This window comes from Mustela lutreola, chromosome 9 (genome assembly GCF_030435805.1).
Source record: "Mustela lutreola isolate mMusLut2 chromosome 9, mMusLut2.pri, whole genome shotgun sequence".
Lineage (NCBI taxonomy): Eukaryota > Metazoa > Chordata > Mammalia > Carnivora > Mustelidae > Mustela > Mustela lutreola.
The window spans coordinates 102,240,718-102,817,433 of NC_081298.1; the positions used below are offsets into that span (position 1 = coordinate 102,240,718).

The window sequence follows — 576,716 nt, forward strand, 5'->3', positions numbered from 1 at the left end:
GTCTGGAAGCATATATTTTACTAACTTGCAATTCTACCAGCAGTGTATGAGATTTTCCATCAATAACTCTTAAAATCTTGACCAATATAAAATGCAAGTCATTTATACATCCCTTATTTTTGAATTCTATTGCTGTTGAGGTTGAATTTTTAAATATTAATTGAACATTTTTATTTCTGCTACACCATGGGCAAAGTATTAGGAGTTAAAACATACCAGAAGGAGGATATAACTTATGTATTACCTACAATTTGTCAAAAATTATCTCCCCATATTAGGAAGAAAGCTAGTACAAGTACATTACTGAGTATGTAGTGAACCTGTTCCAAGGCATAAAATAAATGACATCTCAGCCCTTACTGGCTTTATGGATGCTCCCTACAAGATGCATTTGAGCTATTTTGAACTGACTTACTACCAAATATATCTCCTGCTTTGTTCAGCCACCGGGCAGATATTTTCATCATTCTTTTTAAGTATATTGTAAGTAAGATACTAAATAAGAAAGTTCTCACAATAATGCAAGTAGGAATATACTCCATACAATTCCTGATATAGAGATCTTATTATTATACTGCATAGAACTGACCAAAAGGAAGTCCATTTCTATGGTAGGTCTTTAATCAAGAATTATGCCTTCCGAGTAAAGAAACAGATTTTAACATCACCACTTTGATTGATTAGTAATTTTTGAGTTCATGAAGGAGAGGAACATGTAATTTACCTTCCATCTATGCTTATTCCTAGTAATAATGCTGAATAATTAAGTCCTACCCTAAATATCCAACTTATACTGTGTTTGTCCATTTTGTAGGTTAACAATCTCCAAATATTTAAAATCAACTATATCAACTTATCAACAATAAGTCTACTACATTACATAACAGTGATTTTTTTTTTGAAAATATTTTTATGAAACCCAATACATATCATTAAAAAGGATGGTCTTGGATTAAACAAAATTTTTTCAGATCTCCCTCAATTAAATGTATCTGGTCACAGTCTGATGCGTTTTAGAGCATTGGCAATTTTGGATAACTTAAGATTCACTAGTACTACAAAATAAATGTCATTAGTATGAGAGATTTGCTACAATGTTGTAGATCTGGGTCTTTTTTCCCCCCTCCATCTCTTAAAATGCCTCCATTTAGGATATATTTTCTTAATTTGAATACAGGTATCACACATGTGCGCACACACACACACCTGTTGTGTCACTTATATAGGCTAGATTATACTGTAGAGACAAATATCTCTAACCAATGGTGTCTGTTTCTGGATCAGGATCTTGGACTGACAAAAGCACCATCTCAAAGTGTTCTTCCCCTATCAGTACAACAAAGGAAAGGGATTTGACTGATGTGTTCTGGCCTTGCAAGTTCCTACTAGAAAGTGGTTGTGAAGGTCAATTTTACCTGTCAAAGTGGTGAGGCTATAGTGTCCAGTTGTTTTGATCAACAGTGAAGTGTCCTGAAAGAGAAGGAATTCTGCCATCAGATTACAACATTGAAATCCTGACTGAGTTTCCAGCCTGCTGCCATGCAGAATTTGGGCTCAAAACTAAAACACCAACTCTTGTGTAAATATCCAGACTGCTGGTCTGCCATGCCCATTTTCAGCTTCCCAATTGCACAATTGCACAATTCTGTGTTCACCAATTTAAGGAACCATCATAATGTTTACCATAGCAGCTACACCATTTTAGAGTTCCAATCACAAGGTGTATGGAATTTAATTAGTCTATATGCTTACCAACACACTAGTTGTTTTTTCTCTTTATATTATAACCATTTTAGTGGGCATGAAATGGTAGAAGGTTGTTTTTAAATTAAACCAACTTGGTTTTTTTCTACTTACTTCTTGTTTTCCATTTTATATTTAATGTTATAAAATTTGGACCACACCTTTATAATCTATGTCTAACAATTTTATTAAGTATGTTCCTGTTCCTTTTCTTTATTTTGGCCTACTCTTTTACAAGGGGAATTTTCCTCTGTTTGAGCTCATCTTCTCTAGGGCTTTACTTATAAGAATTATGAAAAACTTCTTAGTTCAGTATTTACCCCTTCAAAAATGATTTCCTTATACTCACGGGCAGTGGTCAGCCATCCAGAACATTTTCCCAGCCCTCCATTTTGATATAAAATCGGGCATCAAGCAAATTCAAAGAGCATTTTGCTGAACAGTGACATTATCAAGGTGGACAGATAAGACATCCCTCATCATATATACCCTCAAAAACAACAGTTTGGCATCCATCCACAGACAAAAGTGTCTTTTTAGGATCTGTTAGATCCATTACCATAGACCAAGGTATTCAGGTGAAGTCTTACCTACCTTTATGTCAGGTAATAGGCATATAGACCTTGGTCCCAACTGTAGACCCTGAAGTGGCCATGAGCTGGTTCCAACCTCTCCTGGCTGGGTGTTGTTTGTGAGTCCCTGGAAAATAGACTTAGACAATCACCTAAGAATAAGAAAGTCTTTGTGGAATTCCAGGAGTCCAGCAGAAAAGTTTCAGTACATAGATGGAACAAAAAAATCCCAGATTAGACACATTGGAGAGGGTAGAAGAAGTCTGACTTTACCTGGATCACTCCTCCCTCAAGGTTTCAGATCAGCACCAAGAGAGTTTATCTCCACCCATGACTTCTTCTGTGGAGAAAAGTGAGGGCATGTGAGTGATCATTTGATTTCCTCAGCTGTGCAGATACTCCCCATCTAGAGTACTGAGTCATGAGCTGCACAGCTGGGAGGGGTGGAGAGGGAAAGAGCAACTGGGTGAATAGTAGCCAGGGCTCGAAACATATCAAAGGAACACTGATGCTATTAATGGCATCATAGATTCCATCAGGGACTTACCCACAAGTCTCTGGACACCTTGCCTCTGGACCCCTACAACTGGCCTGAAAACCTGTATCTCCTACTTCCCTTTGCTCATTTTTTTTTTTTTTTTTTGTTTAGAGATTTTATTTATTTATTTGACAGAGATCACAAGTAGGCAGAGAAGCAGGCAGAGAGAGGGGGAAGCAGACTCCCCGCCGAGCAGAGAGCCTGATGTGGGGCTCCATCCCAGGACCCTGGGATCATGACCTGAGCCGAAGGCGGAGGCTTAACCCAGTGAGCCACCCCTTTGTTCATTTTTGCCCATCCCCTTCCCTTTCCCTCTAGCAACCACCACTTTGTTTTCTGCATTTATGGGTCTGTTTCTGCTTTGTTGGATCATCTGTTTTGGTTTTCAGATTCCACACATATGTGAAATCATGGTTGTCTTTGTCTGACTTATTTCATTTAGTAAGAATCCTCTAAGCCCATTCACGTTGTCACAAATGGAAAGGTTTCATTCTTTCTTATGGCTGAGTAAAATTCCATTTTATATATATAAATATAATATCTTTATCCATTTATCTATTGTTGGACACTTGGGTTGCTTCCATATCTTGGTTTTTGTAAATAATGTTACGATAAACATGGGGGTGCATATATCTTTTCAAATTAGTGTTTTAGTTTTCTTTGCATAGTAATATAATTAGTGGAGCATATGGTATTTCTATTTTTAATTTTTTGAGAAATATCTGTATTGTTTTCCACAGTAATTGCACCAATTTACATTCTCACCAATAGTTCATGAGGGTTTCCTTTTCTCCACATCCTTACTAACACTTGTTATTTCTTGTCTTTTTGATTCTAGACATTCTGAGAGGTGTAAGGTAATATCTCATTGTAGTTTGATTTGCATTTCCCTGATGATTAGTAATGCTGAGTATCTTTTCAGGAGTATGTTGGCCATATGTATGGCTTCTTTGGAAAAAGAAATGTTTGTTCAGGTCCTCTTTCCACTTCTAACTGGATTATTTTTTAAATTTTTATTCCTTCCTTAACCCTCTTTTCTTTCATAATGTATGTCTGAGTTTCTTACCTATGTCATTTTCCTTCTCTTTGATTAACATTTCTTTTAAGACAGTTCTATTGGCAACAAATTCCCTCAATTTTTGTTTATCTTGAAAGTCTGTTTTTCTTTATTTTAAAGGATTTCATGGAGTATATAATTCTAGACTGCTGGATTTTTTTTTCTCTCAATATTTTAAATATTTCATTCTATTGTCTTGTTATTTGCATGGTACTGAGAAATCAGATACAATTCTTTATCCGTCCATAGATAAAGTATTTTCCCCCTGTGGCTTCTTTCAGATTTTTTTTTTCTTTATCTTTGACTTTTCTATAGAATGATATGTCAGGTGTAGGTTATTATTAGAATTTTTCTTGCCTGGTGTTTTCCAAACTTCTTGAATCTAAAGATTCCTGGTTTGCTATCTGCCATTAATTTGGGGAAATCATTATTTCTCATAGTAATCTCTGTCGTTTATTTTCTCAAATATTTCTTCAGTTCTTTTATGTTTTTCTTTTCCCATTATATATGTTATGTCTTTTGTAGTTGCCCCATGGTTTTCAAATATTCTACTCTGTTTGTTTCAGACTTTTTTTTTTTAAATCATTGTTTTTTAGTTTTGGAGGATTCTATTGAGATATCTTCAAGTTCAGAGCATCCAGTCTACAGATAAGCCCTTCAAAGTTATTATTCATTTCTGTTATAATGTTTTTAATGTCTGGCAATTCTTTCTTAGAATTTCCATCTCTCGGTTTACCTTGCCCATCTACACTTGCAGTCTGTCTCCATTAATCAATACAGCCCTTAGTATATTAATCATAGTGGTTTTAAATTCCAGGTCTAATAATTCCAACATCCCTGCCATATCTGCATATGGCTCTGATGCTTTCCTTGTCTCTTCAAATTGTGTTTTCTGTCTTTTGATATGTCTTATAATTTTTTCTTGATAATCACATTACGTAGTGAGTAAAAGAAACTGCCGTTTCTTAACATAACTGTTAGTTATGTGGTGGTAAAATGTGGAGGGAAGAGAAGTGTTTTATAGATCTGTGATTAGATCTCAGTCTTTCAGGGAGCCTATGCCTCCAGACTGTGAATTTCACAAGAGCTTCTTCTTCTTCTTTTTTTTTTTTTTTAAAGATTTTATTTATTTATCAGAGAGAGAGAGGGGAGAGAGCGAGCACAGGCAGACAGAATGGCAGGCAGAGGCAGAGGGAGAAGCAGGCTCCCTGCTGAGCAAGGAGCCCGATGTGGGACTCGATCCCAGGACGCTGGGATCATGACCCGAGCCGAAGGCAGCTGCTTAACCAACTGAGCCACCCAGGTGTCCCTCACAAGAACTTCTTTGTCTCTCTGTCTTCATTAGGTGGGACAAAATGGCCAGTGTGGGCTGGAATTGAATATTTCCTTTCCCCTGGTCAGTTAGGCTTTGGTAATACCCAGAGGGTTAAGATCTAGTTAAATTGTTTCTTCTGAGGACAGAGCCTGTTAAGAAAAACAGAATATTTTAGAATATTCCAAAAAGGGTATCCCCCTCCCCTTTCCACCAGCCAGGAAAATGAGAGGATTTTTCTTTGATATTCACTGTGAGAACCTGTTTAAGCTCCAGGAGGTAAAACGCACAAAATCTTGGGATCATCTCAATGATTGCATCGTCTAGGGAGTTTTGATCTCTCAGACTGGTCCATACTAAAGCCTCTAGTGTCTCATCAATTACAGTTCATCAATTACAGTTCAGACTTCTCTACCCAAGTACTGGTTCTCATAGAGGTTTTGTTTGTTTGTTTGTTTTTGATTTTTAAATTTTTATTTATTCATTTGAGAGAGAAGGAATGAACAGGGAGAGGGATAAAGGGAGAGGAAGAAGCAGTCTCCCCACTGAGCAGGGAACCCAACATGGGGCTTGATCCCAGGACTCTGGGGTCATGACCTGAGTTGAAGACAGATGCTTAACTAACTGAAACATCCAGGAGCCCCTCTTGTAGTTTCTCGTTCATGAGCTTCTACCTCAATAAGCTCCAATTCTCTGTATGTACCCCAATTGGTCTCTCCAATTTGGAGGCAACAGTTTTCCTGTGACCTTTATTCTCTTACAAATCAAAGAGTTGTTTTTCAGTTTGTTCATCTTTTTATTTGTTGTTAGGATGGAGATAAGACATCCAAGTTTCTACATTCTGGACCAGAAACCAGAAGCTGTTACATGTATTTTATCACAATTATATATTTTTTTAATTTGAAAAAGATTATGGAATTATATGGAGAGTATATTCCTGCTTTCACAGAAGATACAGACCTGCATGCATTTGTAAGAGTACATTTAATGCAGAAAAATCCATGATGGATGTATTTATTTGTAGGGAAGATATTAGGACACGAAGAAGTAAATTTTTGCTTTTTATTTCAAAGACTATTTGCGGGGCACCTGGGTGGCTCAGTGGGTTAAAGCCTCTGCCTTCGGCTCAGGTCATAAGCCCAGGGTCATGGGATTGAGCCCTACATCGGGCTCTCTGTTCAGCAGGGAGCCTGCTTCCTCCTCTCTCTCTCTCTGCCTGCCTCTCTGCCTACTTGTGATCTCTGTCTGTCAAATAAATAAATAAAACTTAAAAAAAAACTATTTGCATTTTTATGAGTATGTATTATATTTTTAAATAAAATCATGAAAAATATTAAAAAAATACAAAACCATGAAGTACATCAGTGATCAATAGACCTTGTCATGTGAATTGATAGCCTGATAAACTCAAACTTGTAGAGTTCTTATTATTTGTCTCCAGCTAATTTTTTTTTTTTTTTGGAAATTTCCAGCAATTGCAAATGCAGATGTGAAATGACCATCAACTTTGTGGAAGGTGTGGGGCGAGGAGGCCCCAAAGTGTGTATGTGTAGATGATATCTATGGGCAGCTAAGGCTCTACACCATTACCTCAGATACTCTTTATATATCTCTTTTTCTGCACCTTTCAGGTACTGCCACTTTGTATTAGTAATAGTTTATTAGGTGGCAAAGGGAAGTACGTCAGTCATAACCCAATCTTACGCAGTATCTAGTTTAGTCCTGGACAACTCTCCAGCTATGTAGAAGCTTATTTTTAAGATAAAGAGAACATCATATCCTTTACCACTCAAGCAACTTTCTTGTCCCCAATTTCTTTAGCTTATTTTACCAACTTTTTTTTTCCTCTTAAGTTTTGGATGAAAAGTTTGTATGGGGTCCCCCCAAACACTCTTACTTTTCATGAAACCTGTTTTAGTAGTTCTTGACAGAAAAAAATCACTATTATTAGTATTACTATTACCATTGGTCCATTATTATTGGTGTTTGGTGAACATGGAGGCCAGGGATGGCACTGGAATTTATATATGAAGTTAGTATGAAGTAAGTTCTCTTGCTTGGTAAGATGGTCATTATTATTCTTCCATCACCTATTTCAACACAGTCTCAATAAGGTTTCTGCTTTATGGTTTATACCCCCAAGGATAATTTAAGCTTTTCTGCAAATCAAATAACTGTTAAAGGGGTGAAATCCAAGAGTCAAATTTAAAATTAAGTCTGAATGATATATTGTTCATTTGAGTAGAACCTGTAGAACCCACAAAATCACAAGAACTCTGTGACATCCAATTCTACATACATGGTCTTTTACAGCTTTATGTAAGGCAGTAGAATGCACTGTTTAAATAGTCCTGGTTAAGGGGAACCTGGGATCCAACTCTTGATTTCAGCTCAGGTCATGACCTCAGGGTCCTGGCATTGAGCTCCCAGTGTTGGGTTCTGCACTCAGCATAGAACCTGTCTGGGATTTTCTCTCTTCCTCTCTCTTTATCCCTCCCCCTCCTCACACTCTCTATCTCTAAAATAAATATATAAAATCTTAAAAAAAAAAAAAACAGAACAAATAAGTAAATAGCACTGATAACTTATAAGGACAGCTTGCCTTAGGTCTTATGCTGCTTTAGGTGTTGGGTTTTAGTAGAAGAAAGATCTAGGTTCTAAAGGTTCAACTTCAAAATAAAGCTCTTAATTTTATTATACCAAACACAAAAGAGTTACTTCTACTTACTACTGTATTTTTGGTGAATACTATGGTACACAAACTTTCATTATGTGATTAGTTCATCCTCAAACCTTGTTTCATATTAAAAAGAATGCATTTATATATTGCATATAATTCATATATTCACATATATATGTACTTGTTTATTGATTGATTTTTCAGTAAAAGCACATCCATGCACAATTAGAACAGAAGAGAGGAGATTACCCCTAATCAGAGGTCTCTAATGTCCCTGCCAGAGTGGGCTGTGTAGGCAGAGGAAGTGGCTCATTGAGTGAATCTGAGGGTGCTATTTAGCCTAAGGATACCACCTCATGTTGGGCTTTCTGAACACAAAAGGTCACTGAACACAAAACTACTCTCTGGAAAGGTGTGACATAAAGAGAAGTGAAAATAATATGAGGAAGAAATGTTTCCAGAACATCAAGATATAAAAATTTTGACACCTTCAAATTTAATATTTTCTAGAGAAAAGAAGTCTTTTAGGGCCAGAACTTGTAGTTAAGGGTTGAAGTAAGGGCTGAGATAAGAGAGGTATGATGGTTGATAAGGGAAAGAATGCCTTGAAAAAACACAATGCCTTGTTAAAATGACTGCCCCCTCCTCACTTGAATATGAATGGTGGAAAGGGTGCAGTGTGGGGTGGAGAAGCTGGACCTAGCAGGAAATATATATTTACAGACAATATTCTCTCTAATTAAATTAAGATACTGCAGTTTCTCTGTGACCTTCATTATTGACCTTATCATCATGCTTTATATGCCTAGCGGCTAAGGTATCTGGCCGCTAGGTAAGGTCTGGGGCACTGAGAAGTTTATTTTTATAAATCAAGGCTAATTACACGGTGATGTGGATGGCTGAGTTAGAACTAATGGTGTCTATTTCATGTAATCCCTATCACCACTCAAGTGAAGCAAGGTTGGGTGATAGGAGTGTTTTTACTCAATTTATCTCTTTGTGAGGGTGAAAGTGGAATCCTAAAAGCAGATCTCAAGTTCTTATTTATAACCTAATAGGACAAAGGCTACACATAGGCAGAATCATGTTCATAGGTGGTATGGAATATATCTTTGTGAAATGAATGAATGAATGAATACCATTGCTAGTTGAATGGGAATTGTGTAGCATATTATAATTATGGCATAGTTCTTTTTATTCTTGGTATGCATTAAAGAACCTTGATAAAGACCAAGATTATATGAGACAGAGTAAGCAGTGGCCCCATTCCCTCCATTCGGAGGCTTTTAAGTAGTATATCTACAGAAATCAAGAGAAAAGTAAGGTTCTCTAAAAATAAATGTCTTAATCAATAACATTTCACCTTTAGAGGTTCATACATTTGAACCTTTAGAATTCGTGTTTTCTTTCAAATGGTTTCATTCACCCTCTAATTTCAATAATGTGCTCAACTGTCTAGATAGATATTGAAAAATATTAATACATGTGGTTTGTGAAAATCAGCATGGAGAATTATATTGTTGAAATTATAGCTTTGATGAGGAAGAAAAAGTATACAGGAAGATAATGTTCAAGTATTTGGTCATATAAGGCCTACACAAACAGGGGAACTCTGTTGACAGAGGGCTCAAGCTTTATCAGTCATTCCAGAATATATGATTTATATAGGTTTAAATGGATTAATAACAGCACACTAACTCTAACTGATCCATAATGAGTGCTGACAGTTTCATCTTCGGAATGATTCTGAAGTCACATGTGGGTGTATCCTGAATGTCAATTATAACTGATTAATTAATGGGAAAATGGCAAATGGCGCTCTACTTGCTGTCCTTATAACTGCTTTCTAAGGGACGAATATTCAGTGTTAACAAAAGGATGACACAACCCCAGGGCAATGCAACTGAAATGGCATAGAAAGGGCAACACCGGAGGCCCAGTCCGCTTTTCTGTCAGCTTTGACCTGTGTGCATCTCTCAGCAAACAACAATGTTGCAGATGACACCAGCTCCCCAGCCATAAGAGGTATTTTCTGTGATGAGTTGGCAGGAGAGAGGAAGCGATCGCTGCATTTTTACTTTTACCTTTTGTATTCAATCGCACAACCTGAGACAGGGATTTAGTTTTTTATCTGGATGTGTATTGGGGTTTGCTATATGAAATGTCTTCATTATTCTCAAATAACCTTTCCCTTGAATATAGAAACCGTCACCCTCGATAAAACATAGCAGTCCAAAGAGATCAATATTCGGTCTCCTTTCCAGATGTTGTAAAGAAATGAGTAAGTTCCCAGAATGCTCTGGACTAATTTCACCGTGAGATGTAAAAATAATTTTTTTTTCCCCTCTCACCCCAGCCAGCAATCTGTTAAAGCTCTGAAGCATAAGGCCAGGTATTTCTTGCACAGTGGTTTTTGTCCTATTGACTATCACGTATGAGCTATTTTTATTCAAGGCAATGATTGAGCCTCATTTAACCAGCTAACCAATTTTCTTTATGGAAACTTGAAACTGCTAATATCTGATAGTGAATTTTATACCCCTGGCAGGTTATTTGCTTTTATATATTTTAAAAAATTGCTACAAATCTCTAAAATTGCTATAAATGTGTAAAATGGCAATTATAGCTTAGTGTGGGAAATTATCTTTTCTTCATCTCTGACTTCATGATATAGTGGGCTTTCTTTGTAGGCATTAGTAGTGTGCCTGTCCTGTGGTATAATTACTCTATGTCAGAGTTCCAACGATAGTGCCAACAAAGACCCCAGCTGATTAATCTAATTGGTAGTTACTGGTCTGGACAGGTTATGTTATTCTTAGTCTCTTAAACAGCAGAGCTAAATTTAATTGTAAACTATGAATAATCTGCAATTACACTTGACCTACTTTGTAGCAAAACAGGTTCTAGAAACCAAATCATCAAGTTAAATGTTCTTTCTATGCTATGCCCTCTGTTAACCTAAATCTTAGCAACCAGCCTTTCTTTTGAAGTAGGGAAGCAGAAGAAAAAAAAAAAGAAACTATGATGTCTGTGTGTGTGTGTGTGTGTGTGTGTGTGTGTGTGTGTGTGTTTGTGTGTGTGTGTGTGTATTTGTGATGAATAAAACATTATGTTAGATATTACCACACATATATACCCCAATCTTTGGAACGTCCCTGCAAATTATGTATTACTATCACAGATCTTTAAATTTTAGAAAAAGTAAAATCAGAATATTTAAGTACTTTTTTCCAGTGTCTTATAGTTATTAAATAACCAAGATTCTACTCTGTACAATACTGTTAGCAAAGTTCAACTACCAAAGAAAGAAAAAATCCTCTTGTTCTCTTCCAGGGATATTTTGGATGTTCTGATTAAATACTGAGGATAAATACTGGGTTTTACTGATCTTTGCTGTTGTTATTATTCTAACCCATGGTTTACTTGCCCACACTCGTTAGGAAGAGATCAGACAGAGTGTGTGGGTAAAATAGCCAAGGAGAGTGAATGTGCTTTTCCTGTTGTGCTAGTGCTCTGTGTGGTCACTGTGACTCTTACCTTTCTGTTGGCTCCTATCCCACTGTTCACAGTGGAGGTCACCTCATTTCCTTGCTGGTGTCATCCAGGTGGAACAGTCTTGTTTTTCACTACTTAGGCTCTGCTAGAGAATGGCATTGATTATCACTGCTTGGCCATAAGGTTCCCCCATCAAGTTACTGCCAACATTATTTCTGCCTCCTGTCCCAAACTTTGCTGGACTTAAACGCTGTCATCATGCTTACCTGTGTCACCATCACTCCATCTACCTTTGCCAATATCCATTTTACTAGCTCTTCCAGAGCTGCAGAAATGCTCAAAGAAGTGAGAGTATGCTCTCTCCCCTGAATCCTTTAATTAAGATTCAAACAGCCTCTTATTCTTTTTTCCTATGGGACCCCTGGAGTCACAAATAATATATTAAGCTTGGTCTCTCACTTTTGAGTATATCTTGTTGGATAGATTTTCAACATGTCTCAACATAGTAGAGAACATTCAATTGGTACCATATATTATCTCAAATAAACACTTCCTATCTTGGTCCAGTGCTGAAGCACTTTTCTCTCCCCTGGGTTGCCTTTCATGCACTTCCAGGGAACTATTTCTAAAGACTAGAAAGATATTTGTGTCTCAAGTTTTGTTTGGGAAGATCTTGTCTAGAGAGTCATTTATATTCCTTACATGATTCTTATAAAATTTTCTTAAATATCCATTAAATGCTCATGCACAGAGACCTCTTATTACACCATCTGAGCTCCCAGCATCCCTTTAGAGTGTATGTCAACTACAATTCCATCTGGGAGTTTCTCAAAGCTCATTCTGGCTACAGTGAAATAGACCCTGTGTTATTTGGCTGTTTTGGTGCTAGCCACATTACTAGAATTGTTCGATTCATCAAGTAACTACATTCACACCATATGGTAACCCAATGGCTGACGTTTGCAGCCCCAATCACATGATTGAGTAAATCTGAAGCAGTCCTTTGAATGAGAAGAAATCATTTTGATTATAGTAAAGGGCAAAGTAAGGGCTCTCCCAAGGGCAGCTATATAGTACTGGTGTCATAACGGTGAGAGAGCTTGGAAGAGAAATCTATCAAAGAATCCAGCCAAAGACATAGAAACAATAATGAATAAAGAGATTGCAGGAAGCAAATAAAAAAATAAACAATGCTCCCCCCCCCCCAAATTTGGATCACAGTGTGTAATGAGTTTTAGTTATAGGATGGTACTACTCTGATGTGGGGATGGTAGTGGTCAAGGAGTGGTTTTGATTTTGATTGAGGCACAAGATGACATTTTATCTTCTATTGGAAAAAACAGAACTCAAACTCCCTGCTCATTTTTCGTCCTCCTTTCTCCCTGATGTTCTTTCTCATAGTTTTCTTTTCTTTTTTTTTTTTTTTAAAGATTTTATTTATTTATTTGTCAGAGAGAGAGAGGGAGAGAGAGCCAGCACAGGCAGACAGAATGGCAGGCAGAGGCAGAGGGAGAAGCAGGCTCCCTGCTGAGCAAGGGGCCCGATGTGGGACTCGATCCCAGGATGCTGGGACCATGACCTGAGCCGAAGGCAGCTGCTTAACCAACTGAGCCACCCAGGCCTCCCCCATAGTTTTCTTTTTTAAGTTTTTCTCAGTTTGACTTACCTTTTGGTATGGCTATACGCTAGGTCCCATGTGGTACTCCCAAATGGGTTCATTAATGTACTATTATTTTATTTATTTATTTTTAAAATTTTTTGCATGTGCACAGCTGCTGTCAGAGTCCAGTGTCATCTAGATTATAACTATTCAATGATTATTCACCAGCAGTGGTTCTCTTACCATGTCTTAGAGAAGGCATGAGCCCAGCCCACAGAGATAATGGGCTTAACAGTCCTCCTCCATCCTTCTTGATCCAACAGCATGTGTTCAAGCACCTGTGTGTGATGCTGGTTGTTGCTCTTCTGCTCTGGAGCTGTTAGGAACACAAGTGACATCAGATATGTCCTATCAAAGAGGGCTGATGTCAGTAACATGCACCTCCTTCCTTTTGTCCAGCCTCTCCTGAGAATGTCTACTGTGTCCACCATCTTCAGACTCAGCTCCACTTCTGGCAAACTCAGTTCAGCTTTTTGTCTACTCAGAATCCTCTCCTGAGAAATGAACTGAATTGTGGGCCTGCATGTTAATCCTTTGTTATGCCAGTAACTTCAAGTAAGGATACACTCAAACTACTTGGGAAAGTCCAAAGTCTTTTCTAAGAGTCTTTTCTGGATCATTATTGGGTTAAAATCTAATGTAACCCATAACAACACAAAAGACTGAAGATGACTGAAGACATCAGAAAGACTTAAATTCAAAGTCTGCTCTTCTACTTCCTCAGAGGGTAATGTGGCTTAGCTTGTGGTTATGTGAGCTTCATGTTTCTCTTTGTATTTATAGAAACATATACAAGTATACAGGGCTATTGTGAAGACTGCTTGTATCAATGTAGTTAAAGGGCTGAGTGCAGGCTTACCACCTTTAGGCATTCTTTAACTCAAAGCTGTTAAAGATTAAGAGTTAAAAGCATAACTTTTCAGGTCACAGTGTCTCTGAATATTTGCTCTTCTTTTGCAAATACCTCTTTTGGTGGTTTCTCCTCACATAGTCTGATGTAGTCTGACCAGAGAGGCTTTCGCTTAACTGGGAAGTTACCAGGCTTAGGGATAATTGAGCTGTTGTTTACCCAAGACAGACAGTCTTCATTTCTCTCCTGGTGGGATTTTCCCCAAGTTCTTTCATTGTGTATTCTTTCCATAGAAGAAATAAGAAACAAGACTAGAATGACCATAAACAGGTACTAACATAGATGGAAAGACCAAAGAATTGCTCATCCTGCTTCTCAGGACACTCTACTTCTGGAGTGTCCAAAAGATTTGTAAGAATCATGAAGTTTTATACAGCTTACTAAACTACAGTGAGTTTGTACGAGGTCACACAATTGTCATCTTAAGCCAAATGTCTCAGCACAATAGTTACCAGAAGATTGGTTTTGTGTTCTCTCTTAGGAACCTTTTGGGACTGGATAAGGTCATTGTATGTATTTCAACAAAAACCCATAGATTTGGAAACTTGTCCACTTATAATTCCAACAGTCCATGATCAGTAAAGAAAAGCTGTCACAGAGCAAAATAAATGATAGTGAGCTAAGAACTTTGCAAGTTACTTGATCATTAGAAGTTAGTATGTTCTAAATTTAAAATCAAAGCAGATGTCCATCATTGTCACACTTTTTTTTTTTTTTTTGGTAATTTCCTTTTAGGGTTTTTTGTTTGTTTGTTTTTGATTTTGTTTTTTTGTTGTTGTTGCTGTTGTTGTTGTTTTTGGTAAGTTCCTTTTTGGTTGAAACATTTGGATTTTGTTTAAACTGAATCTCTTTTGGGGAAATTAACAGGCATTATCTAAGAAGATCTTGGGGGAAAAAAAAAAAAAAAAGAAGCAGTACTTAAAACACAGCATATGGTTTGAGATCCAGGAGGGAGAAAATCATTATCAGGGCACAAAGAAAATACCAATTAAATTAAGGTTACCACCTGCCTAGTTTCAATCAGGCTATATCAAACTGAAAGGTTTGTGTGCAATGTCTTGATTGACTTTATTTCTGAACTGATCTTTTCCTTTGAGATTTGAAACCTTAAATTCCTCTGTCATTCAGTTACTCTCTATACTCACTGCCATGCTTAATTTCAAAGAATCTTATACTTTCCCTATAGAAAATTGTTATACTAGGATTCTAAAAGGACATCTGCTTATATCTGGTCCCTTCTCTTCTATCTCCCATATTCCTTAGACAGCAATCTTTCTAAGTTGCATACATGATCATGTTACTCTTCTGTTTAAATGATTTGATGACTCCAAATTTTCTTCATAAGACATTTCGAAGCTTTTCAAAATGTTGATATAAGACCTTCCATGATCTTCTTTATGTCCTGTCCCTTTTCCACATGTTCCTCTAAGCCAGACATTCTGGATTATCCGCCATTCCTCATAGCCAACATACAATTTCTATTACTACTTGCTCTGAACCAAATGCCACTCTTCCTTTTTTCACAAGCCTCTACTAATTCCTTAGATCACTAGGCTATATGACAGCAGTGACAGTGTGGGTGGAGCTCACTTTTATATTTCTGAACTTCTTATAATGACTACTATATACTGAGTAGTCAATACTTGTTTTTTTTATTCTGAGTAAATGACAAGTTACTCAGTTTAAACATAGTATACTACAGGAAATTTTCCTTTTGCTATGTACTAGAAAGTCAGAATCTTAAAAAAGTTAACAAATGTCTTTACTTACTGGTTATAACTATGACTTGATAGCATGCCACCCTTCTAGATCACAAGCTCTTTGAAGATGAGTTATAAGTATTTCTCTATACCAATTTCTAGCATGTGACTTGTTGTTGGTCCAAACATCCTTGTTCCTTGTTTTGCCCTTCATGTTTTTAGTCCTATTGAAGTTCAGAGGAGAAAAAGAGAAGAATTTGTGCCATACTTTGCATAGTAGAATTTATAGGAAAAAAAATTGGAGAAATGGTTTAGGATTGAAGTGCTAGAACAGCCTGGGATAGACATTGAAATCAAGAAATGTGTTGAAACAAGTCTGATTAGGAACAAAAGGGTCAAAGAATGGGTAGTCACATATATAAACTTATGCATGTGTCTATGAAACATGGCAGGCACTATTCCAGGTGCTAAGAAAAAGCTGTGATAAGCAGATAAAAATCTCTGCCCTGTTGAAGCTGACATTCACAAGCTTTTATTAATCCCTTAAGTTACTAAGCTATATTAGAGCAATGACAGTGTGGGGAGACTTGTGGGAGAGATTGGTGCTAAAAATAAATAAATAAGTAAAGAATGTAGATTGTCACAGGGTAGAGAAAAAAGAAAGAAAGAAAGCAAAAAGGGTGGGGGGAGGGGAGAAAGAAAGAAAACAGAGAAAGAAAAGGGAAGAGAAGAGAAGAGAACAAACAAAATGAAAAGAAATGAAATAAAACCAAGGCCAGAGGGGAATTTATTGTCAGAGCAAGGTGCTGACTTTTTTTTTTTTTTTTTTTTTTTTTTAAATGTGGTAAGGGAATTTCTTTCTTGGAAGGTGACACTTGGCTAAAGAACTGAAGGACAGGTATGTTATTCAGATTAGTTATAGTCTACGCTTTAGTAAAAAAAAAATTTTTTTTAATAATAATAAAAAGGAAAAAAAAAAAGAAAAGAAAATTAACTCTGAAATCTCAATTAGATAATCAACTAAAGATGATTCCTTGCTTTCACTGCATGTTCAGCCAGGGTGGGTAAGGTGCTCTGCTCCACGCTGTCAACTGAGTCACTGAGGCTGATGGCAGCGCCACATCATTTGGGCTGCAAAGAAGCACATAACCTTGGATGTCTCTGTGCTAAGGAAGGAGAGCTGAGAGAGTCATATGTCAGCTTTTAAATGCTTTAGCCCAAGGGTCATTCATATCTCTTGCTCACAGGCTACTGGGCAGAACTAATCACATGGCTCAATCCTACACTACAGAGGCTATCAGGGAAAACTTGATATATTCATTTCCTATGACTCTTGTAACAAATTACCACAAACTTACTGGCTTAAAGCAACACAAATTTATTGTATTATAGTTACCATGTCAGAAGTCTTAAAATGGATGTTGGTAACTATATTTATTCTTGAGCCTCTGGGGGACAATTCATTTCCTTGACTTTCCAGCTTCTATAGGCTCTCCTCATTCCTCTGCCTATGGCTCCCTATCACAGAGCATTCTTTCCGTCTACTTGCATCAGCCTATTGCCTTTTCTCAACTTTGACACTCCTGGATCTCTTTTACGAAGATCTTATGATTATAATGGGGCTTCCTGGATAATCCAGAATGCTCTCCCCATCTCAAATCTTTAATCACCCGACAAAGTCTCTTTTGCCATCAGAGGTAAGATATACACAAGTTCTGGGGATTACAATATGTTACTCCTTTACCTATAATGTTTTGATTCAAATCAACACATAAAAATTCTCTGTGTTGGGAATATATTCAGGGCTCAGCAAGGAAGCCAGTATAAATGAAATGAACAAAGGGCAGAAGAGCAGGACATAAAGTCAGAGACAAAGGAGGAGTAGGTAGGATCAAGCATCGGCCTTTCTTGGTATGGATTTGGGCTTTTATGCTGTGTGAGTTGGAAAAACATTTGTAGGTACTGGCCTGGTATATAACAGAATTTGAGATCGGACTGCAGAATTAAAATGTCAGAAGGAGCAAACCAAAACGAGTCAAAGAGAATATTGGAAATGATCACTGGAGCAAAAGCATAGCTAACCAGTCTTAGATCTAATTCAACTAGTTCTGTTGACTATGTTGGCTGACTTTTTTACTGTATTTCAGGTTTCTCTCTTAGAAGCCTAGCAGATTCTGACAGCAAAATATTGCTTATGGAAGGATTGAGATAGTTCGTCTGTCAAACTCTGTGTTACCACACTGGGTCATGATTCTTCCCAAACTTTTGGTCATAATAATTATATATGCACAGTGATTTACAAAAAAAATAGTTTATTTATTTTTCTATGTATACATTTAGTGCAGAATGTAGGTGAAGGAAGGTTAAAGCAACTGGCATAAGAAGGACTTTGTGGGTGTGCATATTATTTTTACTCACTAGGATCTAGCTAAATAGGTATCACAATAAGGATTTTCTCCCTCTTTGATTTCAAATTTAACCAAAACAGAAAGTAAGCCAGAGGAATATTAATAGCTTCACTAAAACAATACAATTTTTTGGGTATAATAATATTACTGAGCACACAAAAGTTGTGAATTACTGTAAGGCATAGTCTTATCATCACATTTTATAGATGAGGAAACTGAGCTCAGAGAGGTTAAGAAATAGTCTCACTTTTGATACTAATCATAGTCAGTAAATTGTACAGCCAATAAAAAATTTAAAAAAAAAATTGTACAGCCAGGATTCAGAATATAGTCTGACTCCAAAGCCTACTTCTGATCAATGCTTGCTTTCCATTATTTAAGGTTTGTTCCCATCCCAACCATATGTGCAAACTGTGGTCCAAATAGCCTATCTACTATCAAACTAATTTTCTAACTAATTAAATTAATTACCTAGTCAATTAATTATTAATTTTGTAATTATCAGCAATTTGATATTCACATAATCCTAAACTTGTGAAAAAAGATTTAATTTATAAAAGCCATTACAATCTTTGATATAAATACCTAAGACTATAAAGTAAGTCCTATATTTCATGAAGCTGTCTGGTAAACTGTATTTAAAACATAAAATGCTTTCAAATTAAAACTCACTGAGATTTTTTATCCAAAATTTTGTCTAAGTGTTTTTTGAAAATATTTTTCTTCTTGGGCTTTTCAACTTTATGGGCATAGTAAACATCCTTATTTTGCTTCTTCCTGTATAAAATATTTGATTTATTTGGCCTAATTTTAAAATCATTCTGGTATCCTGGGATTTTTGTGGTTAAGTTCATGCTATTTCTCCTTTTCTCTCTTTCTTGATTTCATCCAATTAATCATATCCCCTCTAGACTTCTTATTTTTGGAATTAATATATCTATATTTCTTTGATCAAGCATCGGCATTTAATGTGTGTGTGTGTGTGTATCTCCACATTTATGCAAACAATATATATGGCTATATATGCATACAATGTAAATAATATGGGACATTATGTGTATGAATGTATACATATAAATGATATGGAAACTTATAATCTCATATAGTAAGTGTGATTCAACATAAAGACACACACATATATAGAAAAAAACATACATTAGCATAGCCATCGAATATTTGAGTAATATGTATTTCTGTGGATATGATCTTTAATGCAATGTAATGGGTTTTATACCAGAGAAGTGGTTCTTGCTCAGAAAATTGGATCTTATTGAGTAAATAATTCAGTGAAAACAAAGAATAAGGATTTAAGTATTATCCAAGCATTTAAACACCCTTTTAGGTGTGTGTCTGTGCATGTTACCTTAAACCATTTATTCAGGGTATAAAAGTAAGATTTAGGGAAAAAAATCATGTTTTATTTCTATTTCTATAATAATGGAAAATTTAATGAAGAAAAGGGAACATATTTCTTTTAAAATCAGAAAAAATTTTTCAATAATTTTTATAAAACTACTTTTAAAAAAATTAACATTTTTCAGGATAAAAATACAGCACAATTTATTACACAGAACTTAGTGATCCTTACAACCATTTCCATAGAGTGGCACACATTCTAAACTAGTTCTTGCTTTGGTTTCTGCTTTTGAAGAATCTCACCTGTTTCTGTGCCCACTTCTGACAACAGTTAAATTATAGACTTTAATTCTTAAATCAAAGACATTAAATCTTTCCTGAATTCCTTCTGATCACTTAAGGAGTTTAAAGAAGCAACTGTATCCTGTGCTGAGGTCAGTTGCTTATTTGAGACAGAGCATTCCCTATTCTGCAAATTTAAACATTTTGGATAAATAAAGAAGGCCAGATCGATGATAGGGAACCACGTATATTTCGCCATAGGACCATCCTGTCTTCCTTTCATGGGCAGCACAAGAGCAAGTGAATATGGACTTACTGACTGTAGTGCAATGAAAAGAAGAGGGATTACAAAATTGAACAGCTTTTTCTGAACCTAGGTGCATGGTTTGAATATCTGTGTCTGAAGTTTTGCTCAAAAATTCCTATGTTGAAATCCTAGCCCCCAAAGATAACAGTATTAGCAGGTGAGGCCTCTGGGAAGTGATCAGGTCATAAGGGTGGAATTAGCCCATGAGGGTGGTCATGGATAGAATTAGGGCTCTTCTAAAAGAGATCCCATAGAGCTCCCTAGCCCTTTCCAGCATGGGAGAGTGCCATAAGCAGTCTGAAATCTAGAAAAGGGCCTTCCTTCAATATGCTGGCACCCTGATCTTGACTTCCAGCACCCAGAACTGTCAGCAACAGATTTCTACTGTGTATTATAGCAGCCTGAATGGATTAAGACACTAGGAGAAACACAGTTTCTTTATGGTTTCAATTAATAATTTTATCTTGCTTAAAGAGCAGGAGCCTAAGGTGGTGACTTTTCCTTTCAGCAATTCAGCATTGGGTAGAAGAAGGGAATAGTCCAAATGTGAATATATCAGAGGCAACAAGCTAAATCTCAGCATTTTGCATGTGGGAAATATGAGTGGATACTGAAATGAAGATAATTTGGCGGGTTCACAGAGTGAGGGATTATGTCTTCCTAGTATGGAATTGAGTGACAGGAAGGAGTAAGTTGAGAAATGAAAATAAAGAAATTCCATGCACTAAATTAACTGCACAAAGCCCAGGGCTGAGGATGAACACTTTTCATGACAAAAAGCACAATAAAATTTCTATATCTAAATTAAAGCTCTATTTTGCAAAAATATTAGAGGAAATTTAAAATAAGCAGGGTACGAAAATGAAAGACAAAAAGACAATTGCCCAGAGTGCTCATAACTTGCCACAAAAGCAATTCTCTGGCAGAGTAAACACAAAGCACTTACCAAGCGTGTGGCTGTACATCTTTAATTTGTATGTATGGGAAGTTGATCTTTTAGAGAATGTGTTTGGGGTGAGGGGTAATTTATTTAATATTAAATTGAGTATCTGTACGTAGTCATGATTCTCCAGAAAAACAAAACCAATAAGATACATGTATGTGTGTGTGTATGAGTGCATGTATAGAGAGGTTTATTATAGGGAATTGGCTTACATGATTATGGAAACTGACAAATCCCAAAATCTACAGGGTGAGGAAGTAAAATATAGGTCAGGGGGTGCTAATGGTATAGTGCCAATCTGAGTCCAGTAGAATTTATGTTTCAATCTAAGTAGGCAGGTAGGAAAAATTTTCCCTAACTTGAGGAAGGTTCAGCCTTTTTGGTCTATATAGGCCTTCTACGGTTCAGTGAGGCCCAGCCACAGCAGGGAGGATAATCTGTTTTACTCAATATACTGATTCAAATGTAAATCTCATCCAGAAATACCCTCCCAGACACACCCCAAATACTGTCTGATCAAATATCAGGCTCTGACAAGTTGACAGCTAGGGTGTCTGGGTAGCTCAGTAAGTTAAGTGTCTATTGATTTCAGCTCAGGTCATGGTCTTATGGGTGGTGAGATCCAGTCCCACCTTGGGCTCCATGCTCAGCAGCAAGTCAGCTTGAGATTCTCTCCCTCTGCCCCTCCCTCCACTTATAAACACTTTCTCCTTCTCTCTAAAATAAAATGGTTTTTTTTTTTAAGTGGGCAGCTAAAATTCTCACAAGCTATTATTTTAGAAACCCATATGTAGATTAACACACTGATAACTTTATAAAATATCATTAAAATGACAAACTCTATAATTTTCTTTTGCCGTCTTTTCACTATTGATTATCCACCATTTTTTTTGCTTTATAGTTGCTAATATATATCAGGAAAAAGCAACTTCAAATTCTACTGAAAAATGTCAAGGAGCATGTTAATTTTAAAACACAACTATTACTTCAGATTCCTTTCTTTTTAAGTTTTCTAGGTGATGAAATTTTAATTGATTTTCCTACCTAGATGAATGCTTTGACTTGGACTTGTTTGGAATTTAATACACCCACATCTCCATAAAATTGCAACTCTAAACACTTCCAACAGATGATCCAGCTGTTGGAAGGATGACATTGATGATCTGTTTTCATTTTTGCTTTTCTCAAATTAAACAATACTCCAGCTGCCCTTAGTTGTGAATATAGTCTAGGGGAAAATTACAAACACTGAACTCCAAGGCATTCAGAAAAAAATAAGAAAAATTAAGTGTCTGCTTGAAGAAAAGGCTGATAATGAGCTCTCTTAGTACTTAGTTATGTGGACCATTAATTTGAGGCTTAATGTATAGAAGCCTGGTAATACTTTTATTATTATTATATATATATATCTCATATATATATATATTTAACATGCATGAACAGCCTAGACAAGTAGATTGTAAGGTCCTCAAAGATGAAGAATGCATTGTATTGTTTAAATGCCTATTTTTGTCAACATAGTCCACATTTAGAAGATAAGTAAATATATATTCTATACACTTAGTGATTAATAGTTTATAAGATACTTAAAAGACAAATAATATAGATGATACACACACACACACACACACACACACACACACAACTGCTTTGAAAAAGTATGCCTCTATAATTTACTTGCCAGTATGGTGAAATGGACATCTGAAAAACTCTCTAAATACTCAGATATGCTGAAAGAGCTATTCCAAAGCAGTTGTAAAGAACTCTACAATGACCAGAAAGGAAGAGGAAGATGAAATCAGAACAGAAATGAGATCTGTGTGTGTGTTGGGAGGGAGGGTTCTGCGCATTGAAGTAAAAACTTTACATAATGTCAGTATTTAAGGAAGGCAAGCCTTGGAAAGTGGGAAATGAGACTCCTGCATTGATCAAGAATTCTGAAAGGGTGTACAGCCTCAAGAAAGATGGAAGAATGAGGCAATAAGAAAATTAACCTGTATAAGATTGGAGAAAATAAAATGAGTATTTTATAATGCTTTGAATTTTTTTTTTGAAAGATTTTTATTTATTTATTAATTTGACAGAGAGAAATCGCAAGTAGATGGAGAGGCAGCCAGAGAGAGAGAGAGAGAGATAGGGAAGCAGGCTCCCTGCCAAGCAGAGAGCCCGACGCGGGACTCGATCCCAGGACCCCGAGATCATGACCTGAGCCAAAGACAGCGGCTTAACCCACTGAGCCACCCAGGCACCCTAATGCTTTGAATTTAAAAGTGTCTCTATTACAGGCTCTGAACTCAAATCTGTATTATCTATGCAGAGACTACCTTCCAAGATAAAAACTTCAGTTGTATTTTGGGGAACTAAAAAATTTTGCTTTTATTTTTGTAATACAGTAAATATTTTTAGTATAACACATCTCTTAAATCAGTATACCAGGTTTTTGTAGTTTTATTTTATTTTATGTTTTTTAAAATAGCTAGGGGCACCTGGGTGGCTCAGTGGGCTAAGCCTCTGCCTTCACCTCAGGTCATGATCTCAGGGTCCTGGGATGGAGCCCTACAACAGGCTCTCTGCTCAGCAGGGTGCCTGCTTCCCCCTCTCTCTCTGCTTGCCTCTCTGCCTACTTATAATCTCTCTCTCTCTCTCTCTCTGCCAAATAAATAAATAAAATCTTTAAAAACAAACAAACAAATAAAAAACAACAAAAAATAGCTAAACTTAAAATGTATAGGGAAGTTGAAAATAAAAACAAAAGGAATACCACATGTATATTTAAAAAATAGAGAGAGAGAGAGAGAAGAGTGCCTAGGTGGCTCAGTGGGTTAAGTCTCTGCCTTCTGCTCAAGTCATGATCTCAGGGTCCTGGGATCAAGCCCCACATCAGGCTTTCTGCTCAGCAGGGAGCCTGCTCCCCCAACCCCCTGCCACTTCTGCCTGCCTCTCTGCCTACTTGTGATCTCTGTCTGTCAAATAAATAAATAAAATCTTTTTTTAAAAAAAGAAGGGGGGGGGACCTGGGTGGCTCAGTTAGTTAAGCATCTGCCTTTGGCTCAGATCATGATCCCAGTGTTCTGGGATCAAGTCCCACATCAGGCAACTTGCTCAGTGGGAAGCCTGCTTTTTCCTCTGCCTATAGCTCCCTCTGCTTGTGTTCTCTCTCACGTGCCCTCTCTCTGGCAAATAAATAAATAAATAAATAAATATTTTTTTAAAAACCTCAAAACAAAAAAACAAAACAAACAAACAAAAAGGTTGGTGTTGATATATTGAAAACAGACTAACAGACTTTTTGACAATAAAGATCTAATAGGGATAAAAGTGATCAATACATGATGATAAAGAGCCAAATCAACAAGAAAACACAAACCTTTTAAACTGTTATATACCTAATTATATAGCTCAAAATCTATAAAGCAAAAATGTAAGTAATTTAAAGGAGCAATTTCGAGGAAAAAAATCATCACATCCATTATCACAACATTATTTCTTTTCTCAAAAAGAAAATTAGAATGATTGAATACACAAAAATATAAAATAAGGATATATAGAAGTTGAGAGGATCAAAATGACAAACTTTATATAATAGTCATTCTAGAATACAATACTCCCAAATTAGACTTGATGTTTTTCCTTTAACTTTTTAAAAAAAAAATTTTTATTTATTTTCAGCATAACAGTATTCATTGTTTTTGTACCACACCCAGTGCTCCATGCAATCCGTGCCCTCTATAATACCCACCACCTGGTACCCTGACCTCCCACCCCCCGCCCCTTCAAAACCCTCAGATTGTTTTTCAGAGACCATAGTCTCTCATGGTTCACCTCCCCTTCCAATTTCCCCCAACTCCCTTCTCCTCTCTCTCCCCATGTCCTCCATGTTATTTGTTATGCTCCACAAATAAGTGAAACCATATGATAATTGACTCTCTCTGCTTTTATACACAATGTTTCTTAAAATGAGACACGTTGGGGGTGCCTGGGTGACTCAATTGGTTTAGTTTCTAACTCTTGATTTTGGCTCAGATCATGATCTCAGGGTTGTGAGATGGAGCCCCACATCATGTGCTGAGCATGGAACCTGTTTAAGATTCTCTCTATCTCCTCTCCCTCTGCCCCTCCCCCTGCTCATGAGCACACACACTTTCCCTCTCCCTCCCCCCTAATAATAATACTACTAATAATAAATAATAATAAAATGGGACATGCAGTACACCATACAAGCTCAATAAATTTCAGGCAGCAAGTGTAATTTGGTTCGGGAACAGAAAGATAACTAAAAAGTTATTTTCCTTGAGTATTATAAAAGCCTCTTCTAAATAACTCTTTGGTTAAGTAATAAATACCATAACAGAAAAGAGATTAATTTAAAAAGAAAGAAAATGAAAATATGTATAACAAAATATGTGGCATGCAGCAAAGACCATACTTTGAAGAAATATTATCTTCACTGGTTATTGAGATGATTGTTAAATTTAAGAAGCCAGGAAAAGAAAACAAATAAAAATGTAAAAATAAATAAAGAAAAATAAAGATAATGATAGATATTATTTAAATAAAAATCATTCATAGAATGGTGAGGAAAACAATAGCTACAAGAAGGTATTTTAAAATGACTAAGTAAAAAAGCTTCTGGTCTTTTGATCAGGAAAAAAAAGAAAGACCCTAATGATCATTATTGTGAAGGTCATATACAGTTGAAAAAGATAAGAGTTAGAAAAGAAAAGAGTATGCTAACTAAAAAAACCTTTTGAACATACAGATGAGATGAACATAAAACAAAAATCCTGAATAGTGCTTGGTAGTTAAGGTGGGGAGGTTTTCCAGAATGCCCTTCTAAAGAATGTCAATCAGTATAAGAAAAAACTCAAGGTTCAGACTGTTCTATTGACATTGTCACAAAATTTCTAGGAAGAGATAATTCCTATTTTTTTTTTTTAGATGATTCCAGAGTGAGGTCTTTCCAACTAATTTTATGAAGCTAGTACACAACCTCACACTAAAATCAGACAAAGACACGATATGTATTACTCAAAGTACTCCAGAGAAAAAGAACCAAACTACTACTCCAGAGAAAAAAAACCAAAAAACTCTATCTATCTATCTATCTATCTATAGTATAAGAAAGAGAGAAAGGAGGAAGCTGATTATCTTAAGGAATTTGCTCACATGATTATGCAGGCTAACAAGTCCCAGAGTGAGCTGGCAATCTGGAGACCCAGGTAAGCGGATGGTGTAGTTTCCATCTGAGTCCAAAGGCCTGAGACTCAGGAGAACCTCAAGTGTAGTTCCCATCAGAAGACACGCAGGCTTGTGATCCAGGAAGGGCCCAGCTTCAGTTTAAAGCTGAAGGAAGGAAAAAAAAAAAAAAAAAAAAAAAAAAAAAAACAAAACTGCTTCAGTTTGAAGTCAGTCAGGCAGAAAAAAACTTCTCCTACTTAGAGAAAGGTCAGGATTCTTGTATTTAGGCCTTCAGCTGATCGGATAAATCCCACCACATTAGGGAAGGCAATCTGCTTTACTGAGTCTACCAATTTAAATGTTCATTCCAGCCAAAAAACTCCTCATGGAAACACTCAGAATAGAGTTTTACCAAATACCTGGGCACCCAGTAGTAAAGTTGACACAGAAAATGAGCCACCATAGTACACAAATGGATATTAGGTAATAATCTCACTCATGAATTTAAATGCAGAAAATCCTGTGTCATCAAATGAAATCCAACATATATATATATGTGTGTGTATGTGTATGTATATGTATATATACACACACAAATAATATATTACATCATTTATACAGAGAGTTGATTAGAAAAGAAAATCTATATCATCATTTTAAAAATTCAGAAAAACTTAAAAGCACTTAACAGTTATATCTAAAACCCTTTAAAGAACTAAATTTGAAGAAATGCACTCATAATTACATATACATACATAAAATTATAATTAATCAGAAATCTTTACCTTTATGGTGAGACTAAAGTTTATTTTTATTTATTTTATTTTTACTTTTTAATTATTTTATTTATTTAATAGAGAGGGAGACAGAGCACATGAGCTGGAGAGGGGCAGAGGGAGAAACATACTCCCCATGGAGCAGAGATGCCAATGCCCAGGTTAATCCCAGGACCCTGAGATCATAACCTGAGCCAAAGGTAGCTTCTTAACCAACTGAGCCAACCAGGCACCCTATAAGTTTATTTTTAAATACAGGGAATAATAAGACGATAATAACCACTATTACTGCTTTTTTAAATTTGCAATTATCATACTAGAAATTCCTTCAGTGAGCTGAGACAAGAATACTAAAATATATGAAGATCGGAAAGAGACAGAATCCGACATTATCTGCCAACACAATCATTATGTTCCCTAGAAATACACACTCATAAGATAATGTAGCAATAATATAAAGGATATAAGTAGAAAATAAAAATTGTATTTTAATTAAAAGTATATTATTAACCTCAAAATTAAAACAATCATGAAATTATCTAACACAAATATCAATATGCTTATGTAGAAAATAAACACTACTAAAAGGGGATGGAGATAAAAGGACACATATACCACATTCATGAACAAGATGATTGTATTTTAGAAATGTCAATTCTTCCTAATTCTCTATAAATTCAGTGTTACTGCAACCAAAGCAAACTGAAAAACTAGTTCTAAATGACATATGGAAAAATAAAAGGTAAATAATGTGCTTTTTAATAAAAACAAAGTGTGTCCTGCTTTACTGGAGATCAAGATATATTACTGAATGATAGAAATTAAAATAGTATGGTAAAGGAAAATGATAGATACAAATCAGTATGACAAAATCAAGGCCAAACATGTTATTTTGCATGTCTGAATACAATGTGTAAAGGAGCTGACAATGTAGAGGATTGTCAAGAAGACTGTCAGAAGACTGTTCAACCAACAATGCTAGCACAATTAGGTCCTTACAAAAAGATACTAAATTCAGACACACTACCCATGCAATAAAAAGAATTCCAGGTGAATTAAATCATAAATGCAAAACTAAACTTCAAAACATAAAAGAATATGTTTTTATATTTGAGGTAAGGAAGTTTTTCTCAAGAAAAAATAAAAGAGCCAAGAAATGTATCATAAAACTAACTGCATTTAACTTTAATGACAAAAAATCATTTACTGAAATATAACAGAAGAAGTGAAAAGATAACTCTCAATGGGGAGAAAATATTTATCAGAGATATGAGAAAGATAACCAGTCCAGAATATATTGAGAACCTAAATCACTAAGAATCACACACACATACACACACACACACACACACACACACACACACGACAGAAAACAAGCAATTATTGAAGAAACATGTGGCCAATAAATATTTGTCAAGATTCAGAACTTAAGTGGTAATTGCAGAAATGCAAAATAATCGTTATTCATGAAAATAAAATTAGTATTACATGGCATGTAATGTTATCATTAGATACATAATTTTTAAAAAAAGTATTTTTCCAAATGTCATAGAATAGGTAAGGCACCATGTACTGTTATATATTGTCACAGTGTAAATTGGTACATTTTTTCCAGGAACAATATGACAATACCTGATAATATTGAGGATTATGTATATACCCTATGACCACCGATTCTGTTCCAAGGCACACACTTAAAATCCTCATATACATGCTTTAAAAAGAAAAGATCCTAAAGGCTTCTCATGAGGAATATAAAAAAACTGCTGTTCATTCTTATAATGGAATGTTCTAGCATGGTTTTATTTTTGCAACATTTTATTTCTTAATCTGAGTGATAAGGTAGTCACTATATTATTTTTACATCCTTTTCATGTTTTAAATATTGTATTATATTATTCTGGGAAAAACAGGTAAAAACCAGCATCATCAAAGGAAAACTAGGGCTTGTAATGTCATCCTTGAGGTGGAATGTCTTTCAGCTCGAGGTCATGGCTGTTTTAGGGGTTGCCGCTCTAAACAACTCTGTTCTCTGGATTCCACAATTCAGAGGAAATAACCATCTTAACGGCAAAATTCTCATTTAGTCATGTTTATTTTCCTTTGGAAATATTGCTGAAATCTGTCCACTTCTCTTTATATGTGTAACCATCAACTGCCATCATCTTTCACCTGGACACCTGCAAAATTTCTTAACTGGTCTTTATGCATCTATTTATGATCCCTTCCAATCTGTTCCCTACATCATATTGTAGCTGAAGGAATATTTTAGTTTAGATTCTTATAGAATTTTCTTTTGCCGTAAAGATAAGGTTAAAATATGTAATTTGATCTCAAAATTTTGCATGAACTTGTCTTTGTCTAACTCTCTTGCTCACAGTTCTCCAGTTACCACCAGTCTTTTAATTTTTAGGATCATCCATGTTCCCTCCTATGTCAAGGCTCTTGCAAGTGCTATTCCCTCTACTTTAAGCATGCTTTCACCTTCCCCTTGCTTAGTAAACTTTTATTACTTCTTTTCTCAATTCAAGTTCACTGCCTTAGGAAGCCTTCTTTGAAACTCCAGACTATATCTGGTTCCCCTATCGTAGGTTTTCATGGTTCCTTATCACCTTTCTTCATAGAATTAATTTCAGTGTGTAATAATAATTCAAACATATAATTGCTCATTTGATTAATACCTCTCTTCCCCACCATGTTAAGGTCCCACATGAGTAACAAGGATGTCTGCTACACTCCTCTTTATAGTCCCATTACCTAGTACAGTACTAACAGAACTGGTGCTGAATACAAATTTTCTGCATAAGAGATAAAACTGTATTCTAGTCTATTGAAAGGAAGCCCTAAGTTTTTTTTAGGAAATACAATTTAGAAAAATTTTGTGTGTATTTGTGGAAGTGAGCATTCTAAGAGTGCCTGAATGTAGAAGGTATTTCTTTGGAGGAGGAAAAGGAGGAGGACAAAGAGAATGAGGAGAGGAGGTAAGGGAAGCGAGAGGAAGAAGGCAAAGATGAAGTACAGGGAGAGGAAGAGGAGTAAAAAAAAGTGATAGGAAGAGCAGTGGGGAAAAGTAAAGAGGTGAAATGCATGGACTGTTACTCAATTATTCCTCTGTCCACTTACTCAGTTGGCTACGCACTCGGCTTATAGGTGTGGGGCAACAGCAGCAAATAGTGATAAACAAAATAGAGCACACTTATGGCAGAGTGAAGGAAATATTGCAAAATAATTGAGTAAACGAATGATATCAATTCAGACAGTACTATGCTATGCGTGACAGAATAAAATAGAATGTACTGTGATAAGGCTATATACATTATGGGGGAAGGTGTGTGTGATGTTCTCATTGCTCGATATTGAGTAAAATCTTTAAAAAAAAACAATAATAACAGTACAAAAACAGAATTCTGTATCTAAGGTTACTCTCAGTTAAACTGAGATAGGACAAAAGCAAGATGGATGAGGTAAAGAGAAGAAAGCCAATCATGGGAATGGATAGAAACAATGGACAACATTTTGGATTGATACTGGGTTAGAAAATGGAATTTGAACTGAGTTCACTCATATTTCTGAGGGAGAAGGGAGCTGTAGCTAATTGAAGTCTATATTTGAATGAATAAATGTTATCTAAGTTATCTAGAAGAACTTACCTAGATCAAAATATTTAGTTCCTAACTCAAGTCCATGACAAGATGTGGGCACCTGTAGTAAAGAGGTTACAATCTTATACCTTCTTTCATGAAACAAAATGAAAGAAATTTAATAGCTGGACTTTGAAGAGATCAGAGTTAAAGTGGGACGAATTTAATGTAAAAGAAGAGCATCTGGGGCAGCATTTTATTACTTTGATCCTGTCTCAGCTTCACAGGTGGAAGAACAAAAGAAATTCAGTAGAACTTCAGAAGTGAATAATTTGCTAGCTGGGGAAAAGGAGTGGCATTTATTGAGAACTTCATAAGAGAATAAAGAGAGTAGTTAAGTCAAAAATAAATGACTAAGTTATTTCTTCCATTTTCTCTGAAATCGATAAAGAAAACAAGGATCAGCTATGATAGCTTCCTCTTGCCACTTTAATTCCATTATCTATCCTACTCTGCCTTGCTTTGTGTCTATTCTAGTTGATCTGTGTGAATTATATCCACATCCCTCATTGCCACTGGGATTTCAAATGGGCTTGGGTACTGAGGATCCTGCCAAAAGATGAGAGAGAGAGGATGCAGAAAGGTTAGCTATTTGTTCCCTTGGCTCTTTTGCTGCAACACAACTTAGGTTGGAAGGGCCATATAATTTTTCTTCCAAATTTGGACATATCTGAGAGTGGAAAAGGCACTACTAGTGTTTACACTTGTACAAGAGTTTTTATAACCTCAAGTAGGCAGACAAACTTGTACTTATGTTCAGCCTAATTTGAGCTAAATTTTTCAGTTAAAGGTGAGTACTCCTCTCAAGGCATGCCATTTGACGTGATTCACTCCTTTAGTCCACCATTTCTCAAATATTGGCATGCATTAGAATCACTGCTTAAAACATACATAGCTGGGTCCCTGCTTCAGAGTTTCTGATTCAGGAGGTGGAGTCTGAAATTTTGCATGCCTACCAAGTTCCTAGGTGATGCCCAAGGGTCATTCTTTGAGATAAGAACCACTTTCCTCATATTTTTGGGCATAAGCTGAATAAGAGCTTTGGTGCTGCTAACCATGAGTCTGTACTATCCCAGTTGATCCTCTTAAACTTGTCCACACCTTTGTACATATTATTCAGGATATTTTGCGATGAGAAAATCAGACATTATAAATTATGACTTCATTATAAATTCTTAAAATTCTCTTTAGATGAAATAGATTCCAGGCTGGCCCTTGCCTCATTGTGAGAAGGGTGATTATTTTTGTAGGGCATTACAAGATTCATATGCTTCCAATACGTCCTTACCACATTTCTTGCTTTGGAATAGATACTAGTAAAGAATCCATGTTCTCTGGCTCTTCCTTATTATGTCTATCAAATCAAGGGTTATGGCACCATGATGAGGAATGATTCAGAAAACCGAGATCTGTGGAACTGGATTTATACCAAGAAAATGACCCACAGCCTTTGGATGATTAATTCAGCAGAGTGCATCCTTGTCTTATGCCACAATCATTTAAGGGAAAAAAACAAAGTATTATTAAATTCGATCGGGTGATTTCAGTCATCTTAATGGTCACCAGAACACTTTAAGAAATATCTTATTGAAGTCTACTCAATGAGTAATTAAGATTTGAAAATACCTGCAGTTGAACCAGCACCTCTCTCTACTCAGAGAAGGGATTGCAAGTTTATATATAAGTACGGGGGAGAGGGAAAGGAATATAAATTAAAAGGGAGTACACTGATTTGTGACTTCAAAGGGCTCTGTCTGCCACTTCACAAATGTAATTTTCAATCAGCCATAGCTGATGAGAGTCTAAAACCACTCTGAGGTTAGAGGTTGGCTGGGGTGGTAGAGGAGATTTAAAGAAGTCTACTTTATTCTCTTAAGGAAAAAAAATTCTCAAAGCAATACTCAAATCTAATAATGTTAAATGAACAAAAATAAATGTCCATATGTATATACCTAGGATTTTTTTAAAACATTGTATTTCCATGTCTGAGAGGTGGCAAAAACTTCACCTGTCATATATCTACCAGATATTCTACTAGAACCAACAATTTTCTTGGTTTTACAAAAACCACTGTGCAATTTGATTGCATCTATGTGGTCTTCTCAGTTATCTTCTGCCTGCAATTCTAACACTTCCATGCAGCCTAAGTTTAGATAGCTGGCAGTAAATGTCAGAGTTAGGATTCAAATCTAGGTATATGCAACTCTAAAGCCATGGCTCCTAACCATCAAACACCTTTTTGTCTTCAGCCCCCATGTGTCTTTCCAGACTTTTCTTTCTTGTTTATATAGAATATCTATTCATTCATTCACAATGTAATAACATTTGCTAAACTTATTTTCATGCTAGACAGCATGTTGTAGCCACAATATTCAATTCTGTGAGCAAAAAGAAAAGAAGCTTTGAGGCAATAAGCTCCTTGAGAGCAGAGACTATGTCTTTGTATGTCTGCATTCTTTGGATGAGCAGAACACCTATGGAATTGTGATCTAATCCTAAAAGCACAAGCAGAAGTGTCATTGATGGAACTTTTTAATAGTGATGGTCCTGGGAGAAGCTCTCACAGAGAATGTGCCACTTAAGTTAGAAGCTTGATTAATGAAGGCTAATCTAAGGTCAAAGACAAAAAGAACTTATCACAAATACTGTATCCTCGTTGGTATATTTGTTTCTCATAGGGATACAGTTGGGAATACTGAAATCACTTTATTTGTATACTAATGATAGATAGTTAGATAGTAAATAATGAGAGCTGGTTTTCTTAATGCTGGAGAAAAAAGTTAGAGTTAAGGAAAGGTTACAAGTCAGAATAAAGCATGTGGTATTAGACTACAGTCAAAAGTATCAACATAGGATGCCTGGGTGGCTCAGCTGGTTAAGCCTCTGCCTTTGTACTGGGTCATGATCCCGGAATTCTGGGATCAAGTCCTGCACTGGACTCCCTTTCATCAGGGAGTCTGTATCTCCTTCTCCCTTTGCTGTTATCTCTCTCTTTTTAAGGTATCAACATAGACTCATTAAACACACACACACACACAGATACACAATTAAAGGTAGATGTGTATAGGCATAATTAATGTGTATGTGTGTGTGTGGTGTGTGGGGGGGTGTTTGTTAATGCTGTCAGCTGAGAGGGACCAGAAGCACTGATATTTAATAGCAATGAGCATATCCAGCACATCTTTTTTTCCTAATACCATTCTCTAGTACAAGTGGAAAATATACTCTTCACACAATATAGCTCCACAGTGAACTGGCTGATTCCAGGGCTTGAGTAAGGGAAATAAAGACAAGTCTGGGTCCAGATATGGACCCTCAACTCAAAAGTCAAATAATCTTCAACAAAGCAGGAAAAATTTCCAATGGAGAAAAAAAAGACAATAAAAGGTGCTTGGAAAATTGGAAAAATAGGACAGCTATGTATAGAGGAATAAAACTCAACCTTTCTCTTACACCATACACAAAGATAAACTCAAAATGGATGAAAGACCTCAACATGAGACAGGAATTCATCAACATCCTGGAGGAGAACATAGGCAGTAACCTCTTCGACATCAGCCACAGCAACTTCTTTCAATACAGGTCTCCAAAGGCAAAGGAAACAAAAGCAAAAATGAACTTTTAGGACTTCATCAAGATAAAAAGTTTCTACACAGCAAAGGAAACAGTCAACAAAACAAGGAGGCAACCCACAGAATGGGAGAAGATATTCGCAAATGACACTATAGACAAAGAGCTGATATCCAAGGATCTATAAAGACTTCTCAAACTCAACACCCCCCAAAAATGAATAATCAAGTAAAAAATGGGCAGAAGAAATGAATACACACTTCTCCAATGAAGACATACAAATGGATAGCAGACGCATGAAAAAACGTACATCATCATTAGGCATCAGGGAAATTCAAATCAAAACCACATTGAGATACCACCTTACACCAGTTAGAATGGCAAAGATTAACAAGGATGGAAAAAACAAATGTTGGAAAGGATGTGGAAAAAGGGGAACCTTCTTACACTATTGTGGTGGGAATGCAAGTTGGTGCAGTCACTTTGGAAAACAGTGTGGAGATTCCTTAAGAAATTAAATATAGTGCTACCTTATGACCCAGCAATTGCACTACTGGATATATACCCCAAAGATACAGATGTAGTGGAAAGAAGGGCCATCTGTACCCCAATGTTCATAGCAGCAATGTCCACGATAGCCAAACTGTGGAAAGAATGGAGATGCCCTTCAACACACCAATAGATAAAGAAAAGGTGGTCCATATATACAATGGAATATTACTCAGCCATCAGAAAAGATGAATACCCATCTTTTGTATCAACATGGATGGGACTGGAGGAGATTATGCTGAGTGAGATAAGTCAAGCAGAGAAAGTCAATTATCATATGGTTTCACTTACTTGTGGAATATAAGGAATAACAAGGAGGACATTAGGAAGACAGGAAAAGTGAATTGGGGGAAACTGGAGGGGGAGACAAACCATGAAAGACTGTAGACTATGAGAAACCAATTGAAGGTTTTAGAGGGGACGGGGTTAGGGGGATGGATGAGCCTGGTGGTGCATATTAAGGAGGGCATGTATTGCATGGAGCACCAGGTGCTGTACATAAACAATGAATCTTGGAACACTGTATCAAAAACTAATGATGTATTTTTTGGTGACTAAAATAACACAATAAAAAAGGGCAAATAAATACATAAATAAAGACAAGTCTGGGGCATCTTGCAATTCCAGAATATAAGGAATTACTAAAAAATAAAATAAAATAAACAAATACCCACGAATTTGTACTTATTCAAAGAAAAGATTAGGTAAATGAGGGGATGGGGAAGTGTGACAAGTCTTTCTTGCAAAAAAATTCAAATAAATAAATAAATAAGAAGAAAAATAGAAAAATCACCATTTAGTATATCACAGTATATGATTTCCTGGGCAAGATCCATTGGTGAATGAGAAATGAGTACGTGAAAATAGAAGCAGAAACATATTTGCAAAATCTCAAAAGTATGTTTCTTTAAATATTTAGGAATTTCAAAGGGAAAAAATGAAATTTACAATACAGGAACCTATCAGACATTATCTTTGTCAAGTTCTGAGTATAAATAATATCATTGGTAAAACATACCAACATCATATACCCTGTGCAATGATGCACTGAGGACACATTGACTGTTGCATTCTTCCCAGGAATGTTTCAGTGTAATGAGATTCATTGGATTCAACCTCATGCTGAAAAGCACTCTACATATTAACTGCCCCTTCAAAAGTGACATGGAGAATATAAAAGTGAAAACAAAAAAATGTCATGAAAGATAAGACTGAAGAACTCTCACAGATCAGGGGAAACTACAGTACACAACAATTAAATTCACATGGGATCCCGAGTTAGACTGACACAGAAAAAAAGCATTAGTGGAAAAACTGGTTCAATTAGTTGGCATATTTTGCCAAGGTTAATACTGTAAATAAATACTCTATGGTAATATAAGTTGTTAAACGAAGGAAATTGGATGAAGGGTGTTTGGAAACTCTTTATACTATAACTGTAATTTATTTGTAAGTTTAAAATTAATCTAGAAAAAAGCAAAAGCTTTAAAAAAAAATCCCTGTTTGCTGAAGTTTGGAAGAGCCTGCTTCCAGACCCTTGACTCCCTTCACGGTAAGGGCTATAGCCAAGAACTGTAGATCAAAAAGAGTTTGGCACCAGTACCTCCCTCTTTTAAGGATATTAAGAGGAGTGAGCCTCCTCATGGGAAGATGATAATATAGGGAAAGGGGAGTATATTGAGTGCTAGAAGATGGTTGTAACCTGGTTTAGCCACTCAACAAAGGAAATGAAATCATAAAACAATGTTTACAAAGTCCTTGAGATAACACAGAAAAATACCCAGTCTAATGTTATAGGAAAACAAAAATAAAATATACACTATATCATAATAACTGTATAAAAAACAAAGCTACTCAGAAGGGGGGAAAAGGATGAAATCAACAACCACTGTTAACATTTCAGTAGATATCAGTAGATATCTAGATAATGGAAATGGATAGTTCATTTTTTTGCTTCAACTGTTCTGAATTTTATTTATTTATACATTTACCTTGTTCCAAAATGTGATTTAAGGGAGCTTGCTCTGATTTTTACCTTAATAAACATTACTTTTAAAAGTGCAAGGGAAAGATTGAAGATTTTTTGAAACGTGGGAAGAAGGCCTTTCAGGCAAACAGAATTGTATCGACAAGGACCTGGAAACACAGAGGATGTATTTGAGAAACAGTGAACAGTTTCAGTATGAATGGAGCACAGAGTGAATGAAATTAGATAATGAGGCTCCCATATAGGTTGACAAAAAAATTGTAGCAGAACATTCATGGACATCTTAATGAATTCTGGACAAGTATTGGCATAGATTTCACAGTGGAGAAGTGTAGAGTCTAAATATTAGGAAAGATAACTGAGGCGGAGATGGATGGAGTAGGGGATATGTATGGCCAATAGGCTGAGATTCTTAGGAGTCTGGTAGCATTAGAATGCCTTCTGGGACCCAGCATTCCTATATGGGCCTGCCTCTGAACCAGAACTCACTATTTTGAAGTAAATCTCCTTCTAGTCAAACCTACTCAGATGTCATGCTGGAAAATGTGTTATAAACAAATTCATATAACAGTTTTAATGTATCCATTGTGGTGAAATTGTAGTTTTCATTTCCAAGGACGGCCTTTTAGGCCAACTTGAGAACCAGAATAACTTTACAAAATCAATTTTTTAAAAATATGAGAATATAAATTGTTGATATTGTCATCGAGACATTGGAAAATATTACCACTATTCTTAGTAGGAAAATGTAATATAATTATTTTTTAATTAGAAGAGATGTAGACTAAATGTTTTATTTTGTGTACTAGCCATCATAATTTCCATTGCTTCTAGCACATTAACAGCTTTTAATCCTGAAAAAAAAAATAAAAGTAATTGGTTTTAAAAATAGTTTCTTATTTAAAGTATTGGAGGCTGCTTTAATTAAACCAAACTGTCATTAAAGTGAGTAAATATGACTGATGGCAGGAAGGAACTATGACTTACCAAAGGAATTCAGAAGTAAAATGATCATGGCTCGGTATTTTTTTTACATTAAAAGTGTACTGATGATGAGCGGAGGTCAACATATTGTGTATTATATATTTGGAGAAGCTTATTTGTATAAATTGGAAGCCATCAGTCCCTATACCTGCTGCAAGTAAAATGCAGTTCACTTCTGTTAACATCAGTCAACATGCAACTTATGTACACAAGTGACAGTGATTTTTAGCTCTGGTGCTAAAACATACTGTTCCTATAAAGACAATCAAAATCCTAGAGTAAGAGAAAAAATTTAAGTTGACTCTTAGCCCTAAGAAAGGAGGTAGGTTTCATGAAAAGAAGAGCCTTGATCTAACTTGTGTTTCAGTAGGCTCACCCTGGCTGTGGTTCTAAGAATAATCACCATTGGTCTTAGAGTCAGAGGGAGCCAGGGTGAAGAGTCAGAAACTTTCATAATACTTCAGGTGAGAGCTGTGGGAGGCTTGGACCAGAAAGTAATTGGTGGTGATTTTGAGAAGCTTTGAAAATTTGACTATTTTTTGAAGAGAAAGCCAGTGAGATTTGCTGGCAGACTGGGTGTAAAATATAAAAGAAATAATATATCATTACTGAATGCATCTGGTTAAATTAAGAGAATGTTACTTCTTGGAAGAATATTCTACAATAGAGGCACTACATATAGGTTATTTTCCTAGGGGTCAGATGTAAAAAATTTTATTCTAAAGGAGAGTATAAGATTAAAAAAATTGTGGCACCTGGGTGGCTCAGTGAGTTAAAGCTTCTGCCTTTGGCTCAGGTCATGATCCCAGGATCCTGGGATTGAGCCCTGCATCATTGGGCTCTCCGCTCAGCAGGGAGCCTGCTTCCTCCTCTCTCTCTGCCTGCCCCTCTGCCTACTTGTGATCTCTGTCAAATAAATAAATAAAATCTTAAAAAAAAATAGGCAAGCTCACTATTAACAGGAAAGGTAGACACTAAAACTTGACTCCCTTTGTTTTAAAATTCTACCTAGTTTGGCCTAAAATGATGTGTATTTTGGAAAATGAATCAAGATAGACAGTGGGGTGCTTGGGTGGCTCAGCTGGTTAAACAACCGACTCTTGATTTGGCTCAGGTCGTGATCACAGGGTCATGAGATGGAGCCCTGTGTTGGATTGTCTCCCTCATCTGCTCGCTCTCAAATAATAAATAAATGAATCTTAAAAAAAAAAAAAAAAAGTTTCATGTATGCAATGACCAAAATATCAGGAATGTTAAAAGAGAATGTTAAAAATAGTTGTCTTTCATGATCTCCATTATAAACAGACATTTAAAAGATATTTTTCACATTGATTTGTTTTGTTAATTCTTTGTTATTTATTACTTCTTTCTTATTTTTATATTATTTGTTAAGTTTTACCCCAAATTTCACTACGAATTATTTTTTCTTCATAAAATTCTCTACTCATTTGACTTGTGGAATTTACTTTTCTTGTTTTTGGAAACTTTCCAGTGTCTATTAGTGACTGTTCTGTCTCTACTTGCACCCCAATGCTCTTCAACTGAGAAGCAATATTTATGATCTTCTTTTCCATAAAACCAAATATTAAGTCTCTATTATACAAAACATTTTACCGATATATATGTGTTAGTTTCTCAAAAAATATTTGTTAAATAAACAAATAAACGAATATAACACAGATTCCTGAAATTGATAGTATCTGTAGGTGGGATAAGGTCATACAAAATTTGTGGAAATCCCTTTTTAAAACTGTAATAAAGATTTTGGGAAATTGAGAGCTGCCATCCACCTCCACCTTTCCAGCTCACCTGGAATGCAGAGGGAAGATTTCAATGTACTCTTGTGGAGTTGACTGGTCTACTGTCTTTGATTTGGCCATCTCATTCATGCTCAGGCTTTAGCTGCCACCCAGATGCTGAAAATATTCAAATCTCCCATCTCTAACCCTGACCTTCTCCCACCCTTCTCAATATCTCATCTGTTAATTTACCAGACTTCTTGATATCCTTAACTGAATTATAGTAGGCAGCCTCTAAGACGATGCTTACCTCTTGATATATTCATTCTTGTGGGGTACCGTTGACCTTTGTGTTCAGAACTGGTCTTTGTGATCAGTAGCTTATGGCAGAGGTGATGGCATGTGATTTCTGAGGTTGTCTTTGGAGTTATCTCTTCTCTCTTTCTCTGATCATTTGATCAGAAGGAAAGCATGTGAGGAGTAGTCTTACGGAGAGTTGTTCATGATGAAAACTGAAGCGATCTGTTAATAGCTACATAAATGAGCTTGGAATGGGAACGCAGACATGCCCCACAGTGTCATAGCAACCTCATGACAGACGGAGCCAGAATCACTTCCTAAGCCATTTCCAGATAGATACCTGAGACTCACAAAATATATGAAATAACAACTATTTGTTGCTTAAAGCTGCTAAAATTTTGGATCATCTTATGTAACAAGAGATACTAATATGGCATCTAACACTCATGTAGCTTGAGCTGAAATTATTTTGTTTAACCCAAACTGCTTTTCTTCCTGTATTCTCTACACTGATCAATAATGCTACCATCAGCACTGTGGCTCACAACCACCCTAATTTTTGTTTTTCCTAGTCATCATACTTAATTAGGCTTCATGTATATTAAATTTATCCTCTTTATTTTTTCTTAAGTCTCTTTCACATATACTAAATTTACCCTCCTTATATTTTTCCTAAATCTTTTTATCCCCTCTGCCATTGCCTTAAGGCCCAAGACTGAATCATGTGAGATACCACTTGGATTCTCATCACATTAATAATTTAGAACTCACTGTTCTATGTTAGACACCTGCATGAGATTCTACTTCACAGTTCATTGTTTTCCTTTTATTAAAAATAATTACCTTTCTGAATTTAAGATATGATTTGTATGGTATTTCTATAGTTTATCAGGTAAGAAGTTCTAAAAAGCAGAAAACTTAGAATAACCTTATTATTAACTGTAACTTACTCTTGTACAACACTTCATAGCTTACAAAATATTTTGTGTCCATTGGTGAATATAAAACTCAGTAAAACCTCATGCTTTAATCAGGTTTTATTAAATACATTTTATAATTAAAAACGCTAAACTTCAGACAATTTATAGATGAGGTTACACAGAAATAATATGTTAGTGAAGTTATGCTGAAATCCAATAATCGTTCTACTTTTTCTTCAAATGCATGCAGTAAAAATGCCTAGAGGGCAGGAGATTTCTCTTTCTGATTCTACTGCTGTTGCTTAGAACATGACCTGGTATGCAGAAGGAGTGAAGTATGTATGGGATAAGTGATTGCTCAAAATAACAGTTTATGCATAGATGAAAATTTAAACTTAGACTATGGGTCTAAAGGCTTCTTTCTAAGTAAACAATGCTGAAAAAAATGATCATCAAGAAAATTATATTTATCCAGGAGAAAGCAAATTGTCTTGGTGCTCCCCATCCATTACGACCCTTGCACAATCCAATGAGTCTTAGGTGAGAAAAGACTCTAGGAATCTCTTAGCCAGGGCCACTTCCTTAGAGAGCTACACAACTCACAGAAGCTAGACTAACACACAAACTGGAACAGTAATTCTGGAAAAAACCTCATTTTCAAATATAGGTGCACAAGACCACAGGACAAAGGTAAAGGCACCAAATGGCCCCCAGTCATTTCCCTGTAATTCTTTTTTTCTGTAAATCAACCACTTGGACTATCCTTTGTTTGTCAAATAATACCCTTACAAACTTCCATGTTTCTATTTATAATCTCCACACTTCCTGGAATATTCTTTAGCTCTGATTCTTTCTCTGTTTACCCAACCCAGTTTTCTCTTTCCTCTTTGTCAAATCCTTCCCAGATTTTTTCAGTGAAAAGAAGTCCATTTCCCTGAGTGCCTCCATATCTCTTCTATGTTATGGAACTTACTGAATTATGCTTTTTATTATAATTGTTTGCATCACTTTGTCCCCTACTTGAAGATTGTAATTTGAAGAGTGAGTATGCTGTTTTTATGTTTTTAGTCTCTATTTGGCTATATGGTGTTTGACATGATAGAAGTACAATAATCTCAATAATTGCTGGACTGAACAGAGATGAATGCTGAGAAACTTCCCAGTTCAGGGAAGTCCTTGTTTCAAAACAAAACAAATCCCTGCAACAGAATCAACCTTGTTTCTGAGAAATCCTTGTGTGCTGACCTTTGACTTCCATCACTTTTTTTTTTTTTTAAATGGGAGAACTGCAATGACAGAAAGAAAAAGAGGAATGAGAGGCCACAATTTAAGGTATCTTTCCTTTCTTGTACTGTGTTCTAAAATTGTATCAGCATAGCCAGCTCAAAATAAACCTGACCAGCAACTAAGGGCTGGTGTGGTTGAAGAGGAAAGAGGAGTCATATTTAGAAGGGATCAAGTTTAGCAGAAACACATGGTAAGAGCTCCAGCAACGTCTGAAGTATGGAGGTAAGAAAACCTCTGAATCTACTTTGATCTCTCTGGGAAAAAAAAAAAAAAAACACTAGTAACAAACAAGGAGAGTTATGCCTGAAGCAGAGGTTGTGAGTTGCTGTACCTACACTTCAGATTCGTGGTAGTAAAAAGGTCTGGATCACAGGAAAATTGTAAATTAAACAAGCAGCATCTTGCACCTACACCTCTGGAGATCACTCATTCCAATCCAACGAACTACAACTCTAATTTTTCTTTAACAATTGTTACCCTTTTTTTTTTTTTTTTTTAATTTATTTATTTGGGAGAGGAGAGAGAAAGTGTAAGAGTGAGGTCACATGCATGACTGGGGAGAAGGGTAGAGGGAGAGAATTCCTAAGCAGACTCCCCACTGGGCATGGAGCAGATGCAGGGCTGGATCTCAGACCCATGAGATCATGACCTGAGTGGAAACCAAGAGTTGGACACTCCACCAAGTGAGACTCAGGCACCCCTAACAACTATTACTCTTTTTTTTTTTTAAAAGAGATTTTATTTATTTACTTGACAAAGATCACAAGTAGGCAGAGAGGCAGGCGGTGGGGTGGGTGGAAGCTGGCTCCCCATCGAGCAGAGAGGCCGATGCAGGGCTTGATCCCAGGACCTTGGGTTCATGACTTGAGCCAAAGGCAGAGGCTTTAATACATTGAGCCACCTGGCGCCCCACAACTGCTACTCTTAAGTCAAGTGTGGAAGTGGGACATTCTTTCCTCTATACTTTGACAAAATCTGCATTTAGTTACAATACCTTATATTCTCATTTTCTGAGATTGTTTCTAGAGGTTCTGCTGCTTCCTTTGACTCAAGACTTAAAAGTTATAATTGCCTTAAATAATCCATGAACATAGCACACCGTCCCAAGGCAGCTGGTCAGGAAAAATTTGATTGGCATGGGCTTGCACCAGCTCTGCACCAAAATGGCCATTTTCATACTCAGATTCAGGCAGCAAATTTCCTTCAGAATGCCTTCTCTGGCATCCCATTGTCTCAAGTGTTTCTCTAAGTAAAAACCTTCAAATCCTTCTTCTTCTGTCTTATTAGATCCTTAGTGCCTTCTGATGGAGTCGGGGTGGGGGGGATTGGTATTTTAGAAAATTTCCTGTTTAAGAAAGTTTAAGCAGTTTAATAAAATAAATAAAATTTTACTTAATTAACAATTTAATTTAATTAATTTTATTTAATCTTATTTAATAAAATAAGACTACTTCACTGTGGAAGTGTATACTGGTTTGTTTGCCATATGCTGCAAATTACCTTCTGTTTCCATACCCAGTCCATTTTCATTCTGAGAATCCCATCCCTAAAGTCAGTATCTTACCCTAAGCTCCGTAATTTATATAAAAGAGATGATGGTAAGCATGGCAGCTTCTTACACTCAAACCTGTGGCCTTTGATGCTTCTGGATTAAGTTTATGTGTGTGGACCATTTAGAAGGCTTAATTCCTTCCTCCTTTATACTTTTCTTGAGAATTTAATATATGGCTGACTTTTTTTTTTTTTTTTTTTTTTCAAAAATGATATCCAAATCCAGAGCCAGGTGTCTCCCCTGCTGTTGTTATTTAACTCCTTCTCTGGGGTGGCAGTAGAGAAGCTCCCATAGACCCGTGCCAGGAAGAAGTGTTGTGATGTTCACACATGCCAAGTGGTTAATAGACAGCTCAAGCAGTCATCTCTTTGAGGCTGTGTTTTAATGTATATGTATGTGTGAGATGCTTTACATGAGCCTGCTTTTTCCATATGCGGAAGGCTGTGTACACCAGTATATGTAATACATGTATACAAACATGGACCTTGGAATCGGATTCCCTGGTTCATCCCCCAGAACTACCACTGTCCACCCTTGTGACCTCAGGCAAATGAATTAACTTTTCTGTGTCATTTCTATGTCTCCTAGTGTGTGGTGAGGAAATACAGAAATTGAGATGTTAATCAGGGTCCCTCTGAGTGAGCAAGAAGATGGTGAAGGAGATGGACTCCAAAGCAGAGAACCTCAGGTACAGTATGGAAGAAAACCTCTGGTCAGGGGCTTGCCTTTGCTACCAGGAAATAACAAATTGGAAAGAGGTAAGTAGGTTGTAATCGACCTGAACCTTCTGAAAATCTGAAGGCTTTCCTGACATAGGCTTGTGTGTTTGTAAGGGAGGGAGTGGAAAGGCCATCCCGAGTGCTGACATTACCTCATCATTTCAGGAGGGCTAAGACCCTAATTCCATGCAATCCAGAGGACTGCGTGGACTGATGATTTCTGTGTGGAAGAAGAGCCTGCTCTGACTCTTCTAAGGCAACTCTAGGAAGTGGTAAGAACTGAACTTAAAAACTTTCTTCCTAAAAGGAAGGAGAGTTTCTGCTGTTTCCCCCAGATCTCATCTAACCATCCCCATATCATCTCAAGAGCACATACTATGTTAAGAAACCCATCTGTCTTTTTTTTTCTTTTAATTTTATTTATTTGTCAGAGAGAGAGAGAGAGAGAGAGAGAGAGAACACAAGCAGGCAGGGTGAGAGAGCAGAGAGAGAAGCAGGTTCCCCGCTGAGCAAGGAGCCCGATGCCAGGACTCTGGGATCAGAACCTAAGCCAAAGGCAGCGGCTTAACCAACTGAGCCACCCAGGTGTCCCTGGCATAATTTCTAAGATTCAAGGATCCATGCATCTCTTTTCCCTCTCTAGTTTCAGTGGAGCTGACTGTGGGAGGGAGATCCAGCAACCTGTATTATTTCTTCATCTCAACAAGAAATTATAACTTGTTCTCCTAATTCCTGCCCATGTTGCCCTTCCTATCTTATCTGAATCCTTCTCTCATTTTGCTTAGCAAATTGCTGCTTATCTACAAAAGACATCTCAGGTCATTTGTGATCTACTCTTTGAGAGATTTCCAACTCCATAGGTAAGCGATGTGTGTTCCTTCCTTACTTAGAACAAGACCCCATCACTGGTCTTTTTGTGGGACTTAGAACAAGACCCCATCACTGTTCTTCTGCATTGTGTTGCCATCCTGTCTTAAGGTGCCTGCCCTTAGGTGAGAGAACAGTTATTTATCTCTGTATCCTGAACTTTAAGTACAGAGCTTAACTTGTATATGTATTTGGTAAGTGTTGTTGAAGTGAACTAATAATAATAATAATAATAATAATAAAGCAAAGAAGTTACCTGCGATGGGAAAAGCTGGGATAAAACCTAGGTCTCCTGATCCACCTGGCCAATCACCTTCTCAGAATACTTTATAACACCTCCAAGAGGCAATCTTGAAACAATACCAGTTCTCTAGCTGAGGATAAAGTGGCAAGTGCCATAACAGCGCTTGAGTCTGAATGGGCAAGCTGCATCACACTGTAAAACTAGACAGAGCACCTTTAATGCAATCAAGTGTCATGAAGAACTTTAACAACTTATATAATGAAATTACAAGTGTAAATAAATTACAACAGAAGTGACGAAGAAATTAAAAAAAAACAGTAATCAGGGTGAGGAGGACAGAGGTAAATGCCTTGAGATTACAAATTCAAAAATATGGAGAGGTATATGGAACCCAGGGTTTTAGAAAGGCTATTAGCAGTACAATGGCTTTAGGAAAGAAAAAAAGAAAAAAAAAAACAGTCACTCTAAGTGTGAAGAAAATTTGTGGGCATATGGAGAAGAGGTGAGTACAAAGAAAAGAGACAGGTTGAAAAATATTCCTGGATGTGAGCTAAATTCAATCTGGTTTTTTTTTTTTTTTTTTTTTAAGATTTTCATTTATCCATTTGACAGAGAGAGATCACAGTAGGCAGAGAGGCAGGCAGAGAGAGGGGAAGGGAAGGAAGCAGGCCCCTGCTGAGCAGAGAGCCCGATGCGGGACTCGATCCCAGGACCCTGAGATCATGACCTGAGCCGAAGGCAGCGGCTTAACTCACTGAGCCACCCAGGCGCCCTCAATCTTGTTTTAATACCTTTTTATGTTAAGGTCAAGTTTAATATGAAGTATTTAGAAGCTAATTTAAGGAGGAAAAATCCTTTGTGTATCTTTTCAACTTTCTTAGACTATGTTACCATGTAGACCGTCCTGTAAACTTGGGAAAAGAGGAAACAGACAACACTACCCCCAGATTCTCATTTGGGTAGAAAGTGGTTCAGTCCCTTTAGGCCTGGATTTTCCCAGTTTACTGTTAATCATTCAGAGCTCGTATTCTATTCAAACTCCATTTTATTAGTTCTTTGTAAATCTACTTATCAAGCTGGTCAGGAAGGGATTAAAGATCAATCCTTACTTTGCAAGCGAAAATGCTGTGGTGTGGAGAATACAGGGTTTTGCTCAATCTGGAACTGCAAATTTCTATGTGCCTTGGTCCGTCCACATTCTGCATTGTGTTCATCCATATAACACACGTCCGTCTCTTGCCGTACTTCAACATTGGTAACATGGAAGCTCAGGGGCCAATAATTGAAGGGAATTCAGGTCTAGATGTCATCTTAAGGGATGGCTATACTCGAGTCCTTAATTAGAAATGAAGAATCTGAGGATGCCACAAGTTAAATGACTTATCCCCTGTATGGAGTTAGTTCATGGTATAATCAGGACTAGAATTAAGTCTGCTGATTAACAGTAATGTTTGTATCTTAGAAACAATGCTATCTCTATGTCTTAATTAAAGAAAGTTTAATTCATATTCTAATGAAACCTCATGAACCTCTATCATGACAAAGCTGACATTAATCTAGGCAGACTTGTATGATATGGAGGATGCCAAAGGATCCTTCCACCACTGAAATGAAATGTAATAAGCTATTAATTAAATATATATATATATATATATATATATATATATAAATTACCTTATTAGAGAGATGACATTTAGCATTTGATGTAGGAATGAAATCAGGAAATATGAGGCATTATTGAGGAATATGTATTTTACTGGTAGAAAAATGCTGTGATGATTTCCCTTGCTATGTGGTAAATAGATCCAATATTCTGCTTTCTTCTCCATTAAAAATATGATCTGTACCCTAATATTTGGGGTTTATAGAAATCTTAATATACTTTCAGTATCTTATATTTAAAACACTACTTCATAAATGTCTTAACTATATACTACATAGAGAAGGATCCTAACATTGAGAGATGTGGTTGCCATTATCATAGATGGCTTCCAACAATGACACCTTCTGCTCCTCCATAATCGTATATAGTCTCCTCTCATCTTGTACTCAGCCACACAGGGTTGATCTGTGTGACCAGCAGCATAGGCCAGATGTGAGGATGTCTCTTCTGAGATTGGGGCATAAAAATGTATGGCTTTCATCATGGACTTTTTCTCTTCCTCTTCCCCTTCTTCCCTTTTCTACCTCCTCTACCTCATGTTCCCTTTCCCCCTCCCCTACCTCTCCTTCTCCTTCTTCTCCTTTTTATTCCTTTTCTCTTTCTCTTTCCTTACATCTCACCATCCCTCTTTCCTCCTACCTTTCTTTCTTACTCTGAGGAAGGCAGCTGCCATATCTTAGGACACTCCAGAAGCTCTCTGAGCTCTGTTGAAAGGCCCATGTGGAGAGGAACTGAGACTTCTAGCCAAAATCCTGTGAGGAACTGGGGACTCTAACCAACTGCCATGTAAGTGCACCATCTTAAAAGCACATGTTATCAGGGCAAAGGCTTTAGAGGTGTTACAACTCTAGCCAATAGCTTGATTCTAACCTCATGGGAAGCCTTGAGCCAGAACCACCTAGGTCCTGGATCCCCAATGCTCAGAAAATGTTAATAAGTTTTGTTGTTTTAAGCTATTATGTTTCAGGGTAATTTTTAAAAATTCAGCAGTACATAATTACTACATATATATAGTGAATTTTAGAAAATCATTAATATAAACAATTATTTATATTAAAAAATGTAGTAAAGACAGATGGTTGGCCAAGGAAATCAGTTCTACATTTAATCTATAGCAACAGGATTCTAGCTGGAAGCATGACTTCCCAGGAAAAGACAATATTTGCATGACCTCCCTTGTATTTTGGATTTGGATATTTGACTAAATATTGTTTAAAGGGATGCAAGCAGTGTAACATTTGTAGCTTCTGCCTCATTATCAACATAAAAGTTGTGAATGTGGCCCGGCTCATCCTCTCTTTCCTTTCCCAAGAGAAGCAACAGCTTTGTGGATAGCAGCATTTCAAAATGAATAAAAACTGAACCCCTGGATTAGGATTAGGACCAGTTTTGGGATTGTGACACAGAAATAAACTTTTTTTTTTTTTAATTCATTGTATTGTTGAAGTTACTTATTTTTTTTAAAGACTTTATTTATTTATTTGAGAGAGAGAGAGAGAGAGAGAGAGAGCATGAGAGGGGAGAAGGTCGGATGCTGAAGCAGACTCCCCGTAAAGCTGTGAGCTCTTGGGACTTGGGGATCATGACCTGAGCCGAAGGCAGTGGCTTTAACCAACTGAGTTACCCAGGTGCCCTTGAGGTTACTTATTTACAGCAATTTTCTCTTTACTTCTACTAAAACAAGGTGTTGAAAGCTACAAGTGGAAGGATCAGTATTATAGGTGTGTATGGAAATGACAGGGAGGGCAAGTAAAAAAGAAACATACAAAAACTGGTTAAGATGGTCAACTGACAAAGGGAAACTGCAAATAAGAGGAGAATTTAAGCTACTAGGTTCCTTAGTAACCCTACTGAGATGCAGGACAAAGATAATTCAAGCTTGTGATTCAAGATAATTATCTATCTTCTAGACAAAGGTACTTCCCTTAGGAGTTTATTTCCAAAATAAGCAGTAACTATTTTTTGCCACCAATTACAATATGACATTCAGAAATAATCTTTTTCTAGATTATTCTCATTTAATTTGGGAAAAAGCAATTTCTCTTAAAGCTTCTGTCTCTTTGCTTCCTTTTGCTAATTTATTCCCACCTTACCTTATGCATCCGAAACGTTATTTCTTATCCTTATTCAGATCTCAGTTCAATATTGAGGGTGGCTAATCTGGTAGTTAGATTAAATGGCTTAGCATAGAACAAAACTGAGAAATAGTTTTTTGTCCTCAAAACTACCACTTGTATTTCTGTTTCTTTTATGGCCAAAGTAGGGATAAGGAGGTAGGTGATGGTGTTTTGGTCATCTTTAAGGAAAAACAGAAAACAGCTCATAAAGAAGAAAGCGTAGATGTGAGAGAAGAAAGTGATAACAGCAACTTGATGTCTTGAGGTTAGACAACAAAAGGCACATACCTTACCTAATAATATCAATTGGTTTTTTTCTCCTCAAGTAATGTTGTGAGTCCTAAAGTCTGTTTATAAGGAAATAACCTCAGAATTCATTTTATCATTATGTGTTCAGGTGTTACTGTAGTTTTCTCATTTGATTGGAAAAATAAGAATCAAATCCACAACTGTTACTGACTAGTAAAAGGCAATGGGTTAATGATTTTTTAAAATTATCTTTGCCAAATGGCCTACTATTTCTTTGGTAAATGTAGAATTCAAAAGAAATTCTTCTCTAGTGGTTCTTAATATTTTCTCTAGATCTTACCTTAAGAGCAGAATAGGACACAATTATTTCAAAGAAAAGTAGCTCACTTTCACATTGTTCTTAAGTAAACATGGACCCTATGCTCATGTCTGCCCTAGTTGAGAATGACTGTTCTGGGACCTCTAGACAACTCAATTATGAGCATCTTAGGTAATCAGAATGAATCCTCTCTTTCTTAATTTAAGTTTCTCCCAGCTGTTCAGATCTTGCCCATTTTTTTCGTAGTTTGAAGCAAGCTGTACAAACTCATGAAGTTTGTCTCAACACCTTCTATTTCCCTTTTATATTTCTCTTGGGCAAATAACTTTTTTTTAAAGGTATGGATGATAGAATTTATTACATCTATGCTTACTCTCATTTTTCTCTCATCCATTCTATGATCCAGAATGACAGTATTCTCTTCTCACATCTAAACTTTTTGTATGACAAGCTTTGAGGACAGTTGACTAGGTTGAGGGAAAAAAAAAAAAAGGCTTTCACACAGAGTTAACTAACATTCAAATGGGAAAGAAGTGTTAATTAGACTTGAATAATGCAGGTATTGGTCTCACTAGGGCTTTGATTTTTAAGTAGTAAGTCAACTGGTCAAAGACTAGGAATTTGGTAGGTGAATCCATAGAGTGATACATCTCTAAGCAGATGTTCCTAGCAGCTCAAGAAAGCAGGTTTGTTTTTTTGTTTGTTTTTGTTTTGTTTTTCCCTCGTGACTAAAATTGAGTTCTTTCAGATGAAAGGAGGGAGTATCAACCTTTTGAGGACTTATATTTTCTGGACTATTGGGGTGTTCACGGACATATTTGGAACCATGAACACTTAACAAAGAGGACCTGTGACATACTCTGTATCATAGCTCTTCCTATACCCACTGAAAAATGCTTTAAATTGCTCTGTCAAGGTAAAAGATAGTACTATTCACAAGCCTAACCATAAATTCTCATCTCATTTGTCTCAGGACCAAATAAACATATTTGATCTATTTTAGTAGGGCAGGAAAGTTAGCCCATGACTGTGCCAGGTGAAGGAGGTCCTGTGATCACTGGATCATGCTGGTTTCATTTGCTCAATAACAGCCATAATGAAATCAGACTTACCAACTTCAAGGTTACTTCAAATATTTTCCATACCTTGGGAAAATTATATGCCATCTAAATGGATATTTAGAAGAGATGGAAATTATTTTAATTAAGAGCACATTAAAAATATGAATAAAAATTCATGACAGCATAAGAACTCAAACAGCAGTAAGTTCCATGAATAATGGCTGTGTTACTCAGCCACCAATCATTCATGTCTTTAGCTGTAGCTTATTTTATTTTTCAGAACCATCTCTAATTAGACTCTTGAAACGGGACCCCACAAACAAACTCTAAATTACATTTGACAAAGTAGAGATTCAATTCAAAATATTCTGCATGTTCTAATAAATAGCAGAGTCCAGAGAGATATGTCTAGCATAGTAAGTGATGGCAGGGAACATGAACAGAATGTGTCATGCAAAATCCATACTCAGTGGTTAGCTTTTCTGTTTTTCTTTTATAATTAATGAATACTGGAAAATTCTGTTTGTGAAGAAGTTGGATTAAAACCATAAGTTATTATTGAAGCAGTTAGGTACAGGTTTGACATTATTATGCACAGTGAGAAGTGCTTCAGAATTAAACTGAGGCACCATCACCAAAGAATTTTAGTTTAATTTTTTTATATATATTTTAAATATTCAGATGAATCCACATATTTCTTTGGAATCTACCCTTATATGTTTTATATTTTCCTTAATAATTTCAAATATTATATTTCTAATATTTAGAGTCCTATCTCTGTGGATTCTTACTCCTAAAAGCATCCTTGAGGCTCTACCCATAAGTAGCACATGCCTTAAAATACTGATATTGTAGAGACTTTCTAGAAATGGACCAACTAGCAAACAGTTGGTGTTTTAAGCCTGGCAGTAATGTTATTTACTGGTAGAACTTTCAGAATGCTTTATATCACATCATGTAAAAACAAAACAAAAACAAAAACAAACAACAACAACAAAAAACCCCAGATCTTTACTGGCTCACCTGCTCTTTTGGAAGAATGGGATTTGATCAGAGCAGGGAAAATAAAACCTGGGTCATGGCATTTTGTGGTTCTTTGTATATCTCACGAGGTCAGTGCTTGGTGGAATATTGGCTAGAAAACAAAACACTGCCAACATTTTTAAAGTTGTATTTTAGAACTGTAATTTCTACTTTTCTTTTTACACATATTTAGTATGTACTTTCCATGTGCTAGACAATGCTCCCATAAGTAGCTGAGCAAGAATGGGAAAGTCCATGTGCTCATGAAACATTTTGGAAGGTAAGACAGATAATAAGCAAGCAAACAAGAAAGGAAATACTACAATTTTGGTACTTGTAATGTTATGAAAAAAAAATAAAGCAAGTTAAGAAAATGGAGGAAGTAAAGGGTGTCTATTTTACAAAATGTAGACAGAGAATGACCTATAGAGGTGATATTTAAGAAGATACCTGACAATAAGCATGGTAACAATGACACATTCTATGTAGCTACTTTTTTCACTTCTCCATTTTCAAAGCACATAACACCAATAAAATCATTTAACCCCCTTCACATCTCACAGAAGAAGGTGCAAATATTATCTTCATTTTTGTGATAGAATGAGAGTGTCAAGAACTAGGTGATGCTCCCGTGGCCATGCACCTAGTAAGTGTCAAAAGTGGGCCCTTAACCAGGACATCAGGTTTCACAGTCTATATTCTTATCCACTGCAATATCTTGCTGAGAGAGCTGTTTACACTGAGAAAATAGTGGTTGTGAGACTGTAAAGATGTCAGGGCCATTAGGGTCCAGGTATTCCATGAACACTGTGCATCTCACTGTGACTGGGGAAAAATGAGTGAGGAGAAGAGCAGCCTTGGATGAAACCAGAGAGGGAGGCAGGGGCAATAAAAATGGGATGTTGTAAATACCTTGGGGCTTATTATGAGCACAGTGAGAAACCTTGCAAGCATCTAGGTTGCAAAGCAACATTACTTATCTTAGGTTCTGAGAAGATCACCTTGGCCTTGAAGGTCACTGTCACATTTCCTGGAGGACAGATTTTAGGTTAGAATGTTTGAAAACTGAAAACAATTACAGGGCCACTGTAGCAGCCCAGTGATGTTGGTCAGTGTTCGCTCCAGTATCGCCATGTTAGGAGTTGTGAAATGTGATAACACTGGGATGTATTTGAAAGAGGAGCCACCATGATTGCATAGATCATATGAGGGAGGGAGGCAAAAAGACATCTAAGTGGAGTGTTTTAGTCACACTGATGTGCCAATTAAACTTTAATAGGACCGTGGGCTAGACTGACTCATTAATATGCCAAAAAAGACTTATTTACAAATATTATAACACAAATATTAATACAGCATATTTCATTCACTTTAACATGCACACTTTTTTGCTCTTTAATAAATCTAAAATTCCTATGCTTCTTATTCTTGATAACAGTTAAGTTTACTAAAATATTATTCACTAAACTTGATTTTCTCATGGGAGAAATTACTAGCATTTGGTGGTTTGCTATGTTTTACCTTTCCTTGATATGTCGACATTGATAATTCTGTTTCCTAGGAATCTCTACCAGAATATCATCATTTTGTTAACCAGTTTTACATTGTTCTTTAAGCATGCACTGTGTGTATGTCATGCTTTCAATAGTAGAACACAAACAGTTTTAGAGCAGGAGTTTCTCTTTATATTTTTGGTATTCTGCAGAGTACTCAGCCCAGAGTTAGAAATGGAATAAAAAGCTCAATAAATTACTCTTGAATTGACTTGACAGGTGTCAGTGGGGTGCTACACCATCCAGCATTTCTTTTTATAATGCAAAATCCAGCTAAATGTCTATTTTTTGTTGGCTAATTGGTTATGAGAATAAACAGAAATATCATCTTTATAATCAAAATTCCAACAGGACAGCCAGGGACAAGGGGAAATATTCTTTAAGGAAATGATGAATGAAGACTGAAAAGGTTACTGGTGAAAGGAGCACAGAGAAGAAACCCTTTCACAAGAAGCACAGAGCTTTAATAGACACTGGCAGGGAAGAGTGCCTGACTGAGTTTTATTGTTTTTCCTTTCCCAGACAAGTTCCCCCCACTTTTTTTTAACCTTTTAACAATTTACTGCATAACAAGACTAAACAGAAAAAGTATACCAAAACATGTGAAAAAATTCAAAACACCCACATAGTATAAATAAGATGAATTACAAAATATATTTTGAAATCTGTGCATGTAAGACAGACTCAGCAAGATGTTATATTAACAGCATACCTCTGAGCAAATATAATATACATACTAATTTAAATATGTGTACAAATTAAGTATATACTATCTTGACATAATATCAGTTAATGAAATCAGCACCAGGAAGAACTTTCGGAAAGGTGAGTACATGCTTTTCTCTCAATGGCATGGTAGGCAATTAGGGTGAAAAAAATTGGGATAGACAGAAATTAATAAACCAAGAAAGAGCAGAATGTGGTCACAGTGAAATAGCAGTAAAAATTTATAGTCATGAAACAACAGAGTTCATTAGGCTGCATACTTAGTAAGTTGCTTTAAAAATTTAGACTCTCTGACTTTGATCTGTAGTCAAGTGTCCTAGTGTTGGGCATTCAAAGGTAGCCAGACCTTGGTGCATTCTGAGCATGGGTAATAATAGACAGCTGAAATCAAAGTCTCTTTTTAAAACAACTATGTTGGGGCACCCAGGTGGCTCAGTGGGTTAAGCCTCTGCATTCATCTCAGGTCATGATCTCATCGTCCTGGTATCCAGCCTGCATCAGTCTCTCTGCTCAGTGGGGAGCCTGCTTCCCCCCTTCTCTCTGCCTGCCTCTCTGCCTACTTGTGATCTCTCTCTCTCTCTGTGTCAAATAAGTAAAATCTTAGAAAAATAAAAAATAAATAAATAAAAACAACCATGTCCACAGTTACCTTCACCTTTTTAATATGTATAAAAATCACATTAATTATGTTAAAATAATATGAACTTCTTTCACACATAAAATGTAAGACTTAAAATATGAGATTCTTTCCCCCACCCCCACACACATTTATACCTGTTAAATTCAACACATCTTTGGTTTAAAGGCCACTGTTAAATTTAAGAATATCAAATGACATATTCAATACTATTCGGTGTGTTTGAAAACATGGTATATTGAATGAATATCTAAGCATATAATCTGGATTATCACAATATGGAATAAATAGAGTAAAACATTACAATGTCTCACCTAATTTGAAACAAATGGAATAAATGGAATAAATGATGAGTCACAATTTTTTCTTTTTTAGAATTTATCTTTCAAAAATATCAACAAAGATACAAAGTGGTCTAAGTCATACAGTGTCTGGAATTTTTATTGAATATACAGATCATTACATGTGTCATTGTTTATTCCACAGTCTACTGCAAGGAGCAAAATACAAAATGAATGTGGAGGCTCCTCTGCACAGAGCTCTGTAAATTTGGGAATGTTGCATTAAAGAAATGCCATGCTAAGTGTCCGATCTTCTGCCCCAACACCACCCAGGTCTGTCTGCAATATGTAAATTTCATTCATGAAGGCGATCTAAGGAGTTTGGGCAAGAAGAATGAAATGAGGGCCAAAAAGAAACCAAAAGACTCAGGAAAGAAATGAGCCAGGTTCCTAAGGTACTTGCAGACAACTGAACAGAAGTTGCCACACAATTTAGTAAGTATAAAAGCACATACTCTGAAGGTCAAGGTGAGACAAGGTTTAGAAAAAAGGTGAGTAGAGGCTTGAGGAGGGAATACTGTTGAATTTGAGTTAACCTGTCCCGGAAGTCCAATGAAATGGGTAAAAAATTAATAAAATCAAACAAATAAATCAACTGTACTATATTGAAAATGGTGACAGTTGTATACCATATAATGGAAAACACTGCCTGGCAGATATGATAAAATGTAACACAGAAGTTAAAAGCATCTTTAACCTACATGTAGGCAAAGAACAGCCTGTTGAGTTCAGTTTACAATTGTGAACTGCTAGGCACACAGGGGATTCTCAGTCTCTATTTATTGAATGAAGGGCACCATTGTTTGACTCAGATCTTCCCGTAATTCCAGAGCAATGCAGCATTCTAGAAGTAAGTGAGGAGTCTTCATAAATACCTTAATTTGGAGTAACGAAGCAGATGTAGCATCAGACCAGAGCAAAAAGACGTTACTGAGTAGGGCCTGTTTCTACTAAATCTAAGTGCAGAGGAAAGGGGGCTGAAGAGGAGACCAGGCCATTAATCTTCAAGTACTATCCAAGACAGCTAGGGGACCCCACAGAAAAGATAAGTATAGAGGAGTTTGAGAGAACAAGTTGCACTAATTTTGTTTTCTGCTCAAAGTTGACTGGGCAGATACAAATGCACCTTGACACTCCAAACAAAAGGCTGTAAGAAAACCTTCAAAGGAATATTTCACAAAAAGGAACCATATTTGGCTAATTTTCATTGCAATATTGTAAGGAAAAGATAACTTTCATGTTACTTAACTGTTTTAATTACTAAAACAGAAAGAAAGAAACCTATTTCCATGAGTGTTTTTGTGTGTGTGCATTTTTTTAACAGAAATATACCATGTTAATAAGCAAAGTTAATAAGCAAAGTGATAACTAAATAGCTGACAAAAAACCCTAAAAAAATTAATATTTATTTTTAATGAAAAATAATGTAGTAACTCTGTAGTGATGGTAATGGAGATGGAGAACATGTTAGGGTGGGGTGGGCGTGGATCTTTCCAAAAAGAGAATATTGATTTGGGGTAAAAAAAGAAGTTCTTTTCATTGGGGTAGGAGAAGAGGCATTACAACCAAAGTCAGGTATAAATATACACTATCCACTGTCATTAATACCACTTAAAATTATTTTGAAAGTCTCACCAGTGTCAATTAATATTTTTGGGGGGAATTAAGTTTTTTAACGGTGTTATTTGCTGATGACCACGTATGCATCCATAGGAAACTCAAGAGCAACAACTAAGATGCTGTTTATAAAATTAATATGACCATCATTGTTGTTACTATGTATAATTGCAATGCCCCTACATATTGTGACAAAAGGTTATTTTTGTATCATCATCAATAATATAAAATGCCTAAAATTAAATTAAAAAAATAAAACAATAAATTTAAATTTAAGTTGGCCATAAGAAAGCCTTGAATAGGGGCACCTGGGTGGCTCAGTGGGTTAAAGCCTCTGCCTTTGGCTCAGGTCATGATCTCAGGGTCCTGGGATTGAGTCCTGCATCGGGCTCTCTGCTCAGCAGGGAGCCTGCTTCCTCCTCTCTCTCTCTGCCTCCCTCTCTGCCTGCTTGTGATCTCTCTCTGTCAAATAAATAAAGAAAATATTTTAAAAAAAAAAAAGAAAAGAAGGCCTTGAATAAATGGAGAGTCACACTTTGTTCTTGAATAATGTTTTGTATTTCAAAAGCTTTGATATTACAGATTATTATTTTCCCCAAGCTCATTTATGATAGCAGTAACATCCCCACAAAATCGTACTGAGTGTAAGGAGTAGTTTAGTGTTCTTGGGGAAAACCGCTAAATGGTCCCTTTATAGTTAAATTATTTCATAATATAAGTTAAAAAAAGTCAAATAATACAACAATCAACTTTATAATGAAAAGTGACAAATTTCTTCCCTACATCTGTCTCCAATCTTGTTTCAGATGCAATCATTTCTATTTACATTTTTTTGTTGTTGTTATTTATGTTATTTCTTCATCAATCCTCAAAGTTACCCTGTGTGATAGGTATTACTGGTCCTCTTCACAAACACAGAAATTATTCCCCAACAGGGGTTTATTAATTTATCTTAATTTTCACAGCCAGGAGTTGGAGTGGTAGTTCTCAACCCCCAGGAGATGCTTAGCAATGTTTGGAGACATTTTTGTGACAATTAGGGGGAAAGGCAACTGGAATCTACTAGGCAGAGTCCAGGTATGCTGCTAAATATCCCACAACACATAGGACAGCTCTCAACATCAAGCAATCATATGGCACAAAACGTCAATAGTGCTCAGTCTGAGAAACTCATGAGGTGAAGGGAGTGGCAATGAATCCAGGTTCTTTTTTTCCTAACTGAATGCTTATTTCTCTACTAGTTTTTAAAGATAACAGTGTAGTAGAATTATCATTGATCACAAGTTACTCCAAACTGATGTTGCTCTGGTACCAGCTAGTTTCCTCTAGCACTATTTTGATGGGTCACAATAAACATTTCAATGGTTTCCTGAAGAGCAAATTTTTTTTTTTTTAATTCTTAGAGTAAAATGAATCATTATCCTTAAACAATGGCTTTTATTAATGTAGATTGGCCTAGCTGCTTAATAAATATTGACTTCCTACAATGAAGAATGAGTTTGGCTCACTTGCCCAATATCATTAAAATACTATTTTTACTTATATGGGTTATCATTATATAGCTGAAATGACTAGTTTTTCACACCCAACAACCATTTTCCTGTCTTCTGTAAAAATAAAACAACAGAAAAAGCAAAATTAAACTGCAGTAGTAATATTCCAAGACCAAAAAAAAAAAAAATTTTTTTTTTTACTTAGTAGAGGGATAATGCAATGTGAGCGCAAATCCTGGAGTGGATCTTTAAGTGTTCTTCAATGATGGTGCCTTACCTGGAAGGGCAGACATCTATTTTTGCTTTTATTCCTTTTTCTTCCTGCTCAAAGGACTGCTAGAGTTGGTGGTCTCCATAGAGCTGTCATGAAGTAGTCTTGAAGGTCGTACCCAAGCCCTAAAGTGGGCATAACACATAGAAGGTTCCCAAACTCCAATGACATTCTGCATCCACAATAACTTGCATTGGACCATTATTCTCAGGACTTACTGAATGTGTGTGAGAGACAGAAACTATCATTATTGTCAAGCCAAAGATGTTTTGGATTTCTGTCATAGCAGATGAACACAATTAACAATATATTATGTAACTTTCAGTAATGTGAGTATAGCTTTACATCTGGTTCCTTCATCCATACATGGCATTTCTTGAGTCTTCACTTTTTAATGAATAAATTGTGTTTTTATACTTCTTAGGTTATCTTCTCTCTGCACCCTTTTAACCTACCAATCTCTTTAAATTGTATATTTATTATCATATTTTAAAGTCAATCATATTGACATTTTGTTCTGTGCCACAATTATATATTTTATACTTCAATAAAATATTCATAGTTTGATTTTAAAAGAAGAAAAGCAATGATTAGTATGTATATTTTTATAAATCTGCTGATATCATTCACTAGTCAAGTTGATCACTAAAATTTTCTTTTTTGTTTTTTTCTAATATTAATTGAGTCTTTTTAATTTTTGCATTTTATTTTAATCATAATCAAAACGTCTTCAAAATTCTGAAGCATACCCTCTAGCTTATGGAATGCTTTATTTTTCTCAAGACTCCCTCATGAAGTTCTTCTCAACATGTCTGCATATAATGCTCTCAAGTCCAGCTGTGCAGCTGACATTGTGGGACCTTATTAATCCATGTGTCTGAACTCATTCTTTCCAAGATCAAATATTATTATTCTATTTTATTTACATTCCTCTTCCTATGACTTTCTAAGCAAATTTCTCTGTTAACTTTCTGAGACTTTGCATATCAGTAAATGTCATCACATGGCTCACACACTGATAATTTAACTTGCATACCTAATTCTTGGTTCCAAATCTTCTCAAAATTATAAGGAAATTTAGTAATTGTGTTCTAACAACCAAAGTTTTTTTTTTTTTTTTTTAATTAATTTATTTGACAGAGAGGGAGACAGAATGAGAGCGTAGGAGCCCACACGCAAAGGGAGCTGGAGAAGGAGAAGCAGGCTCCCTGTTGATCAGGGAGCCTAACACAGGGCTCCATGTGGGGTTAGATTCCAGGACTTTGGGATCATGATCAGAGCCGAAGGGAGATGCTCAATAAACTAAGCCACCCAGGCGTCCCTAACAACCAAGGTATTAATCAAATACCTGACCTCCCTCTTTATTTTGTTTTTATTTTTTCTATCTCCTTTTTCCCCCTCAGTATGGAGAAATTTTTCAACATGTAGTCAGGTGTGAAATACAGGTGTTTTGTCATTTACTTTGCTTTGAACTTGTTTTCAATTTTTAGAGACATACCTCCATTTCACTTTGGAAAATAATTTCATATTGTTTCTTTGATAAATTTCTCATTTTTTTCACTGTTCTCCCTTTCTGAAACTCCCATAAATCCCATTCTGAGCATCCTGAATTAATGTACATTTCTATTAACATTTTTAATTTTTAATCCCCTTGATATTTGTTCTACATTTTGGGAAATACTCCCAGATTAACTACTCAGGTTCTTCTGCCTATAATTACAATTATATTGAAAATCATACTTAAATTTCTAAGAACTATTTTTTTTTGTGCTTTTTTGGTAGCACTGTGTATTTGTTTTAAGGATACTCTATATTTTTCTAATTACTCTGCAGAAAATTCCAAAACTTTAAAAATTGATCTTCTGTTCTCTCAATATTCCTTATTACTTTTGAGGAGATTTACCTTGATTTCTCTTTTTAATATGTAGCAAGTACTTTTTTGAGTAGCAAGTGCTACTCAAATATTTGTTAGTTCTTATTTGTCTATATGAATGATGCAAAAGAAAGTAAGAATGAGAAACTCACATTCACTTGGTGAGTTTATTTAATCAGAGATAATTTATTAAATTTGTATGGGAAATAATATTTTGCTGCTGTTATCTCATAGATTAAACAAATATTTATTTCATTTATTTATTGTTAGGTTCTATTTTGGCACTGGACATAGAGCTGTAAACATAAACACAAAATCTTGTGATCTTATGAACAATAAAGAAAACTTAGGAACATATACAACACTTTTGCTCTACCGAAATTAATAAAGCTGGTAAGGAGGACAAAAAATGTGTAAGGGAGTACATGCACTGGGGAGTGTAGAACGCTTTGTTTTATTTGTTTTGCTTTGCCTTCTCTTTATTTGATAATTTTTGTGTAGAGAGTAAATGCTGGGCTATAAGAATTAATTTCTGAAGTGGAAGTGGACAGTTTTCTATTAAAATAGGCCTTTAATTTTGAAAAAAAAAAAATGGCCTACCTAAAAGTAACTAGCACACAAAGCACTCACTGTGGGTTGGAAGGTATTTTTTTTTTTTTTTTTTAAGATTTTCTTTGTTTATTTGACAGACAGAGATCACAAGTAGGCAGAGAGGCAGGTAGAGAGACAGGAAGGGAAGCAGGTTCTCCGCTGAGCAAAGAGCCCCATGCAGGGCTTGATGCGGGGCTCAATCCCAGGATCCTGAGATCATGACCTGAGCCAAAGGCAGACGCTTTAACCCACTGAGTCACCCAGGCACCCCTGGATGGTATTTTTATGATTTCACATATAACTAAAATTTGCATATATTTTTCATTTTATCTTCACATTAACCCTAATAAGTAGGTTCTAATATAACTACCTATTAATAAGATAAATCTTAGACTGCAAATAGGGATAAGGATGTCCTGAGTCTTATATGTTAATCATACTTCCCTGCAATTAAAGAAAAATTAACCCATGTCATAAATGCTAATTTATAAATTTCATACTTATGTTATTATAATTAATCCATACATTACATGTTTCTGGTTTCATCAGATACTAAATATACTAGAAGGGTTTTTTCCCCTTTGATGAAGTCCATTTGATCACCTTGTACACACACTTTCCTGTCATCTAGCAGTTTAGAAAAGGGACAAATATGTTTCCGAAAGTGAAACTGACAGGATTCTGAAGAATGTGTGGTCTTTCGATACATGAAGACGAGAAAATGCCTTCTGCCTTCTGAATGTAGCAGCAATACACCAAACAGCAGGAAAACCAAATAATCATTTGAGAAATACTAAATCAATCTGAACTGAGGATTCCTAGGAAAGATTAAAGGGAGTGAACCCGAAGAATGGATTAGAATAATATTATTCAGCTCAGCTCAAGAGTGTGTGGACTTTAACCTTTAACAATGGGAGTCAAGGAAATGTTTTGAAAATGACTAGTGAAGGAATGAAATGAAATTTATTAAATGATACCTAGTTTCCCATAGTAAAAATAGCAATTATAAAGCAACAGGGCAGGAAAAAAATCTTACATTTTCCTTTTCATGAAAGCAGCAAAAAGAAAAAAAAAAAAAAAAAGAAAAGAAAAAAGAAAAATTACTTTAGACATCCAGGAATGGACTCCTCTTCCTTCCTTGACTCCTTTCCACCTAACACCATAATTCTCTTTGGTTGACTCCAAACTAAAATTACATTCTTGATAAAACTTGCTGAATGACTGAAGTAAATGCCCACGGGCTTGTAAGGAAACAGCTTGGAAATCAGGTTTCTGGACTCCTAATCCACAATTCTTCACGTGTCCAATTATCTTTACACAACTGAGTAGTAAATGCCTATGCCCAGGTTAATGCTTAATAATGACAAAGACATTTATACACTCACCACTATCATAAGATATAAAAAATTTACTGCTCTAGGGGTTTCCCTGCATGCCTCAGCTAGATCAGTGCATTTCATTCTTCCCTCCTGATGAGTTACAAACTTGGTATTTTCAAAAAAGTATTTTAATAAATAAAATATTTAAGGTACTTTGTGTTTTTTCTTTTATAAGTTATCACACATCTTACAGACATAAACAAAAAGTTCATGTGTTATCTCTTTTATATATAGCTACATACAGTTTGTGAATTTTACTTCTATGACATAAACTTATTTTTCCTTGTACTATTTATACCTCTGGTGTCAACATTTTACTAGCATCATAACATGCACTGTGTTTTCTTCTACCTTATTTACATTCCTATTCTGCAGAAGATTTTGTTTAAAATTGGAATTACCTGTGAAAATTTAGTTTTGCCTAACCATAAAACAACTGGGCTTGATAGTTTCTTTGCAGGAATATTTTCTTTTGCTGAGTACATTTCTTTATTCTTGTGTCAGTGATAGTAAATTTTATTTTTCTAGAACGTATTTATTTTATCTTAGTTTTCACATTAATCAGCATAAAATTTTGATAGTATGCTGAATTCTTTTAATTGCTGATATTGTTTATGCCTTAATTTAATCTAGCCAACTAATACCAATGTAATTATTTTTTAAAAAAGAGATTTTTGGGGGTATATTTATTTTTAAAAATTACTTTATTTAAGGTAATTGCCACTTAACATTAGTTTCTGGTTCCTAACATAACAATTTGGTATTTGTATATATTGTTAAATGATCACTACAATCATCATACATAGTTACAGAATTTTTTTCTTTTGTGAGAAGAATTTTTAAGATCTATTCTCTTAGCAACCTAGCAAGTATGTACTACAGTATTATTAACTCTAACTGCCATACTTTACATTATATCCTTTTGACTTATTTATTTTATTACTTGAAGTTTGTACCTTTTGACTCCTTTCATCCATTTTGCTAATACCTTACTCCCTGCCAACCACTAATCTATCCTCTGTATCTATGAGCTTGTTTTTTGTTTTGTTTTGTTTTCAGGTTCCACATATAGATGGGATTATATAATATTCATCTTTCTCTGTCTGATATTTCAGTTAGCATAATGCCTTCAAGTTTCGTCCATGTTGTCCCAAATGGCAAGATCTCATTCATTTTTATGGTTGAATAATATTTCTTTGTATATGTAATAATCACATTTTCTTTTATCCATTCACCCATTGGTGGACACTTGTGCCTGTATCTTGGCTATTATAAATAACGCTGCAGTGCTCATGGAGGTGCAGGTATCTTTTGGAGTTAGTGTTCCTTTTTTTAAAGTTTTTTGTTTTAATCCTGGTATATTTAACATACAATGCTATGTTAGTTTCAGGTGTACATTACATAGTGATTCAACATTTCCATACAACACCCAGTTGCTCATCACAGCAAGTGCCCTCCTTTATCCCCATCACTATTTCAACTATCCTCCCACCTCTCTTTTCCCCTCTGGTAACCATCAGTCTGTTCTCCATAGTTAAGGGCTTGTTTCTTGGGGCATATGGGGGGGCTCAGTGGGTTAAGTAAGGGCGTGTTTCTTAGTTTGACTCTCTCTTAAAAAGGAGATTCTTGACTGTGTTCATTCCCTGTTGGATTTCTATTTCAATGGATTCTATAAACTTTATCATTTTCTTATTTTTTCATTCATTGAAATAATTCCAAACTTTCTTCTTTTTTTAAGATTTAAAATGTGTTTCTTTGTGTAATCATTTCAGATCTTCATCATTTTGAATATAAATGCTTAAAGCCAGTATTTCATTTTGTTGCTACTTTCACAGTATTCCTAAGCTTTCCATATACCATTTTTCTTACCCTGCTTTAAATATTTTTCATATCTATTATGATTTCTTGTTTGATTCATGAATTGTTTAGAATTACAGTTTTTAATTTGTAACCATAATTTTTGTAATTATGAACCAAATTACATTATGGTTGGAGTCATGATCTGTAGCATTTTAAATCTTTGAAATTTGTGAGACATTGTATATGATCTAGCACAACTGCAAATTTTAACAAGTTTCCTGTATTCTCCAATTGTTGGCTGTAATTTCCATATATATGATCACATCAGTTTAAAAGAATTGTTTGAATCTTCTAGATTTCTTTGTATTCTTGCTTGGTGAATCTAATTACAAAATGAGTTAAAGATTTATCAATTTATCCTTGAAGTTCCATCAGTTTGTGTTCAAGTTTTTTCAAGATGATGGTTTTAGGTGTATAGTTTATATTTGTATTTTTAATCATCTTGGTAAAATGAAGTTTCTAACATTTTGAAGTAATTCTCTTTATCTCTATTTTTTAAAGTCTATGTTGTTTGCTGTTAATAACTATTAATAGAACAACTCCAACCTCATTTTGGTCAGCATTCGTTTGATATATCTCTTCCTATTTTATTTCTAAGTATCTCCCTGTTCTTGTATCTTGGGTGAATTCCAACTGACAGAATGAAACTGTTTATTTTTTTAATAATGTAATATGTTCTTGTCTTTTAAATGAAGATTTAGTACATTTATACTGCTGCTCAATAAAGGTAACTATAATATAGTGGTTAAGAAAATAAATGCTGGAGGCAGACTGCTGGGTTTGAATTCTGAATCTGTCACTTATTAGAAATGCATGACCCTTGCCAAGTCATTAAAATTTTCTGTGCTTCCTCATTATTTGTTATCTTGGATTTATAGTAGCAATTGTTTCATGAGGATCTTATGAAAATTAAATTAGTTAATATTTGTAAATTCTTTTCCAACACTATCTGGAATATAGTAGACACTATATAATTGTTTGCTATTATTATGTTTGAATTAAGTTTCTCAACAATTTTCTTTTACTTTTACTTTCATTGTTTTATTTGTCCCACTGTTGTTCCTTCTTTTTATTGATTCATTAAAAAATTTAAATCATATTCTATTTGCTTTATCATCTTTTAAAAAATCCATCATGATTTTTCAGGAAACACTAACAAGACAAATTCAATAATTATGTTTCCAATAGATGAAATAGCAAATCAAATAAATTATTTATTAAACTCAGTGGAAGCCATGGTTAACAGATACCTTGTGTGATAATTTCCAAAAACTAGGAATATGTGTGTAGTCCTTTTTGTTTTGCTAAAGTTAAATGTAAATAGTCTACCAGCTGAATACTGAAATAAATACTTAGAATATAAGCTGGAGAATTAGGAAAAGAAGCACACTTTAAAAATGGGAAGGTGGTATGCCTCATGGCAAAATTGATTGATAATGAATATTACAAAGAACTTTAGGAACTCTATTAGAGATGTCCTTTTTGGTTGGTGTGCCTTAATTATAATTTATTTATTTTTTATTTTATTTATTTATTTTAGAGAGAGAATGAGCAAGCAGGAGCAGGGGTGGAAGGAGCAGAGGGAGGGAGAGACAGAGAGGGAATTTCAAGCAGGCTCCACTCCTGGGGCAGAACCAGATGTGAGTCTCCATCTCACAACCCTGAGATTACAACCTGAAATCAAGAGTGGGACACTTAACTGAGAGCCACCCAGACACCCCTATAATGCATTTAAATAGGAAGAAAAAGGCTAATTCTCAGGAGAATTCCAATGAGAAGCAACATTTTTGGTGATTTATATTTAAGATCTAAGAGTTTTCTTTCTTTTATTTTTAACATGCCATTAATACATTCTATTCTGTGAGTCATGTTTTCATCAGTCTGTGTAGCCTCTATGTGAACTCCCTCCTGTGATTTAGGTTGCCTCCAAGCATAGGTTGCTTTCCAGGGGTAACCACATCTAGAAGCCTGAGTGAAAATAAATTTACCTTTAATGTGCAAAACCAAATGCTGAGTGTACCCAGACTCAGAGCTAATACTACAGTATTCTGCATCAAAATAAGGAAATCGAGACTCAGAAACAGAAAATCATAGAAAGTTTGAACAAACTCTAAAGATAGAATTCCACCATGCACTTTGGAATTCCGAGTTATAGTTTCTTAGAGTTTGCAGGAAACTTGGATATTTTTTGATCCAATCTTTTCATTTTACAAACATGGAAACTGAGACTCTAAGAGAGAATACATGATTTGTTTACAGCATTAGAGATTAAGTGTCAGTCCAGAGATATACCAAACCATCCTGTTTCTCATTTAGCCATACTACTGGTTTGACAAATTTAAATATACCAATCACTCATCACTGTTCGGGGTGGGGGGGCTGTGGTTATTATCTACAGCTTTGATTTTGGACTAGATTGTAAACTATTGAGGAAAGAGCTAAATCTTGTTACAATATGCACAGCAGCCCCAAATCTTTTCTCAAACTGATGCCAAATCCCAGGTGTGACACTTATTAGAAATTCAATAAATGGCTGAATAATTTATCTCTGGTGAAGCAACTGTAGACACCTTGCTTTTGTAAACTGAAAAGCAATAGGAATGAATTGTAATGTTCTACATGCTACTGACAGCAATGAGAGATTAGCAACACCATTTCACAGAATGCCACAGAAATCACCTATAATGTCATTTTGTATGTGGAAATATCTAATAGTTTTTACTGTAAGAGGCATATTTACCAAAAATTAGGGAAAAAGAATGTCAAGCTCTTTTTGTAAGTTATAAACCAAACTCTGGCTAAGGAAATCTGAGGTTTCAGTCAGCTAATTTTCTGGCAAGATAATATTGAACTAGACTCCTATTTTAAAAGACATTTTATTTTTGTTGTTATTTTTACAATAATCCTGGTTTTTAGCTCATCTTTTTATGAATCTATTTCTTTAGAAATCTTAACTATGTAAGGAAAAAGAACTAGGTCCACTTAAAAAAAAAAAAAAAAAAGTCTTGGTAAAAAGAAGAGTCACTAACCACTTTTCCTGAAGGAAGCCTGATAGGCAAAAGAATAACTCTGAAACCTGCTGGGGAAATGATAACATAAATCAGGCTTACTTCGCCTATACGTGAAAATAAGCAGCCTTCAGAATTGTGGTGACTCAAAAAACAAAGGCTTGTTGAACCATCCTTGTAGCCCAGGGATGAATCCCACCTGATCATGGTGGATAATCTTTTTAATGTGCTGTTGGATCCTGTTGGCTAGGATCTTGTTGAGAATCTTAGCATCCATATTCATCAGTGATATTGGTCTAAAATTCTCCTTTTTGATAGGGTCTTTGTCTGGTTTGGGAATCAGGGTAATGCTGGCTTCATAGAAAGAGTCTGGAAGTTTTCCTTCTGCTTCAATTTTTTGAAACAGCCTCAGGAGAATAGGTGTCAGGGAATCCGTCAGGTCCTGAGCTCTTGTTTTTTGGGAGGTTTTTGATCACTGCTTCAATCTCGTTATTAGATATTGGTCTATTCAGGTTGTCGATTTCTTCCTGGTTCACTTTTGGGAGTTTATCATTTTCCAGGAATGCATCCATTTCATCTAGGTTGCTAAGCTTATTAGCATATAACTGTTGATAATAACTTCTGAAGATTGTTTCTACTTCCTTGGTGTTAGTTGTGATCTCTCCCTTTTCATTCATGATTTTATGAATTTGGGCTTTCTTTCTTTTCTTTTGGATTAGTGTGGCCAATGGTTTATCAATCTTATTGATTCTTTCAAAAAACCAGCTTCTAGTTTCATTGATACATTCTACTGTATCTCTGGTTTCTACCTCATTGATCTCAGCTCTAATCTTGATGATTTCCCTTCTTATGTGTGGAGTTGGTTCGATTTGTTGTTGATTCTCCAGTTCTTTAAGGTGTAGAGACAGTTGGTGTATTCTGGATTTTTCAATTTTTTGGAGGGAGGCTTGGATGGCTATGTATTTCCCCCTTAGGACCACCTTTGCTGTATCCCATAGGTTTTGGACCTCCTTATTGGTTTCCATGAATTGTTTCAGTTCTTCTTTGATCTCCTGGTTGATCCAAGCATTCTTAAGCAAGGTGGCCTTTAGCTTCCAGGTGTTTGAGTTCCTTCTAAACTTTTCCTTGTGATTGAGCTCCAGTTTCAAATCATTGTGATCTGAGAATATGCAGGGAATAATCTCAGTCTTTTGGTATCGGTTGAGTCCTGATTTGTGACCCAGTATGTGGTCTATTCTTGAGAAGGTTCCATGTGCACTTGAGAAGAATGAGTATTCTGTTGTTTCAGGGTGGAATGTTCTGTATATATCTATGAGGTCCATCTGATCCAATGTGTCATTCAATGCTCTTGTTTCTTTATTGATTTTCTGCTTTGATGATCTGTCTATTTCTGAGAGAGGCATGTTAAGATCTCCTATGATTAGTGTATTCATATCAATATAACTCTTTATCTTGATTAACAGTTTCTTAAGTAATTTGCTGCTTCCATATTGGGAGCATAGATATTTACAATTGTTAGATTATCTTGGTGGATAGTCCCTTACAAATTAATATGAGAAGAGAGAAGAACCACATGGTCCTCTCAATTGATGCAGAAAAAGCATTTGACAAAATCCAGCATCTGTTCCTGATTAAAACGCTTCAAAGTATAGGGATAGAGGGAAAATTCCTGAACCGCATCAAATCTATCTATGAAAGACCCACAGCAAATATCATCCTCAATGGGAAAAAGCTTGCAACCTTCCCATTGAGATCAGGAACAAGACAAGGATGCCCACTTTCACCACTCTTGTTCAACATAGTATTAGAAGTCCTAACAACAGCAATCAGACAACAAAGAGAAATAAAAAGTATCCAAATAGGCAATGAAGAAATCAAACTCTCTCTCTTTGCAGATGACATGATTCTTTATATGGAAAACCCAAAAGACTCCACCCCCAAACTATTAGAACTCATCCAGCAATTCAACAACGTGGCAGGATATAAAGTCAATGTGCAGAAATCAGTGGATTTCTTATACACTAACAATGAAAACACAGAAAGGGAAATTAGAGAATTGATTCCATTTACTACAGCACCAAGAACCATAAGATACCTGGGAATAAACCTAACAAAAAAGGTAAAGGATCTGTACTTGAGGAACTACAGAACACTCATGAAAAAATTGAAGAAGACACAAAAAGATGGAAGACCATTCCATGCTCTTGGATCGGAAGAATAAACATTGTTAAAATGTCTATACTGCCTAGAGCAATATATACTTTTAATGCCATTCCAATAAAAATTCCACTGGTATTCTTCAAAGAGCTGGAGCAAATAATCCAAAAATTTGTATGGAATCAGAAGAGACCCCGAATCGCTAAGGAAATGTTGAAAAACAAAAATAAAGATGGGGGCATCATGTTACCTGATTTCAAGCTTTATTACAAAGCTGTGATCACCAAAACAGCATGGTACTGGCATAAAAACAGACACATAGACCAGTGGAACAGAGTAGAGAGCCCAGATATGGACCCTCAACTCTATGGTCAATTAATCTTCGACAAAACAGGAAAAAATATACAGTTGAAAAAAGACAGTCTCTTCAATAAATGGTGCTGGGAAAACTGGGCAGCTATATGTAGAAGAATGAAACTCGACCATTCTCTTACACCGTACACAAAGATAAACTCAAAATGGATAAAAGACCTCAACGTGAGACAGGAATCCATCAGAATCCTAGAGGAGAACATAGGCAATAATCTCTTCGATATCAGCCACAGCAACTTCTTTCAAGATATTTCTCCAAAGGCAAAGGAAACAGAAGCGAAAATAAACTTTTGGGACTTCATCAAAATCAAAAGCTTCTGCACAGCAAAGGAAAGAGTCAACAAAACAAAGAGGCAACCCAGGGAATGGGAGAAGATATTTGCAAATGACAGTACAGACAAAGGTTGATATCCAGGATCTATAATGAACTCCTCAAACTCAACACACACGAAACAGACAATCATATCAAAAAATGGGCAGAAGATATGAACAGACACTTATCCAATCAAGACATACAAATGATTATCAGACACATGAAAAAATGTTCATCATCACTAGCCCACATTGAGATATCACCTTATACCAGTTAGAATGGCCAAAATTAACAAAACAGGAAACAACATGTGTTGGAGAGGATGTGGAGAAAGGGGAACCCTCTTACACTGTTGGTGGGAATGCAAGTTGGTGCAGCCTCTTTGGAGAACAATGTGGAGATTCCTCAAGAAATTAAAAATAGAACTTCCCTATGACCCTGCAATTGCACTACTGGGTATTTACCCCAAAGATACAGATGTCGTGAAAAGAAGGGCCATCTGTACCCCAATGTTGATAGCAGCAATGGCCACGGTCGCCAAACTATGGAAAGAACCAAGATGCCCTTCAACGGAAGAATGGATAAGGAAGATGTGGTCCATATACACTATGGAGTATTATGCCTCCAGCAGAAAGGATGAATACCCAACTTTTGTAGCAACATGGACAGACTGGAAGAGATTATGCTGAGTGAAATAAGTCAAGCAGAGAGAGTCAATTATCATATGGTTTCACTTATTTGTGGAGCATAACAAATATCATGGAGGACAAGGGGTTTTAGAGAGGAGAAGGGAGTTGGGGTAAATTGGAAGGGGAGGGGAATCATGAGAGACTACGGACTCTGAAAAACAATCTGAGGGGTTTGAAGTGGCAGGGGGGTGGGAGGTCGGGGTACCATGTGGTGGGTATTATAGAGGCACGGATTGCATGGAGCACTGGGTGTGGTTAAAAATAATGAATACTGTTTTTCTGAAAATAAATTAATTAATTAAAACAAAACAAAAAAACAAAGGCTTATTTTTGTTCATGTTTAGTGCACTGTGCATTCAGCTTACTGTTGAGGGAGGGCAGCCATCATGAATGGGAAAGCACAGCTGTCCACCCACACATCAGCACATGCTTCTTCAATCCCAGCAGCCCTTGCACTAAATGCTTAGCCAGGAAGTAACACACTCACATTTCATACAGGTCCAAGCAAGTCACATGACCACACCCAGTTTGAATAGCTTAAGAGAACTATCTTTTCTCCTCTGTTCTGAAAGAGTGGAAAACAGTATCAATGTATCTTACATTGTCTGTGACAGAAATGTATTTATATCACTGTCTTACTTTTGCTCAGACTTAAGGTGAAAGAGGAAAGCAAATATCATGTTTCTAAGAGGTAACCAAGGCTCTCACATAAGTGAAAAGAAATATATCTCCCACAGTGACCTCAAATTTATTTTGAAATGAAGAAGACAGCCTCTTGGTTCTCAGTCTCCATTCAAACATGGATATAACTTCATGACATTTCCCATAAAGTTAAAAGTTACTCATTGCATGACAGAGACAAAAACTGTTTGTTCTCCTCTGGTCTGAACACTCTAAGAACTCAGAAAAAGGCAAAAATGTCTCCCTTGGCAATTTAAAAAGAAATCAATTTTCCCTGTTTTTTTAAATACAGCAAGGCCAATACAGCTAGAAATCAACGAACAGCTAGAATTCAAATGAAGGGGGGTATTTAGGTGTGTGTATGTGTGTGTGTGTGTGTTTGAATCTTCAATCAAAAAGGTAAAAAAAAAAATATCTTGTTTGGCACAAATACAATAAATATTTATGACAAGTTACTGATGAACAGAACCTATGGTGCATCTAGAACTTTAAACTTTTCTTTATTTTTGTCATGGTTTTTCCAACCACTTTACCAACTGGCCTTTATATGGCACTAAATATTTTCTATGGCCTCAGATACAAATGTTTTATCCCTAACAGTAATTGGGTATTCTAGATTTTCTCTTATTTGGGCTGTGGTCTCAGTTTTTAGTACAAACTAGCATAAATAATATGTGAAATATTAACAAAGTAGTATGTGAAATTTGAGGCTCTGAGGAATTAAATAACTTGACAAAAGATCACAGAAAGTAAATGGCAGATTTAGATTCAAACCCAGGTCTCCTAAATCTGAATTCAGGAAATACATGTTTAAGGGATAATCACTTTAGATTGTTTTTCATTTTTCCTATAATTTCCCTAAGACCAAAAACTGATACTTTCTTTCTTTAAAATAAAAATGATATATTTAAGAATCTTTAAAAGATATGTCCTTGTCAAATTGGATGGGTTTTTTTTTTTGAAGTGCATAATCTCAGATCTCTTGTACGTGTAATAAAAGTAATTTTATTTCATTTTATGCTAAGAGTAAATGTCTCCAAAGGATATGCAGAAGAAATATGTATGACATGAATTTCTTCAAATTTCCTACTTGTAGCCATCAGAAATTTTTAAATTTGTGGAATAAAACATCTTAAATCACTAAAATTCTCTATCCAATTGAATGATTCTCCTAAAAAATCATAACGTAATAATTTCTTCCAAATAGTACATTATGCTTGCCTTAATTAAGTAAAAATGGGATGTTAAATTTATTTACTTGCTCTAATCTAATCATTATATATTGAAGTATATACTGAAGTAACTAAAAGAGACAGGAGTTAAATTTTTAAGGTATATGAAAAGAAAATATTATGACTATTTTGGATGACAAAAACAATTTGACAAGGAAAAGGAATATTGTTTCATAAGGTTATATTGTATGTTCTTCTTGAGAAAAAGACTTTGCAGGCAGACTTGTTTATGTATTTGAAATTGCATCTTATTTCTCACCTCAGGTATCTCTCCATAGGTGCCAACTGTAATATATCAAGAGCTGAATGGCTCACTGCCCTAAAGTGTTCTTGTTCATGCCTGACTGAGCTATCAAAGAGGCTGCCCAGATTTCAGGCCCTTGTAGATCACTGGTTCTGGATAATGTCCTAAGTTTGGTTTCTTCTCAACTTGTGCTTTTTTGCATCAAAGGGCCACTGTCAGGTTAGTCCAGTAGAAACTGGTGAATCAAGCAATTAACAATTTATACCATCTGTACAAAGTCAAAATAAATTTTATAAGTCCTTAAAATTCCAGGGTAGAAACCCCTACCATTTATTTAAATTGAGTGACTGAAGATACCCGGTAGATTATAGTGTGTTATTTCTGAAACAAAACAAACAAAAACCCCACATTGCTACTACCCTGAATATAATCACATTCTGACCTATTTCTGATGCCTGGTTTGCTGAGAAGAGGTCATAAAATTTCCTAAGATTTTGTGCCACACTTTCTCTGTATGTGACAGACATTTATGTTGATCATTATGTATTTCCAGGCATTATAGCATTTCACTTCCTTGTTCCCTTTGAAGGTAAGCATTATCATATGGACTTGCTTTGACCAACAGAAATGGCACATTTCACTCTTGAATGGAAGCTTTAAGAGCTGATATGTAATTCCCCAAATTTCTTCTTCCTTTTTCAATAATTTGGATATATACATGAAGACAGAGCCTCTGCTATCCCAGATTCTTGAGTAACCAAGAACAGCAAAATCCCCCATTTAGGTGTGAATGTGTGCAAGACACACATTTTTGTTGTATTTAAGCACTAAGATTTTTTTTTTCTTTTCCTCACCCTATTCTACTATCTTGATATTACACTTTATTTTCCTAGAGTTTGCTCAATAACAAATAAGTTGGAGCCATAAAGATGTACTGGAACTCTACTAAAACATAGCACTGCATGTGCCACAGGTTTTATTCATAGAAATTCGAAGAAATTGGTTGTTGCCACTGGCAACTTGCTCCTTATTAACCACCTAAATGATGTTAAGAACTCAAAGCATGCTCAACAGAACAGTGAGCCAGACTGTCTATTAAATATGCATGCTGGTCCAGTCTTCTCCAACTCCTTCCATACTTCTGACTATTCTTTCTCATGGAAAACTTTATGGAGTGGGAGCCTGTGTGTACCCTCCTCAAAGCAGCACTGTTTTCATAATGGTGCCAGTGAATTCTGACTCCAGTCTTTGAAATTTTCCTTTTCATGACTATAAGAATTACTTGAAATCTCTTTTTTGGGGTAGCTTTCTCTTGATCTCTTACACACTTTCTGTCTTCCAGAAAATAACTTAAATGCAGTTTTAAAAGAGCTAACTGTGCAGGAGAGCCTAGGTGGCTTAGTTGGTTAAGTTTCTGACTCTTGATTTCTGCTTAGGTCATGATCTTAGGATTGTGATATCATTGAGCCTTGTGTCTTGGAGCCTGCTCCCACCCACTCTAAAAAAAAATTAAATATAAGAAAATAAAAGAGCTGATTGTTGAACCATGTTGCCTAAGTCCAAATCTTGATATCTGGTATTTGCTAACTTTAGGGCACTGGACAATTAAATATTTGGTTTTCATATCTAGATAAGAACAAGAAAATAGTATTCTCTAACTCATAGGGCTATACTGAATATTAAATGAGACAATCAGCATTAAAAGCTTTATGCAGTAAGGGCTATAATGGTCATACATGGCAACATTGGCAATTCATGGTGTTGGCTACTTGGTCCCTCATTGTATTCTGGGAGAACACTATTAAAAATAAACAGTAATTTGTTTATTTTATAAAAATTGAGTAAGAATGTCTTAATTATGGCAAATAAGCCTTTTTCAATGTTTTTTCAAAACCCTTGAAACACAGGTCTTTTTCCATAGTTTACTGACTAATATAAATAACAGAACAAACTAGTTCAGAAGGCTTTTGGCATGGGTAACTCTGGTGGGGTTCTATGTCTCAGGCTGCTTCTACTCAGAAAATTCACACCTAATCATGTAATCTTGCCTTGTTTAACCAGTCTCTAAAGAAGTAAATGAAAATTAATGAATTATTTTATTATACTGTTAAGGTCTCTGGCTATAGGAAAATAGTATCTCCAAATCTTTGGTTATCTAAATACGACTGTGCATTTTGGTAGAGTAAGCTTAACCCACATGACTGTAGGGATATTTAAAAATCAAGTATGATACCCTAAAGGGGAAATTATTCTTTCTGGCTTAATTTTTATAATTCCTAACTCATGAGTTTTTAAAATTTTAGATATAATAATTTCTTACAATAGGTACTATTTTATCCAACTAAATATCATTTAAATCACTGTTTTAGAATGACATAAACAAAATGTCAAACGAAGACTGTCCACAAAACAATGTACTTGTGTCTTTGCAGATGTAATTATTAAGTGAATTGACTTTAAAAATTCCAATGTGCTTGATGTACACAAAATATTTCATAAATTTACACAATTTGGGGTTTATATCTATAGCATAAAATGTTTCCAAGATAAAAAAGTATAGGGGACTAACAATACATGGAAATCTGACATAATTTGTAGACGTTCTTTATATAAGAAAGGACACTTTGATTTAGTAGATATTTTAAAAATAAAAATCTACTTTCCATGCAGAGGCAGAACTGTAATGAAATTATATAAATAGTCTCATATCAAATTCATAGTGGCAATGTTAGATTGCTAGAATGTTTCTTCCACGACTCATTGTCTTTTCAAGAGAGAAATGGAAATGTAATAAGTAATAAAATCTATCTGAAATAAAATCATCCACTAGAGTACTTTCATCGTCCAGCAGGTCATATGCTTGATAGCTTTTAGATTATAATTACTGTGGGAAAAACTGGAATCTGTGTGATCCTTTGTAATCTGTCTTTTTCCCAGCTATAGAGATTATGATAGCATTCCATAAATCAGCATACTTGGCTCATGAATCAGCATAATTTTATGCAATTTGTGCTCCAGGTACATAATTTCATACACTTTGTACTCCGGGTACAATCTAAACAGAATTTAGAGAAATAATAATTAAGATTTTTAAGATTTTTTGTTTTTGTTTTGTTTTTTTAGTTTCCAAAACTACAGACCAAAATTAAGCAGCAGGCAGAAGACAAACATCCAGATTATTAAATAGTACGTTTGTGGATGTGATCATTTGTTAATACAGAAGAAGGGCTGAGAGGCTGTTTTTTGACATCATGTGGTTAGGGTATAAAAAATGAAGGCTCATTTAGATATGGTCCTGATAGAACTCTTGTATTTTCGGTAAACATCCAAAGCAATGCATTCTTGAAACTGGGATTAAATAACAATAAACAAGCACTTGCGCAAATTGCGGCCCTATTTGAACAACCTAGGAAGATACTTTAGAGAGAGCTCAGTCACAGTCGGATAACTGTACCTTCTTAGTATACCTGGGCACCAGAAAGAAGCAAATAAAAATCCTCAGTGAAGTAAACAATAATACCCTAGGTTAAATTTTTTTTTTAAGATTTTATTTGAGAAAGAGACTGAGAGAGAGAGAGAGAGAGCGTGCTCGCACACGTGTGCATGAGCAAGGGGGAGGGGCAGAAGGAAAGGGATAAGTAATCTCCTGCTGAGCAGGGCTTCAGAACCTGGGGATCATGACCTGAGCTAAAGGCAGATGCTTAAGCCACTGAGTCACCCAGGCATTCCCTAGGTTACAAATTTTTAATCAGATTTTTTCAAATGCAACCAAAATAATGAGGGACACCAGGAGGCAAGGTGATAATGATAAGAATCATATGTAATGGACAGTGACTATTGGCAGTCATAAATTGGAACTATTTCACACAGAAATTGGAACAACTCTGATTACAATGATAGCAAAATAAAATACCAGATCAAAGCAGTTTTTTTTTTTTTAAAGATTTTATTTATTTATTTGACAGACAGAGATCACAAGTAGGCAGAGAGGCAGGCAGAGAGAGGAGGAAGCAGGCTCCCTGCAGAGCAGAAAGCCCGATGCGGGGCTCGATTCCAGGACCCTGGGATCATGACCTGAGCCTAAGGCAGAGGCTTAACCCACTGAGCCACCCAGGCACCCCCAAAGCAGTTTTTAAGAAGCTATAAACTACTGAAAAAAAACCCCTGCATAACAAATTTTAAAGAAAAACAAATAGGACTTCTAGAACCTTAAAAAACACAATAATGTTAATTAATAATAACAATTAAGAATATACCAGTTGATTAAAACAATCAATTAGACATCTCTGAAAGGGGAATTAGTGAATTGAAATATAAGTGAGGTGGAAATATCCAAAATACACCTGAAAGAATCAAATGCATGAAGTAGAGAGAGGTTAAGAAAATAAGTTATAGAATAGGAATGTTAAACTTCTAATTATTTTGGAGTGTTACAATGAAAAGAGAGAATGAATAACAAGTAATATTTGACAAGAAAATATCTGAAGTTTTCCAGAATTTATTAAAGTCTAAAAACATTTAAAAAAAAAAATCCCTCAAGAATGCTAAATAAAAACAAACCACATGCATAAACACGTCACTGAAAAATTGTAGAATATCGAAGAGGAGAGGTTTTTACTTTAAAAAGGCTAGGGAGAAATGGAGAAAGTATCTCCAAAGAAGAAATGTTTAACTTGCCAGACAACTTTGATTTATTTTTTTTAAAGATTTATCTATTTGAGAGAGAGAGAGAGAAAGAGAGAGAGGGAGAAAGCACGTGCACACATGAGAGCACTAGCAGGGAAAGGAAAGATAGAATCTCAAGCCAGCTCCGCACTGAGCCTGAAGCCTGACACAGAGGTTCCATCTCAGGCACCTGAGATCACAACTTGAACTGAAACCAAGAGCTGGTCGCTTAATGGGCTGAGCTACCCAGGTCCCCCAAAGATACAAGTTTTAATGTGTATGCTGTTCTTTTCAATGCCACAGTCACTATCTACTTAAACTTAAGTGTAAACTAAAATCCAATTAAAAATTAGGTTCTTCAGTCACACTAGCAACATTTCATCTGTTCAGTAGACATATGTGGCTAATGGCTACTATACTGGACAACACGGATACAGAAAATTTCCATATGACAGAAAACTCTATTGGAAAACATTAAATGCATACACATAAAATAATGGGAGACTGTGTTATGTCCCAGATAACTGAGAGATAATGTAATAATTAAAAAATCCTCATAATCTGGGGTGGCACAGTGGGTTAAAACCTCTGCCTTTGGCTCAGGTCATGATCCCAAGGTCCTGGGATCGAGCCCCACATCGGGCTGTCTGCTCTGCAGCGAGCCTGCTTCCTCTTCTCTCTCTCTCTGCATGTCTCTCTGCCTACATGTGATCTCCATCTTCAAATAAATAAATAAAATCTTAAAAAAAAATCCTCATAATCTTAAGAAGTCAAAAAGTAAAATGTATAAAGAAAGAAAAGTAGAAATAGAAAGCAGATATTAAAAGGGTAGATTTAAAATCACAATACTGAGAATTACCTTAATGAAAATGTACTAAAATCTTCTGATTAAAAAAAAAATAGATTAAGTACAAAAATAAAACTCAACTATATGTTTATTAGATAGCCAACTGAAATATTAGTTCATGCAAGCTTGAAAATACAGAATAGAAAACACTGTATCATGAGTACAAATACAAGAAAGCAATTGTAGCTATATTAATATCTAATAAAATACATACTAAGGAATAAAGCATTGTTAGATATTAAAAGGAACTTTTATTAATCATAAAAAATGCTTTATTTTACTGGTAAGCTAAAGCAATTTTAAATGTTTATGTGTTTAATAATATAAATTAAATATGTAAAGCATAAGCATATAGAACTTTAAAAAATTAAAAAAAGACAACTTAAAATTATAATAGACAATTTTAACATAGCTCATTGATTTGTAAAGATCAGAAAAAATATCAATAAATTTTTAGATTTGAACTATAAAATCAAAACATATGGCCTAACAGAAAAATGCATAGGACTGCTTCCTACAATTATAGAAGATAATAATTTTATGCATGCACAGAACATTTTAAAAAAATTCTACACTATGGGAAATAAAATAAATATTTCACATTTTAAAGGAATTAAGCCATTAATATCTCACTATAATGCCATTAAGCCAGAAATCAGATTGCAAATTTCCCTACCACCCTTACATATTTTGAAGTTAAGAAATGTACACTTAAAATCCTATAAACTACAATAGCCAATATATAGAAGTAACCTAAGTGTCCACTGATAGATGAATAAAGAAGATGTAAGTTCGTTCTATCTATCTATCTATAATAGAATATTACTCAGCCATAATAAAGAATAAGATCTTGCCATTTGTAACAACATGGATGGACCAAGAGGATATTGTGCTAAGTGATATAAGTCAGACAAACACAATACCATATAATTTCGCTTATATGTGGAATCTAAAAACAAAACAAAACAAACAAGCAAAAGAAGAAATAGACCTATAAACACAGAAAACTAAACTGATGGTTGCCAGGGTAAAGGAAGGTGAGGGGGAGGGGCAAAATGGGTGAAGGGGAGTGGAATATACAGGCTTCCAGTTATGTAATGAATACATCACAGGGATGAAAGATACAGTATAAAGAATGTTGTCAATGGTATGTTATATGTTGGCAGATGATAGCTACACTTGTGGAGAGCAGGGCATAATGTATACAGTTGCGGAATCACTATGTTATACACCTGAAATTAATGTAATGTTGTGTCAACTATACTTAAAAAAAATTCCTTTGCCAAAGAAGACATGACAATGAAGGTCATAAGAACATTTTAATCTTTACGAAATAAGAAAGTAGAAAACCAAAGAGCACATTAGATACAAAAAAGTAGAAAAAATGAATTAATGAAGTGAGGATACACTTAAAATACAGAAGATGAACATATAATAGAAAGCATCAACACAGCAAAAATCTTTACTTGGAACAAATAAGAACAAAATCGATAAGCAATGATAAGATTGATCTAGAAAAAATAGAAAGCACAAACCACCAATATCATGAATTAAAATGGGAAAATCTTCATAAATTTTCAAAGAGGATATTAAAAGTAAGTTTATACAAATAATTTTGAAAATATAAATTAAGTTGACAAAAACAAATTACTCCCAGAAATTGGTAAGGTGAATTACCTAGTGGAAAATATGTCTAAGACATCTATACAGGCATTTCAAAAACAAAATTTCTAAATTACCAATGAATATACGTGAAGATTCTTAGTCTCATTAGTAATCAGAAAAAAATGTTTTAAGAATCCCAATGAGAAACCACTAAACAACCAATAGAATGGTTTATCTTCTAACTAAGTAATTACACTCCTATGTATATGTTCATACACACATGTGAACCAAGAGATAAGCACCAGCAGGTTCATAACCCCATTGCATATGATGGGACTAAACTAGGAACCCAAATATATATCAACATTTGAATGCATAAAAATACTATGTAAGACTTTTCTAATCTTGTATTAGTTTTCTGTTACTGTAGAACAAATGCAAAAATTTAGTGGTTTAAAACAGCACACATTATAATCTCACAGTTCAGTAGTTCAGAAATTTAGATTGGCTAGGTGGACTTCTCCAATCAAGATCACCCTGACCTTTTACCTGGAGACTCTGGAGAAGTACCTACTTCCAACATCATTCAGTTTGTTGGCTAAATATAGCTATATGGCTATATTTAGCCAACAAACTGGTGGTCATAGGACTAAAAGTTCCTCCCAGTCTCCTTGCCAGCTGTCAGTAACAGGTAGCTCTAAAAATGTCAAGCTCACTCTTGAGTCCTCAGCAACAGAAAGTTTTTCCTGTCAAATCCCCCTTTATGCTTTGAATTTCTCTGTCCTCTTCTGGGACTGGCTGGAGAAAACTCTCAGCTTTTAAAGAGTTCACGTGATCAGAATGAACCCACCCAGATAATCTCCCTTTTGATTAACTCACAGTCAATTGAATAGTAAGTTTAATTACACCTGTAATATCTATTTGCCATATATAGTAAAATAGTAAAACAATAAATACTAATAAAATGATAAATATAAATAAAATAATAATAAATATAAATAAAATAGCCATGGGGGTGATATTGTTTCAGGATCTTTTCCTCCATCCCCGCCTGTGGTTCTTAGTCACACTGCTTTGAAGAATGAAGAGGTAGACCAAACAGAGTGGTGGGAAGCAAAGCAAGAATTATTGAGCAATAGCAAAGTAATAGCACAAAGCTGAGGAGGGAGAGGATCCTAGAAGGTTGCTACAGGAGTTTCTAAGTCTAGGGGTTTTTAATGGGCTTCTTTGTGGGCTCTTTTAATCTGATTAACCCTATCTGCTCCTGTCCATCCAGTCTGGTTTTTGTCACCTGGGAAACGGTGGAGGGCTCCTTCCAGGGTGGTGTAAAATCCTTTTAAGGGTGGCTTCCTCTTAGAGCAGTTGAGTGGTGGGGCTTGTCCCTGACTGCCTGCCTTCAGCATTCCAACTATCCTTCATGAGTATCTCAATACTCACAGTCCTGGGAATTAGGGTATGAAGTCTTGGGGGAATGACATCTTATGATTCTACCTACCACAACTGTAATATACGTTGCAAAAAGAAAAGGAACAAACTACATTTATATGCAATAACATCGTTGAAACTAAAAATATAATATTGAGAAAATGAAGCCCAATGCAAGTAATGTTTATACTATTTGAATTTGTATAAAGTTTAAGAACAAACAAATGTATGTTAAAACATCTAGAAAGGCATATTTGATGCAAAAACTATTAGTATAAATGAAGATACAATTATAAAAATCATGATATCATTAATAGTGCACAAGATGGGGGGTTCTGTCATGCTATAGGAATTTTCTAATTACTAATTGGAGTTTGGCTACATTGTTATAGGCCTTATGAAGTGATATGTAGTTGGATATTTAAGTTTCCTGCCTTTTTCTCTGTTTCTTATGTTCCACATACACAAAAAAAGGTTTAAAAATAAACAGACAAAAATCCTTGAGCATAATCTGGTTATCCTGTTCCATTATTCACAAGTTCTTTACTTATTAAATGTCCACTATATACAAGTCTCACTTGGTGGTAGAATTAAAACAGTTAACAAATTAAGAAATTTACAATCTAGTGATAAGATGTTTACAGTTTTCTCCCTTAATTTAACTCTGGGTTTAGAGCACGAGGTCTAAAATCACAGTGAAATAACCACGGAGTAAAGTATTAATTTCATTCCAGTACCACCTGACATTACTTTTCTATAAGTATCTCACCAAAATTCAGAGTCTGATGTGGTCAAAGCTGAAGAGCTTTAATGGAAAAGATCTGGAGTTCCACTGCAGGGTGGGGACAGAGGAGGGTAAATACTCTCAGGTAGTTCTGAAGGCAGAGGAGGCTAATCAATGCACACACTAGCAGGGTCCCAAACAAAAATCTCTACTTACTGTATTTTATTTTCACTGGATATCCAGGTAATCTTACCACAACTTTAATTTTAAAAAAGAAAAAAAAAAAATGAAGAGAACAATATCTTTTTTTTTTCTCCAAGTACCTGTATTATCATGTTAAAAGAAAAAAGAAACATGGAGTGTTTACTGAATCACCCTAAATCTTGATGTTTTAAAATACTGATAAACTTTCATTTTTGAATGTAAAATTATAATAAAAAGCTACATGTCTCTCAGAAAATAGTTTGTAAAAAGCATCAGCTGCTAAGAACTAACAGGAAAAAAAAGAAACACACAGGATTTAAATGTTTCTTAGAGGCTACTGAAGAGAGTTATCTATTGAATCTTTAAGAAAGTTTTCTGTTCTTTTTTTTTTTTTTTTATGAGAGAGGAAGAAAGAATATAAAGGAATTTACCTTGGAATTTACTGAACAATCTTGTTTCCTCACAGTTTCCTGGCCCAGAGGATTCTCATGCACTGCCATATGGGCATCTGCTACACATAGCACCAAATGTACATATATTCATATACATATATAGAAAGAGAAAAAGGGAGAGAGGCCATACATATATATGTACCATATATGTTACTATTACCTAGTGAATACTAAATATATACACACATTTATACTATGCAGTATTAAATATGAATACCATTTAATTAATTTGCTTATTTAGTATGTATTTGTGCCAGATAGTGTGACACATACAGAGAATGCTGCTATAATTAAAATGATCATGGTCCTTATACTTATTGAAAAAGACAGCAAGTAAACAGATGATTACTGTAACAATGAAGTGGCTGCCTTTGGATTAGAGTGAAGAGGTTGAAATACAGAATTATATAAATTTATAGAATCTCTATAAAGTAATCTATATGATTCTTCATAAAGAATCCCTATGAAAAAAATAAATGGAAACTCAGAAAACAGATTATTACAAAAATGTTCATCTCTGGACAAACCATAATGATAAAAAAAGAAGCAGCAATGTAAATATTAGTATGATATTGAATATAATAAAATGCAACAATTATCCAAAGCACTGTTGTTACCTCAAATTATGTTATATAGAATTTGATTAAAATGCCAAATGCATATATTTACCTGATAAACTGCATAGAAATATATAAATTCCATCAATGCTATTACCAATTGTCATGTACAAACACCAAGAAAATATAACATTAAAATCACACTAACATCCTGTGAAAGAAGATATAATTGGAATTTTTTTAAATGTCTCTTTAAGAACAGTCATGATACTACTAATGATATTATCTATCTCAACTAAAAATACAAGTAGGAAAATTGATCACATAATCTGTTGCTTCTCAATCCCTTTCAACACCTTAGTGCTGGCACCATCAACTTCCTAGTAGATAACAGCAAAGACCTCTTAAGACAGTCTCTACCTCCAACCCTTTTCACCTTCTTTGACCTGGACATTCTCCTCATTGCAGACTTTTTTTTTAAGATTTATTTTATTTATTTGAGAGAGAATGAGAGCGAGCAGGAGTGGGGAGGGGCAGAGGAAGAGAATCTCAGACTCCCTGCTGAGCACAGAGCCCAAGCAGTCAGTCTCAGGACCCTGAATCATGACCCTGAGATAACAACCCAAGCCAAAATCAAGAGTCCCACATGCAAATGAGTCACCCAGCTGCCCCTCCACACTGCAGACTTTTATGATCTACCTTAAATGAAAATATAATCTTGTTATTCTCTAAGAATGGCATTGGGCATTATTGTTTTTCCATTCTCCACTCACACTCTCCCATTTCTTATTAACTTAGTTGCCCTTTGCTTCTACATGGATAGCATGAGGTTAGAAAAACTGATTATAGGCGTGCCTGGGTGGCTCAGTCGATTAAACCACTGCCTTCAGCTCAGGTCATGAGCCCAGGGTCCTCAATCAGCCCTGCATCAGGCTCTCTGCTCAGTGAGAAGTCTGCTTTTCCCTCTTACTCTCCCTGTCTGCTCTCCCTCTCTCTCTCAAATAAATAAATAAAATCTTAAAAAAAAAAAAAAAAAAAAAAAAAAAAGAAGAACTGATTATATATTCCTCTACTACTTTACTTGTCATCAAGGGGTTGACTTGATTGGTCAAGTTAATCCTATTCCCTTATCATAATCATTAGTTCCCTTAAACTTAAGATTTGGCTTCTTGGTACATTTCCCTGGTAGAAACAGTCTCAGGGCAGTGGACTATGAGAAAATTTTTTTATAGGCTTTAGGATAGGAAGTTTTGTTGAGCCTACAAAAAAGTCACTAGGTGAGATAGTCTTATTCTGGATATTATACAATGCTAGAGCCATTTATTCACCATAAGAAAATTCAGAATCATGGAGAAATCCACCTACAGCGAATAAACAAAAGGGAGTCTTGGGGAAAGAATACCAGAGAGAGTAGGTTGAATCACTCTTGAAATTTTCTCAATCTCTGGACTTGTATTTCCACCAGTCCATATGTTCCTAAACAGTTCTGTTTATTTAAATGGAGTTGCCAGCTTCCTACATGTATTAGCATCTAAACTAACTTATAACCCTTCCATGACTTCCTTTTGATTTTAAACAAAAGTCTAATAGATGGTACTTCAGTATACTTTGTTTGTAGTTCCCCAAACTTTCCAAGCTTTCTGTCAACTCAAGGCTTTCTCAAGTGACACTACCTTGGCCTAGAACTCCCTTCCTGATGCGTCTATTCTGGAGTAATCCCGCGTGACCTTCCCATTTCATCTAAAATGTGTCCTTTTAATGTCTCAATTAACTCCCACCTTCTCTACACATTTCCATGGTATGGGAAGCTAGGCACCTTCTCATCAAAACACCTAAAGAACAAGATCACATGGATCTGTAGTTTTACTCTATAATCTCCTGAAATGGTCTAACACTAAGCACTTTCATCATCAACCTAGTATCCCTTGTTCTAAGTATTGAGGTTAGACTATTACATCATCTGAATAAATAATATCAAGAGAAAATACATGTAAATGAACAAGTGGATTATATGCACATTAGAAATTAAATTTTTTTTAGTTGTTGAAGTTGAATCTATAAATCTATGTTATGGTTAGTTAATTAGATTCAGAAGGAGGATTGCTTCTTTTATACAATTTTATACACTCTGTCCATGCTGGGTGATGCTTCTAATGGCAAGGAAACTATTGCAACACTCCATTCTCAGCCTTTAGCTAATTTATGTTCCCAATGGCATGGATGCTCCAAAATTTTTATGACAGTCACCAAGATTGCTTATAGATGTCCAGGAAGAGGTCACCACTAATATCTCTCAAATTTTCAAATTAATTAAAATACAAAATAAAATAATTAATCAATTAAATAATTAATCAAATTAAAATACAAAATAAGTTGTACATATAAATAATTTATAAATATGTATGTGATTTATCCTAAATATCTTGAAATAGCAACTTTATTCCTTTTGCAGTAAGTGCTTTCATTGAGTGAAGTCCTATGCTACAGGTTGATTTGTAAGTTTATTAGGGCAACTTGGAGTAAACTGAGTAAAACGCAGCAATGAGAACTAGCCATTTCTGAATAGGAATTGTTCTTTACAATTTGCACACTGTGTGGCTTCAGATGTAGAAGTTTATTTCTTCTTCCAAAATATGAGGTAAGGGGTGCCTGGGTGGCTCAGTGGGTTGAGCCTCTGCTTTCAGCTCAGGTCATGAACTCAGGGTCCTGGGATGGAGCCCTGCATCTGGCTCTCTGCTCAGCGGGGAGCCTGCTCCCTTCCTCTCTCTCTGTCTGCCTCTCTGCCTACTTGTGATCTCTGTCTGTCAAATAAATAAATAAAATCTTAAAAAAGAAATATGAGTTTGTGGCGTGCCTGGGTGGCTAACTGGATTGAGGCCTCAGCCTTCAGCTCAGGTCATGCTACTGGGGTCCTGGGATCAAGCCCCTGCATCAGGCTCCCTGCTCAGTGGGGAGCCTGCTTCCCCCTCTCTCTCTGCCTGCCTCTCTGCCTACTTGTGATCTCTGTCTGTCAAATAAATAAATAAAATCTTTAAAAAAATAAAATATGAGTTTGTGATTATTATAGAATTTTTCTAAGTACTAGAAATAATACATATAAAATATTTAGGACATTCCTTCTACATAATAAACTTTTGATAAGTAGTGGGTTTTGTGATTGTTTTTATTGTAGCTGCTGTTATTATTAAAGATTACCATTCAGTTAAAAATGGCTGTATCTTATAATTCTTCCATATGCTCATAAAGAAAAGAAAATACTAACCAAACATCTCAGCTGTAAAACTGAAATCAAAATTTACCCTTGTTTTATTTCAGCTCCTTGGAAAATGTATGAGTTGGGAGCTGGGGGAGTAAGCAGTTTATTAGAAAGTATAAAGATAGGGTAAGGTGTGATTATGAGAGAAGGGCAGACTAAAGAGGAACAGGGGAAGAAACTAGCATGGAGGTTGCTTTGTCACGTATTTTACCTGTTTTTCATATAACATCCTTCTAAGTAGGAATTATAACTATTTTACAGATAAAAAATTGAGTCTCAAATAGTTAACTTTCCTTAGATCACACAACTGTAAGTGTCAAAGGAATGAATTAAACCTGGGTCTTTACAAACCCCTAGAGCAGTAATTTTCATACATTTGTCTTCAAATGAAATATTGGGAATCATTGTTCATTAAACTTCATGGTGAGTGAAGACAAATGTAACAAATGTTAGTAGTTTATCAAAAGCTAAAATGGGAAAGAAATGCTAGTAACCATCTTGACTAACTCTCATCTAAGGTAAGACTAATACAGTTTAGTGAAAATAAACAAATTTAATTAAAAGACTTCTCATGAACATGTCATTTACATAAAGTTAAGAAAATTCATGAAATAGTTAATTCTTCAAATCATAATATAAAATAATAAAGCAAACATACACTATAACTAAAATAACAAACATTAAATTCTAAAAAAAATAAGTTAGGAAATGCATAAAAATGAAGGAATTGGTGGACTAATATGATTTTTCTTTCAAAATTTGTGTGCTATCTTTTTAAAATTTATGTATTATTGAGATATTTCTGCCAAGATACAAAATAAAATTGAAAGCAAAGATATTCAACGTTCTAGAATTTAAAAGAAGCAAAAAAAAAAAAGAAAGAAAGAAAAATGCAGAATAAAACTTCCCAGACAGGGGTGCCTGGGTTGCTCAGTAGGTGAAGTATCTGCCTTTGGTTCAGGTCATGATCCCAGAATCCTGAATTGAGCCCCACTTTGGGCTCCCTGCTCAGCATTCTGTCTCTGACCCTCCCCTTTTCTCATGCTTTCTCTCTTGATAGCTCTCTCTCAAATAAATAAATAAAATCTGTAAAAGAGGGGCACCTGGGTGGCTCAGTGGGTTAAAATCTGTAAAAGAAAAGAAAAAAGAAAACTTCCCAGATAAATAAAATTTTCGGAGAAAAAAAGTTTCTAGATCTTATATGGCAGTGTATTTGCTGCAGATGTCATGAAAGACGACACTTGAGTGTCTTAATTTTTCCATTGCTTCTTTCACTCATTTTAAAATAATGAAAGATAAATTTGTTCAGAATATTTCTTATCCTTATCCCAAATAACACTGAAACTTGCAGCTATTTCCAAAATCTTCATTCATTTACTTATGTGTGTATTTCATGATTATTGATTCTTCTGTGTACTCAGCACAGTGCTAGGCTCTGTTAGGAACAAAATACATTTGTATTTTGTACAGTCTTGAACTCAATTCCAAAAGTCTGTAAGCCTAGTAGAACTGATACTTAATGTGCCTAAGGACATAAACACATCCATCTTCCAGGTCATTAGATGAGAGAATATTTCAAGTACTGAAAGGGATAGTGTAGATAAAAAATTCCAGAATAAGTAAAAAATTGACATTGTTTTGGGCTAATATTTTCAAAAGGTCATCACGAAAGTGAGGTCTCTCAAACTGGATCTTAAAAAATAAGCTAGTTATACGAAAAGGGATATCAATACTTCCTTAACCAAAACAGTGAGAGCTGTATAATCTTTATTCTACAGAACTTTATTCTACATAACAGCAGTGACCTCTCTGCAACTTTATTCCAAAATGAATTATTCAATTTATACTGTCAGCCAACCGGTATGCCATTTAGTCATTACTTTATTCAACAAATATTTGTTGGCACTAGTTTTGTTTAGGGCATTATGCTAGGAAATAAGGACAGAGCTAAATACACTAGATTCTATCTTAATAAAGCTGATAGTCTATCAGGAAATATATGATTCAAACAGAGTAGCCCAAACCATAACCTCCAATCATGATAAGGATTAGGGAGGAGAAACATAGGTTGATAAAATTACATATTAGAAGAAAATCCCAGGCCCTCAGCACAGACCACAGAAGGCCATGCACACCACAACTTCAGGGACCTCTTTCACAAAAATTACAGTGTGAAGGTCATTGGACTTGACTTTACTTTAATGGGAATTTACTCTTGGAATGACATAATCAGCTATGGACTGACAAAAGATGCTCTGGTTAAAAGTATGAAGAACAGATTTGGGGCTAAGAACAAGAGTTGGTATGTAAAGAAAAATGGCTTTTCTCATGGGACAAATAAAAATGGTGATGGGAATGGAGGCAGAAAGTAGTGGATGAATACATTTAAAAGACAGAATTAATAGGATTTGCTACAGGTTGTATATGAAGGCTTTAAAGGAGGAAGCAAAGTTCTGAGATGTTATTTATAAACAAAGGCCAGCATTAAAGAAAAAAATGGTAAGGACATTCAATAATTTTTCTTTATACTTTGTAAGATTTTTACCATGAAACCCTTAAGTGGAAATATTGATTAGGCATTTGGATATAAGGATGGAAATACACAAAGTGGGTTGGAAAATTTTATCTGGGATTCTTTGTTGAGACTGTTTAAGATATCCTGAAGGGAAGTGATATTGACAACAGAAACTCGGATTAATTTCATGGATTGAAGCAACTTTCCAAAAATCACACTAGTTAGGCGAACTTCAGCAGTGTTAAAGCATTAGCTTGACTCCTAAATCCACATTCACTAACATTGTGGCTGATGAGGAGATCTTTCCCCATCCTCAGACTGTAGAGCATTAGGGAAGGCTCTGGCATAGTCATGGCCATCACCCAATGTCAAGTTCCTCGATTTTCCCTCAGGAAGGCTGTGACAGAGGCTAATGAATTTTTACAAGTTTTTTGTTTTTGTTTTTGTTTTTTCTATTTCAGCTGAAGAAAACTTCAGTGATCTGCTGCTCTCTGGATCCTAGGTTTTTGATTTTGTTTATCTGCAATGATAAATCAAGAGCCGCCATGGAGTAGTGAAAAGAACAGGTATTCAATAAACAGAGAAGCCCATCTTAAATTGTGGCTTTACTGGTTTTAAATGAGTTATTCCCTCAGTCTTACTCATCTATCTTGTGAATATTAAATATGGAAATGCATGTAAGTATGTCCAGCATATATTAGGTGCACAGAAACTGTTACTTTCCATTTTCCTGCCCTGCAATGGACAATCCTTACTGTTGTTATTTCCTTCTTGTCTCTATTTCTGATCAATGTCTTCCTTTCCCTCAGTCATAGAGTATCTACTACTCCAGCTTGGTATACTCCCTGCATGTAATTCTAGCTGATTTTAGATTGGGGAAAATCTACTGTGGGATCAGTGTATGCATATGGACTGCTGCTTGTTTACCACGTTAAGAGATATAATTAGTGTACAAAGAATTTGGGAGGATCTAGTAATCAAAACTCAATTTAAGAAAATAGAATGAAATAATGACAATCTGTGATTACAAAGGAATAAGGGGGTTCTAGGAGGCCTTGCACTAACAATATTGCATATTAGTACAGACGCTTTTGCTTATCTGAATGCTTCATGTCCATGATTTTGTTGATTACTTACAATAATGTTATGAAGTACAAAGGGATGATTCAGTTGTCATTTTAATGATAAGGAAAAAAGGCTCAGAGAATTAAATAGACTTAGAGGTTACACATGGTGGTTCCAAGAGACCTGAATTCCAGGCCAGACTTTCATTAAACCAGCTATTTTTACAAATTAGTTATATTCTCCAAGGTGTTCCATCTTCTTGTTGGTAAGAAAGGAACAGGACTTTTTAAAGATTTGTTCCATGCTTTACAGTATGAGACTGTATATCTTATCCAGCATAAAGAGATAATAGGCAGAACTAAAATACGAATTCTGTTATTTAATTCAAAGTGTATCAATATATCACTTTGTTCCAGGTATTTTTTTGGTCCTGAAAGCACAGGAATAGTAATTTGCTCCAAATAAAATATCTGAGAGGCTGCATGGGAAAGACAGAAGAGAACAGACAAGAAAGGTGTCTAGTCTTAAAATATCCTTATGGTCCCTGCAAGTATATAGGTGATCAAGATATCATGTCAGGAGGATGGAAGTTCCAAGGGAAAGGACAGGGCATATTTATAAATTAACAATGGATAAAATGTAAGAATGGCCCATATATGCAGTTTTAGGAGAGGTGAGATTGGTGTCTGGAAGTTGAGTATATATGACTTTTTTAATAACTTAGATGGATTATAAAGAGTAGTGGGAATGGCTAGGAGGGAGTTTCCAGAACTGTGGTAGAAGGATCATGTAAGTACTTCACCGGATGTGGAGGGATTATGGGCTGAACCCCAGTGTTCTGTATTGGCCAACAGGTAAATATTGGTGCCATTCTCCAGGGTGTTTTCGGCCTGGACTGCTTCAGCAACTTCTCACTGCCTATCAGTTGAAAATACATCAGTAACTCTTTTGTTCTCAATTTTGGCCTACTAGAGCCAGGTGAATGACCAAGTTAGGGTAGAATTTAGAGGCTAAGAAGCTGGTCAGCATGTCAACTCACCTGGGTGTTACCATTTGTCTTTTGTTTTGAGTACCTGCTATATATCAGGAAAAGATATTCCACTTTAGACTCAATAAATACAGATAGAGTTATTCAAGAAACATGAATGGATGAAATTATGCAAGGAATAAAATGGTAAAAAAATATTTTCTGCATCCCCTGAAAAACTGTCATAATAACAGAGGATATACACACTTTTATCATATATTTCTTTTGGTTAATAAACCAACAAAAACTGGGAACTCTGAGTCTCTGAGTGAAGAGTGAAGAGTGAAGAGACACTATACACACACACACACACACACACACACACACACACATCTCATAAGAGAAAACAAATTCTGTAAGGCTTTTTCAGATGCAAATTTCTCCCTAAAATGAATGCATAAAAGGATTTAGCTGTGCCTAGGAAAGTCAGGGAAGACTTCATAAAGTATAGGCTTCAAATGAATACTTAAAGAATGAAAAGGATTCTTCTGAAATATAAACGTGTATATCTCACATATTACAGAAAAAGAGAAGATATGTCAGATTGCTAAAGAAACAACAAGAAGCTCAATATTTCTGGAGACTGGAACCATAGTTATATTCGTAGAAGAAAAATATTAACAGGCGTACAGGTCAGACCAAGACATGGAGGGTCTTATAATGTGTGGAAATACATTTAAATTATGTCTTGGAAGCCATAGGGAGATGTTCATGAAATTTAAGAACATGAATAACATTAAAAGTGTCTCAGAAAGTGCTTTTTATGGTACTGAAAATAGATTAGTTTTGGGATGTGGGGAGCATCCTAGAGGCCAAGGATGAGGTTAAGGAGTCTTTTACACTAACTCTAAGTAAATAAAGATAAGTGCCTGAACTGGGAACCTGGTTATGAAGCTTCAAAGCAGAAAATGTATTAGGTGGGCACAGACTGAATGGACTGGCTTCCTTTGTTCTGTCTTGGGAAACAGAGAGATAATACCATCCAATAGAGCCATGGTACCTGGAGCAGACATGGGGAAGAGATGAGGTATTTGGATTTGTAGCTGTGTGGTTATTACCCAGATCTCCTTCCTTTTTCAAGACCCTAACTCAAAAATTAAGTTCCAGAGTGAAGAGGTCATTGAAGGAGAAAATCAGATTATTTATTACTGATAGTACTCATTTTAGTTTAAAGGCAATCAATTCATCAATTTAAATGTAATTTAAATCACTTTCCTAAATTATTAGGATATTATTATTATTGCAAAATCTCTGTTGGATGATGTTGGTGATCACATTATTTTGTCAAAAAAAAAAAAGACTACATTGTTTCCACTATTATGATACAAATGCCTTTATTTCAGGGAATTATTACATATTACTATTGTTAACTACTATAGGAGGTTATTCAAGACATAGGTGGGCCATATATCTGTAACTGTCAGGGGAGAAAAACATAAATAAAATTCTTGTCTTAAAGCTCCTTATGTAGATCAAATGTTATAAGGTGGGGGTCCCTGGGTGACTCAGCCGGTTAAGCATCCTAATTTTTGTTTTTTTCTTTTTTTTGAAGAATTTTTAAAGTTTATTCAATGGAGAGAGATACAGAGAGAGAGGGAACACAAGCAGGGGACTGGGAGAGGGAGAAACAGGCTCCCAGCTGAGCAAGGAGCTTGATGTGGGGCTTGATGTGGGGCCTGATGTGGGGCTCGATCCCAGGACCCTGGGATCATGACTTGAGTTGAAGACAAACACTTAATGACTGAGCCACCCAGATGCCCCAAGCATCCTACTTTTGATTTTGGCTCAGGTCATGGGTCCTGGGATTGGACTCTGCACAGGGCTCCGTGCTTAGCAGGGAGACTGAGATTCTTACTCTTTCCCTCCTTCTGTCTCTCCATACCCCCTCCCCTCCAATATCTCTCTCTCTCTCTCTCTCTCTAAAAATAAATTAATTAATAAAAATGTCATAATGTTCTGGAAGTGTCTTAAAAAGCCGGCATGAGACCAAGAATTACTGAGTTGACGTAAAGCTAAAGAAGTTTAAATTTCAAGGCCCCGTCACTTACCTGAACCCCTTTACAAAAAGTCTTAGTAATGTGTTCACTTGAACATTAGTTGTAAAGTTTGACCAAGTATAATATTATAACCACAATCTGTTAAGAATGGCCCCTCACCCTACTGATGTCCCGCATCATACTTGTTCTCCTATCAAGTGGTATGGGGCTTTTGTCATTAAGGGGTGAACTAAAGTAAAGTTGACATAAAATTCAGAGACCAAAGAAGACAATATAAGAAGTATAATATGCCAGACAATAAGACATGTACAACATATTTGTTACAAGTGATGTCAACTCAAAGAATATTTAGTCACTGAAAGGAAACTTGAAATGCCCAACACTCTCAGAGCTCATCTGTGAATGAATTCCCCAAATTTGACAAGGATCCTAAAAATTTTCATGACCTCACCAATAATGACTTGTGAAGTCATTTTGAAAGACATAAATGATAATGGATTAATTAATGAATGAATATGAAAATCACAATAAAGAAAGGATATTTCTTTTCTGTATAGACAATAGTGAAAAATTATTGTCATATGAAGGGATAATTTTGTAGTAAAAAATGCAGGAAGGTAAGAAGTAACATAAAGCATGGCCAGGTATTAATGAATAAAAATATTTTATTATTTCATGACTTATAAAATTATTGGTGACATTTGTCAACTGAAGATTTATAATTTGTTATTACCCATTACAAATAAATATTATTTCATAACTAAGTGGGCTGTTATTATTTTGTATTAAAAGGCTCTCAAAAAGATGGAAACTTCAGGCTACACAAACACTGTAATATTCCTCTTAAGATCCCTGGCACCACATAGAAATAGAAAGCTGTACAGCAAATTGTTCAGGAAGTGCTAATGGTTGAGTAAGGAAGGGTGAGGACCAGTAACTAAATGTTAAGCTAAGTGATGAAAGAAAGGGAACATAGTATCCTCATCCTGTTGTTAAGAGTAAGGCTAAGTCAATTTAGGGAAAGGAAAATCTTAAAAAAAATAATAATAATTATGTCAGCTCTATTAGTGAGTGTTTGACTCTTTATATTTGTCACAAACAGCTTCATAAACTACTTGGGCACAGAAGTTGACATATATGAAGACCTCAGAGAAAAAGGAAGCCATTTTGTGTCAGACAAAAGGCAAAAAGCATGTTACCTTTGCTTCTGATCCTGAGAAGGAATAAAGAAAAATGAAAAACCTAAAGGAGAAGGAAATAAGGGGAAGAATAAGGAGGAGAAACGTGTGTAATTAAGAGGAGATGGTAGAGAGAAATTGGATTGGGTGAGAAATGACAGCAAAATTCTCCTACGATATGGATGCCAAAAACTATTTTAAGAATGGTAGACAATTCTATTTGAGTAATTGAGTATTGTCGGCATGATAAGAGTGTTCTCTTTCTTCTATGCAACCCAATTCTTTCCTGACTGAAATGCCAATGAAATCTACTCTACTCAAAATGCATAGTATAAAGATTTTTATTTCTTTTTAATTAAACAAATTGTTAAATTTTACATGTGTACCAGAATAGAGAATTCTGCAAGGAAACAGAAATCAGGGAGTTAGAAGAGGACATGAGGATATATGAAACTTGAGGATTTGTAGAAATGGTGGAGCAGGCTATGGACCTCTGCAGGCCACTGAATTGAAGGGTTTCAGACTTGCTGTCCAGATATTCATAGGCAGAGATTTGGGATATCACAAGTCTATGCTCTCTTCCTCCTTGACAGAGGAAAAATAGAGAAAGCAAGAAAGCAAACAAACAACAACAATAAAACAACAATAACAACAACAACAAAACAAAGGAAGGAGGAAGAGAGGTAGGGGAAAAAGGGTGGAAGGAAAGAATAAAGGATGTAGAAAAAATAAATGTTACTACAGGGAAAAGAAGAGAAGAAGGTATTCATCTCCAAGTGAATTTCTCACAAGTATCTTAAACTTAACAGACCAGTATTCATTCATCTACTGCCAAGTCAACTTCTAGAAGCTCTACCTTCAGCCCAGGATAGCCACTGAAGAAGGGCCAAAGGACCAAGTATAAGGTGACAGGGACTTTAAAGGAATAATTTGTGTTTAAGAATGAAAGTGAAAATTTTTTGAAATAGCACTAACTACATCTAACTTGAGTTTAATGCATGGTGGAAAAATCAGCAACTTCCACATAAAAGACCAAAAAAGAGGAAGAGGATTCAATTTAGAAAACCTAGTAGAAGAATAATATAATGAGTAAGATACAGGTGTGGAGAGGAATATTTATGAAGATACTAGAGTTTTCAGAAGGCTCTGAGGCAGTAAGTAGCTATGGGATACGGGAAAAGTGCATTTTTGAAAGATGACTCTGACAATTATTAGATGGCTTGAAATTGAGGATGGTGTTATAAGACTTTAGAAATAATTCAACTGGGAATGATGAAAGTCTGAAAAACATCAAGAGTAGTGGGGAAAAGGGATGAAGAGGAATATAATTGAGATTTTTAAATACAAGATAACTGAAATCTGGGACTGACTATCAAGTGAAGAGGAAAAGTCAGGAATAATTTTTAAATACCTGGCTTGATCACCCTTGTCAGTTTTATAACCATTCTTTGCAAAAGATAAAGACAGAACAAGTCAAGAAGAAAAGAAACTTTGACATGCCACAGTTCCCTCAATGATTGAAGAATGGTCCAGGGGACCTTTTCTACACCATAGCGTCAGATTTCCTGGTCTTCTCCACTCCAGTGGTTTTTGTTTCTACTCCATTTCAGCAACTACCTCTATAGCCACATTCTGATTGTTGCTAATATGCTAAAGTGTGCCACTTCTAACATCTCTGACCTCACTAAAAACTCTCAGTTTACAGTGCTCAATAATTTATATGATCTCAGCTTATTCCATTTTACCTACAGATCAGCATCTGACATCCGATAGGATTCTAAAAGCAGCATTCTCCAATCCTTTTGATGTAATTCTTTTTTTTTTTTTTTGTATTTGTATTCTGTAAATTTTTGAATTTTGAATTTAAATTGAGATCTTCCTATCAGAAAAGAAAATCCCAAAGAGTAGGCAAGTTATCTATCTATACTTAGGAAGTGGCTGACACATTCCAGGCAAACAACAGTTGTCAGTGTTGTCCGATTATAAAACAGTATCAAAAAAAAAAAAAATACAGGGGCTAAAAATTTTCTAATATAAGGATCCACCTAATTATTCTTTATTCTTCTTTCTTTTTGGCTTTGGATAAATCACAGACTGCTTACCTCATTTACGTTGTATATTAAAGGTCTATTATGTATCAAGAGCTTTTGTTGAAATTCAGTGGAATACTTTAAGGACTTTATAAAAGCATAAGAGACATTATGAGAAATAAACAATGAACATAAGTTTGAATGGCCAAAAAATAAGTATATGTCTGTTTTTATGATTTATTACAAGGACACACACTCATTCATTAATCCTTTTTTACAGTCACATAAAATTCATACCTCTGGTTTATATGCTTTAGATCTAGAAGCATAAATTTCCATTTACATAGCATGGTATATTTGTAAGTACAAATCAATAATATCTGTGTTCATTTCTATAGTCTCTAGAAACTGGAATTTTTGATATTCCTCACTCCAGAACTTTTAAATTCACAGTAGTTCACATTAATGTTGGACTTGCTGTAGGCTTTTTTTTTTTTTCTTAAGACATTTGATGCCTTTAGGAAAAAGTTAGCTCTCTAATTTTCTGAGGTATTATTCATTTATAGCACGCAGAATGGAGAGCAATGGAAATACTGTATGGAGACCCAGCTAGAGGCGACATGCCTTAATTCTTGTAGTGCCAGAAATGCTTGCCTCTCTGGCTGCCTTTCTTACTCACTGCCCTATAGTAAATTTTTAAGATACCTATGAAAATGATTTTTCCAGATAACCCATACTTGTGCATAATCAAATGGAATTTGTCTCAACTGATCTAGGAACATGAAATCAAATTTTGCTTTGAGTTACCCTTTGGGAATAGTGGTGTGTTCTTATATGTAAAGAAAAATACACATATAACTACATATTAATGAATCCTATAGAATATTTGAAGTTTATAAGGCTCTTTCATATACAATAACTCCTTAAAGTCTCAAAACATGTTTTTGAGTTAGGTTGGAATTGTGTTTCCTTTCAAAAGACTCCCTTAAAATAATTTGAATATATAGTAGGGTACAACCACAGATGTTAACCATTATCACTATATATGTTTGAGATCGAGTAAAATCTGCCAGTAAACAGTTGTTTTAAAGCGCTGACACAGTCCTCTGGGGGTAATGTGAATACTAAAATCAGGGTAAGTGATTTTATGATGCATAACACAATTTTATGCCATGGTATTGATGGATTTGTGATTATTGTTAATTGTTTGCCTTTTGTATCTTTCATTTTTTCAAGTATACATTAAGTAAAAAGTCTGCAATGAATGCAGAAATGTTGTACTTGCTGGTGTTACGAAAAGAATGTAACTTCTGGGACTAGACAAATCTGGATATAAGCCTCCATAATATCACTCAACTAAGATTGTGTTCTTGAAAAAGTTGCCTCCTCTCTCTGAGATTCCATTTCTTCATTCTTAAAATGCCGACAGTGATGCTTTTATCCTAGGCTGGTTATGAAAATAAAATGAAATAGCATGTATAAAGTGACAAACACCAGGTTAAGAAATGTTCTTTCCCTCTCATCTCTGCACTCTTGAAAGCAGCAGGGGTGAAACTCACATGGCATTCTAAGTACACATCTAGCATTTCTCCCCATATCACACTAAACAAATTACACAACTGTTAAACATGGAAAATCCAAAATAGTTCAAATTTCAGGGAGAAACTTTGTAGTACAGGGCTAAAAAAATAATTTACATCATTTAAATAACATTAATATTCAAATGAATTGCAAAAAACATACACTGTTTCCACAGTATATAATCCTATAACTTTATGTAAGCCTGTATGGAACTATAATGAAGCATTTCATTGTGATAACTCATCTAGATCTGCTTTCTTCTCATAAAGGCAGTGGGTCAGTATTTTTGATACTGTCTAATCTAATTCAACAATTAGTTAAATTTTAATAAAGCAAATATGTCCAATTGTGCCCAGTTCAGCTGACTTTATTGGAAACAATCAGAAATTTTATAATAACTTTTACTCATTGAGGTCTGATATTTGGACATAAATGATAAAGAATAATAGTTATGTTTATACAATACGTTAAAATGTATTTGTCTTGGAAAAAAGGCAAAAATACCAAACAATATCTGAAATAGTATCTGAAATGATGAGCTCAGTTTAAATATTTGAGAATACTGGAAAACTCAGGAACTCTATTCTCTCCATGGTTCTAATATGCATGCATGTCAGTTAACAATAGTTTAAATAATGCCAATCCTTAGCAACACAGTTCAAATTTCAGTCACCATGGCATATTAGCAGTGAATAACTGGATATAGTGCAAACTTCACTGATATAGCTCTTAGTTCAAAAATTGCTATTTTATAAACAACAGATGTAGATTGTGATGAGAGACCAATCCCATCATCTCTTTTAAAGCCTGTTGGTATTGGTCATGCACATCTGTTAGTTTACATGGTGACAGGAAAGTGTAGAGTTATGTTGCCTTCTTGTTTTGAAGGATAAGCCCATGTCACATTCTACTGATGAAAGAGGACTTTGGTAAACAAAGGCGAAAATGAAAAGGGATAATGAGGGAAGCAAAATCTGAATTGAATATATATGGAATGTATAGAAGAAATAGATGATTGTAGGAAAGCTGACACTGCTGACATTCAAAGACTTTACATATGCAGCTAGAAGACCTGAATTACTGCCAGCTTATCCATGTAAATGAACAAAGTGGTTGTGACAAGAAAGGGGGCAACCCAGGGAAACTGAAAAAGTGATAATGTAAGAAAGAAAGAGAGAGAGAAAAATGGAAGGAGGGAAGGAAGGAAGGAAGGAAAGAAGGAAGGAAGGCAGGCAAGAAAAAAGGAAGGCAGGAAGGAAGATGATTGAGAAATAGGGGATCCTGGGTGGCTCAGTCGTTAAGCATCTGCCTTCAGCTTGGGTCATGATCATAGGGTCCTGGGATCAAGCCCCACTTTGGGCTCCCTGCTTGGAAGAAGTCTGTTTCTCCCTCTGCCTTTCCTCTTGGCTTGTGCTCTCTCTCTTGCTCTCCCTCTCCCTCTCAAATTGATAAAGAAGTAGTATCTTAAAGAAAAGATTATTAAGAAATATTTCATGACACTAAAAGTATAAGGGGTTAAAATTAGAAGCGGACTCAAACTTAGAAGAGAGTATGACAATTTGCCATAGATATTAGAGATGTGTGCTATCATTAGTTATAAAAGCAATGTTAAAAAGAACTCCATTGATTTTTATAATCCTTTTGTGTGATTTCAGGTTACATGGCCCATTTTATGGTTCTAAATTACTGGGCCAACTGAGAACTTCAGCAAATTAAAACATTCAAAAGTATAAAAATAAAACTGTGCCTTGGTTTCACCGTTTGTTTTTATTTATTTATTTGGAGAGAAACAGAAAAAGAGGGAGGGTAGGGGGCAGAGGGATAGGGACAGGGAGAATCTTAAAGAGGCTCCACACCCAGCTTGGAGTCTGATGTGGGGCTTGATCTTACAATCCTGAGATCATGACCTAAGCTGAAATCAGAAGTCTGATGCCTAACTAACTGAGCCATCTAGACGCCCCATTGGCTTCACTTTTTAAATAAAAAGATGACTAAATCTGGGGAACTCTGTTTTTTGTTTTTGTTTGTTTGTTTGTTTTTTTCTGGGATGGGGGTCATGAGAAATCTAAATGCAGGCTTGGGCATTTTCACATGTTTTCCTTTTCTCCTGATTATCAAGTGGTTTAATAGAGGCAGGAATTCAAATGTTTTTTTTTTTCTTTCTATTTAAAATAATTATGGAGTTTAGAAATAGAGTAGTAAACAAGTCTTCTATTTGTGAATATGGCCATTTCTATTCAATGCTTCTGGCAGCCAGAGTTTAATGTTTTATCAGCACATGTGTCCATGAGGGAAGTTGAATATGTAAGAAGATGGAAAGCCTAGATAAATAAGGCTAATCTGGAATATTTTCTTCTGTGTACTCCATGTCCATTGGTTTAATATTTTCCTTGAATACTACAAAAATAATAGAAGTGAAAGATCACATTCTTCTATGTCTTTGTGGTCTGTTTTGACTTTCTGGGTAATATGTAGAGATGGCACTTTCCCTGCTCCCTCCATTTTTTTAAAAAGATTTTATTTATTTATTTGACAGAGAGAGAGATCACAAGCAGGCAGTGAGGCAGGCAGAGAGAGGAGGAAGCAGGCTCTCCAGAGAGCAGAGAGCCCGATGCGGGGCTCGATCCCAGGACACTGGGATCATGACCTGAGCGGAAGGCAGAGGCTTTAACTCACTGAGCCACCCAGGTGCCCCCTCTCTCCATTTCTTGACTACCTGTTCCCATTCTGGCTTTCTGGATTTTCTCTGGTGCCTAGGTCCCGAGGCTCAATGCAATGCACTTATCTTTTTTTTTAAAGTCATGGCAAAAATAGAGAAGAGGAAGAGGTTAAATACACATGATTTTTAAATAGTATTATCTAAGAGGTTAAATCCACATGATTTTTAAATAGTATTATCTAAGGAATTTATGTGACTGATACCATATGACTTCCAAAAGGAACTCAGAGACAATTTAACAGAGTTCCTAAGTTTTGAGTAGACCAGACAAGTATTATTTGGTGATTGCATGACTTATTTTAAGTCAAGGTAGGGTGATCAAATGAGACAACTCCCAATTTTAAGCAGCTCAAAACATTAAAGTTTGCTTTTCACTGAACTTAGAACCAGTAAATCCATGTTGACTGAGAGATGCTAGGAAGGAATCCTGCAATCTTAGAGCCCATCAATCTGGAGGTTACATCTTGTCTAATCAGATTGGTAGACCAAAAAAAGGGAAGGCACATCTGCTTTCTACTGCTTTGGCCTAAAGATAACTCACCTCACTTCATATTCTGTTGGGAGAATTAATCAAATGACTCACCTACTCACAAGGGGCTGGAATATAGTCCATACACCCCAAGAAGAAGGGAACCTGATATTGGTGAGTACTCACATCTTGGCAAATGGCCTTAGTAGACTCAGGCCAATTAGACAAAAGCAATTGTAGACCTAGGGCCAACTGTGCAATCAAAGTGACTTAGAACGAATTGAAAAGGAAGGGTTCCTTTTTCTAAAAGCAGGAAAATGGGGATAATCGTAATTTCATCATAAGGTATTTATAGTACATTTTTATGCTAAAAACATAAAGGGTACTAAAATATAAAACATTTTCTGTTCTTCCATAGACTCTCTCTTGACACAGCATGGTGGGTATTGTTATTTAACGTCATCCTTCATGAGGCATGAAGACACTTGCAAGGCATGTGTAGAGTATCACGTGTTCCCAGAGTTCTGGCCTAGAAATCAGTGTTTGTATATGATTCACCAGCTGCTGAGTTTCCCCCCTTGCCAGTCACTGAACTGACCTGTCTCCTTGGCCATGAGTGGGGAAATCAATTCCCCATCCCTTAGCTTTCCACTTCAACTCTGGAAGACAGGTGACTCTCAAGAGATTACAACCTAGAACATGCTCAGTACTTGGATCTTGGGTGGGTCAGAGCTTCACTCCTACCGATTCACCTGCTCCATGGGCATGGAGCCACCAGCCTGGAACAGAGATGTTGTTAGCATGCTCTTCCCTGAGGTCCTATGGAATGTGAAGACCAAACCCTTAGTCTCCCTATGACCAGGTCCCTGCTAGCTGCAGAGGGTGATGGAGGAATGCAGGTCTCCCTGTGAAAGAAGCACATGGTCATTATTCCAGCTGGAAAGTTGTAGCAGTCCTGGGGCAGAGGAGGTAAAAGGGAAGGCTGAGCAAGCCCAGACTCTGGGAGGCTGGGAGACAGTGGGTGAGAACCCCTTGCTGGGGGAGCAGGGAGGTGATGGAAACTCTACTGCCCCCAAGCCATCAGCAGCTGTTCCATTGCTCCCCTGGACTTCACTTACAAACCGCAAATTCAAAGGTAAAATTATTAAGTTTCAAGACAACAATTACAGAGCATTCAGCTTTCTTCTAAGTATAATCCCTGTGCAACTACACTGATCACATGCCCATGAAGCTCACCCTGCATACACTACACTGGGGTAACCATTGCAGACTCCCTCAGAGATGCCCCAGTGCAGAAGTGGCCTTTACATAGATATCCTTTACTTTTTTATGTTTATCAGACTAAAGTATCACCATATGGGAGGTAAATCTAAAGGCTTTTAACATAGATGTTCTTTCAAAATCATGAATCATACATTCTGCCCCATACCATTGATAGAAATGATTCTTCCTTCTCTGAAATGACTTTTTCTACTAAAGTTTTTGTTTGTTTTTGATACTTGAAGGGATTATTTCTATATTACCTCTTCTGAAAGGCTTTCTATGATCATCCCTGAGGGAAAAGATTCCTCTTTCCTTTCTTTACTTGAGTGATAGTAGTCTACATTTCAGAATCTCCCTGAAACATTTTGAAAAATATCTGTCTTACCCATATCCACATCCTCCACATTGAAGACTAAGGCATAAGAAACATGTAGATTGAAAGATTTCTCAGTATTTTTCTGATATAAACTTTGATGTTTCTATACTAATGCCTATACTTTATATAGACATCTTTCTTCTATTAAGTTTTACTTATGTTTTTCACTATATTTGGGCTGGTGCTAATCTCCCTTGTATTGAACACAACTTTTGCACAGAATGATGTGTTATTCACCTTTATTTTCCTGTGTTACATATATCCTTATCTAGTAGATACATCTTTATCTAGCACATAGTGAGTAATGCCTAATAAATATTTGTGATTTGAATCAATGAGTTCAGATTAATACAAATTTTGGATATTAAACCTTATACAGAGTACATCGATTAGAATTTAGCACAGTCTGACATGTCAAATGTCTGAAATTGCTTTGGGATGACCATAGCTCCTTAAAGTGCTATCTTAAATCAAATGAACCTTTTTTTCTTTTGGGGGAAGAAAGCCATCTTGGACATCAATGTCTGGAGAGCTTGACATGCTTTACAATCTGCCTCCTTTAAAGAGGTATAAACCCGGATCCGGGCAAGTCTTTTTGTGTGCCTCTGTGTTGTTTTTCTCTCTTGGTCCACACTCTGTTTGCTTTTGTAGGCTTGAAGTTATGTATCCACTTAACTAAAATGGTGATCTTGTTGTTGTTGAGGTCCGCAAAGCCAGACTATACAAATGTTTGCACATTTTCTTAACTCAGAATATTTAGTCATTTTATTGTAGCATCTGTCTTGGATGCGGCAAATTCCTTCTGGTTTGCACCAGCTCCTGCAGTTGTAAAAGCCAAGGTGGTTTCCTCACTTTCTATTGCATTATGTCCACAAAGCATTCACCACAGATAGCTTTGGACTAATAGTACTTTGACTTTTAATTTATCAACTAACTAAAATGTGCACATGAGCCAGAAACTCTTGATATAAGATGGTTCTTAAAAACAATTACTCAACAATGATAAATTATAATATTACAATACATGGTCATAAAGCTGGAACTTTTTAACAGAATAAGAAGGTAATTCAGTTAAATTAGTCAGTTATGATATTTTCACTTATTGTCAAGTGCCTTCAACTGTTATTATTCTTTTACATATCTTTGTGAATGAAAAATTTTAAGACCTAGGGAGGCTGTGAGGAAAGATGGAAGAAGAGAACCTGCTGGCCATTCATGGGTAAAATCATTTCTTCATTTTGAAAAAGTAATAAATTAGACAAAGGGGTCTAGAACTTTTGTTCATATGCATGCACACTCACACACACACACACACACACACACACACATATCTAAAACAGAAACTTTTAAACCTGAATGTATGTCTTAAGTCCACCACTTTACCAGTATGAACTTAGGCAATTATTTAACTGTCCTTGTTTTTATTTTTGTTATCTATAAAGTAGAGGTATTAATTAATAGTTCATTGTGTTGTTGAAAGAAACAAGAGATATGAAGCGGAATTGTTCAGCCTGAGGTAGCACATAGCACATGTGCACAGAGCACATAGCACTAAATCAAAAGCATGTGAATATTTTTAATTACTGAATAAAAGCTGTTTACAAAGCAGGTTATGATCACTTTTAGCCCTTTAATATGTAATTTTCTTCATAAAATTCGTCACTTTTTAAGATATTACTTGTTTAATTCCATCTTTGTAGTATATTTTATTCATGAGGTATCCAGAGAAACAGTAAAAGGTAACTCTTCGCTCAGCTAAACAAGTAACTTTTTTTCCTAACAAGAAAGTTAGAATTTTGTGTGGAGACCTCCAAATGTCACAATGTTAGGTCCATGATTTGATGAGTGAGGCCCCTAATTCTATCAGGGAAATAAAGTTTTTGTTTTTGTTTTCCTTTCCTTTGATGCTTGTCCTAACAATTAATGGAAAGTAAGCCTAGTTGGTCTTTTAAGTTTTTCTCAAAATTTGTTCACCCACTCTACCTCTTTGCCTTGATAATACCCCTAATTCTTTCAGTGTGCCCATCTGCCACAAGGCTGTCCTCAAGCTGCTGTAGTATAAGTCCCAGAGAGCTACTAGTTGAGATAAGAAAGGCTGTATTCTTTAATATTTCAATGTTTGTGAAGTACTCTAAAAAATTTCCTAGATTAGAAATTATAGTAAATCACTAGTTTTTTTTTTTAAAGATTTTATTTATTTATTTGACACAGAGAGATGACAAGCAGGCAGAGAGGCAGGCAGAGAGAGAGGAGAAAGCAGGCTCCCTGCTGAGCAAAGAGCCCAATGCGGGCTCAATCCCAGAACCCTGAGATCATGACCTGAGCCGAAGGCAGCGGCCTAACCCACTGAGCCACCCAGGTGCCCCATAAATCACTAGTTTTAATGGTTAATGCTTAGGTGCTGAGTATGCTGAGGGAAATATTTGGAGAACTAGAAGCTTACTGTGTAATACTAAAGTACACTCATAAAAGCATTCATGTTTCTTCTATGGTGCTAATGATGACCATTTTATTCTGTTTTTAGTTCTCCTGATCAATCCTAAAATTAATTTCTTTCTTTGTATCTTGGTGTTCATTACTATAGAATGTGTCTAGCCATGTGAAAAGGAAAACTTAGACTGAAGCCTTGCAGATCTACTTAACGATGGAGGGGTTTTCAGGAAAATGGAATGTTTTTAAAGAGTTAAATTAAGGAAGACTATGTCTCTAAAGAGAGTCTTGACGACAGATCATGGGCCAATTCCAAAGTTCTCTGTCTGTAGAAAGTCTCATGCACACACTTTCTTTGTCCAACTATACATATAAGAGCTTTGTAATCCTTAATAGTCGATCAGTTTGGTGAAGAATAACTCCAACTGAAACAGCTTTCAGCCAATTATTCTAATAAATATTCTAATAACACAAGATATTGCTCTAAATGCTTTGTATATATTTATTTTATCTTGGCATTGATTTCATAAAATGAATTGTGGCATTTCTACTCATTTTATATATGAGGAAATATTAAAAAAAGGAGGTTAAGTGTTTTGCCCAAAGCCCAGGGCTAGAAAGTGGGAAAAGTAGTATTTTAACATTGGTACTGGAATCTGTGCTTTTTACAAACAGGTATGATTTTATCCAATTCCAATAAATTATATGTGTTTGAATGCATAGATAAAATCATAATGTTTCAAGCATGTTAGATAATTAAGTCAAATTAAATTCTAAGGATAAGAATTCCTTTAGCTTTGATTAAAATCAAAGCAAGGCATTTAAAATATATTATCTTATAGTAGGGTTGTCATACATATGAAAAATTTTTGATAAGTTGAATAAAAATGTCACACTGCATGCCTTTACATTGCTGTATCCACTGTCTGTCTTTCTAGCTACGGATCTAATGATCAGAAAAAGTGTACGTTCAAAAGAGAATTTGAAGAAAGAGACAAATGGTATTCCTCAGTGCTTCACAGATTACATTGCCCCGCAGGAAATTTGGGAGAGAGACCAGGATTTCAATGTGAGAATTAGAACCTGGAACCTACTTCTAAGGAAAGGACCCTAGATTAGACTCCAGAGCATAGGTTAGCTTTCAGAAGCAGCCATTGTCAGTTCCAGGATACTTGCCAAAACAATTGAGCAACAGTGATCAACAAACAAAATAAAATCCATTTGTGCTGAACTAATTTGTTATACTAATATGCAGTTATCTAAATTTACTAGTAAAGCAGGTATTCATTTTATTCCATTCTGGTGCTTGAAATAGTGACACCTTGCTTAAACAGAAGTCAATCATGAGCGTGTCTGGCTGTCACGAACAGTGAAAATTCTGGGGGGCAAAAAAGGAACATAGTCTTCCAAGCAGCTAAAATGATATGTAGGTACTAAAATGCCATTGACGGTTTGGTAAGGACTTTGATCAATTTCAACAAAACTTCACCAACACTAATAAAATGAGTTTTCTCCCTGTTACTAAAATCACAGTGGATTTTTAACAAAACCAGAGATTATGTTTGAAATGGTACATTTGAAAAGTTTTGTGATAAACAAAATAATGCACCCCCCCCACCAAGATATCCATGCTCTTATCATCCCCAGAAACTGTGACTATGTTACTTCACCTAGAAAAGTCTAATTAAGTAGACAATGGAATTAAGGTTGCTAATTAGCTAATCATGAGTTTCCAGATGGGCCTAATGTAGTCACTAGAGACTTTAGGTGGGTAGGTCCCTAAGAGGGAGACATGAGAGGAGAGTCAACAAGTCAGAGATCAAGAAGGAGATTTTCTGTCTTTGAAAATGGAAGGGGGCTATGAACTATGAGTGTGGACAGTCTCTATAAGGTAGGAATGGAAAGAAATTCTCCCCTAGAGAGTCCAAAAAGAAATGCAGACCTGCTAACAGGTTTTATTTGTTTTTCAATCCAGTGAGATCCATTTTAGACTTTTGACCTTTAGATCTGTGAGTTAAAAAACTTGAGGTAATTTCTAGCTATGACAAGAAATTAATGTAGATTATTTGGTTCATAAAAAATTCACTTTGGGGGGTGCCTCGGTGGCTTAGTGGGTTAAAGCCTCTACCTTCAGCTCAGGTCATGATCCCAGGGTCCTGGGATCGAGCCCTGCATCGAGTTCTCTGCTTTGGCAGTGAGCCTGCTTCTCACCCCCCTTCCCCCGCCCTGCCTGCCTCTCTACCTACTTGTGATCTCTGTCTGTCAAATAAATAAATAAAATCTTTAAACAAAATCACTTTGGGAGACTTGATGATGGATCCTTCAAAAGGGATATGCAACCATCATTTGAAGAGTGCCGTGCCATGATTATCCTGTTTGTGCTCAGATCCTACTCCTCAACCTCTCTCTGCCCCATTCAGCAGGGCAAGGTGGTAACCCTGCACATTTAGTCTCCCATGTTCCTGGGTGAGCTGCTTTCCATCCAAGCTGAGCCAAAGAGGCAGTAATGAGAGTTTGCTAGTGAGGGCCTCTCTGGTCACCTCATTCTGCTTCAGTTAGTATCTTTGGAGGTGATTCAGGTATTATTTGTGCTTCAGGTAAAATTATAGGGGGATGCTTGGCAGCTTGATCTACCCTTTCTGTGGTTCCATCTTGCATGGATGTCCCTCTAGATGATCTCAGGTTCTTAGAATTGTATCCATGATTCTTTAGTCCTTTCAACTGTTGCTCATCATTGAAGAACCTTGTTCTCACCTAATAAGTCTCCTCAGCTTTCCAAATCTTTTGATTAAATTCCACTTCATACACCCAGACAACTTTTGTCTTTATAACTGGAAACTGTGATGAATAATAATTTTCCAAAGAGTACGTTATTTCTTAGGTAACTTTAGTTATAACAGCCATGGTACTTGGTGAGGAATATTACCTTTTGGATACTACCAGAAAAAGACTCATGGAAAAGGAGAAAAACTAGGGAATAGTCCTGTATGACATGATAAAGATGAAGTTGATGATGATAATGCTGCTGCTGTTGTCACTTGTTATGGTAATGACAACAATATCCATAGTGAAGGAAGAATCATAGAACTAGTACATTACTATTGAATGGAGGTTTTACACTTAGCCTTTGTCATCAAAACCAGGAGTATGAGTAAGCAATCTGCCACCTTGTAGCTGTAAGCTTTGATAAGCCATTTCACTGCTCTGTCTTGGTTTTTCTTTGTCTATAATGTGAGGATTATAACAGATACCTTATGGATTGGGGGGAATATTAAATAAAATACACAGAAAAAAACTGATAATTTGGCATATAGGAAGTGCTTAATAAATAGTGGCAATAAGGCTGATCTTTTATATTGAACTCAAGGATTACTAAAGAATGATTCCTTCTTTCCTAAAAACAAGCACTCACTTTTTAAAAATTGAGGTCTTCTAATATTTGTCTGGGATTCAAATTTTTTACACTTCTTTTTACTTATGATTGTAATGCAATGTTTGCCTCACATAAGGAACTCCCAAATATTGCTTCTTCTTGCTTCTAGTTCTTCTAGTTCTTGTCTTGCCCTGCTCCATCTCCCTGATGGACTTCACTTTGAAAATCCAGACTCTGGACTCCTCATGCACTTTTTACCACACACTTGATACCAAGCTCTGTCTACCTGATTGGACTCTTTCCAGTTATATGCCACTGGGCTGCTCCTATGCCAGGGAAACCCTTTTTGCTTCATTTAACTCCTCTGTGCTGAGCTATAGAAGACAAAACAGGAGACACTTTGCGTATTATTTGTGAGAACTCTTATGTGCTTGAGGACAATGGTAATATTCTACCTTTAGCATAAAAAGAAAGATACTCTCCCTGGACGTTGGAGACTACTGAACAAACTGTTGTTCCCCTTATTCTATGAAACAATGACTAAAGCCATTTTCTGAAAATGAGTATTGTTAATCATTGGATCATTAACCTTTACAATGTCAATGTGTTCTCCATATCAAATTCAGTTAAATGACTGCTGGAGGTAACAGTTAAGGGAGCATTTCACATAGATGAACATATTAATGCTTTATTTAGTTCTAAATGCACTGTGAAGGATTTAGGTGAGAGCTAATCTATGTTAAGAAAGCAGAATACCTGAAAGAACAATCTCACCGCAAAGAAGAGGGAATTTGACAGATAAAATGTAGTCTACCCAAATCTTTCATATTTCTTTCTTTTTAAATTCTCTCTGTATCTCATAGTTTTCTTTCTTCCTCTCAATAGAGAACACACACTAACCAGCTTGCATTCTAGTAAAGAAAGGCTGTGTGTGTGTGTGTGTGTGTCTATACAAGCACAATAAAGTCCATTACTGTAATGGGCATCTCTTTCATTCTTATAGAAACAATAAGTCTCTTCTTGCCCTCTACCTGCACTTGTTTCCTGGTTCAGTATCACATTTTACATCCTTTCCCCCACTTGTTTCCATGGTCCACTGGTTCAGATCATGTTAGAGTTCATGAGCTATGAGTTTAGATTTTGTATTATAAGAGTTAGTCATTGCGTGAATTAACTCCTTCCATTTACATTTTTATTAGAAGAATTTGTGAAAAAAATTCTCTAAATTTTAATATCTTTTATATTAAAGAATTCAGTTGGAAATCAATTAATATTAATAATACTTGCTTGGGGCACCTGGGTGGCTCAGTGAGTTAAAGCCTCTGCCTTCGCTCAGCTCAGGTAAATTCTCAGATCTAGAGTGGAAAGTCTTAACATGTCTAACATTAGACATGTTACATGGATTTGACAAAATTGTGAGCTTCCCTCACAAGATAAAAAGGAAGAATAAAAGAGAATAAAGGATCCTTTACAAAGAATAACTTGAACCAGATTTAATTATATAATGGTAAGCCATTTGCACACTTCTGTATTTTAAGTAAAACTGATAACATATTACTAAAGAATTCTTCCAAACTGTTCTTGGCATTCTACTTTCACAGATAACCTCTGTTCCAGGACCCAACAAACACAGTAACCTTAAGGAACTGGGACCAAAGGGGAAGATTCTGAGATTTAATATTTTGGAATTCAACCACCAAAGCTTTACACTTTGTAAATACCATTAATTGACTCCAGTTTTTCCTGCCACATACCCATCACTGATGTTAAGCTACTTCTATGCAATGCCAGATCAACTGGTCAGCTTCATCAAGCAGATGAAAATGTCAGTCAAACCAATCACTCCAAGTTGTGGAGACAAGAAAACTTGGTGAATTAATTAATATTTCACTCTTCAGAAACATCATTGGTCTGCCATTCTGTCTGCCTTTGCTCGCTTTCTCCCTCTCTCTCTGATAAATAAATTTTTAAAAAATCTAAAAAAAAAAAAAGAAAGAAAGAAACATCATTGGTGTCATGAGGACAAAGGCATTGATTATGTCTTGGTGAATATCTCCTGATGGAAGACTTCTTCCAGCTATGCTGGTGTGTGGACAATTTGACTTCAGCTTATATCACTTCATATTTATACCTTTTTGCCTTCTGTGAGGATAACTGGGGCTTCTATTCTAGATTTCCTTTATAATCTGATTTCAATATTATTCACCTTATAGAAAAGAAGTCAAAATTATATTAAGGTGCACACTAATATGTGTGCAATTCCTTGGTATGAATTCTGCTTGATGTGTTTCAATAAATGCCTTAACTTTTAACATTATGCCTCAGATACCAGAGTGGAAGAGATATTTCAGAGCATAAAGAAGTCTGTCTGGTACCCCTGAAATCATCCATCCAGACAGCAGCTGGTCTCCCCTACCTTTAAAACCTCCCAAGTTGGTAGGTTTATGGGATCCTGTTTATCATTCAGAGCATTTCCTCATTTGAGCCTCTGCAGAGCTCTAAACTTAGGCATGTATGTTGAAGGAAAACACGGAAAAGCTTGGAAAAATTATGGGACTTGTCAGGGTCTCTATATCTAGCTAGTGACTAAGCTGAGACTGGAATTTCAGACATTGTAGCCTCTAGCCCAAATTTGTTTTAATTATTTCAAGTGTTTTACATCATTTTAGGAATGAACTGGAATATAAATTTGCTCATATTACTATGCCCTTAAGTAAGGTGATCATGTGTCTCAGTTTACCTGGGACATTACAATTTGTGTCATTGTTTAATTACTAATAACACTCCCTTTTCACTCTCTGAAGTGTCAGTATTTCACTGTTAAAATGTTTAAGTTGAGGTAATTCTATATTTCAAGAGGTTCTTATCTGAGAATAAGGTCTTAGTTCTTTAAAATAATTCATACCATATTATTTTCATTAAACTTTTACCTACTATGAAACCTAGCTTTTATTTATTCCTACAAACTTTGACCTTAGATGTCCTTACAAATCCTAAGTATTACACTGACTGCTTTGGACTTGGAGTGTACTGTTGGGAAAACTGATACCTGTGCCTAGACATGACCCTGCTTTTGTTCTGGTATTTAAGTTCTGGTATCTCGCCTGCCTATCTCACCTGACTTTGAACCTCTTCTTCTTCTAGGGTTTGGTTTTCTTTCTTATATCTCAGCACTAATAGCTGGGAATAGACTTTCCTTGTCATGTTTCTCAATAATTAGAATACTGTTCTATTTTTCTGAATCTTTTGATTATTAGGAAAATTTCTGAATCCTCTGAAATGTTCTAATATTTTCTATAGGGATGTCTTCAATTCTGAAGCTTTGTTATTCAGCTTGGTGAGAGTAACAGTCCATGAGGCTGACCTTCTCAATGAGCTTCTACAAGCAGTAGCTGAGGGATTTTCATGCCTAAATATCTGTGATCAAAATGCTGCTGGCACTTTTAAGCTGCACTCCATCAATCCATTTGTTAAGTAGAAAAGGAAACAATTATTAATAACCTTATCCCCATTTCTTGAACAGTGAGTTTGTCACTGCATATTACCGTACCTTTCTACCATGCTCTACATGATCTGGAGGCTCTCTTGTTGGTCAATTTGAGGAGAAACTGGAAGCAAAGTAAGTAAATCTGCTGAAGCTCTACTGCTCAAGCTATATCTACATTGACTAACAAGTTAGTCTTTGATGCCTTACTAAATTTCACTATGCCTCTGTTTCCTCATTTGCACAATGGAAATTGTTATAATATCTAAGTCATAGGGCTGTTGCGAGGATTTCATGAGTTACAATATGTGAAACACACAGTGAATGCTACCTGGTACTATTAATATTTCAATCTACAAGGATCATCTTGGTCAAAAGTAGCTAACATCCTGTGAATACTGATTGAACAGTCCATTTGCTTTCAAGTAAAGTTCAGTATAAGACCGAGGTTAATGTAGCATGGGCCTGCTTCTTGAAATAACCATTCTCTCTACTTTTACTACTCACATGTTCTTGAGGCTTATTGAGAAACAGATAGAGCTGAAAGAGATGAGGTCAAAAGAGAAAGGTTAAGTTTACATTGTAGGAAAACTGGCCACTATTTGATGCCTCTCTCTTACTGGAGAAACTAGGAATACTGAGTAGAGCTGCATGGGTTTGGGGATTAAAACAGGAGGAGAGATCGTCTATTATCAGAAGCAATGCACCAAAATCATTAGAACTGAGGAACCAAGGGGAGAATAATGAGAGGTCTCTAAAAGCTATAAAACTCAACTCAGCAGTAGTTTTCAGGAGATAAAATCAAAAGCTAAGCAGTCTCAAAGCCAGAGAAATGATGTCAGGGGAAAATATGAGGAAACTCTGAAATTATAAGAATATGATCCTACTGACCTCAATCAGAATATTTGATACATTTATAGGTTGTAGGGAATCCATCTGTAGGTGAATAGTCAGGGATAAAAAAACAAAACAAACAAACAAAACAAAAAAAACTTCCCAGTGTGAGCAATCTCACTGAAGGAACTGCTCTTTCCCTCTAGTAAGGAGGCCACTGGAATGGCTAGTCTGAGACTGACAGCCCTATCCTTATGATCTTGAAAAAAAAAAAAAAAATAAGGTGCCTGCTTACTGCTTTTTTCATCTCTATTTGTTTATTGAGAGAGTTTTATGGAACTAAAGACCTGTATAAAAGCATAGATAGGATGTCTTTACATAAAGACAGTATGTGAGTTTACTTTGGTAACTTATTCTAACTAAGATAGACCAAGGTAAAAATGAGATCATATTGGATGTGAGTTAATGAGCCATTTATGACTAAAATGGACAAAGTGCACTACTCTGCACTGCATGTTTGTAACAAAAACACAGATACTTTCTGATAGAAATCAATATTGAGTCATACTACAATGACTGAGAAGAACAGAGGTCAGCAGAAACACTACTGGAGGAAAAGGAGAAAAGATATCATATGCAAAATGAAAAGTTTGAGATAGGAAAGTTAATTGTTTACAGAAAGTAGTAAGATCGGAGGAGACTAAAAATCTTGGATTCAGTGTCTGTGTGTAGCACAGTAATTGTACACATCTGAATCAGTTTCATCAAATAAGTATCTATGACAAGAAGCCGAAGTATGTTCAAAGTAACTCAAGTAGTAGTAGTATTGCAATGGTACAGGGAATGCTATGGTATCCGACTGTACTAAGTCCATTTAGTAATCATCAGGGAATCATCAGGGAAAAAATGGAAAATGGAGAATCATCAGGGAACTGTTCTCTCTGTGTTTTGAAGTACAAAATTTTTCTATTTACTTTGGTATCTCTTACTCATTTATTTATTTATTTTTACTCTAGTATATTTTCCAGATACCAGAGTACTTACACTCTGGTTTCTTCCGCTGTGGGACTCTCAGTTTGCACATGACTTAAAGTCTTCATATTGTCCATACTGGACTTAACCCTAATTAATTTCAGACTTAGTTCCTAGATCTAATAATTCAATGGTTAAAACTGTTCGGGGATCCATATCTAAATTTCCTGGAGAGAAGATTTAATTGGTTTTGTCCTGATCACCACCATACACACACACACACACACACACACACACACACACACACAGGCAAATAAAATGTTTCCCCTAGGTCAGGTGTCATACCATGTCTAAACTATTATGGTCAAAGTGTTGTTTCATCCTGCATTAATATTCTTAGACTGTGTTGAAACAAAAAGTTTCAAAGAAGGAAATGCAAACTGTGTAGGCATACCAACTTAGGTCATTCAGTTATCAAAGTCATTAAGTTCATTTCATTCTTTATTCTTCCAAAACTATTCATAAAGTTAATACTTTTTTTAAAGACTTTATTTATTTATTTATTTGAGAAAGAATGAGAGAGAGAAAACACAAACAGGGGGAGTGGGAGAGGGAGAAGCAGACTCCCAGCTGAGCAGGGAGCCAGATGTGGGATTTGATCCTAATACCCTGGGATCATGACCTGAGTTGAAGGCAGATGCTTAACTGATGGAGATACCAGGCACCAGCATTGCAAAAGTTAAGTTTTAATCCCCTTTCCCACCTTGTCCTCAATTTAGAATTATTTATTCTTTTATATCCCTAACATGTGAATAGTAACTGATATATAAACTGGATATTTTAACTGATATAATAGTATATTATATATATAGTATATATATAATAGTATAAATGGTATGTTTATATTTATATAACTGATATGATTAGCAACTGATATAAAACTGAATATTTTAAAAGTATTTTTAACAATGCCCCTCCTCAATTTTCCACTTGACTTTCTGGACATTTATTTTTCTTCTACTTTACTGTCACTGTCTAAAGAGAAATACTTTAAGTTTTAACTTACAGATACTTCCATGGTTCTACCCTGAGCTTTGTTTTCTTGTTTCTCAAGCTATTCCAACTCCAGTAGGAGCAATCACCTTCTCAATTTTAACTGCTACTTCTTTATGGGTGATGATTTCACCTCTACTCCAACCCTTAAATCTCATCTAACATACAAACTGATTGCCCATTTATCCAAAGCAAAATACCATTGCACAAGTTCTGAATATTTCTCAGACAATTCATCCCTATTAAATCAAAATCTGCACACATTACCTCCAACTGTTTAGCTTTATTTCTTATTGAAGGAGATAGAGGCAGGGATCTGAGTCCTTAGACCTTAAAACAATTTCCCAAAGATGTTATAGATTGCTTTTATGTGTGGCTGAGTATAAAAGCTAAATGTCTAGTCTCCAGAGCAAAACATTTGTGATTCTAATTTCAACTCTTTTACTTGTTGAATTCTCAAAGGAAAAATACAATGTTTCAGTTCCTAAATTTTCTCTTCATTAAAACAGGGGTAATGACAGGAACTACTTTATAGAGTTATCGTGAGGATTGGTCAAGATATAGGATGTGATCAGCTGAAGTTCCTACTGATGTCATATGAATTCTTTGGATTGGTTAATAAAGATGTTATGTTGTCATATATGATCTTTCCTAGTCTGTTCATATTTTCTATTAGCATGCAATAGTAGCTGAATGAAACATGTAAGCTGTACAAGAATTCAAGATAAAACAAATTCACTCTAATTCTTCCTTCTGAATCAATTTGGCCATATGCTTTGTCTTAGAAGTTCTTCATTCTCACCATCTCTTTACATATATTCTTTTGTTTTCATAATTCAGTAGATTCAACCTTTTCTTTCAACTTCATTAATTAGTGTACATTGAGCTTTTTAAAATGATATTATTCTATTTTTATTGAGGTATAATTGATATATAACTTTGTATTAGTTTCAGATGTACAACATAATTATTTGACACTTGAATATTGAAATGACCACAACAGTGAATCTAGTTACATTCCATCACCATACAAAGTTATATTTTTTTCTTATGATGAGAAATTTTAAAATTTACTCTTAGCCACTTTCATATATGCAATAAAATATTATTAACTATAGTCACCATGTTGCCCATTGTATCCCCAACACTTACTCATTTTATAATTAGATGTTTGTACCTCTTGATCCCTTTCATCCATTTCACCTACCTTCTACCTTCCTCCCCTCTAGCAAACACAAATCTGTTCTCAGGAACTAGAGTTTTGTTTTATATTATTTGTTCATTTATTTTTTAGATTCCACATATAAATGAAATTAGACAAATGGTCAAATTAGACAAATTTGTCTTTCTCTGTATGACTTATTTCACTTAGCATAATACCCTATAGGCCCATTCATGTTGTCACAAATGGTAAGATATCATTCTTTGTTATGGCTAAGTAGTATTCTGTTGCATATGCATATACAGATCATACCTACTTTATCCATTCATCAATTGATGGGTTGTTTCCATATCTTGGTATTATAAATAACCCCATTATGAACACAAGGACACAAATATCTTTTCAAATTAGTGTTTTCATTTTCTTCTGGTAAATTCCCAGAATTGGAATTGCTGGATTATATGAGAATTCTGCTTTTTAATTCTTTGAAGAACCTCCATACTGTTTTCCACAGTGGCTACACCAGTGTACATTTCCACCAACACTACATGAGGACTCCCTTTTCTCCACACCCTCTCCAACACTTGTTATTTCTTTTTGATAATAGCCATTATAGCAGGTGTGAGAAGATGGCTCATTATGGTTTTGAGTTGTATTTCCCTGATGATTAGTGATGTTGAACATCTTTTCATGTGTTTCTTGGCTATCTGCAGATATTCTTTGGAAGAAAGAACACTTTACATTTTTTAATTGAATCATTTGTTTTTCTTTGCTGTTGAGTTGTATGAGTTTCTAGATATTTTATATATTAACTCCTTATCGGATATATGATATGCAAATAGCTTCTCTCACTGAGTAGGCCGCCTTTTTGTATTGTTGATGATTTCCTTTCCTGTGCAGAAATCGTATAGTTTGATGTAGTCCCAATTATTTGTTTATTTATTTTTTGCTTTTATTGTCTTTGCTTTAGGAGTCAAGACTGATGTGAGGAGTTTATCTCCTATATTTTCTTCTAGGAGTTTTATGGTTTCAAGTCTTACATTAAAGGCTTTAATCCATGCTTGAGTTAATTTTTGTATATGGTACAAGAAAGTGGTCCAGTTTCATTCTTCTGTATGTGGCTGTCCAGTTTTCCCAGCACCATTTACTGAAGAAATTGTCCTTTTCTCTTGTATATTCTTGCTTCTTTTGTTCTAAATTACTTGACCATGTACATAAGGGTTTGTTTCTGAACTCTCTGTTCTGTTCCAATGACCTATGCATCTGTCTTTTATGCCAATACCATAATGTTAGATTACTACATATTTGTAATATAGTTTGAAATTGAGGACCATAACGCTTCCAGTTTCATTCTTCTTTCTCAAGATTGCTTTGGGTTTTTTGTGGATCCATGCAAATCTTCACATTGTTTGTTCTATTTCTGCAAAAAGTGTCATTGGAATTTAGGTAAGAATTGCAATGACTCCTTAGATTACTTTGAATAATACGGACATTTTAATAATATTAATTCTTAGCTCATGAGCATGGAATACCTTTTCATTTATTTGTGTCTTCTTTGATTTCTCATAGTTTTTCAGTGTACAGATCTTTCATCTCCTTAGTTAAATTTATTCCTAGATATTTTATTCTTTCTAATGCAATTGTAAGTGGAACTGTTTTCTTAATTTCTCATATTACTTAGAATAAGATTAATTCTCTTAATTCTCTTAATAGAATTAATTTTCTTAATAGAATTAAGAATAATAATTCTTATTCCTTAATTTCTCATATAGTTCATTGTTAGTATATAGAAACACAACTGGTTTTTGTACATTGGTTTTGCAACTTTACTGGATTTATTTATTAGTTCTTAGAGGTTTTTGGTGGAGACTTTAGGTTTTCTTCACATAAATCATATTGCTTGAAAATAGGAGAGTTTCACTTAGTCCTTTCCAATTCAGATGCTTTTTGTTTTTCTTGCCTAATTGTTCTGGCTAGAACTTCAGTAATATGTTGGATAAAAGTGGCAAAAGTGGGCATCCTTGTCTTGTTCCTGCTCTTATAAGAAAAGCTTTCAGCATTTCATCATTGAATAAAATGTTAGCTATGACCTGTCATATATGGCTTTTATTAAATTAAGGTATATTCTCCCTATACCTACTTTGTTAAGTGTTTACTATAAATGGATGTTGAATTTTATCAAATGTACTTTCTGTATCTATTGAGATGATTCTGGAATAAATCCCACTTGATTATAATTTATGATCCTTGTAATGTAATGTATTCATTCCAATAATATTTTGTGAAAGATTTTTCTATATATGTTAATCAGAAATATTGCCCTAAAATTTTCCTCTTTTTTCTTTTTTCTTTGCGCGTGCACGTGTGTGTGTGTGTGTATGCTCTCTTCTGGTTTGTGTATCAGGGTAATTTTGGCTTCATAAAAGTAATTTGGAAACATTCCTTTCTCTTCAATTTTCTGGAAGAGTTTGATGAGGATATGTATTAAATCATCTTGCCAGTCTGGTAGAATATGCCAATGAAATTGGTCTTGGACTTTCATTTATTGGGCAGTTTTACATTATTGATAAAATCTCTTTACTAGTAATAGGTCAGCTCAGATTTTCTATTTCTTCACTTTTTAATATATTCTTCTATTTCTTCATGTATATTTCTAGGAATGTATTTCTTCTACATTGCCTAATTTGTTTGCACATACTGTTCACATTAGTCTCTAATGGTCTTTAGTATCAGTGTTTCCATTTGTAACTTACCCTCTTTAATTTCTTATTTTATTTATTTGAGCCCTCTCTTTTTTCTTAGTGAATCCAGCTAAATGTTTGTCAATTTTATCTTTTCAAAGAACCAGCTCTTACTTTCATTGATCTCCTCTATTATCTTTTTGGTTGCTATCTCATTTGTTTCTTTTCCAGTTTAATCATTATTATTTCTTTCCTTCTACTAACTCTGGGCTTTATTTGTTCTTCTCTTTATAGTTCCTTTAGGTGTAAAGTTAGATTGAAATGTTTCTTGTTTCTTGAAGTAAGCCTGTATTGCTATGAACTTCCCTCTTAGAATTGTTTTTATAAAGCATCCTATAGATTTGGGTATGTTGTATTTTTATTTCTACCTATCCTTTGATTTCATTGACCCATTGGTTGTTCAGTAGCATATTCTTTAATATCTACATACTTATGATTTTTCCAGTTTTCTTCTTGTGATTGATTTCTAGTTTGATATTAATCATATATTACTTGATATGGTTTCAATCTTCTTAAATTTATTGAGACTTGCTTTGAGGCCTGGAGAACATTCTTTGTACACTTAAAAATGTGCATTCAGATGCTTTTGGATGGAATGTTCTCTATATATCTATTATGTCCATCTGGTCTAATGTGTCATTTAAGGATGATGTTTCTTTACTGATTTTCTGTCTGGATGATCTATCCATTGATGTAAGTGGGGTATTAATGATCCCTACTATTATATTGCTGCTATTTCCTCCCTTTATGTCTGTTAATATTTGTTCTACATTTGGCTTTTTTAAAATATAAAATTCTATGTTTGGTATGGCATTTTTTTATTAGGAATTCAAAGTCTCTTTTAAGTCATTCTTGCTATTTATCAGGATCATTCTAATTTTGGGTGGTACAATGTTTACAAATTTGCAAAGGTTTTTAAGTAATCAATTCTGTATTATATTTTCTAACTGTGCTATTTGGGGGCACAAGTTTGAGGAACAAGATGACTTTCAGAAATGCAAATGCCTGTGTGTGTGTGTGTGTGTGTGTGTGTGCAGTGTTTAGAATAGAATGTGGCCTATAGAGTACATTTTAGGAAATTTCTACTATGTTCATAGCCATAATATAAGTTCTAAAATACGATTTATCTTTTATAGTGGGATGGGCCATATTTTCTCTAAGCAGACTTTTTTTTTTTCCCCCCTTGGCTAGACTATCAATATCCTTCCTGGCCTCTCTCTTCTTAGCTTTTCCTTAAGAACTTCACAATCTAATGGTAAAAGGACACATTAAAGAAAATAAATTCAAAGAAATATATAATGCATTTTCTCTAAGGCTTATAATAGAGCATACCTGATTCACCCATTCCATATATCTTTAAAGACCCCAGTTGATCCCAGATGTATACAGTACATTTGCCATTTTAGGAATAGAAGGGAGCACCTGTCAGTTTTAACACGCTATTTGCATAAATCTTAAGAGAAAGGAAAGATCGTAAATTATTAGCAAATACATTTTTATGCCACTTCTATTTGTAATACTTTTATTTCTCCTTCTGGAAGCTTTGTGCAAATGATTCTTAATAAGGTATTGGAGCCCTTTTGTGTTTGTTTAAAATCCAAATTACCCACAAAATTTCTGATTCATTGTATCTGCCCTGATGTCTGCATTTAATACATGTAAGAATCTTGATGCACTACCTTAACTAAGAAATATTATCAGAGATTGGCATCTCTGATCAACACTTGGTGTAAACTTCTCCTTTCACTTACATTTTATTTTGGCAAATCGCTTCACTTAATTGTGGGGACTCAACCTCAAAATTTCTTATCTTCATCTGTTGCCTTTCTCTCAACCCCCACATTTATCAGGTGGCAAATCCAAGGTGTAAATTCTTCAAAAATGCTTAAATCATCTCTTTCCCTCCCAGTCATTCTGCAGTGTTTGCAGGAAAACCCAGTCACCTCTCATCTAAAAGGATATTTTTGCTTAAATCATCCCTTTTTCCTCACCCTCAAGAATCAATCTTCAGTCCTCTTCCTAGAGACCAAATAACTATTAGATATTATTCAAAGAATTTATACAATCACCACATTCTCTTTATTAGAAAGGCACAGTGACAGTATCTGTATGTATATATATGTGTATATATGTATACATATATACATGTGTGTGGATATATATACACAAATACATATATATATTATACATACATACATATGTTAGTAACTAGGAATTGGCTTATGAAATTATGTAAATTAGAGAACAAAATCTATAGTGTGGGCCAGCAGGCTGAAGACCCAGGAGAGCAAATGGTGCAGTCCCAGTTTGAGGGCAGCCTTGCTCAGGGAGGCCAGTCTTTTGTTCTATTCAGGCTTTCAACTATTGGATGAGGCCCAACCATTAGAAAGGAAAATTAGCTTTGCCCAAATTTCACCAAATATTAATCTCTTCCAAAAGAACTCTCAATGTTGACACATAAAATGAATCATTACACCCTTTAGAACTTCAGTCTAGCTGATCAGATTTACTATATCCTTCATTTTGCCTGCTATATGCCCTATGTTCTAGATATACTGAACATCTCTTCTTTTCCTCTATTTATTGGAATATATATTTATTAAGTATATACTTGGTGTTAGACCCAATGAAGAATATGAAAATAAGCTACAATTTGTATTCCTTTTCCTCTTTGCCTTTGTTCACATTTTCCAATCTTCAGATTTCCTCCTAGTTTCCTATCCAATATCAACAGTGAGAAGTAAAACTCTGTTCAACTATCAAAAATGTTCTCAAATCCTACTTCTTTCTTTAAATCATTCTATATCATTGCTATATTTAGAAACCCCCTCTCTTTCAATTGTGCACTGTACCATGTATAATTAATTTTTATAATTAAGCTTATAGCACTTTTGGTACATATGTGTTTGTTTGTGTGCATACATGTACACACCTGTTTTAATCTATCTATGTATCACCATGATTGACTGAAGGAAGAAACTCTGTACATTATAGTAATTAACCCCACTCCTGGTATATGGGAAAGTTAAAAATGAACAAATAGAAACAAAACCAGAGAAAATAGATTGAGTATATATACTGTTTCTGTTTTGTTCAGAAAAATATATAAATTCAGGGTTTTGTACCCATGAAGAATAAAAAGTTCATGCACTTGAACAGGGTAGTGATAGTACCTTCTCTATACAATTTTGTTCTATTAAGTCTAGGACCCTTAAATAGCAACTCTAGCTTCCTCAAAATAGAGAAGAATCTATGCTATTTGTTTCTCAAAGGGAAATTTTGAACAATCATTTGTTTAAGGGAAAACAACATTCTGAGTGTTCTGTCAAATTTTCTTATGACATTGTAAAATGATCTCAGTTTTTATTTTCTGAACACTCATATTTTTTTTTAGATTTTCTGGATTATATGTTCCTTTTCCAGTTTTAGCAATCAAGGTAAACAGAGAAGCTCTTTTCAGGTAATTTTTCTTATTTATCTGGTCAAGTCACTAGATTACATAATTTTATGGAGTAAGAGATATTATCTACTATCAGTAATTTTCAACACTGGATGTATTATAAGTCTTTGAGATGTCTCATAGAATAAACTGCTAAGTTACATATTTACATGTTTTTTCACACCTACCCTATATTTTTATTTAATGGAATCTCGGATTTCATAATTTAACACCTGTTCCTCATGAACTGCTGCATTCTTTTGGCATATAAGGACCACTGACCTAGTCAAATTTCTTAGATTTCAAATGAAATCTGCAGTAAATCAGTATTATAATGCATTTGAACCCAGATCCCCTGAGTGCTGGGTTGGAAGTCAGCTAGTTAACACTGTCTCTTCTAATAATAGATAACATATTGTATTAACCTGGCAAATAAGAATGAAAATTTATTGAACTTCAAATTGGCAAAAGCCATAGGTCCCAAGGTCCAAATAGTCCACAGGAAACACCTGTGCTTCTATTTTCCTGGGCAAACCATTAGCATGATGAAAATGTGATTTCTGTAGATGGGACAGAGTGATCAATTTAAAATAAAGCCAGAAGAATTAGCCTCATATACACAGCATTACATTCAGCTTAATTAGGAGATAAGCCAGGATGCATAGTATGTTGTCTTTGTGCAAATACTCAAAAAACGGCAGAAGGAAAAAAAATGGTATGACAATCTGGAAGAGCTGTCAGAGCCAATAAAAAATTCAACTGACATGAAGTCCACTGTAAGGTGTAATTTGCTAATAGACTGGCACATTGAGCTTCTTGGAAATAAAATTAGGAAGCAAATTCCCTTGCATTCAAAAGGTACAAAGAATTAGTGGAGTTAATAGGTTTTATGGAAGCATTTGCTGGTAGTTTGCTCTAACTGGATGCAAAGACTAACCCCATAATTGCAGAATAATGAAACATAATCCAAGTCAGGGACGAAATATCCTTGAATAGCAATAACTTTATCAGCTAAGAAAGGATTTTCCAGAACTGCTTGATCCAAACAAGATGATTCAGTTAAAGGTACACATATTTTCCAATTGTAATAGTCTGCTAATATCAGTGGAGAAAGACAGGAAAAAAGGCAGAAAATGTGCAGATAAACAGTTAGCTTTGTAAATCTTGAGACCATATAAAAGTGGTGGCCAAAGAAGTATGTATTTCTATTCATTTAATAAATCACAAGATTGCTATTCTCCTTTGAATATTATTTTCCCAGGATCTAATAGTTTAAGAAAGATGGTTCAGAAGAGTGCCCTGAAATTTTGAGATTATTTTTGGTATTCTTTTTTAAAATTTTCTTTATTTTGAAAGAGAGAGAGAGCAAATGCATGTGAAGGGGAGAAAGGGCAGAGTCAGAGAGGGAGAATCTCAAGCAGACCCCAGGTTGAGTGTGAAGCCCAGCACGGGGCTCAATCTCACAATCCTGAGATCATGATCTGAGCAGTAATCAAGAGTCAGATGTTCATTGACTGAGCCACCGAGGTGCCCTAGTTTTTAGTATTTTTTTTTTTAAGTTACTTTTGTTTTATTGGGAAACAGTGAAGTACAGTTTATACCCTTTAGATGAGTTTGGTCTTTTCCCAGGCTTGGATTATAGAACTTTAGAGCAGAAAGAGTCCTGAATCATGTAAATACATGGTTCCCAAATGCTGGTATATAAGCAAGTGCTAAGGTGGAAGTATCCCAATCAGCTGGGGAAACTGTGAAATATTGAAGTCTGGGTCCTATTAATAAAAATGTTGATTCAGGAAGACTGAGAGGGAGTCCATAAATTATAAATCACTCTAGACAGACATACAACCACTTTAGAAACTTTGTATTGGATCACATGAAGCCTTTACAGTATCTTAGAAAAAATATTTTTAGCCCCTGCACCCCATTTTGAAAAATTCTCTTAGGAGAAGGAATTAACACAGAAATCTCACTTTAAATATTTACAGTAAATCACTAGTGTCCCTTAATAATCCAACAAATTGGCCTTTGTTCTGACAATGGGAATAAATCTATCTGCACACTTCTTCTGCAACCGAGTGTGTGTGTGCGTGCGCACGCGCGTGTCATTAATTCCAGTATATAAGCACACAAAAGGAACCTAGTCTTTTGCTTCTCACCTCAGCCTCATTTCTATTATTTCTAATTTACTGATTACAATAAAAGATATAGGGCCATTTACCAACAAAGCTGACCTGGTGCACTCATGTCAGGATACAGTCAAGCTTTGACCTATTCATAGTAGCCTGTCATAAAAAGTATAATGATACACTAAACCATATGTCTCTTTCTATAAAAATTAAACAATTTTCCTGCCTGGAATAGAGAGCCCAAGTATTTTGACTGAAAAAGATGTCATTAGTCCCTCCCTCTTCCACCAATAAACTGAAACCTAGGGAGATATTAAAATAATTAAAATAATCACATTTAGTTTAAAGAAACAGAAAAAACTGCAGCATTTTTAAAGATTTTATTATTTATTTGTTTGTTTTTTTTATTTCTTAGAGAGAGAGAAAGCACAAGCAGGGGGAGTGGCAAGCAGAGGGAGAAGCAGGCTCCCTGCTTAGCAAGGAGCCCAATGTGAGACTTGATTCCACCTGAGCAAAAGGCAGACACTTAACTGACTGCTATCAAGGCATCCTAAAACTGTAGCATTTTAAAAGTGATGTCTATGTATATGTGTAATTGTGTGTCTAGAATACATGAGATAAAAAAGAAGGTTGCTGAGAGCCAGCATAGATATTTTTATGAATCTTTATAGTCAGGCTAAATAGGATAAATCTAGGTGAAGCCATTTCAACACTGTGACATTCAAATTATCAGACTCTAAAACAATGTTCATTTGGCTATTGTGGAAGGGAAGACAAATCATAAACATAAAAAAACACCTGTTCATTTGGGATTTTGCAATTTTTCATCTAGTGTTCAGAAATCACCCACAAGGCATTTTTCCTTATGAATAATACTGAATATATTTTGGTTGAATTCATGTAGTACAAACTCAGGTAACATTCCTTTCCCAAACAGTTGTGGGCAAATTTATTAACCTTCCCATCTTCATAGGGAACTCTGTGTACCTGGTTTTGAAAGGGACAGTGACTGTGATGATAACTACAGGTATGGTAAATATTTAGGTTAAATCTACACTTGCTTCTATTTCTCCACACAGGACTCCAGACAGAATACAAAATTAAGTATATACAAAACTATGAAAACTTTTGGCACTTTCCCTTCATTTCATTCTTATTTCTTGTAAATACTCTTTTTAACTTCTTCTTTCTTGATGATTATAGGTATTGTTCCCATTCAAGTCTAATTTTAAAAAGCTCAGTATTTTTCAATTAATATGTTTAGATCCTATTTATTGACATTTATTGTTGTTGAAAACTAAGCTTTCTAATACCTCCACACAACACTGGATTCCCCCATCCGTAAGCTAATTATGTCCAAATTTTTATGTAAATAGTTTTTATTTACATGACTATAAATCTATAAATAGCTCTCACTGATCAGCCTAGTAGTGTTCTCTGATAAAACTTCTTCCTCTTATCAAATTTTGACAAACAAATGTGTCATAAATACATTAATATTCTTCTCAGTGGTCAAAAATAGTCCCAGTCTTCTCATTTCTACTACTTTTCTGGAGACCTCTCACTCTGTTCTTCCTACTCTGTGTAGACCTGGGAAACTTAGTATGTGCTACTGTATTATAAGCAAATATATGTTATACTCCAAAGGCCTAAGGATGGATGGGTGCATGGATGGATTTATTTATTTATTTATTCGTTATTATTTATTTATTTATTTATTAAGATTTTAATTCACTTATTTGATAGAGAGAGATGTCACAAGTAGGCAGAGAGGCAAGCAGAGAGAGAGGGGGAAGAAGGCTCTCTGCTGAGAAGAGAGCCCGATGCGGGGCTGGATCCCAGGACTCTGAGATCGTGACCTGAACTGAAGGCAGAGGTTTAACCCACTGAACCACCCAGGTGTGCCTACTTTATTTATTTAAATTCAGCTAGCCAACATATAGTACATAATTAGTTTCAGATGTAGTGTTCAATAATTTATCAGTTGCATATACCACACAGTGCTCATCATATCACATGCTCGCCTTAATGCCCATCACTCAACTCCCCCATCCCCTGACACATCTCCCCGCCAGCAGCCTTCAGTTCGTTTCCTATAGTTAAGGGTCCATTTCTGGGTTCTCCATTCTGTTCCATTGATTTATACGTCTGTTTTTGTTCCAGTACCATACTTTCTTGATGATTACAGTTCTGTAATATAATTTGAAGTCTGGCATTGTGATGCCACAAACTTTGGTTTTCTTTTTCAACATTCCTCTGGCTAGTCAGGATCTTTTCTAGTTCCACACACACTTTAGGATTATTTGTTCCATCTCTGTGAAAAAAGTTGATGATATTTTGGTAGGGATTGCTTTAAAGGTATAGATTGCTCCGGTAGCACAGGCATTTTAACAATATTTATTCTTCCAATCCATGAGCAAGGAATGTTTTCTTATTTCTTTGTGTCTTCCTCAAATTCTTTCACAAGTGTTCTGTAATTGTAAAAATACAGATCCTTTACTTCTTTGGGTAGGTTTATTCCTAGGTATTTTACGGTTTTTGGTGCTATTATGGAATTTATTCCTTAATTTCTATTTCTTCTGTTTCATTGTTAGCATATAGAAATGCAACCGATTTCTGTGCATTGATTTTGTATCCTGCCTTGTTGCTGAATTTCAGTATGAGTTCTAGCAATTTTGGGGTGGATTCTTTTGGGTTTTCCACATAAAGTATCATGTCATCCATGAAGAGAATATGACTTCTTTGCCAATATGAATGCTTTTGATTTATTTTTGTTGTCTAATTGCTGAGGCTAGGACTTCTAGTACTATATTGAATAGCAGGGGTGATAGTGGACAGCCCTCCCAAGTTCCTGGTCTTAGGGGAAAAGCTCTCAGTTTTCCCCATTGAGAATGATATTTGCTATGACCTTTTTGTGTATGACTTCTATGATATTGAGTTATGCTCCCTCTAATCCTACACTATGGAGAATTTTAATCAAGAAAGGATGCTGTATTTTGTCAAATGCTTTTTTTGCATCAATTGTGAGGATCATATGGTTCTTGCCCTTTCTTTTATTAATGTGACATATCATGTTGGTTGATTTTCAAATGCTAAATACCCTTGTAGCCCATAATAAATTCCACTTGGTTGTGGTGAATAATCCTTTTAATGTACTATTGGATGGTATTGGCTAGTATCTTGGTGAGAATTTTGGCATCCATGGTCATCAAGGATAATGGTCTATAATTCTCCTTTTTGATGGGGTCTTTTCCTGGTTTTGGGATCAGGGTAATGCTGGTCTCATAGAATGAGTTTGGAAGTTTTCCTTCAATTTTTAGAAACAGCTTCAGAAGAAGCTGTTTTTTTTTTTGTTTTGTTTTGTTTTGTTTTTAAATTTTATTTATTTATGTGGCAGAGAGAGACAGTGAGAGAGGAAACACAAGGCGGAGGAGTGAGAGAGGTAGAAGCAGGCTTCCTGCTGAGCAGGGAGGCCTATGCAGGGCTTGATTCCAGGACCCTGGGATCATGACCCAAGCCACTTAACAACTGAGCCACCTAGGTGCCCCTTGTTGGGAGATTTTTGATGACTGCTTCAATTTCCTTGCTGATTATGGGTTTGTTCAGCTTTTCTATTTCTTTCTGTTTCACTTTTGGTAGTTTTTATGTTTTGGGGAATGCATCCATTTCTTCCAGATTACCCAATTTGTTGGCATATAGCTGCTCATATGTTCTTAAAATTGTTTGTATTTCCTTGGTATTGGTCATGTTTTCTCCACTTTCATTCATGATTTTATTAATTTGGGGCCTTTTTTCTTTTTGATAAGTCTGGCTAAGGGTTTATCAATTTTATTAATTCTTTCAAAGAACCGACTTCTAATTTCATTGAACTTGTTTTTCTGGATTCTGTTTTATTGATTTCTGCTTATTTATTTTTCTTCTCCTGCTTGGTTTAGGCTTTATTTGCTGTTCTTTCGCCAGGTCCTTTTAGGTGTAAGTTTAGGTTGTGTATTTGAGACTTTTATAATTTTTTGAAAAAGTCTTGTATTGCTCTGTACCTCCCTCTTAAGGACTGACTTTGCTGTATTGCAAAGGTTTTGAACAGTTGTGTTTTCATTTTCATTTGTTTCCTTGAATTTTTTAAAATTCTTCTCTAATCTTCTGGTTGACCCATTCATTCTTTAGTAGTCCATTAGTGTGGCAAATGATTCTCTATCACCTCACTTTCAGTCTGGAGGTGACTTTAGGTCTAAAATAAGTCTCTTATAGACAGCATTACTTTTTATTTTAATTTTTTTTTGAGATTTATTTATTTGTCAGAGAGAGAGAGAGAGCACAAACACAGGCAGACAGAATAGCAGGCAGAGGCAGAGGGAGAAGCAGGCACCCTTGCCGAGCAAGGAGCCTGATATGGAATTCAATCCCAGGATGCTAAGATCATGACCTGAGCTGAAGGCAGCTGCTTAACCTACTGAGGCACCCACGCGTCCCGATTCTTACTTTTTTAATCCAACCTGATACCTATGCCTTTTGATTGGTGCATTTAGTCCATTTACATTCAAATTAAGTACTGAAAGATATGAGTTTAGTGCCATTTTGTTACCTATAAACTCCCTGTAGGTAGTCTTTCGTTCTGGTCTATGTTACTTTTGGGCTCTCTCTTCACTTACAGGTTGCTCTTTAGTATTTCTTGCAGGGCTGGTTTAGTGGTCACAGATTCTTTTAGTTTTTCTTTGTCCTGGAAGCTCTCTCTCTGTCCTTCCATTCTGAATGATAGCTTTGCTGAATAAAGTATTCTTGGCTGCATGTTTTTCTCATATCCTGAATATATCATGTCAGTCCTTTCTGGCCTGCCAGGTCTCTGTAGATAGTTCTGCTGCCTGCCTCATATTTCTACCCTTGTTGGTTAAGAATATCTTGTCTCATGCTTTCAGGATTTTCTCTTTATCTCTGAAATTTGCAAGCTTCACTATTATATGTTGGGCTACGGATCTATGTTTATTGATTTTGAGAGGGGTCCTTTTTCTACCTCTTGAACTTGAGTGCCCATTTCCTTTCCAAGATTAGGGAAGTTCTCATATATGATTTACTCAAATATACCTCTGGCCCTCTCTCTCTTTCTTAATCCTCAAGGACCCCAATAATTCCTAATATCGTTTCACTGATTTCTTGAAGCCTCCCCTCATGGTCCATTAGCTGTTTTTCTTTTCCTCAGCTTCCTTCCTCTCCTTCACCTTGTCTTCTATGTCACTGACTCTTTTGCCTCATTTACCCTAGCTGTTAGAGCATCCAATTTAGACTGCATCTCAGTTAAAGCAATTTTTATTTCATACTGATTAGATTTTCTTTCTGCACTAAGAAATTTTCTAGTGTCTTTTATGCTTTTTTCAAGCCCAGCTAGTAGCTTTATAGCTGTTATCCTGAATTCCAGATCTGACATTTTACCTATATCCATATTGATTAGATCTGTGACAGAGAACATTACCACTGTTCTTTTTTGTTATTGCTGTTGTTTTTAAACTTTTTAAAAAAGATTTTTAAAAATTTATTTGTCAGAAAGAGAGAGAGCACAAGCAGGGGAGCAGCAGGCTGAGTAGGTGGAGAGAGGACCAGTCTCCCCACCAAGCAAGTAACCTCATGCGGGACTCAATTCCAGGACTCTGGGATAATGAACTGAGCCAAAGGCAGCTGCTTAAATGGACTGAGCCACCCAGATATCCCAGGTTCTTTTCTTGTGAATTCTTACTTCTAGTCATTTTGCCCAGAGAAGAATAGATGAACAAGAGAACAAAATAAAAAATATCAACCATGACCCAAGTGAAATATACTCTAGGCAAATATGAAGAGGTCAGAAACCAAAAAAGAAAAAAAAAAAAAAAGGAAAAAAAAGTATGTGTGTGTGTGGGGCGGGAGGTGGAGAATATAATCTCCCAAGTGGACAAAACAGGGTGATCCACTTGGTCCTAGGTGTATTTTGGTCTATTAGAAGACACTAAATCCAAAAATGGTAAAGAAATCAAAACATATATATACAAAGATAAAATTGAATGCATTGAAAGGAAGCAAAAAATGAAGACTACATCTATAAAATATAAATGTAAAAAATGAAAGTTAAAAAAGACTTAAAAACAATGAGTTGATAAAAATAAGAAACTAGTGGGAAGGAAAAAAAGAAAAAAAAGGAAAATTTTAAATGAAAAATAAATGAGTCACGAGGAAAAAAAACCTTGAATTCTATATACTATTTTTTCCTAGTGCTGGAGTTTTACAGTCCTGTGTACACATAAATTTGGTATTCACCTGTTGTTCCAGCTGGTCTTCTGGGGTGAGGGGCCTGCTGTGCTGATTTTCAGGTATCTTTGCCTGGAGTTGCATTGCTCCTTGCCAGGGGCAGGCTCAGTGTAAGCTGCTTCTGGTTGCTCTATCTGGCTTTTGTTCCCAGAAGACTTTCCATACCTCTTTAGAGGATGAAGATAAAAATGGCTGCATCCTATCACCAGCCCCAGGGCTGAAAGATCATGGTCCTCTCTCTTAAGTAAACCCTCAGGGATAAGTGATCTTCACTTTTGTGTATGCCAAACTCTGAAGACTCCTGCAGTGTGTACCAACACCAAACCTTCAGGGGGAAGATAGAGATTTGCAGCATTTCTGCCCTTCGCAGGCCCCCACAGGGAAAGCTGTCATCCCGTCATGTCTCGGTTCAGGGTTTATGGCAAACCAATCTGAGATCCCCCCTCAGCCTTGCTGACCATACCCGGTTTCCCAGCTTGAATGCTTGGGAACTCTGCTAGCTCAGGCACCCCCGTTCCTTCTGTGACCTTGGGGATCCTGAGACCACAATGTACCCCCTAGAATTCTGTCCCACTTCACCACCTGAGTACCTTTCAGGCAGAGACATGTCTCCCTGGAGCAGATTTCTAAAGGTTCCAATTTCGCCTCCAGGGCTATACCACTTTCCGGCAGTTGGCTTACAGAGGCTCCTTCCCCTCACCATTTATCTTCCAATATATCACTTCAGTTTCACTTCTCCACACCTCCTGCCTTGCAAAAAGTGGTCATTTTTCTATTTGTAGAATTCCAGCAATTCTTTTCTTCCCTCTCAGGTTGAATTCATAGGTGTTCAGAATGACTTGAAAGTTATCTAGCTAAATTCAAGGGACCAGATGAAACGAGATCGCTTACTCTTCTGCCATCTTGCTTTCCTTCCTCTATATTTATCTTATTGATTGATAGTTGCCAATGTATTTCTTGGTTGAATTAAATGTTCTTCAGGTTGCAAAGACCTTATTCCATTTCATCCCCAAATCCTGGGTGTTTGTTGAAACAAAATAAAGTTCTTTATTCTCTCATTCCTTTTGTGTATGATGCTTCTCTTACCCCTCTAAAATGCTTTAGGATGCATCTCTTTATTTTTGACATTCTGTAATTTCATAAGGATTTGGCTTGTTCTGGGCTTTGTATTATTAAAAGTAATGCCTATTTATTGCTATATTGGTTTGAAAATATATAAAATTCAATTTGGGAAATTTATTTTATTATCATAATTTACTTTTGTATATTAATCTGAAATTTCTATAACTTCATTTCCCCTTTTTATTTCTCTAATATACCTGTTATCTCTGGTAGTTGGACTTCAGTAATCCAGTCATCTTATTGTTCCTTTTTTCATTTTTTTTGTTCTATCTTCTAAAAGATTTCCTTGCACTTATAGTCAAAGCCCTTTACCATTGTTCTGTTACTTTAATTCTTATTTTTAAAATTTCATATGATCTCTTCATCCTTGATATTTTAATGTTGTTCTCCTTCAGGGTAATTGATGTGATAACTGAGGCTAATAATTGCACAGATTTTTTTTTCAACTGCTTCCTGTATTATTTTATTTAACTTCACTTTTAAATGTCCTTCCCATTCATATAAGCACTCTCAAACAGGTGGTAATCATTGACTATTTATAATTAAGAATAAGGCAATGTTAATCAGGCTGTAAGCTCAAGTTAATAGAGGGGACATGTTCACTAGAGGTCCTGAACTTAAGGTGTTTGAGTGGAGAGGGAGATCTTTTGGAGGAAGATGCCACATTTCAGATTTCTTTTAAAGATAGATTCTGAAGAAATTCAATGTTTTGGAAACAAACAAAAATCAAAAACAAAACTGCCTTACAGGATCCAACTTAGGGAGGACAGGGAAGAACTGCAGGGTGATAGAAGGTATTGAGATATCTCATTATTCAATTTTCAGCTCCCATTTTATTTCTGTGTTTTTATTTTGTTACTTTAGTTCTCTGGGACCCCATCTCTGGCCACTCTATTCAGAAATCCAAAGGCTCTCATGTAGAATATTTTTAGAGAACCACATCTTCTGACAAGTTGGGCTGGATTAGTTACATGACTTTGGGGTTCAGGGTGAGGCAAATGGATAAAGGAGTATGCCCGTAGTTCTCACAATTCTGACAAATTTTAAACTAATCTCTCTGGTTTTTGCTTGAAGCCTCATTCCCATCTTCTTTGGTAGTCTGTACCATCAAACCTCATGTTTTTGAAATTTCTTTTCAGTAAACTCTGCTTCTCCTTGCCATCCCTTTCTGTAGGCAGTCACTCTAATCTGTTAAGTCACATAAGGCTCCTTTTATCTGATAAACCAGTCAATAATCCTCTACTGCCCATTTCCACCTTCTAGGACTCTGTTGGTATATTGGGCCCATTTCTGGCTAAACTCTCATTTTCTCAATCTTCATTAGTTTATATATCTTTTTCCCCTTTACTGCCACCATAATGAAATCTTCAGGGAAAGAGAAAATGCATTTTTGCCTTCAATTCATTGAGTTCAAATCTTAGTCCAGATTTAGTATATTTTCTCTGAATTTTTAAGAAGGATTAAAACCCTATTGAACTAAGTAGTCATTAAAATGGTTTTTTCAATTAAAAAAATACTATTTTCCTTCTGAAAGCAGTCTCAGGGTGACTGACAGAAATCCATTTCCTTGCTTTTATTACAATCTTACTTCACTCAGCTTTGTAGCAGTTTCTGGGTTGTTAGAATGTCTAAAATGACAGGAAAAACTATCCAAAGGCAAAAATATCTTGTAGGAGAAAAGGCCCTAGGAATTCTGCTTAACATAAAGGCTTTTTATTCTCCCTCCCACTGACTATGGGGGAAAAAATTTTTTAAGAACTGACAAAACCATATCAACAATGTTCATTAAAAACACATTCATGTCAACATTAAGTAAGTTCCCATCAATTATAATTGGACATTTATATATGTGCAAAGTAAGGAAATGAAAACAGTAATGTAGGGCATAGTGCAATCCATTTAGAAGTTCTTCATTTCTATAACAAAATCACAAAGCATTTCAGATGCAGATTTATCACAAGATTATTAGGGAAAGAGTCCTCTTTTCTCTTTTTCAATCCTTTTATCCAGTGCTTTGGCACATAAAATGCTTTCTTTCCCATCAAGTGTTGAGTTGGAGCGCTTAGCTCTTAGAAAAATAGCATAGTCAAGGAAGGACTTTACCTTTAAAAGACAAAGTGTTCCAAGAGACTACATAAAACAATATGGATTAGAAAGTTACTGACAAACATTCTACCTTCCAATATGCATTCCAAGAACATTATACCTAAAAGTATTGAGACAAATTATGACCTATGGTTTGTATCATGCTAGAAATCAAAATACGGAAATGAAAGGAGACTTTCCAAGACTACTGCTTCACCCTATCTTTATCAGGACCCTTCTAGCCCTTGACCAGCTCTCTGCTCTTGATTTCATTTACAGTGAACCAGATAGACATCTACTCCTCTGACTCATATACTACATTCTTTACTTTAGTTGAGTGCCGTTTTTATGAACTATGGAATATTCTTATCTTGGCCTCATTTCTGAATATGAATTCTAGGAGAAGATGAACTATTCAGACGGACAAGTCAATGTACATAGTTAATAAGCCTCTGTTTCATTTCTTTCTTCTAAATCCTGCCCACAGGAAGTGGGTAAGCATTTGAAAACATAACAGAGAATAATAAAGCAGCATAGATACATATGGGGAAAACACTTCATGATTTATATTGTTGTTTTATACACATTATCTTTTTAGATCCTCATACCAACCACATAGAGTAGGCAGAAGGACTGAGCTTATTCCCATTTTACATAGTTTTAAAAGAAGGCAGGTGAGATAACTTCACACAAAAGTGGGATTGTTGGGTTTCATCTACCAGGTCTAGAACAATATTTCAATTCAGTGCAGGACTCAGATCAGCCTTTCCCTTTTGTAGAGGCATGAAGTTAAATTGCAGCATCTTGTGTCTTTTTTTTTTTCCTTCCTGAACCAATTAGAATAGAAGGCATCCAAATGGGAAAAAAGAAGTAAAATTGTATCTGCTTGCAGATAACATAATCTTATATACAGAAAATCTTAAAAACTCTATCAAAAAAAGTTTTACCTAATAAATAAATTCAGTGAAGTTTCAGGTTACAATATCAACATACAAAAAATTAGTTGCATTTTTATAAAAGAATAGTGAACTACCAAAAAGATATTAAGAAAATAACCCCATTTATAGTAATATCAAAAAGAGTACAATACTTAGGTTCAATAGAAATTTAACCAAGAAGGTGAAAGACCTATGGTTCAATAGAAATTTAACCAAGAAGCCAAAAGTCCTGTGCACTGAAAACTATGAAGCACTGTTGAAGAAGACACAAATAAATGGAAAGGTATCCCATGTTCATGGATTTGGTGAATAAATAGTGTTAAAATGCTCTTACTCCCCAAATCTATATTGAATCTATAGATTCAATGAAATCTTATCAAAATTCCAATGGCATCCCCTAAAGAAATTTAAAAAGAAAATGCTAAAGTTCATATGGAACCATAAAATACCCCAAATAGGCCAACCTATTTTGAGCAAGAACAAAGCTGGAGACATCATATTTCCTAATTTCAAAATATATAGCAAAACATTATAGTAATCAAAACAGTATGGTACTGGCATACAAACAGACACACAGATCAACAGAACAGAACAGAGAACCCAGAAGTAAACTCATACATATACAGTAACCTAATTTTAAACAAAGGGGCTGAGAATATACAATGGGAAAAGTATAGTCTCCTCAATAAATAATGTTGAGAAAACAGGATATCTATATGCAAAATAATGAAAGTGGCCCCTATCTAACACCATACAAAAAAATCAACTCAAAATCAATTAAAGACTTAAACATTAGATCAGAAATCATAAAACTCCTAGACAAAAACATACAGGAAAAGCTTGACATTGGTCTTAGCAGTGATTTTTTGGGAGATGACACTAAAATCATAGACAACAAGAGCAAATATTTGTAAGTAGAGCTATATCAAACTAAAAAGTTTCTAAATAGCAAAGGAAATGGTCAATATAACGTAAAAGCAAGCTTTGGGATGGGAGAAAATACTTGAAAACCTTATGTCTCTAAGGGGTTAGTATCCAAAATATGTAACAACTCTTACAACTCAAGAGCAAAAAAACAAAACAAAACAAAAAACAAAAACCAACCCTCCCCAAAATCCCCACCAAAACAAAACAAACAAAAATAATAATAATAATAAATAAATAAATAAGAACCCCAACAACAACAAAAAAAAACAAACAAAAATCCCAATTAAAAAATGGTCAAAGTACCTCAATAGACTTTTGTTTCTGAAAAACACATGCAAAAGGCCATCAGGTAATGAAAAGACACTCAGCATTACCAATAACAGAGAAAATGCACATCAAAACCACAATGAGATACCATTCCACACATGTTCAAATTGCTATTATTAAAGGAACAAAAGATAACAGATGTTGGTGGGATGCAGAGATAAAGGAACTCTTATATATTATTGGTGGGATAGAAACTAGTAAAGCTATTATACTAAGCAGTATGATGCTATCTGAAAAAATACATATAAAACTACCTATGATCCAATAATCTCACATATGGGTATATATCCAAAGGAAATAAAATTACAAGCTCAAAGATATATTTGCATTCCCATATTCACTGCAGCACTATTCATAGAAATCAAGATATGTAAACTAAATAAGTGCTGATAGTAGATGAGTGGATAAATAAAATGTGATAGGTATATATATCACACACACACATATATGCACAATATTAGAGTATTCAGTCTTAAAAAGAAGAAAATCCTTCAATTTGTGACAACACAGATAAACCTGAAAGACATTATGCTCTGTGAAATAAGACAGATACAAAAAGACTAATATTGCATGAACTCCCTTATATGTATCATCTAGGGGGGGAAAAGCCAAATTCATTGTAACAAAGAACAGAATCATGGTTATCAGAGCCTGGGGGGCATGTAGGAAAAGGTTAGTTTAAAATAAAACTGGAAGAAATTAGAATTGTGGATGCCATGTGCTGGGAGGAGGGAGTCACAGGAAGTTATTTAACAAGTGAAAAGGTTTAGTTTTGCAACACAAAAAGAGTTCTGTGAATGGAGGGTAATGATAATGGCTCTATAATATAAATGCACTTAATATCACTGAAATGTACCCTTAAAAATGTTTATGATAGTTGATTTTATATGTATTTTGCCACATGAAAAAATAGGCTAAGATAATCAAGGCAGAAATACTTAACGCTGGGTTCATGGATCTGTAGGAAGGTCTCAGGACATGATGGGGAGACAACGATACACTTGAAATTATTTGCAAATTGTGTATCCTCCCTCACCCCATTTGGGAAGAGATTCCAATAGCTTTCAGCAGAAACTTAAGAAATGCAAGCTGTGAAAATTAAGAAGGCTTAGGAAAGTTTTACCAGGTGTTTGTAGCTTAAAAGTAATAAAAATCCAAAGGTTTTATTGTTAAACTTACAGGTTAAAGAGACATGTATAATGTCAATAAATTATACTATTTGTTATCCAATCACTATAATTCATTTCTTAGAGATAGTGAATACTCTGCTTGAATGTCGAGGCTTGCTTTTCTTAAATTTCAACATACCCCAAATTTGTAGCTCCATCTCCCCATTTGACTGTCAAAAATCAGTACCTAGAGATAGTAAATAGGTTGGCCAAGGTGACACAAATGCCTATTTTTCATTCTAGCTAAAATCAAGGACTTCCAGATACCTTATTCTCATTAAGGTCAGTGGACACCTAGAATGTTATGTTAAGCACTACCTACATAATGGTATTTCTCTACAACATTCTTATGAGATAGGAGCTTATTAGTTTTCATAGTTTTTCAGCAGATGCTTTCATTTTACAGGTCAAGAAAATAAGCCGTGTGAACATTATCTTGCTTATTATGTACAGATAGGAAGTGACAGAGTTAGATTCAGATTCAGGTAGGTCTGACTATGAAAGCCTAACTCTTCACCACTGTATTATTCATTCTCTAATTATGAATGAGGATTAAGCTATAGCCGTTTACACAGAAGGTATATCTGATTTAATTCAAGAATACAGAGCTAAATGGCAGAGAAATGTGAAAAGTAGCCAGAGGCTTAGAACCCTGTGTGTGAAACTCTACTTAAAATCTCTCAGTATTCTAGAGTAATAGACAGATTAAGGATACCATTATTACCATTAATATTTAGACCAACAATAAGCAGATGGTGGAAATGAATCCTGCAATCTAAAGTAGACCACCAAAAAAGGGAGAGCTAATACCTAGGCTTGCCATTTACTAGATAGAAAAACTGTGTAATCTTAGCATATCTTCTGAAACCCATCATTTCTCACATACTGTGCTCCTTTGATAAGGGAAATCTGTGTTCTGAGATGGCTGGCCTATCCAATAGGGGATCTCAGTCCTGGCCCCAGCACCATTCCTGGTTTCCCCCCCTTGCCCCGCGTATCATGGGCACAAGAATGCCACAGATATGGAAATGAAATTATATAAACTACCCCCTTTGTTTGTGCTCAGGGCTCAGACCTTGGGAGATTACTCTTCTCTGAGCCCACCGGTGTTAAATAAACCTTTGATCCTCCAAGGTCTCCAAGTGCCACTTGGTTCTTTGGCTAGGATCCAGTCCAGGTTCTGTAACATTTGGTTCCCTGACCAGGAAAACCAAACATGTTGGCCCACTGTTGCCACTGGTTTGGGGGCAATGGTGGAGTGGTGACAGAATGAAGGGTTGTAATGGAGAAGGTGCACCCTGCCTAATCTTCAGCAGTCTCCCACCCAGTCGATTTGGACCAACCCAGCTCCACTGTTCCCACTGGACTCAAGGAGACTTGGCAGGTGAGGACCAGACCCCAACACTGGATTCCGGTAAGGCCTGGGGCTCCAGGACCAAGTTAGGCTCACCTGTCAGGGTGGAAAGAGAGACTGATTACCTCCCAGAGACCTCTTAGAGGTTTCACATGTAGGGATTCCCAAGGAGGGAGGTCCTTCAGGTCAGGAACCCCCTAAAAGAGGGGACAGGAAGGAATTTCCGAAAGGAAAGGAATTCTGCAGTTCAGGGCCTCCCGGGGTAGAGGAACTATAATTACTTCTGGAATGAATGTATGAGGGAATGTGCAGTTTGACCTGGCTTATCAGGTGGACTGATTCTGTGGCCCCATGGGTGGGCACCCTTAGGGGTCCCAGAAGCCTACAGAGTCCAAGTGGGCCCTAACCTGTTTCTGTGGTGACCTCATAAGGTCTAAGTCAAGCCCCTTCGGGGCACCAGTCCGAGGTTTATGCAGACTTGCCACAGCTAAGAGGCACCCAGGTCTTCTGAGAGGGCAGAAAGGTGGGCATGTGATTGGTCTCCCCTTTGGAGATGCACACACACTTTACCTGTCTCTATGCCACCACACACAGGGACATCACTATGGGATCAGGGCAGAGTAAACCTACAGTTCTTGACACAATGATCAAAAATTTCAGGAAGGGGTTTTCAGAAGACTATGGAGTTAAGATGCATCCCGGCAAACTGAGAACCCTATGTGAGTTATAATGGACCACCTTTAATGTCAGATGGTCTTCAGAAGGGACATTGGATGTCCCAACAGTTTGTCAGGTGTGGCAAGTTGTAATAGGGGAACCAGGACACTCCAACCAGTTTCCGTACATTAACTCCTGGCTAGGAGACCAGACCCTCCCCCCTTGGGTATAATTTGCTTGCAATAGGCAAGGACAGGCCAGGGTCTTAATTGCCTCATCCAAATGGCCCCCAAAGACTAACAGAAGCCCCAGCCTCCACAGATCCTAGGCAAAGAGCCCAAGGATAAATTGATCCTGCCCCCTCTGTACACACCCCCAAGGCCATCTACACCTGAGCCCCTCTAGTTCCAGACATTCCACTGCCATCAGTCTTCCCAGTGCTCCAGGCCTAGAGGATCCACTTCTTCCAGGACCAGCAGCCAGGCTGTGCCCCAGGCCAGGCAAGCACACTCCAAATGCTGGTACAAGAAAAGCAAGAACCCAAAAGGCACAATAGACATAACAGTTCAACCCAGCCATTCCATGATGTATTATTAACCTTTCTCCACCACTGACCCCCTCAACTAGACACACGAGCCCACCTATTCATTCTGTAAAAGGGTTTTCAGAGTGACCCTGTTGGCAGGTCTATAAGGTGGAGTGGCCCCAACCACTGAAAGGCAGAAAACCCTGACCACCCTTGGCCAGGGACCAAATATATCTGCTGTAAAGAAAAGGGGCATTAAAAGAATGTATGTCCCACCAGGGGAAAGGCTCAAAAACCCAACCACTATGAGGAAGAACCCCCAGAAGGGACCTCATAGGCCTTGCAGAAATAGCCTCAGACTGAGGGGGACCAGGCTCTTCTCCTTGGCCCCATGAGCCCACGGTCAAAATAAAAATGGGGCACCAACCAGTGACTTTTATGGTTAATACTGGTGCTGAGCACTCTGTTGTCATCTCCCCAGTAACCCCTTTCAGCAAGAGGACCGCGACCATCCTTGGGGATACCAGGACATGGACAATACAACAGCCATTTTGCTAGGCTAGTCAGTATGAACTCAGGGACTCCAAGGTCTGACATAAATTCCTTTACCTACCTCATTGCCCCATCCCCCTCCTGGGCCAAGACATACTTTCCAAGTTTGGGGCTCAGATAACCTTTGAGCCCACTGGGCACACCAGCCTCTGATTGAACCCAGGGCAAGAGGAGACTGGGTCTTTGGTAGTAACAATTACCACACCAAGGGAAGAAATATGAAGGCTATTCTGTGCTTAGACCCAGCCAAATGGCCCGCTGGAGTTCAGGCTCACCTTCCCTTCGTATGGGCTGAAGACAGCTCACCGGACTCACCCAGAATCGGGCCCCTATTATTGTTAAACTGATCCCAGGAGCCTAACCCCAGAAGCAAAGGCAATAACCCCCTCCCACAAGGGGGAGAAACTAAGATTGGCATTCAGGAACATCTATCCAGAATTAAAGAAGCAGGTATCCTAATCGAGTACCAGTCAGCCTGGAATACCCCACTCCTGCCAGTTAAGAAGCCAGAAGGGCAATATCAACCCAGTCCAAGACCTGCAGGCCATCAACAAGATAGCCATCTCCCTGCACCAGTGGTCCCAAATCTGTACACCCTCCTAGGCCAAATCCCTGGGTTGGCCAGATAGTTCACTTGCCTAGATTTAAAGGATGCCTTTTGCCTCTGTTAAGCTCCCCAGAGCCAGCCATTGTTTGCCTTTGAATGGACTAAACTTGATATAGGCACCAGATGCAACTGACCTGGACATGCCTCCCACAGTGGTTTAAAAATTCACCAACCCTCTTTGGGGAAACGCTGGTTATAGGACTTGCCAGCTTCCCAAGAAAGGCTGCAAGATGTACTCTCCTCCAGTATGTAGATGACCTCCTCCTCGCCAGTGACACATAAGAAGACTTCACAAAATGCACAAAGGCCCTCCTATAGCTCCTGTCCGACTCGGGATACTGAGTCTCATATAAGAAGGTACAAATCTGCCAACAATAGGTCCGTTACCTTGGTTTCCTCCTCACCCAAGAAAAGAGAGAACTAGGGCTGGATAGAAAGTCATCATCTACTTGACATAACCCCAGACAAAAAGGGGCCTGCAAGAATTCCTGGGGGCTGCAGGATTCTGCCACATCTGGATTCCTGAGTTCTTGACAATAGCAAGACCCCTCTATGATCTCTTAGGGGGACCAAATAGAGAACCCCTTGCCTGGATTGAGGAAGCAAAAGCTGCCTTCACAGAGATAAAGGCTGCCCTGGGGTGGGCTCCAGTCCTGGGGCTATCAAATATAGAAAAACCCTTCAGTCTCTTTGTACATGAAAAAAAAAAAAAGATAGCACTCAGGGTACTCACCCAGGCTGTCAGGCCCTGGTAATGGCCAATTGCATATCTGTCAAAGAAGCTGGACCCTGTGGCAGCAGGATGGGCACTGTGCCTCAGGGCACTAGTAGCCATAGTCCTACTCATTAAGGAGGCAGACAATCTCACCCTGGGACAAGAACTTAACAAGTTCCCTCATGCAGTTGCGACCCCCTGAACACACAGGGACACCATTTCCTTTCCAACTCTTGGCTAGCACAATACCAAGGACTCCTCTGTGAAAATCTGTGGGTCACCTTCGAGACAGTAAGGACATTAAACCAGCAACCCTTCATCCTCATGGAGGAAGGGGAACCAGACCATGACTGTACCAAAGTAACTGATGAAGTCTACATGAGCTATCCAGATCCACAAGATCAAGCCATAAAATATCCAGAGCTCACACTGTTCAGCGACAGCAGCAGTTACCTATAAGAGGGTGCCTAGAAAGCAGGTTATGCAATGACCACAACCATTGAAGTCCTGGAAGCTAAGGCATTACCAGCTGGTTGGTGAGCGCAATGGGCTAAACTGTATGCCTTAGTCTGAGCCCTCATCCTCAGGCAAGAGAGTAAATATCTACACTGACTCTCTGTATGCTTTTGCTACCGTGCATGGGGCCATTTACAAGGGGTTCCCTTACTGCCACAGAAAAAGCTATCAAAAACAAGAAAGAGATACTAAAACTCCTCGAAGCCATCTGGCTTCCAAGAGAAGTAGCAATCCTGAACTATAAGGGACTCCAAAAAGGAGAAGACCCATAGTGCAGGGAAATCATCTGGCAGATGGGGTTGCTAAGACTGCAGCCAATAAGGACATGGACAAAACCCCTTCCCTCACCATGGCCCTGACACCCCCAGAAAAAGTCCCTCCAGCCATTTACACTAAAAAGGAAGAAAATGGGCCATGGCTGAGGGGGCCATCCTGACTGAAAAGAGATGATAGGTGATATCAGATGGGTGTGCCTTCATCCTAACAGCAACAGAAGGGCATCTAGTAAAGGAATACCACCAATTCACCCACCTGGAAAAAACTGCATTAGAGGCCCTCCTCAAGAAGCACTACTACATTAGCCAGCTGCGAGCACTGTGCCGAGCACTAGTGAGCAATGGATAACATGTGCTAAAAATAATGCTCGGCCTGCACAATGGCCCCCACTAGGTGTCCATAGGATTGTAGTAATCCCTTTTGAAGATCGAGAAATAGATTTCTCACACACGCAGCCAAGCAGAGCATTCAGATATCTCCTAGTGAAAATGTGCAGGACCTTCCCGACCAGGATGGAGCAAAGCCAGGATGTAAGTCCTCTTGTGGGAGATAATGCCCTGGTTCAGCCTGCCATTAACAATCCATAGTAACAGTGGGCCTGCATTTGTAGCAGACATTGTACAGGTCTTGACCAAGTCTCTCAACGTCACCTGGAGACTCCACACTGCCTACCGGCCCCAAAGCTCAGGGAAAGTAGAGTGAATAAATCGCAACCCCAAGGAAACCTTAGAAAAGTTTCGTCAGAAGACTAACCTTTCATGGCCAGATCTGCTAACCCTGGCCCTCCTATGTGCCCACAGCACACCCAGGATGCTAGGTTACTCACCTTTCGAAATAGTATATGGACAGCCTCCCTAATGCCTGGGGAGCCTTCCAGAAAACTTAGATCAGATTGGGGATAAATTAAAAAACAAGTTCAGGCCCTGGGGGCCACCTTAAATAAATTGCAAAGGTACACCATTGAGAGGGCCTCAGGTATACTCCTTCCAGGCAGGAGACAGTCTGGATCAAAAATTTTAAAAAGGGACCCCCTCAAACCACAGTGGACAGGGCCTCACACAGTTGTTCTACCCAGCCCTACTGCCCTTAAGGTCTCTGATGTCACTCCATGGGTCCACCACTCCAAAGTAAAAGAGCCCATCACCTGGACAAGGAGCCATGCCAATGGAAAGTCCAGCCAAACCCCACAAACCTGCTTTGGCTTTGCCTTTGTTGCAACCCCACTAAATGATAGACACCTGCTTGCCATGGTCCCTAGCTCTCATCAGCGTGATATCCCTCATTCTAGGGGTCAGATTCTACACTGTTGCCCCTTCTGACTGGACTTTCCCCCAGAGACTTGTCATTGTTGTTTATTGAGTAACCCTAGGGTGAATTACTGTGTATTACTGCACTTACTTATCCACAGGTTTTATCTGCTCTCAGGCTAGGCATGATGGCTCCCTCTAACTAAGGTTGTGGAACCCACTTTTATTAGCCCTCTGTTGTCTACTATTAAATGCATTTCACTATGGTTTTCCTGACCCCAGTCAGTCCCCGTCTTCTGCTCCCTGGTATGTTGTTCCTTCTCACCGCCTTTAGCTTGCCTGACCTCAGTGGGGGGCAAACACTCTGCACAATCAATCACACATGCTTGTCAGTCTCTTATGGGATCTTTCGGTGCACCCCGGGAGCGATGCTCCACTTATATGGAGACCGCCTAACCACTCCTGATGCTTCCCCACAACCATTTCTCTTCTCATAAGCCTGCTGGCCATGTCAGGAATTGCCCTCAGCACCACCTGTGTCGGGATGTCACAGGGGGCTAACTCAACAACTCACAGTTGGTTTTTCTGCCCTCACTCAGTCACCTCTAGCCCTACAGCATCAACTGAATACGTGGGCCTCAGTGGTCCTATAAAACAGGTGCTGGCTCAACTTGCTTATGGCTGCACAAGGGTGACTCTGTCTCTTCTTGCAGGAGGAATGTTGTTTCTATGCTAATAAGTCAGGGGTGATCCAAGAAACTCTGACCCAATTACAGGAACAAGTAAATCCCTGATAGGAGGCACTCCAGCAGGTGACTTGGTGGGATTCCCTCTCACAATGGTTCCCTTGGTTCGCCACTTCATTGGTTCCCTCTTTGAATTCTTAAAGCCCTTACAAGGTTTATCGATGCTCAAATTGTCAAGATTAGACTCCAGTTGCTCCTTACTATCACCCCTTAAAAAATAAAGATGATGCCCTCTAAACTAGGTATTTAAAAGGGCATAAAACCAGGGAATGATAAAGGAAATCTGTGTTCTAAGGTGGCTGACCAATCCAGCAGGGGAATCCCAGTCCTGGCCCCAGGGCCATGCTGTGGGCACAAGAGTGCCACAGATACGGAAGTAAAAGTGTATAAACTACTCCCTTTGTTTGTGCCCGGGGATCGGACCGTGGAAGATTACTCTCCTTTGAGTCCTCCAGCAAGGTCTCCGAGTGCATCTTGTTCTTTGGTCAGAATCCAGTCCAGGTTCCGTAACAGCTTCACTACTGAAATTATAACTTTCTTTCCTATTCCCCTTTGTACTAGATCACTTCTAACACCAAACATTATACAGCAGCTCCTATTACAAATAAGAACAAAAACAGTGAAACCTGTTTGTTCCAATATTTCCTTTCAACTACAGCTCTGCCTCTCTCTCGAGCAGAAGTATTTTAAAAGTATTAAAAGTATTGTTTAAAATTTTTATATCCATTTCTCACATACTAATCTCTCTTTTACAAATGACATGTAACAGTAGTTTATCCCTTTTTTCTGTTATACATTGTTCAATTATATAAAGAGATGTTAATTTAATTATCCTGTGTTATTTGTTTTCTTTTTTCTTTTATTTTTTTCTGAACTTTTTATCCCCTTTCTCCCTCCCACGATTTGGGGTCTCTTCTGATTTGGTAAAAGCACATTTTCCTGGGGTCTTTGCCACCCTGTCAGTATTTTATTTGCTCCTTCATATACTCTTATCTGGACAAAATGACAAGCTGGAAAAGTCACCACAAAGAAAAGAACAAGAGGCAGTACTGAAGGCTAGGGACCTAATCAATACAGACATTGGTAATATGTCAGATCTAGAGTTCAGAATGACGATTCTCGAGGTTCTAGCCAGGCTGGAAAAAGGCATGGAAGATATTAGAGAAACTCTCTCTGGAGAAATGAAAGAACTAAAATCTAACCAAGTTGGAAAAAAAAGCTATTAATGAGGTGCAATAATAAATGGAGGCTCTTACTGCTAGGATAAATGAGGCAGAAGAATTAGTGATATGGAAGACCAAATGACAGAGAATAAAGAAGCTGAGCAAAAGAGGGACAAACAGCTACTGGACCACGAGGGGAGAATTTGAGAGATAAGTGACACCATAAGATGAAACAACATTAGAATAACTGGGATTCCAGAAGAAGAAGAAAGAGAGAGGGGAGCAGAAGGTATATTGGAGAGAATTATTATAGAGAATTTCCCTAATATGGCAAAGGTAACAAGCATCAAAATCCAGGAGGTGTAGAGAACTCCCCTCAAAATCAACAAGAATAGGTCCACACCCTGTCACCTAATAGTAAAATTTACAAGTCTTAGTGACAAAGAGAAAATCCTGAAAGCAGCCCAGGAAAAAAAGTCTGTAACATACAATGGTAAAAATATTAGATTGGCAGAGACTTATCCACAGAGACCTGGCAGGCCAGAAAGAACTGGCATGATATATTTAGAGCACTAAAAGAAAAACATGCAGCCAAGAATACTATATCCAGCTAGGCTATCATTGAAAAGGAGAGATAAAAAGCTTCCAGGACAAACAAAAACTGAAAGAATTTGCAAACACCAAACCAGCTCTACAGGAAATATTGAAAGGGGTCCTCTAAGCAAAGAGAGAGCCTAAAAGTAGGAGATCAGAAAGGAACAGAGACTATATACAGTAACAGTCACATTACAGGCACTAAATTCTTATCTCTCAATAGTTACCCTGAATGTTATTGGGCTAAATGCCCCAATCAAAAAACACAGGGTATTGGGACAACTGGGTGGCTTACTGGGTTAAGCCTCTGCCTTCAGCTCAGGTCATGATCTCAGTGTCCTGGGATTGAGCCCCACATTGGGCTCTCTGCTCAGCAGGGAGCCTGCTTCCCCCCTTCTCTCTGCTTGCCTCTCTGCCTACTTGTGATCTCTCTCTCTCTCTCTGTCAAATTAAAAAACAAAACAAAAAAAAAACCAGGGTATCAAAATGGATAAAAAAACAAAAAACCAAAACCCATCGATATGTTGCCTACAAGAAACTCATTTTAGACCCGAAGACACCTCCAGATTTAAAGTGAGGGGGTGGAAAACAATTTATCATGCTAATGGACATCAGAAGAAAGCTGGGGTGGCAATCCTATCAGATCAATTAGATTTTAATCCAGACTATAATAAGAGATGAGGAAGGACACTATATCATACTCAAAGGGTCTGTCCAACAAGAAGATATAATAATTTTAAATATCTATGCCCCTAACATGGGAGCAGCCGACTACATAAACCAATTAAGAACAAAATCAAAGAAACACATCAACAATAATACAATAATAGTAGGGGACTTTAACACTCCCCTCATTGAAATGGACAGATCATCCAAGCAAAAGATCAACAAGGAAATAAAGGCCTTAAATGACACATTGGACCAGATGGACATCACAGATATATTCAGGACATTTCATCCCAAAGCAAAAGAATACACATTCTTCTCTAGTGCACATGGAACATTCTCCAGAACAGATCACATCCTGGGTCATAAATCAGGTCTCAACTTGTATCAAAAGATTGGGATCATTCCCTGCATATTGTCAGACCACACTACTCTGAAGCTAGAACTCAAGCACAAGAGGAAATTTGGGAAAAACCCAAATACATGGAGACTAAACAGCATCCCTCTAAAGAATGAATGGGTCAACCAGGAAATTAAAGAAGAATTGAAAAAATTCATGGAAACAAAGGATAATGAAAACACAATGCTTCAAAATCTGTGGGACACAACAAAGGCAGTCCTCAGAGGAAAATATATAGTGATACAAGCCTTTCTCAAGAAACAAGAAAGGTCTCAAATATACAACCTAACCCTACACCTAAAGGAGCTGGAGAAAGAACAAGAAAGAAACCCTAAACCCAGCAGGAGAAGAGAAATAATAAAGATCAGAGCAGAAATCAATGAAGTGGAAACCAAAAAAACAACAGAACAAATCAACGAAAGAAGGAGCTAGGTCTTTGAAAGAATTAATAAGATTGATAAACCCCTGGCCAGACTTATCAAAAAGAAAAGAGAAAGGACCCAAATAAATAAAATCATGAATGAAAGAGGAGAGATCACAACTAACACTAAAGAAATACAAACAATTATAAGAACATACTATAAGCAACTCTACGCAAACAAATTTGACAATCTGGAAGAAATGGTTGCATTTGTAGAGACATATAAACTACCACAACTGAACCAGGAAGAAATAGAAAACATGAACAGACCCATAACCAATAAGGAGATTGAAACAGTCATCAAAAATCTCCCAACAAACAAAAGCCCAGGGCCAGACAGCATCCCAGGGGAATTCTACCAAACATTTAAAGAACTAATTCCTATTCCAGACAAGGATCCCATCAAAAAAGAGAACTACAGACCAATATCCATGATGAACACAGATTCAAAAATTCTCACCAAAATACTAGCCAATAGGATCCAACAGTACATTAAAAGGATTATTCACCACAACCAAGTGGGATTTATTCCAGGGCTGCAAGGCTGGTTCAACATCTGCAAATCAATCAATGTGATACAATACATTAATAAAAGAAAGAACAAGAACCATATGATACTCTCAATAGATGCTGAAAAAGCATTTGACAAAGTACAGCATCCCTTCCTAATCAAAACTCTTCAAAGTGTAGGGATAGAGGGCACATACCTCAATATTACCAAAGCCATCTATGAAAAACCCACTGCAAATATCATTCTCAGTGGAGAAAAACTGAAAGCTTTTCCTCTAAGGTCAGGAACATGGCAGGGATGTCCATTATCATCACTGCTATTCAACATAGTACTAGAAGTCCTAGCCTCAGCAATTAGACAACAAAAAGAAATTAAAGGCATCCAAATTGGCAAAGAAGAAGTCAAACTATCACTCTTTGCAGATGATATGGTCCTGTATGTGGAAAACCGAAAAGATTCCACTCCAAATCTGCGAGAACTTGTACAGGAATTCAGTAAAGTGTCAGGATATAAAATCAATGCACAGAAATCAGTTGCATTTCTCTACACCAACAATAAGACAGAAGAAAGAGAAATTAAGGAGTCAATCCCATTTACAATTGCACCCAAAACTATAAGATACCTAGGAATAAACCTAACCAAAGAGGCACAGAATCTATACTCAGAAAACTACAAAGTACTCATGAAAGAAATTGAGTAAGACACAAAAAAATGGAAAAATGGTCCATGCTCCTGGATTGGAAGAACAAATATTGTGAAAATGTCTATGCTACCTAAAGCAATCTACACTTTTATTGCAATCTGTATCAAAATCCCACCCATTTTTTTCAAAGAAATGGAAAAAATAATCCTAAAATGTATATAGAACCAGAAAAGACCTTGAATAGTCAAAGGAATATTGAAAAAGAAAGCCAACAATTCCGGACTTCAAGCTCTATTACAAAGCTGTCATCATCAAGACAGCATGGTACTGGCACAAAAACAGACACATAGATCAATGGAACAGAATAGAGAGCCCAGAAATAGACCCTTAACTCTATGGTCAACTAATCTTTGAAAAAGCAGGAAAGAATGTCCAATGGAAAAAAAGACAGTGTTGAGAAAATTGGATAGCCATATGCAGAAAAATGAAATTGGACCATTTCCTTACACCACACACGAAAATAGACTCAAAATGTCGATGGAGGACCTCAATGTGAGAAAGGAATCCATCAAAATCCTTGAGGAGAACACAGGCAGCAACCTCTTCAACTTTAGCTGCAGCAATGTCTTCCTAAGAACATAGCCAAAGGCAAGGGAAGCAAGGGCAAAAATGAACTATTGGGATTTCATCAAGATCAAAAGCTTTTGCACAGCAAAGGAATCAGTTAACAAAACCAAAAGACAACTGACAGAATGGGAGAAGATATTTGCAAACATCATATCAGATAAAGGGCTAGTGCCCAAAATCTATAAAGAACTTAGCAAATTCAATACCCAAAGAACAAATAATCCAATCAAGAAATCAGCAGAAGACATGAACTGACATTTCTGCAAAGAAGACATATAAATGGCCAACAGACACATGAAAAAGTGCTCTACATCACTCAGTATCAGGTAAATACAAATCAAAACCACAATAAGATATCACCTCATACTGGTCAGAATGGCTAAAATTAACCAGTCAGGAAATGACAGATGCTGGCGAGGATGCGGACCCAGCAATTGCACTACTGTGTATTTACCCAGGGGCACGTGCACCCGAATGTTTATAGCATCAATGTCTACAATAGACAAACTATGGAAAGAACCTAGATGTCCATCAACAGATGAATGGATAAAGAAGAGGTGATACACACACACACACACACACACACACACACACACACACACACAATGAAATACTATGTAGCCATCAAAAGAAATGAAATCTTGCCATTTGCGACAACGTAGATGGAACTAGAGGGTATCATGCTTAGTGAAATATGTCAATCAGAGAAAGACAACTATCATATGATCTCCCTGATATGAGGAAGTGGAGATGCAACCTGGGGGTTTAGGGGGGTAGGAGAAGAATAAATGAAACAAGATGGGATTGGGAGGAAGACAAACCATAGGTCACTCTTAATCTCACAAAACAAACTGAGGGTTGCTGGGGGGAGGGGGTACCGGAGGAGGGGGGGCTTATGGACATTGGGGAGGGTATGTGCTATGGTGTGTGCTGTGGAGTGTGTAAACCTGGTGATTCACAGACCTGCACTCCTGGGGATAAAAATACATTATATGTTTATAAAAAAATAAAAAATAAAGATGAAAAAAAAATCAAGAGTCGGATGCTTAACCAACAGAGCCATGCAGATGACCCTAATTATACACTGTTAAGATGAAATCCATCTTGAAGATCCCTTATGCAAACAAAACCATTTAGACCAAAACTTGGTCTACTGTATTTCATAAATGTAGGCAAACTTAGGTTACTTCCTATAAAACTTAAGTTCCTGAAATGTACAGGATAATCACTTTTACCCAATCTCCTACTGTGCAGGTAGCCCCTCTGTAATAATCAGTAATTATGAAGGTAAGCTACTTTCTCATTTTCACTTTATAAGCCAGCCCAGAACATCAACTTTGTACCACGTTCAGGTTGAAGTCTCCCTGTTCCGAACAGTTTGTTTCTTGCTCAATAAAGCACTCATATCAAGTAAAGCTGTGAATTTTCTTTTGAGAACACACACAAACTGTACCTTTACATGTGGAACCCTTTGTTCTATTTTTAAAATACAGATTCTTTTCAATATCTCAATGTTGAGATTTTCTTCCTTTCTGTTTAATTACTATTGAATGTGTAGTCCTGATTTATGCTAATGCCCAGAATTATGCATTTAACCTGTCATTCTTGTTATAAATATAACTATTCTGTTTAAATCTTAAATTGTGATTGAAAGCTGACATTTTTAAAATCTGAGGTGTCCATGAGAGAAAGGGCCAGTTCTCTCTTATTTATTACTGTGTTTAACTTTGTATCATCCAACTTAAAGGATTTCCATCTATCCCTTGTATACATTAGTGAAATGGCAATTTTTGGTAACAGTAGCTCCAAAATTAAAGTAAAGAACACATGGATTATAACAAGTGAGGAAAGGGGAGAAGCAGTGCTACCAGGCTGAGAAGAGCGCTCCTGTGGTTACAGGGGTAGGAGTCCCCAACTCCCGGTCAGTGGGGAGCCCATTTTTTCTCTTAGAGACACACAGCAGGGTTATTTGTACAGAACACACATCACTCATTACTTCAGGGATTTATTCTAATTTTGATTAATCAGAATTCCCCTGAGGGGCCAGGGGGTTATTGAACCCCAATTTTAATTTCTATTTCCATTGGCAAATCTATCTTTTTTTGTCTTATAAAAGTTGGATGGTGAAGAGGTAATGATATATATCTTTTCCCCACTAGAACATTCCCCATTCATTTTGATATTTAATTTTTTGATTTAATATGTCTCTGTGAGCCATTTCACAGTAAGGCAGCATGTAAATACATAACATTTTTTAAAGTACAGGTTGTTTTTATTATTATACTATTTTATTATTATATTTATTATTATACTGTTTTTATTATTATATATTTATTATTATTTATTATTATATTATTATAATAATATTTTATTATATTATATAATAAATGTTATTATTTTATTATAATATAATATATATTATATATTATATTATAAATTATAAATAATATTATTATTTAATATTATATATTATATTATATATACATTTATATATTATATTTTAATATGATATATATTATTATATATTATATTTCATCATCAATGCTATTATATTTTATTATTATAATATTATTAATAATAATATTAATAAAATATTATTATATTTTATTATTATACAGGTTGTTTTTATTATTATTATATAATATTATTATTATATTATGAAGTACAGGTTGTTTTTATTATTATATTTTATTATTATACTAATATATTTTATATATTTTATTATTATTATATTATTATACTGGTAAGGGTAGACTGACCTGAATTCATTTAGCATTTGAATTTATTTGATCTCTTTCATTTAATAATATCATCACCATATAGATGTTTGCTTATTATTTGATTTCCCACAGAAGTCTCCCTTTACTAAGGTAAGCCTTTAAAACATTCTGTGTTAAACACACACACACACACACACACACCGTATTTTCCCAATGGTTTTCATGTCACTTAAGGTTGAATGGCTTACTGATATGTGTTCTGAAATAGTTGTTGGGATAAACTTCTTGAGATCAGGAAATTCTTTTCACCTCTATAAACTTTAATTTCATTTTTTCTCATTTAGTAAAATGAGAAAATATTAGAGTAAATGATCTTAAAGTTTCCTTTCAGCTCTGATACTCAAGCACTCCTATGAAGTGCTCAAGTCTGTTCCAGGTTATAAGATATACTAGTAATAGAAAGTGGAAATAAAGTCCCCAGTATATTCTTTAGCTATAATCAGATGACCTAGAGAAAAGAGGGAAATTTCATAAGAAAGAGAGTGGAGGAATCAATGAATCAAAGGTGATATGGAAAATAATGCAAGAAATGTGAAATGTGAAGAAGAATAGAGATAAAGTTGTTTCAAAAACAGCCAAGGATATACTAAAGGGACCCTGACATGAACATACAATTTTCTTCTTGTGATCTATACTTTCTCCAAACCTAGATTATCTAATCATTCCTCTACCTCTCCAAAAGTATGTTTTATGCAGATACCTGTGAAATCCTAAATCCCTGTTTATACTTAGGAACTCTTTTCTTCCATTTTGTCTGTACTTCCTCCCTAGCATCCTCCTTAATCAGAGATTTATATTTTCTCAGCAGCCTCACATGTGCCATTGGCCACTGTGAATGATAAATACTTGTCCTTTATACCACTGTTTTCTTCTTCCACCAGCTCCCTAAACTGTGGTTCATGTCTCTGTACTGAGAAACAATCTATAATGTAACACATAATAATTTTAAGGTAAACACCTTTCATTTTCTAACTAAAATTATTTGACTAGTTTTCCAATATATTTAAGTTTGAACATTCCATTTCCCCTTTTATTCTGTTAACTGAAGCAGCACTGGTGTCCCTGAACAACCATCTTTCCTCATCCACTTAAAAAGAAAACCCTGGATAAGTGCCAATTATAACCATTAGAGCAGAATTCTTCCCTTTTAGTCAAGCTCATCATTAAACTCTTAAAGGCTGTTACTAAGTTACTTTTTTTCTTTAAAAAAGGTAAAAAAAAAACTTTAAAAAGAGATAAAAATGCATAAAGTAATATGTATACTTTATAGGAGGGAATGATATAGAAAGTTACACACGCATATACCTATTAAGGTAAATGGGAAAAATTCAATACATCCTTGATTTTTTTATTCCCTACAGAAATTATATTTATAATCATAAATAGTTGAACATAAATCAAAAGAACAATATTACATATTAAAATGATATGAAATTCAAATTTTAGTATCAATAAAAGTTTTATTAGTACACAGCCATGCTCATTTATTTATGAATTGTTCATGACAGATCTAATACTATAACAAGAAGCTGAGTATGGCCCAAAAATCTTAAAATACTTATCATCTGACCCATTACTGAGAAGATCTGCCAGTCTCTATATAAAACAAATACTAACTGTACCTATGCATTGCTCCCTTTGCTATTCTTGAGTTCCTGTTTCTCATCCCCCTTACCCACACTGGGTTTCTTGTGCATTAATTGGTCCCCTCTGCTATTTCACTCACAAACTTATTAGAGTATAACTCAACTACATTCCTTATCCTATGCCAATTCTTCCATGTATGATGACTTTTACTCTTTTCTCCTCTGCTTTTCCTCAGTGAACACCTTTCCCTAGGAAAAGCATCTGTTCTCAATAGAAGACACTAATTTTCCCATTTTTCTGAGAAAGAAAATACTCTACCACTGAAGTTCCCAATGATATTTTTATACCATTATTCTCTCTATATGCCAATAACATTTTTCCCGTAGACTCTATACCTCTGCCATATATTGTACTCCTATTAATTTATTCCTCCATTCAGCCTTCTAACCATCCATCCATTCATTCCACAAACGTGTATTAGGTACATGCTAGACAAGAAGAAAAATAACATATATGCTCTGCTCTTGCAGAGCTTCCATTCTGGTGTGGGAACTGATACACATATGAGAGCTGAAAAGACTGAACACTATATTAGGGGGAATTATTGAGGACGATCAAAGAGAATGAATCTACTATGTTTTATGATCATGACTTTCCAACCTTATCAACAATCTTTCAACTTTGATATTTTATCGATATTTTCTCTCTATTCAATTTCTTAGCAATGCTATGATCTCTTAATTCCTCAAGCTCCTCTTCTTTGATAATGCCCAAATCTACTTCACTCTCTTACCTACCCACATGAATGACCACAGTTAGGGTCCTTCATAGTGATTCTGAAATTCTTCCTCTGCCAGTGTCATTAGTTCTGGTTTTCCTGCTTTACTGAAGTTGTTCTTGACTCATATTTTGGCCTCCATTCTTCCACATGTACCATCAACCCACACTCATTTTGTCATTTCATTAAACAGAGAAATTCCCCAGTTGTCATATCAACTGTGCCTCACTAATCGCTCATGTACTTCAATTTTTGATCTTCCTCTGTACCCATACTGCCATGCTGATACTTTGGTAACGTACCAGTATTTGTTTCCTCTTCTCACATTATATTTGAAGGACTTCTGCAGAGAATCAGAAAAGAGTGCAGAATTGTTCCATTAATCATTTGTGCTCTTTAATATCAGCTAGCGATTTAGTGCTATATAATATTCTTTAAAGTTGTTATTGAAAACTCTCTTCCAAATAAATGAAACAAGGTGGGATTGGGAGGGAGACAAACTATAAGTGACTCTTAATCTCACAACACAAACTGAGGGTTGCTGGGGGGAGGGGGTTTGGGAGAAGGGGGTGGGATTATGGACATTGGGGAGGGTATGTGCTTTGGTGAATGCTGTGAAGTGTGTAAACCTGGTGATTCACAGACCTGTACTCCTGGGGATAAAAATATATGTTTATAAAAAATAAAAAATTAAAAAAAATAATAAAACTCTCTTCCAGAAGTTCTCTTCCAGAAGTTCTCAAACTTTCTTCAATTTTCTTCACTGATTTCCATTAAGATATAGTTTTTGGATTTTACTTTCTTCATCAGTATGTAGCTTGTGCCTAATTTTGGCCCCCATACCCTTGTACACCTCAGGTTTTGGAATACAACCTTTGGTATGGTTCCCTGGGGCTCCAGCCAAATGGAAATTTAAATCATTTCTTCCAAAATTAGTAGAAAAAAGCTACTATATTGCCTCCAAATCAGCAGATATCATGGATTCAACACAGAAACCATAGTAGGGAATGTTCAGTAATAGGGAATAAGAGAAATGGCCAGCTATACCATGTTTGGGACAGAAAGTCCTGTTTCTATATACATAATGATTAATGGCAGGACACAGAAGAAGCCACATCTTCAATTGCCACTGCATTTGAATAAAATTTAAGGACGTCCATATAATCAGTTAAGAATGAGGAATTAAGAATAACTATTTGTTATGGATGCATTACCTAAAGCTATAAATGAGATACACAAATCTGATTCTGCCACTTATCAGCTGTTAACATTTAGGTTAGCCACATAAGCCAATTCTATTGAATTGTCAGGATTCTACACGTGCATATAATACCTCCTGACACCATTCTCATAGTTAAAATGAGATTGCATACAAAGCATATATAGCATATATATGGAACATAGTGAGTGTCCAATAAATGATATTTTTAAAGCCACAGAGAATGAGCATCATGTCAACAGATTACAAATATATTCCAGTAATACTGGATACGAAAATGATTACATTCGGAAGAGACCTTATTCTTTTGGTTATTTTGAAACAAAAAATACATGCTAATATTAGATGAAAAGGAAGAAGCTCTTAGAAGATGAGTGAAGATAAAAGTACACACACACACACAGAATTAGTTCTGCTCTGGTTCTCTTTACACACCATCACTGGAACTATGTAAATGGTGTTACCTGACACTAACTTCACTGTTTCAGGGTCAAACTTTCAAATAAATATTGACTGTTTATAATATGGTGTCTTTTTAGTGCACTAAACTGAATGTATTTAAAATCAAATATAGTCTCAGAAACTTTCCCCATCCTCTCAATTCCATATGTCTCCATTTAATATCTCCTTATAATTTTTAATTTTTCCAAGAAAGAAATAAGACTATTTTGAATCACAAGTTAACCCAAGAATCATGTCTTCTCCATTCTCCTGATCGTCCAAGTCCTATTTACTTTTTCCCACATGACAATGTGATTCTTAACCCCTCCATCTTTTATCTTTATTTTTAATCACCCCTTTGCTGCAACATAATCCTACTAAATATTTCTGCCACAGTCTCTGCCCTAGACACTGCATGCTTCTGACTGTTAACAGACTGATATTCCTAAACATATATTTTAGAAAAGGTCACGGAGAGGTTGCCTTAACATCTATTTCAGTAGAAGAAAGAAAATGACTTCCATAGGCCTGTTTTTCACTTTCTCTAATCACAAACACACCATAAATTCTTTTAAGGAGAGGTTCATACATTATTCACTTTTGCAAACTCTGTGCCACCTGACATATAGCCTGGTTCAAAATAAAAGTTCAAAATGTTTTTTTGTTCAATAAACATTGAATAGGTCCCTTGATCCATGTCATTACTTGATTGCCTGTTCCTATGTTATCATAGAATGTTTTCTCTCATCCTTATTTATTTTAGCTAAGTGAAACTGGAACATGTAACACAGTGCATGGCTGGAGGGAAGTTCAGGAAAGAAGGGGGGAAATAAGCCTTAGACATTGAAGAAGATGCTTCAGCATTCTCCTCTACTCCATACCTCAGCAGTAATGATACCCACATATACAATTTATTAATGTCCATAATGGTATTCAGAAGTTCAAAACTGCATTTATGAAAAATAGTAAAGTTAAAGAGAGTTACAGAATTAAAATAGATAGGGTTCTGGCAGTACTCAATGGATAAAATCTAAACAAGAAAAAAACTCAGAAAGAAACCATTGACTTGTGTTACATTCAACGACCAACATAAAGCTATATAGTGAGTCAAATTTTCTTTTGTTTCTTCCAGGGATATAAATTTTATTACTCCCAGTGTAAGGCAGGTACATAGAAGGACAGTTAGGAGAGTCATCTCAAAGTACAACTGCTATGTTCTGTTTGTTGTGCAGGTATATAAATTCAACCCTTTTAACTTTTTCCCCTATTTGCTTGACTCCCAACTACCTTGTTAAAGCCACTTTTACCTTGAACTATTGTCTCAGAGAAGTCTCCTAAATACCTCCCTACTTACTGAATGCAATCCACTATACAATTTCCCATCAGAGCTCCATGTGGTCCCATTGACTGAACTCTTTCACAAGACATTTTTTCTAACTGGAAAAAAAAATATGCCAGTAACATTTAATGGGCACACATCCCCTCAAAAATGATCCCAAAATACCTGGATAGTTGGTGAATGCTTTCAAAATGCAATTATAAAATACATCCAGTAGGAAATAAATCCCAGAAGGTTGTGGGACAGAAAAAAAATATACATCATAGTAGTGAAAGCATGGAGTTAAGACAGGATTTTGTTATTACACTGCTGTTTGTTTCTCACCTAACTGATATGTGTTGGGGCCCTTAAGACCCTCTTATTTGTATATTCACTTGAAGGAATTACAGGAGTCATCATGTAGTTACCTCATGGCTAAGACTTAGTACAGTGATGTTATAAGGATATAAATCACATAACAAGGAGAAAATATATAGGTGGAGTCTGGAGAAATCCATGTGCAGGCTTCCTTATGCTCTTTTCTTCCCATAGTGGCCTCACGAAGTATATTCTTCTTCCGCAGCAACTAAATACAACATGGGTGCGATGTTTTTACCCAGGGAAACCCATTAGAGATTCAGTGCCAAAGTATGTATTGTAGGGAGTCACATAGTCACCTTCTGTTTAACATGTGCCAAAATCTCAGGTTCCCAGAAGGAAAGCAAATGCTCAGCATAAATCATACTATTTGCACAAAAAGTCTAGAAACAGTGAACCATTTTTACCAGCTAACCGTTAACTGAAGGATCACCTTGCAAACTGCTTTTGTAAGATCACAATCTCTGTTTGTTAAGTTAACCATTTTCCTGCACACCCTCAGACGCAGATATCTAGACAGAGTATATAATAGAAAAGTGTGAGCCTGAATGCATCAGAAACTCCTAAATCTTAGGAGGAGATGCATGGGGGCAGATTGCATTCAATACCCAACACCGAGCAGGAGAGGTGGCTGATGGAATAAATAAGATAGATGAATATGTTAGTGCACCTACCTCCCATGAATACAGGTGCACAGAAATCCTGTACATTTGGTAAGAATATGTGACAATTCTGACAGGAAATATAACCCATCATACACCTGAAGATAAGACAGAGATGCAACCATGTGCAGAAGTATTTAAGACCAAAGTGAGAACCAGCTTCCAGTGCTTGTTTCTAATGCTCATTCTGAATGTCCAGAAAGATCAGTTACATGTCAATGTATGCCTGGAACCAAATGTCATCAGCTATTTTGCTCCAGGGAACAAAACTTGTCTCAAATCCTACAATGACAGAATAAACTCACTTGTGCACAAAGACTTCATCTTGTGAGTTGATAGGAACTGGGGTGCAGAGCTGGGAAATGACTATTTACTAACCAAAGTAGGTGACTCAAAACTGAGGTCTGATATGAATGGACAAAATACCAAATTTGTTAAGAAAACTTAACATAAAGGAGATATTAAGTGACCAATCTACGTTGTAATGCTCTCTAGTAGGGAAAGGTTGGGGAACTCATGAAAAGGATTTCATACATTTTATAAAAATAAAAAAATCTATACTACCTTTGCATATTTTTTGTTGTATGATTGTATTTTCAAACTCACAGTACAATTAATTGAACATGATACCTTTGAACTATCTTTTTCTACAAAGACATAAAATAGGGTGATAGATAATGACTTGAGTGGGAAATTTCCTTGTAGATTCATTGATTAGGAAGCCTCACATTTGAAGGGCAGTTTTGAGACTTGAAGGTCAAAGAGGACCTCATTATTCAAAGTTCCCCACTGAAAGTACTCTAAACCTAGAAACAACTAGTGCAAAATTCCCAAATGTGGAACAAATTTAGTCAGAGCAAGGAACTAAAAAAAATTAATTTTGCAATAGTCTAACAGAGATGTAATGGTACATGTAAAGAGATTAATTAAGCATATGGAATTGGCTGAATGTGGGAAGAGGAAGGGAAAAAAGAGGAACCCAGGGTGCTTTCCAAATCTTTACTTCCTTTTATATGAGGTCCAAATAATTAAACCTATCTATTTGGCCAGTATATAAAAAATGTAATCTATATGTTAGTAATGGTATTTTTAATAAAAAAGAGACTTGCAAAGCAACATTTTAATTCTGATCTCTTATTTCTTGTGGTTTTTATTACTATAAAAATACTTTTAAGCTTTCATATGAAAACTAGAACAGAACTTCTAATGTTCTTTATACTCTCTTATGTATTCTTGTTTGTCATGGCTAAGGCAGATAAAGCAACTGCCTTAGCCCAGAATAAGCAGAAGTATATAAATTCAAAGTAGATAAAACAAATGCCTTAGCCAGAATAAGCAGAAGTGTATAAATTCTACTGAGGTCTAAATCATTGGCCACTTTATAATGTTTATGATAATGAAGGTATAATGAACAGATAGCTGGATGAAATGTACTTCCCACTTCAATGAAAACAACCTCTTAATTGAGATGCAGTACATAGGCTGAATTAGTATGCTACAAAATAAAAAAGACTTTATCTTATTAAAATTATGACATGTTGCTTTCATTTATTAGCCTTTAATCTTGGAATATAGGTTTATTTATTCTCAATTATTTTCACTCATTTTGTGTAGGACTCAGATGATTTGCCAATTGTTTTAAATAAGACAATTGAACTCCAAACTGACTCTTTAATTCTAATGTCAACACAAACTAAAATACAAAGACATTTCCATGAAAAAGATGTAGTTACAGGAATGCTTGCTTTTTATCATCAAAACCCAAAAATATGAAAAATCCAGGCTTGAAACACTGCTATGACTGAAATCTTTTCAATAAAGAATACACACACACATACACTTTATTCTGTTATCCAAAACAATTTAATATTTTTACATAAATAGCTAATTCATTTCACATATATTCAGCCTATATTTTGTGAAAGTTGCTGTATAGTATTGCAAGTGTTAAAAACAAAAGAGAATTTCTATCTATAAGGGAACCTGTGCACTAGAAGGAGAGTCTCAGAATTATACTGATTAATTCTATAAAGAACAACCAGTACTCACATGGGAAATTCTAGCCATTAACTTCTACATCTGGAGGAGTTTGGGGAGGGCTCAATACCTAGTGCAATTCTTTGAGGGAAATTCAGGTAGAACTCTTATCTGGGAGATGGTCCCTTTACACTAAATATTTCTATCATTGTAGTGCAGAATGAAAATGCTCCAGTTAGAGACAATAGGCATGTGTGGATTTGGAGATGAGATACAATTCCTACACCCAAATGTTTTCTATAAGTAGGAACTTGGAACACGGTCTTATGGCTAAAGGTAAGAAGAACCCTACTCACACGCACAGAGCACTCAGGAGAAAATAAGAAATATCACAATTTTCTCTTTTTTCTACAAAATGCCATCTATCTATCTTGCTTTGATGTATAAAATGAGACAATATTAGCACTAATTTATTGACTACTGCCAATTCCTTTGATAAATTTGTTAAACTGGTCACCTACCCAATATTCATTCTTCCCCTCTTCCTGGAAATCCCAAAGTACCTGAATTTTGAAGAAAAAAAAGAAAAAAAAAAGAAAAGAGCAACTAAAATTTTAAAAACACCCAAAATACTGATGTTCACAGTTTCTTATACAGGTAGAGGTGAGCAGAATGAAGGGAGCAGCAGTGAAAGTGCTAGAAGTCCAGGAAAATTCTTTAAAATAGTTGAATTTCTGATATAAAGACATGTTACAGAAGCTGTCACTTGCTAAACCACGTCCTTTCAGAGCCTTGGCTGGACAAAGAAACAATTTCAAACTTTTCCAACTGTTTTCCTATTAGCTTGATAGCCCTTCTATGGCAGAGGATCTCCTCAAACACAGAAGAGAAATTTACACAGCTGTCCCCACTTCCGATCTTAAATCATTCCAGACTCTCTTTAGGCCTCAGCTCTTCTCTCACATCCTCTCTGTCCAGACTTCAGAATAAAATTGTACCACCCAGAGACTGGCCACAGAACAAGAGCTGGTACCAGAAACACATGAAGCCAGGATTAGGTGGGTGGGCAGGAAGGTAGGAATGGTTGGATCCACCTATGTTTCAGCACCCATGGTTATAGGGTTTACTTTTAATTTTGTCTTAACCTTATCAAATGGAAACAAAGGAATCATATAGCCTGCATGGGTCAGTCTGAAGAGAGCCCAGCCCAGCCACTGATAAGACAAGCTTTATTAGTAAGAGCAGTAGGCAATGTTTGTAAGATGTTTAAATGTTCATCTTTTGGACCTAGTAATTCTGAAAAATTTAGCCAGATCTAAAAAACATCTTTGATACACATGCAGATTTTTACAAAAGTGTATCTGTCAGAAAAACTGAAATACCTATTAAGAGGCAAATATTTATAGAAGTTAAATACATTAATATATTGAAATAAAACATTTTAAAAGTTGTGTTTATATATATATATATATAAAGATATAAATAGTTTGAAGGAAACATTACATGATGTTAAGAGAAAATATGTAATATACTGATAAAAACATGATTTTAATTAGACATGTATTGGCAAGAATTTATGTGTCAAAAATCATGTATAGAAAAATTTCTAACTGATGATACTACCTTTTCCCAAGCTTTCATTACTTTAATATTTAGGAAAAAATATGAAAGTCATTTTTTAATTCTTTAGTTCTAGTGAAATAAGATTTTTTTTTCTGATGGATGTTTGAGAAAATAACTTTTAAAACAGGACATAAACAGAAAATTTAGGAACATCTTTAAGTAAGATTTTAATGAGTCTCATTTTGATATGCCTTTGTTTTTTTCCTTCCAATTTATGATTTCCTGTGGGCTAGCCCACAATCCCTTGTCTGGAACAAACCTACTGCTGGGTGGTACAATGTGTTTGTGGGACCAGTATAGTCCCCTCCTTTGGGTTATTCCTTTCCTATAGTGAAGATCCTTCTAGGGCACATAACACTTCAGTTATTTCTAACATGTCTGGAATTCTCTTGTATGATTCTTTAGTAAGTAATGCTTCTGCTTGCTTTTACTTTAATTCCTTTCTCTGTCCTTTCATTGCACTCTAGTAGAGATAACAAACTAGGACAGCCCCCAAATAGCTACTTAATTCATGAGAACCTTCTTTACACTATTTCCTTCATCAATGATTTATATTTCCTCAAGAGGATAGAACTGCTTAGGCTGCAGTGAGTCTGACTGATATTTCCTTTGGAAGATATACTCATGTAAAATACTTAGTTATTTCCCTGAAATGGTTTTTTCAAGTTTAATCACACTGGGATGCTCTTATCTTGAAACTAAGTTCCCTTATTTTGCTGAATTGTACTCTCAGTAGGAAATACAGCTAGTAAAATAACTTGAGTTTAAGCTGCAACCTAGCAGTTTTTCTCAACTTCCCCATTTCTAGAGGAAGAAGAAATCTCTTTACTTTCCCATTGTTACTAGAGAATCAAAAATCACAATCTATCAGAAGGAAACTCAGGTTAAACTGCTTTAAAAATGTACACTGTGGGCGCCTGGGTGGCTCAGTGGGTTAAGCCGCTGCCTTCGGCTCAGGTCATGATCTCAGGGTCCTGGGATCGAGTCCCGCATCGGGCTCTCTGCTCAGCGGGGAGCCTGCTTCCTCCTCTCTCTCTCTGCCTGCCTCTCTGCCTACTTGTGATCTCCCTCTGTCAAATAAATAAATAAAATCTTAAAAAAAAATGTACACTGTAATTAAAAACTCTGAATTACCATTGTAAGACTCACTGGATGCATGTCCATAAACAAGTTACTTGCACTCTATAACCTTTATTTTCCTCCTATGAAATTAGGGATCCCTTCCCTACAGGATTCCTGTGAAATTAAATAAACTACTTCAAGCAATATAACTGAAAACTAACAGCCCCTAAATATATGTTTGCTATTTCCCTAATATGTGTTAAATCATCAACTATATAATTATGTTCTTAGACCCACTCCCTAGATAATAATGAAATAAGCTAGCTCACATATCTCTCTAATCTACAAATCCTTGAAAGGATGTTGGGATTGTTGAAAGTTTCACATATTGTACTTTACTGATGATATAGAGTTATTGAATATCTGAGATATATTCAGAGAACTTAGAAGATTCTTGAGACAATGTTCTGACTATGCTGACAATTCCTCTATGGGATAACTAATACATTCACTTGTATATTCCACACATTCATTCAAGATGCATTTATTAAGGATACTTTGTTTTACATGTTGTTAAGGCATTAAGAAGTTTTACAGATGAATAGAAAAACCTTTATATTTTAAAAGAACTTATAGTTTATTAAAAAAAGAAACATAGTTGTGTATAATGTAAATCTAATAAAATAAAGATATATCCATCATATAATGGGAGCCTGGTTGTAGCTCTGTAGGTATTTATCCTGGAGGGATCTGACCTTGAAATTTTATTGTCTGGGAGGAAAAACTTTTCTTCTACCCTCTTAGATTTTTGTTTAGGGGCCTGCAAATTAAACTGACAAATGGAGAATAAAACAGGTTTAATTATGTATGTAAGCAAAATTTCACAAAGAAATGTGACTCAAGGAATCAGAATTTGAGGCTTATAAAATCTTAATACAGAACAGGACAAGGTTTAGGGACACTTCTGGGAAAAAACAAATGGCTTCTTAGAAAGGGGGAGAAAGGGCACTTATGGAAAATAAATGAGTTTTTGCAAAGATAAATGAGCCCTTATGGTAACAGATGGGTCAAATGATAGCTTTGTGATAATGTCTGTTTGGATGTGGTGCTAACTTCTTTTCTCTGAGATTCGAATTGCTCCCTAGAAGTATATATGACACTGAGTTCTGCAAGGAGATACTGCTTTTAGGCAGATACAGGATTTTAGGAACTCAGATGTTTTCTACTCAAAAATATTTTTTATGCCATACTTGATTATTTTGGACCACTTGTTCACTATCTTTAAGAACAGAGATTTGAAAATTGAATTCAGAGGTGGAGGGAAAGATTATAAACAGATAATGCATGATGCTAGGGTCAGTTTAGTTTTACTGACCAGGGGATGAAGAAAGAGTCCTAGGTACTGTTAAATGAGAGCTGGACATTAGAGTGGTAAACACAGATTTTTAAAAAAAATATTTATTTATTTATTTGATAGAGAGAGAGATCATAAGTAGGCAAAGAGGCAGGCAGAGAGAGAGAGGAGGAAGTAGGCTCGCTGCTGAGCAGAGAGCTCAATGTGGGGCTCGATACCAGGACCCTGGGATCATGACCTGAGCCGAAGGCAGAGGCTTTAACCCACTGAGCCACCCAGGTGCCCTGGTAAGCACAGATTTTATTCAGAAACTATTCCAATAGGGGAAATGACAGCTCAGCATAGAACTGGGCTCAATTCCAAATATAACAAGCACAAATGGGGATTTAACCAAGATGCAGAGTGGGGTCAACAGATATAAAATTACAGAGAAATACGAGGTGGGAGGATTCTGTTTAGACTGCCTTAACAGGAGTTTCTGAAGGCAGGCAAGCAGATGAGATACCAAGAGTAGGAAAGAGGAAATTTCATCAGGCATCAAGGGAGATTAGATATCAAGGATGGGAGAGTCTGGGTAAACTGACTTAGCAGGATTCTTGCTAAAACTGAAAGGTGCAAAGACATCATGACCTAATTAAGAAGGGGGCTCAGAGGAGCCTGACGAAAGGTCAGTCAAAATGGGTCTATGTCCATATGAAAGTAGGGAGTGGGAAGAAATGGTAGCAGTGACAGATGTAAATGGCAAATAGGATGACATCCCAGAAATCTTGTATAGAGAACTTACTGCCTCTGATTTTCACTTCCTTTCTGTCCTTCTTCCCTTTCCTTTTAAAAATTTCTATGTTCCATTCAAATCTCAGCCATTGGTCTAGTTTTGCTATATTGCTATGCCTTCAGGCCGCAAATAATTTTAAATGCAAAGAATTATTTGGGAGAAAGTTACCAAACCTAGCAGGACTAACTGCTCTGATGAGGTCAGAGCCTTAGTGGAGAACAATATCGATCATTAAGGGAAAGCTTTGCTGTAGTTGTTCTTGAATGGACTGAATTGCTCAGTGAGAAGATTTCTATTGAAAAGAAGTTGTCAGAATTGCTCGAATTCCTCTTTCTTAATTAGGCCTTTGAATTTGAGCTATAATTTCAGACAAAAAAAGGGGGTAATGAAATTCTATAGCTGGGAAGGGATGGTGAATGGAATAAAAGGATAATTTTAAAACCTCATGAAAACAAAAAATAACAGCAATTTGGGGAGCTCACTGACATCATTTTACTGTGTCTAATTGGTAGGCAATTAGCATGCAATTGTCCCATCTTGGTTTTCAGAAAGTTTTTTTCCCCCTCACACACTGGAAAATTATTGGCACTTTTTTTCCTCAGACTCTTCTGGCCTTTTCTTATAGGTCTTACTTTTTTCCCTTTAATCATATATTGCTTAGAAAGTGTATACATTTTCCAAAACAATGTTGGCAAACATAGAGTCCATATGTTTAAAGCTACAACTTCTTGCCATTTTGTTAGAAAACACAACTTGATGTTTTACTTGTTGATGTAGTAATAGTTGCTAAAATTGTGTGCTTTTAAAAGTGATAAAAATTTTTTTCTGTACGAAATACCTTTCCAACTGATGCCTGAAATTCCCTAAACAAAGATTAACTCATTAAACAGTGAAAACTTTTCAGAAATGCAAATGTCTCTTCATGGATATTATTATTATTATTTCTTTAAGACTTTATTTATTTGCCAGAGATAGATAGAGAGAGTACACACAAGCAGGCAGAGAGGCAGGCAGAGGCAGCTAGAGAAGCAGGCTCCCTGCCGAGCAAGGAGCCGGATGCGGGACTTGATCCCAGGACCTTGGGATCATGACTTGAGCCAAAGGAAGTGGCTCAACCAACTGAGCCACCCAGGTGTCTCTCTTCATGGATATTAAATAAAATATGAACTTAGGATGGGCTTTCTGTTTATTTAATTAAAGAGAAAATTATCCAAAGACTCTTGCTAAAAAAGTAGTAAGACAGACTTTACTCAAAAAGGACTATGACCATAAGTATACAAGAGGGCTATGAGAATAGGGTTTTGTAGTAGGGGAGAGAGATAGGGCTGAAGTTTGAATACAGAAAGGAAAAGTGGGAATTTATATCAAGAAGCAAGGTGAAGGTCAGTGAATGGAAAATTACTAAGAGGAAACATCAGGGATAAGGGGAGATTCTAGTTAAACTAAGGGAAGGTAAGGGGATCACATATCACCTGGGAGTTAATAGAGGATGTGGCACTTAATCAGAGATTGAGGGTGACTAACCTGACTTAGCAGAATTCCTGCTAAAACTGGACAATGCAGACACAAACATGGAAATCCAAAAGTCAAGGTCTACTTGAAAAAGAGCTCAGAAGACCTTCAGTAGAATTTGGTTAATAAGAGCAATTTTGTCAGTGTTCACAGAAGTATATTTTCAAGAATTTCCTCTCCTACTATAATGTAACTTTTCTGGATATAACAAAATATGCTCCCAAACTGAAGGTGAAACACACAGGGTTATACCCAGTTACTGCATCCAGCAAAAAGGCCTGAACCCAGGTGTACTATATGTGAACCTGATACCACTGGATCAATGATCACTGCCATCATTATAAAATTCTCACCGTGTAATGATAGAGGGGAAAAAAGATAACCTACATAAATCTTTTCTATTGCCATTTTCATGGCATGTGGTACAGATAGCTCTCCTTTCTCTGATCTAGAGTGTTGTTACCATTGGCAAGCTTGGATTTTCTCTGTCAACAACCTTGAAAGCACTGTCAGCTAGATTCTGTATCAATCCTAGTGTCCTATAGTAGTCAATAACCAGAAATACTATTGACTAATTGTCCTGTAACATATAACTTATTTTTTTGCTATTTTGAGTTTCTTGGCAGTATCAGACCTAAACTAAACGTTCCTGTGCTTGTACTTTGTGTCTAAGCAAAGTGAAATATTTGGCTAGAACAATAAGTCATGGCAAATTGCCTCTCTGCCACTTGGCTGTCCTCAGTGAAAAGTACTTTATGATATAATCACTACCTTTTCAGATCATTTGGTACTCAGCAACAGCTATTTGGGGGGGATCCTGATATATCAGTCTTCTCACGCTAGCTCCTCAAGTGTCTATCTCTTGTTAAAACTCTTTGCTTCTCCTTCTTGTTACCAAATATGTTAGCTTACAAACATCTTTCTCTTTTATGAGGAATCTTTTATTTTTTATTATGTTTTTGTTATGTCATGTTAGTCACATACAGTACTTCATTAGGTTTTTGATGTAGTGTTCCATGATTCACTGTTTGTACTCATTGCAATATGTGGAATCTTTTAAAAGGATGTTGGAAGCAGCCTACACATAATTGAAGTTTCTGACCTATCTTTTTATTAAAACTTCCAAAACTCACACAAGTCTAAGAATGCTGTTGAGGACTCAGGGGCCGATAGTTCACCCATGATTCAATGACTGGCATTATTATTATTACCATCATAATTTCCTAATTAGGTATTAAGGAAACTTCACTACTTATCATCCCACCAATCCTGTTTATTAGAACTTGTCACTTAAAACATCACTTAAAACATTCACCACTAGTAGTCTTGTCACTATTACTCAAGGTTCATGTTGCAAAATACAGAGATCCATTTCAAACAAATGTAAGAAAAAAAATAATGAAAATATATTAGCTCACTTACTGTGGGACCTCAGAGATGGAGTTTGTGTCTGAAACATCAGAAATGCAAAATACTTGACTTTTCAGTCTCTGTCCTTTCTTCTCTCTCCAAAAAAAGTTTTTTTTTTAAAGATTTTATTCATTTATTTGACACAGAGAGCGAGAGACAGTGAGATAGAGAATACAAGCCAGGAAGAGGGAAAGGGAGAAGCAGGCTTTCCACCAAGAGGGGAGCCTGATATGGGGCTCAAACCCAGGACCCTGGGATCATATGCTGAGCTGAGGCAGACACTTAACAACTGAGCCACCAAGGTACCCCCTCTCCAAGATCTTTTTAAGAGTTTTGCCCTTAACCAGGCACATGAGTGGCTCAAGCTGAATCTTGATTTTGGCTCAGGGTTGTGATACAATCTCAGGGTTGTGAGACTGAGCTCCATACTGGGCTCTGCACTCAGTGTGGAGTCTGCTTGAGATTCTCTCTCCCTCTCCTTCTGCCACTCCCCACCACTTACTCTTACTTTCTTTCTCTAAGATAAATAAAGTCTTTTTTAAAAACAGTTTTACCCTATTTCCTTATGGGTAAAAGAAATACACAGAAATAAAAGCTTGAATTATCTGAAATTTATAAACCAAAAACAAAGAGAAAGACTCTTAGGGGGATTCCACAGATAATGAGCCCATTCTTTGACCAGTCACTATCAAAGAAGGAACAGGAGGGTGGGTTATAATGATTAACCAATACTGGGTCACATGCCTATTTCTATAGCCAGAGTACTCCACCTATAGCCTTCAAGAGCTATATAGAAATTGGAATGGCAAAGTCCTCAAAGAGATAAGTGTCTTATTTTGAAAAGAGGCAAGGTATGATGAACATAAAAATGTAATAAAATAAAGCTTTTACTCATTTCTCTTGAGATACATACATTTAGATTCAGATTCTTGAAGAAAAATGTCAGTTTCAGAAACAGTTGCCTTCCATTTTGTTAACTACAACATAAACATATCTCCAGGGGTGCAGGTGTCATATTTTGATAGTTTTGCCAAGAAAAAAAAATAAAAAGGAGCAGTTGGTTGGAACTATTTATGCTTTAAAATATTTTTCCTGTTATTCTGAGATTCTATCATTTGTAACTTCATGGTATAAGCCATTAAAAGCCCTTACAAAAAACCCCACATAATTGATATTTAATAAGTGGAAGGGACCATAACTAGGAAGGGAACTGCATGATCATTACCTCCCATACCATTAAAAGAATACCATCTTTCTAATGGTTAGCCACTCTTTACACCTAACGTCCAGTGATGGTGAGTCCATTGTACTTGAAGACAAACTAGTCTGGTTTTGGACATCTCTTGATTATTAGAGAGCAATTTGGTTTTGAAAGGAGATATACATTTTAAATGCTACAAAGTACTTTTTCCATAATATTGGGATGAAGAGTACTATGCTGTAATCTCTTCTCATTAATATTAGACCAAATAAATCTTGAGACAGCTCTTCACATATACCTAAAGTACTCAGGTATAACTTTCACATATACCTAAAGCAGCAGAAGTCTCATCTGCTTATGTCTCAAGAGTTTCTAAGCTCTGTCTTAACTAGTGTGCTCCCCTTCCTGGCAATGGTTTAGAATTTTCATTAGGTCATTCATCCCTAAAACAAAATGTGCAAGTCTCTGTCACTTGGAAAGACAGAAAAGAAGGAAGAGTCCAGTACCTGTGCTCAGGTAAGACTGGAAAGTTATACTATACCAGTGTTTATCTTATAATTTTTTATATTTATTTTAGAAGTACTTTTAAATTAATTTAGACCTAAATTTGTATCATATACTATAGTATGTACAACTCTGAAAAAACTCACATGTGCACTGATAATTGCCACTAAGTCATCACTATTGTCTGACTAAGATCTCACAGATTCAAAGGTACATGTTAATTTCAGAAGTAAGAAAACATGAAAGACATGTGTTTGAGACTCTATGGTAAACAGAAGAATAAGAAGAAAACCAAAGGCCCAGAGTAACCAATATCTGAGACATAAGTAAGAGTCACTTAGCCTAGGCCATGAGAGGAAATCTGGTAAAGCAAAACTGTCCTAGATGGAATCAGCTAAAGAGAGGCAGAGGTAACCATGGGCAGATCATACATCAGTATCACAAGAGAAACTCATTCAGGCTGATCCAACACCTCAGATAACCTGTCCATCAGCATTTAAGCATGAATCATATGTCATCTCCACAAAGGAGCCATTTCCACTGGGCAGATCGGTGGTTACATGTGTTTATATACCCCCAGACCTTAAAGGTTAATTTACTGAAGTCTGCTCTGTTTATATCTCAAGAGTTTCTAAGCTCCATCTTAACTAGTGTGCTCCCTTTCCTGGCAATGGTTTAGAATACTCATTAGCCCATTCTCCCCTAAAACAAATGTACAGTCCCTGTTACTCGGAGAGATGGAAGAGAAGGAAGAGCCCCAGTACCTGTGCGCAGGTAGGACTGGAAAGCAACAGAGACGTATCTCCCTTCTAGCTATTACTCTGTGTTTTAAAGCAAAATATTATAACTGGGTTTAATTGTGAATACTGGTAGCTTTAAGCAGTGTCTTGAGTGTATGCTAATAAAAAAAAAGCATGACGTTTGAAAGCAAACAGATCAAAGTGTATATCTTATCTTTGACAATTAATAGCTACTTAACTCTGCACAAGTTATCTCAACTGTCAGAGCTTCAGTTTTCTCCTGAACTAGGAACAGTTATAATGGTCTTCCTAGCATTTTTGTAAGAATTAAATGAGACTGAGTATAGTACTTAATATAGTACTTGAATATAGTAAACACTCAATAAAATCCTAACATAATTTTGATTACCACCATCATCATCACCATTATAATCATAACCGTTTTATCATCATCATGATGATTGGTTTATTACTCAGAGGCTCAATTTGGAAAGCAAACTTTTTTTTTTTTTTTAAGACTTGTTTCTCTCACTGCAGCTCATGCAAGTATGAAGGCACTTTGACTTGTGAACTGTTCTTACTTGGGCAAGTGACTATTATTATCAGCAAATAAAATTATTGGAAGTACACAAAAGACTTGCCATAAACCAAAATGCCTTTATTTAATGAATAGTATACAACATTTTATTTTCAGGGAGTATGAAACACTTAACTCATTCCATCTGGTCTTTTTATGTAAGTAAGCCTCCCTATGACCTTAATGTAAACTCTGACTTCATAACTATACTCTAGATTATAGACATAAGACACATGACACCTGAAATCCAGTGTACCTAAGTTTCATTTCTGGCTGTCTCTTAGCTGGCTATAGATTCATCTACTTAATATTTCATGTGATCCATTGCTGCTCCAAATTTGATATTTCATGTGATCCATTGCTGCTCCAAATTTGGAGCCTTGTTGCAAGAATTCTTATTTTTAAGATTATAGCACCATCTCTCAGTCCTTGGCTTTTCTTCTGTTTCTGAAAACATGGACTTACTAATGAGTTCTTCCTTGCAAGTCTGCTTCCAATGTATGCTATCCAGGATCACACAGTCATTGAAGTTAATACTTGTTAAAAAATAGCACCTTATACTACAAAATGTAAAAAAAAAAAAAAATACATATCCCAGCAATATTGAAACTACATTGAAGTATGGGATAGAATTTGAGTTTTTTCTTTCTGTGTTATTTTAGAAATTGCCACTCCGTTGAATTGTAGCATGGGGTAAAAGGGAGGTTTGATATGGGTATATACTAGATAGAATAAAGAAATTCCCAAAGTCAAGAGATTTCCAAAACAGCCCACTCATTATTTCCATTGTAGAATACAAAATGATTTCCGTCTTGTTATTTTAGGAATCATACTAAACATATCTGCATGTAATTATTTCATATTAATTATTTCAGTCACATAATTCAAATTGTTTCTATCCTAATAATACTCTTAATTACTGGCATAAGTTAAATTTTCCATTTTTAACAAATGAGGTGGGAATACAAATAGCAAGTCATATTAAAAATCAAGTGTACCAGAATGACCTAATTTGAGTTGAAATGTGTTTAGATTTCCAATTAATCCAAATATCTGCAGCAATTCATAAATAAATGAGAAATAAAACATGAAAAATTTAAGTTAATAATTCTTGGAGACTAGAATGCTTTATTATTCTTCTACTTTCAATCATTTCCTTCTCAGTCTTTTTTTTTTTGCAAGAAATAAATAGAAAAGTTAAACTAAAAATCAAAGCACTGGGGGGAAGAAAAAGAATCCTTAGTTTGGCAGGATTACTGTATGTATCCTTTAGAATACCATAAATAGGTATATTTAAAATTAAACTTTTTCATTTCTGGGAGCATATTCTTAGTCTTTTATAATTAGAAAGGAAATTTTGCAAAATTTTGTAGAAAGAAGTACTTTATAACCCAGATCAGGAAGTAGGTTTCTTTCTCTCACATGGTACATGCCTGTGTGTGTGTGTGTGTTTGTGTGTGTGTGTGTGTGTGTGTGTGTGTGTGAGAGAGAGAGAGAGAGAGAGAGAGAGAAAGAAAGGAGAAAATGGGCAAGTGAGTGCATTCAATGTTTTTGTTTGCTTATTGTTTGGAGTTTTATATCTACTTTTCAGCCTTAATTTCCTTCTGCTTTATTTCCACTAAAGATGGTTGAGATGCCTGAAGTAAAGAAAGTGAGATGTGAGTTATCACTAGTAGGTGATAAGACAAATTTTATAAGGAATTCAGCTACAATTCAGTTCAACTACATCCCTGAGAAGAGCTCACACTTAAATATTTGTTAAAGAGAGAAATACAGATAAGAAGAGAATGAACACAGTGATCTAGAAACTGTAATGTTATGTTTTCATGTGAGCTGTGACGGACTTTTATTTTTCATAATGAACATTTGCATACTCTTCAACTGATTCATTATTATTTGCTCATACGGGCCTCATATCTTGATAGATGGTGAATGGATAGATAGACAGATAGGCAGACTGACTATTTTGGCTGAACTATTTAAAAATAAGTTGCAGGGTCTAGCTAATGTCAGTAATGGCAAAATATGTAGCTCCTGGCTTTGGCTGACCTCCTGTCACAAAACAGCAATTAGCCATATGCATAGAAAGATTGATTTCTGAGGATCTCAAAACGTAGGAATGAGGCTAAAGCATATCCCCCCGCCCACCTTAGACCATAGAAACTAAAACCAAAACCAAAACCAAACAAAACAAAACCCACCACCAAAACAAAAACCCAGAAGGGTAAAAGAAGTTTCACTTTGACTACATTGGTCCTCCCCTAAAACTAGCACTGAACCATATTTGGTGCATCCCCTGAACCTACTGTTTCTCCAGTGGGAAAATGAAATCCCAAGGTAGACATCTAGATCCACCAGCATTCCAGGATGTTTCATGGGAGGACTACTTAAGTACTAACTCACAGGAATCACTGGGAAAATCAGCTAGAGATAGAAAGGAGGTGTGGCTCACAGGGCATTCCTGCTAGTGGCAGCACCCTAGTAGAGATCCCAGCCAGTGGCTGTATCTATTTGCAGAACACAGCCAGCATCCTCATTTGGCCAGGGAGCTCAGTTGTCAGTTCTGCCCAGTTTGGGTCCCTATCCAGTGAGCTATCCTGCCTATGGAGCCCACTCAACAACCTGCCTAGGTGGGAAACCAAGTTAGCAGTCCCATCTGACCAGGAAACCTTGCCAGAGAATCTGGGCTCCTATGGAACTCACTCTAAAATCCTGTTCTGTCAGGGAGCCAAGCCAGTATTCCTGCCTAATTACTAAGCACAACTTCTGGCCCCACCTGACCAGAGAACCCAAGCAGTATTCCAGAAAGCCAGGGACATCTCAGAGTGCAACCTGTAATACTGTTCATCTATGGAGCCTAGCCTATAACACTGCTAGGTTGCTGGGTGCATCTCACCCAGGCAGAGAGCCCAACCAATAACCCCATCTAATTGTAAAGCTCAGCTTTCAGCCCCTTGAGACTAGAGAGCTTAGCAAGTGACCCTTCCAAGAGTGGAACACAACCAGTGGCTCACTCAACCACGAAGCTCAATCTATGTTCCCACCCAAAAGTATAGACCAATATCCATGATAAATATAAATGCAAAAATCTTAAACAAAATACTAGCAAGCCAAATTCAGCAACACATTAAAAGAATCATTCATGATGATCAAGTAAGATTTATCCCTGGGATGCAAGGATTCAATATATGCAAATCAATTAATGTGATATAACACATTAATAGAATGAAAAATAAAATCAAATGATTGTTCAATGGATGCAGCAAAAACAATATTACGTTTGACAAAACATAATATTACTTCATGACAAAAATACTCAACAAATTGGGTACAGAAGGAACATATCACAAAATATATATTTTTTAAAGATTTTATCTATTTATCTGAAAGACAGAGATCACAAGTAGGCAGAGAGGCAGGCAGAGAGAGAGAGAGAGAGAGAGAGAGAGGGAATCAGGCTTCCTGCGGAGCAGGGAGCCCGATGCGGGGCTCGATCCCAGGACCCTGAGATCATGACCCAAGCCGAAGGCAGCAGCCCAAACCACTGAGCCACCCAGGCGCCCCATATATCACAAAATATTAATTGCCATATAGGATAAGGCCACGACTAACACCATGCTCAATAGTGAAAGGCTGAAAGTATTTCCTTTAAGATCAGGAACAAGATACAGTGCCAACTCTCATTATTTCTTTTCAACATAGTACTGGAAGTCCTAGCTAGAACAATTAGCCAAGAAAAAGAAATGAAAGGCATCCATATGGGAAAGGAAAAAGTAAAATTGTCTCTGCAGATAACATGATCCTTTTTATATAGAACATCCTAAAGATTCCATCAAAAAATGGTTAGAACTAATAAGTAAATTCAGTAAAATTGCATGATACAAAAGCTACATGCAGGAGTCAGTTGTGTTTCTATAGACCAACAGTGAACTCTTTGAAAAGATGTAATGGAAATAATCCCATTTTTCATAGTATTTAAAATAATAAAATATTTAGGAACATATTTAACTAAGGAGGTGAAAGATCTGTACACTTAAAACTGTAAAACACCACTGAAAGAAATTGAAGACACAGTAAATGGAAAGATATCACATGTACATGGATCAGAAAATTTCATATTGTTAAAATGCCCATACTACTAAAGTGATCTACATATTAATGCTTAAAAACTTAAATATAAGACCTGAAACTACAAATTTCTGGAAGAAAATAAAGAGAAAGAGCTCTACTGGCACTGAAAACCACCAAAAGCACAGCAACAAAAGCAAAAATAAATACGTGGGAACATCAAACTAAAAAGCTTCTGCAAAGCTAAAGAAAGAAAGCAATGAAAAGGCAAACTACAGAAGGAGAGAAAATATTTGCAAATCATGTATCTAAAAACAGTTAATAACCAAATATATAATGAACTCATACAATTCAATAGCAAAAAACCCCAAATAACCATATAATACTCTCAATAGATGCTGAAAGAACATTTGACAAAGTACAGCAATCCTTCTTGATCAAAACTCTTCAAAGTGTAGGGATAGAGGGCACATACCTCAATATTAACAAAGCCATTTATGAAAAACCCACCGAAAACATCATTCTCAATAGAGAAAAACTAAACGCTTTTCCCGCTAAGGTCAGGAACACGGCAGGGATGTCCATTATCACCATTGCTATTCAACATAGTACTAGAAGTCCTAGCCTCAGCAATCAGACAACAAAAGGAAATTAAAGGCATCCAAATTGGCAAAAAAGAAGTCAAACTATCACTCTTCACAGATGATATGATACTATATGTGGAAAACCCAAAAGACTCCACTCCAAAACTGCTAGAACTTATACAGGAATTCAGTAAAGTGTCAGGATATAAAATCAATGCACATAAATCAGTTGCATTTCTCTACACCAACAACAAGACAGAAGAAAGAGAAATGAGGAGTCAATCCCATTTACAATTGTACTGCAAACCATAAGATACCTAGGAATAAACCTAACCAAAGAGGCACAGAATCTATACTCAGAAAACTATAAAGTACTCATGACAGAAATTGAGGAAGACACAAAGAAATAGAAAAATGTTCCATGCTCCTGGATTGGAAGAACAAATATTGTGAAAATGTTTATGCTATCTAAAGCAATCTACACATTTAATGCAATTCCTCTCAAAGTACCATCCATCTTTTTCAAAGAAATGGAACAAATAATTCTAAAATTTATATGGAACCAGAAAAGACCTCGAATAGCCAAAGGGATATTGAAAAATAAAGCCAACGTTGGTGGCATCACAATTCCGGACTTCAAGCTCTATAACAAAGCTGTCATCATCAAGATAGCATGGTATTGGCACAAAAACAGACACATAGATCAATGGAACAGAATAGAGAGCCCAGAAATAGACCCTCAACTCTATGGTCAACTAATCTTCGACAAAGCAGGGAAGAATGTCCAATGGAAAAAAGACAGCTTCTTCAATAAATGGTGCTGGGAAAATTGGACAGCCACATGCAGAAAAATGAAATTGGACCATTTCCTTACACCAGACATGAAAATAGACTCAAAATGGATGAAGGACCTCAATGTGAGAAAGGAATCCATCAAAATCCTTGAGGAGAACACAGGCAACAACCTCTTCGACCTCAGCCGCAGCAACATCTTCCTAGGAACAACTCAAAAGGCAAGGAAGCAAGGGAAAAAATGAACTATTGGGATTTCATCAAGATCAAAAGCTTTTGCACAGCAAAGGAAACAGTTCACAAAATCAAAAGAAAACTGACAGAATGGGAGAAGATATTTGCAAACGACATATCAGATAAAGGACTAGTGTCCAAAATCTATAAAGAACTTTGCAAACTCAACACCCAAAGAACAAATAATCCAATCAAGAAATGGGCAGAGGACATGGACAGACATTTCTGCAAAGAAGACATCCAGATGGCCAACAGACACATGAAAAAGTGCTCCATATCACTTGGCATCAGGGAAATACAGATCAAAACCACAATGAGATATCACCTCACACCAGTCAGAATGGCTAAAATCAACAAGTCAGGAAATGACAATGCTGGCGAGGATGGGGAGAAAGGGGAACCCTCCTATACTGTTGGTGGGAATGCAAGCTGGTGCAACCACTCTGGAAAACAGCATGGAGGTTCCTCAAAATGTTGAAAATAGAACTGCCCTATGACCCAGCAATTGCACTACTGGGTATTTACCCTAAAGATACAAATGTAGTGATCCAAAGGGGCACGTGCACCCGAATGTTTATAGCAGCAATGTCCACAATAGCCAAACTATGGAAAGAACCTAGATGTCCATCAACAGATGAATGGATCAAGAAGATGTGGTATATATACACAGTGGAATACTATGCAGCCATCAAAAGAAATGAAATCTTGCCATTTGCGACAACATGGATGGAACTAGAGCATATCATGCTTAGCGAATTAAGTCAAGCAGAGAAAGACAACTATCATATGATCTCCCTGATATGAGGAAGTGGTGATGCAACATGGGGGCTTAAGTGAGTAGGAGAAGAATCAATGAAACAAGATGGGATTGGGAGGGAGACAAACCATAAGTGACTCTTAATCTCACAAAACAAACTGAGGGTTGCTGGGGGGATGGGGGTTGGGAGAAGGGGGGTAGGGTTATGGATATTGGGGAGGGTATGTGCTTTGGTGAGTGCTGTGAAGTGTGTAAACCTGGCGATTCACAGACCCGTACCCCTGGGGATAAAAATATATGTTTATAAAAAATAAAAAAAATTTTAAAAAACCCAAATAATCTTTTGAAAATGGGAAAAGGACTGGAACATATTTTTTTGTTTTGTTTTGTTTTGTTTTGTTTTGTTACAGAGACAACATACAAATAACCACCAAGTACGCGAGAAGGTGCTCAACATCACCAATCATCAGGAAAATACAAATCAAAACCCACATACAAATCACACCTGTTGGCATGACTATTATGAAAAAGACAAGAGATAACAAGTACTGGTAAAGATGTGGAAAGCCTTTCTGCACTGTTGGTAGGAATGTAAATTGGTATAGCCGTTACAGAAAATACTTGGAAGTTTCTTTAAAAATTAAAATAGAACTACCATATGATCTTGCAATCTTACTTCTGGGTATATGTCGGAAGGAAATGAAACCTGTATCTTAAAGGGATCTCTGCATCTTCAAATTCATTGCACTATTCCCTACAGTCAAAATATAGAAACAACCTAACTGATCACAGATAGATGAATAAATAAAGAAATGTAAATGTGCATAGATATACACACACGCAATGGTGTATTATTTAGCTTTAAAGAAGAAGCAACTACTGTTATTTGTTATCACATGAATGAAAAGCAACAAAACATACTGCATACTTTCACTGATATGTGGAACTTTTAAGAAGCTGAACTCATAGGAACAGAGAGTACATTGGTGCGATCTAGAATAGGTGAAATGGTAAAGTGCTGATCTAAAGGTACAAAATTCCAGTTATAAGATCAATCAGTTCTAGGGATCTAATGCACAGCATGGTGAATATAGTTAATCACACTCTACTGGATGCTGGAATTTTGCTAAGAGAGTAAGTCTGAACTGTTTCACCACAAAAAAGTAACTATATGAAATGATGGATGTGTTAACTAACCTTAATGAGGTAGTCATTTCACACTATACACATATATTAAATCATCATGTTGTACATCTTAAAGTTATACAATGTTATTTATCAAATGTATCTTAGTGAAGCTGTAAAAAAATAAAAGTTGCAGACATCATGATATTTCAAAACTAAATACTTCAGCATGCATCCTTAAGAAATATTATTTAAGTTTTTAAGGCATGAGTATGGTTATTTTTATGAAGTCAGTAGATTTTGTGATTAAATTTGAGACAAAGCACAGCAAAAAAAAATATATATATGTATATATATATGAGCAGAATATATATATATGAGCAGAATACTGTGCTTTTCAAAAACATATGCATCTACTATTTCACAGATCCAACCTTAATTCCATGATGGGGAAAATAAGTCACTTTTGTATTACGTTTTTAGTAGTAATAGTAATAGTAGAGAAAAATAAGTAAAAAGGATTATGTGATTTGCTGGAAATCAAGCATTGTGTTTTAAAAAGCTCCATAACTCCACTTCCCCAATTTCTTAAGTGAATAAAAGGACAGAGCTTAATGTCAGGCAGCATGCTAAGTTTTTAGAATCATAATTAATCTTTATCAATATCTCTATATGTAGGTAAAGTTATCATTTCTTCAGTTTAAAGATGATCTAGTAACTCTGAGGAAATAAACATTTCACCCAAAGTCACAGGGAAAGTGGTAGAATTGAAAGTTAAAAGCTTATTCTTTCTGACTTTTAAAACAATGGCACTTATATTACCAAACTGAGTCTATCCAGATGTCTTTCACGGCTCAGTTTTGCACCACCTAATTACAGAGTGCCATCAATTGCATTTGAAACCATAACTTAGTAGATGCCTTTTTCTCTGTCTTCAATAATAATAATAATAGCATAAGTGGAAAATAGTAAACAAAATTTATCTGAAAGTAAATTCAAGGTATAGTAAGAACTAGTGACTAGATGTATGCTAAATGACATGCACTGGGGCTAATACCTATATAATTAAATCTCAAAAGAGCCCAATTATATAGAAATATTTCCATCATCATATGAGATAAAAGTGGTAAATCAGAGAGAAAGTATACATTAAATGTTGGGATTCTGGATTTTGTACATGCTGTTTTCATTTGTTCAAATATTATCATTCAATGGCAAGTTCAATCTTGTATATATCAAGAATGTTATCTTTAAGTAAGTTCTGGAAAAGGCAAATCCAGAAGAGAATGGCCACATTTGAGAAGATTACTTCCAACTTTCTATGCTTCCATCTCCTTTCCTGACATGATATGCCCTGCTATTGCCCATGAGTCATTTAACTCCTAGTAATGGCTTAGTAGTATGACTATTATCACTTTAATTTCCAAAGAGACAATTGTATTTGAATGAAATCTCCAATTTGGCAAAATGCTTATCACAGTGGAGACACTGTCCTGTAGAGATGGAGACATTTGGTTGACAAAGTGGTAGGATATAGTTGACAAAAACATTTTTGACCACTTCTCAAATCATTCAATGGTGATGACAATTATATAAAACAAAACTAAACCAGCTCAATATGGGATTTTGCAGCAAATATAGTCCTAGTTCACATTTTCGGTTTTTATCCCTCTTAAGAACTTTATAGCCAAGATCAGACTAAGCAAAATATACTAGTATGTCATTTATGCTCCTATTCTGTAGCTGTTTCCTTCTGTTTGCCCATCCTTTCCTTTCCCCTTTCCAGAGTTCTAATGAGCCCCGAGGCCTTTTTTCTCCATACCCTCTACAAAATGTGAGCTCAGATCGAATCTTATTTATTTATTTATGTTTGTTTGTTTGTTTGTTTAAGTAATCTCTGCACCCAACATGAGGCTTAAACTCATGACTTTGAGATCAAAAGTCACACACTCTTCCAACCAAGTCAGCCAGGCACCCCAAGATCTAATTTTAGCAGTCACTTACCCCTTCTTGTAAATGTAACCATAGCAATATTAGAAGTATTACATTATTTTTATATATAATATTTTACCTAAGATGAATCATTAATTTCCTATTCTTATACTTTTAAGTTGAACCAGCCCCTCTGCTCTCTAATGAGAAACTATAATAAAATAATATATGTTCATACCATAGTGATGCTGGAAAGGAACAGATTGTCTCTCCTGATCTCTGAAGCATCTACTTGTCAAATCAATCCTCCTGGAATAGTTTAGGTCTAATTTGAATAGACAGGAATCCTTCTATTTCTCTAACTACATATGTATTCCCCTCCCCAATAGATATTTATGAACTTGTATCAATTTTAGAGTGATTTTGATAATAAACAAACACAAGAAATAGACATGAGGCAAATACATGGCTAAAAGTAGAAATAATAATTACATTTTAATCACAATTATTTAACTTTCCAGGAGAATATGTTTAATGCTCTAGAATTATTAAAACAATTAATACATTTTATCACATTTTACCATACAGACACAGTCCAAGTCTCACTTAGTTGGAGCAGTAAGAATTGTTCTGGAGTTACACAATACAGCTAAAAACCTAATCTAAGCCCATAAATGCAAAGGATAATAAGGACTTAGTATTTACATAGGTACTTTATTAATATCACCATATGTTTTTAAATTAACATTGTTCAGCATTTCCATAAATTTCTTCTCAAATAAAAAAGAAAAATGTCATTTACTTGCAACAACTTGACATGCAGATAACAGATGGCTGTGTTATTTTTTAGAGTAAAAAAAAACATGCAGAATGAGACATATCATCTATTATTTTGCCTTGCCTTCTTTATCATTTTCAATCTAAACAGAAAAGTGATCTATTATAGGAAAATGGCCCCCTTTGTGACATTTCTGATATGACTATACAATTTCAACACCAGGGTGGTTCATTTTCTGAAATAAATGAGACATATTTAACATTTCACGAATTCCATGTTTTGGAAATGAATGTTACAGAAATTCATTAAGCTATTGCATAAATTCTAAATATCAGAAAATACATAATTTCAATGACAAAAAATAATCCAAGAAGCATCCTAAATTATGCATGTGTAAGTGAAAATGGACACATCAGGAAAAATTTTTAACCAATTAATAAATCCTTGCTCTTCTAACTGTAAAGAAGAAACTGGGTACCGATTATGCATAGTTGATACCTCTCTTTGTGGTAGAATTTCAAAGTGGCAATTTCTTTCCAAAATTGTCTTCCCTAGATTGCCTCTGTGACGATTTGTTTTCCTTTTTCAGTGCCAAATAGCATTTGCGATGATTTATGTTGTGCTAACTGAATATTCTTCAGAGGTAAGTATGATTTTGAATCTGCCTCACAACAGCTACTCCACTATATGGAGAGTTTAAATAAAACTTGTTCCAAATAAAATATTTAACAAAGTTTGCAACTAGGGTTAGAATACAGATGAACCTGAGGCCAAAATTTTAGGCTTTTAACCAATTTTACAGTTTTGGGATTTTGGTATAGAATATAGAATAGAATATATAATTATTATAATGATGTATTATAGCTTATGATTAGAAGGAAATGAGGCTTACTCAAGAAAATAATAAATTAAAAATGTTGATAAAGCTATATTTTATGAAATTTCACTTTTTCCAAATACTTTCTCCTATCATTATTAGAAACAAATAGGTAACTGTCACTATTTTAGAAGTAATCCACTTTTTCTAACCTTAAAAATTACATAAAGTCACAGGGCAAAAATAGTTCTGATTATTGAGTAAAACTAGGAAGTTTCCACATCTCACAGACCGTCGGGGAAAAATAAGATAGCATTAATAAAATGTTTCATTCCTCATTTTGGGAAGAACTCTGCTTGCTTAGTAAATGCCAACAGAACATCTCTATTTCTTTGCCCAGGCTGGCTCTTACCACTGTCTTCTCTTCTCTGCCACTGTTCACGGCATAGCTCAACACAGTACCACCCTTCTCTACAATCACTGTGATCTGTGCTCAGGTGGAACACTTTCTCTGGCATGATGTTTCAAGCTGTCCTCTGCATCTCATCATTATGGAAACTGAGGAAATGCCCACAACCCTGATATATCACTGCCTTTCTGACAATCCTGATTTTTGTTCCAATGTGAAATTGCTAACTCTTCCTGCTGGACTCTTTTAAGGATATCTCTTTAATGTCTCCCAAAGACATTTGGGTCCTGAGATAATTAAATCTTTTGGCATTATGTATACATAATTCTTCCTGTAGGAAGTGCAGAAACTACCAGAGTGACTGGATTACAAAGTTTTAATAAAAATTACTGGAATTTACTTAAAACTATTTATTACCTCCAGTACTTAGTCTTGTCTTATACATCAACCAAATAAAAATATAGCTACTCTAGATGAAGTGGGATTAGAGAAACCTAGCTGTAAGGAACCTCCCAAAATGGTTCCCTACAGAAGCACCCAAGTCACACACAAGACACAAATTGTACACCACTGGTCTATAACAACAACTGATTGCTTTATACAAAGTTGTATATCTCTATATGCAATTAAATGTTACTCTCCTAAATTAAGCACATGATTCTTGTAACTGACTCATGATACAAAGCCCTGGATATAAAAAGACAATTATGTACCTCATTATTTTATTTAAATGTATACTTAAATGTATGCTGGAATGGCTTCCTGTTTAAAGTCCTAATACATACACAAACTAAAACATTTTAAGACAAAAAACAAAAGCCCAGATTTTTGTGAATAAGAACAATTAAAAATGTAAACACTGGGTTACAGTAAAATAAGTAAATAAAGTAAAATATTTTATTTTTCCCCAGTCAATTATACAGATACACTTATAGTAAGAGCATTTTAAAATTAGGTTCTGCTACTTCCAAAAGTAGCATGTTATAGCCAATTCTCATTTCACAGCTGAACTAAAAGCCAGAAATGAATAACCTATGGCCCATGGCCAGGCACCCACAGGAGAGATGAACAGTTCTGCCATCTGGCATCCCAATGGGGCCTTCATAAATAGCACCAGACTGTCTGAATTAAACTGAGTTTAAAAAGGGACAGCAAGGTAAAAACAGGAGAATACACTGAGGGCATGAGCATAAGGGGGGGAAAAGTAGACAGAATAACTTTTCCCTTAAATTCTCAAGAGAGAAGTACACGTATTAGCCACACTCTGAGCATAGGGCTCAGACTATTTTAGGAGGAAAACAAGCCCTGAGATAAAATTTCTGGACTTGGCTCTGCTACTAATCATCCATATAAATGAAAAACATGCCAACTGTCTAGTTTTCTATTTATTTGTTGTTAAATATATAAATATAAATACACACACATATGTGTGTATGTATATGTCTCTGTGTATTAAGTCTATTCTGGGCTCTCTTATGAGTACTTTGTTCTGTGAAGATAAATAAAAACTCTTTTTCCTGACATATATTCCACTAACATTTCTGCCTATCCACATTGTATTTTCTTTCTCATATTTGTAACATATCATTGTGTCTGCCTTGTTGTGCTTATGTCTCATTAAAAGGTGGTACTGTTTAAAGGAGTAGAAAAACTGCACTTATAAATTATTCTAATCTAGTAAAGATGGGCATTCAGCATCTCTCCTTGTATAATTATTCAATTGAATGTGATATTGCAAAATCATTAGTTGAATAAAACAATCAGGCGAACAAGCAATTTCACTGTGAGTCTAGCGAGATTTAAATTTGGTTCAGCACTAGCAAGCAGTATTGCTCACTGGAAGGACCTTTTAGGTATGTTATATGTTCTATGAATGATAAGTCCAGAGGTAAAAGGCATAATTTAATGCTCAAGAACTACTGTACATCATAGAGTTATTTATCATACGAGTCTTTGTTGTTGGATATGAAGAGGAAAAATGTATTTATGTGGAGAAGGTAACATTCAAATAAAGCCTATCATTGTCAATTCCTCAAGTCAGCTTAGCTGTGGTTATTAACAATCTACCTGGCCACATTTCCAGAAGGACTGAGGGAGCATTCTCTGCCAAAGGGTTTCAAAAATCACATGAAAATGTCGAGTTTTTAAAAAATTCTCAGATTCCTAGACTTCAGGTTGGTTTGTTATTTCTGGAAAGCCTGTGAATTAGTGAAATCATCATTACTGAATGTGTTTGAGAGAGATGAAAACATATGTGATCTAGTTTAGTGCAGCTTGCTTTATCAAGGAATAAGCTTCAAAGAACCTTGACCACTGTGAGGTTCTACAGTTTTCCAGAGCTTTCATTCTATGGGTTAGACATTTTCAGCAGATTCATAGTTTTACAGATTGTTTCCTCTTTCTTTTCAGTTTGGATTATCTGAGTATACATCAACAAATGCACAGAAGGAAATAATAATATTAATTGGGATACTGAGAAAATATACTTGAATTTTAAAATCTGCTAATCTCCTAGTAAAATTTAACTAGAAGTGCATGTATATATACATGTATATAATGCAATTGTGTATATATATATGAGATATATATATTGTTTGCTATATATACAGAATATATAAAACACAGAAGCATATATATAACATAATTATATATGATATAATTTATATTTAATATTTGTATTTTATGTAATTGTGTAAATATACATGTCAAATGTAAAAGAGTTTTAATGCATATTTATCATTTTAGCCTTGAAATTATCCTGGAAATCCATTCTGTACGTTCTCCTACAGTCTTTTAATGTAGTCAAATTTAGAAATTACATCTCAACACTATTGCTCATGCTATTTTGTTTTTTTAAAAATATTTGCATGGGGGGGTGTCTGGGTGACTCAGTGGGTTAAAGCCTCTGCCTTTGGCTTGGGTCGTGATCCTGGGGTCCTGGGATGGAGCCCCACGTCGGGCTCTCTGCTCAGCAGGGAGCTTGCTTCCCATTCCCCCCGCCTGCCTCTCTGCCTACTTGTGATTTCTGTATGTGAAATAAATAAAATCTTAAGAAATATATTTGCAAGGGTAAACTACATTTTACTATTTTCATTTCATTATAAAAAATTTTTTTACCGTATATTCTTGGCCTTATGGCACTGACTAGAATTTCCAGCACTGTCGAATAAAAGAGGTCAGTGAATTTTATTGCCTTGGTTCTGATCTTAGGGAGGAAAGCACTCATTCCCTATTATATATAATGTTAGGTGTAGGTTTTTCATAGATACTCTTTATCAAGTAGAGGAAGTTCACTATAATCCCTATAATCCTGAGTCTTTTTGTTTGTTTTTTAAAGAAAGGCAGACTGCCAAAAAAACAGTGCGTCCTTTGGATCCGCGTCTGGAGTCTTGGAAGCTTGACTATCCTACGTTCTCCTACAAATTGACCATGAGAGCTTGTTTAGAGGTTCCAGCAGGGGAGCACAGCTACTCCTATACCCTTTACTGAAGAATAGTCCTCCACCTCCATCAGGTAATGTCATCCTCTTCCACCAAACCTTCTCATTTTGGAGGGACACTCATGGTATGGTAAGTGAAGAAGGGGACACCCCCTTAACAAGCCAGATCAGCGGAATCAACCCTGACGATCAATGGGGTGACATGCTGCAGCCAGAGCGCCCTCACATCCTATTCTGAGAGTTTTTTATCATGGATAGGTATTGAAGTTCATCAAATGCTGTTTTTGAAATAATTTGTGTGATCATGTGATTTTTCTTTTTTAGTCAGTTAATATGACAGATTACATTGGTGTATTATGAATATTGAACTAGCCATGCATCCCTGGAATAGAGCTCATTTGGTTACATTGTATTCTTATGTTTATATACCATTGAATGTGGTTTGCTAATGTTTTGCTGTGGATTTATACATTGTAATTCATGAAGAATATTAGTCTGTAGCATTTTTTAAAAAGATTTTATTTATTTATTTGACAGAGATCACAGTAGGCAGAGACACAGGCACAGAGAGAGGAGGAAGCAGGTTCCCTGCTGAGCAGAGAGCCAGATGTAGGGCTCGAACCCAGGACCCTGGGATCATGATCTGAGCTGAAGGCAGAGGCTTTAACCCACTGAGCCACCCAGGACCTCCCAGTCTGTAGCGTTTTGTTTTTTGTTTTTGTTTTGTGTTGTTATTGCCTGGTTTTTGTAATAAGGTAATAATAGCTTCACAAAATAACCTGGGCAGTCATCCTTCTTTTTCTGGCAGAGACTGCACAAATTTGGTGGTAAAATTCTTCCTCAGTTGGCTTAGAGAATTCTTCAGTGATACTAGTATCTATAGATTTCTTTTACAGAGTTTTTTAAATTATGAATTCTGCTTCATCCACAGCTATGGTATATTCAAAGTACAGATTCCTTATTAGGTGAGTTATGGTAGCTTGTCTTTTTTTAGGGAATTCATCCCTTTCATCTACATTGTCAGTTTTATAGGTGTTGAGTTGCTTGTAGCAGCACTCCTTTATAGTCCTTATGATGTCTGTGAAATCTAGAGTGGTATCTTATTTTGTCCCATATATTTGTGATTTGTGTCTCCCCTTCTCTCTCTCTCTCTCTCTCTCTCTTTTTTTTTTTGGTTGGTCTTTTTAGAGTTTTGCCAATTTTCTTGATATTTTCAGAGAATAAGCTCTTTGTTTCATTGGTTTTCTTTTTCTGTTATTAATTAATTGATTTCTGTTCTTATCTTTATGATTTCTTTCTTTTTGCTTGTTTTGGGTTTACTTTGCTTCTTTTTCTCAGTTCTTAAGGTGATATTTTATTGAGGTTGTTCTTCTTTTCTAATGTATAATATTTCATGTTATAGATATCCTTCTCAATACTGCTTTAGCTGTGTCCTATAAATTTTGACATGCTGTATTTTCACTTTCATTCAGTTCAATATATATCTAATATATATATATATATATATATATTATTTTATTTCCCTTGAGACTTACTCTTTGACCAATGATTGAATTAGTAATGTGGTGTTTGATTCCCAAGTGTTTGGGTCTTTTCTTGTTATTTTTTCTGTTACTGATCTCTAATTTGATGCCATTATGGCCAAAGAATTTTGTCTTATGGCCCAGGATGTAGTCTATCTTGGCATATGTTCAGTGGACACTTGAAAAGAATGTATATACTACACTTTTGGAAGTAGTGATTAAAAACCTTAAAAATGTTATACCACCTAATATAGTAATCTCATTTTTATGAATATACACCAAATAATCAGAGATATTCAGAGCTTTTTATATCCCACAATACTAAGAATCCTGATGTTTATAATAACAAAAATGTGTAACTGAGTGATGTGTTGGTGCCAGTTGTATATATCTATACCCAACTCTGCATTTAGTGATGGCACACTGATGTCCTGAAATCAGCTATGATGGGAATTTTTATATAACAAAAATTGGTAAACTTTATAAATCACTTCCCATTCCCACTGATAGGGGCTAGTTAAGTGTCTACCAGCACCCCACTGGGAAAAATTACTAAATTATGAAACATCTACAGAAATAGTACTGGAAAGCAATAAAGGATTGCTTTATCAAGAATGGGATTGGGAGGGAGACAAACCATAAGTGACTCTTAATCTCACAAAACAAACTGAGGGTTGCCGGGGGGAGGGGGTTGGGGAGAAGGGGGTGGGATTATGGACATTGGGGAGGGTATGTGATTTGGTGAGTGCTGTGAAGTGTGTAAACCTGGTGATTCACAGACCTGGGGATAAAAATATATGTATATAAAAAATATATGTTTATAAAAAATAAAAAAAAAAAAAAAATAAAAAAAAAAAGAAAAAAAAAAAAAAAGAAATATTTAATAAAAGAAGAGAATTCTTAATGAAATTATTATTATTTTAAATATTTTATTTACTTATTTGACAGATGAAAAGAGAGAGAGTCTATAAGCAGGAGAAGCAGCAGACAGAGGGAGAGGGAGAAGCAGGCTGATGTGAGGCTCAATCCCAGGACCCTTCAATCATGACCTGAGCTAAGGGCAAATGCGTAACTGACAGTCATGCAAGTGCTCCAAAAAATTCTTAATGAAATTATTGAAGAGAATATAAAACTGTACACATTCATATAGTGATAACATTTTACAGATAAGATACAGTCCATTAAATATTAAGTGCCTCATAAATGTTTTATATTTATAAGATATGAAGATATGTTTTTAATTTTAATATATTAGAAAATAATATGTAATAAAAAAGTAACCTGCTCTCTAGTATAACTCTGGTTTCATACATTTAGGAGAGATTGTTTTGAGAAGCATTACTAAAATAAATTTTTTAAATCATGAAATAAAAACTAGTAATGAGCAAAATCAATGCTCCAGCTTTTAGTTTATATGAGTATCAAAAACTCTAAGTGACTACCCCCATGTAAATATATACATACAGTATAAAGTACAACATAAATATACAACACTACAAAATTCCCCAAATATCTGACATAACTAAAATAAACATTGAAGGGATTCCAAAAAATTAAAGTCCTGAAAAAAATTAAACTCCTGATTAAAATTAAAGTGCTCTAGGCTAAAACACCAAACTGAACAAATCATTCTTCACTACAGATTTGAAAAGACTAACACACCCTTTAAAAAAGAACAATAAAGACGGCTATATGAAGAAATGGAACTGTGTTTTCAGGATTAAAAAGAAATATGAAAAAATGCCATTTAGAAGAAAGAACATTCCAGGTTTTTAATATCCTACGATTTTCCCTTTCAAGAGGACATAACAAAAATCCAAAATATGATCTCCTTAGTTTGCTGATACCATTCTTATTGCTAAAAATATCTCACTGCACATTAAACTTGAAGCTAACATGGCTTTCTTAAGATCCTGTTTACCAGTTTTACTTACTAGATAGTTAGCTTTTTTATTTTTATTTTTTTCTGTTTTAATGTGATCAGGTGGCCACTTGCTTTCCCCTTTATCTTGATTTTGAATGATTTTTTTATAATTCCTACCCCTGGTTCAGTATATGCTCACCACCAAATCTTCTATATCTGGTACGATATATCTGTTGCCAGTGGCTGAAAGTACATTTCCACACTATCACTCCAAGTATGTCTCCAATATGTGGGCTACCATGAAACTTGAAGTCCATGTTCTAATGACCTAAACTGGCTATCTTCCCATCACATACAGCTGGTTCTTTCATCCCACACCCATCTCTCCTTTGCCCAGTGGTACCCTTCAATGTCAAAGTTTCAACCTGCTCATTCAGCTTAAAAGAATGTGTTCAAAAGTAAAGGGACCAAAAAAGAAACAGGCAAACCAAGAAACATATTTTTAACTATGTGGGACATACTGATGGTTACCAGAGGGGAGAGGGGTAGAGGGATGGGCTAAATAAGTGATGTGGATTAAGGAGGGCTCTTGTGATAAGCCACAAGTGTTGTATGAAAGTGTTGAATCAGTATATCTGACACCTGGAACTAACACTACACTGCATGTTAACTAACTGTATTTTAAATAAAAACTTAAAAAAATAAGAAATAAAAATAATCACTTCATTACAAATGGACATTAATATATATCAGTATAAATGATTAGAAAACTGTAAAAGAAAAGTCCTTTTTTGATGCACAGCTCATCAGTGGTTCATCTGATATGTAAATATATGTGTTTTTAAATATTTTTCACCCTATTTTGTGTGTTTCTCTGCATGGTAAAATAGAACCTGCTAATTATTCCCAACTGAGTAATATGTATTTTGTTAAACACTTCCTTAAGTGAAAGTAATAAATATTATTCACTTTTAGATTTGTTGTAAGAAAACACCATTATTCAGGATTTCCTTTACATGTAAAAGGTATAAGAATGTATCAAAATAAATGAGAGTAAGATGATATATGATAATAAAGAAAGAAGTGTTCTAAAAGATAAATAACATCAATAAATAAAGTTTTTAGTTTTTCTTGTAACGAGTGTTGAACATATCTTATGAAAAATAGATGAAAATGGAGAAAAACTCAAAAATTGGCCCATGGAAGACTGAGCAAGGAACTGAGGAAAGATGCAGTGAGTCCTATGGTCACTTAGTTTCCCTCTGACAATTTTATTAAAATTTTAAGAAGAAGTTCAGTTAACTACATGTTTACATAATAGAAAACTAAAATGATGCTGGGCAGGTCTTTGTTAAAAACAAGAAAAATAAGGTAGACATTTATTTGACAGTCTGCCAGTCAGTGAACAGTTTTGCATTGAGTACTTACCTATGTATATAATAATATGCAATATCCTGAAAACACTGTATTCCATAGACCTGACCTTTTCTTTCGTGAGGAGCTTACAATCTAAAGTTATAGATGGTATAGTCCTTTCAAGTGTTATAAAACAAAAAATTTAAACAACAGTATGAAATAATAATACCAGAAATAACATTTGGCATCTTATATAATAAAGCCATTTGTGAAGAGAGAACAAGCACGCAAATAAATATTATCTATTATGAAAAAATAAAAGTTTACAAATGTTTTAGAGAAGGAAGAGATCAAAAAAAAAAAAAAAAAAAGAAGAAGAAGAAGAAGGAAGAGATCACCATTGCTGGAATGATTAAAGGTAGCTGTATGGAGAAGTAGGATGTGTGTTAGGCCTAGAAGCATGTTCATAATTTAGATAGGTTAGGGGTATAAAAGGGGAAGTATATAAATACTGTCATACAGTGTGAAGTTACAAAAATAGCAGTGTGAAAGAACAGATAGAGACCACTTTGGTTTTATAGGAATTATAGAAACTATTTAAATAGAAAAATAGGAGAAAGGTAGTTGCTTCCTGAGTTGAAAGGGACTTGGGGACCATCCAGATAAAGAAGTAATTCTCCAAGATGTTTATTTCACTAGTCCTCAGTTTCTTCATATGCATAGCAAGGGAGTTAAAATGTATAATCTATAAAATATTTTGTTTTTTCATCATTGTATAAAGGTGTGACTAAGTTTTAGGGAAATTCTATATAACATGGAGGAAATCAAGGATTGTCACTGTGCCAGATTATTTCAGGGAATTCTGAGTGCTAAATCATTTCAGGTTTAAAAGAACAGGATGGGAGATCTCTCTGTCTTAAAGATATAGCCTTAAAAATCATTTTTATTCACAAGCTGAAAATAGATGCTAAAATGCATATTTTTCCCCTTTATCTTGCCTCTGGGGAAAAAAATCCTAATAATGTTTCTAGTTAACAAATCAAATAAAACACAATGACTAAACTCTTAATGGATTTTTAAATGATTACCCACAACTCTAATGGGTAATTATATCATTTGCTATAATGGCATTCATGAAATTAATTATGGATTTTGAAGAAAAAATATATATGACATTACTGTGAAGAAAAAGGTGAGGTAGGAGTGCTAGGCTAATGATGTTGAATTGTACACATTTTATATAATTACACTTTTATGCAGCTTGAAAGCATTTGCTTTTTACATGTACTGGCTCTACATTAGCTTTTTAAAAATACTATTCTCAACATATTTTATTGAATTTAGTTGAATGTGGTCACCATAACAAATGTAATCTGATTTGTAACAGGTAAGAAGCCAGTCCTCATTATGCTGAATGGATTTACTTGAGGACACACAGTTAATCAATCATTGGTAAAAGAAGACTACCAATGTGTATTCTATATTTTGACATTTATTTTTCATATTTATCATAATAGAATTCCCATGTTGATGATAAGTGTAATAATTCATGTCAGAAATGTATACATGAAATTATTTCACTAATATTTTCGTAAGCATTTGTTACTCATCAAAATAATGCTACAGATGACCAACTGTGAAAATGATTGCTTGGTAAACAGTAATTAACATATGCAACCATAATTAACTTTTTATTTTTTTTGGTAATTTCACATGTTTCCAACAACACATTTGAATTCTAGTTCACAGTCTCAGAAAGTTCCAAAACAACCACGTGGATCATGAATTTTTGGCAGTCTGGACCCTCTTTAGCTGTAGTTTCAGAACTACAGCATTGTCAAGAGTTCAGGTCATTAAACTTCAAATGCTCTTAAACCTTCTCAAATGGAGATCATTCCCTCAATTACCAAATTCATCTCTTCAGATCCTGCCCCTCACAGTACAAACAAGAAATGTTTGCAAAATTTGCTCTTCATCTCCTGGCATCTGAAAGGACAAGTCATGAATTTACCTTCAAAGAATTAGCAACTTCTTTATGTGAAGGCTGTTGGCTCTAAGTATATTTCCTCATAACAAGTATCTCCTTAATGGTATTATGAAGAAATTAAGTTTCAAGCAATTTTCCACTGTTTTCCTATAGGTAGAGAGTAGTGAATTCTTGTTCCTGTGCTTTCTTTAAAAGATATCAAAGAAAAAAGGACATCTGGATAATTTAAACTACTTCCTCCAAGGTCATTGTCATTTTTCCTCTAATGCCTTCTCTGACACATAACTCTCCTATAAGGCAAATGTCCAAGAATTACAAATGAAAGCAAATGGGAAAGGTGGGGTTTTCAAATTTTTTATTCTTTTTTTTTCCTTTAAGAGAAGAAAAACATTTTCTGTATCAATTCCTAGGAATAATATCAGTCAGCAATTCACTCAGTCTTTAGTTTTTGTGTCAAAGACCATAAATCTTTGTTAGATCTTTTCAAATAATCTACTTATTTAGGTGCTTTTTTCATAAAAAATTTTTTTTAATTTTTTTAATATAGTGTATTATTAGCCCCAGGGGTACAGGTCTGTGTACTCCACAGCACTCACCATAGCACATACCCTCCCCAATGTATAACCCCACCACCCTCTTCCTACACCCCTTGCCCCCTCCCCCATTAAGAGACATTAAGAGTCTCTTTTGGTTTGTCTCCCTCCCTATCCCATCTTGTTTCATTTATTCTTTTCCTACCCCCCCAAACCCCATTGCATCTCCACTTCCTCATATCAGGAAGATCATAGGATAGTTATCTTTCTCCAATTGACTTATTTCACTAAGCATAATACCCTCTTTCCATCCACATTGTCACAAATGGCAAGATTTCATTTCTTTTGATAGCTGCATAGTATTCCATTATATATATATATATATATACATATATATATATATACACATATACATAAACATACACATATACATACATACATACATACCAGCTCTTCCTTATCCATTCATCTGTTGATGGACATCTAGGTTCTTTCCATAGTTTGGCTATTGTGGACATTGCTGCTATAAACATTCGGGTGCACGTGCCCCTTTGGATCACTACGTTTGTATCTTTAGGGTAAATACCCAGTAGTGCAATTGCTGGGTCATAGGGCAGTTCTATTTTCAACATTTTGAGGAACCTCCATGCTGTTTTCCAGAGTGGTTGCACCAGCTTGCATTCCTACAGTGTAGGAGGGTTCCCCTTTCTCTGAATCCTCGCCAGCATCTGTCATTTCCTGACTTGTTAATTTTAGCATTCTGACTGGTGTGAGATGGTATCTCATTGTGGTTTTGATTTGTATTTCCCTGATGCCCAGTGACGTGGAGCATTTTTTCATGTGTCTGTTGGCCATCTGGATGTCTTCTTTTAAACAAAAGATCTCCACAGGAGTTTCTTGGAATTAATAGTTATGAAACATAATTGTGACAATTGTGGAGTTACAAATGATAAGAAGGAGTACTCAGGGTGTCCCTGTGGCATAAGCTAGAAAAGTGCCTATATCCAGATGTAGCAAGGGCTTTTGTCATTGAAAAAAAATAATAAATAAAGTTGAATAAATCACAAAGGGGTTGATTCAGGAACAAAACAAAACAACAACAACAGAAAACCACAATCTTTTGGGGAAGAATTATGAATCAAAGTGACATTGGAAACATTTCTATGGCTGGAACTAGTCATTATCCATTCACCCAAAAACAATGACCAGGTTATTGAGTATTAGGAAAATCTGTTAAACAGTTACTAAATGAACTCCTGAAACTTTAATATGAAACTGTAAATAATTAAAAACAGGAGACAGTATACTGAGTCTAACATGTCATTTAATCACAGATTTCACTATCTATACATTGGAAAATTTTCTAAAGAAATAATAGAAAATGGGATGATGAGGGTTTTTTTCTTCTAGTGTTAAATTTTCTTCTTTCTAACTTTATGAGCAAGATTTTTCACATTATCTTTAGGGTAACTCCATGAATTTTACATATTGATATAAACAAAAATTGATATAAACAAAATTATTCAATGCCTATTAGGAGATATGGGAAAATGAAGAAAATGCCCTCTCTTCTCTAGAATTTTACAATATAGGAATGTAAGTACAGTATAGGCAGGAAAGCTACTAAGAACTGATCATAATAAAGTGAAACAATTGCTTAGTTATAATTAGTAATACTAATTACATTTAGTGAGGTCTTCCTATTACCCTGAATTTCATACTTTATTTCATTTAATCCTCACAAACAACTACATGATGCATAGATTTTATCTGTGCTTTACAGATGAGATACTTGCAATGTGTAAAACCAAATCTCACAGTTAGTAAGTAGAATATATTGAAATGCTGTCCAAATATAAATTCAATTTTCTTATCTATGTCTGCTTCCCTTAAGTAGAAACTGGTTCAACTTAAGGGAGTCAAGATTTTACAAATAAGGGCTCTTGAGTTGCTCAATTAAGCGTCTGGCTTCTGCTCAGGTTGTGATCCCAGTGCCCTGGGACTGAGTCCTGCCTCAGGTTTCCTGCTTCATGGGGAGCCTGCTTGTCCCTCTGCCTCTCTCTTTCTCTCATGAATAAATAAATTAAACCTTAAAAAAGGATTTTACATAAAAGGCAACAGTAGATCTGAAACTTTATTTTTCTTAAAGATCTTGTTTGTTTATGGGGGAGGAGGAGCAGAGGGAGAGGGACAAGCAGACTCCACACTGAGTGTAGAACCCGACATAGAACTTGATCCAATGACCCTGAGATCATGACCAGAGCCAAAGTCAAGAGTCAATGCTTAACTGACAGAGCCACCTTGGTGCCCCTAGATCTGAAACTTTAAAGATTGATAAAGGATAAAGAATGAACTAAAGACTAAAGATAATGAAAATTAGCAAGGCATAAATATATGAAAAGCATAATATAACCAGGTAAGATACAAGTTTAGCATGTTTAGCATAGACTTTTTAACAGTAAAAGATGGGAGACAAATTAAAAGAAAGATAGAAAAGGATCTCATGGGCTATGCTGAGGGTTATGAGCTTCACTTAAGGGGCCACAAAGCTGCAGTAAAAATAATAATAGTTATCTATTGTAATAAATAATTTTGGAAGTGACACCATCTGACAAATACTTTCAAGGTGATATTACTGGCCTGGAACCTAGGGACAACCAAATATCTGCCCCAGTTCTCACCATGTATTTTTCAGCAAAAGTCCCAGAAGATCTATCATATTCTGGTCAATGACACTATTGGGCCAGGATGCCACTGCCTCTAAGCTAGGCATCTGAGATAGGTCTTCAGTTTGTCACTTTGTTTTTAGTCTTCCTCCTTACTTTCTAATCTATCCAGCTTATTTTGCCAAACACATTTTTTAATCTACTCAGAAGAGTAGTGATTGCCTCTTAAATCCAGTATAAATTGTATAGTTACCTTGTGCATCTGCCCCCACGCTTAAACCCCATTTTCTCTCAGGAAGCCGCATTGCAGCATTTAGACAATAATTTTACACCCATACTCTGCCTGTGTCCATACTGATTGTAAACCAACTACATCACTTTTCCCCCTCACATTCATACAGTTAATATCCACTCATTCAAGCTAGAGCTAGGCTCCTCAATTATATGAGACCAGTTCCTATAAGCCAAATGTACAAGCCTTCTGATGCTGAAGTTCTATTGTAACTTACATATTAATCACAATCTAACTCTAAGAAGATTCCATGTGCACTTGTATTCAGACCAACTAAAACTCAGCCTCAAATTTTCTTTCAGCTCTAAGATTAATTGTTATTTGTTTGTCATATTCACAGTAGGTGAGAAATAGCCTAGTACTGAAACATACAATTCAAAAGAGCTTTAAAACACTGATCCTTAGGCTTTTGGAACACAGCAACTTTTGGTACACAGCAGCTTTTGGTTCACATGGTTCTGGCTTTACTGAACATTCTGGAATTTACTGAACAGTTCAGGCTTTCTACAGCCATTTCCCTTGAACAGAAAAGGAAACTCACCCCATAGGGGTGAGGTCATGGGGAGATACTTTTTGTTGTAGGTACTCAATAATCAGCTTTGATTTATATCCATACTCTGGAAAATGGTGTTATAAGATAACTGAAGAGCCCCAAATGGTTAGGGGCAATGAAATACTATGATAATACACAAATTAATAGAAACACTTGTTGACATTAAGTTGCAATGCGGCTTAATATTTTCACAGCCATCTCATGCTGAATGTGGGCATGTGGTATTATAATTATCTCTACTTATGACAAAGGAAATGATGATCATGATTTCTTACTAGAGTGGGCCTCATCCAGGGAGAGCTCAAGGCTGAAATTGCAAAGGTTGTGTTAGGTGCATTAAGGTGAAAAATTTTAATAGAAACAAAGTAGACAAGATAAGACTTGGTGGGATGGAAAGCATTAAGCAACAGAATATATACCCAAACAAATGCCAGTATTAGAATACTGGCATAGGGTACAGGTATAGGAACATCAGAAGTGATGTAGGGGCACTCACTCGCAGAAATGATGATGTGTCACACACATGGCACTCATGGTGAAGAGTGGCAGGATTATCTCTCACACATTTATAACTTGGTAATTGGTACATTCATAACTTGGTACCCTTGCAGGTGTTGGGAGAACTATTTATATCTAACTTTAATTTTCCACATCTTTCTTGTATAATTCTTAATTCACTTTTGCCTGTTCATCTTTGGAGAACTCAGTGATTTATTTATTTTTTATTTTAAATGTTGTTATTTATTTGTTTGAGAACAAGAGAGAAAGAGCAACAGAGAGAGCACAAGCAGGGGGTTGGGGGCACAGACAGAGGGTGAAGCAGACTCCCTGCTGATCAGAGACCCAGACATGGAACTTGATCCCAGGACTCCGAGATCATGACCTTAGCCAAAGGCAGTTGCTTAACCAACTGAGCAACCCAGGTTCCCTCAATCATCTATTTTATGTACATTTTGCTCTTGGGTCTCACCAGATATTCCTCACCAGATATTTTTTTTTCCTACCCTAAACCAGAATTCACCTCTGCTCCACCCATTCATCCAAGGTATGATGAAAATGAAGACCCAAACCTAAGATAGTAAAATTAAAGTGCTGTTAACAATATTGTAGTTGCTAATATATAGCTGGTTCTCATATTTTTCAGTAATTATATCCTATAAAATCACCATGAAGACTGAATTAGCAAATAGTGAAGCTTTACTCCTAGAGGAAACACAGGATTAAGTTCCTTTCAGTTTCTGATCACAATGTTTTCATTGGCCAAAAAGTATATAACCTTATTTTGCGTGTAATTTCTGTTTAAAGACACATTTTTTTTTAAAGATTTTATTTACTTATTTGAAAGAGAGAGATCACAAGTAGGCAGAGAGGCAGGCAGAGAGAGAGAGAGAGGAGGAAGCAGGCTCCCCGCTGAGCAGAGAGCCCGACGCGGGACTCGATCCCAGGACCCTGAGATCATGACCTGAGCCGAAGGCAGCGGCTTAACCCACTGAGCCACCCAGGTGCCATTTTTAATATACATTTTTGATTCATCGACACTGAACTCAGAGCCAACAACACTGTAATGCACACCTGAACAAGGATATATAAGAAATATTTTCTCTGTAAGGCACATCACCACCTTCTTGTGCTTGGGAACACTAGATGACACTATGCTTGGGGACTATTTCAAGTAGCAAAATCACTAAAAAACAAGAAAAATATTAAAAAATGTTAGACTAAATAGATCTTGAAAATCATACTTGTTTAGATTATAAAAGCTAAAACAAGAAAAAGAAGGCAGGGGTGCCTGGGTGGCTCAGTGGGTTAGAGCCTCTGCCTTCGGCTCGGGTCATGATCTCAGGGTCCTGGGATCGAACCCCGCATCGGGCTTTCTGCTCAGCAGGGATCCTGCTTCCTCCTCTCTCTCTCTTTCTCTGCCTGCCTCTCTGCCTACTTGTGATCTCTGTCTGTCAAATAAATAAAAATTAAAAAAAAAACTATTAAAAAAAGAAAAAGATGGCAGAGCATTGTCTTTTTTTTTTTTTTTTTTTTTTAAACCTCAGCTGGGAACATGTGTACTAGGTGATTCAAATATTTTCCCATTCTGTGCATGTGGGAAAATGATTGCAAAAATGCCACAGGTATTGATTCTGGGATTACAAATAAATCTTAGTGGGTAAGAAAAATCACAAGTATGGAATAGTGAGGACAGACTGCATAAAGAAGAGTCTGGAAGAGGAACCAATATGGAAGAGAAATCAACAGTTTTATCTTGTCATATTTAGAGTTTCAGGAAAAGTTCCTTTGGGCTATTTAATTTTTTTTAAAGATTTTATTTATTTATTTGACAAAGAGATCACAGGTAGACAGAGACCAGGTAGAGAGAGAGAGGGGAAAGCAGGCTCCCCACCAAGCAGAGAGCCTGATGCAGGGCTCGATCCCAGGACCCTGAGATCATGACCTGAGCTGAAGGCAGAGGCTTAAACCACTGAGCCACCCAGGCGCCCCTGGGCTATTTATAATTATGAGACAATTTCCCTAGTAAGAGAAGAGAGTAAAAGAAAAAAACATGTTGGGACCAGTTGTCATAGACAACTGATGATGTACCAAATTACATAGAAAAGTCAATCAGAGGAAAAGATTGGAATTTGGGCAAGAACATGTTGTGCTGAGAAATGAGAACCCTAATCAATCAAGCAACCTAATTACTTTCTTCTTTTTTTTAAAGATATTTTATTTTATTTTATTTTAGTTAGTAAGAGAGAGGGAGGGGGAGGAGCTAATGGAGAGAGAAAGAGAAAATCCCAAGAGGGGCATGGAACCATATGTGATACAGAGCTTGATCTCAGGACCCTGAGATCATGATTGCAGATGAAATCAAGAGTCAGATTGCAACCAACTGGGCCATTTCAAACAAGAGGGAATATAATATTAGACAGTGAGGCTATGATTATAGTTGTCAAAGAAAGCCATATAAACTTACTGGCCTTTATAATTATCTGTGTCAGTCTCCAATATCTTCATATTTCCCCTACCACTGTCAGCTGGATTCATTAATACTTCTCATTTTCAATATGCTTTCCAACCTATTTCTTAATATGGCAGAAAACTTTAGAATATCGTAGCCTTTCTTAGTCCATTTAGTTCAAATATGATGGGATTTAATATTAAATATGCCCATATTAGTTTTTCTAATGCTGAAACCAGAGGCTCCCTTAAGCTTGGTGATTTTATTATACTGATATGAGGTTAACTACACCAGAATTCCAGATCCAAAAATATCAAGAGTGGATTTCTGGTTATTCCCTACAATAATATGGTTCTTCCCTGCTAACCTGTCTAGTGCCTGATCCCCTCCCTGGGCACAGTGTCAGTGGCTACTCTCATATCACCTAATGATTGACTTACATCATGTACTACGCTTCTGTCATTATACCTAATGTTCCTAGACCCCTAGATTCCTCACCATCATATCATATCATGTTCAACTTTAGGGAGCCTTCATTACGTTATTAAGGAATTTTATTTCTTGGTATTACATACTCTGATTGAAGACTGCTATAACCTCTGAAAACTGAAGTTAGGATGCCAACTTAATTCTATGTTTATATCCCAAATTCGACAAATCAATACCAATATTTTGCTTTAAAAAATCCTAATATAAAAAGAAACAATTCCATAAAACATATATAAAACTTTTGAACTCCTTACTGTATTTCCAAGTAGTAAAAATATACTATCCATGCTGATTTTTGCATCTGAGAATTAACAATGGTTGTATAGCATGTGATTCTGCTAAGGGTTGAAAACTTTAGATTTTAACAACCTTTTCTTTTCCAGGCCTCTATAATCAGCTCTTTATGAAAGTGCCCTTCTTACTTGACTCTCTCATTTCATTTTTATTTTTTTGATATCACATGATCTAAGATACTCATTAGTCTCTGACTCCTTTCATAGCATACATGCTAACCACATCATGTTTCATAATCCCACCTGATAAGCTATTTCCATGCAACTTTGCTTTCCTTTGCCTCTATTTATTGCCTCTCTCACAGTTCTTTTCTATAACTATACTGCACCCATTTCCAATAGCACTGCCGTAAATTTGTGTATTCAACTGGTCATAAGGGTTTTGCTAGCAGCATTGTATCCCTATCAGTTCTTCAGATTCAATATATGGAAATGGTGCATTCCTACTGAAAAGTTTGCTTACTCTAATTAGCACGTTTTTGCTTAAACAAATGCTGTATTCATAAGACCAGTAGTGCATCAGCTCCTGCAAACTTGATTGCAGCACTTTATTTAGTACTTTATCCTTTTTTCTCTCTACCTGCCCAAATCTTGCCACTCGGCACTTCTAAATAATCACAAAGAAAGTGCATGCACTTGTCTAACGTATTCCATAGACAGTAGGTTCTTTGCTGTTGTGGAGTGAAACTTTCAAGATCATTTACCAAAGAATACGTGTCAGTGTAACCTCATGCAGTATTGAACTTCAGATCTTTATACTAATTCTTATTTTCTCCTGGTCCTATCCTATTAAAAGTCAGCATGATGGAGGGTAAAACAATACTGCCCTAGGGCTGATCTTATTTTTCTTAATCAACCTCTCTGGGTACTGAATAGTAGAATAAAGTAAAATAGTAGAATAAAGTAGAATAGTTTTATTACTCTCATTCTAAAATGGGTAGTCCATGATCTAGCTGCATTCCCTTCAGATTTTGAAACATCTGAGAACAAAGGTGTTATTAAGTTATCCAGAGGATAACCAAAATAAAAAGCATACACAGGTAAATATACATTGAGTTCTTATAATGTATCAGTATATGTCTTACATTGTCTCACAAAACTGCTATATTACCTACTATCAACTGTTTTTACATATTATAAAAGTTATACTCCAAGAAATTAAATAATGTAATGGTCATATAAACAAACCATACCTGTTCTGTCTGAATCCAAACCTTGTGCTTTTTCAGATTCTCCATGCTTCTGTTCCTGTATTCACTCTTTGATTGGCAAAACTGTGAAGAATTATATATTGCTGATCATCAGTCTTGAGTTATTACCAAAAAAGCCACAAAACAGAATATTTCTGGAATGGTGTACTTATACATCTACTACAAATAAATTCTGAAACATGCAAATGTCTAATTTGGTGAAGCTGCCTGGATATAATTAAAACAACTTATTATTCTCATTAAAATAATAATAATATAACTTACATGATTAAGTTATATTAATAAGTAATAATATAACATTCTTACATTGACTTGCCATTAATCAACACTCCTTTTTTTGTTTTTTATTTGTTTTTGTTTTTTTTTTTGTTTTTGTATTTGTTTTTTATTTTATTTGTTTTTTTTATTTGTTTTTATTTGTTTTTGTTTGAACTATTTGTTAATTGTTTGTTTCTGCTTGGATTATTTATTAATTAATTTTTGATCTGTTCAAATATCCCAATATTTCAGGCTTTTCCTTCAGAGAGAGTGATGGCTAGCTAAGTTAAAGGAATACTAATGTGAACATTCTGATGCTACAGTCACACCACAGATGGATAGGTAAGCATTCCACACTCCAAGACACAACTGTGTCACAGCTGGCAAGGTAAACATCCCAACCATTCCCCCCAATACTAGAGCTGACCCAATGAACCGCAGCCACACCACAGCCAGAAGAAAATCAGGCAAAATGAGGATAAAATGATAAATATTTTCCAAATTAAAAACAAAAACAACAACAACAACAAAAAAAAACAAGACAAAACCTCAGAAAAAGACTTTAATGAAATGGAGAAAAATAATGCACCTGATAAAGAGTTCAAACTAAAGTTCTTAAGATGTTCACTGAACTCAGGAGAAGACCAGATGAACACAGTGAGAATATCAAAAAATACAGAGAATGTAAGACAATAAGAAACAGAAGTCAGAGTGTTGAAGAATATAGTAAGTAAACTGAAAAATACAGTAGAAGGATTCAACAGCAGACTGGATAAAGCAGAAGAATGGGTCAACAAGACAGAAGACAAAGCAATGGAACTCACCCAGACAAAACACAAAAAAGAAAAAAAAAGGAAAAAAAAAGTTGAAGCTACTTTAGGAGATCTATAGGACAACATCAAGCAGAATAACATCTGCATTATAGAGTTCACGAAAGGAGAAGAGGAAAAGAAAGGGGGAGAAAATTTATTTGAAGAAATAATGGCTGAAAATTCCCTAATCTGGAAATGGAAATAAATATCCCTGACCAGGAATCCCATGACATTAAATACAAAAAATCCAAAGAGATCCACATCAAGACACATTATGATTACAAAGTCAAAAATTAAAGATAAAGAGAGAACCTTAAAAAGCAACAAGAGAAAAACTTCTTACATACAAAGGAAACTCCATGTGGGTATCCCCAGATGGGAGTAGAAAGTACCGAAATGAAATAAAAAACAGACAACTTCTAACCAAGATATTCTACCCAGCAAGGTTATTTTTCAAAATAGAAGAAAAGATAAAGAGCTTTCTAGATAAGCAAAAGCTAAAGGAGTTCATCAACAGTAAATTGGTTAGTATAAAAGAGACAAGAAATAACAAGTGTTAGCAAAGATGTGGAGAAACTGGAACACTCATACAGTGTTGGTAAGAATGTAAACTGGTAAAACCACTATGGAAAACAGTATGGAAGTTCCTAAAAAAATTGTGAAAAAAGAAATAGAATTACCATATGATCCAGCAATTCTATAATTCTATTTCTGGTTATGTATCTGAAGAAAATGAAAACTCTAATTAAACATATATACATGTTTGCAAGGAGATATATATAGTTATAGATATAGATATATAGATATATGCATATCCATAAACACAAACACACATACTTCCCATTGTTCACTGAAGCATTATTTACAATAGCTAATATATGGAAGCAACCTAAGCGTCCATCAACAGATGAATGGATAAAGCAGATGTGGCATACAATATACAATGGAATACTACTCAGCCAAAAGAAATAATAAGATCTTGCCATTTGTGACAACATGGATAAAACCTGAGGGTATTATGCTAAGTGGAATAAGTCAGCAAGACAAAGACAAATACTGCATAATTTTACTTATAAGTAATCTAAAAATCAAAACAAACAAACAAAATTAAAAAAAAAATTAGAGAAAATACAGAAAATTGACTCATGCTTGCCAGAGGGGAAAGGTATTAGAGGGGAGGAAAATGGGTTAGGGAATCAAGAGATACAAACTTCCAGTTATAAAACAAATAAGTCAATGGGATGAAGAATATGAAGAATACAGTCAATAATATGTCAACTTTGTATGGTGTCAGATGGTTAACAGCTTACTGTAGTGATCAGTTGTCACTGTATACATATGTTGAATCACTGTGTTATAAACATGAAGCTAATATAAATGGTATTTTTAAGAAATACCATTAAGAAAAATGATTAATAAAGACATAATAGATTATAGCTGCTAAGGTCTCCTCATCAACATTTAATCTGAACCTTATGAATATTCAGAATTTTATAATATGTACCAAACATTAAAATATTGTATAATAAGCATCTCTATTCATTCTCACTCATTTACACACCAAACATTTTTTGGCTGTCTGTATATGCGAGATACAATTGAAGTGTAGAAATATCTCAAACTCATTACCATCAAACCTCACCTGCCCAAGGTGATTTTATTTTGTCAATTTTCTCTCTCACTTAACAGTGACTAGGTAGTAAGGTCTCAACAAGACTGAAAATCCTCAGTGCTATAACAGATTGTTCTCTTTCTCTAGATCCATTTGACATATCTCTTGACTTTTCTGCTATTGAAATTATTGGTTTCTTTATTTCTCCAAGAACACTATAAGCTTCTTAATGCTAGAAGTATGTGCTTTATGTTTAGTACTATAAATGGCAACAATAGATGCTCAATATAATTACTGAACTAAAAGGAAAATTCTCCATTTTCAAAGCCAATTAAATAATCAATACACTGATAATCTACTGTGGAGAGCATTACAACTGCCTCTTCATTCTTTTCACTACAGATTTTCTCCAACCTCACTTTTAAAAAACCAGATCTGATTGGAATGGTTCAAACACAGCTAGACTACAACTAGCTGGTGACTGTCCCCACTTTTTACTAATATAACTCATTTATTACTGTGGCAACAATTCCCCAACTGAAGCAAATAATGATAATGAATTTTCCAGCCTCCCATATAGTTGGGAGAGGCCATGTGACTGGCTAATCAATGAGATATAAGCAGGGTTATTCTAGGAAAGTTCTTTAAAAGTGTTTCCACTTTTTATCACATTTAGAGCTCTGGCAGAAATGATGGATCCCTCATGAGATAACTTTTAAGTTAGAAGGACCTACTCAACTGTTGAGTTGAGACTGAAAGGAGTCTTAGTCCATGATGATCAAGTTCCCACTTATTTTTGGTCTGTGTGAGAGAAAAAAAGTTTTATTTAAACAACAATTAGAATTTTCTCTCAAACACAGCTAGCTGTATCTAGACCTGAGCAGACAAAATAAGTCAAAGTTAAACAATAGTTTTTTAATAGTAATTATTAAAAATAATATGTAAGATAGTATTTTAAGAACATTAAAGAACTAGAAATTGAAGAGGACACAAAGAAATGGAAAATATTCCATACTCATGGATTGGAAGAACAAATACTGTAAAAATGTCAGTATTACTCAAAGCAATCTATATGTTTAATGCAATCTCTATCAAAATACCAAAAGCAGTTTTCACAGAGATATAAAAAACAATTCTAAAATTTATATGAAACTACAAAAGATGCCAAATAGTCAAAGCAACCTTGAAAAAGAGAAGCAAAGATGGAGTTATCACAATGTTGAACTTCAAGTTATATGACAAAGCTGTAGTCATCAAAACAATATGGTACCAGGACAAAAATAGATACACAGATGAATAGAACAAAATAGAAAGCCCAGAAATGAACCCACAACTACCTGGCCAATTAATTTTCAATAAAACAGGAAAAATTTCCATGGGAAAAGTCTTTTGTAGTGTTGGGAAAAATGGACAGCAACATTCAAAAGAATGAAACTGGACCACTTCTGTAACACATACTCAAAAATAAATTCAAAATGGACCTAAGTCATAAATATGAGATCTGAAACCATAAAAATCCCAGGGAAGAATATAGGCAGCAAACTCCTCGATATTGGCTGTAGCAATGTTTTTCCATGTCTCCTGAGGCAAGGGAAACAAAAGCATAAATAAATTTCTTAGACTTTATCAAAATAAAAGGGTATGCACAGTGAAGGAAACAATGAACAAAAGTAAAAGGCAACCTATGGAATGGGAGAAGACATTTGGAAATGACATATCTGATAAAAGGTTAGTATTCAAAATATATAGAGAACTTACCCAGTTCAACACCCAAAAAACAATCCAATTAAAAATGGACAGAAGACATTAACAAAAAAATTTTCCAAAGAAGATACACAGATGGCCAATAAACAGGTGAAATGATACCTAATATATTACTGATCACCAGGGAAATGCAAATCAAAACTATGGTGAGAAATCACCTTACACCTATCAGAATGGCTAAACTCTAAGCAAGAAACAGCAGCATTGGCAAGGATGTGGTGCAAATGCAAACTGGTGCAGCTACTCTGGAAAACAGTATGGCAGTTCCCCCAAAAAGTTAAAAATAGACCTACCCTATGATCCAGCAAATCACACCATTGTGCATTTACCCAAAGAATACAAAAACACTATTTCAGAATGATGCATGCACCTCTATGTTTATAGCAGCATTATCTACAATAGCCAAGTTATGGAAACAGCACAAGTATCCACTGATTGATGAATGGATCAAGAAGAAGGGTTGTATACATTTATAGTAATATTGTATTAAATGTTAAATAATATTGTAAATATTGTATAGTATTGTAAATACTAAAAAACATTATTGTATCATAAAAAACTCAGATCTTGCTGTTTGGAACAGCATGAATGGAGCTAGAGGGTATAATGCTAAGTTAAATTAAGTCAGTCAGAGAAACACAAATACAATATGATTTCATTCATATGTGAAATTTAAGAAATAAAAATAAAAAGGGTTGAGAGAGAGAGAGAAACCAGGAAACAGATTCTTAATTATAGAGAACAAAATTATGGTTACCAGAATGGAGGTGGGGGAACGGGATGTGTGAAATAGGTGATGGGGATTAAGGAGTACACTCACTGTGATGAGCACTGGGTGATATATGCAAGTGTTGAATCCCTATACTGTATATCTGAAATTAATAACACTATATGTTAGCTATACTGGAATTAAAATAAAATTTTAATTAAAAATATAAAAATTGGGGTACCTGGGTGACTCAGTGGGTTAAAGCCTCTGCCTTCAGCTCAAGTCATGATCCCAGGGTCCTGGGATTGAGCCCCACATGGGGCTTTCTGCTTAGCAGGGAGCCTGCTCCCTCCCCCGATTGCCCTGCCTGCCTCTCTGCCTACTTGTGATCTCTGTCTGTCAAATAAATAAAATCTTTACAAAAAAAATAAAGAGTAGCTCCTACCTCCATGTCACCTATTCACTTATAAAAAATAAAATAAAATAAAAAACAAAAAATAAAGATGTCCCCATAAAGACAGGTGAAAATAATACTCTATAGTTCTATTGCCATAAAAAAAATACTAAAGTGTATGTATTGATTGTTTCATATGTATGTAATGTATGTAATGATGTATGTATGTAATCATATGTATGTAGTGATTGTTTCATAAAAACACAATGAATTCACTGGTTTTTTAAAGTGTACAGATAAAATAAGGTGGAAGGACAATTCAAATAGACAGCTGAAATTTTGATTTATATGTATATATAGTTGCTTCTTCTGCAACTGGTTAGTAGCTAAATTTGCTTATAAAGTAACAATAAACCAAAATCATCATGGATTTTCAAAATGCTAGCTACCAAAAAGAATCTTTAAATTATCAAATTAATAAGTCATTGTAGGTTTGACAAGATTATTTATTTTGTAAATCAGACTTTCAGCACAGCATCAGTCTAACTAAACTGATCTTGTGATGATTCATGGAAGAAACATGTTCTGAACTTGCTAGATAGCAACAACACTGAATATGGATCACTCAAGAAGATACAGAAAATATCACTACATGTCTCTCAGAATGAGTACTCTTACAGCCAACATTAAAGAAAAAATTAGCCAACACCAAGTGAAATGTACACTTTACATACAACACTGGAATTCCAATCATAGGCGTTTACCAAAACGAAATAAAAAATTAGATGTATTTCAAAAAAAACCTTCTAACATGAATTTGTACAAAAACATTATTCATAAACCTTAAACCTGAAAGAATTAAAATGTTATTCAACATTTGAGAAATGTATAGTGAAATAAAAATTGAATGTGGGGCACCTGGGTGGCTCAATCAGGTAAGCAACTGACTTTTGATTTCTGCTCATGTCATGATCTCAGTCAAGGTGGTAAGATGGAGCCCTGCCCTGGGCTGTAGGCTGGGCGTGGAGCCTGCTGAAGATTTTCTCTCTTCCTTTCCCTTTACTCCTCTCTCCCACCCTGCTCTTGCACATGCTCTCTCTCCCTCTCTCTCTAAAACAAACAATAACAAAAACTGAATCCAACCATAAAATGGCATACTGCTAAGCAAAAAAAGGGAACAGACTATTGATATTTACAACAACGTGGATGAATCTCACAGGTATTAAGCTAAATGAAAGAAACCAGACTCAAAAGACACATTTATATGTTGTTATAAAATGGCAAAATTCTAGGGACACAACATAGATTAGTGGTTGCCAGAGGTTAGGAGTGAGGTAGGTCATGAACATGAAGAGGAATGGGGGAAAACTTGGGGTTTGATATAATTGTTTTATATGTTGACTGAGGATGGCTACATAACTTTGCCAGAACAGCTAGCACTGAACATTTTAAGTATGAATATTACTATCAATAGAAGAAAATATGGGGAAGTATACATGTTCTTAGATGAACAAAAAAACATTGAGAATGAAACTTCTGGAATCATTCTGTTTCTGCCACAGTAAGGGTACAATTACCTTGTTTTCATGAATTGTGAAAGAGAAGGAAAGTTTAAAAAAAATCAATGAGTTAAGCATCTACCATAATAAATTAGACACAGAAAACTACACATAAATTATATATACATGAAAGAGAATAAATTAATAGAGAAAATACATCTAATGTGATGAAAAAGAACAACAAAATCAGAAATTGATCCTTTGGAAAAGCTATTCAATTAATAGATGTCTGTTTTTTGATGGATCAAGAGAAAAAGAGATAAAACACAATTATTCAATGTAAGGAATGAAATGAAGTATGCATATAATGGAGATTATTAAAAGTTAGTTTGAATTACTTTATGTCACTAATATTTGAGTTTTAAAGTATGATATGGACAAATTTCTAGAAAATGAACTTTTTCAAAAATTGTCTTAAGAGAATTTAAAAACTTAAGTTTAGATGGCACCATTAGCGTGTTGTATTTAACATTCATATAAAAATTAATTTGATATCTGCCATAAATTTTCCAGTAAATAAAAAGCATGTATTTCAAAACTTGTTTTATACAGCCAGTGTATACTAGAAAACATTATTTAAAAATGGCAGAAGAAAGGAAAATAGTCTAATTTACATAATCATAAATATAGTTGTATATTCTTAAGCAAAAATGTAACTGAATCAAGTAATAGCTAAATAGAAAAAAAAGTTCCATATATAAGAGTTTACTATATAGTTTGACTCATTACTAGAAAATGAGTCAGTGTAATCTACCATACAAAAGGATAAAAGGGTATTTATAACATGATAAACTCCAACTATATAAGAAAAAATTGTCTGTTGATAAAATTCAACATACTTTGAGGCTAAAAAATAAAAGATTTCTGGTTCCACATATAAGGACCTTAGAAGTCACCACTCTGTATTTAAGAATAAAGTAAAAACTTAATAGACTGGAAACTAACCTACTCTGCTTGGATCTGTAAAAGAGGGGTGGGCATAGAACCACCGCCCCCAAGACTGGAGAGGAAACAAACTCATGGAGTAAGTAACTGATCCCTGGAGCACAGACTCAAAGCAGAAACTGCAGGAAGACCGAGTGCTAGGGTAGGAAAACCTGAGCTGGAATTGATGAACTGCTATTAGAGGCTTGTGTAGATGAATCTGAGAATTAAAATCCCACAAGGACCCAGGCATAGAGGGTCCCTAAAATACCTTAAGACTTAATCTCCAGGAGCTCTATCAGGTTCCTAGAATAAACATCAGAGGAACAGTCCTTCATACTTTCTTCAGGAAAAGAAGAAAAAGAGTCATTTTGAAATATGCCAGAACACTGTCCTTAATAAGGCCTGCCCTCAGGGGGAAACTAATTGACCAGAGCCTAACCATCTGAGGTATTATCAGAGCCTAAGTGACTTGGGAAGAGGGAAATGCCCAACTCCAGCCAACTCTAAACTTCCTGCACACCTATGTGGAGAGAGTAGACAAATGAGATATTCTCTGTATTCACTCAAAAGAGTTGAAAATTTTTACCTACGCTGAAACTTGAACATAGATGTTTACAGCAGCTTTATTCATAATTACCCAAACTTTTTAGCAACCAAGATATCCTCCAGTAGATGAATGGATAAATAAATTGTGATATCCAGACAATGTAATATAATTGAACCCTAAAAATAAATAAGGTATGAAGCTACAAGAAGACATGAATGAACCTTAAATGTATACCACCAAGTGAAAAAAGCCAATCTTTAAAGGCTACCTGTATACTGTGTGATTACAACCATATGACTTTCCAGAAAAGGCAAACTTGTGGATATAGCAAAAAGATCAGTGGTTAAGGGTAGAAAGGAATGAACAGACGGAAAACAGGAGTTTTAGGGCAACAAAAATACTCCATATGATATTATAATAATAGAAAAGCATATATCCATAGATGAATGGTAAAGAAGATGTGATACACACACACACACACACACACAGAGGGATATTACTCAACTGTAAAAATGAAGGAGATATTGCCATTTGTAGCATTATGTGTGTTCCTAGAAGGTATAGTGCTAAGTACAATAAGACAGAGAAAGACAAATTCTGTATGCTTCACTCATATATGGAATTTTATTTATTTATTTTTTTTAATATAATTTTTTATTTTTTATAAACATATATTTTTATCCCCAGGGGTACAGGTCTGTGAATCACCAGGTTTACACACTTCACAGCACTCACCAAAACACATACCCTCCCCAATGTCCATAATACCACCCCTTTCTCCCAAACCCCCTCCCCCCAGCAACCCTCAGTTTGTTTTGTGAGATTAAGAGTCACTTATGGTTTGTCTCCCTCCCAATCCCATCTTCTTTCATTTATTCTTCTCGTACCCACTTAAGCCCCCATGTTGCATCACCACTTCCTCATATCAGGGAGATCATATGATAGTTGTCTTTCTCCGCTTGACTTATTTCGCTAAGCATGATACGCTCTAGTTCCATCCATGTTGTCGCAAATGGCAAGATTTCATTTCTTTTGATGGCTGCATAGAAACAAAAATGAACAAAGAGAAAAAGACAAAAAACCACTCAAATGCAGAGGACAAACTAGTGGTTGCCAGAGGAGAGGTGGGTGTTGGGATAGGTAAAATAGATAAAGAGGATTAAGAACTGAGTAATGTACAGAATTGCTGAATCATAATCTTGATGAGCACTGGGTAATGTACAGAATTGCTGAATCATAATATTGTAAACCTAAAAGGAATATAACACTGTATATTCATTATAGTTCAATTAAAAAAAAAAAAAAGACTGAAACAGTTTCAAATTAAGGGACAGTAAATAAACACAAGAGTAAATGTAACTTTCAATCCTGGATCAGCTTTCTTTTTCTTTTTTTTTTTTTAAATATAGATTTTATTTATTTATTAGAGACAGAGAGAGCACAGGCATGAGCTAGGGAAAAGGCAGAGAGAGAATCTTAAGCAGACTCCCCATTGAGCATGGAGCCTTCATGGGGTATTTTTACTGTGAAGGACATTATTGGGACAATGTAAAATTTATGTACAGTCTATGGATTACATGCCAGTAATATATCAGTGTTGGTTTTCTCATTTGGATCATTATTTGATGTAAAAAATGTTCCTCATTATAGGAAAAATTAAAGTATTTGGATATGATGGGCCATCATATAAATAACAAGAGCAAAAAAGATCTTTGTATTGGTCTCCCAACTTTTCTGTGAATCTGGAAACATTTTAAATAAAAATAAAGACTGAGGAAATGCCAGAAATATTAAATAAGATGCACTGCCAAATTGGCAATCATTAAAAAGTATATTCGTATCAAGTACTGATGACAGCAGTAGGAAATCTCATACACTACTAGCGGATGTATACATTGTTTAATTCATATAAGAAACAAGTTGAAATTATCAAGCAAATCTGAAAGATAACATAAGCTCTATAGTCCAGCTGTAGAGAGAATTTTCATGGTCCTTACAACGTTTTCTCCCTGGTTTTACTTCCATGATTATGTTAAATTACACAGAAAAAAGGATTTTAGAAATGCATTTAAGGTTACTCTCATTAGTTGCTCTTGAGACAGGGAGACTGTCTGAGTGAAACATATGAAATCACATGGTCCCTTAGAATTCAGAGATTTTTTTCCAGTTGGGGCAAAATAGAAAGAGAGATTTGTGGCATGACAGTAATTTAGCACAGGGGATGTACTTCGCTGCCAAAATGGACAAAGTCCATGACAAAGAACAGTATAAGTGGTCTTCAGGACCTGAGAGAGACTCCTGGCTGACAGCCAGCAAAAACCTTAGAGAACTTAGTCCTACAACCACTAGCAACTGACTTTGGCCAAAAACCTGGAGGAACAACAAAAACAACAGGAAATGAATTCTTCTTAAGACACTCCAGATAAGAGTGTAGACCAACAAATACCTTAATATTGGCTTTGTGAGACTCTGAGCAGAAAATTTAGCTGAGTATGCCCAGACTTCTGACCCACAGAACTGTGGGTTACTGAATTTTTGCTGATTTAAGCTGTCAAATTTGTGATAACTGGTTAAACAGCAATAAAAAACCAATATACCAGCCATTTCACCTCTAAGTATATAACTGGAAAAAAAATACACATGCATGTCTGTGTGTATGAATAACATAACCACATTCCCCTAACAGCTATAAAATAGGAACTCACATCCATCAATAATTAAATTGTGACATATTTATTCAATGGACTACTTCTGCAATGAAAGTAAATAATCTGCAGCTATGAAAATGTGAATAACTGTACAATATTGAACAGAAAAACATATGAAAGAGAAATGCAACTGATTTCTGTGCATTGATTTTATATCCTGACACTTTACTGAATTCCTGTATAAGTTCTAGCAGTTTTGGAGTGGAGTCTTTTGGGTTTTCCACATATAGTATCATATCATCTGCGAAGAGTGATAATTTGACTTCTTCTTTGCCGATTTGGATGCCTTTAATTTCCTTTTGTTGTCTGATTGCTGAGGCTAGGACCTCTAGTACGACGTTGAATAGCAGTGGTGATAATGGACATCCCTGCCGTGTTCCTGACCTTAGCGGAAAAGCTTTCAGTTTTTCTCCATTGAGAATGATATTTGCGGTGGGTTTTTCATAGATGGCTTTGATGATATTGAGGTATGTGCCCTCTATCCCTACACTTTGAAGAGTTTTGATCAGGAAGGGATGTTGTACTTTGTCAAATGCTTTTTCAGCATCTATTGAGAGTATCATATGGTTCTTGTTCTTTCTTTTATTGATGTGTTGTATCACATTGATTTGCGGATGTTGAACCAACCTTGCAGCCCTGGAATAAATCCCACTTGGTCGTGGTGAATAATCTTTTTAATGTACTGTTGAATCCTATTGGCTAGTATTTTGTTGAGTATTTTCGCATCTGTGTTCATCAAGGATATCGGTCTATAGCTCTCTTTTTTGGTGGGATCCTTGTCTGGTTTTGGGATCAAGGTGATGCTGGCCTCATAAAATGAGTTTGGAAGTTTTCCTTCCATTTCTATTTTTTGGAACAGTTTCAGGAGAATAGGAATTAGTTCTTCTTTAAATGTTTGGTAGAATTCCCCCGGGAAGCCGTCTGGCCCTGGGCTTTTGTTTGTTTGGAGATTTTTAATGACTGTTTCAATCTCCTTACTGGTTATGGGTCTGTTCAGGCTTTCTATTTCTTCCTGGTTCAGTTGTGGTAGTTTATATGTTTCTAGGAATGCATCCATTTCTTCCAGATTGTCAAATTTATTGCCGTAGAGTTGCTCATAGTATGTTCTTATAATAGTTTGTATTTCTTTGGTGTTAGTTGTGATCTCTCCTCTTTCATTCATGATTTTATTTATTTGGGTCCTTTCTCTTTTCTTTTTGATAAGTCGGGCCAGGGGTTTATCAATTTTATTAATTCTTTCAAAGAACCAGCTCCTAGTTTCGTTGATTTGTTCTATTGTTTTTTTGGTTTCTATTTCATTGATTTCTGCTCTGATCTTTATGATTTCTCTTCTCCTGCTGGGCTTAGGGTTTCTTTCTTGTTCTTTCTCCAGCTCCTTTAGGTGTAGGGTTAGGTTGTGTACCTGAGACCTTTCTTGTTTCTTGAGAAAGGCTTGTACCGCTATATATTTTCCTCTCAGGACTGCCGTTGTTGTGTCCCACAGATTTTGAACCGTTGTATTTTCATTATCATTTGTTTCCATGATTTTTTTCAATTCTTCTTTAATTTCCCGGTTGACCCATTCATTCTTTAGAAGGATACTGTTTAGTCTCCATGTATTTGGGTTCTTTCCAAACTTCCTTTTGTGGTTGAGTTCTAGCTTTAGAGCATTGTGGTCTGAAAATATGCAGGGAATGATCCCAATCTTTTGATACCGGTTGAGTCCTGATTTAGGACCGAGGATGTGATCTATTCTGGAGAATGTTCCATGTGCACTAGAGAAGAATGTGTATTCTGTTGCTTTGGGATGAAATATTCTGAATATATCTGTGATGTCCATCTGGTCCAGTGTGTCATTTAAGGCCTTTATTTCCTTGCTGATCTTTTGCTTGGATGACCTGTCCATTTCAGTGAGGGGAGTGTTAAAGTCCCCTACTATCATTGTATTATTGTTGATGTGTTTCTTTGATTTTGTTATTAATTGGTTTATATAGTTGGCTGCTCCCACATTGGGGGCATAGATATTTAAAATTGTTAAATCTTCTTGTTGGACAGACCCTTTGAGTATGATATAGTGTCCTTCCTCATCTCTTATTATAGCAAGACAGAAGAAAGAGATATTAAGGAGTCAATCCCATTTACAATTGCATCCAAAACCATAAGATACCTAGGAATAAACCTAACCAAAGAGACACAGAATCTATACTCAGAAAACTATAAAGTACTCATGAAAGAAATTGAGGAAGACACAAAGAAATGGAAAAATGTTCCATGCTCCTGGATTGGAAGAATAAATATTGTGAAAATGTCTATGCTACCTAAAGCAATCTACACATTTAATGCAATTCCTATCAAAGTACCATCCATCTTTTTCAAAGAAATGGAACAAATAATTCTAAAATTTATATGGAACCAGAAAAGACCTCGAATAGCCAAAGGGATATTGAAAAAGAAAGCCAACGTTGGTGGCATCACAATTCCGGACTTCAAGCTCTATTACAAAGCTGTCATCATCAAGACAACATGGTACTGGCACAAAAACAGACACATAGATCAATGGAACAGAATAGAGAGCCCAGAAATAGACCCTCAAATCTATGGTCAACTAATCTTCGACAAAGCAGGAAAGAATGTCCAATGGAAAAAAGACAGCCTTTTCAATAAATGGTGCTGGGAAAATTGGACAGCCACATGCAGAAAAATGAAATTGGACCATTTCCTTACACCACACACAAAAATAGACTCAAAATGGATGAAGGACCTCAATGTACGAAAGGAATCCATCAAAATCCTTGAGGAGAACACGGGCAGCAACCTCTTCGACCTCAGCCGCAGCAATATCTTCCTAGGAACAACGCAAAAGGCAAGGGAAGCAAGGGAAAATATGAACTACTGGGATTTCATCAAGATCAAAAGCTTTTGCACAGCAAAGGAAACAGTTAACAAAATCAAAAGACAACTGACAGAATGGGAGAAGATATTTGCAAACGACATATCAGATAAAGGACTAGTGTCCAGAATCTATAAAGAACTTAGCAAACTCAACACCCAAAGAACAAATAATCCAATCAAGAAATGGGCAGAAGACATGAACAGACATTTCTGCAAAGAAGACATCCAGATGGGGAACAGACACATGAAAAAGTGCTCCATATCACTCGGCATCAGGGAAATACAAATCAAAACCACAATGAGATATCACCTCACACCAGTCAGAATGGCTAAAATCAACAAGTCAGGAAATGACAGATGCTGGCGAGGATGCGGAGAAAGGGGAACCCTCCTACACTGTTGGTGGGAATGCAAGCTGGTGCAGCCACTCTGGAAAACAGCATGGAGGTTCCTCAAAATGTTGAAAATAGAACTGCCCTATGACCCAGCAATTGCACTATTGGGTATTTACCCTAAAGATACAAATGTAGTGATCCAAAGGGACACATGCACCCGAATGTTTATAGCAGCAATGTCCACAATAGCCAAACTATGGAAAGAACCTAGATGTCCATCAACAGATGAATGGATCAAGAAGATGTGGTATATATACACAATGGAATACTATGCAGCCATCAAAAGAAATGAAATCTTGCCATTTGCAACAACGTGGATGGAACTAGAGCGTATCATGCTTAGCGAAATAAGTCAAGCAGAGAAAGACAACTATCATATGATCTCTCTGATATGAGGAAGTGGTGATGCAACATGGAGGCTTAAGTGGGTAGAAGAAGAATAAATGAAACAAGATGGGATTGGGAGGGAGACAAACCATAAGTGACTCTTAATCTCACAAAACAAACTGAGGGTTGCCGGGGGGAGGGGGTTTGGGAGAAGGGGGTGGGATTATGGACATTGGGGAGGGTATGTGCTTTGGTGAGTGCTGTGAAGTGTGTAAACCTGGTGACTCACAGACCTGTACCCCTGGGGATAAAAATATATGTTTATAGAATTCTAGATTGTTATTACTATAAAAATTAGCAAATTTAATAGAAAAAAAAAAAAAAAAAGAAAAACATATGAAAGGATAGGTACAATGTGAATCTCTTTGCATAAATTTCAAAAATATGCAAAGTCAAGTTACATTTTTACGGATGCTTACATAGGTATTTACCACTACAAATTAAAACAAGGAAATGATAAACACAAAAATCCATATAGTGTATTTTTTTAGGTAGTCTAAACAATTTTGTGATTGTACAAAATGTAAGCAAAAGGAAAATTATAACTAAGGCAAAAATATCTCACAGAAATGAAGAATTCTGTCACTGTATAGTACAACTAGACCTAAACAGTTTTTTGATATTTAAGGATACTTAGGATATCAGACAGTTCATGGACTTCTAAATATCTTCTCTTGTCCCCAGTTATCAAACACCAGCAGCTGAAATTCTTACTTTAGGTGCTTTTTTCCTTTAGAATTTATCTCTGTGATCTTTTAAAACAGGAATACTTCTAAAGATCAAATATTAAACTAATTCTTTTGGACCAATGTAACTTACCAGAACTACTTTATTTTTTTTTTAGATTATCTTTTTAAATTTTTTTTAAATTTTTTATTTTTTATAAACATATATTTTTATCCCCAGGGGTACAGGTCTGTGAATCAGCAATTGCACTATTGGGTATTTACCCTAAAGATACAAACGTAGTGATCCAAAGGGGCACGTGCACCCGAATGTTTATAGCAGCAATGTCCACAATAGCCAAACTATGGAAAGAACCTAGATGTCCATCAACAGATGAATGGATCAAGAAGATGTGGTATATATACACAATGGAATACTATGCAGCCATCAAAAGAAATGAAATCTTGCCATTTGCGACAACATGGACAGAACTACTTTTTTGAGTATGAACAGTTAAACCTCAAATACCAAATACCTACTGAATATTGGATATTGAGATGAGACAGAACATATTGAAAAAATGTGGATCTCACAGAGGTTTTACAAAAAGAAATTCACTTAAAAGGGGCATTAAGCACATTGAAAAGGTACTTCACTTGCATCATATCCCAATTTTGAGTCCTCTCCCTTTATCCCAATACATACACAGAGTTTGTGCCAGAAGAGTTCTTATACTATCCTAAGAAATACTGGATATATATACTAGAATATTTCTTATATATATACTTAGAATATTTCTAAGAAAGAAATATTCAAAAAATGTAGTTATATGTAAATATGGGCTCAACAAAAAATTTACACTTGGAAAGTAAATCCCTAACAAGAAAACAGAGAACACAGACTTTAAAATTTCCTTCATGAGAAAATACCATGTGCAATAGAGAAATACAAAGAAGAAAGAAAAGAGGAAAGGGGAGTGCAAATGCTCCATCTCTGAAAACCTTTAAGAGAAAATATGTCCTCATTTATAATATTAAGATTTCATATCTTTATCTAATCTTGATCTCTTCATCCACAGATCCATCCAGGTTTATGCTGATAAAGGCAATCAGATGGTTAGAAAATTATATGACTAAAAATGGGCTAAAAGAGTCATCAGAATGAATGAACAATTAATTACACATCATCAGATGTACATGTCACATTCTAATTTGAAAAAGTATACTATGAGAATTTGCTATAAAAAGTAAGAAGAATTACTTACTATAGCCAGAAAAAAATAAAGTAAGCAGAATCATACAGTTTCAAGAGAGCCTTTTGGACAACACACTGAAAACCCCTCAGAGACCACCATAAAAAGGTAGGGGTGAATGTACCTAAGATGAAGATTCTACAGACAAGTAGCAGCCTCCTCCCCCTCTACCACTGGATAATCATAAGAGTTCCTCCTTTCACTTTAATATATAGTTTACATAGAGAAAGAATCTAGTAAGTGGTTAAAAGCTCAAAATGTGCTTTAAATATGCTGTAAAAAATGAGTTAAATGTTCTTCCCTAGGAATTGCCTGCTGTAAGAAAATATGCAGTCCATGGCTAAAAGCTAAAGTAAGCTGGTTCCTGGGCAAATCCTTCCCAAAAGTACAGGGGTTTCTCAACTTCACATGTCCAAAAACGTGATACTCATAGGTGATGAAAGTGAAGTAACATTCCATGAAATACTGGAACTTTTATGTTCTAGTCAACTCATTATCTTTCCAACTGGAAAATTTAATAGCAAAACCAAATTGAGATCCAGAGGGTGTCTTGAGAGGAGGGGACTGGGTCATGGGTGTTAATGATGTTAGTGGAGGAACAAAGTCAGGAGGAAGGAGGACCTGGTTTTTAACTTTCCTGAGCTGTGCTGAGCTCCAGAGCCTGTTAAAGGCCAGTTAGAGCAAGGTAAGGAAGAAAAACCAGTAAGATAAATGGAAGATCTATCAGTACCTCAAGGCTCTGGACTAGTAGATTGTGACCTCAGCTTGGCATAGTCTTTTGTAATCCCAGAATAACCCTGCCCTCTTAATTTTATTTTTCTTAAGTTATTATCTTCCTGTCTTCTGTCATATTCTTTCTTTTGTTGCTAAAGACTTTTTAAAATGAAAGCCTGGTTGGTAGCCTATACTTCTGCTTTTAACCCTTCTCTGATACAATTAAGCATCATCCCTAGTTAAATGAGATAAAAAAGGAAAATATAAATAAAGAGAGGATGTATGGAGGGGAATAAAAAACAAAAGTTAATATGTACCCATATGTTGAGTGACTTGGCCTTACTGCCTAGAATTTGTGCTGGGGTCCACAACCAAATACAAAGTATCTAACATCCTAGAGTTAACTGCAAGTATAGCCTGTTTTCTCCCCTGTGTCCTCAGAGCCCCAGCAGAGAGGACCACCAAAGTCAGTGATTACAAAGTGAATAATAAAACTATTTCATGGTCAGATCCCACTTATTTGAGACTGCTCAATAAACTAGTAATGGATCTCTCCCATTAACAATTGACCATACATTTAATTTCTTCACCGCTGTAACTCATTCTGGTTTATGAGGTCATTTAACTTGGAAAAAACAGAATCCTGCATATATCCTCTTTATTCCCAAATCCCTCAAATAGTTGTATAAGATTATGGCAAAACTGTCTTAATTGGTTATACTGATTTAAGAATGGAATTATGCTGTTAATGAACCATGTGATGAGGATTTTCTTTTAAAGGTTTTCAGGGATGGAGATTCTACAGATTCTACAGGATTATAAACAGGATGGTACATTTATAATTTTTTAATTCTCTGAAACCAAACGCGGGGGGTGGGGGAGTATTTAGCACATAAGTATGTAAGCAGGATTATCAGATATAACAAATACAAATACAGAATGCCCAATTAAATTTGAATTTCAGAAAAATGTGGGTTTTTTTTTTTTTTAGTATAATTATGTCCCAAATACTGCAAGGAACATCCTTAAAGCCCAAAATTTAGATTTTGTTTACCTGAAATTAAAAGTAAACTAAGTCTTCTATATTTTATTTGGCAATGCTGCAGGATGTCAGCTATCTCATACTATAGGTTTGCATTTAAATCTGTGTCACCAGATTTTTCTTTGCCTTAAAGATCTATGCATCTACAAATTGAATGAGTAAGAAATGAAGCAATTGATTTTTCAATATATTTGATGGAAATGGGGAAAGGAAAAACATAAGAAATGTCATACTGATTGAAACCATTTTATGATCTGAAGCTTCAACTTCTATCATTAATAGTCCATTTCTTTCTTGTCTTTTATTAGAATTCCTTTTTAAATATGAACTGCTAGTGTGTAGTATCATTCAGTTCTAATGCAACTAGAGGTTAAAAATGTAATTCTCTTTTTTGTCAGTTTCAGGTAAGTTCCACAGACACAAAAAAGGAGCAAGTATTTTTATAGACCTAAGGTGATAGTTGCCTATGTAGGCTTTGGAAAGCAGTTACGTTAAGATCATATTAATAACAATCAGCCTAATTCCCAACTTGAGGGCATAAAATTATTAAGATTTAAGAAATTGGGGAAGAGGATTTTTTGAGGGAAGCCATCCTTAGAATTCCGTGAGATACCCTCCTCTCATGGAAAAGGTGGATATTTGTTTTCTTTCCTATCACCACCCTCAATGAGAAGAGCTACAAGGAGATCTTTTAGAGAACATAATGCTTTCCTGGAGTGGAATACTATTTGATTTAAGCATTAAACAAATAAATAAAAGAACAAGAGAAAATGATATACAAGTAGAAGTCTGGCTGACATAGTTTGTGGAGGCAGGCTGTAAGACCGTTTGGGGGAAAATAACTGCTTTTACTGAAAACAGGCCATAGTCTTATGTTCCTAGCAGACCAGATATGGTAGGAGTATCAGTTAGTTAAAAGTAGTTTTAAAATCCCACGAGGGTTTCCTACAAGCAGTGAGACTAGTTAGTTGAAGGCTGAGGGAAGCTAACATATGGCAAACCAAAATAAACTTTGGCCACTTCTAGGTAATTCCAGCTGCAGGCGTTCAGGAACAGATCACCAAGACATCTATGAAAGGAGTAGAAGAGACATATTCAGCTTTAAGTAGTGGCCAAAAATAGGGGAAACAAAGGTAGTTCAAAGAACGCCAGTCTCACATGACATTTTCTGTAATTATCTCTGTCTTTCTTTTCTCAAACCTACAGGAGCCAGGGAATTTAGTGAGTCAGGGAGGATGGAAATAGGACTTCCTAGGCAGGGAAACAGAAAAAGATGTAATCATAAGCCATCCCCAAATGCCAATTTTCAATTTTCAACCTGATGCTGGCCTAAGTTGAGGGAGAAGTCAGAGAAATTTAAACCTGAAGTGAAGCTCTGAGTTCCTGCTATTCTATGAAAGAAATATTTTAAATACTAAATGAGTCTATTCTTGGGTTGAAAGTAACCAGAGGACTGCTTATTATCTGAATGACTACAGAAATTCTGTGACTTGCCCAAGATAAATCTTGCAAAGTCATGAGGAGAAGATGTCTGACATAGTGCATCTGCAAGGTAAACAGAGACTTTTGTCTGACCTTCAGAGCAGCAGTCAACTAACTTTTTCTGTAAAGGGCCAGATAGTAAATATTTTGGGTTTTGGAGGCCAACAAGAAAAATTGAGGATATTATGTAGTTGGTTATAATATAGTTATAACATAATTTTTAAAAAAGATTTTATTTATTTGTCAGAGAGAAAAGGAAGGAAAGAGACAGAGAGCACAAGCAGTGGGTGCTGCAAGAAAAGGAAGAAGCAGACTCCCCATGTAGCAAGGAGCCCAATGCAGAACTCAATCCCTGGACCCTGGAATCATGACCTGAGCCAAAGGCTGCTACTCAACCAACTGAGCCAGCCAGGCATCCCAAAACACAAAATTTGTATTAAATGAATTAAAAATGTAATAACACCTGAGTAATTTTATTTATTTTTTGGTAATATAGGTTTACAAATGAGAATGGAATTCTCTTTTAGGGGATGACATTTTACACAACTGGGCTTAAAAATCAGCACTCCTATTATCAAATCAATTACTGATGTTCATTTGCAAAATCAATTCTTACTCATAAGTCATACAAAAATAGACAGTGGGCTAGATTTGACTCATGGGCCATTATTCCTACACCCAGCATAGAGTCCCAATGTTTTCATCGAACTCATTATAATTTTACTTGAGTAATTACCTGAGAACTCCTAAATGAAGCTGGCAGGAGTAAAGCAGAGTGAGAGGCATGAGAGACGGTTGTCAAGCCCAAGAGGGAGAGAAGTGGGAGCCTACAACACATCACACTTCCTCTGTTTCTAGTGACTTCTCTTGTGGTAAATACCATCTTATGGTAACCTTGTTTCATTAGCAACTACACAAACTATCAATTGATACCAAAATCTGTAAAAAGAAAAAATTTTCCAAAAGGGAGGGGAGAGATCACAAAGACACTCCTCTCATACAAGCAACTAACTAAGAGGAAAAATAGGAAAGGGAAGATGGCAGAGAAGTAACAGGCTGAGATGACATCAGGTCTCAGGAGTTCAGTTAGGTAGTTATCAAAACATTCTGAACACCTGCACATCCAACAGGATATCAAAAAGAAGAGAAGCAATTGTACAAACAGAAAATCGACCACTTTCTGAAAGTTTATCTTAACAATATCTTTCTTTAAAAAAAAAAAAATCTTTCTGATATGATACTATATGTGGAAAACCCAAAAGACTCCACTCCAAAACTGCTAGAACTTATACAGGAATTCAGTAAAGTGTCAGGATATAAAATCAATGCACAGAAATCAGTTGCATTTCTCTACACCAACAGCAAGACAGAAGAAAGAGATATTAAGGAGTCAATCCCATTTACAATTGCATCCAAAACCATAAGATACCTAGGAATAATCCTAACCAAAGAGACACAGAATCTATACTCAGAAAACTATAAAGTACTCATGAAAGAAATTGAGGAAGACACAAAGAAATGGAAAAATGTTCCATGCTCCTGGATTGGAAGAACAAATATTGTGAAAATGTCTATGCTACCTAAAGCAATCTACACATTTAATGCAATTCCTATCAAAGTACCATCCATCTTTTTCAAAGAAATGGAACAAATAATTCTAAAATTTATATGGAACCAGAAAAGACCTCGAATAGCCAAAGGGATATTGAAAAAGAAAGCCAACGTTGGTGGCATCACAATTCCGGACTTCAAGCTCTATTACAAAGCTGTCATCATCAAGACAGCATGGTACTGGCACAAAAACAGACACATAGATCAATGGAACAGAATAGAGAGCCCAGAAATAGACCCTCAAATCTATGGTCAACTAATCTTCGACAAAGCAGGAAAGAATGTCCAATGGAAAAAAGACAGCCTTTTCAATAAATGGTGCTGGGAAAATTGGACAGCCACATGCAGAAAAATGAAATTGGACCATTTCCTTACACCACACACAAAAATAGACTCAAAATGGATGAAGGACCTCAATGTACGAAAGGAATCCATCAAAATCCTTGAGGAGAACACGGGCAGCAACCTCTTCGACCTCAGCCGCAGCAATATCTTCCTAGGAACAACGCAAAAGGCAAGGGAAGCAAGGGAAAAAATGAACTACTGGGATTTCATCAAGATCAAAAGCTTTTGCACAGCAAAGGAAACAGTTAACAAAATCAAAAGACAACTGACAGAATGGGAGAAGATATTTGCAAACGACATATCAGATAAAGGACTAGTGTCCAGAATCTATAAAGAACTTAGCAAACTCAACACCCAAAGAACAAATAATCCAATCAAGAAATGGGCAGAAGACATGAACAGACATTTCTGCAAAGAAGACATCCAGATGGGGAACAGACACATGAAAAAGTGCTCCATATCACTCGGCATCAGGGAAATACAAATCAAAACCACAATGAGATATCACCTCACACCAGTCAGAATGGCTAAAATCAACAAGTCAGGAAATGACAGATGCTGGCGAGGATGCGGAGAAAGGGGAACCCTCCTACACTGTTGGTGGGAATGCAAGCTGGTGCAGCCACTCTGGAAAACAGCATGGAGGTTCCTCAAAATGTTGAAAATAGAATTGCCCTATGACCCAGCAATTGCACTATTGGGTATTTACCCTAAAGATACAAATGTAGTGATCCAAAGGGACACATGCACCCGAATGTTTATAGCAGCAATGTCCACAATAGCCAAACTATGGAAAGAACCTAGATGTCCATCAACAGATGAATGGATCAAGAAGATGTGGTATATATACACAATGGAATACTATGCAGCCATCAAAAGAAATGAAATCTTGCCATTTGCAACAACGTGGATGGAACTAGAGCGTATCATGCTTAGCGAAATAAGTCAAGCAGAGAAAGACAACTATCATATGATCTCCCTGATATGAGGAAGTGGTGATGCAACATGGAGGCTTAAATGGGTAGAAGAATAAATGAAACAAGATGGGATTGGGAGGGAGACAAACCATAAGTGACTCTTAATCTCACAAAACAAACAGGGTTGCCAGGGGGAGGGGGTTGGGGAGAAGGGGGTGGGATTATGGACATTGGGGAGGGTATGTGATTTGGTGAGTGCTGTGAAGTGTGTAAACCTGGTGATTCACAGACCTGGGGATAAAAATATATGTTTATAAAAAATATATGTTTATAAAAAATAAAAAATTAAAAAAAAATGGATTAAAGTCCTAGATAGAGACCAGAAAAAAAAAAATCTTTCAAACCTTCATTATTATAGTCATATTTTATCCTTCATTGTATCTAACTTTATTTTTTGCATACATATAGGGTTTTTTCTTCTAAAAAAATTTGGGATACATCTTCTCCTAATAGATCAAAATATACCCTAAACCTAGCACAGGGCTTTGTTCTAGTCTCCAGCCTGAGCAAATTCTCCCCACTTCCTTTTTCTTTCTTTTCCCAACCAACTTATCTTATCAACTCCTACTTTAGAAATATTTTAAGTGATTTTATTTATTTATTTGACAGATAGAGATCACAAATAGGCAGAGAAACAGGCAGAGAGGGAGGAGGAAGCAGGCTCCCTGTCAAGCAAAGAGCTCGATGTGGGGCTCGATCTCAGGACCCTGGGATCATGACCTGAGCCGAAGGCAGAGGCTTTAACCCACTGAACCACCCAGGCACCCCTTAAAATTTTTTTTTAAAATTTCATCTTTATAGTCACATTCCATCCCTTCATCATGTTTAGTCTTATTTTTGTATGTGTGTATATATATATCTATATATCTATATCTATATCTATATATATATATATGTTTTTCTTTCTTTAAAATTTTGGGACGTAGTTTCTTCTAAGAGACCAAAATACACCCAAAATCAAGTGGGTGGCTCTGTTCTATTCACCAGTCTAATATCTATCTATCTATCTATTTTAATTAAAAAAATTTTTTTGGACTACTTTTTTTTTTTTAAGATTTTATTTATTTGACAGACAGAAATCACAAGTAGGCAGAGAGGCAGGCAGGGGGGGTGCAGGCTCCTGCTGAGCAGAGAGCCTGATGTGGGGCTCGATCCCAGGACTCTGGGATCATGACCTGAGCCGAAGGCAGAGGCTTTAACCCACTGAGCCACCCAGGTGCCCCCAGACTACTTTTTACCCCCTTCCTTCTCCCCACAATTTGAGGTCTCTTCTGATTTGGTTAATACACATTTTTCTGGTGTCTTTGCCACCCTTTTAGTATTTTATTCTCTCATTCATATATTCTTATCTGGATAAAATGACAAGGTGGAAAAACTCACCACAAACAAAAGAACAAGAGGCAGTACCGAAGGCTAGGGACCTAATCAATTCAAACATTGGTAACATGTCAGATCTAGAGTTCAGAATGACGATTCTCAAGGTGTTAGCTGAATGTGGGGGGTTAGGGGAATAGGGAAGGAAGAAATGAAACAAGATGGAATTGGGAGGGAGACAAACCCTAAGAGACTCTTAATCTCACAAAACAAACTTAGGGTTGCTGGAAGGAGGGAGGTAGGGAGACTGTGGTTGGGTTATAGACACTGGGGAGGGTATGTGCTATAGTAAGTGCTGTGAAGTGTGTAAACCTGGCGATTCACAGACCTGTACCCCTAGGGTTAATAATACATTTTATGTTAATAAAAGATTAAAACAACTAAGATGTTTGTTCCATAGATTTCTTCCTATTGGCCCTCTCAAAAGAATTAGTCAAGTTAAATTGGTGCTATTTGTAAGGGCTCTGACATAAGTAAATGACAAACTTCGCAATGTATTTAATCAATTTCTGAAATTGTGTCAATTTTGCTCTGAATGGGAGATGAGATTTCTTCAGTAGAAAACACACTACTATAAATAATATTACATTTAAATCTGTGGCACTTTAGCATTTTCAATGTTTTTTTCTAGAGTAAGGTACCCAAAATTAAAAACCCCAAAATGTACTGATATAGTTTGATTCAGTGCTATATCCAGTGAGGCAATAGTTATTACTTTGCTGAGATGAAAGAATTTTGTTATTGTTTTTTGAGATAGAAAATGAGCTATATATATATATATATATATATATATATATATATATATATAGCATAAATTTAATATGAGTGCAAGGAAATACTGACAAGTTAATATATATCATTATGTGAGACAGAAAGCAAGGAACAGCCATGAAATCTCCCCAAGATTTCTTCATTTTGGTTCACAAGCTATTTGGTTTGCTTTGATACATTCCTAATGTAGTGTGGAAATGGGTTTACTAGATATATAATGCACCATCTGGTTACCTGTAAAAGAGGAGAAAACTCCCACGAAATCACTTCAATGTCTTTTGAGAAGACCTATGTGATGCTCAGTACCAGTTAACTGCCTATTGGCAGATCTTTGTGTTCAGGATTGCTCAGATTCTGTTGACCCTTTCAAAGAGGAGATGCCAACTACTCCATTAGACTTTAACAGGGATGCAAATTGTTACAGGGAGATGATCTTAGAGTGGGAGACATTAGCTTTCATGTCACCTACCTGGCCTAGGTAGCTAAATGTCATTTGTAAACCTTACATCAACTTCTAGAGATCTGAGGATGCTTGCAGCCTCAGGACTTCTAAGCTTCTTATTCACACATGGCCTGCTGGTTGAACGGAAAAATGAAGAGAAGGACAAAACAAACAAACAAACAAGCAAGAAAAGAAACACGACTAGCTCTTTAAATGGGAGTATAATGATGTTTTGTGGAACAAGAAACAGTTCTAACATGTCTGTAGTAGAGAAGAACTTAACTAAAAATTATTCAGAAATGTACCCGCAATCCCTTAAAATTTGAAACCTAAGAAATTTTATAAAATATGACTGTAAAATTATTAGTGGATATTTCAATATATTTCATATTTTCCAGTTTACAAATGTTTTGTTAATATATACTGTTTTCAGATATTGTATTTCAGATATTATATATTTTTTTAGTTTTTAAATTTTTTAATTAACATATATTATTAGCCCCAGGGTACAGGTCTGTGAATCGCCAGGTTTACACTTCACAGCACTCACCATAGCACATACCTTCCCCAAGGTCCATAACCCAACCACCTTCTCCCACCCTCCTTCCCCCCTCAGTTTGTTATTTCAGGTATTATATTAAAAACCAACTCAATCATAGACAGCCAGAGCCTAGGAAGGCCCTTAAAACAGAATTTCTGTGGCTTCTGGGAAATAAATGTCAGTGATATCTCCCAGTCACATGTCAAACAAGAACTGTCACCCATATTATTCTTTCATTTTACAGATGGGGAAACTAAACCCAGGAATTAGAGGACAATAAACATATGACAGCATAGTTTTTTAAAGTTTAATACCTAGAATAAACTGACTCATATTCTGGTTCCCATATTTACCTGTAAGAAGATCCTGAGAAATTTGTTTTATCTCCATCAGCATTTATTTGTTTTTGTTTTGTTTAAAAAACAACAAAACAAAACAAAACCCATATAGCTTTATTTACCTCCAAGAGATATTTTTACTTGCTTTACCAGGTGATCTTAAGTATTTTATAGGCAAAATATTGTCCTCAATGTTTCTGTGTTGGAAATTTATCTTACTAATTATGATAACAAACATGGAACTTTGTGATTAAGAATTCTTAAGGCTTTTCTGCTACTTTTCCTTAGACCCTACCTTTCATTTCCTCCAAGATTCAGAAAATTTTGAAAAGATCCTTAAAACTGAAGTTCAAAATCTAGTTCCCAGATCAATTACATACCAATTCTTTGGCTTAGGCACCAGATTTATTCCTCTATATACAATAACCCCCATCTACATACAGTATAGTGACAATAAGTCAACATATATTATTAAATGTGTTTTTCCTAAGAATTAAATAAAATATAAGGCACAATATAATTTAAAAGTATATATGTTCTTAACAGAAGATTTGTGTCTAGAACAAAGATTTATTTACAATTTTCTTTACCCTATGACATCATGCTCTAAAGTAGAGCAAAGACTGTAGGGTTTTTTGTTGTTGTTGTTTTTGGTTTTTGGTTTTTTTAGGGACAGGGTTTCTCCCTATTAAATTCTAGTGCCTCTTGTGACTTTTCACAATTCCTAGATACACAGTTCCCTGGTTGTTGAGAGTAGAGTGTTAATACTGTCCTAGAAGGCATGCCTAGTGGGGGGAGGGGCACTACATAAGCATCACACAGTTTAGGAGTAATATTAAAAAGCAGCTGAGATATTATCATGATAGCAGCCTAGTCATCCCACTTCAGCCCTGCTCACAGAAAGACTGGTTAGTACCATCCATAGAAAAAAACACCAGTGAGAAAATCTTAGGAACAGGGGATGAGGCCAAAAACCCCCTTGGCCACAGAGACTGTAAAGGACCTAAGTGAAAGGCTGAGAGGAGTGCCTATACTCGGATACCCCTAGGCCAGAAGAGAATCACCCTAAAAGTTTCTCCAGTGTGAAATAAAATGGAATAAGATGTCTACAAAATGTACATCTAGATTATCCAGAATTTAGGGTACTTCCTAAGAGTCTCACTTGGTCTTATCTCATAGGGATCACATTGGAAATCTGCTGGGCTTAACAACTGGGATCAGATAGAGATGGAGAAGGGGAGTGGACCTTATAGCCATCAGAACTCAGATTTTGGCAGACTGCTTTCCTCTACACAGTTGCACCCAATGGAGATGTCAGCCAAAGGCTCTAACCATTTTCAGAGTCAAGCTAGTGGACTTGCTGGTTGCAAAGTTTAATGGGCAGTTCTGTCTGCTGTAGGTTCACCAGCAAGAAGCTGTGTAGACCACGGAGAGCATTCTATGGCCCCACCCAGGCAGGGGACCAAATTTCAAGCCCAACTCCTGTTACACATAGCCCACATACTGCCACATACTGCCCAACCAGAAGCCTGAACAGTGAATCCAAGTAGCTGTGTTGCCTATCTTTTAGCCATGATTGTAGTGGCACCCAAGCAGAGGACCCAGCCAGTGGCTCTGCAAAACCAGTCTGGTGATCTTATCCCACCAGGGAGTTTGGTGTGTTACTTTTGCTTGATTTTAATCACCAGCCAGTAAGCCATACTATCTAGGAGTATGTCCTAGAGCCCTGCCTTGACAGGAAGAAAATTTAAAGCCCTGCCCAATTGTTGATTATAGCCTCCAGACCTCCAACCAAAATGCCTGATCAGAATATAGACAGGCACAGATGACATTCTACAGTCATACTTGTACAGAAAGCTAAGCCAGGAATCCTATCTGTTAAAGGTAGCCTCTGGCCCCATATAAGCAGGGGGCATTACAGTGACACTGGAAAGCCTTAGAATCCAGCCAACAAAACCACCCAGCTAAGGAACCTAGCCCACAGCCCTACCACACTATAGAGTCCAACTATGGCCTTGCCCAAATGTTGAATGTAGTCTACAGTCTCACCCAAGAAGGGAACCAACCAATGACCTAGTCAGATCATGGAGCAAAGCCTGTTACCCCACAGTACTTAGTCTCTAGCCCCACCCAACTATAGGATACAGCTGGGAATCCTCCCAACCTCAAAACCCAGCCAGTGACCTTTCCCAATAGCAGAGCGCAACAGTGGTCTATCTGATCATGAAGCCCAGACTGTGTACAAGTAGAACTTAACAAGACACTTTCTTGAGTACCTGCCTGATCACAAAGTATAGTCTGCAAAGTCCTGCCTATAGTCCTGTCTAAACTTGGGAGTCCATCCAGAATCACCATTTGGTCAAGAATCATATGCAGAGATTCTATCAAACCATGAGTGATTATAGAGCCAAGCCCATAGCTCTGCCAGTCCAACCAGTCAACCAATGACCTCATCCAACCAGAAGTAATAGCAAAGCCCAACCAGTAGTTTCACATAACCACAGAGCACAGCCAGAAGCTGTATCTGATCAGGGAGTATACCCTATAGTCCCAATGAACATGTATCCCAGTCAGCACACCCACCAAACCATAGAGTTCAGCCAGTGTCACACCCATTCCCACCTCAGAGCACAGGCAGTGACCTCACCCCAATGGAAACCCTGATAGAAAGTCCCACCTCCTCAAGGATGCTAACAGTTAACCTGTTCTGAACCCCAAGCTGAAGTGAATAATGAAAGACTGTCTTCCAAAGAGAAATCTTAAAGTCTGGAAAAGGAAAATTTTTATTCAAATGCACACATATCATGACAAAGACATAAGGATCATGAACAATCAGGTAAAGATGATATTACCAAAAGAAAATAATGAAGCTCTAATAAGTGACCCCAAAGAAATGAACATCTAAAAATTGTCTAAAAAGTGATTCAGCATAATCCTCTAAAGAAGGTGAGTTCATGGGCCAAATGAGAAGTTCAACAGAGACTGTGAAACTAACAAGAAAAAAAAATCTTAGAACTGAAGAATACAATGACTGACTGAAGAATTCTACAGAATACTTCAAAATCAGACTGAAAAATTATATAGAAGACTTTAAAATCTGACTGAATCAACCAGAAGAAAGAAACAGTAAATTAGAGGATATGTCATATAAAATTATCCAGTCAGAATAGCAAAAAAGAAAGAAAGAAAAAGAATATATAGAGTAAAACAGCATAATGGACTAATGAGACACATTCAAAGGAACAATATATACATCATGACCATCACAGAAAGAGAAGAGAAAGATAAATGGATTGAAAAAGCTGAAACTTTCTCAAATGTGGAATGACCTGTAGATATGCTGGTTCACGAGAAGCAAAGGACCCCATCAGGTAAACCTTCAAAGTGTTGCATTGAGACACATTATAATTAAATTCTCAAAAGTCAAAGACAAAGAGAATTTTTTTTTTTTTGACAAACAGAATTTTGAAACCAGTAAGAAAAGAGCAACTCATCACATACAAGGACAACTCCATAATAGTGAATTTCTCAACAGAAACTTTGTAGGCCAGGAAAAAGTAGGATAATATATAGGTAATACTGAACAAAAACCAAAACCAAAAACCAAAACCAAAAACACCACCACCAAGAACAACCTTTTAATCAAGAATATTATGCACAGCAAAGCTGTCCATAAGTAAAGTTTTAAAATCTGCAAACAAATAAATACACACAAAAAAATGAGGGAGTTCACCAAAACTAGAACTTCCTGGCAAGAAATGATAAGAAGAATTTTGCGAACAGAAATAAAAGGATTCTAGTTAATAACACAAAATATAGGAATGTGTAAAACTCAGTGGTAATAGTAAATATAGAATCCATGTTAGATTCCCCAATATTGTAATGGTGGTGCATTCGCTTACAACTCTAGCTTAAAAGTAAAGAATCATATTAAAAATCACCATCACTGGAATAACTTTTTATTGGTTATATTACATTAAAAAAAGATGTAAATTATAACATCAAGAACCTAAAATGTGAGTAGGGGTAGTTAAAAGTATAAAGTATCACAATCCTACTGAAATTAATTTGTATTCAGCCTAAAATAGTATGTTATAAATACATTTTATGTAAGCCTCCTTTCACAAAGGAAAAACGAGTAGTAGACAGAAAAAAAGAGATTATGATAAGGGAGTCAAAACATAACACTACAAAAATTAATCACATTGCAAAGGAAAGCAGCAAGAGAGGAATCAAGAAACAAAAAAAGTCAGAAAAGACAATGAAGAAATGGTAAAAGTAAATCCTTAACTATTAATAGTAACTTTAAATGGAAATGAATTAAACTCTCCAATAAGAAGACATAGTAACTTTAAATGGAAATGAATTAAACTCTCCAATAAGAAGACATAGGGAAGCAACAAGAGGATTCAACAATATGCTCCATCCCAGAAACTCATTTAGCTTTAAAAACACTTCTAGAGTGATGGTGAAGGAAAGGGTAAAGATAAATCAATCAAATAGCAACAAAAATAAAACAGGGTTAGCTATGCTTCTATCAGACAAAATAGACTGTAAGTTAAAAAGGTCAAAAGAAACAGAGAAGGCCATTATATAATGATATAGCAGCCCATCTATCAAGAAAATAAAAACTGCAAATGGTTATACATCAACATCAGAGGACCTAAATATATAGAATAAATACTAAGAGAAATAAAAAAGAAGAAATGAACAACAATACAATTACTATTTGGAAACTATAATACTCCACTCTCAACAAGGGAAAGATCATCCAGACAGAAAATCAAAAAGGCAACAGTGGATGTGAACAACATTGTAGATCAAATGGTTCTAAAAGACATACATACAACATATTATGGAACAGTAGCAGAATACATACATATAAGTGTACACAGAACTTCCTAGGATAGAGCATATATTAGGCATCAAAATATTTCTCAAGAATTCAGAAGACAGAAATTACATGAAGTATCATTACTGAGCACAATGGAGTGAAACCAGAAACCAATAGTAAGAGGAGAACCGGAAAATTCACAATTACATGCAAGTTAAAACACCATCCTCCAGAACAACCAATGTATCACAGGATAAACCAAAAGGAGAAAAAAAAAATCTTGAGACAAAAATGGAAGCACATTGGAAACCAAAACTTAATGGGATACAGCAACAAAAGTTCTAAGCATACAGTGATAAATGCATACATCAAGAAAAAAGATTACCTAATTCAAATTATGAGTTTTTGTTTGATCTATGTGACATTTAGACAATTTTATTTTCAATCAGGTGGGGATTTTATAGTTATCTTTTGCTAATATTTTGTATTATTTCAATCCTTTAAAATTTTCTAAGAATTCCCTTATAGTCCAGGAAATGGCCAATTTTCCAAGTGATACATGCTCTCTTGAAAAAAAAAAGTTTACTTTGAAGTTATTGCATGCAGTATTACATGCATTTAATTTAGGTGTACTTTATTAGTGTTTTAATATCTTTATTTTACTTTTTCAAATTTTTATGGATCAGTTACTAAAGAAAAAGTTTCAAATATGTCCTTATTAACATTGATTTATTGATTTATCTTTTAATTTTGTCAGTTTTCCTTTATATATTTGAATGGTATATTATTGTGTTTAATTTAGTATTTTTATATCTTTTATATTTAAAAAATTATACCTTTATGAATTGTTCTTCATCTTTAGTGATAATTTTAACCTAAAAATGTCTTGCTTGATCTTAGTATAGACTGACTAGATTCATATTTGGACAGTGTTTCCATGATATATTTCATAATCTCCTAACACTTCCACATCCTTATATTTAAGTGTATCTTAGTGTATTTAAGTGTTTTGGTTTTGGTTTTGGTTTTTGTTCAGTATTACCTATATATTATCCTACTTTTTCCTGTCTCATTTGACAGTCCAGATGTTTACTAGGGTGTCTGCTATGCAGGAGGCTCTGGTCTTTAACATTTTCCATCATCCCTGAAAGATCTACTTACCTTCTTACTTCTTACTATTGGTAGCTTCTAACTACCAATTTAATAATGGACGAATCTTTCGATGTGGAATGCATTCCCCAAAGTCTGCCTCACCTGTGTAAACCTTCTTCTTTCTCTGAGATTTTAGCACCTAAATTTCATTACCTCTATACCTCATTATGCCTTCAAACAATTAAAACAAGCAAACAAACAAACAAACAAAAAACAGTTTTAGGAGAAAGGTGATCTATAACAGGCTAATCTATCCTTAGATAATACCAGTTACCTTTAAACAATTTGAGAGCAGGTTTTTGTTTTTAAATTTCTTTTTTATAACATAGAAATTTATCAGATTTTCTAAATGGTAACATATCTCTTTCATGGAACTTATTAAATACCACCATTTTTACCTATAAAATTAATATATATATGGAATATCTGCCTTTAGGACTGATATGAAAAAGAGTAGGAAGTCATCACTCCTGTCTCTATAATAATAATAATAAAAAAAGCTAAGCAAAATGAAAATCAATACATTCCTTAGCCTTAACAGAGACTGAAATTGCAATGAAAACTACCACCCCAAAATCTGGAGAGACAGAGAAACACACAATAATTACAGCTGAGATCATCTTACCTGGATGAAAAAAAATACAGGAGCTACAACTGGTAGGAATACATAATGAGCAATTTCTGCAAATTTTTGGAAGCTGAATATGAATCACCATGAGAGTGAGAAATTCAAGACTGTTTTAGAGCATTCTATATCTTTTTGAGTGTTTTATTTCTAAAAATATCACAAGATTCTCTTAGGAAAGAGCCCAGATAGAATCTTGCCATTTGCCACCACACAGATGGAGCTAGAGTATAATACTAAATGAAATAAGTCAATTAGAGAAAGATAAGCACCATATGATTTGTCTTATATGTGGAATTTTAGAAACAAAAGAAATAGACAAAGGGAAAAAAAAGAGACAAGAGAGAATGGAGAAATATCTGAAGTAATAACGGCAAAGAATTTTCCAATTAATGATGAATACAAAACTATAGGTCCTAAAAGCACAGAGAACACAAAACAGGATAAATACATACATACATATACATGCATACATACAAATGTATGTATGTATATATGGCCTTCACATTCACAGATACAATGCAGAATTCCCAAGACAAAGAGCAAATCTTGAGAGAAGCTCACAAAGGGGACATCTGATATATGGGTGAATAAGGATTAGAATTAGAGCTGTCATCTCTGCAGAAACCATACAAGCAAGAATGGGGTGAAATATTAAAAGAAAAAGAAACTCATCAATCTAGAATTCTTTTTTTTTTTTAAAGATTTTATTTATTTATTTGACAGAGATCACAAGTAGGCAGAGAGGCAGGCAGAGAGAGAGAGGAGGAAGCAGGCTCCCCACTGAGCAGAGAGCCCTATGTGGGGCTCAATCCCAGGACCCTGAGATCATGACCTGAGCCGAAGGCAGCGGCTTAACCCACTGAGCCACCCAGGTGCCCCTAGAATTCTATATTTAATGAAATTAACCTTCAAGTGAAAGAGAAACTAACTTTTTCAGTCAGATGAAAATTGAATTAATTCATTGCCAGCAGACTCATCCTGGAAATGTTAAAAGAAGTTCTTTAAAGAGAAGTAAAATTATATAAGTAAAAAACATCATCTATACATAAAGAAAAGAATATCAAAGAAAGAATAAATGTAAAATGAAACCTTTTTATTTTTCTTATTCTGAATTGATCAAATACATATTAATTCAAAGCAACAGAAATTACAATGTATTAGGTGATTTTAGCATACAGATAGATGAAATAAATGAAAGTAATGCTATAAGTGATGGGTAAGAAAAATTGTGAACACTCTGTTATAAAATATCTACAGTAATTTTGAGATAGAATAGTGTTACTTGTGGAGTTAGGTCAGTTGTAAATGTATGTTGTGAAGTCCAGATTAATCACTAAAACAAATAAATAAATAAATAAATAAGACATGATCAATATACCAATAAAATGAGAGTAAATGGGATCAAACACAATTCTCAATTAAAACCAGAGGAGATGGGAAAGAAAGGATAAAAAAAAAGAAAAAAAGAACAAGTCAGTGAATAAAAGAAAACAGTTACAAACATGGTAGATATAGTTCATATATATGAATAATCACTTTTAACTTCTGAAATGTCTAAATGTACCAATTAAAAGAGATTTTCAGAGTGAATTAAAACAACGACAAACTATATCTTGTAAACAAAAAAAACTAGCTGTAGACATATATAGTATAAAGAGAGGTGAAAGATAGAACATATTATACTTATCAAAATATTAATAATTAAAAAACAGTGGGGGTGGCTAAATTAAAAACAAAGCAGACTTCAGAAAAGAAAAATAACTATGAGTAAAAGAGACAAAATATAATGGTAACGGTAATTTTTCTAGGAGACAGCAATTATTAATATGTTTGCATCTAAAACAAAGGTGTCAGAATAAGAGACAAAAAGTGATAGAACAAAAAGAAAAATACAAATCCAATATTATAATTAGAAAATTCAACACTCTTCTTTCAACAACATATAGATCAAAAGAGCAAAAAATCAGGGAGAGTTTGGTTGACCTAAACAGTACTATTGATCAACTCAACCCAGTTGACATTTATAGAATATTGTGTCTAGCAAAAGCCAAAAACATATTTTCAAGCTTACATAGAACATTCACCAAAAATTCTACCAAACATTTAAAGAAGAACTAATTCCTATTCTCCTGAAACTGTTCCAAAAAATAGAAATGGAAGGAAAACTTCCAAACTCATTTTATGAGGCCAGCATCACCTTGATCCCAAAACCAGACAAGGATCCCACCAAAAAAGAGAGCTATAGACCAATATCCTTGATGAACACAGATGCGAAAATACTCAACAAAATACTAGCCAATAGGATTCAACAGTACATTAAAAGGATTATTCACCACGACCAAGTGGGATTTATTCCAGGGCTGCAAGGTTGGTTCAACATCCGCAAATCAGTCAATGTGATACAACACATCAATAAAAGAAAGAACAAGAACCATATGATACTCTCAATAGATGCTGAAAAAGCATTTGACAAAGTACAGCATCCCTTCCTGATCAAAACTCTTCAAAGTGTAGGGATAGAGGGCACATACCTCAATATCATCAAAGCCATCTATGAAAAACCCACTGCAAATATCATTCTCAATGGAGAAAAACTAAACGCTTTTCCGCTAAGGTCAGGAACACGGCAGGGATGTCCATTATCACCACTGCTATTCAACATAGTACTAGAAGTCCTAGCCTCAGCAATCAGACAACAAAAGGAAATTAAAGGCATCCAAATCAGCAAAGAAGAAGTCAAATTATCACTCTTCGCAGATGATATGATACTATATGTGGAAAACCCAAAAGACTCCACTCCAAAACTGCTAGAACTTATACAGGAATTCAGTAAAGTGTCAGGATATAAAATCAATGCACAGAAATCAGTTGCATTTCTCTACACCAACAGCAAGACAGAAGAAAGAGAAATTAAGGAGTCAATCCCATTTACAATTGCACCCAAAACCATAAGATACCTAGGAATAAACCTAACCAAAGAGACACAGAATCTATACTCAGAAAACTATAAAGTACTCATGAAAGAAATTGAGGAAGACACAAAGAAATGGAAAAATGTTCCATGCTCCTGGATTGGAAGAACAAATATTGTGAAAATGTCTATGCTACCTAAAGCAATCTACACATTTAATGCAATTCCTATCAAAGTACCATCCATCTTTTTCAAAGAAATGGAACAAATAATGCTAAAATTTATATGGAACCAGAAAAGACCTCGAATAGCCAAAGAGATATTGAAAAATAAAGCCAACGTTGGTGGCATCACAATTCCGGACTCCAAGCTCTATTACAAAGCTGTCATCATCAAGACAGCATGGTACTGGCACAAAAACAGACACATAGATCAATGGAACAGAATAGAGAGCCCAGAAATAGACCCTCAACTCTATGGTCAACTAATCTTCGACAAAGCAGGAAAGAATGTCCAATGGAAAAAAGACAGCCTCTTCAATAAATGGTGCTGGGAAAATTGGACAGCCACATGCAGAAAAATGAAATTGGACCATTTCCTTACACCACACACGAAAATAGACTCAAAATGGATGAAGGACCTCAATGTGTGAAAGGAATCCATCAAAATCCTTGAGGAGAACACAGGCAGCAACCTCTTCGACCTCTGCCGCAGCAACATCTTCCTAGGAACAACTCAAAAGGCAAGGGAAGCAAGGGCAAAAATGAACTATTGGGATTTCATCAAGATCAAAAGCTTTTGCACAGCAAAGGAAACAGTTCACAAAATCAAAAGACAACTGACAGAATGTGAGAAGATATTTGCAAACGACATATCAAATAAAGGACTAGTGTCCAAAATCTATAAAGAACTTTGCAAACTCAACACCCAAAGAACAAATAATCCAATCAAGAAATGGGCAGAGGACATGAACAGACATTTCTGCAAAGAAGACATCCAGATGGCCAACATACACATGAAAAAGTGCTCCATATCACTCGGCCTCAGGGAAATACAAATCAAAACCACAATGCGATTATCACCTCACACCAGTCAGAATGGCTAAAATCAACAAGTCAGGAAATGACAGATGCTGGCGAGGATGCGGAGAAAGGGGAACCCTCCTACACTGTTGGTGGGAATGCAAGCTGGTGCAGCCACTCTGGAAAACAGCATGGAGGTTCCTCAAAATGTTGAAAATAGAACTGCCCTATGACCCAGCAACTGCACTATTGGGTATTTACCCTAAAGATACAAATGTAGTGATCCAAAGGGGCACGTGCACCCGAATGTTTATAGCAGCAATGTCCACAATAGCCAAACTATGGAAAGAACCTAGATGTCCATCAACAGATGAATGGATCAAGAAGATGTGGTATATATACACAATGGAATACTATGCAGCCATCAAAAGAAATGAAATCTTGCCATTTGCGACAACATGGATGGAACTAGAGCATATCATGCTTAGCGAATTAAGTCAAGCAGAGAAAGACAACTATCATATGATCTCCCTGATATGAGGAAGTGGTGATGCAACATGGGGGCTTAAGTGGGTAGGAGAAGAATCAATGAAACAAGATGGGATTGGGAGGGAGAGAAACCATAAGTGACTCTTAATCTCACAAAACAAACTGAGGGTTGCTGGGGGGAGGGGGTTTGGGAGAAGGGGGTGGGGTTGTGGACATTGGGGAGGGTGTGTGCTTTGGTGAGTGCTGTGAAGTGTGTAAACCTGGTGATTCGTGGACCTGTACCCCTGGGGATAAAAATATATGTTTATAAAAAATAAAAAATTAATTAAAAAAAAAGGAACATTCACCAAAATAGACCACATCCTAATCATAAAACATATTTTCATAGATTTAAAAGAATAGAAATCTACAAATATGTCCTCCTCAGACCACAATGTCATTAAACTAGATATAATAATAGGAAGCTGCTGAAAAACTTAAAAAACTTTTGGAACTTAAACAATGAACATCTGAATAACAAACGGGCTAAAGAAGTCTCAACTGAAATTTAAACTAAGTTTAAATGAAATGAATATGAAAATACAACCAATCAAAATTCGTGGAATATAGCAAATTCAGTGCTTAGAGGGAAATTTCTGGCATTAATGCATATATTAGAGGCCTGCTATCAATTTTCTACAACAGTTTCAAGAAAGTATGAACAGAGGGAATACTTCATAGTCTAGTCTATGAGGTCAGCATTACTCTACACTCAAACCATTAGATAAATAGATTACAAGAAAGGAAGATCACTACCTTTCATGGCCACAAATACAAATATTTCTAACAAATTAGCAAACTAAATCCACCTATGTATAAAAATAATACACATCACAGCCCCAGTGGGACTTATTCCATATATGTAATAGTTCAACTTTTGAAAATCAATTATTTATAGTAATCTACCATATATTTTTTAAGATTTTATTTATTTACTTGACAGAGAAAGAGAGAGATCACAAGGATGCAGAAAGGCAGGCAGAGAGAGACATAGGGAAGCAGGCTCCCCACTGAGCAGAGAGCTGGATGCAGGGCTTGATCCCAGGTCCCTGGGATCATGACCTGAGCTGAAAGCAGAGGCTTTAACCCACTGAGCCACCCTGGTGCCCCAGTAATCTACCATATTAGCAAGCTAAAGGAGAAAAATCATATGGTAATGCCAATTAATACAGATAAAGTATTTGACAAAATAAGTTTTAGAGTTTGAGAGGAGTTAAGAATTTGGAGGATGCCATAATCTACAGCAGAGTGCAACTGAAGAATCTAAATATGTTACCAGGGTATGAAACATCACTAAAGGGTTACAGGAATAGGTGATGACTTACTTATTAATAAGTGACTTTGGAAGTGAAGGAGCCTGAGAATAAAAGCAGATGGAACTGTACATAAGCAATATACTTTAGCTGATAAAATTATTGTCCGTGGGGGTATGCACTCACCACTATTCCCTAAAACTCATCAAAAACAAGGAAAATCTGAGAAATTTTATTAGCCAAGAGGAGTCTAAGGAGATGTTATGACTAACTGCAATGTGATGTCCTGGATGGGGTCCTAGGACAAAAAAAGGAGAGTAGCCAAAAATAAATAAAACCTAAATACTATGACTTTCCTTAATAACATTTTAAGAAATGTATCATACTGATGTAACATGTTTCTTAGAAAAGGGGGAAGCTAGGTATGGTGGATTTTTAAACTGTACTTGAGAGCACAAGCTCACCAGGTATAGGTACTCATACTAGGCAGAGAAGACTGTTTTTTAAGAATTTGCAGTATGAACTTTTTTCCTGCTGATATATGATGCTTTCTTTCTTGAATTGTATGCCTTAACTCTTTAAGACTTGCATCAGGACTACTGGGATGGATAGGTTTAAACAGTCTGTGTAGGATTATTTGTTTCTAAGAATCTCCCCTGAAATCATACTGTTTTTAAAACCAGATTTCTAAAAGTGGATCTCTACACCCATCTGTATGAAAAACATCTATTATACTTGTTAAAAGACAAGGTCCTTGGCCTTCCTACAGTTTTTCTGAATCAGAATCTCTACGGATTCTCTTTGAAAATACTAGATATCATCTTGGGCTGTACTATGGCATAACCTGTAGAGATTTAAAAATAGTGATATCTGGGTCCCACCCCAAGAGAGTCTGATTTAATTGGTCTTGAGTGTGAGCTGGGCATGAGATTTTTTAAACAGTCCATGGATGATAATAATGTGCAGCAAAGGTTAAGAACCACTTTTAAAATAGCTCCCCAGGTGGTTCTCATGCATACAAGTTTGGGAAGCACCACTTTTAACCAGTTTTTAAGCAGCTTTTCCTGAACCAGGCAATCTTGACAAATCTCCTCCATCAGGGCTCTGATTTGCAAAAGCTCGATTTAAAATATCTCCCTAGATTTAAATGCCAATGTTGGAATACAGGCTATCTTAGTCAAATGTGTCCCTTTGTTTAAAGAGTCTAATTCAAATATGTTCTTTCATTTAACTAGATTCTACCTGACAACTAGCAGCTTTTTGCAGTTCCATCTTTGACTCTCAGTCTGGCATTCACTCATATCATTTACTGGTTCCTGGACCCTGGAATTGGAGTCTCTACACTGTATTCCACACAGTTCGAGCTCTTTTCACTCAGGTGACCTACTGTACCTTTCCTGCTTATTTAGTTTTTATTGTTGTTGTTGTTACTCTGAATGTTCTCCATCTCTTTGTAGTCCGGCAATAAATCCCTTCTCTCTCTTTCCTCCTTACCCTTTGAGATATGCTTTCAAAAAACCATCTTATATGGGTTATAATATAACCATCTTATATTATTCTCAACTTAGAAGGGATATAGGTCACCCTCATTTCACTCTTCCAGAGGAACTAATGTTTTTAGCAACATGTTATACTATGGAATGAACAATTTAATAAGTTAGCAGGTATTAAACGACAATGAACATGTGGGAAAGGAGTATTTTAATGTTAAGGAAACCTATCTAATTTCTAGATTATCTTGTTTATATGTACATATTCAGCCATCATATTATGTGGGATGGAAAGTTTGCGTCTTTTTTTTTTTTTTTTACCTAAGGGAAAATATTTTGAATTATTAAAACTTATTATCCTATTGGAAGAACAAATATTGTGAGAATGTCCATATATCCAAAATAATCTACAAATTTAATGTTATCTCTATCAAAATAGCAGCAACATTTTTCACAGAAATAAAACAAAGAATCTTAAAATTTGTGTGGAGTCACGGATGACCCCAAATACTCAAATCAATCTTGAAAAAGAAGAATAAGACTAGAGGTATCACATTCCCAGTTTCAAATATACTATGAAGCAGTAGTAATAAAAATGGTATGGTACCAGCACAAAAACAGACCCACAGATCAACAGAACAAAGTAGAGATTCGCAGAAATAAACCCACGTTTATATGATAATTTAATCTATGACAAAGAAGGCAAAATATACAATTAGGGAAAAAAAAAACAGCCTCTTCAACAAATGGTGTTGGGAAAACTGGACAACAACATGCAAAAGAATGAAACTGGACCAAGGGTTACAGCATACACAAAAATTAACTCAAAATCTATTAAAGACCTACGTGTAAAACCTGAAACCATAGAAATCCTAGAAGAGAGCAGGCAGTAATTTATCCAACATAGACCATAGCAATACTTTTTTAGATATGATTCCTGAGTCACGTTAAACAAAAGCAAAAATAAACTATTGGGACCACATTAAAATAAAAAAGTTCTGCACAACAAATGAAATAATGAACAAAACTAAAAGACAATCTATTGACAGGGAGGAGATATTAGCAAATGACATCTCTGATATAGGGTTAGTACCCCAAATATGTAAAAAACATACAACCCAACATCCAAAAAACAGATAATCCAATTTAAAAAACTGGGCAGAAGGGGCACCTGCATGGCTCAGCTGGTTAGGTGCCTACATTCAACTATGGTTGTGGTTTCAGCATCCTGGGATCGAGCCCCGTATCAGGATCCCTGCTTGGTGGGGAGTCTGCTTCTCCCTCTGCTCCCTACAGCCCCCATTTGTGCTCTCTCTGGCACTCTCTCTCAAATAAAATATTTTTTAAAAAATGGACAGATTTGTACCCCTGGGGATAAAAATATGTTTATAAAAAATAAAAAATTATATTTAAAAAATAATAATAATTAAAAATAAATAAAAATGGACAGAAAACATGAACAGACATTTCTCCAATGAAGTCATAAAGATGGGCAACAGATACATGAAAAGATGATCCACACCACTCGTATCAGGGAAATGTAAATCAAAGCCTTTACAATGAGGTATCACTTCACACCTGTCAGAATGGCTTAATTCAACACCCAAGAAACAAGTGTTGGTGAGGAGATGAAGAAAAAACCCTCATGCACATTTGGTGGGAATGCAAACTGGTCTAGCTACTATGGAAAACAGTATGCAGGTTGTTCATAATATTAAAATTAGAACTATCATCTGGTATGGCAATTCCACTGCTACGAATTTACCCCCAAAATACATAACAAATAATTCAAATATAAATAATTAAAAATATATATGCATCCCTATGTTTATTGTAGCATTATTTCAATAGCCAAAGTATGGAAGCAGCCCAAGTGTCCATCAACTCATGAATGGATAAAGAAGATATATCTACATCTATATCTATATCTATCTATACACACACACACACACATATACACACTATATATATAGGTCTATATATACACATACACACTCTTTCTCTATATATGTCTATAGTGTGTCTATATATATTATATATTATATATATTATATAACATATAATAAATATATGTAATGCATAATATATAATTAACATTATATATTAATAAAATATATGTAATATATTCATTATATGTTATATTATATATTATATATATAAATACATAATACAATGGAAACTTACTCTGCCACAAAAAAGAAGAAATCTTGCCATTTGCCACTACATGGATGGAACTAGAGAGTATAATGCTAAGTGAAATAAGTAAGTCAGAGAAAGACATGTATGATATGATTTAACTCATATGTAGAATTTCAGAAACAAAACAAATGGACAAAGAAAAAAGAGACAAAACAAAAATAGACTTTGTTTAAAAAAAGATAATACCATATTTTTAATTTTTTTAATATAGCTCTTCTTTTGCTTCAAGCTTTTATTTAAATTCTAGTTAATTAACATATAATGTTTCATGAGTAGAATTTAGTGATTCGTGTAACCCACAGTGCTCATCACAAGTGTCCTTAATAACTATCACCTATTTAGCCCATCCCCTGTCTGCCTCCCCTCCAGCAGTTTGTTATCTATAGTTATGAGTCTCTCATAGTTCGCCTCTTTCTCTTTTTTCTCCTTCCTTTATGTCCACCTGTTTTGTTTCTTAAATTCTACATGTGAGTGAAATCATATGATATTTGTCTTTCTCTGACTTGTTTCACTTAGTATAATACACTCTAGCTCCATCCATTCCATAGCAAATGGCAAAAAGCAGATTCACCTATAGAGAACAAACTGATGGTTACCATAGGGGAAGTGAGTAGGGGGATGGGTGAAACAGGTGACAGGGATTAAAGAGTAAATTTATCATGATCACTGAGTAATGTAAATAATTGTTGGATCATTGTATTATATGCCTGAAACTAATAACACTGTATGTTAATAACTGGAATTTAAGAAAATAAAAAAAAAACTTATTATCATACATGAGTACAATGTGAAAGTCTTTGAACCTAAACGGAAACAAATTTGGGGGCTTTAATATATATTGAGCGCTTACAACTTAGGCATTAGTTTAAGGACTTTTCGTATTTTGTCTCAATCCTGAAAATAACACATAAGAAAAGCACTCTTTCTATTGCTACTTTATAGAGGAGGCACTGAAGTCCAGAGACTTTGACAAACTTTCAAGGCATAGTGCGGCTAGAATAGGAATTCAAGTAACCTTCCCCAATGCCTGTTTTCTCCTCCTGGTATAGCTAGGCTCCCTACTACTCTATAGCTTTCCTTAATTTTTTGAGAATGTAACATCTCTCAACAACACTCTAAGTACTCTGAGGTTCAGATAGATTTGTATTTTACCTTTTATTATATCATAGTACCCAACATATAAAGCCTTTCAAAAAGCAAGCTTTTTAAAATAATGAAGAAATGAAAAAAAAAAATAGATAAACGAAAGAATGGTATGAGAAATAGTTATCAGTCTATGTTTATACAACCCTGAACATACCTGACCTCGTCTGATCTTGGAAGCTAAGCAGGATTGGGACTGGTTAGTACTTGGATGGGAGAAATAGTTATTATCAGTTCATATGGAAGTTTCATGGAAATATGGACTTGGATCCAGAAAAAAACTTTTATAACTGCTGGTTGGCCAGGGGAGTCTTTGACCATTTCTCTTGACATTTAGTGAAGTGCATTGCAGCTGTCAGGGTTACCAGGAGTGGTATCATCAAGTTTCTGGCTTCCTTTGTTTAATTAATTCTACATCTAACTCTTCGGATTACTATGGTATGATTGTTTATCATATTTGGAAGCTTTGACAAAAGTAATAACCTAACTGGAAAATAAACAAATCTGATATGATTGAAGTATCTGCTAAGATGAATTTTATTAAACGTATACTCTAAGGACACTGTATATAAATTCTTTCCCATTTCTAACAAATTTTGCTATTTGTGCATCCAAAAAAAAAAAAAATTAAAGGAGTAAATGCCAATAGAATTTAAGCCAGTGCATGACAATATTCTGTATGTAACTACAAGTCAATTCATTAGTTGCTGACTTTCTATTGTTTATTCATTCCTTTATTCATGCACCATTAAGCATGGAGGTGGAGCACAGATGTGACATGGTCTAATGTAGTTTACAGAAATATGAGAGATAACTCACATTTAGGCTTTCTTAATCAGGCTATGGGGTATAATTTAAAGATTTTTTTATATATATTTTTTGACAGAGACACAGCAAGAGAGGGAACACAAGCAGGGGGAGTGGAAAAGGGTGAGGCAGGCTCCCTGAGCAGGCTCCCTGTCAAGCAGGAAGCCCCATGCCCCATGTGGGGCTCAATCTCAGAGCTCTGGGATCATGACAGGAGAGTTCTGGGATGATGACCTGAGCCAAAGGCAGACATTTAATAACTGAGCCACCAGCCACCCCTAATTTAAAGATTTTTTTTTTTTTTTTTTTTTTAAAGCAGGAGAGTCATATATTGAAATCTACACTTTAGCTCTCAGCTTCCCAGGATGGACTTTTCAAAAAGAGAGTATGAAGGCAAAAGAGAAAATTACTGATGCAAATATGATGGATATGTATTATGAAGTTTTTAAAAGGTTTCTTTCTTCCTTGAAATGAGGCACCTAACTTTCCAACAATTGTAAATAATTTTAGGCTCAGCAGTGCCCTCCAGGGTAAATATGCAGCAGCCAGCACTGCAGTCTTCTGGAGGCCAAAGGAGGGCGATTTATCACTTACTGATCCAAAAGGTAAATAGAGGTTATAATCAATCTGTACCTTTCAGCACACTCTAGGACATTAGAATGCATCCCCAAAGGGAATATGCTGCAGGATGACTGTTCTTTAAACAGTTATAAGGTAGAATTCTACCTACAAATAAACAACAAAAGGATGGAGGATAATCTAACAACAAATTTATTTCAAATATTATAGAATGCTTGTATTTATATGTGTACATATGTGTTACAGAATAACACACAAAGGGATTAGTTTTATTTCCTTGAAAAAAAAAAACCCTTCATAATCAATGATAAATTCTAGTAAGATAAGGCAATTTTACGACATTCACAAATGTCCTCAAGTTTCAGTATTCTCTTCCACTGTAGCTATACATATAGTCACAGATAAACACTAAGAATACTGACAGGAGAAAACATCCATTATATAATTTTTATCACTTTCCTTCACCAGGTCTCATCTTAGAGTATACTATGAATTCATATTTTTCAAAATCCTGCTTTCATCTTATTTCACACTGTTTATCTTAAGTAATTTTTTAGGTCTTTTTATTTTCTTTAAATACTTATTTATCATCATGTCCAAGGAGAGGGGAATTAATATTTATTGATAACAACATCTCCTATAGACTGTAAACACATTATCTTACACATATATACATACGCACACACATGCACATAGGTGCATACATATATACATAAAATTATACAGATTTACTTATCTTACCCATGAAGGAAGTGGATATTCAGTGGTTAAGATTCTAGCACAAGACAGGGCAACAGAGAAATCTCTTCCAGGATAATCTTACTATTTCCTTTAAATCTCATCACACTGGTGATGCGCTTGTGTTTTCATGGCAGATGAGCAGCTGACTGAGAAAATCAGAGAATGGAATGCCTCTAACCTTCTTCAAAATGAGGCCTCATTTAGAATCAGAAAGTTAGCTAGGGCTGTAATATTTCAGATGCCTATCAGAATCCATTCAATGTTCCCAGGAGTTAAGTTTGCTGGCCAATAGGATCTTTTAATTACAGTTACGTTTGTAGAGGTAAATCCAGTCATATTATACTGTTATATGTCACAAAATTCTCCCTATTATTTTACGTAGGAAAATGCTAAGAATACAAGGTAGAGTTCATGATTTAATGCTTTTGGTCATAATCACAAGCCTGTTTAAGTCATAAGACCATTCTTCAATTCCTCATATGCACTTAACTCTTTCTTGCCTTGGGCCTTTACTCTTTTCTCTCCTGGAGTTCTCCACATCTCCTTATCTACTACTCTCTCCTTATCTACTACTCTCTCTTGCCTAAATATTTTTTTTTCTCATTTATCAGAACTTAGCTATTCTTTCACTTTCTCAAAGAAGCCATCACTAGTTCTCTCTACTAAATAAGGTCAAAGAGACACCCCATAGTTTAGATTTGTAGCTTTTTCACAGTTATAATTGGGATATTGAATTCTTAAGATATTCACTAAAATTATCCAAAATATTAACAAAAAATCTCCTAAGTCTGAGTTTTTATTAAATACTCTCCTTTAATGTAAACATAGCCTTTAAGGGGCGCCTCAGTGGCTCAGTTAAGCATCTGCCTTCAGCTTTGGTCATGGTCCCAAGTCCTGGGATCAAGCCCCAGGATAGGCTCCCAGCTCAGCAGGGATCCTGCTTCTCCCTCCTCCCTACTTATGCTTCTTCCCTCTCCATCTCTCTCTCTCAAATAAATAAATAAAATCTTAAAAAAAAAAAAAAGATAGCCCTCAAAACAGTGGTTGTAAATTAGTAGCCCATGGTCCAGATGCAGCAGGCAGATGTATCAGTTAAGCTCATACGGTGTTTAAAAAAATACGTTTGATAGCGAGTACATAAAAAATTAAAAATTTAACAAAAAAAATTTCTTCTCCTGAAATTCGGAAGATCTGACACATCTAGAATCTTTCCTGAATGACAATAATTAACAAGAAACATGTGGCTTCTGTACCATTTTTAGATGGAACATTTATAAAATATATTTCTCACTTACCAGTATTCCTGCCTGGTTTTATGTCTGACTTTCTTGTCACATTTCATTGGCTCCATGTCATTTCTAGGCATTTGAATAGCCAATCCAGTCTGGCAGGTTTATATCTGAAATCATCTACCCCTTAACCCCTAAGCCAGTGCTTCTCATTTCAATGTACTTATGAATCCTGAGGAATCTTGTTAAGATGCAGAATCTGATCCAGTAGATAGAGGTGGAGGGGAGGGTTCTGAGAGTCTGAATTCATAACAAGCTCCCAGGTGATACTGAAGCTGTTGAAACATGAGCTACATGTTAATCAAGAAGGCAGAACTGCATGTACCTAGGTGAAAAGGAGATTCATATGGAATTGTTCACAGAACAGGTTGATCCTGGTATTTAACAAAATAATGAGGTTGGGTCTATGGTCTCCTGCCCGGACTCAGGGAAACAGATTTGAAGAATTTTCTGGAGTGAGGTGCTCTGAGCTGTGTGAATAGAAGGCAAAAGTAAGTGGTACTGAAAGAAGGAGTGCACTTAGGTACTAATGGTATACTCAGCCTAGATCACAGGCAGGTCTAACCTGATTTACATAAGAAACAAATGAAAAATAGTACACCAAAAGATGGTGGTAGATGGAAAAAGGAGAGGGGGAAATAAGAAAGAACACATGGCTGAATTTAGGTTGGGGAAAAACAATGAAGGAGAGAGAATGGGCAGGACTGTTCACATAAAGTCAATTATTAATTGTGTTTTTGAGAATAATCACTATATCTAACTTTGCTCTTAAGAAAACTTTAATAGAAATAACATAGTTATTCAGTGCATTAAAGTTAGAACAATTCTCTTCATATTATAACTATGCCATTATAGAACTTAAAGGAGATAAAATCTGGCATAATTTTATTAATTTTATACCTAAAACATAGTTTTACATATTGTAAATGCAAAATATTTTTATTAATTAGTCATTTATTCAAGTTAATATTTTTTCATAGCCCTGCCAGGTTTATAAAATGACTAACATTTTGTATGCAACTTAGAATATTTATGTCAAAAAAATCAAATGATTAAAGCTGGAGATCCTTTGTCCAAGGATAGGCATGGTGCACTAACAATCACAACTGATTTCTCGACTTTATATGCCTGACATTGATATACTGATTTCAAATCCACATGACAGAAATTAGGATTTAATTTTACACACACACACACACACACACACACACACACACATATGTATATATGCATATAAAGTAGTAATAAATGTTTCATTTCATATTAGAATATATAGATAACTAATAATTACAAAATTATTACAAAACTGATAAGATTATTACAGAACTGGTTCATAAATACCCTAAAGAATAAAGAAAGGAACATGTGGGATGATTTGTTTTTGAAATACAGAAAGAGGTAGGCAAAAAAAATTGAATTTAATATGCAGATTCCAGACAAATCAAGTAGTAAGTCTTACTGATAATGAGAGAAAAATGAATATTTAGGACAGTGAAGGTACAGAAATAAACACACATTCACATAATTTTTTGAGTAAGTAATATCTAGAAAGTAAAATAACATTTGTACTGCATTATTAAGCTTTTATCTAAAGTATCCTCCTTTACAGAATTATGAGCAGAAATCATAGAAATGTTTTTAAACATTTAACTCAATAAATGCTAGAATATCTAAGGAGGTATTCACCCACACAGTCTCATCCTTGTTCACTTTCTCTCACTTCTGCCTCCTCCACTTCTTCCCCAAAGTTCATTAAAGACACTACCTAAAAACTCTGCCCTGTCTGTATGCAGAAGCCCATCTTAATGGAAGCAAGTACAGTACAGTACAGTCTCAGACTCTTACTACATAGAACTTAGAAACCAGCTACTTACCCAACTTGTTCCTCAAGATAAGGATAGACCCTGGAAAATGGTAAATGATCAATAAGTATTTGTTGAAAGAATAAATAGATGGATAAATTCTCTTACAGCATCATTTTGTTCTGGAGTATCCTTTGCTGCTAATTAGATCTGAAATCTTCCAATGCCCTGGAATGAATTCTCCTGTGTTGCTCCCAAATTAAAGTTTTCCATCTTGTCTTCCATGGCCTAGGCCTGAAACTCACTGTCAGACTCATCAATTTGACCCCCTGCTTTCCTAACTAAAGATATCAACTGTTGCATCAACCCCTTTATCTTCTTTTAGATTTTGTACTTCTCCTTTTACCTTCAATGTCAGAGTCATCCTCAAAAGCTGGGCAATTTATCTTCAAGTTTTCTTCCATCTCAATAGTAAGAATGTGTTTTTCCATCATCTTCTATATGACACTTTCAGGCTGATCTCAGGCTTTAACAAGCTTGGGACCAAAGCAGAGTGGGAAAGGTAAATTATATCAGAGAATACCCACATATTTAAAAACATCAGCATCCACATTTAAGATTTAAGTATGTGAACACATAATCTCTCTTTCTTTCTCCTTAACTTACTAATTTTATTTCAAGGAATCCACAGTGAGATACTTCCGGGAAAGTGTGAAGAACTTTGCATGAAGTAAATGGAGGAAAACTTGAGAAAATGCCAGAGGTAGTTAAATCATTAGCCAAGTTTTAAGAATCTCATCTAGGGCAGAAATTATAGCTCTGAGTTCTTTACTATGGTGGAAGTTAACTGTGCCATCAGTAAAATGTCTGAATGGAAGCTTCTTATGGTTCCTTGCCCAGGTCTAATTTCATAATAGTTCATTTGCTAAGTGTCTGTTAAATGCTAAGTTTGCATGTAGGAGCACATGGCAGGGGGGTGGTTAGTATATTGTGGTTATGGAATAAAACTGACAAATAAAATATCATAAATGAAATGGAACAAAAACAAAAAAAGCTTTACAACTTATGGAGAAACACATTAAAATTAAATGTATTAGCTCCTTTTGAAGTTTTTATTAAGTATCATTACTAAATGAAGACAACCTTTATTATGTAGGAGAGAAATGTGAAAATCTATGAGAAGTGTATGATTCTTGGTCATTTCTCTTGGAGGAGGTTGTCCACTGCTTTTCATAATATTCAAATTGTTTGGATCACTTCTTACTGAATCTCTCCTACAAAATACAGGCCGAGTTTCCATCATTGCCATTTACTCAATGATCATTTATTTCCCGGCTTGTCTACCATCTCCATTTCAATGTTATTACTGTTGAGTAAACTGTCCAAAGGCAACAATCTACCAAAGACAACTTCAATACTCTCAGATCTTTAGAAGGATTATAGCTATAGCACTATAGAATGTAATTTACAAAATGATATTATGGGATCCTGAAATCTTTCATTTACTTCACATGATAAGTCATTTCTCTGAAAGTGGTTATGTCATCACTGAATTGTGGCAGAGCGCCAAGGGCAGATCTTTTTAGCTAGCTGAGATCACTTAGCAAGCCTGCTGACAATTCTGGTTATGACGAGATTCATCTCAGTGACCAAATATATCTTCATTTGGCAATATAAAGCCATCGAGTCCTGTTGGCTAGGATACAGTAAAATAGTCTCATTACCCATCTAGAATTCTGTGATAAGATGAAATTTAATTATTTTATATATAAATGAATGACCATAGAATAACCATATAAATATTGAATGAAGGATTGATTCATTAAATCATTTATTCCCTCAACTAAACTTACAGAATGCCTTCTATGGCAAATGCATCAGACATAAAAGGAGAAGGTAAATGAATGAATATGAAACAGATATCTTGCCTGTCAAGAATTATATAAGAAATTTGAAGGGATGTTTAGTAAGAAACACAGAATAATTTCTATGAAACTCTTTAATTATAGGTCAGGGAGCTGTGGTGTGGGTACCTTTTCCATTCCTGAATCATATTGTGATCTCAACGGTAACTATGCAAAGAATCCAAATAGCTCTTAATGTGAAGGCATGACACTCCCCAGAATCCTCTGTGGTGGACATGTGTCACCTACAGGTAGGGCTCCCTTAAAAAAGAGTCTTGAATCTTTCCAGAAATTATTAGGAGTGCTGTCCACAAAAGCATGGGCTATCTCCCTGGAGAACAGAGGCCAAGTCTTTTTATTTTACCACAATGTCCATGAAGAGTTTTGCCATCAGAGCACAGCCTATGTGTCAGTGAAGAATGTGTGCGTTGTTGTGAGGTTATTTGCTGCTTTCCTTTCCCTTTTTTCTATGATTAAAGAATAAAATTTCACAATAACCTTAATATTTCAACTAAAAAAAAAAAAAAAAAAAAAACAACAAACCCAGAAACTTCCTCTAAAACTGATCATACTTGATAAATCCAGCCCCATCAACCCACTACCCACTGTAGACTTGCCTTCCTTTCACTGCTGGTTCCCTATTCTCTTCCTTGGCTGATATTCACATTTGAAATTGCACAACCTTTTAAAATTAAGGCAGGCAAAAGAGATTCTAAAGTATTTCAGTACCCCACCAGTAAGCCTACTCCTTTCATTTTAACATGCATTAATAATTTTGGAATGGAATGACTTTTCTTAGGAATCATGATCTAATTCATTCCTTTTAATAAAAAAGAAGCCAGGCTAGTTAGTAGCTGTTAATTAGGACTGTTCACTTCTGAGTTCATGCTCCAGAATTTCAAAATATATACTTAATGGTACACTGAAAGAATCAAGTTGTAGAAAAGACATGCGAGAAGTGAAAATGACATTTGGCAAGAATGAGAGGGAAAAAACAACAACAACAACAACAGAGACAACAGAGAGAAAGAGAGGGAAATAAAGAGAGAGAGAGAGGATAAGCAGGAGAGGACTGCTGGTCTAGCTAGACATCTTCAATTCCACTCTATTGAAGGTAGGAACAACCTAAATAAAAGTTAACAAAAAAGATATCACTTGATTAGAAGTTAAACAGTCTTATAATTCAAGATGCTTACCATTTGGGAAAGCTGTTTGTTTCATGAACTTCAATTTCCTGATGTCTAAAATAGGGGTCAGATGTTATGAGGATCAAGTAAGATCATACATGTGGAGCTCTATGTTCATAACAGACCCCAGGAAATATGAATCCTTCCCTGTTCCACTTAGTGTAGACAGTTTGTTGTTTTATCTAATTCTGAGACAATCACCATAAGGTCCCAAAATATTCCTATTAATGTTTCTCCTAAAAATAAAATCTATAAAATTCTGAGCTGAATATTTCATCCTTGTACCTAATATAATAACTTCTAAATATATTCTTATGAATCTAGCTTCTCCTGTATTTTCTGATTGTACTGACATATTAGTAGTGTGAGAAAACATACTGACGTCTGGAACAAAAAGAAAATCAGTAATACTGATCTTATCTCCATTTTAAAATTTGACTTATTGTTCATCATAATTTTTTGCAATAGTTCTGACTTTTAAAAATATTTTATTAAATATTGTTATCTTGACTCCTTATTCCTCTGGAACCTCCTCAAATTGTGTATCTAAACAAATATCTGATTTGCCTTACCCTAATCCTGGCCCTGTGGGAGATGTTTTTAGATGCAGATTCTAAGATTTTGTTTTTGTGTTACTTTACAATACATGTCAAGATGAACCTCACCAGAGTATATTTTGTCAAATCAATGACAAGCAGTAAGGTGGGGGAGAAAAAAAACACTACCCTAAAATTAGGAGTGGGATTAGTTGACCCCAACCAAGAAAGTAGTATCCCTTGAAATGTTCTCCCTTCACTTTTATTATCTTCAGTGTGGTTCCTTTGTGGCCTGTGTCCCAGTCTTTGGAGGTCCCTACAAGGTGTGTGGCTGGAAGGTCATGCTACCGGAAAACCAGGCATCTCCTCTTTTTGCAAAGACACCCCTAATACTTTGTATTTCTCTACCAATAAATTATGATTCACTGAACATAAATTTATATCAGGCATTAGAATATATTTTTGCCCCCAGCTTATTTATCTCAAAGAAGTTAATAGAAAATTATTATTATTATTATTATTATTATTTTAAGATTTTATTTATTTGACAGAGAGAGATCACAGTAGGAGAGAGGAAGGGAAGAGATCACAGAGAGAGAGGAAGGGAAGCAGGCCCCCTGCTGAGCAGAGAGCCCGATGTGGGACTCGATCCCAGGACCCTGAGATCATGAAATGAGCCAAAGGCAGTGGCTTAACCCACTGAGCCACCCAGGCGCCCCGGAAATTATTATTAATAACAATTTAGAGATGCAGATTTGAACAGATGAACAGATGAACAAATTTAACATTTGCAATGAAGAATCTAAAATTCATAAACATTGGACAACCTATCGAAAGCCTGTTATTTGAGTCAAGTTTCAAATATGGCAGTCTTCCTCAAGGAAAAAGAAAATTGGAAGAAATTAGACAAATTAGAATTGGAACTCTGAAGTCTGGAAATAAGAATTAGAACTACAGACTACCATGTCTATACTTGACAGATCTTTATGATCTACATAATACCAGAAACATCTTAATTAGAGTATTATAACCTTGAAAAGAAATCAACACCATAAAAACACACTCAAAAAAGTAAAAGTGTAAGCCATGGGAACAAAGAAAAAGACATAAGGCAAAGATATTACTGTAGAAGGGACAAATTGGCCAGCCAGTAGGGAAATCCCAGGAGCTCATATTGGCAGAGGCTGGAGAACAGAACACTATGATTAGTCTAGAAAAGATACAACCCATTAATCAGTTGGAACTTGGCAAGCTCTCTGGTGATTAAAAGCCAAATAGAGACAAGTGGCATAATTACCTGAGGGCATGTAGATGATAAACCATCCTGGTCTACCTGGGACTGAGATTTTTCCAGATATAGGTTATGCACTGCTAAAGGTAGGACAATCCCAGGAGAACTGGGACAGTCTCAGGCAAGCCAGGATGGCTGGTCACTCTAGAGTACATTAGAGGTCCAAACTCTTAGCAATCAATATACAGAACCAGCAGAACTGGGTGAGGGTACCAAAGTCAAGTACACTAGCTTTGGAGATGAAAGGGTAGGCGAAGCGGTAGGGCAGGGCAGATTCAGAGATGGAAGTATAGACAAGAGAGTCAAAGGTCTTAGTCATTCAAAAATCCATTGGCTTAATTAGTAGATAATACATGTACACAGTGTTTCAAAGTAAATGATAATGAGTTTCATAATAGAAAAAGAACAAGAATTATGACAGGATAGAGAATTGCCAATTTCAGTGAGATGAGAAAAGACACATTAAAACAGATTTTAAGCATGACTGGTTTGTTATTAAGCAGATTTAGAAGAAAGTCAGAAAAGGAGAATATGATATCAAAATGTAAAGGAGATGTACAGGTTATATTCCAGATCTGCCCTTTGATAGGAATGAAATTTGAAGGTGAAATAGACAGTATCTAGTATTAACTTTGGGATTTGTCTTTGATGTGAAGTTAATCGTTTCAGATTTTTATTCATCAAATATCAATGAACCAACCATTTAAAAGATTCTGATCAGGGAAGTGGGCAAGGAAGCTGACCTTTGCTTCTGAGGAATTTGCACCAACAATGGCGAGCAGGTAGCTTTGGCATGGGGGTCACGGGATACAGAGTTCTTACAAAGCACAGTGATAATTACACAGAAAGTGAGAAGAAACAATGAAAGGATGGTGGAAAAAATAGGATAGTGAAAGGATTAGAATTCAAGGCAGTGTGGCAAAAGAGGATAAACTCAGGCTTTAAGAACAGAAAAACCTTGACTGATGTCCCTAATCCTCAGCTTACTGAGGATCTGACAAAATGTCCTGACATCCTGACAATGTAGCATCAAGAAGAAATCTTAACCTTCCCAAACCTCAGATCCTATACATAAAATATGGATAATATGACCCATCAGAAATCTTCTGTAAATTATCAAAAATGATATTAAAGTCTATATTGTAATATACAGTACTTAGACTTTCATGGAATGACAGCCATTAAATTAAAAGAAATTTGTTAATTGAGGATGGCAATAAGTAGTATAGAAATGTCAAAGATATCAAAATTTTATTTTAGGGTTACATGAAATTCTTTAAAATATAACTATGGAGGAATGGGGCGCCTGGGTGGCTCAGCGGGTTAAAGCCTCTGCCTTCAGCCCAGGTCATGATCCCAGGGTCCTGGGATTGAGCTCCACATCAGGCTCTCTGCTCAGTGCAGAGCCTGCTTCTCTCTCTCTCTCTCTCTCTCTGCCTGCCTCTCTGCCTACTTGTGTTCTCTGTCAAATAAATAAATAAAATCTTAAAAAAAAAATAACTATGGAGGGTCTCCCTCCATAGTTGTAAATAATTTAACCTGGTTTCAAGTTTCATCTTTCCCACATTCTACCTCTATGGACTTGAGTATTTGCCCAATTCTTCTGGTTATTTTATGTGGTACAAACAAATATAAATGTATTTTTCATTTACCAGTTGATAAATACCCTACAAAATGCTTATATTCTTAAATTTTTCTTTAGGACTAGATTTTAGTATCAGGCATGCCAAAAGCAACCAACAAACAAGTCCAAAACAACACAAGAATCACTCTCTAAAGAAATGGACTCTCAATTATTTGCAGCATAAAATAGGTGATAGAGAAGTTTACGATGTTGTGCCTGACTGGATGGTACCAAATTAAATCTAGTTGATGCTCAGATAAGAAAGATTGTACTGTGGGACAGGTATTCCCATGGTAGGTTTATGGAGGATGCAGGATTTAAGCATCAGTACACAGTAGGATTCATTTGATGGAATTCTTAAATAGGAATCAGAGTAGTGTTTGCAATGATCCAACCTGTTCCTTAGAGTGCAAGTGCTTTGGTCTGTGATAAAACCCTGTGGAGTCTTTCCCTTTTCTAGATTCTTAAGTGGATTCTTCTTACTGCTTGGAGATCCTGATGATGGAGATTTGCATGTTAAGGTGTTAAAGCGGGACCAAAAATTTTCCAGGATCAGTCATCCGACACCAAGTTATAAAAATGTCTTGAATGATGGCAATTTAGGAGGCCTAATGATCCAGGCCAAATGGAAAATAAACCTGAATGTAGTACAAAACCATGCCTAAGAAATGTTGGCTTTGAAGAAGTTCATTTTACATGCCACACTGGTCCTCTATGAGGATAATTTTTTAAAAAGAGGCAAACTGAGGACATTCTGTGCTTTCTACACAGCCCATAGTAAAATATGAGAATACCAGCGCTCACATTGGAATTTCCATAATGACTAGAGAATATACATCCATATGGTTTGGGAATGTGCCTCAGCCAATAACTCTTAGAAGGAAATTATAAGTACACTAAGGGGCATCGTTAACAATGATATTCTCTTAACCTTACAGCAATGTATTTTGGTTTATGGAACTTATACCAGCATTTACAGATCTTTGGGGAAAGTACTAAATATGAGTTTAATAACCATGGTTAGATATGTGAATGACCAGGCTGGTAAAATTGTTTTTAAAAGCATAATCCTTTTTTTTTAGCTTCAACAGGTGTTAGAAAAATAGATCTGCTTGGAATATCCATACCCTTGTATGAATATATCTATCTAGTAAAGAAAATGAAAGGTGCTCTATAAAAATTCATTAATATGAATATATTAAGAAAATCAAATAGTTGGTTGCTAGCATTAAATTAATTGTGCTTTGTTAGAGAAAGTTGAATCCACAAAACAATTGTAAAGACATTCACAAGACTGCAAGCATTTATTGGATACAACAGCTCAAGCTAACACATTTTTATGAGAGGTAGATACGATTCAATTATTTGCTGTTAAGTTACATTCCCTTCCCTCCCTCTGTGTCTAAAGCAGTTACCTTAGCAACACAGGTGCCCAGATGACTCATCATGCATATTGTTTTGTCTTTTCTTCTGTTTTGATCTGCTCTCTAATATGAGGTTTGAAAAAAAGAGAAAGGAAGACTTAAAAAAAAAAAAACTGCTTTGGGGACATTTATCAAGAAAAGACCATAAGAAAGAGGGGGTTATATACCTTTTTCCTTTCACTATATACATTTAATTGTGTTATTCGCTTAGTGTGGTTTGTGCACCCCGCTCCAATCCCTACCCATTTTTCAGTGCTTAGTTAACTGGCTCGTCTGTGAAGCTCTTTGGCAGCATATTTGCTCAAGTCTCTACTGATCCTAAAGTTTTGTAACAATTCATAAATGGACCATTTATCAGGCTGCTTTGTCCTGTAGTTATTGTTTATTTGTATGATAATACTGAATAGTGTAGAAATAAGGTAGAGATATGGTAGAAATAAGCAGCTTGTGATATAAGCACAAAGGAGGAAAATTTGACCTAGTAAAGTTATAACTTGCCTGATGCTTTGGCACATAAAGGAATAGTTATCTTGGATGAAAACAACCCATTACTGTATAAGAGCACTGCTCATATATATAAGTAAAAGATGGTCATTTTTATAATTTTCCTTGCTGGCTAACAGAAATTGTATCTAAAGTGTAGGCACATACGTGTAAATAATTTCATCAGAGGTTAATGCCAGAAAAGGACTATGAGGCCTGGATTTTACCTCTACTTGCTATAATATACACAGAATGAATTAAGTGGCTAATTAGTTTCCTGTACCTATATTACACAGAACCTACTCTAAACAAAGGCATAAAGTGGATGATTACCATATTCAGCAAAGCTCTATGTCCCTCTTCAGTCACTTCTTCCCCACAAAGCTGCTGTAGTACTGAGTTGGTTTCTTTTTTCTTTTCTTTTCTTTTTTTAAGATTATTTATTTGACAGAGAAAGGGAACAGAAGTAGGATAGTGGGAGAGGAAGAAGCAGGCTTCCTGCTGAGCAGGGAGCCCAATGTGGGGTTCCATCCCAGGACCCTGGGATCAAGCCCTGAGCCAAAGGCAGACCCTTAATAACTGAGCCACCCAGGTGCCCCTATGTTCTGGGTTTTTGAATACGGAATTTCTTTCTCTTTAGTAGCACCTCTGGCTAACCAAGCCCTTTCTTCCCCACTGCCCTATGACTGTATCATCCCCAGAAAGAAGTTAATTTTCACTAAGGTGGTATGAATGTTGTTTGACAGACCTGTTTAATACATTCTATCTCAGACATAGCACTTTCATATTTAATAAATGTCCAGTGGCACAGTTCTCTAGTGTTAAGGAGGATTTGTGGACAAAACACATTTTGGTGGACACCAAATCATACAGACTAAATGTCCTTCTATGGCACCAAGGTTTCCTCTACTAACTTGGCATTACAAAGTGAAAAAATGTCAATTATCTAAAGCCAACTCTTTCTTGGAGAATGGAAATTTTGCATTTTTCTATCTTTTTCTCTCTAGAAAAGACTGTTCCTCTTACATGGACTATGTAAGAAGAGGTACTTCTCTTCCCTGGAGATTGCAACCTCACTTAGGGGACTATGAATTGGGATGCAGGGCAAATTCACTTTATTAGAAGAGAGGGGAACAGTGAAGCTTTTTAAGCACTTTCCTTTTTCTCATTAGTAAACCTAACTGCAAGGTGTTGTGCAGGCATGGTCATATTGATCGAGATCTCACATCTTTGCAGTGCAGGACCAATGTGATTCATAAATCTTACATGAATCTGTTCTAGTGGTAAGCACAGAGAAACAAATACTTTGCTTAAATAAGCATATGAAACATAAACTTTGTAGAAACTAATTCTTCAGTTTGAAAAAAAAGAAAAGTGGTAGGTAGAGGCATGCCACTGTACAACTGATTAAGTCCCTTCTGAATGCCTGAGATTTCACTCCCTAGTCAATGTTTAAAAATGTCTCCTCAATAATACTCATTTTTTGTATAAAAAATCCACATGATTTTTATTAGGATACTCTTTTATAACCTTTTATGGATGCTTTTATGCTTTATTTTCCTCCTGATTCCTGCAAAGTGTGAATCTTGGCTCAACAGAAGTATAAAGTAATTTAAGGCTACTTGCTTTTCCTTCTACCTACACACAGGAATGTACTTTACACCAAATGTGATGTCACTGTCTAATTCATAAAAAATAAAAATATAACCCCTGATATTCCCTCCCTTAATGCTCTTAAGTATAAGAGAGGTTAAGTGAAGTGCTGGGACATCAGACATTAGCGATTATCCAGGCCCAATACTGATTCTCATTGCTGGAAAGTCAGCCTCTTCCTCAACTTCTTTCAATTCTTCTCTTTTATGGAATAGGATAATTTGGTTTGCGTCTAGTCTGTCTATATTAATATCACTCTACCACTCACTAAATAAGTCTCCAAGTTATAGTTTCTTTTTCCTTAAGGAAGAGAAAATAAAATTTCCTCCCTCAAGCAGTTGTTCCGAGGATCAACTATGGTGTTGTACCCATATAAAATATTTAGATAACAGAATGCCTCATACATGATAACAGCACAAATTTAGTGAGCAATCACTAATAGCATTACTATTTTCCATTAAAATAAAAGAAAAGGCAGACTCCAGACTCAGAATCTTAGGCATGAGGACAGGTATTAATATCTTACTAGAATTAAAAAATATGCTTTGTTTTCAGTTTATATTATTGTATCATACTATTTAAAATATGTGTTCTGTTTGTGGATGTGCTATAGCATTTTCTTTATGAGTAAGTTTATTCAAGGAAAAAGTAAGTCAATATAAAAAATATGAATTAAAGCATACTTTGGTTCATGCACTGAGATAGCAAAATCTCTGAACATGAAGAACATAAAGATAATTACTTTGTATATTAGTGTGAGGATTAAATTAGATAAACTATAGGAGACATACATTAGCTACCCAAATTCAATAAAAGTTCACTGACAGCTATACCTGTATTTTAGAATCACATCTGATTTCACTTTCCTTCCTCCTTCCCTTCATCTTCCTTTTACAACTATTCTTTGAGCATCTTCTTTGGGCAGGAACTTTGCTCAGTACAGATAGTTCCCAGACTTACACAGTTTGACTTATGATCTTTTGACTTTATAGTGGTGAAAGAGTGACATGCATTCAGTAGAGACTATACTTTGAATTTTGATCTTTTCCCAAGGAAGTGATATGTGGTATCATACTCTATCATGATGCTGAGCAGTGACAGCAAGACACAGCTCCCCAGCTGCTGTGTCTTCATGAGGGCAAGCACCCAATACAACCATTCTATACCAATATAACCATTCTATTTCAGTAAGTATTCAATAAATTATAAGATGTTCAATGCTTTATTGTAAAATAGGATTTGTGTTAGATGATTTTTCCCAGCTGTTGGCTAATGTAAGCATCTGAGCACATATAGTAGGCTAGGCTAAGCCATGACATTTATTAGGTTAGATGTATTAAATGCATTTTCAACTTAATGACATTTTCAGCCTACAGTGGATTTATTGAGGTAATCCCACCATAAGGAGAGGAAGATCTGTACTGTTTGTGATAAAGACAGAACAGTTGGGCATCTGGGTAGCTCAGTGGGTTAAGCCTCTGCCTTCAGCTCAGGTCATGATCTCAGGATCCTGGGACTGAGTCCTGCATTGGGCTCTCTGCTCAGCAGGGAGTCTGCTACCCCCATCTCTCCGCCTGCCTCTCTGTCTACTTGTGATCTCTCTCTCTCTTTCTATCAATTAATAAAATCAAAAGACAACTGACAGAATGGGAGAAGATATTTGCAAACGACATATCAGATAAAGGACTAGTGTCCAAAATCTATAAAGAACTTTGCAAACTCAACACCCAAAGAACAAATAATCCAATCAAGAAATGGGCAGAGGACATGAACAGACATTTCTGCAAAGAAGACATCCAGATGGCCAACAGACACATGAAAAAGTGCTCCATATCACTCGGCATCAGGGAAATACAAATCAAAACCACAATGCGATATCACCTCACACCAGTCAGAATGGCTAAAATCAAAAAGTCAGGAAATGACAGATGCTGGCGAGGATGCAGAGAAAGGGGAACCCTCCTGTACTGTTGGTGGGAATGCAAGCTGGTGCAACCTCTCTGGAAAACAGCATGGAGGTTCCTCAAAATGTTGAAAATAGAACTGCCCTATGACCCAGCAATTGCACTATTGGGTATTTACCCTAAAGATACAAACGTAGTGATCCAAAGGGGCACGTGTACTCGAATGTTTATAGCAGCAATGTCCACAATAGCCAAACTATGGAAAGAACCTAGATGTCCATCAACAGATGAATGGATCAAGAAGATGTGGTATATATACACAATGGAATACTATGCAGCCATCAAAAGAAATGAAATCTTGCCATTTGCGACAACATGGATGGAACTAGAGTGTATCATGCTTAGCGAAATAAGTCAAGCAGAGAAAGACAACTATCATATGATCTCCCTGATATGAGGAAGTGGTGATGCAACATGGGGGCTTAAGTGGGTAGGAGAAGAATCAATGAAACAAGATGGGATTGGGAGGGAGACAAACCATAAGTGACTCTTAATCTCACAAAACAAACTGAGGGTTGCTGGGGGGAGGGGGTTTGGGAGAAGGGGGTGGTATTATGGACATTGGGGAGGGTATGTGTTTTGGTGAGTGCTGTGAAGTGTGTAAACCTGGTGATTCACAGACCTGTACCCCTGGGGATAAAAATATATGTTTATAATATTCATATAGAGTTAAACTTCAAAGTAATCCCCTTTCCCCAATCAATACTACCCCTATAGGTAAACCAATTTTTAATCCCCTTTATCTTAGGAAAGTTGAGTCCTTTAATAAAGATATCAAGATACAAAAAAAAAAAATAAGTAAATAATCTTAAAAAAAAAAGAGAGAGAGAGAGAGAGAGAGAACAATCTCTGCTCTCTTCCCCAAGTCTCTCACCAAAACCATATTTATTCATTTAATTTTTGTTTACTGAAGCTTTAAATTATATCTCCTTTAAAAGTTTTTGAGTTTACTTACAATAAAAGACATTTAAAATAAGACCACTTATATTTCAATGTTAAGTTCAAATATTATATGAAGGGAATGGGATATAAATATGCCAAATACTTCAGCTAATAGAATTACTGTAATTGGACATAAATTCAGCTGTGCAGTCTTGGCAGCCTGGGCATAAGGGGAATTGAGACAGGTTATAAGTCTGGTATTTTCAAAGTTTTCCTAGGGCTGACTCTGGGCCCTGAAAGCTGAAAGTTGCCTTCAACAAGTTGAATCAGGGATAGTTGATCTATAAATTATTTTCCTAAGTGTTTCTGTTGGGGAATATTTGTCATGTAAGCATGGTAAAAGTTTATTAAATATAACTAAGTCAGTCTACATGTTTCAAAAAACATTTGTCCAGTGTGTCACTGTTTTTGTGTTTTCTTGTATAACATTCAACAATAGATTGGAATTTGATATATCTCCCACCAAGTGACCAAAGTGAATGCATAATGCAATATTTAGATCTAAGGAATAATTTGGGGGTAGCTGGTATACTACCAAACTAATTCTCTCCATTTGTTTAGTATTTTATAGTTTGCAGAGTGCTTTGGAATATATTATCATTTTTAGAAACACAGCTGAAACATATTAGAAAGAGCTCTGGAGTTGAAGTCAGATGATTTGCATTCAAATCTGTCCACCAGTCTTATAACTGCTCCCCTTATTTCTGTAACTTCCTCTTCTTGACGCATCTATGTAGAATGATTCTACAGATAGGCATCTCCAAGTTAGCACAAATTTTGGTTATTAATTCTTTTATACTTTTTTTTATTACTACAAGAGAATGCTGGTATAGACCATTATATAAAAGAAAATGATTAAGTTATTAGCCAACCATATAGAAAGGTTAAAAGACATGTTATTCCCTGAATTTGCTTCCTCCCCCCACCCCCCAGTTGGTGTACCACGGACTTCACATAGTGGTCTAGAATCCCTTTATCTTCTGACATTCTTAGTCACCTTCCCTCTTGAAACTCTATCCCTGAGCCCTCCATTCTGGAAACAAATGGAGAACTGCCATAGAGCTTGGTATCTGTTAAGAACAAATGAACAGTCAACTCTCAGATAATAGTAGTCACTTTCAATATAACTTCTACATCTCATTTTACTAAAATTTTCCTATCTAGTTTTGTTGTATCGCCCATGACAACTTACCCCTCCTCCAAAGTGTTAAAGGAAGGAAACCAGGGAGTGACAGAGAGAAAAGATGTATACATGCCCCCTACCACCTAGTAGATAGAAGAGACCTTGGAGCAAGAACCAGGCTTTTTCAACCTTGTTGTTTTATCACCTAGATAACCCCATTTCAAATGGGTACTCTTAATGTCCAGTCAGTATAAAATGAAAATTCATGTGTTGATGAGAGAAGTCATATACTTCATGAGAGAAAGAATATTTTTCTTGGGTTCTAATTCTGAGAGGGTTCTTTTCATTTTACCCTTCAGGTATAACATACTGATTTAATAATTTTTAGTATATGGCACAGTATGTTCATAGGTACCTATATCTCTATTTCTACCTTTGTCTTTATCTCTATCTAGTTTGTTTTGTCCTCCTCTCAGATCCCCACTCCTATTCATTCCTTACACACACCTTTATAAGCACTAATTCATTCTACTGGATATTTATAAAATATATAGCAATAATTAATTTGTTTCTATAGGAGAAATATTGAACTGTAAATCCTGTCTCTTTATTCCTTTGACACCTATAAAAAAGATATATCCATGCTGTCCTTTATCTATCAGGTTCATGTCTTTGTACTGCTCCACAAAATTCCATTCCTTTATTTCTGAATCTTATTTTCTATTCCAAAGGTGATAGGCATCTAGATCACCTATAATTCCTTGTTATATTTATGCACTGCATCCTTCCCTACATAGAACCTTCACAAATGATGTGAACATTTTTCCTGGACACACTCAAGATTGGGACTAGTCTGTCACGGGGTATTCATACTCTTCATACCATAAAATGTCCCTAGTGTCACTACCACCAATAGTGTACCAGTATTCCTCTTGTCCCAAATTCTTGCCAACAGTTGGTTTTATCCAACTTTCTAATGTTCATCTCTAATGAGTATATAGTAACATCTCATGATCATTTTAACTCACATTTATCTAAAAATAAACTAAGATGAACATTTTATATTCTCATGTCCACAATATTTTTAAAGATAATTTTTCAGAGATTTTGTTTTATAACAAAATTGAGGGAAATCTACAGAGATTTCCCATTTATCCTCTCACCCCACAAATGCATAGCATTCCTTATTATCGACATCCCAACCAGAATGGCACTTCTTTTTTTTAAATCAAGAAGCTACATGAAACTACCATGAAACTACACTGACACTTCATATCACCCAAAGTCTGCAGTTTACATTATGGTTGCCTCTTAGTGTTGTACAGTCTATGGGTTTAAACAATATATGAAATATATCCATCATTATAATATCATACATGGTATTTCCACTGTCTTTAAAAATCCTCTATACTGTGCCTATTTATCTATCTCTGGTCTCTTCCCCACCCAACCAATGATCTTTCCATTATCTTCATAGTTTAGCCTTTTCTAGAATGTTATATAGTTGGAATCACACAATATGTAGCTTTTTCAAATTGGCTTCTTCCACTTATTAATATGTATTTAAGATTTTTCCATGTCTTGTCATGGCTTGACATCTCCTTTCTTTTAGCACTGGATAATATTCCATTGTCTAGGTATACCACACTTTATGTATTCACCCTCTGAAGGGCACTTCAGTTACTGTAAACTTTCTTATAATTTTAGTTGCTATAAAGCTGCTATAAACATTCATGTACAGGTTTTTGTGTGTACATTGAGTTTTCAACTTCTTTGGTAAATACCAAGAAGAGCGATTGCTGGATCAGATAGTAACAGTGTGTGGAGTTCTGTAAAAAATAGTGTCAAACTGTCTTCTAAAGTGGCTATATAACATTTTACATTCTCCTCAGCAATGAATGAGAGTTCCTTCTGCTCTACATCCTCGTCAGTATTCAGTACTATTAGTGTTCTGGATTTTGGCCATTCTACTTATGCATATGGTAGCATCTCATTATTTTCATTTACATTTCCCTGATGGAATACAATGTAAAACATCTTTTCATATGCTTATTTATCATCTGTATAATATCTACTTTGCTGAGGTGTCTGTTAAGGTCTTTGGGCCATTTATTAGTTGGATTTTTTTCTTATTGTTGAGTTTCAACAGTTCCTTTTATTTTTAGATAAGAGTCCTTAAGCAGATGTATCTTTTGCAAATATTTTCTCCTAATCTATATCTTATGTTCTAATATCAAGTATTTATTTTGTAGATATGTCCTTTTGTGTTGTATCTACAAAGGGATTACAATAGCAAAAGTCATCTAACTTTTCTCCAATGTTGACTTTTAGGAGTTTTATAATTTGGCATTTTACATTGTAGTCTGGAATACATTTTGAATTAATTTGGGGGGAGGGTATAAGGTCAGTATCTTGACCAATTTTTTTAAAATGTAGATGTCTGATTAATCCAGCAGCATTTATCAAAAGACTATCTTTGCTCCATTATATTCCTTTGTACCTCTGTCAAGATCAATCGACTATACTTATGGGTGACTTTTCATGGGATCTCTGTTTGTAACGTGTTCTTATTGCTCTATTTGTTTATTATTTTGCCAATATGACACTGCCTTGATTACTATAGCTTTACAGTAAGACTTAAAGTCAGATTGGCCTCAATCCTCCAGCTTTGTTTTTCTCCTTCAATATTGTATCATCTATATTGGGTCTTTTGCCTCTCCATGTAAAATTTGGAATCAGTTTGTCAATATCCACAAAATAACTTGCTGGGATTTTGAGTGGCATTTCAATGAATCTACAGATTAGGCTGAAACAAACTGACATCTTGACTTTATTGATTCTTCCTACTCATGAATATATCTCCCTTATTTATTTCTTCTTTGATTTCATTCATCAGAATATTGAAGTATCCTACAGAGTTCCGATGCATATTTTGTTATATTTATACCTAAATATTTAACTTTGGGGGGGGAGTGCTAATGTAGATAGTACTTTATATTTAATTTCAAATTCCATTTGTTCATTGTCGGTATATAGGAAAGTAACTGACTTTTCTATGATAACTTTGTATCTTGCAACCTTGCTAAAATTACCAATTAATTTAAGGAGGGTTTTGTTTTTGTTTTTGTTTGTTTTTTATCAGTTCTTTTGGATTTTCATGGTAACTATGAACAAAGATAGTTCTATATCTTCTTTTATAATATGCATAATTTTATTTCAGCGCTACTTTTTAATAAAGATGACTAACTTCATGAGGACTATTTATTTTCCCTTCTATAATTCTCAATTCCAATTCTTCTGTTGTTGCTTTTTTTTTTAAAGGTTGATGTTTTGTCTTTCTTTGTTGTTGATTTTAGAACTTTATTATAAATTCTGGATATTAATTTCTCATTGGTCTAAAACATGAAAATATGCTCTTCTTTCAGTTGTCTGTCATTTTGTTTGTCATTTGTTGAAGAAAAATCTTAATTTTACATGAGTCTTTTTAACAAAATGATAGATAATATTAGAGGAACCCTTCTACACTGTTGGTGAGACTGCAAGGTAGTGCAGCCACTCTGGAAAACAATATGGAAGTTCCTCTCAAAAAGTTGAAAACAGAGTTACCCTACAACCCAGCAATTGCACTACTGGGTATTTACCCTAAGGATACAAATGTAGTAATCTGAAGGGGCACGTGCACCCGAATGTTTATAGCAGCAATGTCCACAATAGCCAAACTATGGAAAGAACCTAGATGTCCAGCAACAGATGAATGGATAAAGGAGATGTGGTATACGTGTGTGTGTGTGTGTATACAGACACACACATACATGTGTACGTATATACACACATATATGTGTATATACATACACACATATATGTGTATGTATATACACATATACATATACAGAAAGGAATAATATACAGCCATAAAAACTGAAATCTTGCCATTTGCAATGGCATAGATGGAACTAGAGGATACTATGCTAAGCGAAATAAGTCAGTCAGAGAAAGACATTTATCATATGATCTTACTGATATGAAGAATTTGAGAAACAAGACAGAGGATTATAGGGGAAGATAGAGAAAAATGAAACAAGATGAAAACCAAAGAGGGAGACAAACCATAAGAGACTCTTAATCTCAGGAAACAAACTGAGGGTTGCTGGGGGTAGGAGGAGAGGGACAGGGTGGCTGGGTGATGGACACTGGGGAGGGCATGTGCTATGGTGAGTGCTGTGAATTGTGTAAGACTGATTTATCACAGACCTGTACCCCTGAAGCAAATAATACATTATATGTTAATTTAAAAAATTCAAAAAAATGTAAACAACATTCTCCTGATTCAAACACGAACCTTAAATACTGACTGGACAGAATTGAGGCTTTATCTCCTTAAAAGAGATGCACAGACTGAATCTGTTTTGATGGTTGATTGTTCGATTTGTTGGCATGTATTTATCCATTGTATATTTTATTACATTGTGTCCTATTGGTCTAATGAATGTTACAGTTTCTACTTCTTCATTAACTATGTTATGAATAATCCATAAAATGAAATCCATAAAATAATTATATAATAAAGAGAGATGGAACCTATCAGAATACAAAAATAGATATGGAAATTCAAGAGAAGATATATGAAACACTAATCTTAGCCAAAACAAAGTTATATTATTTCAAAAAAAAGATAGAGAAAGAAATTGTCTCACAAAATCCAGCTGATTACATCATTTTTCAAAGGCAGAAAATGAGTTAAAATTTTTAAATTTGATACCTGAAACTGGTTTTCTAGTGGGCAATAACCAAAGTTATCCCTTTGGACTTTCTAATCATATATAATCTTTTGCCAACTCAACAATCTCCAAAATCTTTGAAAAACTGACTTTACCACTTTTCTTGATGATTCCATGGCATGTAAGGCTGTGCTCATATTTTAAAAGCCTTTTAATCTGCCATATTTTCTTTTAGGCAGGTGTTCTGAAGAAGGAAACATACTCATCTCAAGAATCAATGGGGTCAAATCTGCACGATGCCAAAATAATAGACCAATTTGTACAGTATTGGTGAAGAGTATGTCAACCTGGATTTTAGTGTCATATTAAACTCAAAAAAATATTAACAATAAAATCCAGATAATAAGACTTAGGGGAAACACAACAGCTCCATCAACTATTTGAAAAACTCTCAAGTATTTGACTTGCATCATCTCAGAGGAAAGAACTAGAAGCAGAGAGTCAAATTTTAGTTTAACTTAAGAAATAATATTCTAAAGCTAAAGGAGTTCAATAATAAAATAGACTGACACAAAAGGTAGGGAATTTGTTATAAAAGTCAAGTTTACCCTGGAATCATATGGTCAGGACTGGGAAAGGACAAGAAGAAACATGAATGGAAATTTGGTAATTTGCTTTCCAAAGACCTACTCTTCTTTTGGACTGGTAAAGTGATAGAGGAAATTAGATCATGTTTAAAATCATTCATATCTTTGAACACTACAGCAAGACTAATGATGTATATAGGCTGGCTAATTGAACATAATAAATAAATAAATTTTTCAGAATGCCAAGACCTCCAGTTTCTATATCTCTCCTCTTCCTGCTCTTTCTTCAAAATATTCAAATACCAAATGTCCTTAGCTCTATTCTCCCTTCAACTCTTGGTAATTCCCATGCCTATAAAATAATCCAGGATTAAATACACAAATAAAGGGCTTTAGTAATATTTGCATTTTACCCAAAATGGAAGTTTGACATGAAATTAAGATAATGTAATGTTGGCATTGTTCACTGAGATTAGGAGTATTAGAGGAGTTCAAATACCCAGAGGTAAAGCTTAGGGCATGTTAATAATAGAAGCACAGTTCTAACATACATATTGCCAGTGAAACTGTATCCATCTTGCTTGCACACTCATTTGTTAACATACATGGGCACGTGCACACATGCACACACACACACACACACACACACCCTATTTCCACAGAGAAATTCTATTATTTTCATCTAGTACCAAGGAATCAAAAATAATATCTGGGCCAGAATTGCCTGTTTAAACTTCTCAATCTTGGGAGTCTTTGGGAATCAGTATATAGTTTTAGTCCAGATCTCTTGAAAAGGCTTCAGTCATGTCTGAACCCTCACTGTACCCAAATTTAAGATCTGTCATTCATTTTCAGATATTATTGCTCTGGAAGGCCTTATATCTTGTAATTTGTTTCCACTGACTTTCTGGTGACTTGCCTCATAATGTAATTTTGTTTCCAGGAAATCAAGTATCAGGGTAGTGGTGTAGAAAACTGTGCATTTATGTGAAGTAGTTTTGGGTCTTCTTTATCTAAATCTATTTTCCAGTGTTAAATGCTGACATTATACTTTTGCTTAATGGGCCTCAGAATATCACTGCAGAATATCCTGCAAGTGATAAAGGACCAAATTTAGCAGGAGAAGGAGCTAATGTAAACTTGAGGGTTTAGGGGTTAGTAAAGTAGCTCTTAAGTACTTAAAGAAATGTCATATCCAAATAAGAGTTCAGACAACTTTAGCCTAAGGAAAAACCCAAATCCAATAGACATGCAATACAAAGTTTGGAATATCAAAAGTTAGTGGGAGAATCAAGGTCCAACTGAAGAAAAGCATTAGAAAAAACAAAGTGCATATAATAAATATAGAACCCATATAAAGGAGATTGAAGGAACAGGCAAGAATGCAGCACATAGATACTTGGCGGGGTGTAGAGGAGAACTTCTCCATAGTTCTGGGTTACATAATGGAAAGAAACAGACAAAGAACCTGGATTTCTAAGACACAGGCTTAAAAAGAATAGGTGGTAAGACTTGGCTTCAGCATGGGATATCCAGGAAAGATCTCCAGTAGACATTTCTTAAAGTGTTCAGTATAGCTGCCCAAAAGTACTTCTAATCAAATACTGTTACAGAGTAGGTTAATCATCACCTCTGGTTCCTGCAGCAGAAGGTTAGTCTGCAGGTGCCTGTGTGCTCATTACACAGGTTCAGGATGAATCTACCTAAGGAAAGAATTTGTGCCCACTTTGTGCTACTTGACATAGATTTTTTTCCCCCACAATCCTTATAAACTAATTTTCTTTACATATTTATCATTATAAAGCACATTTTTGGCTCTGTGTAATGATAGCAACTATAGCCTTAATTAGCATGTGAGTTTGTAGCTTTTATAATCAACCTCACATAATTTCATATGGGAGAAAGTTGAAGTTTAAGCTTTGCTAGGAAGCCTTCCTATGTATTCACAAGGTCGATGGACTTAATTACTATTTTTCAGGATATACTGATCAACACCTTTGGGGAGGTACAATTTGCAACTGGAATTACAAAATCTGGGAATATAAAGATTAAAAATAGTATAGAAGAAAAAATAGTAATAGAAGAAATACATGAACTATGGATTAAATTTAGAAGTTTATGGAGGAGCACTATAAAGCACTATGGATTAAACTTATTTTGGGAAAAAATGTTTTTTATTGACTTACTTAGTGGCCATTCCTTTGTCTCCAAAACAGGTACTTATAAGCATAATTTTGTTCATCTGGTGTCAGTCTCTTCCCAAATCACGAGTCCAGTGCTCCCTATTGGTGTTATGAAGACTTGATGAAAAGCTGAATGCAAATAATCTTCTTTGCATTTTGTAATTGTCAGTTCTTTTGGGGATATGGTTTAGGGAGCGAGAATCAGTGCAGTTTTATGCTTACTAATAATACTGCTCTCTCTTTCTTCACCCAGAATCGTATTTTAGATTCACCATGACATCTTCTTACTCCCCGCTCCTCATGTCAGCAAATTGTTTTTTTGCTGTTGTTGTTGTTGTTCTTCTATGATATCTCTTATATATATGTTTCACTCCAGCAGAAATAACAGAAATAATAATAATAATGCAATCTTATTAATTATTAAATATTGAACACTTGTTAAGTGCCAGGTATCTTAAGCAATTCACACACATTACTTCAATCAATCATCACAGTAACACAGAAATTTCCATCTACCAGTAAGGAAAATGAGTCAGAATAGTTAAACCATATTGCTCCAAATCCCATAGCGGAAAAGTAGACTGGGATTTGAATCAAGAAAACTCTGAGCTTTTGAGTGCTGTTCCACACTTCTTTCTTGTCACACTTTCTACAGATACTAGCCCTAGTTTAAACTTTCCTTAATACTGTCACCTGATTTAATCTTCCTAATATGAATCACTAATTACATCAGTTCTCTTTGTCAAGAATTTTATCCCAGAGCTCAGATGTGCACTTGAGGACTTTGGGGAACAGGGTTTAGTGAGAAGTGGGGGAAAAGGATGCTTAGCAGTGACTGTTGCCCTAGGAAGAGGAGATCAGCCAGTAAGCTGATCCTTGCAGAAGTCTCTGGAGTCAGGGAGAACAAAAGACAGGGACCCAAGTGGCACCTTCCTTTTGTGGGAATAGTTTTTCCTTTTCTTTTTTTCTTTTTAAAGATAAAACATTCAGAGCCCCCCCCCCCATATAAAGAGTTGTTCCCACTTATTGAAGTGAGTATAAAAATGATTTGTACTTAGGGTTCTAGCAGATGACTGTCTAGATTTGAAGTTTTATTCAAGTATATCTAAGCTTCTAATGTCCCCTTTGTTGGATATTAAGACTGAGTCTAATTCATCCACACATCTGTAATAAATACCTGGTTCACAGTCTTACACAAAGTACTCACTCTACAAATATTTATAAGAATGAGCTTAACTGAAAAGAGATGTTTTTTTTTTTAAAAAAAAAAAGGTAATTCTGATTATATAAAAGAGGTGAATGTTGCCACTTTTTAGACTATTGATGACATTACTGGGATAAGAAAATCAAACTTTTTGTTAAATGATGTAGGAAAATACAAATAACAGAGAAAGATACAATAAAAGACCAAAAAGACATACAGTAAGGTCTATCTTCACTTACTATGAAGTAATATGGCATATTGGAGAACTCAGTAAGCCCTCATGTCCTAGGAAGTCATCAGTTGAACAAGATAGTCTCTGTTGGGCTGTCCTATCCTCTAACATCCTCTCATGCTAGTCTGTGTCCATTGCACTCCTTCAGTCTAGGGATGACTTCCAGGATCTTCTAAATAATAAAATCTATTTTAGGTCTTCCAAAACCTTATTTACCTATTTTTGGTTCTGGCAGTAGGGGACGAATTCTCTTCCTCCATGGCTCCAACCAAACCAGAAATTCTATTTAAGAACTAGGGATCAGGGGCGCCTGGGTGGCTCAGTGCATTAAGCCGCTGCCTTCGGCTCAGGTCATGATCTCAGGGTCCTGGGATCAGGTCCCACATCGGGCTCTCTGCTCAGGAGGGAGCCTGCTTCCCTCTATCTCCCTCTCTGCCTGCCTCTCCATCTGCTTGTGATCTCTCTGTGTTAAATAAATAAATAAAATCTTAAAAAAAAAAAAAAAAAAAGAACCAGGGATCATGGATACAGCCTTGCCTTACACATGTGTCACACTGGGCCTCCACTAAAATTACTTGACTAAAGAATCCCACAATGTATAATCTTGATAACTTACCTCTCTCATACTAAGTGTAAGATGAATTATTTCTTAAGGTAAATCTACTTTATAGGCAAGGATGTGTAATTATTCTGGGATTCTCACAGATATTGAAATTATATTTATCTGGAAGGGTGGGCTTGTGAACCTATTTCTAGACTACTTAAATACAAGATATTGAAGTTAGATTGTCAGCTAAAATCACCAACTACCATTTATAATCAGTGTGATACTCAAAAACATACTTAATTTCTCCAATCCTCCATCTGTAATATGAAACTAATAGTAGCACTCCTGTGATAAAATTGTTTTGAAGATTCATGACAAATTAATTGTGAGCAATATCTCCAAACATAAGTAGGCAATAAAATAAATATCAGATGTTAAGTTTGTTTTGGTTATTTTTTGTTTGTTTTTTTAAAGATTTTATTTATTTATTTGACAGAGAGAAATCACAAGTAGATGGAAAGGCAGGCAGAGAGAGAGAGAGAGAGAGGAAAGCAGGCTCCCTGCTGAGCAGAGAGCCCAATGCAGGACTCGATTCCAGGACCCTGAGGTCATGACCTGAGCCGAAGGCAGCGGCTCAACCCACTGAGCCACCCAGGCACCCCAGTTTTGGTTATTTTTATAAAGTACTGCCATATAATTATTCTAAGCTTGACTTTACACAGAATGAGCCTAAGACAATTCTTCTAATAGGATTTTATGGAAGGATATGAAAAACACTTCTGCTTCCTCTAACTGATACTAATATAATGCATTGGTTAGTTTAAATTTTGTGGAAGAAGCATTAGGAAGAAAAGAAAGATCTAGCTCATAGGGTGAAACATCTGAAGGAAGAAACCAACCTACCTACTTTTTTTCCTTCCTTCCCTCCTTCCTTTTCCTCCTTCCCCCCACCCTTTATTTTTATTTTGTAGACTCTACACCTAATACAGGACTTGAACTCAGGACTCTGAGATCAAGAGCTGCATGCTCTACTGACTGAGCCAGCCAGGTACCCTAAGGGAAATCTTTCATTAAAAAAATATTGAGTGTGCGGGTGTGCAGGTGGCTAACTTGGTTAGGCATCTGACTTCAACTGGGGTCATGATCTTGGGGTCCTGGGTTAGAGTCCAGCTTTGGGCTCCCTGCTCAGCAGCAGGAAATATGCTTCTCCCCCTCCCTCTGTCCCTCCTCCCCCCTTGTGTTTCTTCTCTCTTTCAAACAAATAAACAAAATCTTAAAAAAAAAAATACTGAGCATTTAAAACATGCCAGGTTTTATGCAAAATGCTGTGGGACTGTATATTGTATATTGACAATTAAGCCATTCATGCCCGCGTACTCAAGGAACTATATATTTCCCTCTTAGAGAAAGAAAGCAATTGGGACTAGCAAGAAAACAATTGCGACACAATGGTATAAGTACTCTAACATATGTAAATGCAAGATCTGTAGAAAATGAAGTGCCTAATACTTTCAGAGAAAGTGAGAATGCTTTGTAGATAAGGTGACACTGTCTATACAGAACAGATGTTTGTGAGTCAGTTTGTCAGGCAGATAAAAGAAATCAGCGTATGTGGAGACAAGAGGAAGAAAAGGCAAGGGATCTCTACAGAGTCAAAAGTAATTCAGTATAACTAATGTATAGTATATGGTGGATGGAGTCCAAAAGCTTTAGCAGGAAGAGAGGCTGGAACTTAAACCTGGGATTTATTATTAGAGATCTTACATAGGAAGCAGTTTGCTCTTAATTCTGCCTGTGAATTGCAAGTAAGAGGCTTCTCAGAATTCAGAATTTATTTCTGACAGTGAAGTATAAGGAGTGTGAGTGAAGGAAGAGGAAAGAGACAGGAGTTCTAGAGCAGCCCTTCTCCATACGTGGTCCCCAGACTAGAAGTATCAGCAGCACCTGGAAACTTGTCAGAAATGCAAATTCTCAGTCTCTACTCCAGAAATCCTGACTCAGAAACTCTGGACAGCTGCCCAGTCACAGGTGTTTGACCCAGCTCTCTAAATAATTCAGACATTCACTAGTGTTTGAGAAGTATGGTTCTGGATGGATTTGTTGCCTTCATCCAGTTAGAATTATATGCTATTTCCTACTAGCAGACGTGTCAGAGTGCCAATGAAGTCAGAGAAATAGTCCTGAGTTTAAAGTGGGACGTCATTGAGGCACCAGATAGGAGAAGTTTGTGAGAGGGAGTTGCTGAGAATGAATCTGGTGGGGCAATCAGTCTATAAAGTTTAACAAGGAGATAAAGAATTCAGAGTGATATAATGGGGCAATTTGGAGGGTCAAAAAAGGAGTTTTAGAGACTTGTAGTAATAAATATTATAATCAGAATCTTGAGCATCTGGCAGAAATGCCTAACATGGGGGTGTGGAGAGAAAAGAGAAAATAGCTTTATTTACATCCTAGACTTCACCTAATTTTATCTACATTCTTCATGTGAGTTTTGGTATTGGTCTATATGAAACTTCAGTGAGTTTTGGTATTGGTCTATACGAAAATAATGATTTTTTTTAATAGGGAAGGATCAGAATTAGAAATTTGTGGAGATACATCATATTCCTTGAAATCTTGATATATGATAAATATGACTTCCATTCTCTTCCCTACAACATGCTAAAATAATAATAATCCCATCCTCCACCAATTTACACAAGTCCAGATATTTGTGAACTCTACACATTTCATACAGAAGTTCTTTGTTTCTGCCTCTTAAGCTCTTGCCAATTCTCAGTTTGACAGTGTTCTTTTTCCAAGCAATTTGAACCAATTTTATATGTGAAACTTCATGAGACACTTCATCAAATTCTTTGCTTCAGCCCAAATATATAGCATCCACTGCACACTCTGAAGCACCAATCTTATAATTCTATCTCAGTGAATTTGACTGCCATGGAGTGCTTTCCTTTCTGGGCCCACTTAAACACCCTAGGAAATTCTGGGCTCAGGTATAGTGCTCTCGGGTGGGTCAGGCAAGAACAGGAACAGTGATTACAGTCAGAAACCAGGGGACACATGGGGAACCTTGAGTAGTTATAAAGAGAAATAATCCTAAGGAAGTCATATGTAGAGTGAAAGAAGGAGGGAAGAACCTAGCACTGCACATAAAAGGTATATACAAATGGAAGAAGTACTTTTATATGGTCAGCTGTAGGTATTATAATGAAAGGTAGTCTCTTGTTTTCAAGAGACTCCCTTATTCTACGAACACGCAAGAGACATTTTTTCTTCTATACCTTTCTCCTATACTACTCTAAATGCCCACTGCAAATCTTGTCATGAATTAGTCACTCCTAAATACTTTGTTTCAATGTATGAATGAGTCCACCTTCACAGATGCCTAGTTCCATCTTATTCCAGCACTGACATTGTACCTCATATCCATGTCACTCCAATGTATGTTATCACCTGCTGGATACTTCTAATGACCCACTACTTCATCTGGGGCTAGAAATCTTGCCACTGCATTTGAAAGCTAGAAAGAGGCTGTTCATTTCAAAGGATAAGGGTGCTCAGCTATCTTCAAGTGATTCAAGAGAGAGCAATAAAGTCTATAGGATGCCCAGGATCATCACATTTCTCCAAAGGGACAGACAGTAAATAGTTTACAGTATTTGTAGTCCATAAGTCTCTATTGCAAGCACTCCACTATGTAATTGTAGCACAAAAGCAATCCATAGGCAATACATTAAAAAATGGGCATGGCTGTGTCCCATTAAAATTTTATGTATGAAAACAGATATTGTGGTATGTTTAGTCCCAGGGCTTTACTTTACCGTTTTGCCAGGGACAGACAAAATCTTTGTTGCCTATATACCTGGGCAGTTCTAAGATTGTAGCAAGATCCATTGTCAAAATATTGATATCCATGCTCCAACTGAACATTGAAACAAGAAGAACTCTTTGAGGCTAATGTATCAATTGCAAAAACATGATGGACTTTATACCCAGTTTTACTATATGTTCTTGGCCAATAGGCATGCTTTCTTTAGCCTCTGTTTTTCCTGTCCTCAAAGTAAGGAAATAACATGTACTTATACTTTCAGGTTATTATGAAAATAATTCACATAAAACATGAAAGAAAGTAGAACAGAGGAAAAACTCTGAGGAAGGAGTTCTAGAAAAGAAACGGAAACTCAAGATCAGGTGATTTGCTTAAATTCCAACAGCTTTTGCTAGATGATGACGTTCCATAGAACCACCACAATGCTTTTTCATCAGGAAATGGTCCTTTCCATACTAGGCAACTGTGCCCTACAGTTTCAGAGGTCAGAGGAATAAGTTCATCGTTCTTATGTGATATGAACCAGTACAACTGAATCTATTCCAAAAATATGGTATGCCAGTCAATAAAGATACAGATTTAATCACTGAGAACAATGTGTTAGGACATTGTGCTGTCTTTATAGCTAATGATCAAGGTCAGGCAGTGGAATCTTTTCCTTTTTTGCCATCTGCTTACATACCGATTAAGGATGTATTTCTGTGTTTCAATCATTTTATGAAAAAAGTTAATGGAACATAAGTGGGGACACACAAAATTGTTGTCTCACCATGCAGTATAAAAATACATGCCATATTCTATTCCTTGCATCCTAATTAGTCAGAATTCACTATGTAATTCCTTATCAACCTGACCTTCCAAGATCTGCTGATGTATATAGACTCCATGTTGACTTTTGGAAAGAGTCACGTTTCTGTGCATATATGGCCATATTTTAAAGATAAAGTGCAAGTACATCAGATGAAGCTGCCAACTTGTTGCCACATGCAGGTAACAGGCTACATGCAACATACCTGATACAAGACTGGAATTAAGGAGAAAAGACTTAATGGATAAATGGTAGAAAGCAACTCTTTCACATAAATTCATGCTAAAACTTTTTTAAAAAGAGCAACAGAGATTTGGTCTTTAAAATGACCAAAGCAGACAAGGCAGAAACAAACCCAAAATGCAGGTCACATACCTCTAGTCTGTATTTTTTCCATTAGTCTATGTTATCATATAAATCATATACATATAGTATATTTACATATTTATTTGGCCTAATAATAATTTCAAATATTATTTTCTTTCTTTTGAATTATATCCATAAAAATCTAAATAAGTGAATTATTCAAGATCATTTTTATATGTGCAAAGTTGTTTAGTGTCTTAAAAAAAAGACAATACTGTGATTCTAAATATTGCTCACCCTCTTCACATTTCACAATGAGTCATGTCATGTTCTCTCAGAGCCTTCTGCTCCAAGACTGAGTGATCAACCCAGGCAAGACATTGAAGTTTCCTGTAGAACAAAGAGGTTGCTATTCTATTGACTTATTTGACTGCTTTTAGGTAAGCTATAGTTGTGTGTGTGTGTGTGTGTGTGTGTGTGTGTGTGTGTTTTAATGTCAGCATTTTACAGTAAGAGGAAGAATACTAAAATTGAAATCTACTTAATGCCACAAAAACCAGGCCATATTAGGCCCTGGAGTTTATACTTGCTGGAAAAGACAAGAGCTAAGAGAGGACTTGGAGAATATGAAGAATCTGCCTTTTTTAGCTCAGAGACCCGAGGTAAGAAGAGAAAGGCTGGCACATATCACTGAGCATGACCCCATCCCTTTGGCTTCAGTGGTGGGAAAGGGGAGAAGATCTAGATGACTGTGGGAAGACCACTGAGACCACTGCAGACAAAAGCACCAAAGTTTTAAAAGAAATTCTGTAAGTAATTACTTCTAAGGAGGTGATGAAGAGTGGTAAGTGCCCTAGATATGAAATGTTGCATAGATGTTGCCTTGTTTCTGGCTTCTCCTCAGACACCCGTGGACTGCTGGATTCCAGGAGTTTCAGCTTGCTTTGGTGAGTGTCCTGCATAAGGCTTAGCTTCTGGTCCTGGAGGCCAGGGTTCCTGTCTTGCAGGAGAAAAGAAAAATCTTACTCTACCCTCTTTGGGTCTCAGGTTGGTCCTAAAAATTAAACTGATAAAAGATAAACAGGAGAGAAACATACACATTATACAGAAGTTTTTCATGTACATGAGAGTTTTCAAAAGAGAATGAAAACCTGAAGAAGTGACCAAAGAAGGAAGCTTTTATACCATTTGGGCAAAGAAACAATAAATTGGTAAAGAACTGAGAAGACAAAGGGGTTTGGGCTCGGGGCTGTAAATGGTGAAAATGTAAATGAGAGGAGGATTAGAGTAAGAAGGTCTGTGTATATATAGACTTCTTGGACCCAATTCCTTGTCTCTGGTGATAAGAACATCTTCCATCCTCCTGCTACAGCGGGCATAACTTTCACATGGGAGGTTTTTTTTTTTTTTTTTTAAAGATTTTATTTATTTATTTTACAGAGAGAAATCACAAGTAGATGGAGAGGCAGGCAGAGAGAGAGAGAGGGAAGCAGGCTCCCTGCTGAGCAGAGAGCCCGATGCGGGGCTTGATCCCAGGACCCTGAGATCATGACCTGAGCCGAAGGCAGCAGCCTAACCCACTGAGCCACCCAGGCGCCCCTCACATGGGAGTTTTCTCTCCTCCTTTCAGGAAGACAAAGAGTGGGTGGGGGGGAGATCAGAGTTTCCTCTTTACAGGTACTGTTTCATAAGTGCCTTTATTTCAAAATAATCAATATGCCAAAGTGACGTATTTTGGGAGTGAAATGTTCTGAACTTCTTCAGTGGCGTACCAAGCACGAGCAACTTAGACCAAGTACTCCAGCCGTGAGTTCCAGTAGGTCATCTTGCAATGTTACCTCCACTATCACCTTTGAGATAACGCTCTCAATTATTTGAAGAGCCACAAAACACTGCATTCAGGCAAGAGCCCCTTCTATCCACAAGTACAAAATCTTAGAAATCCCTGTATATGCCCAGATTCCATGAAGGGGATTAAAGAAAGAGTACAGAATTCAGGGATAAGTAAAAAATTTCTAAACCTACGGACTCATCTCTAAGACCTTATTTAAACTATTTATGATAAGAGAGAGGAGATTCAATATTTAGAGGATTATTAAATATAATATTTGGAATTTATAAGGCTATATATTTAAACTGAAAGGATTTTTTTAATAGGAAGAAAGAAAATGTTTTTGATTGGGAAATACAACTTTCTCAGGCAGTCTGTGGAACAAGGATTACATGGAAGGGATGATCAGCTATAGAAGTGAATGAAAAAATATAGTAGGCTCTTGTAATTCTGAGGAAATATTTGAGCTAGTTATGTCCATAAGACATAACTAGTTTCACAAAATAAGATAGTTTGATTCAGGAACATAACTAGTTTCACAAACTAAGATAGTTCGATTCAGGAATAAAACTCATGAAGTCATTTCTAGGAGACTGACACCATTAGCATGTATTTTAAGTAATAAGAGTATCATTCCCATTTTATGTGAGGACACTGAGTCTCAAAGAAGTTAAACAATGTTGTTAGGACCACAAATTAGGGTCTTAACTTATGTGACTGCTTGAGACAACTGCAGAACATCTGAAAAGTATAAATCTTTAGAACCTCTCCATAATCTACAAATTTGGGGGGTGAGTAAAGTGTCCACAAACACCAAAATAATCAAATAAATGTATAGTGTACCTATATATGAAAATAAATAAGATTTTAGATGGTTCAATCTATCTGTGTTAATATAAGTGGAGATAAGTATCAAATTATAATGCTGTATCAATTTCTGGAAGGATTATTCATGTTAACAAATGTATTTATTTTTTTTAATGCTCAAAAAATAATAGGGGAAAAAATGATAGAACTCATCAATCAGCCTTCAAACATAGCGCCACAATCTCTAAACTAACATGTCCTTCACAGATCTCTGAAGTTTGTTGATACTTCTTTTACAAGAAATTTCCAGGGATATTGGAACAGAGAATCCAAGGCCATCAAACTTCTCTGAAAATTTTCTGAAAGCCACTGAAAGTAGAAAATATGATAAGATGAGAATGACCACAGCTTAGTTTCTTTAAACTCAGAGAAAATTTAGGGAAGAAAATAAACCTATTCTAGAATAGTAGAAGACAACCCATCAAATTTTATAGGAAGCATTAAACTTTAATTTACAAATTATTTCAAGTATCAACACATTAAGAGGTCTTTATTAAGTTCTATTGTATCTCTTCAAAATTAGATTTAATTTTTCAGTACAAGGAAATATTAATCTCTCTCTCTCATTTCCAGTTTCTCTTAATTCAATAATATCTATTCTTTTTGGGAGGGTGGGCAGTAGGGGAACCACCTAAAGGCTAGCAATTTGGAGGCTAGTCAATTCCCTAGACACAAACAGAAAAAGGCCAATATTTGGTTTAATTTGTATGTTTTCAAGTTCATTATTATTATAAATTGTCGTATTCTAACAATGCATTAAATTTTCAAGATTTAAAAAGTGAATTCCCATCAATTCAGGGTTTTTTTTCCTTGTATTACACTTCAAAAGTTAGTATCTATTAGATGATATACATAGATTAGATACATAAAGTTCTTCAGCTCATAATAGAAAATGAATATTCTTTTTTTTTAAAGATTTTATTTATTTATTTAGCAGACAGAGATCACAAGTAGGCAGAGAGGCAGACGGAGAGAGAGAGAGAGGAGGAAGTAGGCTCCCTGCTGAGCATAGAGCCCTATGCGGGGCTTGATCCCAGGACCCTGGGATCTTGACCTGAGCTAAAGGCAGAGGCTTTAACCCACTGAGCCACCCAGGCACCCCCACAAAGATACTGATGTAGTGAAAAGAAGGGCCATCTGTACCCCAATATTTATAGCAGCAATGGCCACGGTCGCCAAACTGTGGAAAGAACCAAGATGCCCTTCAACGGATGAATGGATAAGGAAGATGTGGTCCATATACACTATGGAGTATTATGCCTCCATCAGAAAGGATGAATACCCAACTTTTGTAGCAACATTGAGGGGACTGGAAGACATTATGCTGAGTGAAATAAGTCAAGCAGAGAGAGTCAATTATTATATGGTTTCACTATTTGTGGAGCATAACAAATAGCATGGAGGACAAGGGGAGTTAGAGAGGAGAAGAGAGTTGGGGGAAATTGGAAGGGGAGGTGAACCATGAGAGACTATGGACTCTGAAAAACAATCTGAAGGGTTTGAAGTGGCGGGGGGTGGAAGGTTGGGGGAACCAGGTGGTGGGTATTATTGAGGGCATGGACTGCATGGAGCACTGGGTGTGGTGCAAAAATAATGAATACTGTTATGCTGAAAATAAATAAAAAATTAATTAATTAATTTTAAAAAGAAAATGAATATTCAAGGAGTAAGAAACAAAAGACTCAGTTATATCCTTAATCAAGCAAGGAACATGAAGAATGCTGTTCCCTATGGATAGAAGGGTTCACTTTGCTTCCAGAATCCTAAGGCACAAATCAAAAAAACCCTACTGTTTTAAAGTTGAAATTTGAGTCAATAAAGCAAAATTGCAATGGTAGAGAAAAATATATAAGGTCTAGGAACAGAAGTCTTTTTATGGGCCTAACTTTTTTCTCCCTAACTAGCTATATGACCTTAGACAATTTAATGAAGGTCTCTGGCCCTCAGTTTAGCCATGGATAAAAATCTAATTTGTATAAAATACATTTTTTTCCAAAATGTACTACAAAATAAAACAATGTAAACACCTCTTTAAAATGTTTTTTCAGTTAGTTTTCCATTACCTTTATACATACTGCTTTATTATAATGTATGCTACTAAATTACATGGATTATATGAATTAGATTCCCAAAGCGTTTAGAATCCCAGATTAGTTAAGGAAAAACATTTCACCCATCATCCACTTGCTCTGAGTTTTTTGTTTGTTTGTTTGTCTAGTGCTTATCACCCCTGCACTCTAAAATTTAAGATCCGTTAGAGCAGGGACACTGTGGGTTTTGCTCATTGATTTTTCTGTTGCATAGATCAATGTATAAAATAATGTTATCGAGTGAAATATGTCATTCAGAATTCCCTAGATTATGCTATAGTTACAAAAACCCACAAGTCTTTGTTATTCAATGTGCACAAAAATTTATGAAAGTTTTGTTCACACTACATTTCCTCAGTAAGTTAGCAAGGGGGCATGCCTAATGGTATTGTTATGGACAGGGTTATATGTCCTCAAATTTCAAGTGCTGAAGTACTAACACTCAGTTCCTGAGAATGCAACTGGAGATAGGGCCTTAAAAGAGGTAATCTTCCACCTTCAGAGTTTTCTTTTCCATTTAGTAGCAATGAGCAATCCAAAAATGAAGTTAAAAAAATAATTCCATGTATAATAGTATGAAAAAGGATAAAAGACTTAGGTATACATTTAGAAAAAAAGAGTAATACTTATACACTTCAAAATACAAAATATTATTGAAAGAAATTGAAATCCTAAGAAAATGGAAAAATGTCTTGTATTCATGGAAGCCTTAATATTTAGGATAATGTATTACCTAAACTGATTTACAGATTCAGTGCAATTCTATCAAAACCCCAGCTGTCTTTTTTTTTTTTTTTTTTTTTTAAGATTTTATTTATTTGTTAGAGAGAGACAGAGACAGAGCGTAAGCACAGGCAGAGTGGCAGGCTAGAAGCAGAGGGAGAAGCAGGCTCCCTGCCGAGCCAGGAGCCTGATGTGGGACTCAATCCCAGGACGCTGGGATCACGACCTGAGCCGAAGGCAGCCACTTAACCAACTGAGCCACCCAGGCATCCCCCCAGCTGTCTTTTTTGCTAATCCTAAAATTCATATGTATCCATAAAGGATCTAGAAGAGCCAAAACAATCTTGGAAAGAAGAAAATTGGAGGTTTCATACCTTCTAATTCCAAAACTTACTAGAAAGTTATAGTAATCAAAAGAGTATAGTACTAGCATAGGGAACAGACATACAGACCAACTGAATAGAACTGAAAGTTTAGTAATATGCTCATACATTTTGTTCAGCTTATTTCTGACAAGCTTGTCAAGATCATTTATTATAGACTGAATATTTGTGTCCCCTTAGAATTTACACATTGAAACTTAATCCCCAATGTGATGGTATTTGGAGGTATAGTCTTTAGGAGCTGGTTAGATCACAAAGGCAGAGTCCTTATGAATGGAATTAGTGCCCTTATAATAGAGACCCCAGAGAGCTCCCTTGCCCTTTCTACCAAATGAGGTTACAGGGGATGATGATGGTCTATGAACAAGAAAGCAGACTCTTATTGAACTGGCTGGCACCTTCATCTTGGACCCTCCAGCTTCTAGCACTACAATAAATTTCTTATGTTTATAAGTCATGGTATTGTCCCTAGTATTCTGTTATAGCAGCCCAAAGACACAATTTAATGGGGGAAAAACAGTCATTTTAGCAAATGGTGATGGGCCAAGTAGATATTCGCATGCAAAAGAATGAGGTTAGATCCCTACGTCACAATACATTCAAAATTTAAATAAAAATGGATGAAAGATACATTTAAATTTATACTTAATATTTATACTTAAATTTATACATTTAACAGCTAAAACTATGAAACTTTTGGAAGGATATGTATATATATGTACATATATACACACACATATATTCATAAATTTGGATTATACAATTGTTTCTTAACTATAACATGGAAAACACAAAGAAACCTAAGAAAAATAGGTAAATTGAACTTCATCAAAATGAAAACTTTTGTTCATCAAAAGACAGTATCAAAAAACTGAAAGGACAACTCCAGGAATCTAAGAAATATTTGCAAATCATGTATCTGGCAAGGATTTGATACAATATATAAATAATTAATTTTTTAAAAAGATTTTATTTATTTATTTGAAAGAGAGAAAGTAAAAGAGACCATGAGAGGGGAATAGGTCTGAGGGAGAAGCAGACTCCCTGCAGAGTTGGGAGCCTGATGCAGGACTTGATCCCAGGACTCTGGGATCATGACCTGAGCCAAAGGCAGTTGCTTAACCAACTGAGCCACCCAGGCCCCCAAGAACTACTATAACTCAGTGATAAAAAGACACAAAACCCAATTAAAAATGGATTTGATTAGATAATTCTCTAAAAAAGATGGCAAAACAGCACATGAAAAAATGTTCAATGTTATTAGTCATTAGGGAAATATAAATCAAAATCATAAAAAATACCACCTCACACACACTAGGAGAGCTATTATCAAAAAGGAAACAAAAAATCTTGAGTGTTGAGAAACTGGGATCCTTCTACACAACTGAAGGGAATGTAAAATGAGGCATCCATTTTGGAAAAACAGTCTGATAATTTCTCAAAAGATTAACAGAGTTATTGTATGACCTAGTAAATCTATTCCTAGATAAATACCTGAGATTTGTAAACATATGCCCACACACAGGCAAAACTTTATACATGGATGTTCATAGGGGGATTACTTATGATAGCCAAAATGTGGAAACAACCTAAACTTCATCAACCGCTGAATAGCTAAACAAAATGTGTTGTATCCATACAATGGAATATTATTCAGCTATATCAAAAAGAATAAAGTAATTACTCATGCTACAACATGGAACAACCTTTAAAAAAATCATGCACAGTGAAAGAAACCAGACAAACAAGGCCATATATTGCATGGGTCCAATTATCCAAAAATACAAAAAAGGAGCATCCATAGAAAGACCTAATTGTTTGTATATTGTCTTTCTATCATCAGAGAATGAGACAATGATCAGTAATAGTCATTGTTAGAGTTTCTGAATTGAGAAGTATCATGGTGAAATGTTATACAAGTTGTTTTGTTTTATTTTTTAAAGATTTCAAAAATTTATGAGAGAGAGAGGGAGAGAGCACACAAGTGCTTAGTAGGGAGCTCTGTCTCTGGACTCGATGCCAGGATCCTGGAACCATGACCTGAGCTGAAGGCAGATGTTTAACCGACTGAACTACCCAGGCACCCCTTTTTTTATTTTTAATAAAATATTGAATGTGTTATGCTATGGGAAATTAGAAAGAAAAAGGGAAATATTTCAAATGGTGACAATACTAACATTCAAAGAATACAAAAATAACTAGATTAATAGGAATTCTCAGTTTTTAGTTAACTGACTAGTTACTTCAGATATGGGAAGTTTAAAAAAAAAAGAAATGCAGGTACCTAGACCTAATCCAAGAGTTAATGAATTACAACTGATGTAAGAAGTTATGATGGGAGGGTCCTGGGAATTTCTATTGTTGAAAATGTTTCCCAGGTATTTCTAATATGCAAAAACACATAGGAATCACTCTTATAATCTGTCTCCTAGAGGGCAGATACCATGCTTTACTCATATGTTTATCTTTTAAACCCAGTCTAGAGCAGTTTTTCAACAAAAGGTAAACTAAAATTCTCACTTGATATACATGAATAGGTAGAGGTAAGTAACTCACCCATTATTTAACTAGCAGGGTCAGATTATATTAAGGACTTCAGCCATAAAAAACTCCTTAATATTCAAGTTACTAAATGGGTAGCCAATCACAAAATTTCTAGTGATCTTATCAAACAACTCAATCTTTTTTTAATTAGCAAACTTTATTTATTTGGCTTCCTTTTTCAGATCTGAATCTGAGCATCTGTATACTTTATTAACGCCATTACCTTCCATATTTCAATGCAAGGCATTTTATGGGAACCTGTCATTAACCATATAAAAACTAATTGCAAGTTGTATGCTACATTAATTCTCCCCATAAACAAACATCCAAGAACTGAAGCATATGCTAATAGAGAACTGATAATTTTATCCACATACCTGCCAAGACAGATGGAAGGCACCTCAGACGGAATTTTGTTATGTGGAAGATTACAAGCTAAAACACTCTTTCATAAGGACTTGACAAGTTCCATGTGATCTACTATCACATTTACACCATCAGGTGCCACCTTCCTACACCACCTTGCCTTTCAGTTTGAACTCATATTGTATTTCCTGATGAGATATGGGTACTTTAGGTAAATTAAAGACAGGTTTGTGTGATAGCTGCAATCCATATCAAACACACAGCTTTGATCCTTACATTCCTGAGCTAATAGTTGTCTGAAGACATCACCTGGTCCTTGCTCCTGGCTTTACACTGGTGAAAATCTATGTCAGCTGGCATAGATGGCTATCTGTTCTCCTCCTCTGATATTTAAAATACACATTCTTTGAATATTCTTTTAGACAGTCTTTGAGGATTCTCCAAGGATTAAATCTCATATACAGCTTGACTCAGATAAAGGGGCTTCCTGACAAGCAAGTGCCCTATACATATTTTCTACACCATGTTAGAGCAAACAGAATGATAACCTCTTCCCAGTTGATGGAAAAGGAGAACAAGTTAGGCTTGTTGCTGTTTCCCTTTTTATCATTGGAAACCTAAAGAAGGTAATATGAGGCTAAGGTTATTCATGTTTTAAGCTTGACAAATTTGTCTATTATTTCTCTTCAAATAACTACTGATAGTTTTACCTGATTCTTTTCTCCCCCACAGGATTGAAGAGTTTAGATAAAATTGCTGAACCGGCATTTGATAGGTAAATAAAGTTGCAAGGGTAAAAGGGAAGGATAAATTAGGAAATTTACAAATTTCATTCGACCATTCTAAACATAACTGTAATTGAAAAGGCAGAAATATCCAAACAGTGACTAATTACAGAGAGCTGGTTTGATTTAGTTGAGTGTTAAAGAATATACATATACCTATATACTGCTTACCAAACATACACATGATTTTCCTCCATGCCCAATCTTCCTGTGATGGGGTGTCCATGTGACCAGCTCTTGCCACTTGATTCTGAGAGCAAGTGACAAGTATCTCTTCTGGGCCAGGATATAGAAAAGTTGCGTCTTCTCCAGGCACTCTTTTCTTTCTCTTGTCACTCTGGAAGACACACATGGAGACTGAAAATCTCCCGAAAGAAGCATGGAATAAATTTCCATGGGCTTGGGCGCCTGGGTGGCTCAGTGGTTAAGCTGCTGCCTTTGGCTCAGGTCATGATCTCAGGGTCCTGAGATCGAGTCCCGCATCGGGCTCTCTGCTCAGCAGGGAGCCTGCTTCCTCCTCTCTGCCTGCCTCTCTGCCTACTTGTGATTTCTCTCTGTCAAATAAATAAATAAAATCTTTAAAAAAATTTCCATGGGCTAAGCTCTTGAGATCTGGGGGTTAATTTGTTACTTCAGTATAACTTAGTCTATCCAAATTGACACAAATATATATTAAATTTATAATTTTAAAAACCTGAGTTTTAGTCCCAGCTCCCTTATATTCTTTACTGCTTTGATAGTGTCAGGCAACTTCGGTTAGTAACTTCGCCATGAAGTTATTGTTCATCAAATATCTTCATTTTCTCTTACATCTCTCACCCTAAGTTGTACTTAGTTTGCAGCCATATGACTAATTCTGGTCTTACATCTCTCACCCTAAACTGTATTTAGTTTGCAGACATATGACTAATTCTGATCAATGGCCTGAGAACAATAATGATACGCATTCCTTATAGTCAAAGGCAATAAAGAACTGGTATTACTTCTTCAACTCTTTTTTTTCCTTTGTCAGGGGGATACAGAAACCAAATGTTCCAAGTGGTATGAGCTATAGGAATCATGGCTTGACCTACCATGGACCCTGAATGATTGAGAAAGAATGCTTTACTATTTAATCTGTTGAGATTTTTACAATTATTTTTAACCTCATCATAGATGGGTCTATCCTCATTATTTAAATGGTCTTTTTAAATAGCATGTTTTGATCCCTTAGAAACTACCATATTTTCTAGAGCAGTAGTCCTCACAGTGTGATCTGCAGACCTGTGCTGAATCACAAGCTGAGTGTCACCAGCTAGCAATTAGATAAATACAGAATTTGAGAGTAAGATTACAGAAACTTTTTATAGAAACTGAATATTTCCATGACTTCTAGGAGTGTGATTATATTTCTGGTGATTCGTTTTTATTGTATTTTAAATGTTTATTATATTTTATTCAATTGTATTGTTCCATGACTGATTTCCGGACTAACAAGGAAACTGGCTTCTACAACACATCATGCACCTGAAAGTGATCAATGAATGAATTAAAATTCCTGTGTTCCTTATATAGAGAGACATGGTTTGGCTTGACTTTAAAATGAAATTTACTGTTTTGGATTGATGTGATATATACTCAACTAATGTAAATAATATATTGGAGAGTACACAAAAGTTACCAAAATTTCATTATTATCAACATTTTGGTTAACAATGTGTTTTCAAGCACATACTTAATTGCATTATAAAATACACATTTATGCACTATTCCTTTTCAGTCAAATATATAACATAGATCAATTTACATGTCAATAACTTCAATTTTACTTATCATTATTGATGTATACCTAGTTTTTTATTGTATACACATACCATAGGTTTTTTTAATCCAGTCCCATGTCAATATAAATTTTGGTAATTTCCAACCATTTGTCGTCTGTGACAAATGGTAAAACCATAAACATACTTACAAATATATGTGTTCGTATGATGTTCCTTAGAGTAAATCACACAGGATTCCTGAAAATGGGTATGCCTATCCACAGACAGTACTGATTCATGATATTTTGAAGAAGGTCCATTTCTTGCCCGCTTCTTCAAACCTGGAATTTTAAAATATATATATTCCTCACATTTTACATAATAGGGATCCATTATCTTTTCCTACTTGTAGCAGTCATGTAGTTCTTAGGGCCTGTACACATGTGATATGGAAGGGATTGCAATTACTATAATTTACTTTTATATTATTGGGAACAAGCCAAGGACAAACCCAGCTGGCCAGTAAGGCCTGCGAAACCATTCTCTTGGATGGTTTTAAGTATATGAATTGGATAGTGGATGTTTTGTATCGCTCCCTTGGCCAGCAGGTGTAATGGGATGAGACTAAATGTTCCTTGGTGAGCCCATACTTTTATGATCCATCTGTTCAAGTAGGAAGGAATGAGGCAGGTGGGATTCTTCTTGCTACAACAGGGCCTAGATAGAAGCAAATGGAAACAATAATTTTAATAATCTTTGCAGAGCTATCACTCATAGTTTATCATTCCTATTAAAATTCTATTCCCACTGTCATGGAAGCTATGACTAAGGAAGGGTGAATTTTAAAACAAAATTATTTATCTTTAACATATTAACGTTTTTTTCGGGAACCTTGTCACCAGTGGCAGCTGAGGCGAGGACGAGGCCTACCTGGCGCTGTGGCGGCCAGACGCGGGGGACCCGTCCGCACAGCGGCGCTACAGCCCGCGGCAGGAGACGCAGCTGGGCCGCCACGGCCTGCGTCACTAGGCAGTGGCCGGACTTAGCAGAGTCCTCTTGAGGGGGGACACGCAGGTGCGCCAGGACGCCGAAGAGAACGTGGAGCCTGACCGGCCTCAGGGGCGCCACCAGAACGCAGCACGGCTGGAGGAGTGAGGCGCGCAGTTGGACGATCGCGTCCTGTCGCGCAACTGCAGGCTGTGCGCATGGGCAGTGCCCACCAGAGCGCCGCTCTCTCTGCAGTTGGCGGCGGCTTTGGTTCAAGGAGGGAGGGCCGTGGTTTGTGCTGAGGAGCCCTGGTACCCTTGGCTTGTCATGGAACTCTGTGAAGGTGGAACTTCCAGCACCAACAAAAGCTTCATGATACAGGTCGCGAGCATCACTGCCTTCGGGCACTAAATCCATATAGTCCCCAGTGACGTAACGTAGTGACCCAGTGACGTAAAGCCTCATCACGGAGTGGTCGGGCACCCCCCACCCAAAAGGTAGCGGACTTTGGACTAAGCAAAGGCTGTACTGGTCTGCCTCCCCTGAAGCAAAGAGGGCACTCAAGACCACAAAAATGTGAATGTGAATAAATACCACCTGTCCTCAGCATGTGGCTCAGACTTCCACGTGGCTGCTGACGTCTGGGATGGACCGGACCCTATAGACAGCCATGGCTGATATCTTTATCACCCAGGCATTAGCACCTGGACAAAGATGGAGTCGCTGTCATTGACTCTGAGACCAAGAAAGAGTGCTTGAGGATCTGTGTCAAACAAGGGCGCTAGGTGGTCCTTGTTGGTGAGGCGCAGCTTGAAAACCCAAAGATGGACTGCTTGCTCCTCTGTCTCTCAGAAATTCAGGACTTCCATGTCTGAGGGGATCAAGCAGTTCTTGAGAGATATGTTAGCTGCTAACCCACAGGACAGGCCAGATATCTTTGAGGTTGAAGCTAGAGTGGACCAGGTCTTGTGTGCCGCTTGAAATTCCGGGCAAAGCATCTGGAATGTTTTTTTTTGTTTTTTGTTTTTAAAAAACTAGGTGAGTGTACTTTTTTTTCTTCATGCATCTTTACTGGACTGGTTGCCTCATCCTGGGCCCTGGGATGGGCCCCGTGGAGCTGGGGAGAAAAACAGGACTGAAGAAAACTAAGTGCTTGTTATCAAAGTCCCCCCACCCCAGTGTCCTTGAGGTATGTGGGATTATTTAACTAGGAATTGGAAGTACTGGAGGAGTCTTTGGAGCTTTTTAGAAACGCTTTTTCTCATCAAATTAATAAATGATTACTGTAGAACCTGCAAAAATAAAATGCTGGATGGTTTATTTGACTTGAAACAACTTTTAAGTTAAAATGATCAGGAATTCTTATCCTCTTGAAATAGAAAGACATTGTTTTCCTTAGGTTTCATAGCATGTAAGGGATTCTGCAGATTCTTTCCTTCACATTTCAGGGAGCTATGTATAACTGTTGTTGTTGTTATATACATACAAGTATTCTGCTAACTGTATTGTTTCAGTGGTATCTGGGAAAGGAAAGGAAAAAGGAAAGGAAAGAAAAAGACTTGATAGGAAATACTAGAAACTGGATGTATATTCCATAGGAAGGAAGCATTTTTTTTTTTTTTTTAAAGATCCATTTTACAGATGTTAAAGGAATGATGGGAGGAGGTTCCCAGTAGTTGTAGTTGGAAAGATTAGCGGGGTCTGTGACTATATCTCCCTGAACGCACCGGATCTCGTCTGGAAAGATTAGCGGGCACCCGAAACCTGGAAGCTTACTGTGGGACTACTTGTTAGTTAAACATTAATCAGAGACCATTTTGTTTCAACGTAATGGATGTCTGGGCAGCATGAAAACAAAAAAATACCACCTAGTTCAAACGTGGACATTCTAAATAAGGATTATCCTAGAAAGAGAAAGAGAATGAAGCAATTTATCTTATAACAATTTCATTACCTTAGTGTGTATCTATCTGTGTGTGTAGGTGTGTAGTTATTCACACCTTTGGTTTGGGGTAGGACTGTTCTGGAGACTCTAGGACCTCAGGGACTGCACGCATTTTTAGGAAAGATGAAATTTAGCTTGTCTCTGTGACCTTTATGTATAATGCAGGGGTGCTTGTTCAGGCTTTCTTTAGAAGCCAGATTGAAGTGGTTTATGTAAATATTTAGGGCCCAGTTTTCCAGAAGACAGTCTGACACCCTAATATTCTTTGATTCCGTACAAAATCCATAGAAAGATTTTTAGTTGATTCACCCTTTTCAGGAACCTAGAAACTTCCTTTTTTCCAAGCCTACAGAAATATAACTGGCATATAGCTTTGTGCAAATTTTTTAAAGTATACAACATGAGTTTGACACACACACAAAATTGTGAAATAGTTACCACAGTAAGGTTATTTAAAACTTACTCCATCATCTCACATAATTACCTTTTGTTTGGTGGTAGAACATTTAAGATTTACTCTTTCAGCTCATATTAACTATTGTCACCATGCTATACGTTGCATCCCCAGAATTTACTCATCTTATAACTGGAAGCTTGTACCCTTTGGTTTGATCAGTATCTATTTCCCCCACCCCTCAGATCCTAACAACCCCCATTCTATCCTCCGTTTCAATGAGTTCAGCTTTTTTTAGACTCTGTGTGTAAGTGAGGTCATGCAATATTTGTCTTTCTCTGACTTATTTCCTTTAGCATAACACTGCAACATCCGTACATTTTGTAACAAAAGGTTAGATTTTTTTTTTAATTTAATGGAAAAAATATGTGTGTGTGTGTGAATATGGGTATATATTTTTTCTGTATCCATTCATCTGTCAGTGTACATTTAGGCTTCCATGTCTTGGCTATTATGAATAATGCTGCAGCAAACAGGAAATACAAGTTATCTCTTCGAGATTCTGATTTCATTTCCTTAGTATATATACCCAGAAGTTGGATTGCAGGATCCAATTAGTTAGTTTTGATAGGAACCTTGGTTAGTTTTTTAAGAAACCTCCATATCGCTTTCTAGGGTGGCTGTACTGATTTACATCCACACCAACAGTTTATAAGTATTCTCTTTTCTTCATACCCTTGCCAACACTTCATTGTACTTTTGATGGTAGCCATCCTAACATACGTAAAGTATTATCTCATTGTTGCTTTTATTTGCATTTCCTTGCTTATTAGTGATGTTGAGCATCTGTTCATGTACTTGTTGGCATTATTGTGTTTTCTTTGGAAAATATGTGTATTTGAGTTTTCTGCCCATTTTTAAATTGGATTACCTTTTTAAAAAGTGTGTGACTTCCATATATATTTTGGATATTAACCCCTTCTCAGTAGATTGCCTCTTCATTCTATTGAATGTTTCTTTTTGCTGTGCAAAAACCTTTTAGGTTGGTATAGTCCTCTTCATTTATGTTTGCTTTTGTTGCCTGCACTGTTGGTGTCATATCTGAAAATTCATTGCCAAGATCAACATTAAGAGCTTTTTCTTATGTTTTCTTTGGGAGTTGTGCAGTTTCAGGTCTTACTTTAAAGTCTTTAATCTTTCATCTATTTTGAGTTAATTTTTATGAATAAGTAATGTAAGCTAGGCTCCAATTTTAGTTTTCTGCATGTGGTTATGCAGTTTCCCCAACACCATTATTGAAAGGACTAGCCTTTATCCATTGAAGGATATCCATTGTATGTTCTTGGCTCTTTTGTTGAAAATTAATTGACCGTGTATACATGGGTTTATTTCTGGGCATCAATTTTGTGTCATTGGTTTGTGTGTCTGTTTTTATGCCAATACAGTACTGTTTTGATTACTCTAGGTCTGCATAGATGGGCTTGGATTCTGTGTTAGGGAAAGGGGATTGATTAAAAGCAGGAGACCACTGGTGTGGGTCTAGCATCTGGGTATGTGGAGACCTGACAAGAGTTGGGTTGGGTTGGGAGCCAGCCTGGACCTTGGAACAGCTGGCAATAGCTTGTCACCTGGACAGGCCTGGAACGTTCATCCATGGAAATCACTGAGACAGGAAAGGAGCCTGGGAGATTGGCCTGGTGCTGGGGCAGGCTGAAAGCCTGGGATCCAAGGTACTTGGTTGGGCCTGGAACCATGGGGGCCCACCTGGTGCTAGGGTAAACTGGGAACCTGGGGTATCAGGAGCCAGTCAACGGGAGCTGGTGCAGGCCTGATGCAGAGGTCCACAGTGAAGTCAGGAGGAAAGCAAAGCTCCACTCTCCACACTGGGCTGACATGGTTTGGGGTATGGGTTATAGGGTCATGTGAAACTGTCTTTCATACTCTCTTTAACACGTATTTTCTTATTTCTGTGCTCTATCCAAGTGCTGTCATATCTTACCAGGAATCCTTAGCAATTGTGAAGGTCATTTTCTGTGCAGGTGTTTATTCAAATTGATGCTTCTGGGAGGAGAGAGTACTAGAAATTCCTATACCACCATCTTGCTAACCCCAGAAACTTTTTTTTGCTCCCAGCCAAGTCTGGATGAACTCGTTCACATGGTCTGTGCACATTCCAATTTTTGTTTGGACCATCTTAGATACCTAGATACACATTTTAATATTTATGACTTTCTCCCACGTGTAGCATCTATAAAGCAGAAAACACAAATTGATCATAATGTCAGTTAGGAAAAGATTAAAGTATAATATTCATGCTATATTACAAGAGTGGTGGTGTTTGGTTTGAAGGGGTAGGGCCAGTGGGAAATCAGTATTAAAGCATGTAGCTTTTCCTGGGGCAGGGGAATGCTCAATAGAAATTCTGAAATAGATGCACACCAATGAAAGTGATTCTTAACAACTTACTATATCAGCCTAAACTGCCTTTATAATAAATTTTAGGTATATAACCACTGTTTGTTGGAGCATATAACGTAAGTCTTTATCTTTTAAGCATTAATAGCCATGCATAGACTTTCTCCCCTAAAATTTTTTTTTTGGATTTTGATGAAGTTCTGTTCATACTTTTCATCTCCTTCATATCTGTGTACATCTTGATATTTCCCTTCCCAGAATGGATAGTAACAAGTTTTCAGTCAGTTCTAAGCAAAAATATGTCCCGTCTTCATCATTATAATAAACTTGCTCCAACTTCTTCCATTTTTATGTGCTCTTGCTATGGTCTCGTATAGGGCCAGAGAATGACAGACCCACTGACAAGTGTCCTGAGTAACTTCCTTGTCTTAAACAACAAAGGAAAAAAAAAAAAGTCACAGAATGAATCTATACCATATTCCGTGATTCAAAAAATGACTGGTTGAACTGTACTTGAAGTTCTGGAAAGCTTTCCTTTCTCTTCCCTTAAATTGTTTGGAATTGTGGCGCCTGGGTGGCTCAGTGGTTAAGCCGCTGCCTTTGGCTCAGGTCATGATCTTGGGGTCCTGGGATAGAGCCCCGCATCGGGCTCTCTGCTCAGCAGGGAGCCTGCTTCCTCCTCTCTCTCTGCCTGCCTCTCTGCCTGCTTGTGATCTCTCTCTGTCAAATAAATAAATAAAATCTTTAAAAAAATTGTTTGGAATTATATATCAAATCAGACTAAGCATTAAAACCAGAGCATTCCATGGATCTCAATTCAATCCCAACCCTCTGATTTTCAAGAGTAGCTCTTCTGAAGAATGGTGTTGCTTTGGAATCTGTATCCAGATGGCAATGCAAAATGGGGAGAACTTGTCTGATAATCTCAGGATTTTTTAAATGTTTTTTTTTTTTGAGTACTAAGAAATAAATTGGTAACCCTGAGCATGTGGTGGTGGAGAAGGTACAGGCAGCCTTTCTAAATCAATTCTCACTCGCATAATAGAAAACTGTTTGCCACGTGACTTTTAAAACCATTCATTGATTTTATAAAGCAAATATTTCTTTTACCAAAAAAAGGATTGCTCATCATGCTGTGACCCTGAGTGTGTACTCTCCTCAAATTATTCTTCCCTCCTGGATTTAGGGGTGAAGAACACACAGAGACATGATATATTAATTTAAGAGTCAATTCTAAAAGGCTTCCCCTTTTAGAATTGGTAAAGCCTTCCCCACTTTTTGATTTGAATAACTCCATACCTATAGTCCTCCTAGTATGACACGAAAAAAGCTAGTATCCTGCAAAGAAATGATCAGATTCTCAAATTTCATAGACCCTATTAGATTAGCATATATGGCAAAGATTATTTGTAAAATGTGAGAGCAAAGAGGTTTGATGTCTAAATGAAAAAAAAACATTACAACCCATATCTATGGCTTTATTTTTTGTTTTTTAGAAGATTTTATTTGTTTATTTGACAGAGAGAGAGAGAGATCACAAGTAGGCAGAGCAGCAGGCAGAGAGACAGGGGGAAGCAGGCTCCCTGCTGAGCAGAGTGCCCAAAATGGGGCTTGATCCCAGAACCCTGAGATCATGACCTGAGCTTAAAGCAGAGGTTTAACCTACTGAGCCACCAAGGCACCCCTATATCTGTGGCTTTAAATAATTACTCCACCTCCAGGGTGAATCTGTCTTCATCTCCACTCCTTTTTCTCCACATTTACTAACATTTTGTAATAGTTTGATACATTTGTTATAATTGATAAACCAATATTAATATATTATTAACCAAAATGCATGGCTTACATTAAAGTTTAATCTTTGTGTTGTAAAGTTCTGTGGATTTTAACTAAGTAATAATGATATGTGTCCACCATTACAGCATAGCACAGAATAGTTTCACTGCCCTAAAAATGTCCTTTGCGCTACATATTCACCTCTGTGCTCCTTGTTCTTAATCCCTGGACACCAATGAACTTCACTGTATCTACAGTTTGCCCTTCCCAGAATGTCATATAGTTGGGATCATAAAGTGTATCACTTTCCAGACTGGCTTTCACTTACCTGAATACATTTAAGGATCCTCCATATATTTTCAAAGCTCTAGAGTTCATTGCTTTTTTATCACTGAAAATGCTCTGTAGTATGGGTGTGCCGCAGCTTGTTTACCCAGTTACCTATTTACAGACATCTTGGTTATTTCTAAGTTTTGCCAATTTGGAATAAACCTGCTGTAAACATTCATGTATAGATTTTTATGTGGGCAAATATTTTTAACTTATTTGGGTAAATATTTAGGAGTGTAATTTCTGGATCATGCTATAAGATGATAGTTAGCTTTATTGACTGCCAAATTGTCTTCTAAAATAGCTGCACCATTTGGCATTTCTACCAGCCATGAATGAGCATTCCCGTTGCTCCACACCACCATCAACATTTGGTGTTGTCAGTGTTTTAGATTTTAGCTATCTAATCTGTATGTAGTGGTATCTCAGTGATGTTTTAATTTGCATTTCCCTAGTTACATATGATATTGAACACCTTTCATATGCTTGTCATCAGTATATTTTCTTTGGTGAGATGTCCAGTTCTATTGTCCACTATTTTAATTGTTTTATTATAGCTGAGTATCAAAAGGCTTGTATATTTTGAAAACCAGTTGTTTACCATATATGTGTTTTGAAATATTATTTCCCTGTCTGTAGATGGTCTTTTGTTCTCCTAAGTTCTTTTGCAGAGCAGAAATTTTAAAATTTTAATGAAGGACAACATACCAATTATTTTGATGAATCATGCTTTTGATGCTGTATCTACAAAGTCATTGCCAACTTGAAGGTCACCTTTGTTTTTCCATGTTACTTTCTAAAAACTATGTTTCTTTATATTATATTTACTGTATTATCTATTTTATATTAATTTTTTAAAAGGTGTAAGGAATATGCCTAGATTATTTTTTCTCTTACATGTAGATATACAGATGTTTTAGTGCTATTTGTTGAAATTACTAATCTTTTCTCATAGATTTGTTTTTACTCCTTTGTCAAGGATAAGTTGACTATATATGTGATTCTATTTTTGTGCTCCCTGTTTTATTGTACTGATCCGTTTGTCTTTTCTTTTGCCATTGACACAAAAATCTGGATCTCTGTAACTTATAGTAAGTCTTACAGTCATTTAGTCAGCATTGTGTTGGCTCTTCTGGATCTTTTGTTTTCCCATACAAATTTTAGAATTAGTTTGTAGATCTTCACCAAATAACTTGCTAGGATTTTGTGTGGGATCGTGTTGAATCTGTAGATCAAGTTAGGAAGAATTGATATCTCAATGTCTCTATATTTGTGGCATATCACTCCCATTTATTTAAATATTTGATTTTTAATCATAATTTTGTAGTTTCCTTTATATAGATCTGTAATCTATACATGCTTTGTTAGGGATGTAACGAATTATTTCAGTTTTTTGTTGTTACTAATGTAGTGTTGTGTTTTTAATTCCAGATTCAAATTGTTTGTTACTGACGTATGAGAAACCAATTGATTTTTGTATATTAACTGTATTTTCTAACTATGTCATAATCACTTTTTAGTCCTTGGAGGTTTTTCATTTTGTCAGTTCTTTGGGATTTTTCTACATAGATGATCATATCATCTTTGAACAAGATTTATTTCTTCCTTTCTCTTCTGTATGTCTTTTATTTCCTTTTCTTGTCTTGAATTTGCTAGGACTTTCAGTTGTGTTGGATAGGAGTGGTAAGAAGGGTCATTTTCATCTTGTTTCAGATTATAGGGAGAAAAGTAGTTTTTTACCATTAAGTATGTTATTAGTTTTAGGGTTTTGTTTTTTGTTTTTGTTTGTAGATGTTCTTTAGCAAATTGAGGCTGTTCCTTCTATGTCTGATTTGCTGAAAATTTTTGTGAGTAGATAATGGATTTGTCAAATGTGTTTTCTACATTTATTGGTATGGAAATACTTTTTTTTTTCTATTTAGATTATTCATATCACGAGTTAACATTAATTGATTTTTGAATTTTAAACCAGCCTTGCATACCTGGAATAAATCATGTTTGGACATAGTATATAATTTTTTCTATATACTGTTGGATTCACTTGCTAATATTTTGTTGAGGATGTTTGCATCTACATTCGTAAGAGATTTGGCCTGTAATTTTTCTCATTAGTAATGTCTTGGTTTTGGTGTTGGAGTAATGCTGGATTCATGGAACATGTTATTTATTTTTAAGATTTATTTGTTAATTTGACAGACAGAGATCACAAGTAGACAGAGAGGCAGGCAGAGAGAGAGAGGGGAGGAAGCAGGCTCCCTGCTGAGCAGAGAGCCCAATGCAGAGCTAGATCCCTGGAATCATGACCCAAGCTGCAGGCAGAGGCTTTAACCCACTGAACTACCCAGGTGCCCTGGAACATATTATTAAGTATTCCCGCTGCTTCTATTTTCTGGATGGAATTGCAGAAGAATTGGTATTATTTTTTAAGTGTTTCATAGAATTCACAGTGAAACCATTTGGACCTGGTATTTCCTGTTTGAGGAAAATTAGTGTATATAGCTTCAGTTTCTGTAATATATAAGCCTATTTAAATGATCTATTTCTCCTTGTGTCCCTTTTAGTAGATCATGTCTTTTAAGAAATTAGTTTATTTAATCTTATTTATCAAATTTTGGGGTAGGAGTTGTTCACAGTTTTTCTTTATTATTACTTTAATGACCATGAGATCAGTTGTGTTGGCCCCAGTTTCATTCTGATATTAATAACTTGTATATTTTTTCCCTCCTTTTTAGGTTAGCTAAAGTTTTGTCAATTCTATTTATCTTTTCTGAACCAGCTTTCAGTTTCCTTGATTTTCTCTGTTAAATTCCTGTTTGCAATTTCAGTGATTTCTAATTTTTTGTTATTTCTCTTTTTTCTGCTTACTTGGATTCAGTTTGCTCTACATTTTCAAGTTTCTTAATGTTGAAGCTTAGATTATTAACTTTTATATTTTCATCTTTTCTGGCAGATGTATTTAACATACATTTCTCTCTAAAAATGCTTTTGCTATAACATACAAAATTTTAAAAGTTGTATTTTCATTTTCATTTAGTTCAAAATTGTTTTTGTAATTTCCTTGATAACGTCTTCTTTTATCCATGTATTACTTCAAAGTATATTTTTAAATAACCAAATATTGAAATGTTTGGGGATTTTCTAGCCTCTTTCTGTTATAGATATCTAGTTTAATTCTATTGTCATCTGAGAATATGCTTTATGTAATTTTTATTCTTTTAAATTTGCAAAGATGTGTATTATGAGCCAGGATCAGTTCATCTTGGGAATGTTCTATGTGAGTTTAAGAAGAATATATATTTTGATGTTGTTAGATGAAATACTTTATAAATGTCAGTTAGATTCAGTTGATTGATGGTGCTGAACACTTCAACTATATAGTGATTTTCTGTCGGGTCTATCAATTACTGAAATTGGGGTTTAAATTCTTCAACTAAAATATGTGTATTTCTCCCTTTCAGCTCTATTAGTTTTTCCTAACTATTTTGATGTACACATTTTAGGTATGTACACAGTAAGGATTGTATGCCTATTTGAAGAATTGACTCCTTTATCTTATGTTTACCTTTATCTTATATTTTATCTTTATCTCCCTCCTTATGTCTGATAATTTCCCTTGTGCTAAAATCTACTTTGAAATTAAAATAGCTAGTTCTACTTTCTTTTGACTAGTGTTAGTATAGTGTATTCGCTATTCCTTTACTTTCAATCTGTATTTGCTTATGATTGTGTTTTTTATAGACAGCATATATTTGGGATTCTTATTTAGCCCACTCTGATGGTTTCTGTATGTATATATTTTTTTTTTAAAGATTTTATTTATTTATTTGACAGAGAGAAATCACAAGTAGATGGAGAGGCAGGCAGAGAAAGAGAGAGAGGGAAGCAGGCTCCCTGCTAAGCAGGGAGCCCGATGTGGGACTCGATCTCAGGACTCTGAGATCATGACCTGAGCCGAAGGCAGCGGCTCAACCCACTGAGCCACCCAGGCGCCCGGTTTCTGTATGTATATTAAGACCATTCACATTTAAAATGATTTTTGATGGAGTTGCCATCATCTTCCACATCTGTTACTATTTTCTATTTGTTGTGACTTTCTTTCTTTTATTTTTATTTTGCTTTTAATCTATCATTTTACATGATTTAGTTTTCTTACCTCTCAGGATATTGTTCATATTGATCATACCTTAATTTTTTTTTCAATTTTTTTTCCTACTGGTTTCTCTACAGTTTGCAATACACATTAATGACTAAACTAAGTCTACTTTCAAATAACACTATACCACTTCATGGTTAGCTCAAGTATTTTATAACTTTAGTATTCCAGATTTCTCCTTCCCAAGCCTTATAACATTGTTGTTATATACTTCATTTAACCATAAGCTATAATCATCCAATATATTGTTGATATTATTATTTTGTGTTTTTTAATTATTTTTGTTTCTTATTGCTATTATTATTTTGAATGAACTGTTATTTGTTAGAGCATTTAATAAGAAGAAAAATAAAAATGACTTTATCTTCATTTATTCCTTCTCATGCCTATCCTTTCTTTACATAGATCTGTGTTTCTGACTTACATCATTTTCCTGCTTTCTGAGAAATTCATTTTGATGTTTTTTGTACATCAGATCTACTGGCAACAAATTCCTTCTAATTTTGTTTGAGAAAGTATTTCTTCTTCACTGTTGAAGGATAATTTTGCTGGATCTAGAATTCTAGGTGTTTATTTAATTATCACATTTAATTACTTTATTCCACTCTCTTCTTGCTTGAATAGTGCCTGAAGAGAAGTCTGATTTAGTCTGATTTAATTCTTTTTTTTTTTAATTTATTTTCAGCATAACAGTATTCATTGTTTTTGCACCACACCCAGTGCTCCATGCAATCCGTGCACTCTCTAATTCCCATCACCTGGTTCCTCCAACCTCTCACCCCTGGCTGCTTCAACACCCTCAGATTGTTTTTCAAAGTCCATAGTCTCTAATGGTTCACCTCCCCTTCCAATTTCCCCCAACTTCCTTCTCTTCTCTAACTCCCCTTGTCCTCCATGCTATTTGTTATGCTCCACAAATAAGTGAAACCATATGATAATTGACTTTCTCTGCTTGACTTATTTCACTCAGCATAATCTCTTCCAGTCTTTGTTACTCTATAGATAAGATATTTATCCCACTTCATAGTGTTTCTCTAAATTTTTCATCTTTGTCTTTAGTGTTTTGAAGTGTGAGTAGGAAATGCCTAGGTATAGCATTCATTTGTTTATTTGTATTTTTCCAGTTTGGTGTTCTGTAAGATTCCTACCATTGTATCTGTCAAAAATTTTAGAAAATTCTCAGCCACTATTACCTCAAATATTTTTCTTTTCTTTTTTCATCTTCCTACATTCCTATTATGTGTATGTTATACCTTTTGTAATCACTTCAGAGTTCTTAGATATTTTATTACATCTTCTCCTTTTGTTTTCCTCCTCCTCTCTGCATTTCACTTTGGGAAGTTTCTGTTGTTACATCCTCAGGCTCACTGATTCTTCCCATGTCTATACCCAAACTACTGATGAGCCCATCAAATGCACTTCTGATTTTTGTTATAGTGTCTTTTTAATTTCTAGCAGTTCCTTATGATATTCTTTTAATTTCCATCTCTCAGCTTACATTACCCATCTCTTGCACATTATTCACTTTTTTCAGTAGAGCCTTTATCATATTAGTCACAGTTATTTTAAATTTTTAGTTTGATAATTTGAAAATATTGGTCATATCTGGCTCTGGTTCTTTTAGCATGATTTGCAATTTTTTTCCATTGTTGAAAGCCAGACATGATATATAATGTGAAAGGTAACAAAGTAAATTGGTCTTTATTGCTTGGTTTTATGTTTATCTGACTAGAAGTTAAGCTGTTAATCATTTGCTCTAGCTATAGATATTAAAGGCTAAAATTTCCTCTGGTGACCTAGTTTTTGTTTCCTCTGCTGTCTTGTGTTAGCCTAAGAACTTTGTAAGTAGGGTCTGAGTCTTGCAGTTCTATTCAGCTGTAGTCTCTTATTATTATACAGGAGCCCTATTGTTCTGATAGTAAAATGTAGCGGGTGAGAAAGCATTTTGTAATCCTGTGATTAAATCTCATGTTTTATTGAGTCTCTTCACCTGTGCTATGATCTCTCTAAGTGCTGGTCGGCCTTCTATTTCATACCTTAGATGAGACAGGAATACTAAAAGGGGCTGGAATTGGTTATCCCCCCACCCCATATTGGTTAGGTACTAAATAATAGTTTCCCTTGAGGGCAAGCATTTGGTGAGGAGTAAAGAAAGCTACAGTCTTATTTCAAATGGCTCCTTTTTGTCTCTTCCTGGTGAAAGTAGGAAGTCATTTTTCTCTAGACTTTATAGTGAGTATCTGGTGGAGCTCCTGGAGGAAAACCTCACAAAAGTGTGGAGATTTCCCCAATGCAGGGCCTCCAGGAGTTTTTATTTCTCAAGCTAGCCCATACTCAGTTTCCAGGAGTTAGTCAGCTATCCTTTAAATATTCCTGCCTGATGCTGGCTCCAGCAGTGGTTTCTGTTCTTGGTAAGATATAATTTTCTGTATCTACTTGTCTCTCCAGTTTTCAGTGATTTGTCCTTTCACCCTAATTTTCTGATGGATCTCTAGCAGGGTTATTGATTTTCTGTTTTTAAGCCTTTTTTGTTGTTGTGGAGATAGAAGTGACACCTTTTAAGTTCTTTGTATGTCAGGCTGGAAATCAGAAGTGCATTTTATTTAAATGTAAAAAGAAAACTATCAAAACAACAACAACAAGGCAACTGAAGAATGTGGAACAAAATTTTAAAGAAGAAAAAAAAAACTCTAAACCTATAAATTCTATATACAACAAAAATATCTTTAAAAAAAGAAAAAAAAGGCAAAGAACATTTCAGACTTACAAAAGCTGAAAGTATTTGACACCAGCAAATCCATACTTCAAAACATACTAAAACAAGTCATTTAGGCAAAGAGAAACTGTTGCCAGATTATTAAAAAAAAAAAAAAAAGAATTCTGTTGCAACACAAAAAGTAACTATGTGAATAATTATATAACATTATTTTTCTTATGAGGTACCTTTGAAGTATAGCTGACTATTTAAACAAAAGTTGGAGTGTATTCAAGGTAAAAACAATAGCATAAAGGCTAGAAGGTGATACAGGGAAGTGTATTTTTGTATGGTTCTTAACTATGTTTGAATTTATACAAAGTGTTACTGATGGTTGGCTTTTGATAGGTAAGGATATATATTGTAAACTCTAAAGCAAATCTATTAAAGTATAAAAAAATCCCTAAGAGTTATAGTTATTAGATTAACAGAAAGGAAAAAAAATAATAAAAGACTAAATCCAGATAAAAGCACATTAAAGAAGAAAAAAATTAAAAATATAAAACAGTTAAAAAAATTAAATGATAGATTCAAACTAACCCCATTCATTGTAATATTTTTTTTAATTTTTTTTAAAGATTTTATTTATTTATTTGAAGAGAGAGATCACAAGTAGGCAGAGAGGCAGGCAGAGAGAGAGAGAGGGAAGCAGGCTCCCTGCTGAGCAGAGAGCCCGATGAGGGACTCAATCCCAGGACCCTGAGATCATGACCTGAGCCGAAGGCAGCGGCCTAACCCACTGAGCCACCCAGGCATCCCAATAATATTAAATATAACTAACGGGGCACATGGGTGGCTCAGTGGGTTAAAGCCTCTGCCTTGGGCTTAGGTCATGATCCCAATCCTGGGATCAAACCCCACATCAGGCTCTCTGCTTGGCAGGGAGCCTGCTTCCTCCTCTCTCTCTGCCTGCTTCTCTGCCTACTTGTGATCTCCATCTGTCAAATAAATAAATAAAATCTTTAAAAAATAAATAAATAAATGAATGAATAAATAAATAAAACTAATAATTAGAGATAGATTGGTTAAAGAAACAAGGTGCAGGTTAGTACTGCTTACATTGGAATATAGTTTTAATATAAAGACATAAATAGGTTAAAAGTAAAAAGATTAGTAATGATATATGTTAACCCTAATAAAAGGAAAGCTTGAATGTCTATATTAACATTACACAATACAAGTTTTGGAGTAAAGAATATTATCTGAATTAAACATAGTAATGAAAGTGTTGGGTTATCAAGAAAGCAAACAAATGCTAAATATTTATGCAGTTAATAGTAAAGCTTCAAATAGCTGAAGCAAAACCTTAAAAACTGCAAGGAGAAAAACAAAAGTGAAATCACATGATAAGATTTCAATATCTATCTCTGAAAAACTGATGGAACAAATAGAAAATTAGTAAGGAGTTAGAAAATTGGAATAACAATTTCAACAAACTTTACCCAATTGAAATTTATAAAATACTTTGCACAGCAACGATAGAATGGCTATTCTTTTCATGTCCACATGGGACATTTACCAAGAGAAAATATATTCTGAGTTACAACAAAAGACTCAAATTTAAAAGGATTTAATTCATACAGAGTATTTTCTCTGACCACTATGGATTTAAAATAGAAATATTAACAAATCTCTGAAAAATTACCATATATTTATAAACTAAATAAAACACTTGTAAAGCTGTGTTCCAAAAAGTATCCATAAATGAAAATAAAAGGTATTTAGTACTAGATAGTGAAAACATAACACATCAAAATTACAGGATGCCACTAAAACAGTATTTAGTTGGAAATTTATAGTCTGTCGGAAAAAAAAGGCACCAAATCAGTGAACTCGAAAAATGTAAGCAGAAGAAAGGAAAAACATTAAATAAAAGCCAAAATTATTTAAACAGAACCCAGAAAGACAATAAAGAAAATAAAACTAAAGCTAATTATTTGAGATCAATAAAATTGATAAATTTCCATTCACACTGACCAGTAAAAAAATGAAGATATAGAATAACACCTGAAATTTTATAAGAATATCACTATAGACTCTTTAGATAATAAAAAGAAAATAAAGGTCTAATATAAATTAATTTATGCCAATAAATTCAGTTACTTAGAAAAATGGACAAATTCCATGGATGATACAGCATCTGAGATTTACTCAAGAAGAAATGGCCTAAATTTTTCTATAACTATTTTTTTTAAAATTAGTATCTATAAAAACAAATGAACTAAAACTTCTCACAAAGAATACTCCAGACCTGGATGTCTGCACTGATGTGTTCTACCAAATATTTAAGGAGGAAATAATAACAATTCTATAATAAATGTTACAAAACCTGAGGAAAGTTTGATCTGAGATCAGAACATGTGGACTGATATAAATCTTTGCCAGCTCCCTCACTCACTTGTGATATCTGTCACTGACCATTGATGGACAAGAACTCAGATCACATGGCTCCTCCATCATGAGGGCATGACAGTCCAAATTTGTCACTTACAGAAGAATGCTGGTCTGGCAGATTCACATGAAAGTCTCAGTTCAGAGGAATGTTGGTGACCAAAAGATTAAATGCTAAAGGTTAGCATCATACATGTGCAAAGAAGATTTAATATCAGATGATATCTACATAAAATGAGTTTTTTCCCCTACCCATCTCAGCCTCATAAGGTGAAAGAGTGGGCTCTGGCTTCAAATCCTAAATCAGTTTGATAATCTAAGCTGGTAGCAGTTGAATAGGAATAGAAGACAGAATGATTGAAACTTGGCATAACTTCTAATCAAGTAAGACATCCTACCTCACTTGAATTTCTTTTCTGCAATGAGAATTTAGACTTACAGAATTTAGAGGTTTAATTAGAGTGAGACTAGATTATTGAGGAGACTTGGGAGACTCGGGCAATAAAAAGGGTATGAATGCTGACTAAGCCAAGTTTCAAATTGGACTCTATCTAGCATACAGACAGGCTACTTTATAAGGACCCTTCAAACCCAGCTCAGTTCTAGTTAATGTAATAATTTTGGAAAGCCATGTTAACATCAGGTGACTCTACTCTCCACACAGTGGTCGTGGTGAATACATGGCCTAAACTAAGGAAGGGATGCATTTTTTTCTTCCCCCTTAACTCCAAATGACTGCTCAGTCCTGGTGCCTGACCTACCGTGTTAGCAACACAAAGGTAATGGTAGGTTTATGTTTTAGGAAGTGAGAATAAGACCCCCTTCAAGGACCCTATTTGGTAGCCTGTGGCCAAAGGATGTAGTTCTCTCCTCTCCCCACCAGATGTAAATATAGATACATGAAGAGTGAAAGAAACCATTTTTATCACTGTATTTTTAGAATAGAAGACTTTCACCTTCTTAAAACAGTTATTTAGGCATAATTGGCAAATTGTATGCTAAATGTATTTGAAATATGCATATGTATTTATTTTAATACAAATATAAATAAATAAATAAATAAATAAGTACATTTACATCTATTTATCTATTGGTCTATCTACCAAGGGAGGTAGTGGACATCACCCTAGTTCGCCTTGGGATTCTTCTGTATTTTTATCTATTGGCGTCCATGATATTTCTTTTTATTCTTTATAGTTCTTTGTAATAAATTAATCTATATGTTAATTACCAAGACTGAATTTTGTTTTTTGCCACTAAGGATTTAGACTATGACAGGGATGTGTTAACATTTAAATGCTATAATAATTTACCATCAGGAGCAACACAGTTCAGGTCCGCATGTACTATCTGTGACAGATGACTAGTTAATTTCTTTTTCAGTACTCCCAGGACGTAAACCTAAGTCTGTAAAGCCACTATGTCACGAATCCATATGTTTAATTAATGCAATCCTATAACTTCTGAAAATACTTTTTATTTTGAATTAAAATTTATCTCTGTGTAAATTCAATTCATCTGTCTTAACTCATATTCCCTTAGAATTATCACAGAATATGGCAGGGTTGAAACAATGTGGACTCTGGCTTCAGATCCAAGATCAAACACTTTTTGGTATTGTGACCTTGGACAAGATACTGCACTTTGCTGTACCCTGGTTTCTGGGTGGTTGTGGTGATTGAGAGGCGTAAGGCAGGTAATTGCTTGAATCAGAGTGTTTACTGAACACTACTCTCTGCTTCAGATTGGTAATCAGAAGTGTTTGGGATATTTGGTTAAGTTTTTATTTTGCTAACTATTATTTGATAGTTAGAAAAAACAATCCCATTTTTTATTCCATGGCAGAGGCTGAGTATCCTTAAGATTTCTTTGGAACTCTTGATTTGTATCCCCAGAGTAGATGCACTGAGTGAAACAACTTGAGAACTATTTGTCCATGGTAGTTGTAGGAACTTGAGGCCATACAGCTTCTACTTTAAAACTGTTGCTCCCTTTCCCCATTTTGTGACCTCTCCTATATCTGTTGGTCCTCTAGTAGGACTTCCATGGGATACTTGTGTAGGAGGAAGCTGAAGCATCCTGTATAGGGTAAGGAGCATGTTCAGACACAGAGGAGGTTACCTAACTTTCCTTCCAAACTGAACACTTTAGCCTCCCAGTTACTAGGCACTACTGGCAATTAGGAAGGATTTGACAGATGCACCGTAAATGACTAACTAAGTATAAGTTAGAGATTTGGGACAACCATAAAGATCATTTCTGATAAGGAAGTAGGTCTCTGCCAAGCATTGCTTTTGAATTTTTATTATACCTTTTTATTTTCAATTTGGATCAATGTGAGCCTTTTCTTTTAAAGCAGCAGAATCATAACTGAAATATTGTTGAGTTTGCATACAGAGTCAGAGCAGTAAGCACAATTTACCACTCAGAATTGTCAGAAGTAAGTATTACAGAGCTTATACCTACTCTAAACTTCACAAAGAAAACTCGTAATTATTAAGTGGACATGTTAGTAAGAATTCTATTGAAAATTTTCTCACTAACATTCACAATAATTTTTGCTTTGTCATAGCCAAATATCCACATGATTGTTTCAACCATATTTTGCTTTAATCCAGATGTTCCAATAGGTACTTTATAGACCTACAATTATCACAGGAAATATTCTCATCTGGCAGAGATTCTTCCAACTTTGACATCACAATGAAGATATTGTTCTATAAATAAGTGGTTAATTCTTTGGATAGAATCCCTTTGACATTATCTATATTTAAATATATGTACCTTACTACTTATTATTTTAGTTTTGTTTTATTCTTATTTAAATCCATGCACCTTATCTATTCCATATTTGGTAATAGATGTAACAACCAATTTGTTCTATTTACTACACCTAGATAACACTTTGCAATTTTGCATAGATCATAAAATGGGTAATTTGCAGTGAAATAGTGTTTGTCAGAACTTTAGCCATCTACCATTCTGGATTCATTACTTCTATATAAGAGTTTAATCGCAGAACAGTTTCATATTTTATTTTCATATTTTACTTTACTGCATTCTTGTATGGATTGTCAACTTAAAATTTTTGTCACTGCCTGGGCTAAAGATGGATGCTGTAGTAATTCACAGCACAATCATGAATAGATGAAGTTTGATGGAGGTCACTTAAGTCATGCTCTTGTCATCCCTGAGGTTTGTATATGAGTATTTGGGCATTGATAGGCTTTTGTGTAATTGTCAGAGCTCTCCAGTACTGAAGAGTTTCCAATAGTCTTCAATTATATAATTAAGTTCATCTACCGCTTCTCTAAAGGTCAAGTCTCTACATCTTCAAGAAGTCTATACTAGCACTCATCTTCTTAACAAGACCTTCTGTTGTGTTTTATAGCATTCCGTATACTCTGGTATTACATTCATTTACTGGGTTCCTAACACATACCAGGTACTAGAAGTGGAGCATCGATAGGACAGATGAAATCATTGCCATCATTGGGCTTACATACCATGTTATCATACATCCATAACAAAATATCCAGAGATACTGTTATTTTTCAGAAAAAATAGTCAAGATAACAGGTGTGGTCAAGATGTGATGTAGTAGGGGCACTTGGGTGGCTCAGTGGTTTAAAGCCTCTGCCTTCGGCTCAGGTCATGATCCCAGGGTCCTGGGATCGCGCCCCACATCCGGCTCTCTGCTAGTCAGGGAGCCTGCTTCCCTTCCTCTCTCTCTGACTTCCTCTCTGCCTACTTGTGATCTCTCTCTCTCTGTCAAATAAATAAATAAAATCTTTAAAAAGAAAAAAAAGATGTGATGTAGTAGACTGCACAACTCTAAATTTTATGAGTGAGTACAGTGGTCAAGTAGCAGTGGAAACACCAGAAAGTCACATGAGTTAAAATCAAGACCATTTAGAATGAAATTCATTCACTTATTCACTCATTACTAGGAGCTGCAAATCTTAAAAATACTGTTTCCTGTGACATTAATAGAGGTAAAATGAAAACCTAAAATTTTCATTATATATGATAAGCACAGACTGTTAAGGGTGAATGGAAAGGAGGAGTATAGACTAAGCCTTCAGATGCATGGATATTGCCCTCAAGAAGCTTAGTGGATCTTGAAGGATGAAATATTTTTTTCACAGGAGGAAAGAAAGTTCTAGTAAGAGCTAATAGAATATGGAAGTCTGCAATTCAAATATACATGTCAGAGACAAGAGGCAAGACCAAATCCCAGGAATAAATGGGTAGAGGAATTAGAGAGTGAAATCCATATCTCATATGAAATTAAGCATGACACAGCTCAGACAGATTTTATAAAATGTTTGGCACTATCTTAGTTAAATTTGCTCTTTTAGCATCTTAAAATCATCCTTCAAGATTTGACATTTAAAGTGGTCTCATTCTTTCAGTGATTGTTAAAAACATTGGGAATAGCAATAGACTGTCCAATATTAAAATTTAACTCTTCTACTTACTCTTACAGTGACTTTCAGTCCTGGTCCTCCAGGAAGCAAATGCCACAGTGGGATTAGACATGTATGAGATATATTGGGAAAACACCTGTAATGCACAAGGAGGCTAGAGCAAGACAACCTTTAGATTACAGTGCATGTCTGTCATCTGTAAAACCAGAGTAAGAAGGAAAGAGGATTGGGTAGGAAGATGCTCAAACATCTCTTCAGTTCTAAGAAAGCCTTGGCTACGTCAACAGGGCATTTCTGAGCCTCTCTGTCTCAGTCCTGTCCTCCAGAAATGGGCCAGCATTAATATTTCCACTGTGCTTCCCTTTTTCCTGGGAAAAGCTAGGAGAAGCATGGCCTGGATGGCAACACAGTGGTAGATCAAGGGAATGGCAGATGAGGCTGTCAGTCCATTTTGCTCACCTCAGTGGGTGATATGAGTGGTGAATTTTTATTTCTGCCACAGAGACTATGGATAACCTGATTAACTCTTGTAAGGCCAGTTTTGTAGTGGGCAGAATAAAGATAATAGCATGGCTGTCTTTCTGGGACTGTAGTAAGGATAACTGAGTTAATGTCCATATAATGATTAGTATAGTGCTTAACATGCAGGAATCATTGAGAATATTCTGTTTTCTAAAATGTTGTATGCCTTTGTAAAGCAAAGATATCCTCATCTTTTTTCTTTGCCATGGTATACAATGGTATATATCTACCAGAGCATTACAGTTATAGAACTCATATAATGCATGTTTAATACATAAGTTGCCATTGCCTACCTGTCACTGACCATTGAGAACACACTATTTAGCAAAGATGAGTTTATCATTTGCTAGGAAAAGAAAATTGAACACCCTGAGGGAATGAGGGCTTTCTCAGAGGGTGTCAGAAGGGGTAGTTATGACATTTGGTCCTATAATAGGTAATTTTGAGAAAGGATCAAAGAAGCATAGTCTTTCCTTTCGTTTGAGTGTTGTCAGAAAGTATTTTGTTTTGTCTTACTCCATCACACTAGAGTTATTTGTCCGATGTTGGTGTTCTGTGAATCATTTCTGTTGAGTAGTGAGAAACCCAGCCCAGATCTTTAGGGCCAGGCCAGCTTCCAACTGGCAGTTCCTTGAGTTGGTTAAATTAGAAGAAGCCACAATTCTAACCTAGGGAACTGAAATTGAGAGAGCTAAGTCAGTCGCATGGGCCAAAACAAGAAACATATAGTGGGAGATATCCAGATGCCCAAGCAGATTCAACAAGAAATTCAGGGTGTTCAAACTGTTTCAGCTTTGTAAATAATTAAGAGTAGCACTTTTGGGCTCCATTGGCAGATTTTTAATTAGCCAGTACTACCTTTAGTAACTGGGTTGTCAAACTACTTATTCTGTGATATGTCAAAGTCAGATTTTCAGGATAAGGAACAATCTTATCCTTAAAACATCTAAGGATCTACTCACTCTACTCAGTTTTTCTGGATACATATTATGTCCACTATTCCAAACCTTGGGAAACAGAAAAAAAAATAGATGACATAAAATACCGGTTTTTCATTTAGTAACTGTCTCTGTGTAAAGTCATAATCCTGGTATTTTAATATCTCTGATAATGTGCTTTTGGAAAACCTAATGCAAATTATTCTTTAAACAAATTAGTACAATATTCCTACTCCTATTTGGTCTCTAAAACAAAGAAAGGTAAGTAAATTGGTTGATGGTGCTTGAGTTTATAACTACTTGGCAACGAATTCAAAATCCTGTGTCCATTACACTGTTCTAAATCCATTCACACCCTTCAAAATGTCACAACTAATCACACTGCATCTCCAGCCTCCAGAGAACAGAAGCTTTATATCGGCTCTGCTTCTTCAGTCATAGCGCTTTGTGCAGTCAAGCATATAATCAACCTTTTGCTAAATACTTTGAAAATTTCCAAAGCAAAAACAAAAGAATAGCGCAGGCCAATAAGTGATTTTTAAAAAAGAATGATGTTTCTATTCAAATGCATTATCTCACTCCACAAATACTTCCAACCTCACACCTTACCTTTCTCTAACGAAATTAGCACACATCCATTTTTTATTGTTTTCAGTGGCACCACTTCATCTGTTGGAGTAAGTCTGGCAACAGTGTCTGCCCAGGCTATGGTAGGATGGTGCACATGACAAGTGGTAATTGACAGATCACTTCAGTGGAGAGACAGTATGCATAAGTATCAGACCATGTTCGTAATGAAGTCCAAAAGAATAAATATTAACTAGTAACACATGTAATGTTCATGTTTGAATTCTTGGAGTCCTTAATAGGATCTTAGCTCTTCAGAAAAAAAAAAAAAAAGTGACTATGTATACTTTAATAATTCTCAGATTTAATAAAAAGTCCGTGAGAACAAATTCATTTCCAGCATTTTAACTACAAATTATACTCATTGTGACTCCAGCCTAATTCAGTAATTAGATCAATATAGACTCCCAGATTTCCCAGATCAGTTCCTCTTTGATTATTGTGATACTCTGCCACCTCTTAAATTTGGGCTTTTTATGTGTCACTCTTAATTTACCCCTATTTCCCAGAGTATGTGTTAGTTATTGAAAGTCAGGGACACCACAATTTTATCTCAAATCTGCCCCATCAAAGACTCAATTAAAGTTTTGTCTATATGCAAAAACTATCTTGCTCAATGCCTGATCCAAGAAAAAGATATCAATTTTGAATTGGGAGAGCATATTGATGAAAACAATATATTAATTCTTGATCAACATGATTGATCATTATTGATCACTTGATTTTATAGGTAGTTGAGACAGAGATGATGAAGATTAAAAGGATAGAGTTTGTACCCTCCAGAAATGTAGACTCCACTAAGGGAAAGATTAAAAGTATATTTAAGGACATAGGAAATTTGAAATGGCATAAGCAAGAAACAAATTATTCAAAGAAAAGAGATGCAAAGAAGAGAGTAGTCACAGTGAGTGACTACTTTCACTATTTTTAGTGAAAGATTGATATTTGAGATGAACTTTCAAGGATGGATAGAATCATGATAAGTGGGCAGAGTGATAAGTGAAAATTCCAGGTGGGTGGGGGAGCCTGAGCTAGAACATGAAGATGGAGATGTTAAATACCAAGGTGAAATCCTTTTTCAAGTAATTTGTACTGGGGAGGATAAATTTGAATAGGAAAATAAATGGGAAGACAGGAAATAGGCAAGGAGCTAAGAGAACAGTGCATTCATTCACATTGAAAATATTGAAGAATAGACCCAGGATAAACATAAAAAAGAAAATAAAGTGGGGACAGCCAAGAAAATGCTACAGCAGTTGACTCTGAATGACTTAATAACTGACTGGATATAGGTGAACTGAAAGCAAAATATATGTTCTTTTTTTTACTGCAGACTTTGTTTTCTATTCTTCCAAAATGATTGGAAGTCCTATAGTATGTAGATAACCATATGGAAAATGATGACTCAGCCATGCGCAGGGTATCAAGTGCATCCTCTGGTTTTGAGGGAAACATAATTACTAGTTTGGATGGAATTGGAACAAAAATTAGTCATTGGTACATTTGAGTGTGAAAGACAGTCATCTTGCTGAAAACAAGTTTCTTGCTGAAAATCAAGGAATGACGAGATGTAATGACTTTGCATTTAAGATTGTTATAAAAGTAAAGTAAAAAACTAGTTCTAGGAAATTCTGGGACGATAATTTATTTTTAATCACTTATTTTCCTCAATGAAGATAACTTCTCTCAATTTTTATTTCCACTCTGAAAACAAAAACAAAAACTGGGGTTTGTGCTATGAATCTGATGTTGTCTTTTTTGAAGTTTAAAGAGAAATCATTTTCTTTTTAAACTTTCAAAAGAAATGCTAAGTGAAATTAACCCATAATCCCTATATTCAATTCAGATATCCTTGTTAAAATTCTAAGTAATTGGGGTGCCTGGGTGGCTCAGTGGGTGGCTCAGTGGGTTAAAGCCTCTGCCTTTGGCTTAGGTCATGATCCCAGGGTCCTGCGCCTGGCTCTCTGCTCAGCGGGGAAACTGCTTCCTCCTCTCTCTATCTGTCTGCCTCTCTGCCTACTTGTGATCTCTGTCAAATAAATAAATAAAATCTTTTAAAAAATTCTAAGTAATTGTATTTATTTTGTGAACTAGAGAAATTGTATACTTTTTATTCTATCAAACATGCATTTGATTTTGAAAGACAGATATGTAGAACTACAGATTATTTTACTCTTTTGAAATTGTGAGGGACAACAAGCCAAAAGAAATTTTTGACAAGACAGTATTTGTGAAGATTTTTTAGGAAATTAACATGGTTTAAAAAAAATTTTTTTTTTTTACAAAATCACCTAATTTTATTCAACTTAAATTTAATAAAATAAGATTTCTAAGTGGCCTGTTAAAATGTATATGTGTATTTGTGAGAATGTCTATATTAGATGTCATTAAGGGCTTACTATATAAATTTATCAGATTTGTTGGGCTCTAGCCTGCTGTGACCCTTAATGGGCTTGGAAAAGTGAAATGTTAATGGGGAAGATGAATATATTGGTTGAGATGTTCTTGGTGTGATTTAAAAAGTGTATATATAGGTAGATAGATAAATGCCTTAAGCAACAAAAACAACAACAAAATGTATTAACCACTGAAATGGTGGAGAATGGAATTGGGCTGACCTTCATCGCAAAGCTGGCTTCCCACATGGTGGCTCTTGCAGAATCTATCTGTGTATATCACCATGCCTAGAGATATATACAGAGAAATCTTTTCCTACCAACTTCTAAACAACCATGCTATAATCTGCTCTTCACTACCTGTGGCCAGGAGAGTATCAAGTTAGTAGGTACTCTGAACCAGGCACCCTGTAAAGGAGATAAGATTGTTTGGCTTAGCAAATCAAGATTCTTGCAGAACTGTGTGGGTATGAAAATTGGGCTACAGTTGGGAGGAATGAGACACAGATGTGGGAAGGGAATACTATGTCTTCTATCTCTAGTATGAGTCTCTACAGAAGAAAAGAGATGAGGAAAGGTGCTAGGAAGGTAGAGATGGAAGAAATCAAAGCCCTGGTGAAATGGAAGAAGTGTCATTATTTTGGTCTCTGGGCTGGAGGCTTGGGGATCAGAAGAAAAAGATTGAATGGCTCTGAAAAAAAAGCAAAATTTTTTTCATTTTAGTTTTTTTTTCCTATCTAGATCTCATTTGGCACGAAAAATGGGCAATCTTAATATATGATTCTGTCTTGAAAACACAGACCTGAGAATGTTGCAATCATCTTCAATGTGTTAGGAACAGGTGGCCTCACTATAAACCAGTTATTAAACCAAAAAAAAAAAAAAACCCTCAATTTTTATAAAAGGTTATTAAAGAGTAACTGTTACTTGTTTAGAAATAATTTTCACCTAGCAAAAAATCTACCATTATAATTCTGAAGAATTAAGATTGTGATAGTAATGATAGCTAGCATTTGTTGAGCTCTCTGTATGTTAAACACTGCAATATTTTTATGTGCATTAACTTTCTTAATCTTTACAACCTGATGAAATAGGTGCTTCTATCATGTCTCTATTTTTTAAATGTTTTGAGATACAACTTTAAAAGTCATCCTATGTTAATGGACAGTTCTGTGAACTTTGGTAGATGAATAAAGCATGTGATCACATTCTTTTTTTTAATATACATTTTTCTTTTTATTAACCATGCATTGACAATATGTGATCACATTCTAATCAACAGTCCTATTATCTACAAATACTCGCTTTTGCCCTTTTGGAGTCAATAGTCTCTCCTCATCTACAGCCCATAGTAATTGCTGATTTGTTTTGTGCCCTCATGCCTTTGCCTTTCCATAATACCATATAAATGAAATTATACAGTATACAACCTTTTATTTTTGGCTTTTTTCATTTTGCACAGTGTATTTTAGATTCATCTATGCTATAGCAGATATCCAGTGTGCATCAGTAATTCATCCCTTTTTATTCTTGAGTAGTAATTTATAGATGTACCACAGTTTGCCCATTCACAAGTTAATGGTTATTTGGGTTGTTTTTTGGTGATTATGAATTTTGGTGATTACACATAAAGCCATAATAAATATTTGTGTTGGATTTTTTGGTATGGATTATATAATTACTGAGACATATGTTTTCATTTCTCTTGGCATATTGGCAATGGAATTGTTGGGTTGAATAGTAGGTGTCTGCTTCATTCAAGAGTGAGAAGCCAAGAAATTAGGAGATTAAGTACCTAACCTGGTTTCACATAGTAATTAGTGACCTGAGATTTGAATAAAGGCAATCTAACCCCAGATTACATGACTTTAACCACTACCTTAACATATGTGATCTGTATCTTAGTAAGAAATTAGTATAAATAAAGTAACTGCTTTAGTAAGAAATTAGTATAAATAAAGAAAGTAGTATAAATAAAGTAAGAAGTTAGAATAAAGTAACTGCTTTGTTTTTCTGGATTAACTACTCTTCTGCCTCTGATTATGTGCTATGAAGCTGGTGGTATAAAGGAAAGGCTGTCAGGGATTCAGGGATTGGGGTTAGCTGCTTACTGCAGATCCTGCTCTAGTTACCTTATTTTTAGAGTTAGCTACAATTGAACATTGTTTATATATGAGGACATCTCAAGGACAAAGCACTCACACGCATGCACATGTACACACACACACTCACGCACATACATATACACAGACACACAAAACCTTTTTTGTGAAATATTTTATCTCTCTGGCCACCCCAAATTTGGAAACTATTATATGCCATAATAATAAAGACAAAACACCCTTAAATGTCTTGAGGTCTAATCCCTTTGCCTTACAGATGGGAATAAAGGGTGAGACTTTTGCAAAGCACTGAGCAAGTTTATAACAGATTTGTTTTCCTCTCAGATTTAATATTCTCCAGATTTCTTTTATGGTTGCTTCTCTTACTAAATTAAGCATAAGTAAATATAATAAATATTTATTAGTGTCTGCTATTATGATAGTAATACTTGGCTATTTTGAAAAAAACTCATATCATCATCATTAATTATCACAATCATTTCCTGATAATTTTGAGTCAATAACTCATCTAATAGTGTTGCAACATTAGTTATTTACATTTTCCTGACCCTATCATTTCTGGAGAGGTCGCTTTCAGCTTCACAGTAACTACCAAACACACACTCTCTCTCTCTCTCTCTTTTTTTTTAAGATTTTATTTATTTATTTGACAGACAGAGATCACAAGTAGGCACAGAGGCAGGCAGAGAGAGAGGTAGAAGCAGTCTCCCCGCTGAGCAGAGAGCCTGATGGGGGGCTCAATCCCAGGATCCTGAGATCATGACCTGAGCCGAAGGCAGAGGCTTTAACCCACTGAGCCACCTAGGCGCTCCTCAAACACTCTTAATCTCCTGGTATACCTTCTAATTTCTTTGCCTGGTTACAGTACCTTAGTCCACCCAACTATGGGATGATCTGGACTATTATTTATTGGCAGTATAGAAAACTACTTACAGTGGTTAAAAGTGCTGCTTTTCAACTGCTATTTTCCCCCATTTTTATATGTAAAATTTACATATAATGTTGTGTAACTTGAAGGTATACAACATAACAACTTGATATATGGATCAATTTTTTGCTCATCTTAGGGAACATTTTGCAAAGGCAAAGATTACCATGACTGATTTCCAATTTTCCAGATTTTCTCTTTCAATACTCCTTTCTTCCTTTTAATAATTAAAATAATAACTCCTATTATTAATAATATTAACTCCTATAATAATTACAATAGCTCCTATTATTCTTCTAGAATATATCAGTTACTCTTGTACTCATCTTTTTGTTGCTAGTCACTATTGAAAAATTAATCATTGTTCAGGTTTTGCCCAATGAAAACTTAATTGCTACCCTTTTCCCAACTCTAACAGGATTTCTGTATTATTTAAGAATTTTTAAACCAGGAAAAGACTTAAAATTCCCTTAAGTGTTAAAAACTAAATTAAATTTAGAAGTAAATTATGGGTAGACTTGGCAAATGTTCCCTGAGTAAAAATCCTCACATCTTAAAGATAAGAGGATCTTGGTCTGTTAATATTAGTTCTGCTCCTGTTCACCTTGGGCGTTCACACATTTACAGAGGATTTCTTGAAGCATTTGTATATCATTAGCTTATTTGCCTGTTTACCAGAAGCCTAGGTTGTTTCTTCTTCATATTAGTGTATTTTAAAGGATTTATTCTAGTATTGTTCTTTTTTGACTAATTTAGAGAATATATAAGCTAAACCACTACTGGCTGGATTAGAGCAGGTATTTTTGATACTTAATATTTCTTTATTTTTAAACATTTATTTTGTCCACTGTTCTGTTAAAAGCAGTTATAACAAAACAGTAGTAAATAAGCTTGTGGCTCAGGTTTCAGCAAATAAGCAGAATTTGTTTTGGTTAGAGGTTCACTGATTAGGTCAGTGGAAGTTTCTGCTAAGTTCAGAAATGCTTTAACAGCTTTTGTGGAGCTAATGCACAGGCTAGACTAAACTTATTTCTGTCCCTGGTCTTTATGTTCATATCTAAAACCCTCGGGAGCACAGGGTCTCCAAATCTCACTCTGGAGTCAGACTTTCTTAGTTTAACTTCTCATTTAAGGGTCACTGTAGTGCACCTTAATTGGTAGAGGGTGGCAAATGTCTTGAGCAGATTAACCTTCAGCTTGCTTGGGAATGTGTTTTCCTACTGGCGTGTCCTGAACTTTATTTACTTTTTACCCTGGCCTCAAAACTTCATATTTGTGAATAAAGCATGGCGGGTTCATTGTATTTATCTGTTTATCTCCATAACTATATTACAAAGCAGTAAATTACTCTATCAGATGTCTGCCTGCTCAGCACTGTGAGAACCATGTTAATAAGTGGCTTGCTAGATAGCAAAAAAGATCCTATGAACTTGTAGCAAATGAACATTGTGTTGTGACCAACTATCCCTTATAGGTGTGTGTGTGATAGGTGTGTGATGATTTAGTGATTAAAAAGCACTCACATGACTACTGCTGCAACTACTAACTATTGCTACTTATAATAATTAGAGGAATATTTAATTGAATAGTCTGTATCTGTAGCTGCTTAGCCACTGTGCTAAATGATTTTCAAGCATATTCTCATTTGATATTTACCAAAACCCTACATAATCATTATATAATGTTATGTATTAAAATAGAATCATAATGCACTATAATGTAATATTATTCTCCCCACTACAAGTATGGGAAATTGAAACTAAATAGAGATTGAACGTTTGTATAAAGCTCACATAGATAGTAATGGAGTTGGTGGAAAGAGGACATGGACCCAAGTCTTAATGGATGTAAAGCCATGCTTTCAAGCATAGAGTCAGGTAGAGCATGTGCTGAATATGGATGCAGGAATGCCATAGTCTCCTTCCTGAGACCCTCTGTGGAACGTACAAAGTGCTCTAGTTGAAGATCTCATTGTACTTACTTATTTTTTGGTCTTCCACATCAGAAGACAACCTAGTGGGGATAAAGATGTGCCTGATAGATAAAAACAACTATTACAGAGGGGCACCAGGGTGGCTCAGTCAGTTGAATGTCTGACTCTTGACCTCAGCTCAGGTCTTGATCTCAGGTTTGTGAGTTCGAGCCCCACATTGGGCTCCATGATAGGCCTTACAGAAAGCATGTATTAAGAATGAATGCTACTTTTGCTCCCATTTGGCATTTTATGTAATTATCTTTTTTCGTCTTAGAGCTGTACAGTTTTATTGTGGGACACTAAGTCAATCTTAGGTGCTACAGGGCAACTTGGTCCCTTTCCCATTGGGGGAAATTATAGATGTGTGACACTATTTTTATACTTTCTTATCTAAGTTACTGTGTTGGTGGTCCCCAACACCACCCTCAGGTTCAGTTATTTGCAAGAACTCAGAAAAGTTGCTATACTCATGGTTACAGTGTATTACAGTGAGAGATACAGACTAAAATCAGCAAAGGTAATACTTGGGTAGGTCAGAGTCCTGGAGAGAGTACAAGTTAAGTTGTCTTCTACCAGTGGAGTGAAATGGACAGTACCTAATTTTTCTAAGAGCAGTGTGTAAGCATATCTTACAGGATTTGGTTAACATCTGAAGTCTTACATATTTGATTTTGTTTATTTTATCTAGCTCTTAATTCCATGCCTGTTTTCTTTTTTTTTTTTTTTAAGATTTTATTTATTTTATTTGACAGACAGAGATTACAAGTAGGCAGAGAAGCAGGCAGAGAGAGAGAGAGAGAGAGAGGAGGAAGCAGGCTCCCTGCGGAGCAGAGAGCCCGATGCGGGACTCGATCTCAGGACCCTGAGATCATGACCTGAGCCAAAGGCAGCAGCTTAACCACTGAGCCACCCAGGCGCCCAAGCCCATGGAAATTTATTCCATGCTTCTTTCGGGAGATTTTCAGTCTCCATGTGTGTCTTCCAGAGTGACAAGAGAAAGAAAAGAGTGCCTGGAGAAGACGCAACTTTTCTATATCCTGGCCCAGAAGAGATACTTGTCACTTGCTCTCAGAATCAAGTGGCAAGAGGAGGTAATTTTTCTTAGGATTTTATTTTTTTTTTAATTTATTTAAAAATTTTATTTATTTATTTATTTTTTAAATAAACATAGAATATATTTTTATCCGCAGGTGTACAAGTCTGTGAATCACCAGGTTTACACACTTCACAGCACTCACCATAGCACATACCCTCCCCAATGTCCATTACGCAACCCCCCTCTCCTAACCCCCTCCCCCCAGCAACCCTCAGTTTGTTTTGTGAGATTAAGAGTCACTTATAGTTTGTCTCCCTCCCAATCCCATCTTGTTTCATTTATTCTTTTCCTACCCCCTTAGCCCCCCATGTTGCATCTCCACTTCCTCATATCAGGGAGATCATGTGATAGTTATCTTTTTCCTATTGACTTATTTCATTAAGCATGATACCCTCTAGTTCCATCCACGTTGTTGCAAATGGCAAGATTTCATTTCTTTTGATGGCTGCATAGTGTTCCATTGTATATATATCCCACCTCTTCTTTATCCATTTATCTGTTGATGGACATCTAGGTTCTTTCCATAGTTTGGCTATTGTGAACATTGCTGCTACATACATTCAGGTGCATGTACCCCTCAGGATCACTACGTTTGTATCTTTAGGGTAAATACCCAGTAGTGCAATTGCTTGGTCATAGGGTAGTTCTAATTTCAACGTTTTGAGGAACCTCCATGCTGTTTTCCAGACTGGCTGCACGAGCTTGCATTCCCACCAACAATGTAGGAGGGTTCCCCTTTGTCCGCATTCTCGCCAGCATCTGTCATTTCCTGACTTGTTAATTTTAGCCATTCTGACTGGTGTGAGGTGATATCTTTTTGTGGTTTTGATTTGTATTAACCTGATGCTGAGTTATGTGGAGCAATTTTTCATGTGTCTGTTGGCGATCTGGATGTCTTCTTTGCAGAAATGTCTGTTCATGTCCTCTGCTCTTTTCTAGATTGGATTATTTGTTCTTTGGGTGTTGAGTTTGCTAAATTCTTTATAGATTTTGGTCACTAGCCCTTTATCTGATCTGTCGTTTGCAAATATCTCCTCCCATTCTGTCAGTTGTCTTTTGGTTTTGTTAACTGTTTCCTTTGCTGTGCAAAAGTTTTTGATCTTGATTAAATCCCAATAGTTCATTTTTGCCCTTGCTTCCCTTGCCTTTCACGGTGTTCCTAGCTTCCTAGATGTTGCTATGGCTGAGGTAGAAGAGGTTGCTGCCTGTGTTCTCCTCAAGGATTTTGATGGATTCCTTTCTCACATTTCTCACATTCCTTTCTCACATTTCTCACATCCTTCATCCATTTTTGAGTCTATTTTTGTGTGTGGTGTAAGGAAATGGTCCAATTTCATTTTTCTGCATATGGCTGTCCAATTTTCCCAACGTCATTTATTGAAGAGGCTGTCTTTTATCCATTGGACATGCATTCCTGGTTTGTCGAAGATTAGTTGACCATAGAGTTGAGGGTCTATTTCTGGGCTCTCTATTCTGCTCCATTGATCTATGTGTCTGTTTTTGTGCCAATACCATGCTGTCTTGATGATGAGAGCTTTGTAATAGAGCTTGAAGTCCGGAATTGTGATGCCACCAACTTTGGCTTTTTTTTTTTTTTTTCAATATTCCTTTGGCTATTCAAGGTCTTTTCTGGTTCCATATAAATTTTAGGATTATTTGTTCCATTTCTTTGAAAAAAAAATGGATGGGATTTTGATAGGGATTGCATTAAATGTGTACATTGCTTTAGGTAGCATGGACATTTTCACAATATTTATTCTTCCAATCCAGAAGAATGGAACATTTTTCCATTTCCTTGGATCTTCCTCAGTTTCTTTCATGAGTACTTTATAGTTTTCTGAGTATAGATTCTTTGCCTCTTTGATTAGGTTTATTCCTAGGTATCTTATGGTGTTGGGTGCAATTGTAATGGGATTGACTCCTTAATTTCTCTTTCTTCTGTCTTGTTGTTCGTGTAGAGAAATGCAACTGATTTCTGTGCATTGATTTTATATCCTGACACTTTACTTAATTCCTGTACAAGTTCTAGCAGTTTTGGAGTGGAGTCTTTTGGGTTTTCCACATATAGTATCATATCATCTGCGAAGAGTGATAGTTTGACTTCTTTTTTGCCAATGTGGATGCCTTTAATTTCTTTTTGTTGTCTGATTGCTGAGGCTAGGACTTCTAGTACTATGTTGAATAGCAGTGGTGATAATCGACATACCTGCCATGTTTCTGACCTTAGCGGGAAAGCTTTCAGTTTTTCTCCATTGAGAATGATATTTGCAGTGGGTTTTTCATAGATGGCTTTGATAATATTGAGGTATGTGCCCTCTATCCCTACACTTTGAAGAGTTTTGATCAGGAAGGGATGCTGTACTTTGTCAAATGCTTTTTCAGCATCTATTGAGAGTCTCAAATGGTTCTTGTTCTTTCTTTTATTGATGTGTTGTATCACATTGATTGATTTGTGGATGTTGAACCAACCTTGCAGCCCTGGAATAAATCCCACTTGGTTGTGGTGAATAATCCTTTTAATGTACTGTTGAATCCTATTGGCTAGTATTTTGGTGAGAATTTTCCCATCTGTGTTCATCAAGGATATTGGTCTGCAATTCTCTTTTTTGATGGGATCCTTGTCTGGTTTTGGGATCAAGGTGATGCTGGCCTCATAAAATGAGTTTGGAAGTTTCCCTTCCATTTCTATTCTTTTGGAACAGTTTCAGGAGAATAGGAATTCATTCTTCTTTAAAAGTTTGGTAGAATTCCCCTGGCAAGTCGTCTGGCCTTGGGCTTTTGATGTTTGGAGATTTCTGATGAATGTTTCAATCTCCTTACTGGTTATGGGTCTGTTCGAGTTTTCTATTTCTTCCTGGTTCAGTTGTGGTAGTTTATATGTTTCTAGGAATGCATTCATTTCTTCTAGATTGTCAAATTTGTTGACATACAGTTGCTTATAGTGTGTTCTTATAATTGTAATTGTTTGGTGTTAGTTGTGATCTCTCCTATTTTATTCATGATTTTATTTATTTGGGTCCTTTCTCTTTTCTTCTTGATAAGTCTGGCCAGGGGTTTATCAATCTCATTAATTCTTTCAAAGAACAAGATCCTAGTTTCGTTGATTTGTTCTATTGTTTTTTGTTTCTATTTCATTGATTTCTGCTCTGATCTTTATTATTCCTCTTCTCCTGCTGGGTTTAGGCTTTCTTTCTTGTTCTTTCTCCAGCTCCTTTAGGTGTAGGGTTAGGTTGTGTACCTGAGACCTTTCTTATTTCTTGAGAAAGGCTTGTACTGCTATATATTTTCCTCTCAGGACTGCCTTTGCTGTGTCCCACAGATTTTGAACCATTGTGATTTCATTATCATTTGTTTCCATGAGTACTGTTCCTTTAGTACTGCCTCTTGTTCTTTTTTTTTTTTTTTTTGTGGTGAGTTTTTCCGCCTTGTTATTTTGTTCAGATAAGAGTATATGAATGAAATAATAAAATACTAAAAGGGTGGCAAAGACCCCAGGAAAATGTGCTTTAACCAAATCAGAAGGTACCCCAAATCATGGGGGGGAAAGGGGGGATAAAAAGAAGTTCAGAAAAAAAAATTAAAAAAAGAAAACAAATAAAGAAAAAAAAAATATATATATATATTAGATAAACTAGTTAAAAAACATTAAAAAAGAAAAGGGTAAAAGTTAAAAAAAATTAGAAGAATAAAATAATTAAAAATAATTAAATTAACCGCAAGACTAAAGAATCATGGGAAGAAAGCCATGAGTTCCGTGCTTTGCTTAGTCCTCCTCTGGAATTCTCCTGGTGGGTGAACTTGGTTTGGCTGGATTTCCTGTTGATCTTCTGGGGGAGGGGCCTGTTGTAGAGATTCTCAAGTGTCTTTGCCCAAGGCAGAATTTCACTGTCCTTACCAGCGGCCAGACTAAGTAATCCCCTTGGGTTGCTTTCGGGAGCTTTTGTCCCCTGAACACACTCTGTAGCGTTCTGGAGGATGGGAATGAAAATGGCAGCCTCCCCGTATCTGGCCCGGAGGACCGAGACCTTGGGTCCCCACTCCTCAGTGGGCCCTCAGAGAAAAGAGCCCAATCACTCCCGTCTCCCTGGCTTCTGGCTGTGCTCTGAGCTCACCCAGCCTGCTACCAGTTCAAGGTAACCCCGAGCTGAGAGCTCACTCCTCCGCTCTGTCTCTATGGCTGGCTTCCCCCGATCCTTTCGTGACCCCACAGGACCTGGGGCCACGCTGACCTCGTGTGGGCTTCACACTGGTTTAGCCTCTGGAGCAATGTCCCTCAGTGGAGCAGACTTTTAAAAGTCCTGATTTTGTGCTCCATTTCTTTGCAGCTTGCTGGGAGCCGGCCCTTCCCCCCGCGGTCTATCTTCCCGTCACTTTGGATTCACTTCTCTGCCGGTCCTACCTTTCAGAAAGTGGTCGATTTTCTGTTTCTAGAATTGCTGTTCTTCTTGTCTTCAATCTCCCATTGGATTTGGAGGTGTTTGCAATGGTTTGATAAGCTATCTAGCTGATCTCCTGCTACCTGATGTTGTCTCAACCTGCTACTTTCCTGCCATCTTGACTCCTCCTCTAAGATTTTATTTTTATGGGTTCTTTCATGCCCTGATATGAAATCAGGTCCTATAGATTATTTTTTTTTCTATCATCTTTTGCAGGACCAAGTTATAAAAATGAGGGTTCTCCAGTGACAAGAATGGCATAAAAATCTTACTACAAATTTGCTTCTGGCCTGGTTTGTTGTTTTGAGTCCTCAGTTTTACTGCCCCCTTCCTTCTTTCAGAGTTCCCTCTTTAGCCAGGGATGTAGATTCATTTCTTTATTCTTTGCACAGTATGCTGCCATAAAGGTAGAAGCTCCAGTGTCTTTAATTCAGCAGAAACCCACAGGGGTAAAAGTTGACTTTGGGGTACTTTAGTTTCAAACTGTATTGGAAGTACATTATAAATACTTGATTCTTTATCTTTATTTGTTATTTTCACAATGATGAGTTGATTCACTAACATCTTAACAATGGTCTGTGTAATAATATGTATGCTGTCATTATCATTATAAATCTATGATGTTAACATATTTTATGTGATTCAATTCATTGCTACTATTTTCTTTACTGATGTCTAGTTATCCCATTTTTGGCCAGTAATCATTTCTTTAATGTGGCTCCTGTGTCTTAAACATGATCCTAGTAGTCTTTAGTAGTTTCCTTTCCTTCTGTTACCCCAAAATGTTCACAGTTCATTTTATGTATTTTCATCCTTAACTAAGAATCAGCCATCTCTTCAAGGTATCTGTAAATCATCATCTAGAAACTACCAATTCTATTTCCATCAAATAATTCATTTATTTTATTTTATGTTCATTGTTTTTAGATATTACTATTTTGAATTAATTTTGTTCTAAAATTTTATGAATTATTTATACGGTTACAAAATCTAAAAAATATATATCCTAACAAATCTAAAATCATTCTAAATATGTTCTCTCCTTTTATCCTCTTCATTCTTTCCTACTGGTTATAGTAATTTTGTTTCATGTACAACCTTCTTTTGTTTCTCTAATACATTTAAACATAAAAATACTTCTATTTTTGATAAATTTAGCCTTCCTTACATATTTTATACTTAGTTTTTTTTTTTAATCCAGCAGTAAATTCTGAATATATTCTATTGCAATATGTAGAGATATTCCTCTTTTTTTTTCCTCTCTCTCTTTCTACTATTACTTTGTGGTATGCTTTTGTCATAATTTATGCAACTGGTAAATGATTAACATTTAGGATGTTTAGCAGATTTTACAATGAAAAATGTCTCACTAATGCATATTTTTTTGCCTATCATGTGACACTTTATTATATTTGATAGAATTATTCTGAGTACATAATCTACTCCAGTGCAAAAATGGGAGTTTAAATGTGGTAATAATGAATACATCCATCATGCACATGAGGAAACTGAACCTCAGAGAAACTTGTCTAACTTTATATAGTTGATATTTAATGTTAGAACAAGAATCAATTTTGTGTGGCTTCAAAATCCACTCAGTTAATTCTAACATAATATATATTGTTTTATAAAGAATAAGAAGAACTAAATTGATATTTTACTACTCATTCAGTGACAGATAGCTAGAATGATAGCATTGGTGATTAAGCTTAGTCATTTGAATGCATATGCTTATATTTAAGGGTTGCTAAACTAACATCACAGTTTTAAACTTTGTTTAGACATGTTAATTTTGTCTTAGGACACAGAAACTCAGAACTATGCACCAAGAGGCACCTGCAGAATCAGTGGGAAGGTGCATTTGTTGGAGTAGGAGTAAAGCTTATGGTTTTCTCTTGTCCAAAAGTACTTCACTGGTTTCAAGCTTCATTTGGGGGAAAAAAAAAAAAAAGCAACTGCTAAACATTCTTAGCCTCTGATAATAGATCAGAATAATAGAAAACCTGGCATTCTATAACCTCAGTCTCTGTTCTCTCTTGAAAGAGTAAGATTAGTTGAGATCTACTTAGGGATTTGCTTCCCTAATATTTTGACTTGCTTAGTCAGTTTATAGAGGAAACATATTAGCCTATATAAAATGTTCTTTTTGGCTCTATCTGCCATTGGAATGATTTTATTTAAATAGAAACAGAAATAAACCAAGGAATTGAAAACATATGATTTTAGCTAATGGTCTATGTAGATTATACTAGGGAGAGAGCAGAACTATTGAAATAGATCCTTTTTTAACTGACTATGAGGCAAAAATTTATATCCACAATTTTATTGACTGGTGATTTTAACAACCTTGAGGTTGGTTTGCTCTTTGCTAGTATATAGAACCATGAAGAGTTTGCAATGATCAGAAATTCTGATTCCATCCACCAGGAATCTCTTTTCTCCTCTTATATTTATTTCCATAAATACTTTTCTCATTTGCTGCAACTGATGATGAAGTCAGGTTTTCTTTAGAGTGCTGTTCTTCCTGCAATTATTTTATATACACAAATTTCTTTTTACCTTAGTCATTGGACATTATAGAGTTTCAATAGGCTATACCCGTATAGCAGCACTGGATTATTATATTGTTTACATTCTCTGGAGAAATTGTTTCTGCTAAAAGTTCTTTGTCTACTTGATAATAAGGTCCACGTGAAATGCAATATTTCAGTATCCCCAAATTATGGCATATAAAAACTACTCATTGATCTACACTCAGGAAATCTAATAAATATCCATCAAATACCCATAAGAATTCAGTTTTTCTTATTTTATATTTTAACCTGTGGCTTTAGGACTTGAACCACTTATTAGTCTCCTTTGCCCAGCCATGACCCATGTTAGAGTGGCTATAATCATCATTATAAAGTTAATTTCAGAAATAAAGCCAGCATAACAACTTCTAAAGATATTATAAATCTTCTGATTAACTTATTTATTCAGTTACTAGTTGCTGTGGACTTAATTGTGTCCTTCCAAAATTCATGTGTTGAAGTCCTAGCCCCTAATGTGACAGTATTTGCAAATGAGGACTTTAAGTAGTAATTAGGTTTAGATGAGCTCATGAGGGTGGGGAGCTCATGGTGGGATGGTGCTCTTCTAAGAAGAGTTGCTGGAGAGCTTCTCCTCTGTCTCCACCATGTAAGGACACAACCTGAAAGTGGTTATCTGTGAGCCAGGAAGAGAGCAGTCACCAGAACCCAACCATGCTGACACCCTGATTTCACATCTCTAGTTTCCAGACCATGAAAAATAATTTTCTGTTGTTTGAGCAGCCCAGTCTATGGTGTTTTGTTAAAAGCAGTCTAAACTGACTAATAAGACACTCACTAAACAGCATGTTAAATGGTTCCTAGATGTTTAGTATTTGATTATGTGCTGAGGATACTGAGTTGTCGTATTATGATTATTTTGTTAGCAAGTGACAGTAATCTAACTCAGTTTATTTAAGATAAAAAGATGGGAATTGATTTATTTATCCACTTGCCTGGAAAATACAAAGGGTACCTCTACTTTCAAACATGGCTAGATCCATATACTTAAACATTACTACCTGAGTTTATCTTCTTTTCAATGCCCCCCCTTTTTTTTGCCTCTACAGTATGTTGACAAAAAGACCATAGCATTTCTTGGTACCCAGGCCTATATTATTTACATAGCTCATAATCTCGGTCCATTTCTTTCATAATCTTTCCAGGAAATATTGCAATATGCTCTCCAACATTATTTTTCTTTTTTGAGTCACATGCTCATCTCTCAATTATTAGCTGTGGCTAAGAAGATACAAGGTTCTCATGATTCTGGTCTAGTTCATGAGTTTACCTGTGATGTGTTAGTATAGGAAACAGATACATGTACTCGTAGTCCATAATGACTGAGAATGAGGGGTGTTTGTTCTTTTGTAAATTCACTACATAGGAAAAACAGAGCTCCAGCTCTTATGGTGTGTTTTTCTCTCTTTGTCTCTGTCTCTGTCACACACACACACTCACTGTCTCTCTCTCTCTCTCTCTCTCTCTCTCATACATGAAGTGATATATTAAACTATATAGCTTAGTTCCTGACTACTTTTCAGAGATAAAAAAAGAAAGCTCGCCTGAGGAGGTTAATTTTAATCTGGTATTTAATAGTAAATAAGATTTGACAAAGTAATATTAAAAATGCTCCTTATGAGAAGAATTCCAGTTCCAAATGACACTGGATTTTGACCATAGCCACACATTCCCATATGTAGAAAAAATAATAATCTCCATTGAAATCTTTATCTACCCTAACTTGGGTCATGACTGCCCCGTGAAATATAAGTCTTCCAACAACTAACAGTGGACATTCTATCAGTTAAAGATTTCCAGTAAACATGAACTCTGCCCCCAGGACTTGTGCTGAAGGGGATGATCCCAATATCATCTCCCACTAAAAGCACCATTATGACCTTATAACCATACTTGAAATTCAAAGACAGCAAAATCATCTACCTTTAAAATCAAAATCAGAAAATTTCATTCACACAGAGGAACTTCTCTTGTCTATTCAACGATTTGAATTTTTTTCTCTGTGCATGCTGTGTTAGTTCATTTGGGCTGGTGTAAAAAATAAAAAAAATAAAAAAATAAACCACAGGCAAGGTAGCCTATGAACAGAAATTTGTTTCTTCCAGTTCTGGTGACTGCAAGTCCCAAGATTAAGGTGTCAACTGGATTTGGTATTCAGTTAGAGACTGCTATTTGGTTCATAGATGGTTTGTAAGTGTAGCTAACCATTTGTCAACAAATTATTATCTTAAGCTTCTGGGGGTCAGAAATCCGGAATTGTTTTTATGAATCTAAAATCAGAGCTCAACTGCTCTGAAAGTGCTGAGAGAGAATCCATTTCCTTACATTTTCTAGTCTCTAGAAGCTGTGTGCCTCCTTGGCTTGTAGCGTTTACCTCCATTTTCAAAGGGCATCTCTCTTTTATATCCCTCCTTGTATCTCCTCTGAGCTTCCTTTCTTCTTCCTGGAAGGACCTTGTAGTTATGTTGGAACTACCCAAATAATCTCTCTGTCTCATGAACCTTAACGTGATCACATCTGCAAAATCCTTTTTGCCATGCAAGGTAATAATACATTTGAGGGTACTGGGAATTAGAATGTTAACACTTTTAGGGCCATATCATTCTGTCAACCACAGTACTTTATCTGCCTTCCAAGTAAGCACAAACAATAATTTTACCAAATGACTTGCCTCATCATAACATGGAGAACATTGTTCTAACCTTCAAAATCAGCTCACAGTCCTCACGCTGGGACTCAGGCTAATAGAGCACCTGCTATCTTCAGTATTACCATTGGCATTGGCAGAGAAAAATAGAGTTCTGGGTAATTTTATACTATAAGCAAAGGTCCCAGAAGTGATACATGTTACTTTTGCTCAAAAGTTACTGGCTATGATGAGTCTTATGATCCTAGGAGGTGTGATCCTAAGAGTTTTTCAGAAGGGAAAATGAAAAATAACTGTCAAACATCAGCATTGATCACCCACGAAGATATTTTATTCCCCAACACATATTTTTCATTCTTAGTACATCTTCCAGTCACATAATTTTCAGGTCATAGGCTATTTTTTCTATGTCTTTGTAGGAAAATGTCTGGGATAAATATTATTTTCTATATATTTGCCTAAATGTGTATGTTTCCATATATCTGAAAAAATGCATGTTCTAAATTTTTCAGGATTTTTCCCAAGCAAATATCTGTTCATTTTGTTAAATATTTTCTTCCTTCATAGAGAAACTTTTCATATCTGCTGTCAACTTTTATTCTTCTTTTTATTAATAGACATACAGAGAACAAAGGCAATAGTGACTAGTCAAGAAATACGTGCCTTCCTTGCTGACTCTTCACCTGAAACTCCTTATAATGCCTATCTATTTTAGTAGGCTGGTGTCCTCTAAGCATTTAATTTTTTAAAAATACTGCTGCTGAAAACCAACTAAGCCAAAATTCCAATTTTTCCTTAAATCTTTTGGTTATAATAGCAGCCATCCTTGGCCATTTTCAACTAGAATTCCTGCCTTCCTTATGATCATATTTAACATGTTCAGTTCTTTATAAACTCACAAGAAAATGCATTCCTTTCCCTCTTCCCCAAGTTCCAAAACTAATCATTCTACAGAAGTAGAAACAGAGTCCCAAGCTTTACTTCTATCTTACCTACCCCCTGCCTTCCCCTACTGCAAAGTTGTGTTCAACATAACTAGATCACTCAGTTTCCGCTGATACAGATTTCCAATGACAAGAAAGTAGTTACCATTTGTATACAGCCAGAAAAAAATGGGGTATTCAGTACAAAGCAAATGTTTCTTATAGTGAAAAACAACCTATCTTTTACCTAATGCAAGACTTCTCAGCTCAGCACTGCTAACATTTTGTTCCAGATAACTCATTGCTGTGGGAGGCTGAACTGTGCATTATAGGATGTTTAGCAGCATACCTACCTTCTACCCACTAGATGCCAGTAGCATAGTCCTGGTTGTGACATCATAAATGTCAGTAAACATTGCCCAGTATACGTGGAATATGTGGAAAGAGAGAGAAAATAGCCTCTGACTGAGACCAGTGACCCAGTAGGTATTGTGTCCTTTCCCACCTGTTAAACAGGTCAGACTTCTAAAATACCGTATTAAAAATAAATAAATAAATAATGAAAAATTTAAAATACTGTATTATCTTGACCTCATGTGTAAATAAAAACACTCCTAACATTCTACCACAGCAACAATGCATTAAATTGAAATGTGACTAGCAAATCTTAGAGCATATGGGGAGGAGGTAAGCTTTAATTGAGTGCTTGCATATGGATGAAAAAATTAATTAAAACTGCAGTAGTGTGTCATTAAAATCTCTCTGACATGTTAAATCACTGAGACTGTTCCTAAGGAAGGTGAAGGTAAGATGTCTTTGCTAATCCTTTGGTATATAATGCCACGCTTGGAGATTTGCTTTGCTTCTTCCTCTGTTTCAGATTATTTTCCTGGAGCTCATTAAACACTCTTCTGCCTGCCTCCATAAACACTAGTTGGGGTATTTTACTTATTTTAATAATCAACTCATCCTGTTTTCCTTAGGCTCTCTCATGCTTGGCACCATATTAAGTTCTGTCTGCCCTCCTAATTTCCCCATCAATTTCTCAAAGATTTAGCATGCCTGCAATTTGTGAAGCTAAACATTCAGGAGAAAAGGAAGATAAGCAAAACTACATATATAAATATTTAGACTTTGAACCAGTTTCAAATATCTGCAGCTGTCTGAAAAGGGCACAACCAAAGACAAGGACATACAGAAGCTCCAGGTGCATGTGCCTTTAGACACTTAAGGCACGTGTGCTGCAAGGTCCAAGCTAACAGCTGGAAATTAGGATCTTAATTTCCCTGTTTAGCTTTAATCATTTAAGGATTTTGGGCTTAAAGTCATTGATGTTCTTATTCTGGGAATACTGGTCATAAGGTGGAGAGGCTGGAAAAAGTTAATAATGACAAGAAACTCAGTTTTTGAGATGTTGATGCTTCAGATAGTATGACAGGTGTTTGACTTTAATTTTCGTTATCAAGGCTAACACATCACCTTAATTTTAATTTTTGCCCCTGTTCAATCCATGCCCTACAACCTATTGAGTCATTCTAATCAGGGCCTTTATGCATGTGTATTATTTTATTACATCTTATCATTTTTGCAAAGTTTTTATTTTTATCCAAAATGTTTTTCTCATCTTTTTTGCTTATAATTTCATATTTACCTCTTATGAACAAAATTTAGATATCACTGTGGAATTATCTTTCTCATCCATAGTAATTTTTGAAGCCTGCTATAGTTTGATGATCTTATGCTGGTAATAACAATAAATCTAAATATTACTATGAATTGATTATCATATACTTTTCTTTATAGTGACATCTATTAAAATTTTAATCCTTTCAAAAGTCTTAGAAAATAATTATTATTCCTTAAATACAAATAAAAAAATTAGGCAAGGGAATGTTAAGCAATTTGTATAACAGTGAATAACTGCTGTGGACAGAATTCAAATTCAAGGGGCCTAACTGCTCCTGAGTTAAGATGGGATTGGGGTTGGAGCCTCTGCTTGTCCTCCAAGACCCTATTTTTGCATATTCACAGAGACTGTTACAATATATAGATTATATAGATTATACTTCTGTTTTAAACCAGAATTCGGCAAACCTGACATTAAATATTTTATTCACTTGTTTGTGTTTTTGGTTTTGGTTTTATCTTGAGCTGGTACGTTTATCTGGTGGAAGGTGAAGGAGGAGTTAAGGAAGGCAAGGCCAGGTTCATCAGGATTCCAGAGTTAGTGCTTTCGAGGTGCTTTGTTTTATTACATTTGATTTGCATTTTAGAGGAGATGGGTATATACCTTAGGAGGATAAAAATAACGATGTTAGCAAAACATTCTTAACATGCTTTACACTTTGCAAAACACTCTCACATATAATCTTACCAAGTTTACTTTTACTCTAAGATAAGTAAATAAAACACCCATTTTAAAGAAAAAAGTTGAGACCCCAGTTCTATGACTTCACCAAGATTGCCCACCTCTAGAATTCTACCACAGAATGTGATAATTATGGGATTTTTATTATTCAATGCCTAATTTATGTTTATTTTCCTAAAACCTCTTTCCTCTTCAGATAAATACATATGCACATCCACACACACACATTTGTGTGTTCACTTCTCTTCTCTGCAGATGTGCTCATACGTGTACGTATTCATATCTACTCACATATCACATACCCAAGATTCCCCCCATACGTGCAATACATTTGCAGGTCTTCCTCAGCCAACAAAAGAACATGGAGCTCTCTAAAGATCCTGGCTTCCTCTTGTTTACTGCCATAAGGCCTAGTTTAGGGAACCACCGAAAGTGGATGTTTGGGTGATAGGTTCTTTATAAGCAATATGCAAAGATAAGTTTAGTCAAAATAATATTCAAAATAATCTGAAAATATATTTATCGTGAAAATGTCTGACAATATATTGAGGCAGTGTAGAGTCAGTATATTCATAGAGGCAATATATTTAGCATTCTTTCCTCTCAAGAGTCTTTCTGGAGGAAAAAAGAATAGAAAAAAAGGGAGGGGAAGGAATTCTATTATCGTCAATTAAAATGCTGTAGCTAGCAACAGCAGCATGAAGTCTCAGACCATTAACCTTTTAAATGTGAGCCCATTTCTGGTGAGTACATTCCATTCTAGTCAGGGTTGTTTGATTAACATAAAGAGGACTAAATCAGGGCCAGCCCAGGACAGGGGTGTAAGGGTATAGGACTTCACAGAAGTCCATACTTCTTTCAAAACACAAAGGCTCTCTTTCATTATTACCAAACCCCGAATTACAAACCCTTGTCCAGTTCCACTGCTGTTGTATCATTGTTATCAGTGTCAAGCAAGATGTTTACTGTAAAAGTTTTATCTTGTATTATGACGATGGGGCGATGTAAAGAGAGCATAGCAAATGTGGGTAGAGGTGAGTTGAGGTGTTTTTCAAATTGAATTATTTTTCTTTTTTGATGTAGAGAAGCCTTCATCTCTCTTGGCCATTCTGTATCCCTCAGTCATTACATATCCCATTCTTCAATCTGATGGCTCAGGTGAAATGTGATTTGGTTGTTATCTAGCCACTTTCTCTTCTTTGCTTCTGGGACTGGGTACAGATTCATTGCTGCCACTGAGCCAAGAGCTCCAAGGGGTGAGAATATTCCTACTCCACCTATTTTGTGCTGTTCACAGCTGGAAAGGCATCACCATGTCTGCTGCATTGGACATCCAACATTCTTAGGCCTTTCTCACTAAACCCTCTACACACCAGAAATATTCCTGTGTGCCATAATTAGATGTGTGAAAGTAATCAAAATCAGAAAAGTCTGAAATAGTACTTTAGTACCAAGAAATATGGCTACTTTGCAATTTTAGAAGGCTATTACAAATGCATTTGAATGAGACCTGGCATCAGATTTGTCAAATATACTATGCATTTGCATATACAAAAAGTTAAAAATAAAATAAATTGTATTTGATAAGCTAAATACAGGCATATGCACTGAAATTGCTCAGGTTTATGGAGGGACTCAGTCAGAGCCTGATATCCAGAACTCAGGAAACAGACCAACTGAGTCCTGGAAGATAACTAGAGTCTAGAAAACGAAGAGAGAAACTTATGACTTACTCTAGAGTCATAAAACTATCAAGATTTTGAATCAGACAAACCTAGTATTAAAGAACAACTGTACATTATATGATACATGTTGAGGCATTTAGTTTTGGCAAACTAGTAAAAAATGAGTGCACATGGTCTATAAAGGGAGGAATAGGACAGATACTACTTCAGGAACTAATTCTTCAGGCAGATATAATGAGATGAGACTTATATTATTGATTAGGTATAATACTAAAGATTGTGAAAGAATATGATTGTATCCTAAACCTTAATTTCAAAAAGTATATCCCCTAAAATAAAATAAAATTAATCTAGTGTCTTGGTAAATTACATGAAAAACACATACCAACGTCATTCAACTTGGGAGATATTTGACCTAATAAATGATTTAAAGTACAGATTGTCTAGTATTTTTTGCTCTCTCTCCTTTTCCTGCCATTACTGCCTGCTGTAGTCAGACTCCAGTCTTCAGAGCTCAGCGGGGAAACAAGGAACAATTCCTATTGTCACAAAATTCCCTAAGTCCCCAAGTGTGTGTGTGTGTGTGTGTGTGTGTGTGTGTGTGTGTTTGCCAACCTCCTGTTATTTTTCTAGTCCTTGTGACCATTGAGAATGGGTTCTTTTTTTTTTTTTCTTCCTCAGCCAGTGAGTAAGATGTCCATTTCTCTATTTTTACAAGCACCTCCCAGTCTCTGAGATATTCTATAGCAATCTCACTCTCTTCGATTTGAGAATGGGAAAGTATATCTTTCCCTACCTCTTATGTTGGGAGAGGCAAAAAGCCAAAGAAGCATTTACTCCTATAAATTCCTTTCAAAGTAGTTTTCCTTTTCTTACTTAAATTGGAGGTGTGTCAGGGGAGGTGATAGTCAAACTACCAGTTACAGCTTTTCGTATGTACCATGAGACATGGATGTAGATCTATTTAGAATACACGGTACATTGTTTTTAGCTTTGAAACATTAATTGATAGTTAGCTTTAAAATTTTTAACTGAAACTTTAAGAGAAAAAAATCACATTTAGAGTCTTGTTGCTTTAGTTTAAAATCATCCATCCATGTCCTAATATTTCCATTTACTCTAGATTTTCTGCTTTTGCATGATTGAGGGTTACTTCAATTAAGGTGCTTTTCATCTTCAGAGTCTTTTACAAACACTCATTAATTACAGCTATGCATGTAGTCAGGTAATGATTTGGGATCTCTCAGGGGCTTCCTGATTTATGTTTCAAAGGACATGATGATTAGCAAACTTTCCTTCTACTACAACATAGAAGGTGACTCTTGCCTGAATCAGTGTACCAGAGACAAATTAGGTAGAGCGTCAAATATACAGATTAAAAGCCCTTTTTTTCCTCATTTATTTCTTTATTTCCATCCATCCTCCTGTCCTTCCTTTCATCCTTCCTTCTTCTTTCCTTCCCTCAATTCCCTCCTCCTTTCCTCCCTCCCTCCCCCTTTCCTCCTTCCTTCTTTCCTTCCTTCCTTCTTTTCTCTTCTTAATTACACAGGATAATAGAGAATGGTTTGAGTTTTTCCTCTTCCAGGATTAAAAAGAACCTCTCTATAATTTCATAGCATGAAGATGGTAGTACAATGTATGTCTCTCCTGGCTCACAGCCTGCATTTGTAGAGCCAGAAAAGAATTGTAAGCACTTCAATAAGAGCAGCTGGTTTTACACCCAGATATTTCCTTAATTCTGTATGTCTATTTCATTGTGAAAGTTACTATTTTTGTCCCATGAATAATTGTAGGGACCATTGTGCTATCTTCAACATATAACTACCTAATCACAAAGGTTTGTATGGTGTCCCTTAAATTTATCAAAGCAAAATATAGATCATTGATGATCCTAATGGAAATTATTTCTTAGGAAATCCGATTGAGAGTTTCTGATGAATGTTTCAAAAATAGTATGGTCACCAAGGAGAAGTCAGGGCACTGAACCAATTTAAAACAGCAGCCCCAGGCTGGTGCCAACACAGAGAGCAGTCAACCATCATGACAGAAAACCAAATATTTATGTAAATCACTCCATAAATGTTCTATGAAAACTCTAGAGTATTGCCATTTGAAATGTAAATTACCATATCCAAAGTAAATTGATCAAATGATTCATTTATTGGTTTAGTACTTAGATCTGGACACCTTGAACCTACAAAAACTTTCTTCCACTTGGTGCCAATGACACTAAAACAGACTTAGGAATACATTTGGTACCCCTTTCCTCAGATCATTGCTCTCCTCCCCAAACCCTACTTGTCCAGCCCCAGCCATCACTGCATTGCAAATCTACTAGTCTGAAGTATGCACTTGATAAGAAATAATTAAGAAATATCAGAGAATATTCAAGTTTTTCAGGTATGTAACACCATTTTAACATAAATACCACCATTTAACATAGATACACTAAGGACTATTCAGAGGTGAATATCCTAGCGTCATCATTTATTTTACACACACTCACACACACACCCATGCATGCACTTATGCACACACACAGCCAGTAGAAGTAATTTGACATTTCTCAACCCTGAATTTACTTCTCAACCCTGAATTTACTTCCTTATATTATAGATTTGTTTTAGATTAAGTTAATAACGTAGTTGACATGTGACTTCTGTAATGGACATGGTAGATATTATTTCAATAAATGTTTTATCAGATAGTGAGTTTTCTTTCTATTTCTACTTTAAGTTATAAAATATAGCTATTTCTCTAGAATTAGGATTTAAAATTGGGGTTTAGAAGGAAAGCATTTATACATGTATCCATTTATTTAGTGTGCTTTCAGTTGAAAATTTGGATCAGGCCAAAACACTGAAATATGAATGGCCAATACACATATGAGAAGAAGTTCAAACATACTAGTAGTCAAATAAATGCAAATTAACCACAAAGTGGATTTTATATTTATAAATACAGTATTATTGGTAAATGTGTAGGAAATTGACAATTTAATTTTTTTCCTGGGCTGTGTAACGTGATAGCAACTTCCTATAAGATAATTTGACTCTATTGAGTGCTTGAAAAATGCTCATTCCTTTTGATTCCCCAACTCTAGAAATTTGTTCTTGGAAGAGAAAGCATATTTATACAAATATTTATATAAAACAATTGGAAATTATATGAATATCCAGTGATAGAGAATATTGGTTGAATAAATGGCTATATTCCAATAAAGCATAGAATCCAAAAATGATGCCATTGAATGATTTTTTGAAGCCCTGGAAAATAGGATATATATATATATATATATATATACATATACATATATATACACACACACACACAAACACACACACACACACACAAAATCCTTGTTTTAGAGAGTGAGGGAAAGAGAACACAAATGAGAGGGGCAGAGGGAGAGGGAGAGAAAATCTCAAACCGACTCTGTACTGACTGTAGAGCCCATTGCAGGGCTCAATCTCATTACTCTGAGATCACAACCAACTGTACCTTCCAGATGCCCCAGCATTATATACTCTTAATTGGAAGAATGGCAGTTACAAAATGCATATACAATGTGAAACTATTTTATTAAACATCTACATGCATATATATGTGTATGTTTTTCTTCAAGTATTTTAAATAAGAGGAAAACAATATGACTTGATAAAAATATCAAAATATTCAGCTCACCATTTACTCCTGTATAATTCTATTCTTTAGCAGTCTTCATGCTGTTTTGATATTCTAGTCATTTACTTGTTTCCACATATATCTTATTTGATTTAAAAATTACATATTTGTTAACATCTCCTGTTTGCATGTAGTTTATACCTGTTAAATATATGACACAAAGAGGAAGTTGGATTAGCCAAAAACTATTTTTTCCTTCCTTTCCATCTCCAAACTTTTATCTTAGGTGACTATGTCATTTTTGATGGTGCCACCAAGAAAATCAAAACCAAAAGGAATTTCAGTTTTAGCAGGAAAGATTAATTTAGTTCCAGAAATTAATTTGAAATGCTTGTGTTATTTCAGAGTGATGGTATCTAACTGGCATACTTAGGCACATTTAGATGTAGTATTTGGGAGTTGACATGGCTTAACTTTACCCAGGCCCTGGGATCCTGAAAAACAGAGAATGTTATGGAATCTCCCCACCATTTTATGTTTCAGGAAATGGCTTCCTGAAAAGAACCACCCTTCCCTCAAATAATTTAGGTGAGACTCTAAATTCCCATCCTTTGCTTGATAGATGATTAAACCTTCTTGTCTTTCCTGATCAGTCAGATCAGATACTTGATAACCAGACTTTATTAAGATTCTATTCCTACCCCCAGATCCGTGGTCTTTGGATCACCCTCAGCCTGGGCTAGCCTACAACCTGTCTTTCATAGCCTCCCTTGAGAATAAGATGGCCTCAGGATAAACTATTCTCTAATCTACTGTTTAATCATGCCATTCCTGTTCATCTCACTTCCCCTACCCTGTTCTTTCCAGTCTTGTTTGCCCCTTCTAGTAAAAGAAAAACCCTTTGGCCTAATGCTTGAGAAACTTTTATATTGTGGTTATAGTGCTATGTCTACAAAAGTTTATTTTGCCCACTCCCTGCAATGGTCCTTTCAAATACAGTCTCTTCTTAATAGTTCTGAATTTGTCTTTTATTGATCAAGGTAGTTGACATATAATTGGTATAAGATATCGGAAGAAGGAGAAAACTTGGCAGAGTATGGAACTCTGAATATCATCAATTTTTACAGGGAAGAGCAAAGATAAGGAGTAGAGGAGATAGCTTGAAAAAGAACCATCTGAGGAATACAATGAAAACTGGAGACTTTTGTATGAAAAATTAAAAGTGAGAGGCATAGCCCTTGTCAAATACAAAAATTAAAAGTGAAAGGCATAGCCCTTATTTTCTTGACAGCTAGAAGGAAAAGAGGAGGGTCTAGGAGGAATTAGAAAGTATTTGACACTTAATTTGTGTTGAGATTTCCTTGCGTTAACTCTTATAACGCATTCAGTATTATTGATGAATAGAGTAAAGACATTGTAGTCAGACTGACCCGGGTTTAAGTTTAGATCTGTGACTTAAACAGTGAGGAATCTATCATAAAATGGCAACAATGGTAATACTAATACATTGAGCTATCCATAATATTGATTATTTATTGAACAGTTATGTTTCAAGAATGATATTGAACACACACACACACAATATCACAGATATATGAAGAAACCATAGCACAAGGAAGTAAAAAGATACATAATGAATCTGGGATTTGAGCCCAGACACTCCTGCCCTATCATCCATGCAACTAACTTCCATATCATATTGTCAACCTTTATAAATTTCTTAAATTTGCTTTTTTTTTTTTTTCTGGGTTTTGTAGAAACCAGCTAATAGTAGCTAATAATTTGTACCTCAAAGGTTTTTGGAAGGATTAAATGAGACAATAAAGTAAAATGATTAGCATAATGCTTAGCACAAAGTAAGGTCTCAATAAATGTTAGTTCTTGATCTTTTATAAGTGTAAGTGAGAATACTAAGGCTCAGAGTGGGAAAGAAACTCACTCAAGGTCATACAGGTAAACAAGTAAAAGAATTAGGATTCAAAGCTGTGTCTCTCTCTAACTCAAAGACTTCTTTTCCACCACAGCTTGCTGTCTCAAATGAGTGAGATAAATTGAATCTTGATTAATAAATGAAACAGTACATTTGCTTTTATCATTCTGCTGCTTTTGGAAAGGATTTTCAACCAGTTCTCTTGTGGGAAGGGCAGTAAGACCAACAGGACCTTATGTCTTAGTGATTGCTTCTCCATCTGGCATGATTGAGTAAGGATGCAAGACTTAGGAGGAAAATCAATTCACTCTCAGCTGTCGCCTTTCTTTCCTCCTTACCGGTGTTTTACAACATCTGCTTGCTGCTGTTTCTTTCACGCCCATGATTCTTAATCATTTTTTTTTTTCCAGTTTAAAATTACATTCTTCTCTAGGGGTGTCCTCCTCGCTCGTTGCTCAATAATGCAGTACATGATGTCCCACGACGTTTTGCTTCTGTCCCTGGTGAGTGGACAAAGGCAGAACAGATGTGGCACACTGTCAGACAGAGACAGCAGCAGCTCTCAAAGGCTGCTTCCATGAAAGGCCTGAATTACTCTGGTAGTAAAGGGTAACAACAATAGGAGCCATTAGGGCTTGGAACTGATTGCATGTCCATATCCTCTGGAAGACTGAAGAACACAACAAACTGAGCTACAGAGCCTTCTCAGTCTAAAAGTAACCATCTCGGGCTAGATCTAGAGACTGAACAGAGAGAACGAGAAAGAAATATCCATTTATGTGGGCTGGTGGCACAAAAGAAGCAGCATTAAATGAAACAGCTAAAGATGGTTGTAATTTTCTCATTTTGTGAGTCCATTAGAACATAATTCCTATGAGAGATATTGAAAAAAAAAATTATTGTATGAGTGTGTTGTGAAAGAGAGAGACAGAGAGACAGACAGAGAGAAAGCAAAGTATCTCCTCCACCAAAATAGGTTTATTTATTTAATGTCTGTATTGCTCACTAGGCTCTAAGTGAAGTGCCTTGATTGTGGTCACTGTCCCTGGAACACGGTCTTAGGGGTGGAGAGGGAACAGAAGAGGTATCCAAGTTTCACCATTGATTCACATGCAGGAGGTAGCCATCAGTGAAATGAGGTATTCATTCCCAGCCTCTGGACCTCTCACTCTCAGCCAAGCTGAAGGCGGAACAACCCTGATTCTTGTGCATTGTTCAGTTAAAACTGTATTCACAGGATGCTGCAGCTGTTTCCTTAGGCTCACCCCTCCTATTAGACTTCAAAGTTTTAAAAGCTAGGAGACTACATAATTTAATTATCTTGGACTCTTACAGGCCTGTCAAATGGCAGACATTCAATCCATGAATGAATGCATTGAGTAAGTAGAGAAATGTGAAGAAACAAAGTGTAAATTGCTTTATTTTTGTCAAATGCATTTGTTTCTCAGAATAGTTATTGAAAAGAGAATTCTGGAGAGATGGCACAGTAGGAAGCACCAGGATTCTGTCCTCCCACTTCGACAACAGTGGTATTAGCAGAATCTATATGATGTAATCATTTTGAGACTTTGGAACATATTCAAAACCTTGGGACTTTTGCGGGGAGGCATGGTGGTAAGTTCTGGTTAAATTTGGTCAATTTCAGCTATTAGGTTGGTATAGTTACTTATCCCCCAAGCCTAGCCCTGTGGCAGATAGCTGTGTACACATTACTTGAGCAACTTGCAGGGCTCAGGGTGGGCAATGAGGACACTGTCTTTCAAACATCAGGGATCTGTTCCCTAATCATTAATGGTCAATTCTGATTAGAGATACAGTGGTGGGTAATCATTGTTTCAACAATCACTGTTAATTGTCTTTATTTATAGTAGCCAAAAGGTAAAAACAACCCAAGTGTCCATCAATGAATGAAGAGATAAAATTTGGTATTTATATACAATGGAATATTATTCAGCCTTAAAGAGTTAGCAGTACCTTCTGAAATGTACTTTAACATGGGTGAAACCTGAGGGCATCATTCTTAGCTTAGCAAAAACAATACTGTGTGATTCCGCTTATATGAGGTCCCTAGATTAATGAAATTTATAGAGACAGAAAGTAGAATGGTGGTTGCCAGGGGCTTGAGGGAGTCAGAGATGAGAAATAATTGTTCAGTAGGTATGGAGTTTCAGTTTTGCAAGATGAATTCTGGATATGAATGGTGGTAATGGTTGTAAAATAATGGTTGTAGAATAGTTAATGCCACTGAAGTACACATTTAAAATGGGTTAAGTTGTTAAATTTTAAGTTATATGTATGTTACCACAATTTTATAATTTAAAAAATAGAACAAAATTATTAAATGCACAGAGATACTTAAAATTCCATTATAGCTATGTTTTATTAGGTTTATACTAAGCTCCATATTATGTTTTAGAATCTTAGATTATATAAAATTATATTATTACATGGTATAATCCCATATCCATATATATGCTATACTCTGTATACATATAGTCTTTATTCCTTACATGAAGAGGAAATGATTACCATTTCATTTTATAGCTAAAAGAATCAGAATAGAGGGGTACCTGGGTGGCTCAGTGGGTTAAAAGCCTCTGCCTTTGGCTCAGGTCATGATCCCAGGGCCCTGGGATGGAGCCCCACATCAGGCTCCCTGCTCATCAGGGAGCCTGCTTCCCCGCACCCCCCTGACCTGCCTGCCTCTCTGCCTACTTGTAATCTCTGTCAAATAAATAAATTTTTAAAAATCTTAAAAAAAAAAAAGAAACAATAGAAAGAGTAAGTCACCAAAGATCATAATACTCAGAAAGTATGGTTAGGGTGTGAACTAGTTCTGTCCCTGAAGTTCATTTACAAAAAGAAATGATGCTCTAGGGTAAGCCAAGATGTTCAGTTGCTATAAAATTAATCATTATATAGCCTTTCTTGCCCTAATTACATGACCACTTCTACAAAACAAACAAAAAAACAGAAACAAAAATAAGATAAAAAAAGAAAACCTTACTCCTAAGCAAAAGTCAGAGATAATATATAATATTAATCAAAATAATCAAAAGTACCCCCAAAATAGTATCATCAGCTGCTCAAGAAAAGGCAACAAAACATTTGGGGAAACTATTATGAGTTACTATTATAACTATTCTCTATGAAAAAAAGTGTACAAAACTTGCTTAGAGGAATTGACAGTTACTGATCAAAGTGCTCTACTGACCCCTTACTGTGGTACTTTGAGCAGTGTCATTTTATGAACATAAATTTCATGATATCTCTACATTAAAACAAAATGTGTCATCTAGGAATAAATTTTTCACCCTGTTTGAATTCAGATGTCATTGTGTTTATGCATTCTCTGTTATTGGCTACATTATTGATGGCTTAGAGCATGAGCTGACATACCTTGTTTTGGTCTTGCCGCCATGCTGTATCAAGGTCCAATGATCCTAGCAGTTTTAAAACCATACTAGAAAAATATTGGTGCTTGAAAACTAGTCTATTTGGACAAACCATATTTCCTTAAAAGTAAATAATCAAAGCAAACTAAATATTCTTTTCCCCTAAAAAAATCTATAAGGTCAAGATTGGATAACGCATTTTTGCCTCCAGTCAGTTTATCAAATTTATAGGCTGAAAACAGTAAAAGGATCCTTTCCTGTATTTTTGGAATTTTAGGTTCTTAATAGGCAATATGTTTAGCCTTCGTCTGAACTCTTTACTCAAAAGATTTGGTTACTGGGCCATCTCCACCTCCTCTTCTCCCATCTTATCCACTCAGCATCAGATCATCACACAAAGAAAAGAGGAAATGAGAAAGTATATCCAAGGATTAAGCAACAAATGAGCAGTAAACAGAAGGGGAAACTGAGGTTAAGGCCAGACATGCTAGAGCTTATCTATCTGTCAGTCAGAATGGCTCAGGAAAACAATTCAGTGATACAGAAAAGAGATGTGTGTGTGTGAGTGTGTGTGTGTGTGTGTGTACCATTTCACATCTATTAATTCAAATATTAATCTCATTCAGAAACATCCTCATTGACACAACAAGAATAATGTTTGAATACATGTCTGGGCACCCTGTGTCCCAGTCAAGTTGACCCATAAAATTAACAATCATCAGTGATGAATGAAGGAAAGGAACTGACAAAATACAGCTGGAAGGAAACACAGTACTAGTGGGCAGGATGTTTTCTTCTGACATATTTTCCACTTTCATAGTTTTATCTTTAATTATTATTTGACTCCTTATTTTACAATCATATTTTTAAATTCTAGACATTCTATATGATTCTCTCCTATTGTTACCCCTTTTCTGGTAAGTATCACCAATTTCCAGGGAAATTCTTTTTTTTTTTCTGTTTTATTTTATTTTATTTCTTTTCAGTGTTCCAGAATTCATTGTTTATGTACCATATCCAGTCCTCCATGCAATACATCCAGGGAAATTCTTCATCTTGTCTTTTATCTCCTACAACATAATAATCACTTCTCTTTGTGTGTGTGGGTTTGTAATTCTGTTTTCTGGATCTACTATGGGTTTTTTCTTACATGGCACAGTAGGCTCACAGTAGGCTCTGAACTCCAGTTTGTGTGCCATCAGTCTCACAGATCTAGTGAATGTTCTGTCAGCCACTGCATTCAGTGTCAGCAATTGGGGCAGGTGAAAGGCAGAAGTTGGGATCTCTCTCCTTGGTCTCGACACCGTAGTTCATATTATCTCTCCAGGGCTTTTAAACATGTGTTTTAATTTTTGTGTGATTTTTCTGTTTGTTCTCACTGGGGGTTTTGGGCAGACCAACCTTAGTCTGCTCCTGCCAGAAATGGAATCTCCTCAGAATCGTTTGATGAACTGATCCGTCTGCATTATAGTCGTAGCCAAATGTGATTTTAAATCTTTCATTTCAAAACATGAAGCAAAAATAAAATATTTTAAAAAAAGGAAGAATAAATTTGCAAAAACAGTATTTTTCACTGTTCTAATGTTAACTCCTTATCTAATTAGAGAACTCTCACTTTGCATGGTCTTATATAAATCTAGGTCTCTTCTCCTAAAACCCAAAACTTGACTTTTGACAAAGTCATCACATTTCTTAAAATGAAACTGGCAGGGGCGCCTAGGTGGCTCAGTGGGTTAAGCCGCTGCCTTCGGCTCAGGTCATGATCCCAGAGTCCTGGGATAGAGCCCCACATCAGGCTCTCTGCTCATTGGGGGCCTGCTTCCCTTCCTTTCTCTCTTCCTGCTTCTCTGCCTACTTGTGATCTCTCTCTGTCAAATAAATAAATAAAATCTTTAAAAAAAAATGAAACTGGCAATACAGAGTGAGTTTTAAACAAAACTACAGTAAAATGGTAAAGTTGGTTTTAAGTTGTCATACCAAATAAAGATCTATAAATGTTACTTGTTAGGAAGCCAAGATATAAGGGGGACTTAGGGCAACCAGATGTCTAATTAATGGTATCTACAAATTTAGTGTAACATCATGTCTGTATTGTCTATGGATTGACAATGTTGCTTTGATTTAAATACCAATTTCAAGAAAACAAAAGTGAATTTATCAGTCACTTTGCTAATCTATATGTGACAATTGAATATTCAGCAAGTAAATGGATAGGTTTGTGGAGACACAAGCACACATATATACATTGTATATGTGTGTATATGTATATATATCTATATGTAGATATGTATATATGTGTGTGTGTACACACACACACTCTCACAAAAAAATGTTTCTAAAGGAAAGGGTGCTGTGAATTCCAAATATATATATATATATATATATATATATATATATATATATATTAATGGACCACTCTGTTAGCCTAATTGTATCATCTGCTTTTTACTGTTAAATTTGCAGCCTGAGAGATGAGGATGCTGTGCTATGGCAGCTCTTGTGGCATGCACCAGCAGCAGTCACTGATTAATTACAGATATCATTAGGATTCACAACTGACTATTTTTTGTATATGCAAATATTTTCAGAGGCTATACATTAAATGTTCTATATTTGCTACATAATCACACTACGTCATGCTTTATTTTCCAAAGTTTGCAGAAACATTGTCCCTCCCCCTATTACTTCTGTAAGGTGACCTTAAAATTCTCCCATCATTGAGAAGTGAAGTTTCTAACATTGTTCCCTAGAATCTAAGTGTTTTGGCCGATAGTTTAAGGGAGAAGTGATGCCGCAGTGTTTGTACGGATAGCCCTTAACTGGCCTAGAAGCTTCTGTTTCCTGCCTTTTGAAAACCAGCAGCATAGCTGTGAGAAACTTCCAAACTACATGGGGATGCTCTGTGTGGGTGCTCTGTTGTTGGCTGTTCCTGAGTTCCAGTCCGTGACCATAAGCATGAGTTGTGAGCCATCCATGTTATATGTACTGCACGGCAAACCTTCAGCTCCAATCACATAACAGATCTCAGCTGAATACAGTAACCAATAGAATCATGAAAGAGAGTAGTACTTAAAAAAAAAAAGAAAGGAGGAAGTTGAGACATTATATTTTGGATATATTTTATTCTGCAGCAACAGATTGTTCAAACACACAGGCTAAACAGAGATAATTAATGTCCTTGAAGAAACATTCTGTTGTGATCTAAGAGTACATATCCTATATACTTCCTCTGTCTTCTTACACTTCCACTCTGAGAATGCTGAAGCTAGAAAAACATCACTGTATTCCACCTTGTTTACAGATGAGGAAGCTGAGAATTTTACAGAAAAAAAAAAAATGACTTAAATAGTTTGCCCAGGAACTTACAAAAGGAATACCAAATGTTTCTTATCAGTCTAGATCTTCTGCCTCCAGTCCTAGACCACATGTAAATGTGGTTACCTCCCCACTTTGTGCACAGTGAATTAACCTCAGACCTTATTGCTACCATCAAATTGTTTCAGTCTCTTTCTTCTGCTTCTTTCTCTTTCTTTCTTGCTCTATTTCTCTCTTGGTCTGTTTGTTTGTATTTGATTTCTGTTGTATTATAACATAAGGCTGTTTCCTCCTCCCCTTGAGTGTGGGCTGGACTTTTACTGACTCATTTCAAATGAATAGAATAAGACATAACTGACACCCAAGATGAGACTATAAAGAGGTACTGTGATATCTGTCTTGATTATTCTCTTTCAGATCACTCGTGCAGGGAAAACCAGCTTCCATACCTTCAGAACTAAGGCAGCTCTGAGGAGAGACATATATAACAAGGGATGGAGAACTCCCCTGACCCAGCCAGCAGCCAGGTGAGTAAACCCTCTGGGAAGTAGATTTGTAATCCTCAGTCAAGCCCAGCAATTTTTCTGAAACCTTATGAGAGACCCCAGGCCAGAAATTCTCATCTAAACAATTCTCAAATCCCTGATCCCAAGAAACTGTAATATAATAAATATTTATTGTCTTAAGGCACTATATTTTGGGCTAATCTTATAGCAATAGATAGCTAATTAAAATTTCATATGTTTTTATGGTTAAGAAAAACAACAAAACAGGAGATTGAGAAGAACATTAATCTTTTTGCATGTATATTTGTTTACTACTTGTTCAGCAAGCAAAATGAATTCTAAGGAAACTAAATGTGACCTTTTGCATGTTTTTCCATATGGCTTATTCATCTGGACCAAAACTTCTGTCTAGCCGTTATATTATAGCTATTTGCATAGTCCTCCATAAATGTTGTTCATGTTCTTACTATACACATTGCAGTATCTCAACTCTTTTTCTGTCTGTGAATTTTTATCATTTGAATCCCTAAAGCAAAGACAACATAGCTGGTTAAGTACATTTTGAATGACTGTTCTCCAGTAGATTGGATCTAGAAATAATTTTATACTCACTGTATCATAGTCCAGTTTTTTGACGTTTTGATTTTTTTCCTTTTTTTTTCCAACTGTTCCCATTGTATTGTTTCATACTGTTGAATCTGAAGTTTGATCCTTATGAGAGTTTCCTCCTTCTCTGTCTTCCTTATACCTCTGGATGTATGCAACAATGTGAACGAGTTTCCTGGTATCATGGCATCATAAAATAAGTATGCTTTGAAGTGGAGATGAGGACCAAAAGGTCTTAAACATGGACTATTTTCTTAAAAGGCAAACTTGGAAGAAATACTTCAGTATCTCTATGAATTTATTATTATTATTATTATTATTATTATCAGTAGTAGTTGTTCTTAAAGAAATTTCTCTGATCATCTTGGTGAGGCAGCATGATAAATGAGTGGGTGGAAATTCTCTCAAGGGTGTTGTTCAGAGGTAACTGGCCATAACCAATCAAATGGGAGTACAAGAGAAAGAGGCACATGGAATGGAGAAGTGGAAACTGACATTTGGGAAGCATTTGTTAAAGGCCAGCCACTCTGAAAGACTCTACATTATTTCAAGATTTCCTCATAAGAATCTAAGAAAGATAAAATTATCCCAACTTTATGGATGAGAAAGGAGAAAATTAGAAAACAAAGCTGGGTGACACTTACTTGTTCGTACAACTAGTAACTGAATCTGAAACAATTTATTCTCAGTCTTTTTCCTCATTTAAATGTAACCTAATGAGAAATCCAGAAACCAAGTCACAGGAAGACTAGCTGACGGTAGTAGAAATGTTTAACACAGGAAAGAGAACATTTGGTGCAGGCAAAGGATCTTCAGGTATTTGGATGATCATCATATGCAGCATAAAATAGACACAATTAATTCTCACAATAGCAGGTATTGTTCTAAGCTACCTAAATGATAATTTGTTAAAGAGATAGAAAAATGAATTTCTTAGGAAGAAGAGATTGGATTAGAAATATGTGGTGGCTCATTCCAATCATGAAAGTTTCCATTCTTAAACACTGCCAACCTAAGTAACTTTGTATAGGTCCTAGCTTCCCCAATTTATCCAGAACTTAGATTCATGCAAAGTAATCTATTTACCAAAGAAGGAACATGAAGTTTGTAATTGTATTTTCTATGCACTCCTCACTGTACAAGTTTGTCCAAATTTTACTAATTTTCTCCCACCAGAAGTCTTTACTTCCTTTTCCTCTGAATATCAGTAGTTAACTTTGGTTCTTTAATTATTTCAGGTCTATATTGGGACCTGAGCTGAATCTCATCTTCCGATTTTTTTATATATTACATTGGAGATATAAATCTTATGTTCATTCATTCCTTCACTCAGTAATATTCTTTAGTCAGCCTGTTCACAACACTTTTATATAAGGCTTTATAAATTAATACATGGATGAGAAGGATTCTTTGACCTTAAGGAACTCTCTGCCCAAGAAAAGGAGAGAGGCAAGTTAACAAAAAATTGCAATGCAGCATGGTAAATTCTATGATTGGTAGAAATATAAGTGAGAAAAAGAGCAGAGACACCTAATTGAAACTAGTATCATCGGGAAAGGCTTCAGGGGGAATTGGGACCTGAGCTGAATCATAATAGGTTCAAGGAAACGCATAAAGGCAGAGAGTAGACCTTAAGAAGGCATTTAGGTAGTGAAAGGACCTTAGGTCTGCTCTGCTTTTTTGGCCTGCTATATATATGAGATGTTTCTGAAGTGGGGAGGATGGGAGTAAATCTTTGTTCAGTGATATTATCCCTGGCCCTCAGCGGAAATTTGTTCAATATTCGCAGGCATTTCATGACTGGGGCAAGGGGGCTTTTGGCATTTAGTGAGTACAGGCCAAGGATGCTGCTGAACATCCTACAATACCCAGGAACAGACCCTCATGACAAGGATTTGGAAGGATTTTGAAGGATTTGGCCCCAAGATATTTATAGCACCAAGAGATAGGAATTATGCCTTAGGTGCGTAAAAAAGATTGAAACCAACCTCTACTTTAAAGAAAAGTCATCTTTCAGGCTTTAAAGTGAGAGAGTAAGTGGTAAGATCCTCCTCCCTCCTGTTTTCCCTCAGGCCATTCACAGCTCGGCTGTGGGAACAATAGGCATGGGTAAGGCTCTGCCAAGCTTGCCACTTTATAAAGTGCCTTGGGTTTGCTCTGACCTTTCTGCATGGGAGACAACCTAGCATTCCTAATCCCCTTGGATTCTTTTTTTTTTAATCTAGGGAAATGTGTTTCTTGATTAAGTGCAAGATCAAGTGTATCTTCTTCTCAAATTAATAGTTCTCTTGACCAGAGTGCTCACTCATTTGTTAATGCTCCAAAAGGGAATGTACATTCCTCAGACTCCATAAATATTATAAACAGAATTTTATATTTGCCATTTAAATGGAGATAAATCATAACTTACCTGCAGCATTTTTGGTTTGTACTGCAAATATATATCTGTGGATGTACTCAGGACTTGGTAACTCTGACATTTCCTCAGGGTCTTATTCCTGCACGGCCCCTCCTTTACCCTAACTAGGATTATTGGTTGTTCAAGCAAGTATCATAATTTAGAATATCAACATTGTTAAAAATGTTTAGAATATCAACATTTTTAAAGATTAAAAAATTCTTAAATATCCTAATATTAAAACTGTACAAGGCCTAACTCAAGGCTTATGTTTTGTGAGTCCTTCCATCTGGATTAAAGTTTCCATTAGCCTTTAACTTAAATGTGAAAGGCTTTTTTGCCTGCTGTATATGTATATATAACTTATGTAGAAATTAAAACGAGTTATTATTTTATTCTCTTGTCGACACAGCACAAAATTACATTTACCACACAATTAGTGTATGTTTATTCATGTATATAAGCATGTAAATACATATATGTACATATTATTTTGTCTCATTTTGTTATTTTTTTTATTGTCATAGAATTTTGAATCTCTACTTGATGAAAATAAAAATAAAAGATAAAGTAAAAACTGTCAAACATGCATTATAAAATAAAAGAATGTGCTTTGATTCCAGAAGTAATTGTAGGTATAACTAGCATATTTACTATTGGTATAAATTCAAGTCTTCCTCATGAGAATCTAATAAAAGGTTGCAATTTTGCTTTAATTCCCGCCAACTTGGGCTGTATTCCGAGATTCTATTTATACTCAGCAGGAAGTGGTATGAAATTGACTAGTGAAGTTGTGATATTATGATTTATAGTGGGAAATATATATTTGATCTTTGTCCCAATTCTTGCACAGAACTCCTAAAACCTATTCCTAATTTCCTAAACTGGTGACAACCATAAAGGTGTCTTTGTTTGGTTAATGAGGTGACTTTGGAATCCACCTAAGGAAGGAGGTTTGTTGCCAGGAGTGATGATTAGAGGATTGGAACTTTCAATTCCACCCTGACCTCCAGAATGGAGTGAAGGAGTGGAGGTTGAGTTCAGTCATCAATGGACAATGATTTAGTCAATAATACATATGTAATGAAGCCTTAATAGAAACCCAAAGGACAAGGCTTGTTAAGCTTCTGAGTTGGTGAACACATGGAGATACAGGGAAATTGGCATGCCTAGGGAGAGGTTCCAAACCCTTTGGAGCTAAAGAAGCTCCAAACCCTTTCCCCATGCCTTGTCCTATGTATCTCTTCCATCTGGCTGTTTCTGAGTTATAACCTTTTGTAATAAATTAGTAATCTAGTAAATGAAATATTTATTTCAATTCTGTGAGTGGCTCTAGAAAATAATCAAAGCCGAAGGGTGGGTGGCGGTCATTGGAACTTCCAGTCTGTAGCCAGTTAGTGATACCTGAACTTGCAACTGGCGTCTGAAGTAGAAGAGAGTCTTGGGGAACTAACCCCTTACCCTGTGGAATCTGATATTGTCTCTAGGTAAAGAGTGACAGAATTGAGTTAAATTATAGGACACCCAGCTATTGTCAGAGAATTGCTCCTCCACACATAATTTGAACCAGAATTATTAGAGGTCATCCTTGGGCTCCAGAGTGATGAGCAGAACACAAGTGCCTTTCATTTGTCAAAGCTTGGTTAGTCCATCAGGGGAACTGGCTGAGTGCTTGAGAACAGATCAAAATATTGATGAAGTAAATGCTACAGTTGAGGCAATGAAGTAATTAAAACGGGGTGAAAAGGAGCAAGCATTTCTGAGCATGTTATGGACACTTATGTATGCATATCTTATTTAATATTCACAAAGCCCTTTGAAATCTTCATTGTCAAAGATGAGAGAAAAGAAACTTTGAAGAGCAGAAGTTTACTCAGCTAGGAAGGGCAGAGCTTGAATTCAAATGCAGATTTAGTTGGCTTTGACCCCTGTGCTCTCCTAATGGTAATAGGGCTTTGGGCAATGGAGTCTTTTAGGATTTGTGTTTGTTTAGGAAATGAGGACAAAAGTGAGAATCAAGAGCTGAGAGAGAATGGCCATGGATATGCACTGATGTTTGAGAATATGAGGCATCTATAGCCATTACCACAGTCAGACTTGTAGAACATTTTGATTATCACTAAAAGAAACACCCCACCCATTAGCAGTCATTCTCTTCCAACACTCCAACCCAAGGCAACCATTTAATGTATTTTCTGCCTCCATTGATTTGAGTATTCTGGACATTTCCTTTAAATGGAACCACGACATGAGCCTTATGTGACTAGCTTCTTTCATTTGGCATGTATTCAAGTTCATTCATGTTATATAGCATGTATCAGTACTTCGTTCCATTTTATAGGTGAATAATATTCCATTGAATGAATATTTCACATTAGTTTTTATCCATTCATCAGTTGACAGTACTTGGATTATGTGTGCTTTTTGACTATTATGAATAATGCTATTATGAACAAGTATTTGTTTATAAGTTTTTTGTGTGTATATGAAAGTATAGTTGCAATTCTCTTGGGCATATAACAAAGAACAGAACTGTTGGTTTACATGGTAACTCTGTTTAATCTCTTGGGGAACTGGCAGACTATTTTCCAATACAGCTGCAGCATTTTCCGTTTCTATTAGCAGTGTATGTGGATTCCAGTTTTTCCACACTCTTGCCAAAACTTGAATATAGCCATTCTGTGTGTGTGCAGTATTTTCTCACTGTGGTTTTGACTTAACATTTCCCTAATGGCTAATATTTTTGAGCCTCTTTTCACATACTTACCGGGCATCTATCTTCTTTAGATTATAGCTTGCTTTTAATGTTTATATGTAACAGTACGCATAAAGAACTGCTTTATGTGTGTCTGCTGTATAGTAGTCTAGTTTTTAGTATAGTAGCCTGATTTTAGTCTACTTTTTTCCTGTTTTCTTACCCAAGATATTTCTCTTCAAAAATCACTGTAAATCTTAAGGAATCTTTTAAATCTTTACAGTTAATAATTTATCAGAAATTACTTAACTTTCAGTAGCACAGGCTTGCACTTAAGCTCTTTTTAATGTGTTTAATTTTAAGGTCTGTTAACTGTATAACTTATAAATAGTAATTAAGGATGGACCTCAATATCAACTAAGCATATCTACTTGCAGTTACAAAATTGTTATTTAGTGAAATTTTACATGACCTTTATACAGATTGAGCTAAAACAGTAGCAGTTATTACCTACATCAGTTGCAGTAACATTTTGCACAGAAATAATTTGAAAACTTCAGCTCACCCCTTTTAAAACCTTCCAGAAAATGGATACACCTTATATAATAATAATGATGATCCTTATTTATTGTTTATTCAGTTCGTACCTAATATAATGCAGTTCGTACCTAATATAATGCTAAATACTTTACTTCAGCTTTTACAAGTTAATATTCATAAAGAACCTATAAAGTAGATATTATTATTCTAATTTTACAGTTGAGGGGATTGAGGTTCAGAGACATTAACTTATTCTTTAATGCCATACGAACCTTAACTATTATGTCTCCATTCTGCAATGTCTTCCTTTCTTCTGACAATCCAAATGAACTATTTTAGCACACCCCAAATTCAATATTGTTCATATAGACTTCCTTAACAATAATCCACAGAATCATAAAACTTATGTATTCACTAGAAGCTTCATTGGGCCTTTTATTAGGTACCAAATGCCACTTATATGCTGTGGACAAAAAAGTAAATAAAACATCATGACTGCCATGCTGGTATAAGAGATAAACTTGAAAGAAGTTGTGAAAATGGAGAAAGTGTATTGCTATCAGAATAAAGTGGAGGGTCATTTTAAGCTCCAGGAAAGCAAGAATCTGTGTTTGCTTTATTTTTCCTTCTATCACTCATGCCTACCCAGGGCCTAGCAGAGAGTGGGTACAATAAACTCATCCTGATTTGAATTGAATATATATATATATATATATATATATATATATATATATATATATAAAATCCCAGTGGTATTAGAATGGATTGATGCTGATGAATTTGTGTTCAGTATCAAAGAATAGATTTGGGGCCATGAAAGGTGAAAACAGGAAAGGACACTCCCCCAAAGGGAGACCCAAAAAAAGGCAGAGGCTCAGAGGAGTGAGTGTGAGATCTTGTTCTGAATGGCTGCAGCAGAAAACTCTTTTCGACCAACCAGGCAGAAGTGAGGCTGTCAAAGGTATCTGTTGTGGTCAGTTCAGGAAAGATCTCATGTGTCAGTTTTGGGGTTTGGGTTTTGTCCTAAAAGGAATGGGGAATTGTGAGGTGTTTTAAGCAGAAAATTATGAAAGATGGTTCTATGATTTAACAAATCATCCCAAGCAATCCTGTAGAAGACAGATTTAAAATGGGAAAATGGTTCAGGGAAACTGAATGGTAATTGTTTTAGCTCTGCTGATAATAAAATACCATGGATAGGGTGGCTTAAACAACTGACTTTTTTCTCAGTTTGCGTGGCTGAGAAGTCCAAAATCAAAGTGATGGCAGATCTAGTTTTAGGTGAGGGCCCTCTTCCTGGCCTGCAGATGGTCACCCTCTTGCTATGTCCATTGAGGAAACTGGTGTTCTTCCTCTTCTTATAAGAGCACTAATCGCATCATAGAACTCAATCTTCATGATATCATTTAAACCTAATTACCTCCTCAAAGCCTTACCTCCTGGTACCATCACTTTTGGGGGTTGGGGCTTCAACATATGAATTATATGGAGAACACATTTAGTCTACCACAGGAATTTTTTATACTACTTTAGAAAATTATAAAGACCCAAATATATAAGATGAATTAAAGAATGTTAAAAGGCACATAGACTTAAGAGAAGTGGGTGACTAACCATATGTAAGTTTTTATAAGGTTTCTAGCTACCTTGTTGATGTGACTAATATTTACCTAAGTAAATCATAATAGAAATTAAATATTTCGTTTTTGTTTTTGTGTTTGGGGATAAAGATTCATGTGAAAACAATGAGCTTAGCTTAGAGTTTAAGATTGTTATGGGACATACAGTTATAGATATGTAATTGAAATTTCTGCTTTTCTAATCAATCAATGAACAGATATGTATCTAAGACTTAAAGTTTAACTTCGAATTAGACATTTTTTTTTCTTAGAATATTCATTTTATTATATATATTGAGTTCTGAAATAGGGTGAAAATTTCTTAAGGGGAAGGCTTAAGATCATTTTTTATGGTATTTTTAATACTTCTAGAAATCAATATATCTTTAGAAATGCCTGCTGAAGTAAGAAGTCTGAGCTTCTTTAATGTAAATAATACTAAGATATTAATTGGTCACATTTATACAATGCTTTGTGGTTACAAAACATCTTCAACTTTTATTATCACATTAGGAATTCAGTTTTTACAACAATTTAATGTGTTAAGTGGATCCAAGTATTATTCCCTATTGCAAGAGAAAAAATATATATGGATTTATATAAATATTTATATTAATGCATAAACATATATTCATATAAATATATAAATGGACATTGCAAATATAAGGGTTTTATGCCCTATTAAAGAAGCAGAATGAAACCTTAAGGCCATGTCTTCTGCTTCCTGTGTATGTATTATTTCCTTTATTAGCTTTTGCCTCTCTAAGATTCCTGTAATGTATTTTTCTCCATTCTTTTACCCTCCTACATATCAGAGACATTTCATTTTAAGAATGACTCATAGTGTAATCTTTGTGATGCCATTCTAAATGGCAATTAAACTCAACACATGCACTAACAAGGAAGCATATTAAATGATTGTACTGAAAAATAAAATAGGAATGACCAGGTCTTTGTATGTGCGGGCACTGAAAACTACACAACTCATGACACTTCGACACTATTGATAATGAGAATGAGATAAAAACAGCTTTTATGTATGGTGCTTCTGAGAAAATTATGCACCTTAAAATCAGTGAAATAGAGTATACCATATTTTCTTCTAGCCCACTGCCATATTCAGAAATTACTCTTTCCAATTAAAAAACTTTGTCCATCAGAAGGATAAAACAAAAAAGAGGGTAGGGATGGGGGACTAAAACAACAACAAAAAAAAGAAGATAGTGTTTGTGCTGTTTTTGGTCGAAGAATATATTTGTATAAACTGCAGGAATGCTAGTGACATCAAAATGGTGACACAGGTGGTTCCTGACTTTAGCCCCTCTCACAAGAAGACCATCTAGCAACTACCCATACACAGAACATCATTGTGATAAGGCTAAGAGGTATAGCTGAAGCACCATCATGGACCACAGAGACCAAGAAGGGCCACCTTAGAAGGATAGAGGAATTACTACATGGTACCTTATTGCTTCTCTACTAGGTTGGCACAGAGCAGCACTGAGATGCCCCTGCCCAGGCATATGGTATCTCCAGTGGGAAAGGAGAGCCCAAGGTGGACATATAGTTCCCCCAGTGATGTAGGGAGTTTCTTCAGAGGCCCACTTAGGCCTTGCCTTATGGGGACCACTGGGAGAATCACCAGTAGGGCTGAACCACTGGGGATTACAGATAGAGATGGAGAGGGGGCCAGGACTTATAAAAACTAATGCACACATATTGGCAGAAGGCATGTTTGCTCATTGTGTCACCTGAGTGGAGATCACAGCCAGCAGCTCTATCTCTTGAGCCACTTTCATGGCATTTTTGGTCAGGGAGCTCACTTGGCTCTTATGCCTGATTTGGATCCATGTCAATGGGTGTTACCAGCTGGAACCCATTCTACTACCCTACCTGGACAACGAAGCAAATTTTCAGGCCCATCAAACTCCTCAGCATAGCTTTTACTCCTGCCCATTCAGGAAGACTTGCCAGAGAACCCTGGTGTCTTCAAAACTCCTTTTATGGCCTCACTTAGGCAGGGAGCCAAACCAGCAGACCATCCCAACTGTGGAGCATAATCAGAAAGCACAAACAGTGATCCTCACCTTGATCCATCCCAAAGCTCTGTCCGGCTGTGTAGCTCCCCTTACAACCCCACCCAGCAGCAAAGCATACATACTGCCCTGACTGATTGCTGAACACAGCATGTGGATTTATACAAGTAGGACTATCAGCTAGTGATTCCACCCAATTAGAGAGTAGACTATAGTCCCATGCCAATGCAGGATACAGCTAGAAGCCCCTCCCAACAAGATAGTCTAGGTAGCCACAGAGCACACCCACCAACCTATCTGATTGCTAAACCCAGCCTGTGCCCCATCCCCAACTTCAGTACAGAGCTTGTTACCCGACCTGAGCATGGAGTCCAGGCAGTGGCAACAGCTTATAGGAGAGCACAGCCTGGGACACACCTGACCATGAGTGATGGAAGAGCCAAGCCTATAACCCTCCCCAACAGCAAAACCACTCATACCATCTCCCAGGGAACACAGCCTTATACAATGCTGTGTGTCAATTACATTTCATTAAGTGGTTAAAAAAAAAATATATATATATATATATAGGATGTCTAAGTTCCACTGTTTTGTGGCATATAATTATAGTTTATTTCCTGGTTTCCCACGGCTCTTAGGCCCTGGCTATTACCTTTACTATTTATATTTGGCAGAAGGAAATTTCTGACATTGATGAACCAAAGTTTATAGCTTATTTCCCTCCCCTACCTTTCTCATATAGTTGGAGAGCTATGAATGGTTTTCACATGTTTACATTTATAAGTGATGGGGAAAAAGGCAAAGTGAGAGTACTGTTTGGTGGTATGTAACTTTTATGACATTCAAATAATTTTAATGTTCATAAATAAAATTTTATTGTAACAAGGTGCCACACATTTGTTTACATACTGTCTATGACTGCCTTTGTACTACAAGGCAGAGTTGAAGTAAAGACCATATGCCTTGAAAACTTAAACTTGTCTTTTCCAGAAAAAAGTTTGTAGATATCTGCTGTATGTCAGTTTTTTATGACCTTTGTTGGATTTGAGTGATAGTTTGGAATTTTAAAATTTTTGAGTTTTCAAATTAGGGAAAGTACCCCTCCTCTTCAAATTCATACTTATTTTTGTTCAGTTTTGCTCATTTTAGTTGATGAAGTATGTCATTGTGATCTCTCTCGCCTCTATCTTGCTCAGAACTCATAGTTGTAATTTTCTAAATAGACTAAAATTACCATAATCACTTCCTCTTTGACCCAAAAGATATTTAGAAGAGCTTTTATCTTTCTGGATATATACATATATATGTTTTGGCTTTTTCATTCTTTTATTATTAATATGACACATTTTGCAGTGAATTCAGAAAATCTGGGGTATATGATTTATAAACCTGTGAAAATAATATATGATCCTTTTTTGAAAACAACCCAGGAGTTTGAAAAGACTATAGATTTTCAGTGATGTGCACCATTAGATTTATATATTCATTATATGCTTTATGATTACAAAATGCCTTTTATCCTTACTTAATTTTTGCCTAATTTATGTCTCAAAGGTAGAGGGTGTTTATGTTTCTGAGTAAACATTTTAATAACACAGGTTTAAATACATAAAGCATTTAAAAACTCCATTCAGCATAAGTTTTAAAAAACCTTAATCTGTACCAGATAAAAAATGAGTCTCTGCTCTCTTGAAGCCTTCATGATGGACATCAAAACAAAATAAAATGAATGCCACTTTTATTACAGTGTATAATTTTATTACAATTTTTCTAACTATTAAGAAGGAGAAATATAAGTTAATATAGATATACAATAAGAATATTTTACTTTATGTGGCAAGCAAGGACTTTTTCTCCTTTGCTTCTGTTTTAGATGGTATTTAATGTATGATTTCCTAGGCAGTGTGTATATTGAGAATTAAAGAGTAAAAATTACAGACTGAAGAAAAGCAAAAGTGTGAAGACCTTGAGTGAAAAAGGAGCAAGAAAAACAAGTGAAAGGAGATAAATAGGGTTGAATGGAAGAGAAAGAAGAAAGAATGACAGGAGGCGTGCTACTCTGCCTGAATGGCAGACTGAGGATTCTAAATTGTTTCCTCAGAGCAAGTGAAGAATTTTAGGCAAGGAACAACAGTATCCTCTCCCCTCTCCCCCATCTAAATAGATTTGTTTCCTTTAGTGTGGAGAGGATGGGCAAGATATTGGGGATAGAAAGAAAATTTAGGAGGCTAAACTCTATGACTATTAATAAATTCATGTGAAATGTTGGGGTCTGGGAGCAAACAGCCAAGAATTCTTGAGACATCTTTGGTAAAAAAAAGTTTTATTAAGACTTTTATTAAAAGTTTTATTAAAGCGTAGGGACAGGACCATGGGCAGAAAGAGCTGCACTGGGATTGTGAGGAGTGACTGATTAAAAACTTTTAAGTTGGGAGGGGCTTAGGGATATCTGTAAATCTCTAAGAAATTTGTAAGCAAGGTTTATAGGACCTTCAGGGGCTAGCTGCTGTTTTGATAAGGTCATTTACTACTGTCTAGTAAACTCTTAGTCATGAGACCCTTAAGTGGGCCATATGTTTGGAGGATGACTGCTAACATATATCTTGGGAAAGTAGAGAGTAAAGGAAGTTTCCAAAGGGATTTTTTTTTTTTTAAAATTTTATTTATTTATTTGACAGAGAGAGATCACAAGTAGGCACAGAGGCAGGCTCCCCGCTGAGCAGAGAGCCAATGCGGGACTCGATCCCAGGATCCTGAGATCATGACCTGAGCCAAAGGCAGCGGCTTAACCCACTGAGCCACCCAGGTGCCCTCCAAAGGGATTTTTACATGTTAAAGAAAACTTAAAGGATCCTGGAGGTTGAGCTAATGTCAAACTAAGGTTGGCTTTTGCCTATAGCAAAGTATTAACATTGAGACAGGTGAGTTCCTTGAACAAGGTCACCCTGCCTATCTTAAGTACTTGTCAGTGGGCTGCAAGGAAATTTAATTTTTTTCTACATTTCTCTTGCTTTTGTTCTCCACATGAAAATGATTTATTCTTCCACTATTTACATGTGGGAGGTTTTTGTGGTATCTAAATGTGGTGTCTGTCCAATCGGATGGGGGCCCCTAAATGTGGGGCAATAATGAGGTAGAATCTGGTGGTGTGGGTCATGAAAAGATTCACCCAGGGGAAAACAAAGGAGACAGAAATTTATTGAATACAACAGCATGGAGCAGTGGTCAGGACAGCAAAGGAGATGCTGTCTGCAAGGAAGCAATGGTGGGGACTATATTTAAAGCTGGAAGGTGATGGGATGTATGGAATTTTCCATTTTTTGGTAGCTGTGCCTGGCTGTAAGTAACCCACTGGTCAGTTAGGGCCTATGGATATTTTGAGGTGGGTTGTCTCATGGGTCTGTCTGTATTCAGCCAGGTGGTTGCTGGGGCCCCATTTGCCTTATCAAGTTTCCATTACTCAAGTCTATTGTCTAAAAGTGGCCTCTACAGTTTTTACTGTTTGTTTTTGAACTTGAAATCTACCCATTTTAAAGTTTATATTATGATCACTTTTTTGTTGTTTTTCTGTGCATCTCTAGTGAGTTTGCCCTGACTTTTCTGTCCATTTGTCTATACCTCCAGATGTATCAGGATTTCTTTAAAAAATGTATTGCTTTTGATTGTATATTTTTATTTTATGCAAATAGCCTTGCACTATTTACCTCATTTTCCTTTGCTGCTTCTCACTACTGCTTAACCCTACATAATATACATCTATTTTCTTCTACATCTTCACTCTCCTAATTATGTACAACCAGGACACTTCAGACACCCCAAATCATACATAAGGCTGTAATCACCTTGGTCATGTCTGTCCTTTGATGGAACTGTGTGACCTTTTCTTTGTGACCATACATCATCCACAATGAATTTCAGACACATCATGTATTTGCCTGTCTCTGGGCTGTCTGCTCTGGACTACCTTATGTAAGAAATGAATGAGGATTTTTATATTGCCACAGTTCACCAACACTTAACATTATTCAGTTTTCTCATTTTTAAAATGTCTTTGGTATAAATGATAATTTTAAAAAAATCATTATAAAATTTTCAAACATACCTAATAATACAGAGGAGACTAAAATGGATCTACTTCAGTTAATAGTTATTAAAATTTTCTTTACTTGATTTAATGTTTTTATCATTTTGCTGAAATACTTAATTCAAATCTTGGTATCCTAGTTTTCTTTTGCTGCTATAACAAATTACCACAAATTCAGAGGCTTAAGTTGGCACAGATTTATCTCCTTACATTTCTGGGAGTCTCAAGCCGAAATTTGATCTCACTGGGTTAAATCAAGGTGTTGGCAGGTTTGTATTCCTTCCCTTTTTTTCTTTTTTTAAGATTTTATTAATTTATTTGAGAGAGAGAATGAGAGAGAGAGAGAGAGAGAGCATGAGAGGAGAGAGGTCAGCAGGAGAAGCAGACTCCCTGCTGAGCAGAGAGCCTGATGTGAGACTCCATCCTAGGGCTCTAGGATCATGACCTGAGCCAAAGGCAGTCACATAACCAACTGAGCCATCCAGGCGCCCTGCATTCCTTTCTGAATGCTCTGAGGAGAATCTATTCTCTTCCCTTTTCCAGTTTCTGTAGGGCCTATGTTCCCAGGCTTATCATCTCCTTCCATCTTCAAAGCCAGCTATGGATGGTTGAATCTTTCTCACATCACATCAATGAGTGTTCTACCTCCCTCTCTTATGTTTACAATACCCTTGTAATTATGTTGTACCCTTTCAAATTATATAGGATAATATCCTTATTTTAAGGTCACCTGATAAGCACCCTTAATTCTATCTGCAACCTCCGCTCACTTTATGTAATGTAATGTAACATATTCACAGGTGCTGGAGATTAGGATGTGGACATCTTTGGGAGAGTGGCCATTATTCTGCCTCACACTTAGATATCGTCAATTAGTGATTCATCTCCAAAAATTAAGGACATTTTGCTCTATATTTATAATCTAGAATACCAGAATGATGTCTAACAAAGTGTTTGGGTTTTCATTTTGTTTTTGTTTTTAATCAGGATCCAAAGAAGATCTATTTGCTGTATTTGATTGTTGTTAAATCATTCAAGTATTTTTTAATGTAGACTAACCTCACTACACCCATTTTTTAAATGCAGTTGATTTGTTGAAATATCCAGTCCATTGTCCTGCAGAATTCACTTTATGAATTTGTCTCCTGAGGGTGAGGTATGTTTTATATTTCTTTTAAACCTCAAGCTAGATCCAAAGGTCAAAAGAGATTCAAGCTTAACATTTGGTGAAAATATTTGTCATCTGATCCTATATATTTCACATTGTGTCACATTAGAAGGCCCATATTTTCTTTCTCTTGTACTGAAGGGAGATTTCAACATTCTTTCTTAATGTTTGAGATTTGCCTACTGCTAGTTTGCATGGAATTTCATTAACTTTCTTTGGCACTATTGGAAATCCTGGGGGATTTTTAAAGTATGATCCAGTCAGCTGTTATCTGTGGTGTATTTATTTATTTATCTTTTCTAAAACATTCATTATGGCCATAATTCAATTAGGCACTTCTATCCTTCTCTTAATTTGGTTTCGACTACACTGCATTTTTATAAGGCTTGTTTACAGTTTTTAGTTGGTTAGCTGGTATTTTTTCCTATTTTCCAATGTTGTTATAGAATTCCTTATTTAGGGGCGCCTAGGTGGCTCAGTGGGTTAAGCTGCTGCCTTCGGCTTGGGTCATGATCTCAGGGTCCTGGGATTGAGTCCCGCATCGGGCTCTTTGCTCAGCAGGGAGCCTGCTTCCTTCTCTCTCTCTCTCTGCCTGCCTCTCAGTGTACTTGTAATTTCTCTCTGTCAAATAAATAAATAAAATCTTAAAAAAAAAAAAGAAGAATTCCTTATTTATTTTTACACTGCTTTTTACATTTCACTGGGAATGTGAGGGAAGATGACCTAAGTTGGATATATTACTCATTTTTTAAAAAATTTCCCATGATATTATTCATACAGACAGATGACATAATTTGATTTTACTATCTATTGATTAAGAGAAAATACAGAAAAAAATGACAGTATGATTTTTAGTAACTTTTAAATGCATGTGAAACTTATTAATCAAAACATGGAATTCATTTGCATTTTTAAAATAGCAGTTCAAGTACATACTAGATATATATTTTAATATTCTGCTAATGTCTAATGCATATGTGGATTCATGAACTTTTTGCAATTTATGACCCCTCCCTAGGAGACTATAGACTTTAGAGTAGAAACCAGGGCTTTAAGGAATATGACTTCCAATTTGGAATTTCAATGGGACTTATTATCTGAATTAATTCTTAATCCCTAGGCTATAAAAGTGCAATTGAAAATTAGCACTTTGATGCTTAAGTGATTCATAGAATGAATTACCTTTTCAGCAGCTAAATGTTACCCTAGGGGTATAAAATATTTACTGTGGTTTCCCAAATTATCCATGTTTTATCCATAAAGCACTTTATATTAAAAAAGGATTCATTTCATTATTCAATAAATATTTATTTTTCTTTGACCATATTTTTTTTGTTTGTTAATGTTTTTATATGTTGGGGATATAGCAGTAAGGAAAAAAATAGATACTTATTATGTTCTTGCATATGGAGTTTGTAGTTACTTCTGTGAAATTGGATCTGATCTGTGTTCTATTAACTAGGATAAGATAGGGATAATTTTTGCGTTGAGGACAATTCTATTTGGTATGAGTATAGAGAAAGGCTGTATATTTGTTATGATTTGGTTACTTGTAAATAATAGAAGACATTAAATGAACAGTAGCTTAACTAAGTAAGCAGTTAATTCTTATCTCCTGGAGGTCATCAATCCAGTTTCTGATATGGCTCTCTTCCTTCTTAGGGACTTAAATTGTTAGAATTCAATAAGGGAAGCAGAAATACTATCAGTTTTGATTGAGGGATACGTAATAGGAATTAGATATTGCATAACTTTGGGAAGAGCTAAGAAGTGAAAGTCTAGGAGAGAGTTGGGATTTTTATCCAAGCAGTCAGTCTGAGAAACCAGTCATGTCAGAAGCTAAAGGTGTGGTGAAGATCAAGCTTGTTTTATCTTTTTGTTTCTGTGTGTTACCTTCTCTGTGGGTCTACTTCCAGGCTTCTCTTGGAGGGCTAGAGTTGATCTTGGTTAATAGGGTTACCATTTGGAAAGAAGGTCTGGACACAAAGCAGAGGGACAGTAAAAGCAGAAACCCATTGGTACCTTTACATCTGCTATCAGAGCATTTGACCTTGGTGACCATCAGAGAATAATGGCTGTTGCCTGAATGACATCTCCTAAATGTCTTGCAAATTCTTCTTTTGGAAAACTCTAACCTGGAACCTTACAAAGAAGATGATTCTGGATGACTACACCAAGTGTACATAGTCCAAACTACCCAAGGTTTAAAAAAAAAAAAAATCCCAAAACCCAGCCAGGCACTCAAAAGCAAAGGTAGGCAAGCAAAAAATATTCATTTGGTTGGTAAGGAGTCATATAGGCAAGTGGTCCATGTAAGTCCAAAGGGTGAGAGAACTTTGGGAAGTGAGATTGAGAAAGTAGTTCAGTCCAAATTATGTGAAATATTAGTAGAAAGCAGGGCATGTTGAAGATAATTTAGAGGTAAAATGTAGCTAAAGAAAATGTTGAATATTGGAATAACATTTTAAATCACTTTATAAGACTTAGTAATTTCCAGGGTACCTGGGTAGCTCGGTGGGTTAGGGCCTCTGTCTTTGGCTCTGGTCATGGTCCCGGGGTCCTGAGATCCGGCCCCATGTCGGGCTTTCTGCTCAGCAGGGAGCCTGCCTCCCCCCTCTCTCTGCCTGCCTCTCTGCCTACTTGTGATTTCTGTCTGTCAAATTAATAAATGAAATCTTAAAAAAAAAAAAAGACTTAGTAATTTCCGGTTTGCCTTTCCCTTTTTATCTTTATTTTATATTATTGGAAAAAGAGAACCAAACAACCTGAATTTAGGACTATTTTGCCTTCTTTAGACACATATGCTATCTGGATGAGTTTAGGGAATGAACACTGAAGTGTGTATTGGACAGTGATGGAGTGTGTGTTCCTAATGCATTTGGCAAGTGCTCTGAGGGAAATTACTTTGTTCTTATTCAGACAGATACCATCGTGTTCTCCCTAAATAAAATGCCTATAACCAGTCATTTCTATGTGAGGAAGAGGGATGGTCAGTATTGAATAAGAAACAAACATTGTTGAGATTTATTAGGATGGTGGTTAAGCTGTGAAGAGACTCACAGTGGTGCAGTTTTTTCCTCGGTAGCTCAGCTGAATTTTGCATTCAGAGAACTAGTTGGCTGTATTCATATCTATTCAAGGATGCTGCATCATTAGGAAAATACCTACAACTCCTAGGAGAGGAGGGATAGAAAGAAGCTTGCAATCTAAGAACTAGGACTAAAAAAAGCAGGTCTCATAGGAAATGCCATTAAAAGAAAATATCCTCCAGTAAAACTGTCTTCTTTCCCACAGCCATCTGACAGCATTCCATGTTGTAATTTCTGAAGACTATCCTACAAATTAGATAGGAATCTAGTAGATAGAGCTTCTACCTGTGAATGCTAGGAGAATATGCAACTTAAATAACTCAGTTTTTCACCAGAGACTTCTAGTTGTCTCACAATGTCTTCTCCCTTTCTTCAATAGAAAAAGAGCCTGAAAGTTGATAGCTGGGCACATATCTGCCTGAAGACTACATTTTCCAACTTCCCTTAGAGCTTGATGTGGTCATGCAACTAAGTTCATTTGAGAAAGTGAAAGCAAAAGTAGTGAGGGTGATATTCAGCATGTGTGCCTCCCCACCAAGGTTGATGATGTATTCTTTTCCCTCCATTTCACCTTCTGGTCAGGTGCAAATGCAGGTATATCTTAGACCAAGAGGTTTTGTTAATAATGGATGTCAATCATACAGGTAATCATACCTTTAAAAGAAGACTGGATTCCTGCAGTAGGTGACCATATTGCCACTGCTCTTATCAGTGGGTGGAATCTATTTCTCATCTCCTGAGTGTGGGCTGGCCTTTCATTTCTTATAACCAAGACCTTGTGGTTGAAGTGACTTTGTTTAACATCTAATACCAAGCTGCAAAAAGACTTTCAGGTTTCAGCTTTTGCACTTTTGTGATGCTCTTTGTTAGAAACAAGTTGTCATAAAACAAACCTTATTACCCTAAAACCACTGTTCTTTGAGAGAGCACAACATAGCCATGTTAGAGGCTACATGGAAAGAGATGCTCAGCCAGCTCCTAGCTGTTTGAACTCCCTCATAGGAGGCACAAAACATGTGAGGGAGGAGGAACACCTGGGACATTCTATCCCTAGCATATACCATACCTAGAGAAACTGAAAAACCACCAAACTGAGTCCAATCCAGATCACAGAATTATGGGAAATAATAAAATTGTTGTTGCTTTGAGCCAGTAAATGTTGAAGTGGTTTGTTATGCATCATAGATAACTGAAACACTCTATTTTATTCTACTCATATGATATAACAAGACCTGTTTCATCACAGATGATGATGGCAACCTGTCTTTCTCCCTCCTGGCCTCAGATCTCAGGTTTCTCTTCTTGTTTTATACTGATGTATGAAACTATGCAACTTATGCACTGATCGAGATATATGACAAATACTGATTTTTTTTTTTACGAAAGCATAAATGGTTGATTGTACTGTTGAACTTCGCTGCTTATAATTTTAAATTTAATTTGAACACATTTTAAAGATTATATTGGGAGTTTCAAATAGATGTCTTTACTGTTAATGATATCATGGTTTTTATTGTGTGTATTCCCACTTATTTAATTACTGGGAAGTAAATGTATTGAACACAATAACCTTTTAATGATTCTGACACGTTCTGTAGAAATGACCCAAGTATAACACTTTGCTAATATTTTATATGTCTTAAAGCTTTAAAGTTATGATTTATCTTAACATATCAGATGAATGAAATACACCTAGTATTATTATTGCTATTGCTGTTCTTATTTTAGTCTTTGTTATTGCATTCTTTGTTTCCCCCATCTTAGAAATTCCTTTTTGTGCCTCAATAATACTGACTCATTTTAAGTGCAGTCTCTTCATGCTTCAGTCTTTTCTGTCTGCTCCATGGAGAAGCAAGGATATTAAGGCATCAACAGTGATTTCCTCCGTAGTTCTATACAAGTAATGAAATCATCACATAATAAGGAAAGAAATATACATCAAATAAGCGTTCAACAGTGTATCACAGTTAAATGTAACCACTGTCTTTAGGGAAAGAATACCCACATTTTTAAAAAATAGCATGGAATTTGTCTTCCATCCTATTCCTTATGGAGGACAAATTCTCGATCCCAGGACACTGGGATCATGACCTGAGCCGAATGCAGAGGCTTTAACCCACTGAGCCACCCAGGCACCCCGAGATAAAACCAATTTAAATTAAAAATAATAATCCCTGTTGTTTTCTGAGGTATACAGTGAACTGAGTTTTTTGCAAAGTACTTTGAATACACTTTCTCATTCAGCTAATTAAATATATCTATAATAAGCATAGCATATATAAATTTTAAGTATAATTTATATAAATTACTTATATATAATTATATTTTACTTATAAATAATTATGTAAAGTATATGTTATAATTTATATATATTATAAATTTCCTTGAAATAAACTGTATTTAAAAACCTTGGAATCTAGGTAAATTTGAGATTTATGAAACAGAATTTAAATTCTCAGAAACCCATACCTTCTGGTAAGGATTCCTTTTTTATTTATTTGAAAATGATTTCTTAAAATAGAACCTCTCTGAGCAGATGTCAGAGAATGAAACAAGGCAGGAAGACACATGGAGACATGGGGAACCAAACAACACAATGACTATGCTACTTAGATGATGATGTCAGATGTGCTAACCTTCTCCTTTACTTCCGTTTTCTTGTTGTGGTCTCAGCATCAAGTGCAAACAGAATTTCTATTTAATTCGTTTCCCAGAATCAACCTATCTCTAAATCTTGCCAAGAAGCACTCATTTGCAAAGAATGGTGCCCTCATCTTCCTTGTTTCTTGGCTTCCATGTCTCCTGATCAAATTCTTAAAAGTTATTTTAATATAACTTTATGTCATACTATTTGCTTTCTTTAAATCCACTTTGGTTCCCCAGTCGTCAGCACTTCTACATCCTTAGGCAATATATTTTCCTAAAAGAGCACAATAGCCAACAGTTTCTAACTCTTTTGTGAGTTCCTCAGGACTATAAATTCATTATAATGGAGTAAGTGAACGCTTGCATCTCATGTCCATTTATACCCCACCAAAATATAGATGTGCTGATTAACACATAATACAAATGTGTTATGTTCCAAATAGCCACCCAGAGGAAAGAATGTGCATTTGATTTTATTGCTCAGCATTATGCAAGATGAAAGGGGCATGTGTGTATAATTAAAAAGCAGCAAATGTCACTGACTTTGTGGTCAGGAGGCTAGCTTAAAAAAATTCAGGCAGTTGTGTATTTTGTGACCTTGTCTACCTGCCAAAAATGAAAGGATTGAAAATGAAACTGCTGAACTGGGAACAGAAAAACAAATCTTAGGTACAGCGATTTCTTTCTGGCACAGAAAGATCAATGCAGTACAATTTTAGGGGTGTAAAATAGCTACTATTCCAATTTTGTCTATTTTTCTGTTGATGTACTAGTTTCTGAGATTATCAATTGAGAAGATCTGAGGTCTGGTTCTTTTTGACAGGGGCGTTTTAGTTTAGTGGCTCTGAGCACAGGCACATAAGCCATTCTGCATGAATTTACATGTCAGCTCCACCCCTTCCTACTGTCTAGCTTTGAGAAGATTCTTCACCTCTCTGTACCTCATTTCCCTCATATTTAAACCAGACGTGAAAATGGCACCTCCCTCCTAGGATAGTTGTGAGAATGGAATGAGTGAATATATGCAAAGGGGATTAGAGAAGTGTCTGGCATGTAGTAAACCTGAATGTGTTAACTATTTAAAGGTTTGTGTTAACTATTTAAAGGTTTTTTTTTTTTTTTAAGATTTTATTTATTTGAGAGAGAGAGAGAGAGAGTGAGAGAGCATGAGAGGGGAGGTCAGAGGGAGAAAGAGACTCCCCACGGAGCCGGGAGCCCGATATGGGACTGGGTCCCCGGACTCCAGGATCACAACCCGAGCAGAAGGCAGTCGCTTAACCAACTGAGCCACCCAGGCGCCCCTGAATGTGTTAACTATTATGTTCAGTGTGATCCCACCCCACCCAGGAATCTTTATATCGCAGACATTCAGATTCACCTTCTGTTCTTTTACTTTCCTCATCAAAACTTGATCTGTAAAGTCATTTGCCACCTTGAAGAGAGAAAACCAAGTAAAGAATTAATATCATATGTGGCCAGAATTATATTAGGTAGTTTAAATATACTTTTAAAAGTAATTATTGTCATTATAGTTCCCTACATATGGATGTTTCAACCCCTTTACAGGTAAGGAAACTGAGGCTTGGGGAGGAAAAGTTATGGACATGTTTACACAGTGCAAGGCAGAACCTAGCATTTAGAACTAGTCAGTTTAAATGCAAAGCCCACAATCTTTCCAAAATATCATGCTATGTTTTATTTTTCAATCAAGAAGCACTTGTATTTCAACCAATAGTTTATAAAATATTTTCATAAAATCATTTCGATTGATTCCTGTGAGTAATCTGGGGTTTAGGTTGTTAATATATCACTTTACAACTGACGAAATTGATTGAGAAAGCAAGTTTACTAACTTTCTACAGACAGTAAATGGCAGAGAAAAATGCAAAGTTAGAATATCTTGATAATTTTTCTTATTATTTCTCCTGAATGGATTCATAATGATAGGCAGCATTCAAGTAACTTTTCTGAAAGAATGTACTTTTTTAGCAACTGGCTAATGGTCATGGTATAAAAATCCAGTAGGGAGGTTTCAAGCAGCTGTCAATGGAGGCTAATATGTGAGAGAAATAGAATTTCTGGAATCATATTTAATGGGTCATATAGCTTACCTCCTGCCTCATCTGTTGATCAGCCCTGTAACTTGACAAATACACCAAGCTTAATATATGCTTTTGACAAGAATAAAAATTGCTTCTACTCCTACTAGAGGGGACAAATTATGGAATTGAAAGAACCAGGAATTCCGAGTCAACTCTGAAGTTGTAAATTTTAGGAAGAAAACTGCAGAATGTAGGAGCATAAGTGGTATTTTTACCCCCCCCCCTTTTTTTTTTGAAGTTTTTCACTTCTAGATCTCTGTGCAACACAGATTTTTTTTTTTCTTCTTCTATCACATGACTGTCAAAACCAGAATAAAGGACTCATGAGAAGAGCCACAGTTTGCATATGATTTCATCAAGTAAGGACAATCTCTGTGGAAATTGGTATTTTAAAAGAAGCTAGCAACCAAAGCATATTTCTCTAAAATAGAATACAATGTCCACATAGAGGCAAGACTTGGAATTATGAGGAAATAACCTTCCAGAAATCTGGAATCCCATTCCAGAATGGGAAATGGATATCCAATTTATCAGAGCATCTCAACTAATGTTGTTGCTAATTCATCTCTCAGAATAAAAGAATAGAAGATGGCTAATCTGGATCTAATTCATGTCAGTGAAAACAAATACCAGGAAAGATTAGAGACAACTATTATGCCAATGCAGAGGACTGAGTATTTATGTATCCTTTCTCACAAATTCATATGTTGAAGCTCAGATCCCAGGATGATAGTATTTGGATGTTGGGCCTTTGGGAGATAATTAGGCCATGGAGGTGGAACCCACATGAATGAGATTAGTGCCTTTATTAGACATGAGAGAGGTGATTGTTCTCTGCTCTCTGGCACGTGAGAATACAGGAAAAGATAACCATCTGCAAACCAGGAAGCATGTTCTTACCAGACACTTTGCTGGCACCTTGATCTTGGACAGTCCAGCCTCTAGAACTATGAGAAGTACGTCTCTGTTTAAGCTACCCAGTCTATGCTACTCTGTTGTAGCAGGGCAAACTCACTGGGATAGTCACATTGAAGGTCTTAGTAGAAAGTACAAAATTACACAAAAATTAAAAAAAAAATGAGTGAGGTACTTAAAACATAGTTTATATATACTTTATTATAGAGAGAAAATTTTAAAATCTTTTTTATTAAGATTATTTATTTATTTATTTGACAGAGAGAGATCACAAGTAGGCAGAGAGAGAGGAAGGGAAGCAGGCCCCCCGCTGAGCAGAGAGCCAATACGGGACTCGATCCCAGGACCCTGAGATCATGACCCGAGCCGAAGGCAGTGGCTTAACCGACTGAGCCACCCAGGCGCCCAAAATTTTAAAATCTTAAAGACATAATCACATGCCTTTCATCATCACCATCTGTTTATTGAACATCTTGTTTGTGTAAGAGATTTTTTTGAACTATTAGTTCAAATGGGAATATTAAAAAAATCTTTGTAGGATATGTTATTTTCCTCATTTTACAGAGAAGGAATCTAAGACTCACAAGGATTATGGGGCATGCTTAAATTTATATGCATGGGCATAAGAATTGAACCCAGATACACATTAAAAGTCCTGATCTTCATACCACACCAGTGAATGAGCTTCTTAAATCAATGATTGGCTCGGAGGGATGTGAAAAGTACTAAAATACTGTGTAACCTCAAGTTATCCCAGGAAAAATGGAAAAATTGGCTGAAGCACACATTCAAACATTGTGACAATGAAAATTATTGAGGTGGATTTTATCCATGGAAGGAAGTATAGATAAATATTGCCAGAAGCCTAGAGTAAGGCCAGAGCCAGAATGAACTGAGGTTCACAAAATATTGCATATTTAATTCAGAGAAGTTTTGTTTTTGTTTGATTTTTCTTCTTGATTAATAAGGAGAAATTGGAAGGGATAGGCCAGTTGTTTGTAAATAAGGAAGAAAAAAATGATGCAACAGTGTAGCGTAAATAGAATAAGGTATAAGGCAGAATGATAAAACTCCAACTTTGTTTTAATCTTCCCTTGCAAGAAGACTATACTAAAAGCTCAAAAGGGTAGCAAATTATGATAAACAGTGAGTTTAAATTTAAGATAATTTGGATATTATGAGAGTGTTCTAACTTTGTTTTAGTATGCAGACTCAGACAAACGTTTGTGACTGCTAAATGAATTTAAAGATGAAAAGCTGGAAATACTATTTCAATTTAGAAGTGATGGAGGAAAAAGTCAAATATGACAACATATTTTATGTCTAAGGTTATAGAAATAGAAAGCAGTCAAATGGGGTATTTATTTTAGAGAAGAGAAGATAAATTGGGGACAAAAATAATTTTTCACAAATATCTGAAGGACAGTTATATGGAAGAGACAATGCATTTTAAATGATTCTCTCAGATAGGAGAACAAAAAGAAATAGATGGAATTTTTAGGAAGGAATATTTTGTTGAAGACATTATTCATAAAAACACTTGGAAGATTTCACACATCAAAATGGCCATCTCTTATAGAATGAGTCTGGATGTGTTTAGTATGGATTTACCAATTTTTACTTTGTATATATCCAAGTTGTTTCTACTTTTTCCTCTATAGATGAAAACTGAGGGTGAATGTTCTTTGAAATAAAATAATTAGGAAAGACATGCTTAAAAGATAGCAGTTAATTAGATATCTAATGTGACGTAGCAGTAATGAAGAGAACTAGAAATCAGAAGGAATATATTTTTCAAGCAAAACAACTACTATGTTTAAAGGTCCTGATGTTGGGAGGGGTTTGACTTGTGTAAGAAATATCAAGGAGGCTAGTGTTACTAGAGTAGGTAAGTGAGGAAAAGGGTGAACCAGTGAAAAAGTAATAGAAGGCCATGTAATGATTGTAAGAAATTAAGTTTCACTTTGGCTGATATTAGAAGTCACTGAAAGTATTTGAATACAAAAGTGGCTTGAATCAAGATTTTTTCCCAGCTTTATTAAAATATCATTGATAAATAAGATTGTATATATTAAAAGTATACAGCTTGATGTTTTTATTATATATATTATGTTATATTATTTTATGATATATATTGTAAAATAATAGCCACAATCCATTCACTCAAGCTTCTATATGGTGAGTAAATCAAAGCTAAAAACAAAGAATCCATGTAGTAGACTACCTCAGTTGCCTAAGTGAGAGATTAATGATTTCCTGGAACAGGAAGAAAGCATTAGAGGAATGAAACATGGTATGATTTTGGATATGTTACTAACAACCAATGAGATTCACCAAAAATGGTTGAAAGCATTAAGATAAAGAGTGGAGTAAAGGATTACTGCATGATTTTTGTTTTAAACAATGGGAAAATTGGAGTTGCTTTTCTAGGAATAGTTAAAGGAAACTTGAGAGAGTCAAGAAATTCGTAAAAAGACAGTGACATAAAATGGTGTTAAACTGCTTATTAAAAGGAATACTGAGTTGGCAGTTGATAATTTGATTCATGAGTTCAAAAAAGAGGTCTAGAAAGGGGGATACAATTTGGGAAGTACTGAAGAATATATGCTGTTTAAATCAATGGGGCTAGATGAAGTCACACAGGAGTGAGTATAAAGAAGAGGTCCAAAGGCTGAGTCCTGGACATGCCAGAATATAGACATTGGGGGATAAGGAAATTGAGTAACAAGTGGGAAACAAGGTACATCAGGAGAGCCTACCTGAAAGTAGCATTTCAGGAAAATGAGAGCTGTCAGTGCAGATTGGTCAAACCAGATGAAGACCAAGAGTTAACTAGTAGACACAGAAAATACTTGTCATTGTTGATCTCAGTAAGGTACATTTTGGTGGAGTGTTTGAAGCAATAGCATTACTGTGGAGAGTTGAATAGAGAATGAGAATCTAATATCTAGTGTCAGTGAGGATACACAATCATTAAGGCCAAATCATTTTGCTATGAAGGGGAGATGGGTCAGTAAATAGAAAGGGATGCACAGAGTTTTATTTCATTTATTCATACATTTAAATAAATATTTGGGATAAAGAAATTATACAGTTTGCATACTTATGGGTATGATTCAGTAGAAAGGAAATGGGCAAAATTAGAGCAATATCCTCATTAGGTGAATAGCGGGAGGGTGTCATGAACAAACAATGAAGGAAATTTTAGAAAGATTTATGAATAGTTTACTCATAGCTCCGGGCGGAGTGGGGGCGGGGGGGAGATGTAGATGAGGTTGAGGAGGTGAGTGGGTATATGTACTTATGTTTATGGGGTAGCAGTCTTCTAATAGTGCTCCCTTTTTTTTCTCCAAGAAAAATCAAGCATAACAAGGTAAAATTATTTTTGTCTTCTGATTTCCACTGCTAGTTTAATCACATGTACAAGTAGTGACCAGGTTATCTTCCTAAACTACCCTCTATCCAAACCAGGGTAAGGGCAGTTGATGTTCATTTTGTTTTGTGTGAGGATTTTCTAATCACTACAACTACCCAGCAAAGAACAGGCTATATCAAAAACAATATGTTCCTACAGTGATTCAAACAATGAGATTTTAGCACAAAAGATTCAAGAAGATCAATGGAACAGAAATCAGAATAAAAAAAATGTACATGTAAAATTTCAGTATTTAATGAAGGCAGCATTTTAAATTGTTGGGAAAAGAATATGGTACTTTTAATAGAGTTTATGGGATTAACTTCTTGGGAACCAAAAAGACAAAGTTAAATCTTTATTTTCTTTTTTTCTTACCCAAGAAGAAATCTAGATTGATTAAAGATATAAATTTAAAAAAAAAGGAAAAAAGAGAAAAATATATTAACTCCTGAAGAAAATATACCTTATTTGTATAGTACAGAATGGAGAAATATTTTAAACAATTTTATTTTATCAAATCAATGACATATGCATTTAAAAATAAGATCAAAAACAAAATAAGCAGACTACTATGCATAGCTGTTTCTTCTGGTTTGTATATGTATATTTGTAACAGTAGGAGCATGTTGTTATTTCTTATTTTATCAAATACATATCTGTATGCTTTCTTTTATATGAGAGTTTTGCCTTTTATATCTTCCTTTATGTACTATAATCCACTATGATACCCCCCCTCCCTCACATGTGATATTTGGTCTAGAAAATCTTGGAAAAGAAAAATGGTTAAGCAGATTTTGTTGATTGTGAACATTATGTGGACACCTCATGCTAAAAATGGCTTTTTGTTCAGTAACTCCTAAGAGTTTGTTTTATAAGGCATTTTTCTGGAGGAGTTCAGTTTTCCAAAAAGACTCTTCTAGTGTCCAGTCTGGGGCGTTGGGATGCTTTCCTGAATTCTAAAGCAGTGTATGGGAAAGAAGCCTGTGTCACTCAGCAACAGATCCTTCCATACCCAACCACATGTTTCTTACAGCTTTTGGGCTCACCTTTGCTAATTGCTGGGCTTGAGGCTCCAGATTTCAGAGCATTTCCAGTTCAGATTCCCTTCAAAATAAACCTTTATTCCTTCTGTCTGATTCTTGGGTATTAAGACTGGAAGTCCCCTTCAAGGATTCCTTTTTGGGATCATGTGTATCAGTTCTACGGTACCTGATCTATCCTGTCCTCAAATCTTCATGTATTTTCTGCCTTTAAGAATTTTAGTACCAAAAAAAAAAAAAAAAAATTTTAGTACCTAATTTCTCTACCCTGCTCAATCAGTTAACCTAATTTATCTGATTTCAGTCTTCCAAATATTACTGAAATGATGATTTGTTGAAATTTTGCTTCCGATACTCTTTGTATTCATTCATTTTTTTGAGAAAAGGGAAAATGTTTTTGAAACATCAACAATTGTAACCCAAGCTGGTTAAAGATATTCTAAGCATGACACTAAAGGCAAATTCTATAAAGTGGAAGATTCATAGATGGCATTTATCAGTAATTAAAACCACTTATAAGTTTTAAAAAGATCAAGTAATTCAGTTAAAATTAAAGATACATATAAAGATAAACATTGTAACTTACATGACAGATAAGAAAGAATGTTCATTATGTGCATAACCATGTGAAAATAATAATGAAAACATGAGTAACCTGACAGAAACAATATACAAAATGTATGAGTATGCATTTCACAGAAAAAATGATATATTGAAATGGTTAGATATATGAAATATATCTATAATATTTTTGATATATATGAAAGATGTTTAGATAATTAAAGGCAAATTTTTAGAATAGGATTTCACATTTATCCAACTATGACTTTTTCTAAGATGACATGTTTGATAACCTCTTGTATAAATAAGTGTGGAGAAACAGCCACTGGTACAAATATAAATTAAATCATTATATATGGAGAAATAATTGATAATGTCCATCAAAATCTAAAATGCCCAAACACTTTAATCCAACAACAACATTTCTATAAAGTATCCTTAAGATATTTGCATAAAAGCAAGGAAAATTGCATTTATAAGGTTATTACTCGTAACATTTCAATATTAACAAAATAAAGAGCACCTAAATACTAATAATACTAGATAAAAATTATATATAACATGATGTATCCACAATACAGTGATTGGTAACTAAAATGAAAGGAGATCTATATATATACACATATGGCAAATGTCTAGTATTTTTAAGTATCTTTAAGAATGTAAAGCCATACTGTGTATAGTATGCATTGATTTGTTCAAGCAAAAGAATGTACATTTATATATATGAAGATGCATTTAAAATTATTGGATGGTATGTAAAACTTGTTATAAGCCATTGAAGAGTAGAACTGGTTTATGAGAAGTATGGTAATAAATTTTCCTTTCACTTTATGTTCTTTTACACTTTTAAATAACATTATTTTATAGAAAATACACTCAGAAATTATGTTTTTAAATTAAATAATTGGGAAAGTGTTTCTGATATTTGGCTGACAGAAAAAAGAATATCCATAATCATGAACCCATTGTTTAAAACTTCACATACAGGAAAGTGGTAAAAAGTTGGTGAATGTGTTTGTGTATAAACAGAGAAACATATAGAAAATATTTCATTTAATTTGTTTACTTGCATTTTCTTAATGTATTTCATCTGTTGTATGATGCAATAAAATCCCATACACACATACACACAAAGAAAATATTTTGAAAATAAAAAAGGAAGGGAGAGGGGAGGGAGAAGGAAGGGAAGGAGCATTTTTCCTTCTGCCAATTATGCTAGATAGAATTCCTTGCCCTGGAGTAGGGAACCAAAGTAACCTCTAAAATGTGATTATATTCTTAATTATTATGCTTTATTCCTTGAATTACTATCTCTTCTCAGGCAGAGCATACCAAATCTGCCCCCACTGTCTGCCTCTGCAGTCCTATCTTCTGTCCAGCATCCCTGTGATGCTCCATCAGGACCATTAGTTAGGGAGTGGTAAGGCACAATGCTTCTTTGCACCCCTCTGCTTTGTTCAGTGCTGCTGTGGTCTGGAATGCCTTTCTCCCTGTCCTTCCACTGGCCTCCACTCCAGCCTATCTTTCTGGCATCCTTTATCCATTCCACTTGTGCAGTCGTCATTTCTAATAGAATCCTCATTTTCCTCAGCCCACTTCTCATGACTAGAAGGAAGGTTAACTGCTACCCCCTTACCACTTCTTAATGTTGTGCATTTCAAGTATTTCTTCACATGTAAATTTTTAAAAAGCATATAATCTTCTTGATTTATTCATCATTATCTGTAAGTTTTTTTAAAGCACTATTTTAGGCAGGATTTTAAACACTATTAGGTAAAAAAAAAAGGTCTTTCTAAATATTAGCACATTTCATAGAATAAAATTTAATGATTTACTTATAAGAAAGCATTAGCTCAAATTTATATTCTTACTTCCACAAATATAGTACTTTTATCAAGCTTATTAGTTTATGTTTTCATTTTCTTCTCAGCAAATAAAAGAATTTCAATTGAAAATTTAATATGAGCCACTAGGATAATTTGGACTGAGCAGTATACTAAATCCTCAAAAATCTGAGTATATAAAATATAACACTTCTTTTGGTACCATCGTTTGTGTTCCTGAAGCCAACTTTAACTAGCATGCTGGAACTATTTCTGTTTATTTCTTTTTACTGGGTAATAGGGTCTCTTAAAATGCTTCAGATACTGTCTGAAACTAAATGTGAGATATTAAATACAATCCTTCTGGGAGATGAAAGCATTTTACTTAATTTCTGTGTTTATCACACTAGGAAGATTCTTAACACGTGGCAGAGGGAAATGCATCCACAGAATATCCTAAGGAAGGGGTAAATTTTTTTATTACAGGCAGTATGAAAAATACATACAAATTCAGGCCAAGTTAGAATGCATAGGAGGGCATAGAGGATGGTGAGGCCATGCTAAATGGAAAACCAGTAAAGACTGCCCAGGTGAGAACACTTGCCACTTCAAAAATAGTGAGGAAGATAAGATGCCATTCTTCCCAGGCACCATCAGTGAAAACCATGAAGAATCGAATTGCCTTCCAATTAGAAGCTGAAGAAAGATGCAAGATTTTTTTTCCTTAAAGGAGGATTTTAACTCTCATAGCAATGCTTTGCTTGCTCATAAAGGGTTTCAGAAATGTGCAGATCATCCGTCTGTATTTATTCAAAAGCTGATAGATTACAATGAGACAGTTCTAACAGGCTGTGACATGGGAGACAGCATCAAAGTACTCCTCGAATAACTTTTGTTTGGATCATAATGCAAATGAAAAATTATTTCCTCCCCAAAGCCCCAGTCAGATTATCCCAAAATGATAAAAACAAACAACCAAATCCCAATTGGTTTTAATTATTGGAATTTGCTCATAGGCAATTTTTCTCATTATAAAAAAATAGGCAAAGTATGTCTTATAGTTGACCACATTTTGGCCAGTTATTTTTATTTTTTCCTCATTTAAATATCCATTTCTCCATTATCGTCAGCAATGATCAACTATTAGATTATTTAATAACTATTATATAATTTCTCATACCTCTCTTCAGATATTATGAAATTCTTGAGGATAGGTGGTAATTGCTCATCTACACTAGATAATGACTCTGGATATTTTATGATCATTGAGATGTGCACATGGAAATTGCCTGAGCCAACAGGGATGTCAAGGAAATGGCTAACAAGATAAGTCCCAGTATACATACAGACAGTTCTTACTTGAAACACACAAATCTTGGTTATCATGGTTTAGTTACAGTTATAAAAACAGCCCCCCAACATCACAGTTCAGATTTCAGGTATATAATAATATACTTTACCAAGTATGTTAACTGCAAGTAAATGCATAAAGTGCAAACTATTCTGCTAGTTCTTGAGTCCATGATTCACTACATAAAAAACATGTGAACTGTCATGGTTAAAGACCATATAACTTCCTCCAAAGTCTCTTAGTTATTGGGCGCTATACACATGTTACTTCATGCACAGACATCAAAGCATGTAGTTGTGTTGTGTCCTTGTCTCTCAATTATAAGCTATGTGCCATTTTATAAAAAAGGATAATCAAAAGATGATCTAGGCCAACAAAAAAGAAAGTGCAGCAAAGAAGTAAAGAGTGATAACATTGTAAGAGAAATTCAAATGAAACAAATACAGTTATAGAAGAGAAAGCTGACCATGGGAATATTGACATGGCTACCAGTGGAGAGACCTTAGACATGGGGCCAGAGGAAGGTAGTGAGAGAGACCTTATCAACATAAAGGAAGTGAATGTGACAGAAATGCTGAAGAAGTGACACTGGCAAAACAAAGAAAAAACACTTAACATTTAAAGAACTCTTGGGTGTATTTCATTACACTGAAAGTAAACATGATAAAATGTTGGAAGTTGATCTGAATTTAGAAAGGAGAATGACAATTCACCAAGACATAGATACTCATTTCATATCAGATGTTATACAGTGAGAGGGCAGTCACTTTTCAAACTGTTTTTGATGCATTTTTTTGCAAAGAATTAAATACATTTTTTATTTTGTTGTATGTTTTAAATTATAATGTACAAAATAAATGTTAGTTTTACTGTTTTTTAAATTTCCCTATATATTTATAACTGACAGAAAGTTTTTATGTTTTGGTAAGCATTTTTGAAAGTCACAGATCATAATTTTCCCCATTGGTTAAGAATGCTTTATAGTTTCACATAAGTGGTATTTTTATGAGCTGTCACTACAATGGAAGTGAAAACTGACTGTATATATTGTTATTATTGTCACCCTCTAGAAAATCATATGTGAAAAAAAATATTTTGCCATGCCATAAAAATTAAGCTGAAAATATCAGTAGTCTTCCCAATGCATCACTAGTAATTACTTTAATGCTAGATTGGAAGTATATACTTTAAATTGACATTTGTGATCCTATAAGAAAACTACAATGGAGGAAAAATTCTTTGGATAGAATTTCAGCAGAGAAGTATGATTTTATTATTTACATTTACATTGTACTATATTTACTGTATTGCTACAAATTTAATTCAGAAACTTCTTATTGTAATTTTTGTTGTCATTTTAAATTTCCATGATGGACTAATTTTGTCAATCTATAGCATTTTCTAATGGACAGATAGTAAAAATGTCATTGCTCTAAAACATCTCTATATCTTGCTTGATCTCTCAATCTCTTCCTATATCACACTTTAGTTCCCCACCACCTCTACCACTGTCTCCACCTCCTCCACAACCTGTAGATCAGATTCATGTTAGTAGAGCAAGATTGAGGAGTTAACAGAAATGTCTTCAGGTACATTCTTCATTTTATATTTTGACAATAGTGGATATGTGTGTGTCTGTATACATATGTCTATGCCCAAAGATATAACTAGTATTGCATTCTTTATTAAATGTAATACCACCAACAATGGTAATAAAAAGATGAGAAACAGCAATAACATTTACTGAGAATTTACCATATCCCTGTGAATATTCTTCATAGGAGTGGCTCATTTAATGTTCCCAATAACCATATGAGGTAAGAACTATTAGTACTAACCTAATTTTAAAATGGGAAAATGGGGACTTAATAAATTCCGTAAGGTCACACGGGTATTACAGCCAGCCAGGGGTCAAGATCTTTCACTCCAGACCACATATCCAGTGCCTACTATACTATGCTTCAGGCACAGATTCAAAATGGGGCAAATATCTGAAGTCTCCTAAGCCACTATTTTATTCCAACTAAGAATAGTAAAGATAATCATGTGGAATAAGGTGAGTATCTATATTTTTAATAAATGGATGGATAACAATAGAGTAAATTAACACTTAGGTTTCAAGAGTTGTTTGCACAGTGGTGACAGGTCTCCCACTCCTTGTGCCCAAGTATCTTAAGATCGTTTTTATAGAATTCAGCATGTGAAAACAGGTCAGTCAATTCAAGTCATTATTACCAACTGAAAAGAGATACAAGTTCCTGTTGAATTTCAGTCATATTCTCAGTAGTAGAAATATGAAAATTTAATATAAATTTTTGAATAATCCATAATCTTGCTCTAGTTCTTCAAGCTTTATAGCTGGGTAAGCAAAGCTAGTAGAGATCATAGAGTACATTGCATATGACATTTAATTCCATCTCTATCCAGTCAAGCATACAAATGATTTGGTTGTACAGTACCAAAATGCCTGCCTGATATTTTGTCCCGAGTTCATCTTAAAAAAGGGCTTCATTCTTTGAATTGATTGATTGACAGCCATTTATAGATTCCATTTATTCATTTCACAGAATCCTAAAATTACAGAATTTCACAAAAGAAAGTACTTTGGAGTAAGGAGCTTCTGCTTTCCAAACTTTGTTTTCTTTCATACTTGATTAAAAGATTGAAATGTGTAGACAATTTCATTTGTTAAATACATGGCTGTGATTTCATTTTGAAAAGAATTAGGCAAAGTATTGACACTTGCATTGTTTAGGAATTATCACAGTTAACCTACCCAGAAGCCTAATAAAATGTCTTATTCATGGATAAATTGAACCAAAATGCACAAAAGAAGTTTTCATGTTAAGTAGATGTGAAGGTCACTGGATAAATAGCCACTGAGGAGAAAAAAAAAATGTATTTTGTTTCTCCCTATGTCTTTTCTATAAAACAGCCTTTGCATCTATCAAAGTTAGTTTATTCCAAAGCTTGAAATTGGAAGGAAACTGCAATTTAAGAAGCAGTAAAAGAACACTCTGTACTCTCCTTGAACTTCTCTGCCCCAATCTCTACATATATTTTCATTTTGTCCTCAGTCTTTTGTGATTGCTTTTGAGGAATAATATGGGCTCCCTCTGGTGACTAATTTCACACCTAAACATTCCCATGGCAGTTAATTAAGAAGATGCAGTCTCTGGATTGTGTGCTTGTCTTAAGCAGAAAAATATGTGAGGTTATAGGCCTACAGGGAAGATGGGGGAAAAAAAGAAAAGAAAAGAAAAACCCTCTGAGTTTTGCATTGGTTCTCTCCATTGAATGCACAAAATAAGTTTTCATCACTTAACTAACTTCATCACATTAAACTCCCCAGTTGTACGCCATCTTTTTTAAAAATTATTATTATTATAGCTGCTCTGTTTTAGAATAAGAATATATGACATTTTCAGGCAAAATATTTTTCGAAATTCAGACAAAATTAAAATATTTAAAAATAATATAAATGAATGATTTTTCAGTGTGTGTGTACATGAAAATTGTGTATAGCCACGGGGGAATAGGAAATTGATGCCATGGATGAAGGACTTCTCCAGGTCCAGTCAAAAAGAGACTTAGGTGAGGTTTCCTTCCCAGCGTTATGTGGCAAAATTCAGGCTTCTTATTCAACCCATCCTTATATTTTTAAATCTTTTTTCCTCTCTCTCTTACATTCTAGGAAATAAAAATATATTCTAGAAGATGTTATTAAAATTTTTTTTAATTTTTTTATTTTTTATAAACATATATTTTTATCCCCAGGGGTACAGGTCTGTGAATCGCCAGGTTTACACACTTCACAGCACTCACCAAAGCACATACCCTCCCCAGTGTCCATAAACCCACTCCCCTTCTCCCAACCCCCCTCCCCCCCAGCAACCCTCAGTTTGTTTTGTGAGATTAAGAGTCACTTATGGTTTGTCTCCCTCCCAATCCCATCTTGTTTCATTGATTCTTCTCCTACCCACTTAAGCCCCCATGTTGCATCACCACTTCCTCATATCTCCCTGATATGAGGAAGTGGTGATGTTATTAAATTTTTGAGCCACATTCTGGCCTCGTACTCATTCTTTTCTATTCAGAAATCATCATTTTGAATTTTCTATGTGTCTTTTCTGTCCAAGAGCCATATTTTCAAGACATGTGTGTGTCTGTAAAACAGTCATGAAATTGAATGTTTTGTGTCTGTTTGTAATTTACCTGTGTTAGTACCGTTGTGTATACATCTTCCTACAATTGACACCTTTATCAACCTGAGGTTTTAGAGATTTATACATGTTGATGTTTGTAAATATGGTTCATTTTCTTTACCTGCTTTCATCTATAATACTGTAATATTTGTCCAGGCCATTAATGATGGCCATTTAGGTTGGTTTTCATTTTTCTGTCAACCTAAGAATTTAGAGTGTCTCAGGAGGGTCTTTTCCTCTGTTATATATGAGGGTTTTTCAGCACATAGACTCTGGATTGATTAATTGATAGACTCTGGATTGATTGGTCTCAGTGAATTGTGCATCTTCAACTCTATTAGCTAATACAAAATTATTCTTTAAAGCAATTGTTTCCATTTACTTTCCAACTCACTTCTTATTTACTCTATGAGAACATTTGGGGGTTTAAGAATATCTTTTCAGTTTAATTTCTGCCATTCTTAGTAATACTTCTAAAGCTCATTTTCAAAGATGACTTCATTTATTAACAGTCTACCGTTGTCACAGCTTTCCCCTAGTCCCCTGATCCTTCTCTACATGATAGAATAATTGAAACACTGCCTTGCTTTTATGTATGTCTCCCATCCTAAAAATATCATAAAATCTTACGTGACCTGAAATCCTTTTCTGCAGAAATTACCTGGTTTCTGGGTTCCCTTTGTAGAAAATTTTCTATTTTCACTTACCCTACTCCCATTTTTCTCCTGAATTTGTCAAAACCATATGTTATTTCCCTGATAATATTAAGAGTGTTATTACTCTGTTGGACACTTATGACCCTCATGTGCTAAAACCAATACTATTTTTCTGGCCTTACTTTATTCAACTTATTACAATATTTGACCTAGATGATTACTTCCAATTTCTTTAAACACTTATTTCCTTCATTCTGGCTATCATTTTCTCCTAATTTATTGAACATCTGTTGCTGAATCTTCCTTATCTTCCAAATATATACATTTGGAGGGACTTAGGATTCATTCCTTGGAACTCTCATCTAACTTCTCTCAATGAGCTCATCTAGAACTATGACTTCAAATGCCGTCTGTATTCAGATGCCAGGTTTATTTATTTTTCTATCGGACACCTCCATGTAAAAGTCTCAGAGTCAAGACAAAGACAAAGTCAAGACAAAGTGTTGAAAAGGAAAATCAGACAAAGTGTTGAAAAGGAAAATCAGCCAACAAGACAAAGTAAACAAGTCAAAATTTAAATTCGGGTCTTCTCAACTCATATTTTTCCTTTTCTGAGTTTTCTCCCCTTGATGGTGACTCTATCATTCCTCCTGCCAATATTGAAAGCCATGGATATATTCTAGACATCTCTCTTTATCAACTATTGCTCGTCTAATTTATGAAGTAAATTCTGTTGACCTGTCCTTGAAAACAGCCACATTCCAGTTGTTCTCTCAAATACTACCACTATTATTTCAGTGTAAGTCTTACAAGCCTTTCATTATCTAGCACCTGATACATGTCCCTGATTCCACTTTTGTGCTCGACAGTATATTTTTCTACACAGTACAGAGAAGATATTAATACAGGTATGCTAGATTTCATGTCACTTATTTTGTAAAATTCCTGTTTTTTTTCATGTAACTCAAAAAATAATCCAACGTTATTATCATGTCTGCATTAATTTAGTACTGGGTATCTCTCTTTTCTCATATCCTGCCTCCTTTCCCATTGTTCACTTCTCTGCAGTCATTTGAATTTTGTGGTGTTTCTTAAGCACACCAATCATCTCTGCTTTCAGAGTCTTAGATCTAGCGTTCCATTGTTCTAGAATCCCCCTCCTCTGCATAGGTTCCAACTCTGCATCATTTATCCGCCCTATTAGAGAGCTCTTTTCTGACCTCCCTTTCTAATATTGGAGTCTACTCTCCCCCTACCTATCCAGGACTACGTTTATTTATCTTTATAGAATATTTTGTCACCTATCACATTTTGTATTTATTTGTTTACTGGTTATTAGCTATTTACTCTGATAGAATTAAACACAATGAATTCAGGGGCTGTCCTTGCCACTATATGCCCAGTATCATGAAGGAAACACAATAAATATTTGTTGAATGAATAATATTGAATTCCCTAGCCACAAATGTTCCTGTACTTTCCTCTCCAATATTTAAGTCATAAAAGCTGATTTTCCTTTTCAATATTACCTGTGCTTCCTAAAACACTTCTCTTACACAATCAGCTTCCTCCTCATTTGCATTTCTATCCTACCTGGTCTGAATTTAATCATTTCCCATTTCAGTTGTGTTTATGAACAATCAAGTTTCTATTTTATGTATTCTACCATATTCTTATATTTCCTTTACCAACTTGACTAAAGAAAATACAACCATTTATTTTTTCAGTCCTATTTCTGACATAAATAATAATTTTCATAAAATAACATTCCTTTTATTAAACTTTGATGTGGAAAGATTTTGAAATAAAATCAGTATGTTGCTGATAGTTAGATTTCCTCTAGTAAACTTTGATGTGGAAAGATTTGAAAATAAAATCAGTTTGTTGTTGGTAGTGATTTCCTCTAGTAACACTTGATAATCACTATCTTTTGTCCAAGGGTATCATTTTGTAAAATGTTATTTTCTGTAGGGACATTGTATTTGTTGGATATATTGGGGGTAAGATACAGGCTCTTTCAGGAGTAGGATATATCAGTAATACTAAGCTGAAAAATATTTTTTTTTTTAAATAGGGAATCCAGTATATAAAAAGAAGTGGGGAGACTATACTGATAGAGCTAATATGATCAATTTGCACCCTGGTTAATTCACCTGTGGTTGATAATGGACATCTAGCTCTTAGATATTCCTTCATGCTTCATAGCATATGCAGCTAACAGATTAAAACTTAAATCCAAATGTGGAACAACTTTACTGATTATTTTCCACAGTGACATTCTGACTAGACTACCTCTTATTTAAATTCTCATCTCTTTCTAAGACTCAGAAATCCTTCAAATGTGTAATATGACTTGGAGCAAAAAAAAAAAAAAAAAAAGGCATTTTTCTGTGTTTCCTTTTCTTGTGTTATTTTCTTCTTTATTATTGTTTTCTCTTGGTAAAATAAAGGTATTAACAACCATTTATTTTATTTTGTTTTACTTTATTTATTTATTTTAAGAGAGGAGGAAGGGAAAGAGGGAGAGAGAGAATCTTAAGCTGGGTAGGTGTGGAGCCCTGTGAGGAGCTCAGTCTCATAACTCTGAGATCGTGATCTGAGCTGAAATCTAACCTAGTGAGCTACCCAGGCACCCCTGGAATGAACGACCGTTTAAATAAAGGGACCACTGAGTCTGCCTTGTCATCCTGATTCCTCAGTAGTCTTCAAGTAAACTTGTCTGTTTTAAATAGAGATTTAAGAGCCTTTATTAGTGATTTTGAAATTCAAACCACAAATGCTTGTCTATAATAAGCTCTAGGATAATCTTTTTCATTCATCCATAGTGGTAGTGATTTTATTTTTAATTACGTGTCCTCAAAGCAAAGCAACTCTTAACTTTTCTTTCTTCTTTGATCTTAACCCTACCTCCACCCTTAACCAAGTCCTTTGCCTTTTTCATCCTTGAGAAAATTGAGTCAGTCTTGCATTGGAACCCCTTAATTCTGCCCTTACCCATCCCAAATTATAGAAATGATTAACTTAGATTTCATTATATTCTCATAACCCATAATATAGTATTTATCATATTCTTACCAATCTGGAAGAATAACTATATCAATTTATAATGGTAAAACTAGTTCATCAATCATAAGTATGTTTGATGAACATCTGAAGATCAAATAGAAGCAGTCAATACCAGAGTAAATAAAGTGTGTTTTCTAGTAGATACAATGCAGTTCTTTGAAGATTGTTTTGGAGCTGTGAAACAAATACCTGATTGTAATTTTAACATATGTAGAATATTTGTTTTGAATTTAAAAATGAAAAGTAGGGCACTTGGGTAGCTCAGTTGGCTAAACAACTGCCTTTGGCTCAGGTCATGATCTTGGAGTCCCAGGATCCAGTCAGCATCAGGCTCCCCACTCCCTCTAACCCTCTCCCATCTTATGCTAGATCTCTCTTTCAAATAAATAAATAGAATCTTTAAAAAGACTTTAAAATAAAACAAAACAAAATAAAACAAAACAAAACAACTACCTTTGAGTCTCAATCTCTCTCACTTCTATTAATTCTTTCTCTAAGATTATAATATTCTAAAAATATACAAGATTTCCTACTATATGTATATTTTTTGGGGGGACTTGGGTTTCTACTTTAAAAATCAAGAAATCAACTTAATTCTCCAGTGTTTTCATGAGGGAAGAAATTTTAATTATCTAGAAGTGATTGATTTACACAATTTTCAAATCTTCATCACTTTATCCTAGTTGTCAAACCTCATACACTTCTCCCAGAATATTTTGTAGGGAACAGATATCTGTATTACTGAGTATCAAATTTCAATTAACAGAAGGGGAAAAATAATTTAGCAAGACACAGGAGCAACATCAGTCATATCAGTACTAAGTCATGATATTACACTTCATCTTGAACTTAATTTTTACTGGAACTTAAAATATCATCTTTGCTACTGGTAAGCATTCTAATCAGTTTTTCTTGATTTAACTACTTTTTCTATAGATGAATGTTTTGTGGATACTCTTAACATTTTAAAATTACCTGCTATGATATGGTGAGTAAATTAATATTAGGAATCATTGCTCTCTATAAGAAATGTAAAAGTGTTTTTTTAATAGTGTTCTTTTAGGGGGAAAATAATTTGTTCAAATATGCTAGATACAATAAAAAGGAAGAGATTGTATTTACACTGACCAGGATGAGTTTAGATTCAGACTCAGCTTTTCCTACACACTGCCAAAAGCAATAGATTGAAGACCCAGGTTCATGAGAATGAAAAGATTGTGAGAAAATGATTTGTAAAACATATGTCTGCTAAAGAATGTGCATCCAAAATATACATAACTTAAAAACTTTTAAAACTCAACAATGATGGGATGCCTAGGTGGCTCAGTTAGTTAAGCATCTACCTTTGGTGTAGGTCAGGATCTCAGGGTCCTAAGGTCTTGTCCCAGATTGGGCTCCCTGTTCAGCAGGGAGTCTGTTTCTCCCTCTGCCTTCCATTCCCCTTGCTTGTGCTCTCAATTCTCTCTCTTGCTCGTGCTCTGCCTCTGGCAAATAAATAAATAAAATATTAAAAAAAAAAAAAAACCCAAACAACTCAACAGTGAAAAAGCCAGCAGTACAGTTAAAAATGACAAAATAGCTGAAAAGAATACCTCACCAAAGAAGATACTACTTAGATGACAAATAACCATATGAAAAGATGCTCAATATCATTTGCCATTAGGAAACTGGAAATTAAAGCAACAATAAGATGCGACTACGTATTTGTAGAAAGGCTAAAATTCAAAACACTGACAATATTGAATGCTGGCATAAATGAGAAGCTGAAGGAACTCTCCTTTCTTGCTAGTAAAAAAGCAAAAAGATACAGCCACTTTGGAAGTTTGTTTGCCAGTTGCTTACAAAGCTAATTGTAGTTTTATTATATGATCTATGTATCAAGCTATTAGGTATTTACCCAGTTGAATTAAAAAGATATATTCGTACAAAAACCTGGGCATGAATGTTTATAGCAGCTTTATTCATACTTGCCAAAGCTGTAAATAACCAAGATGTCCGTTTATAGGAGGTGCAGATAAGCCAGGGAAGCAGGATAGAATGATCCATAATGTATTAGATTAGAGTTAGAGATATTTTTAGCTAAATAAGCAAACTAATAGTTACATATAGAAATACATATAGATACATGTAAGTACATGAGTTAGTATATACACATATAACTCCTTCCTCTGTCAGCTGAGAGGGTCTAGAAGCAATGGCACTCTAGTAGCAATAAACACACTTAGTGTCATGATATTGATTTCTAATACTGTTGTCTAATAAAGGAAACCAGGGTTTCTTGGACAAATACCTTATTCTAGGACTTGGGAAAGAAATATATGATTAGCCTGGTGCATCTAATAGTGAGAAAAAGTAAGAAATACTAAGAAAACAAACAAAAGCCACAAAATGTTGGGAGTATGTCAAATCAATACAACTGAAAGAGCTTCAGTGGCCAAAGAAGGGATTATCTGAGCAAAACAGAAAAGAAAAATAAGTTGCATTGGATTATAACCTAAACTATAAAATAAATTTACATGCATCTATTCTATGACATAAATAAATGCTTGAACAATAATAAATGAGGGAGAATAAACACATATCTGCAAAATTTCAAGTAATTTTTAAGGTACTTCACCTTCAAGGATGTAGAGCATAACTCCTGTTCCTTAATTATGGGATGGGCACAATAACTTGTTTCCAAGGACTACAGTATGCAGGAAACGGGGGATAAGAGTATCACTATGATGTAGAAACTAGAGAAACACAGTTTTAAATCCCGGTGATTAAGATTTACAATTTAGGAGTCATACTGATAATGTTTCCTTGATATTATGTGATAAAAATGGCACTTTATCACTGTGTTTTCTTTCCTAAAAGCATATTACCACAGTTTAACCATGAGAAATCATGAGCTAAGTCTCAGTTGAGTGACATTCCACAGAATATTGGGCCAGTATTCCTCAAAACCATGAAAAAACAAAGACTAAGAAACTGTCATAGTCTGGAGAAGCCTGAGGAAGCGTGATGATTAGATATAAGGTGGTAACTGGGATGGAATTTTGAAATAGAAAAAGGACATTAGGGGGGCGCCTGGGTGGCTCAGTGGGTTAAAGCCTCTGCCTTCGGCTCAGGTCATGATCTCAGGGTCCTGGGATCGAGCCCCACATCGGGCTCTCTGCTCAGCAGGGAGCCTGCTTCCTCCTCTCTCTCTGCCTGCCTCTCTGCCTACTTGTGATCTCTGTCTGTCAAATAAATAAATAAAATCTTAAAAAAAAAAAAAAAAAGAAAAGAAAAAAAGAAAAAGGACATTAGGGATAAAGTTAGGACATCTGAATAAAGTATGTACTTAGCAATAAGTTACCAGTAATTGTTCATTAATTGTGACAAACTTACTATGTAAGATACTAAAAATAAGAGAAATTGGGTATGGCATATATGGGAATTCTGTAGTATCTTTGTCATCACTCTGTACATCTATATAGCTATTCTATAAATTTTATTAATATATATATATTGGCTAATGATGTGTTTTTAATTGGTAACACTACATTTGAGTCCCCTTAACAATTCTAGTCTTTAGGGTGGGGAAAGTCAGAGGAATATACTCATGTGATTTGACTGCATTATAGAATTCATATATTCATATTTATTAGTTAGGTAGTTTAAACTTCCCAAATGTTCCATTCAATATATGTATGTGTGTGTATGTGTGTGTATATATATATGTGTGTGTGTGTGTGTGTGTGTGTGTTTCATTACGTATGAAGATAAAAACTTTCAAGGTAGGTGTTTTGTTTTTTGTGGGTTTTTGTTTACATTCACGAGAGCTTTGGAGCACAGAAGGATCTTCGAATAAGTGAAAATTAGAGCAGAAAGTCACATCTCCATCACTATCTGTTTTATTTAATCAACTGTTTTAATCTTTCAGTTATTCTATAAAGTAAATACTTTCTGTAACTTAAGAGTTAGCCATGCACATTTTCCCCTTTTCTGCTATTTGCCATATCCTCTAGGAGACATAGAGAATTCTTTTTTTTCTTACACCAAAACACAGTCGATCCACACCCTCAGTTCAGATTATATAGAAAGGAATCTATGACATGTCATTTGATTCTGTTGTTAAGAACAAGGGTGCTGGGCGCCTGGGTGGCTCAGTGGGTTAAGCCGCTGCCTTCGGCTCAGGTCATGATCTCGGGGTCCCGGGATCGAGTCCCGCATCGGGCTCTCTGCTCGGCAGGGAGCCTGCTTCCTCCTCTCTCTGCCTGCCTCTCTGCCTACTTGTGATTTTTCTCTGTCAAAAAAATAAATAAAATCTTTAAAAAAAAAAAAAAAAGAACAAGGGTGCTTACTAATTCCAGATGTTCGATGGTGATTATGAATTAGGCAGGGTAATATGTCCTTGTTGATAAGGGTTTAGATTGTAGAAGCCTCCAGAATAAATGTCTGACCATGGAGGGTCACTTGGGTGGCTCAGTTGGTTAAGCATCTGCCTTTGGCTCAGGTCATGATCCTGGAATCCTGGGACTGAGTTCCACATTGGGCACCCTGTTCAGTGAGGAGTCTGCTTCTCCTTTTGCCCTTCACACCACTAGTACTCTCTATCTCCCTCTCTCTAATAAATAAATAAAATCTTTTAAAAAATGAATGTCTGAGCATGGAAAATGTTTGATTTCATAGGTTCAGTGAAACAGAAATCTGTCTCCAAATTCCTGTAATGAGAATATTTCAAAGGAGCCCTTGAAACCTGTCATTCTGAATTTCTTCTCCATTCTCCTACTCTGGGTTCCCAACATGATTCTTTTAAACTTGTAAGTAATGGGCGGAATTGATCATCTCAAAAAAAAAAAAGACCTAAAGTCCCATCTAAGAAGGATAATTGAGATGTGAGAATATTTGAAGGGTAATAAAGGAAGAAGAAGAGAGATTCAAAAAGCAGGAGCCCTTCTTGGAATAGAAATAGATATTATCCAAATGTGAGTGAAAGTCAGTCAGAGAGACTTGAAGATTTTTGAAGTCTTTGGGAAAGTAGGCCATAATCATTAAGCTAGGAAATTGGTATCCCTCGTGAGAGAGAATGCTATGGAAAGATAAAGTCCTTTGGAGATTTTTCTTTGGACTCACACTTCACAAGAATTTTCCAGAGTTATTATTCTATTCTTTATTGGCCCAATGACTCAAAAATAACTTCATGTTTATTTGTAAACTGTGTGATACTCCATATATCTTTCTGGGACATATATAGAAGGAGCATGCATCTTTCTAAACTACAGTGTTCAGTTTCTTAGGTAGTAAAGGGCAGTGAGCTCAAGAGATTTAAAACTCAGGTTTCTGGTTACTTTTACACTAATATATATGAAAGGAATCTAGCCAATTAAAGGATAGTGGGAGATAAAATTTGTGTTATATTGATAAAGTTTGAGCCTTCATGAGTGTTTTATTATCCATTGAAGCAAAACAGAGTAAGCAAAACTTAGGGGCTTTAAGCAAAATTATCATAATTCTGTGGGTGGCTCTTCTCCATATATATATATATTTTTGTTGAAGTCAGTCAAGCACCTATATTCAAATGCGAGCTCAGTTGGGGATGTAATTTCCAAGATGGTCTCTCATTCTTCAAGTTCTCTCTGTGCCACCTGTCATTATTCAGGAATGTTGTCTGGACTTCTTTACAGAATGGTAGCTGGTTTCTAAGAGAAGGAGTTCTAAGATGACAAGCCCCAGTGAACAAACAGGTTTCAAACCTCTGCTTTCATTGCCTTGCTAATTTTTCGTTGATCAAAGCAAACTATGTGGCCAAACCCAGAGTTAATGTAGGAGAGGATTGCATAAGCACCTGAATCCTAGAAGGCATGCTTTATAGGGCACGTCCATTGAATAGCCTCTCATAATTAGAGTTTCAAAATAAACATCAAATTCCAACAAATTGGATTTAAATTATTGTGCCTTGGGTGATAGAGAGGATACATGGGAAATAGAGGTCAGGCAATGTTCCAGAATTTTTTTAAACAAAGTATATTGGTTTCTAGTAATTATCTTCTGGGGCCCAATTACCACTTTAATATACCAAATCAATAACTTTAGTTGAATTTTGTTCCCTGATGTATTAACAACTGAATTTTGCAGAACTAATTGGTTTCCTGTGTATATTCTCTGCTAACATGGTTTCCAGACACCACACTTCTCTCCCTGCCCACTAGCCTTGTTCGACACAAGAAACATACATGTACCCACACACATACACACATATACATACCTGAAATTAAAATTTAAAAACAACGTAAAGGGCCACCTTAAACTGACTAATTATTTTATAGATCTGCTTCCTGAATTTTATTTTCATCATTTCATCATCATCTTTAAAACCATGGCATTTAAAAATAGTTGAATGACTTTCATATGTCAGCACTCACCAAGGTGCTGAAGGGTTACAAAATAAAATATGAGACAGTGCATTCAATTTTCAGAATACTTTTAAATTCATATATTCCTTCATATATGTTATAAATTTGTTGAAATGAAACCATATTGAGAAATTTTCAGGAGAGATTTTTATATCCATATGATGGATGATGAAATTGAGACTCAGAAAAAAGAAGTGAATGTCCACAGTTTTATAACCAGAAGGAGATTGAGGTCAGATTAGAATTATGATTGTTTGAGTAGAATTCCAATGCTAGAATAAATATGAGAATAAATAAATTGATAGAATGAATATGAGCTGCAGGGTTTTATAGATCTGGGTTTAAATTTTGACATAAACACTTGGGAAAATGCAAATTCTGTATCTTAAACATTAGTGATACTTTATACCATTAGTATGGCTATATTAATATTATTCTACCACATCACTTGATGTCTCACATAACTACTATCCTTAAAGCCTTGCAGGTTAGTTAAGGAGTAAGGTGTGATCACCTAAACAAATGGCATTAGTATTCCAAAGTATTAAAAAGAAGAATGAAAATACAAAAATATGGTTAAATATTAAATTGTGTAGCAGTGAAAGGAGCAATATATAAATTCATTCAAGAGGAAGAAGAGTCAGGCTAATGTAGTCAGAGAGGACTTGTTGGAAAAGGTGACACTTGAATCTGGCCTGAAATCTGTTACACTCATTTGTGGCTTGTGTCCTTTGCCTCCAGCCTCAGCAGCGTTCAGAGTCATTCTCTGGCTGCTCACAGATGTGACGTCTCTTGTCAATCACATCGGAACCAGAAAGTTGACCCTTTTGCCACATTGATTAAACATCACATTGATCTGCCATGTGTTATGTCAGCTCACCTTCCTCCCCTTTCTTTTGTACAAATGCCTGCATTCTGCCCTTCCAGGGTCTAAGTAACATATCCAGCATATCTTACCTGGAATCCATGTACTAAAAAGCACCGGTTCTTTATAATCACTTACATTGGAGAAAACGTGCTCTCCAAAAATATAAGTGCTACTGCTCTAAGTACCTGAGGTGAAAGAACAATCATGAAATTTAATAAAGAAGAAATGAAATGTTCAATTGGAGACTAAAATTGCTTTACAGCACTACAATAAAATAAAACACAAGCCAGTTGCCCTTAGCACCAGACTATTATTCACACATAGCAAAACAGGAAGTAGCCCTAAGGGTTGCTTGACCAGAAATATATGAGTGATGAGAGTTTTATTTCTTCCCTTTTAACCTCTGAGGAACTGTGGGGGAAGGGTAGAAAGACTCACATTCAAGCACAAGGTAAAAATATTTTCCATCCTGTTCTTCTACCATCTTTCTCACATTTTATTCCAATGAACTGCTACTAGACTGAATAGAATATGTACCTCTTTATTCTCTTGATAATGCTACCAGTCAGGGGTAGAAATTTGCATTTCCCTTCAGAAATGACACAAATTGTTTCTCATTAGTATTAAGGTAGGGCAATAATTCTGGATCCCTCAAAATGCTGGTATGTATCCAACTTAAATCTTACCTCAAAATCCTACTTGGTACCTAGTGCAAAGCCTAGCTCATCATACTGCTTAGATCTTTTGTTGAAGAAAACAGACAGAAGATATTTATGTAGAGAGAGTGGGACAGTCTGAGTAGAAGATGAAGGATTGTGGAAGATTTTTCTTGAAATTGTTTGTTCAGGGAAGCACACTAATTCTATTCAGATAGTATGTTTATATAGGGTGACTTAAAAAGAGAGTTGATGGAAAGTCATTCCTGTCATTCCATCTGCTCTTTGTCTACCTCTTTAAAAATAATATACTGATTTTTTACCCCTTCGACCAGTTCTTTGACCATTTTTGTTTTGCTAGAGGGACAGAGGGGAAAAAAAAAGAACTGTAATTGACTCATGTGGACTTTTATGTTTGTTAACACCCAAAGTCTTGTGTGCTGTCTCAGTGAATCACATGTATTTGGCTATCATCATTCTGTTGCTACATGCATTACAGGTCAAACTTGAGCAGAATTTTACAGGCCTAAGCATTTTAATCTTTGTTTGTAGTAGTTTTAGTTGTTGGTATTGTTGTTCTTTTTAATTTTTCTCAGTCTCTAATCGAATCTCACACTCTCTTAAAATGAAATCATAGTCTCATATTGTGCATTCTCTCTTTGCGCAAACCCTTATGCTAGTATTTTACAAATAATCTATAGAAAATGACCAGGAATTTATGTCAGAGGTAGCAAATATCCCTCAGCCTTTATGAAATGTGTGTATATGAACCATGCACAGACCCTCAGAGACAGGACTGATGTCATATAGGGGCCATTTTTGGAAAGAGGGGAAAATAGAGGTGAGGCAACCACAAGAGCCTTCGTTCCTTTGCATTCAACGATCCTTTGAATTCCTTTATGATGTATGTATCACATTTTCACATACAGTTTCAAAGGAAGAGAAGTGTTGCTTTGAAACAAAAAACCAAAATCTATTCCTTTCTATAACCTTATAAATGCATGGATAAGAGAATCCAAGAGGATTATTCCCATAAAGACACTCATTTTAATAGTAATACAGCTCTTTTGTAGGCAATAACATCATTCTCCACCTCAAGCTTTTGTGATTGGCAGACTGATATTTGAAGGGGAATGAAGAGGAGAACACATGATGTAAAGCCAATTAGGAGAATAATTTGAGGCAAAATCAAGAGCATCTAACCAACAGCATCCTCAAGAAAGACCTAATTGTAAAGTGAATCATAGTACTGAACAGTAGGGAAGAGGCACCACCTGAAATAGCCATCCTACACCTGATACCTGAGGCAGAGAGGAGCGGAAATCTCTCCCCAGTTCTATATCTAGCCCCATTCTGCTCTTGCCATTATGGATACACAAGAGTCAAATCTTGCAAATAGTGAGACTCATCTGATCTAAAGCACTGCATTATTTTCTGCCCTTAAGGTCAGTTTAGTTCCCCTCCTGATAGTCTGATTTTCATGTAATTTGAAGCCTTTTTATTTCTTTACAGTACCCAGTTCATGCCTTCCTGATAGTGTTAATGAAGCAGCTAGATATTTGTGGACTTCTGTGCTTCTCAGTTCTCTCTGCAGATGAAAAGTTTCTTTCACTGCCCTGTGAAAGCCATTTGGGGCCCCAAACTTTCTATAAAAATTTCAATTAATCTTATAAATTGTATTTTTCTAAATATTGGCCTTTTTCTTGGTCCTTAAGAGTGGATAGCTGCTTCAATTATGTTGCAAAAGCAATCACCTTTATTTTTTCCAAGTGGAGAGCAAATCTCTATTTATGAAATGAGTTTAAAAATATCTCACCTGTGCTTTCTTTTATTTAAGCTGGGAGGTCAAATATGTTGCAAATGTGTCTCTCTTGGCAGCATTATCAGCCATGTCCTTAGTACTTGCTTAGTAGAAAATTCACTACAGAGAGAAATGTTAGCTCTCTTTCTGAGTGATGGAAGGAAAAAAAAAAAGGAAAAATATTGACAAAGGGGTGAGGAATGATAATAAAGATATAAAAATAATAATTTGAAAGATAAATAAGAGAAAATAGGAGAGAAAGAAGAGTACAGTAAGGCAGTTGGGGAGGTGAGTTAAAAAAAAGAGCTTTGCAAGCTAAGAAGACAGCAAATGATAATTATGTATGACTTTATATCTGTTAAGCATGAAACCAGACACTATATTTGAACCTAGAATGTTTTTTTTTTTTCATTTTGCAAATGTAATTCATCAAACAAAAACTAAAAAAGGGGATACAAACAATACAAGAAAGGAAACGGTCCTGAAAATTGGAAAGGTTATGGACAAATTAAAAGATGACAGAACAGGAAAGTATCAGAGCGAGTATTCCAGATTCTTTTCTCATATTTTAAGACAGATTTTCCAAAATATGAGAAGGAAATGAAAAGTTGTTCATAGGAAGTGTTGGGAAGAAGGAATTTCTCCTCCCACTATCAGAAATTCTTCTGATTGGATTAATAATTGATACAGGACAGATTAACAGAAAAAAATGAAGCTTATGTGCACATGGAGGTCCTATATTAAAAATTGAGACCCAAAGAAATGACCAAGGCATGTAACTTTTGTACATTTTAGACAGAGAAACATACGTTGGTAAGGAACTGACAAAACAAAGAAAACTTAAGTCTGGAAGTTTCAGTCGGTAAAGAATTCTAAACAGAAGTTGGGCTGAGGCAGTAAATTAGTAAGAGTAACAGTGCTTATTTGTATGGTCTTCTTCAGCCGTGAATTCCCATCTCAGACAAGAAGTGTGTCTCTCTACTTCCTGTTGCAGTGAGGGCACATTTCACATAGGAGATTTATTTCCTGCTTTCTGAGACAAAGGAGGGTCAGAGTGCCTTTTCTGTACTGACTGCTTCTGAAGTAACTTCAGTTTGAAATAATCCATATGCTACTGTGGCATATCATGGGGTGGCCTGTACTAATCCCCAACAAAAGGCGTAGATGAATCTTCCTAATTTGGAATTTAATAAAGTCACTCTGTAAAGAGTGACTTTTTATATTAGCCCACACTTTTTCACTAACATTTGCCAAGATAATATTAATGTTTCATTATTAATTAACAACTTCCTTAATTAAAGCAAGGGCTGGCATTTTTTTAAAAAGTTATTTTAAAAAAGAAATTTAAACACATCTCTTTCTTTTAAAGAAAATATTTAAGAGTTGACTCTTATGTGAATGGATGTGAAGGATGCCAACACTCCTATACCTCTGAAAATGTATTCCCTCATATAGGAGAGAAACTTGAATTTCTGCTTTGAACTGGCTTCAACTAAGAAGATGGTACATAAACCTTAGAGTGAAAATAAAATATCTCTGGTTTTAATCAAAAGAAGCATAGATTAGAAGCTTTTCCAATTCAACCTCTTTAGCATATGAATAATACTCATAGGATAGGAAACAAATAAACTGTCATCAGTAAACTTAGTAGGATTTTACCCAACATTTTAAATGAATCTGAAGGGTAGAGTCTAGAGCACAGAACATGACCTGTGAATATAGACTAGTGTGTATAGATAGATCACTTGGTCCCTGGGCGAAATATGGGAAAAATTGTGTTAGGTCTTGGGAGGAAGGCATGGAGTTGGTTGCAGTCAGAGCAGGTTGTGGGTGTGTGAAACCTAAGAACAGAATTTCCTGTCAGAATGGATAGTCATAGGAAAATGGGTCTAGCTTCAAATATTATACAGTTACCTTCTATGACTGGCATACCCGAACACCAAGGAACATTGAAGAATCACTCATACTGAATAAGAAAATCTTGGTTCTGAATGCCAATACATTCAGCTGTGTCCTGTACAACTCTGACCTTAGATCCCCAACTTAAACAGTTCTGAACTGCAGGAAAGGAGTCTCTGAGCTCCAGAAACTAGATACGACCTAGGAATGGGTGATGAAGAGGTCCTTAACCTCTTCTACACTCTTACCCAGAGTGGTTCCTGCCCTTATGTAAGCCTAATGATTAAATACAAAATCTCCTAAACATCACAGACATTTCTAATCCAATTAAATTGCCAGCAAAATCAGTGCATTCACTTTGCAGTCTTTGTCTACAGTCATAGTTTCTGGAAACAGAAGAATAAAGGCATTTTCTCCTATTAAAAAGAAAGAAAGCAAGCACACAAAATGCCATGCTTGACTATGACAATAAAGAGATTTCTTTATCTGTATTTTTCTAATACCTTTGGAAGCATCAGAGATAAAAAAGATCTATGAGTCTTTTATTCTCGCTTTGAATAAAGAAGTTTTCATTCATTCAGAAAAAAATGATCTGTGTTCCTTTTAATATTAACTCAGCTCATGACCAAGTATTAATTATCTTAATTTTGCTTCTAATAGTTCAGAGGTCAGACTGCATATAAAACATTCACTCAGTATTAAAGAGTTTTTAATTTTTTAAATCACACATTCTATAACTCAAGAGAATAATTTAGCATGCCATGTATTTACTATTATTATATTATTATATCTCAGGTTAATACGACTTGAAAATTCATAAATCCATCCTCCTGATTTTACTAAAAGTCCGTTTTTACAAAATGAGTAAATGAAAAAGTAGTAAATTATATTACAAGTCTTCACTTTAGAAAAGGGTTCACCTACATTCATCATTTAATGATTTCCTTTACTGCCATTGTTTATTCACACATAGATAAACAAAGGAACTGTAGTGAAGGGCTAAGAGCCTAAGATAATTACATTTAAACTATATGATATCTAATCCATCCATGCTGAAGATGAGGCATTCTGAATAAAAATTTTGTCCCTGGTAAAATAGTGCTATTGAACCATGAGTTGATTGACAGAAAACTTTTTTTCCCTCCTTTTTTTTTTTTTTTTCTGGAATATATGACTGCTGAAATAAAATCTACTGGTCAGTGATATGAAAATCACCTGATGGTTTGGCCCTTAACATGCTCTCTAGAATATTTAGAGAATCCCTAATTGACCATATGTCTCCCTGGCCCCTCACAAATTATATATCCATTAGTTGAAATAAAGCATGCAGACTGATGTTCACAAAGGTTTTTTTAAAGTTTTTATTTGAATTTCAGCTACTTAATATACAGTGTAATATTAGTTTCAGGTGTACAATGTAGCGATTTAACATTTTTATACATTACCAAATGCTCATCACAAGTCACTCCTTAATCTCCATCACTTATTTAACCTATCCCCCCACGTACCCACCCACCTCCCCTCTGATAACCATCAGTTTCTTTTCTATAGTTAAGAGCCTGTTTCAGTCAGGTCATGTTCCCAGAGTTTTGGGATTGAGTCCACCTCAGAATCTGTGCTCAGCAGGGAGCCTGCTTCTCCCTCTTCCTATTCTGCCTGCAGCCCTTCCTGCTTCTTCTCTTTCTCTCTGACAATAAATAAAATCTTAAAAAAAAAAAAAAAGTATGTTTCTTGGTTTGCCTCTCTCTCTCTCTTTTGTCTTTGCTCATTTGTTTCTTAAATTCCACATGAGTGAAATCATGTATTTGTCTTTATCTGACTGACTTATATGATTTTTTATTTCAAATACCGGACACCTAACTCAAACTCAATCTTATCTTTCTGTTTCCTCTCTCCTATTAGAATGTGAGCTTCATATAAGTAGGGATTTTCTCCGGGGTTTTCTCTACTGTACCAGCAGCACTGAGAACAATCCCTGGTTATATATTACATGTTCTTATATATTATCTGATATACTTTTTTTGTTGAAGGTAGAATAAGTGAGCTACCTTAAGACTAGCTTAAATCATGTTAATATGCATTATAGATCCAGGGTCCCAAACAATGCTACAAAGTTTCTTTATGGCCTCTCCAGTGTCTTGACTCTGTTTAGTGTTGCCATTTACTCCAGCTTACTCACATCTCTTCTAATGATGGCTTAGATCCCCATAGAGAAGGGAGGATGGCTATTAGAAACCCAAGCCCTTTCCCTTTTATTTGTGATCTACTAATGATTATCAAGTATAATATGGAAATACAGAAAGACTCCAAATATCTGGGTACCCTGTCCATTTTATCTGTTAGTTTGGCTAAACTGCAGAGTACCAGATATTTGGTTAAGACTATTTTGGATGTTTATGAGAGGATGTTTTGGGATGCAATTAACATTTGAATTGGTGGAATTTGTGTACCGTGTGACTCAGACAAATTGATACATAAAATTGCCCCATACCACTGGATCCCTAGAAATTTCCCTGAGGTAGAAGACCCCTTAATTTTTGTCAAATTTATTTCTCATCCTCTAACACACAGATGTCTTCAAAGTGTATTAAAATAGTTATTCTGTCTTGCTCCTCTAGTTCAATCAGCATATCATTGATATAATGGACCAGTGTGATGTCTTTTGTAAGGAACACACAAACAAGGTCCCTTCTAACTAAATTATGACATAGAGTTGGAGACCTGATGTATCTCTAAGGTAGGACAGTGAAGATGTATTGCTGGCCTAGTCAGCTGAAAGCATATATTGCTTCTAATGGTCCTTACTAACAGAAATAGAGGAAAGCCATTTTCCAGAGCAATAGCTGCATTTCCAGTACTTGATGTGTCAATTTGCCCAGGCATTGAAACCATATTTTGTACAACAGCTGTGTTTGGAGTCACCACCTGGTTAAACTTGTGATACTTCACTGTCATTATCCAAGATCCATCTTCTACATACACCAAATAGGCAGGTTGCCTGGGAATGTGGTAGGAATCACAACTCTTGAATCTTTCAAGTCCTTAATGGTGGCACTAGTTTTTTCAATCCCTTGAAGAATGCACTATTGCTTTAGGGTTGCTATTTCTTTATGTAGAAGCAATTCTGGTATCTTCTACTTGGCTTTTTCTACCCTGTTAGTGTACAGTTCAGTGAACTAATGTGGGGATTTTGCCAGCTGCTGAGTTTATTTATTCCAATTGTGCAATCTGAACTGGAGAAATAACCACAGGATGGGTTTGGAATCCAGTGGGTCTGTTTTGACATGGATCTGAGCTAAAAGTTGGTTGATTGCCTGACCTCCTTGAGCTTCATGCCTGACTGATGGAGCATGGTGACATTTTGAGTGTCCTGGGATTAGTTTCCATTCAGAGTTGTGTCTATTTGATTCCCAAAAGATCTTTTAATTTTCTTTTTTCCAATACGCAATTACTCTGTTAAAAGATCATAGGTCTCTTTGGAGATGTCTAGAAGATCTTCGCTGAGTAATTTAGGCACAGAACCCATCTCCTCTTGAAAGCCCCCCAAATTATCCAAATTATGTAAATTATCCATGAATCTTTCTTTCTTTTTTTTTTTTTTTCATCTTTACCATCCAGACCCAGTAGCTTTTTATCCTCTGAGCTGTCATTCAATCACTAGGAGCCAGTAGAACTGACATTAGAGCTTATTTAAATTATTTTCAATTCATTTTAATATCTTAAATAGCACTATATAGTAGAAAAGGTACTTTGGTATAATTAATTCCTGTTGATCAATGCAATGTTTTGGTAAAGCAGTTTGACAAGATATTAGCATTAACATGGCAGAAGATGATCTAAGCCTTGTATGTGTCATCAGTATTACTCCGTTAAAGAATGTGAAGAGATAATATCTACTGAGGACAATAATATCATTGTTAATTTGGATTATTACCTCATTGCTCAAACTTCCTAAATTAGACTACAGTGAGAAAATTATAATTGTAATAATAAGAATGTCACATATAAAATTTATTATATTTGTCAATTTCACAGAAAATAAACACAAAATATGTTGGATTAATGTTCATAGAGCTAAATTTCCTTTGTGTTAGAGAATTTATTAATAAAATAAAGTGAAATAAATGAATGAATAGATAATTACAAAATAAGATAATTGTTAATACTAAATTACCTGACATAGCCTCCCGGGAAGGAAGGAATATTTGTACTGACACCATTAGTGACATTATAATGTCATTATTAGTATGAAGAAGAGAGTTGTGTGAACAAGGCTTGCTGTATTAGCAAACTTTTTTCTTTGCATTATTCATTCAAATATGTTGTAAACAAATGGAATATGCTGTTTCTATGACTTATCTGTCTTGAAATAATAAATATACAATAGAGATCTGCTTCTGTACAGCTTAGGCTAGTAGGAAAGCTCATTTTTAAACAATGCAGAGGCAATTCACACATTTAGATTTAATCAAATAAAATATAACAACCCAGAGAATTACATTAGAGTTGTCTATTGAAGTCAGAGAATAAAAGAATTAGAAGAAATTTCAAGGTAATATAACCCATCCCCTCACATTTTACAAATGAGGTAATAATCTCTGAGGGCATGCAACATGCTCAAGGTCATGGAATAACTAAATGGTAAAGTAATTCCCAACTTTTTTTTAGTGGAAAACATAGACTTCCCTTTTCAATTCTTTATTAAATTGCATGCACTTGGCCTCAACATTTAAAATTTTTTCTGAAAGAACATAGTAGTTTATTTTGTATCCAGCTCATGGAAGGGTTGGATTATATGACCACAAGTTTAAATATTAAGAATTATAATACAGCAACAACCAAAACAACAGCATGTTCTCTGGAAAAGCAAATGTTTAGAATAGACATGATTATAATTCATGAAATATAATAATAAGATGGTCAATCAAGGAAATAAATTATGTGTCCACTAAATTGTTGCATGAGAGACTATAAGGAATTACTTTCATATTTATTGATCTGTTGTATGTCTAGCATTGTACAAGTAACATATCACTTTACCCTTAAAATTTTATCCTTTTACAAATTAAACAATGAAGATTTATGTATGTCATACAACTTGCTCAAAATCAAACATGTAATAAATAACAAGAGGTTTGAATATTATTCTGACTGAAGATTTGATCTTAAACTCTTACAGTTGTTGAAGCTTGGAGATAAAAGCAATTTAAATTAAGAAAAAAATTTTATGTATTTTTATGAAATCTATGGGTTTTAACTTATAACAAGTGATATCACAAATATTAAAATACAAAATATCTTCATGCTTGATCCATACAAATTTTTGCTTGTATTTATTATCAATTATTATTTTAAAAATACTGACATTATACTAAACAAAATAACAATTTAAAAAACAGAATTAAAGTTGAAAATAAAAATCACTCAGATTTTTCAGTGAACATTTCTTGGTTGTTTTAGTTAAGATTCTTTCATATATTTTTATTTTCCAGGTAGTTTTTAGTTATTTATTACTATTCACCAACCTAATTTTCTAAAGAGCTTTCAACTACCCTAATAAAGAATAGATTATTTTGCCAGAGAATGGCTCCTAAAAGGTGAGATTTTTTTAAGATTTGTTTTTTTTTTTTTTTTTTTGCTATATGTACTTTTTACTTTCATCAATGTATAAACAGTTCCATGCATTAATATGTTTTAAACTACCTCTTAAATGCAAATATCTCGCAATTCTCTTATTGTAGATACTGGTAGTGGTCACCGATATTTTCAGTTATCTTGATGTTATAGGTAAAAAAGACATTTATACTTTTTGACCTGTTTAAATTAGAAATGTGCTTGTATTCTGCTTTGACTCATGAAATGTAATGCATGTCAATTCCAGGTGGAAATTCTTAAGAGTCCATAAAGAGTTCTCTCTGTGTTCTCTTTTTCTGCCTAAGACCCCTTATTGTGATGATGGAGTCCTACATTACTGGACAGTGTCTCAGTAAGTATTCGTGACTATTATGCTCAGAGCCTTCCTGCCAAACCATACTGGTCATGCTTCTAAGAGTTGGCAGTGGTTGCTGCAACATAAAATAACCAAACTTGAAGATACACCCATAAAATATACCTCTCTCCAGAGCCCTTTCCATTACATTCAGATTTAAATCGAAACATTTCTAATCCATGATTCAAAACCCTATCAAGTTCAATAGACTCCAAACTGAGGTCATCTTTTTTCCTAATAGTCCAAACCCTTCTTTCTTCTTTCCTCTATCATACATATTCTGCCATCATATTCCATATTTTGGGTAGTTTTTCACTTTGGATCCACATCTATATTAGGACATCACCTACATCCATCTAAATGCAATTATAACAGAGATACTAGGGCCATTTTGTATTATGTAATATATGTTTTGGAATAAAACTTTCTATCAGTGCTGTTATTATGTATGATATATTTCAAACATAAAAAACATGCAGACCACAGCATGATACACCTCTGTGCATCTAAATTCAAAATTAATAAAGCATGATGCCACATTGTTTTCTTTTTCCATAGAACTTAAAACTATATGGAAATGTCTTCATTTTCTATCATTAGTTTATTTTTTTCTCTCTAGTACTAAGTTATGATTTCCATGAAATCAGTGACCTTGATCTCCATAATTCTCATTATTTGATCCATGGCACTTAGAAAGCTGCCTAGCTCATCAAAAGCTTTTGTTTGATATTTGTCCAATAAAGATTGAATAAATGAATTGTACCATGCTTTTATTCTTGCATTATTTAATCTTAGATAATAATAAAAATTATTCATCCATAAAAATGTATTTTCTTATTTTTGAAAGCTATCAAGACTATTTTTTCATAGCATATATTCCAATTAATATGAATTAAAAACCAACCCAATTGGAAAATTATCCCACACAAGAATAGGATAAATTTTAAAGAAATAAATTATAAACTTCAATAATTAAAATGAAAATTCTACCTTTTTAATTCTATCCACATTACTCTTCAGTAATAATTATAAGAGCTAATCTTACTGTTATAGTACAGAATCTCTGCCCTTTGATAATTTAATGTTAACTTTTGTTTATATGTTCTCTCTGCCTTATTTTCAAGGCTTTCTTTTATCATTTCCTTTGCCAGATAATTAGTGAAAAAAGTTTAAAAATTATCTTACTCAGTCTGGATGCCACAAGAAAATACCAAAGTCTAGGGGCACCTGGGTGACTCAGTCATCAGATATCGGCCTTTGGCTCAGCTCATGACCTCAGGGTCCTGGAATCGAGCCCCACATCATCCTCTCTGCTCCATGGGAAGACTGTTTCTCCCCCTCCCACTACCCCTACTGTGTTTCCTTTGTGTTCCCTCTCTCACTGTGTGTCTCTCTTCAAATAAATAAAATCTTTTAAAAAAAAGTACCAAAGACTATGTGACTTACAAAACAACAGATATGTTTACATCATCTAGCTAGATATGGAAAAAAGGAAATCTAGACAGAAAGTATCTAATACCTAGATGCATGAATGGATGGATGATGGATGGTTAGAAGGATGAATAGATAGATGATAGATAGATAGATAGATAGAAGGAAGGAAAGAAGAAAGAAAGAAAGAAAGAAAGAAAGAAAGAAAGAAAGAAAGAAAGAAAGAAAAGTAAGGAAGATGGATGGATGACAGGATGAATGGACAGATGAATGAATGATAAAATGGAAAAGGCAGAAAACTACAAGTCTTGATGATAGCATTACCACATATAAGAGAAACAACAGATTAAGAAAACAGGCCAGACTTAAAGGTGTAAATTTAGGATTTCATCAGTAAAACATTTTGCTCACCAAGATCTAAGGTATAACTACAACTATTAGTGGCCAAATTAAAATGGGGATTTGTATTATGAGTGCATTTAGGGTCCATGGATCTGGATATGTAATCCATAGAACTGGTGAAATCATATAGGTGATCACATAGGACAATAGCAAAATGTGAGGTAGAAGGAAGAATTTTTCCATGTGCAAAAGTCTTTAAAGAATGCTGGCTCTTGTTAGGTGAGAGATTGATAAAATTGAGTTTAGCAAGAGTTAGTAGTCTTTATTGAATACATCAACTTCAGTGGGATAGAGTTTTTACTTAAGAGCGACAAGTAATTGATTATATATGCATGGCTTTATTTCTGGGCTCTCAGTTCTGTTCTATCGGTCCATGTGTCTGTTTTTTATAATACCATATTGCTTTCATTACGATTGTTTTGAAATTTAGTTTGAATTTCGAAGAGCATATCTGGAGCATGATACCTCCAGATATATGCTCTTTTTTCTTAAGAGTGCTTTGTCTTCAGGGTCTTTTGTGGTCCTATGAAAATTTTAGGGTTGTTTTATCTATTTCTGTGAAAAGTGCCTTAAGAATTTGGATGGGGATTGCATTGGATGTATAGATTACTTTGGATAACATGAGCATTTTTACAATGCTAATTTTTTTTCAATCTATGAATATGGAGTGTCTTTCCATTTATTTCTTCAACTTCTTTCATCACTGGTTTATAGTTTTCAGTGCACAGGTCTTTCACCTTCTTGGTTAAATGTATTACTGAAGTTCATTCTTTTTGATGCTATTATAAATGGGATTATTTCTAAATTGTTAGTATATAGAAATGCAACTGAATTTTATGTATTAATTTTGTATTCTACAACTGTATTGAAATTATTACAAATTCTAACTGTTTTTTGATAGCATCTTTAGGATTTTTTATATATCATATTCACAAAGAAAGATGATTTTATTTCTTCCTTTCTGATTTAGATAAATTTAATTTCTTTTTCTTTCTAATTGCTTTGGCTAATACTACCAGTACTATGTTGAATAAGATATGAATAAAATAGCTAGACTGGGTATCCTGGTCTAGTTCCTGATTTTGGAGGGAAAACTTTTAGCTTTTCACTGTAGAATATTGTATTAGTAGAGCCCTTCATATACAACTTTAATTAAACTGAAGTATATTCTCTCTATACTTGCTTTGTTGAATTTTTATAATGAATAGATTTTGAAATTTTGTCAAATACTTTTCCTCCATATACTAAGACAAACATGATTTTTTTCCCTTCATTTTGTTAATGAGGTATATCAGATTGATTAATTTCTGGATGTTGAGCCATCCTTGAATCCCTAGAATAAATCATTGTGTATGATCCTTTTAATGCAATTATTTATTTTGATTTGCTAAAGTTTTATTGAAGATTTTGCATCTTTGTTTATCAGGGATATTGGTTTATAAGCTTCTCTTCTTATATAGTCTTTGGTATTGGTATCAGAGTAATGCTGACCTATAAAATGAATTTGGAAATATTTCCTTTTATGTACATATGTATATATGTATGTACATAATTTTGAAGAGCTTGAGAAGAATTGGTGTTCATTATTCTTTAAATGTTTAGTAGGATTCATCACTGAAGCGATCTGGTTCTGGACTTTTCTTTGTTGTGAGGTTTTTGATTACTGATTTAACCTCCTTACTAATAATTAGCCTGTTCAGATTATTTGTTTCTTCATGTTTCAGGTTTGATGGGTTATATATTTTTAGGAATTTATTTCTTCTAGATTGTCCATTTTGCTGGCCTGTAATTGTTCATATTGGCATCTTATGAGTTTTTGTGTTATCAGTTATAATGTTTGATATTTCATTTATAATTTTATTTGAGTTCTCTCTCAATTTTCTTAGTTAAGTCTAGCTCAGAGTTTATTTTATCTTTTTTTTTTTTTTTTAATAGAGCTTAGTTTAATTTGCAAGCGCTTGAAGAACTTCTTTGATGTTATCTGTTGGGTTTCTTGGATGTAAACCCTATTGACTTTTAAAACTAGATGTTTGTGGGTGCATTTGGGTGGCTCAGTTGGTTAAGTCATTAAGTGTCTGACTCTTGGTAATCAGCTCAGGCCATGAACTCATGGTCATGAGATCTAGCCCCATGTTCAGCTCCACATTCAGTGGGGAGTCTACTTGAGGTTCTTTCCTTCTGCCTGTCCCCCCAACTCATCTCTCCAAGGTGACTAGCTTTAGGACCAGAGTCCTCTTTCTCTGTCCTCTGGGCTTTTATCTGCAGTCCAGCGTTGTGGGCAACATCTCACCTCTTCTGCCTCTCTGTCCCCCTCCCCATGTTTCTTTGCCATCTTGGGCATGGCTTACATAATGGCTTCTATACCTCCTCTGTGCCTCCAGTGCCACTGGCTCCTGGTCCTCCTATCCTTGGTATCAAAGAATAGAGAGCACCTCACTGGACTTAAACTGCCCACTTCAGATTTCCCCACAGGTGCCCAAGTAAAAAATTGAGAGTGGGGTACAAATTGATTGACTTTTAAGTGGACTCAAGTGTTACATCTTTGGTATTTAAACTAATTTAAGTTTGTTAGTTTAATTAAGATAGACATGGCTTTAGAATTATCAGCATTAAATATAAAACTATTATTCTACCAAGGTTTATGGAAGATCAAATAAACTCTTGTTATCTCTGCTGTAATTTGTCAGCAAAAGATAACTTAAAATGATGGTTAATTTTATCTGTCTCTAAGTTTGCACGGGTAATTGTTAAAAAACAAATAGGTTGAATAAATAAAAGGTTAAAATGAATGGATTTTAAAAGTATACTGGTATAAGATTGAAATTCTGCTTTTCTGTTAAAAAGAAAGTTTTCAGGGCATGTGGGTAGCTCAGTCAGTTAAGCATCCATCTTCAGCTCAGGTCATGATCCCAGGGTCCTGAGATCCAACCCCACATTGAATTCCTTCCTCAGCGAGAGAGCTCGTTTCTCCCTCTCCATTGGCCTGGAGGTCCCCCTGCTTGTGCTTAATCTCTCTCTATATATGTCTGTGCGTGTGTCAAATAAATAATAAAATCTTAAAAAACAAACATCAAAGCTTTCTTGGATTGTTGGTCTGCTCTTGGTAAGAAAATGTAAACAAAGTTCTGGTTTTGTTATTGTTATTTTTTCTCTCTTTGTCCTGAAAACCAGTTGTTTTTATGTTTGTTTGTGTTCTAAACAAACAAAACAAACAAAACAAAAAACTTTTATGTTTTCTGTTTATCAGATCTTTGACTATGTAAGAAAGTTAAAACTTTTCAGTATGAAAGGACCTCAGTTTTACTAATAACTAAATAACTTCCTGAAGAATCCCTTATTGACACCTTGGTTAGATGTAAATACTAATTTTTTAATGATATGCAATCCTATATAGGCATGAGCTTTAAAACTTTCTGAGGATTTTAACAAACTTCCCTGAGATTTGAATTGTAAATGAAAATTTTTTGACTAATTAAGCTTGTTTATTTGGTATGTTAAGTTACTTGAGAAGCACTGTCAAACACGTATCGATGAGTTTTAGGTTATGTTGTTTGGGTAAATGCTATAACTGCAGAAATTAAAAGAAATTCCTAAAGTTTTAATGTTTTGGTATAAGGTCATCACTTGACATTCTAATTATTACAGTGTCGTGTGTCACAGAAATAACCACATTTCCTTGTCAGTTATATTTTAATGAACTCTCACATCAGATCATTAACCATGTCCATTTTTGAGTCTTTTGTCATTTAGAGTTATTGTTTTTACTCTCTTGCAAGATATGTTTCATCTTCAAGGAGATTCATGAAAAGGACTGTTGACAAATACAGGTTTTTGATATCTTTATAATCATGAAGCTAACCTAGATAAGAATTTTCAGAACTAATTAAAAAAACTGCATTCAAACTAAACAAGAATTAGTAGCAAGGGACTAAGTGAAGTGAGGAAGATGATTATATCTTTTGTGACTCTTGTTTGAAACACTGTTGGTTCTTTAACATTTCCTCTTCCAGATTAAGGAAACTTTCTCTTAAGATATCCATGATACACAGAAATATGATTATATAGTCCTTTGTGAACAAACTGAAGAATTTCTTTTCTCTGTGGAACGCTCTAGATTTCAGAAACTCTCAGTGAATATTTTTTATTTTATGACAATTAGAGTTATTTGCATAAGTTCAGTAAGAATCTGTTCTCTTTCTAATAGGATACAATTGGAAACTGGTTATTTTACTAGGACTTTGACTAGAATATCATATTTGAGAGACATGTATTGACTCGGATATGATGAGAGGGCTTCAAGGAACTAAGATTGACTTTATGGAGCCAATAAAGCCTCTTGAAAATGTTGGTCTGATACTTTGCTTACAAATTTCCCTAAAGCCTTACTAGGTGAGTAAAGAATGTCACTTCCTGGCAGGTGTAGGAACCTCAGGATATTTTGGAGACTTCAAGAAGTGGAATTTATCCAAATCTATAGATATTGCAGGCATATCTGATAAGTATTTGGCTTGACTTTTGGTCTCAAAAGGCTACTAAAAGTTCAATCTAGAGACTCCTTTTAAAAAGTCCTATCAAAGCAGATGTTAAAAGATCCATATGGCCAATCACTGTTCTTGCTGAGTTTATATAAATAATTAAGCCATGTTTGTTAAAACTATTCTTGTTTTACAAACAAATAACTTTTTTAAACATTTTATGTATGTAGGTATATATGTGTATATTTGCTAGGGTGGGCAGAGTGAGAGTGAGAGGGAGAGAATATCAAGCAGACTCCACACTGAGCACAGACCTTGACATGGGACTTAATCTCAGGGTCCTGAGAACATGACCTAAGCCGAAAACAAGAGTTGGAGGCTTAACTGACTGAGCCATCTATATGCCTCACAGGCTAATAAAAATGAGGGTGATTGTAGAGAAAAAAATATGTTTCAATAATACATCTTTGTCAATTTAGAATTTAATACTATTTATTATAAACTAGACTAGATCCTGAATTCTCCTGACTAAAGTTTCCAGTATTCTTTCAGTCTTTTAATTTAAAGTCTTCAAAAACTAAAACTGCCCTTTTCCCTAAAACCCTGAAAACTGATGCTCTACAGCTTGAGGTCATGTTCAGAGATATTGCCTCAAAACTCATGCATGGACAGTCTTCGTGTCTATTGTGGTATGGACAATTCAGAAGGTTCACAAGAGACATTTGAATTACAAACCAAAAAAAACCTCATTTGATTCTGACTGCCTTTTCCCAATCCATCTGAGAATGCTTCAAGCCTGACATCTAAAAATCTTCTCACTGGCAGTACTAGAGATTCAGACATTGAGTTCATAATTTGCCGTAACCATTAACTTACAGTTTTCTTTTCTTTCCATAAAGGTACCTCTCACTAATTACCTGCTTGCTTGCTAAACAAAACAGAGTCTATATGACGGCCAACACCACCTGCTACACAATTAAAGCCTTACATGACTCTCACAGTAGCATTACATTATTAAAAACTGAAATAAATCAAGTATGTAAAACAGTTCTATAACATCAAAAAGCCACCTGTGCTAGGTGGTATATGTGTCATAATTATTAAAACAGAATGTCGTGTTATATATTTCAGATTATCACAAAAACGTTATAGGATTGCTGAAAGAAATGAATATTCAAATTGATGCTTTAAACAATTTCTTTCTCTCCTTCAGTGATTGGTCAAACTACTGGATTGGAGGAGGATTTTGTACAGCTATTAGGTCTTTTTATTGGGCTTATTTTTCTCATAAAAATATTAACCTTATTTTGTTGTCTTTTCTGACATTTCTCCACCTGGTATCTAGACTCCTTCACTGCTATAACTTCAAGCTGACAAATGATCCTTTCTATTCGAGGATAGTCATATATGTTGTCTACCTTGGATTTGGCTGCCTCTGCCTTTTGTACCTCCTATACATAAATTTCCCAGTTGGCCATTGTTGACCCATAGGTAGGAATATCTCTATGCCCCTATTTGGCAGAAAAAAAGTTACAGAAGAAAAGACCTTCCAGGGGTGCCTGGGTGGCTCAGTGGGTTAAGCCGCTGCCTTCGGCTCAGGTCATGACTCGGGGTCCTGGGATCGAGTCCCGCGTCAGGCTCTCTGCTCAGCAGGGAGTCTGCTTCTCTCTCTCTCTTTCTCTCTCTCTCTCTCTCTGCCTGACTCTCTGTCTACTTGTGATCTCTCTGTCCAATAAATAAATAAATAAATCTTAAAAAAAAAAAAAAAAAAAGAAAAGAAAAGACCTTCCACCCTCAGCAACCTGAAGATTTAAGGGTCAAAAGTGTTCAGGGAAGAAATGATGAGAACAATGTGAGGAGAAGTGTAGGTAAAATTAAATTTCCTTACAACTTGTAGCCCACTGATAAATACCTGAGGCTGGCAGAGTGTGACCTTCCTCAAGGAACTCACAAATGCCTTAATGTTAATGCTTTGCTACAGATTAAAAACAATAGACCTATTGTTTAACCATATTCAAGGTTACTGTGACAATAGACCTCTAGGATCCGGGGCGCCTGGGTGGCTCAGTGGGTTAAGCCGCTGCCTTCGGCTCAGGTCATGATCTCAGGGTCCTGGGATCGAGCCCCACATCGGGCTCTTTGCTCAGCAGGGAGCCTGCTTCCTCCTCTCTCTCTCTCTATGCCTGCCTCTCTGTCTACTTGTGATCTCTCTCTGTCAAATAAATAAATAAAATCTTTAAAAAAAAAAAAAAAAAAAAAAGATTCTCTTAAAAAAAAAAAAAAAAATAGACCTCTAGGATCCTATAAGTCTTCTTTAATATACAGAAGTCCCTTTAGAGACTACTGTTATCTCTAAACCCTGCCACCCCAATTTAAAAATATATCACAGTACAGCTTTTCTAGCCATAGATCCTATCCCCATGCTATAATGAAAGTGCCTTTTTGCACCATAAAAAGATAAAGAGCCAAAACAAACAAAAAAATGCTGGTTTGAATCTCTTCGCTTCTTTATTTTGATTGCTTTACTGTTTGAGGAAACTTGTTTTCTTATTTTTTTTCAATAACAAAAAGCAAAGTTTTAATTATGTTTTACAATTTGCCACTTCATCAGTATCAGGTAGAAAATTGCAAACAGCAAAGTCAGATTTAGCTATAGCTGCTATTTTTGTAGTATTGTTCTAGTAAACCAACTCAGTAGAAATGATGAGGATGCCCTCTTTCCTAGATTCCCTATTAAAAGAAAGGTATTGTCGAGGATTTCTTTCTCCAAAATAGAACAGATTGCCTGAAGAGTGTCAAGTATGAAACATATAATAGAAGTCATTAAAATTCTTTTTTTTAATACTTTTATTTTTATTTTACTTTTTAAAAAAAGAAGAAGAAGAAGAAGAAGGCTCTATCCCAGTGTAGAGCCCAGCACAAGGTTTGAACTCAGGGCCCTGAGATCAAGCCCTGAGCTGGTAACATCAAGAGTCGGTTGGACGCTAAACTGACTGAACCACCCAGGTGCCCCAACATCATTGAAGTTTTCTGTTGGTAGGTAGACCTTGAAATTTGCTATAAACTCTTAAATTTTGGAATATTTCCTGCTAAGATGTATCTTCCTAGGCGTATAACAAGTATTTTGTGAATATTTGTTTGGCAAGGGAACTCAAGAGCAGGAATTTTAAATGATATACTTAAAGGGTTCTACTCATAGAAAAGTCTTGATTAATTATTCATACTTGATTACATCTCAAGAATAGAAAAAATAATCCTATATAGGTCATAACTCCTTTACAGAGAATTCCCAGCTCTGAGAGTCATTTCCTTACTGCCATCCCTACATCTTTTAGATTCAAGAATATAGAACTGATAGAGTAGCCTGGATAGAAATTGGGAGGACATGTATTGCATGGAGCACTGGGTGTAGTGTCTAAATAATGAATCTTGGAACACTGAAAAAATAAAACTAAATTAATTTAAAAAGAAAGAAGGAAATTGAATAAACACACAAGCCTCCTATCAGTCCTAGATCCCTGAGAAGAGATTCCTCTCCGCATCTCTCTCCCCCTTTCTCTTATGTTTCTTTCATAAAAGATCATGAATGTTTTCTCATAGCAAGTAATGTTCTACACACTGGGTATATGACAGTGAACAAAGCTTTGAGTCTTACATCGAGAAGAGAGAAAAATATACATTAAAAATAACATATATAGGGCGCCTGGGTGGCTCAGTGGGTTAAGCCGCTGCCTTCGGCTCAGGTCATGATCTCAGGGTCCTGGGATCAAGTCCCGCATTGGGCTCTTTGCTCAGCGGGGAGCCTGCTTCCTTCTCTCTCTCTGCCTGCCTCTCAGTGTACTTGTAATTTCTCTCTGTCAAATAAATAAATAAAATCTTTAAAAAAAAAACACACATATATATATATATGGTAGCTCAGTTGCTTAAGTGTCTGACTCTTGATCTTAGCTCAGTTCTTGATCTCAGGATTGTGAGTTCCAGCCCAGCATTGACCTCCATACTGGATGTGGATCTTACTTACAACATAAAATAAGATAAGATAAATAAAATAAAATATAAATAAATAAATAAATAAATAAATAAAATATTACATCTGAGAATCATCTATATAGGGTCATAAATCTTAATCTGTTATTTTGTTCCAGATTCACTTTGGAAAAACCTTATAATTACAGAGTCATTAGGCCTCTTTATAAATATCAGTGGGAAAATTTTAAATGGGACACATTTTGACATAATGAAGTTAAAACCAATTTGCCAAATAATTTAGGCAAAATAATTCACTATATAAGCAAACATCATAGGTATTTCTGAATTACTTGAATTGTCTATCTACATTGATCAAAACAATTAAATTCAAATGAAGCATTAGAAATTTATTCTATTTTAACTCAAATGACCAGAAATGTGCTGTAAATGGGAACTAATTTTAATTCTGATCTCAAATACTCTTCCTATTCTTCTGTATCTAGTTCAAATCACTTCTTACATAAAAATGAGGGGGGAGCAATACAAGCTTAAAATTCATATTTTTATACTCAGGAACTTCCTGGCAAAGAATATTTTGAACAAAAAAAGTTCTTATTTTTAATTATTTTTGTCCACTGACTGATGACATTGATTATAGATACTAATCTTACCTACTTACAGAGTTGTTCATTTAAGTATGTCTTGTGGAATTTGTAACATTATTATAGTCCTTAAGAAAAAAAGTAGACAAAAACATATTCAAGGCATTCCAGAATGGGATATTCTGGTGTAGAATGTCTTCTTGGTATTTATTTCATACCACCTGAGAGCTTGTGCGATTAAGTGAGGGGTAGAAAAATGATGTATGCATTTAATTTTTTTCAGAGTTTGCCCTAAGCAGGACCTCTCAAAAACTTGTTTCATCTAGTGTTATCTTAGAGAAAAAAGTATTTTAAGAATTGTATCTAATTCTATCTGCTTCTACAAAACAAAGTAGTACTCACAGTGACAGGAAATAATTTTTTTTTGAATATACACAAATAACATATGGGATGTAGACCAGAAACTAAATTAACCAACCAGTATTGTACTTTAATAATGGTATATGTTTACTAGTAGATGGTAGATTTCATTAGGTCAGATCTTTATCCCATATGACTAGTAACTGTCTTTGGAACATAAGATATTCAGTATATGTTTATTTGAATAAATAAGTTTTGATGGATAAAATTGGGCAGGCAAGAACTTTTGTCAGTCATGGGATTCTTGTTGGAAAAGAAAAAGAGAAGGATTTATTTTACCAAAAGAGGGTGAATAAGAAGATTAGAGGCAGTGCACACTAGCTTTCCGGAGTTTAAAATTTTTCTGAAGGCCTGTTTTTATTTACCTGAAAATAGTAGTAGAAAGGAAGTACTTTGGCATACTATTATACTAAATACAACTTAGCCATATCTAAAGCACTTTATTTTTAACACATTCTCTTCATTATCTAGTGGTGAACTTGGACAAACATCTGATTTTTTATCATTAAATTTTTTGCGAACCTATAAAAATACATTAGCAACTTACAACTCCAAAATTTTTGCTCTCTCTCAATATAATAGTTTGAAAAATGAATGAAGCAAGATGCCTTTCTAGTTTTCAGAAACTCACAGTATATAGTGGTTGGAGATGGATGGGAGAAGTGTCTGAAACCATCCATGAGTTTATATCTTGCAGGGAGTTTGGGTTCTATTTCTTATTTTTTTAAGATTTTAAAAAATTTATTCATGTGAGAAAGAGAGAGCACAAGCAGGGGGAGAGGCAGAGGGAGAGGGAGAGGGAGAAGCAGACTCCCTGCTGAGCTGGGAGCCAGATGTGGGGCTCCATCCCAGTACTCTGGGATCATGACCTGAGTGGAAGGCAGACGCATAACAGTCTGAGCCACCGAGGTGTCCCAGATTGGGTTTTATTTTGTAAGCATTGTGGAAGTCATTGGAAGAGAATTAAAATTAAAATGGGTTCCATACTATGCAGCCATCAAAAGAAATGAAATCTTGCCATTTGCGACAACATGGATGGAACTAGAGCGTATCATGCTTAGCGAAATAAGTCAAGCAGCTAAAGACAACTATCATATGATCTCCCTGATATGAGGAAGTGGTGATGCAACATGGGGGCTTAAGTGGGTATGAGAAGAATCAATGAAACAAGATGGGATTGGGAGGGAGACAAACCATAAGTGACTCTTAATCTCACAAAACAAACTGAGGGTTGCTGGGGGGAGGGGGTTTGGGAGAAGGGGGTGGGATTATGGACATTGGGGAGGGTATGTGCTTTGGTGAGTGCTGTGAAGTGTGTAAACCTGGTGATTCACAGACCTGTACCCCTGGGGATAAAAATATATGTTTATAAAAAATAAAAAATTATATAAAATGAAAAAAAAATAAAATGGGTTCCAAAGCTTGAATGCTGTACTTATATGTATACTGCTTTCTCCAAGTAGTGGAATTTGGCACAAGAAAAAAAGAGAATTTTATGTTATATTTGTGTTTGGGATATGTAGCAATTGTTGTCTATTAGTGTTATCAGCAACAGTGATACAAGTGAAACATCAAAGGCATATTCATCAAAAATGTTTGTACATTGATGGAGAAATTTGGAGAAAAGGCCTGATAAAATCCAAAATCATGACTGGAAGAAATCAAGCATAAATTATGAACAAAGCAGATATTATCTTTTTAAATAATTTCTACCTCTTGAATCTCCTTTTCTTAGACTTTAGTAGAAAGCACATAAAGGGAGTCTCTTTGTGTATCTCTCTTGGTATTTCTTTAAGAATTAATGATCAATTTTAATTAAACCATGTTAATATTTGTAGCTGGCTTGCTGTGACCCTTTTAGTGTCTGAATAATCAATAATAGTGCACATTAATTAGCTAATATGTTTGAACAATATAATATTTTTCTTCATTCAACTTTATCTTGTCCACTTAAAGAAATTGCTTTTCTATATAAAGTTTATAAAATAACTTCAAATTTTCTCTCTCTTTCTTGTATTATCACTCTTGCTCACCACACACATACATGTATATCTTCTCCCAACTTTATTCTGCTCAAGTCTTAGTTAGTTTTCAGAGATACAGAATAATATTTTAAAGTCTATGAAAATATTTTTTAAACCTATTCAGCTACACCTGGTCTAAAACTCTGAAATCATGAACAATCACTTGAAAAAACAATAGACTTTTTATTGTAGCCTTTATTTTGTATTTAATGGAAAGTTTTGGTCTGTCAGTCCTTCTCCAAACACGTTAGATTCATGTGGCTTAACCTGGGAAGCAGGGTTTTTCATAACATTACAGAATACAAATTCTGAATGAATAATACACTTCCATGCAAAAATTTAAACACATTTTCAAAGTGAAGTTTGTGAGAGGAATTAGAATTCGAACTGTTGAAACTCAGTGGACCACCTCGACAACCTCTTGTTTCCCTTACTTTTGAGACCGTAGAACCATAATCTCCCAAATCCTTCTATAGAAAGAGAGGGCTGAGGGCCAGGCCAAGATTCACCATCCTTAAAGCCTACTAGGCACAGTAGTTTAGCTGTGTTTGGGACACTGAAGACCAGTATAAGCTGCAGTATCTCAGGGGTATGAATGCTTTAAATGAATTTTTGGTCCAAAAATAGTGAAAAGGGAAAGCAAACCTAGCTATACAGCTAACAGACCAAATTGGATATCAAAGAGGAGAAAAATTTTCAAGCTACGGAAGAACATTGGGTTGTATATGTCCAATATTTCTTTGAGGAACCAAGTCTCCCTTACTCTTAGGTCAGAATTCCCTGGTAGTCTGATCCGTCCTCCTCACTACAGGCATAAAAAGAAAGTAGGCCACAATCTCTTCTGAGCATTTAGCTCTCTTGGCTTCAGAGATTGGTTGTTAAGTATGGTCATGTGATCCAAACAGATTGAAACAGAGTCCTGTCCCTCTATATTTTCTGTTAACACTCACAGGAAGATGACCTCCCCTCTCCCCCCGCCGCCACCCCGGTGTTAATATGCAAGAAGTATCTTCAACCAAGAAGAAATAGGTATGCGATAAGAGAGATTTGATGACAGTGCACAAAGAGAAATAAAGCTGAGATAGAGAAACAAAATCATACATATAAGCCACAGAGGGAACCAGACTATCAGAATTCTTTCAGTTACGTGTGCCATTCTGTAGACTACTTTTGAATGTACTTTTTTCTCCACAGACCTAGATGTATGCATACAGTAAAAGAAGGTAAATTTTAGAAGGGCTGCATATTTAAGAAATTATGAGGAACTTCACCTCAGTAATCTTCATCTTTCATCTCCTGAGCACCTCAGATAAGGTAAAATAGTATGTGGATTTTAGAATGCAGACATACACATTTCCTAAATTCATTCTGGCAGTTTGGGCACAAGAGGAAACCCATGGCTGCCTGGATTAGATGCTACCACAGTGTCAGCTCACAGAAGTACATTACAAAACAGAAGCACCACTGCAGAGGTGAGAAAGCATTGTAGTCTTTCCATACCAAACTAGCTCAAACTTAACAGTTATCTTTTGGAAAATAGAAATTTCAGGTCCCTAGAAGTGATGTTCCATAAAGATGGTTTCTGAGGTCAGTGTGAAAGTAGGTTTTTCGATGCTAGAGATCTGGAAGAAATGCTAATCCTAGCAATATTAAGGTGATAGCTCTTGTTTTTTCTATGGAGGGCCTAAAGGAATCTTACTCTTTCTCAGTCTTTCTTGAGTTTGCTCACCACATTAAATTTCTTTGCTGCTTTTCTAGTTATCTCTAAAAGTTTGTCCATTGTTTCTGTTGTTGCTCTTGTTGTGGTTATTTTATTTCCCCAACCTCTGCCCATCATTTGTGCCAAGTCAGTATCATCTATTTTTATGTTGTTATGGAAGCATTTGTCTCCGTGTTTCAATAACTGTATTATTATTTGGTGCATAGCAAACCATTCCACAACACAGAGGTTTAAAACAGCCATTGTTTACTATCTCACAATATATTGGTTTGGCCCTAGGGTGATTCTTATATAGATCTCTTCTGGGCTTATTCATGAGGTTAAAATTTTCTAGCAGGTCAGCAGGGTTTAGATAGTCTAGGATAATCTGGTGGATTGTATTTTCCAAAAACAGCCTTAGTAATGTATAGCCCATCTCTTAAGCTATTCTTATCATATGATACTGGCATTCCATTGAAATCTGGTGTCCATATTTCTTCCCCTTGAATATGAATGGTCCTATCCCAGATGTGTGATTTCGGAGGCTATGTTTTGAGTCTTTACATTTTCTCCCCAGCTTTGTTTCTTCAGATATCCATTCCTCAACCCATCAAACATGCCGAGAGGACATCCAAAATGGCCCACACAGGAAACCATACTAGAAGTTTCCCATGGAAAGGAACTGACACACTCAATCTACAGTCAACATCAATCACCAGAGTATAAGTCTTCAGGTGACTTTAGGCTGCTTTAAACTGCTTCTAGTGAAGCAGAAATGAGCTACCCTTGCTAAGTCACACCCAAATACTATATTCTGTAGAAAAATATATGTTGTCCAGCCACCTAGACTTGGGGTGTTTTTCAGTGCAGCATGAAATGATCAAAATAGGTAGCTTCATTCATATATATGGTGGTTTGCAGGCGTTGACTGGGGCGTTTCAGTTCTACTCACAGTGGTTTCTCTGGGTAGCTCTGGCTGGTTTGTATTTGGTTTCATGTTTCTAAGTCCGGAGAAAGAGGGCAAGCCTTAAATGCACAGGCCCTTTTAAAGTTACAGCTTGTATCACACTTACTAAGGTCTCATTGATCTAAGCAACCTACCTCAGAATCTATGTTATGGAGAATGCCTTGTCATGGGCTCTTCAAGTTACAATATGCATTGTGAAGGCACATGACTTCCAGCATCAACTCAACTGTGGCACACAGTTACCCCACATGCAGTTTGCAGTTTCCTTTCTGTTTAAGTAACATAGATTTCCTAGCACTTTGGACCTAGGAGTAGTTGTGAATTTGGAAATTTTTAGTAGGTGTAATCAGTGTTGGCAACCTAAACATGATATGAAATAAAAATCAGAGGTTTTCTGGAGATAATCAGATTATAAATTGTAATCTAGAATATGTCTAAGGAGTCTTATGGAAAACACCAGCCTCTTGATAGTTTTCATACTCACAAAACTTATTGGGGTTATATCCTACAATAGGATGTTATGAATGCCAGTCTAAGACTTGAGCTGTGATAGAGTCTGACCACTTTTCTTTCTAATTTTGTCTTTATTGGGAGGCATGATAGCTGCTACCAACTTACATAACAAGGCACAGGAAACCTCTTTCTGAAAGCCAAAACTGAGGTGTGAGTTAAGATGTTATTCCACAGTTTCCTGTAAGGAGTAAAGACCTTCATATAGATCTAGGCATTTGTGAAATAAAAAAGCCCTAGAACTATAAAGGGATAATCACTAAACCTCTCTTAAAAATCCCAGGTTGTTTTCACTGGAGCATTTTAAAAATGAAATTTTGAAATAGATATTTACAGCTGTGAATTGAGTCTCATTCACCTGACAGTGAGAGCTGGGCCACACAAAACTGAGGTCAGGGTGGTGGTCTATTCACCACAAGAAATCTGGAGAGACGGTATTCTATAGGAGGAAGAGAAGGAAGGGACGATTTGTGAAAAAGGTAGGGGAAATAAAAGCTCTAGAGCATAGGATGAACATAGAATGGGGACTTTTGTGAAGCATCCCAGTAATATGTTTTGAGCTTCTAAAGTGTAACCCAAGAATAATATATCAGACCACATGAAATTACCATATTTGTAAAAGAAAATTATTAGAATAGTCTAGATGATTTAACAATAATTAGGGGAGAAAGAGGTACTGATATCTTCTTTGTCTTTTTTCCACCTTCGTTATATGAAGAATAATTATCCTTAGCATCTGTGTAGTCACATTGTTCTCTTTTTAATGTTTCTGATGTATCCATGTGGGTTGTGAGATCCTTGGGTGTCTCCCTGTAATATATACTTATATAGTACATCTTTAACTAAACCAAATTTGCACTGGCCCATCTAATACAAATGAATACAAAAGAATTTTGGAGCATGATGAAACAGACAAATGAACAAAAATATTGACAGCTGCCAAATACCCTAGAAATATTTGTGTACTACAGAGTAGGAAATTTGTGTACTGCAGAGTATGGTAAGCAGATCTCGTCTTAGCAGAAATTGTCACTGCATGGGACTGAAAAAAGTCATCATGACAGATACGGGAAGAAAGAGTTGGTGAGAATAAAAGGCATAGATTCATAGTAAGGAGATGAGAAAGTTTTGATTAGAAATGTATTCCATCTCTGCATGACACACTCACTTATATATACTTATATATACCTAGAGCATTATATATACCTAGAGCATTAGGATATAAATCAATGCATTGTGTTCAGGATGGATCTGATCGCTACCAACCCATAAGCTCCTGGAACTTATGTGAGTATAACTGATTGAGGCTATTCTGCACTGAAGTTTTTGACATCATACTGGGATGTCAATGGCCTATCATCAGAGGAGGTAAAAGAAACAAAATTATAGTAACTCTTAGAATTTCTATAGGCAATGGAAGGCATTTAGGAGGATTTGTTTCTCATGTGATCAGGTAAAAACAAATATAAATATTTATAGGTTTGGGGAATGCATATTTTTGAAAGTAAAAATCAATTATAATTAAATAGTGCTGAACTTCATTTTCAAAGTCCATTGTTGTCTTGTTTCTTCTGCTAAGAAATGGTAAATTTCCATATGTGGTTGTCATAGAAACAAACAAAAAAACACTTCATGCTTTCTTTTTTTCTATTCTGGATGCTACTATTAGAGTAATTTGGGCCATATCAAAGATTTTGGATTTTCCACTGGTATTGGATATACTTGATTTCATCATCATACATTATGGGGATGCTATATCAGAAAAAAAATCACATATCTCCAGATGGAATGCACCTAAAGATGGATATACTGAGCTTCATTAATAATAGAACCTATGAACTGCTAGTGACCCTTATACCTTTTCAGTAATGTGAGACTAGAAACATAGAATACTGAAGAATATATATTTTAAATCATAAAAATTCCAATTCCAACATCTGAATATGTTTGGGAAAAGAACCATAAGCAATCATGTGTAATAGTTCAACTATAAAACTCTGAATGGTTCTCAAACTTTTCTCATGTTAATTACCCCCTGTGGACCTTTGTGTAGTTTGATCAGCATTTATGGAATGCCAGCTCTATATTATAATGTTGGAGATAAAGATATGACCTAGGATCCTTCAGGGCCCTCAGTCTAGTGGGGACCTCAAACTCACCTATGACTAAGATTCAAGACTGCATCGAGAAGTATTCTAACAACGGTAGCAGCAAAAATGGGAATGTGAGGAATATTGAATATTGAGATTACTTTTATGGAGAGGCCATTCTTCTAGTTATATTATGGAGACTATAGTTTTAGTTAAAAGATCATGAGACAATCTTGAAAAAAATTATTTTCTAAAGACTTAAAAATATCATGACTTGAGCAAAATCAAGAGTTGGATGCTTCACCAACTGAGCCACCCAGTTACCCCAAGAAAATAGAATTTAGACTGCATGTTAGTATGTTGTTAGAAAATAAATAGATGTAAATATTTGTGTCACAGAATATGATCTCAATTTTTCTTGAAATGGCATTTGCATATTTTATTTGTATATTGTCCCAAGAGAATAAGTACTAAAAGTTTACTATCTGGTACAAGAACTTAGACTTTTGTTTATGCTAAATTCTCCATTTTTTACTATTACTGCTTTTCAAATAGAGACACCTGGTTTCACCATATGGGGTTTATTGAGCAAATCTCTAAATTTCCATTTCATCTCTGTTGTGATTAAATGAAGTACCTTTTCTTCCAGTCTTCAGCTCTATACAAAAGAAAAGTATCATTTTACCATCTTCCCCTGTTTTCTCTTCTCTCATACCATTTCCTTGCCACATTCACTACTTACCAGATGACTCCTGTAGGAGCATGATTATATAATATACAAGTAAGAGACCAGGTGATCTCATAAAAATACATAAGATTTATCTGTACAAAGCAAGTGTTTTCTGCTTCTTGCAGTTGAGTATGGCAACTTTTAAAAATTCCAATGTGTGTGTGTATAAAATTATATGGATATAATATACAGACTTGTTGAATCATTATATTGTGCACCTGAAAATAATATATCATGAATATAATTATATTAGTTTCAGATGTACAATATAGTGATTCAATAATTCTATACCATTATTCAGTGTTCATCATGATGACTGTACTCTTAATCTCCATTACTTATTTCACCCATACCCACCTCAGGGTTATCTGGCTTTTTTTTTTTTTTTTTTTTTTTGGTGTTGAGTTGTTGAGTTGTGTAAGTTCTTTTTTTTTTTTAAGATTTTATTTATTTATTTATTTGACAGAGATCACAAGTAGGCAGAGTGGCAGGCAGAGAGAGACAAGAGAGGAGGAAGCAGGCTCCTTACTGAGCAGAGAGCCCGATGTGGGTCTCAATCCCAGGACCCTGGGATCATGACCTGAGCTGAAGGCAGAGGCTTTAACCCACTGAGCCACCCAGGTACCCCATCTATAAATTCTTTATATATTTTGGATACCAACTCTTTATCTGACATGTCACTTACAATTATCTTCTATCAGTCAGTAGGTTTTCTTTTAGTTATGTTGATTATTTCCTTCCTATGCAGAAGCTTTTTATTTTTATATAGTTCCAATAGTTTATTTTTTGCTCTTTAGTTTTCTTTGCCTCCAGAGAAATATCTAGAAAATTGTTGTTATAGACAATACCAGGTAAATTACTACCCTCTTCTTTTCTAGGATTTTATGGTTTCAAGTCTTACATTTAAGTCCTTAATTAATTTTAAGTTTAGTTTTGTGTATGGTGTGGGAAAGTGGTCCAGTTTTATTCTTTTACATGTAACTGTCTAGTTTTTCCAACAGCATTTGTTGAAGAGACTTTTTCCCCTTGTATATTCTTGCCTCCTTTTTCAAAGATTAATTGACCATATAATCATGTGTTTATTTCTGGACTCTTTATTCTGTTCCACTGACTTATGTGTCTCTTTTTGTTCTAGTACCATACTGTTTTGATTACTACTGCTTTGGAGTATATCTTGAAATCTGGGATTCTGATACCTCCAGTTTTTGTTCTTTTTTGTGGTTTCAAATAAATTTTGGTACTGTTTTCTCTAGTTCTTTGAAAATGCTGTTAGTATTTTGATAATAATTACATTAAATCTGTAGATTGCTGTGGATAGTATGGACATTTTAACAACATTTGTTCTGTTCATAAGCATGGACTATCTTTTCATTTGTGTTGACTTCAATTTCTGTCATCAACTTTTATAGTTTTCAGATTACAGGTTACTCCTTGATTAAGTTTATTCCTGGGTATTTTGTTATTTTTGCTATGATTATAAATGTGATTGTTTTCTTAATTTCTCTTTCTGCTACTTCTTTTATTAATGCAAAGGAATACAATAGACTTCTATATATTTATTTTGTATCCTGAGATCTTACTGAATTCATTTATCAGTTCTGAGTTTTTCATAAAGTCCTTTGGGTTATCTATCATGTCATCTGGAAATAGTGAAAATTTTCTTCTTCCTTACCAGTTTGGATGACTTTTACTTCTTTTTCTTATCTGGTTGCTATGGCTAGAATTTCCAATACTATGTGAATAAAAGTGGTGAGAATGGACATCCTTGTGTTACTCTTGATCTTAGGAGAAATGATTTCAGTTTTTCCCCATTGATAATGAGGTTATCTGTGGGCTTTTCATATATGGCCTTTATTATTATTATTGAGGTATTTTCTTTCTAAACCTACTTTATTGAGGTTTTTTTTTTTTTTTATCATGAATAGCTGTTGTACTTTGTCAGACGCTTTTTCTACATCTATTGAAATGGTCATTTGGTTTAATCCTTTCTCTTGTTAATGTGTCATATCAAATTGATAGATTTGTGACTGTTGAACCACCCTTGCATCCTGGGAATAAATCCCACTTGATTGTGGTGAATTTTTTTTTTTTAATGTATTGTTGAATTCAGTTTTCTAATATTTTTTGAGGAGTTTTGCATCTATGTTCATTAGAGATATTGGCCTATAGTTTTCCTTTTTTTTATGGTGTCTTTATCTGGTTTTGGTATCAGGGTGATACTGACCTCATAGAATGAATTTGTAAGTTTTCCTTCCTCTTCATGTTTTTATAATAGTTTGGGAAGAATCAGTATTAACTCTTTAAATGTTTGGTAGTGGAGCACCTGGATGGCTCAGTTAATCATCTGCTTTTGGCTCAGGTTATGATCCTTCTTAGAGGGGAGCCTGCTTCTTCCTCTCCCTCTGCCTGCTGCTCTACCTACTTGTGCTCTCTATCTTTGTCAAATATTAAATTAAAATTTTTTTAAAATAAATAAATAAAAATAAATGTTTAGTAGAAATCACCTGTGAAGCCATCTGGTCCTGAGCTTTTGTTTGTTAAGAATTTTTTGATTACTGATTCAATTTCATTATTTGTAATCAGTGTGTTCAAATTTTCATTTCTTCCTGATTCAGTTTTGGTAGGTTATATGTTTCTAGGAATTTTATCCATTTCTTCTTGCACCACTTGCTGGCACATAATTTTTCATAATATTCTTTCAGGCTTTGTATTTCTGTGGTGTTTGTTGTTATTCTCTTCTTTCATTTCTAATTTTGTTTGAGTCTTCTTTGTCTCTCACTATGTCTCTGTCTTTCTCTCTGCCTCTCTTTCTCTCTCTCTCTTTTTAATTTTTATGAGTCTGGCTAAAGGTTGATCAGTTTAGCTAATCTTTCAAAGAACAAGCTCCTGGTTTCATTGATCTATTCTATTGTGTGTTTTTGGTTTTGCTTTGTTTCATTTGTTTCTATTTTGTTTATTTCTGCTCTAATCTTTATTATTTCTTTCCTTCTACTGGTTTCGGTTTTTATTTGTTCTTCCCCCCCCCCCCAGCTTCTTCAGGTGTAAAGTTACGTTGTTTATTTGAGATTTGTTTTGTTTTGTTTTGTTTATTTAGGCAGGCTATAAACTTTAGGTATTGCTATAAACTTTCCTCTTAGACTAGTTTTTGGTTCATCCCAAAGATTTTGGAGTGTGATGTTTTCATTTTCACTTGTCTCCATGTAATTGATTTCTTCTTTGACCTTGGTTTAGTGGCATGTTATTTAACCTCCATGTATTTGTGTTCTTACAGATTTTTTTCTGGTGGTTGATTTCAGTTTTGTAATGCTGTAGTCAGAAAAGATGCATGATATGTCTTCAATCTTTTTTAACTTGTTGAGACTTTTTTTTGTGGCCTAATAAGTGATAATCTGGAGAGTCTTCCATGTATACTTTTAAAGAGTGTATATTCTGCTATTGTAAGGATGCTATGTTCTGAAGATATTTTTTAGATCTATCTGGTCCATTGTGTCATTCAAAGCCACTGTTTCCTTATAGATTTTCTGTTTGGATGGTCTAGCCATTGATGTAAGTGGGGTGTCAAAGTCCCCTACTGTTATTGTATCCCTATTGAGTACTTCCTTTATGTTGTTATTAGCCTGCTTTATGTATTTGGGTGCTCCCATATTGAGTGCATAAATTTTTATAATTGTTATATCTTCTTGTTGAATTATTCCCTTTATGACTATATAGTGTCCTTCTTTGTCTCCTATTAAAGTCTTTGTTTTGAAGTCTAGTTTGTCCAATGTAAGTATTACTACCCCATCTTTACCTTCACTTCCATTTGCATGGTAAATTCTTTTTATGCTTTCATTTTCAATCTGTACATATCTTTAGGTCTGAAATGAGTCTCCTGTAGGCAGCATGTAGATGAGTCTTGCTTTTTTATCCACTCCATCACCCTGTGTCTTTTGAAGTAGCGTTAAGTCCATTTACATTCAAAGTAATTATTGATCAGTTTATACTTATTGCCAATTTATTATGGTTGTTTTATGGTTATTGAGGATGGCAACTTTTTCACCTTTGTATCTCTAGCTTCAATATCTAGTTGCTCACTAATCTTGTTTAATACAACTGAATAACATTATTCATTTTACAAAAGGTTTTGCTATAAGTAATATTACCTCTTCTAATGAATTTGTGATTTGAAAAGTTAATATTCTAATTCAGGAATACATCTACCACGAAAAGAAAGATTTTGCCCATAATTTCTTCGCATTGACAATATATAAAAATCTTAGAATGTCAGAGCAACTGTCTCATTGTTCATAGTTTATGTTTCAATTATACATTGCTCATCTCTTTCTCAGTCTATTCATTATGTAGGAAGTTCTCTCTGAAATGCCTCTACTTATATTTTCCTCTTAATTCCTATCTCTCCTCCAAAACCCAGTTTAGGAATTAGCAACCTCCTTCTTAATACCTTTCTTGACCCTCTTGCTAAAAATCATCTCTCCTTTATTGATCTCCCAGAATACATTATATGCATTTTTTATATTCATTCAACTCTTGATTATTCTGTGCATTGATTAATTAACTAATGGCCAGGGTCATTTAAGCTTTGAAAATAAAGATATGACTAAAGCAAAAGATTTGACTTTAGAAAGTTTACAAACTAGTGAAAAAAAAATAGATGTTTAAGCAAAGCATTGTAAAGAATTGGGAAGAACAAAACAATAGTGGTATGAACTGAATTTGTTATATATATGTATTTATGCCTCTTCATAAGAATATAACGTATATAAACCTTTGCAAAAAAATGCAGGGTTTTTACCTAGACTTGAATTCACATAGAATTTTTCTGAAATTAACTGCAGGCACTAATAGATTAAGAAGGCTTTTTGCAAATCTCCAAACTGAAATTGATTGTTGTCATTGTAATAGTAATTGGCTACTATACTTACTAGAATGGGTTTGAGGAAATGAGGCCCCAAATATTAGTTAATAAATAACACCTATAACTGCGAGTCAATTGGTAAATATACTGATAGTTATAAAGATATATTCAGTCATCATATTTCTTTTAAGTTGGAAGGTAATATAATTGTGCAGGTGATTAATTAATTAACTCAGTGTCTCTAGCTACAGAGGTTAGCTAGAGAAAAATACTTCTGCAGGCATACATGACGTATTAGGCTAATGGGGGATAATGAAATGTGATAGAAACGAAACCAGCTACAGTGAAAAAGTGATCCCAACGCTCAGGTCTCCTAATGGGATTTGGTTTTTGGGAAGACCTAAGGTAACTACTGATTTTGACCCAATGATCTCTTGTTTCAAGATCTGATTCAAATAGTATTCCATCCCATGGAATGCTGATGTTATTCAGATTTTTTATTTTCTGTTCAGCCCCATGTTAAGACCTATGTTACTTTCCTGCTGTTTAAGATTTCCTGTAGCATGGGAGAAAATAATGTACTTAGCTAATCTTATTAGAAATCTTATCTATTTTGTCCCCTTTTTCCATTATGTAATAATGCACTCAAGGAAGAATGCATGAGCAATGAAATGGATGTATTTACCCAGAGATTAGGAGAGGGATCTGGGTTTAATATATTAATGTAGAAGTCACCAGCTCATAAAAGATGGTATAACTTGGAGTAGATAAAATCCCCCATACAGAATACAGAGCAAAAACAGAGGATTAAGGATAGAACTCTGAATGGGTGTGGGAGGGAAGAACTCTGAATAGGGAATGTTTACTTTCAAGATATTTGTAGGTTTTGATTAGCTCATAATGGAGCTAGAAAAGCAGAAATGGATGTTTGGGTGGCTCAGTTGGTTGAGTGGCTGCCTTTGGCTCAGGTCATGATCCCAGCCAGCATCCTTGAATTGAGTCCCACATCTGGCTCCTTGCTCTGCGGGGAACCTGCTTCTCCCTCTGCCTCTGCCAGCCACTCTGTGGGGCTGTGCTCGCTCAATCACTCTCTCTTTCTGGCAAATAAAGAAAATCTTAAAAAAAAAAAAAAAAAGAAAGAAAGAAAGAAAGAAAAGTAGAAGGAACAAGCTACTGTAGTGTTACAAATCTGAAGAGACCATATCAAATTGGTTTGAGTATTTGATAAGAAGTCAGGGAAAATTGAGGAGGCAAGAAGTATGACCTTGGAATGAGAAGTTTTAAGGAAGTGATGGGACATTATAATGCCATGAGTATAAAAGCAGGAGAAGGAAACATCAAGGTAGGGAAGGTGAGGGTGGCCTCAAGGAAACAGGTTCATCTGTAGCAGTATCTTCCTGTGACTATATGGTTAGGAAAAGAAGATGCATGCCAAGTAGAGGAGGAAAATGGGACTGGGAATGATTTAAGCAAAACAAAGCAAAAACATAGCTTTGATTTCAAGTAAATATTGGGAAGTCATCCTCACTGTAAAACCCATTCCTACATTATTTTCTACAATTATCTGTGCCTTGTTTATAACCTACTTAAAGACTGCTACAGTCAGCAATCTCTCAACTGCTTCATTGCTTGGACCATTAGCATTGATATTAGCCTTTTCCTTGGCTGGAGCTCATCCTTAGATTATGTGTACTCTTGCTAATTCTAGGGAGAAAAGAACTATGATACAATATTGTACAAATACTCTTAGACACACAAGTGAACCAATTATCCTTGTCCAGCTGAAGTACAATGGTTTAAATCCCAACTTTAGTGGAGATAAGACTTAACGCTTCAGACATCATGTTCTTGAGGTTCATTTCAGTGAATTATAAATGCATCCAAAGAGTATTAATGCTTTCTAACCATAAGAAGAGGTATTTACAAGCTTTTTTTTTTTCTTTTACAATTTAGCTTTGTTTGGGAGAAATAAGAGACTGGAAAAATTGATGTATTCATAAATAGAAAATATGCATCTCTCCCTATATGTCATTATCCATCTCAGTTTTTCTGTATACATTTATGATCACTTAATATCTATCTTTGTGAATATTTCCCTGTTTCCTCCAAAGTATTTGCTAGCAAATTTTAAATTTCATTAGAAAAGTTAATTAGGAACTGAAATGGCATGAATTTCAATAAAACTATCAATCAACTATGGAGTAAGGTAGAACAAATGTCTTTTCATATTCTAACCCTCTAATTAAGACAGAAATACTTAATATAAATATATAAACAAATGTAAATAAATATTAAAAAATCCTTAAATTTTAGGCAACCTTAGTTAAGAAAACCTTAATAAGTACAACAAATCATGTTATTTCATTGATAAACAGTAAGATTATTAGCAAAAATTATGTATCTCTTTTCTGCTTTTTTAATTAATTATTTTTATTAACATATAATGTATTATTTGCCCCAGGAATATAGGTCAGTGAATCGTCGGGCTTACACACTTCACAGCACTCACCATATCGTATACCCTCCCCAATGTCCATAACCCAACCACCCTCTCCACACCTCCCTTTCCCCAGCAACCCTCAGTTTGTTTTGTGAGATTAAGAGTCTCATGGTTTGTGTCCCTCCCAATCCCATCTTGTTTCAGTTTTTCCTTCCTTACCCTCCAAACCCCCCATGTTGCCTCTCAAATTTCTCATATCAGGGAGATCATATGATAATTGTCTTTTTCTGATTGACTTATTTTGCTCTGCATAATACTCTCTAGTTCCATTCATGTCAATGCAGAAGGCAAGATTTCATTTCTTTTGATGGCTGCATAGTATTCCATTGTGTCTCTATGCTCCTGATTCATACTTTTTTTTTTTTTTTCCTGCTTTAGAAAAATGGATCTGGGTCCTTTAAATATTTTTCCTTTGCCAAATGGCATGATGTTAAACTTTGTTAGTAGATGTTGATAGGTTGATATTATAGACAGAAAAGGTTTTGTTTCTTGCTTTTGGTGCTTACTCACCAAGTTCCTGTTCTGCCCACAGCTTCCTCAGCACCCAGCTTCTGCTGTGCCTGAGTAGTCAGCAGTACCAGTGGTCAATGCTTTGGTTGACAGTGTCCCTTGGGCACACTTATAGTGCTGCTGTTCTAGTAAGACTCCCCATGAACTTTCTCAACATCCTAGGGAAAGGATTTCCAGCAAGTTCCATGAGTATAATACTCAGAAACTTCTCTGCTATGTTGTAGGCTGTGTCTAGGCTTTTTTCAACAAGGTCTAGATCCCAGCCCTAAGGGCAGTAGTTCCTCCTTATATATGATATTCTTGTATATTTTTAGAGTCCCCTTTACTTCTTACTAGCCAGTCCTTTATTACCCAACATCTTGTTATAATTAAAGGTTCTTTATATTAAATTCCTTTTGTTCAAATTATTCTGTGTTTTCCTTCTCCTGTTTGGACCCAAACTGATAAACATTCTCCATGATATAATTATGTACCCAAATTTCTCTTAGAGCAGAAATGATTCAGTATTCCCTGAATAAAACCATCCATAGTATCTACATAGAATGTTCAGGTGTTCATTCTCTCTTTCTCAGGTAAGTCTATTTTGCAGGGCTTCAGTATTGGCTCTGGACTTTATAACCTATCTGGGTCCATTACTGGCTCTCAATCCAGAGGTAATGGAGGCCCAGATTTTTTCTAGAATCCTGATTTTGTTTTACAGGGTTTGGTACTAAGGTATTTCTAGTTGTTTTTATTTGGATAAACCCCACTTTTTTCCCTTAAGAAAGCTGTGTAACAGTTAACAGTAAAAGATAAGATAATTGATATTTGAGAAATTTTTATTTACCTTACATGTTAGCTTTTTGGAAAAGAACTGCCAAGTAGGAATTTCAAGAGTAAAAGCAAAAGTTAATGCATATGAATCAAACAGAAGAGGCCTTAGAGATTAAATAGTATGGTTTCAAATCTCCATTCCAAACAAAATAAAACAAACAAACAAACAAAAATCTGTATTCAGGTGTCCTGAAAATCAGATATGCTAACCAGGTGTACTAGTTAGAAGTTCAGAGAAATACCATGTGGAGGTTGAGAGACTTCATGCTAGGCAATAAAGACAAAAAGAAATAATTTTATGCATATTATTCTTAAAACCCTATAATAAAGACCCATGCCTTTGTCACCAGGGTCAAGGTAATATATAATTGCAAATCAGTCACTCATAGAACAAAGGAGTTCAAGAATTCTAGGACATAGATTTAGGCAAATGAGAAATATGAAACATCCGTAGTCAGCCCATGAGACAATATTGATCAATTAGCCCTCAAATAGATACATAAGATCATGAACCTGCATTTACTTCTCTAACAGGAAAGAAGTCCCTGATACCATTAACCAGAGACATACTATGCAAACAAGAAATATGGCACAGGAATTATGTTCTTACCTATTATTCAGATGCTTTGTATTCTTTTCACATTTGTTTCCCTATATGATCTGTCAAAATGGAATTGGACTGAGAAAATCTCTCATTTAAGTTGCATATTTGACAGTTTCTCTCTGTAAGGTTAAAATATGTATTGGCTAATAACTAGAGGAGTTTGAGGTTTTACAGACCTAGCTTTGATTTCCCAGCTCTGTCATTTTTAGCATTTTGAATTTGACTATATCAGGGAAGAGCTTCATTCTTTCTTTACATTTGCAAAATAGAATAATAAAACCTACTTGTAGTTTTTGTTGCATAAAGTAAATCAGAATATCTATAGAACCTTTTATTTAGTTCAGTGCTTCTTTATCATGCAAGTATAACAAATGATTTCTATTCTTATCTATACTGTCATTAGTTAACATTAATTTACTTATTTACATGATATATGTATTATATATAGAATTATTCTGATGCTCTAGAGCATACATTAAATTAATTAAAAACACTTTGGAATGAAAGTTCAGCTGTAGTTATCCAGATTCTGTATTGTGTAAACTACTTGCACAATTAAAAACTGTAAACACTTTTGTAAATGGAATTCTAGCATATCCCTTAGTGATTGCTTCTGTAACATTCACTGTTACAGAATGTTTTATTTGCATGAAATTTAATATCAGTAAATTCATGATGGACTCTAGAATGAGTATATGATATTCTTGAATTTTATATCTTATTTCATATGTATATGTATATGAATTTTGTATCATTATTTCAATAAGTGTATCTTATTTCAAAGATAGTCTACAAAATTCTAAGTAATATCTCACATAGAAGTATCTGTACAAATACATGGGAGCTAATAGTAATGATTAAATTTGAAGACATAACATTTGGTTCAATCAGACTGTAAGGTAAATAAAGAAAAAAATAATTTTTAAGGTTTATTTTGAGAGATAAAGTGCATGAGAAGGGGAAGGAGTGAGAGGGAGAGAATTTTTTTTTTTAAAGATTTTATTTATTTATTTGACAGACAGAGATCACAAGTAGGCAGAGAGGCAGGCAGAGAGAGAGGAGGAAGCTGGCTTCCTGCTGAGCAGAGAGCCCTATGCAGGGCTCAATCCCAGGACCCTGGGATCATGACCTGAGCCGAAGACAGAGGCTTTAATCCACTGAGCCACCCAGGTGCCCCGAGAGGGAGAGAATTTTTAATCAGACTCCCCACTGAGTGTGGAGCCCAGTGCAAGCCTGACTGAGCCTTCCAGGCACCCCAGGAAAAAATAATTTAACCCAGTTGTAATTAGACACACAAAGGATACTGACATTTAAAGATCAGGGACAAAAGAGGCAAATATGAACAATATCAATAATAGAGTTAATGATATATGATGTCATAGAAACCAGTAGCAAGCACTTCAACTACAGTAAAATTAAACAGAAGTCAACAAAATGCTCAGAGAGGAAAAACAAAGTTTCAAGGAACAAATTATTTCACAAATATTGGCAAGGATATGAAGAATTTGGACCACTTGTGAACCCTTGGTGGGAACGTAAACTGGTATAGCTGATTCAAAAAACAGGATAGCAGTTCCTGAAAAAATAAAAATAAAAATAAAATTACCATATGATCCAGAGCCAAAGAGGTATTTGTACAACCATGTTTATAGCAGCATTCTTAACAATAGAAAAAACATGGAAACAACCCTGGGAACCTGGGTGAGTTGGTTAGGTTGTCTGACTCTTGATTTTGCTTCAAGTCATGATCTCAAGGTCATAAAATCAAACCCTATATGGTGCTCTGTACTCAGCTGGGAGTCTGCTTGAGATTCTCTACCTCCCCCTCTCCCTTTGCCTCTCCCTCTGCTCTTCTGTGCTTTCTCTCTCTGTCTCCCAAATAAATAAACAAATCTTAAAAAAAAAAAAAAAAAAGACAAGGGAACAACCCGACTATGGATGATTAGATAAGCAAAATGTGATATATATGTACAGTGTATTACTATTCAGCCTTTAAAGGGAAGGAAATTCTGACATATGCTGCAACATAGATAAACCTTAAGGACACTAGACCAAGTGAAATAAGCCAGTGACAAAAAGACAAATACTGTATGACTTCACTTAAATAAGGTACTTAGAGGAATCAAAATCATTTAAACAGGAAGTGTAATTTTAGTTACCAGGAGCTGAGAGGTAGGGTGAAATATGGTGGCTGTTGTTTACAGGGTATAGTTTCAGTTTTACAGATGAAAGAATTCTGGGGATGGATGGTGGTGCTAATTGCCCAACATTGGGAATGTATGTAATACCACTCAACTGTATGCTTAAGTATGGTTAAAATAGTACATTTTATGTTGTGTATATTTTACCAGAATAACTTCTTTTTAGAAACAAGTTATCTCTGCTTATCCCACTGAGACAATTCTCTAAAGAGTTAAAATTTGGTGTGAACTAATGTTGTCAATAAGTATAGATCACACAATCAGGGATTCTGATATTACAGGAAAGAATGAAAAGTTATTGCTTGGGATAGTACTTGGGTTCTTTTATGCAAATTATGGAGGTTCCAAAATGTTTCAAGTTTCATCCTGAGGGATAAAGCAATCTGCAAGGAAATAAGCAAAGAAATGAATAGATGCCACCAATGGATAACCGTGCAGTTTATCATACTTTTCTAGGTTATTTAATTCTAGTATTTTGTTAGTTTTGAGATATTTTACTACTTTTCAAGTTACAGATAACTGAAAGAAATTAAAAATTTTGTATAGACATGCAAATGAGTAATTTCCAGTGAAGGTTCTACTGACTTCTCTCCTCCAGTTTAGAAGAGTCCAGCTTTACTCCTTTTTTGGTTTTCTTCCAAATTTTTATTTAAATTCCATTAGTCAACATATAGGATAACATTCAAGTATAAAATTCAGCAATTCATCACTTACATATAATAATAAATGCTTCTTTTTGTGCATTCATTTCAATATTTCTGATCTAAAAGTGTGACTTTGTTTGGATTGTTCTTTTAACAACCTTACTGGTTTCTTCTTTCATAGTAAGTTACATAAAACCTGTGACACATGTTCATTTTATATGTGTGTAATTTTCATGATTTTATATTTTTTAATAATTGTTCCTTAACCAAATAAGAAAGTGAATAATAACAATATTAACAATAAGGATGATTAAGAACTACCCACATGAACATATTCCCTTGACTCCAGACAAGGCCTTTTTGCTGAATTCCTGCCAGCTCTTTAATCTGATGAACTTCAAATAAAGCAATTGTCCCAAAGCCCACCTCTTTCCCCTTTTCCTAAAATGAACCCTAAAAAAGCAGCATTATCCTTCTTTGCACTGAGGCCCTAAAGTGAAATATCAGGAACTGCCAGACTTACAGTTTATAAAAATAGAATATATATAGTTGAAAGTTTTAGAAGCAAGCAAGAGAGAACGTGGAGATGAAAATGAATCTTATATGCTTTTTTGGTTAATTTAATTGAAGTAAATATCCACTGGCCCTGGAAGGGAGCCTCCCAAAATTACATTATGTCCTCTTTCCTAAATTCTCAAAAAATTCTGAAAGTAAGAATTGTATGAGGGCAGCAAAATATGTTTTATTTAAATATTGGTAGATGACTTCTCCCATCTATAAATGATCCTGGTTCATTTAAATGTAGAAATTATAGGACTAAATTCCTATTTCAATTCTCTAAGTTACTTTTGAGATGGGAATATATTTTTGAAAAACTATATTAAGTATGATAGAATTAATTATGTGATGTCTTTCCTCATTTCCTCCAGAAGTCTGCATTGCCTTTCTTAAGTACAATTCACTTAGTTTGTAGAAGTTGAAGAAAAATTTAGTGTTACATTATTCATTCTGGTATGTGAATATAAAATACATTTTATCTATCTCACTATTTGTTGAATTGAAATCTTGGGAATTGCTCTTTAACATTTTGAAATGGGAGTGTTTATTAGAGAAGTAGGAAAGATTCTTTATAAACAGAAATTAAAGTCTGCTGGTAAACACACCAAGTTCAAAGAAAAAAATATTATGCATGTGCACTGCTAATATATAGTCAGTGGCTGGTTTAATTTCAATTTAATAAATATAAATGTAATATTTATATAGTGTATACTGGCACAGTGCTATATGTTATATACTATGAATAACGGTGACAATCTAGAATATATACAAAGCAGATGAATAATTGAAGCCATGTTATAATTAAGGCAGTTATTGAAATACCATGTGTATAGCTGCACAAGAAAATCTAAAGTTGGAAAAATGATATTTTAATGTAACAAATACAAGCCATGTTTAGAATTTATTCAAAACTAGTGTTTTAACTAGGTTCCTTCCATGGCCCTAAACACTGATACAAGGATGGCGCATCCCCTTGTGAAGAGTATGAATGACATGTTCTAAAGGACAAAATAAGAGAAATCCAAACATGAACTAAGTAAAACTCCAATGTAGTCAGAGAACAGTTTCAGTGGGAGTGACAAAGGATACTGGCCATGGTCAGAGACTAGAAAGTTTGAATTTAAGAATTCAGGAATGTGACAGTCTTTATTAATTCTTATTGCCCCTTTATCAATAACTTGATAGAAAATGGAAGTCATATATTCCTGTTATTTCATTTTGCTTATACATACATATATGTATGTACATACGTGTGTGTGTGTATATTTGTTTTTCTTACATATTTTCCCGACTTTGTTTTGTGTTTTAGTCTTGTATATAAGGGAAAACATAGCTAAGAGTACAAACAGATATTGTATTCTAATCTTTTTTATTTTATTTTATTTCAGTGTTCCAGAATTCATTGTTTATGCACCACACCCAGTGCTCCTCGCAATACATGCCCTCCTTAATACCCACCACCAGACTCACCCAACCCCCCTACATCCACCCTTCTAAAACCCTCAGTTTGTTTCTCAGAGTCCACAGTCTCTCATAGTTTATCTCCCCCTCCAGTTTCCCCTCACTCACTTCTCTCCATCTCCCAATGTCCTCCGTGTTATTCCTTATGCCCCACAGTAAGTGAAACCATATGATAATTGACTCTCTCTGCTTGACTTATTTCACTCAGCGTAATTCTTACCCCTGCCACTGTGTAACTGTGTAGTGCTCTTTCAGCTATCAATTAGAGCATTTGAACGTTGATTGCCTTGAAGTAGATATCCTAAATTCCATTTTTATATGTCTGTCTAGATGTGGACTAAGTATTTTAGAAAAATTTTATTTTCTTTGTTTTAACTTCTTAATTGTCATGAGACTTCAGTCCAAAAAAATGTTTAAGAAATACTCCTTCTCCAAATCCAATCATAAAAGCCAAGAAATCTTTTTATTTTTTTCAAATTACCTTTGGTTTTGAAAGTGTTGAGCAAGTGTTTATGGAAGGAGTTTATTTTTAGGTTGCCTGGAACTATTCAGTCAGGCCACCTAATGTATATGCAGCTCTGAATAAATATTTAAATATAATGAGCAAGACATAACTAAAAACAACTACTTAAAAATATGTGTGTAACAGGGGATAATCTTGATATATGACAGTTTTTCATATGATTAATTATGGGCATACATAAAGCAAATAGTATTTTTAAAATATTCTTTGCCTTGGGTGAGATGAGAACGGTTTTTTGGTAGTTGGTAGTTAATTTGAAGTGAATTAAGGAATTCTGCATTCATGGTATCTAATCCTATCATTGCTCCTTATTGGGAATGCAGCTTAAATCATTTAATTTTACCTTGCTGTGCCTCAATTTCTCATCGAGTTTCTCATTTGAATCTGACTTTGCAATTAAATCAAATAATTTACTTGAAATAGTGTTACAAAAATTAAACCATGTAATTTTTATGGATGAGGTTTTTTTGTTCATTGCATAGATTTCATTTAGGTATAAGATAAAGTGGTACAGAATAAATGAAAACAGGTGGGCAACCTGCATGCCCGGTGGAAAGCTTTAACATGTGGGACAACTTTCTTTTTTTTTTTTTTTAATAGAAAGGGACTTCTTTTTAGAACGGTCTTAAATAATGGGAGTTTCTAAATGTGCCAATTAAAAATGGTATATATTTGAACTATGAGTAAGATAGGCTGTGGCTTTCAATTTCCTGTTTTTTTTTTTTTTTTTTTTTTAAGGTTTTAATTATTTGACCCATAGAGAGATCACAAGTAAGCAGAGTGTCAGGGAGGCAGAGGGAGAGGGAGAAGCAGGCTCTCTGCTGAGAAGAAAGCCAATGAAGGGCTCTATCCCAGGACCCTGGGATCATAATCTGAGCGGAAGGCAGATACTTAAGCAACTGAGCCACCCAGGTGCCCCTCAATTTCCTTTTTAAGAACACCTATCTATACACATGGGGTGCCTGGTGGCTCAGTCGGTTAAATGTCTGACTTCATCGGCTCAGATCATGATATCAGGGTCCTGGGATGGAACCCTGCTTCCTGCTCCCTGCTCAGCAGGGAATCTGCTTCTCCTTCTTCCTTCTCATTCTCTCTCTCCCCTTTCATTCTCTCTCTCTCAAATAAATAATTTTTTTTTAAAAAAAGAGCAACTACACACAGATATTGATGGTAATATAATATTCTCGAGGAGAAATTTGTTCTAGAAGGACTGAAAAGAACTGCTTTTTTAAAAGGATATATCATACTCTTTGGTGAATTCTAATTCCTATATAAGGTAATATTTCAATAATATGCCAATAAAAATCTTCATGAGACGTTTCATGAGGTATTGAGTTAATTTTTAGAAAAAAAATATACCTATGAAAATGTAAAAGAGAAGAATTGTAAAGGGATACACTGTATCCAATAGTAAAATGTTTTAGAACTGTAGTATTTATAAAAATACTGGAAAGCACAGGAATAAACACATTAGTAGAAAAGATTAAAACAGAATTGCAATCTAATATATGTTACAATGAGCAGTATAATAGTAACATTTTTTTAAAAAGCAGGTAAAAGATTAAATATGACACATAGTGTGTGTCATAGTTATTTAGAATTAGTTATTTAGACATGCCAAATTTTTAGTTATTTGCTTATTAGTTATTAGTTATTTGTTAATTAGTTATTTAGACATGCCAAAATTTAAATTTTTGTATCAGAACATAGAATAACGTTAATTTGAAGTGAATTAAGGAATTTAAAAAAATAAATGTAAGAGGCAAGTATATTATGCCACTATAAACTGGTAAGAAAATAACAAATAAAAATAAAGGATGGGATTAGTAAAACATAAAATATAAGTACCTTACATCAAAATAAGATAAGTAAAAGAAAATGATTAATTAAAAACATCTTTGTCACACATTGACAATTTTCTTTAATAAAAAGCAGATTTTATTTTTGTGTTCTTTTACAGTAAACTTCAGCAAAATGTCATGTCAGTGTAGAAACAATATTAAGAGATAATTTTATTATTTTTTTTTGAAAAGGGGTAGTAAGAAAGGAAAGGAAAATGGAAGAAAGGAAGGAAGAAATCAAATAATTACTGATAAAATAAAAATTTATCTTTGCCAGTGATTTTAATGCCAGTAATTTAACTTAAGTTCATTTGCCAGTAAGTTAAACTACGCATTAAAAATAATAAATATTGAGTCTAGGGGCACCTGAGTGGCTCATTCAGTTAAACCTCCAACTGGATTTCATCTCAGGGCATGATCTCATGGGTCAAGAGATCAAGACCCGTGTTGGGTTCTACCCTCATTGAGGAGTCTGCTTGAAAGTCTCTTTCTTCCTCTCCCTCTAGCCCTCCCCCACTTGTGCATGTTCTCGCTCTCAAATAAATAAATAATTTAAATAGTTTATTCTGTTTTTGCCTGTTTAACTTAGTCAATTTTTAAAGGCAATCACCAGTATTGGAATGAAAGCTAGCAATGGCCATTGTCATCTTCTGTTTGGGAGACTCCACTGGTACAAGCTTTCAGGGAAAGGTGTAATTGGGAAATGTATTTTAAAAAAAACATATATATAATGCTCTATATATACATGTAAATATATACATATATATGAAGGATAACTTTGACACTAATTCTGACTTAAGAATTTTAACCTTGAGACTGTCTGCCTTCAGCTCAGGGTCCTGTTATCAAGCCCCACACTGGGCTCCCTGCTCAGTGAGAAGCCTGCTCCTCCTTTTTCCCCTGCTTGTGTTCTCTCCCCGTCCTGCATCTAATATATAAATAAAATCTTAAAAAAAAAGAATTTTAACCTAATCTGTAAGGCATTGGTTATGTTATGTATGACTATTCAGTGTTTCTAACATGTAGAAATAGGAAACAATCTAAATGTTTGGTGTATAATTACTTGAATAGTGTTTATGATATCTCTCTCTCTTTTTTTTTTTTAAGATTTTGTTTATTTATTCAACAGAGAGAGACACTCAGCAAGAGAGGGAATACAAGCAGGGGGAATGAGAGAAGGAGAAGCAGGCTTCCCATTGAGCAGGTAGCCCAACGAGTGGCTAGATTCCAGGACCCTGGGATCATGACCCAAGACGAAGGCTGACACTTAATGACTGAGCCACCCAGGTGCTCCGAGTCTGTGCTATCTCTATGGGAAACTATATCTATATGTAAGCGAGTAAAGTAATAATGTTGATGGAGAAGGCTGTAAGTAATGGATTCAAATTTGTTTTTTAGAATACATCACAGTAAAATTAACTTTGCATTCACAGAAAGTGAGGATTGGAAGATAATTCATACATATATAGTATTAACAGTGAAACTTGGTATAAATTAAAAGTGTTCTTGTTCATTAAATATAAATTAATGATAAAAATTAATCATACTGATGTTTACATAAAATTTAGTGAAGTAAATATTTAACTGGAGATCTAATAGTTTTTTTATCAACCTTTTTTCTGGTAAACTTTATTATTTTGATAATTAAAACCTTTATTGTAGATAGAATCCCATGATGAAATGTACGTTGTGAAAAAAAAAAAAATACCTTAGGCAAGAGGAAATTTTCTGATGAAAATTCTGTATCAAATTCATCTACCTGATATGTATTACCATAGTAACAAATGAACCTAGCCTGTCTGTTTTTGGCCTTGTAGTCTTAGAAGTATTTACAACTGTGACCTTTCTCTTCATCAGATGATGCTAATAGTGATCATCCTGGCAAAATTTATATGGTTATAGTATTTTATGAACTCCAAAATGGACACATGAATTACTAGTTGTTATTCTCATACAAACTCCTGTGAAGCAGTTAAGGTTGATGGTACTTTCCCCAATTTACAGATGAAGTAAATGAGGCTTAGAATACAGAATAAGCATCCCAATGCCACACAGATAAGTGGCTGAGATGACACCATTCCATCTCTTTTCTAGTCCTGACTTCATAAATCTTGTAGCTTTTTGAACCTACGGATATGAGAATTCATCAGTTTCTGCTTTGTGAAATAAACGAATGGATAAAAATGTTTGCGTATTTGCTTGTGTGTGTGTGTGTGTGTGTGTGGTGGTTGCCATGAAGTGCTTATTAAGTAATTAGTTCAGTTTTGTAAATTTTAATGAGCATGCAAATCACTTGGGGGTTTTATTAAAATGAATAATTTGTTCGGTAGTTCTGGGATGAGATGTGAGATTTCACATTTCTAGCAAGCTCTTTGTCTGTCCTTGGGCCACACTTTAAAAAGCAAGATCTTAATTCTAATAATTGTGCTTTTTTCAAGTATGTCAAAATAAGCAAGAAAAATATATTCTATCTGACCATGTTTTCTTTCTTTCACCCCCCACTACAAAGGAAGGTATTCTTTATATTATATTTGAAACTCTTAAAAGGAACATTTAAATATTTTCTTTTAATTTCTTTCTACCTGCAAGCAATGTCATATCTCAGGAAAAAGATTAAAGGTATAGGAATCCAGTAGCAAAAAATACTTACTTAAATGTACTTGTGTTCAGATTTTCACATTTGCTATCATAGCTCTTGTAGTTTTTCACCTGTTGGTCTTCAAATAGAAACATTGTAGCTTTTAGACATTTTTTCCCCACTCACTCATAAGAACAAAGGTGATAGTAATTCTTCAAAACTATTTTGTGTCGCAGCCAGCACGATGAATCGACCGGGAAAACCGTGAGGGCTAAGAGGATGGTGAAAAGAAATTAAGAGACAAAGAGATGGGGGCAGGAGGGACACTGAAGATGATGTCCAACAGTGCCAATTTTATTCCACATCTTACAAGCATTTATAAGGCAGACGAGAATAGGAGGAGCAATACATCAGTACATAGTCAGATGACCGCAAGTTTCTATAACAAGTTTACATTAACTACAAGCAAACCTTGTGATGCCAGGTAGTTTCGTCTAAAGCCATTAGCAAGAATCAACCAGGGAGTCAGTTATGGGAAGTACAGAACAACAAGGACCAACTAAGAATTCATGACCCTGACCACATTGTTCCCTTCTGTAGGGGGAGCGTGTGGGAAGTCACGTAGGCGAGCGCACGACACATAGCGCAGACCCTTTCTCAGTGTTACTCAACTTTCCTGTCCTTAACCTTGTCAAGGTGTCCGGACTTTGAAGGAGACACAAGTCAGGGCCTGGTTTGGTCCTCGACTCCAATCGTGCAGTGGCCTCCAACAATTTTGTTACTAGAATTATGCTTAATACGTAGTTTTTGCCCCCAGAACAGTTTTTCCCTGTCACTGGTGAGCTTAGCTTGAGATTCTGAATAGTGTATTTTGATCATGTGATTTTCAAGCCCTTTCTTCACAATGGAAGTTTGTAATGCGTGGAATGTTTTTATATGGAAAACTTCCTTTGTACTGGAAAGCATTCATATTTTACAGAATTTACAGAATTGTTTATTTTATTTTTCTAATAAACATTCACATTTTAGGGTATTTTTAGATTTTTGAAGATGTGAGTTCTTATATACAGCACAGCAAGATTTCTCTTTTCACATTTTATATTAGTATGGTATATTTGTTACAATTAGTGAGTCAATATTATATATCATTTCTAACTAAATTCCATCTTTTATTTAGATTTCTTTAGTTTTTGTGACATAAAATATTTCTTTCTATTCCAGGATCCTATTGAGGATACTATATTGCCTTGATTTCCTATCCCCTTAGAATCCATTTGGCTATGACAGTTTCTTAGACTTTGGTTGTTTTTGATGATATTGAAATTGTTGAGAATTACAGATACTTGCAGAGACCTACAGGTACTTGTACCCATCATATTAAAGGGATTTTTCTGATTTTTTTTCTCATAATTAGACTGAGGTCATGGGTTATCGGGTTAAGTTTCTATGAACATTGTAAAATTGTTAAATCAAGCTACAAATGACTTAAATGTATTCATATTTTATAATAATAATATCTCTATAGGACTATGGCAATGAAATACATAGGAGTGTGGTGATTCTTTAAATCTCCCATGAAATTATTTTAGATCAAGTCAGTTCTATAGATCACTGTTTACCCACCGAGAAATCAGCACCCCTGAATCCAGCATAAAGGCTCAGTCCCTACTGTAGTTTGGGTGCTACTGGTGTTACTGAATTATGTTAGATGGGTTAAGCCAATGCAAGCAGTTGTTGATGTCTATTTAAAGCTTTAAGATGTAATTCCCCAGCATCCCATGAGCATTAAAGCTGCATTATTTCCCCATAGCTTTTTTTTCTTTTCTTTTCTTTCTTTTTTTTTTTTTTTTTAAAGAGGATGGGAAGGAGAGAGAAGGGAGAGCAAAAGAGAGGAATTTTTTTTTTTTTCTTGAGAGAGAGAGAGAGAAAGCTCACACACGTGGGTGAACTGGGGGAGAGGGAGAGGGAGAGAGAGAATCTTAAGCAGTCTCCATGCTCATCACAGAGTCTAACACCAGGCTCAGTCTCAGGATTTTGAGATCATGACCTGAGCTGAAATCAAGAGTCAGACTGAATCACCCAGGCACCTCATGGGAGAGAGAGAAACTTAAGCAGGTACCATGCCCTGTGTGGAGCCCCACGTGGAGCTGGATCTCATGACCTGAGATCCTGACCTAAGCCTAAATCAAGAGTCGGATGCTTAACTGACTGAGCTACCTGTCACCCCTTTTCCTCTTTGTTTTTTTGCTTATTTTTTTTCCATCTCTTGTTGCTTGATTAAAAGGCCTGTGGGGTGGAAAAAATGAATAAGAAAAAGACCAATTAATACTTATGTGGCATTTGGATATTCTTTTTATATCTAGGGATATATATCTGTATTTTTATATAGATTAGTGGCAGTTTCAACAGTCCTGGTGGCTCCTAACATGCTCAAATGACAGGGTGTTCATGTATTTGCATATTTAATTGCTTTTAGTCTTTGAATAAGACTTGCTAGTATAGTATCGTTTTTCCCTGGTCATGTGTAGGTATTGTATTCACACATGTTATATGGGATAATTCAAGTGATATATACATACAGTGTTTCCTATAGCAACTCAGCAATCATATCAGGAAGGAAAGCTTCTGTGTGGGCCAGCTAATGTAGTCATTCCTACAGATCTTGTCTAGAGTCAGCTTCTTTGGCCCCTCAAATAATCATGCCAGTATCTGATACCCTATGGCTTCCAACCAATGAGTGCTGAAATAATGCTGCATAAAGACAACCAGAACTGTTCAGTGGCATTCAACAATAGCATTTATTTTTCGTATGTCTTTGAATCAGTTGGGGGTCTGCTGTTTGAACTGGGCTTAGCTTACCAGCTTTTGTCAGGGTGAAGCACATACTTCTAGGCGTGGCTTACCAGCTGAGATATGTTTTTCTCATAGCAGTGGCAGAGGGATAAGAAACCAACCTTAATCACACAAGCAAAAGTCTAGACAATGTCTGTGTTATGTTTGATAACATCCCATTGTCTAAAGCAAGTCACATGATGAACCCAACATCAAAAATGTGCAATTACTGCAGTTACAGCAGAAAGTGAGATGCGTAATCCATTTATTTTTTTTTTAATTTTTATTTATTTATTTGACAGAGAGAGAGATCACAAGTAGGCAGAGAGGCAGGCAGAGAGAGAGGGGGGAAAACAGGATGCCCTGCTGAGCAGAAAGCCTGATGTGGGGCTCGATCCCAGGACCCTGAGATCATGACCTGAGCTGAAGGCAGAGGCTTAACCAACTGAGCCACCCAGGCACCCCGCATAATCCACTTATGAAGCAGGAATGAATGGATGAGAATGTAATTCAGCCCATCATACTGTAAATCTCCTTTTACAAGAAATAGCCACAGGAGTTTAAGTCATCAGTAACGGAACACTGAATAATAAAGAACACGCTTTTTGCGTGTGTGTGTGTTTGAATCTAGTATATATTTAATGTTATATAATAACTATATATGTTATTATATAATAATATGTTTTTATATTATTATATATAATAAATATTATGTATAATAATATTATAAAATATAATAATATTATATAATAATAATGTTATATAATAACTCCATTCTCATTAATTTATGTGTAAGGTAATACACTTTCTTGGGTAGAAAATAAAGAGTGGATTTTACACCAATAGAGGAGGAAATGAACTTGAAAATGCATTTTACACGTGAAAAGTATTTATGAGTACTTTATTCACAACCCTTGGGTAGCTACTCTGAATAGGAGCACACTCAGTTCCTGAGACTCCTGACAAGTGGCAAAACTTTGGGCTGCAAAACTAGTTTTCTCCAGCCCTAATCCTTCTGGTTCTGGCTGTTTCTAGCCTTTTTTTTGCTGGAATGCTCCTAGCATACCATGCATTCAGGAACACACTGATTAAGGCAAACTAATTGAGTAGTAAAATGTCAAAGACCATTTAAATGGCAGTTTTTACGCCCTGTAGAGGTTGAGGACGGCCACTATTGATAGTTTCTTTTGTGTTATGGAGTGAGGGATTGAGTAGGGGCCAGGAGCAATTATTTTGAGAGAAAATGGCATTGTCTTTCTTCTCTGGAACTTTATATAAAAGTATATGAGGAGAGTGGTGAAAGAAAATAATATAGAGGGACAAATGATATAAAGACTAGTGAGACTTTGTTCTTCTACTGAGGAGTAAACAGAGATGACATCCATCACCATTCCTTCTCTCTTATCTCTGTTTCCAAGCCTTTTCCTTTCCAGTTTTAAAAAAAAGACATTATACAAAGTGATAAAGGCTGCTGAACATCAAGATACATAAATCGCCAAAGGTTTTAATCCCTTTGTTTTCTGCAGTTACTTTTATCAAACTATTCAGTTCTTAAAAGAAGAACTGAAAGTATTGATCTGATTAATATTTGTTCATTGAAATTATTGATTAAGCCATTTGTCTTTTGTGTTTTTATATAATTTAATGTTTTAGGTGTGGAACATTATATAAAATTATTTTTTATCATCTTGAACTTTTAATAATATTTTCCTGCAGAACCATTGTTTTTGTTTTTGTTTTTTAATGTATCCATTTTCCAGTTTCTCTTCAATGTGTTCCCAAGGAGTAGAAATGAACAACATATCTTCCTCTTTAACTATGGATTATTACATACTTTTTAAATTGCCAGTGTTTGGGGTTCTTTGCCTGTCTAACCTACAAAACAGTTTGACGGATAATTTTTTAGTCATCAGTGAATTTCCAGGAAGTATTTTCACCATATACATACATGTATGTATATATATATATATTTTACAAGATATGTATGTGTATATATGTATGTATATGATTGCTTTTTTAGAAGTAGCTAAGATGCCATCACCTTACAAACTTTACAAACTAAGATTTAGATTCGAATTAAAATGTTGTTGATTTAGTTATAAGTTCACACAAAAAAGCATTAACCCTTAAAAGAGCTTGGTTTTCTCACCGTAAATGAAATTTTAAAGTCAGTTATTATAGTTTGACCATAACCTAGAAAGTCAGGTACATCAAAGAATATCAAAACTTCCATCATTTCTTTAAATAACTACTTCTAGCCTTTTACTTTTTGTTATCACTTTAGTTTTTATTCTAATACTAATAAAGAGATTTGACAGAGTTTGATGTATTAGATCATTACCATTCTTCGTAACTTTTACATAAGGTTGTTTCCAAATCATTTAAATCCTTTATTTGAACCACATAAATAGTACTATAAGAAAATAGCTTTATATTTGAGGAAATTATAGAGGCTAATAGTCTTATTTAACTATGTTATATGTGTGTATTTGTCACTTTTTGCTAAATTGTCTATTTCATAGTTCAGTTCTTTGTTCCTTCTGCTAAGATTTAAAACATGAAGACATAGGTGTGTGATGCTGTTCATGGCCCTGCTTATCACTATCAAAGGCCAGATAAAGGGAATCAGAGCAAATAACTGAAGACATAGGAGTCTCCTCTTTTTGATAACTATTCTCATGCTAAATGAGATCCTGAAACTTTTCTCACATTTTCCCATTCTGAAGAGCTAAGAATTTAATCATGACCTAACCAAAATCTCAAATACTTTGATTCTATCATTCCATTTAGAATACATATCATGAAAAGTAAAACAAATCATAATAAAAGAGAAGCAGATAATATGAGAATAGATATTAAGTAAACAGATTGGTAGTAACACTAATAACAGCCACCATCTATACAGAAATACTTCATTCCAAAACATACACTCTGACAAGACTAGGTCGCAACTCCTCAACAATAACCAGGGAGCTTCTGCGTTAATTCCTAAGTCATGTTTTTTGTTTGTTTGTTTTTGTTGTCGTTGTTGTTGTTTTTCCCACACTCTGATAATACCCACTATGCCCAGTCCCTTAGGTTGGAATTCAAACCAATGAACATATTTGTTGGTATTCATCACCCATACACATATATCTTTTCTATTTTCTTGACAGTGGGAGAGAGAAATCAATATTTTTCTTAAAACAAGACTTTAGGAAGCAATGTCATTTCTTCTCAGGTTTTAATGATCCATACTTTTTTTTTTTTTTAAAGGCAACCCTAAGGGAAAAATTAATAGATGGAAAGAGGTTATGGTTTGTCTAATTAAAATCTTTCTCTGGTGCTAAGAAAGCTTTATAGCAAGTATATATGGGCATTAGATCACTCTATAAGCAATGCACCAACTGAACTGATAGAGTATATTTTATCCTGTCAGCTCAGGTTGTGGGCTGGAATATCCTACTCAGGCCCTCTCATGATTTAATAAAAACACCTGCCCTGTTATCCAAGAACTTAACTAACCAGAGAGTGAACTTTCTCTTTCCCTGCTGGGATCATGGATTGCAAATCAGTTTTCTCTGCCCAAAAGCAATCACCTAAGCCAGTGGTTATGTGAGACTAGGGTAAAAGGAAAAACCCATAAAAATTAATGAGCCTGTCTGATGCCCAGGCTTTCAGACCATAATTCTGGGCATGAGAGAATTGAAGTCTTATTTGGTACTGGCTCAGGTGAGTGTAGACTGTAGTGTACACTGGTGGTTTTGGAAAATTCACTGTCTGTGGACTGCTATTGAAAAGTTCTTTTACCTCTTCCCTGCAACTACTAAAACAAAACTTAAAGGCAAAACAAGAGACACTATTAGCACAGTTAAAGGTGTGTAACTGAGGGATCTTTTGGACATGAATAATAGAAAACTTTTTAAATTGACTCAGGTGATGATGTTGGCTTTTATAACTGAAAAATTCCAGTTGAAGGAATCATTTAACGCAGAGTGAGGCGACATTCAAAACGTTAACAGTTCTCTCTCTCCCCTCCCTTCTTACTTTTCCCTCCTTTTCCCTCCCCTCTGTCTTTCTCTCTCCCTCCCTCCCTCTTCCTTCTGGTCCTTTCCTCTGACTTCTGTGGTGTTTGCTTTATCAGAAGGCTGGCTACATCACCTTGAGAGCTGTCTGCCAGTAACTTCTTGGAGTTACATACTTACATGCTTTCTTTTTTCCAGGAATCCCTTCTGAATAGCAGAGGGGTTTGTCTTTTCAAAAGACTACACCCATGGGTAGGTGACAATCAAGTGATAATTTCCTGAAGTTAACTACCATCCTTTCCAAGGAATGGGTTAGACATGGCATGTGATCATCATAGGGAGATATAAATTCCCAAAGGAATAGTAAATTATTATGATTGTGCAAAAATGAGAATGCATGATAAATGGTCAAAAATAGCCAACACCCAGGGGCATCTGGGTTAAGTGTCCAGCTCTTGACTTCCACTCAGGTCATGATCCCAGGGTGGTAATACTGAGCCCTGCCTCAGGCTCCAAGCTCAGCATGGAGTCTGCTTGTCCCTCTCCCTCTGCTTCTCCCCCCGCACCCACATCCCACCCTGCTTGTTGGCTCACTTTCTCTCTCTCTCAAATAAATATATAAAATCTTTTTTTAAAAAAAAGCCAACATCCACCAGTAATTGGAAGACAAAGTGCTTTTTAAATATAACTGTCCATAAATACTATTGCATTTGCATAACTTTCTGCCAGATTTTATGGCTTTGCCTTGCATTAATTGACATCTACTTGGTGGCAAATGGCAGAAATATTCTATTTCTCCTGAAACTTCAAGAGAATAACAAATATGTCATTGAATGTTCACTACAATTTTTAAGCCACAAAATAAAATTTTAGATTGATAATTTCTTATGTACATAAAATTATTCTCTGGGATTTAAAAATGTTTAACTTTTCTAAATGTATATCATCTCTTGACAGTGCAGATGTAATTCCACAGTAGTTAGAATGTACCTCAGATTCCTATGTAATAAAGGGTTTTAGTTAGCTGATGTCAAAAATACATGCTCAAATACATAATGAAATCTATTTATCATATCTGAAACTTACTACATATATAATATGGCAGTGGCTGTGAGAGACACAGACATGTAAAACTATGTTATACCATGTCTTTCAAAATACATATTTATTTGGGCAGAAAACAATAAATTTGGTATGATATTAGACAGAGATGCCTTTTAAAAGTCACTAATTGTCTTTTGACAGTACAACTGCATCAAGACAAAGCATGAAATGGCTTCATGAACAAATATACAGGCCCATCTCTACAACTCTGAACTGTCTCTTCAGATATTAGTAGTGAGGTTTATGGCCAAAGGAAGTAACAATAATAGGACTATTATAGCAGACCCACTGTTTGTGAAAAATTTAACCATTTCATATTTTTTAGAAATTCTTATCTTCCCTTAGGTAATTTGTCTCATGTCTTGTTTTGATGTCCCATCACTGGAAAGATATCTGACAAAAGGATCAGACAAGTTCATTTTCCATATTTTTATAGTAAGAAGTTAATGATAACACAGCATAGCATATAATGCAACAATCATGGATTATGTGGGTATATATAGGTCTTGAGTGTTCTCTTGATAATTTAGTCATGCTCCTCAATTCCATAGGAAGATCTTAAGTAATACTTTCTTCTGTATTAGACTCTTAATTTCCTAAAACTCCATTCAAGCACTGAATCTTAGAAGAGTCTAAAAATTATTGAGTTCACTTTGATTCAAATTTCATATATCCTCTATCATTCTTGAGTTCCTGGTGTTGTTTTGAAAAACATATATCATTATGGAATTGAAAGTAAATGTTTTTCTCCTCTCTGAATCCCCCTCTTCTTCATTCTAGATAGAAACCTTCTTTGCATGCATATGGCATGTTCTTTTTCTGTTAATTTTCATAGAATAGTCTGATAGACTTATGCAGGAGCCACCTATATGGCTTTTTTAAACATCACCCAACAAGAAATTAATATCTAATAACTTAATATTTTAATACTAATTTTACATTTCTCTGAAATATTCATATTTAATCCATGTGAGAGCAAACTATAGCTATAACTTTTTGTGGATAACTTCGTTTTCTGGTTTGTGAACAGGGAATTGAAGTTATGTTTGTCCTCAGAAAATAATTAATTCTCTGCTCTTTAATTTTTCTTTCTATAGACTTCCCCATGATCTTATTTTTTCAGCCCTTAATAGCTAGAGATGAACAACAGAATTATTTGGAATGCTTTTTTAAGTATGCAAGTATCCAGCCATACTCTCCAGAAATTTTGACTTATAGTATGCGTGTTGGAAAGAGGCAAAATTCTAAAAGCTGCACATGAGTCTGATGAAGAACTACTGTGTGATTCCTTCTGTACATGGAGTGGGCTCTCCACAATGGGACCTCTTCTGGTTCCCTTGGTGTGGACAGAAGCCATATTCCCAACATTCCTCTTTAGCAAGAAAAATCAATTTGGTAATTGGATCACAAAGTTACTTAATGGAGACAGTGCTTTGATTTTGCAAAACTACCCAAGACCAAAGGAAACCATTGTACAGTATACGTATTGACAGGCTTTACGTATCATTTGACATTTGATTCAACATGAAGATGAAGAAAAAGGAATTAAAGGGCTTAGGAGATACAGTTAGTATCAACCTTAAAATACTCACCCGGGTAGATAGTGGGACAATTCTGTGTAGAGAAGTTGTGCAGAAAGTGGCATTTTTAGGTATATAGTGCAATTAATACTTTTATTCTTAATACTGATGATTTTTATGCTCTCTTCTTTTTTTTTTCTTTTTGCCATTCTAAGTAGGGGTTTATTGTGTTGATCTATTAAAAAAAAACAAACAAACAACTTTTGACTTTTTTCCTCTGTCTTAATTTGTTTTGTACTTCCTCTATTACTACTCTTTATTATTCATTCACTTGCCTTGCTTTAACTGCCTTGCTTCTTTTTTTCAGCTTCTTAAGGTAGAACCTTAGCTTATTGAAATTGAATCCATTCTCCTTTCTGGCAACCAATAAAGTACTTGTGTTTTATTTCACTAGTATTTTGACCATACCTCACAGATTATGAAAGGTTGTATTTGAATTTTTCTTTAGCTAAAATATCTTCCATTAAGAAATATTCTTTCATCTATGTATTATTTAGAAGGGTGTTGTTTAATTTCCAAATATTTTGGGTTACCTAACTGTGTTATTGTTATAGATTCTTAATTTACTTCTGTTATGTTTGGTAACATTCTCTATGATTTTAATTGCCTTGAACTTAATGAAATTTTTTTTTTTTTAATTCCCAGAACCTAAAATCTGTCTTGGTGAGCTGTGCTCACAAGAAATAAAACTTCCCTCTCAGTTGCTTTCTAAATGTCAGTTAGGTCAAGGTATTTGATAGTGTTTGCTCTAGTTCACCCATTGCTTTATGTCTAATTTTTCTTATTTTTTTTAAGATTTAATTATTTATTTCTCAGAGTGAGCACAGGCAGGCAAAGTGGCAGGCAGAGGGAGCAGCAGGCTCCCCGCTGAGCAAGGAGCCAGATGCAGGACTCGATCCCAGGATGCTGGGACATGACCTGAGCCGAAGGCAGCCGCCTAACCAACTGAGTCACCCAGACATCCCCCTTTATGTTTAATTCTATCATCTGTAGAGAAAACGTTAAATATCTCTTACTGTGACTAACCAACTGAGCCACCCAGGCATCCCGCTTTATGTCTAATTTTATCATTTGTAGAGAGAACGTTAAATATCTCTTACTGTGACTTTTGTCTCTCTTTCTGTTTTTTTTTCTTCCTGTGTTTTGTGTCAATGTTATGAGGCAAGTGCATATATATGATTGTTGTGTCTCTCTAATGAATACATGATTTTATCTTTATGAAATTTCCCTGTTTATCTCTGATGATATACTTTGTCTTAAAATTTATCTGATATTAATAAGTCCTCTATGGGCTTCTATAGTTACTGTTTGAATGAAACATGTTTACCATCATTTTACTTTAACCCATTTCTATCTGTGTCTTTGTATCTAAAGTGCATTTCTTGAAGACAGCATCATACTTAGGTTCTGCTTTTTTTCTTCATTCTGATTATCTGTACCTTTTTTTTTTTTAAAGATTTTATTTATTTATTTGTCAGAGAGAGAGCGAGTGAGAGCAAGCACAGGCAGACAGAGTGGAAGGCAGAGTCAGAGGGAGAAGCAGGCTCCGCGCAGAGCAAGGAGCCCAATGTGGGACTCGATCCCAGGACGCTGGGATCATGACCTGAGCCGAAGGCAGCTGCTTAACCAACTGAGCCACCCAGGTGTCCCTATCTGAACCTTTTGATTGGAGTCTTTAGTCCATTAACATTTAATGCAATTATTGATGTAGTCAGAATCAGGTATATAATTTGTAATTTGCTTTATTTTCCCTTCTTTATGTATCTTTTCTCTCTGACCTTCTTTTGGATTATTTGCATATTTTTCAATTCCATTTCAACTTTTAATTTTTTAATATTTTTTTTTTAGTGCTTACTCTGAATATTATAATTGGAACTTTAACTTTTTATAGTGTGTTTAGGGTTAATATTGTACCACTTTACAGAATACATGGGCATCTGCAGCTGTATGGATTCACTTATCTTCCCCATTGGTCATCTCTTTGCTAAAATTATCAGATACATTTCATCTACATACAATACAGATCTATCAAGATGATGTTATATGTTTTGTTATTAATAATCATTCATATTTTATTTTTTTATCCTTTTTAAATTTAATTTTTTCAGTCTTCCAAAATTCATTGTTTATGCACCACACCCAGTGCTCCATGCAATATGTACATATTTTAAAAGAAATCAATCAAAAGGAAAATATTTTTATGTACCCTTCCATAAACATTTTCAGGATTCTACATTCCTACTTGAAAGTACAGATTATTCTAGGTACTATCAATTTTTTTAAAAAAAGATTTTACTTATTTATTTGCTAGAGAAAGAGACACTGAGGGAGGGAACACAAGCAGGGGAGTGGGAGAGGGAGAAGCAGACTTCCCTTCGAGCAGCCAGCCAGCTGTGGGGCTAGATCCCAGGGTCCTGGGATCATGACCTGAGCAGAAGCCAGAGGCTTCACAACTGAGCCACCTAGGTGCCCTTCCTTTTCTTCTTCTTCTTCCTTCTTTCTTCTTTCTTCTCCTTCCTTCTTTCTTCTTTCTTCTTCTTCTGAGCCTGATGAACTTCCTTTGACATTTCTTATAGTGCCAGGTCAAAGGTGATGAATTATTTCAGTTTTCTTTTATCTGAAAATATTTACCTTTATTCTTGAAGCATATTTTCACCAAATATAGAATTCTGGATTCTATATTTTTAAAATCATGATTTGTTTCATAGCTTGAAAAAAGCTATCCTGTTGTCTTCTGGACTCAATTATTTCTAATGTAATAGTACCCCAGTTTTGATATGTTATTTTTCTTTGACTACAATCACAATAGTCTCTCTCCGTTTCTAAATTGTTTGAAGTCCTAAGGCATGACTTTATTTATATATATCCTCTTGGGGTTTGCTGCGCTGCATTAACTGGCAAATATATGTGTTTGATGAAATTTGGAAAAAAATGGTCATTATTTCTTCAATTTCCTTTTTTTAATCACCCTCTCTCTTTACATTTTCTATCTCTCTTGGCTCTTTGTTTGTTTTTTCCTCTGTTTGTTTGTCCCCTTGGCTTTGTTTGTTTGTCCCTCTGTCTTTCTCCCTGACTTTCTGGAATTCCTTAATATTTTCCTACATGTTCCTGATGCTCTCTTATTTTTTTCATCTCTTTTTCTTTTTGTTATTCACCTTGAATAATTTGTATTTACCTTTCTTTAAGTTAAGAATAAGCCTTTAAGGGGCGCCTGGGTGGCTCAGTGGGTTAAGCCGCTGCCTTTGGCTCAGGTCATGGTATCAGGGTCCTAGGATTGAGTCCCACATCCGGCTTCCTGCTCAGCAGGGAGCCTGCTTCCTCCTCTCTCTCTGCCTGCCTCTCTGCCTACTTGTGATCTCTGTCAAATAAATAAATAAAATCTTTAAAAAAAAAAAAAAGTAAAAAAAAAAAAAGAATAAGCCTTTAATATCTATAAATATTTATGCTGTCCTAAAAGTAGACATGAGGTTTCTGGGTACAGGTACAGGTTGATTATTAGTTCTATCAGTTCTAATTCTGTCTAGTGCTATCAGTTACATATAGCAGTGAAGCAATTACCATATGACTTCCCCTTGCTCAGTCTCTCCCCTCTGGGGAGATGTGATGAAGACCAGATGAACAGCATCCATGCATAGGGGTCATACTTTGGTAAGGAAATGTGAATCTAGGAATCTAGAAATATATATATATTCCCTTTTCACTTCTGAAGGAGAGAAGATTAATCTCCCCCATTTTTCCTTTTGAACAGAAGGTGAAGAATCCTGGTTTCTTACCTATTGGAATGTAAATAAATATCTGGAGGTGAGGGGGTTAAAATAAGCCATCCTAGTTTACAGCCCTTGAAATAGCTCCATGGTTTCACAATAATTCTAAAGAGAAATATCTTTAAAATGTAAATTCATAATTTTTGGATAGTCTCTTAGTATTTGAATCATCCCTGAAGTTCTAAATCTTGTCCATTGATGCAGCTCCCAAAAATTTCCCAAAAAGCCTGAAAGAACCATGCAGAAATATAAAACTATTCACTTCCTGGGGATGCATTAACTTTTTTTCTCTGTTGTATTTATTTTGTTATAAAGATTATTCTGAGAATTGTTTTTAATTTTAATTTTTATCATTCTCACATTTCCATTCTGTTGTATGTGTGTTTGTATACATCATACCTAATTCCTAAGAATACATATATGTATACTGTGTGTGTAATCTATCTGCTGAGATTTTCTGCCTTGTTATTCTAATTTTTTTACTTCATTGCTTTAATGTGTAGGACTGATAATTCCAACATCTAGATCATCTTGGGGCTGGCTTCTTTTTTCTTTATGAGAAGGGAAAATATTTCCCTGTTTCTATTATGAAGAGTATCCTTAGATTGCAGCCTAGAATGTGTGAACCTGTGAGTGATATGCTGTATGGTCTTTGGATCCCCTTACATTTCTCTAAATGATGCCTTTGGTTTTGGTTAGCAGACAGTTAACACAGCCTGAAACTACAAACTCTCCCTTACTGGAGATGAACGTCCACCTCAGGCAGTTTGGTTCTTTTTCTTGCTCAATGTGCTGTGGGCACAATAATTCCATATAGGCATAGTTTAGGAATAAGCAAGAGGCTTAGGAAGAGATTACACAGAATCCAGGCCTCTCTTTTTTCTGGAATTCCCCTCACCTTTTAGCAGCTGTGGTTCCCCTAGACTCTATCTTCCCAGGCTAGAAAGACAGTATGTTTCTATTAGAGTTTCAGCCACCTCACATCATACTTAACTCTAGGCTGTCCAAAGACCAATGCTACAAGGACAAGGAACTTAACTGTACTAGCCCCTTCTTACAAGGTTCAACTCCTCTCCAAATATGCCTGCAATGGCTTATTCCCTAGATTCTTTACATGGTGTTTTTAAAATTTTATATTGAGTTTCAATTTATATGTGTGGGAGAGTCAGCTTATTGGCAAATTTATTTGCCATATCAGGGGTGGAACTCATGCTTAGAAACGTTTTACATATTTTTATATAAAATTGTTCACAACTTTCTTTAGACTTATTTCTTAATACTTGATAATTTTATTTGAAAAATAACTTACATGAAGTGAAATACAGTACTTACTTTTCATCTTTAGAACACCAGACTATTAGTAATCATGACACTCATTGTACGCTCCTTAAGAACAGAGTCCCTGTCTCAGAACTATACACTGAAGAATTAGTGACTGGCACACATATTAAGTACTGTATAGTTATTTTTTAACCAAAACACATTGTCAATTCTTATGTAATTAATTGGTAATTTTCTCTAATGAGTCACTTATCTTTGAATCTAACTAAGTCTAACTTTGGAAGAGGTCACAGAACTCACAGCTATCCATTTACCACTGACCTTTGCATTCTCTGCTTTAGTGGGCTTCAACATTCACTGTAACAGAATCACACTCAGAAATGTTAAATAACACTGATAACAGTCTGCACCTTAACCAGTGATGCTGAGGATGGCATTCAAGTACCAATATTTTTTTAAAATCTCCCCCCTATAATTCTAATATGCACTCAAATCTGGACTGCAGCTCTATTGAAAACCAACCACACAGGTCTGACTTTTGTTTAAAGAATTCCAAGGGTACTCACTGTGAGAAAATAGCCAGATGAAGAAGAAAAGAGCAAGCCTGAGCAATTTTCTATTCTTCCAGAATTTTACAGTTTTTCCATGCGTGAATACTATTTTCTACCTTATGGCTCATTCCTAAAAATGTAATCTGAAGGCCCACTGGAATTTAACTTAATATTTACAAATAATCATGGGATAGGGTACTGAAAATACAGAGTGAGAGTATGGAGGTACGATTTCAGGCTGTACTCCACTATGAAGTCACTGAGATTCCAAGGAGAGTAATACACAGAGGCGGGGTTAGGGCTGTTTAAAGAAAAGGAGGTTGGCAGAGATTTACAAGGATTATCAGACAAAGCCTATAGTGTAAATGTAAACAAACTTGGAACTCTGGACCATTGGATTTATTAACATTGGTGAAGTGTGTTTTCAAACATAACTTTAGACCAAAGCAGAATTTTTAAGTAGCCCAGAGGATGAGAATAAATTGTGTGCTTCTGGAGTTTTAATATTATTCTGTGTGCTCATTCTACAGTGCATCAACCTGGATGGCATCTTGACAACACCCTTCTCCCCTGAGAGTGGCCTCTGACACCTCTCTTCCTTATTTCAGGAGCTGAAAGGCAACTTAATCTCCTGGGGATAAATCTCAGGGGTAGGAACAGTACAAAGTAGTTGAAGAGTTGACAGGATATATTGAAGTCTTATTAGAAAAAGTATTCACCTCTCTTTTCTTAGTTGAAAATATTATTGTGCAAAGATTAATAAATTGAATTCTACAGACATAATATGAAAATGTGTTCAACAAATTTATGCCTTGGTGATTATGTCACCAAGGACATTGCCTGTTTTTGGTTAAATGCATACATTGCCAGGAGGTGTTAAACCTTACCAAGCTATTGCTTTAGTTTTTAGATAAGATCTCTTCTTGTCAAATATGATCATGTTGATATATTCTTTTAAAGTTTTCTTGGTTCTCAGTAACTTTCAAAACAAATGAAACCTTTTTGGTTATCACATAAAATTTTTATTTGCTTTTCTTGTCTAAAATCCTGCCAACTTCTCACTTGCCCCACCTTCCCCCCCGCCTCCCAATGCATGGACAGCCATACCTGTTTGGTGATATTTTACACATCTTCATCTGTACCTACAATCAGCTTCTTCCTCTTGTTTTTTTGAAAATTTCTATTTGTTCTTCCAAACCACTTTATTGATAGAAATCTTTTCTGCATTTTCATGCCTTTCCATTTTGTATTCATAACACCCCTTTCTTACACTGAGCATAGTGAGCATAGTGAGCATAGTAATGAGTATTAGATTTTCTGATTATTTATTAATAACTTGGTTATTAATAAACCTGGTTTATTAATAAATCAATAAGCAAATTAATAAATATTAAATTATTTATTTATTAATAAATCTGGTTATTTATTTATTAACTTTCCCCAGTCAACCATAAGCTTCTTGAAAAAGGAGGTACTCTCATTAGAATTTTTCTGCTTCTGAGCCTGACAAAATGCCAGGATATGAGTCATCCACCCAAAAAAACCTTAAATTAATTATTCTAGATATTATTTAAATAATTTTAATAATTTAAGTATCAACAAATGAGATTAGTTTTTGTAGGAACTAGATACAGCAAGGGGGAATAGGAGGTAGCAAATATGGGGCTGGGTAAGAATACCAAAGCCAACTTTTATCAATTTTGTAATTGTGCCAGGGACAATATTGAGAGACAGTCATAGAATGAATGACAGTTTAAGCTATCTTGAGGTGGAGGGTGAAGATTGAAAAAAAAAAAATGCTGTGACATGCCACAGGACACAATTTAAATTAGGCCAGTAACTAAAATACCCCAAGGCAATTAGACCTATGACTTATATTTTCTTGAATTGATTAAATTTTGATAGGCCAGGAACCCAGTAAAAATATCATTCCTCCTCCTCTCAGTTACTGCTGGGATTCGCCATTGAATGGAGTTTGTATTTTGGTTCTGTTTAATCCTGCTTCAGACTCTCAGAATGAGGATGGATTCTTCTCCTCAAAAGACATAGAAACTCACAACAACAGTTTCTATAAGAGACTTAAAATTCAAGTGAATCTTTATGACAGCAGATTCTGGAATCAGATAATAGATACTATGGCTGAAGGTCATTCTCCCTGAGTTTGAATAGAATCCAGCAATTCTCTGGCACACCTTAAGAAATAAATTCTCATGACTGTTGGTAACAACACTGAGACTCAACCAGGTAGAACAAGGGTGGCCAAAGTTGAGCTACACAGGAAGAATATAGTTAGTGTTCTTTGATGACTGTTGCTCATGCGTTGTTGCCGGGACCCATGTAATGCATCTTGAGGTGACTTTCAGACATGAGAACATGTGTGCATGTGTATACCTGGGGATGGGGAGTGTTCTGAACTGTTTCCAGCAATAATTCTAGGCATAGTAGAAGCTACCAAAATTTCATCATTAAAAATAAATATGAAATACCTTATAATCACAGCATATGAGAATTGGAGGACCAGAATTATTATAACAAAAAAGAAGAGACCTTGAGTCTTTTAGTCTGGTCTTATTAAATGACACAAAGTACAGAAAGATTATACTTTATCCTTTATTTTTTTTAATATTTTAAAAATATTTCACTTAAATTGCAGAGGTATTTTTTAAATCAGTAGCAAGTGCATCTCTTACTTTAAAATAGTTTCTCATTTAATAGATTGTACACTGATTATCTTTTTCATGTTACCATGGAAGATGATTTTAGTGTATCAGTATTAGTGTAGATGATATGAGGCTTCATAAAGTCCATGTGCAGTTTTGAAAGGCTAATATTTTAGATTACTATTAGTACAGAAACAGTCCATTTATGTCCTTAAAGTATATATTACAATGTAGAACAGACTTCTTGCCAACATACACTTCTAGTATCAAATCCTAAATTTGGGCAAATGGTATTGCCAGTGGGCAGCTAAACAGCATCCTGTGGTAAGAAGAAAATTCTGCATGGGCCTTGGTGTTAGGCTTTTCATTCCACAGACTGGAAAGTAACTTAGGAAGGCATCGATGGTGATGCTCTCACTGCAGAGAGGGAATATAGTGATAATGTTTTATGCATACGGTCAGTGTAAAGTGAAATTTCTCTCTCTGTATTATCCATTGAATCTGAAAAACTGAGTGTGCTTTGAATTCTATTACTTTTTCTTCATGGGAAGGGAAGAACAGAAAGTATCTAGCAGTGCTGGTTAGTGCCATGATTTCCCATATCTAAACACTTGATTTCCCATATCTAACCAAACCATGGTTTCCAAACCATGATTTCCCACATCTAAGCACTTCTATTAGAAATTTCTCCAAAAGAGTCACAAAATCTACTTTATGCTGTTACTATGAAGGCCATGCTAAACATTTAAACTTCAAGACCTTGTACATAGGTAGTCAGATAACTGGAATTAATTAAATTGAACACCTTGAGAGCCTTACTCAGACTTTTTATAGTTTTGACTGGTTTCTCACTAGCATTTAGAACAGTTCAGTTCATCAGCCAGAGAGGGGAAATTTTAATTAAAATAAGCTCAGCACAGTGTTATTTTGTCATTGTTCCACATGCCAAGAATGTTTTATTTTATGATCAACCATTTAATGCACACTTTCATGGTCAATTTCACTGACAGTGATACAATATGATAATAAATAACCAAGCAAACCAATCAACACTCCTCCTGTTTTTAAAGTTGGATGAGGGAGGAGTGTAAAATACAAAATTTTATGATAACCACACATAAAATGCAGCATAAAAACGAAAACCTAATTGTTGATTAAAGATCTTGGCCTTCAAAGAATTGTCTCACTTCATAATAGTTGTAGCACTGGGGGCAACTGGGGAAGGTGGGGTTACTCACGTGTCTGAAATTCACATACAGCAAACATTGACCTAGTTCACATATCCTTCAGATTAAAAATATCTCTCTACTCTTAGAATCTAGAGAAATGCACAATGTATGGGGAAGATGTACTTCAGCCAGTTTATTCTAAGAATTAAGCCCAAGGATTGTGCATATGAACCTTCTTTCACTTTCTTCAGTAAAATAGCTCACAAATCTAAGGTTCATGCACAAGCTGCATTAGGCATATCTTTTATTTATATTCCTCGGAGATGGGCAGGAACTTGGTGCCTTGTAACTAAAAGCTTCTTCCCAATAATTGCTGCAAATTGCCCCATTAGATAAATATTTTAAATGTGGAGTGGCAAAAATAGTTCAGGGATGGTACTTTGATTTCTGGACCCGATCCTGAGTACGGTCTATTCCCAAGTGGTTTGACACTTAGAAATCATTTTAGAATAATTGTAGTAGGTGCAGTGCAAAGCAAGTGGCAGGGCAATATAGTATTCCCAAGTAATGTGGAACCCTGTCCTTCTCTCATCCAAAACTGGCACTACCCTGAGATAGACAAAATGAATAATTACACACAGTGATCTATCTGCAGGTGTATGCCAGTCTTCATCTGAGTATCACATCTCTCTATCTTCATTTTTACCTAATAATAATAATAATAATAGCTAATATTTATTGGAATATATTCAATGTGCTAGACTAAGCCCTTTATTGACAGTATCACATTTAATCAAGAACTTCACTGAGATAATTTTTGCCTCCTTTTACAGATGAGAGAATACACATTCAAAGGGATTAAATGGCCTGAACATAGTCATACAGGAAATGAACACCAAAGTCATAATTCTGAGCTGACTCACAAACCCAAACCTCTGTACCATATACATTTCTGTATTACTGTTTGCTGCCTTAGTTTTTTATCTTGTTTAAAATTCCCTCTGTTAGAGACATTAATTGGATTATTTGTGGCAGTGTAGCTGGCAGTGAGCAGTATTCATTAGGTAAAATAGATGTCTCAGTTGCCTGTCAAATACAGTATACCTCAGATCCCTTATGAATCATATATATAAGAGAAGCACATTCCTGTGTACAATCTCCAGTTATTGTCTTCAAAAACAGTCGCATTTTAGTGCATGCCTTAGCTTCTCCTCATTGTCCCCAGATAGTTGTAATGGCAATATGCATGTGAACTTATATAATATAGTCCTACTCTCTATTTCCTGTTCACACAGTCACACCTGTTATTTTGCCAAGTGATCTAGATGCTTCCCCTTAGGCAATGAGATAAGAAAAGGCAGAGCTGATAGATAACCAGCGGTAACTGTGTGTATGGGATAGAGGCATATAGCAAGGACCCTTTTGAGGGTCCACAAAGCCAGAAATGGACATGGAGTCAGTGCATAGGGCCTAACATGTCATGGAGATCAACCCACACTGACCCCCACTCTGCTGCCAGGCACCAACTGTAGGGCTTGTACTTGGCATTTGTTTCTTCCTTTTTAAAAAAATTATTTCAATTCAATTGATTTACATATACTGTATTATTTGTTTCAGGGGTACAGGTCTGTGATTCATCAGTCCTATATAATACCCAGTGCTCATTACAACACACACCCTCCCCAATGTCCATCACCCAGTTACCTCATCCCTCCACCCTCTTCCCCTCCAGCAACCCTCAGTTTGTTTCCTATGATTAAGAGTCTCTTATGGTATGTCTCCCTCTCTGGTTTCTTGTAATCTGAGAACTACTAGTATTGGCTGCTTGTACCAATTAATAATGGCGCTGTCCAGAGGACCACACCCAGGGGATGGATATAACCACTAATCAAGGCTCTATGATTTATGGAAGAAGGCAAGGGCCCATAGAGCTGTGGAAGATCAGTGTGTGCAGCCATTCTTCACCTTAATCTCAGAAGTTTAAGGTTACCAGAGCAAACTCCTCTTTCCCTGTGTCTGAAGAATTGATCCATGCACAGGAAATCCCAGAAGTAAATATTTTTACTCCCATTGACAATAACATTTATTGATTTAATTGCTTATGCATAAACCAATTAAAGTCTTTCCCAAAAGAAGATCCTGTGACCAAATAGGTGAGCCAGAGGTCAAAGGTAAAAACTGCCTTATAATCTGGCATACTCTTTGTTAAAGTATTAACATGAATATGTCCTTTTTAAGTTTTTTACCACGTATATGTTAAAACATAGGCCAAATATAAGTACATTTCTTAAATGATTATTGTCTTCTGGACATGTATATTTGCCCTAAATAACCCCATGCATAAGTGGATACCTGTGCAACAAAGTTTTTTGTTTGTTTGTTTGTTTTCTGTTGTTTTTTTAGAGAGAGTGTACACAGGCATGCATGATTGGGGAGGGGGAGAGGGGTACAGGGAGAGAAGAAAAGAGAACTGCATGCAGACTCCCAGCTAAGCACAGAGCCTGCTGCAGAGCTCTGTATCAGGACCCCTGACAGCATGACCTAAGGCGAAATCAAGAGCTGGATGCTTAACCAACTGAACTACCCAGGCGCTGTTTATTTATCAATTATTTTTCCAACCTGAAATTTCATACACTTTATTTTTTATCATATAAATTTTATATCTTATGTCATTTTAGGGCTTATATTTTCTGTAAAGGTTTTCAGGTCTATATTAGCCCAGAGTGAGGCTTTCACTTCTGTTACATGTTTAGAGCAGTTTTCAGTTATGATGTTTCAAAGCATGGATGTGTTTCAATCAGTTCTGAATTTGTACAGAAGAAACTTATAAAAGGAAAATATATGATTTAATGTTTTCCAGTTATTTTCCTTAATCTGGATATAAGGTATCCTTATAACTGTAATGAACATACAATTTATCAGTCCAAATCTGTAAAACCTCCTAAGTGAAAAGAAGCACTAACATTAATTAAGCCAGAAAAATAGGTTGCAAACCCAGACTGTCCTGGGCAAACCAGAACACATGGTCCTGGACAATGTGAGGCCAGCCAGGCTTCTAGGGTGCAAAATTTCAGGAAGTTCTCACTCTCAGGGTTATGCAGGGACCTGCATGTGAAAGTGAGTGCTTCCCTCAATTCTGACTCTGGGTAATTCTTTCTTACCTTAGTCCATAGTCATGCTACCTGTAATCATATCACTCCCACTTTGATTCCAAAACTCTTTAATAGCACAAGACAGGGAATAATTGAGGGTACAGCAGAGGCATCGAGAATACTGCCTTCATTCTAGGCTGTTGTAGACTGTTGGGTGTACTTTGCTGTATCATATGTGTGAATGTCACAGTGATGAGATGAGAGAGTCACTCACTGTCCTAGAGCACCTATTGTTAGTTCTCTCAGCTTCCATTTGACATATCCCACTTTATTTTGTTGTATTTTGTTTCATTCACTTCTTCTGTCACTGTGATTTTATCTACACCTCTGTAAAAGAAATGGAACAAGTCTTATTTGACACATCAAGATGTCTTATTCTGGTACATGTGTTTCTCTATTGTTCCATATGGTACAGGCAGCCAATGAATTGAATTCACAGAAGAAAGTGACTATTAATCACTTCTTATGTCTCACACCTTATGCTAGGTATGGGGCTACAAAAAATAAGATAATTTTTTTTACACTAATAGAAATTATAGCTGGTGCTATATCATGGTCCCCTATGACAAAGGTTCCTCTCATTAGTGTTTAAGGTGGGCAATTCATTTTTTCCCCCAAAATTCAAACAAAGTCAAATGCTTGTGACATTAAGTGTAGGTAAGAAGGTATAGATATCATTTTATTTTCTCATTGGTTTTACACCTCCTGAGTCTGGGGGAGATGGTTAATGTAATTCTTGAGTTGATACTTGATTGGTATTTCTATAGTAATGAGAATATAGAGTGTTGTATTAGTTAATGAAAAACCTAGCAAAACATCTTTCTGTGAAATGACTGTTCAAACAGTGCTTTTATTTGTCCATTTTTTAAAAATCTCACCTGAAGTAAATGTTGGGCTTCCAACTGCAATGATTTTTCTTGAGAGTATTTATATTTCGGTGTCTGCTCCAGAGACAGGCCTGCTGCATAAACAATTATAATGGAATAACAGTAGTAATAATAATCATTAAGCAATGCTGTAATTGCTATAATTGCTAGTGTGTTACATGAATTACTCTAAATCTCACATCAAATATTTGAAGTTAGCAATATTAACTATTATGGACTGGTAAATCACTTACCACACTGATTTCTTTTCTCTATCTGTGAGATTAGAATAAGCAAAGTAGTACCTCCTGGGATTATTGTCATAATTAAATGACAAGATTAAATGACATGATTCAAATGCTAAGTGCCAAATCCAGTATATTGACTGAATTCCATACATGTCAGCTGCTTCCTGCCTTAAAGAGGGGAAATCGCCTGACAAATTCTATATGGTCTTTGGCAAAGATTTTTTTTTTTTTTTTGGCAAAGATTTTAAGCTACAGTTCAAAGCTAGGTATTAATTTCAGAAGCTTATCTTTTACCATTATTGCTATTGTGAAAAGAGCATTTCAAACAATTTTTTTTATAATGCATCTGTAATAATAGTTTGTTCCTCCTTTTGGGGATCTTGTAGAAGAAAAATGTCAAACTTCTTTTATACATGTACTTAGAATACAAATTCCTTACCCTGATAAACAGATTCTTAAAGAGTCTGGCCCCCAAAACTGCTCTTCAGCTCCTCCTCATCCTCTACTTTGGTTGCTCCCATCTCCTGTTTCTCAGACACGCTTGGCCAGCTCTTATGTCAGGGCTTCTGTGCCTGCTCTTTTTCCTGATGCAGTATCCCCTTCCTTTTACTCCCTTCACATCTTTCCATCAATGCCATGTTCTCAGCGAGGCTTTCTTTATTATTTCAGCTCCTCACAACATCCCGCAGTATGTCAATTCTCCTTTCCTACTTTATTTTTTTCTGCCTAGCATTTATCAATAATGGACTCAATATTTATCCATCACTAAAATATAAGCTCTGTGAGTTTTGGGATTTTTGCCTCTGGGGTTCATTACAGAAGTCCATTGTTTATAATAGTTCCTGTCATTTGTCATGTAGTAGACAGTCAATATTATGAATACATGATGAAGTGTTGGATTCCTTCTAAAAACTATATATACACACACACACACACACACATACATACATATAATTAAACGACATGATTCTAATTATTCCAAATCCTAAGTACCATACCCAGTTTACTGACTGCTACATGTTAGCTGCTTCCTATCTTTCCTATCTTAAAGAGGGAAAGTCAACTGACCAATTCTATATGGTTACTAACAAAGATTTTAAGCTACAACTCAAAACTAGGTATTAATTCTAGAAACTCAGATTTTACTATTATCCTATAGTAAATAGAGCATTTCAAACCATTTTCATAATGCATCTGTAATAATAGTTTGTTCCATATATATATTTGAATACTTGAATGTTAGTGCCAATGAGAGCCTGGATTTCTTATTTTATTTTGCTTTATTAACTTAAATTTTAATAGCCATATGTGACCAGTTACCATTTTTTTTGTTACTTGCAATTTCCAAATTGAGGGTTAATATGTGGTTCTACAAACAGTGGCATAAGATTTAAATAATCCTGAAAAAGTGTTTGCAGCTGCTTATTACAATGTATTGTTAACTAAAGGCAGAAGGGAAAGTATACAATGCCAGAAGTTATGTACTAATGCTTCTCCTTATTGAGGCCAAGCTCCATTCTTCAGGTTTTTTCCTGTTCTTTCCTTTTCCTGGAAAGGTTTTCCTCCAGATCTTGATTGCCTGTTTCAACATTCATCTCTCTCCTCAACCATCATTTTCTCCAAGAAATCTTTTCTATCCATACTGTCTAATAAAGCCCTTCACACTGAGGAACATATTTATTATAATCTTGCTTTACTTTGTTACTAGCACTTTGTAATATCTGTATTATATTGTTTGTTTATTTGTTTTATTTGTTTATTACTAGCATTGCCCCACTGTGATGAAAAGTCGGAGAGAAAAGGGACATTGTCTTTCATATTCATTGCTATATGCTTCATGCTGAGAATAATGCCTGGTATGTGAAGGAACTCAATACATATTTAAGGGACACATAAAGTATACAATTATTTTGCTTTCTCAGTATCCATAGTTGTGATTTTAGGTGGTATTGAATAGGCTGATTGTGTGTGACCTCATTTTATAGATTAAGCTAAAATTGTGTGTGTCTGAGTGTGTGTGTGTGTGTGTGGATTCTTAGGAAATTTGCTATTTTTTTCTCAAGTGTATGTTTTTTTAATATCATGTGGAACAAAATTTGCTCTTTTCAAATTTGCTAATGATTTCCCTTGTGACTACAATTCAAATCAAATTGCTTCTCAGGACCTCAATTTCTTCTTCGTCAAATGTGATGATCAGATCAGCTAATATTTAGGAATCCTTTTGGTAGAAGCTTCCTGGCTATCTGATCATTACCCACATTATTCTCCCTCCAAACCAGGACCCATGATTAAAACAAATTATAAGGAGCTAAGGAAGATTCCAGGCAGTGCTCAGATTGTGAAAAGGCAAACAAAATATTTACCATTGAGGCAAAATTAAGGGGCACTCTTTTTTTTTTTTTAAAGATTTTATTTATTTATTTATTTATTTATTTGACAGAGAGAGAGAGAGAGAGATCACAAGTAGGCAGAGAAGCAGGCAGAGGGGGAGGGGGAAGCAGGCTCCCCACTGAGCAGAGAGCCCGATGCAGGGCTTGATTCCAAGACCCTGGGAACATGATCTGAGCTGAAGGCGGAGACTTAACCCACTGAGCCACCCAGGCAACCCTGAGGGGCATTAATTACTTTAATCGGTAATTAATAAATAATATTTTAGTGCAATTTTCCCTTTTTTTCTTAAGTTTTTGATATAATGTTCCATGATTCATTGTTTGTGTATTACACCCAGTGCTCCATGTAACCTCTGCCCTCCTTAATACCCATTACTGGGCTAACCGATCCCTCCCACTCCCTCCCATCGAAACACTGTTTGTCTCCCAGAGTCCATAGTCTCTCATGGTTTGTCTCTTGCTCCGATTTCCCCTCCTTCATTTTTCCCTTCCTTCTCCTAATGTCCTCCATGCTATTCCTTATGTTCCCCAAGTAACTGAAACCTTATGAAAATTGACTTGTTCTGTTTGACTTATTTCACTCAGCATAATCTCCTCCAGTCCCATCCATGTTGATGCAAAAGTTGAATATTCATCCTTTCTGTTGGCTGAGTAATATTCCATTGTATATATGGACTACATCTTCCTATCCATTTGTCTTTTGAATGGCATCTTGGCTCTTTCCATAGTTTGGCTGTTGTGGCCATTGCTGCTATGAACATTGGGGTGCATATGATCCTTCTTTTCACTACATCTGCATCTTTGCAGTAAATACCCTGTAATTCAATTGCTGGGTCATAGGATAGCTCTATTTTTAATTTTTTTGAGGAACCTTCACACTGTTTTCTAAAGTGGCTGTACCAATGTGCATTCCCGCCAACAGTGCAGGAGGGTTCCCCTTCCTCCACAACTTCTCCAACACTGTTGTTTCTTGCCTTGTCAATTTTTGCCATTCTAACTGGTGTAAGGTGGTATCTCAATGTGGTTTTGATTTGAATTTCCCTGATGGTTAATGATGATGAACATTTTTTCATGTGTCTGTTAGCCATTTGTATGTCTTCTTTGGAGAAGTGTCTGTTCATGTCTTCTGTCCATTTTTTGACTTGGTTATTTATTTTTTGGATGTTGGGTTTAAGAAGTTCTTTTTGGGGATGCCTGGGTGGCTCAGTCATTTAAGCTGCTGCCTTCAGCTCAGGTCAGGATCCCAGGGTCCTGGGATTGAGTCCCAAATCGGGCTCCTGGCTGGGCAGGGAGGCTGCTTCTCTCTCTGCCTCTGCCTGCCACTCTGCCTGCTTCTCTGCTCTCTCTTCTCTCTCTCTGACAAATAAATAAATTTATTTTTTTTAAAGAAGTTTTTTATGGATCTTGGATATCAGTCCTTTGTTTGTAGTGTCATTTGCAAATAATGCAATTAAAAAAAAAAATCAGTCACTGTGTTGTTCTGAGCCATATTAGAGCCTGAGGAAAAAAGGAAAAATCAGAAAGGCTGATTTTAGCTCTATTTAAAAATTGATATTGTTATCATCATGAATTTTTTTTGTATTGATTTTGACTTTTTAAAATTTTTAAGAAGATTTTATTTATTTATTTGGGAGAGAAAGAGAAAGTGAGTCCAAGCAGGGGTATCAGTAGAGGGAGAGGGACAAGCAGCCTCTCTGCCAAGTACAGAGCTCTGTGATGCAGTGCTTGATCTCAGGACCCTGAGATCATGACCTGAACCAAAGTCAGATGTTTAACTCACTGAGCTACCCAAGTGCCTCTAATTTTGATTCTTTAACAACAGCACATTAAAGCTAGAATTACTGATTTAGCAAACATAATATTAGACCGTTTAATATTAGAATAAGAAAAATTTATGTAAATATGTTCCATGTAGTATTTGAATTTTAGATGATCTATTATATGAAGAGTACTTAAAATTTTAAGGAGTATCTGTAACAACATTTGATTATCTAGAATTCAAATCGTATTTTTTATTTTGTGTTTTATATGGGAACTCTAATATACTATTTGTCTTGATTATGGGCTTTTGGCAGCCCTTTAATTTTGCAACCCCCTAATCTTTGTACCCACAGAGAGTACTTAGCTCCTACCTTTTTCCAGGTATATACTGCTGTCCATAAAACAGCTACAAGTTGAATAACAAAATAAGTACTCCTTGTACTCCTCGACAGCAAGAGAACATTAAGACTACCTACCTAGTTGCTGAAGGCAAATTTTACTATTTTACAATACTGAAATGAGCAAGTCATTCCTGATTTTAACTGACTAACCAGTGGTCAAATAAACATTTTTAATTAGAAAAGATGTATTTAAAGAAATCCAAACATACAAAAATGTTTGAAAGTAATTTTTCCTGTATTCTGAGGATTAAGTAAAAATGTTTCTAACCTCTTCATCGCACCCAACATTGTGTTGAACCACTTAGATATTAAATAAATACCTCCTAGTTTTTAATAAGCTCTCTTACTAATATATAATGCATTTTAAGCAGAGTCAGCAATATGATTTTGAGTTGCTTACAATGAGACATTTTTAGCAAATGGAGAAAGAAAATGACATTTAAAAATCCCAAGATCATCGCTTATAGAGAAGCATACTTATTTGCATATGTTTATTTTTTTTTATATATTTACTTATTTTTACAGTTGCTCCTATTACTTAATTTAAAAGCTTCTGGGTATGAATACATTAACATATATCATGAAACAACACTCTGATAGGGAAAAAGCACGTTGTAGAGATGTTAATTGAACATTAAGGGGAAACATCTGTAAACAACTCACAGTAAATACCATTGGCTGATCATTTAACTATAAGCTGTAAGGGAAATGGACTTTAAGATAGAAAAAATCATTATAAATATTCAGTTATTCCATGATAGCCATGAAAAACTAATACAGTAAGTGCAGAGAATGCAAGCGACAGCATCACATTTTCTTAAAATGTCTGTAAGCAGATGCATATGAAAAAGATTATTGACTTCATAGTTATTTAGTGGGAAGGATAAATCTCAGAAGAGGCATATGGGGATTCCATACACCAAATTTTAGAGTTAAAAAGTCCTGTGTATGTGAGAGAGGGAGAGAGTAAGAGAGAGAATGAGCACAAGCACACTCATTTTAGGCTTTGGATTCTATAAATGGGGAGTTGTAGCCACAATGAACATTAACACTTTTACCTCCATCAGCAGTGGTCTCTTGCCATGTCTGAGTCATGGGATAAAAAAGTGGTCATCATCTCATCTTCAATGAAAAAAAAAAAAAGATAATAGTAATGGCAGTAATGAATTATACCTTACTTTTATGTAGCTGTAGTGAGTTGAACACTGTTCTCACCCTCCCTCCCCAAAAATCCATGTCTGCCTGCAGTCTCAGAGTGTGACCTTACTTGAAAGTAGAGTCCTTGTAGATGTAATTAGTTCAGTGTCTTGAGATGAAGTCGTCTTGGATTTAGGTCATGTCGTAAATTCAACAACTGGTGTTCTCATAAGAGGCAAGAACATGGAGACTGAAGAAGGCAATGTGAAGGTGGAGGTTAAAATTGGAGTGATGCATCCAAATCAAAGCATGTCAAGGATTGCCAGAAAACACCAAAAGCTAGGAGAGAGGTATGGGATGGTTTCTGCTCAGAGCCTCCTGATAGAATCTACCCTTCAGACAACCCACCCTTTCAGCTTCTGGCCACTTATACTGTAAGGGAATAAATTTCTGTTGTTCTAAGATACCTAGTTTGTAGAGATTTGTTATGTTAGTCCTAGAAAGCTAATATAGCAACAAATAATCAAGCAGTCATTCAATTAATCTCTACATAGGGGTGATACATTTTAGGGCAGTGCTTCAAAATATAATGTTCGTATGAATTACTGGGAATCCCTGTTACCTGTGGATTCTGGTTCTTTGGATCTCTGGACTGATCTGAGATAGCATGGTTCTAACAAGCTATCAGGTGATGCTTATTAGTTGGCTCTAGAATGACATTTTTAGTACCAATGATATATTAGGCCACAACAAAGTTCTCTAATCCATAAGTCTCATTCTTCTTCTTTTTTTAAAATTCCAGTTAGTTAACATCAGTGTTCTATAGGTTTCAGGTATACAATATAGTGATTCAACAATCCCATACATTATCTGATGCTCATCACAGCAAGTGCCCTCCTTCATCCCCATCAGCTGTTTAACTCATCCCCCCAGGCACCTCCATTCTGGTTACCATCACTTTCTTCTCTACAGTTGAGAGTCTATGTAAACCTCATTCTTTTCTTTTTTAATTTTTAATTTTTTATTATAAACATATATTTTTATTCCCAGGGGTACAGGTCTGTGAATCGCCAGGTTTGTAAACCTCATTCTTTTTTTTTTTTTTTTTTTTTTTTTTAAATTTTTTATTTTTTATAAACATATATTTTTTATAAACATATATTTTTATCCCCAGGTCTGTGAATCACCAGGTTTACACACTTCACAGCACTCACCAAATCACATACCCTCCCCAATGTCCATAATCCCACCCCCTTCTCCCCAACCCCCTCCCCCCGGCAACCCTCAGTTTGTTTTGTGAGATTAAGAGTCACTTATGGTTTGTCTCCCTCCCAATCCCATCTTGTTTCATTTATTCTTCTACCCATTTAAGCCTCCATGTTGCATCACCACTTCCTCATATCAGGGAGATCATATGATAGTTGTCTTTCTCTGCTTGACTTATTTCGCTAAGCATGATACGCTCTAGTTCCATCCACGTTGTTGCAAATGGCAAGATTTCATTTCTTTTGATGGCTGCATAGTATTCCATTGTGTATATATACCACATCTTCTTGATCCATTCATCTGTTGATGGACATCTAGGTTCTTTCCATAGTTTGGCTATTGTGGACATTGCTGCTATAAACATTCGGGTGCATGTGTCCCTTTGGATCACTACATTTGTATCTTTAGGGTAAATACCCAATAGTGCAATTGCTGGGTCATAGGGCAGTTCTATTTTCAACATTTTGAGGAACCTCCATGCTGTTTTCCAGAGTGGCTGCACCAGCTTGCATTCCCACCAACAGTGTAGGAGGGTTCCCCTTTCTCCGCATCCTCGCCAGCATCTGTCATTTCCTGACTTGTTGATTTTAGCCATTCTGACTGGTGTGAGGTGATATCTCATTGTGGTTTTGATTTGTATTTCCTTGATGCCGAGTGATATGGAGCACTTTTTCATGTGTCTGTTCGCCATCTGGATGTCTTCTTTGCAGAAATGTCTGTTCATGTCTTCTGCCCATTTCTTGATTGGATTATTTGTTCTTTGGGTGTTGAGTTTGCTAAGTTCTTTATAGATTCTGGACACTAGTGCTTTATCTGATATGTCGTTTGCAAATATCTTCTCCCATTCTGTCAGTTGTTTTTTGATTTTGTTAACTGTTTCCTTTGCTGTGCAAAAGCTTTTGATCTTGATGAAATCCCAGTAGTTCATTTTTTCCCTTGCTTCCAATGCACAGAAATCAGTTGCATTTCTCTACACCAACAGCAAGACAGAAGAAAGAGATATTAAGGAGTCAATCCCATTTACAATTGCATCCAAAACCATAAGATACCTAGGAATAAACCTAACCAAAGAGACACAGAATCTATACTCAGAAAACTATAAAGTACTCATGAAAGAAATTGAGGAAGACACAAAGAAATGGAAAAATGTGCCATGCTCCTGGATTGGAAGAACAAATATTGTGAAAATGTCTATGCTACCTAAAGCAATCTACACATTTAATGCAATTCCTATCAAAGTACCATCCATCTTTTTCAAAGAAATGGAACAAATAATTCTAAAATTTATATGGAACCAGAAAAGACCTCGAATAGCCAAAGGGATATTGAAAAAGAAAGCCAACGTTGGTGGCATCACAATTCCGGACTTCAAGCTCTATTACAAAGCTGTCATCATCAAGACAGCATGGTACTGGCACAAAAACAGACACATAGATCAATGGAACAGAATAGAGAGCCCAGAAATAGACCCTCAACTCTATGGTCAACTAATCTTCGACAAAGCAGGAAAGAATGTCCAATGGAAAAAAGACAGCCTTTTCAATAAATGGTGCTGGGAAAATTGGACAGCCACATGCAGAAAAATGAAATTGGACCATTTCCTTACACCACACACAAAAATAGACTCAAAATGGATGAAGGACCTCAATGTACGAAAGGAATCCATCAAAATCCTTGAGGAGAACACGGGCAGCAACCTCTTCGACCTCTGCCGCAGCAACATCTTCCTAGGAACAACGCAAAAGGCAAGGGAAGCAAGGGAAAAAATGTAAACCTCATTCTTAAGGAGAGTGGTCAATGTAGAAAGGTAAATCATATTGCCACAAAAAGATATGAAAATTGAAAAATTATGTGATAACCAATTATTAAAGATAATAAATATTAAAACAACTTTAGGACAAGTTATGAGTATAAATTGAGGTAATCATGGAAAGCTTTAATAAAAAAGATGACAGGTTTGTGTAGGTATAAATCAAAATGAGGGGCGCCTGGGTAGCTCAGTCTTAAGTGTCTGCTTTTGGCTAAGGGGCTCAGGTCATGATCCCAGGGTGTTAGGATGGAGCCCTGCATCAGGCTCCCTGCTCAGCGGGAAGTCTGCTTCTCCCTCTCCCCCTGCATGTGTTCCCTCTCTCACTGTGTCTCTCTCTGTCAAATAATAAATATAATCTTTAAAATGAAATAAAATAAAATAAAATGAGCAATGGTGAGATAAGACCAATTAGTGCAAGTCCGTAATAGCACCAGAGAAATATGAGAGAGGTACAATGCGTGTGTTACAGCAATATAATTATTATTAACTACCGTATTTGCCATGAATAGAAGTTTGTAGTAACTAATGAATAATGAAACTGTGTATATGTTTGCAAATGCATACACAATACAGTACTGTTTTCTTGTTTATACCAAAAGTAACAAAAGGCACGATATAATGTTCTATAAAAATTGTTGGAGCACTTGGGTGGCTCAGTTGTGAAGCCTCTGCCTTCCACTCTGGTCGTGATCCCAGGGTCCTGAGATCTAGCCCCACATCCGGCTCCCTACTCAGCAGGAAGCCTGCTTCTCCTGCCTCTGCCCCTGTTTGTGTTTCCTCACTCACTGCGTCTCTCTCTGTCAAATAAATAAATAAAATCTTTAAAATATAAAAATAAACAAATAAATAAAATTGTTATTGTTATATAAAAATACTCAGGCAGTGTGAGAGATATTGGATTTGTTAGGATGGGAGCAATGTATGTTGTTTTTGTTTTGCTTCTTTTTAATTTTATTTCTACTGTTATTTATATTGTTATCAATTCTGGGACTACTATTTCAATAGCCAGAGCCTTTGGGTCTTGTGCTGAAATATATAATACAGATACTAATTTAGTTCATAAGCTCATAGGGACTTCCCAAGTATTATGATATCTCCCATATAAGGTCAATGATACCTTCAACATACTCCAAGGGATGCATTTTGACCAAAGTTATATAAGCAACAAAATATATTACTCAGAGTAATAGTTCAGAATTATTTCACATTTTCAACTCTTACTAGTAATGCCAAGACAAACAGCAAGAACATTATCAAGAGGTACTGGAAAAATAAATTTACTTTAAGTTTAGTTTCGTCGTTTTTGTCTTCTGACAAATTTTCAGCAGCGTGTGATAGACTGAGATCATCAGTGAGACTTGAAAAGATTTTTTTTAAGATTTTATTTATTTATTTAACAGAGAGAGAGAAAGCACAAGTAAGCAGAGAAGCAGGCAGAGAGAGAGGGAGAAGCTGGCTTCCTGCAGATCAGGGAGCCCAACATAGGGCTGGATCCTGAGATCAGGACCTGACCTGAAGGCAGACGCTTAATCAACTGAGCCACCTAGGTACCCATAGACATGAAAAGATTTCTAATGGGGTTGAGCATTGTATCCTCTTCTATGGTTGGTGCAAAATATACATTTAGTAGACATATGTCACATGGATGAAGAACAGTGACAAGGTCTATAAACAAGTTAGGTATAAGTTTTCACCAGTTAAAAAAAAATAAAAGATGACACTCTTTAATTAAAAAAGGAATACGGGTTGATAGGGAAAGTCATAATGTCTAATGCTAGATAATGTACATATGTCATATTAGCTTTATACACTTGTTATTTTGTCTCCACAAAATTTATATGTTGAAACCTAATCTCCATTGTAATGATATTCAGAGGTGGGACCTTTGCTTTATTTAATGGCATTAGTGCCCTTATAAAAGAAGCCCTGGAGAGCTTCCTTGCCCTTTTCCTCTGTGTGAGAACACAGCAAGAAGATGGCAGTCTGTGAACCAGGAAACAGACCTTCAGCAGGTACCAAACCTGCAGGTGCATTGATCTTAGACTTCTCAGGATACAGAACTGTTAAGTCACCCAGTCTTTGGTATTTTTGCTGTAATAGCCAAAATAGACCAAAACAGCTCTGCATCCTCTTTTGAATAGGGCTCTGCACATATATCCTCGATTTTCAACTGAAGTTTTTCTCCTCCAACAGGTATTCTATTATTGTTTATTAAATTGTAATTCTTAAATTTATATTTTGAGATTTTTTTTTTATTTGACAGACGGAGATCACAAGCAGGCAGAGAGGCAGACAGAGAGAGAGGAGGAAGCAGGCTCCCCGCTGAGCAGAGAGCCTGATGCAGGGCTCGATCCCAGGACTCTGAGATCATGACCGGAGCTGAAGGCAGCGGCCTAACCCACTGAGCCACCCAGGCTCCCCTTAAGTTTATATTTTGAATAGGAGAAAGTTATGCCTAACCAATGAGTTAATAAACAAAATAATAAACCACTAAATAAAAACTAGATTTTTTCCATCTAGTTATATTTGAATACACAGAATAGTCAGGCAAGTTTATTAAATATAAGGCAAAAATATATAGTCTGGTTATTGATTAGTAACACTAGCTATCCAAGAGAGTTTGGACATTTTCAGCATTTTTAAATCCTTCTAAATTCATACCAATAATTATTTTTAAAATGACTCCCTTTTTTTCTTTTTTTTTTTTTTTTAAGATTTTATTTATTTATTTCACAGAGAGAGAGCACAAGTAGGCAGAGCAGCTGGCAGAGGGAGAGGGAGAAGTAAGCTCCCTGCTGATGCAGGGCTGGATCCCAGGACCCTGGGATCGTGAGCTGAAGGCAGCCACTTAATCGACTGAGCCATCCAGGTGCTCCCCTCCGGTTTTCTTCTATATGTATATACTTAAACATTATTTTTTTAAAAAGATTTTATTTATTTATTACAGAGAGAGATAGTGAGAGAGGGAACACAAGCACAGGAGAACTGAAGAAGGAGAAGCAAAGGGTCCCAATATGGGGATTGATCTTAGGACGCCGGGACAATGACCCGAGCCGAAGGCAAACCTTTAATGACTAAGCCACCCAGGCACCCCTAAAACATTTACTTTTGAAATTACATGATGTCTCATATAAAGGCAAAAGATAAATGGGTGGAGGTGTGGATGGGGTGTTCTATTCTCCCTACTTTTATGGGTATGCTCAAAGTTCCTCATGATCAAAAAAGAAAATATTTAGTTTCTCCTCCTCACACTTCATAACACTTTGTACTCCATGGAAAAAGACCTATCATATTATGTTATTGTTTTTCATTCTAGACTATAGGTTCCATAATGTGGAGAACCACATTAATTTTGCTTACTGCTGTACCCACAGAAATGAGCGCAAAAATTAGCAGAATTCTGGGGCTTCGCTTCTTCTCCCTTTTCTTTTAATTTGCTATTTTTTACTTAAATTCAATTAACAAAAGAATAGTACATCATTAGTTTTTGATGTAATATTCAGTGATTCATTAGTTGAGTATATCACCTAGTGCTCTTCCTATCATGTGCCCATCACCTGGTTACTCTATCCCCTTACCACCTCCCTTTCTGCAACTATCAGTTTGTTTCCCAAGATCAAGAGTCTCATCTGGTTTGTCTCCCTTTCTGATTTCTTCACATTCAATTCCCCTTCCCTACTGTCCTCTGCACTATTCCTTATGTTCCACATATGAGTGAAACCATATGATAATTCTGTTTCCCTGATTGACTTATTTCACTTAACATGATCCCCTCCAGTTCCATCCATGTTGATGTAAGTGGTAGATATTCATCATTTCTGATGGCTGAGTAATATTTTCTTGTATATATGAACCACATCTTCTTTATCCATTCATCTGTTGAAGGACATCTTGGCTCTTTCCACAGTTTGGCTATTGTGGACATTGTTGCTATGAGCATTGGCTTGCATGTGCTCCTTTTCACTACATCTATTCTCCCCCCTTTATAACATTGTATTAGAGCCACATCAAATGTAACTTGTTGAAACTGAAGTAGACTAGTAGTTGATTGTGTTTGTACTGCCTTGTAGAAGTAATTCTCAAAGGGCTCTTCCTTCTTGTCAATATATAATTACTATTCTAGCAAGTATTACATTTCCAGATCATAGGTCCTGCCTCTTGAAACATCCTTTATCTTACACAAATGATGAAATCTGATTAGTCTAAATTTTGAGCAGAGATCTGCTTTAGCAGATGACTTTTAGAAGGACCAACTCTAGGGACAGGAAAAATAAGGCAACTTTGAGGATTCCAAAATCCTGTTGGCGCCAAATAAATTAATATATATTTTTTTTAAAAAAGTTTTGTATTATCTCTGTACCTTGGCAGAATTACTTCTCCACTCTCCAGCTTTTTCCTTCCTTTTAGTATAGCCCCAGGGATCCTTGCCTGATGTTAAATAGAATCTGTAATAGGTTAAAACCTCAATTCTCATTCCCACCATGGTATATAATTCAAAGATGTAGGCAAAAGGCCTAGATTTAGTCTCAGCTCCACCTCTCCTAGCAGAGGGACCTTATTAAGTAAGTCACTCAGTCTTTCTGAGTACCACATTTTTCATCAGTGGGAGAGCACTTATCTCAAAATTGTCAAAATCGCAAGCAAGACAACACATAAAACATTATGTTAAATGCAATTTGCTACAAACATTATATATATGTGTGTATTTCATTATGTAAGTGTATATATCACATTCTTGTTTTGATACATATTTATTTGATTACTCCTACCACAATTTCTCCATATATTAGCTAAACTTTGTGATATCCACAGCCTCTACTGACTTGACTTTACCCACTTTCAGTTAGGGTTTTTCTAGGGGGAATTACATTTTTTTGGGTCTGTTTCTCTTTAGGTATTCATTCCATATTAGATCTTACAGATATCTTCTCCCAATGCCATCTTCATTGGGAGATGCAGACCCTGACTTTGTCCAGGGTCTCATGTGTTCAACAGAAATTTTAAATTTTTGTGTAATAAAGTTTATCTGTATTTTGCCATATAGTTCTGGATTTTTACATCTTATTTGAGAAACCCTTGCCCAATCCTGAGTCACTATAAATTTAAGCAATCTTTTTGAGATCCATTTTTATAAGTAGTTTTAGGCAGATTTCCAGCTTCTTTTATTCCCATATATAAACCAGTTTTCAAATAACATTTATTAAACAAACCATCCCATCCTAGATGAGTTACAGAACTCTATTTACTGTAAATTAACTTTCCATATACATACCAAATTTTGCCAAACAAAATAGGGCAGAATTGACCTTCACATAATATTGGTAATCCATGAAAAATCATAAAGCATATTCCAATTTTTCAGATTATTTTCAACATCCTTAACTAGAATTTTATTTTTTTTCCAAAGAGGTCTTATATTTTCTCAGTTAATGTACTACTCTATACTCTATGGTTCTTCTTGCTATTCTCAATGGAGTCTTATATTTAATTTTATGATATTTTGTTATTGTCAACTTCAGTAAACGCAGCTGAATTTTTAAACTTTATTTTTTATGTGACAATGTGCTGAATTCTTCTTCAGTCCTAACAATTTGTCAGTTGATTTTTTTTTTAATTTCCTAGATGGATGATTAGTTCACTTTAGATATTTTCTTCAATTTATCATATAAAAATATCCCAAGGGTGATCTTACATTGAAACAATAAAAGATAATTTGGAAATGTAAGTTACAAATTCAGACCTTTCCTGTGAGCTGCAAACTACTCTTACAGATGCGTAAACATTATGTTCAAAGTTGGTCTTTTTCTGTTGTTCCTTATCAATGACTGGTACAGTGCTCAGTCCAGTTGCACAAAACTGAAAACTAGGAGTCATTTGGAATAGCCTTATATTTAACCCTCATACCACATACATTATTAAGTTCTGGAAATGTTTACCTTCTTTGCTTTTAATTTTTATTAATTTTAATGCAATTCCTCTCATCCTTTTCTTCTTTCTTCTTTCTGTTCCCACTATAGACTCCTAAGCATTCTCCCTGTATCTACCCTTGATTATCTTCATTATGGCAGATAAGTAAATTTTTTTAAAAAATTGAAGACACAGTTTATTAAATTTTTACCACTTTAGAATCTTTTTTTCCATGATTCTTGAGAGAAAGTAGAAAGTCTTTGGTTTATAAAGTCCTTCATGGACCAATGCCTTCTTCCTTCTCTACAACTTAATTAAATACAGTGAAACTCTGATTTGGTTTTCTTTACTTACTATGATTTCTGTTGTTTTCTGAAATCCTAAAACTAATGTTGGGTTTCTAATTTTTATCTTTTTTAGCTTTGTCCTAAATGCACACATGAGGTCTTTGTATAAGAGCCAGATTTTGTTTTTTACTCATAGCACTATCAGCAGCCCGGAAAACATGGTGTTGGTCCTCCCATTCCCAGGAGCCTCCCAGAATTATTCCTGTATAGCTCTGTTCCCTCCTGCACCAATCTGTGCTATCATTATAATGCATATTATATCTATACATGGTACAAACCAATGGTATGTTTTAACTATTACTTTAATTTAATGTATTTTTTAAGATGAGAGGAGAAATATATTTGTATGGTTGGTTATGTTAACATTCTTATTTACTGGGCACCTGGATGACTCAGATTTTAAGTGTCTGCCTCCGGCTCAGGTTATGATCCCAGGGTCCTGGGAGGGATCTAGGTCCACGTCAGGCTCTTTGCAAGAAGCCTGCTTCTCCCTCTCACACTCCCCCTGCTGTGTTCCCTCTCTCACTGTGTCTCTTTCTGTTAAATAAATAAAATCTTTTTAAAAAAATTCTTATTTATCATTTCTGGTTGTCTTCATTTGTTTCTCTGGATTTGAGTTATTAACTGGTATAAATTTCTTATTTCAGTAAACTTCTGATCCCATCTACTTCCTTTGTTTTCTGTCAAATATATTTCCATATATTATAATATCAACAATAAACACACACACACACACACACACACATACACACACACACAAACACACTGGCTTATACTCTTGCATTAAAATCAATTAAAGGAATCATGAAGAAGAAATATGCATTTTCATGTTTTTTATCATTATATAATTACATTTACCAGTGCTTTGTTCATTTGGGGATTTGAATTATTTAGATCACTTGCTTTCAACTTTCTTTAGTATTTTTTGCAAGCTGTACCTGCTCTCAATGAATTCTGTCAGTTTTTGTTCATGTGTAAAAATATTTATATTGTCTTTATTTTTGAAAAAATATTTTTGCTGGACATAATGTGATTAACAGTTTTCTTTTAAATAGTCTACTAGTACATTGACTATGCCCTTCTTGCCACCATTGTTTCTGATAAAAATATCAGATTCTCACTGTATTGGTTTTCTGTTATGTGATGTGTTTTGGCGGGGGGTTGTATGTTTGTTTTCTACTGCTAAGAGTTTCTTTTCGTTTTTTAATAGTTTTACTACAATGTGTCTGTATGTGGACCTCTTTGTGTTTATTAGAGTTTGTTGAGCTGCTCAAGTGTATAGGTTAATTTTAAATTTGGTAAGTTTTCAGCCATTTTTTCTTGGAATAATTCTTTTGCCTCTTTGTCTCTTTTCCTTCTACTATGCGCGTTCTGCATATGGTTAAGCACTTAGTCCTAGTCTGTATTTCCCTCAGGACCTCTTCATTATTCTTCATTTTTTTTCCCTCTTCATTGGATTGTATAACTCTATCAGTCTTTATTCAAGTTTATTCAACTGATTCTTCTGTTATTCAAATCTGCTGTTGACCCTTTTAATTTTTCACTTTAGTTATACTTTTCATCTGTAGAATTTCCATTGGGTCCTTTTATAAATAGTGTTGATCTTTATATTCTGTATCATCTATTCAATGAGTCATTCTCATCAGTATTTCTTTTACTTCTTTAATTATGATTTCTTTTAGTTCTTTAAGCATATTCATAATGAATTAAAGTCTGTAAGTCTAATATCTAAGTTCTCTCACAGATTGTTTTACCTACCTATTTTTTTCCCCTGCGTGTAGGTCATACTGTCCTTGTTCTTTGAATTCTCATATTTTTTGTTGTTGCTATTGAAAACTGGACATTTAAGATAATATATTATAGGGCGCCTGGGTGGCTCAGTGGGTTAAGCCACTGCCTTCGGCTCAGGTCACGATCTCAGGATCCTGGGATCGAGTCCCACATCAGGCTCTCTGCTCGGCTGGGAGCCTGCTTCTCTCTCTCTCTCTCTTTAACAGCCTCTCTACCTACCTGTGATCTCTGTCAAATAAATAAATAAAATCTTAAAAAAAAAAAAAAGATAATATATTATAGCCAGTCTGTTACAGTTTCCCCTAATCTTCAAGGTACATTTTTGGTTTGTTTTTGTTTTTGTTTTTGTGTTTTAGAGAAGGAGAGGGGGAAGAGCATCCTAAGCAGTTTCCGTGCCCAACAGGGAGCACAGTGTGGGGCTCAATCTCACCTCTCCAAGATCATGACCTGAGCCAAAATCAAGTGTCGGATGCTTAACTGACTGAGCCACCCATGCACTCCTATTGGTATTTTGTTCTCTTCTTTGTTTAGTAACTTGGCTGGATGATTTTAGTGAGATCTAGTTCCTGTGTAGCATGAAGCCTTTCATGTCACTCCTCAGAGTGTAGAGTCTTGGGCACGTCCATTGTCACTACGGGACGACAGTGATTTTAGCAAGACTCTGAGTGTCCCTTTCCTGATCTCTGTGTTAAACTGTATGGCTCAGTTGGTCATCACACGGCTCCAAGTTTCTGCTAATTGCTGGATGATTGCTTACTGTTTTTGACAGTGATCTGGGGCACAGATTGCTCTGCAGTCTGATCCAATTAAAATTTAAAGAGATAATTTTTAAGGCTCATATTTGAGGTTTATTTTGACACCAGAAGTGCTCTTCATAGCTGTTCATTCTTTCTATAAACTTGCTGCTCTACTTGTCTTAACTTGTTGCTTTCATGAAGCTTCCAGCACCTTCTTAATAACTTTCCATCAAATTCTACTTTATGTGGCTGCTAACATAGATATTAATGTCTAGTGTCTATAAAGTTATCAATAAATATTTATTGAATGAATAAATGGTGAAAATGAAGGAAACAAAACTCTGATGCAGTTGCTTAGAACTAACTGTACAGGGTAGAAGTTTCTCTTCATTTTCAAAGTCTGGTTAACCAGTCCTAAAATCCCAACAGCCAAATCCAAGCCAGGAATTATTAAGATTCTCTCTCTCTCTCTCTTTCCATTTCTCATCTTTGTGTGTGTGTGTGTGTGTGTGTGTGTGTGTGTAAATTGTGTACGTGTGTTAGATGTTAAAGGAAATGGAAACTTAAGATAAACCGTGCTGCCTTTGAGACACAATACCACATAGTTAATGTCTGAGTCATACCTAATTTAGACAATTTAAAAATTATTGATATTTTCAAACAAGAGAGAGACTTGTTTTCTTTCTGCTCACATCTGTGGTATTCAGCCTGGGGTGAAATAGGAAGTGTACTGTGTGTGAGCAACTAGGATGAGAGTGGAGGAAGGAGAATGAGTGTCGTATCAAGGCTTTCTCAGACTGTCCAGTGATACAATTTCCCACTTAAGTATTCTTCATATTGTGTGTGTGTGTGTGTTTGTGTGTGTGTGTGTTTCAAGTGGTACTGGAACGAAAAACAAATGAGAAGATATGGATGGCTATGAATTGTCAATCAAGATAGTGTCAATCAGGATAGAGAAGCTAAGAAACATCTCATGTGAGGTATATGTGAGTTTGATTGGCTAAGCATATATTGTAGGGACATACTAATTTTTGAAAACTATTTGCAAGATACTCTACCTAAGTCAAGGAAGAGATAGCTTGGCTTTTTGAATCAAAATTGGTGCACAATGTTTGAAATTTGCTTCGATATATTTTACATGATCAAGATAAGAGTTTTATTGTTTTACATTTACATATTCTATCATTAATTAAACACTATTATTGTTTGTGTTATTATACTTTGCTTTTCCTTTTCCTTTTAAATTGCTCTAAAACCATCTTTCAGAGTTAATATTTATTTTTTCTAAAAGTTTTTGCTCTAAAATCTACATTAGATGAAATATTTAGGGGACAAGAGGAGGTTCTATTATTTTATAAAAAGTAGGCTTTCTTAATGTGAAAGTCCTAGTTATTATCACTTAACTTTGAAAAGAACAGAAAATCAACAGAGATGAGAAATGGGGTGTCGGCCTTTGAATATTTATGCTGTGATTCTGTGTCTCTCCAATTAAGAAAACCACACTGAGGAATAGAATAAAAATTAACAAGCAGGTTGTTATTTCTTTTTCTGGGTTGAAGCCTTTTTTTTTTCCCTTCTTAGAGGGCAATCATTGCTACTTCCTACAAAAAAATTCTTTTGTTAGGAAAGAAGGGAATTGATTTTCCTTTTATTCCCAATGAAATATAGAGGCATGCAGAATAAAAGCACTATTATAATGAACACGATCCTGAATTCTTTCAGAGTAATTATAACAACCTTAAATTATTAATCAAGGGCAAAATGTGGTGAGGTATGTTTCCATGTTAGTTTTAGCATTATAAATTAGGTAAAAACCCACCAGATCACACCATAGAAATTCCCAGTGGAGAAAAATCACGCATTTTTTGGTTATCTCTACTAAATTCAGGACCACGAGTCTGTGAATTTATTTCTCATAATCAAGAGAAAATCTCTTCACAACATTATATAAAGAACACAATTAAATCTCAAGTCTGTTCTTGCTAACTTTATCATTTAAACCTAAAGTTTTTTCATTCTCTTCTCTTTTCAGACATTATTTAATGAAACTAACCTCAGAGGGACACCTTATCACTAGTCCTTAATTGCTTTGAAGTTTATGGGAATGCGCTTGGAATATTTAGCTCTAAAGAATTAATAAATTCCTGGGAATAGCATAATTACTATTGGCATATTTATTTTCTTTAAAACCTGTGACATGTATTGAAAACTACACATGCAAGGCAAATATTTATTAAAATGCAAAGGATAGTTAAAACAATTTGGGTCAAATAATCATGCCATGTTTAGAAGTTATATACATCAAAATTTGCAATTTATTTGCAATTTGTTTATTTCCTATCAGAATCACCTGAGAATTTTTCTAAATATTTAGATTTGCAAGCTCCGCTTGATAGCTGAAGAAGACCCCTGAAATGTACTAAGAAGGAGAACTGGCTTGAGACCCTGGCACTGGAGGAATAGTGCAGTGCTGTGTCTTGTATCCACCACCCAACAGAGGAGAGCTACTCAACCCTCTTATTTCTTGATTTCCAACCTAACAACAGAATACAGTCCAGGTACATTCATTCTTGTCCTAAATTGAATGGAAATCCCTCTGAAAACATTGAATGAACCTTATATCAGGTAAGGGAGATAGAGTGTGAGCCTTGCCCAAAATACACACGTTTCCATTCCTTGCCAGGCTTTGAGACACCCCTTTCCAGCAAACAAACCGAGAAGGCTAGGCTGAACCACCTGGAGAGACCCAGAGATAGCAAGTGGCCTGGTGCAGAAAGCCTCTTTATATTCATGGGTCTAAGATTCTCCTCTTGCCCTCAGAGAAATCGGGACAAGCCGGAAGGACTAGAAAAAATGACTCAGTCATAACAAACAGGGTGTAGAATCAGCAAAATGGTATAACCACCATAAATGGCCCAATCTGGGAAGCCTCATAGTCCCACTGGCTAAGACCATTCTCTTCTACTTAGAGGCACTGCGCAGCCAGGGGGCACTTGTAGGGAGATCCTGCCATACCATCCTTTACAAAAAGTCACCTGGCCTTGTTTTAGGATACGTGCCTATGTCACTTCTCATACCATGAATCAAGAGAATCACTACTTGCATGAAATGATAATCAACCAATACGAAGGCTAAAGTGAACCTTTGGTCTTATAAGAACCTATTTGTCTTATAAGACAAGGATTGTAGAGCAACTGTTATAAAAGTTCTTCAGTGGTTAAATACAAATTTCATTTAAACAAAGGAAAATCTCAGCAAAAAAACCAGAATATATAAAAAGAAACATGTAAATTATAGAACTGAAGAATACAATCATAAAAATCAGAATAAAAATCTTTGGCCAGGTTTAATAATAAAATATAGATGACAGAGGATAGAATTAGTGAATTTAAAGACAGAATATAAAATCAAACCAATCTGGAAAATGGAGAAAATAAACTGGAAAAAAAAATGAACAGAATTCTGATTTTTGGTTCTAACTGTAAGGAACTTGGAAGTTGCTGCTTTATTTAACAACAGTAAGTAGCTGAACAGACTGAAAAATCAACAGCTCTGCTTGGATCGCTAAGAGAGGGAAGGACACAGGGCAAACCGCTACCCCTAAAATTAGAGAGACAGGTGAGTACAGAGATAAATAGCTTGCCAGAGCAGAGAATCACAATTAGAAATACCCATAGCAAACAATGCCAGGGTAGAGAAACCTGAACTATAATTAATTGATAAACTGCTAGAGACTCTTTGCAAAAAACTGAGATATTAAAAATTCAGGGATGACCTATCATTAGGAAGCCCCTACAGTATTGTGAGATTTACCTTTGGGAGCCTGATCAGATTCCCATAGTTAATGTCAAGAAAAAAATCCCCCAATGCTTGTTGGAAATGGGAGAAGGAAAATAAAAATCTTAATACCAGAGCATACTTTACAAATAGCACTTTACAACACTACTAACCCTGAAGATATGTATTTTTGCCAGAATATAATGTAACAATAAAAGCACATAATCTTTTTTTTTAAGATTTTATTTATTTATTTATTTACTTACTTATTTATTTTTCGAGAGAGACCATGAGAGGGGAGGAGCAGCATAGAGAGAAGTAGACTCCCCGCTGAGCAGAGAGCCTGAGGTGAAGCTCTATTCCAGGAGCCTGGGATCATGACCTGAGTCAAAGGCAGAGCTTAAGGAGCTGAGCCACCAGGTTCCCAAGAGCACAGAATCCTAATCTTAATTTTGGTTTCATTCTTGGTTCTACCCCTTACAAGATAAACTTGATAAAAGTTCAAGCTGTATTAAATTCTGTGTTGTCATCTATACAAGGATTATTACCTTCTAGGGATGCAGAAGAGTCAAAGAAGTTTATTTATCTAAGTGCACACAGATATGAGGACTGAGTTTACTTTAGAATTGGCATTGTAAAACAGAAAAAGATGCACATTTTAATACATTATACTGTGACCGTTACTGATCCATATGAAATAAAGTGGAATTAAACCTGACCAATTTAAGGGGCGCCTGGGTGGCTCAGTGGGTAAAGCCACTGCCTTCGGCTCAGGTCAAGATCTCAGGGTCCTGGGATCGAGTCCCGCATCGGGCTCTCTGCTCATCAGGGAGCCTGCTTCCTCCTTTCTCTCTCTCTCTGTCTGCCTCTCTGCCTACTTGTGATCTCTCTCTGTCAAATAAATAAATAAATAATCTTTAAAAAAAAAAAAAAAACCTGACCAATTGAAGGCGGCCTTGGAATGTGCTTCTAGCAAACAGGATCAAAACTTTAATGCCTAGGGTTGCTAAGTAAGGTAAGCATCAGACCCTTGATTTTTGCTCAAGTCAGGATCTCAGGGTTATGAGATCTGCATTGGGCTCTGTGCTGGGTTTGGAGCCTTTTTAGGATTCTCTCTCTCCCTCTGCTCCCCCCCCCCTAAAACAAAACAAAACAAAACAAAAAGAAAACCTCAATGCCTTAAAATGACAAAGACTGATTGCTTTTTTTTTTTTTTTAAGTTTATTTATTTATAACCTCTATACGCAACATGGGGATCAAACTCACAACTCCAAGATCAAGAGTTGCATGGTCTAACAACTGAGCCATTCAGGTGACCCTATGAAGACTGATTTCTTAATTATGTTACATATTCACTGGGAAGTTTTTATACTCAAGTGCCATTCTAGGAAATGTACTGTAAACTAAGCATCTGCATCTGTTTGTGTGTGTGTGTGTGTATGTTGTAGTTATTTGCAGTCAGTAAGGATAACTGTTAAAAAGAAAAAGCACAGTAAGAAGATAAAAGGTAGGGTAATAAAAGATGATATGGTAGGCACAGCATAGAGGAGTCCATTAGAGGATGTACAGGCCCAAGCCAGGGATTACTTCCAGTAGAGCTTTGCTGATGGGAAATATTTCTCTATTTGTTATTGTGGTTGATGGTGAAACCTTCCATAGAGCAAGACATGCAGAAGCCAGCCATGAGAATACCCAGACTATGTGCTAGCAAAGTATATATGACATCAGCAAGAGGAAGCAAAACCTGCAAAGACTAGAATGTGCTTGTTTTTGTTCAAGATTATCAAGAAAGCCAGTGTGGCTAAGCTAAAACCGAGTTAGAAAGGTGAAGAATGGGTAGGAAATCAGGTCAGAAAAAGAGTCAAGGACCAGATAATGTAGGGTCTTATCAATTGGCCAGGAGAGGACATATTGTATAATTAGGATTTTGGAAAATCTCTCTGATTCTTACATGGAGAATAATCTCTATTTTCTCCTTACATAGAGAATAATCTCTATTTTCTCCCTGGGGAAATGTTCATGCTGAATGTAACACTGGACTCTCTGAGTCTTTCAGTCAAACATTAATATTCATTTTAATGCCCCCCAACACACACACCACTACCACCACCAAACACCAGAGAAAAGTGTACAGAAAACAATATTGATCTTGTGAGGAAAATGGCAATATTTACAATTTCTTGGATTATATGTGTCAAAGTCATTTTACACAGTAACATGTTTTCTAATTAGATAGATTCACACATTCCTAAGACCAAGAGAGAAGTGGTCATCTTCTGAATAGCACATGTCAGTATATTTTCAAAGAGAATACAGAGAGAATAATAACCAGTTAAATATGCCTCATCACTAATGGCTGATGAGGCAAAAGCCTAGAAATCTTGAAACAACCCCCATCTTTGGTGATTTAAATTGAAGATGACATATCTAAATTTTAATTACAATCAAAGTTAAAGCTAAAGGACAGTGAGTAAAGCTGGAGCATCCCTTAGCCGATTAAAGACTGCCTTTCAATTTATTAAATTTAGCTAGGAAATTAGACAAAGCATTTTGTTGTCTTGTCTTTTCTATTACTCACAGCTCATGTTACAAGGAGGATTAAGTTTCCATTAACTCCTGTAACACTCTGGCAATATCCAAAAAAGAGGTTTGAGAACTAGGTTCTGGATTTTCTAAAAGATAACTGGGAGTTTATGCCCATTCGTCTGACATTATTATCACCAGTACCATGAAAATACAGAAACCACTTTGATCCAGTACTATGTTCAATGAATGTCTTGAAATTCGTATTTGTGTTGAATCTTTGTGAACATTTTAGGAGACTTTTTATTCTTTTTATTACTGTCACTAATATTTTTGATGATTTTAAGTGTTCTTAATACCAAAAGTATGATTAAGTATAACTTTGTTATACTCTATGTCACACCTACTGTGTCTTTTCATCTATTGTTATGGACATAGTAAAATTAAAAAAAAAAATAACCTGGAGGCTAAATTTTTTGAAGAGTTAAGTGACCGTTATGAAAATATTCATCTATCAAGTTTTAAATAATTTGAAGTATATTGACTCCCATTTGTGAATTTTCCTAAATAATATGTTATTTAAGTTGTGAGGAAAGTATCCTAGTTGAAGCAAGAGATACGGTTTTTTTTTTTTGTTTTTTTGTTTTTTTGTTTTTTATAATTTTTTTATTTTTTATAAACATATATTTTTATCCCCAGGGGTACAGGTCTGTGAATCACCAGGTTTACACACTTCACAGCACTCACCAAATCACATACCCTCCCCAATGTCCATAATCCCACCCCCTTCTCCCCAACCCCCTCCCCCCGGCAACCCTCAGTTTGTTTTGTGTGATTAAGAGTCACTTATGGTTTGTCTCCCTCCCAATCCCATCTTGTTTCATTTATTCTTCTTCTACCCACTTAAGCCTCCATGTTGCATCACCACTTCCTCATATCAGGGAGATCATATGATAGTTGTCTTTCTCTGCTTGACTTATTTCGCTAAGCATGATACGCTCTAGTTCCATCCATGTTGTTGCAAATGGCAAGATTTCATTTCTTTTGATGGCTGCATAGTATTCCATTGTGTATATATACCACATCTTCTTGATCCATTCATCTGTTGATGGACATCTAGGTTCTTTCCATAGTTTGGCTATTGTGGACATTGCTGCTATAAACATTCGGGTGCATGTGCTCCTTTGGATCACTACATTTGTATCTTTAGGGTAAATACCCAATAGTGCAATTGCTGGGTCATAGGGCAGTTCTATTTTCAACATTTTGAGGAACCTCCATGCTGTTTTCCAGAGTGGCTGCACCAGCTTGCATTCCCACCAACAGTGTAGGAGGGTTCCCCTTTCTCCGCATCCTCGCCAGCATCTGTCATTTCCTGACTTGTTGATTTTAGCCATTCTGACTGGTGTGAGGTGATATCTCATTGTGGTTTTGATTTGTATTTCCCTGATGCCGAGTGATATGGAGCACTTTTTCATGTGTCTGTTCGCCATTTGGATGTCTTCTTTGCAGAAATGTCTGTTCATGTCCTCTGCCCATTTCTTGATTGGATTATTTGTTCTTTGGGTGTTGAGTTTGCTAAGTTCTTTATAGATTCTGGACACTAGTCCTTTATCTGATATGTCGTTTGCAAATATCTTCTCCCATTCTGTCAGTTGTCTTTTGATTTTGTTAACTGTTTCCTTTGCTGTGCAAAAGCTTTTGATCTTGATGAAATCCCAGTAGTTCATTTTTTCCCTTGCTTCCCTTGCCTTTTGCGTTGTTCCTAGGAAGATGTTGCTGCGGCAGAGGTCGAAGAGGTTGCTGCCCGTGTTCTCCTCAAGGATTTTGATGGATTCCTTTCGTACATTGAGGTCCTTCATCCATTTTGAGTCTATTTTTGTGTGTGGTGTAAGGAAATGGTCCAATTTCATTTTTCTGCATGTGGCTGTCCAATTTTCCCAGCACCATTTATTGAAAAGGCTGTCTTTTTTCCATTGGACATTCTTTCCTGCTTTGTCGAAGATTAGTTGACCATAGATTTGAGGGTCTATTTCTGGGCTCTCTATTCTGTTCCATTGATCTATGTGTCTGTTTTTGTGCCAGTACCATGCTGTCTTGATGATGACAGCTTTGTAATAGAGCCTGAAGTCCGGAATTGTGATGCCACCAACGTTGGCTTTCTTTTTCAATATCCCTTTGGCTATTCGAGGTCTTTTCTGGTTCCATATAAATTTTAGCATTATTTGTTCCATTTCTTTGAAAAAGATGGATGGTACTTTGATAGGAATTGCATTAAATGTGTAGATTGCTTTAGGTAGCATAGACATTTTCACAATATTTATTCTTCCAATCCAGGAGCATGGCACATTTTTCCATTTCTTTGTGTCTTCCTCAATTTCTTTCATGAGTACTTTATAGTTTTCTGAGTATAGATTCTGTGTCTCTTTGGTTAGGTTTATTCCTAGGTATCTTATGGTTTTGGATGCAATTGTAAATGGGATTGACTCCTTAATATCTCTTTCTTCTGTCTTGCTGTTGGTGTAGAGAAATGCAACTGATTCCTGTGCATAGACTATAATAAGAGATGAGGAAGGACACTATATCATACTCAAAGGGTCTGTCCAACAAGAAGATTTAACAATTTTAAATATCTATGCCCCCAACGTGGGAGCAGCCAACTATATAAACCAATTAATAACAAAATCAAAGAAACACATCAACAATAATACAATAATAGTAGGGGACTTTAACACTCCCCTCACTGAAATGGACAGGTCATCCAAGCAAAAGATCAGCAAGGAAATAAAGGCCTTAAACGACACACTGGACCAGATGGACATCACAGATATATTCAGAACATTTCATCCCAAAGCAACAGAATACACATTCTTCTCTAGTGCACATGGAACATTCTCCAGAATAGATCACATCCTCGGTCCTAAATCAGGACTCAACCGGTATCAAAAGATTGGGATCATTCCCTGCATATTTTCAGACCACAATGCTCTAAAGCTAGAACTCAACCACAAAAGGAAGTTTGGAAAGAACCCAAATACATGGAGACTAAACAGTATCCTTCTAAAGAATGAATGGGTCAACCGGGAAATTAAAGAAGAATTGAAAAAAAATCATGGAAACAAATGATAATGAAAATACAACGGTTCAAAATCTGTGGGACACAACAAAGGCAGTCCTGAGAGGAAAATATATAGCAGTACAAGCCTTTCTCAAGAAACAAGAAAGGTCTCAGGTACACAACCTAACCCTACACCTAAAGGAGCTGGAGAAAGAACAAGAAAGAAACCCTAAGCCCAGCAGGAGAAGAGAAATCATAAAGATCAGAGCAGAAATCAATGAAATAGAAACCAAAAAAAACAATAGAACAAATCAACGAAACTAGGAGCTGGTTCTTTGAAAGAATTAATAAAATTGATAAACCCCTGGCCAGACTTATCAAGAAGAAAAGAGAAAGGACCCAAATAAATAAAATCATGAATGAAAGAGGAGAGATCACAACTAACACCAAAGAAATACAAACTATTATAAGAACATACTATGAGCAACTCTACGGCAATAAATTTGACAATCTGGAAGAAATGGATGCATTCCTAGAAACATATAAACTACCACAACTGAGCCAGGAAGAAATAGAAAGCCTGAACAGACCCATAACCAGTAAGGAGATTGAAACAGTCATTAAAAATCTCCAAACAAACAAAAGCCCAGGGCCAGACGGCTTCCCGGGGGAATTCTACCAAACATTTAAAGAAGAACTAATTCCTATTCTCCTGAAACTGTTCCAAAAAATAGAAATGGAAGGAAAACTTCCAAACTCATTTTATGAGGCCAGCATCACCTTGATCCCAAAACCAGACAAGGATCCCACCAAAAAAGAGAGCTATAGACCGATATCCTTGATGAACACAGATGCGAAAATACTCAACAAAATACTAGCCAATAGGATTCAACAGTACATTAAAAGGATTATTCACCACGACCAAGTGGGATTTATTCCAGGGCTGCAAGGTTGGTTCAACATCCGCAAATCAGTCAATGTGATACAACACATCAATAAAAGAAAGAACAAGAACCATATGATACTCTCAATAGATGCTGAAAAAGCATTTGACAAAGTACAACATCCCTTCCTGATCAAAACTCTTCAAAGTGTAGGGATAGAGGGCGCATACCTCAATATCATCAAAGCCATCTATGAAAAACCCACCGCAAATATCATTCTCAATGGAGAAAAACTGAAAGCTTTTCCGCTAAGGTCAGGAACACGGCAGGGATGTCCATTATCACCACTGCTATTCAACATCGTACTAGAGGTCCTAGCCTCAGCAATCAGACAACAAAAGGAAATTAAAGGCATCCAAATCGGCAAAGAAGAAGTCAAATTATCACTCTTCGCAGATGATATGATACTATATGTGGAAAACCCAAAAGACTCCACTCCAAAACTGCTAGAACTTATACAGGAATTCAGTAAAGTGTCAGGAGATACAGTTTTGATTGTAGAAAAAAAAAAACTGTTAAGAATTCAACTCCATCATGTTTTATCAAGGCTACTGTGTTTAAAACAGTTGCTTCCTATATTATACCTATATATTTTGAATTAATGGAAATGGGTACAAGAGTTTGAAAATAAATCAAGTCATCTCCATAAATTGAATTTGGTGTTTAATCCCTGTAATAGAAAGAGAGAGGGGGGGAGGGGAGAAAGAGAGAGAGATTATGTTGTCTGCCTTTGCACTGCAATTATCAAGAAATACAAGACACACCTGATATTGAAAATAGGTGTTAAATATTTATAAAAGTACTTTGATTTGGAAAAAGATTTCCCTGCAAGGAACTCACACAAATTCATTTTTTAAAATTTAGTTCAGCAAGAATTTGCTGGATATGTTTGCATTGCGCTAGTTGCTACATAAAGTAAAAAATTAGTGAAATAGTATTTTTGCCCTCACAGAGCTTATGGTAATATTATGGAGAAATTTATGTACATGTGAGATAGTTACCAACCCAAAGTTTATGTTAGTACAGCATGTGGGGTTGATAGAGAAATGATGGGGAAGTGAGACCATATATGTTGGAGAAGTCAGGGGTGATTATTTGGAGGTGGTGAGGGGATAGAAAGGCCTTTTATTCTCTCTGCTTAGAGGCAACATCATAAGTAAAAAGATGACTGGCTTTCAAATCAAAGTGGTTTCCCCACTTACAAGGTAGGTGACCTTAATCTTTCTGCAACTCAATTTCATCATATGAAAATTGAGAATAGTGTATCTATATAGCAGAGTTATGAAAAAAAAAGAGAGGAAGAAAAAGAAATATAATGTTGGTAAAAGACCAAGCGATGTCATAGCAAATAATAGATACTCCAATAGCAATTATTCTCCTGGAGGAAGTTCAAAATACATATTCAGTTCATGTGACTGTCTATTTTTTATAGACACTCCAACTAAAGTGAAATTTTCTTAATCATCTGTTTTCTTAATTAAGGAAACAAACATTTTAGTAGTTGAAGGTTAATCATTGTGGGACAGGCAGATTCAAAGTCCTGGGACTTAAAAGGATGCACATGAATGGAGGGGAGGTAAATACTGGAAATTTAGACTAAACGATAATTTTCTCAAAGATTCCAGAGCATCAGTTAACGTATTGTAACAACTTTGCTGTTCCATGAACATCATGGGCATCCCAGGAAAGTGTTGACCTGTGATATTTGCAACTTTCTTAATGCAAAAGTGAGCCTAGCCACTCAACCGCAGAATATAAAAAATAGCTAAGCAAGTGTGTATCAGGAAATACGATCACCACACTGTGAGTTTCAAGTCCTTGGGTTGAGTTTCAGGGGTCACAACTCGGTTGCTGGGAAGGAATAGCTAATGAAGGCAGATCCTCAATTTTACTGAAACCATTATATTGGGCACAATATATAAGCAAAGGCTTAGTAGTGAGAATAGGCTCTCTCTATATATATCAGTTTTCTAAGCCAGACTTCAGGGATAATTCTGGATCTTTATGGAAAGTTATAAAGCTCAGATGAAGAAAAGAGAGCCAAATTCAGACTTGCAGCAAGCATTATTTAATGTTTGGATATGGCTATTAATAAAGTGGTCTTCAAGATTCAAAGGGGGCATTATTAGTAATTGTACCAGGACCATAGACATACAGTGGGACTGTTTCCTTAAGCTGGTACATATGGTACTTCTACCTAAGTCTTGCTTGATTAGATCCTGGCCTGGGGGGTGGAGTTGAGTTTGCCTCATGTGAAATAAGGGGTCAAAGACAGTCCTAATACTCAAGGACTGATTACTGGAAGGGTACATATTAACACAAATGATTATGGCAGGTTGATGGAATTATGAGACTTCATTGAACAATAAATAAACATTGCTTTAAAAAAATGATTCTATTTTAATGAAATAAAATTCTAGCTTGATAATAAGACTAGGGTCACACAGCTAGTCTGTTACAGAACTTGGATAAGAATGTATTTCTGTGTTTTTCCTGGTGTAAAAATATGCTTGTCTATATCGAAGCAAACATAAAAGGCGTGCTGAAAAACCTGGTTTTTGTATGGCATTGGCAGCAGAGATGGATCAGTTTAGTAGCTAATAAATCCTTTTTTTTTCCATTCTAATATCTGAAAGTCAAATGTCACCATACTGTGAGAAATGGTCTTTATGAAGTTGTTGATTTTAAAATCCTGTGGTACTCCCATTGTTAGCATGTCAAACCCATTCGGGAATCAGATTATAAGTTTTTAGCAGAGAGGGCCACAAAGCATAAGAAAACCATTTTAAATGCAGAAATGTGAACTGTGCAGGGAGCATGTTGAGAGTAAGAATGATTTGGGGGCGGTGTGTGTGTGTGTGTGTGGTAATTTTCTATCAATTTCATAGTATTTTGAAGTCATATTTATATTCTAAGAGCTGATCTAAGCATAGATTTAAATTGACAACAGTTACCTGAAATGTGTTTGTTCCCAAACTGCAAAGACTTATTCAGGTATAATAGGAAAGGAGAAATAGGCACATTAGTATATTCTTAAATATTTCATGTTTAGTTGAATATCTTTAATCTTTGTTCAAACAGTACAAAATATACCAAGTAGCTAATAAGTTTAATTTATTTTACCAGATAACACACTTAAAGACTGGGGAAAACTTAAAGCCAGAGAATACACATTATTCAATATCACAGCAGTAAAGCAATATTACTTGTTAAGCTATGTCTCTTAACTTTAAGAAACAATACTGATCTCATCGATCTCATCAGTATTGTATTAGTAGAGTAGAATATTAATACTCTAAGGCTTTGCAGAGGCACAGTTATTAATCAAACTCTCTAATTGGAATTATAGAAACAAATATCAAATTGACTAAATATTAGCTACTTTGTTTGATCATCTTTAAATGTTGCCCTAGCTTGAAAATTTGGTTAAAAACAAAAAATCAAAAGTGTAATATTTTAATAGCATATCTCATATATGGCTGTGTGCTTCAATTCTATAATAATTTTAAAGAATGATTATTGTAAAACACAGGAAGCAAAATACATCTATTTTTATTATATAAGGTAGATTTAACTTGATGATAATGGTCAATGCAAATGGTTAAAAAGTCAGAAATGTAGAATGTAAAAAAAGGAAGTCAAGAAGGAGGAAGGAATAGGAAAGATGGGAGGGAAGAAAGGAAGAAAGAAGGGAGAAAAAGAGGAGAAGAAAGAAGAAAACAAAAGGAGGTAGGGAAATCAGAAAGAAAAGAGGGAAGAGAAGGAAAGAGATGGAGAGAAAAATGCCTTCACAGCTTGAGCATGATTAAAACTTTTAAGAACCGGGTGTGTTTCATGTACGCAGTGTGAGGTGGGAGCTTAACTTTATCCAAATGGTTATCTCTTTAACCCAGCAGTATTTATAAAAGAGCTTTTTGTTTCCACATTGAATTGTTTTGGGGTCTTTGTCAAAAGTCAATTAACTTGTTAAGTGTCATCCTATTTGTGAGCCCTCTATTGTATTCTGTTGATTATATTTTTCAACCAAAAGCAAGAACACATTATCTTGATTAATCTAACATTAGAATAAAGGATAAAATGAGGCAGTGTGATTTTTTTAAAATTTTTAAAATTTTTTTATAAACATGTAATGTATTTTTATCCCCAGGGGTACAGGTCTGTGAATTGCCAGGTTTACACACTTCACAGCACTCACCATTGCATATATCCTCCCCAATATACATAACCCGATGCCCCCTCTCCCGACCCTCCTCCCCCCAGCAACCCTTAGTTTGTTTTGTGAGATTAAGAGTCACTCATGGTTTGTCTCTCTCCTGATCTCATCTTGTTTCATTTATTCTTTTCCTACCCCCCCAACCCCCCCATGTTGCATCTCCACTTCCTAATATCAGGGAGATCATATGATAGTTGTCTTCTCCGCTTGACTTATTTCGCTAAGCATAATACCCTCTAGTTCCATCCATGTCGTTGCAAATGGCAAGATTTCATTTCTTTTGATGGCTGCATAGTATTCCATTGTGTATATATACCACCTCTTCTTTATCTATTCATCTGTTTTAGTATATGTGCTGCCGAAGCGAGCACAATCCATTCATCTGTTGATGGACATCTAGGTTCTTTCCATAGTTTGGCTACTGTAGACATTGCTGCTGTAAACATTTGGGGGGCACATGCCCCTTCGGATCACTATGTATCTTTAGGGTAAATACCCAGTAGTGCAATTGCTGGGTCATAGGGCAGTTCTATTTTCAACACTTGAGGAACCTCCATGCTGTTTTTCAGAGTGGTTGCACCAACTTGTATTCCTACCAACAGTGTAGGAGGGTTCCACTTTCACCGCATCCTCACCAGCATCTGTCATTTCCTGACTTGTTAATTTTAGCCATTCTGACTGGTGTGAGGTGGTATCTCATTGTGGTTTTGATTTGTATTTCCCTGATGCCAAGAGATGTGGAGCATTTTTCATGTGTCTGTTGGCCATCTGGATGTCTTCTTTGCAGAAATGTCTATTCATGTCCTCTTCCCATTTCTTGATTGGATGATTTGTTCTTTGGGTGTTGAGTTTGCTAAGTTCTTTATAGATTTTGGACACTAGCCCTTTATCTGATATGTTGTTTGCAAATATCTTCTCCCATTCTGTCAGTTGTCTTTTGGTTTTGTTAACTGTTTCCTTTCCTGTGCAGAAGCTTTTGATCTTGATAAAATCCCAATAGTTCATTTGTGCCCTTGCTTCCCTTGCCTTTGGCGATGTTCCTAGGAAGAAGTTGCTGCAGCTGATGTCAAAGAGGTTGCTGCCTGTGTTCTCCTCAAGGATTTTGATGGATTCCTTTCTCACATTGAGGTCCTTCATCCATTTTGAGTCTATTTTCATGTGTGGTTTACACCACACATGGTCCAATTTTATTTTTCTGCATGTGGCTGTCCAATTTTCCCAGCACCATTTATTGAAGAGGCTGCCTTTTTTCCATTGGACTTTCTTTCTTGCTTTGTCGAAGATTAGTTGACCATAGAGTTGAGGAACTATTTCTGGGCTCTCTATTCTGTTCCATTGATAAATGTGTCTGTTTTTGTGCCAGTACCATGCTGTCTTGATGATGACAGCTTTGTAATAGAGCTTGAAGTCTGGAATTGTGATGCCACCAACGTTGGCTTTCTTTTTCAATATTCCTTTTGCTATTCAAGGTTTTTTCTGGTTCCATATAAATTTTAGGATTATTTGTTCCATTTCTTTGAAAAAGATGGGTTGGATTTTGATAGGGATTGCATTAAATGTGTAGATTGCTTTAGGCAGCATAGACATTTTCACAATATTTATTCCTCCAATCCATGGCATTGGACATTTTTTCATTTCTTCATGTCTTCCTCAGTTTCTTTCATGAGTACTTTATAGTTTTCTGAGTATAGATTATTAGCCTCTTTGGTTGAGTTTATTCCTAGTTATCTTATAGTTTTGGGTGTAATTGTAAATGGGATTGACTCCTTAATTTCTCTTTCTTCTGTCTTGTTGTTGGTGTAGAGGAATGCAACTGATTTCTGTGCATTGATTTTATATCCTGACACTTTATTGAAATGCTGTACAAGTTCTAGCAGTTTTGGAATGGAGTCTTTTGGGTTTTCCACATATAGTATAATATAATTTGCAAAGAGTGGTGATAGTTTGACTTCTTCTTTGCCGATTTGGATGCCTTTAATTTCTTTTTGTTGTCTGATTGCTGAGGCTAGGACCTCTAGTACTATGTTGAATAGCAGTGGTGATAATGGACATCCCTGCCGTGTTCCTGACTTTAGTGGAAAAGCTTTCAGTTTTTCTCCATTGAGAATGATATTTGCGGTGGGTTTTTCATAAATGGCTTTGATAATATTGAGGTATGTGCCCTCGATCCCTACACTTTGAAGAGTTTTGATCAGGAAGGGATGCTGTACTTTGTCGAATTCTTTTTCAGCATCTATTGAGAGTATCATATGGTTCTTGTTCTTTCTTTTATTAATGTATTGTATCTCATTGATTGGTTTGTGAATGTTGAGCCAACCTTGAAGCCCTGGAATAAATCCCACTTGGTCGTGGTGAATAATCCTTTTAATGTACTGTTGCATCCTATTGGCTAGTATTTTGGTGAGAATTTTCATGTCTGTGTTCATCAAGGATATTGGTCTGTAATTCTCTTTTTTGATGGGATCCTTGTCTGGTTTTGGGATCGAGGTGATGCTGGCCTCAAAATGAGTTTGGAAATTTTCCTTCCATTTCTATTTTTTGGAACAGTTTCAGGAGAAGAGGAATTAATTCTTTTTTAAATATTTGGTAGAATTCTCCTGGGAAGCCATCTGACCCTGGGCTTTCATTTGTTTGGAGATATTTGATGACTGTTTCAATCTCCTTATTGGTTATGGGTCTGTTCAGGTTTTCTATTTCTTCCTGGTTCAGTTGTGGTAGTTTATATGTCTCTAGAAATGAATCCATTTCTTCCAGATTGTCAAATTTGTTGGCATAAAGTTGCTCATAGTATGTTCTTATAATTGTCTGTATTTCTTTGGTGTTGGTTGTATTCTCTCCTCTTTCATTCATGATTTTATTGATTCCAGTCCTTTCTCTTTTCTTTTTGATAAGTCTGGCCAAGGCTTTATCAATCTTATTATTTCTTTCAAAGAACCAGCTCCTAGTTTTGTTGATTTGTTCTATTGTTTTGTTTTTTTTTTTTTAAGATTTTATTGATTTATTTGACAGAGCGAGATCACAAGTAGGCAGAGAGGCAAACAAAGAGAGAGGAGGAAGCAGGCTCCCGGCTGAGCAGAGAGCCCGATGCGGGGCTCGATCCCAGGACTCTGGGATCATGACCTGAGCCGAAGGCAGAGGCTTTAGCCAACTGAGCCACCCAGGCGCCCCTATGCTCCGATCTTTATTATTTCACTTCTCCTGATGGGTTTAGGATTTTTTTGTTGTTCTTTCTCCTTCTCCTTTAGGTGTAGGGTTAGATTGTGTATTTGAGACCTTTCTTGTTTCTTGAGAAAGGCTTGTACCACTATATATTTTTCTCTGAGGTCTGCCTTTGTTGTGTCCCACAGATTTTGAATCATTGTGTTTTCATTATCATTTGTTTCCATGAATTTTTTCAATTCTTTTTTAATTTCCTGGTTGACACATTCATTCTTTAGAAGAATGCTGTTTGGTCTCCATGTATTTGGGTTCCTTCCAAATTTCCTCCTGGGATTAAGTTCTAGCTTCGGAGCATTGTGGTCTGAAAATATGCAGGGAATGATCACAATTTTTTTTTAATGGTTATTTCTTTTTTTATTATTTATTTGATAGGCAGAGATTACAAGTAGTCAGAGAGGCAGGCAGGGAGAGAGAGGAGGAAGCAGGCTCCCTGCTGAGCAAAGAACCCAACATGGGGCTCGATCCCAGGACCCCAGGATCATGACCTGAGCTAAAGGCAGAGGCTTTAACCCACTGAGCCACCCAGGTGCCCCGATCCCAATCTTTTGATACCTGTTGTGACCTGATTTATGACCCAGCATGTGATCTATTCTGGAGAATGTTCCATGTGCTCTAGAGAAGAATGTGTATTCTGTTGCTTTGGGATGAAATGTTCTAAATATATCTGTGATGTCCATCTGGTCCAGTGTGTCATTTAAGGTCTTTATTTCCTTGTTAATCTTTTGCTTGGATGACCTGTCCATTTCAGTAAGGGGAGTGTTAACGTCCCCTACTATTATTGTAGTATTGTCGATGTGTTTCTTTGATTTTGTTATTAATTGGTTTATATAGTTTGCTGCTCCCATGTTAGGGGCATAGATATTTAAGATTGTTACATCTTCTTGTTGGACAGACTCTTTGAGTATGATACAGTGTCCTTCTTCATCTCTTAGTATAGTCTTTGGCTTAAAATCTAATTGATCTGATATAAGGATTGCCACCCCAGCTTTCTTCTGATGTCCATTAGCATGGTAAATTGTTTTCCACCTTCTCACTTTAAATCTAGATGTGTCTTCAGGTCCAAAATGATTTTCTTGTAGGCAGCATATTGATGGTTTATTTTTTTTTTTATCCGTTCTGATACCCTGTGTCTTTTGATTGGGGCATTTAACCCATTAACATTCAGAGTAACTATTGAGAGATATGAATATAGTGCCATTGTATTGCCTGTAAGGTGGCTGTTACTGTATATTGTCTCTGTTCCTTTCTGATCTACTACTTTTAGGCTCTCTTTTTGCTTAGAGGACCTCTTTCAATATTTCCTGTAGAACTGGTTTGGTGTTCGCAAATTCTTTCAGTTTTTGTTTGTCCTGGAAGCTTTTTATCTCTCCTTCTATTTTCAATGATAGCCTAGCTGGATATAGTATTCTTGGCTGTATGTTTTTCTCATTTAGTGCTCTGAATATATCATGCCAGTTCTTTCTGGCCTGCCAGGTCTCTGTGGATAAGTCTGCAGCCTATCTAATATTTTTAACATTGTATATTACAGACTTCTTTTCCCAGGCTGCTCTCAGGATTTTCTCTTTGTCGCTAAGACTTATAAATTTTATTATTAGGTGATGGGGTGTCGACCTATTCATTTTGATTTTGAGTGGGGTTCTCTGCCCCTCCTGGATTTTGATGCTTGTTCCCATTGCCATATTAGGGAAATTCTCTATAATATTTCTCTCCAGTATATCTTCTGCTTCCCTCTCTCCTTCTTCTTCTTCTGGAATCCCAATTATTCTAATGTTGTTTCATCTTATGGTGTCACTTATCTTTCAAATTCTCCCCTCATGGTCCAGTAGCTGTTTGTCTCTCTTGTACTCAGCTTTTTATTTTCTGTCATTTGATCTTCTTTATCACTAATTCTTTCTTCTGCTTCATTTATCCTAGTAGTAAGAGCCTCCATTTTCTATTGCACCTTATTAATAGCTTTTTTTATTTCAACTTGGGTAGATTTTAGTTCTTTTATTTCTCCAGAAAGGGCTTTTATCTCTCCAGAGAGGGTTTCCTCTAATATCTTCCATGCCTTTTTCGAGCCCGACTAGAACCTTGAGAATCGTCATTCTGAACTCTAGATCTGACATATTACCAATATTTGTATTGATTAGGTTCGTAGCCTTCAATACTGCCTCTTGTTCTTTTTTTTGTGGTGAGTTTTTCTGCCTTTTCATTTTGTCCAGATAAGAATATATGATGTAGCAAATAAAATACTAAAGGGGTGGCAAAGACCCCAGGAAAATGCACTTTAACCAAATCAGAAGAGACCCCAAATCGTGAGAAAGGGGATAAAAAGAAGTTCTGAAAAAGAAAAGAAAAAAGAAAACAAATAAAGAAAAAGTAGAAAAAGAAAAAATATCTATATATTAGACTGGTGACTAGAATAGGGTCACCCACTTAATTTTGGGGGTATTTTGGTCTCTTAGAAGAAACTACCTCCCAAAATTTAAAGAATGAAAAACATATATAAGGGTAAACACAATGAAGGGATGGAATATGCCTATAAAGATTAAAAAACTTTTTTAAAATTTCTATAAAAGGATTTGATAAAGTAAGTTCTTTGGGAGAATAAAGAAAAAGGAAGTGGAGAGAAATTTTCTCAGCCTGGAGACTAGAACAAGCTGTAGCTAGATTTAAGGTATATTTTGTTCTATTAGAAGAAGTTGTACCCCAAATTTTTAGAAGAAAAAACCCTATGTTTATACAAAAAATAAAGTTAGATATAATGAAGGATAAAATATGACTATAATAATGAAGGTTGCAAAAAAAATTTTTTTTTTATGAAAGGTATTGTTAACATAAACTAGTTAAAAAATGTTAAAAAGGGAAAGGGTAAAAGTTAAAAAAAATTAGCAGAAGAAAAATAAATTAAATTAAAAAAATTAAATTAACTGTAAGACTAAAGAATCATGAGAAAGCCATGAATTCCATGCTTTGCTTTCTCCTCCTCTGCAATTTTGCTGTTTTTCTTGGTAAGTTAACTTGGTCTTGGCTGGATTTCTTGTTGATCTTCTGGGGGAGGGGCCTGTTGGAGTGATTCTCAAGAGTCTTTGCCTGAGGCAGAATTGCACCGCCCTTACTGAACCCGGGCTAAGTAATCTGCTTGGATTTGCTTTCAGGAGCTTTTGTTCCCTGAACGCTTTGTGTAGAGTTCGGGAGGATAGGAATGAAAATGGTGGCCTCCCAATCTCTGACCTGGAGAAGCTGAGAGCTCAGGTCCCCACTCCTCAGTGCGCCCTCAGAGAAAAGCGCTCAATCACTCCCTTCTCCCCGGCCTCCAGCTGCGCTCTGAGCTCACCCAGCCTGTGACTGGTTCAGGGTAACCTCAAGCTGAGAGCTCACTCCTTGGCTCTGTCTCTGTAGCCGGCTTCCCTGCTCTAACACCTGCATGCTCTAGGACACTCAGACACACCCAATTTTTTTGTGACCCTGCAGGACCTGGGGCCATACTGCCCCCACATGGACTTTACCCCGGTTTAGCCTGGAGCGATGTCCCTCAGTGGAGCAGACTTTTAAAAGTCCTGATTTAGTGCTCAGTTGTTCTTCCACTTGCCAGGAGCCAGCCCCTCCCCCTGCAGTCTATCTTCCAGTTGCTTTGGATTCACTTCTCAGCCAGTCCAACCTTTAGAAAATGGTCAGTTTTCTGTTTCTAGAATTGCTGTTCTTCTTCGATCTCCTTTTGGATTTGTAGGTGTTTGTATGGTTTGATAAGCTATCTAGCTGATCTCCTGCCACCTGATGGAATCTCAGCCTGCTACTTCTCCGCCATCTTGACTTCCTCCTCGGCAGTGTGATATTTTACTCCTGATAATGTTGATGTGTATAAGCTTAAATATTATTTTTACTTTATGTAGTTGTACTATCATAATTGATTAGATTTTCAAATCACACTCAGTCTAATTAAAGAACTTTACCAGTGTCCAGTTTTACTAGTAATTTCAAGGATAGTCAATCATTGACTCACAACACAGTTCAGGGAAGATCTCACATGGCCCAGTGCATCCTTCTTCCCCAAGCTGGACATGTGTTCAAATCTTATGTAAGGTTCCAAAGTGCAGTTTCAGCAAAGAAACTCAGTTTATGAAATTTTCAGTCATAACTCAGTAATAATTCTGAAACTTGTATATTTATGCAACATTTTCTAGAAATACATTTCTCTTTCTCTCTTACTTTTCTCTTCTTTCTTTATTCCTTCCTTCCGGCTCCCATCCTTTCTTTTTTAACAAAAGTAATCCTTACGTAGGGAATGCCTTCCTAAGGTCATCTGATAAGTAAGGAGTCTTTTAACAAATATCCTTAGTCTATTTAACATGCCAGATAACAGGGAAAATAATCTCCATGTTAAATCACCTGATTTCTACTATTTGCCCCTGGCTGCCTAAATAAAGTGAATAAGTGAAAAAGAAAGTGAATAAATGGATTGCAGCCCAGCTTCCCCAAGAGTCATTTGTCTTCTACAAAAATTAAGAGGAAAAAAATACCTTGTACTTACATATTTACCAATAATTTTATTCTCTATTGTTTTGAGTTTTTAATGTGTATCATTTACCTTTTACCTGCAGAATATCCTTATCCTTTTTTCCCAGAAAGTATTTGTAATTCACAGAACCACACATCTTTTATTTTTTTGAAAATTCTTTGACTGTCCTTCATTTTTGAAGAATGATTTTGCCGGACATAGATTTCTAGATTGACATGTTTATTTTTTTCTATCAGTACATTACAGCTGTATGTCTATCATTTTCTGCATCTTATCTGTTTCATTAAGAAGACAGCTGTCATTAATATTGTTTCCCTGTAGGTAATATCTTATGTGCTTCCTCCTTATGATCACCTTAAAGATTTATCTTTGTTATTGTTTATCAGAAATTTCTCTTGATGTACTGAAGCATGGGTTCTCTCTCAGTCTCTACCTTTTTCTTGCTCTTGCTCTCACTCACAAAAGCCTTATTTTTCTTTTTTCCAGCAGGAGACTGTTGATATTTTTCAGTCTGTAAGTTAAGAGTTTTTCATCATATTTGAAAAATATTGACCATATCCTCTATGTATTTTTCTTCATTCTCACTCTCTTTCCCATCTGTTTCCATAATAGCATGCATTTTAGAACATATGGTATTGATCCCAGAGTCACTTAAGCTGTATTTCTTTTTTTTTCTTCAAAATATTTATGTCTCTGCTCCACTTTAAATAATTCTACTGACCTGTTTTCAGTTCACTTTAAAAAAAAATCTGTAATATTCAATCTGCTTTTAAGCCCATTTAATGCTTGTTTTAAATTTAAGAAATTTTATTAAAAATATTACTGAATCTTACTAATTTACTTAAATTCTCCTCTTTTGAATGGAACAAAGTAAATTTTGAGTTAACTTGGAGAGTGTTAGCAGCTTTAAAATAACAAATATTTCTGTTATGAAAATGGACTATACCAACTTTAATGCCAGATATTCTTTTCAAGTATACCTGTAAAATGTACAGATTTATTCAGAGGTTTTTCACATCTGTAATTAACATTATATCAGATGTTAATATGTCACTTGATTTTGCTTCTATATATACTTGCATATGCACATATATACTTTTTACTGATTAAAATACTTTAGACCTTTATATTTTCTTTATAGAAACTTTTTTTTTGGGGGGTGCCTGGTGGCTTAGTTGGCTTGGTGTCTTCCTTGGGCTCAGGTCATGATCCCAGGGTCCTGGGATTTCTCCCTGCATCAAGCTCCACACTTGGTGGGAGTCTAGCTCTCCCTCTCTCTCTGCTGCTACCCCTGCTTATGCTCTTTCCCACTCTGTCAAATAAATAAAATCTTTAAAAACGAAAGAAAGAAAGAAAGAAAGAAAGAAAGAAAGAAAGAAAGAAACTTTTTCATTGTTTCAATAGTAAAATAATGAATATTGATGGAAAAACCTTTCTTGTTCAAATGTGTATAGGAAATTTTTTTAATTTTTAATTTTTTAAAGATTTATTTATTTATTGAGAGAGAGAGAGAGTGCTCTTGAGTGGGAGGGGCAGATGGATAAGGAATCCCAAGCTGACTTCCTGCTGAGTGCTGACTGCAGAACCAAGTGTGGAGCTTGATGGGAGGCTCAGTCTCACAACTCTGACATCACAACCTGATCCAAAACCAAGAGTTAGAAGCTTAACTGACTGTACCACCCAGGTGCCCCTATGTTTGGGAATTTCTAAATAAAGCATAGTCACATATTTAATAAATATATAGTTAAGATATAGCAAAACCTTTAATATACTAAACTGCATTGGAAATCCCTAAATTGAATACAGTTAAGTGTTTTTAAAACTTATCTGAGGAAAAAAAAAATCAATTTTATCTTCAGGTTTTTTTTTTTTTTTTTTGGTCCATGAAACATACTTTGGCAAATGCTGCTCAAGACTGTCATTAACTATAATATTTGCAAATTTTATTTCTCCTTTTTTCCCTGAGTTATAAGAGTTTTGTAATTCAAGAGTGCATGTTGAATTTTTACCAAATTTATGTGTCATTGACGGAGGTAGGCTGAATACTTTTAAAAAAATATAGCAGTGATTACATTGTGTGTGTATATATATAGATAGATAGATAGATAGATAGATATCTTATTTTTAAATAAAGAGGAACCATTGTCTCTTACGTCTACCCATTTATGCTGTTGCATAAAGTAGAGACTTCCTCATCATCAAATTATATAGGTCCATGCAACTGAAAAGTAGTGAATTATAAGATTTCTAAAATTGGGAGAAAGTACAGGGCATGAATGAGTGAGCTCCTTCCTTGTGTGTCAATAGAGAAATTCATTCTCAAGTACATATATCATTTGCTTCTATATGACTTAAATTTACCTGGCCAAACTTGTTCCTTGCAAACTTGAGATCTGATGTTAGGAAGGATAATTTAATTCAACCTTTCTTCCTTCCTTCTTTTCTTTTCTCTTCCCTTCTCTCCTTCCTTTCTTTCATTCTTTCAATTTTTTTTTTAAATGAGGAAGAATGGGGAGAGGGGCAGCAGGATAGGGAGAGAGAGAATCTTAAGCAGGCTGCACCCCTGTACGGAGCCCAGTGTGGGGCTGGATCTCACAATCCTGAGATCATGACCTGAGCCAAAATCAAGAGTCAAACACTTAGCTGACTGAGACACCCAGGTGTCCCTGGATAATTTAATTCTGAATCTAATCATATCACCTACTTCAATCCACAATACTAATATTAAATCTAATATTTTGATAGCAAGAAGAGAAGTTTGTGATAATTTTGTATCTCTAAATAGCCAAACATTTAAATATATTTGCATTTATGTAATTTTAAAATAATTTTGTCAGAGTCAATTTTGGTAATGCAATACTGTGGGTTTTGATGTGTTGATATAGTGCTCGCTTCGGCAGCACATATACTAACATTGATGTGTTGATATATTTGGTAATTCTATATATCTAGTTCCAAGTAAAATTAGTTTATAGCAAAGATCAGCAAACTTTCTTTTAAAAGGGCCAAATAATAAATAATTTGGACTTTGTGAGTCAAAAGTGTAACCGTTGCAGATGAAATGACATGGCCACTTTTCAATAAAACTTTCCCTATGACCCTGCAATTGCACTCCTGGGTATTTACCCCAAAGATACAGATGTCGTGAAAAGAAGGGCCATCTGTACTCCAATGTTTATAGCAGCAATGGCCACAGTTGCCAAACTATGGAAAGAACCAAGATGCCCTTCAAAGGACAAATGGATAAGGAAAATGTGGTCCATATACACTATGGAGTATTATGCCTCCATCAGAAAGGATGAATACCCAACTTTTGTAGCAACATGGATGGGACTGGAAGAGATTATGCTGAGTGAAATAAGTCAAGCAGAGAGTCAATTATCATATGGTTTCACTTATTTGTGGAGCATAACAAATAGCATGGAGGACATGGGGAGTTAGAGAGGAGAAGGGAGTTGGGGGAAATTGGAAGGGGAGGTGAATCATGAGAGACTATGGACTCTGAAAAACAATCTGAGGGGTTTGAAGTGGCAGGGGGGTGGGAGGTTGGGGTACCAGGTGGTGGGTATTATTGAGGGCACGGATTGCATGGAGCACTGGGTGGGGTAAAAAAATAATGAATACTGTTATGCTGAAAATAAATAAATTTAATTAAAAAAAAAACTTGGTATAATAAAATGGGCAGTAAACTGGATTGGGCTTGATGGTTATGGTTTGCCAATACTAGTCTGTAGATTTCTCGTGCATTTACATATGTGTGTATATCCGTACTTTTTTAAAAAATTATTTTTTACTGTTAGGTTATGTCACAGTCATAATTTTTTGAAAAGTTTTAAAACAATGTTTCTATTATAAAATACATACCAAATAATATAGTTATTTATTAACTGAATTCTTCACAGTCCTTACCAATAAATCCATCTAGCCTAGAGCACTTTGAAAGGTTAAATTTCAATACCTGGCTTCCTCATTTTATTAATCAGTAAATTATTTGTACTATTGAGTCAATTTGCTTATTTATATTTTCCTTTAAAAGTGATTTGCATGGGGCACCTGTGTGGCTCAGTGGTTTAAACCCTCTGCCTTCAGCTCAGGTCATGAACCCAGGGTCCTGGAATCGAGCCCCACATTGGGCTCTCTGCTCAGCAGGGGGCCTGCTTCCCACCTCCCCCTGCTTCTCTGCCTACTTGTGATCTCTCTCTGTGTCAAATAAATAAATAAAATCTTAAAAAAAAAGTGATTTGCATGTGGAATTTTTGGAATGCCATTTAATTAATATTTACCTATTAACCAATTTCCATCATAATATAATAATAGTTATATGTTCATTCTCCTGACTAGGTATGTTTTAATATTAATAAGTTAATAATTTAATATTATTTAATATTTACCTTAGGTTCTTGGTTCTGTGGTATAGTGCATATATATTTTAATGATTTATTATAAGTAAAATTAGCTTTATTTTATCCAAGCAGTTATTTTGCTATTTTTTTATTTACTTCTGCTTTCCCTTACATTAATTTCTTCTTTGTTTGATTTATTTATTGTACATCACCTTTTTATAATTGAGTACTAAATTCATTTTTAAGATATGTGTGACGCTTTTGCTTTTTTAATTTAATTTTAAGAGTTAAAGTTTTTGTTTTGCTTCCTTTTTTGTGTGATTTATAACAAAGCTCTTATTTTCTTTCTTTTTTTTTTTTTTTTTTTAAAGATTTTGTTTATTTAACAGAGAGAGATGACAAGTAGGCACAGAGAGAGAGAGAGAGAGAGAAAGGAAGCAGGCTCCCTGCCGAGCAGAGAGCCCGATGCGGGACTTGATCCCAGAACTCTGAGATCATGACCTGAGCCGAAGGCAGAGGCTTAACCCACTGAGCCACCCAGGCGCCCAAAAGCTCTTATTTTCTTTATGTTTTTTCTTTCTTTGTCTTATTTCTCTATGTTTTTCCTTTCTCTGTCCAAAGATGAATCTCAGAGCCTTTGTGTTTGGGGGGGGGGGGGCTAGGTTTCTATTGCTTTTTTTGTTGTATCGAAGATTAATTAGTAGGAAGAATTCATGGTCAGAGATGAAGTAAGATTTAAATTCCATCTGTTCAATGTATATAGAGATTTTCTTATGCCTAATACATATATGTACATATATGTATGTGCCTAATACACTAATACACTCTCAAGTTTTTAACAGTTTGAGAGACTGACTAAACAGATGGACATGGTCTTAAATAAAAAAGCAGAACTCTGACCAACAATCCTTGTAGCAACCAGTCCTAGAAGTCAAATCACAACCTCTAGCAATCACCTAAAATAGCCAAAACTTTATCCAAACTGACAGCTTCCATAATTCTGTACCTCTCCCTTACTTATGACTAAGGCCATCCAAAGCCAAAAGTGTTTCCTTAAACAATTTCATGGGACACCCAACCTTTATTCAGCTCACCTCTAGCTTCCCCATGCCATTAGCCGTCAATAAAAACATAATTAACCCAAATCTTTCTCTCTTCTCCACTCTAAAGCTTCCCCACCTCTCCATTTTTAGGTTTCTGCCATTCACAGATTGTGACTGATTTTCTTGCCATGTCATGCTCTGAAAAAATACACTTTGCTTGTTCTCATTTGGGTGGTCTTCATTTTTTTCAAGGTTAGTACAATTTGACAGGGGCAAGGAGTTCTCTTCATTGCAGTGTTAATACTCCACAACCATACATTCATTATACATGTAATCACACACACTCATACACACACACACACACACCACTCACACACACTCACAGGCAGCAATCATATATACACATAAATGAAACTACATATTTACATATGTACACTTATCTATGGAGAAGGGAGGGCATCTGGTATCTTTCTCTCCCATGGGATATAGGTAAGGTTGTTATAAATCTAAATTCTATGGCCTATAAAACCATTGTTCCTCCTCTAGACTTCTGGAATTTGCAGTGAATTTAATCTCCTATGAGATAGTTAGCCAAGTCTTCCATATTATTTTAAACTACTTATTTAGAAGTACTAGTGAGACATGGAAGCTTACTAAGTATTTTGTGGATTATTTTGTAGGAGAATGAGGGAGGAATTTGCATGACATACTGCAGAGTAAGACAATTTCTAATTTCATAGTTGACATTTCCTTTCTTAAATTCCTTATTCAGGTATCCTTTCACTAAATATTTTTCTCCTTTCCCTCTGTGTCACTACTTCTCTCCTGGGCACTCCATTCCCTTCAAATTTCCCTTCAGAACTGCTAATTCCAATGTATCTGATTCCCTCCCCTATTTTAAAATTTAATTTAATAATTTATACAATTTATTTTTATTATTTTATTTATGCTGATAAACATGTTTAGTGCTAAATGCTGCTCTTAATATATCCTACAGAGCTTAATATGTAATATTTTTTGGTCATTATGTTTTAGAAAATTCTTAAATTTTGAGTTTGTATTTTTTAACTCAAGAAATGTTTAATAGACGAGTTTAACTCTTTAACTCTAGAAATGTTTAATAGAAAAGTTTAACTCTTTAACTCAAGAAATGTTTAGTAGAAGAGTTATAGATTTCTGGGTGGAAGGGTTTTTCTGCAATTTCTTTTTGTTAGTTATTTCCAGTTTTATTGTATTATGACCAGTAGTGTCCTTTGTAATATTTTTGTCATAGACATCATTTTCTTTCCAAGTTTTTATTTTAATTCCAGTTAGTTATAGTTAGTTAAATATAGTTTATATTCTATCTAAAGTATAATTTTAGTTTCAAGTATAGAATTTAGTGTTTCATCACTTGCATGCAACATCCTGTGCTTGTCACAGCAAGGGCCCTCCTTAATCCCCATGACCTATTTCACCCATCCCTACCCACCCACCCACCTCCCCTCTGGTAACAATCTGCTTATGCTCCATAGTTAAGAATCTGTTGCATGGTTTTCCTCTTCCCTCCCACCATGTCTGTTTATTTTGTCCTTAAATCTCACATTTGAGTGGAATCATGTGATATTTGTCTTTCTCTGTTACAGAAGTTCCCGAGTTTTGTTACCTAAATATAATCAACTTTTGCAGATGTATCCTGGACAGTTGAGAAGAATGAGTAGTCTCTATTATCAACATATAGAGTTTTGATTTATATCCATAAGATTTATCATATCTATTTTCTATTGCCTTTTTGTGTACATCTGATCTGCCTTGGAGTGAGAGAATTGTATTATTGTGATTCTGTGTCTACTACACATCCTGTAGTTTTTTTGTCTTAGAAGTAGTAGGTTATTGGGAGCATGAATATTCATAAATATTATAGTCTCAACTTGTTGAATTGAAAAGCGTTTTAGTATTGAAAAGTGTTCTTTGTCACATTTCATGTTTTTAGACTGGTCTTCTGTTTTGTCTGAAATGGCATTATTTGTTGCTCTGTTTCTGTTTTCCCGTAATATTTTTGTTCTTCCTTTTATTTTTTAGTCATTCCTAAATGTGTCTTAAATATGTCTCTTATGTACATTGTATAGTGGAGACTTGTTTTCTAAGACAAACTGAAAACAATTTAATGGGTGAATGAAGTGAATTTAATATGTTGATACGATATTTTACAGTTATATATGTTTTTTGCTGTTTTATTTTCTGTGAGATGTTTATTATTTTACATAATTACATTAAATGTGAGCATATATATAAATATACATATATATTTATTTATATTTAAAATTTTAGATTACTTCAAACCCCTGTTTACATATTTAATCTCTTAATATCTGGCCTATTAATTTCTATCTGTGTCCCTTGGGACCCCTTTTTTCCAATATAATGAACTTTATTTTTCTTTGCTCTACTTCCCAATCCTAATTTTTTTGGTTATATTATTTCTTTGTTACAATGCATAACAATTGTTTATTAGTCTTCCTGTTTTTCATCTTTATCAATATTACATGTACATTTTATAGTATTTTAAAAAGTTCGCCCTCGGTTCATTAGCTAAAATTTTCTTGGTTGTTACTTTGGTAGATAAAGCTCTTCCTCTAGTAGATTACTCAAGAAATGTTTATGGGTATAGAATTCACCTATCCCTGTCTCTTTCCCTTTTGATTTGTAATTTACTTTTTAGAAGAAAATGGACAGTTTTATAAACATGTTCATAGTTGGATTTCAAGGATTTTACCCTCAGAGAGGAGTTCAAGAAGTCCTCTGTTCTTTGTACTTCCCGTATTCCTGAGAGTTAATAGAGAATCTTGATCAGATTCGGATTCATTTTGAAAAATTGGCCTCTGCTTTGTATTCCCTGGCCAACCACTGGTGACGCTATACATAGACCCTCTAGAGTAGTTTTATGGTAATCTTTATAAAAATATTTAACTGTTCATTGAGTAATGCATGAATAAATAAATATGATAGGTCTGTGATGCTATGACTATTATTGAGTATTTATTGTGCTGTAGGCACTTTTCTCTTTCATTTAATTTAGTATGAACCCATACTTAACAGACATTAAATAAATGACTTCAGTGATGAGACTGATGGGAGAGAGCTCAGTATTTAGCTTTGTGCTAAAGACCACATATTTAATCACTAGGCTGTACTATCTTCACATTTCCCAGGCATTGATATAAAATTCATAAAACACATAGTAGGTTTTATATTCTATCTACTATTTATCCAATTCACAATATATAAGATGTAGAAAAACAGAAAAAAAGATTTGTATCAGATGAGAAGGATTTTTTGATTTCTTAAATCTAAGTTACTAGCAGTTGTCTCCCTCCCAAATGAGAGCAGTGTCCTCCAACTTTATGCCAAGTGCACAAGAAAAACACAATGGGGTATAACCCCTAAAGATACTGGTAGAGTGAGAGTTAAGAGTTGGACTCTAGGGCTGCATGGATGGCTCAGTTGGTTAAGCAACTGCCTTTGGCTCAGGTTATGATCCTGGAGTTCCAGGATCAAGTCCCACATCAGGTTCCCAGCTGATGGGGAGTCTGCTTCTCCCTCTGACCTTCTCCTCTCTCATACTCTCTCTCAAATAAATAAATAAAGTCTTAAAAAAAAAAAAAAAGAGTTGGACTCTAGTTAAGAGATCAAAGATTTGAAACCAAGTCTTAAGAGAAAAATAACATGTTTAATTTATGACTTTGTAGTTCAAGAAATTGTCTGTCTTTGACTTAGGGTAGAAATACTGTGACCTTATGCAAGAATAAATAAGGAAAGATTTCTTTGAGATCTAGGCATGGGTAGTATATTAATGAGAGTGTAGGTTTCAATCTAAAGACTGGAGAATGAGGTAGGACCCATCTTCTGATGTCTGAAAGACCTGGGTATGCATAGAGCCAAAGGATAAAGTTACCCAGGGAGTCTTACAGGGATATTTGTTGGAGATGACAGAACGTAAAAAATTATGTGCATGCAACAGATATTTCTTTGTTTATATATGATCAGTTCAGATCAGTGCTCATCTCCTGCCCATTCAGTACCTGAAGAAGAGGTAAAGAGATTTCTTTTGCCACCTAGAAAATTGGTCTGTTATGAAAATTGGCTCAAACCGGTCTGATATTGGCTTCACAGGAGCAAACAAATGTTTTTAGAAATATATGATAAATGTCATTAATTCATAAGAGCACTCCACTCACTGATTAAAACTCTTCTTTGGTCTACTTAAAATGAAGTGATTCAGTCTTCTAGGATACAGAAGAACTGAGAGGTTCTGTTTACTAGTTCACGTGAGTTCAATATTGGACCTTGAATTATATATTTCACACAACAAAGGGATATATGGAAATTATTATTTTTTAATTACAACCCTAAAATGAAGACCCAAAACAAAAATTCTTCCTGAATTCAACCATTGTTTAAAAATTTCATGAAAGTTATTTGGGTTCTTGCTTTGGAGAAGTCATTAAAAAATAAAAAGAAAAACGTTGGCCAACTATGGGCATATCTGAGTTCCAGAAAAGTTGAGTTTTCATCTTGGAAGGGAGACTATTTTCTTTGATGCTTTTAAGTATTTCTTTTCTACAACTAAGATGTGTATTAAAGTGAGAACAGGAAAGGGAAATGTACTCTTGTTCCTGATAAAATTTAAAGTAAATTGGTGGGCCTTCTGAAAATTTATTGTCCGTATCTACCAAGAGTTCTGTGAGTCATACTTAAAAAAGTAAACAACCATGGAATAAAAGAACTATATTCTGGGATATAACTTGCTGCTTATTTTTTCTATATCCCCTGAAGGAGCTGGGATAAGAAATTCTTTCTAATCTTTCCTTCTGGAACAAATTATTATACTTTCATGACAAATAAGTAGAAATTGAATTGAGGGTCCTGGGGATCTCACAGAATTCTTTGTCTTGTGGCGTAGCAGAAATGGTTTCAAACTTAAGCTAAATGACTCTAAAAATATAATGAGATTGAGATTTTATGATATTGTGTATCCCTTTTAGATCACATGACAAAGTGATAATAAATAATGAAAATAATGACCTACTAAAATAGGGAAAGAAAACTGATAAAACATGGAAACACAAAACAAATATTAGTTAAGCTATGTTTCTGCTGCCTCTGGCACGGTCAAAAACGTAACAAAAAAATTTTAAAATAATAAAAACTGAAAACAAACATCTCAAAAAATACTTTTAGCAAGAAATTGAGTTTTTTTTTATCACGAAAGAAGGGTTAAAAGGTTTTCTCCATATAAAATACATTGACCTTCTTTTATTTTGTTCTCATTTTTTTCTGTTCCCATTACTAGTCAATCATTCAATTTTGTGATTTGAATCTTATATACTGCTTATTCAAGCAAGGTCTTGAAGTTCCTCAACTTTGAAGTTCAGTTAAATTACACTTAATTATGATTGCATATTGGCTGCCAAGAAGATAACAGATACACACATGACACACAAATGGATTCCAATTATGAAATTCATACATTTCTTGGCTGTTGAGAGTCTTTATCTCTAGATGGTGTTCCTGAAATTAAATTCATTCTTAGGCCTTCCTTAGTGCTTCTATTATATGTGTTCATATGAAAAGTCTGAAGTGACTCTATTATTGATATAGAAATTCTGCAATCCATGGATACTGATCTTTTTTTTTTTTTTTTTTGAGCTATTTTTATTTTTATTTTTTTATTTTTTTTTTTTTTTATTTTTTTTTTTTTTTATTTTTTATTTTTTATTTTTTATTTTTTATAAACATATATTTTTTATATACATATATTTTTATCCCCAGGTCTGTGAATCACCAGGTTTACACACTTCACAGCACTCACCAAATCACATACCCTCCCCAATGTCCATAATCCCACCCCCTTCTCCCCAACCCCCTCCCCCCGGCAACCCTCAGTTTGTTTTGTGAGATTAAGAGTCACTTATGGTTTGTCTCCCTCCCAATCCCATCTTGTTTCATTTATTCTTCTACCCACTTAAGCCTCCATGTTGCATCACCACTTCCTCATATCAGGGAGATCATATGATAGTTGTCTTTCTCTGCTTGACTTATTTCGCTAAGCATGATACGCTCTAGTTCCATCCATGTTGTTGCAAATGGCAAGATTTCATTTCTTTTGATGGCTGCATAGTATTCCATTGTGTATATATACCACATCTTCTTGATCCATTCATCTGTTGATGGACATCTAGGTTCTTTCCATAGTTTGGCTATTGTGGACATTGCTGCTATAAACATTCGGGTGCATGTGTCCCTTTGGATCACTACATTTGAATCTTTAGGGTAAATACCCAATAGTGCAATTGCTGGGTCATAGGGCAGTTCTATTTTCAACATTTTGAGGAACCTCCATGCTGTTTTCCAGAGTGGCTGCACCAGCTTGCATTCCCACCAACAGTGTAGGAGGGTTCCCCTTTCTCCGCATCCTCGCCAGCATCTGTCATTTCCTGACTTGTTGATTTTAGCCATTCTGACTGGTGTGAGGTGATATCTCATTGTGGTTTTGATTTGTATTTCCCTGATGCCAAGTGATATGGAGCACTTTTTCATGTGTCTGTTGGCCATCTGGATGTCTTCTTTGCAGAAATGTCTGTTCATGTCTTCTGCCCATTTCTTGATTGGATTATTTGTTCTTTGGGTGTTGAGTTTGCTAAGTTCTTTATAGATTCTGGACACTAGTCCTTTATCTGATATGTCGTTTGCAAATATCTTCTCCCATTCTGTCAGTTGTCTTTTGATTTTGTTAACTGTTTCCTTTGCTGTGCAAAAGCTTTTGATCTTGATGAAATCCCAATAGTTCATTTTTGCCCTTGCTTCCCTTGCCTTTTGCGTTGTTCCTAGGAAGATGTTGCTGCGGCAGAGGTCGAAGAGGTTGCTGCCCGTGTTCTCCTCAAGGATTTTGATGGATTCCTTTCGTACATTGAGGTCCTTCATCCATTTTGAGTCTATTTTTGTGTGTGGTGTAAGGAAATGGTCCAATTTCATTTTTCTGCATGTGGCTGTCCAATTTTCCCAGCACCATTTATTGAAAAGGCTGTCTTTTTTCCATTGGACATTCTTTCCTGCTTTGTCGAAGATTAGTTGACCATAGAGTTGAGGGTCTATTTCTGGGCTCTCTATTCTGTTCCATTGATCTATGTGTCTGTTTTTGTGCCAGTACCATGCTGTCTTGATGATGACAGCTTTGTAATAGAGCTTGAAGTCCGGAATTGTGATGCCACCAACGTTGGCTTTCTTTTTCAATATCCCTTTGGCTATTCGAGGTCTTTTCTGGTTCCATATAAATTTTAGAATTATTTGTTCCATTTCTTTGAAAAAGATGGATGGTACTTTGATAGGAATTGCATTAAATGTGTAGATTGCTTTAGGTAGCATAGACATTTTCACAATATTTATTCTTCCAATCCAGGAGCATGGAACATTTTTCCATTTCTTTGTGTCTTCCTCAATTTCTTTCATGAGTACTTTATAGTTTTCTGAGTATAGATTCTGTGTCTCTTTGGTTAGGTTTATTCCTAGGTATCTTATGGTTTTGGATGCAATTGTAAATGGGATTGACTCCTTAATATCTCTTTCTTCTGTCTTGCTGTTGGTGTAGAGAAATGCAACTGATTTCTGTGCATTGATTTTATATCCTGACACTTTACTGAATTCCTGTATAAGTTCTAGCAGTTTTGGAGTGGAGTCTTTTGGGTTTTCCACATATAGTATCATATCATCTGCGAAGAGTGATAATTTGACTTCTTCTTTGCCGATTTGGATGCCTTTAATTTCCTTTTGTTGTCTGATTGCTGAGGCTAGGACCTCTAGTACGATGTTGAATAGCAGTGGTGATAATGGACATCCCTGCCGTGTTCCTGACCTTAGCGGAAAAGCTTTCAGTTTTTCTCCATTGAGAATGATATTTGCGGTGGGTTTTTCATAGATGGCTTTGATGATATTGAGGTATGTGCCCTCTATCCCTACACTTTGAAGAGTTTTGATCAGGAAGGGATGTTGTACTTTGTCAAATGCTTTTTCAGCATCTATTGAGAGTATCATATGGTTCTTGTTCTTACTTTTATTGATGTGTTGTATCACATTGACTGATTTGCGGATGTTGAACCAACCTTGCAGCCCTGGAATAAATCCCACTTGGTCGTGGTGAATAATCTTTTTAATGTACTGTTGAATCCGATTGGCTAGTATTTTGTGGAGTATTTTCGCATCTGTGTTCATCAAGGATATCGGTCTATAGCTCTCTTTTTTGGTGGGATCCTTGTCTGGTTTTGGGATCAAGGTGATGCTGGCCTCATAAAATGAGTTTGGAAGTTTTCCTTCCATTTCTATTTTTTGGAACAGTTTCAGGAGAATAGGAATTAGTTCTTCTTTAAATGTTTGGTAGAATTCCCCCGGGAAGCCGTCTGGCCCTGGGCTTTTGTTTTTTTGGAGATTTTTAATGACTGTTTCAATCTCCTTACTGGTTATAGGTCTGTTCAGGCTTTCTATTTCTTCATGGTTCAGTTGTGGTAGTTTATATGTTTCTAGGAATGCATCCATTTCTTCCAGATTGTCAAATTTATTGCCGTAGAGTTGCTCATAGTATGTTCTTATAATAGTTTGTATTTCCTTGGTGTTAGTTGTGATCTCTCCTCTTTCATTCATGATTTTATTTATTTGGGTCCTTTCTCTTTTCTTTTTGATAAGTCGGGCCAGGGGTTTATCAATTTTATTAATTCTTTCAAAGAACCAGCTCCTAGTTTCGTTGATTTGTTCTATTGTTTTTTTGGTTTCTATTTCATTGATTTCTGCTCTGATCTTTATGATTTCTCTTCTCCTGCTGGGCTTAGGGTTTCTTTCTTGTTCCTTCTCCAGCTCCTTTAGGTGTAGGGTTAGGTTGTGTACCTGAGACCTTTCTTGTTTCTTGAGAAAGGCTTGTACCGCTATATATTTTCCTCTCAGGACTGCCTTTGTTGTGTCCCACAGATTTTGAACCGTTGTATTTTCATTATCATTTGTTTCCATGATTTTTTTCAATTCTTCTTTAATTTCCCGGTTGACCCATTCATTCTTTAGAAGGATACTCTTTAGTCTCCATGTATTTGGGTTCTTTCCAAACTTCCTTTTGTGGTTGAGTTCTAGCTTTAGAGCATTGTGGTCTGAAAATATGCAGGGAATGATCCCAATCTTTTGATACCGGTTGAGTCCTGATTTAGGACCGAGGATGTGATCTATTCTGGAGAATGTACCATGTGCACTAGAGAAGAATGTGTATTCTGTTGCTTTGGGATGAAATATTCTGAATATATCTGTGATGTCCATCTGGTCCAGTGTGTCATTTAAGGCCTTTATTTCCTTGCTGATCTTTTGCTTGGATGACCTGTCCATTTCAGTGAGGGGAATATTAAAGTCCCCTACTATTATTGTATTGTTGTTTATGTGTTTCTTTGATTTTGTTATTAATTGGTTTATATAGTTGGCTGCTCCCACGTTGGGGGCATAGATATTTAAAATTGTTAAATCTTCTTGTTGGACAGACCCTTTGAGTATGATATAGTGTCCTTCCTCATCTCTTATTACAGTCTTTGGCTTAAAATCTAATTGATCTGATATAAGGATTGCCACTCCTGCTTTCTTCTGATGTCCATTAGCATGGTAAATTCTTTTCCACCCCCTCACTTTAAATCTGGAGGTGTCTTCGGGCTTAAAATGTGTTTCTTGGAGGCAACATATAGATGGGTTTTGTTTTTTTATCCATTCTGATACCCTGTGTCTTTTGACAGGGGCATTTAGCCCATTCACATTCAGGGTAACTATTGAGAGATATGAATTTAGTGCCATTGTATTGCCTGTAAGGTGACTGTTACTGTATATGGTCTCTGTTCCTTTCAAGATGGCGGAGAAGTAGCAAGCTGAGACTGCTTCAGCTAGCCGGAGATCAACTAGATAGCTTATCTAAAGATTGCAAACACCTGAAAATCCATCGGCAGATCGAAGAGAAGAAGAACAGCAATTCTGGAAACAGAAAAACAACCACTTTCTGAAAGGTAGGACCGGCGGAGAAGTGAATCCAAAGCGACGGGAAGATAGACCCCGGGGGGAGGGGCCGGCTCCCGGCAAGCGGCGGAGCAACCGCGCACAAAATCAGGACTTTTAAAAGTCTGTTCCGCGGAGGGACATCGCTCCAGAGGCTAAACCGGAGCGAAGTCCACGCGGGGTCAGCGTGGCCTCAGGTCCCGCAGGGTCACAGAAGGATCGGGGGTGTCTGAGTGTCGCAGAGCTTGCGGGTATTGGAACGGGAAAGCCGGCTACAGAGACAGAGCCGACAGTAAGCTCGCAGCTCCGTGTTACCTTGAACCGGTCGCAGGCTCGGTGAGCTCGGAGCGCGGCCGGAGGTCAGGCAGACGGGAGTAACTGGGCGCTGTTCTCTGAGGGCGCACTGAGGAGTGGGGCCCTGGGCTCTCGGCTCCTCCGGGCCGGAGACCAGGAGGCCGCCATTTGTATTCCCGTCCTCTGGAACTCTACGGAAAGCGCTCAGGGAACAAAAGCTCCTGAAAGCAAACCCGAGCGGATTACTCACCCCGGCCCCGGGTAAGGGCGGTGTAATTCCGCCTGGGGCAAAGACACTTGAAAATCACTACAACAGGCCCCTCCCCCAGAAGATCAACAAGAAATCCAGCCGAGACCAAGCTCACCTACCAAGGAGTGCGGTTTCAATACCAAGGAGAGCAGCAGAATTCCAGAGGAGGAGAAAGCCAAGCACGGAACTCATGGCTTTTTTCCTGTGATTTTTTTTAGTCTTGCAGTTAATTTAATTTTTTCTTTTTCATTTTTTTTTTTTTTTTTCTCGCCTTCGGGTAAAAATTTTTTTTTTTTTTTTAACTGTTACCTTTTTCTTTTTTAACGATTTTTTACTAGTTTATCTAATATATATATATATTTTTTTACATTTTTCTTAGGTGTTTTCTTTTTTAAAAAAAAAATTCTTTTCTTTTTTTTTTTTTTTTTTTTTCTTTTTTTTTCTTTTTTCTTTTTTCTTTCTTCCTTTTTGAACCTCTTTTTATCCCCTTTCTCCCCACTCACGATTTTGGATCTCTTCTAATTTGGCTAAAGCATATTTTCCTGGGGTTGTTGCCACCCTTTTAGTATTTTACTTGCCCCTTCATTTACTCTTATCTGGACAAAATGACAAGACGTAAAAATTCACCACAAAAAAAAGAACAAGAGGCAGTACCGAAGGCTAGGGACCTAATCAATACAGACATCGGTAATATGTCAGATCTAGAGTTCAGAATGACAATTCTCAAGGTTCTAGCCGGGCTCGAAAAAGGCATGGAAGATATTAGAGAAACCCTCTCGAGAGATATAAAAGCCCTTTCTGGAGAAATAAAAGAACTAAAATCTAACCAAGTTGAAATCAAAAAAGCTATTAATGAGGTGCAATCAAAAATGGAGGCTCTCACTGCTAGGATAAATGAGGCAGAAGAAAGAATTAGTGATATAGAAGACCAAATGACAGAGAATAAAGAAGCTGATCAAAAGAGGGACAAACAGCTACTGGACCACGAGGGGAGAATTCGAGAAATAAGTGACACCATAAGACGAAACAACATTAGAATAATTGGGATTCCAGAAGAAGAAGAAAGTGAGAGGGGAGCAGAAGGTATACTGGAGAGAATTATTGGGGAAAATTTCCCCAATATGGCAAAGGGAACAAGAATCAAAATTCAGGAGGTTCAGAGAATGCCCCTCAAAATAAATAAGAATAGGCCCACACCCCGTCACCTAATAGTAAAATTTACAAGTCTCAATGACAAAGAGAAAATCCTGAAAGCAGCCCGGGAAAAGAAGTCTGTAACATACAATGGTAAAAATATTAGATTGGCAGCTGACTTATCCACAGAGACCTGGCAGGCCAGAAAGAGCTGGCATGATATTTTCAGAGCACTAAACGAGAAAAACATGCAGCCAAGAATACTATATCCAGCTAGGCTATCATTGAAAATAGAAGGAGAGATTAAAAGCTTCCAGGACAAACAACAACTGAAAGAATTTGCAAATACCAAACCAGCTCTACAGGAAATATTGAAAGGGGTCCTCTAAGCAAAGAGAGAGCCTACAAGTGGTAGATCAGAAAGGAACAGAGACCATATACAGTAACAGTCACCTTTTGAGCTATTTTTAAATCTCACTCACCTTTTCTTGGTTAAATATCCTTAAGGCTTAATGAGCTTTTCTTCTTCCTAGTTTATGCATGTGAAATCATGATGTGCTTCATTCCTAGAACATAGTAGGCTTCCAGGAAATACAGGCTTGCATTTCATCAGAAGTCTGTGATGAATGAAAACTCTTGCAACCAATTTAGTGTTGGATTTCATTCTGTATCTTTGTTTTTGTTAGATCACGCCTTCTGGCTCTCTGAAGTGTGTCGTTTTTGTATCATTAAAGGAGTTGTCTCATATAGTAATGTGACTCTACCATTAGCATGATGGAAATAATCTAATTTACTCTTTTCATATTAAAATAATAATGTAACTGCCATTTAACATGCACATCACATACTGCAAATTGCATTATCTATATACCATATTATCTTATTTCAGCTTCAAGGAATGCTGTGAAACAAGAACAGTAGCTGTTGTTAGCCATTTCTTACCTCATTTTATTGGTAAGAACACTGAAACTCAAAGATGTAAACTGATTTGTTCAAGGTCAGCCAGCCAAGAAGTAGCAGAAACAAAACCCCAGCTGCGGAGTTTTAGCCTCTGACCTGGTACTCTTTTTACTATAACATGCATCCTCCTGCATCATCTGCCTTATATTTCAACAACTGATAAATATGAGGAATTAAAATGTATGATGATTGATAATAGCCTACGTTCATAGGCTGGGATTTTGGCATGTCTGAATAAATCAAAGCTCTTTGTCAGGAGATTAAGGAATCATTGGGGGCAAAAAAGAAACTGTTTGCTTCAAATTTCTTAGAGAAAAGAGAACAAACAAATTAAACACACTGTCATAATGCAAATTACTTTTTGATAATAATCCACAGGCTATTTATGAACACTTATTCTTTGCCATGTAATTTTGGAGGTAGGGCTGGAAGGAACATTAAGGTCAAAAAAATTAATTAAAACTATTCGTGGCAAGGCAGTTTCTAAATTCTAATTGTTATTAACTGAGTTTTTAAATTTATTAATTGCAGACTTATCTGGAAATAACTGCAGATAAATTAGAAAACTGTATGAGAGAGACAAAGAAAGAAAGAGAAAAGGGAGAGTCTTAAATTAAGAAATCAAGGGTGAGTTACAATTGTAGCTGGCAACACTCCAGAGGTGGAATGATCCTTAAAGATTACTTATTCTGATGTTCTCAGTGCACTTATAATGAAGCCAAAGACCACAGAGGGGAAAGGTCCACAGAGAGAAATTGAAGACATGCCATGGGCAGAAATAGGACTGGAATTCAAATCTCCTGACTTCTGTTCCTTTTCTTTTTCTATGCTGCCTCTAGATGCCACCTCTTTATTTATACAGAGCTTGGTACAGCAAAGAATTCAGTCACCATTTCTAGCATTTTAGCCAAGACTCAAAAACAGAAGAGGGAGAAAGCTTTGTAGTAGAAGAAAGGGAAAGATTTAGGTATGATTAACTTGGGAAAGCCTAAGACAGGCCATTTAAAAGTAGGGCATCCTATTGTGGTTTGTTAGGGGTGCACATTTGCCTTTCTTCAGTTGGTTCTAAATCAAAAGTGGGACAAATATTAGGAAAGCTATTAATTTTTAATCAAGTCTTGACCATTTGGGGATTGCTGTATTTATGGGTTATTGTTTGGCTTCATGGACTGGTTGCTGCAGATAGTAGTCTAATTTCCTTTTATTGTTACTGTAGACAGTAGGTTGGCTTCTTGGGCTGATTCCTGCAGTTTGTGGCACAAAGTTCTGATTTTTATACAGTGTGGCCATTGCTTGTTTTCATTCTCAGTCTTTCAGTCTCCCCTTTAGATCTCTTACTTGCAGAGGTTGACCTATTCAGAGGTTGTTGGGTTGGAGACCCAATCTTCACCTTTTAAACCTTGCTCAGTTTATCTTTATAGTCAACTGTATTACAAGATCTTCTTGAACTTTTAGCTATCCAGTCATCATGGTGATCATCTGATAAGAGAAGAAACATTTAAAACACTGGATAGAATGCAGAAGACCAGTATTATGAACTTGTGACAGAAATAAGGACAATTAATAGTCTCTGTAAGGTGCTTCAGATGCCATTTGCCCAATCCAGATCAAAAGAACAAATCTCATAGGCTGTAAGGATCAGCTTTATAAAGCCAAGTAGCTTTTTCCTTGAGACTGTCTCATCTTGCCTATCTCATTGGTCCAAGTACAACAGAAGTATTAACAAAGGTATAGAAACCACTTTGACTAGTCAGCAAGAAACCTAGAGGAATATGATTGTCTATTACTACTTGTGCCAATGAGTTGAGATTGATCTAGATTCCATTTAGGTCAGAAGTGTGTCATTAGGGGCGCCTGGGTGGCTCAGTCAGTTAAGCGTCTGCCTTCAGCTCAGGTCATGGTCCCAGGGTCCTGGGATGGAGCGTCACATTGGGCTACCTGCTCATTGGTAAGCCTGCTTCTCCTTCTCCCTCTCCCACAGCTTGCGTTCCCTCTCTCGCTGAGTCTCTCTCTGTCAAATAAATAAAATCTTAAAAAAAAAAAAAAAGTGTGTCATTGATAACTTCTGCCAGAGTTAGTGATGGGTGTTTTTTTTTTTTTTTAAAGATTTTATTTATTTATTTATTTGTCAGAGAGAGAGTGAGCGAGAGAGAGCATAGGCAGACAGAGTGGAAGGCAGAGTCAGAGGGAGAAGCAGGCTCCCTGCGGAGGGCAAGGAGCCCGATGTGGGACTCGATCCCAGGACGCTGGGATCATGACCTGAGCCGAAGGCAGCTGCTTAACCAACTGAGCCACCCAGGCGCCCCAGTGATGGGTGTTTTAAGATTTTTCTGTTTGTATGATTCTCCCCAGTAGAAACACTGCTCTCATTGTTTGCATAAACTGTTTCAGTAATTCCCCCAGGTAGTGTCTCTGAGTAATCAAGAGTAGCCTCATTCTGGAGCTTATGTCTGAATTGGACTTTCCAATGTTTGTGATTTATATAGTTAGAATTAGGGTCATTGTGTATAAACAGATCACCCAATATTGTTATTACAATATATGACATATATTTGATGTTATATGTCATATATATATGACATATATATATATATACACATATATATGTATATATAATATACATACATATATATTACATATATGACATTATTTGACATGTTATTCTGAGGCAAACATGATTAGACATCTGGCCACAAAAGAAGTTATATCCAGTAGGGGCTTACGGAGATCCAGAAATAAAGTACTGGACCCTTGGTTGTGAATAGTTGGATCCCTATTAGTCTCTTCCAGGCAATATTTGGTCCATCACACTATAAAGATTATTGTATTCATATTTAGAATTATCTAAAGTCTAATCAGTAGATTATAAAAATTGGTTCTTTTTCTAGGAAAGAGAGATAATTTTGTGTAACAGGTTGATTAGTTTAATATCAGTCACCCATGTAGGTTAAAATGGAAATATCATCAATTATGATTCACTGTGATATCATTTTGATAAAAACTGAAATTGTCCAATTTTCCATCATAGGGATATAGTGAATGTGACATATACAAAAATTGGTAAGATTGAGAGATGTGACTACTGTTTGAAATAATATGAGGATGGCATTAGTATGAGTATGTCCTGAACTAATAGTTACAATAAGAAGGGGATAAAAGAGAAAAAGAGCCACTGTCGGTGAGCAACAAGGTATCTATAGAGAATAAGAAGAATGATTTTAACAAGATGTATTTTAATTTTTTACAAAAAGAAAATAGAGATCTTGGTCTGACATAGTGGATAGAAATTGTCCATTATCATTATCATCTGCTTATTCCAAAGGTCTTGGGTCATCTATCTGCTTTTGGAGATCATACGCTTCTAGAGAATTTCTGAGATCTTCAGTTTGAGGTTCCCTGTTGATAAGACTTTTCAATTGTGTAGAATTCTGAATTTCTTCTTAGTTGTGAAACATGAATCCAAGAATAACTCCTGGTGTTTCACTGCAATATTTGTTATTAACAATACCTGATCTTTATCCCTTCCAGTGAATTCCAGATTTTTTTTTTTCCTTCTCTGATGGCTCTTCCAATAGACAAAATCTTTTGATTGAAGATCATGAAAAGACTGTTAGGAGAATGTTTAAGAAGGTGGCCTTAACCTGTTGGTGATAGGAATGGATGCAAAATTTTGCCATGTCTACATGAAGTAAGATAAGACCTTCCGGTTACCATTTCATAGGAGAGGTAGAGCTTCCCATACTTACAAAAGAGTGGACTAATGGCCATAAACAAAGGAGTGGACTATATGGCCATAAGGGCAAGCCAGGAGTACCTTTGGCTAAGGGATATCAAGGATCTCTGAAAATTTTGCTAATTTTAGTTAAAATTCTCTTGGTCCTCTCATCCTTTCCAGAAGATTATAAATATAAGGTCAATGCAGTTTATGACTAAAGGGTAATGCTTTACAGAGTTCTTTTATAATGGTTCCCATAAAGTGTGTGCCTCAATTACTTGATATAAAAGTTGGGATGCCCCAGGTTGCAAAGAAAAAACTAATCAGATTTTTAGTGGTTGCAGGAGCTATAGCCTTTTGTCAAGGAAGTTGCTTCACCTCATCCTGAAAATATATTTGTTAACCAAAAACATATTCAAATCCAGTATGGGGTAGATGTTGGATAGATAAATGTTTTAGATAAGTGTTCTGAGAGAAAAGTAATCTCCAAAAAAGACCTTTTGTGTATTAAAAGAAAGATGGTGGTGATATAATGTGAATAGTAGAGAAGTGTTCCAGTGACCACTATCTGTGGCAAATTGGCATCTGCTGATAAATATGAGAGTATTTTACTGGGGTTACAGGACAAGATCTAAGTTTACAGTAAGTCATATGATAATATATATGTCACTATATTTCCAACTCTTATGCTTCCTTCCCCTCCCCCCCACAAAAAATCCTGTTCATCTTTCTGTTCCTATGGACCAGATTCACCTTCTGCTTGAGATATAACAGAAAGACTAATATCATAACATATTTTATTTCTGCAAGAGTACCCAATTCTGCTTGTAAGAAAATTCCAAGGTCACAGAAGTATTTTCTAGCTCCATTAATAGTAGGTGAAATAACTGACCTTGAGAGTATGTCCTTCTGGGTTCCTAGTGAAGGAATATCTTACTAACCTTTGAGAAAAGGTTGAGAAAGATGAGGTGTTAAATATACCCATTTTATCCCCAAAATGTTGTCCAGTAATTGTGTCTTTCCTAAAAAAAAAAAAATTGATCAGATGGCCTAAAGAAAATGTAAGATTCAAACCAAATCAAAATGAAAGAACCCAGTATAAAACTAAACTGCAATAAGAGAAATCTCTAATAGTGTTGGCATCATACACACACACACACACACACACACACACACACATAAGTAGTCTAACATCTAGATATTTGAGAGTATGAGAATGTCTTTCTATCAAAATATTCTGTATAAAAATAAAATTTAAAATTAATATTGAAAATAAATACATGGTCTTACTAGTTAATGTTATAAATTAGAATATTCTTCAATGACTGCTTTTATGGATCCAGATGGGGCCATACATCTCCCTTGGTCTTCACCAATAATTATAAAATAGTGCCACTGCATGCAAAGGGAAGTTTACCCAGTACTGAGGTGTACACTGTAACACATTTTCATAAATAATAGCTAAAAGCCTCTCCACTATGAAGACTTGTTTAACTTCCCTCCTTTATTCTTGTCTAATGCGGACTTTGTACCACTCTTGTGAATTTTTACTTATTATGTTTGTAATTTGTATATTGTGTATAAATATATGTACATTGAATATGTATAAATAATACATAATTGTATATGTATTATAATTGTATAATTATATATAATGATCTGCCAAATATTCCATTCTGTGGGTGGGAGCAGTTTTATTTGCCTTCGAACCTAATATTGGTACTACATTTGGGATATGTTAAGCAATCAGAATCTATTGATTCAATGAAGGGATTTTCATATGACAATTACAATCTTTAATTACAATTTCATATTATAATCTCATACAGTGAAACACTTCCTTTAGCTCATTTGATATTCAAAAATTTTGCATAAGGTAGGTCAAAGTTCATTGGCCCCATCTGCAATGTTAGAAGACAAACCCAAGAATTAAGGTCCCTTTTCAAGTTATCATTACAAATAAAAGGGTTTCTAAATCAAGGTAAATCTTTGATTCCTAATAGAGTGGGCACTCCCTACCACTTTACTTTGCATAAAATAGGCAGCACACCATTAAGACCATTATTTATCTTACTATCTTAGTGAATAATGCTATACTATCAGTTCAGCTTTGAGACTACTAAGAGTCAATACTAACCTAAATTCATTGTCCTTATGAGTTTATAGTGTTTCTGATATCAGCACAAATGTTTTTCCCTTGTAATTATATAATCCTTAATAATACACTTGAATGTACTAACACCATGAACCATATGAATCTCTGAAGGAAGAGGCCATCTAATCTCCACATTATCTCAAGGAACAAGTAGAGGTAGAAAATTAAGAATATGCCTTCCTACAACAAGGCTGTCAGAGAGAAGAGTGAATTTGTCACCAAGCCACTTGAGGGCACCACAACATCTAAGGACATGGCATTTTTCCATTTCCACCATGGAATAAAAACTTTATATTCTTTTATAATTTTTATATATTTTTTAAATTTAAAAATTTTAAAAATTTTAAAATTTTAAAATTTTTATAATTTTTTAAAAATTTTATTTATTTGACAGAGAGAGAGATCACAAGTAGGCAGAGAGGCAAGCAGAGAAAAAGGAGGAAGCAGCTCCCCACTGAGCAGAGAGCCCAATGCTTTTATGGATTATATCTCAATCCCAGGATCTTGAGATCATGACCCGAACCAAAGGCAGAGAGGCTTAACCAACTAAGCCACCCAGGCACCCCTACATTCTTTTTCAATGTTCTTTCAGGATTCCAAAATATGTTTCTTCATATATCTTCGCTCTGGTCTTTCCCTCTCTTAGCCTGTAGCATCCTCGTATTATCTTGTCCTAAATTTCCCACCTGGTTTCATACCCCAAATTTCTAACACCCACAAGCTCCAGTAGTCATTGGGAATAGTCCATTTATTCTCTTTATGACTTTCCAACCCTACTCACCCTCAGTACTTTAATTCTTTTTTTCCTTTTGGTAGATGATCTATTTCCCATGGAATTTCTCCCCAGTTCTCTGAACAGGAAGCTGCTACAATTTTGCTCAATGGTCTCTTGGGGTATTCCACAATCCTCCCAGACAGCTAAAATTTCCTTTTAGTATTCAGTGAGTCTTTCCTCAGTAAGACTAAAACCTTGGGAGACAAATTTGTATTTTTTTTTTTTTTTTGCCTTTTTCTCTCAAGGAACTTAAGTAGGGTCTAAAATTGGAAAACATGAATATATATTTCTTCCTGAATCAGCTGAATGCCTCCGTTCCCAATAGACAACAATGGAGCCACTTAAAGTGAACTGGCTGTCATGCATAGCTGACATACTGTGTAGCACAAAGAGTAGGCCATGGGCTTTAGAGCCAAACTCCCTAAGTTTAAGTTCTGGCTCTGCTGTTACCTACTGTGTTTTGAGTTAATCTCTCCCAGCCTCAATTTCCTTGCTTATAAGTTGGATAATAGCAATACCGGTTGTATATGGCAATTGCAAAAATAATAATAATAATAATGAATACATCACGAGAAGTATGGGATGCCTGAGTGGCTCAGTAGGTTAAGCACTCAACTCCTGATTTCAGCTGAGGTCATGATCTCAGGGTCACGAGATCAAGCCCCACATTGCGCTCTGTACTAGACCTGGAACCTGCTTAAGAATCTCCCTTCCTTTCCCTTTGCCCCTTCCCCACCAATACTCAGACTCATTGTACTCTTTCTCTTAAAAAAAAAAAATTAGGTGGTATGTCTAGTGACATTCTTAATGAACAAATGAATGCATAAGAAATAAAAATGAGAATACTGTTCTATTTTTCTGGACCATATCTCACCTCTGCCAAATCATTCTGCTTGGGAAATCCCTTATTCATTCACCAAGGCTCAAATCAAATACACTCTGGTATTTCAAGGCATTATATATTTTCTTTGATGTTCAGTGCTGTGGCTACTAAACATGTTTGGATTTTTAAGTGTAAACTAGCTAAAATTAAATTTAATTAAAAATTTACTTCTTCAGCCATGTTAGCCACATTTCAAGTGCCTCATAGACAAAAGAAGAGAGTGACTAGCATACTGTGTAAGATCAGTTATTAGACATTACCAGCATTACAGAAAGTTATGTTGGACAGTGTTTTACCTAAGACAGACTGGAAAATTGTTTCAGTAATAACCCTCTGTAATATTGAGTATTATTTTTACTGTACTTATATACATATATAAAATATACTTACATAAATATATGCACTTAAAGGATATATACACATCCTTTACATATACATAAATATATACTTTATACATGTATATATTATATATATATACATATTTACATAAGAGATATAGCTATATCTTCTTTATACTAGGCTTTATGTCCTTCATGATAAGCAAAATTATCTTATTAATTTTGTGTGAAGTATCTTATTAATTTTGTCTCAATATCCAGTAGTGTTCATGATGCATATAGAAAACACCTCAAAATAATTGTGAATTAAATGAGTTGGTCAATGAATAATTAACACTCTAAAATATACATAAGCCAATGAATTTTAAAATTTTAAAAATTTTAAAAATGCAGTGATTAAATACCATGGCATGACATTGGAGTATTACTTTAGTGACATACTCTGGAGTATATATAAAAAGTTTTAAACTCATGACTTATCTCAGTGGCATACTAAATACTGTATTGCAACTTTCTGCTTTACAGACAGCTGAGTAGAATTCATCTCATAGAACAGTCTCTTTTTATATGGTCCATCGCTTGCCACTATAATTCCTTTTAAAGCTTGCATCTTTGTGCTCCATATTCAGACACTTTCAGAGAGTCTAAGTAGTGTTAATGTTTGGATAGTGGCATCTTGATACTTGACCTACACTGACAATAACTAATCAGTCAGTGAAATGCTGGCTCACAAGAGAGCCAGAAAGGGATTAATCTTTGCAGACAGACCTGGTATGGCAGGATACCAATTATAAGGGGAAGTGGTAACGAACATTTGGAGTCTTTATTAAGCATCGGACTTTCTTCCCTGCACAGAAATGAAGATATCCTACCCAAGCTTGCCATTTGATAGTCTCTCACAGCATAACTCCCTAAAGGCCCATGTTATTTGCACGACATTTTACCCCCTTCTAAAAATAAAAAATGATTTGGCTTCAAAAAGATAAAAGTAGTAATTCACTTAGCAAATTATAAGTACACATCAACTACCAATCACTATTTAAGGAGGAAGTAACTTGGAAAAAATAAAGACGGTTGAAAAATATTTCTTTGAACATCACTTAGAACAGAAGCAGATTGAAAAGTATGGTCTGCTAAACCCATCTTTTTAGTATATCGCCCCATATGTTCAGATGGCATGCTACACTCTAGTTTCCAAATTCTAGATATCTAAAATAGAAGACTTTTTTTTATGAGTGTTATATTTAGGCTTAAGAAATCATTTGTAGTGGTGGGTGTATAGAAATTACATCCAAGAGTAATTGGTAAACCCAAAAGTATATTTGTATTTCATGCACTGAGATGTATACAACTCATCCTGTAAATGATACTAATATTAATTAATCTTTTTCAAATTTCCTTAACCTTCCTATCTTCTCTTAGTTGAAAATAGAGCTAGCAAAATCCCTCACCAGGGGTCACCTGGGTGCCTCAGTGTGTTGAGCCACTGACTCTTGGTTTCGGCTCAGGTCATGATTTTAGAGTTGTGAGACTGAGCCCCCACGGGGGCTCTGCTCTCAGCATGGAGTCAGCTTGGGATTCTCTGCCTCTCCCTTTACCTCTCTCCACCCCTCTCTCTCAAATAAATAAGTAAATCTTTAAAAAAAGAAAAAATCCCTCCCCAGGAATTTCAGTAGGCAGAGGGTACTGTTAAAAATTTTATATTCCAGGACACATGTGTGGCTCAGTTGGTTAAGCATCTGACTCTTCATTCCAGCTTAGGTCATGAGACCCAGCCACAGGTTGGGCTCCAGGCTATCTGTTGAGATTCTGTCTCTCCCTCTGCCCCTCCACCCCATGTACACACTCTCTCTTTCTCTCTAAAAATGAATAAATAAAATCTTTAAAAAATATGTTCCAGTTCTTTTCCCTTCAAAGAATATTGAAGCTATGGGATTCTATCTTAGAGTAATCTAGATATTATGTAATTCATTTTATTTTAGAGGTCAAAGGAATCAATGCAGCATTTACCAGACTCAGAATAAATGGGTCAAAATAAAATGGAAATTCTGTGTTTATAAAATAAGGGCATTTGCTATTGATCAAAGCTTCCTTCTTTTTAGGGTACAGATTTTGTGTTGGTATAAACCAATTAGCAAGTCTGTGGAGGAGGTGATTCATATTCAGCTTTCTCCTTTTATCATATGTCAGTCTGAAATGACTATTTATTTGTTTGTTTGTTTGTTTTTAATTTTGTTTCATTTTTGAAGTGAATCTTTCCTTTAGTTCATCTATGTACAAATGCTCCTTTTCCCTAGACCAACATTATTCAAGTACCTTAAGTCGTAATAGGGACTGTCCTTGGTATTTACCAGGCAGCCTTTTTTCCTGGTAGGACCTTATTACCTAGACCTAGCCTCTGTCTTCTTATGTCATTATAGTAACATATATGTATCTGCTACACAATCATGTTGGGGCCTGCTCTTTGATTTCAATCTGTATTGACTTCATTCAGTTCATCTCAGTACATTAATTTGTTATTCATAATTCTTTGACAATATAATTAATGCTAACAAGTAAAAGTAAAGCAATGACTCATGCAGATTTTGAGAGGTTCTAAATATAAAATAAAATGAATAAATCTCTGATGATGGGAATTTCAAGTTCCTTAACAGGTTAAAGTAGTAAGATAAGCAGAAATATTTTAGGACACCAAAGAAAAAGAGCTTGTAAAAGAGTGTACTAGTTAAATGGTATAAACCTTAAATATCATAATCTATCTGCAGTTTCTAGAAGTTATTTTTATTCTGAAATCACTTCTGATTAGTGGAATGTTAACCTAAAAATCTTATTTTTGCCTGGTTACCTGAGAAATCCTTTTTCTCTCTTGCCATTACCATGGAGATTGAGGTGGTAGTAGCAGCCATTTTAACATGCTACCTGAGGTAGCATTTTATATGCTTGGATTCCAGGGAAGAGAGGGCTAGATGATGCTCTTCTCTTTCATTTTTTTTTTTTTTAAGATTTTATTTATTTGACAGAGATCACAAGCAGGCAGAGAGACAGGCAGAGAGAGGAGGGAGCAGGCTCCCCACTGAGCTGAGAGTCTGATGCGGGGTTTGATCCCAGGACCCTGGGATCATGACCTGAGCCCAAGGCAGAGGCTTTAACCCACTGAGCCACCCAGGTGCCCCTTCTCTTTCATTTCTTATCTCATTTTCAAACTTGGAAAACCCACACCAGACTCTCTAAACATGTAGGATGACAAATACCTTTGGGTTGTTTTCTTTGCAAATTATTTGGGAAGGTCTGTTTGGAGGTAAGCTAAACATAATTTGACTTTTGGATCTGTTAGTTCCTACTCCTTAAGCACCACAGGCTTACCAATTATGAATGGAAAAGTCCCTATGCAAAACATGTGTTTAGGCAAAAACTAAATAGATAAAGCCTTTCTTTCCTCCATATTCTTTAACTGTCCTTTATGAATTTGTATCTGTTACTGTTTTTGAGACTCTAATTGGTATATTTGCATATTGACAGTTTAACTCAGTATTACATTCTTCTTGTAAAGGAAGTACTTGTTCTATTTTCATTGATCTAATTAGAAAATTTACATATTGACAGACCTTAGAATACTCTACCTGGAACATATCCTTTCAATTTATTTGAATATTGTTCTATGTCTCCTTTTTGTGTGTGAGATAGTTTCCCAATAGCATGCCTTGGTACCCTCTGGAGGTGTTTCAAGTCCTCTCTTTCCAGGGATTCAGTACTTGATTTATCTCCCTTTGTGAGTAGTCTGTCATGTGTAATATAGTGCTGATGTTTGGTTTGTTTAATGAACTGGTGCACAATTGATGCTGCTTTCACAAGCCACTTAAACAAAGAAAATGATATCCTCTGTGTGCAGGAGGCCCATTTGAAACAGTACATTTTTAGGGTGTGATTTTATGGAAAGTTGAATGAACCATAAGAGAATGCTAAGCAGAAATGAATAAGATGTTTTCAATAAAAGTTTCACCTTCAAGTTCTATCCTTAAAATGCCATCTATACAATATCCAGAAAGTAACTTACATTTATTTTGGTATTTTTGTATAAGCCTAAGTATGGTCAGGACAGAAGTTTTTAAGATGTTTCCTTTCAAATAAAAAGAAAACAGATAAAATATTATTGTTTGTTAGTGCTCCTGAGCTAAAATAAGTTTGATAATCTTGTATATGAAGGATTTTATTTATGAACTATTTATTATATAACAAAGAGAATAAATTATCAAATCTATATTTGATTTTCAAAAGAGCTAGATTAATAACCAACAGAAAGTGGAAACTAGTAAGAAAAAAAATGAGGGGGGAGAGAGAAAGACAAAATAAAAAGGTAATAGTAAGATTTCATTTCTTTTGATGGCTGCATAGGATTGGGAGGGAGACAAACTATAAGTGACTCTTAATCTCACAAAACAAACTGAGGGTTGCTGGGGGGAGGGGGTTTGGGAGAAGGGGGTGGGATTATGGACATTGGGGAGGTTATGTGCTTTGTTGAGTGCTGTGAAGTGTGTAAACCTGGTGATTCACAGACCTGTACCCCTGGGGATAAAAATATATGTCTATAAAAAATAAAAAATTAAAAAAAAAAGAAAAATACTTGAAATAAACTCAAGGCCACATTAAAAAAAAAAAAAAGGTAATAGTAAGAAATTCCTTCTTAGATCATGACCATGATTTTACAAGTATGTAAGTTGGGTTTCTAACATGTGGTGAAACTATCAATCGCCATTGACTAGAAGGGAGTTCACCACTTCCTCCTTCTATCAAAATGATTTATCAAATTAAGGATAGTTTAATAGGCCACCATCACAGAAGCTGGGCCTTTTGCAAGCACAGCAAAGCACTTAAGGGGAGCCCACATAATAACATGTTTGGACCTGTTGTCTTTCATGTGGATCACCCAGGTGCTGAGCGTGAGCTTCTACCTCACCTTGTAGGAAGGACTACTTTCTGTACTTGCTCTTGTTCTCCCTCTCATTCTTGGTTCTTGAGGTTCTTGTTTTTTGTTTTTTTTGTTTGTTTTTTTGGTTGGTTGGTTGGTTTTTTTGGCTCTTCTCTTTCTCCTTTACTAAAGGTATGAGGGAGGGGCTTCTTCTCACTTAAGAGGAAATGACCCCCCTTCTCTGTCAGACTAGAAGATCTAATAATAGCAAGAGTGGGACATAGAGAAAGAAGACCTAAGATATTTCTTATTTGCTATCTCCACACATTTTGGAATGCACATTTGGTCTATTCATAAGTACCAGTTGGTTTAAGATTTGAGTTCAATTTACCTAGTAAGTGAATATGTATTAAAGGCAAATATTTCATCAAGAAAATCACAGAGTTATTAGTGGAAGCTAGAAAACTAGATTGGATTGTTTCTACATCTTACTTATCCAAATCCCTTCTTTCAATATCTTTGCATCTCCATAAACCAAAATGTTCCACTGTGATTTTAGTCCCATTAAATTGAGAGAAAGAGTTTACTGAGTAATAAACAATTTCAATTTAAGCTTTTGCTGTTCCATAATGGAGAACAGTAGAAAATCATTTTTATAATGAAGTAACTCAATTCTTTGCTAATTTTAATTATCTCAGTGTCTCCTGTCTCCTGTTTTAATGTATCATTTTGATGGTTCAGAGATCAGAGGTAGAAGAGGTTTTCCATATTTTGCCCAAAGATAAAATAATACTTTGATATGTAAATGGCATATTGGTTCAACTGCAATACATGCTTATTCAGGAAGTTACAACTAAAATGACAAAAATGAAATTTCTACTTCATTTTGACTAGAAATATATAAGCATGACCTGAAATCATGTTTGTAAAATTTCAAAATTTCAACTAGTTCATATCTTTTTGTATGCCTTTTACAATTTTATTTTGAAACTATTTTCCAAACCATGCTGTGGTTGATAACTTTCTTAGTTGAATACAGCTCATTTGGGGGTACTATTTTTTTCTCATTTCAAGCATTCTATCTTTTAGATGGAGCCATTCACAAAGGTTTAAATGTAACTGAATTATAAGGTGGGAAAGCCTACTTCCCCCACTCAACATGCAGGAGATTTTTTGTTTGTTTGTTTGTTTGTTTGTTTCAGGGGGTTGATATTTAAAAGAAGAAAATATCTGAAGAGAAATACTTCTTTTCTTTTGGCCTTACATTCAGTTCTCTGAAACTTGACATTCTGTGCACTAACCTATAATACTTCAAATATATGAACCTGAATTTGAAAAAAAAAATGAGGTATTTATGCCTTTAAATGTGTACATAAGTATACAGATATATTTGAAAAATTATACTATTGTAATTATGTATATGTAAGATTGGATACATAATCTATATAATTTATAATTTATTTTATACAAAATAAGATATTTCAAAAGTACTGGTGCTACCTAACCACATCTGCAGGTTACTGATGCGTTTCAGAACAAGGGATTTTCACCATTACTCTAATTCTCCTTTACAAATCACTTATCACTTATACAAAGCAGTTGAAGTATTCAGGTAGCTGAGACAATGAAGAATAATCCTAGCTCAATTCCAGAAATACCTTCTCTTATCTTTCCTTTATTTGATGAAACCTTTAAGAAGAATTTATTGAATCTCAGTATATGCAAACTGTCTGATCTCTTTAAACAAAGCAACATGTAATGCCTCGGAAGCATGGAGCCAAAAGAGTATTTTCTGGTGGGTATATGAATCAGATTCTTTCATAAAGATGAAAGAATCTAGGTTCTAAATTATGAATGCTAGTTTTGTTGAAAGAAAAAGTGTCTATTTAGACAGATGAGAAAAATACAAAAGCATGCTCCCTGGGGATTTATTAAAACTGTTTAGTTCTTAAAGCTGACATCTTTGTATATATAGATGATAAGTTCTCTTCCTCTCAGCAAAAGTCTTCTTGCCATGCACTAACACTAAAGGTGACTCACTAGCTGTTCTCTGGCAACTTAGATGCCTCCTACTGAGAGCTGGAGAAATGTATTATTTTGGATGTGTGACATCCTACTTTGCAGGATTCTGAAAATCATTCTCTACCATCTCTTATACAAACAAACAAATAAAAACACCACCAATACCACTGCAGTAACAACCACCATCACAACACTATAAACATGACAACAGGCTATTCTCAGACTATATGCTCAGTTAGTCACTTTAGGCATAATATTAACTAATTTATTTTAAAAGGTATGCACTAATTTGGGTCTACATATATACTATATAGAAAATATAGAAAATTTAGAAATATAGAAATATAGAAATATAGAAAATTTCTCTATTTCCAAATACCTTACCAACATTTTCTATACATAGGATATACCATGTTAGCAGGAAACTAGATAGTGAACTTTTTAAAAAATCTATTGGATTATAATAGTTTCACTTTAAAGAAAAGTATGACTCAGGAGAAAGTTGAAAACACTTTGGTTTACAAAATATGGTATTGAGTAGAGGAAGAAGAGATCCACATACGTGAGAACTGAAACTGAGATTCCTTCTTGTCCCTTCTAGGACCAGGCATATTTTCTATACCTCTGTTAAATAATATAGTGAAACAGAAAAAATAGCTTTAGCTTAGATACTTCATCCAAAGAATACTTGCTAATGGAAGACAAGACTATGAACCAAATGAATAGGCTAGTTATCAAAATAACAGCTTGTTCATCAAGGCTTTCTAGAAGAATCTCACTGCACTGTGCCCCAAAACAGTAAATTATTATATCATAAAATTTGCTCAATCTTAAACAAGTCCCTGCCATGCAAGACCTACCTTAAACCTGTCTGGCCCAGTGCCTAAAAATATTTATAAACTTCCCTGACTTTCTCCTTCTGAGATCAGTTCAGATTCTGTAAATGCCTAATAAACTTATAATTGCTTGACCAAACAGGCTTTTCTGATAATATTTTGGTGAATTGATACTTAATAAATCTAATCTCAGGATTCTGTTAACATCCTGTTAAGTCTTGCTGCTATAGCTCAAGATCCTTGATTTACAAGAGCTCATGTTTCCAAGTCTCTTGCTCAATGCTCAAAAACCAAAAAAAGGTTAAGGTAGATTCTACATTAAATATGAGATGCAATTTATCTTCACCAGGCTTCCAAATGGTAAGTTTATTTTGTCTTCTAGGAATGAGGAACAGTTGGAGTAATCCTTTGAATATCTGTCAGATTTGAAAACTTATCTGGCTTGGAAAACTGCCTCTTTACTACTAGCACTACTATTTATCATTCTGTCTTTGCTACTTCCTGTTGTAGATTTTTAAAAAAGAGACATTTCATAACTATTGTTAACACAGATCTGATGAGTCTAGGAGAGCTGGCTGTGAGAGTTAACAAGGTCAGCCTTTCTCAAAAAACTGGTATCTTTAGAGGGCAAACCTTGTCCTGGGTTACCAATCAGAATTGTATGAGAACTTTGCTCAACCATCTCATCTGTCCATGAAAATCTTTGAGACAGAGATCTCCCCTTAACTTCCTTTCTATTGAATATTGCATATTTTATGAGTCTGCAATTATAGATGGCAAACTGTTACCTTAGGGGTCTAAACAACACAAGCAACATTTCAACAGCCTATTAAGCTATATTTTTATATTCATCTGGGTCTAGGTTCATGCTCAAATTGGACCAGACTCCTCTGACTTTTGTACTAAAATTATGATTCATGTGCTTATCTTTTTATGTTATATTTAAAAATATTTTAAAATTAGAGTAGTCATCTGGGGAGATTTTGATATGCACATAATTATTCATTATGAAGATCATTAGAATAAAAAGGAGTAACATTTAACAAACTTAAAATCTCTAATAGTCTATATTTAATTAGAATAAAGATGTTTCCAATATATATTTAGATTCAAAATTTATTCTTCAATGAAGCCCTTACCCAAAGCAAATAAACCATTTTAGAAACTAAACCTGTTTTTCTTTTAGATTCTCCAAAACCACAATCTCAGTTTCATGGACTTCATGATCGATTGACTTCATTTCATTGATTTCATGATTCCTCTGCTCTTGCTCTCTATATTCTGTTGCCTTCTGCTCTTAGCCCTCTACTCTTCCCTTCTGGCTAAGAAGAAACTCCAGTTTTCCTTTCCTTCTTAGTGAATAACCATCTTCAGAAGAAAATAAGGTATTTGAGGTTGATTTTTAGCCATAGTTTTGATATGAACTTAAAAACATTGTTAAAAATGTTCTAGTGTCAGAGTGCCTGGATGGCTCAGTCAGTTAAATGTCTGACTTCAGCTTGAGTCATGATCCCAACGTCCTGAGATGAAACCCCATGTTAGGGGTTCCCTGCTGAGTAGGGAGTCTGCTTCTCCCTCTTCCTCTGCCCCTCCCCCTCTAATAAATAGAATCTTTTAAAAAAACAAATAAATAAAAATGTTCTAGTGTTTACACAATTTAGACAGAAGTTTACAGAGATTTACAATGTCTCAATCAGTGTTATTTGCTTCACATGTTAGAAAGATAATCAATGAAAGTGATTTGATGGAAAAACAAGCAAATAAACAACTTCAGAAATCATGAAGTTGAGAAGCTGCAAGAGCTTCAAAAAAGAGATAGATGTTAGACAAGGATTTCTAAAATATTTGTAATTGGGTGTGCCTGGTTGGCTCAATTGGCTAAGCATCTGGCTCTTCATTTCTCAGAGTCATGAGATGGACTCATGTCATGATCCCAGGGTCATGAGATTGAGCCCCATGTCATGCCCTATGTGGGGCTCTGCACTGGGTGTGGATCTACTTAAGACTCTGTGTCTGCACCCCCTCTATAAATAAATAAATAAATAAGTAAATAAATCATTTGTAATCAATTATTAAAATGATTATAATATAACCCAGTTGTGAGAACAAAGGAAGGCTGGATTAATTGAAACAAATCATGGATAGGCCCCTTAACACCTAAGACAGCATTCAGGAGTCGTGGCTATGACCACAGCTCTGTCTCTCACATTTTATGAATAGCCTGAAGCTAGGAATAAATGGATAATTATGCAAGAAAAGAAAAAAAAAAAAGGATGAGCCACATCTCCATTATCAAGTAACCCATTTAAACATTTCAAAGAGCAAAAAAACAAAAGCTAACTAAGCCTCAGAATAAACTGATGAACTTAAAGATAAAAACAACTATATTTTCTATGATTCAGTTATTCTGGATTTAATTATGAAATCCAGGAATTGAACATTTTCATAAAGAAACATGTAGAATTATACAGTATGTTAATTTCCTGGTCCTGCCTTAACAAATTACCACAAACTGGATGCCTTAAAACAACACACAAAATTCCTTTTCACAATTCTTAAGACCAGAATTTCAAATCAAAGTGTCAGCAGGGTTAGTTCCTTCTGGGAACGTGAAGAGAAATTTTTTTCAATGCCTCCCTCTTAGATTCTGGTATTTTCTGGCAATCATTAGAGTTCCTTGGCTCATAGCCATCTCTGTTTCTCTCTTCATATGACCTTTTCCTCTGTGTCTCTCCTTGTGCTTTCTCTTGTAAGTGCAGGATCCTGTTTTTAAATGAGTTCACATTTTAGGTTCTGGAGACATGAATTTTTGGTAATTATTATTCAGCCCACTATAAGCTGAAAGAACTTTATAAACATAATCGCCCAACACATAAGCTCTTTGATATCAGTCTTAGAATATTTTTTTAATCAGTCTCCTCAAGCAAGGGCAACGAAGCCCAAACAAACAAATGGAATTGCATCAAACTAAAATAAATTAAAATAAAAATAAAAATAAAACACAATAACAACTTTTGCACAGTGAAGGAAGCCATCAACAAAATGAGCAGACAACTTATTGACCAGGAGAATCTACTTTCAACAAGATGTTAATACCCAAAATATATAAAGAACTTAAACAACTTAATACCAAACAAACAACCCACTTAAAAAATGGCCAAAGGACTTGAATAGACATTTTTTCAAAGAAGACATACAGATGTCCACCAGGCACATGGAAAAATACTCAACATTATTAATCATCGGGGAAATACAAATCAAAACCATAATGAAATATTACCTCACACCTGTTAGCTGGTTATTATCAGAAATACAGGAAATAGTGGCTGTTGGCTAGGATGTGGAGAAAAGGAAACCTCACACACTATTGGTGGAAATATAAGTTGGTACAATCACTATGGATAACAGTATGGTAGTTCCTCAAAAAACTAACATAAAACTACCATAAGATCCATTCCACTTCTGGGCTTTTATCAAAAATAAATAAGTAAAAAAACAAAACACCAACTTGAGGAGATATATGCAATATCATTTATAATAGCCAAATAGGGAAACAATCTAAGAGTCCATTGATAGATAAATGGATAAAGAAGATATGGTATATATGTACAATTAAATATTACTCAGCCATGAGAAATAATGAAATCTTGCCACTTGCAACAACATGGATGGACCTAGAAGATACTAGGCTAAGTGAAGTAAGTCAGGCAGAAAAAGGCAAATACCATATGGTTTCACTTATATGTGGAATCTCAAAAACAAAACAAACAAAGCAAAGTAGAAATAGAGTCATAGATACCATAAACAAAAGTGTTCGTTACCAGAAAGCGTAGGGGTTATAGGGGAATCAAAATAGGTAAAGGGATTTAAGAGGTACACATTTCTAATTATAAAATAAATGAGTCACAATAATGTAAGGATATAGTTAGTAATGTTGTAATAACTTTGGTGACAGTAACTAGACTTATTGTGGGGATTGTTTCCATATTATTGAATAAAAATAGCAAATCACTATAGTGTACATCTGAAATTGATAGGATATTTCATGTTGATTACACTTAAATAAAAAAAAAGACTTCTCAATAAATATTTGTCCAATAATAAAAAAATAAATACCTTAACAGTGAACTAGAAAACTTTATCTGGATTCTCATAAAAGAGAAATGTTACAGATTTATAAAAAGAAATAGTCTGGGTGTAGTTAATGAAAGGCTTCATTGGGAAGGGAGGGAAAACTGAATGGGAAGAAATCAGAGAGAGGGAGACAAACCATGAGAAACTCTGGACTCCAGGAAACAAACTGAGGGTTACAGAAGGGTAGGGCTTGTGGGGGAGTGGCCTAATCAGGTGATGGAAATTAAGGAAGGCATGTGTTGTGGTGAGCATTGAGTGTTAAAACGCAACTAATGAATCATTGAATACTTCATCAAAAACTAATGAAGTACTATATATTGGCTAACTGAACATGATAAAAAGAAGAACTAATGATATACTATATATTCGCTAATTGAATTTAAATATAATTAATTAATCAATTTTAAAATACACACTTAAAAAATCAAATTTGCAGCTACTGAGCAAGGTACCTCCTTACACAGCCTGGTTAAGTGTTTATTAATAAAACATGCAGTTAAAAAGAGAAAAAAAGAAAGCCTTCATGGAAGAATGAAGAAATATGAAAGGATAAATAAGATTGAGATACACTGGGGACAGAAGCTGGGCTTTTAGGACAATTCAGGTAGCAAAATCTTCAACATCATATTTTTTTGTGAAATTGTTGCTGTGTAAATTGATGGAAAAATTAGTTTCTCTTTTTTCTTACTGAAACATTTGTGGCACTCATCTCTTCAATATCTGTCAAGTGGAATTTTAACTTTTGTTCACATTAAAGACAAGATACATCATTGGCAGGGTGAATTTTATTACTTTAGTAGAAGGAAAAAAGCAAAACAAAACTAAACCTAGCTTAAGTTTTCTGTATTTGCTTCATCGATGTCTTTTTTAAATTATCAGATCACTTGATTAGCCATGATGTTCTTTATTTTCTCTTTAAAAATTTTAGAACTACATGTATTCATTTGACAGAAGAAAAGAAAATCTGTAGTAGTAAGAATTGATTTATTTTTCTTAACTTCTGTAGCTTGGAGAGCAGTAAGAGAATTTACTTAACATGCTGGAAACGTTAAAATAATAAGCAATATTTACTTGTGTGTGTATACACACACACACACACCCATACATGTATATTCTAGGTATTTTATATATTTAAGTAGTCATTCATGTCATTAAAATAAATTATTATACTACAAAAGAGGAGATCAGCTCAACAACTCACAAATGCTTCTTTATTAAGAGAGGGTATTATTCGGGTTAACAGCTTAGAATCGAGAACTCTGCCACTAACTAGTCATGGAGTTTGCCAAGTTACTCTAAAGATTTAGGGTCTTAATATCTTGACCTCTAAAACTGGGATAATGATTGTACTTGCTTCATTAGGTTGTTTTTGATAATTAAATAAACTAATTTGTACAAAACATTTAGAATGATGACTAGCACCTAAAACCTCAATAAATATTTTCTCTTTATTACCATTATTACAATTACCTATTTTAGGCATTTTTCACTCCCAAGTAACTGAAACATCACACTAAAGAAAATAACTACTGACCAGAGAAAAATTTTAAAGTTATATTATAGTAAGAAAAAAAAGGTATTGGTTTTTAAAATACCATTATCCCCACTATCATTACTACCACTATAATCACCATTACCATTAATTGTCATTATTATTATTATGATCACTATATAATCACTACTATCATGGTAACAATGGCATTGACTTAATCTTTATATTGTACCAGGAATTCTTCTAAAAGTTTAACACTATAAGCTATACTATACTATAATATAAAATACATGTAACCCATTTTTTACAAGTCAATATTAATTAAGGACATTTAGTTAATAAATGGAGTAGCTAGGACTTGAACTCAGAAATTTTGTTTCCAGATCCCATGCTCTTAAAACCATATATTTTTATATACATATATAAAAATATAGTTTATATATATATAATATTGTATATATTATATAACATTATATAATAATATAATAGTATTACATATTATATATAATATTATATATCTTAAAGCTAATTTATACATATATATATGTAAACCCTACATATTAAAAAGAGAATGTCACATATATGGGCAACATAGTAACTTATTTAACATATAAACCAATTTTATAAATCAGTAAAAATTTACAGTCCATCATGAAATGAATAAAGAATCTGAAGATAGAATTACAAGACAGAAATACAAACCATTAAAATAAGATAAAAAGTTCAGTATCACTCAAAAATATAGAAGTACTAAAAATATATATAGAAATCTTTAGGGGTGCCTAGGTGGTGCAGTAGGTTAAGCATCAGGCTCTTGGTTTGGGCTGAGGTCATGATCTCAGGATCATGGGATTGACCCGCTGTTTGGGTTCTGTGTTCAGTGAAGAGTCTGCTTTAGATTCTCTCTCCCTATGCCCCTCCAGCTCATGTGCTCTCCCTCTAGCTCTCTCTCTCTCTAAAATAAATAAATACATCTTTAAAAAATATAGACATCTTGGGGTACCTGGGTGGCTGAGTGGGTTGAAGCCACTGCCTTTGGCTCAGGGATCGAGCCCTGCATCAGGCTCTCTGCTCAGCAGGGAGCTTGCTTTCCTCCCTCTCTCTCTCTCCGCCTGCCTCTCTGCCTGCTTGTGATCTCTGTCTGTCAAATAGATAAATAAAATTAAAAAAAAATATGGAAATCTTTTGCCTAAGTAGTGGTATCAGAGAAAATTTTTTATTTCCTTTGTATTTTCTTTCAACTTTTTAGTTAAATGAGAGGATAATAAAAATATTGTGTTTTATGGAAAAATATACACATTCTGAGATGTAAGCTGTTGTGTGGGTGCTAAGAGTAGTGATTGGATACTGACTGTATAAGGTTTTATATTTGACCATAATGAAAATGGGGAGTTGTTAAAGGATAAGGGACTGATCAATATTTTAAAAAGTCTAATTTCAAAGAAGGAGGAAAGGCTGATTTTAGGAGAGAAAAGTTCTTACCATAATGTCTATGCGTTATTGTGGCTAGAGCCATTAAAATGGCAGTGGAAACTTGAAAGGAGCAATGGGTTCAGGGGAGATTTCTTTTTTTTTTTTTTTTCTTTAAAGATTTATTTATTTGACAGAGAGAAATCACAAGTAGACAGAGAGGCAGCCAGAGAGAGAGAGAGAGGGAGGCAGGCTCCCTGCTGAGCAGAGAGCCCAATGCGGGACTCGATCCCAGGACCCTGAGATCATGACCTGAGCCGAAGGCAGCGGCTTAATCCACTGAGCCACCCAGGCGCCCTTCAGGGGAGATTTCTGAAGAGGAGGGGCAGAGCTCAGTGACAGGCTCTACAGTTGGACAAGGAGTCAAATATGGTACTGGAAGTGTAGTGTAGTTAGTGTAGTTGTGGTGTGGTATATGGCACCCAGTGAAAATCCTCACACTGCTGAGTCAGTCTCTTTGTGATTTGCATTTCATAAATCACTGTGGCCATCATTTGCCATTGGAATATCAGTCTAATTTTATAATATGACAATACTTGAAGACTAAGAATTTCATTAACCAACTGACATTACTGTTGTAGCAGGCTAATGACTATTTGTTAATCTGAAATCGCGAACAGTATACATTTAATCTTTCTGTACATTACACTCTCTTAGTGCTGAGAAATCTGAATGGGAAAATACAGTGTAATTGAAACTTGCCAGATGAACACACACTGTAAACAAGGATTTGAATGTTTATTGACATGAAGCTAAAATAGAGTGACAAACCACCTTCACAGTTATCTTTACACTCAGATCAGTAGATCTTTGTAGCAGAAAGAAAAGGTCCTTTGGGAGTGGGAAAAAAAACAAAAACAAAAACAATAAAACACAAACTTTTAGAAGGGCAATGCTAATAGGTCTCTGCAAGTACTCTTATTATCTGCTTCCATCATTATGAAGGTCACTTTGGCTGATAGGCGCAACTTTATATTTCATAATATATTTTAAAAATTTTAACCATTAAGACCATCTGGCCTGTGGGTTACTTGGATATTTAATATGATTTTCCATCTCTTGGCTGTGATTCACTATGAGTTAATTTAGTTTCTCTCTCAGGGGACAGTCATGGAAGCTGATTTATTGACTTACTGTGAAGATTAAATGAGTTTATATATGTAAAATGCTTTAAAGAGTGCCTGGCAAGTGGTAGCACTAGATAAGTGTTTACTATTCTGTATTATTACTATCATTTTACTCTATTTTTCTTAAATCTCCAGGGATGTATCACTACAGAACAATAGTGCTGACACAGATCCTACGCTGCACTCCTTTCTTGTTGACAAGGAGACCCATTCCACCATTCAGAGAAAGCACAGACATTAGAGTCAGAATTGATGTTTGCATTCAAACTGTGCTATCTTCTAAATGTGAGTACTTGAAGAAAGTATTTAACTTCTCTGAATCCCATATTATTTGCTTGAAAATGTGGTCTGACTACCTGTTCATGTTGTTATGTGGATTGAATGCATTTATAATAGTTGTTTGCCCATTTCTGGATATAGTAGTTACGGGATTTTTTTTTTTCCACATCTGTAGTGTTATTTATTAAATGTGAAAATAATGTAAAATAATTAAGAGTGCGCATACATATGTTATGTGGATTATGACTGGTATATGTTTCTGAGATTCTAATTAACAGATTCATGATTAATGGGGAATGATACCCATAATTGATATTTTAAGCCATTACTCAGCATAATATATTAGACATGCTAATACTTGTTCCCTTAATCAAAATTCCACATATAGAGACTTTTCCCACCTTCTCAGCAAAAACAAGGAATGAATGCCTTAGCCCAGCTAGCACAAACAGGTTTTGTCTTTTTGAGCTGGGACCCATAGAGACCTAGAAAGTTGATAGTAGGGCCTCTATGTCATTGTAGGCCCTGGAGCTGTTGACAACATGATGGGCCTTTTGAAATCAGAAAAAGGAACAAGAAAAAAAAAATGACAGGCTGAATTAAAAAATAGTTGAGAAATAAGCTTTGATGAATTTCATTTAGACTCCCCCCTTAGGTTTGTAAAATGCTACTATACCCTCAAAATAAATCATGCTTATCTGAGATCACATTGAATGAGCTTTTTATCTGTTTGGTTTATCTACAAAAAATTATTTCTGACTAAGGTAGCTTATTCTACATCATCATATTTCAATAGTTACACATATTTTGAAAGTCAGGAGTCTTATAGACAAAGAAAATGGCTTGAGATAAAACACCGACGTATGAAACATTTACTACTCTGTTCAGTATATTAGGGCAAACAGTGCTGTGGGAGCTAAAGGAGGAAAGGCCCAGCTCATGGACTGTCTTATTTGCTATGCTAATTAAAAAAAAAATTTTTGTCTTCTATGCATGACAGACAGGAATAGTGACATGGATACATTTGCATTTGGTATCACTATAGACGGTAGTGATGAGATTGACAGATATAGGTAAGAGAGGACGGGACAGGCCAAGGTATATAAGCTCAAGTAAGAACAGTTATTTACATATGCCAGAGAAAAATATGAATGACGTTTTATTTGCTACTTATAAAAACACTATGATATGATTATGATTAGCTTCTGTTTTATACATGATAAAAAAAAAACCTCTGATAGTTGTGGAGGCAGACTAAATTTGCATAGCTAGTGTGTAACCAAAACTGACTTTGAGTCCAAAATTCTTACACTTCAAGATCTGCATTCTAGACCTACAGAAGTTTTTAATAAAACGTTTTCCTTGTTTCCAAAGCAGTGTCCCACAGGGTCCTTTTAGCAGCTGAAAAGGACACTGAGTGAGTGGGAATTGTTTAATTTTTCAGCACCTCTGTAGAGCCTCTTCAGAGTTCCACTTTTATCTGGTTTTTCACATATTGGATTTCCACTTAAAATTCCAGTTGGGAAGAAAAGAATTAGGAACAGGATGTATTCTACTGCTGTTAAAGGAATAAATGTATAAGTATACCCCAAATAAATGGAGTTTTAAAAAAAATCACACTTTTGAAATCTCACTAGACCCTGTGATCTTTAAACTGCCACTTGAATGGAATGCCTTAAAGCAAACATTATGGAGAGGCAATCCTTAAGATACTGGATAACTCAAAAGGGAGATAGGTTGGCTTCCAGAGAAAGGGAACTCATGCAGAAGGGAGTCTAGCACCCAGTTTTTCTTCAGAAAAACTTAATTAATTATTCTGAACAATAACTAAAATCCATTTTTAAAATATCAATATTTTAATTTAAAAGTGTACCCAATGGTGTCTGCTTTTGATTGTTTTAAGTAAACTAATTATTCCAGCTACTCTTTGGGTAAGTATAATATAGTCTTCAAAAGAAAAATCGTTTGCTCTGGAAAAACCAAGGAAAATTTTAACTCTAGGAGAAAAAACCCAGCAAGAAGGATAAAAGGAAAATCTGGCACACCCTATTTGTAATTATCTTGCATTGTGTTTAGGGCAGCACTGTCCACTAGAAATATTATGTGAGCCACATAGAAAATTTTAAAGTTTCTAATAGCAACATTTAAAAGTTATTATAATATCTTATTTAAAGCATGGTATTCAAAATATTATTCTAACATATAATCGAATAACAGTTATGAATGACATTTTACATATGCCACATACTAATCTAGAAACCAAATTTTATGATCCATATTTGACACCATGAAATTTATAATTGCAAATATAGAGTCACATACCCAAGTCATCCTATAAATGCTTAAATGTTTTTAATAGTTAAATCTAATATCATATTTTAAATTTAAATTAATTATAATTGAGTAATGTTAAAAATTAAATTCCTCAGTCACACTTGCCATATTTCAAGTGCTCCAGAACAACTTGTGGCCTGTGTTTATATTATAATGTTTGTAGCTATTTCTTGAGTGAAAATGATCAAGAAATGGGGAGTTCTAACTGATTAAATATTTAGCAATAGCAAAGGACTTTGTAGTTTTCATACTTACTTCTGAAAATATTTTATGTTTTCTGAGCTTGTTTTTCTGCCTTGATCTAGCCAAAATACTTGGAGTTTCAGGGTCACAATTTTGTTCAAGTATCTTTGATTAAGATTGAAGCTAGTGATGCAGGAGGTATAAAAGATTGAAAAGAATGACAATTTGTAACAAGAAAATGATTCAGATATTTTTATCTGCTTATTTACTCTTCTTAGCTGGTTTCTTTATCATTTCCCCCTTTCTTCAAAACAAACAATGGCTAAATCACTCTGCCCAGGGGAGGTATATGATATTTTGGGGACTCTACTGTAAGAGACCTGCTGCATACATAAAACAATACTTTTTCTATTAAGACTATTGTTTAGAGGAATTTTAGGCTTATAGAAGAGCTAAGAAGAAAGTACAGAGATTTCCTATGTATTCCCTGCAACCACAGGTAATAGCCTCCCCTGTAATCAACATCTCCTACCAGAGTGTTACATTTGTTATAATTGATAAACCCACACTGATACATTGCAATCACTCAAAGTCCATGGATTGCATTATGGTTCACTATTGGTGTTGTACTTTCTAAGGATTTAGACAAATGTTGAATGGGGTATATCCACTATTATGATATCATACAGAGTATTTTCACTGCTCTAAAATCCTTTGTGCACTATTTATTCATCCTTTCCCTTCCCCAACTCCTGGCAACTGCTGATTTTTTTTTTCTAAACTGTTCCCATAATTTTGCCTTTTCTAGAACATTACAAATTTGGAATCATAGAGTATGCAGTTTTTAGATTGGGTTTGATCACTTAAAAATGTGCATTTAAGGTTCTTCCAGGTCTTTTCATGGCTTGATAGCTAATTTCTTTTTAGCACTGAATACTGTTCCTTTGTTTGGGTGTATTACATTTCATTTACATCATCACCTTCTGCAGGACATCTTAGTTTCCTCCAAGTTTTGGCAATTATAAATAAAGCTACTAAAAATATCCATTTGCTCATTTCTATGTGTACATAGATTTTTCAATTCCTTTGAGTAAATATGAAGAAGAGTACTTGATTGATCATATTGTAAGAAAAATAACAAACTGTCTTCCAAAGGGGATATAACATTCTGCATTCCCACCAGCAATGGATAAGAGTTTCTGTTGCTCTATACCCTTGCCAACATAAAATCCAGTGTTCTGGATTTTAGCTATTCTTAGAGGTATGTAGTGGTATCTCATTGCTGTTTTCATTTGCATTTGCCTGACATTTAATGTGGAACATCTTTCAAATGTTTATTTTTCATCTGTTTATCTTCTTTGGAGATGGGTCTGCAAGGTCCTTGGCCTATTTTTTACTCAGGTTGTAGCCCTCTGATTTTTAATGTACTACTATCTAGCACTTGCCGTGATGGATAATATATGATAGACCAAAAAAGCTAAACAGAGGTTAAACCTGAGGTTCAATTTGGTAGATGTTCTATCTTTATGTGTATTCTTGAAATTCTCCAGAGGTTATATCTCTGGCCAAAAAATTACTAACAAAGCTGATATTTGAACCCATTCTGTTTGATCTCTTCCTTTACTCTACAAACTTCTTTGTACTGTTAACAAATAGAAAAAAGTAAGGCACACACTCCTGGGTTATAAACTCCATTCCCAAATTTTGGTTCTTAAGGTTGTTCCTTCAGTTACGTAGGTTCTTAGACAGCATGTGTATTTTCTTCTGTGTGCAACAACAGCATTTACCTTGTTTATGGGTAAAATAATATATGCAGAATCAATATTTAATATGAATACCTAACACTTAGACCTTTCTTACCATAAGCCAAACACTGTTTAAATGTTTATCTAGAATAACTTAGGCATATTTATAGAAGCCTACATAGGTGGTAACATTATCTTCACTGTGGAGATGGGGTACAAAAGATTAAAAGCCTGTCCTGACTTCACTTGGCCAGCTAGCATTTCAAGGATCCAGGGTTCAACAAGGATAGTTTAATTGTAGGACTTTCACTCTACCTGAAACCTTATGAAGCACTGACTTGCCACATGAGCCCAGTGATAGCAAAGCCATTCTCTAAATTAGCTGAAGATCTAACTGGAGAGGAACCTGGAATCTTCTCAAAATGAACAATTCAATTAAATAGATAATTCTGAAAATAAAAATGAATAAGGTTTGGTGATTATAAGCTAAAAAAAGATTGTAAAGGAAAGCTCTTTGTAAAGTTCAGACTGGAGCTGAGTCTTGAAGTATGAGTGACATTTGATTGTAGGTAGGGGCAGAGATGAAATTCCAAAGAAAAGTAAAAATTAATAAAAGAGTAGAAATCTATGCCTCACATGGGTAGTAGGGGAGAATAGCTGATTGTAGTAGAAGTGCAACTTGGGAAAATAGTCATTTTAAATCTATTAAAATCCAGTTTCCCACAGAGCACTTCTTGAGAGTATAGAGGCAGAATCCACTAGTGGTTTCCCTAGATTTTGTTTCTCCCTAGGAACACTGAAACTCAACTTTCAGCAAACAGCAGTTGTTTTTGAGCAGTTGTACAGTTCTTGTGCTCATGAATAACTGCAGCTGATCTCACAAGATGTTTCCTATTTCTTTCTTTCTCAATTCAGTCACACTCTGTCAAACGTAAGCATACTTTACCATGGTTATTTCACCCCTCAAGTAACACACAAGAACAACAAATTCTATCACAGATCAGTATAAGAAAATAGCTCCTGGTAAGCCTAGAAACACCTGGAATCTGTGAATGAAACAATCATTAACTTAAAGCCTGGACCACAGCTGGACTTCTTTCATGCAGGCTTGTTCCTGGCCATTGTCTTGAAGAATATAAGCACTGAGAAACCTGCTATTTAATAGGAAAGATGCTCATTCAGACTTAACTAATGCAGAGTACCCCGTGGTTTAAAGATGTAGGAGAAGGAAGGTCACAAAATGTTGTGAGAACTCAGAGCAGGACTGGACTATTTGGTATAAATTAAGATAAGGACTTAAGTTTATAAAGATAAGTTGCAAAAATTTGGAGATAATTAGCTCTAAGTTTTAGTTTGTGACTGTTTGCTTAGGCAGCAAGTCATTCCTTAGTAATTTTAAATATGATCCAGACTTCACTTTAGTAAATTTTACTTTGTGCCAGTGCAAAATAATAATAATGATAATAATTGAGTGGTGAGGAAGAAACATTATGTAATTGGGGTAGTTTATCCCATAATGGTCAGAATTTATCATGCTTTTGTTTGTATATAAAATTATCTGTAATGCTGAATAGGCTTGATAGTTGAGCTTAAGGGAACTGTTTCCATGGAAGTACTCAAAGTCGGTAGTTCAAGCTCAGGCTTAACAAGTTTATTTTTTGTGAAAGTAATTTTGTCATACTTTTGTGTAAGAGAAATGTTAGAGTAATTACCACAATTCTCATCTTTATTTTGTCTATGGAGACATAGCCCAAGAAAAGTTTATTATAAATCATGAAATAGTTATTTGGCTGGCAGGAGGTGGACCAAACTTCTGTAATTTCAGAGGATTATGTAATACTTCAAATTCCACAAAACTTGTGATTATTACTATCCAGTACATTGAGCTTCTTTTATTTATTTATTTGTTTGTTTGCTTATTTAGAAAGAGAAGGGAGAGAGAGAAGAGAGTGTGCATGGGCCAGAGTGGGGAAGGGCAGAGGGAGAGGGAGAGAACCTCAAGCAGGTTCCATGCCCATCTTGGAGCCTAACACAGGGCTCAATCTCATGACCCTGAGATCATAACCTGAGCTGAAATCAAGATTTGGACCACCAACCAACTGAGGCATCAGGGACTCCACTGAGCTGTCCTTTAATTTGGGGTGGTCATATTCACTATGACACAATTTATTTCTCTCAATTCAGTATGGTGAACAAAATAAGTATTTGCAAAGCTGACTCAGTTATAAGAAATAGCCCATATACTTGGGCTAGTGACCCTCAAGCAACATTTTTTGGTGAGCGCTATTAATGAGATTCATTGTGTATCATTGGCTGATGCCATCATGGTATACTTTCAAAATGTAAATACAAACAAAAACAATAAAAAATATTTACTGAGTATTTTCAATATGTGACATATTTTCCTTTACATTAGTATACCATTATAAAGACATCTGTGGCAAGCCTATATCAATAGATTGTCGGACTTTAGAGGGCAAATATATCATCTTATTCTGAAAAAAGAAATCACACCTATGTAACAGTGAAGACACTAAACCTATTTTATAATCAAGAATTAGGCAGAGCATGAGTTTCAGCAAGCACTTTTGAGATGGTTTAGGTTATTGAGGTAGACTTCATAGGAGTGATCTTGAGAAAATTCTCAGAAGTTGAAGAATTAATATGGAAAGGAAAGAAAGAGTCAAATAAGGGCAAGGAGAGAGGATTAATAAGGAGGAATGCAAAGGGAACTAACTTGTTAGTACCAGGTACACCATAACCTCAAGTTTTCAATTTAGATAGTTTAATTTTGAGCATTGTTGGATTAGATAAATTATCAAAACTTATATGGTTAGTAAGTGATTGAGGCAGGAACTGAGCCAGGAGCATCCTCCTCTTTTTAATAATTACACTAAGTGCAAAGAGGAAAGTTAATTCAGGTGAATATGAATATAGTATACTTTCAAGCTCACAAAGTACTATGTCTCCAAGTTATTTAAATAAGCCAACTTATTATTGATGGTTACAATAGAAATTCAATAAGTTTATACTTGCTTTATAACAAAAATATAGGAATAGAGATGATTGAGATATGAATTTAGTATGATGAAAAGAAAAATCATTGCATATATAAACTTTATATATATTTACACTGAGAAAACAATGAAGGACATAACTAAAAAAACTATACCATAAATTTTTAGCCTAAGAAAAAAAAGCTGCAAGACAATAACTGTATACTAGTGAAAGAATTTTATAAAAAAGGAAAGTTCTTTATGATCGGAAGTTATGATCATAAGATTATAAAACTTAACAAGAGCAGGAAACAAACAACAAATCAAATGACTCCTTGTAGTGAGATGATTCTAATCTATTGTTATATAAAAATACTGAACTTGCTTTTAACATCCTTGGAGGACCTTTTCTAGTGATTTTATGCAAAGAATAAGGATGATTCTTTTGACCAACTCTTAAAGGGCACACATTTTTATCCTTGGAGGTGACCTTGAATATTGAAAAAACTTAGAGCAAGTACATAGGATATAGAAAAAAATAACATTTTTAATATTAAAAATTAAAAGAACTTGTGAGGAGTAAAGAACAAAGGTTAAAACAACTATTACCAGTCTTATACATAAAACACATGCTTAATAACTTTGGGTAGCAAAGTTAAAGGTTGTGTATTGTTTATAATCACAGTGAAGTACCATCAGCTCAAGTAATTCATGTAACATACTTCCTCAGGTGTTCTAGTTGTTGGTGCTGGTGTCAAAATTTGTTGCCAGGTGTTCTAGTTGTTGGTGCTGGTGTCAAAATTTGTTGCCAGGCCATTTTCGATGGTAGATGTGAGTTGCTAAGGCATGGTTAAGTGGTAAAAACGAGACGCTAAGGCATGAGATCCTCAGATTTCTCCCTCTCTCAAAGGGAGAAATAAGGAAATAAAGGCCTTAAACGACACACTGGACCAGATGGACATCACAGATATATTCAGAACATTTCATCCCAAAGCAACAGAATACACATTCTTCTCTAGTGCACATGGAACATTCTCCAGAATAGATCACATCCTTGGTCCTAAATCAGGACTCAACCGGTATCAAAAGATTGGGATCATTCCCTGCATATTTTCAGACCACAATGCTCTAAAGCTAGAACTCAACCACAAAAGGAAGTTTGAAAAGAACCAAAATACATGGAGACTAAACAGCATCCTTCTAAAGAATGAATAGGTCAACTGGGAAATTAAAGAAGAATTGAAAAAAATCATGGAAACAAATGATAATGAAAATACAATGGTTCAAAATCTGTGGGACACAACAAAGGCAGTCCTGAGAGGAAAATATATAGCGGTACAAGCCTTTCTCAAGAAACAAGAAAGGTCTCAAGTACACAATCTAACCCTACACCTAAAGGAGCTGGAGAAAGAACAAGAAAGAAACCCTAAGCCCAGCAGGAGAAGAGAAATCATAAAGATCAGAGCAGAAATCAATGAAATAGAAACCAAAAAAACAATAGAACAAATCAACGAAAGTAGGAGCTGGTTCTTTGAAAGAATTAATAAAATTGATAAACCCCTGGCCCGACTTATCAAAAAGAAAAGAGAAAGGACCCAAATAAATAAAATCATGAATGAAAGAGGAGAGATCACAACTAACACCAAAGAAATACAAACTATTATAAGAACATACTATGAGCAACTCTACGGCAATAAATTTGACAATCTGGAAGAAATGGATGCATTCCTAGAAACATATAAACTACCACAACTGAACCAGGAAGAAATAGAAAGCCTGAACAGACCCATAACCAGTAAGGAGATTGAAACAGTCATTAAAAATCTCCAAATAAACAAAAGCCCAGGGCCAGACGGCTTCCCGGGGGAATTCTACCAAACATTTAAAGAAGAACTAATTCCTATTCTCCTAAAACTGTTCCAAAAAATAGAAATGGAAGGAAAACTTCCAAACTCATTTTATGAGGCCAGCATCACCTTGATCCCAAAACCAGACAAGGATCCCACCAAAAAAGAGAGCTATAGACCGATATCCTTGATGAACACAGATGCGAAAATACTCAACAAAATACTAGCCAATAGGATTCAACAGTACATTAAAAAGATTATTCACCATGACCAAGTGGGATTTATTCCAGGTCTGCAAGGTTGGTTCAACATCCACAAATCAGTCAATGTGATACAACACATCAATAAAAGAAAGAACAAGAACCAAATGATACTCTCAATAGATGCTGAAAAAGCATTTGACAAAGTACAGCATCCCTTCCTGATCAAAACTCTTCAAAGTGTAGGGATAGAGGGCACATACCTCAATATCATCAAAGCCATCTATGAAAAACCCACCACAAATATCATTCTCAATGGAGAAAACCTGAAAGCTTCTTCGCTAAGGTCAGGAACACGGCAGGGATGTCCATTATCACCACTGCTATTCAACATAGTACTAGAGGTCTTAGCCTCAGCAATCAGACAACAAAAGGAAATTAAAGGCATCCAAATCGGCAAAGAAGAAGTCAAATTATCACTCTTCGCAGATGATATGATACTATATGTGGAAAACCCAAAAGACTCCACTCCAAAACTGCTAGAACTTATACAGGAATTCAGTAAAGTGTCAGGATATAAAATCAATGCACAGAAATCAGTTGCATTTCTCTACACCAACAGCAAGACAGAAGAAAGAGAAATTAAGGAGTCAATCCCATTTACAATTGCACCCAAAACCATAAGATACCTAGGAATAAACCTAACCAAAGAGATACAGAATCTATACTCAGAAAACTATAAAGTACTCATGAAAGAAATTGAGGAAGACACAAAGAAATGGAAAAATGTTCCATGCTCCTGGATTGGAAGAATAAATATTGTGAAAATGTCTTTGCTACCTAAAGCAATCTACACATTTAATGCAATTCCTATCAAAGTACCATCCATCTTTTTCAAAGAAATGGAACAAATAATGCTAAAATTTATATGGAACCAGAAAAGACCTCGAATAGCCAAAGGGATATTGAAAAAGAAAGCCAACGTTGGTGGCATCACAATTCCAGACTTCAAGCTCTATTACAAAGCTGTCATCATCAAGACAGCATGGTACTGGCACAAAAACAGACACATAGATCAATAGAACAGAATAGAGAGCCCAGAAATAGACTCTCAACTCTATGGTCAACTAATCTTCGACAAAGCAGGAAAGAATGTCCAATGGAAAAAAGACAGCCTCTTCAATAAATGGTGCTGGGAAAATTGGACAGCCACATGCAGAAAAATGAAATTGGATCATTTCCTTACACCACACACAAAAATAGACTCAAAATGGATGAAGGACCTCAATGTGCGAAAGGAATCCATCAAAATCCTTGAGGAGAACACAGGCAGCAACCTCTTCGACCTCAGCCGCAGCAACATCTTCCTAGGAACAACGCCAAAGGCAAGGGAAGCAAGGGCAAAAATGAACTATTGGGATTTCATCAAGATCAAAAGCTTTTGCACAGCAAAGGAAACAGTTAACAAAATCAAAAGACAACTGACAGAATGGGAGAAGATATTTGCAAACGACATATCAGATAAAGGACTAGTGTCCAGAATCTATAAAGAACTTAGCAAACTCAACACCCAAAGAACAAATAATCCAATCAAGAAATGGGCAGAGGACATGAACAGACATCCAGATGGCCAACAGACACATGAAAAAGTGCCCCATATCACTCGGCATCAGGGAAATACAAATCAAAACCACAATGCGATATCACCTCACACCAGTCAGAATGGCTAAAATCAACAAGTCAGGAAATGACATGCTGGCGAGGATGCGGAGAAAGGGGAACCCTCCTACACTGTTGGTGGGAATGCAAGCTGGTGCAGCCACTCTGGAAAACAGCATGGAGGTTCCTCAAAATGCTGAAAATAGAACTGCCCTATGACCCAGCAATTGCACTATTGGGTATTTACCCTAAAGATACAAATGTAGTGATCCAAAGGGGCACGTGCACCCGAATGTTTATAGCAGCAATGTCCACAATAGCCAAACTATGGAAAGAACCTAGATGTCCATCAACAAATGAATGGATCAAGAAGATGTGGTATATATACACAATGGAATACTATGCAGCCATCAAAAGAAATGAAATCTTGCCATTCGTGACAACATGGATGGAACTAGAGCGTATCATGCTTAGCGAAATAAGTCAAGCAGCTAAAGACAACTATCATATGATCTCCCTGATATGAGGAAGTGGTGATGCAACATGGGGGCTTAAGTGGGTAGGAGAAGAATCAATGAAACAAGATGGGATTGGGAGGGAGACAAACCTTAAGTGACTCTTAATCTCACAAAACAAACTGAGGGTTGCTGCGGGGAGGGGGTTTGGGAGAAGGGGGTGGGATTATGGACATTGGGGAGGGTATGTGCTTTGGTGAGTGCTGTGAAGTGTGTAAACCTGGTGATTCACAGACCTGTACCCCTGGGGATAAAAATATATGTTTATAAAAAATAAAAAATTAAAAGTAAAAAAAAAAAAAAAAGAATGATGGCTGTTTCCTTAAATCATTCAGGCAAATATGATTATAATCAATGTTTGCCTTTGTTAAAAAGAACTAGCATTGGTTACATGTACTTTCCATGGATACTGTTCAACTTAATCTTCATCCTCACCTTGAGAGTGAAATTTTAGGATCTCTATGTTTCTTTTGAGAAAGCGAAGTTCAGAATGGCTAAATGTCATGACTAACATAAATGGTAAATTTGAGAGTTAAATTTAGATCCTCTAATGTTAGAATCTGTATTTTTTACATCACTGCCTCTCCTGGGTTCTGCTTGGCCTCCCTTTGCTTTAGTCTATATAAAACCAGATCTGAGCATCCTTAGAGAAAATTACATAATAACTAGCCTGTCCTCTCCCACCAGGTATGTATTATTTATTGGTTGCAGTTCAGCCATTGGCTGCTGGTGTCTCCTTGAACAATTCTCTAACTCACGTTTACCTTTTACCAAAATCAGTGTGCTTGGCTTTCCTATCTGGATATTTTGTTTCAGAAAGCAAATGTGCTCACACTGAAGGCTTACTATCCGCTTATTGTATTTTGAATTAACTTCTAGTAAGCTACCTTCTGCCTTAATTAGGGGGGATAAGAAATTAAGTAGATGGTGCTGAGATCACTCCCAAGACCTTTCCCTCCTATCTAATATGTATTTTCTACAAATTATCTAAAACTGACCTTCAAATGTCTTTTATTTTTTAACCCAAGGGGCTGACACATCTAATGAGGCAAGTCTAGTTTTCCTTCAAGTCCTAGAAACTATACAAATAGATACATTCAACATTGACAGTGTCCCTTTACCTAGGGGACCTCTCTAGGTGGCCAAGGGGATATGTCTTTCTAGGATTATTAGCTCAATTGAATCTAAAACAAATGAACAAACAATGCATTCAAGCTGGTATATTAAATATTACCTACTTTTTGGATGATCCATTTTTTTCCATTTGAAATGAAAAAAAATTAGGTGGCTTTCCAAATCTACTTGGAATATTTTACATATATTATGGATGTCACAGGTGATAAAGTAAATATGAGGTCGATTTTCATAAAACTCTGAGGACATGACATATTTTGAAATTAGCTTTTATTATACCTGATATTCTAATATTTGAAAGATAGTCAAATAGAACCTAGTTAAATGTGTAATTTTAAACAACAAGCTGCATGTCTATTTTATGCAGAAATCATCCTAACCCAGTTTTTCTCAGTAGAACTCCAAATTAGTAGGGGAGGAATTCCTAGAACATTTTATATGTATGACCTTTAGTAAACATATTTCACAAAATTTGATTTCCACAAATTAATTTGAAAGGGCTTAGTTTGGAACATGTTGTTGAAGTGAGAAAAATAACTTGCCAGGCCACAGAAAAAGACTGTAGAGGGCAATGAATAAATCAATCACCATGATAAAATGTCAAAGAATACGAGGCAGAATCAGTGCTGCTGGGGTTGCTATGAAGTCAGGTGTTATTTAATGTCTTCATTAAAGCCTTAGAAAAGAGAATTGATTGACACTGGGAATTGGAGTTGGTCCTTCTGCACAAATTATTTAGATAACACAAATGCTAGTGTTGAATTATAGTGTGCCCATTTATTTTCAAAAGTAGAAGATTGGCACACCTGTTTCATAAGGCATTATCCAGAACAAAGTACCTGGGTTTAATTTAAATTCAGGTTATCAACATTTCCATTATGACATAGTAGGGGAGGCAAAATTTTACTTCTACCCTCTTTGTGCACACATTTATATATGATTTTCATGACATGGGAGCTCTCATAAATAAATGGGGATCACAAGAATGGTGAAACAGCTATTATGTTGGATTGAACAGAGATAGACATTTATAGAAGAATAACTAAACTATGTAGGTAGATTTGCAGAAGATAGGAATCACTTCCCAGAGGTCTATTTGTACAGAATTCTCTTGGTCTTAACTTCTCATCTTGATGACAAGAACATTACTTTCCTTCTACTATAGGAAGGATATTTTCCACATAGGAATATCATCTACTTTTAAGAAAAAGAAGGAAGGTCGGACTGTTTTGCCGTTTTTTAGGTACCTTTAACTCAAAGCAATAAATATTCTAGAGTAACACATTTTGGCATGGTATGTTCTTCCACCCTTTAATATCAAAATTTCCATTTGTTTGAACTTCCCAGTGGTATTGAAAATGATTCTATGCTAGGCATCCATAATATGCCAAATATATCTTATCTGATGATGGAAAAGAAGACAACATTATGCCTGTTTGTTTCATTCATATTTCCTTATACATTGCCGTCCACATGCTTGCTGCATATATACTTATCCTGATCCAAACCCGAGGATAATGGCAAAATGATGAAATTTAACAAAATAATTGAACGGTACACATGCGTGTCTTTTGAAATAGCAGAACCAACAGACACAAGGATTAATTCAGCTAAATAACTCCATATGATATATGTATATTTAATGTCTATCTGATACCCCAGTATCAGACAACAAAAATAGGAAGAAATAGGACTGTTCTTGTCTTGGGTGAAAGTGACTTCAGACTAGAAAGAAAAGAAAAATGCTCAAAGACAATTGGAGGGCTCCAGTTGCTGCCTTGACATTTTTGCTTACTCACTTCTTCAAATTAATCACTTTTTCAGTCCCACAGGATCCTTTTGGAAAGATGGACTGGCTTGCCAGGCTGCTCTTTGTATTCTTTAAAAAGACATTTTCCTCAAGTGCTGCATTAGACCTGTTTACTATTCTCAGGAATTTACACTCCAGCCAGGGAGAGAACTATCAAATGGGAATGAACTAAACTGTCTACTTGGGGTTTGACCAAATTCTTCAGTTTTCAATCTTAATTAAGCTCAAAGAAAAAAAAGTAGTATATAAACTTACCATTGCAGTGTGCTACATGGGTATGTATATTGTCCAAAACATCAAACATAGCTGATCTTTAAGGGAAGAGATGTTAAATGGAAGTGCCTTGTTCTTCAGTCTGGAGGACACTTAGCTCTCTTCTGTCACTTGAAGAAAAAAAGAGAGAGAGAGACAATCATGAGTCAGACTAAGATTTTGGTGTAGTTTCTACATCTATATAATTATATGTGCTCAACCAGTGGAATGTACCTGTCATGAGTAAATCAAGCAGAGTTATTCGAAAAAAAGTGTTGCCTTTGCAACATTATTTTTACAAAATTGAAATAGCTAACTTTTTCTGATTATATGAATGATACTACTCATTGTAAAAGTTCAAAGCAATGCAGAAAATTAAAGAAGAAAGTTAAAAATTCATTGGAAATTTTATTTCTCAGGAATAAATATGGATATCATTTATCTGGTACTCAACTTTAATGCTTATCTATATGCACAAATACATAGCCAAATGTATAACTCTATATAAATAGGATCATATCATACATGATGTTTTTATTTAAAGCACTATTTATTTATTAATAAATTAATAATTATTCCTTCTCTCCTATCTCTTGGCCTTTCACACTCACACCTTCCACATATTCAGAATTAAAATGTTATTTTCCATGATAGCTTGTTACTATTTTTATAATATATGGTGATGCTTTTTTTTAATAGCTCAAACATGATTCTAGAAAACCCTTTAAGTTAACCACTAGAGCTCTAGCTCATCATGTAATGGTTATGTAGTAATTCATGGTTGGTTATAGGAGAACTTATTGTTTCCCTTGTTGGTGAGTAACACTCAGATTTCTTAGAGTTTCCCCCTTAAACAATGCTGCAGTCTACATGCTTGCATTCTTTTTTTCTATTAAATTCCCCAAAGTAGAAACTATTCTAATAGTTAGGGCCATAATGTAATCCAAAAAATTTCAAAAATATATGTAAAGTGTATTTTATTAACAATGAGTGAAATGTGTTTTTTTTTCCTATGCAGTTTCCAGAAACAATGAACTTATTACTGCTTTTTAAAATTATTATTATTAATTATTATTTTGTCAATCAGATAATGGGAAGTGGTATCTCACTTTTTTTGGGGGGGGGAATGAGAGAGTGTGTGTGAGTGGGTAGGGGGACAAAGGGAGAAGGAGAGAGAAAACCCCAAGCACACTCCATGTCCAGCAGAAGCCCAGCTATGGCTTCATCTTGTGATTCTGAGGTCACTATCTGAACCAAAACCAAGAGCAGGTCGCTTAACTGGTTTAGCCACCCATGCACCCCAGCATCCTACTTTTAATTCAGTTTGCATTTCCCTAGCTTCTAGAGAATTTGAATAGCTATTAATAGTTGTTTTTCTCTTCACTTTAGTGACTATCTATTTATATATTTTTCTCCCTATTTTTCTATTGTGCTTCTTTTGGTCTTTTTTTTCCTAAATAATTTTCCACGCTCTTTATTAAACTTAGCTTTCACTTATTATTTGTGATCTGCATTGCTGATATTTAGTTGCATTATATTCTTTGCATTTTTATTTTCAGAATAGTAGATTAAGTTATATCAAAACTTAAATGTTTATGATCAGATATTATTAGCTGTTCTTTTTTTTAGAGACGTAGTGAGAGAGAGAGAGAGAGAGAGAGAGAGGAGGGGAGGAGGGGCAGAGCAGGAGAAATAGAGAGAATCCCAAACAGGTTCTACACCCAGTTTGGAGTCTGATGCAGGACTCCAACCTGAGATCATGACCGGAGCTGAAATGAACACTAGGATGCTAAACTGTCTGCACCACCTGGGCCACCCCATATTATTAGTTTTTGAACCAGCGTTGTTCTCTTAGGGAAGTAAGAGTCATAAAAACAAATGAATCCTCCATACTAATAGAGAAGTCAGGGAGAAAATAATAATAGTAGTAGTAGTAGTAGTAGTAGTAACAAGAACAACAATAATAATATTGAAAAAGCATTAACAACAAAAGAAACCAGAAGACAATGTCACAGAAAATTACCACAGAAAAGTAGAAAAGAATAAAAACTTTTCTGATATACTTTGGAATTATCATATGTTTAGCTTGTGAGAGTCCTATGAGTTAATTCTGAAGGGTTCCCAGAGTCAGACTCTCTTTGAACTTGCATTATAAAATCAAAAGTTTGGGATTATATATTAGATCTTTTATGTTGTTATGGAGATATTCTAAATAGAGGAGATGAATAGGCAGCAGCTCCACTTATCTTTTTATTCAAAGACTTTTTTTCTAAATAACTGGTTGTTTAATACAATAAATCATCCATTCTGCTTTATCATTCATTCATCCCTAAGCCATTGCTTAGATGGTCATGACTTTAAGTAATAACAATAATTGTTATGAATTGGTCTCATATTCTGTGCAATACAAGAAGAAAAATACTTTCAGAAATATAATCACAATAAGTTAAAATAAGCAACTATTATTTGTTAAATGATTATTCCAAATTTAAAAAATAATAGTAGTTTTCAGTAGATCATAATGAGAGTTGGTGGTTTGAAGGTTGTTCTGTGATAATCAAATGTGTGATTTTAATGTAGTCACAGTCACAAATTACCCTCTTAAATGTAGACAAGGGATTTGCACATTTAAGGAATTATGAATTATTGAAAAGTGCTCAGGGCTAAATTGGCTAAGAGTGCATGTTAAGTGAGCAATCAGGGACTCAGTACACAAAGTAGCTCATAGCCAAAAGTGAATGATTTTCAAAAGTGAAATTGAAGAGTCAGTTGAATTGCAGACCATTGTACATCTTCTGCCAACACATTCTCTTCATGACTAAGAACATTATGTTGGGAAATGAATGAGTTGCTTCAGGACAATCTTAGAAACTGTTTCAACATTAGAACTATAGGTCAGAAGATGAACATAATGGGTTTCTTTTTCTGTGATTAAAATTGATCATAAAATAATTCATCTTATATGGTTTAAAGCTATTGAAAAAAGTTAGTAATTTTGGTCATGAAAGATCATGACTATAAGTCGTATTTCAAATTAAGTGTAGCCTATATAATTTAGAAACTTTAGCAATTTGAACATTTACAGGTGTAAAAGAAGTAACTAATTAACAATGCAATGATTAATATTTTAAATACTCTAATAGCAGTTTAAATGTGATATACATTCTTGTTGGGGTAGATTGCCAGGAAATAGTGAGGTGGGACTATAACAATAAGATATATTTAGAAAGATATGAAGAAGACGAAAATGAAGCAGTCATTAGGATACCTCTGTTCCTGAACAGCTTGGGGACCAGGCCAAGCTTTCTCAGTATTATCTATGAGGGCACTAAAAAGCATGTGTGTGTGTGTGTGTGTGTGTGTGTGTGTGTGCGCGCGCGCGCGTGTGAGTGAGAGAGAGGTAAAGAGAGTGAGGTCAAGGAGGCTAAAAAGGGGGCATTTAGCTATCACTAGGCTAATCCATCACCACAGTGTCAAAGTAATATGGTGTCAGGAGGGAAAATGAATTAATTGAAGTAAGAAGGTTGGAAGCCAGGAAAGTAGATCAACCAGTGGGTCAAATTAGGGGAATTAAAGACAAAATTTATAAAACAATCTGAAGATGATAAAAGTGATATACATGAAAATTGGAGAAATAATTATTCTAGTGCCATCCATTATCTGGAATCACTTTTGTGAGTCACTTTCTTAAAGTGACTTCATGACCCTGGAGATGCTTAACCTATGCAATAACACAAACCTTTTCAAGTATAGGTACTTCATATGTACCTATGGATGGCAGACCTGCTTTTCTGCTACAGTTGTTTGCCTTTGATACCTAAACATGCATTGTTGACTTTTTATGTTAAAACAGGAAGTCCTGTTGTCTTTATAAATCTTGGATGAATTGTTATATTTACATCTTGAAACTATAAATATATAATTTTGTCCATTAATTGTTTTAAATTTAACTTAATATAATAGAAATCAACTTTGTAATAAAAGTTGCCAGTTACTGGGAACCCTTTATATTTCAGGAATTTTATATGCTTTTCTGTGCTCTCATAGAAAAACATATTAAAAGGTAAGAAAACTTAAGATTTCTTAAGTAGAATCACTTGTCTTGGGTCACATACTTGAAAATGGCTATTCCAGGATTTATTCCCAGGTCTGTGTGTCTCTAAAACACAGGCTCTTGACTTTGCTTATTTCGTCCTGCCATATTACATGAAATCATATTATATCAGCAGAAATGTAGGTTAAAAGTACAAACAGATTCAGAAAGAGTTGGTACAGATCCTCAGAGAAGAATCCAGAGCAAGCACTGGATTTCCCAAATTTCAACTTTGTGGAGAACAAAATGTCTCAATAACAAGATCATCAAATAATGCCTTTTGGTGGGTCTGTGTCATAGACTAGCTCAGGACAGAATTGCCTTCATATTGTTTTCTTCTTTTGTTCTGTCTTTGTGTGGTCCTCAAAGCTAATAGACTAAACTTGTATTCAACTATATCATTCCAAGCAGAAAATTTGGGTGACTACATCATCTCAATTTATCTGGGAATGTCTCCATTTTTCTGAGACTTTCTGTTTTAATACTGAGATAGAGCCTCATGGTCCTGGAACACCTCAGAAACAAGAATGATTGGCTACCCTACCTGAAATATAATGTAAGGAGAGAGAGTGTGGGGATAAGTCAACTTCCAAATGGAAAAAGATGGATGGCACCTTCAAGTTCACATGATTCAAACTGGTGGCAATTTATAAATAAGATGTAATAACTTTGATTTAGCTTATTCTATAAAGGAGTAAACAAATAGAACCATTGGATAGAGAACATTTCATTTCTGGATTACCAAAAATCTACATTTCTCACCCTCTTGTTTATAGTAAGAAAGAAATTTCTCAGACCATAAAATTATGTGTGGAAGATAGAGCTTTGTCCTAAAGTAACTGAAAGATCAAGACTCTCTTCCTACTTTAGAATTTTCTATATATAACTTCTTTAAAATTTAAATATTTCTAAAATGTAATAGTATGACTCCAGTGTTTTAGAGTGTGTGTGTGTGTGTGTGTGTGTGTGTGTGTGTGTTTAGCTATTGGGTTGCTTTCTCCATGGCAAGAAAAAAAAAACAAAAACAAAAACAGAAACATGAGAGTATTTTTAGAATGCTTGGAGTCTATAGACAAGAAGGGAAGAAGAAAAAGAAACATGATCAAGAAAAAGAAACATGATCAAAATGGTTGTCACAATGATACTCTCAATAGATGCTGAAAAAGCATTTGACAAAGTACAGCATCCCTTCCTGATCAAAACTCTTCAAAGTGTAGGGATAGAGGGCACATACCTCAATATCATCAAAGCCATCTATGAAAAACCCACCGCAAATATCATTCTCAATGGAGAAAAACTGAAAGCTTTTCCGCTAAGGTCAGGAACACGGCAGGGATGTCCATTATCACCACTGCTATTCAACATAGTACTAGAGGTCCTAGCCTCAGCAATCAGACAACAAAAGGAAATTAAAGGCATCCAAATCGGCAAAGAAGAAGTCAAATTATCACTCTTCGCAGATGATATGATACTATATGTGGAAAACCCAAAAGACTCCACTCCAAAACTGCTAGAACTTATACAGGAATTCAGTAAAGTGTCAGGATATAAAATCAATGCCCAGAAATCAGTTGCATTTCTCTACACCAACAGCAAGACAGAAGAAAGAGATATTAAGGAGTCAATCCCATTTACAATTGCATCCAAAACCATAAGATACCTAGGAATAAACCTAACCAAAGAGATACAGAATCTATACTCAGAAAACTATAAAGTACTCATGAAAGAAATTGAGGAAGACACAAAGAAATGGAAAAATGTTCCATGCTCCTGGATTGGAAGAATAAATATTGTGAAAATGTCTATGCTACCTAAAGCAATCTACACATTTAATGCAATTCCTATCAAAGTACCATCCATCTTTTTCAAAGAAATGGAACAAATAATTCTAAAATTTATATGGAACCAGAAACGACCTCGAATAGCCAAAGGGATATTGAAAAAGAAAGCCAACGTTGGTGGCATCACAATTCCGGACTTCAAGCTCTATTACAAAGCTGTCATCATCAAGACAGCATGGTACTGGCACAAAAACAGACACATAGATCAATGGAACAGAATAGAGAGCCCAGAAATAGACCCTCAAATCTATGGTCAACTAATCTTCGACAAAGCAGGAAAGAATGTCCAATGGAAAAAAGACAGCCTCTTCAATAAATGGTGCTGGGAAAATTGGACAGCCACATGCAGAAAAATGAAATTGAACCATTTCCTTACACCACACACAAAAATAGACTCAAAATGGATTAAGGACCTCAATGTGCGAAAGGAATCCATCAAAATCCTTGAGGAGAACACGGGCAGCAACCTCTTCGACCTCTGCCGCAGCAACATCTTCCTAGGAACAACGCAAAAGGCAAGGGAAGCAAGGGCAAAAATGAACTATTGGGATTTCATCAAGATCAAAAGCTTTTGCACAGCAAAGGAAACAGTTAACAAAATCAAAAGACAACTGACAGAATGGGAGAAGATATTTGCAAACGACATATCAGATAAAGGACTAGTGTCCAGAATCTATAAAGAACTTAGCAAACTCAACACCCAAAGAACAAATAATCCAATCAAGAAATGGGCAGAGGACATGAACAGACATTTCTGCAAAGACGACATCCAGATGGCCAACAGACACATGAAAAAGTGCTCCATATCACTCGGCATCAGGGAAATACAAATCAAAACCACAATGCGATATCACCTCACACCAGTCAGAATGGCTAAAATCAACAAGTCAGGAAATGACAGATGCTGGCGAGGATGCGGAGAAAGGGGAACCCTCCTACACTGTTGGTGGGAATGCAAGCTGGTGCAGCCACTCTGGAAAACAGCATGGAGGTTCCTCAAAATGTTGAAAATAGAACTGCCCTATGACCCAGCAATTGCACTATTGGGTATTTACCCTAAAGATACAAACGTAGTGATCCAAAGGGGCACGTGCACCCGAATGTTTATAGCAGCAATGTCCACAATAGCCAAACTATGGAAAGAACCTAGATGTCCATCAACAGATGAATGGATCAAGAAGAGGTGGTATATATACACAATGGAATACTATGCAGCCATCAAAAGAAATGAAATCTTGCCATTTGCGACAACATGGATGGAACTAGAGCGTATCATGCTTAGCGAAATAAGTCAAGCAGAGAAAGACAACTATCATATGATCTCCCTGATATGAGGAAGTGGTGATGCAACATGGGGGCTTAAGTGGGTAGGAGAAGAATCAATGAAACAAGATGGGATTGGGAGGGAGACAAACCATAAGTGACTCTTAATCTCACAAAACAAACTGAGGGTTGCTGGGGGGAGGGGGTTTGGGAGAACGGGGTGGGATTACGGACATTGGGGAGGGTATGTGCTTTGGTGAGTGCTGTGAAGTGTGTAAACCTGGTAATTCACAGACCTGTACCCCTGGGGATAAAAATATATGTTTATAAAAAATAAAAAATTAAAAAAAAAATGGTTGTCACAAATCTGATAAAATTTGAAGAAATGCTTCAAAAGAAAATTATTTCTCATTATTGGACATGAACACATTCATAAATCTTGATGCTTGTTCAGGCTTTAAGGATCTAGAGGGGAGCCCATGGGTGACTCAGTGGATTAAGCCTCTGCCTTTGGCGTAGGTCATGATCTCGTGGTCCTGGGATGAAGCCGTGCATCAGGCTCTCTGCTCAGAGGGGAGTCTGCTTCCCCCTCTCTTTCTGTCTGCCACTCTCTCAAATACGATTGCTTATTTAGTTTTGTGGCCTGTTTCTTCATTTAACAATATATCATAATGAACTTTTTCTCAAATCAATTACAAAAGTATATATGCATGTATATATACATTTATATGTGTGTGTACACATGTACACATATAAATGGGAGACTGAATGAATTGGGTACCTGTAGTATGAATGTCTGGTAACAGTAAAGCACCACCTGTGTCTTGTGGTCTTGAATTTAAACTGAGACGAATCAATGTGTTTTGTTTTTGTTTTTATTTTTTTCTCCCATGTACACAAACCTATCTTGGTACAAGAATGGAATATAAAACCTCCTGGATTTAATCAGAAATGTGGTTTTGGCAAGAAAGTTGGACTAGTTGAGAGGGAAAAAAATGTTCTAGGTGTAAGTAATGGAGTGATTAATATGATTTATGATGAATTTTGAGCTAATAAATGGAGAAATTGAGGACATCAAGGATGTGAGGGACTATAGGGGGAGATAAAAGAAAAAAAAGAGAGCAGAGATACTAGTCACAGAATAGAAAGTATAAAATTAAAGTGACAAATTTTTAGTATTGATAATGCCAAGTAAAGGCCATATCTGGAGTGTGTAAGATATGATCTTTGGAGAAGACAAGCTCAAAGATGGAATAAGCATGAGCATAGGAAGGATCATCTATGTCTCAATTAAACTACTATGAATTAACTAAAATGAGCCAGTGGATAAAATTTTCAATCAATTAAGGGAAATTATGCATTTGTTATGTGATAACAGATTGAGGGGTAGTAGATGAGGCAATTTATTAATATAAGGTTCAGAGCTAGTATCTGGAGGGAGAGAAGGAGGAAATAAGAATAATCTAAATACAGAAGTATGATACACCTATACCTACACCACCTCCAGGCTTAGTGTTACTAAGATATAGATAAAGTTAACAAAACAAGCGAAGTAAGACCCTTTCAAAGTGGCTGAAGGCAAAGCAATATCTTTTCTTGAGACATAGCAAGATCTTTTCTGCCTCTCAGACACTGACCTCATGGTTTTCCTCCTTTCTGGACTTAATTCGATCATTTATTTATTTAAAACACACTTATATATGGAATTTAAGAAACAAAACAAATGAGCAGAGAAAAAGGGAGAGGCAAACTAAGAAACAGACTCTTAACTATAGAGAACAAACTCTATGGGTCTCTCTATAATGGGTGCCAGAGGTGAGGTGGGTGGAGGGAATGCATTAAATGAGTGATACGGGTTGAGGAAAATACATGTGATAAGCACACATGTATGGAAGTGTTGAATCACTGTGTTACACACCTGAAGTTAATATCACACTGTACGTTAACTAACTGGAATTTAAATAAAAATTCAAGAAAAAAGAAGCATTGTCTGGTAAGTGAGAGAATTGAACAGATTAAATAAGTCTTTGCTCCATGTGTAATTGCGTGTCAATGTTGGAAACAGATAAAAAAAAAGAAAATAACTAAATGTAAGAAAATTCTGAGGAGTGATGGGGGCTATGAACAATAGAGTAAAGCATAGGAAAAAGAGTAAGACTGTGAACGGATACAAAATAGTCACAGAAGGCCTTTGAAGTTCTTACACATGGGGAGAAATCAGAATAAAGTAAGGGAGCAAACTCAGGTATGACCTGGAGTAAAATGACTCTAGCAGAGGAAACAAGTTTAAACCCTTACTAAGACCCTGATGTGTAAATGGAGCAGATTAGTTAGAGCAGAGATGGTAAGTAGTGATGGTAGAATTTCAAGTTAAAATGACAGTAAGGTGCCATATCATGTTGAGTCTTCTTAAAGAGAAATTGTACCAGACAAATGTTTAAAACCAAGGAAGACTATTAGGGGAGAGCCTTTTGCTATGGTAGAGAGACAGAAAACTCAACCCCACTGAAACATAAGGTAGGATAGTTTTTAAGCGTGGGGTGAACTAGAGGCAAAGTGCTGGACAATACCGGGAGGACTAGTCAACGTTATTAGGCCATGTGTTTGCTAATTGGCATTTATTGAAGTCAGTCTCTTACCCTCCTATAGAGACTGGGAGATATAGTATAGGTCTTGATGATTAGATCTTAAAGGGATGTCTCCCAGGTCTTTGAAAAAGGCATTCCTGAGTTGTAAAACTGGCAAGAGTCTGGGAATTTTAAATCTCTGAGGGATGGAGAAAGAATTTATGATAGCAAGTTTTCTAAAGTAAATGCTTGAAGAAAAGAAAGTTTAAGGGCCAATAATCAGGAGGAGTGGTGTGGAATGTTTAGTCAAGTGGAGGGGAAGATTGTAGAAGTCTTAGTCAATCTTACAGGCAATGTAGGGACTTTGATCATATTTAGAATGTGATGAGAAGGCAGTGGGAGATTCACAAGAAGGGCAAAATGTGAACTAATTTTTACTTTAAAAATCTGTATATGCTACAGGAAGAACTAAGCGTAGGGGAGATAGTGAATATAGAGAAGCTGCTTGCCATATTGCAGAAATCCGGGAAGAGGAATAGGAGGTTTGGACCAAGGTTGAGGAAGTGAACATCATCATGTAGAGATAACATGACTAACCAAACTAACTATGATCCATGTATGGATCATAGACCAGTGAGGGGAGGTAATGGTGGCTCTTGTGTCTTGTCCTAAAGAACACAGTGCAATGCCACTAATCAGTGAAAGACATAGGCAGAGAGACAATAAAGTGTCTTGTTTGAATGCATTGTGTTAAGAGATATACTAATAATAAGCACAAATTCATAGA

The 576,716-nt window shown here is 35.5% G+C and overlaps 1 pseudogene; it reads left to right on the forward strand.

The window, feature by feature from the left end:
- Positions 1-291,989: 291,989 nt before the first annotated feature.
- Positions 291,990-292,643, forward strand: LOC131808407 (serine/threonine-protein kinase 35-like; annotated as a pseudogene).
- Positions 292,644-576,716: the final 284,073 nt, after the last annotated feature.